Source organism: Notamacropus eugenii, chromosome 5 (assembly GCF_028372415.1).
Source record: "Notamacropus eugenii isolate mMacEug1 chromosome 5, mMacEug1.pri_v2, whole genome shotgun sequence".
Taxonomy (NCBI): Eukaryota; Metazoa; Chordata; class Mammalia; order Diprotodontia; family Macropodidae; genus Notamacropus; species Notamacropus eugenii.
Genome location: NC_092876.1, coordinates 130,826,608 through 131,392,904, shown reverse-complemented (window position 1 = coordinate 131,392,904; position 566,297 = coordinate 130,826,608). Strand labels below are relative to the sequence as shown.

Sequence of the window (566,297 nt, the reverse complement as noted above, 5' to 3'; positions counted from 1 at the left end):
GATCTAAGTGATGTGGTCTAGGGTGCCTGGGTACAGGGTGGATCTGCCTTGAAAAAATTCAACCACTCAAGCCTTCTTTCAATCCAAGTAATGAGCTTATTATGACTTATGATTATGGGTAGGTGAGATACCTAGTGAGTCTGCACTTAATGGGGGTGAGAATTCTTCTGTACAGAAAAAGGGGGACAGGTCAGTGAAAAGATATTGATAGGATTAAGGAGTGGCAAGTAAACTGACTTGTGGTCCAGAGGTAACAGAGAATGAAAGGCTGGGCTGGATTGATGACCACAACAAAAGGACAGTTGAAAGGATTATCCTGGGATGGGCTGGATGCCTCAGGAAACTGCCAGGGCTGAAATGCATGAGAAAGTTCTAGGACTGAAAGTCTTTCCCTTTTGGGGGTCCAGGTCCCCCCATCATTAGGAATCAAGGGAGAGAAAGACCCTGGGACATGGTCCCATGGAGGAGGAGACAGAGACCCTAGGACACAATTGTTGTGGAGGCTGCCAGAAAAGGAGCAGGTCAGTTCACCTAGGGTGTTGGAAGACCTTGGGATCCCACTTCAAGAAGTTTCCAACATTGCCAAGGATCCTGGGTACCCCTTGTGAAATGTGCCCGTGTGAGTTTTGATGCAGAGGACAGTCACCCTGGTTGGATGTCATTGTCTCCGGAGCTGAGATGATACATCCTCAAGAGAGTGTAACCTTTAATTGCACAGTTCAGCCTAGACTGCTACTATAGGTAGAAGCGGCTGTAGAAGGCAGGTGGGTACAAGGGCAAGCAGGCAGACAAGCCACAAACATTTATTAAGTACCTATGACAACTAGCAGATACAGTGCTAAACAATGAGAATACAAACCCAAACCACCAAGGACTCTGTCCTAAGGGAGGTTGGCATTCTAATCAGGCAAGGCAACACACAAAATGTAAGCTGGAAGGAGATGGCAGAAAACCAAAAGCACTGCTGGGAGGGAAATGGAGCCTCTCCCCAAAATGGAGGCCCCAGGAGGAACTCAGCAACAGAAGGGAACAACATGGCGGAGAGGTATTTCAGAGTGAGAAGGCTACAGAGATATCTGGATATTCTAGGCTGAGGAGGCCCTAGGTGATGGGGTACAGACTCTAGGAACCCCTTGCACTCTTCTTGAATTTTCCCACTTAATCTGGCTTTTCACACCCAAGCCATACTCCATTGTCTGTAGCCTCCAGATTGCCTCTGGCTGCTTCCCACCCTTGAGCACATTAAAATTCCAGTCTTGGTTCTGACTTCTAGTTACCGAAGTCCCATCAAGATCCTCCTTAAGACTCCTTCTCAAGATGGTTCCATCACCCCAGACTAGTTGGCCAACTCTAGATCCCTCCCACAATCTTTCTGTATGTTACATCTTGCCTCCATGAAGGCACTCTGATTCAATCTAGCTCAGATTCAATATGGCTCAGATTCTATCTGGCCCATTTGTCAAGGCAAGCTTCACAAATGGTGAAGCTTCTTAAGAGTCAACCCAATATGGCAAATCTTAAACTGTGTTTTTCTTTGGCTGAAAGAAGGCTTAGGTTGATTTCATTTGTACAGGACCTAGGGTGTTGGTATTTTGGGGACCCAAGCACCCCAAACCTCAACATTATGGTTCCCTGACCTCAACATAGGTACTAAGAGAATTTCCAGGGTGACATGTCAGCTGTCACATGGTGGCAAAGTCCAAAAAGTCAGAAGCAGAGTAGGAAGGGGAATGAAGATTTACCTTCATTCACAAGGGACAAGTGCTTCGGAGAAGCTGATATAAGAGTCAGGCAGGCAGCATTTATTAAGTGCCTCCTATATGCCACTTTATGCTTTTATATAATGTGCTAAGTGATGAAAAGGAGATTGTGACAAATGGAACCCTGGGGCTACAGCCTGGAGCCATGCAAAGGAGCAGATTGAGTGACAGGTGACCCCAAGGAAGAAGAACGTGTCATATCAGCATACTAGGACACTGATCCAGTTGCCTCACCTTAGTCTGGGGCATTCCACCTTCCCCAAAGTAGCCAGTCAGGATTTTGCCTCACAAATGCATCCTTCCCATCTGGTGTTGGAAAAAGCTAACTGGGTCTAACCAAAATTATATTGAATTGAATAATTCAGGAAACACTTGGTGCTCAATGACAGTAATCAACTACAGCTGGTGCTGGGCTTACTGAGGCAAAAAGGAAATAGTCTCTGCTCAAGATCATGGGTCAAAATAGGCTCAAAATTGGGGCAGATAAAAAGATTAGGTGGTTTCTCTGAGAAGTTACAATTGAATCAAAAGATATGAGTAAACAGTTCTTGACAGAAGAAACACTTTATCAGTACCCACATTAATTTGTTTTTGTTTTTTTTTTTACAAATCTCTAGTAACCATAGAAATGCAAAATAAAGCAACTCTTGAGTTTCCCCTTTATGCCTGTCATATTGACAAAGCAAATACAAGATGATCAAACTCAATCAAGGGTGACTCAGCTGTGGTGAAAAACAGGCACACCTTTACATTGCTGATGGAGCTGTCAGTTGGTGCAACCTTTTTGGAAAGCAACATGGAATCCTTAGATTAGAGTTTCAAATATATTCACACCCTTTTACCTAGTGGTTCTACTTCTGGGAATATACCTTAAGGAGTTTATTGACAAGAGAGAAAGACCTGTTTCTAGCAGTAGCATTTTTAATAGCATTTCAAGTCTACAGATATCAAGTATTTACTATATGCTAGGTATGTATTTTGCATTAGAGATTCAAAGATAAACATGGGAGCAATTGCCATAAGGAGCTTAGTAGCTCCTTAAAGCCAAATTACTCTGACCCTCATGGATGTCTAGTCTTAAGTCACAGGTCAAGTCCTACTTGGTCATTGTCTAGGCCCTGCTAGGCTCAGAGTAAATGTAAGTATCAATTATTTCTGTTTTGGCCAGAAACCCTGAGGGTCTTTTCCCTTCCAAATTGTTTTGTTTTTTTCTTTTGACTAGGTAGAAGCCATTCCCTGCTTCATTTCTTACCGAGCCTTAATCACGGAATGAGTATTGCTTCAGTCAAACTGAGACCTGTTAAAGACCTTAGCTTAAAAAGGCCAAGGTCTCCTACTGTATCTAGTGCCATCTCCAATTATCTTGATCTATATCTTGCCAGTGCACCCAGATGACTCCAGAGGAGAAAGTGAGGCTGGTAACCTTGCACAGCCCTCCCTCACTTAAATCCAGTTCACTTGAATGTCATGGCATCACCTTCCTGATGTCATGATTCTTTTCAAGAAATAAGGTCAAACAGCAACAACAGTCATTCTAGTAACACGAAACTGGAAACAAGTCAAGTGCCCAATCTTAGAAGTGAGCCCGTCCAACAAGCCCCCACAGAGAAACACGCTCATCTTAAATAAAGAATAATACCCATTGCGAAATCAGGAAAACTTTTATTAATCTTTACGTCCATTCCTTCTGAATGGACGGGTAGCCTCCCCACTAAGGTTACAGGATGACTACAACACGTGTAGAAAGATGGGGGCTTCTTATACTGTTCTCCTAACTTTGGATTTCCCATGATACTGTCCCCTGGCCATGTGACTCCATGTTCTCCTCTCTGATAGGCCCTTCCTCACACAGCTCCTTGGGCCTGTGCATTAGTTTCTGAGCTATAACCTGTCCATGCTAGGTCACAACCCTTATCACCTAGGACTGTGGAAAACAGAACTTTCTTGCCTCCCACAAAATCCTCCCTTTTTTTCTTTATTAAAATTTCTGTTTCCACACCTGAATCCAATAAATACCTCCTTCCATTCTTTCCTCTATGAATTCTTCCCTTCATCTATCTCCCCTTTATATGAATATGGAAAGGGAGCAAAGTTGATCAAGGCATTGACAAATTACAAGGGGGCAGTCCCCTTGTTATAAGTACAGATACAGAGATTCAAAAGGAAAAGGTAGATCAATGAATTGTCCATTCAGAGTTTCCATCTCATACAGCAGAGTGGGGAGGAACATCATCTGATGCAGTTTTCTGGTCTGGATGCTCATTCAAGTCATCTTCAGCACAGCATCTCAGCATCTTCTTCCCTTTATCTTGTTGTAGAAATCCAGATGTCCACTCTCCTGCAAAACTGACCTCAATATCATTTTAGATGACCATTCCTAAGCTTTATACACTTACCACTCTTACAAAATCAAAATTGGAACTTTGGCCAATTGTCATATTTAAGAAATTGACATTAGAACCCAGTATTTACATCTTACATTAATTCATTATTCATTTCCCCCATCAGGAAGATGCAATTTCACTAAGGAGTCAATAACAGGCTCCTGCACTTACATAAATACAATAAATAACCATTTTTAACACAGTACATATCACATCATAAAACAATTCCAACTACTAGTCATGTGATGCTTCTTTTAAAGCATTTACAATATAGATCACAAACCATTTTTCTTTTAACATTAACCGACTGAGAGAAAATAATAATTATATACGCTAAAATCACAGGTTTTTTACCTGATTGTCTCCATACTATTACTAAGAATTAAAGGACCCTAACTTATTGTTGTTGGTCTAAAATCCTAAGCCTATTAGTTTAATTTTAGACTTAACCTCAGATGTTCCCCTACCAACAATCTTTTATTTAATAGATCTAGTACTAAGCTTATGAAACCTTTGATTATAGGAAATTGCCACTAAGAGTAGGGACATTTCAGGGAAACAACATCTCCCTAACTTCATGTCAATTCCAGGAATAGATTGTCAACTGGTGTTCAGCCGGGCTTAAAGTCCTACCTCAGCTCAAGCTGAACAGCCACTCTCCCAACCTTCTCATGACATCACCCCTTGCAGTTCATACCAGCATCTCACAGGATCACTGGCATCATGGATCAATGGCTCAGACCGCCTCTCTTGCTATCCACACCTGGAGTTACACTCAGAAGCACAGTAAGTTAATAGTTCCATAAAATCTTAAAATAGTAAAGTCCAATAATCAAGTTTCAGATATGACTATAATTTCACATTGACTAAGGAACATCTTTTGAAGCAAGTCTTAAGTAGCTTACATGCCTTTCTATACGTGTTCTAGTTCCTGATTAACAATCATCATAAATTATTGCTCTAACAGATTTACATTTATTTCCCAAACTACTCTGTCCCTTTCTAACCATGCTCAGCCTAGAAGAATGAGCTACATGTGTGATAAGTTCAAACACCAGCTTCAACTTATGTTCATGAAATGAATTCAAATCAAAATAGAAACATTTAACCTTTCCATTAATGCCAAATATTACCAGAGGTTTCCTGCCTCTAAGAAACTTAAGACTGAAATTCTTTTCCTCAAACTGAAGATGTCTCTGGTTTAGTCTTAGTAATTAATTCAGTCAATTGCATTTATCCAACTGGTCTTTGTAACATGGAAAGACCTCATTCCAAGTTAGGACCTTTGTCCCTTACCCAAGAGTTTTAGTCCCATTTTTCTAAAAGGGCCCTGGAAAACCTTTGTCCCATGTGAACTGGCACTGTAGAAGCCCATAAACTTTTCCCTATCACTATGCCCTATCTCTGTTCTACTTCCCACTCTTAATCCTATCAACCCAAATCTCCAGTTTACTGGCCACTCCCATCAAGACCATTCCTGGAACCCCCAATCTGCCTGAGGCCACCCTGGACTCCTTCCCCAGTGTCCCTCTGTGGGTAAGATACATCTTGTTTTAGCATTACCAATGCTCAGATTCCCTAAAAGTCCACCTAAGGTTGAGAAATCTCAACAAAATTTGACCCTCTTTGATTGAAAGAAGGCGTGGGTTGAATTCAGTTGAACAGGACCCAAGATGTTACAATTTTGGGGTCTCAAGTAACCCTAAACCTCAACAAAGTAAAAGAAAAATTTTATGAAGACCTAGAGACCCTTATCATCAATGTGCCAAAAGAGGACAAGCTTATGATACTGAGTGACTTTAATGCTAGAGTAGGCTCAGACTACCAGACTTGGCAGGGAGTCCTAGGGAGGAATGGAGTTGGAAATAGCAATAGCAATGGTCATTTACTTCTGAAGACTTGTGTATCTTATGACCTTCTCATCACCAACACTGTCTTCTGTTTACCTAAATGCAATAAAATTTCATGGATGCACCCTTGCAGCAAACATTGGCATCTAATAGATTGTGATTGTAAGGAGGAGACAGACAAGATGTGAGATTGACAAAGCCAATGTGTGGTGCAGAGTGCTGGACTGATCATAGATTTATCCTTTCCAAGCTAAATATTCACATTCATCAAAAGCACCACCCCCAAGGCAAAACGACTATTCTTCAGAATTAATATCAGCAAGTTAGAGCTGTTCTCTGAGTGTGAATACTTTGCCGTTGACTTGGAGGGAAAATTGAGCCAACATGCAGTTGGCAACAGTGGAGCAGAAAAGGAGTGGGTGGTTCTCAGAGATGTGGTGTACAGCACTACATTTGCTCATCTGGGTCAGAACACTCGAAAACACCAAGACTGATTTGATGAGAATGATGGGGAAATTCAGAAGCTGCTAAATGAAACACGTGAACTCCACAGGATTTACCAGCAGGATAGTTCATCCACCTCTAAGAAGGCAGCATTTAATTCCATCAAAAGCAAAGTACAAGCAAAGCTCACAGAGATGCAGGATTCCTGGCTCAGTAAGAAGGCAGATGAAATTCAGTTTTATGCTGGTAGTAACAATCCAATTTTATGATTCCCTGAAAGCTATTTACAGAACAAAAACTTATGGTGCATCACAACTACTCAGTGCAGATGGAGTCACATTGATTAGTGACAAGGATATGATCCTAGAGAGATGGACTGAACACTTCCATAGTGTTCTCAACAGACTATCATCAATCAGTGCTGAGGCCATTGACTGTTTACCTCAGGTTGAAGTCAATCCCTCCTTAGCTAAGCTTCCAACTGAAGCAGAGGTTTTGAGGGCCATTAGGCTCCTTTCATGTGGCAAAGCACCTGGTACTGATTCTATTCCAGCTGAGATTTACAAGGTAGGGGGACTAATGCTTATATAAAAGCTGACTAAAATTTTCCAGGTTATATGGCAAGAGGAGGTTATCCCCCAGGAGTTCAAGAGTGCCTCCATTTTCCATCTCTATAAAGGTAAAGGGAATAGATTGTCCTGCGACAATCACAGGGGGATCTCTCTCTTAGTCATTGGCAAAATCCTTGCTAGAGTCCTACTTAATAGGCTGATCCTTCACCTGGAAGATGGGCATATACCTGAGAGCCAGTGTGGCTTCAGAAAGGGCTGAGGAACAGTTGATATGGTGTTGGCTGCTCGACAACTCCAGGAGAAATGCCAGGAGCAGAACAGAGGTCTATACACAACATTTGTGAATCTGACCAAGACCTTTGACACTGTTAGTCATGAGGGCTTATGGAAAATTATGTCAAAATTTGATTGCCTGCAGAAGTTCATCAATATTGTATGTCAATTTCATAATGGCATGTTTGCCCGAGTTCTGGATAATAGACAATGCTCTCGTGCCTTCCCAGTCACCAATGGAGTGAAACAGGGCTGTGTGCTTGCTCCCATGTTTTTTAGCATGATGTTTTCAGCCATGTTGACAAATGCTTTCAATGAGAATGAACATGGCATCAAGGTCAACTACTATACTGATGATCTGAAAAGGCTACAAGCCAAGACTAAAGTAGAGGAAATGTTGGTGCATGATTTTCTGTTTGTAGATGATTGTGCACTCAATGCAGCCTCTGAAGCTGAGATGCAACAAAGTGTGGATCAATTTTCTGCTGCTTGTGCTAATTTTGCCCTAATAATTAACACCAAGAAAACACAGGTGCTCCATCAGCCACCACTACGCCATCCATATGTGGAACCATCAGTTACAACAAATGGAGAAGTTTTGAATGCTGTGGATAAGTTCACTTACCTTGGAAGTGTACTTTCCAGGGAAGTACACATTGACAATGAGGTTGATGCTCGTATTGCCAGAGCTAGCTCAGTGTTTGGGAAGCTCCAAAGAAAAGTTTGAGAGAGAAAAGCTGTTAGACTGACTACTAAACTGAAGGTCTACAGAGCCCTTGTGCTGTCCTCATTATTGTATGCCTGTGAAACATGGACAGTCTACCAGAGCCACACCAGGAAGCTGAATCACTTCCATTTGAACTATCTTAGGAAGATTCTGAGGATCACCTGGCAGGACAAGGTACCAGACACTGAAGCCTTTGCTCAAGCTGAACTGACAAGCATTCGAACTATGCTTCAGACAGCACAACTCCAATGGGCTGGCCACATTGTTCAAATTCAAAATGTATGCTTGCTGAAAAGACTATTTTATGGAGAACTTGCACGGGGCAGGTGATCACATGGTGGCCAGAAGAAACAATACAAGGACACTTTCAAGGTCTCTCTCAAGAACTTTGGATTTGACTGTGCAACATGGGAGACATTGGCATAGGACCACTCAGCATGGCATGCCCACATAAAGAAAGGTGCTGTGTTCTTTGAGCAAAGCAGAATTGAGACAACACAAAGTAAACGTAGGATGCACAAATTTGGGATATCCACCCCAAATATTCACACACACTATCTGTGCCCAACCTGTGGTAGAGCATTCCAAACTTGTATTGGTCTGATCAGCCACAGTCAGACACATTGAAATTTCACTTTACAGTGGTGATGTCATTTTGGTCCTCTTTGAAGACAAAAGACAACAAGCAAACTTCAACAGTTCCATACTATGACAGTCAACTTTAAATCCCAGTCTTGTTCTATGGAACAATGATACAACATCACATTTATACTTTGTTTTCCTTTCCTTTGTCTAATTATTCCCATAACATTCAGAAAGAATGCTCCCAGGGATTTTATCTTTCACAGCAGAGTACCCATTTACCCAATTAATTGAAAACAGCAAGCTTCCACTACTTGCATTGTGATTACATTTTAAATTATCTGCTTTGATTATAGAAACATGCCATGTAGATGAAAAGCAAGGACCTAATTAGATATCATCTCCACCTTATGACCAGACTCAGAAATAGTCAAGGGGGAAAACATTCCTTTTCAAAGGAACACATTGGGGGAATGGAGCCAGAAGGATTCTATCCCAGGCTGAGGACACAATTGTCCCCTGAGGCTATACATTAAATGGCAGTTTCACCTATCAAAAATGTTACCAGGACTCACATCTTAAATCTTAAATTTGTCCTTAAAATCAATCATTAGATATTATTTATCATCCACATAAATTCCTTGTTTAGGAACTCCATATACAAACAGTTTACATTTTACATAAGAGATTGCAACTTTAACAAAGTGAGGGGCCACACCACTTGGGTGACTCAAGTCTTAGGGGCCCCTGGGTGGGGCTCATACCACTCCTTTTCTTCAACAATAGAAATAGTTAACATCTCTTCTCTGAGCATCTCCAGGTCAGATTAGATCTTAAGAAGTCCTCCTGTAATGACTGGACTTCAAAAGGAAAGGGGGATGGGGCCAGGAGGCTTTTTGACTTAACATTATCACAGAGCTTCCCGGAGCCATAAAATTCCTAGACTCCCTTATCTTGTCCCTTATCTTCCAACCCTCCATAAAATCTGAAGTTATTATAACAATTTAACTTACAAATATAAATTTGAAAGGTAGGCCTTTCAAAAATAATACAAAAGATTTTACAAAACATTTCTTCATACAACAAATATTTTCTTCTTCTAAGGACAGTTTACAATTTATTACAAAACCCTCATGAACCTAGTTGGCAAAAATTACAAGATCTTAAGCCAAGGCCTTTTCCCATTTGGCCATAAGCTTCTTTTACAAACATACTTTTGTAAATGCTTGATTCATGGCAAAAACAATTTTAGTTAACTTTCTTCTTAATAGCAGAAATAAACTTTTTAACATACTTTATACATCCTTAGATGGAATAGGCTTAAAAATCACATATAAAAATGTATATTCACATATAAAAATGTATATTTTTTTCCCAAGGATTCTCATTTTTTTCTATAGGAATTCTACAACACAGAATTCATAACAGCATTTTTAAATCAATTCATGATTAATTTAACAATGCAATTCCTAACAACATTTAGATTTACTTAAAAATCTAAAACTATTTAAGTTTACTTATAACTTTAAAAAAGGCATTACTCATTCAAGTGAATGAATTTCCACATCAACTTGCACAGTAATTCATCTCCTTACCACCACATAGGCGCACTCTATCACCTGATATCCTTTCAGAGAGAGTCATCTCAAATTTGATTGAGCTATTAACTATCTTAAATCCTTACATGATTTTTCTGTCTTCTTAAAATACTTACTCACACCCTCACTACTTACTGAAACCATTTGAAACTAACCCATCCAAAACTATTCACACTTTATTCATCTTTCTAAATCTCTCAATCCCATTACTCAAGATTATCTAGTTCCTCCACATTTTAACCATAACTATCTGCACTGGAATCCCCTTCTAGCTTAAAGCGAAGAAGTTAACTTTACTATTACATAGCAAACATCAGCATTTTCACTGCTTATTTATAACTAAATATAAGTTTAAAATTATCCAATTTCTATCACATCCTTTTAAAACCCCCATCTATATATAACACACTCCAAATTTAAAAATTGTGTAATGTTGCATCTAACATATACCCATCCTTATGTTAAGCACTTTCCAATTATAAATGCCAAATAACAATATTTTTTCTGCTTAATCCTAATAGAAAGAGCATTCTCAGATGCTGTTTGTTATTCCTTCGGGACAGGTTTTCACTTGAATTGTATCAAACCTGGATTTATAATCACTAATGATAAACATTTATCTCTCCTTTTTTTTAAGTCAAATACTCTTGCTACTTAAAAGAAAACTTTATTTATAACTTCCCATAATCTCTTTTTACTCTAATTCCTTGAAAAGCTGAAAAGCCATCTTCCAGCTCCCCTCCCCACTCCACCAGACTGGTTCTCCTAGTCTCATTGGAGCCTTTAAATCTTATTGGGAGGGGTAACCTTCTGCTTGTCCACGTGGTCTGAACACACGGATAGCATTAATGCTTCTAAAAGAAATCACTGAAACTCTAAAGCAAATTCGCAATTTTAAACACATTGTCTTCTGGTATCAGATATATTTACTTAATTTAAACATAAAGTACAGATTTTATCTTCGAGATCTCAGGGGAAAGATCTCAGATTAAAAAAAAAGTTTTGAATCAAATTAAAGAACTTCCTTGCCCAGGCAAAAGGGCCCAAATGATCCAACACTAACAAAGTGTGACTTCCAAGCATGAAGTTTGGGAACTCAATAACTAGTAGTAATAATTACAAATCACAGTATAGAAGTTTTAAATTTTTAAATCCAATAACCTTCCATAACTTTGTCTATTGGTTTCCCAATCAGGCTAAACATTTTCTTAAGTGGGATGGAGGCGGGGGAAGGGAGTACAAGGTCCAAGCACATGTAATACTCCACCATCCTACCGATATCCTCCCCTTCAAATAAACCAAATACTCACCATTTCTTCCAGTTTCTTTGTTCCATAAAAAGAAATTTAGAGATTAAGAGCCTAACAATTTAACTTATCAATAGCCACATTTTTTTAAGTTGAATAATCCACAAAGAGCAAAAGTCTTTCTTTTCAAAAAGTTTTCTAACTCTCTATTAAGACCATTATCAAGCCAAACAGTAAAGCATTTTTTTCTCTCTCCCTCCAGCCCACTCACTCTTCTGAAACTGCTATAATCAGGGAGAGGAGGAGAGGGGGAGATTAAGAGATAGCAGAATTCCAAGGGAAAGTTCAGCCACACCCCTTGCAACTCTGGCTGACTGCATGGCTGAATTTAAAATTTAACAATGCACTTCACAAATACACAGAACAGATAGAGCAATACAGTTCCTCTCTTTTTAGAAAATAAACTAATTTTAGATTAGACTGGCCAAAATCCAACTATTCTTCTCAATTTTCTGTGATTGATTCCAAGCCAATTTCAAAAGGATCATTCCCAGAATCTAGATTCTTCCTCCCCCCCTTTCTCTCTGCTCTCTGTCCAGAGATGACAAGGGAAGGAATATGCCCAGCATTCCTTCAAACAGTCTTCCAAAGGAATACCCAGAGGATTATTCATCCCCTCCCTGGTACCATTATATTAAGAGCACTCACTTCCCATTTTAAGACTTATGCTCCAAAGGTCTCTGAAGGACTGGTTGTGCCTAAGATCCCAAGGCAGTCAAGGCAGTACTTAGCCACAGATTTTCCTATTGTTGCTCAGGTCCCTAACTTATGCTGCCACTGGACCATTCAATCCATTGTTTTATCTGCATTCCTGAGTTCACAACAATTCCAAACAATCCCAGAGAAGTTAGCAGTCAGAAGAGGGGAAACCTGCCTGTGGGTTTTTGGGCTAATGAAAAAATCAATGAGCACACTTCCATCTCCCACAAGCAAGATTTCATCCTAACCTTTCTGATGCTAAAGATCCCGCCATGAACCCTCAAGAATTGTTAGAAGTGAACCCATGTAACAAACCCCTAACAGTGAGAAACATGCTCACCTTAAATAAAGAACAATACCTGCTGTGAAATGAGGAAAGCTTTTATTAATCTTTACATCCATTCCCCCTGAATGGATGGGTAGTCTCTCCAGTACGGTTACAGGATGACTACAACACATGTAGAAAAATGGGATTTCTTACACTGTTTTCCTAACTTTGGATCTCCTGAGATACAGTCTCCTGGCCATGTGACTCCATGTTCTCTTCTCTGATAGGCCCTTCCTCAAACAACTCCTTGGGCCTGTGCATTAGTTTCTGACCTCTAACCTGTTCATTCTAGGTCACAACCCTTATCACCTAGGAATGTGGAAAATAGAAATTTCTTGCCTCCTACACCAATGACTAGGGAATGGCTGAAATAATTATGGTACATAAATATCACAGGATATTATTGCTCAATAAGGAATGAGTGTAAAGAATTCATATCAGTGCAAGAAGGCTTATATGAAGTAATTTAGAGTGAAACATCAGAATCAGAACAATACTTACATTTTCTATAATTCAGTAAAAACATTAACTGCAACAAATCTGTTAAATATATAGAAATGATGATGTTCCTGCTCCCAAAATATCTTCCCTCAATGTGATAATGGGATCATAGGATTTAGAACTGGGAGGGACCTTAAAGGTCAAATCCATTTTATAGATGAGAAGTGAGCTTCAAAAAAAGGGAGGTAACTTGACTCAAGCCAGGACTTGATCCCATGTCTCCTGACTCCAAGCCCAGGGCTTTTTTCACTATAGCTGCTGCTATCATGGGAACAACATTAAATTAAATGATAAGACCTATCTCAAACTGGAATGGGCTGCCTTGAATAGGAGGTAGCAGTTTTCCCATAACCAGAAATGTTCAAACAGAGGATGAACATTATTTGTCAGAGATATGGTAGAGAAAACCCCTGCTTAAGAACCACTTAGACTAGATGTACTCTGAAATCACTTTGACTCAGAATTTAGGAGACCACAATGAAACACAAGGCTGAACATGTACATTTCTCTGGGAGAGGACTTCATGGAGCAAATTCTCACCAAAGTATGAATGATTAAAAATCAAAGCCTTCCCTGATAGCAGGGTTTAATGTGGCAAAAAAAACCAAGGGGAACTGGACTCCAGGAGACAGGGGGTAGACTATAGGAGTGCTAGCCTCATACATTCTGTCCTCTGCTTAGGGTCTTGGAAACTAGCTACTTGTGTTGATTTCTTTTTATTTATTTCCTTGTCTGTCATCGTCAGAACGTTAGAGCTGGAACTTCAGAACTCTTGTCATCTCACTCCTTTATTTCATAACTAATTTCTCTAGCGCTACTCTCCCAGAACAAGGCTGGCTCTATCATCCTTCTAGGGTTCTAAAATGGAGATGACTATTTTCCAATGCTATTGGCTTGAGCTCCCATTCTCTATGTTCACCTCACTGTTAGCCACCAGCACACTGATTCCATCTAACCAATTAACACCAATTAGCTTTTAAAAAATTGATCATAGTTCTTAAGTCTTTCAGAAAGCCTTGTTTTTACAATATTAATGCTATCAAAATTATTTTCTCTCTTTAAATCAACTTTAATTTTTCTGTTGCTTTGTCTGAAATCATGATTGCTACTCCCTACTTTTATGAGTTCAGTTGAAGTATGGTAGATTTTGCTCTAGCCTTTTATTTTAACTCTGTATAGATCTTTATATTTCAAGTGTGTTTCTTTTAAACAGCTTGTTGTTGGATTCAGCTTTCTAATTTGTTCTGCTGTCCTCTTCCATTTTATGGGTGAGTTTATGCAGTTTATATTCACAGTATGATTATTAATTGTGTATTTCCTTTCATCCTCTTCTCTTATTCCTTTTCCTCTCTTTGCTCCCCAACTCTTTTTTATGTGGAAGAGGAGGACTGTGGCATAGGAGTGTGCTCAGTACCAGTATTCCTTTCTTTATGCAAACAGCTTCTACTCTCCTGCCCTTCTTCTCTGCCAAACTCTAATCACAGGTTCTTCACCTTTTATTTTAAATTCCTTTTAACAATCCCTCCCACTTTGAACATAGTTTACTTATGACTAATCCTTCTTTAGATCTACTCTCCCTCTTATTATCCCTTTCCCCTATTTCCTTGGCACAGTGGATAGAGCGCTTGGACCTAGAGTCAGGAAGACCTGAGTTCAAATCCCACTTTATACATTTACTAGTTGTGTGACTCTGGGCAAGTCACTAATTTTTTGCCTGTTTCCTCAACTGTAAAATGGGGATTATAATATAATAATAGCATCTATATTATATATATAATATTATAATAGCATCTATCTTATAGGGTTGTTGTGAGGATAAAATGAGATAATATTTGCAAAGTTCTTAGTACAATGCCTGACATATAGTAGGCTCTAAATTAATGCTAGCAATTATATTATTATAATTATTGCTGGCTACTAAATGTGTTTGTGTGTATATTCTTCCTTCTTTTGATATATTCAGATGTCAAAGTAAGGTTCCACTGATGCCTATTCCCTCCACCCCTTACTCATTTATATAGATGTCAAGTTATGCCCCCTATTTATATGAGATAATAAATTCCCTTCCATATCCCCCCTTTTCTTCCTTGATGTATCCTTTCCCATCCTCCCTTTTGTTCTTTGATTATCATCAATACAACAAAAATCACTCCTATGCCCTTTGTCTTGACTCCCTCTATGATTGTATTGTCCCACTTGCATTAGAAAGTAAATGCTTTATTCTTTTAAAAAAGTCTTTTGCTATTGTTTACTTATATTTACCTTCTTATACTTCTTTTGAGGCCATTGTTTGTATTTCAAATCTTGGTCTTTTCATCAGGAATTCTTGGAAGTCCCTTATGTTATTAAAGGTTCATTTTCTCCCCGCAGGATCATACTCTATTTTGATGGATTGTGAACTTATCTTTTGCTTCTTGGAATAATATAATCCATGCTCTTCATTTCTTTAAAGTGGTAACCGCTAAATCTTGTGTGATCCTGTGGTTCCTCAGTGCTTGAATTCTTTCTTTCCAGCTGCTTGAGTTATTTTATCTTAAACTAGAAATTTTGGCTTCGATGTTCCTGGAAGTTTCATTCTGGGGTTTCTTTCAGAAGGTCATTGATGTATACTATTTTCACTTTGTTCTCTTATTCTAATGTATCTAAGCAGTTTTTCTTTCATGATTTCCTGAATTATGATATATAGAGTGTTTTTTTGGCCATGGTTTTCAGGTAGTCCAACAATTCTTATATTACCTCTCCTTGATCTGTCTTTCAGGTCAAGAGCACGATGCTTGGAGCCAGTTAGATCTAAATTCAAATCTGCCCTCAGATATGTACTAGCTATATGATCCTGGACAAGTCACTTAAACTCTATCTGCTTTCATTTCCTCTGTTGTAAAGTGGGGCCAATAACAACACCTACTCCCAGGGTTGTTGTGAAGATTAAATGAGAAAATATTTGTAAAGCACTTTACACAGAACCTAGCATATAGTAGGAGCTTAATAAATTCTTCTTTCTTTCCTTCCTTCCCTTCTCCTTTCCTTCCTTCCATAAAGTCTCACATTTTCTTCTATTTTTTCAATCTTGTGACTTTGTTTTAATACATCTTGTCTCATATAGTCATCTATCTTATGTTTAGTACATACAAGTATTCAGGGAATTTGTTACTTGGGTAACTCTTAAGCTGTTACTTCTCTTTCCAAATCTTTCCTGCAAAGCTCTTTTTTCTTTCCAATTCTTTCCTCTGTCACCTTATTTAATAATATAATTTGAACTCTTTATAAAAATACCTTTTGCCTTATTTCTTCTAGGAATCTTAATTGATATTATGACCAAGTCCTGTTTTTCTTTGAGGCTTTGCTTGTAGGTATTTTGGAGCTTTTCTCCTCTTCTGGGTTTGTATCCCAAGTGTCCCTGGCATCATAAAATTTTTTTATCTTTTTCTCTTTTGTCATTCTTCTAGCCTTGCTTCCTGGGACTTTGTGTTAGGGCCAGGATCTGTGCATTTCTGGTAGTCTTGTTGTAATCTTGTATAGTCCTGGCTTGTGTGATCTGAGATTGTGATGTTACATACATTAAGTACTGATTGATGTGTTTCTTAATGATCACAGGACAACATGAGTCAGAATGTTACAAACTTTCAGCTGACCTGTGCAGTCACATCAAGGACATGGTTTGATTGCTGCCCTTCTGGAATTTCCAAGCTCTACATCCTAATTTGGATTAAGGTACCATAGTTGCAGACTTGTCCTAGTTTCTAAAAACTGAAAATAAGGTCCATAGGTTTTGCAACCTATATTAGATCCTCTGATAGCTCCAGGAGACAGTAGTTGGCCCCAACCCCTGCCATCTAGCAGAAAGGCTCAATAGATTTAGAGCAACCATATTGCTGGCCCAACTCTGTTCTGCCCTTGGAGCTGGGTCTATGGTCTGCTCTGTGAAAGGAGTGGACTTCAGTCCTAGACCTGTTCTGAGACTGGGCTTGAGTCTACAGTCTGCTCCGAGCAACCTAGCGTTGATGGTTTTGCTTATCTGTAAGTACTTTGCAAATACAAAAATTCACCTAATTCACAGACCTGAATGTTTTGGAGAGAAGCTCTCAGAGTCTGTAGATGGACATAACAGGGATTGGTTAGTGGATCATTTTGGGAAGAAGGGGAAGTGAGAGGCACACAGGAAAACTAATACATTTTTCATGAGGGAGAGAGATGTGGGGTGGTATCAAATCTTTCAACTTATAGCATAAGCATGAGTGTGGGAGTGTGGCCCCATGACGCCTCATGAATCCACTTGGGTCAGATGGCCTCCTCAAAGTTCTTCTTCTTTCCAGTGACTGGAGGCAAAGAGGGAAGTGACTGATGACTTATCCCATCTCTGTTCTCTAATCTGGCAGCCTCTTCCTGCCCTTTGGAGTCAGTGATGAGGTGGTGAGAGCTTGCACCAGAGGGGTGGTAGTGTCAATGGAGAAAAGGAAGCATATTCAAGAGATGTTGCAGAGTTGAAATCAACAAGCCTTGGCAACAAATTGGATAGAGGGGGGTGAGAGATAGTGAAGAATTCAAGATGTCTCCTAGGTTGTGAGCCTGAGGGACTGGGAAGATACTGGTACTCACTATAGTAATAGGGAAGGTAGGAGGAGGTGAAGGTTTAGGGGGAAAGATGAGCTTAGTTTTGGACATGCTGAGATGTCTACTAGACACCCAATTGGAGATGTCTGAAAAGCAATTAGGGAAGTGAGAATGGAGGTCAGTAGAGAGGTTAAGGTAAGATGGATAGATCAGCATAGAGATGTTAATTAAATCTAAAAGAGCTGATGAGATGACCAGGTGAAGTAGTATAGAAGGAAAAGAGAAGAGAGCCCAGGACAGAACCCTGTGAGACTCCTACAGTTAGAGGTAGACTGTGGTTGAGAACCCAGCAAAGGAGACAGAGGGGGAGTAGTCAGATAGGTAGAAGAAGAACCAAAAGAGTGATGTCTCAAAAACTTAGAAAGAAAAGAATGGGAAGGAGGAAGAGATAATTATCAGCATCAAAGGCTTCAGAGGTCAGGAAGAATAAGAATTGAGACACGGCCTTTGGAGTTGGTAATTAAGAGATCATTGGTAACTGTGGGATAGAACAGTTTCAGTGGAATGATAAGTGGAAGCTATGAATGGTATAAATAAGTAAAGATCAGAGAGAGTGATTTATAATAAAACCTGAATTCTCCACCTTCCAACATATGTGTATATATGTACACACACGTATGCGTGCACACACACATACACACACGGTTTCTCAAATATCTTGGTGCAGTGTTAAGCTTTAACGCTTACTGTCTAGGAAATTAATAAATTTTAAATTGCACTAAGAACTTTGGGACTCACTCTATCACATATTAATGATATCAATAGCACAGGACAAAAATGAGGAGAAGGGCTGTGCTTCTGTTCCTCTATCCCTGGACCAGTAGCACATATAAGGACTCCTCTAGGTCCTAGGCAATTTGTGCAACATTTTACCAGGTTGTGTGACGTAGAAAGTGGAAGTGATCACTTTGATACTGCTTAACTCAAAGGATTCTCATGAAGAAAGTACTTTGTAGCCCTTAAAGGGCCTTAGAAATGACAGTTGTTGTTATATTAATTCCATTGCTGTTACCATCTGTTTGGCTGGACATGAGGGCACAGATTAGCCATGGGCTTCCCTGCCTAAGGGCTCCCTAAGTAATTTCTGAGCAGGGCCATCCCCTCTTGAATGGGGCCCCAGGACTAGAGTCACCTACTCTTGTTTCCTCACATCCTGCACCTTAGAGTGGGGCAGGGTGGAAGGAGTAGGGCAGATGAATTTGGGGATAGGAGTCCCAGGTGAACCCAGCATCTCTGCCCTAGAGAAATCAGGAAACAATACAACTCCCACAGTGCCCTGGGGTGGTTGCCATTGGCAACAAGAGAACACAGTGTAAACAGCCAGGCTTGGATATTCCCTGAAGTTGTCTCTTGCTCTTCTCTGGCTCAGCAGAGTCCAGTCTAACCATGGGTTTCGATTACTATGCTGTGTTAGACATCAACAGAAGTGCCCAGGACGCAGAGATAAAGAAGGCGTAAGCTGGGGACAAAGGGAATCTTCTGTCCTACCTCAGCCTCCCTCCTCCTCTCTCTCCCCCTTCCCCTCCTCTATTCTCTTCCTTTTCCTTTAACCCTTCAATTTCTTATCTTCTTCCTTCTATTTTCCCTTTCATTTTCCTTACTGATTCCGCCCCCTGCTCCTTCCTCCTTGTTTCTGCTCTGTCCTTTCTTCTCCCTCCCCCACCTTCTCTTCCCCTTCCTTCTCCCTCCCCTTCTTTCTCCTTCCCCTTTACCCCTCCTATTTCTTTATCCTCCCTTTTCCTCCCTCCCCTTCTGTCTTTTCCTCTGCCTTCTTTCCCTTCCTTTTCCTCCTCCCCTTTTTGTTCTACTCCCTTTTCCTTCTTATCTTTCCTCTTTCCCTTGTTCCCCTTTTTCCTCTCCTTTCTCCTTCCTTCATATTATATCATTTTTCTCTTCCTTTTGACGTTCTCTGCCCTCCCCTTCCTTGCCTGCTACCTCTCCTCTCCTTTGTCATTCCTCTTCCATCCCATTTTTACCCTCTTCTGGTCTACGTTTGGCTTTCCAAGAGATAGGGTGCCTGGTTTTGTGCCCTGGTTCCATTGGATCTTCTCCCCTCTCCTGTTTCCCTACTTCTTCCCTTTTTCTGCATCTCTGAATTCTGTCTTTCTTCCCATTCTCTAGGTTTGAAATGGGAGAAGATGGGTCTCTAGTTCTATCCACCTATCCTGAGGATTTAGGAGTGGCCAAATGATGCAGCTGCCAAGACTTTTTGAGAAACTTCTCTCAAAGCAGAAGGGGGGAAGGGTTAGTTTTTTTCTCTTCCCCCATTGACCCAAGCAGGGGTATGAGTGGGATGGAGATTGTTGGGGTTATGAATTGGGGAGGAAGATACAGAGATTATTTCAGGGAGAGACAACTTGGTACTGAGGTAAAGGGATGACTGATGACTACTATCAATTTTAAACGAGAGCCTACTTGGGAAGGATTTCTAAAGAGTTTGGGATAATGACCTGGAGAAGAAACCTGAGGCTTGCAATCAGGAGGCCTGGATTCTTATCTTGGCTTTGGTGCTAATTGATAACTTACTTTTCTCTAGGTATCAGCATTCCCATCTGCAAAATGAGGGGTTGGACTAGGTGGTCTCTAAGACCCCTTCCAGCTCTGACATTCTTTATTCTAAGGTTCCCCGTAGCTCTGACATTCTCTAAGGTCCCTTCCAGCTCTTAACATTCTACATTTTCTGAAATTTTTAATTAGATAAGAATTTACTGAGTACCTCCATATACTACTTCATATAATGATCTTATCTCCCACAGATTTAATTACCAGCTCTATGCTGACGATTTTCAGATCTATTTATATAGACCTAACCTTTCTCCTAACCTCCAGACTTGTAAATCCAACTGTTTATTGAACATCTCAAAGTGGGCATCTTAAACTCAGTATGTCCAAAACTGGACTCATCTTTCCTCCCAAGTACTTCTCTTCTTAACTTCCCTATTACTATGGAGGGCATCACTCCACAATCTCTCCCCGCTCCAGCTCATCCTCCACTCAGCTGTCAAATTGATCTTCCTAAAGCACAAGTCTAACCATGTTACTTCCTTATTCAATTATTTCCAGTAGCTCCCTTTTACCTCCTGGATTAAATAAAAAATTCTCTGTCATTCCAAGCCTTTGTAATCTGTCCTCTTCCTACCTTTCTGATCTTCTTACATTTTACTCCCTTCTATGTACTCTGATACAATGACACCAACCTCCTACCTGTTCCTTGCACAAGACATTCTAGCTTCCATTACTGTACCCCTTATCTGGAATTCTCTTGCTCCTTGTCTCCACCTCCTGACTCCACTGGCTTCCTTCAAGATGCAGCTGAAATTTGACCTTCTGCCAGAGTTGTCTCCTGATTCCCCTGGATACTGGTGCTTTCTTTCCTCCTTTGATTATCTTGTTTGTTGTTGTTCAATTGTATTTGCTAAAATACTTTTAGTAAAGTATTATGAGAGTTAAGCTCCAGTGGCATGATCTTGAGGCCTTCATCCTCTCAGATACCCTGCAGTTTATCAGTATTCTTCTTAAAATGTGCCCAGGGCAGAGCATATAGCAGGACTGTCATCTCCTTAGCACTCTCTCAATGTGAACTTGATGGGGTGCTTGTGCTTGGACCCCAGCCCTAGGACCATATATCTCCCCAGTCCAAGACACTATCTCTGGCAATATCTCATGAGTGAGCCACAGGGAGGAAAACTATCTCTCCCTGTTATAAGAACAAGCTGACCTCTTTAGAATTTTCCTTGTGTGAATAGGCCTATTTTGTACCCAGCAGGACTATCATGTCCTGATTCCCTCAATTACCATATACAATCAAGACATCAAGCTATAGCCGTCAACTCCCAAGGCCACGGGACATCCAACAGGACAGCTGCGCCAGTAATGAGTGATGTACCTGTGCCCAAGGTACAGAAACTGTATGTTCACCACCTAATCAGCATACTTGGCACACAACTTAGTCAATTTTTTCTATATAAGTTTTAGCATCATCCCTATTAGGTTGCAAGTTCCCTAAAGAGCTCTGCTGGCCTTTATTAGTGTTATGATAAATTTTTTGCCACTTGACTGGAAGACTGCTTGAGTCTGTGAATTCTTTCCAGATGACTCCACTCTGAACCTCAATAGTTTTGGGATCCCTGCACCCCTAAAACTTCATCAAACTGAGATGTTAATACCTTGAATAGCACATTCTAGAACTGTTCAAGGAAAAGAAGAAAATTTCATTGATGGCTTGTTCAATTTCTTTTTCTGAAATGGGATTAAGTATTTTATTTCCTCTTCTACTAATCTGGGCAATTTAGATTTTTTAAAATATTCATCCATTTCACTAAGATTGTCAAATTTATTGGATACAGTTGGGCAAAATAGCTCCTAATTACTGTTTTGATTTCCTCTTCATTGGTAGTGAATTCACCCTTTTCATTTTTGATGCTGGTAATTTGGTTTTCTTTCTTTTTTCAAAATCAAATTAACCAAAGGTTTATCTATTTTATTGGGTTTTTCATAACCCAATACCAGCTCTTAGTTTTATTTATTAGTTCAATAGTTTTCTTAATTTCAATTTTATTAATCTCTCCTTTGTTTTTCGGAATTTCTAATTTGGCATTTAATTAGGGATTTCTAATTTGTTCTTTTTCTAGCTTTTTTAGTTGCATGCCCAATTCATTGATCTCTTCTTTCTCTCTTTTATTCATGTAAACATTTAGAGATAAAAAATTTCCCCTAAGAACCACTTTTGCTGCATCCCATAAGTTTTGGTATGTTGTCTCACTCTTTTCATTCTCTTGGATGAAGTTATTGATTGTTTCTGTGATTTGTTGTTTGATCCACTCATTCTTTTGGATTAAATTATTTAGTTTCCAATTAATTTTTAATCTATCTTTCCGTGGCCATTTATTACATGTAATTTTTATTGCATCATGATCTGAGAAGCATGCATTTAATATTTCTGCCATTCTCCACTGGATTGTGAGGCTTTTATGTCCTAATATGTGGTCAGTTTCTGTGCAGGTGCCATGTACCCCACCCAGAAAGGTATATTCTTTTTTATCCCCATTCAATTTTCTCCAGAAGTCAATCATATCTAACTTTTCTAAAATTCTATTCCTCTGCTTAACTTCTTTGTTGTTTATTTTGTGGTTAGACTTATAAAGTTTTGAGAGGGGAAGGTTGAGGTCCTCCACTAGAATAGTTTTGTTATCCATTTCTTCCTGTAGCTCCCTTAACTTCTTCTCTAAGAATCTGGATGCCACACCACTTGGTACACATATATTTAGTAGAGATATTACTTCATTGTCTAGGGTGTCCTTTAGCAGGATGGAATTTCCTTCCTTATCTCTTTTAATTAGATTCATTTTTGCTTTGTCTGAGATCAGGATTACTACTCCTGCTTTTTTTTTTTTTTACATTAGCTGAAACATCATATATTCTACTCCAGCCTTTACCTTTATTCTGTGTGTATTCCTCTGCTTCAAATGTGTTTCTTGTAAACAACATATTGTAGGATTGTGGTTCTTAATCCACTCTATTATTCGTTTCTGTTTTATGAGAGAGTTCATCCCATTCACATTCACAGTTATGATTACTATCTGTCTTTTCTCTCCATCCTGTTTTCCCCCAGTTTATGCTTTTCTTTCTCCTTTCTTCCTTTCCCTCCTCACTAGAGTTTTGCTTTAGACCACCACCTCCCTCAGTCTGCCCTCCCTTCTATCAGTCCTCTCCCTTTCTTCCCCTTTTCCTTTACTACTTCTTTTCTCCCTGCTATCCATCCCCTCCCTTTTCTTTCCCCTTTCCTCTCCTACTTCCTATAGGGTAAGTTAGATTTCTATACCTAACTGATTATGTTATTTCCCTCTTTGAGCCAAATCTGATGAGATTAAGGTTCAAACAATGCTCACCTCCCTCCCTTTTTTCCCTCTACTTTAATAGGTTTTTCTGCCTTTTCATGTGGTGTAATTTACCCTTGTCTGCCTCCTCCTTTCCTCTTCTCCCAGCACAATATCTTTTTACCACATAATTAGATGTTTTTATCATCACAAAGTTAACTTACACCCATGCCCTCTGTCTATAGACATTATTATTATGACACTAAATGTCATAATAACAATTCTGTTCTCAAGAGTTACAAGTGTCATCTTCCTTTGTAGGGATGCAAACAGTTTGCCCTTATGAATAACATGTTTCTTTTTCTTTTCTATTTGCCTTTACCTTCCCTGCACCCCTAAAACTGTATCAAACTGAGATCTCATTTGCATGACTAGAACGGTTTAAGGAAGAGAAGATAAGTTCACTGGCCCATAATTTTCAGACTCTTTGCCTTTCTCCAGTCTTATGACACCTCTTCCAGTTTCTCTGATGTTTCAGATATCACTGACAGTAGTAGTTCATCTGGGCCTGATGACTTGAATTCATTACAGGCTGCCACTATAGCCCTCCTTATCCTGGGAGTCAGCTCCTGGATGAGCCATTAGTCACTTTCCCTGTCTGGACCTCAGTTCCCTCATCTGTAAAATAATGAATCGATTAGTTTCCTCCTTCCAGTTCTAAATCCTATCATCTTGGAATATACTGTTTGGATATAGCCATGTTCCCTGAGCCCCCTTCTCCCATTGGTGGGTATCTTCTGGAACCTCTGTTTGGAATGAGGACCAAGCTTCATTCTCTGGACTTCGCCATAATGCTCCATTGAAAATGTCTATTCCCCCATTCCCTACTCTCCCACTTTTCACTTCCCTTTTATGTGTTCGTCTTTCCCATTAGAAAGTAATATTCCACACTACAGTCCTCATAACTCTACAATATAGGGAAAGAAGCACATTTTCTCAACTCTTCTCCCAAACTAATCTGGGTCATTGGAATTACATGCCAGTTCAGTTTTGTTTTATTCTTTCTGTCTGCATTACTGTAGTCATTGTCTGGGTTATTTTCCTGGTTCCATTTCCTTTACTTTTACTAGTTCAGGTAAGTCTTCCCATACTTCTCTGAATTCTTCATATACAAATGATTTTATGTCTTATACAAAATCAGAGAAGGTCAGATTTTATAGCTAATAGAAGGTCATTTCTGGGGACTAGAGTAGCTTGGGAAGTCTTCCCAGTGGAGGCGAATCTGAAAAGATGGAGAAAATTCGGAGGGAAATAATTTCTTGAAGGAGGGCAAGGAAGTCCTTTGTGATGAACTGATATGAGGCAACAATAGTCTGGTCTTGACATGAAGATTTGGAATCAGGGAACCTGAGTTCAAATCTCACCTTTGACCTTTATTGCCTGTGTGACCTTGGGCAAGTCTCTTAAACTCTATGGACTTTAGTTTCCTCATCTATGAAATGAAGAGCAGGTGGTCTGTGAAGGCCTTTACAATTCTAAATCTATTGTCCTGTGATTATTGCATTCTCTTTTCCCTTCCAGGTACCGGAAACTAGCTCTAAAGAACCACTGGTTAAATGCTCAGGATTCAAATTCAGCAGAGCGTTTTAAGCAGATAGCAGAGGCCTATGATGTGCTGAGTGACCGTAAGTGAGGAAGCTTTGGAAGCCAGAGCATGGGTTCAGGAGCTAGGGGACTCCTTGGGTCTATATGGGCCTAGTATATTGGAAATAGCATCTCCAATTTGAACTCTAACAACTGTAAGCTGTATGACTTTGAACAAGTGTTTCCTTTCTCCTGGCCTGTCTCCTCTTCTCTAAAATGGAAATGATGATATTTGCTTTACCTGCCCCACAGAATTGTGAGGAAATCACAGAACAAACCTTAAAGTGCTAAGAAATTGTGACCTTGTTGACCTCTATCCTCACAGCTATAAAGAGAGCCATCTATGACAAATTTGGAGAAGAAGGCCTGAAGGGTGGGATCCCACCTGAATTTAGCTCCCAGGTGACATGGACAAAGGGTTATGTCTTCCATGGGGATGCCAATAGAGTCTTTCATGAATTCTTCGGGGGAGACAACCCCTATAGCGGTAAGAACTCAGCCCCCACCACATGCCCTTCTTCATTCTCTACCCTCAGATCAATCGCTTGCCCTGACATAATAACACTGATGCCTCCAGGCTTTAATGCTTTGGCTATGAGCAAGTCATTTCACTTTTTTTGAGCCTTAGTCTTTTCTTCTGTTAAATGGAAATAATAATCCATGTGCCATGGTGATGGGAGCAGAGCACCTTGTAAAGCAATAAAGTGCTATAGAAATGGGAAATATTGTAATTACAGAATTACAAAATATCAAGGATGATCTAGGGCAAGGGCTCTTAACCATTTTGGCATCATAGACCCCATTGGCAATCAGTCTGGTGGTGTTTGTAGAACCATTGTCAGAATAATGCTTCTAAGTGCATTAAAATAAAATACACAGGGTTACAAAGGAAAGAAGTTATTTTGAAACACGCTTATCAAAATATTCTAAACACAAGTTAAGACTTCTTGCTCTAGGCCAAATCCATTATTCAACAAATGAGGATCCTGAGGCCCAGAGAGACTTAGTGACTTGCCTAAAATCACAAAGCTAATAAATATCAGAACTGGAATTGAAGTGCAGATCTTCTCACTCCAAATTCAGTTCTCTACACAGGGCTCTGTCTCCATCCCAGACTCTAAAAGCTGAGTTGTCCTGTCTGGCTTCTCAGAACCAATTCCTCCTTTGTCTCTATTGTTCTCCCTCTGCCTCTGCCATTGTTAAAACTCTCTTCTTGGGCCCTCTCTTTCCATTCTATCAAGATTCCGGCACCATCTGACTTCCCAAGACCCCTACTACAACCCTACTAGGGTCTGGACTCTAGGAAATATCATAAATCTTAGAATTGCTTCTTTCTCCTGGGAGGAGAAGTGCTTTTGTATCATCATAGGTTGTCATAGCTGTAAAGGGACCATCAAAGTTTTCAACTTTGTGTGGTCTTTGCCAACCTCTCTGGGCTTCAGTTTCCTCATTTGTAAAATAATTTGATAAAGGAGTAGGTGCAATTCTATTATGTTTGGATGTTCTCAAGAGAAGAAAGGGAGAGTGAGGAAAAGGAAAGTATTGGGAGAGGAGTAAGGGAGAAAAAGAATGGGAAAATGATCTCACATGAATGGGATAAGCAAAAAGGATAAGACAAAGCAGATGACACTTGAACCTTTCTCTCATCTGAACTGGTTAAAGGAGGGAAAATATACATACATATACAATTAGGTACAGAAATATATCTTACTCTGCAGTCAAATAGGAAGGAAAACAGTTAAGGGAAAAGTTGGAAATAAGACTTCAGGGTAGATTTAGTAGGCATTAGTTGAAGAAAAACAGTCCCTTAAAGGGGTAAGGAGAAAAAGAGAAAGAAAAGTAAAAGAGATTTAAATGGAGAGAAAAACACAGTTAGCAATCATAACTGTGAATGTGAATGGGATGAACTCACCCCAAAAATAGAAGAAAATGGCTGAATGAATTAGAAACCAGAATCCAAAAATATGTTGTTTACAAGAAATGTATTTGAAACAGAAAGAGAAACAGTTAAAATAAAGAGTCTCTTTTCCAGGCTAAACATTCCCATTTCTTTTAATCGATCCTCATATGACATGACCTTGAGGTCCTTTAACCTCCTATGTGCCCTTTTACAATGTCCTTGCTAAAACATGGGCCAGAACTAGATACAGATTCCTAATGTGGATAAAATCTTCCCTAAGACATTGACTAGCTGTATCACCCTAGGCAAGTTGTTTCTCCTCTCTGTGCTTCAGGGTCCTCATCTGTTAAATGAGGGTATCAGATTTGATGGCCTCTAAGGTCCCTTCCAGTGCTAAACCTATGCTCCTAAAATGAGAGCAGAATGTAGTGAGACTGTCACTTCCTTAGTTCTGGGCACTATGAATCTCTTTAATGAAACCTTAGATCACATTAGCTTTTTTTGTCTACCATGTCCTATTACTGACTCATATTGATTTTTTAGTCCCCTACATCTCCCAAATCTTTTTCATAGAAACTGTTATCTAGCTGTGTTTCCCCATCTTATACTTTAGAAATTTTTTTTAACCAAATAAAGGACTTTATTCCTATTAGGTTTCATTTTACTAGATTTGGCCCTTCATTCTAGCTCACTGACATCCTGTGGAATCCTGTCTCTATATTCCAATGTCCCTCCCTTATCATTATGATGCAAACAGATTTAATGGGCATGCCTTCATGCAAATTACTGATTAAAATATTACAACACAGTATCAAGGACAAATCCTTGGGGTATTACATTAGAGACCTCTCCCCAAGCTGACCATATCCCCCTTAATAACTATTCTTTGAGTTCTTTCATTCACCAAGTTCCAAATCTTTCTAACTGTATTATTATCCAGTCCATATCTCTTCATCTTGTCCATTAGGATAGTATGAAAGAGACTTTGCCAAATACTTCACTAAAGTTTAGGTGTGCTGTTCCTACAATATTCTCATCTACTCACCAATCTAGTTACTCTGTCAAAAACATAAGTGAGATTACTCTGGAAAGTTGTTCATGAAAACATCTCTTGTAGTGATTATCATGTTCCTTTCTCACTAACTTATCTCCTTTCTAATATATTCTAGAATTTCTTCAGAATTCAGAATTAAAGCCACTGTCCTAGAGTTTTCAGAGTGTACCTTCTTCCCTTTCCCTCAGCCCAGGCAGAACCTTGGCTGTGAAGTGGACTATAAATGTAGAGCAGCGGTAGGGAACCTGTGGCCTTTAGCCACATGTGGCCCTCTAGGTCTTCAAGTGAGGTCATTTGACTGAATCCAAACTTCACAGAAGAAATCTTCTTAATGAAAGCATTTGTTCTGTAAAATTTGGGTCTAGTCAAAAGACTGCTATTGAGAACCTAGAAGGCCACATGTGATTCCCCACCCCTGTGTAGGGTATGGATTAATGGATGTTAATAGGATTCAGGACTAGGAGGTAGGGGTTGAATCCTTGGGTTTGCAGGCCTGTGGGTTTGGTTGGTGTGTATAAGAAGGCTTGGGACCAGGGAATGTGGGATCATTGTTGTCAGCATTATAGAACTTTGGGTTCTAGACCCATAGGTCTGAGTTGGGGGTGGGGGATGTATTGCTGACCCCATGTAGGACCAGGGGCTATGGCCGTAAGCTTCTCCCGGCCCCTTGGGCAGAGTTCTTTGATCCTGATGGCAAGGACGTGAACTTGAACTTTGGGGGCCTTCGGGGCCGTGGGATCAAGAAGCAGGACCCTCCCATCGAGCGAGATCTCTACCTGTCTTTGGAGGATTTGTTCTTTGGCTGCACCAAGAAGATCAAGATCTCCCGAAGGGTAAGAACCCCCAAGGCCTCCCGTGGCTGCTAAACAGCCATTCTGCCTGCCCTTAACCACCCTGGGAAGGACTTAGGTTTCTCAAAGAAGTCTGGAGCCTAGAACCTAAGATCTGGATGGACCTCCTAGCCCAAGGTCTCCCACCTGATGGAGGGGTCACCTAGCCTCTTCTGAGATACCTTCCCTGACCTCTCTGGGGACTCCTAGGGCAGCCTTCTCCAATGTAGGACAGCTGTGATGATTGGAAAGTGCTTCCCCATAATGAGCCAAGATCTGCCTTCTTGTGACCCCTCCCTTCTCTCGCTTCCCTCCCCCCATTGCTCCTATAGCAACACAGTATAACAGAAAGAGCACAGGATTTGAGGTCAGAAGACTTCTCAATTCTGCTTCTCAGTACTTGTGTTACCTTGGGCAAGTCACTTCCACCTCCTTGGGCCTCAGTCTCCTTCCCTCTCCCCAGACTGGGCATTGCCCTAGGGCAGTGAACTGTAAACATGAGGGATCATAGGTTTTCTGCACTGTACACTCCCCTGGTTGCCATTAACATCTGCTTTGCTCTGCCCTTCTCCACATGGCCAGTGAAAGATAAGGGCCATCCCTAGAGGAGAGTAAAAGTCCTGCTGTTGCTGCCTAGTGGCTTGGGCTGCCCAGTAGGATTGACCTCTTTCACTGAATGCCCCTACTGACCTTGGTAATTGTCAGCCTTCACCACCACATGCCCTTCCTAGTCACCATTTCCATTTACTCTTTCAATGCCTCCCCCACCAAATGAATACTCCATTCAGCTGGTCATCTCAGCCCTATGGAGAAGGAGATTTCTATCTCACGTTCCTGTTCCTCCTTGAGGTTCAGTATTATTGGCCAAAGATTATCTACCGCTTCCCCTGCTATCCCTACCCCAACCATGCCCTCCCTTTCCTCTGTACCTGAAACTCTTTCCTTTATGCTAGAGCTCTTCCTCTCACGCTGCCTCTATCTTCCTGTGCTCTCACCTGGTCCCCTCCATACGTCCCTGCATCCTTAGCCATCCTTTCATTTCCTGGCTGCTCCTTCTCTCAACACATTGGTCCAAAAGATGAAATTGGCAAAATTCTTCCTCCCACTTCCACCTACAGACTGCCACTGGGAAGAGGGACAGCTTGGCATAGATAGTTGGGAGAGTTGGACTTGGAATAAGAAAAACCTGGGTTCAAATCTTGTCCCTGACAGTAGCTGTTTAAACCTGGGCAAGTCACTTTCCCTTCTTGGGCCTCAGTTTCCTCATCTGTAAAATGAAGGGGTCAGACTTGCTGGTCCCTGAGGTCCTTCCCACCTACAGGTCTATGGGATCATAGATTGTGATCACTAAGCAAACACTCCCCTTTTGAAGTTGGCTGATCTCTCTGCATCACCCCTGGTTGCATCCTTGGTGCTACTCTCTACTTTTCTCCTGGTCACTCTCTTGCTTTTGTTAAAGACTTTAGTATCCAACTTGTCATCTTCTCCAGTATTAACTTTTTAAAAATACAAAACCATAAATCATGTTATTTTATTCAGTCAAAAAACAAACAGGTTGCTGTAAAAGATGGCTAATGATTTAAAAGTCCTTACAAAGTATAAAAAGTCTCTTCATAGTGGAGAGGGGCCTTCACTACAAGATGGGTTCCACCTTGTTTAGTCACTTGGATTTCTTTCGGGCCTATCATATGTTTCATAAACTCCTTTCATTTTCAAATCAGCATTACTTCAGTTTGGCAGAGGTAATTTAGATTGACTAGAAATGGATAATAACTAAATTTAAGGTTTGCAGTATACTTTATATGTAATCTCATTTGATTAGATTCAGTGTGTGTGTTCCTCCTTTGTTGCTGAAGAAGACCATGCTATCAGAGAAATGATGACATGACTTGCATTTGACTTTGTTTTGAGTGAGGGAGGGCTGTGCAGGTCACCAGCCTCACTTCTCTTCCAGAGCCATCTGAATACAGTGACCAGATATTCATCAGGATGACTAGAGATGACCCAGGATGAGGCAATTGGGGTTAAGTGACTTGCCCAGCTAGTGAGTGTCGTGTCTGAGGTGACATTTGAACTCAGGTCCTCCTGACTCCTGCACTGGTGCTCTATCCACTGCACCACCTAGCTGCCTGATTAGATTAAAAACATCACTGAAATTCCCCAACCCCATTCCCTAATCCTTGATTCAGCAGATCATAAAACATTGAATTCATAAACTTCTGAAAGGCCATGGGAATATCAAGTAACCTAAATAGAATAACCTGGTATTTATGCAGGCTATGTCAGGTCTGAAATTATAGAATAACCTGGTATTTATGCAGGCTATGTCAGGTCTGAAATTATCCAATCATTACCTATTTACATTGGGATGAGGTTATATGCCCCCTAGACATATGATCTGTAATGATCACTGCCTCTTCCCAATTCAGCATCCACCATGATGTCACTTCCCACCCTCTGTCCTCCCAGTTCATTAGACAGCCTTACCCAAGACCATGATGCCATTATGATCCTGAACTCTGAACTAGTTGTAAAGATTCTTTCCCACTTTTCTGCTTCCCTCCTAATCTTGGTTGCATTGCCTTTGTTTGTGCAAAACCTTTTCAATTTTATGTAATCAAAATTATCCATTTTTCATTTCATAATGGTCTCTGTCTCTTGTTTGGTTACAAATTTCTCCATTCTCCATAAATCTGACAAATAAACTCTTAGCAAGGATGCTCCCCTAATTGTTTATTGTATCAACCTTTGTACCTAGATCATGTACCCATTTGGACTTTATTCTTGTGTATTCTGTCAGATGCTGGTCTATGCCCAGTTTCTGACACTCTTATCCAGTTTTCCCAGTAGTTTTTGTCAAACAGTGTCTTATCCCAGAAGCTGGGGTCCTACTGTGTCTTGTGTACCTAACCTATTCCACTGATCTACCCCTCTATTTCTTAGCTAGTACCAAGTGTAAACCTTTATGTAGTCGTCATAATCTCCTTCTCTTCTCGCTTTTTTCCCTTCATTGTCCTCGACCCATGATTCCTTGCCACTACTCATATCCTGCCATCCCTGTCCCCTGTACCACCTCTACCATCTGCCTCTGCTGGAGGATGTCTCTTGTCATCTCTGTGAATGGACAGCTTCTTCCAGATCTCCTGGCTGCCCCTCAAAATCAACACCTCCAACACTGAACTCATCCTTTTCCTTCCCCTCCCTCAAACTTGTTTGTGACCTGTTGCTGTTGATGGCACTCAAGTTCATAACCTTGTGGTCATCTTTGAGGTCTCCCTTTCTCTCACACCCTAGCCAAGGTGTTGCCAAGCCTTGTCACTTAGGTAACTGGGTGGGACAATGCTGGGCCTAGAGTCTTCCTGACTCTTCTTTTGAGTTCAAATCTGACCTCAGATACTTACTAGCTATGTGACCCTTGGAAAGTCACTTAACCCTGTTTGCCTCAGTCTCCTCATTTGTAAGATGAGCTGGAGAAGGAAACAGCAAACCACTCCAGTATCTCTGTCAGGAAAACCTCAAACGGGGTCAGGAAGAGTCGCACACAACTGAAGAATGACAGAACAACAGATCAGCGTACCTCCATAGCATCTCTTGCAGCAGTGCCTGCAGCCAGACTACACAGACATTTACTAGCTGTGTGACCTTGGGCAAGCCACTTGCCTACTGTCTGCCTCTGTTTCCTCATCTGTAAATTGGGGGCAGCATCTGTCTCCCAGGGTTGTTGGGAAGATCCAATGACATAGGATTTGTAAAGTACCTTTGCTAGTTATTTGTTGTTACTATATGATTACTTCTCTCTGCTCAAGTGGTCACTAACCTGTTTCCAGCCCTTATCACTTCTTGCCTGGACTATTAAAAGTCTCCTAATTGGTCTAGTGTCTTCCTTTTCCAATTTCTTCTCTATGAAGTTGCCAAAATAATCTTCCTAAGGCATGGATCTTATCATGTCACTCCTCTGCTCAGAAACCTTCAGTGGCTCCCTATTGCCTCTGGAATAAAATGTAAACTCTTCAGACTGGCAGTCACAGCCTTCCACAATCTGACTACAGTCACCTACCTTGTCAGTCTTATTTCAAGTTACTCTCCTTCGTGCATTCTGTGCTGCAGCCAATCACACATGCTAACCATTCCCCACTTTCAATATTCTCCATCCACATCTGCATTTGTTCAAGCTGTCCTTCACGTGTGGAGTGCACTTCCTTCTCATCTCTACCCATCAGAACCCTCCTTTTCCTTCAAGAGTCAAGTCAGGTACCACTTCCTACAGGAAGCCTACTCGGATTCCTCCAGCTGCCCATGTCTCACCCTTCGCAGGCACCTCCCTTATCTACTTAGCTCTGTACATATTGTATTCCCCCATAGAATGGGTGCTCTTTAAGGGCCATCCCCAGCACATAATAGGCCCTTAATAAATATTTGTTGAGTTGGTCACAGGTGAGAGTGTGGATGGTTCATTAATGGCTCATCCCCCCTGCCAAGGACATAGCTCAGAACCCACATCCTGCTGGAACTGAGGGAAGAAAGACTGAGCTCTGAGTGATTCTTTGTCATCTCAGGCCATCCCATCTTTGTCAGGTTCTCCCAGATAGCCTCTTCGAACTCTGGGGCCCCTGGGAAGTTTATTTGCCCCCTTGAGAAACTGAGACCCAGAGTGGGAAATGACTTTCCCAAAGTCACAATGCCAGTTAGGCCAAAGCCAGGACTAGGGCCTGGGACATTCTTCTCTAGTCTCCGCTTCCTGGTTTAGGCTCTGCTCTCCAGCTACCTGGGGAAGATCTCAGTCTGGTCCACTTGTGGAGGACAGAGAGGCCCTGATGCACCCCTTCCCCACTGTCTTCCTCCAGGTAATGAATGAAGACAGATTCACATCCACCATCAAAGACAAGATCCTGACAATTGATGTCCAGCCAGGCTGGAGGCAGGGAACCCGAATCACTTTCGAGAAGGAAGGAGACCAGGTGAGGCAGAGATAGGATAGAGACAGATCTTCCATGGCCTGGCCCTAAAGGAGCCTGCAGTCAGGGAGGAGATGTCATCTGTCACATGAGGGACCTCCAGTGTCCCCTGCAGCATCATTCTGACAAGAGTCTTATGAAGGAAGTCAGGGTAACAGATGACAAAACTGAGGCTCAGGGATCTCTAACATCTACCACAGTCAGAAATCATATTTGAACCCAGGTCTGGTCCAGTCCCAGATTCTCTCCACTACATTTGTTGCTTCCCTATACAAATCATGAGGATACACAGAAAGGGGGTGGGGTGGAGAATAGAGAGGGCAAATGGAATTAATAACAAAGAGCTTGGATGGCACTAACCCATGCCCAGAAAAATCCCCACTCTAGTCCTCTGATTGATGTCAAACAACATAAGTCTGATCCCTCTAACCTGATGGCCAGCTATCATGCACTCCCTTGAACCTTCTTTCTTCTGAGCTAAATGGCTCCCTCCTTCCTTCAGCTGATCCTCTTATGGCTTGACCTGGTTGTCCTCTTCTGGATGATGCCCACGCATATCAATGTGCTTTCTAAAATGTGGTACCCAGAACAGAACTACTGATGTCATCTGGCCAGGGCAGAGTACAGTGTGATTATGACCTTGTTGCTGGAAACTCTGCATGGAAACTTGGGCCAAAGACAGCATTAGCTTTTTGGCTACCATATTAGATCACTGACTCATTGAGTTTTCAGGCCACTAAGACCCTGAGATCTTTTTCAGGTGAAATGCTATTTAAGTTTTGCCAGTCATCATCTTGTGGAGTTGATTTATTTGAACCCAAAAGATGTTATATTTATCGCTATTAAATTTCAACTTCATGGATTCACTCCAGTTTCTTTTTTGCATCCTATATGTTATATATTATCTAATGTTATATATTAATGTGAGATGTACAAATTTAAACATCTCCTTTCCAATTGTTCATGTGAACTATCTGTGCCCCACTTATGGTAGAGCCTTCTGAGCTTCTATTGATCTGATTGTTGTACCATGATACCAATATAATGATGTTATCTTGAAGAATGAAGGACAACAATCACTAGATATTATTCCTAGTTTTGTGTCATTTGCAATTCTGAGAACGCTATCTTTCTTTTTATTAAAATCATTAATAAAAATAATAAGTAGCATAGGACCCAGAATAGATCCCTCGTGTATTCCACTGGAGACTTTCTTCCAAGGTGACACTGAATTGTTGTGTTCTGAATACATGCAGTCATGCTCCTGTCTAGCCCACATCTCTCCATCTTCTCCACAAGAATAACACTTGAAGGTATCTTTTAAACATTTTCCTAAAATCTAAGTAAATGATTAAAAAAAAGAAATAGAGTAAGTTTGGCATGACCTGTTTCTAATGGAGCCATGCTGGCTCTTTGGGATCATCTTTCCCTTTTCTAAATGCTCATTAACCCATCTGGCATTCTATAATTTTCCCAGGATGCCAAGTCAAGCTCATTGGCCTAGAGACTTTGCAGTTTCCATTCCCTTCCCTTTTTTGAAAATCCCGACACCATTTTCTCTTGTCCAGCCCTGCAGCGCTTCCCATGGTCTCTCTCTGCCAACTTTCCAAGGACCCTGACAGTGGTTCACCAGTTCACCAACTGCACCGTTCATTTGGGCCACGTGACTTGGATTCATCCAGGGGAACTCAATGTCTGCTTACTATTGCCTTACTTCTCTTGGGTTTCAGTTCCCTATTGGCCATTTTTATTCTATCCCTTTAAGCCCAAAGGTCATTGCCCTTGACAGAAAGCAGAAGCAAACTGGGAATCCCACAAACCTACCTCCTGTGCTGCTGTTGCTCATTACTGACCATTTCCAGCTCCTCTTTCCCTCCAGTCCTATTCCATTTTTGGTCCTCCTCTTTACTGTAGTAGAACTAAAACCACCACCACCAAAAACTCCTTTGGGTTGTTTTTTTTTCACCCCCTCACCCCTTCCCCACCCCGCTCCATACACACAAAAGGACCCAGACCAGGACATATTTTTGTGTTCATTCTGCTCCCCTTGCCCCAGTTCCTACCTTCTATAAAAGTCTTTTTAAAATCTAAGAGAACTGAGGACTTCTCTGTGCATCCACCTTCTTTTCTTTACACAGTTCTGATTTCTTTTGCTCATCAGAATTGGTTCCCTTTGTGTCTTCGGGATATCATTTTTTAATTTCCCAAACCTCCTGGGCTGGTTTCTTGTGTATAATTTTAGTCTGTGGGACCCTACCTAGGCTTCCCTTTGAAATCCACTCTCCTCAAATCTAAGGTATGTGTCCAGACTAGACCTGGATTTCCTCTCCTCTATAACAGACTCATATGGAGTGGTCACTTCCCCCAAGGTACCCATCATTTCCACCCCAGCAATTACTTCCTCTCTGTTAGTGAGAATTAGACCCAGTGTAGAATTTCCCTTTACTGGTTTTTCCAGCTTTTGAAGCTCCCTGGGGGGTGGGAGTGGGGGAAGGGGCACAACTTTTAGAACAAGGATTGGGAGAAATTCACCTGGCACTGACTGGTAGGGGAGGAACCCTGGTCAGTGGAATGACTTATGTTCCTCATACTCAAAACCTCAACCCTCTTCCCACTTCCTTCCTTGCCTAGGGCCCCAACATCATTCCAGCTGACATCATCTTCATTGTAAAGGAGAAACTGCACCCTCGATTCCGGAGGGAAGATGACAACCTCTTCTTCGTCAGCTCTATCCCCTTGGGCAAGGTGAGCCAAAGACCCACCACCAGCCCAGGGCTGCTCTCCCCTAGACCATGAGACAGCACCTGTAGACACAGGGTCTTTCAGCCTGAACCCTCCCTAGCCCATAACTCAAGTCTGTATACTCTGTGGGGACTTTTAACTCTGGAAGCAGAGGCCTGGGTGAGAATCCTGGTTCTGCCCTTGTCGCCTCTGTATCTTTGGCCGAGTCACCTAACTCTCCTGGCCTCAGTTTCCTCATCTGTAAAATAAGATGGCTGGATGAATTGACCTCTAAGATCTCTTCTGGTTCAATGCTGACTTCCATTTTCAGAGCACATTCCACTTTACAAAAGCCTTAAGATGAGTAGTGCTAGTATTCTCATTGTCCCTAATTTATTTTTTAAAAACGAATTTATTTTTAGTTTTCAGCATTTGCTTTTATAAGATTTGGAGTTCTAAATCTTCCCCCCTTCCCCGCCTCCACTTCTCCCTCCTCAAGATGGCATGTGATCTGATATAGGCCAGCTATCACTGTCCCTGAGTTAGAAGACAGTTGGGGCTCAGACTGGGATAGTGATTTGCCAAGGCCACACAGCGAATCTGTAGCAAAACCAAGATGAGAATTCAGGTCTCCTCACTCTAAGCACTATACTGTCCTACCTCTCAAAATCATTTCCTTTTGTAGTAGAGTCCCGGGCTTTGAGGCATACTTGCTTTGTGACTGAACTTGGACAAATCATTACTGCAATCCAAGTCTCAGTTTTCTCATCTTTAAGATGAGGATCAGTTAACAAGCATTTATTAGACACTTAAAGGCAGTTCTTGTGGCACAGTGAATGTAGTTTTGGGCCAAGAGTCAGGAAAACCTGAGTCTAACTTCAGCCTCAGATACTTCCTAGTTGTGTGATCCTAGACAAGTAACCTCTGCCTCAGGTTCCCCAGCTATCAAATGGGGGATAACAGCCACCTCTCAGGGTTATTGTGAGGACCAAATAAGATATTTGTATAATGAAAAAAAGCACTCACCACAGTGCCTGGCACATAGTAGGCACTTAATAAGAGCTTATTCCCCTCTCCCACTTACTATAAGCAAAGGATGACAGGGTGACAGTGAGTCTTGCACTATTCCCAGGGCTCATGTGAGAAAAGTGCTTTGTTAATTTTAAAGGACCATAGAAATATGAGGTATTACTGGAAACTTTGTTCCCTCTCCCCCTTTCTAACCCACATCCCTTCCTAACTCTGCCCACCACCTGGGAGGACTTGGATCATCCTCTCCTTTGGCTCAGCCCACAGTCCTAGTTGTTATGTACCTCCTGTGCACAGCAGGAAGCTTGAGGCCTCATTGGAGGTCACACGTGGTGAATCCAGGAACATAACCCAACCCCAAGACCAGGGTGTTGAATATGGGCCCCTGATGCTGGAATAACAGACCTCCTTCTACCCTCTCTTCATGGAAGGCTCTGACCTGCTGCACAGTAGAGGTGAAGACCCTCGATGATCGTCTACTCAACATCCCCATCAATGACATAGTACAGTGAGTGGACTTTCTGGGGTGGGACCTGGTGGGGTAGTATTTAGTTTGGGAACTGGGAGAAGAAAGGAGCTGCCCTGTCACTAACCTCATTCTCCCCTATCAGCCTTGGATCCTCCTCTGGGCCTTCACACACCTGGTCAGAGGTTCCAGGCTCATAGAGTTTCTGGAGGACCATTGCCCTGGCTCTTCCATCCTTTTTCTAAAAATACCGTTCAGGTGGCCCCTGGGAAGTACCAGAGCCTGCATTGGTCAGAGAGCCAGGAATTGGAAGTGACCTCAGGTCCTGTCACCTCTCTTGCTATCTGACTCTTCTCTCACCTCTGTCTAGTCCCAAGTACTTCAAGAAGGTGCCTGGTGAGGGAATGCCATTGGCCTCAGATCCCACCAAGAAGGGGGATCTCTTCATCCTCTTTGACATCCAGTTCCCCACTCATCTCACGCCCACCAAGAAGCAGATGTTGAAGCAGGCGCTGCTGACGTGACATTTAGCCCCCACCCCCTTCCCTGGAGGCCAGACTGAATATACACAGGGAGAAAAGGGGCCTGAGGATCTCCATGTTGGAATATGGGGGAGAAACCAATACCTTTAGTGGAGGTGGAAATGGGACTGTGGGCCTTCTGAGGCCTGGGCACAGAAGGATCATGAAGGAACACAGTGGTGGTAGCTCTGGGTGATAGGGAGGAAGCATGTTCTCAAGTAATAAGATTTCAGCTTGGAAATGAAGCATTCTCCTTTTCATACGTCGATTGTAGCCATGGGACCACAGGTCAGCCCCATAGGGGTCGTTCCATTAGCATCCAGGAGATCAGGATGAGTTTTTTTTTTTTAAAGTAACTTTTGAGAAAGGGCAATTAATCATGACAACGCTGACGCCTTCTATCTATTCAGAATTTCATATTTTTCCAAGCTCCTTTCTATCCATTTTTTTTTTTGAGTGTCACAACAGCCCTGGGAAAGCGTTTTTGTTGTTCAGACCGGACTCTGAGTCAATGAGGTTTTCTTGGCAGACATCAGAACCTCATCTTCCTATCCACTTAGCTGCTTTTAAAGTTTACAAAGCACTTTTCCTCACAATATCCTTACAAGAATTCTAGAGAGAGGGAGAGGGAGAGGAAGAGGAAGACAGAGAGACCTTCTCTAGGGGTAGGGTGGGGAGATGTAACCAAAAAATATAAGAGCAAAAGAGGGAGGCACTGGGAAGGGAGTAGGTGAAGGACAGAAAAGTCAGGATGCTTGTGTTTCTTATTAACAAATAGCACAGGGAAGAGAACACAGGAGATAGAAATAGATTTAAAACACAGGTTCTGTTTCAGTTCTGCAATTTAACTATTGCCAAATCATCTAAGTCCCCTGAGCCCCTGTTTTTCTATAAAATGGGGAATAACTTGCCCTACCCTCCCAGGATTTCACTTAGTGCTGTTGACTTCCTTATTATTCTGGCAGGGTGTTAACAATGCACAGGCACAGGGCATGGGATGATGGTAGAGACACACAATAGCATGTGTGGGTGTGTTCCACAGTGGGAGGGGAACAGGACAGGGTCAGTGCAGAAGGAAGAAAATGCTGTGTGTAGGGAGAAAAGAAGCAGGGCCAGAAGGGCCTACAGTTGGTATGCAAATCCTTTCATGGTCTAGGACTGGGCAAAGAAAGCTCACAGGATCTTCCAAATGGTTGTCTTCTTACTAATCTTTACTAGCACTGGCAGCTTTTATCTTCTGGAAACTGTTCACAGCACATGCTCCACCAGGATCCTGCTGAGTTTAACAGATGGAGACAAACCATCTCTTGGGCTACCTGTTCATTGTGGTACGGTGCCAAGAGCACAGGCCCTGTGTCATGTCCCAACTCTGGCTAGCTGCTAACCCTGGGAAGGTCCCCCTACATCCCTGAACAATCTATAGAATTTAGTGCCTATTTTAGTGGCATGTAGTTCTATGCCTTTAGTCCTCCAGAAAAGAAAATTGAGGTTGACAAACAGACTTTGTAAGCATCCCACAAATATCAAGTAGCCAAGCTATGGTTTGAACCCACGTCCTTCAAAGTCTAGTCCTTTCCCCACCATGTTAAACCACCTCATTTGTAAAACAAATTCATCAATCTTAAAGCACCACAGAAAAGTCCTTCAAACATTCACTAAGCACCTACTGTGTGTACCAGGCTACGTTCACTGGCATGAGAGAATCAAAGCAATTAGTGAAGGTGCTTGAGATGGCTGTACAAGCATGACAGGTCTGAAGGGGGCCTGGCCACAGGTAACAAATAGCTCAGCCACTTCCTCAAGGCAGGGACAGATACCTAAGGAGCTGCCCTGGCACAAAGAAATGAAGAGCAAGGCTCATTCTCAGTGCCCCTGGTATTTCTTGGTCTGAGCCCTGCAGCTGACAGCTCTTCTCCATTCTTCATTTTCCTAGAGTAAGAAAAGGGGGGGAGAAAAAGACCCAAATTTTCTACCCTTAGTCTAATGATTTGTATACTTCTTGAGGACAAAGATTATTTTTTATCCTTAGAGCCCTAGCATTTATCACATAGTAGGTGCCTAATAAATGCTTGTTAATCCCAAGTTAGTATATGGGCTAAACAGGGTTTGTATATACAGCACAGAATGCTAGCTAAACCTGCCTTTTTTGAAGTCAAGACAGTTTGCATTTTGTGGGTTCTGGTCTGACTTTATTAGAAGCAAGGAGCTTTAGAACTGGGGAGATTACAATGGCAGAAGTAGGCTGGATGGAGGTTTTAAATGGGGCTAACTCTAAGGAGGGAAGGTGCAGGAGGGGAGGGGGAGGAGAACCTTCAATGCTAAGGCAGGGGAGGAGAGGAATGAGGGGAAAATGGAAGGGAGGAGAGGCAGGATGGGTCTAGATTTGAAGGGGGGATATATAAGGCAGAAAGCTAGCAGGAGGGCTCAGAAGGGAGCTTCCCGGGAAGTGCAAGCGGCCATCAGGGCCCGTTTCAGTTGCTCGTAGGTGACAAACATCACTACATTCCAGGAGCCCAAGCGGAGAAAGGAAGGCATAAACCTGGGAAGAAAACACACATGCCCATTAAGACTGAGCCCAGGACCAGGAACCCCACAATATCTGGGGACTAGAGGGGGAAAATGAGCAGAGTCAAGTCACCTGCTCTCATTCCCTCAGGCTGGCAGGCCCCTCCTGGCCCAGAAAGAGTGGAAAATTCTAGAAGCCACTAAAAGCTTCTCAAAATTTAATTTGTCTTTTTTTCTGAGGTGTGGCAAAATATCCACTGGGTACAGACACTCTAGTCTAGGAGGTCAAGGGACCTTGAGGCAGTCATCACTAACCCTTTGTAGAAGGCTTGGGGTCCTTCCTTCCGAAGCATGGTGAGGGCGCAGTGGCCAGCACTGGCATATTGGCCCACGGCAGAGTTCATGTATCTCGTCTTGACCACGTCCACAGGGGAAGCAATGATGGTGGTGCAGAAGCCAGCCCCAAAGGCTGATGTGAAGTGGCATGGAAGGTCATCTGGGGGAGGGGAAAAGAAGAGACTACTGTAAGAGCTGCTTGCTCCCAATACCACTTCCTCATTTATCAGTCCTGGTTAGTCAAGGTCATTCAACAAGCTCCAGACATCTGAGGACAAAGTCTCTTGCCTACATCACAGTTTAATAGATGGACAACAGCCCGGGAGGCAAGAATCTAATAGTTTAGTTTAGACTATACCACATGATCTTGGAGAGGTCACTTCTCTCTCATTCATGGGTCTCAGTTTATCAGGTGGGGCTATTCATTGCCTACCTCCACAGGTCTAACAGACAACAGGTGGGCACTCACTCTGAAGAGAAATGTCTGGTCTTAGCTGGGAGTTATTCTTAATTTCATCGTCTATAAAATGAGACTAACACCTGTACTGCTTATGCCACAAGCTCAGTCCCCCTTCAGGGTGGTTCTGTCCAAAGAGCCATGTAATGGTTAAAAGGATAAACTATCTCCCAGGATTTCCCCCTACTTCACTAAGCTCTGAAGACAGAAACCCTGCCTTATTTAAACCTCCCCAAGGCTCTGAACACACTGGGCACTTACTCCAGAGACAGGGCCATCCATCTACGTATCTATCTAGGTCGATCTACAATGGATAGGTAGGTAATCCAGGTACTTACACTCATAGGGCCACACATTACCTCCATTTTACTATGGGACTCAGACAGCAGGTGCTTCATGCAAAACTAGTTAGCTCCGGAATCAAGGCTAGAGCTCCAAACTCCTTAAAAGCCCACGGCTTGATGGCCAGAAGGATGAAGTCAGGCTGTACTGAAGTCAGGCCCCCATCCTAGAGCTGCAAGAGGATATTTTTCTCCCCTGCACCGTGTACCCCTACATACTCACTCACCAGTCATGAGCTGGGCCTTCAGAAGGGCATCTTTGATGATATCATAGGTCACCAGCTCAGCACAGTTGACAATAGCATTGCGGGCGACATTGGGTGAAGTTCCTGGACAAAACAAATAGGAATTGCATTGGCACAAGGAAGGGGGGGGGGAGGGAGTGGGAGGGTAAGAAGAAAAGTCTGGCTGTTACAGCTACCTTTCCATAAACCCCGAAGGCCCTCCTCTCGGGCAATGGTCTTGTAAGCATCCACTGTACCCTGGTATCTCCGGCTGCCACCTGCACGAGCCTGGGCCTGGAAACGTACCTTCACCACATCTGTGGGTTGGGCTACGCCCACTGCCAGTGCCCCTGTGGTGCAGCCTGCCAGGAGGCGGCTCCCAATGCCTGCATCTATTCGGCAAAAAAGATGAAGATACAAGTTTGAGACTGCTTGAGATCATTCAGATTCAGAGATTACCACCCCTCTCTCCCCTCCCCACAAAAATATCACTAGGATTGCCTAAACCAACGCTTATCTTTCTCAGGGTCCCAGAAGATGTGGATTCCTAACCCCTGCAACATCTACTAGGTAACGACAGGGATCATTTTAACCTTTCTGACTTCAGTTCCCTATTAAAGGGCACCTCACAGGTGTGCTGAATAAGAAAGCTTAGAAGGCTTAAAGCACTTTAGAAATGAGAAATACTAGTTAAGCTAAAAAAACCAAAACAAACAAAAAACAAAAACAAAAAAATCCCAGAGGATTATTCTGAGGAAAAGACTAAAAGAGAATTTCCTTCTGGTCCTTATACACCCAAGATGGTCTTCAAAGCTTACCTCAACCACCCTCCACACCCAGGCTTCAGCTCCTTTCCACTCAGTGCCCTACTTTAGGGATACTCACGCTCAGATCCCTTGGTGTAAAATTGTTTGACAGAGTCATAGAGGCCAATGCGGACAGAGGCAAAGCTCATCTGGCGCTGCAACCCAGCCACCAGCCCGTTGTACAGGCTGCCAGGGCCCTCAGTCTTCACCATGGTCAGAATGGTGCCCATGACACCCCGATACTGGGCAGTGCTAGAGGAAGCTCGGATGGCCCCCTGGCTCTCTCCTTGAATCTGTATGAGAGAAGGAAGAAGCAAGCTGATGGCATCTGTAGGTCAAATGTGGAAGGAAGAGACTTTGGGGGCTTAGTTCACACTTCTAGATAGGGTACTAAAAGGCCCATGGGGAAATGACCGGCCCAATGTAGTAAGTTGGTGCAGACACTGGACCCAAAATTTATTACACCACATACTTTCTGCCACTAGTCTTTTTTGGCAATAGGGCAGGGCAAAACCAGACATTTAGTCTCAAGGTACTCAATACTTCCGATGCTGGATTCTCCTCCTCCATTCCCCCCTACCAAAACCAGGTTGCAGATTTTTTTTAAAAATAATTTGGGATACTGTCATTCAGCTTTTATTTGTGCGTCCATCTGTAAAATGGAAATAGTTTCTTGGTCTCACCTTTCAGCCTGGTTTTGGTGGGGGAATGGAGCCCAAGACAACCAAAGACTTGCTCAGGGTCCTATAGGGAATTATGTGGCAAGGATGTGGGGATCAAAAAAGGCCCTCATATTCACATAATGCTATAAAGTTAAGAGCTCCACATAATTTTCTGTAACAAAAACACAATATAAAACCTGATGAGGTAGCAAGTGTTATTTCCATTTTACAGGAAACCAAGGCTCAGAAAACCATTTGATCTTGGGCAGATAATGCAAGCTGAAAGATGAACTCTAGTCACTGACACAATCACTGAAGATAGCAAATCTCTGAGGCTATTCAGCAGTGACGGAATAAAATATAAAGCATAATATATAAAGCATTAAAGTCTCAAGGAAAACTACAGACATGACTTGCCTGGAGAATAAGAGCCCTGATATTCTAAGGAAAGTAAAAAAAAATACAAGATCTAGGCCCAGAGCTGCACAGAGATCTGTATTTCCAAAGGCTTCTGACCTGCAGCCGGACTTTGGCTGTGTCCAGGGGGAAGGTGATGAGGTCAGCAATGCAGGCAGCTGTGCCAGCCCCAAGGAACTTTACAGTGGCTGTTGGGGGCACATCTGTAGGCTTAAATCCAACCATGATTTGGATGCTGGCTTTCTGCTACTTCCCAGGAGGCAGAGGAGAAATGGAAAGATAGCCTCTACTGATTGAGCAAGATGAGATAGAGGAACTCTGCCGGAGTCTGGGTAAAGAGTCAAAAAAAAAAAAAAAAAAAAAAGAGGCATTATCAACTTATGGCGAAGTCCTGAAGTTAATCCTTGCTGATTTTCCAAGCCCCTCAACCCACCAATTTCCCATCTTCACAAATCACATAAGTCCCTTTCAATGGGAGTTGCCCCTTTGTTAACAGAAGGGTCCACAACACCAACTAATATAGACCTGGCTGTCTTTGCTAACATAGCAAAGAACATACTGTTGGTCCCTATATTGCTCTAGGCTATATTAATCAGCAACCCCAGCAAGCAGTCACTTAAGATACACCAATAGTGAATGCTGACTTCTTCCTAGAGGGGTTGGGAAAACTGAGGTGGCTGAGGACATCTATAGGTTCCTCAAGTGCAAGGTACCCAAGAACCTGTTTAAAGGTTCTAAACAGATTTGCTGTCTACTTTCACCCTTTATAGTCAGCATTTTGATAGCTCATGCTAAGCTCCCTAATTCACTCACATAATTCTACCTGGAGAAACAAGGGCCTCTGGCAATATCAATAAACAACCTCTGGCACTATCAAGGAACTGGAAATTTGGGAGTCAGAAGTTCTAGGTTAACTTGGTAACTTTGACCTGAGCCAAGGTATGACCAGTGAGGTTCCTTTCTAAATTAATCTCTTTACAGTTTATACTTTATAGAAGACTTTCCTCAATCTTGTGAGGCAGAGAGGGTGGCGAGTGACTTGTCTAAGGTAATACAGCTTAAATGGCAGAACCGAGAATTAGACTCAGGTTGCTTTGATTCCAAAATGAGTGTCTCTCTCCAATACAGGGTCAAATACATTCAGGAAGTAAGAGATGGTGAAACACAATAACAGTCAAACACTTCACTGTCTTTTCCCAACGTGATGTAGTATAAAGTAAAAAAGTACTAAACATAATAGAACTGTGTGAGTTTTAGCTGGGAAACTGATTTAGTTTTTGTCTGAACTGAAGTTTTCCCAAGTGTAAAATGGAGCTAACACTATTAAACAAGGTTGCAAAGGAAAGCATTTTTAAAACACTACAGAAATCAATTATCATAACCCTCATTTCTACTTCAAGTAGAAAAAGATACATTCCATTGAGGAAGCCTAAAATGTGAATCCATCTTTTATATCACTTCCAGAATGACTAGTCATAACACTCCAGTGACTCCAAAACCTTCAGGCTCTCTTGTCCAAAAAATTTCAGTTGCCATTCTTGGTATTTGACCTCCACAATCTGGTGCACTACCCCCACACCTGGCCATTCTTGTTTTCTCATAGCACTCTTCTCCATGATCCAACCAAACCGGGCTACACTTTGACCCCAAATGTGCCTAATTCGTGATATTCCTGGATATGCCTGTTACTGTTTGTTCCTTTCCTGTGTTCTCCTCCATCTCAGTTGGTAGTGCTGTTTTCTAGTGTGATTTAAGTACTGTGCATCATTCCATGTTGGTGTCTTGTCCCACTACCCTACATCCTGTACATGGGCAAAGAATGGATATCGTTTATGTATACTTTTTGTCTTAGCACCTAGCAAGACATGCTTAGTAATGTCTGTTCTACTGTATTCAGACCCTTTAGAATCTGGCTTCCCAAACTGGAGGACAGAGGCTCCCTCTTCCCCATTCTCTTCAGCCCACATAAACAGCACAAAAGTATTAGCCCCCTCTTCAATTCCCAAAGCCTGCCTATTTCTGCCCTGGTAACAAAAGGTAGTCAGAAAACCACAGAAGAGAGCTCAAGAAGAGATTGGTGGCTATCGTTGCTGGGTGGGGAAGGAAGAAAAAGCTGGCTGTTACTAGGATGTGGTCAAGCTCGGTCATGTACAAATAGTCCTAGCAAAACAACTCACCCCAGTCTTCTCTGCTCTGCTAGGGAGCGAGAGAAACTGGATTCGTGCCAGTTCCTTTGTAGTACTTCTCTCAGTACTAGTCTGGTATTAGATATTTTCCATATCTCCCCACCCCCAGAGAGTGGGAAGGGAAGAACTTTTTACTCTCAACTCCCATTTTGTACAAGGCCAAGGAAGGTGAAGGAGAAAAGACTAACTAACAAGTTACAAGCTAACTCCTGCATATGCTACAAAAATTACTTGTCTCTTTCACACCACCTTCTGAAGCTACATAGTTTGGTCTTTTAGTGATGAGGAAAGGGGTTGTTCTCCATTGCTGTAAGGGACTAAGAATCAAAAAAACTTCAGAGCTAAAATGTCATTATGGCTTGTTTAAAGACCATCTTGTCCAAGTACCTTTATCCTGGGGTCCAATAAACAACAAAATTTGCCTAAGGTTCTTTGCCTGCTTTGCTCTGTCTATTCTAGGCCTTCTCTTGACTTTCCCCCCTGTACTACTTCACTTTGGGATTGCATCAGGTGCTGTGGTTTTAAATCTCATCATCTCTATGCAGATGACTGTCAAATGTCCTTGTCCAGCCTTATCCTTTCTGCTCACTTCCAAGTCTTATACCTCCCAGCTATCTACTAGATATCTCAAACTAGATGACCTGTAAACACCTTAAAACTCAACTTAATTCATTATTTTCACCACGAAAAAAAAAATTCTTTTCCTGCTCCTTTCCTAACATCCCTATTACTGGTTATGGTACTACTATCTTTTTAATGTCCTGACCTAGGTGTCTTCTTCCACTCATTGCCTGCCCCCCCCCCCATTCAATCAGTTGGCAAGTTGTCTTTTCCGTCTTCACTTCTCTCATACTTCTCTCTTCTGATACTCACACCACCCTGGTCCAGTCCCTTCACCACCTCAATGCTACTGAGGATTACAATAGTGGGCAGACTGGGTTTTTTTGGTCTGTTTCCCCAGTGCTTAATAAAACCTAGTTGACTACACCACAGCTGATCTGTGGAAGAGTCAGTACTAAAACCTAGGTTGCTGACTCCTAGAACAATACCCTTTCCACCTAATGATGCTGCCTTCTTCCTAACTTCAACTTCAATTTGTACAGCTAAGATTTGATTTCTAGTGTAATCCTTATTTTCATAATGCATTATTGGGGACTAAATAGTTACTGAACTAATGAATACGGAGAATGCAAATAAGGCCCCAAAGGGACTAAGTGACCTTTCTCTTGTCAAAGTCTGGTAAACACACTCATATTCTTTTTCCATTAAAGTCTTGGCAAGAGGGGTGACGGGGGAAAAATCAGAAAAGTTCAGAGATTAAACACAGAATTAGGATTTATATTTTCTATAACCAACTCTCACTAGCACAGTTACAACGCAGAAGGTGAGAAAAGATAGATTATCTTCCACAAATCTCTCCCAGTTCTAGGTTTCCTCATTAGTCAAAACAAATTCACACTAACCCTGACTCTGCCATTTAAAGATTCCACAAGATAACGGTGTCGATGGGAACTGAGTGAGCCCTGAGGCTAGAGGTAAAGAAACCAATCATTAGGCAAACAAACTAAAACCTAAGACCACATTTCCAACTAAAGCACAATTTTAATGTATTAATATATATCAAACCCTGGGCCCCTGATCCCCAGTTAGGGTTCTGTCATATTATATGGCCACTTTCTTTTAGCTCCTCTTCAGTTTATACTAGTGAGCTAGATATAGAAAATAAATTTAAGTCCTGACTTTCCCCACCAGAAAACTTTCCAAGTTTCCCCCATCCCAAGACCTATCCAACCACAACTACCAATCTCACATGGTTACAAATTTTTTTTTTTAAACTTACAGGACTTGGAACTGGCCCATAATCAATTTTATCTCAATACTCTCAAAGTCTAGCTAGTGATCCACCATACTACTAAAATCCAACACACACTTCATTAAACATCGACTATATGGAAAGCATTTGCTAAATTAGCTAGTAGGGGAGATAAAGTTTACCTAAGATATGGTTCCCTGAACTCACAATCCAAAAGGAAGATAAGATAAACACATATACCTACTGTCACATACAGCCTTTAAGGTGGCCCCAGACCAATCCCCATCCCAGGCCACAATCATCTCTCCCTCCTCTGAACTGCCTGTACAATTCAACTGTGCCCTAGGGGGATGGCCCAGTCTTTAACATCCATGGCTTGCCTTCCCACTCAAGATAAGGGAACAAGTTACAGGACAAAAATGTTTTACAAGAAGCACTTTATTCCCTATGCTTTCTCCATGCCTTCTTAGTCAAGACCAATCCTGGTGCTGAAAATCCACTAGCCATGTGATTTGGGGAGAAGGGACACCCACCCTTTCAACTTCAATTTCCCATCTATCAAAGCTTCCTTAGATTTCCAAGAAAGCGTGTAAAAAGCACATCTCTACCCCAACAGTGGCAAACCAATGGCAGCAGCACTGTAAATGTCTAAAACCCAAGGAGGTGACTTAGGAACACCTTCCCTTTCCCAGATGATCCTTCTTGACTGATGGTGTGGCAATAATTATCCATGAATTGGCTCTTTGGCAGGAACCAAACCCTTATGCCCTACTGGGAGTACAAACACCATCAAGTGAAAAACCTGGGATAAAGTTGCTCATAAAGAAAGCCAGGTCCCCCTGCTTTGGGCAAACTAACTCAGGATATTACATGCCCTTAGGAAAAAGAAAGCATACCACGGATGACACAGGGCTTTTTCAACCAGAGAGAAGAGAAACGTCCAAAACAATGAGATGAGCGTGACCATGCTTAGCACAGATGTGAAACCAGGTAAGTATGAAGTCTAGCTATGCTCTCCCCTCTCCTGTCCTTGAGCAGTCTCTATTTGTTTATACCTCAGGCAGGATTTTGCATTGATTCGGATGAATCACCATATCACTTCATACTCATCTAGCTTCATAAGGGTTTCTTCCATTTAAGACTGCCAATAACTTGATACACTATCAGACCCCAGACCTACCCCAGAAGCACCTTACCCTGATCCGGAGGGTCTCACGATGATGGCACCTTTATCAAGCTTCTCTAAAGGTGTCCCGCTCTTCAAAGTTGCTCCCGGCAACCATGGCCCACTTCCCTTTATTTTCCATAGAAAATTGTTGGGAAACTGAACACCTAATGATCATACTATGTGCTCTGCAGCAGAAGAGGAGAAAACAAAACAAAACAAAAAACTAGGCATGAATTTTTAGAAACTTTTTATCAAGCCAGAAATTCCGTGTACATTTTACAAACCACCCTGTTTTTTACTGACACGAATTACCGAAAGTAAACTACAAGTAATTGTGGCCCAAGCTGAATCATATCAAATACCAGGTGGGTGGGTATTTCTTTATGGAACTTCCAGGTATACTTTTCTGGGGGAGAGGAGAGAGTGGATGAGGTGGGTCTTTGAAAGGAAGAGGGAAACGTTTCACCTTTGCTAGCACTCACAATTTGGGCCTTATCCAGGAGCCAATTAGGCACCACCCGGATCCCTTTGGACAAGACAAATCTAACACCACCTCATCCACCTCTTGCCCACGGGGCTTCATGGCCGCCAGGGCCACCATTTTACCTTCTCTTTCGCCCTGTGTCCTCGTGGGGACAGCTTTGCAGGTGCCAAACTGTGGCAGAGGAACAAAAAGTGGCGTCAGCAGAAAAGAGGGAACCTGGGAGTTAAGTCAGGGTCCCCCTTTGCAGGTACCATTTTGCACGGCTCAAGGCCTTGCAGTTCCGGCAGCTGGAGGTGGAGACAGACGGCCGTGGGCCGTCTTTTCCTCAAGTGAAGACCGCTGGTGGAGGGGAAAGCCTGCTGGTGCGAGCGAGGGGTGATGGAAGACCCCGAGCCCCGGCACCGCAGGGCACGCAGTGACCGGGGTCAAGCTGCTTCCTTAGGGGAGCAGCCAGACAACAAGCCTGCCTGGGCAGCCTGGGGGTGGGGAGGCCCAGGCTTGCCCAGGAAGCTGGGGGCGGCGGAGTCACAAACACGCGCAGTCCCTCGAGTGGGGAAGCGGTGGTGTAACCACAGCCCGGGGGGCGGGTGCCTCGGGAGGCTAATGGGGCAGAAGCCCGGGTCCGAACGGCCCCTGCCCCGCCGGGGAAGGGCAGGGCTCACCCTGGGCCGACGCTCCGTAACGGGGCTCTCACCTGGACCGTAGAGGTAAAACACGAGGAGGCGGCGGGAGGCAGGAGGCCGGCGACAGGGCTCGGGGTCCGGCGGGCGTGAGCGGCTGCAGCGGGGTCTTCGCTAGGACACTCCGAGATCTCTGTCGCTGAGGAGGTGGATGCGCGCACTGAGGAACCGACGGACTGCGGCGGCTTTATAGCAGCGCGCAGGGCGGGGGCGGGGCCCGGCCTCGGGGCGGGGGGTGGGGGTGGCTCAGGGGGCGGAGGGGGCAAGGGGTCGGGGGAGGAGCCTAGGTCGGGCCAGACCCCGGCGGCCTGCAGAACCGTACGAGGGACCTCCGAGGACCCGCCCCACCTTCCATCCTCGTCGGGGAGCTCTCCTCGGACTACTCTCTAGTTCTCGCCCACGGGACCCTCCCCCTAGAAGTCCGTGAGCCACTTACGCCCCTCCACCACCCTCCCGCCCTTCACCCTTTTCATTTCCGCAGGGCGGGGCACTCTGGCTCCATTTTGGGAACCTCCGGGATAAGCTGCCCCCCCAAAGTCTAACGCTACCCCCTAACATGTGATTCCCCTAAATCTCCAGGGCTGGGAAACGCGGACTCCCGCGCTGCACGTGGAGTCGGGCTCGCCCGGGCTCACGAGTGATTGGGCGGAATGTCGGCACCTGCTGGCGGAGGAAGGGGCAAGAGAGGGAGAAGGACCAATGAAAGGGCTCGGCGAGGCTTTATTTCTCCGGCCAGGGCCAGGGGCGCGCGCGCGCGCGCGCGAAGTGACGGCAGGTGCTTCTCCAACCGCCAACGGCCCCAGCTATCCGCTTGTGGGCTCCCGCCGTCGCGTCCCGCCCGGCCTGACGGAGGCCGGCATTCAGGGACTAGAGCGGGCCACTGCCCCGTCCTTCCCCTGGGGACCGACGAAGCAGCCGTTCCATTTACCTGGCCCCTTAGGTTTTCCGAAGCGGTTGGCCGCTTGGAGATCGCCAGCTCCCCCACAGCTGGATGGCTCGCGGCCGGGGAGCCTCTGTAGTGGGCCCGGGGGGAAAGAATGCGGCAGGCTGCGCGCATCCCGGCTTAGTGCCCGGGTGACCTCTGTAGGACTCAGTTTCCTCCTCCGTAAAATGAAAGGAGGAAACAAGCAGAAATATCTACGGTAGAAGTCTCTAGATGACGCTTATTAAGGTCTCCCTTCTCTAAACCTACATGAACCAAGTCTGTGTAGGCCCTTCAGCTTGGTCTTCTCCGTCCTCGTCTTTGTCTTAACTGCATTTGGTTTATGGACAGCTAGGTGACACGGTGGTGAGTGGAGCCCCAGGCCTGGGTCAGGAAGACTCAACATCCTGAGTTCAGATGTGGCCTCGGACCTTGGGCAAGTCACTTCACCCTGTTTGCCTTGGTTCTCTCCTCTATAAAATGAACTGGAGAAGGAAGTGACAAACCCCTCCGGTATCTCTGCCAAGAAGTCAGACACAGCTGAACGATACTTTGTTTCCCTTCATTTCTCTCTGTGTCAATTTCTCCGCCTGTCTCCATTTCTCTCTTACTTCTCCCCATATCGATGTTACTGTGTGAACTCTCCATGTTTATATTTCTCTCTTCCTGTCTAATCCATTTGTCTTCATTTTTCTTTCTATGTACTTTTCTCCATTTCTTATGTCTCTGCTATGTATGTTTCTTTGCTTTCACTTATCCATGCACGTAATGTATCTTTGTTTTCCCATTTCTTTCACATCTTTCCTCACTATGATGAATGCCTGTCCAGCCAAAAGAAAAGAGGGTTGTTGTGCAATTTTCCCATAATTTTTAAGGTAAGGGGGGGATAATCGAAGGAGCACGCTCTAGAAAGACAGAAGAAAGGGGATCAGATATAAGGGTTAGCCTTGGTAAAGTGGTCTCTTCCTCAGAGACTGAAACAAAGTGGGAAAAGGCAGGTGAATGTAGAAAAGGGATGATTGGGCTCAGGATAGATAACCTACATCTCATTCTTTTGCAAACCAATAGCTTTAAATTTAGTATGTCACAGGATTATGAATTTAGAGCTGATAGGGGCCTTCGAAATCACGTAGTCTAACTGCCCTGTGTTACAAATGAGGAATCTGAGGCCCAGAGGAGTTAAGTAATTTTCCCAGTGGTTAGCAGTGTCTTGCACATGACAGTTATTTAATAAATGCTTATTGATTTATTTTCCAATGCTACAAAAGTAATAACTACGATTCAAACCCAGTCTATCTGCCTTTACATCTAGCATTCTTAGCACTGTAACATTGCTTCACAGACAGATATTATCCATTTAGTTTTTCTGTGTATTATGCCGATCCCTCCAGTAATCATTAATCTCATTGAGTATGTAAATTAGGATGATATTTTATCTAGAGGACTTTATCATCTGTAAGTTACCATCATGTTCAGGTCTTGTTCAAGACATCTTCCATGATCATGAATACGAACCTTTGATGAACATAGGGAATCATGATTTAAAGGTTTCTACGATGATTCTCCTTTAAAACTGAGGACTCCTTTTGTATGGATCCAGCCTTATATGTACTCTTGTATAGTATTAGTAAGAAAGATTTTATTTCACATTTTTCCTCTTCATGTTCCAATCAAATTGTTTTACTTGCAGTTCTCCTGAACTCTTATTATGATCTCTCTGTCATCACCTGTGCTTGCACAGGCCCTCTCCTGTGCCTGGAATGCATGGCCTCATTCCTCATTCCCACTTCTCAGCATCTTTATCTTCCTTCAATGCCATATTTTACACAAAACCTTCTCTTAGTCCTGAGTCAATGTTCTTTTCCTTCTCAAATTTCCTAGTAGAACACATTTCCATATACATCATATCCTCTGTGTGGAACATGTGTTCCTTGAGGGCAGGAAATATCCCCACCATCTAGAACTATATTTTAAACATGTTGCTGTGCTGGTCAAGAAGAGGGTTACCAGAAAGGGGAAGGGCCTTGAGTTTGTGTCATATAAAGATTCTTTGGAAGTAGCTGGAATTGTTTGGTTTAGATAAAAGAAGAGGAGACAAGATAGCTATCTTCAAATATTTGAAAGTCTTTCACATGAATTCTATTTGACCCCAGAGAGCATAGCTAGGAGCATTAATTGTAATGGAAACCAGAGAGAGGCAGATTTAGGCTTGATATAAGGAAAAATTTCCTCACAATTAGAATTGTTCAGAAATAGAGTGCGCTACCCCAAGAAATGGTGGGTTCCCCTTCACTGAGGTCTACAAACAAAGCCAGAATGACTACTTGGTATGCATATTGTAGAGAGGATTCTTTTTGATGTATGGGATGGACTAGATGATGTTTGAAATTACTTATAGTGAAGTGTTAGAAGGAGTTAACAGAGGTTAATGAAAGGATTGTTATGTGCCCAGAAAGCCCTTATTGAGATTAGATAGCATGAATTCATAGATTTCCTAGGCAGCATGGTTCCATTACTTCCTTGATAATATTTAATATCATTTTTGGACTTTAATAAGGGTCAGAGCTTGAATTAATAAGAAGAGGAGCCTGGACCTAACAGTCTCTGTCCTCTGAAGTAAACTCAGAGAATACCTCTTCCTAAGTCAACAAGGTCAGATGGGGCTGACTTAGCATACTTTATGAGGCCCTTAACCTAAGACACTATCTAGAATAATGGGACTTTTTCCATATCTTAATAGTTTGTGGACATATACTATGTTATAACATGTTAATGGTAAAGAAAACACAGATATCCTGGGTCCTAATTTCAATTGAAACCTTGTCAGCTCTGTTATCTTATTGTATTTACAACCTATGCAATTAAGAAATTCCTCATTGTATACTTAAACACATATGGAGATCATAAACCTGAGGGACACAGACATCCTTGGATTGTCCTAAAACAGATTTAAGTGTGGTCATTCCTGTAACAGAAGTTTTTCTGGCTCCATGATCATGTAACCACTAGCTTTAAGGGAATAAACAATATGCATCTATCCTGTTTGCCATTTTAAACCAAAATTTCAGGTCTACATCTTCTAGCACAATAGGGATAAAGTAGAGATAATGGGAGGGATCTGACCCATGTTGGGAATAAGCCATGAGAGAAGACAATATCTTATTGGAAATGACCATCAGGTCAAAAACGAAGGGAAGAAATTAAAGCCAGCATATGGAGTTGGTAAATTGGTAAGCATTTATTAGGTGCCTACTATGTGCCAGGAACTGTGTTAAGCACTGAGGATAAGAGAAAGGCAAGGATGCCTTTCTCCAGTCCTCATGAAGCTCACAGACTAATGAGGAGATGACGTGTAAAAATAGATGCATAAACAAGCTATATGCAGGCTAAACAGGAAGTAGTCAACAAACTGAAGGCACTGGGATTAAAAGTGATTGAGAAAGCCTTCCTGTACGTAGAAAGTGCAGATTTTGTAGTTTAAATTTGTTTGCGGCCTTGCAAAAGATGTCCTAGTTCGCCATCACGAAAGAATCAATCTGAGAGAGGAAATCCCTCTGAGTTTCTGGCATGAACAGTAAACAGTTGCTTTTTACCCTCATTCTAAGCCTTCAAAATCTAAACAAATGAGCCACTGAAGCTTGAGTTGGGACTATTACTGGCCATTCGACAAGAGAGTGATTTGGGTTTTAAAGTGGAGTCAAGTAGCTCCATTTAAAACACAATGGGCTTTTTTAAAGCCTGTGTTTTGTTTTTTTTCACAGCTATATTTCAAGAAATCCAAAATGAAAACCATGAAGGACAAAAAAGTAAATTGTTCTAATTTGTTGAAAAAACAAAGGAGGAGAAAAAGGAAAGGGGAGCAGGGAAGAAGAGGGGGAGGAGGAAGAAGAAAAAAAGGGAAGAAGAGGAAGAGGATTCCCCAATAAAATGTTCTCCTAACAACCTTGTTCGCTCCTTCCCACAAACACCGTCTTCATAGGAGGAGTAAGCTTAAACGTAGACCACCATGATTACAGTGAGGCATACGTTTAAGAAATGTGTGTCAAGGTTTAATTCATAGAACATGCCCTGGAAGTTCTTCTCTTTGTGTCTGTCTGACGAGGTTCAGGGGTGATGGTGGACCCCAAAATACCGACAATCTGGGTCGTGCTTGAATGAATTCGACTCAAGCCTTCTTAAAGCCAAAGAAATGTAATGCTTGTATTGCAAAGTGGGCCAGATAGAATCCCAGCTAGACAGAGTCTGAGCTGGATTGCATCTGAGCGCCTTCATGGAGGCAAGATGGAACTTAAATACAGAAAAGAGTATAGGAGGGATCTGGGGGGATGGTCTGGTAGTCCAGGGTGGTGGGAGGAATGGTTTAGGAAGGGTCTTGAGGAGAAGTCCAAGGAGGGTCAAAGGCTGGAAACAGCTGGAGGCTATCAGGAGATATTAGACAATGGAGGGTTTGGGTGGGAAGCAGGTGGGGCAATCAAGAGGTAACAGACAATGGCCACAGATTTGAGTATGAAAAGCCAGATTATGTGAGGAGACTCCAGGAGCTCAAGGAAGTTCTCAGAGTCTGAACCCCATCATGTCTTGTCTGTGTTCATCCTTTGTTTTTGAAGAAGACCATGCCATCAGAGAAATGATGACATGACTTGCACTTGACTTTGTTTTGAGTGAGGGAGGACTGTTGCAAGGTCACCAACCTCACTTTCTCCTCCTGAGCCATCTGGATCCAGTAACCAGATATTCATCAGGATGACTGGAGATAGCCCCGGATACAATGGGGCTGGCTTTTTCAAGTACTTAGTTAGAGGGAGGTAACACCCAATTCAGTGAATAGGCCTCTTTAAGTAGTCAGGGAATGGCCCTTTTAATGAAGCAAAGAAAAAAAAAATAACTAAATCAACAAACTGTTACTAGTGATAAGAGACTTCCCAAAGAACTCTTTTGTTGTTCATCCTTCATTCTCAGAAAAGGGCCTACGATATCAAGATTGTGATGTCTTGATTTACTCATGAGTTGGATACAGTTGGGGCAGAGCTGCTCAAAGGTGTCAGCCTCACTGTCCTCCAGAGGAGCAAGACAAAAGTCAAGACACCTGGTACTGGCCCAGGGTGCAGTGGGCGACTTTGGCCTTTGTAAACTAAGGTTTTTCCCAAGTCTCTGTTCGACTGAGGCAATGGCCTTTCAATGATTAAGGGATAGGTAAGAATTGAGACAAAAGATGACCTAGTCTGCCATCACACACAGACACACAGACACACACGTATCTGGGAAGTCTCTCAGAGTTTCCTGGCAAAACAAAACAATTGCTATTTACACTCACTCTAAGCCATCAAAATTTAAACAATGAGCCACAGAGGCTTGGATTGGGGGCTATTATTGGCCATTCGGTGAAAGCCAGAGTGATTTGGGTTTAAAGTTGTAGTCAAATAGCTCCTTTTAGAAACACGATGGGCTTTTTGTAAAGCCTGTTTTTTCAGAGCTATGTGTCAAGGAATCTGAAATGAAAACTGCAAAAGAAAGAGTTGTTCCAGCTTTTTTGGAAAAAAAATGATAAAATAACTGGGAAATTTTTAAAAACTTAGCCTCCGAACCTCAAGATATCTTGTAAAAATATGTGACCAAAATTATATTCCTTTGGATAAAGAGCCCACATGTAAGGATAGGACTCCCTATATGAACGGATAACTACAAGGATTTTGATTGGGTAGAAGATGTGGATTGTATGGACTTAAGAAGACAAGTTGCCTTTTGGTCCCAGCTGTAGCAAGAGGCAGTGTAAGCAGCATCAAGTTCCCAGCTTCAGGCCCTCTCTCACCAACTTTCTTTCTCCAACTCCAACACTTTTCCCTCTGTAACCACGAGGGAATAGGCCATCTCCTTCACCAAGGACATCCTGGCCAGTGGCATCTGGTCAGTGCTGTCTCCGGATGCGGCGGCCTCCATCGAGAGTTAAGCTTCTATTGCAGGTGCAGCATGCAATAGAGAAACTGCTGCAGATAAACAGTACAAAGGCAGAGTGAACCGTATAGTCTGAATTCCAAAGGAACAAGGGGCGCTCTCCTTCTGGTGGGGTAACGCAACAAATGTCATCAGATATCTCTCCACCCAGGCCTTTAACTTTGCCTTTAAGGATAAAGCCCAAACAGGTGTTTTGGGAGGAGTGGACAAGCACGCGCAGTTTTGAAGTTATTTTGCCGGCAATCTTGCCTCAGGGGTGCAGCTGGAGCCACTTCTCTCTGCTTCTATCCCCCTAGGATTTTTCGAGAACCTGCTTGGCGGCTGATGTTGGGAAATCTAGCGCTAAGAGAATTCAAAGGCCTGGGAGACTGCCTTGTGAAAATCACCAAGTCTGATGGAATCTGTGGCTTGTATCAAGGTTTCAGTGTCTTAGTGCGGGGTATCATTATTTATAGAGCAATTTACTTTGGAATCTATGATACAGCAAAAGCTATGCCCCCAGATCCAAAGAACATTCATATTGTGAAAAGCTGGATGATTGCACAGTCAGTGAGTGCAGCAGCAGCTGCAGTCTCTTATCCTTTTGATACAGTAAGTCGGTGAATGATGGTGCAGTCTGGGCACAAAGGAGCTGATATCATGTACACTGGGACAATTGACTGCTGGAAGAAGATTGCTAAAGATGAGGGTGGCAAAGCTTTCTTCAAGGGTGCCTTGTCCAGTGTTCTTAGAGGCATGGGTGGAGCTTTTTTGTGCTTGAAGAGTGTAAGCTAAGTACATCCTAACTAAGGAACCAGAGAATATAATCATGTAGAATACTTAACCATACTTAGCATTTTGGACTGCTGACCTTCAACAAATTCCTGTTGTCTTTTTATCTAAGTCAGATCATGTTTGTAGGGGATCCTGGAAAAGCTCTTAGAAAAAGAGACTCATTTATTATGATCCATGATTAACACAGTGGAACTGATGATGATTCAGTACATTGATTCTATTGTTTTTTGGGAAAATAACAGTTTCTGTGGGTCCAAGGAGGCAGATCAACTTAGACCATCTAGTTTAAATGCTCTTTTGTAGGACCATAAATTTGCGTTTAAGTATTTATTTTTTAAAAATCATGTCTTCCGTTTGTACTTAAGCACTATATATACCATTTTGCACAGCTGAGTATTTGGCAGTTATGATGATTTGTGTTAGGCATTCTGCTGTTAAACAATAGATACACAAAAGACTCCTAAAAAAAAGAAAAGAGGTTACTGAGTGTGGGTGGTATGGGGAAAACCTGAAAGTAGCCACGGAGGGCAAGAAATATTTCAACTCACTTGCCTCAACCAGTGAGCCAAGGAGAATGAAAGCAGCTAGGGTGGCCAAGGAGACCAGTATTAGAGGGAAGCCAGGTTTAACAATAGGCAGAAGATAGAAGGAATGGGAAAAGAAAGGATTTAAGATAATTTAAGATAAAGGCAAGTTTGTTGCCTATGGAAAAGGCATTCCAGAGAGCACAGTAGAAGGGGTGAGTAGAATTTGGTTTGGATTTTGGAGTGTGTGAGTTGAGGATAGGAATAAAGAATTGGGTAGTAGAAGATGGGAAATGGGGTTTGGATGGTGACCTTATAAAAGTACAGAATTACTAGGATGTGTAGAGTGTGTGAGCTTGTTAATTTTTAAGTGAAAGACACCTCTTCTTTTCCAAGAGGAGGCTGTAGATTAAGTAGGAGACAGTGAATCAGCAGATGGAAGACATACCACATTTCCTCTTCTTCTAACAGGAGAGACACACAGTAGGAGTTAGGTGCACAGTCAGATAGAAGGTCCTACCTTACCTCAATGTGCACATGACACTATGTTAGCAAATAAGGATAAAAGGTAAAAAGACATTCCTCAGTCACCCACAGAGGGTATCACACCTTCATTGTAACCATCACTCATAAATGAGCTGCCTCCAAGATCTTCCAAGCTATGAAATGCTCCCCTGATCACAGCGTACTATCAGTCTATTCTCACTGACTCACTCCTCCTGAATCTACTGCACCATCTCTTTGCTTGATCTGTAGTCTCTAGAGGGAAGAAAGGATTTAGGGAAGATAATTCCAAGTCTAGGGAACAGCAGGAACAAAGAAGCAAAAAAGTACGGAACTTTGACAGGGATGGGGGGAGCGTTTGAGGAATATTCTTGTTTGGCTGGAGCAATGAGTTACAGAAAGGAGCCAGAGGAGATGATACTGGAAGGACAGAGGTGCACCAAACTATTGAGGGCCTTGAAAACCAGTCACTTCCAAGAACTGGAACTTTATCCAGTATCAACAAGAGGCTATTGAAGAGTTTTAAGCAGAAGTATAACCGACCAAAGCTCTATGGAAGAGGAGTTTTGTCTGGCAATATGTGCAGGATGGATTGGAAGGAAAAGAGGAGAGGCAAGATCTATCAGGAGTCCATTTCAATAGTCCAGTAAGTAGTGAGGGCTTGTGCCAGGTTTGTCTTAGTGGGAATAGAGCAGCAGGAACAGATGCTGGTTGGTTGGTTGTTGTCCTTCATTCTAGAAGAGGACCAAAATGACATTATGATGTTAGAGTCAAGTTACAGTGTGTGTCAACTGGCTGATCAGGCCAGTATGAGCTCAGAATGCTCTTCCACAAGTTAGGCACATGTGAACATTTGGGGTGGATTCTCTACATTTGTGCATCTCATGTTTCTTTTGAGCTATTTAAATTCTGCTTTGCTCTTAGAGCATAGCATCTTCTCTCATGAGGGCTTGCCATGCTGGGCAGTTCTGTGCCAGTGTTTCCCATGTCATGCAAAGTTCTTAAGAGAGACCTTGAGAGTGTTCTTGTATCACTTTTTCTGACCACCATGTGAACACTTGCTCTGAATTCTCCATAAAATAGTCGTTTAGGCAAGTGTACATTTAGCATTTGAACAATGTAGCCAGCCCATTGGAGTTGTGCTCTCTGCAGTAGAGTTTGAATGCTTGGCAGTTTAGTTTGAGAAAGGACCTTGATGTCTGTTGCCTTATCCTGCCAGATGATCTTCAGAATCTTCCTAAGACAGTTCAAATGGAAGTGATTCAGTTTCCTGGCATAATGCTGGTAGACTGTCCAGGTTTCACAGGCATACAGCAGTGAGGTCAGCACAATGACTTTATAGAACTTCAGTTTGGTAGTCAGTCTAATACCTCTTCTCTTCTATACTTTTGGCAATGCACGTGTCAACCTCATTATCAATGTGTACATCTCTGAAAAGCATACTGCCAAGGTAAGTGAACTTATCTACAGTATTCAAAATAACCATTTGTTGTAACCAACAGTTCCACATATACATGGTATGGTGCTGGTTGATAGAGCACCTGTGTTTTCTTGGTGTTAATTATTAGACCAAAATTAACCCAAGCAGCAGAGAATTGATCCATATTTTGTTGTATCTCAGCTTCAGAGGCTGCATTGAGTGCTCAATCATCTGCAAACAAAAAGTCATACACCAACACTTCCTCCACTTTAGTCTTGGCTTGTAGCCTTTTCAAGTTGAAGTCAGAATCCACAATATTGGCAACTGATTAGATATGAAAGGGAAAAGTCAAAGGTAACCCCAGAGTTTTAAAAAATGGGTCACTGGGTGAATGGTGGTTCCACTGAAAGAAATTGTCAAGTGAGAAGGAGGAGCATTTTGGAGGAAGCAAAGAGAGTGTCATTTTGGCTTTGGCCAAATTGAATTTGAGGTGTTGGCAGGGCATGCAAGTGGGAAAGCCCTGGAGGTTGGGAGATCAGGGTCTGTTGCTCAAGAGAGAACTCAAAACTGGAGACAGAGACTTGGGAATAATCTGCAAAGAGATGATAATTCATTCAATATTTATTAGGTACCTACTATGCTAGGCACTTTGGAGGAGGGCACAAAATTTAGATAAGGCATCTCCTTGCCTTTATAAAGCTTATATTCCAGTAAGGGGATAAGATACAAATACAGATAAGACATAAGACATATGATTAGTGCATTAGCTAATTGCTAAACAAAGTCCTATGTGAAATAGGAGAGAAAAGGTTGCTAACATCCAGATGATCTGGGAAGGCTCCTGGGGTAGTTGGCATTTGAATGGTTGTTCATAAACTGAGTAGTAATTCTACCAGTGAAAAAAGGAGAGGGACTGCATTCTATAATCAGAGACCTAGAGATAAGAGAACAGAATGTTCAGGAGGTGGAGTAGTTCAGTTTGGGTAGAGCTTCATGGATGGGAGCAATTTGCAATGAAGCTGAAAAATCAAGCCTGTGAAATATCATGGAAGACTTTGAATACAGATGGAAGACTTTGAACATTGTTTAGAAAAGAGAGAGAGCCACTGATTGTTGAGCAGAGGGACAGTGTGAAGAGACCATGCTCATACCTACGGTGCTTTGCATCTATAGTAGATTCTTCACAAATGTTTGTTAGTTTATTTTAATTAATTTTAATTTAATTAATTTAATTTAATTAATTGAATCATTCTTTTGTATGAAAGGTGGAATACTTATTTCAAGGTTACTTCAATAGAACATCCAAGGGTATTTTGAAGATATGATCAATAAGACTTTGATTGAATAATTGATTGAATTCCAAAAGTGAAGGAGAAGAAAGAAACAAAGATAACCTTAAGATTGCAAAGATGGGAGAAATGATAAATAGTGGTGCCAAGGACAGAAACAATAAAGTCAGAAGGTTAGAGTGAAAGACATTGACTTTGGACTAATGGAGTTCCACCTGGGACATTGAGGTAGAGTTGTTTTGTAAGAAGTGAAGGATGCAGGTCTGGAATTCAAAAGCACTAGAGATATAGATTTGTAAGCAGCCTCAGAGAAGGTGGTTCACACTTAGAGGTAGTAGTTCATACTCATTGGTTGGGCAAGCTGGCCTGGTGTTGGTGTTTGTCTTCTGCTCTCAAAGAGGACCATAACATCTGGGAGATGATCCTGTGACTTGGATTTAAGTGAGGGAAGACTGGGCAAAGTCACCAGCCTCACTGTCTCCTCTGAAGCCATCTGGATTCAGTGACCAGATATAGATCAGGGTGATTGGAGATGGCCCTCAAATAAGGGATTGTCAAATAAGGAATAAGGAGATGTGCTTTAAAAAAAAAAAAAAGGACCTGAGTAGGAAGAAAAACAAAAGATGGTAAGACAAGGTAAGAAGTTAGAAGAAAAGAGAAGGAAAGTGACTATCAAAGTGGTTTAAAAAAGGGATAACGAAGTCACCAAGGTGTTAAAGAGCTGCTAATAAACTGGGTGATGGGTCTTGATAAGCAGTTACGTATGTACTTAGGAAGTACTGAGAGCAAGGGGATTCTGCAGTAACTTACACTGAATCTGTGACTGTTTTCCTGCTATGGTGAATGACCATAGCTAAGTTAATTTACCTTTGGGAGTCCACATTGCCTTATGTGCAAAATGAGAGGCTGGACTAGATGGCCAGAAAAGGCACTTCCAACTTGAAAACTATGATCAGAGGATGATTAGATCCCAAATCATCATAACAATTCCCCTACCTTTTGCCTCGCTTTAGGATAGAAGCTCACATCTCATTAGCTTTAAAGTACACAAAGCACTTCCCTTACAAGCTTAGAAGATATGGATTACAAGTATTCTTGTCATTTTACACTTGAAGACTTCTGAGGCTCAGAAAGGTTAAGTGATTGTAACGTATCATATTACAAATAAAATGGTTTCAGAGAAGGAAGGAAACAAGCATTTATTAAGCTCCTACAATGTACCAAGAACTGTGTTGAGTACTTTACAAATATTAACAAGTTTGATCCTCACAACAGCCCTAAGAAGTAAATGCTTTTATTATCCCCATTTTACAAATGGAGAAATCAAGGCACTGGGAGATTAAATGACTTGCCCAAGGTCACCCAGCTAGTAACCATCTGAGGACAGATTTGTACTCAGTTCCTCTTTACTCCAGGTCCAGTACTCAATCTATCTATTATGAGAAATCTACCCAGAGAAATCTGCAAAAACTCGTATGAACTGATGCAAAGTGAAATGAGCGAAGCCAGAACAAATTTATACAATAGCAACAATGTTATAAAGAAAAGCAACTTTAAAAGACGTAAGAACTGTAATTAACACGTTGGCCGGGACTCCATACTCTCCCTCCTCCCCATCCAATCAGTTGCCGAGGCCCTGCTGAGTCTACCTTTGCTCCATTTTTCCCATACACCTTTTTCTCTGACACTGCAACCACCCTGCTACAGGTCCTCATCATCTCACGCTGGGATGGTTAGCCTCCTGGCTGCTCTCCCTGTCTCAAATCTCTTCCCCACTCTAATCCACCCTCTGCTCAGCTCACAAATTGATCTTCCCAAAGCACGGATCTGACTGGATCCTCCCTTATTCAATGAATTGCAGTAGTTCCCTCTTACCTTTTGGATAAATTATAAAATCCTCTGGTTTTTAAAGTTCTTCATTACCTGGCTCATTCCTACTGTTCTAGTCCTATACCTTATTTTTCTCCACAGCCTCTGAGATCCAGTAAAACTGCCCTCTTGAGGGTCCTCACATAAAATAATCCATTTCCTGACTTTGGGTATTTTCACTGGGCATTTCCCATGCCTGGAATTCTCTCCCTCCTCATCTCCATCTTCTGATTTCCCTGATGCCTTCAAGTCTCCACTGAAGTCCCTGAAAGTTGGCCTGACTGCAGCAGTCATCCTGAGGGGAAGACAAGAGGCAGCATCTGTGAAGCAAGTCAAGCTTACACCTCTTTGACCACAGCTTCCCCTCAGGCCCTGTTAGAGTCCTCCTAGGTTCCCAACCCTCTGGAATAGCAGTGTACCTCAGGCTGTGGGACCTGCTTCTAGCCCACCCCCTACAGCCATCACTGAAGGAAGAAATCATTGTAAAGAAGAGGCCCACCTTTCTCATTAGCATCAACAACAGCTGCTGGTCAACTGCCACCAATGGGCAGATAAGTGTAGGAACCCTGCGAGTGGCAGCACCCCCCATTCCAATAGCCCTGCTTCCTTCAAAGATGTCACAGCCATCACCTGAGGAGGCAACTTTTGTGGAGAAGGGCCTGGTCATCCCCACCAACTGCCACTCACAGGGCAGGCAAGCCAGCCTCGATCAAATAATGAGACATCCTAAGGAGGAAATAGGGGATGGCTTGTGCCAGGCAAGTCCGACTACCTTTGACTACCATCTCCCTGGGAAGCAGCCCCTGTGGAGAGGCAACCTGGCAACTGCTCCTGAAGGTGAAATAGCCACATCTTTTGAAGACCTGGAAAAGAAAGTTTTTGTTATCAAAATCCTTAGCACTGTCAGATGGCTCAGCACCAGAAACTGAGAAGGATTTTATCAGTGGAAATGATATTAAAGAAGAGGCATCACCATCTGCTTTGCTGCTGCACCTAAAGACCATGAGACCTTTCCATTTACCTTGCAGGTGAATCCTTCCATATGTACCGTATTTCACTGTATAATTGTTGCATCCTACTTTTTTAGTCCAAAAATTTGGTGTATGATCTTTGTTTAATCATTGCATGATATTGTTCTGTTCATCATGTCACTTAAAAGTTAAACAGGGCAGCAATGTATTCACCAGTGGCATAAGGATATGCATTTATTTCTCTTGAGCATTGTAAGTGGGGAGCCTAGAATTATCAGCACATGCCCATTGTCAGTATCCAATTTTAACACACATTCATGAGTATTCCATGCATCCTAATCTTGAACCAAAGACGGTTTAGTAATAAATTATTTTTAAATAATCCAGCATGATTAAAAAAAAGCTTCAGATATGATGGTTGTACTCTACCTCTTTGCAAAAACTTTGGCATAAGACTGCAATGATTATGTGGTAAAATACGGTTTTGTCTCCCCCCCCTCAGAATGAGTTCCTTTAGAGCAGGGGCTGTGTTTTGTATTTGTGATTTTAGACCTTAGAACAATGCTTTTAATGCTTTATTCACTCAAGAACAAAGCCTTGGAGATATCCACATTAAGGGTTTGAAAAGGGGCAGTAAAGGAACAGTTTGTAGAGGACCACTAGAAGTTTTTTCTGAAGCCAAGGGAAGAGAAAGTGAATATGTTTGAGAACCGTTAGCAGCACCAAAAATTTCAGAGGTCAAGGAGTATGAAGACTAACAGAAAAAGGGATAATGGAGTTTATATAGCATTTTACATAGCATTTGTATAGCATTTATGTAGAAATTTATATTATTTGATCCTCACAACAACCTATGTGATATTATCATCACCATTTTCAGATGAGTAAACTGAGGCTCAGAGAGGGTAAGTAGCTTTCATTGGGTCACACAGTGAATAAGTATAGAGGTTAGGAGGTCACTGGTGTCCTTTGAGGGAGCAATTTCAGTGGAATGTAACCAGAAGCTTTGTGGCAAAGGATTGGAGAGTAAGTCGGACATGAGGAATGGGAGGCATTGGATATTCACAGCTTACAGTCAAAGGGAGGAGAGAGATACAATGGTAGTGCTGAAGTCTGGGGAACCAAGGTTTGGGGTGTTCGGGACCCCAAAATACTGACATGCCAGGTTCTGCCAAATGAATTCGACTCAAGACTTCTTCCATTAAAGTAAAACAAAGTTTATTAAAGGTTCACCATATTGGGCTGATTTTTAAGAACCCTCAGCATTTGTGACACTTGTATTAATAAATGGCCAGATAGAATCTCAGCTAGACAGAGTCTGAGCTGAATTGATTCTGAGCGCCTTCATGGAGAAGAGATGGAACTTATATACATAGCAAGACATAGACAATGGAGGGCCAGGCTAGATGAAGGGTAACAGATTTGAGTATGGGAAGATTAAGTGGTTAGATTCGAGGAGTTCAAAGAGGACCCCAGAGTCTGAACCCCATCAGTAGGAAGCTGGATGAAATGTAAGAGTTTTATTTTTCTTAGCTGGGGAAATCCGTGCTGTTTACAGGCAGATGGGCAGGAATCAAAGGGAGGAGAAAGACTGAAAATGTGGAGAGGGAAGGTTGGTCTGCTGGAGCAAGGCAGGAGGGAATAGGTTCACAGAAACAGGTGGAGGAGGAATTAGTCTTACTTAGTAAGGACTAGGGATCCTTCTATGATCAGGAAGGAGGAAAAGTGTGTGGGAGATTGAGAAGTTCTGAGGAATAGAGGAGGCAATCTGAAGGTCCTGTCTCCTATGTGCCCTCTGCTATCAATCTGAGGTGTTAGTTTGTTTTTGGAGGAGGGGAGAAAACAAAATATTTGAAGCATATATTGTGGAAAATAAGATAAGGAGTCAATAAGGTAGAATGGAAGACTTTTCTAGTTACAGCAAGTTCCCACATGAAGTTCTGTAATAGTCCTCCCTTCCATCTTCCTCCCAATTGATTTTATATGATAGTAACTTAAATTTAAGTTTTTCAATCCACTCAAAGTAGAAATTTCAGAATGAGCCCCTCTTCACTCTTTGTTAATTTGCTCCTGCCTTTTATACTTTATCCACACTGGCTAAGCAGGCTAAGCAATTACTAGCAAATAGTTAACTCTAGAGCATTTGAAAGGTGCATAGATGTGGCCTTTGCACATAAATTCAGTGTTTTATGAAGAGTTAGCCATCTTCTGATGTGGCTGCTTGCACAGTAGTTGTACCTATGACATTTAACAGTCATTTGTATAGAGCAGGGGTGGGGAACCTGTGACCTTGAGGCCATGTGTGACCTTCTAGGTCCTTGGGTGTGGCCTTTTGACTGAGTCCAAGTTTTATAGAGTAAATCCTTCTTTTAAGGGATAAGCACTTGACAAACATTTCACAGGATCATAGGTTTAGAAGTGGAAGGGACTTCAGACAACCACCTTATTTTATAGATGAGGAAACTGAGGTTCCCAAAAGTTAAGTAAGTTAAGTAAGCCCAGGGTCATATAGCTGATAAGTGTCTGAGGTATGATTTGAATTCAGGTCTTTCTGTCTCCCAATTCAGTACTCTGTCCACTGTAGCACAGTGCCATTTCATATGATCCTCATGATACTCCTATAAAATGACAAATACTATATAAAAATGTTCACATATAGGTGAGGAAACAAACTCAGAAGTGACTTGCTCAAGATCACGATATGATATGATAAAAAAATAAGTGGTGGGGCAGGCTTCAGACCAAGGCATTCTGACTTCCATTTCCAATGCTTTTTCCTCTACCCGATAGCTAGAGCTATTTAAACTACACATTTTATTCATCAGTCTGAATAAAAATTAACAACCATTCAATTTCTGTAGCAATTTGCCTCTAATTCAGATCCTCTTGGCCTATATAAACATATGTAGCTTCAGTATTTTTTAAATTTAAAATTTCACAAAATCGTAATATCTTATGTCTGGTATATAGCACATACATAGAGGTAGCGTTGACTTTTAAACTTGAAATTTATTCCTTTCCAGTAAATATTCTTTTGCCAAATCATCAGACTTTTCCTTAGAGTTTCAAACTCCTTAGAATTTTAGTGGATCTAAGGCTCCACCAAGGAATTGAGGTTAATAATCTGGATATGAATAATTCAAGCTAAACCAAACCAAATAAACAAAAATTCACTCAGGTCTAAATTCCTTGAATATTGCAAGAAAAAGAAAAGTTTGCTCTTGGAAACTTGGTACTAGAAAGGTCTTTTGTTACTGCTTGTATTATGGGCAGAATGGATCGCCACTAGGTTTGGAAAGTGTTCGGTGAGATAAGAAAGAGAGGCGCAGAGTAGTGGAAGCATATTAAAAACTTCCTTTTTAGTTTTTCTGAAAACATAAAGAAAATTTCTCCAGACAAATTCTTTTTGAACTCTTTAGAAAAGTGTATAGAAGGTCAAGGACAAAAAAACTAAGGTCTCAGGAAAATGGATTAGTAGTGGTAGCCAAATTTAGAACAAAGTTGTCTGGTTGAAAGGTCCCTATCTGGTGAAAAGGTTGGCACTATGACTCGACTAAGGGCAGTGCCCTCTTTTTCATTTGAAAAGATGAGGGCATTGATCATGGGAAGAAACTGGTTTCTTTAAAGGAGTGGTCAAGGAAGGAATAGTTCTAGCTGAAGATTAAATGACCCTAGAATGTTGACCCTAATCTGTATTTTATCATATTGTAACTTTTTCCTTGTTCAGGATTCCTATAAATGTAAACTCAAATTGCCATGAGGTAAAGAGGTATCCAAGAACATGGGAACAGTATTTGAGTTTGGACATTTCTCTCTCCAAACTAGAGATGCTTAGATTTAAAATAATGTTAAATTGATAAATATTGTTTCTAGCAGACTTGTTTTTAAAATGCAGAATAAACACTAATATTTTTCTTCAACAAAATCTTCCCACCAATATAATAAGTCATAGGATCATAGCTTTAGAGAAGAAAAAGACCTCAGAGCTCAAGCAATGCAACCTTCTCATTTTCCAGATGATACAGCTGAGGCCCAGAGAGTTTCAGTGATTTGCCCAAGGTCTTCCCACAGATAAAGCTGGCAGAGCTGGTGTTTGAACATAGATTTCCCTGACCTCCAAATCCAGCACTCATTCCAGCAACTCTGACAACCTGGAAGCAAAAGTCATTCCTGTGTATCAGATGTACTACTCAGAAGATTTTGTTCTTCTTCCTCAACCCCCAAACCCCCAGCTATAAAAGTAGTCTTATAAATTTTTGTATGTGTTTCTGTGTTAGTAATATGTTTATGTTTTCCAAACTGCTCCATGAATCTCTGATGTTCTGGCTTGTGCAGATAGGAGTTACATGGGAAAATGTCAATGCTAGTCATATAGTGATATTTGATCCCCTCAAATAAAAAAACCCATAATTATATGTATATAAAATGCTTTGTATGTACAACAATTATTCTATATGAAATAGGCTCAGTGTTTTCTATTTTGTCCAAAATATTCCCCCATCCTTTTTCATTTTGGGGAATAATTCTTGCGCTCCTCTCTATTGAAGTCTTTCTCTGCTTAATCATGGTACCGCAAAGAATTCAAGTGAAAACTATCTCTGGTCCCACCAACTGGAAAGATTGCATACAGGCCTAGTGAAAGACTGTGTATATGTGTATTTGTTACTTGAGGATCAACATTGTTGCATTTGGAGATACCCATCACCAGAGCCAGAACAAGGTCTTGGTGATTGGGGTGTTGCCTCAGGGCACTGACATTTAGAGGTCCAGCCAATTAAAAATGATGATTATTTTAAAATATTGTGAAATTGAAATTTTGTTACATTTACATTTTAAGAGCACATATACTTTAGCATCATAGAAACAACTAATCAGCATTTAGTTAGCAAGAAAAATTAGTTACAGTAGGAAATAGAAAGGTACCATTGTTAACAATATCTGTCTGTGAGCTACTCTAATTTTTCTCTGAAGTTGTTTTAATTACATCTATTATTTTACTATATCATGAATTACAAAAGACTTTTTTTTTATTTAGCTTTTAACATTTATTTTCACAAAATTTTGGGTTACAAATTTTCTCCCCTTTTATCCCCTCCCCCCCCAAACCCAAGCATTCTAATTGCCCCTGTGACCAATCTACTCTCTCCTCTATCCTCCCTCTCTGCCCTTGTCTCCGTCTTCTCTTTTGTCCTGTAGGGCCAGGTAGCTTTCTTGACCCCTTAACCTGTATTTCTTATTTCCCAGTGGTAAGAACATTACATTTGATCCTAACACTTTGAGTTCCAACTTCTTTAGCTCCCTCCCTCCCCACCCCTTCCCCTTGGAAGACAAGCAATTCAATATAGGCCAAATCTGTGTAGTTTTGCAAATGATTTCCATACTAGTTGTGTTGTATAGGACTAACTATATTTCCCTCCATCCTATCCTGTCCCCCATTACTTCTATTCTCTTATGATCCTTTCCCTCCCCATGAGTGTCGACCTCAGATTGCATTCTCCTCCCCATGCCCTCCCCTCCATCCTCCCCCCCACCCTGCTTGTGCCCCTGTCCCCCACTCTCCTGTATTATGAGATAGGTTTTCCTATCAAAATGAGTGTGCATTTGATTCTTTCCTTTAGTGGAATGTGATGGGATAGACCTCATGTTTTTCTCTTGCCTCCCCTCTTTATCCCTCCACTAATAAGTCTTTTGCTTGCCTCTTTTGTGAGAGATAATTTGCCCCATTCAACTTCTCCCTTTCTCCTCCCAATATTTCTCTCTCACTGCTTGATTTCATTTTTTTTTTAAGATATAATCCCATCCTCTTCAATTCACTCTGTGCACTCTGTCTCTATGTATGTGTGCGTGTATGCATGTGTGTGTGTGTGTACTCCCACCCAGTACCCAGATACTGAAATGTTTCAAGAGTTACAAATATTGTCTTTCTATGTAGGAATGTAAACAGTTCAACTTTAGTAAGTCCCTTATGACTTCTCTTTGCTGTTCACCTTTTCATGGTTCTCTTCATTCTTGTGTTAGAAAGCCAAATTTTCTTTCCAGCTCTGGTCTTTTCATCAAGAAAATTTGAAAATCCTCTATTTCATTGAAAGACCATTTTTTCTCCTGAAGTATTATACTCAGTTTTGCTGGGTAGGTGATTCTTGGTTTTAGTCCTAGTTCCTTTGACTTCTGGAATATCCTATTCCATTCCCTTGGATCCCTTAATGTAGAGGGTGCTAGATCTTGTGTTATCCTGATTGTATTTCCACAATACTTGAATTGTTTCTTTCTAGCTGCTTGCAATATTTTCTCTTTCACCTGGGAATTCTGGAATTTGGCCACAATGTTCCTAGGAGTTTCTCTTTTTGGATCTCTTTCATGCGGTGTTCTGCGGATTCCTTGAATATTTATTTTGCCCTCTGGTTCTAGAATCTCAGGGCAGTTTTCCTTGATAATTTCATGGAAGATGATGTCTAGGCTCTTCTCTTGATCATGGTTTTCAGGTAGTCCCAGAATTTTTACATTGTCTCTCCTGATTCTATTTTCCAGGTCAGTTGTTTTTCCAATAAGATATTTCACATTATCTTCCATTTTTCGAATCTTCACGCTATGTTCTGTGATATGTCTTTCTCATAAAGTCCTTAGCGTCCATCTGTACCATTCCAGTTTTGAAAGATCTATTTTCTTCAGTGATCTTTTGAACCTCCTTTTCCATTTGGCTAATTCTGTTTTTGAAAGCATTCTTCTCCTCATTGGCCTTTTGAACCTCTTTTGCCAATTGAGTTAGGCTAGTTTTCAAGGTGTTAATTTCTTCACCATTTTTTTGGTTCTCCTTTAGCAGGGAGCTGATCTGCTTTTCATGCTTCTCTTTCATCCCTCTCATTTCTCTTCCCAGTTTTTCCTCCACCTCTCTAACTTGATTTTCAAAATTCTTTTTGAGTTCTTCCATGGCCTGAGCCCATTGGGTGGGCTGGGACACAGAATCCTTGATTTCTGTGTCTTTGCCTGATGGTAAGCATTGTTCTTCCTCGTCAGAAAGGAAGGGAGGAGGTGTCTTTTCTCCGAGAAAGTACCCTTCAATAGTTTTATTTCTTTTCCCTTTTCTGGGCATTCTCCCCAGCCAGTGGCTTGACCTCTGAATATTCTCCTCACACCCACCTCGCCTCCTGGTCCTCCCAGCCAGCGTTTGGGGACTGGGATTCAAATGCTGCTTCCCGCCTTAGGGCTTTTGGTGGGGGCAGGGCTGCTATTCAGTGTGAGAATTAAGTTCAGGTGGTCAGGCAGGGGCAGGGCCGCCTCTCAGGCCCAGTTCCCTCAGGGGGTTTACGCACAGACCTTCCACAATGGATCCAGGCTCCCGCCTGCTTGGGGAGCCCCTGTCTGCAGCCGCCTCTCAGCTTCTATCTCCCGGGGGGGCCCGAGCCATGGGGACACCCCACTCCCCTCTCGACCCGCCAAAGAGACTCTCTCACCGACCCTCGTCAACTGTGGGTGGGGGGGCTTGTGCCACCACTGGAGATCCTGTCCCTAAAGCCTGTTCAGATCTGTACCTCTCAGAGCCGCGGCTGCCGCAGGTCCGGGCTGGGCTCCGCGTCTGCAGCGCGACGGACCTTTTGCGAGAGGTTTGCAGGTCCCTCTGTGGGTGGAGGGACCCGTGCGGCCGCAGGAGATCCCGTCCCCGTAGCCCACTCGGATCTTTTCCTCACGGTGTCGCGGCCGCTGCAGGGCTGCACTCAGCTCCCAGTCCCGGCGCCCAGTCCACAGCGCGAAGGACCCCCCGCGAGAGATTTGCAGGTCTCTCCGGAACAGAAATCTCCCTCGCTCCAATATTCCGTGGCCTCTGGGTGCAGAATTCGCCGTAAGTTACTCCCCTCTAGCCCTACAAAAGACTTTTGAGAGTATATTTCCTGCTGGTTGTCTTGAGTGCCAAAATTGTTATTTTTAGCTATCACTTCAGGCTTGGTGATCGTAAGATGAATTCTTTTTGTCTATAAAAACTTATGAACATCATCTACTAAGGTGGAGAGATTGTAGTCAGTATCAGTGGAGGGAGCATGTATCATCAAGGAAATAACAGATTTTTGGATTATTGGCATATATCATACCCAACACCTCTTGGTGTTGGTTTTAGACAAAGCATTTCAAGCTTAAAGTTCCCCAGAGAGTCAAAATAGTGTTTTTTCGTCAAGTTTATGGAAGTTCTTCCATATAAAATCCATTTAAATCATGGCCTTCTAGAAACTTAAATGCTAACACCTAAGGTTTTAGTTTCTAGTATCTACTTACCAAATCTTAATCTTATCAGAAGAAAAATAGGTTGTCTTATTTTGCTGTAAATATTCCAGGCACTCAATAATTCGAAAAGTCCAAGAGAAGTAATAAAAATCTATCTTTGCTTATATTAGTCAATTTGTGTATTTGAAAAATCTCAGATCTGCTTTTTCTTCTCCCCTCTTAGGTTTGGGGATGTGCAGATGATGAATGAATATGTTGCTTTTGTTCAAGGACAAAGATTTGAGAACAGAGAGAAAGAAGCAAAAGGTGTGAATGCTACCAAATTAGAAAATATGGCAACCCTCTAAGGGTCTAACAGGGAAGAACCTCTTCCTAGCACCATCTTGAAGGGTCTTCCAGTTTTCTCTTATCTCCACCTTTCCTGTTGAGCAAAGAAATGATATGTGCTTGAAGTCTTACAATTGTTTTACCATCGTAGAATTTTGGAGCTGGAAGTAACCTATGAGATTAAATCTTTTCTTTCTGCAAAGAAGGAAAACTTAAGCCCAGAAAAAAGAAGCTGGCATGGTCTTCATTTCAATCCATTACCCTATCTGATCTGCAAGAAGATTGAATAGAAATTGTCATAGAATCATAAAACTTCAGAATTGGAAAGGAACTCAGAGTTCATCTGCTGGATTGATAAAAACTCTTTACACCTCTAGCAGGTTCTTCTCCAGCTTTTCCTTGAACAGTCTCACTAACATGAAATAGAGACAGTCCATTCAGACAACTCTATTTACTGGAAGTTCTTCTTTATATATTGAGCTAAAATCAAACTCATTATAATTTGCCCTCCCTTAGTTTTATTTATGCCCTCTGGGGCTAAGCAGAATGTAAGGTTGTACTATGGGTTTACAGAGTCTTCTCTCAGTTCAATTAAGCATCTGCAATGTGCAAGGCATCAGTTTAGGTGCTGAGAATACAAAACTAAAATCAGTCCTCACCATCATGTGAATTGCTGGTGCTTGGAAGGGACCTTAGAGATTATCTAGTCCCACCCACTCATTTCATAGATGAGGAGACTGAAGTTCAGAAAGGGAAAGTAATTCACTCAGGATCTTAAAGCTACTAAATGTTACAGCTAGGACGTGGTACCCAATCTCTGTGACTTCAAGTGCAAAGCTCTTTGTAGTCCATCCCTGAAACAGAGGACCAGCCAGTCCCAGAGGCTTCTAGTGTACTTCTTTGTGCAGCCCCTTCTCTGTCCATCTCCTCACCCCATGATTGTTTGGTGAGCTGGCTTCTAAACATTCCCAACAGACAGTCTTGTTCTCTACTTCAGAGCAGGTATAAATGTGCTTTGTCTGTTTCCTGTCCCATCAACCTCAGGGTGGACAGAACTTTTCCTCTATAGTAATAACAACTTCATTTCTTTAGAAGTGTAAACTTTTCTGTACATCTTTCTTACAACAGCCCTGTGAAGCAGGTGCTATATGTATTGTCCTCCTTTTACAATTGAAGAAACTGAAGCTGAGAGATCTAAACTCACTTGTCTGTAGACAGTGTCAGAGACTAGATTTTAATTCAGGACTTCCCTGACTCCAGGTCCAATACTCTTTTTGCTATACCATCTTTACTCCCTACCTTGAAAATAGTTCCTTCAGTGACATAATTGTCTCAATTTTTCTCTTCCTCCTCCTCTACTTCTATCTCCTTCTCCTCTTTCTTCTTCTATCATCATCATCATCATCATCATCATCATCATCATCATCATCATCATCATATTTTACTAAGCACCTGAACATAACCCTATAATTCTTATTCAAGGAGCTGTGTTCTCATTTGTGTGTGCCTACTAAGTTGTATTCCAACCTTGTCACAGATTAGTAAACAGTCTTCATGAATTTCTTTGGCTGAAGGAATTCTCCTGGAAGCCAGTGTTGAGGTGATATGAACTTCTTTGCCCTTAGGTAGGCTAGTTCTTGGATGACAGATATACAGTTTATTATCAGACTTGTGGTTAAAACCTTTCCTGTATGGTAGGACCTGTCAGAACTTATACTCTGCTGCCAGTCATCAAGAATCAGGAGTTCTCTTTACTCCCACAATTCTAAATTCATAGCCTTTTCCTAAGGGCTAATATACAGCATTGCTTCTTTGGGCTAGAAAACCCCCAGTTTTCTAGAATTCAATTTAGATTCTGTCTCTGGATCCTAGTGCAGAATAGGCTCTGAGTGTTCAATAAAGCTTGTGGATGATGAAAGACAAACAAGATACAACTTGTCCAGGACTTTATTGAGGAGATTGCTGTTCAGATACAGGTTGGATTAGAAGTGATCTGACATTCCTTCCAGCACTGAGCTTCTGTGATTTTGATAAATTACCACCTATATCCTAGATTCCCCAGTGAGTAGAAACTTAAATACCTATTCATCTCTTGCTTTGCTTAAAGTCTCTTGAACTGCTCTCAATTAATTTTCTAAACCAATGTCCAGCATACATCCACCATACCTTCTGATTTTCCCAAATAGGTCTGTTTGAATTTATCTTCTCTTGCCTAAATATTAGGCATTAACCTTGATATGTTTCAAAAATTAATATAATTTATGATTTTATCTTGTCAATATATGACAAGGCAGTTCCTAAGACAGAGTATCCAAAAGTTGGAAACTTCCTTCTTATCTACCTTTTCTTCTTCATCTCTTCAAGTTTCAGTCTGTGAAAGGATATTTCTTAAGATTTGGCAGCAAGCAAATATAAATGTTTATCTTTCTCTCTATATATGTATATATGTGTATATATACATACATATACATGTACATAGAGACGTATGTATATATTTATCAGTCTTATGATTTCCCATATTCCAATAATCTTCTCTTTTTGGTTAGAATGAAGATTCCCAGGACATCTGGAGTCTCATCATGGCCCGTTTCAACTGTTCATATGTCACAAACATCATCACATTCCAGGATCCCAAACGAAGAAAGGAAGGAGTGAATCTAGAGTGAAAAGAACAAGTAGACATTTGAGTCAAACAGGCCTGGATAATAGCACAAGGTATTGTATAGAGCAGACACTTTAAACATATCTGTTGACTGAACAAGTGATCATTCTTGTGATCCCCTGAATGACTATTATAAGTTGGTAAAAACTGTCTAGGATTCTTCTAGTCTTGTGCATTTAATCATAGACTCTCAGAACTGGAAGTACTCTTAGAGAGCATCTAGCCTGACCCAATGTAGAAATGCAGAATTCTCAATGTAGAAATCCCCTTTGCAGTCTTCTTGATGAGCATGATCTATGCTATGTTTGAATGCCTCCATTGACTAGAACCTCACTCCCAGAACCCATTTATTCTAAGTGAGATAGTGCAAATACTTAGAAAGTTCTTTTATATTGAATCAAAGTGTGCCTTCTGAGGTCACTTCTACCTGCTGGTCCTAGTTCATACCTTTTGAGTCACATAAAACAAGTCTGTTCCTTCTTTTCCATCTAAGTCCTTTAGATGTCAGAAGATAACAACTACATCTTCAGATATCTCTAGAATTCCTAATAAAGTCTTGTATTATGCTTTTAGCTGGTCAGGGCATGGCACTGATTTCTCCTCTCCTCAGTCTTCTCTTCACAATTTTCCTGGACCTCTCCTTTTTTTCACTCTCTCATGTATTATAATTATTTGTGTACTTACTCTTCTCCTATTGCATTTTAATTGGGGTCTGTGTAATTTCTATCTTTGTATCCCAGAGAGGCAAGCATCCCAGAAAGAGAATTGGTCTTGGAGTCAAAAGATCTGTGCCAGTATTAGCTCTTTCATTTTTTAGCTGTTTAACCATCAGCAGATCACTTACCTCCTCTGAACCTCACTTACCTAAATTAAATTTCATGTCTTCAAAAGTTGGAGGAACCAACTCTGGGGGACTGCTGTTTTGCACCTGATTCTCATCAAGAAACAAGAACTGGGTGCTGAAGTAGAAATGATGAGAACCTTGTGGTAATGCTCATTCCAGATTAGAATTCATAGTAGAGAGAGAAAAGCTGGATACAGTTAGGGAAATATTCTCAATTTTTGAACAGGAGGTATTAAAGGACTCTGAGCAGGGGTAGGATCCCATTGCCTAAATTCTAAAATGGAAATTCACCTAGAAGAGATGGGGAGCTCTCAAGAATTAAATTAGGAAGATTCAGAAAAACAATTTCTATGAATATAGTTGTCTAAAGAAACAGATACAGATATCCAGGGAACTTAGAATTCTTAAAAGACATATACTAAAGTTGGAATTCAAGAGCGGGGGGGAAAGGGTGAGTAGAAAAGCATGGCATGGTCCTGCCAGACCATGAGTGTAAAACCATAATGAGCCAAGGCCAGCAAGGAAAGCTTAACACAGACAAAAGCATTTTCAAAAGCTCCACTGGGGCAAGAGGGAGATAAAGGAGACATTGCTTGGAGTGGAGCATGTGCTGAAAAGGAAAAGAAGGTAGAGCTGCTCAGCTCTTATTGGCTTCTTTTTCCTCTGTCAAGGAGAATGATTTTTAGACTGGAGAAGACAGAATAAAAGGGCTAATAGAAAGCTGATGTCCAAGATGAACAAGGGGATCATAAAAGAGCATCTAGCTTCCCTTGGTGAGTTTCCATCATCAGGCCAAACTGTATCTTAGGGTGTGAAAAACTGGAAGCTATAACTGCTGAGCCACTGTGAGGGGTCTTTGAAACATCATGGAGAATAGCAAGGGCATCCCAAGACTGGAGAAAGGCAAATGGTCTGGCCTTCTAAGAAAGGAAGAGAATCGAGCCTACAAATGGTAGCCCATTAATATTAATTTTTATTCCTGGAAAAATTCTAGAACTTATGGTTGAAGGGATGGTTAGTAAACAGAAAATGAATCCATGATTATAGAGAGCCAACTTCAATTCAATTCAACAAAAAATTCTTCACCACCACTACGTCCAGGTCACTATGCTGGGCATCGGGAACAGGTACAAAGATGAAAAACACAGCAGTGTGTGAAAGGAATGCAAAGTCATTTCAAGAGAGAGAAAGAAAACTTCATCCAAGAAGAGCATGTTGGTCTAACTTTATTTCCTTTTTTGACATGGTTTCTCAAATGAGAGGGCAGAAGAATGACTACTGATATAGTTTCCCCCAATGGAACTAACGCATTTGACCAGGTCTCTTATGTTATCATTGTGGAACAGATGGAGAGGTAACAACTGAGTTTTTAGATGAATTCAGAACTGGTCAAGTAACTGGATCTAAAGATTAGTTACAATGATTTGACCTCAACCAAAAAGTTACTGGAGTGGCCCAGGAATCTGTGCTTCACCCTGTACTAAGGTTTAATCACTTTTCCACATCAACTAACCATCAAGCTTTTATTAAGCCCTTGCTTTTTATTAAGCAAGTTTAGGCAACATGTTAGGAGCTGAGGATACAAGATCAAAACAAAAATGGTCCCTGCCCTCAAGGAACTCAGTGTAGACAAGGGAGACAAAGTATATATATGTATACGTATGTAAATATCAAGTAGATAAAAAATGGAAGATGTTGGGGACAACACTATCAATACAGGGAGAGATCATGAGAAGTCTTGAGCTAAGTGAGCCTTAGAGGAAAATAGGGATTTTTAGATGATAGAGGTGAAGAGGGAGTGCATTCCAGGTATAGGGGAGGGGTAGCCAGTGCAAAGGCTCAGAGATGAGAGATGGACGGTTGTGAGGAACAGCAAGAAGGCAAGTTTGGCTACATCTTATAGTGAAGGAAGGAGAGTGATGGATATGATCCTACAGGTAATAAGGAGGCACTGGAGTCTGAGTAGGGGAGTAATATAATTAAACTTGCACTTTAGGAAAATCATTTTGACAGCTGTGTTGAAGATGAATTGGAGAGAGGAGAGACTTGAGGCAGGGAATTAGGAGTCTATCACGACAGCCTAGGGAAGAGGTGATGATGGCCTAAGGCAAGGTGGGGAACCTGTGGTCTTGAGATCACATGTGGCCCTCTAGGTCCTCAAGTGTGGCCCTTTGAATTCAAACTTCACGGAACAGATTTGTTCAAATCAAAGGGTTGCACTTGAGGACCTAGAGGGCCACATGTGGCCTCAAGACCACAGGTTCCCCCCTTCTCTACCCCCCCCCACCTGTGAGAGTAGAGAGAAGCAGTCAGCTAGGAGAAATGACGTGGAGGTGTAAATGAAAATATTCAGTAACTGAATGGATATGTGACCCCAAGGCTTAGATCTTATATCCTGACTATATTTAAATTTTTTAATATTTAGCTCAGTGTTCTAGATTATTGAGATATTTGTATCCTCACTCTTTCATCCATTCTATTAACCAACCTTAGTAGTGTTGTGTCACCTATCAATCTGATAAACATTCCATCTATTATTTTATCCAAATTATTGATAGACATAGTTAAGTAGCATAGATCACAGAGGAGCTCCATTTCTCCCCACCCTTATAAGATCCTTGCTTGAGCTGCTAGTTCTTGTCCTCTTTCTTCTCTTTCCTCAGGCTAACCAACCAGAGAAAGCTTCCACTTCATTTCCTGTTTGCCCTCTGGCTTCCAACCTCATTCAGATGAAACTGCTCTCTCCATAATATCAAGTTACCAGTGATCACTTAATTGCCAAATCTAATGACTTTTTCTCACTCTGGATTCTCCTTGACCTCTCTGCAGCATTTGATGCTATCAGTCACCTTTCTCTGGCTACTCTCTCCTTTGTCCTTTCTTGGTTCTCCCTTCTGTGTATTCCTTTCTTTTCAGTCTCCTTTTCTGGATCTTTATTGATGTCATGCCCACCGAGCATGGGCTCTGTGGTGGGTGGTACTCTTCTCTTTTCCCTCTATGCTATCTCACTGCATGATCTCATGAGCTCGTTAGATTCAGTTATCACCTCCATGAAGATGATTCCCAGATCTATACAGGTAGCCCTGGTCTCTGCTGAGCTATAGTCATGCATCTCCAACTGTACACCCTGTAAGCATCTCAAACTTAACATGTGTAAAACAGAACTCATTGTCTTTCCCTCAAAATCTACCCCCTTTTAGTACCCTCTATTAGGGCATTACTGTCATCCCAGTCACCCAGGCTTATAACATTGGTGTCATCCTTTCTTTCTTTAGGTCCTCTTACTCTATGTACCTGATCAGCTGTAAAATCTTGACCCTTTCTACCTTTATAACATCTCAACTATAAATGCCATTTTCTTCATGTAAGCCACAATTCTAGTTCAGGCCCTTATCAGCTTTCACCGGAACTACTGCTATCGTGTTTTAATTGATCTCCTTTCCTCAAGTCTCTCCCCTTTCCAATCCATTCTCTACTCAGCTGCCAAGGAGGATTTTCTAGTGTATAGGTTTGACCATGTCACCCCCTGCTCAGTGATCTTCAGTGACTCTGTGTGGCCTCTAGGATCAAACATAGAGTCTTATGTTTGACATTTAAAGTTCTTCACGACCTGGCTACCTCCTTCCTTCCCAGTTTCCATAGACTTTACTCTCTTCTATGACCTCTGTGATCCACCTACACTGGCCTACTTTCAGTTCTTGAACACAAAATTCCACCTCCAGATTCTGTGCCTTTGTAGTATCTTGCCCCAGGTCTGGAATACGCTGCCCCCTCACTTCTGCCTCCTAGTTTCTTTGGCTTCCTTCTAGGCTAAGCTCATATTCAGCCTTCTTCATGAGGCCATTCCCATCCTCCCCAAGTGCTAATAATTTCTCCTTTCAAATGACTTTTGTCTCCTCTGAATACATCTTCCATGGACCTAATTATTTGCATGTTTTCTCTCCTGTTAGAATGTGAGCTTCTTGAAAGTAGGGGCTGCTTTTTTCTTTTCTTTAAATTCCCAGCGCTCATAGTGCCTTGCACAGAGTAAGCACTTAATAAACGCTTATTGATTAACTAATTGACTGACTCTAGAAAGCTCCATACAAGTTGACATTGGCTAATGACTACTTTTTTGGGTTTTATCGAATTGATACACAGAGACACCAAAGGACTTCCCCAATTTCTCATAGTGAATCAGTGATAAAGGTAATGCTGACTCCTGTTCAGCACAGTATTTGTGATGGTGGTGCATTGAACCCTCAAGACTCTTCCACCTTCTATTGACTAGTGTCCCTCCTGACCCATAATGTATAAGTGCATGGTGAATGCTGTGGTTAGGGATGCACTCTGTGGCTATGGATAGTCAACTGGTCTGTAGAGTGATAAAGCCTATGATCTCCTCAGGGCTGAGCTCTACTTGATATAACAGGTTGTTGTTAGTTCACAGTGGAAGGTCAAGATCAAGACAGAGACTCCACTCCATTTGGAGCCAAATTGTAGCAAAACGGAGATGTTTCTTAGCAAATATTAATGCCAACCCCATCATTTTACAGAAAAGGAAACTCTGGCTCAGAAAGAGGAAGAAGCTAGTGCAAGATGACAGAACTAGTGAGTGGTCAAGTCAGAACTAGAGCTCAAGTTTCCTGACTTCACACATAATGTTCTTCTCTCCATTACACTGTGCTTCCTGCACTGTCCTGTCCATCCAAATGTGTAGGCTCAAAGCCAGGATCCCCATAGCACAAAAAGCTTTGAGCAAGGAAGACTCACCCCTTGTAGAAGGCTGTAGGGCCTTCCTCCCTTAGAGTGATCAGCATACAATTCATGGTGCTGCTGTAGCGGCCAGGAGGGGAATTGATGTATCGGGTCTTCACAACATCTACAGGAGATGCCACAACTGTGGCACAGAAGCCAGCTGCAAAGGCTGAGACAAAGTGGCAGGGGAAGTTGTCTGCAAAGGAAAGGGGAGAGGTTATGTTGTAGACTGGTTCACCTCTCCTGAGGGGCCCCAAGAGCTGTGGGATGGACAGGAAGAAGGGCCTTCTCTCGTTTGTTGTCATGGAGTTTTCTTTGTGACTCCACTATTTCTGTGGGGCTCCACCAGGTTCACATTCCTAGAGCTGTAATCTTAGGCTCTTCCTTTCTTTTCATCTCTCATATTCACTCAGCTGCCCAAACTGGTTGGTTCTACCTCCCTTTTATTTCACTTTCTCCTTAGTTGTACTAGCTTTTCATGGGCTCACCTTATAGCCTGAACTATTCTGATAGCCACCTTTTGTAAGGTTAATGTAAGGTTAAAGGTGGGTGGGGGAGGAGTTAAAGACCTTCCCCCCCCATTAAGAGGCCTCACACAACTTTTGTTAATTTCTAATGAGGCACAGGTCACAAGGGTTGTGCCTTCCAGCCCTGAAAAGTGTGTATATACTCTGAGGTGAGGTTTTGCTTTGGGGCTTATTGTTTTGGAGATGGTTCACGTGCCAGATGAGACTCTGGGCAGCTGTTCTAAGAAGCCCCCTGGCTTTGAAAATACAGACGTTGGTGCTTCTCTTTCTGGTAATGAGGTATGTATTGTCTGTGGTCAGACAGTTGGAAGCCCTGTCTGTTGGTCTTTCTGTTTGTATTTTCTCGGAAGTTCAGGCTGCTGACTTTTTCCCCTGAACTAAGTGAATGATACATGTCCTTGATTAAAGTGATTGTTGACCCCTCAAAAATTGCTTTCCTTTTAGAAAAGCAGAAATAAGAACCTGTACAGTAGGCCCTCCTGTGTATGCCAGGGTCCTTGCTGTTACACCTTTAAACAGACATATATTTTTATATCATCTTTATTTCCTTCCTACCTAGAGAGCCATCCCTTGTGTCAAAGAATAATAAAAAAGAGGGGGGAAAAGCAGCATATCAGCCAAGACTGGCAGTGAATGCTACATGCCACACTTATGGTCCTCCGTCTCTGTGAAGAAGGGAAGGGCACATTTTCTTTTCAGCTTTTCAAGGTCAAGCTTCTACAGTAGCCTCTTAACCAGTCTTCCCATTTCTGCTCTCCTTTCACATGTCAATATGCTAATATTCCATAGGAATAGATTTGGCCATGTCATTCTACTGTTAATGACTTTCTGGTGGTTCTCTACTATCTACTGAATAAAGTTCAGACTTATAAACCTGGTTTTCTAGGAAATACATCCCCTGGCACCAGCTTATTTTCCATCTTTAGCTAATGCTCCACTGAGCATGCCCACTGAGTGTCTCTATCCCCTATGCTTGGGATGGATTACCTGACCTCTGCTGATTCCTATCTATCCTTTAAAGCCCAAGTCAAAGTCTGCTTCCTCTAGGAAGCTTTCTCACATTCCCTCACTTGGTAGACTTTTCTTAGCTATTTGTAGACTCTGAGGCACTTATGAATTATTTTATATTTACTTATTTGTGTGTTTCTCAGTAACCCCTCACATGATTTTAAGGTCCATAAGGACAGGGACCTTTTCTAGCACCACACATGCAGTAGATACTTAAATGTGTATTGAAGCTAGAGTTGGTAACCTTAAATGATCACTTAGTAAGTTCTGTTTACATGTGCCAGAACCCCCCCAGTCCTTTTACATTTTATATGCATGTGAGTGGCATCTCTAGAGTAGCCATTAAAGCAGCAGAGGCGAAATGGAGAAGCTGGGTCTAAAAAGGAGGAAGAGGAGAGGCAGATGAAGAGAGAGAAGAATTAGGAGTGAGCACTTAGCCTGATATTTCTATGATCCATCCTGAGAGTGAGGAGGATCCGGGGCCTTGGTTTCTATTGTTGGTCCCAGCGCCAAGCACTCTAGTGCACCTAGTCCCACCGCCAGTCCTGTTGGCACCTTAGCATTCTGCTGATGAGCAATGGAAGCTAGGGAAAATGGCTTCACACTATCCTAGGCCTGCAGAGTGGTGGGAGGGAGTTGGGGAAATGGGTGGTGAGAATGCCCGATGCTTAGTTTTATTCCTCATTATTTTTCTTCCATTTTGTGTCTTGTAGGTAATTCTGGCTAAATACAAAATGAGAGGTTAGGAGCAGTGGGTCTGACTAGATGATGAACTCAAACCGTTGCTAGGAATCTGAATATGGCATACTGATCTTCTGTGCAGCAGCCCATACTCTTAATGTGTGCAGGCACTCCCCTTCCCCCGTACGGATTTGAAAGTCCTGTCTGAGGTAGCACTGGGCTTGGAGTCAGGAAGACCTGAGTTCAAATCTAGCTTCAGATGCTTACTAGCTGTGTGATCCTGGCCAAGTCACTTAATCTCTATTTGCCTTGGTTTCTCAACTGTAAAATGGGGATAATAATAGCATTTACTTCTCAGGGTTGTTGAAATATTTGTTTAAAAAAAAAAAAAAAGGACTTAGTGCCTGGCACTTGTAGGTGCTATCTAAATGCTTATTTTTTCCTTTCCTTTTCCTCCTTGCTCCATCCTCCACTCAAACCCTCTTTAATTTCTCTTTCACGAAAGTGACACATGTTCTCAGAAGTGTTAACAGCAAAGTTCTAGGAGGCCACACCCAGTGGGGAGTGAAGGGAGGAAGGGAAGGCACACAACCACTACTTGGACGTATGGCTGTCGTCCAACCACCAGTCTGGTTAGGAGACTCTGACGTTCTGAAGGTCAGTCAACCAATCAATCAGTAAACATTTAAAGTACCGATAATGTGCCAGGACTATGCTGAGCACTAAGAAACAAAAGGCAATTCCTCCCCTCAAAGAGCTCACAATTGAATGGGGGAGATCACAAACAAACAAATATGTACAAACTACATACAGGAGAAGTACAAAATAATTGAGAGAAGGAAGGTGTCAGAACTAAGAGGGGTTTGGAACATTTTCCCATAGAAGATGAGATTTTATGTGGTTTTCCCCTTTTGTTCTGATTCTTCTTTCACAACGTGACTAATGAGGAAATATGTTTAATATGATGATACATGTATAGCCTGTATCAGATTGCATGCCTTCTTGGGGAGGGGGAGGAAGAGGGAGAGGAGAAAAATTTAAAACTCAAAATCTTCTAAAAGTGGATGTTGAAAACTAAAAACTAATTAATTAATTAATTTTAAAATAAAAGAAAATGAGATTTTAGTTGGAACTTCAGGGAAGCCAGTAGACAGATGAGGAAAGAGGATCATCCAGGCATAGGGACAGCCACAGAAAATGACCAGAGCCAAGAAATGGATTGTCTTGTTTGTGGAACAGCAAGAAGGCTAGTGACACTGGATTGAAGAGTATATGATAAGCAATAAGCTGTAAAACGATTGGAAAGGTACAGGGAGGTTAGGTTATAAAGGATTTTGAATGTTACACAGAGGGTTTTATATTTGATCCTAGAGATAATAGGGAGTCACTGGAGTAGGGAGGATGACATAGTCAGACCGACACTTTAGAAAAATCACTTAGGTGTCAGGGAAGGAAGGATTGGAGTGGGGAGAGATCTGAAGCAGGCAGACCCACCAGCAGGCTATTGTTACAGCTCAGGTGTGAGGTGATGAGGACCTTTACCAGGGTGCTGGCAGTATCAGAGGGGAGAAGGAGCACATTTGAAAGTTGTTACAAAGGTGAAATCAATAGACCTTGGTGAAAGATTGAATATGGAAGGGTGAGAGATAGTGAGAAATCTAGGGTGATTCCTAGGTTGCAAGGTTGAGGGACTGGGAGGATGGTGTTGCCCATGACAATTAAGAGGAAAGATGGGAATAAGGGAGTATTTAGAGGAAAAAATAATGAGTTTAATTCTGTACATGTTGAGTTCAAGATGTTTACTGGACATTTAGTTCAAGATATCTGAAAAACAATTGAAGATGGGAACACTAGAGGTCAGCAGAAAGGGTAGGGCAACATAGGTCAATTTGAGAATCATCAGCATACTGCTGATAATTAAATCCATGGGAGCTGATGAGATGACCAAGTGAAGTAGTATAGAGGGAGAAGAAGGCCCAGAGTAGAACAGAGTCTGGTGAAACACCCACAGTTAGAGGGTATGATCTAGATAAGAACCCAGCAATGGAGACTGAGGAAAAATGGTCTGATAGATAGAAGGAGAACCAGGAAAGTGATATCTCAAAAACCTAGAGAGAAGAGAATGTCGGATTCTTGATAACTTTGGTGTTTTGGTGGAATGATATGTGTAGAAGCCAGTTCATAAAGGGTTAAGAAGTGAGTGAGAGGAGAGAAAGTCTGGCACCTATTGTAGGTAACCTTTGCAAGGAGTTTGCCCACAAAAGACAGAAGAGATATAGGAAGATGGTTAGCTGGGATGGAAGGATTAGGGGTTTTTGAGGATAGGGGAGACATGGGTATACTTGTGGGCAGTAGGGAAAGAGCCAGTAGACAGGGAGAGATTGAAAATAAGTGATTTAAGTGGGGATGACAGAGGGGTTAATCTGTTGAAGGAGAATGGATGGAATGGGATTTATTTTGTAGGTGGAGGGTTAGAGAAGTAAAGCCACCAGTTTGTATGACACAGAGATAAAGGAGGAGATGGTGGTAAAGGACCTCTGAGTGAAATGGGATGAGGAAGAAGGGAGAAGGAGATCTTGAGGAATGGCCTCAATTTTTTTGGTAAACTATGAGGCAAGTTTCTCAGCTGAGAGAGTGGCAAGAGGGGAAGCCATGGGAAGTTTGAGAAGGAATGAAAAGGTGTGGAAGAGCCTCTGTAGAGAGTGGGATTAATAAAGGAGTTGATAAGGGAGGTGGGGAAGGATTGACTAGTGATAATGAGGGCCCAGTGAAGGTTGTGTAACATAAATTTGTAGTGGACCTAGTCAGAATGGTTGTGTGATTTTTTTTACATTCATCAAAATGTGTATAGGAGTGAGGGTGGTAATGGTGGGATTGATCCAAGGTGGAGGACTGGCAGGCCGCAATCAGTAATATGAAAAGAAGGTCAGGGACTCAAGGAGAAAGGGTAGAAATGATCTGCTTCACCAAGGAATCTAATCCTTTGGGGAAGATTTTTTTTTTTCATTTTATTCACAGCAACTTAAAAAGTTAATCTACTAAAGCATGGAAGGTTTAGAGTCTGTACCAATAAAGGGGAGACCCTCAAGAATATTTGAAAAATTTCAATTGAAGCACACAAGTCTCATGGCTGGTCTCCACATTTTTATCCTTCTAATTAGGTGATTTAACATGGTTTAACATGCTATAAATTCAGTGCTTGAGTGTTGATTTAATCTGTGTCCTTCATATTTGCCTCTTTATCCATGACAGTCTTAGATTACGAGAGAATTTGTGTCTCTGGAATACATACGGGAAGGTGTGAATTGATTTTTTTCCCTAATTCTAATAGATCAAATGAGAAAATGGATATAAAATTCTTTGTAAATCATAAAGCCCTATATGGTCACTGCTAAGAGGGAGTATGGTATAGTGCAAAGAAAGAATTCTGAACTTGAAGTCAGGGAAAGACTCTCTTCCTAAATTTATTAATTGTATCACCATGGGCAAGTTGCTGAACCTATATAAGCCTCACTTTCCTCAACTGAAAAAGGGCATAATAATACCATGTACTTCACCCAGATGTTGTTAGGATCATATGAAGTGACGTACATAAAGTGGGCAAACTTTAAAATACTTTGAAATGTTTAAAAAACTTTTAAAAAAATAAAAAATAAAAAACTTTTAAATGACAGCTATTAATACAGATAATCTGACAATTAGCCTCCTCTCTCCCTTTCTTCTCTTTTTTCTAATTGCTTGGACTGTGTGTCTACTAAGTAACTTGAATTTATATAACATTTTAAGGTTTACAACCCTGCAAAGTAACAATTCAAAGAGTATCTTCCCTATTTCACAGATAAGGAAACATACAGAGAAAGTGACTTGCCCAAAGTCATACAGCTAAGAAGCTCCCAAATAGGGACACCAATCAATCTTCTGAGTCTTAGGCCAGTGGTTTAACCATGAGTATTAAGCAGTTAAATGCTGGATTGTTCTCTGTTTTATAGACAGATTGTAAACTTGGGAATGCTATGAAGTCCCCTGAAAGCATGTTGTATTTTGAACCAGAGGACCTGGAAAATAATTTAACATCTCTGGGACTGTAAAATGAGAGGGTTGGACCAGATCACCTTTAAAGTTCCTTCCAATTCCAACTCTACGATCCAGTGAGGGCAGGACCAATGGTTCATGTTTCTTTATCACCTTATAGTGCTGACTGTAACTGAGCACACTGAGCAGGCTGCAGTTACATAGCAGGTGCTCAGCAAATATTGATAGTCATAGAACCACTATTAGAGTTGAAAGAAACCTTAGAGATCAAGTCCAGGGGATTTTAACCATTTCTGAGTCATGGATCCCTTTGGCAGTCTGGTGAAGCATATAGAGCCCTCAGAAATGGATGCAATAAAAGTAGAAAGTATAAAGTAACCATACCAGATTGCAAAGGAAACCAATTATATTGAAATAGTTATCAAAATATTTTTTAAAAGTTCACAGCTCCCCAGCCCCCCAAGTTAAGAACCCCTGATTCTAGTCCAACTCTCATTTTGTAGAAGAGGAAACTGAAGCCAAGAGGTAGTGACCAGGCCAGGATCACAGAGCAAGTCAGTGCAAAGTCTGGGCTATAAATGCAGCCCTCACGGCCTCCAGAGCAGAATCTTTTTTCAATGTACTGGGACTGTTTGATATGCTAGTGGACCCACCATTGCACCATCTACTCCTTCTAAAAGCTGAGGCAGGTCCCAGTTGCCCTGACGTTAACCTCATCGTGTTGGCAGTGCCTCTTTCTTTCCCTATTTTCTGATCACTAAAGAGTCTGAGGTGGGTGTGTGAGGGAGATGAAAGTTGTGTTGTTTGTAGAAAAGCCCAGAGCCTTACCAGTCATCAGGTGGTAGTCTATCAGTGCCTCCTTTATTATGTCATAGGTCACCATCTCAGCACAGTTGACAATGGCATTTCTGGTAATGTTAGGTAAAGTTCCTGTTAGAAAGAGGGAAAGGAATAAGTCAGCAAGGCAAGCAGCCAATTCAATTCAATTCGATAAACATTTAATAATTGCCTACTAGATGAGGAGCATTCTGCTAGGCTCTGGGAGAAATGGCAAGTTTGTACAAGCCATGGTCCCTAGCCTCACAGAGCCCACAGTCTATTAGAGGGATGAGACAAAAATATTGAGCTATAAATATACAATAATAGAATCCTCAGGATGGACTGGGGGAGGGAGTGTTAGTCATTTAATCCAATCCCATGCTTTTGGTTTGTATCTCAAATATTATAGTCATGAGATTCTGCCCAAGGTTTAAAGCTCATGCCCCAACTTTCCCCCTGCAACAACCTGGTTAATAACACTGGAAAGTCTTTCTTCATATCTAAGCCAAATCCTCAGTGCCCAAGGTTAAGGCAAAAAAGTGTAAGAAGGGACCCTAGGACAGGGAGGAGTTCTTAACCTGGGATCCAGTGACAGATCTGATGGATACATCTGGGAATAAATTTGGGGAAAATTGGGAAGGGGAAAAATTACAACTTTATTTTCACTCATCTCTAACTGAAATTTAGCATTTCCTTAAATTATGAATTTTTAAAAATATTATTTTGGGAAGGTATCTAGACTGCTGAAGGTATTCATGACACATAAAAGGTTAGGAAGCACTATCTTAGAAACCATCTGGTCTAATTCTCTTATTTCCTAGATTAGGAAACTGAGAGACCTGCTTAAAGTCACTGAGTTACTGGTAGAACTGGAACAAAAAAGCCAGTCTTCTGCCTTAGTCCTTCCTCCGGACAGAGTCCAGGACTCTTCCCATTACACTTGAACAAGGTGCTGAGGAAGCCTGATTGAGGTAGAAGAGACTGTTGACAAAGGAGCCCTGGTTTCTGGTCCTGACTCTTCCCCTGAGATGCTGCCTGGAAAAGAAGTGAAATCCCTAGATAGACCAGCTATTGTGAGCACATCCCCAGAAGGGAATAGAAATGGGAGCTGCCATTAACCATTCATATACTGCAGCTTCTCCTACAGGTCCAGAGATCAAAAAAATCATGGGATCTGCCCCTTATGCTGTGGATGGGCCCATCTTTTCTTCCAAACACATGCTCAAGAAGATTGCTCTTGGCCTTGGGACTATTAGGGACTGGGAGCTGCCCCAAAGCCTTGGCTCTTAGTAGCTCGCCACTCCCATGCCCAACAGTGCCCTTTAAAGAGTAAGGTCACATGTGGCCTTGGAGGGTGCAGGTTCCCCACCCCTGGGCCCTAAAATGTGTCACAGCTGAAAAGAACTTGATTTCAATAAGTGAAGGTTCTGTGATTTTTGTAGGCATGGAAACTCCTCCCCTCCATCTATGCCACTCATCACTTCTCTCCTAGGACTCAGGAGAGGCTTTATCATTTGCTGCAGCCAAGAAACCCATCCTCTTGAGGGCACCCTGAGGATGTCCCTAGATGCAGCCTTCCCAACTTGGTAGGAGCTGCCTGAGTTTGTGTGCCACCAGCAAATCTTTCAAGAACCCATCGATATTAACATACCACAATGGAGGAGTAGAATAGGACTTTGCTGGAGGAAAACACAGCTTGTTGGGTCTGAGTGGGACCTGTGAACAAGAGGGACAGACCTGGAAGTCTCTTAGAAATCATACAGTCCAATGCCCCCTTATTTTATTGGCGAGGAATGACTTCAGAGGGAAGGGATTTGCCCTTGGTCATACAGGAGCAGAGCTGGGATCCAGGTCTTCAACTACAATAACAGGTGGTATTTGTAAAAACCCTTCTGAGCCTGCGACTTTATGTTTATTATCTTGTTTGATCCCCATGACAACCCTGTGAAGGAGATGCAATTATTATTCCCATTTTGTAGTTGTAGAAATTGAGGCAAAGACAGGCAAAGTGACTTACCTAGGGTTAAGTATCTGAGGCAAGATTTGAATGTAGGACTTTGTGATACCAAAGCCATCCAGGTGCCCTAAAGGCCTTCCAAGGACCCCATCTTTGATCATACATAGTCCTAGCATGCTTTTAGTGCTTCTAGCACTAAAGTGCAGAGACCTGAAAAGTCACCTAGTCCAGCCTCCCCTTGAGTGCAGAAATCCCTTTGCAATCTTCCTAACAGTTGGTCCTCTGGCCTCTGAGTGAAGACCTCAAGGGAGGAGGGACCCTCTACCTGCCACTGCAAAGCAGTGGATTGGCTCTTGTTAGGAAATTCTGCTGAGCTGAAAGTTCTTATGATTTCCTCCTTCTGACTTTAATTCTTCCCCTTGAGACCAAGAGAGGGAATTCTGCTCCTTCTACTCTAGGACAGCCCTTCAAACGTTGGAAAATAACAGCCATTCCCCAAGCCTCCAGAGCTTTTTCTCAAGGCAAAGGATCTTCAGTACCCTCGGCTAAATCTCACCCATGAGTCACAGAATGACCTGAGTCGGAGACCTAATGTGTGATAAATTAGGGTGATTGTGGGAGACAATGGTTTGCTGACTGAATATTCCTTCTCCCAGATAATATATGCTTTCAGTACCTCAGGAAAGAGCACTGAACTCAGAATCAGAAGGCTTGGGTTTGAACCCTACCTCCAATGCTTCCTAGCAGTGTGACTGGAGGCAAGGTGATTCACCTCTCTGAGCCTGTTTCTTCATTTGTAAACTAGGGATACTTGTATGACCTATCTCTTTAGGTGTTGTGAGGAAAGTGCTTTGTAAACTTTAAAGTACTACAGACATGGCCATTCTTATTATTAGGAGAACTCTGGTCCTCGTGTCTGAATTGTAGGGGATAGTTGTTTTGGTAAGGGATGTTACTTTCAGGACCCTTTAAATTCACCACTTCCTCTACCCATTTAGGGCTCTTGATTCTCTGGGTAGCACTGGTCCTACTCAATGCCCAGCAACTCCAGAACCAAGACCCACCTTTCCACAGGCCTCTGATCCCTTCCTCCTTGGCAATTGTCCTGTAAGCATCCATTGTCCCACTGTATTTTCTGCTGCTTCCTGGTCCCAGTCGGACACTAGCCTGGAAACGCACCTTCACCACATCTGTGGGTTGAGCACAGGTCACGGCCATGGCTCCTGTTGTGCATCCTGCCAGGATCCGAATCATGATACTGGAGTCTGTTGCGGGGCAAGAGATGAAGAGAGAGAAAGGGGAAGAGGTAAGCCAGTGTCCTGCCAGGTCTCTGACAGAAACTCTCCCGGAATCATCTCATCCTATTTTGTTAACTTTAGGTTTGGAGTGAAATTTAGATTTGGGTCCACACTCTGTATTTCAAAGCACTGTGACTTCAGATAAATTGCTTCCTGTCTCTAGGGCTCACTTTGCTCATTTATCCAATAAAGGCATTGGGTTAGATTCTTAGTGCGTGTATGTGTGTATACATATACATCATTTTCTAAGGCAGTACATTGTACTTTGAAACAGCTTTGATTGTTAGAAAATTTTTTCCTCACATCAAGCCTAAATCAGTGTCTCTGTAATATTCACTCAGTTTCTATTATTTTGCCCTCAGGGCTAAGCAGAATAAGCCTAATCCCTCTTCCATGTGACAACTTTTCATATACTTGACAATGTCAATCTTATCCCCCCAATTAGCCTTTTTTTCTAGGCTGAATATCCCCTCATATGGTGTAGTCTCCAGGCCCCTAATTATTCCATCTATATCCATAATTCTTGAACAAAGGTGTTATGGTTCCTGCTCTAATATAATCAGTCCTATTTCTATAATGCTTTATTTTATTTTTTTTTTACAAAATAATTTCATAATAATTCTATGAAGCAGACTGCCCAAGAACTATTATATCCATTTTACAGAAGTGTAAACTGAGGCTGAAGGAGAATAGCTTGGTCAGGATCAGAGAGCTAACAAGTGCTGGAAACAGAATTTGAATCTATTTTCAATCTCTCTGAGCTTTAGTATTACGGGATTAGGATCATAAATTGAAATATACTTTAATATTCCAATGTTTTTCTTAATTGACAAAGAAACTGAAGCCTAGAAAATGTAAGTAACTTGATTAAGGTCACATGGTTCGTAAGAGAGAGCTGGGGTTTGGCCTTCAGTCGTTTTGATTTCAGGCCACTCCGGTCTTCAGCTCCAAGACTAGAGCTCTTTCAATGTTCAGATTCTGCTGTTTCCTTTCCTCTCGTTTGTTTGCCTGGTGCACCCACCGCCCACAGCAGAATGTAAGCTCCCCAAGGAGGCATTCAATATTTTTCATTTTGTTATTGGACCCTAGTACAGTGGTCTTTGCACATATCAGGTGCTTCACCAGTGCTTGTTATATTGGCTGGCATTGGAAATTAAGACAGTTCTGCCTTTCACGATGGGTGCCTCCCTCTATCCTGGTCTGTTGCCTCCTGGGTCTGAGATTCATTCTCTCTCTAACTCCAGCACTCACTTTCTGCTCCCTTGGGGGTGTAGAACTGCTTGACGGAGTCATAGAGGCCAATTCGGATGGAGGCAAAGCTCATTTGGCGCTGCAGCCCAGCCATCAGGCCATTATAGAGGCTGGTGGGGCCCTCGTTCTTTACCATGGTCCTGATGGTACCCAGTACTCCATGGTATCGCACATTCTGAATTGCTTGCTCTGTCCGTGTTTCTCCTTGGATCTGAAGGGCAGAAGAGAGGGGTGAGGAATCAGGGAAAGGGTGATCAGGATGATGAAAGGACTGAGGACAAGCCCATATGAGGACTAGGTGAGGGAAATGGAGAGGTTTAGCCTAGTGGTGATTTAGTGGGGACATGGAAACTGCCTTTAAGTATTTGAAGGTCTGTCATGTAGAATATCAATTTGTCTCAGAATCACAAAATCTAGAAGTGAAAAGAGATCTTGGCATTCATCTAGTCTAAGCTCCTTAATTTACTAGTGAGGAAATGGACTTGTTCTGCTTGGTCCAGAAGGCAGAACTAGAACAATGGGGTGAATGAAGTAGTGAGACAGATTTTAGTTTGCTATAAGGACAACTTCCTGCCAATGAGAACTGTGCCAAAAGGGCACAGTTGACAAAAGTTGTCAAAAGGGTTGACAAGGGAGATAGTGAATTTCTCATCATGGGGTATCTTCAGTCAGAGATCAAATGACCACCTGAGTGGGATGCTGTGGAGGAGAGCCCTTGTTCAGTTAGGGTTTGGACTAGATGACCTTGGGAATCCATTCCAGCTGAGACAGTCTGTAAGCTAGGAGGGCACATTGTGCTTTAAAACTCAATTCATTCCATCAGACTGAATGATGACCCTCATTGAAAGGGACACTTACCTGGAGGCGAACTTTGGCTGTGTCCAATGGGAACGTGAAGAGGTCAGCAAAGCAGGCAGCAGTGCCAGCCCCTAGGACCTTGACCGTAGTGGTGGGAGGTACATCTGTGGGCTTTAGTCCAACCATGGTCCCAGACAACTTCTAGTGGGTTTGTACAGTGTTTAACGTGTACTCAGAGGAGACTGGCAGCTTAATAGACTTGTCCTTGGGTGTCTGAAGGAGGCTACAAGAGTTATCAGAAAGAAAGATGATAGTAAATGACCATTCTTCTCTAATGTTTGATTTTAGCTTTCCAGAGCAAGTAAGGAACGTAGACCCCATTGAGTCTAACTCCCTCTTATAGCAGATAGGAAACCTGAGGCCCAGGGAGGTGGAAAAAGTAGTGTGCAAGAAAGTGCAACAGCCTGAAAGTCAACTTTGGTTCTAGTATTGATTCTCTCACTGAACACAAGGTGAACTTAAAGTCTCCTAGGGTTTGGTTGGTTATATCTGTGTATGAAAAGTCAGGAAAATACAGCTAGGCAGGCAAGGGAGGCAGGTGGCCTTGTCTCCTGGGGTTAACATTATGAAGGGGATATAATAACAGAAAATAAGATGTGACTATTAGCAAGGATGCTAACGCCTGATCCTCCCTTTATGAAGGGTAAGACTGGGCTGAAAAGTGGTCAAATTCTGTAAGATTTTAAGAGTCTAAACGTGGAGGCAGTAAAAGCTATTGGAGAGTTCTGGCCACTCACACCCAGAACAGTTGTGATGCCTGTTTCCCCATGCACCTCTATTAGAGGGCAGCAGGTGAATGGGGAGGGGAACTTCCTCCATTTCTGCTCCTATAACCTATGTCCCTTTGAAGCAGAGCTCCTCAACTGGGAAGAGCACAAGGACAAAAAAGGCCAGTTTGACCTAAATTCTCTGAAGTTATTTGAAAATCAATGGAGTGAGAAATGTTAACAAGACTGTGACATTTGAAACAATTTTTGAATTCCAAATTTTCTTCCCTCCCTCCCCAATCCATCGAGAAGGCAAATGACATCAGTTATACATGTGAAATAATGCAAAACATATTTCCATATTAGCTGTAGAAAAAAGCAAGAAAAATAAAGAAAGTGAGAAAAGTATACTTCAGTCTATACTCAGTTTGTCAGTTCTCTCTTTGGAGGTGGATAATATTTTTCATCATGGTCCTTTGGAGTTGCCTGGGTTCACTGTATTAAAGTAGCTAAGTCTTTCATATTTGATCATCATTACAATGTTGCTGTTTTTCTGAACAATGATCTCTTGGCTCTGCTCACTTCAGTTTGTATCAGTTCATGTAAGTCTTCCCAGGTTTTTTCTGTAACCATCATGCTGGTCACTTCTTATGGCACAATAGTATTCCATTACTTTCATATACCATAACTTGTTCAGCCATTCCTCATTTAATGGTTATTCCCTAAATTTCCAACTCTGCCACCACAAAAAAGAACTGCTATAAACATTTTTGTACATATAGGTCCTTATTCTTTTACTTTGATCCCTTTGGGAGACTTAATAGTGGTATTGCTGGGTCAAAGGACATATACAGTTTTATAGCCCTTTAAGTATAGTTCCAAATTGTTCTCCTAAATTAGTTCACAATTCTACCAACAGTGCATTAGTGTCCCGGTTTTTCTACATCTCCTCCAGCATCCATCATTTTCCTTTTCTGTCATGTTAGTCAGTCTGATAAGTGTCAGTTGGTACCTCAATTGTGTTAATTTACACTCTCCAATCAGTAATGATTTAGAGCTTTTATTCATTTAGAGCATTTATTCATTTATTCAGAGCTTTAATTTCTTCTTCTGAAAACTTCCTGTTCATATCCTTTGTCCATTTATTAATTAGGGAATAGCTCTTCCTTTTTATAAATTTGATTTAGTTCCCTATATATTTGAGAAATCAGAACTTATTAGAGAAACTTCCTGTAATTTTACCCCCAGCTTCTTGCTTTCCTTCTAATTTTGGCTGACTTGGTTTTGTTTCTGCAAAACTTTTTTAATTTCATATAATCAATTTTATTTCCTGTGATCTTCTCTATTTCTTGTTTGGTAATAAACTATTCCCTTTTCCATAGATCTAACAGGTAATATTTTTCCATGTTTACCTAATTTACAAATGATGTCACCCTTTATGTCCAAATCTCGTGCCCATTTTGATTTTTTCTTGATATTCATTGTGAGATGTTGGTCAATGCCTAGTTTCGGGCAAACTGCTTTCCAGTTTTCCCAGCAATTTTTGTTAAATGATAAATTCTTGATCAAAAAGCTAGGATGTTTGGGTTTATCAAACACAAGATTACAATGGTCATTTACCACTGTATATTGTGCACCTAATCTAGTCAATTGATCTACCACTCTGTTTCCTAGCTAATACCAGACTGTTTTAATGATTACTGCTTTGAATAGAGTTTGAAATCTGGTGCTGCAAGGCCACTGACTTTCCACATTTCTTTTTTCATTGATTCCCTTGATATTCTTGACCTTTTGTTCTTCCAGATGAATTTTGTTTTTGTTTTGGTAGTTTGATTAGTATGACACTGAAGAAAATAAATTAATTTAGGTATAATTATAATTTTTAATATATTGGTTCAGCCTATCTATGAAAAATTAATATTTCCCAAATTGTTTAGATCTGTCTTTATTTGTGTGAAAAGTGTTTTGTAATTGTATTCATAAAGTCCCTGGGTTTGTGTTGGCAGGTAGATTCCCAAGTATTTTATAATATCTGCAGTTGTTTTAAATGAACTTTCTTTCTCTCTTCCTGCTTGTTTTGTTGGCAATATATAGAAATATTGATGATTTATGTGGGTTTATTTTATATCCTGCAACTTTGCTGAATCTGTTAATTTTTCAAGTAGTTTTTAATTGATTCCCTAGGTTTCCTTAGGTATACCATCATATTATCTTTATTATATTTTATTATATTATCATATTATATCTATGATAGCTTTATTTCATCACCATCTATTCTTATTAGTTCAATTTCTTTTTCTTATTTTCTAGCTGTAGCTGGCATTTCTAATGCAATTTTGAATAACAGTGATAATGGACATCCTTGCTTCCCCTCTGATCTTACTGGGAAGACCTTGTTTATCACAGATAATGCTTGCTCTTGGTTTCAGGAAGATGCTACTTATTTTAAGAAAAGCTCCATTTATTCCTATGCTTTCTAGCATTCTTAAAAGGAATGGCTCTTGCATTTTGTCAAAAGCTTTTCCTGTATCTATTGAGATAATCATATGATTTTTGTTGGTTTTGTTATTGACATAGTGAATTATGCTAATAGTTTTCCTAATATTGAACTAGCTTTGCATTCCTAGTATAAATCCCACCTGATCGTAATGTGTGACCTTTGTGATATATTGCTGTAAATTCCTTGCTAGTATTTTATTTAATACTTTGATTCAATGTTGATTAGAGAAATTGGCCTATAGTTTTTTCTGTTTCTGTTCTCCCTAGTTTGGATATCAAAACAATATTTGTGTTATAAAAGGAATTTGGTAGGGCTCTTTCCTTACCTATTTTTTCCTAACAGTTGTGTGTGTTCATCCTTCGAACACAAAGAAGACCATGCCATCAGAGAAATAATGACATGACTTGCACATCCAGTGACCAAATATTCATCAGGATGACTGGAGATGACCCAGGATGAGGCAATTGGGGTTAAGTGACTTGCCCAAGGTCACATAGCTAGTGAGTGTCAAGTGACTGAGATGAGATTTGAACTCAGGTCCTCCTGACTCCTGCACTGGTGCTCTATCCACTGTACCACCTAGCTGCCCCTTCCTAATAGTTAACATAGTATTGGAGTTTACTGGTCCTTAAATGTTTAGTAGAATTTACTTGTAAATCCATCTGAGGATTTCTTCTCTTAGAGAGGTCATTTATAGCTTGTTCAATTTCTTTTTCTAAGATAGGGTTATTTAAATACCCCATTTCTTCTTTTGTTAATTTGGGCAACTTAAATTTTTGTAAATATTTACTCAATTTACTTAGATTGTCAGTTTTACTGGCATGTAATTGGGCAAAATAGCTCCTACTAATTGTCTTAATTTCATCTTTGTTGGTGGTGCATGCCTCCTTTTAATTTTTAATGCTGGTAAATAGTTTTTCTTCCTTCTTTAAAAAAATCAAATTAACCAATGGTTTATCTATTTTATTTCCCCCCCCCCCAAAAAAAAACAGCTTTTAGTTTTATTTATTAGTTCAATCTGTTTTTTTTTTACTTTCAATTTTATTAATCTCTTTAATTTTTAGGATTTCCACTTTGGTTGTTAATTGGAGATTTTTAATTTGCTCTTTTCCTAGTTTTTTAAGTTGTATACTCAATTCATTGATCTGCCCTTTTTCTCTTTTATTGATACATGCTTTTAGAGATATAAATTTTCCCTAAGTACTGTTTTGGCTGCATCCCAAAAACTTTGGAAGGCTGTCTCATTGTTATCATTCTCTATAATGGAATTATTATTTCTGTGATTTGTTCTTTGACCCACTCTTTCTTTGGAAATGGATTATTTAATTTCCAGTTAATTTTTAATCTATGCTTCCACAGCCCTTTTTTGAATGTAATTTTTTATTGTATTGTGTTTTGAAAAGGGTTAATTTAGTATTTCTGCTTTTCACTATTTTATTGTGAGGATTTTACCCCTATTAAATGGTCAGTTTTTGTGAAGCTCCCATATAGAACTGAAGAAAAAGGTATACTCCTTTCTGTTCCCATTCAACTTTTTCCAGAAGTCTATCACATCTAACTTTTCTAAAATTCTATTTACCTACTTATCTTTTTTCTTATTTATTTTTTGGTTAGATTTATCTAGCTTTGAGACAGGAAAGCTGAGGTCTCTCACTATTATAATTTTACTATTTCCTTCTGCAACTCATTTAACTTTTCATTTAAGAATTTATATGCTATGGCATTTGCATATGCCTTGTGTATATGTTTAATATTAACATGACTTCATTGTCTATGATACCTTTTAGCTAAATGTAGTTTGCCTGATTATTGCTTTTAATTAGGTCTATTTTTGCTTTTGGTTTGTCTGAGATCATGATTTCTACCCATGCTTTTTCCCCCTTCAGCTGAAGCATTAAAGATTCTGCATCAGCCCCTTATTTTAATTCTGTGTGTCTTTTTATTTCCAGTGTGCTTCTTGTAAACAACATATTGTTGGATTCTGGTTTCTAATCCATTCTGTTACCCCTTTTCCATTTTGTTAGTGAGTTCATCCCATTCACATTCAGTTATGATTATTGACTATGTATTTCCTTCTATCCTATTTTCTTCTGTTTATCCTTTTCTCTCTCCTTTTATCCTGTCCCTCTGCAAAAGTCTGTTTTGCTTCTGACCACTGCCTCCATTTTCTCTGATCTCCCTCCCTTTTCTTAACTCTTTCCCTTCCTATTTTGCTGTTGGGTAAGATAGATTTCAATTCCCAAATGAGTGTGTATGTGTGTGTGTGTGTATATGTGTATGTGTGTATCTCCCTCCTTCTTTGAACCAGTTCAGATGAGAGTGAGGTTCAAGCATTGTCCACTCTCTTCACATTTTTCCCTCTACTGTAAAAGCTCTTTCTTGCATGTTTCTTTTATATGAAATAATTTTCCCCTTTCTTCCTCCCTCTTTCCTCTTCTTCCAGTAAATCCCTCTTTTTTACCCCCCATTTTTTTGAGATCATATTAATGCACATGCCCTCTGTCTATGGAGACTTCTAACTGACCTAATAATGATAAAATTCTTAGGAGTTATAGGTATTGTCTCCCCCCATAGGAATGTGAACAGATTAACCTTACTGAGTGCCTTATGACTTCTCTTCCATGTTTACCTTTTTATGCTTCTCTTGAGTTTTATATTTAAATGTCAAATTTCCTATTCAGCTGTGGCTTTTCTTGAAAAGCCAGAAAATGTGCTTGAAAATCTTCTATTTCATTAAATATCCATTCCTTCCCCCCCCCCCCCCCCCGCCCTGAAGAAGATTATATTCAGTTTTGAGGGTGGGTTGTAATCCCAGCTTCTTTGCTTTCCAGAATTTCATATTCCAAGCCCTCTTCTCCTTTAATGTGATAGCTGCTAAATGTTATGTGATCTTAACTGTGGTTCCATAGTATTTGAATGGTTTCTTTATGACTGCTTGAAGTATTCCCTCTTTTACCTGAGAACTTTGAAATTTATCTACAATATACCTTGGAGTTTTCATTTTGGGATCTCTTTCAGGGGGTGATTGATGGGTTCTTTCAATTTCTGTTTTACCCTTTGGTCCTAAGATATTTGAGCAGTTTCCCTTTATCATTTCTTGAAGTATTATGTCTAGGGTCTTTTTTTGATCATGGCTTTCCAGTAGTTCTTAAATTATGTCTCCTTGATCTATTTTCTTTTTTATACTAAAATTAAATCAAATTTATTTTTAAAAGTTATTTTCAGTTCCAAAATTGCCTCTCTCCTTTCATACCCTTCCACATCAATTGAGAAGGCAAGAAATATGATACGTATTATACATAGGAATTAATGCAAAACATTTCCACGTTAGTCGCTTGGCAAAAGAAAAAATGCAAAAAATAAATAAAGGGAAAGAAGACATTTTTCCATCTGCACTCACATGGAAACAATATCAGTTGTCTCTTTGGAAGTGAATAGTATTTTTCATCATGAGTTTGTAATTATCATGGATCATTGTATTGACCAGAATAATGAAGTTGACCATTATTACAATAATGCTGTTACTATGTAAAATATTCTCCTCACATTTTCCCACTTCACTTATCATCACTTCATACAAATCTTCTCTTTTTTTTCTCTCCTCTAAAACCAGTCTCTTTGTAACTTATTGTAGCATAGTAATATCTTGATATATTTTCTAGGTCAGTTATTTTTAATATAGAGATATTTCACATTTTCTTCTGTTTTTTCATTCTTTTGGCCTTGTTTTATTGTTTTTTGATTTCCCATGAAGTCATTATCTTCCACTTGCCTAATTCTAATTTTTAAGGAATTATTTTCTTCAGTGAGCTTCAGTGTCTTTTTCTGTTTGGACAATTCTGCTTTTCTTAAATGATTATTTTCATCAGTGAAGTTTTGTACCTCTTTTTCCATTTGGCCAATTCTGATTTTTATTTGATGTGTACTTTTTGTGCCTCTCTTACCAACTTGTTAATTGTCTATTCATAATTTTCTTGTGTTCTCATTTCTTTTTCCATTTTTTTCTCTACCACTTTTATTTGATTTTTAAAATAATTTCTTTGCTTTTCCTTTAGCTCATCCAAGAATCCTTGTGTCCAATTTGCATTTTTTTCTTTGAGGCTTTGCTTGTAGCTGTTTTCACATGGTGGTCTTCTTCCTAGTTTGTGTCTTGATCTTCCTTGTCACCACAGCAGATTGTTACGGTCGGGGTTTTGGGTCTGGTTTTGTTTTTTGTTTTTTGTTTGTTTTGTTTTTGCTCATTTTCCCAGCCTATTTCTTGATTTTCAACTTTATGATAATGTTGTGTTCTGTACACCTGGGGGTGGGGGTACTGTCTCAAACTTTAGGTTTTTTTGCATTGCTATTTTCAGAGTTAGTTTTGAGAGCTTGGAAGTTTTTGGTGTTTCTAAGGTGGTATGATCTGGGGAGAGATGTGGTCACTGTTCTCCCGGTTTGTGCTCTGGGTCTTACCTAAGAATGGCCTCTGCTCCCCAGCATCTGCAAGTGCTATTGCTCCTCAGGTCTCTGCTCCTTTGGGACTGAAAGCATTCTTCTCTGTCCTAGAGCTATGACCTGAAAGTGGGTATGGGCAATGAACTTGCCAAACAGAGTCTGGTTCTCCAAGGGGTCTCCTGTAATTTCTTTCTGAACAATTTCCATTCTCCTTACTGTATCTGGGCTGAGAGCTGAGAGCTCTGAAAGGTGCTGCTGCTGCTGTTGCAGTCACCTCCAGGGTCCATAGCTGGTATTGTCACCACTAGGCCAGCCCCCAAACCAGTGTCACAGATCTCTCCTTCTAACTTCCTGAGTTGTCTTGGGCTGGAAAAATGTCTCTTGGCTCAGCTGCTCCAGAAGTCAATTTGAGGTGTTATTTCAAAGTCATTTGGAGGGGATTGTTGGGAGATCTGGATTGTAAAGCTTCCTCTACTCTGCCATCTTAGTTCCATGTTAACTAGATTTTAAATGAATTGGTCAACTACTTCATGCAAGTTGGCCTATGTAGATGTAAGCACACCTTTGTATTGTACACTAGAGCTAGTTTAGAAGGCTTGAAAAAAGTCCTGTACCAATAGAGTGATGGTCACTGGTTGCATTTGCCAGTAAAGGACTTGCTGATAGAGAAGCTTGGCACTCCATATACAAGTAGTATCCTTGGAATTTCTTGGCTGTCACTTAGAAATTCAAAGTCTACATGCATGGAACTCAATTTCAAGCTAAATGGACAATAATCCACTGACCTATATTTTGAACAATGCTGGTTTGAATGGGAAGCAGTACTAGCCCATCACAAGTTCAATATATACTATTGTCTCAGGAATATGAACATGAATATGTAGATGCCATTATGTGACACCAAGCTGTGGTATAAATAGAAAGAGTGAAATGATACCTAGGGACCTAGACAATAGTGAAATGGAAGCACAAATGGAAGAGCTTGTGACTCCCTCCAGAGGGTATGCCACCAGTGTACATGAACTGTGTTTGACCAAGCCAATCTATTTTGCTCCATTTGTTCTTGTATAACTGATGGTAAGAACAGATATGAGGCATTATATAAGCCAAGAATCAAGGGAGTGGCCCTTAGTGACTCAAGCTTCATTCCCTTGAGGACATCTTATTGTTAAGGCAATGAAAGAAGTTGGAGCTTGGCAGTGGGATGCTCTACCAGACTGTACCCATCTCATGGATGGTACAACATCAGGCATTTTCTCTCTATGGCATGAAGGCATTCCATAGTGATTTTGGACGTTTGAATCAAGAGTGGACACTGGAGAGAGCAAGAAAAAGATATTACTGACCCAAAGTGCCATTGAGTGTCTATAAAAAGTGTGAAACTTGTGCCCATCATATTCAAAGGAAAATTTGCTACAGACATGGAAAGTGTAAGTACTAGCAAACCTTTGGGGCTTGTTGACATCAGCTTTTTATAGTAAAACCATGATAAAATCTAATGGTGACTGATCATCTCTCTAACATGCACAGACCTACCCAGCTAGGAACCAATGCCTCTCACCTCCAGATTGCTCCCTCAGACTTCTTTCCCTCTAATATTCATTTTCATCATTATCTATTGATTTTTTCCTTGGAACTACAGCTATCTTCGGTTCTCCCCCAAACTTTCCCTTGATCCTCTCATCCCCTGTAACTATTAACTTATATCTCTCTTCTATTTCATAGCCAAACTTCTAGGGAAAAAAGTTCTCTCTTCTAGACTTTACTTTCTTCCTCTCAGTCTTTTATAGTATGGCTTCCAATTTCATCATTCAACTAATGCTATCTTCTCCAAAGTTACCAATGATCTTTTAATTACCAAATCTGATGGATGGCTCTTTCTTAATCCTCATCCTTCTTTACCTCTCTACAACATTTGACACTGCTGACCACTTTTTCTTCCTGGATACTCAATTTTTTTCTAGGTTTTCATGAAATTTCTGTTTCCTTCTACTTGTCTGACTACTCTTTCGTAGTCTCCTTTGCTGGATCATAATTCATATCCTGCCTCCTAACTGTGAGCGTATCTCAAAGTTATGTCCTGGACCTTCGTTAGGGATTTAAGACTAATCTATTTTTTAAAAAAAGAATAATCTGTTTCCTCAGTTAATTTATAGAAAACACACAGGATTATGCTTGTCTCCCTATCTCCCTAAATCTATAGCATTTCCCTGAATGCTTTCAGTATCTTTATTGTGTAAGACAAAAGAAACTCCTATCTAGTCATCTTTTATGTATGTGGCTCTTGAAGTATTACTGTGAACTAGTGTTCAATATTAATATGCTCATCATGTCAACTTCCATACTCCTAATGGACACATTAATACAAGAAATCTTAGTGCTTAATTATTCAACCTTGCAGAAGTTATCTTAAAACAACCAGTCTGACTATTGAAGGAAGACATTGGAATGGGCTATCTAATTACAACCTAAAAATATAAGAAAATACATTAATTTTTCTCCATTGAATCCTTGTAACGTTAAGGGCATCCAAGATGGAAATCTCAGATTAATCTCCATACTCTAGCACTTGTGGAATATCTAGCTTGTAGGGTGGGTCTCTTCATCACTAAAATCACAGTTTATGGGCCTCCATTCACTTGTTACCTTCAGTAGTCATCCAGAAGACACAGCTCAAGGCAAAGAGATTTAGCAAAATAACATAGTAATAAAAACAGTAATGAAAAATTCCCTTAATAGGTTGGGATATGTTTTCCCACGGATATGCACATCAGTGGGCAGTGTGGGCACACAGAAGGTATGTATGGAGAGGCATACATATAGGGAACATGAGTGACCAGGGTACATGTATGAAGGGATACACACATGTTTAAATTTATATATACACACATTTTATCTCTATCTCTACATCTGCATATAGAACACGTATAGCCAAGAGCACATATGTAGAGGGAGGTAACTCAGGCCTTTGATACAGCAAGACTGCTATGTTTTTGTGAGGTCCCTATACTGGTCTTCCTGGGCCTGTGCCCTCCTGGTCTCTACTTTTTGCATTCATCTGGAAACAGGTGCTGCTCTGATGGACACTTAGCTACAGCTGGCTGCTAGCAGGAATGACTCTTTTGGGAAGATGGCTAAAAGCATCTCCCTGTGTCTGCTTCTTGGCTATACCCTTTGCCTGTAGTGTTCTCTTTAACTCATGAGGAAAGTGTGTTCCGCCATATTTTTTTGATTTAGAGCCAAAAGCTTTTAAAAAATAGCTCTTTTAGAAGATTGGCAAACCTTACTTTAGAACCAACAATAATCCTAAGGTTAAAAAAAATAGCTTTTTTTTTCCTTTACAGAGGGGACTCTATCTGTTCTTTTTTTTTTTTAAATTTAATTAATTTGGTTTCAGTTTTCACCAATCACTTCCATAAGTCTTAAATTTTCTCCCCCTTCTTCTCTCCTCCCTCCCCAAGACAGCATGCAATCTTATATGGGTTCTACATATACATTCTTATTAAGCACATTTTTACAGTAGTCATGTTGCATACAAGAATTAAAACGAATGGGAGAAACAGTGAGAAAAACCAAACCAAACCAAACGTGACACAAGAGAAAATAGTCTGCTTCATTCTGTGTTCTGATTCCATAGTTCTTTCTCTGGATGTGGATAGCATTTTGCCTCGAGTCCTTTGGGAATGTTTTACATTCTTGCATTGTTATGAAGGGCTAAGTCTATCAGAAACAGTCCTCGCACACCATGGCTGTTGTTGTGTACGATGTTCTCCTGGTTCTGCTCATTTCACTGAGCATCAGTTCATGTAAGTGTTTCCAGGTTTTTCTGAGGGACTATCTGTTCTTCTCCAGAGCCTAAGTTAGAAGGCCTTTCCATCCTCAATAGGATGTTATTTGCCCCAGATGCCAAGATCATTAAACTATAGAGCAGGGTCCTCTGGGTTAGCTAATGCTCTCAAATTAAAGTTTTTCTTTGGACTCAACTTCCTAATCATTGAGCTTGGGTCTCTATGGGTGTCCTCACTTTAGTTTATGATGAATATTTGCTATCCCTCCTAATTTTTTATCTCTGAAGGCTAGATTCTACCCAGTTATCATCCATGCATGGGGAGGTTAATATTTGCTTGATAACTGTGGAGTTCTGGGATCCCCTAGTTTCTCATTTCTAAAACCCCTTCCAAATCTCCAATATCTGTGAGTGTTAAAAGGAACAGAGACCTGGCTAAGCTCGGGGGACGGGTCTGGCTGCCTTGCCAGTCTGTGTGACGTGGGGCTCCCCCTTAGACTGAGGTGCTTGCCACATCTTCATCTATGAAGTAGCTGAATGATCTCTAAGAGCCCTTCCAGCTTTATGTCTGAGAGTCAGACTTGGTTGATGTTTTGGCTGGTTTTGCTTAGCTGCTTTTTCACTTGACTCTCCCCTGCCCACTTTTCTGGGTGAGCTGGGGAGGGAGATTTGGAAATGAAGGCGGTAAGTGAAACAAAAAGCATGGGAGGCTTCTCTAGACTGGCCTAGAGCAGGTCACATCCTGGCCTTTCAGGCCCAGACAGGACAGGCCTGTGCTCTCCTGGCCTGTCCTTCCAGAGGACAGTCTTTTGTCAGTGTTGGGTATGTAATTCCAATTGTAATCTGAGCAGCTGGCACTGGCCCCCGGAGGTGTAGGAAGGTGGTATCCCACCTCAGGTTCCAAGCTTCTGGGAGCTCACTTTTGTTCATGGCAGTTGGTGTTCTCTTAGTAGGGGTTACATCAGCACATTTCACTTTTGGATAGCTCTGACGGTGAGATGATGTGAACTATTTTTATATTCCTGTTTGTGCCTCAGTACAGTAAGGTGGAACGAGATAACTCATTAACTCAGGGATTACTTGCTGATGTTGGCAGATCACCACAAGCCTGGCAGCTATCAAGAGGTTTCCTGATTGGCTCAAAGTGTGCTTGGGATTGGAAAAATGGACCAATGAGGTTGGTCTCTTCAGTGTCCAGATAGTTGAATCCTAAATTTAGTTTCTTATCTGGAGCCTAGGGTGGAGCATCTGGTCCTGAGTGGGACTCAGGATAGCCTGGTGAACTACAGTTTGGTAGAGAAGTCCAGAAGTTTAGGACCCCCAATAAAAGAAGAGAGCTCTCTTCTATTTGTACATTTAAGGACCTTCCTTCCGTTGCTGTGTTATTTCTGAATGAGTGTATTTTTATCTCTTGAAGTCTAGAGCATATGGAAACAATGGCGAGAAGAGGAAGAGGGCATTAAGAGTGTGATGATGGTGGTGAGTGAAGGGTGAGGGGGGGGGGGGGTCAGGAGCCTTACATCCCCTGTCCTATCCCCATCAGAGCCCCTAGATCAGGGAAGTTTAGTGAAAGTGACAGCTGAAAGGCTGAGGGGTGAAGACAAAGGCTCCAGATTGGCTCTAAGAGAAGGAATTAGGGTCCTGGGAAGCTGACTCAGATCAGGGCACCTGAGGCCCAGCCTTGAGCCTTGGCATCTGTCTGAAGAGTACCAGGAAGGTTCTCACCAGCATTTTTCCTTGCCTGGGAGGCTCAGTCTCAGCATGGGTAGGATCAGTTACACCCTAAATCTGACGACCATCTTACCTTTTTCTGGTCAGTAGAGGAATGGCTCAGCAGGGCCCTGAAATCTCGGACAAACTTAGCTCATGGCCTGGCTTCCTGAGTACAGGGTTAGTCTCCTCATAAAGGGACATCTCCCTGGCCTCCGAGTTTGAGAGTGCACAAGCTACCAGGGTCCTTGGGGAGCCAGTCCTACCTCCTCATTTTACAGAGGAGGAAACTGAGCCCTGGAGAGGGAAAAGGATCTGCTCTCGACTTTGTCACACGGTGAAGCAGTGGCAGAAGTGGTGCCAGAACTTAGGCTGCCCACGTAGAAGCCGGGCATTCTGTGTCCCTCTCCCTCCCCACCCCCACTTATTTTATACTTAATTGCTTTGTATACTTCCTCATGTCTGGATTTCCTCAGTCAGACCATAGACATGAATCAGATCTGTCCTTCATTTCTAGGCTTGTGGATGGATTCACTGTTGACTGATGAACCCCAATCACTTGTCTCCCCTCACCACCACAGCCATGTTAGGAAGCTTAAGCCTGGGAATGGAGACTCAAAACCTTTCTGGGAAACCTGGCCCTGCTGCTAACTAGCTGATGGTGACCCTGTGCTCAGCACTTCTCTCATTCCTGTTTCTACTTCTATAGAATGAGAGGAATAACCCAGCTCAGTGACTGAGGAAAACCCAGCTTCCAGAGTTCAAATCTGGCCTCAGACACCAGCTGTGTGACCCTGGGCAAGTCACTTAATCCTAATTGCCTCAGTTTCCTCATCTGTAAAATGAGCTGGGAAAGGAAATGGCAAACTACTCCAGTGTCATTGCTAAAAAAAATCCCATATGGGGTCACAAAGAGCTGGACCCAACTGAACAACAAGAAATATAAGAAAAAACTGCATCTCACAGCTCTGTAGAAATCCTCATCACCATTACTACTACTATTATAATTTTTTAAACCCTAAGCCCCTGGGGGACTCCCTTACACTGCCTTGATTTTACTTACAGCCCAGCTTGCCCAGGGACATGGCTCAGTTGTCATCATTCAGGGGGCATTCAGGGACAAGTGTTATCAGGTCCCTGTTTCCCCTTGTCTCCCTTCTGTGCTTTCACTTTAATTACCCCCTGCCCCATCCCCATGTGCTCTGGGATCACAGATCTGTTTTCCTTAGGGGTTAGCACAGGGAGACCATCCTTTGAGAACAGCTTGGTGCGCTAGGAAGAACCCTGGACTTGGACACACAAGAGTTAAATGGTCCAGGAGTTAATAGGTGGTTCTGCCATGAACTGTGGTCTTGGTTAGATCACTTCCCTTCTCTGAACCATTCAGGTGGAATTGGCATTCTCTGGGGCTCCTTCTAGCTGTAACATTGTGTAATTCTGTGAGTCAGCCAGGATAGCCCGGGAGTTCAGGCCTAGGGCTAGATCTGGGGTTTAGATCCCTGCTGGGACCTTTCAGAGTGAACAGGGCAGGTCCCCCCACTTAGAGTTCTGTGGCTTTGGGAATAATCATTTCCCTAACCCTTGGCCATAGAGGCCAGTGAATTCCAGCACCTCCCTCCTACCAACAGCAACACAGGAAACTGGGACAGAGAGACATGTAAGAGAAAGAGCCCCAGAGTCCTAGACGTTTGGGTTCCAGATCACTTTCTGCCATTTTCTCTCCATATGTGACTTTGGGCAGGTCACGTTTCCTCTCTGAGTCTCCTTTTCAAATGAAACTATCAGATTCAATGTTTAAGGACCTTCCCAATTCTAGGAGTCTCCAGACTATGGGCCTTAGCCCAAGCCTCTGCCAGAGAAAAATTAATTACCCCTAGGTGGTCCTTACCTGTGAGCAGTCTGGGTGGATGGGGATTGTTTCCTGGGGCAACAGCAGCAGTGCCCTGCTCCGTGCTCTTGGCCATCTGTCCGTTGCTGGGGGCCTGTGGGTGGGCTGGGGCCTATATTTATAGGCTCTGGCAACCTTATCCTCCAAGAGCCAGGTGACCGGCCCAATCATCTGATGACAGGCAGTGAGGAGGAAGAAGTGGGTATGGTCAGGGGATTTCAGAGCACAGCCTCCTGCACTGCCTGGCACCTGCTGACACTGGCTTCTTGTCACAAGGGGCTGGGGTGGGGATGGGGGAAGAATGTATCTGAATGGGAGTGGGGCAGGGAGAGGGGAGGGAACAGGAGGGAAGAGGAGGCAGGGGCCATGCTGATTCATGGAAAGAACATGGGGCCTGTACTTGGGATACCTGGATTCACATCTGAAATTTAGTAGCTGTGTGACTCTGCGTAAGTCACTTTTCTCTGAAAGTTTTTTTTATTTGTAAATTGGGGAGAATAATACTTGCACTATTTCCTTCACAGGGGCTGTGATGGGAAATATGTTTTATAAACTAAAGAGTAATAGAATTTGGGCCTGTCATTATTTTCTGGGGACCAGGGTCATGGGGGTTCAATTGGGGGAAATCAATTTCTTGGCTGCGAGGACAGAAAATTCACTTTTTTGTTCAGTTAATTTAACAAACATTTATTAAGTACCTGCTGTGTTCAGCGTTTTGTTCTTAGTGCTATGAACGCAGGGATGAAAAACAAACCTCTGTTCTCAAAGAGCTTACTGGAGGAGCGGGAGGTTTTCGTACAAATAATCCCTTCCCCCTACTCCCTAGGTTCTCCCATCCTCCTGCTTTGGCAGGTAGTGAGCTGCTTATGGCTGGAGGCCTTCAAGGATAGGTGGGACTGCCATTTGCCAAGGATGCTGTAGATGGCGTTTATGTTTCAGGTGCAGGTTACTGTCCTCACTAGTTCCTTCTAGCCTGATATTGTGCAGTGTGCAGAAAGCATAGTGCTATATATTTTGGAGGAGATACACCTGTCCTCATGGAGATCACAGTCTAGAGGACCTTCTAGGTTTGAATAGAATGATATGGAGGACAAGTGTGGTCAGTCAGGCTGAGTCTAGGCAAGTGGCAGGTATTGGCTGGAGGCAGCCCATGGAGCTTGGGTTTGGGGCTGAGGGGAGAAGAATTGGTAGGGGTAAGCAGAACAAGTGTAATCCTTCTTTCATAGTTACTGTGTCCCTGCAAGCCTATTTTCAAAGATAAGATCCCCAGTAGTTTAAAGTGATTGTCCTATGGTATAATCTCAAAGCCACATGGGGCTCTTTCCTCTCCTGGTGAGCCTCTTCTTAAAGTGTTTTAGTTTATCACTGGTTCTTTATAAACCAGGTGACACTTGATATTGTATTTCATGTAAGGTCTGATGGCAGAATTTAGAGTGGCTGTATTCCCAGTCCAGTAAATTAAGACTGCATTAGTTTTTGCTCCATTGTAATCAATCAATCATAAAGTAAGATCAAAGTAAGTTTCCAATCCACTAAAAGCTCACAGCACAGGTCTTTTTCAGATGAACTTTTAGCCATACCTTTGCCATCTTATACCTGTGAAGCTGATTTTTTTTTTATCCCTGACATTTTGCATCTTTTAAAAAATATAATTTTTTATTGATTTTTATTTCTTACATCAGCATAGTATCCCATCAATGCATCATCTGTCCCTTCCCTGAGTTATTCCATATGATCTTTAAAATTTTATTATACTGACTTTTAATTTCTTGGTGCATCATTCTTTCAATTTACATTATTGTAGTTAGCATATATTATTTTCTTGGTTTGCTTACTTCACTCTGTATCAGTTCACGCAAATCTTTCCATGCTTCTCTGTATTCATCACACACAATTTCTTACAGCACAGCAATACTGCATTACACCCATATACTACAATTTCTTTAGCCATTCCCCACTTAACAGGCATCTACTTTGTTTCCAATTCTTGGCTATCAGAAAAGGTGCTGCTATAAATATTTTGGAGGATAGACTTTTCTCTTATTGGTGGCTTCCTTGGCGTAAAAATGTGATGGAGTCTCTAGTTCAAAGGGTATGGGAATTTTAGTAATTTAACAACTCTGAATTGCTTTTCAAAATGGTTGTACCATTTCAGTTTCACCAACAATATATTGGTGTGCCTATCTTCCTATAATTCTTCCAACACTGACTGTTGACATTTTTGTTATGTATGTGATGTGAACTGAAACTTCAGTTACTTTGATTTGCATTTCTCTTATTATTAGTTATTTGGAAAATTTGTTCATGTAACTTAATACTTTGCAGTTCTTTTGAGATGTTTGTTCATATCAGTTGACCACTTTTCTATTCAGGAATGGCCATTTCTCTCTCCCTCTCCCCCCAACATTGGATACCAATCCCTTGTCAGAAAAAGTAGTTTTCTTGTTTAACCATTGCGCTCATTATCCTAAATGCATTAACCTTGTCTGTGCAGAAGTTTTTCAGTTTCAAGTAGTCAGTTACCTTTTCATCTTTCTGTAATTGACTCATCTCTCGTTTGGTTAAGAACGTATCTCTTACCTATAGTTGTGAGAGGTATGTGATGTTTTTCTTATTTTTTAATAGTATGATCTTTAATATTAAAGGCCACATATATACTTAGAATGTATTATGGTTCCTTATTATATTCTATCTTGGTAAATTTGACCCAGTGTTCTAGTCCATCAAAATCTTTTTGGTTCTGGACTCTGTCATCCAATGTGTTAGCTAATCCCATCTGCACCGGGACATCAGAAAATTCAACGAATTGGTCAGTCATGCTTTTATCTGAGAGTCACTGTTGGCACAAAGCCAAGCACAGATCCGAGAGACTATTAAAACCCTCCTTTCAAGTTGCTCTTTGGGTGCAGACAAATTCACATCACAGTTCTATCGTCTAGCTAATGTTTACTCACTTTTTCTATCAGAATAGAGTGAGAGACTGTTAAAAACTTTGCTAAAATATAGGTAAGTTATATGTTCATCATTCTACTGATCTGTTTCAGTATCTTAAGCTATGGCTGAGAAACCTTAATCTCATGCTCAGACACCATCTTCTTAACCAGCTATTCACCCCTTAAAGCTCATGCCAGTAGAACACAAGCTTTGGCAGGTCTTAGGCTGGAAAAACTTCAAATATGGGTCTTGCAACAGACTGTTGTCCGAGTGCCAACCCAGCTGCAGACACGCTCCTTAGCAGTGCACTGGCCACTGGAGGGATTCTTCTAGCCACAGCAATTGATGTAATTGTGAAATCAGGTATAGGGGCTGGAATCTGCATTGGTAGAGGGAGGATTCACACAGATGTGACCTTTAGCAGCATTAACATTGAAGCTTTGGCTATGCTTTCTTTTATAAAAGCCATGTTCGACCTTTTCTCCCCAGTTTTTTCAGTTCCTAGACCCAGTGCCCTGTCTAGGAAGTTTTCTCTAACTAGTGAGCCTAGTGATCTCTCTTCCATCCTCTGAGCTCTTATAGCCCTCCAGAGCATGTCCCTTATTTGGAATTTAACATGGATTACCTAACATTGTTAGGTGCAATGCAAACAGCCATGCCTGGATTTAGTTAGGAAGTGTGGGAGTTCTAATCTCACCTCTAGCATGTGCTCTCACTTTGGGCAATTCTTTTTTAAAACCTCCTTCTCCTCATTGACTTTTTGGACCTTTTTCCAGTTGAGTTAGCCTCTTTTTAAAGCTGCTATTTTCCTCAGCGTTTTTTTGGTTCTCCTTTAGTAAGCTGCTAACTTGTTTTGTAAGGTCTTCTATTTCCTGAGCCAAGTTTAAGTCCCCTTTCGAGGGAGGGCCTTTGACTTCCTCTGACAGTATGCCTTGTTCTTCCTCATCCGAAGGGATGTTCCCCAAGAAAGTAACCTTCTATGGTTTTATTTTTTTTCCCCCTTTTCTGGGCATTTTCCCAGACAGTTACTTGACTTCTGAGTTTCCTCTCCACACCCACCTTGCCTCCAGATCTGCCTAGCTAGAGCTTGGGGGCTGAGATTCAAATGCTGCCTCCCAGCCTCAGGGCTTTCAGCGGGGGTGGGGCTGCTATTCAGTATGAGATTAAGTTCAGGTGCTGGGGGGGAGGGGGCAGGGCCACCATGGGAGGGGCTTAGTTCCCTCAGGGGGTTTATGAGGAGACTTTCAATAATGCACGCAGGCCACTGCCTGCTTTGGGAGCCCTTGTCCACTGCTGCCTCCACTGGTGCCTCCCGAGGGGGTCTGAGTCATGGGGACACCCCACACCCCTCTCGGCGAGCTGAAAAGACCCTCTCACTGACCTTTGGCACCTTTGCGTGGAGGGACCTTCGCTGCTGCTGGAGATTCTGCCCCTGAAACCTGCTTGGATCTGCTCCCCTCGGTGCTGCGTGACCAAGGCAGGGCTGGGCTCTGCTCTGGGTCCAGTGTGCCACAGACCTTTGGTGTAGGTTTTTCAGGTCTCTCTGGAACAGAAATCTCCTCCCCTCTGTTGTTCTGTGGCTTCTGCTGCTCCAGAACTTGCTGGGAGTTCTTCTTTACAGGTATTTTATGGGCTGTGGGTTAGGAGCTAGCATATGTGTGTCTTTCTACTCTGCCATCTTGGCTCCTCCTCTGGGCAATCCTTTCCTTGCTTGAGGCCTCAATTTCCTGTTATGTAAAATGAGAATGATCTCTAGGGTACCTTTCAATTTAAGATCTTTCTGTATCTTATCTTCTTTATTTATTTATTTATTTATTTATTTTTTAATTTTAATTTTTATTTTTTATTAATTTTTTTATTTTTTTAATGTTTAACAATCATTGCCATACAATTGCGATTTTATCCCTCCCCACCCACCCCCCACTACCTCCCTCCCTCCCCACGACTGCATACAATTCTGTATAGATTCTACATATACTTTCCTATTGAGTATATTTTCACTATAGTCATGCTATGTAGTCAGACTAAGATAAATGAAAGAATCCGTATAACAAATCAGAACATGATACTCAAACAGATACACATACACAAACATGATCTGCTACATTATGTGAGTGACTTCCATATTTCTCTCTCTGAGTGTGGAAGGCATTTTGCCTTGAGGTCCACCAATGGGATTTTTTTTTTTTTTTCAGAAGTTCTTGTGTTATTACAAAAATCTAAGTCTACCAGAAAAAACTCTCACACACTGTGGTTGTTGCTGTGCATAAAGTTCTCCTGGTTCTGCTCCTTTCACTCAGCATCAGGTCATATAAGTCCTTCCAGGCCTCTCTGAAGTCTTCTTGTTCATCATTTCTTATGGCACAATAGTACTCCATTACATTCATATACCATAATTTATTCAGCCATTCCCCAATTGATGGACATCCCCTTGACTTCCAGTTTTTGGCAAATACATAGAGTGCTGCTATAAATATTTTTGTACATGTGGGACCCTTTCCCATTTTTATGATCTCTTGGGGATATAGTCCTAGTAGCGATATTGCTGGGTCAAAGGGTATGCACATTTTTGTAGCCCTTTGGGCATAGTTCCAAATTGCTCTCCAGAATGGTTGGATGCGCTCACAGCTCCACCAACAATGAATTAGTGTTCCAACTCTCCCACATCCTCTCCAGCATTTATCATTTTCTTGTTCTGTCATGTTTGCCAATCTTATAGGTGTGATGTGGTACCTCAGAGTTGTTTTGATTTGCATCTCTCTAACCAATAGTGATTTAGAGCATTTTTTCATATGATTATAGATAGCTTTAATTTCTTCCTCTGAAAATTGCCTGTTCATATCCTTTGACCATTTATCAATTGGGGAATGACTTGTATGATTATACATATGAGTCAGTTCTCTATATATTCTAGAAATGAGGCCTTTATCCCCGAGCTTAGCTGTAAAAATTCTTTCCCAATTTACTACATCCCTCCGAATTTTGGTTGCATGGGTTTGGTTGTGCAAAAACTTCTCAGTTTAATGTAATCAAAGTTATCCATTTTGCATTTCATAATGCATTCTATCTCTCCTTTAGTAAAGAATTCTTCCCTTCTCCATAGATCTGATAAATACACTATTCCTTGCTTCTCCAGTTTATTCATGGTATCAATCTTTATACCTAAATCATGTACCCATTTGGACTTTATTCTTGTGTACGGTGTCAGGTATGGGTCTATGCCTAATTTCCGCCACACTGTTATCCAGTTTTCCCAGCAATTTTTGTCAAACAATGAGTTCTTATCCCAGAAGCTGGGGTCCTTGGGTTTATCAAACAGAAGGTTGCTATATTCCTTGCCTACTGCATCTTGAGTGCCAAGTCTATTCCACTTGTCTACCTCTCTGTTTCTTAGCCAATACCAAGTGGTTTTGATAATTGCTGCTTTATAGTACAGTTTAAGGTCTGGTAGCGCTAGGCCACCTTCCCAAGCATTTCTTTTCATTAGTCCCTTTGATATTCTGGACCTTTTGTTTTTCCAAATGAATTTTGATATTATTTTATCCAGCTCTAGAAAGTAATTGTCTGATAGTTTAATTGGTATGGCACTAAATAAGTATATTAATTTGGGTAGAATTGTCATTTTTATTATATTAGCACGGCCTACCCATGAGCAACTAATGTTTTTCCACTTACTTAAATCTGAGTTTATTTGTGCAAAAAGTGTCTTGTAATTGTGTTCATATAGTCCCTGGGTTTGTTTTGGCAGGTAGACTCCTAAGTATTTTATACTGTCTACCCTAACTTTAAATGGGATTTCTCTTTCTATCTCTTGCTGTTGAACTTTGTTGCTAATATATAGGAATGCAGAGGATTTGTGTGGGTTTATTTTGTACCCTGCAACTTTGCCAAAGTTGTTTATTAATTCAAGTAATTTTTTACTTGAATCTCTGGGATTCTCTAGGTAAATCATCATATCATCTGCAAAGAGTGATAACTTAGTTTCTTCTTTGGCTATTCTAATTCCTTGAATATCTTTATCTTGTCTAATTGCTACAGCTAACATTTCTAGTACCATATTGAATAATAGTGGTGATAATGGACAACCTTGTTTCACCCCTGATCTTATTGGGAATGCATCTAGCTTATCCCCATTGCATATAATGCTTGCTGAAGGTTTTAGATAGATACTGCTTATTATTTTATGGAAAGTTCCCTTTATTCCTACGTTCTCCAATGTTTTTAGTAGGAATGGATGTTGTATTTTGTCAAAAGCTTTTTCTGCATCTATTGAGATAATCATGTGGTATTTGTTAGCTTTGTTGTTGATGTGGTCGATAATGCTAATAGTTTTCCTAATATTGAACCAGCCCTGTAGTCCTGGTATGAATCCTACCTGATCATAATGTATTAATCTCGTGATAAGATGCTGTATTCGTTTTGCTAAAATCTTATTTAAAATTTTTGCATCTATATTCATTAGGGAAATTGGTCTATAATTTTCTTTCTCTGTTTTGTCTCTTCCTGGTTTGGGTATCAAAACCATATTTGTATCATAGAAAGAATTTGGGAGGACTCCTTCTTCCCCAATTTTCAAGAATAGTGTATGTAGTATTGGAATTAACTGTTCTTTAAATGTTTGATAGAATTCACTTGTGAATCCATCTGGCCCTGGAGATTTTTTCCTAGGGAGTTCATTGATGGCTTGTTCAATTTCTTTTTCTGAGATGGGGTTGTTTAAGTATTCAACTTCCTCTTCTGTTAATCTGGGCAATTTGTATTTTTTAAAATATTCATCCATCTCGTTTAGATTATCGAATTTGTGGGCATAAAGTTGGGCAAAGTAGTTTCTAATTATTGTTTTAATTTCCTCCTCATTGGAGGTGAGTTCACCCCTTTCATTTTTAATGTTAGTAATTTGGTTTTCTTCTTTCTTTTTTTTGATCAGATTAACCAAAGGTTTATCAATTTTATTAGTTTTTTCATAAAACCAACTATTGGTTTTATTTATTAATTCAATAGTTTTCTTTATTTCAATTTTATTAATCTCTCCTTTGGTTTTCAGTATTTCTAATTTGGTATTTACTTGGGGATTTTCAATTTGTTCTTTTTCTAGCTTTTTCAACTGCAAGCCTAAGTCATTGATCTCCTCTTTCTCTATTTTATTTATGTAAGCATTCAGAGATATAAAACTTCCCCTAATAACTGCTTTTGCAGTGTCCCATAAGTTTTGGTACGTTGTCTCACTATTGTCATTCTCTTGAATGAAGTTGTTGATTGTTTCTATGATTTCTTCTTTAACCCAATCCTTCTTTAGAATTAGATTATTTAGTTTCCAATTGATTTTTGGTTTCTCTTTCCATGGCCTTTTATTACATGTAATTTTTAATGCATTATGATCTGAAAAGGATGCATTGATTATCTCTACCTTTCTGCACTGGATTGTGAGATTTTTATGTCCTAGTACATGGTCAATTTTTGTAAATGTTCCATGTACCGCTGAGAAAAAGGTATATTCCTTTCTATTCCCATTTAATTTTCTCCAAAGATCTATCATATCTACCTTATCCAGAGTTTTATTTACCTCCTTAACCTCTTTCTTGTTTATTTTAAGGTTGGATTTATCTAGTTCAGAGAGGGGGAGGTTGAGGTCCCCCACTAGTATAGTTTTGCTATCAATTTCTTCCTTCAACTCCCCCAACCTCTCCTCTAAGAATCTGGATGCTATACCACTTGGAGCATACATGTTTAGTAATGATATTGCTTCATTGTCTATGGTGCCTTTTAGTAGGATATAGTTTCCATCCTTATCCCTTTTGATTAGATCTATTTCTGCTTTTGCTTTGTCTGAGATTAGGATTGCTACTCCTGCCTTTCTTACATGAGCTGAAGCACAATATATTCTGCTCCATCCTTTGACCTTTATCCTATGTGTATCCCCCCGTTTCAAATGTGTTTCTTGTAAGCAGCATATTGTTGGATTATGGCTTTTAATCCATTCTGCTATCCGTCTCCGTTTTATGGGAGAGTTCATCCCATTCACATTCACAGTTATGATTACAATCTGTGTATTTCCCTCCACCCTCTTTCCCACCATTTGTGCTTTTAACTCTCCCGTCTCCCTTCCCCTCCTCAATAGTATTCACTTTTCTCCCCCTCCTCCTGCAGCCTTCCCCTCCTTCTTTTAGCCCCCCTCCCTTTTAGTCCCCTTTACTCTTATTGCTTCTTTCCTCCCTTTTAGCCACCCTCCCCTTTCTTCCCCCTTCCCCTCCTACTACCTATAGAGCTAGTTAGGATTATCTGCTTAAGGTTATTGTTCCCTCCTTTGAACAAATCAGATGAGAGTACCTCTCAAACAATGCTCATCTCCCTCCCCTCCTTCCCTCTACTATGGTTTTGTACTTCTTCCTGTGATATAATTTGCCATTTTCTGCTTCCCCCTTTCCACACCTCCTATTACATTCCCTTCTCATACTTAAATCATATTTTTGCCATGACATCATTTACTTTATGCCCGTTCCCTCTACATATATCCCTTTTATCATAATAGCTGCACAGTTCTCAAGATTAACAGGTATCATCTTCCCTTAAAGGGAGGTAAACAGATTGCCCTAATTGAGTTGCAAGTTTTTGTTTTTTCCCCTCTGTTTACCTTTTTATGATTCTCTGGAGACCTGCATTTGAAGATCAAATTGTCTATTGAGTTCTGGTGTTTTGGTCAGGAAGCTCTGGAAATCCCTTATTTTGTTGAATGACTTTCTCCTTGCCTGAAATGTTATGCTGAACTTTGCTGGGTAGTTGATCCTCGGTTGGAGTCCCAACTCCTTTGCCTTACGGAATATTGGGTTCCAATTCTTTCGATCTTTTAATGTAGAAGCTGCAAGGTCCTGTGTGATCCTGACTGTGTGACCTTGATATTTAAATTGTTTCTTTCTGGCTGCTTGTAGTATTTTCTCCTTCACTTGATAGCTCTGGAATTTGGCAACTATATTTCTTGGGGTTTTGAGTTTGGGATCCCTTTCCGGTGGGGAACGGTGGATTCTTTCGATGACTATTTTGCCCTCTGAGTCTAGTACTTCTGGGCAGTTTTCCTTGATGATTTCCTGGAAGATATTGTCCAGACTCTTTTCTTCATCATGGGTTTCTGGCAGGCCAATAATTCTTAGATTTTCTCTCCTGGATCTATTTTCCAGGTCAGTTGTTTTTCCAATTAAATATTTTAGATTTTCTTCTATCTTTTCATTCTTTAGATTTTGTTTGACTGATTCTTGTTGCCTCATTGAGTCATTAGTTTCTACTTGCCCAATTCTAATCTTGATCGTATTGTTTTCTTCAGTTAGCTTTCGCATCTCCTTTTCCATCTGGCCAATTTTTCCCTTTAAGGAGCTATTTTCTCCATTTAATTTTTGTACTTCTTTTTCCATTCGACCAATTTTCCCAGTTAGGTTTTGGGTTTCCTTTTCCATCTGATCAATTTTCCCTATTAGGTTTTGAGTTTCCTTTTCCGTTTGATTAACTCTTCCTTTTAGGGAATTATTCTCTCCAGTTAATTTTTGAACTTCCTTTTCCATTTCTTCAATTTTCTTTTTCAGATTGATGTTCTCATCAGTGAATTCTTTTTTTATGGTTTTAAAATCATTGGCCAGTTTTTCTTTTATATCCTTCTTCAGACGTTCCAGGTAATCTAGTTGTGCTTGCGAGAAATTCATAGTCCCATCTGAGGTTTCAGATGGAAGTACAGTCTCAGCTCTGACCTCTTTGGTGTTTGTGTTTTGGTCCTTATCCCCATAGAAAGATTCTATGGTTTTTTCACTTTTCGTCTGCTTTTTCCGATTCATGATGTTGGCTGAGTGTTGTAGCTTTTGGTTCTTTCAGTCAGAAGGTACAGATCTTCAAGTTGAGTTGATGTTTGTCTAGGCTAAAAGCAGGCTTTTTTTGTTGTTGTTGTTGTTGTTGTTGTTGTTTCCCAGATCAACCCTGGGTTTAGCTTGATAGGTGTGTGGGAGGTGTGGTCTGGTCTCAGGATATCTCCTCAGCTGGCCTGAGGCAAAGGCAAGGTCCGGGGGATGGTGATCCCAGCTTCCCTATTGTCTTCCCTTTTCCCCTGGAGGGCTGGGGCACGCCTAGAGGCTAATGCATGTTCCCGCCCCTCCTGGGGCTCGTCTCCTGGGCTGAGGCTTGCTTGGGTCTCAGTGCGAATTTTTCTCTGCCCTGGGTCGTCTGTCCCTCCAGACAGCCTCCACCACGGTAGGAAGAATCCCCCTTTGCCACCTCTCCAGCCTCTGGTGTTATGAGACCACCCGCCCCCTTCTGCTGCTCCCACTGATCCAGGATCAATCTGGGGAAGAATTTTATGGTTCCCTCACGGTCATCGGGGGGGAGGGGAGAGCACTTACTGATCACTCCGGCATCCCAGCTTCTGGATGTTCAAGTAGTGACCCACTGAAGTCCCGTCTTTAGGCTGAAGATTTCAAAGGCTGTTGCGCTGATATCGTTGGCTCGGCCTGGCTTATCTCCTGCTCCGCTGGTCTCGCCCACCACTCTCGGGCCCCTCGGGTCGCCTCCGCCCTGCCGCGCCGACCGCGCTGCGCTGTGCGCCGGGGTCTTACCCCCGCGGAACAGATCCCTCCCGTGGACCTTCCAGTCCAGCCTGGGCTCCGAATCTGTCAAAGTCCGTCTCCCACTGGATTCTACACCTCCAAAGTCTGGTCAGACTCTCCCCCCAGATATATCCAGAGGAGTTTTTCCAGGAGCTTAGGTGAGTCGTTGCTTTCACTCCGCCACCTTGGCTCCGCCTATCTTATCTTCTTTTAAGGGCATGGAGCATGAACTCTGAAAAGGCAAGGAAAGGGTTTCACCCATTTCCACAAAAGATTAGGTGGGGGGGAAGGGGGCAATCAGGCCTTGAGGTCACATGTTCCCCACCCCTGCCTGGACTAGGAGAGTAACTGGTTGTGACGACTCCATCACGTCTTCTCTGCAGATGCTCCTTCTAAGAGGGCACATTACAGCCTATTCATACCATCTCTTCTTGGGTTACTCTTGTCCATGTCATATCATGGTCCACACCAAAGGAGATCCACTCAATATCCATGATTTCATTGTTATAGGGAACTCTAGCTATGGAAACGCCTTCTGCCAAATGCTGGTGCCAACCCACATGGAATTTCAGTCTTAGAACTGCCCAGGTCCAAAGAAATTGATTTGTGCAGTCACACACCTTGTGCCAAAAGCAGGATTGAATTCAGGCTGTTTTGACTTCAAGACTGGTCTTCTACTATGCCAAGTAAAAAGAATTTTTATTAAATTATACGTTTGGCTAATAACCCTTTTCACATGCAGAAATGATTACTAGGGTGAGGTCACCTAGCTGGGGAAGGGAATAGAAATGCCAGTGAGATTACCTTTACTGGAGCAAGCATTTCTAAAACCAACTCCTAAGTTAAAGCCCAAACAGGGTTGAGTTCAGCAGGAAGTGTGTGTGGGGGGAGATTTGACATTGTCCAGTCCAAGAGCCAGGAAGGTGGTGCTCAGCCTCAATCAGAACTAATGGTTAGAAAGGACCAAGGATAAAATCTCAAACAATCCATGGCTGTCACTTTGGTATATTTATGTAGCACAAACAAGCCATTTACGACACTGTTGCTCTATCATCTCTGCACAACCTATGAAACCCCTTTTCATCAGAGGGCTTCAAGATAGGCAGAATGACCACTTGTTCACTGTGTTAAAGGGGGGATTCATTTTTGGATTACACTAGAGGAGTGCTCAAGTTCCTTCTTACTCTGAAATGTTGTACATGTAACTCTTCCCACTGGAAATACAGTGGCTACACATGATCAAAAAGTTTACGTCAGAGGGTTTGAACTTAGGTTTTCCTGACTTTAAGGCAGACCTTCTTATCTGTGCCATGTCTGTTTCCCTTAGTTATCATCAGAAAATCCCACCTTAGTCTCAGTTAAACAAAGTAGGAGGAAGAGGGTATCCATGAGAAACAAGTCCCTAAGGTTGGCTGGGAAAGGCCAATGTGGTAGAAAGGTGGCAGCAGGAGGTGGTGTGGTGTGACAGAAAGGTCTTTACAACTTTATATTCCAACTCCTTGTCATCAGGAGCCTTGAATTTGAATTCTGGCTCCAATAGCAGGCTATTTGTTTTCTTCTCCATTAAATGGCGTTAACAATCCAGGCATTGATACCTACCTCACATGAGGGTTGTTGTGATAAAAACACTTTGTAAATTGTTAGAGAAATGAGCACTGTTTTTAAACACTCAAAATCCTGGTGGCACTGGCATCTGGCTTGGTCTCTTTCTCCTTGAAGAACCTCTCTATTCCATGGGCACTGCTTTGACATGGAGCATAGGTGATCTCAGTGGTAAGGGCCCCAAATTCAACATTCTCTTAAGAAAAATCAGAATCTATCACTGGGAATAGAAGTGCTCAGCACACAAGTACAAAGGGCTTTATTGAGACAGGTTAAGGCTCCTTTGAGTCCAGACAATAAGTTAAAAGCATGGTTTTTCATTTAAGACAATTTCATAAAAAAAAATTCCATGAAAGTGATTTTCCCTTTCCCCGTGGTTCACACAATCTAGTTAAAAAAATATGTTTAACAAAATGATCCCATTCCTACCCCTTCCAATAAAGTCTAAGTAGACTGCAAGCTGTGAGGGGGTACAGCACCTAAGGGGCAGAGGTCCCATCCTGACTGGGCTCACTGCCGTGATCACTCCATGAAGACGAGTTCTGTGGGAGACTTCCCACTCTGATTCTTGTTCACAAAAGGAGGAGCTGCTCTTGCTGTGGTACATACATTCCAGAATGTCATCCCCACCAGCCTCATGAGGAATGTTTGGGATCCTTGGTCTGGAGATTCCTTGCCTGGTATGTGGCAGAGTGGTTGCCAGAGGTAGGCTTCATTCCTGGGAGTGGCCATCTGCCCTCTCCTTTGTAGTCATGCTTAGGGTGCATTAGGGAAGGGGATGAGGGGCTGGGAACAGTCTATTCCTTCTGGGAATACTGGGCAGAGAAGATCTTGGCAATCCTCTGTGCCTCTTTTCTGGGCAGATCTGGTGGGGGTAGGTTTGCTCTGGGCCGGCCAGGCCTTTGGTAATGGATGCTCTTTGTAGACTTACTTCCTCCCTGGAAGGAAAGAAGAGAGTTTGGTTATAAAGGGAAGGTGTGGGAATATTTATGGCACAGGCACTCAGGACAGAAGGTAGGTTGCAGGAATCATGAACAGACTTGTTTAAATTTTTTTGTTCTCGAACATAGGATGAGTTAATTAAAGCCTTGGTTTTCAATAAGTAAGTAAGTAAGTAAAATCCCTTCCCTTCTTTGGTCCTTAGTTTATAAGAGGTGGGACTAGATAATTTCTAAAGTCCCTTACACCTTTGATATTCTTTCCTCTAAAATCCCTCCTAGGTCTGAGGCTCCATATTCCATGTTCTAAGGTACCACTTGGCCATGAGACCCTATTATATACATCTAGTATTTCCCATAGCTTAGTGGACGAAGGGCTGCCATGGAGGTAAAGGAACACTGCAGGTTCTTCTAGCCCTCCCAAGTCTGGGCAAGGCAGCAACACTCCCACTCCCCGCCAGTTCAGGGGCTGCTGGGCATAGCACTGAGACCCCAAGGGACAACAGAGACAACACAACAGACAGGGACTGAGTTTCTACTGCTCTGAAAGGGATTAAAAAACTAGGGGAATGGGAACTGCTTTTGAGCCTGTGAGGAGAGTTAGCCCAAATCAGCCAACCACAGCTACAAAGCCCGAGGCTTCCTGCCTTTGCTGCAGACCTAGACGGCTGACCTTGGACACAGCTAGCTGCCTCTGTACTTCAGTTTCCTCTTTTTAAAAATGTGGACAATAATCTTTTTGTTCCTATTGGACAGGGTCGGAAGAAAAACCTGGGTAAGCTTTAAAGTGCTAATAAACATAAGCTACCACTACAGATGCATGGGATCCATGCTATTTTTCCTATGGCACCAGAGTCTCTCTTGGGACAGGGCATTGTATTTGGGAATAATAATAATACTAAAAGCACTTAACAAACTTTATCTCATTTGATTCTCACATTAACACCAGGAGGCTATTGTTATCCTGGTTTTAGGAGGAAATGGAAGCAAACAAAGGTAAAGTGACTTGCCCAAGGTCACACAGCTAGTGAGTGTCTGACTCCAGGCCCCAGGGGCACTGCACCATCCTGGCTCTGCCACTTGTTACTTCTCTAACCTTGTAAAACTTTATGAGAGATAATTACTTTTACAGTATTATTATTTGGCAGGGTCACCAGCGAGAGATCTGCTTTCTCCCAAGGGAATGGTGTGATTGGCTCTCCGCGGAAATGTTTATGTAGCTCAGACAATAAAGAAATTGTTTTTGCATTTTTTCCTCCCTGGTCCTGACCTTGCTTTCCATCTGAGAGCTCCCAATTATTTTACAGAAAAACAAAAAGTCAAGGTCAGGGCAAAAGATTAGTGCTTAGGCAAAAACCTCTTCTACGAGGAGGAAGTACATAAAGTCCTTAGTTCTACTCTCAGCTCCATCCCTGACTCTCTATGTGAGTTTAGAGAAAGTCTATTCTGTCTGTGCCTCAATCTTTTCACCTGCAAAATAAAAGGGTTGGACTAAAAGGTGCTACTATTCTGTGTTCTAAGGTTCCACTCAGCTTTGACACAGTATTATCAACAGGATTTAGAGCTTAGAAGAGGTCACTGAGTTTAATTAGACAAGGAAACTGAGGCCTAGAGAGGAGAATAGCTTTTACTTAAGGCCACACAGAAAATGGTGGCAGAATTAAGAACAGAACCTGTAACTCCAAATTCAGTTTTCAGTACAATGCAACTTGAGTATTTAAATTCATTTTTTAAAATTAAATTTTATTTTAAGATCCTTGCTTTCTCAGTGGGGGTGGGGTGGGTAAGAAAAGTGTGAAAGCAAAACAAACCCTTGTTAGAAACAAGAAAACCAAATTTCTACATTGATGACCTTAGTTTTTTAAACTACCCTGGCCCTATTCTCCTGGGAACCACAGACTGATGGCCCAGAAAGGAGAACTGAGGGCCAAGGGCAGTGACAAGAAAACTGATTTCCTAGCTCCAAACTTCGTCACTCCCTCCCCCTTCCCCTATGAATGGGCAGCACATCTGCCCCATCTGACAGAGCCTTTGCCCTGCTTCTCTCCCTGGCACTGGGCCCATGGTTACTGACTGACTTTAGCTGCCCTGGACTGGCCTTTGCCTTATTCCCCAGTTTCCTCTCTCACCTCCTCATGTGACTTGCATGGTTTTCTCTTTCTCTCAGTGTTGTTTCTGAAGTTCTACAAATGCTGACTAAGGAGTCAGAGTATGAAAACAAAGTAAACAAGGAACCAAGTTCTCAGGAAGGGCTCTGAGCTTTATTTATGAAATCTAAACATAGCTGTGCCTGGCTCACCTTTCCCCTACTTGGCATTTCCATTCCCTGTGGAAACCAGGGATGGGAAGGGAATGGAAACAATTCACCAGCCCCTATGGAAGGAGGAGGTGTAGCTGGAGCCAAGGAGTATAGAGAAATAAAATTTTAACCTGGCATTCAAGACTCTCACCCAGTTGGGCAATGTGGTATACTGAAAAGAATGCTGGATTGGTCCCAGAGGGACCTGGGTTTTGATCTTTGTCACTTATAGTAACTATTCTGTGACCAAGGAAATTTACTTCTGTGTCACTGTTTCTTCTGTAGTGAAATGATGATAATAATCCTTGGCAGACTCCCAATACAGGATAGTTGTGAAGAATGTACTCTGTAAAACCTCAAAGAGCTCCAGAAATGAGAAATACTGTTTTTTCTCTGCATCTCACCTCGTGTCTCTAAATTCCCTTTTCTTCTGGGTAGGCCCAAGCTCCCGCCTGAGTCCTTAAATATGCAAGTCCCTGCCTTCTGCTCAGGTCACATCCCTTATCTCCTCACCAGAATGTCTGCTTCATCTGTTCCCTGCCCCCAATCTTCTCCATAGTTTAAGTTCCAGCTCAAGACTTAATTTTTTCCAGAGCTTTAGAAACACGGAATTTCAAAGATGGAAGGTACTTTGAAAGGAAACATCTCTAATTCTGACAAATGGCCATTCAGTATTTCCTTAGAGATCTCCATTGAAGGGGAACTCCTTGTCCCCCAAAGTATCCGTCAGAGGCAGCTCAGCTGACTGGTTTGTCCTTATCTAAAGTTAAAACTTCTCTATGTCACTTCCACATGCGGTTTGCAGCGCTGCCCCTGGGGGTGGAGCAGAAGTTCTTCCATACAACAAACCTGGTAACTCCTTATGGTCATATTCACACAGACTTTGCCTAGCCACACCTCCTCCAAACCTCTACTTGGTATATTTAATTTTTGAAACAAAGTGAAGTATCTAAAATTTATCACAATTAAATTTCACTGAAAACACTACCTTGTCTCCCAAGCCACCTCCTTTCTGAAATTCCCTGTCACTGCTGACAGTAAACACCACTCTCCCATTCACCCAGGGCACCGACCGAGGTTCACCCTCAACTCCTTCCTTTCTCTTAACCTACCCCCACCCCAGTTCACATCTCCTTACTACCTCTGTAATAATGGTAGCATACCCTCCCTTTCCTCTTCTGATACTGCCATCACCCTGGGCCAGTCTCTGAACTATGCTAATAGTCCGTAGGTTGATCTCCCTGCCTCAGTTTCTTCCCCACTCAATCCTCCTTTCCATCTCAACTGTCAAAGTGAGCTTCCTAAAGTGTAGGTTTGACCATGTCACACTCCCCCTCCCCCATTCAATAAATTCCAGTGGCTCCCTATTACCTCCAGGATCAAAGAGAAAATCCTGTTCAGTTTTTAAAGTCCTTTGGATGACTTGACCCCTTTCCAGTCTTTTTACTTACATATTACTCCCCCATACACTCTGAGGTCCAGTGACGTCGGCCTCCTTAATGTTCCAACTCCATAAATTTTCTCTAGTTGCCCCCATGGCTGGAATATTCTCCTTCCTCAATCTCTGCCTTCTAGCTTCAAGTCTCACTCAAATCCAACCTTCTACCAGAAATCTGCCCTCATGCCCCTTAATGCTAATCCCTTCCCTTCATTATCTCAAATTTATCCTGTATAGATCCTGTTTGTACAAAGCTGTTTTCATGTTGTCTTTTGTCTTTCTTTGCCTCCCCAGTGCTGAGTTCAGTTCTGGGCACACAGTAGGATTTAAATATTTACTGACTGACGTTTATTAGATTCAGTACAGTGTTCTAGCCTGTGAAGATGCTTTAGGATCCTGGTCCTGTTATGCAATGTGTTATCTCTATCTCCTGGCTTTTAGAGGCAGCCAGATGACAGTCCGTAGCATGCTGGACTTGGAGTCAGGAAGACCTGAGTTCAAATATGGCCTTAAGACATTTACCAGCAAATCATTTAACCTTTGTCTTGTCTGTTTCTTCATCTGTAAAATGGGGATAAAAACAGTACCTACCGCCCAGGGTTGTTTTAAGGATTAAATAAAACAACATTTGTAAAGCTCTTTCCAGACATTACTACTGTACAGATGCTGCTTTTTATCATCACCACCATTTTTATTATTATCAGGCATGCATTTATCTAAACCACTGAAAAAGATGTTACACAGAGGTCCCAGAACAAACTCCTGAGATACTCCATCAGAGACAGATCGCTAAGGTTTCTATTTTTCAGTCATTAAACTAGTTCTAAATTCACCTAACTATAACTATCATCTATTCTGTCTACAAGGATACAATGGTTAGTCTATATGTACAGACTGTTCAACTAGACTGGGGTATACCACATTCACTGAGTTAACAAATATTTACTGTGTGTGTCCAAGGGCTCTAGTGGAGATAGACAGATAGGATGAATAAAAAATCTGAAGGCCATAGAGGTTAAATGATTTGCCCAACCAAATTCAGAGCCATTAAGTGTTACAGGCAGGACTCAAACCCAGGTGTCCCTGTTTTGAAATTGAATACTGAATACGCTGAACTACTTAGTTCCGGGAACATTCAATGATTTACCCAAAGCCACACTGCTACCAAGTGGCAAAACTAGATGAAGAATCAGACACAACAGAGTCAAAATTTCCTTGCTTTTAAAAAATAGGAATTTAAAATTTTCACAGCTTTTTTGTACTGTCTTATTTTGTCCTTACAAATAGCCCTGTTGTATCCTGCAAGGCGAGGGCTATTATCCTTATTTTACAGAAGGATAACTGAGGAAACTGAGACCCATTGTGGGGAAGGGATTTGCTTGGTGCCACACAGTGGGTCTGTGCATAATGGTAGAGCCAGGGCTAGAACCTAGGAAACCCTTAGGACAAGTACTCTGAATCCCAGAGATTTTTACAACACCTCTCGTATAAAGGCACATTTAAATGTACAAAGCTTCTCCCTATGCTGCTCTTCCCTTGGCTGAGGCAGTGTGGGGGCTCAGAGCCCTCAAAGTCAACCCCAAAATATCAGCTCAGTATCTTTCACCTCCATGGCCTTTCCCAGGCAGGCATACAGGCAGCAGCTGCTGCTGTGTGCGTGTTTTAGTAATCTCCTCTTTGGGCTTTATACACCCTTGGACATGGGGCATATATGTCTGCAATATTCCTACAGGAGGACACACTACAAGTAGCAAAAATATTGTATCTTTATCAAAAACACCTTGGCCTTTAAACCTATATTTTCCTTATGGGCTGGGTTAGTCCCAACAGTGAGGAGGCCAGTTTTGCTTTTGGCACTTGTACCAAATGTGCTTTGTCAAGAGGGAGAGAAGAGGAAGGAAAAAAGGAGAAAGAAGAAATAAAAAGGGGATGAGAAAGGGGGCCAACAGGAAAGAAATAAGGTTGTGCTGGAAAGAAATCTGGATGTAGGCAAAGATGAAATACCACCTCAATTTCTTACTGATGGCTAATCAATTCTGTCAGATACTGAATCAAAGACCCAGCCAATAATAATAGCAAATAGATAATAGCTAACATTTATACAGTACCTATTACGTGCCAGGCACTGTGCTAAGCACTTTTATAAATATTGTCTCATCTGATCCTCACAACAGCCCCAGGAAGTAGGTGATGTTATCCCCATTTAACAATGAGCAAATTGCAGCAAACAGGGGTTAAGTGACTTGCCCAGAATCACACAGGTAGTAAGTGTCTGAGGTCAGAGTGGAACTCAGGTCTTCCTGAGTCCAGGCCCAGAACTATATCTAACTGCCCCAGCTAGGGGAATATTTTTGTCCTCTGTCCTTGGGGACAAAGGCAGTGATGAACACAGGAGTGAGGAACACTCAGGGCAAAGGAACAGATGAGAGAACAGGTATTAGAACATTCTAAGGCAAAGCACATATGTGATGGATGGTTGTAACTTGTGATCACTTGATGCATCATGCATAAGACAAGCATCTAACAGATGTTTGCTAAATCTAACTGAATGGGACAAGGGCTAGATAGAATAAAGCACAAAAGACAGAGAATATATAGCCCTCCCCTTCTCTCTAACATTCCTGATCCTGCTTGACTCTTATCTAGGAAGCCTCATCCAGACATACTCATTTGAACAATTGATTATCCATTCTTCTTTGCCCTAGTTTCATGGTTCCAGGGCTGCTTGCTGGTGGTGATGGTATTTCCTGACTCCAGTCACCTTATATGTCTGATCCTCAGTGATCTCAGGAGCTAGAGGTGGAAGAAACCTTGGAGTCTACATCTCCTAATTTTATGGATGGGAAGCCAAGGTCACATTTGAAGTAAAGAGCTGGGATTTAAACTCATGGGCTGGACTAGACAGTATGGAAGATTCTTTGTTTTAAGACTCCAAAACTGCTTTTTATACATCACATCATTAAACACTATTTATCTCCTGGAGCTTCTGTGGAAACAGCTAGCAGACACCCTAACTGAGGAAGGAGATAGTAAGAAAGCACCAAGGTGTCCTTGCTGAGTTTACCTGGCCTAGATGAACTATAGCTACAAACAGAGCTGGCAGATGTGACTACTGAGTCACTGTCTTAATTCTTCAAAGATGTTGGAGAAGGGTGAATCTAGTCCTCCACAAAAGAGAAGAAAATCAAGTCTACCAACTATGTGCCAGTGAGCCAAACCTTGATTCCTGGTAAATTCTAGAAAAAAGAATTTTTTTTTTTAACTAAAGAAATGACTATTGGATATATAAAAAAGTGGCTATCATAAAAGAGTTGGCATGGTTTCATCAGGGATGCATAATACTAGACTAATCACATTTAATTTTTTAACTAGATGGAAAGTTCTCAAGATAGTCAATAAAGTCATAAGGCAACCAGGAAAACAAATGACAGCTTTGGCTGTATTAAAGAAGGCAGAGAGTTCAGAATGAGAAGTGAACAGTTCTCTCATACTCTGTTTGCCCTGGTCAGATCACATGGACAGTATGGTGTTTAGTTTTGAATACCACATTACAGGATAGACATTAACAAGCTTGAATGAGGAAAGGGAGAAAAATCAGAATGGTATAGTATTTCTGGACCATGTCATATCAAGTGTGGATACTGGTCTCCAGATTATCTCTAAATACTTAAAGAGTTGTCACATCGAAGAAGGATTAGACGTCTTTTGGTTTTGGAGGGAGAAAAGGGAACAACACACAGAGGTTCCAAAGGGAATATTCAAGTCTGATATGAAGCAAAAACTTTCTAGCATTTGGAGTTGGTTAAAAAAAAAAAAAAGGAACAGACTGCTTCATGAGGTATTGGATTCTCTTTCAATGGAGTTCTTCAAGCTAAGGTTATTTGGGTATTTGGTGGGTATGTCGTAAAGGGGATACTTGTTCAGGAATGGTTTAGATAAACGTACTTTGGAGATGCCTTCCAACTCTCAAAATCTGTGATTCTGTGAACATCTAGTTCAATCTTTTCTCTTTCCTGAGGAGGAAGTGGCTCCAGAGAGTGGAGTTTACTTGCCCAATTCAAACATGGACCGCTAATAGAAATGGAACTCCAACTCAGGTCCATGACTCTGATTCTGCTATGTGGAGTCTACAACTCCTAATTTTATGGATGGGAAGCCAAGGTCACATTTGAAGTAAAGAGCTGGGATTTAAACTCATGGGCTGGACTAGACAGTATGGAAGATTCTTTGTTTTAAGACTCCAAAACTGCTTTTTATACATCACATCATTAAACACTATTTATCTCCTGGAGCTTCTGTGGAAACAGCTAGCAGACACCCTAACTGAGAAAGGAGATAGTAAGAAAGCTGCTTCCTCCCCTCATCTTTGGCATATGATAATTCTATGAATTTATTTACTAACACATTTCTACAGATCTTTAAAGTCTATAAAGCACTTTCTTTACAACAATACTGCAAATGGTAGTATAAAAGATTTCTCTTTTATAGATGAATAAACTGAGGCTCAGAGAAGTTAAATAACTTGTCCAGAATCACCCAGTTAAAAAGGCACTAGAGCAAGCAAATCTCAGTCTCTTTTGATTCCAGTCCAGCATTCTTTCCTCTCTTCTGCCTGGCACCACACCACGTCTCAACTCTCTATGAGACACTCTCACTTTCATTTTGTTCTTTAAGAAGGTATTCTCCTCATTTGACAAAGTCACAAAGAGTCAAAGATACGGATATGCCTCACATGCCTCAGGACACACAGTAAGCCTCGTCTGTATCAGAGGGTCCCACAGAGATTCCTTTCTGGTCTGTTCCTCCTCTACTTGTGGAGTGGTCCACTCCAGGCCCTCAGGATACCACTTCAGGAGCATAGTCTACTTGCTGGCCAAAGCAGGCTTAGTATTTTTTCTTTTACTCTCCCGAAGGGAAACCCATGGTAACTCTACATAGCTCTGCCTAGATTCATCATTCACCTTAGTGTAAATAATTTCCCCTCCCCACTGCAAGCCCAGAACTGAAATCATTTTTTGGCTTATGATACCACAGAAGCATAGAATTCCAGGTGATTATCAAGGCCAACCATATTCTTTTTACAGAGAAAGAAACTGAGGCCCAGAGAAGGGAAGTAAATTGCTTAATGTCACATAGCAGAATCAGAATTCTAACCCAGGTTTCTAAAACCCAATTAGGGCTCTTTCATAATTTCCACTCAGAGGAACTAGCTTATCTACTAAGGAGAAATTTTCTTTGTGTATGATTTCTAAGAGACGCTTGTGTGCCTGTTTCCTAGAGGCATTTTTAAAGCAGTATTTGCCTTATTGTACATGAAATATACTACTTCAATTAACACTAATCACAGTATTGGGCTCTTGAAACAAAGTTTTCTTTTTCTTTTTTAAAATCTATTGGTCAGAGCTATCATGGCATCTTTTTGCCACAGAGGACAAATCTACTATAGGTTTCAGTGACTTTTCTCATGGGATCCATGCTATTTTTGTATAGGAAGTTACTCTGTGACCCAAGCACAATAGGAATCATTGAGTCTCAGAGCTGAAAGAAAGCATCTAATTCAAAGGGTCTTAACCTGGGGTCCATGTATAGATTTCAGGGGATCCATGAAATTGGATAGGGAAAACAAATCTGTTTTCACTAATCTCTAACAAATTTAGCGCCTTGTTCAATGACAAATTAAGAAAAAAATTTGAGAAGGGGTTCATGGATTTCACCAGACTTCCAAAGGGGTACATAACACAAAAAGAGGTCAAGAAGCCCTTGTTTAGTCCAACTCCTCTCCAGATAAATATTAGCCTGGTACAACATCTTAGATGAATGGACATCTAGCCTCTGCTAAAAGACTTTCACTTACCCAAGGTCACATAGCATAAGTGAGACTCTGATGGAATGAAGTGAGGGGAGATAGGGTAGACCACTCATCTTGACTTCACAGCGAGGGGTCAAGCAGGAGGCAATGTTTCTTGGTCTGCCTTGTGGGGCTCTAGTTTAGGGGGAATCTGACTTAACAGCTTCCTTAGGTGACACCCTTAACTTAAAAGAGTGCTACTGAAAATAATAACCATCTCCTACCATCGTGGCTTTATTTTTGTCGGATTTGAAGGTCAGAAATGGTGCCAAAACACCATCATGGCATCATTAGCCCCTTGTTATAGAAAACATAAGAAATGGGAAACCATGTCCACTGTCTTCAAGTCCAGTAGCTCTAGCATTTTGGGATCTACAGCCTTGTTGGATTCTGGGTGGTGAGACTCCATCTGAAGTAAACTTTCTAACAATGAAAGCTGCCCCAAATAGGAAGGGGATGTCTCAGAACAAAGAGCAATCCTTGTCCTTGATAGCTTCAAGTTGAAGCTGAGTGTCTAATTGGCAGAAATGTTTTAGATGGGATTTTTGTTAAGGAATAGGTTGGCCTACTTGACCTCTGAGGTTTCTTCTACTGTTGGGATTCTGTGATCCTCAGGCTTCTCAAAGGTTTCTCCTTGTAACCCTTGTTGACGCTTAGGTCACACTCCATTCTATCATTAATTTTTATGTCTTAAGACTTTCAGGTCTATCTTTGTAACCATCGTCACCACACAGCATTAGTCCCGCATGAAAGTTCTGCTGAACTCAACTTGTTAGATGGAATACCTATGTTATCTGTATCACTGGCTTGATAACACATGCAGAGTGCTGTGTAAAATCAAACTTGTAAACGGTAAATTGTTCCACAAATGCAAGGGCTTTATTATCAATACAAAATGTCAGAGCTTTACAGGCACTTTAGAACAAAGAGCATAGGGTTTTGCACACAGCAGGCACTTACCAAAACTTTTTTGAGTTGAAACGTACATGCATTGTTAAAGCCAGAAGAGGCTTAAGAACATAACACATCATAGCTTGGAAATCTAAACCACTCATTTTGCAGATAGGGAAACTAAGGAGGACTTGTTCAAGGTCACAAAGCAAAACACTGGCGAAGTTGGAATTTTATTCAGGTCTCAAGACTTCTAACGTCCTAGGACTGGGCATACAGTGGATGCTCATGAAGTATTTATTAACTGGCTGTTTTCTCTGTTGAATATGTAAAGAAGAAAATGTGGGAGGGGCAGGCTAATCAAATGGTACATCTCTTAGAGAGGAGCCCATGACTTGGCAAGAGCAGACTCAAGGCTTCTTGTCTGGAGAGAGTTGTGGTGGGTATGGGGAGTCATTGGTGCCTGTCTGGAAAAGATAACGTGCTGCTCTTCATCAATTCCACAAATACTTATTAAAAGTATGCTATGGAACAGGCCCTTTGTTGGGCACATGGAATACAAAGATTAAGAGCAGAGCCCCTGTACTCTGAGTGCTTTCACTCTCCAATGAGCAGAGGGGAATATGGCATGTATACCATATGGGTGATACAAGGTCTAGCATAATAGGTCTGCAAAGGATGATGCAGAAAATGTGCTTTATGCAACTACAAGGAAGAGAATACTTTACTTGGGGGATAGGTAAAAGATGGTTGCCCCTGAGCTCAGCTTTGAGGGAAGAGAAGGACTTTAGCAGGCAGATATAAGGAAGGAGTTTCTTCTTGGCTTTTGTGAATGCAGTGAAGTAGGAGGATGGCAGATGAGACTCAATAACAATAAATTGTCTAGTCTGGCTGGAACACAAAGTATATGAGGGGAAGTAGTATAAAATAAAGATGAGAAATTTGAGTTGGGTAGAGCACTCTGGGCTGGGGCATCCCTCAGCAATCAATTGCAATTGTACTGACAACAAACAGCTGAACACTTGATTATAGAGTATTTTGGTTATATGACTATTTCCAGTATGGGGCTACTTTATCTCCTCAGTCACTATGGGAGCTCCTCAAGAGCTCCTTCTCCCATCTTCCCCCAACCTCTCAGCAGAGTTGTTTGTATTTTCTTTTTAGCTTGCATTTTATTCAGTTAAGCATTCATTATAATTTTATAACAAAACTTAAAAACTAGCATAAAAGAACAAATACTCACTGCACTGAATTAATAATAATAGTACCAGCACCCTGATGGCCCCTAATGCCAACTGGATGGTATCCTCCAGTCCCACCTGCTACACAAGGAATGATTGGTGGGAAGCATCTGATTAGCTTTGGGGGCCACAAGTAGCGAACCCTTCCTTCTGGTCTTTTGGAGAAAGGGTCTGGGCCCTAGCAATCCAGTCCCTGCATACCATCTATGTCTGGACCCAATACCTTTTGCCCTACAAATACATGCTTACCTTCTGCCTCCTCTCACCAGTTACAGACAATCTGATGCTAGTTTTACATTTATAGACTTTGATTTGAACCTCTGTTTTCTAAGAATAAGTGGATTTATTTACCCAAGAATTGTACTGAATATCCACAATAATTTTGATCACTGTTACAAACTATCCCAATTGCACAGATGGACTTGTTCCCACCAAGGGGAGACATCTCACAATTTGGAAAACTATGTTCTTATTTCCCCAACTAGATTATAAACTCCTTAAGAATAGAACTAAGTTCTTGCTTCTTCTGTATCTCTCCTATTTTAATGCAATGATGGGCATTCAGAAGGTATTCAATAAAGAACTGCTTATTTGGAATACTGTTTACGCTATTAATCTCTTGGCAAAAAAATTTCTTTGCAGCTAATGTCAAGGAAGTCTAATTTACCTGTCCAATTCATTATGAATTCTCAATAAGTGGAATTGAAAAGAATAATTTTGCTAAAATAACAATTATTTCTCAAGATCAAAATCATGGTGCCTTCAGTACCTGTTCCTACAGCTTTCATCCAGGAAGACTAAAGAGATTCAGAAACATACACACAAGTAGGCATTCTGCCTTGACATGTTAAGTCACTGAAAGCAAAATACTTTCTGATTTTCATTTTCCTATCATATTTTCCCAAGATGTCCAGCCTCAGGCAACATAATCATACCCAGAGTTTTTCAAATATCAAACCAAAAGTCTCCAATGAAGTCACCTTCACAGTCTTAAGCTATTTTGCCAGTTAATTCCCCTTAACTTGACCTCTCCTCCAAACTGCTTACCCAAATCCTTCTCTTTTCTTTAGTTCTCAGCTCAAGTGCTATCTTCACTATAAGCCTTCCCTCATCTCCCTAGAGGAAAGTGATTTCTTTCTCTTTCTTTAATTTCCCCAGAGCTTACTGGTTCCTTTTACTCCCTTCTCAAGCCCTTGTAATCTCTGGCTTCTAACTTCAACTGAAAACATGATTTAAAGTGACCAATAATCTCTTAAATGCCAAATCTGATAGCCTTTTTGACCTCCCTGCAGTATCCAGCATTACTGACCACCCTTCTCTCTTGATGCTCTCTCCTCTTACTGTTAGTTACCACCCACCAGTCTGACTATTCCTTCTCAATCTCTTTTACTGGACCATCTAACACCTATCCCCAGCTGTAGATGTATCCCAAGGTTCTGTCCTGGACCCTCTTACCTATTGTCTTCCACTCATCTTGCTTATTTATTTAAGCCAACGTCACCAGCTCCCATAGCTATCATTTCTATGTAGAGATCTCCAAAATCTATATATGCATCTCTAATCCCTCTTGAATTCTAGTCACACATCACTGCCTATTGGACATTTCAAACTGGATTTCCTGAACATTTCACATATCCTGTACATATCACTTAGCATGTTCAAAACAGAATTTGTTATCTCTTCCTTCTTATTTCATTTGTATCATTTCAACTTCCTTATTTCTGTCAAGGGCTCTGCTAAGCTTCCAATAACCCAGGTTTGCAGCTCTGGATTCATCCCAGTCTTTTCCCTCTCCCTCACCTCACATATGTAAATACTCTTCTTTCTTCTTTACCCTGCCCCACAGCCACTACCATGGTTCAGATCTTCATTACCTCTTACCTGTGCTACTGCAATGGCCTTCCAATTACTGTGCTGTCTCAATGCTCTCCTCTCTCCGATCCACACTTGCCACAAAGGGGAGAGTGAGATTACTGAAGGACAAGTCTGACTTTGTCAGGTTCAGGTCTCTCTCACTTAGTAAACTTTGGTGGCTCTCTATTACCTCCAGAGACAAATACAAATTTCTCTGGTTGGGCTTTATTAAAAACTTTTATAAGCCTCAATTTATCTTCTCAGCCTTACTATACAGGGTGTCTCAAAAGTGTGAGAGTGGTTTTCAGCTTCCAGAACTTAACGCTGTACCATGGCTGCTGGAACCCCTGGAGGTCACACTTCTTCAGGCATTCTTGGGTGCAGGTGAAAATGGCCCTCCTGTTCTTCCTCACACACAGGACTCAACTTCCTGTCTCTCCTTACATCCATCTCAGAATCCCTAGTTTCCTTCAAAGCTTAGCCACCTCCGACAAAAGTAAGGCCCACACCCAACCAGAAGAGTCCTGCCCAGGCACCTGGCATTTGTTTTGTATATACTCCTAATCATGTACATGTTTTCTTTCCTGACAGAATACAAATTCCTCAAAGGCCGTGACTATTTAATTTTTGCCTGTATCCCCAAAATTTGGTACAGTCTGTAACACATAGGCAGCATTTTGCTGATTGATGGATGATCATAAGATCCCTTCCAACTTTAAATCTATGATGCTATAGATGGCCACTTGAAATCATTGACTAGATTATAGAGCAATGGGCTGGTGCCAGGGAAATTACACAATTTAGACAAGACACAGTAAAACAAAGAAACCTCTCTCATAAAATTTATTTTTTAGTAGAAGGTAGGTTAAGAAGTTGTTCTTTACATCAGTCTACTTCAGGCAAGTTCATCTATTGATCCTACTTCTGCTCTCTGGGGCCAATCAAAAACACATCTATTTATTCCGTCCCATGATAGATGCTGGAAGAGAATCTTCAGATACCTTCTCCCCTACTTCTTAAAATGTGTTGCTAAGAGGTATGCCAGGTGTGATCTTACCAGGTCAAATGATAATGGAGGTGTTATCTCCCTTTTCTGGGCACTCAATCTAATTTTTGTAGTCTAAGATAAAACCAGTGGCTTCTAAATTACAATTACAGTGGCAGAGAACAAGATTTACACTTATCTTGTTTCCCCAAACATGAGGGTAGACACAAAGAAGGCGCTCAGTTCCTATCTGATGACTGAAGGCACCATTTTAGGTAGACTGCTGGGGGCTTTCTCACATTTCACACTGATGTTTACCAAAGAAGCAAGTGAATATTGTCTCTTTGGATAAGAACTTTGCTTTGCTCTTACCTGATGGGTTGTGATTGACGGTGAAGCTGTAGAGAGAGAAAGCATCCTCATTGAATCCTCCAAGTGCTTAGGTGAAAGGAAGAAATTAGGGACCACCAATGGCTCTGGTCTGAAGGAAGGAGTGAGGGAAAAGTGTGTTCAGACATTCACTCTTCCTAACACATCTGTTACGCCTGTCAAGTGGGATTCCTTGTTGTCCCCCCAGATACATCACGTTTATTTTTGCTCCTCTGTATCTCGGCTCATGCTATTTATTTACAAGGCCACAGCATTTGCATAAAGGATCTTAGAGATCATCTAGGCTGCTTTTACAAAGGAGAAAACCGAGGGCTAGAGAGATGAAAGACTTAAGCTTCTGTTCTGCTAAAACATGAAGGACTGTTTCAAATGGGCTTCTGTCTAGCCTTATTCACACATGTAAAAAGTACCACGAAATCTGTGCTAGAAAGAACTACTGACCTACATGCCTACTTTTAAAAAAACTATAAAGTCTCTAATACTAGTTTTTGCACATAATTAGGGTGTCCCTGATGAAGATATAATAAGGGAACAGGCAGGCTTTCATAGAATTTTCTATAAAAGAAAATAGCTTCTTAGTTACACAATTACCTGACAAATATAGAAAATATACCATTGTGTTGGTTGTTAATTATAAAAAAGCACATTTTACTCAGTAGAGCAAATTGCAACCTTAAATTGATCTTCAATGCAAATGTTAAGGCTTCCTGACAGAAGTAACCACAGAAATAACTTTGCTTGATAATTCTCTAATTTCCAATACCATGTGAGACATAGAATAAAGGTGAGACCTGTCAAAGGTGTTTGCCAATATCATAAAGAATGTTCTGCACAAAGATGAAATTCTCCAGAAAATTCTTCAGGTACTCTTGTTCATGAATGATGTGGCATTGACAGAATCTACTAAGTACCATAAAAAGACAAAACACTCTTAGTAGGATTCCACGGCAACTCCAAAGACTGGCCTAGTGAACTCTACAGGAGAAACATGGAGATGAAGAACATATATTCTCAGATTGTGACATACAATGATGGCAGTGTTTGAGTTGGACTATCAGGATAGACACATCAGTACTCTGAACAGGTATTTTAGTGGGATTAATGAGCTAGGTCCAGAATCAAATGGCAAGAAGCTGGGTAGGACTGCAATTGGAAAGATGACTTTCAATGATCCCAAGTTACCCACCAAGTGATCCCGTTATAGAAAGGGCTAGTTTCTAGCTTATCCTGCCCTCTTCCACAGTCTAGGCCATTTGGGAGTCTTCTTCTAAGAACTGTTTGTCTACCACTCTCTTTTGTACTTAATCTTACTCTACTTTGTATCAGTTTGTATACTTTCTATCCTAATTCAAACAAATAAGAATTTACTAGGTAGTCATTCTGGGCCAGGCATTGTGCCAGGCTGGAGACACAAATAAAAAATATTAAACAATAAGCTCAAGAACATAGTTTGTATTATAGCTCTCTACCAGAGCAAACCCAGCTCCCTGCCCATAAGCAACTTCAAGTGTACACTGAAGGGAATTAACACAAACCTACTGGAAGCCCATGGGGTCCCTCTTGGGAGTGGTCTCTTAGTTATCACCTTGGGTGAAGACAAATCCTAGGTGTCTACAACAGGCCCACCTGGCGGGGGGTGAAGGAAATGTTTGGGGGCATATTCCTGATACTGGTGTGGCAGTGGGAAGTACAGTGGGAGCTGGAAGGTCAGGTTGGAACCAGAGCACTGTGAATAATCATGTGACCATCAGCAGATCAATGAACCTCCTTCGACCTCAATTTCCTTCTCTGTAAGATGAGGGCCCTGGGTTCTTTTCAACTCTTAACTCCTCTGATATCATAGGCTGTTGGTAACTCACTTTTTACATTCATTTATGTTTGGCCCTGACTGGAATTACAGAAATCTTACAGCTGGAATGGATGTCAGAGGTCGTAAAGTATAATTCCCTGAAAAGTGATTACCTTTAAAGGAAGACTATGCTAACAACCACCCACTAGATCAAGGTTTCTTAATCTGGTTTGTGCAAACTAATTAAAAAATTTTTTTGGATAACTATTTCAACATAGTTGCTTTCCTTTCATGTATCTTACTTAATGCATTTAAAAAGATGATTCTGAGAAGAGATCTACAGGCCTCCCTAGATTGCCAAGGGATCCAGGACACAAAAAAGGGTAAGAATCCCTGTCATGGATAAACTTGAGGGTCAGTTAAATGGAGATGTTACTTGTAAGACATCAAAAGGATACAATAGTAGGCTCTGCTTTGGGGATTTCTTTGACTCTGCCAAGAGGTCATCAGGCTTTTCACTACTTCTGGATGATGACAACTTCACAGGCAGCTTCTTGTCATGATTGCTGTCCTTGTTTCCACAGCTCTCATTCAAACAGTAGGTTCCAGCTTGGGGAACTAAGACAGTTTGATCAAGAGCAAAATTTCCATTGTCTGAAGAGTCACTTGACTCACTGGACTCCAGCTTCTCTTCCTGTGCTGTTTCAAGGACCAGAGAGAACCTCCTTCCCTTGCTAGTATCTCCTTCTTGAGATAAGCCTGTTGCTTTAGAGTTCTTTTGATGTAGATCCACATCTATACTCATTCTGCAGACACTGTCTGTTTCTGTCATAGGACCAGGGGAAGACTGGGTCCTGTTGGATGTCCTGGACAGGCAGCTGTCCTGCTGCATCCTGGGGTGGGAATTATTCTTGCCACTTTGGTCTTCTCTGGGGAAGCGTTTTGAAGTTGAGGTACAAAGGTCATCTTTCTTTACATCTTGTGGCAGAAGGTCAATAGCCACATCTTCTTCTGATGTAATACTAGACCAAGGACTGGTCTTATCTGTCATGGTTGTAATTTCATTGAGGGTTCTGGGATGTATGAAATCTTCTTCATAGTCCTCATCACTGGAGGTTTGGGCCACCTCAGAATCCTCTTCAATCTCAATCACTTTCAAGGACAATGGAAGGTTATTTTCTATTGCTTCTTGGTCTGGGGATTTACCCAGTGTATTCTTTCCAAGTGGTGGTATTTCAAGAGGGACAAGGGAGGGTTGGTCCTGGGGTAGAGTTTTTCTCTCTTTATCCTCTGCTCTATGAATCCTTAGGAGGCTCTTGCCTTCAGGGTTTTCACTCTCTGCCTGATGAATATTCAACAATGTTGGAGAATCCTTGGTTAGATTTTGTAGATCTGAAGAACAATAAATATAAAAAAATGGAGTCAGAAGACCTGAGTTTGAATTCTGGCTCTTTCACTTGTCTGTATAATTTTTGGGCAACTCATTTGGGCTTCTTTGTGCCTGTTTCCTCATTTGTAAAATTAGGAATTGAACCAGATGATCTTTAAAGTCCCTTCCGGCTCAAAGTCTTAGTGTTCTCTGTGGAATTCCTCACAATTACTATTTTCCCAAGCTACTATTTGTTACTAATGCCAGTCACTACTTCAAATAGGACAAACCTTATAGGTTAGTGAACCCCATGAACTGTGAAGACATATTCAATCTAGTAACATTTCTAGCCCTTTAATATGCCTAATATTAAAGGAACAAATTCTTACCTATTTTTATACTATAGATACAGAGCTCAGCTGGAACCTTGGTTTACTAGCAGTGAGATGTCACTAGGCAAATCACTTGGTTTCTCTAAACTTAGATTTCTCCTCTGTGAAAAGGGACTGAAAAAGTAGTATCTGACTCAAAGAGCTGTGCTCGGGCTAAGATGAGATAATGCATGTCAAAATGTCTTTTAAACTATAATAACCACAAGGATAGAGACAAGATGGCAAAGTAAAAGCAAGGACTTGATAGAGCTCTCCCCCTCAACTCAGCCAAATACCTGTAAAAAATGACTCTAAACGAATTCTGGAGTTGTAGAACCCACAGAATGACAGAATGAAACAAATCTCCAGCCCAAGACAACCTGGAAGGTCGACGGGAAGCGTCTATCGTGCCAGACTGGGAGCAGAATGCTGTCCAGCATGTGCTACGCTGGCATAGACGGGACCTAAGAAGGCCTCAGGGGGACGGAATCACTGGAATCTGTGGCGGTTTCCAGACTTTACAACCCCAAAACACTGAGGACAAATTGGAAGGTCAGTGAAAAAAACTTGTCTGCCTGTGTGAGAAAGTAGAGTAGTCCAGCCCCAGTGTGGTGGAGGGGGCAAGGGAGCCACAGCAGGGACAGAGGCAATGACTGTTTCTGGAGCTCTAGGCCCACAGATTGTGGAGGAATTGAGCAGCTGACAGTACATCCCCACACCTCCACTGAAAGCAGAGAACTACCTTGACAAAGAGTACAGAAGTCAAGTAACTGGCTGGGGAAATGAGCAAAACAAGACAAAAAATCTGACTATATAATCTTACTTTGGTGACAAGGGAGATCAAAACATATAGCCAGAAGGAGACCACAAAGTCAAAGCTCCCACATCAAAAGCCTCCAAGAAAAATACGAATTGGTTTTAGGCCATGGAAGAGCTCAAAAAGGATTTTGAAAATCAAGTAAGAGAAATAAAGGAAAAATTGGGAAGAGAAATGAGCGTGATGCAAGAAAATCACGAAAAACAAGTCAACTGCCTGCTAAAGGAGACCCAAAAAAATGCTGAAGAAAATAACACTTTAAAAAATAGACTAACCCAAATGGCAAAAGAGATCCAAAAAGCCAATGAGAAGAATGCCTTAAAAAGCAGAATGGACCAAATGCAAAAGGAGGTTCAAAAGCTCACTGAATAATTCCTTAAAAATTAGAATGGAGCAGATGGAAGTTAATGACTTTATGAAAAATCAAATTATAAAACAAAATCAAAAGAATGAAAAAACAGAAGACAATGTGAAATATCTCACTGGAAAAACAACTGACCTGGAAAACAGATCCATGAGAGACAATTTAAAAATTAGTGGACTACCTGAAAGCCATGACCAAAAAAATAAGCTAGATATCATCTTTTAAGAAATTATCAAGGAAAACTGCCCTGATATTCTAGAACCAGAGAGCAAAATAGATATTGAAAGAATCCACCGATTATCTTCTGAAAGAGATCCCAAAAGGAAAACTAGGAATATTGTAGCCAAATTCCAGAGGTCCCAGGTCAAGTAGAAAATATTATAAGCAGCCAGAAAGAAACAATTTGATTATTGGGGAAACACAATCAGGATAATACAAGATCTAGCAGCTTCTACATTAAGTGATCAGGGGGCTTGGAATATGATATTCCAGGGGTCAAAGGAGCTAGGATTAAAACCAAGAATCACCTACCCAACAAAACTGAGTATAATACTTCAGGAGAAAAAAATGTCAATCAATGAAATAGAGGACTTTCAAGTATTCTTGATGAAAACACCAGAGCTGAATAGAAAATATGACTTCCAAATACAAGAATTAAGAGAAACATGAAAACGTAAACAGGAAAGAGAAATCATAAGGGACTTACTAAAGTTGAACTGTTTACATTCTTACACAGAAAGATAATATTTGTTTCTCTTGAGACTTTTCTCAGTATTAGGGTAGTTGGAGGGATTTTATATATAGACAGAAGGCACAGAGTGAGGTGAATATGAAGGGATGATATCTAAAAAATAAATTAAGGGGTGAGAGAGGAATACATTGGGAGAAATGGAATGGGGCAAATTATCTCATAAAAGAGACAAGAAAAAGCTTTTTCAATGGAGGGGAAGAAGGGGGAGGTGAGAGGGAAAGAGTGAATCTTACTCTCATTGGATATGGCTTAAGTAGGGAATAACATGCACACAATTTGGCATGAAACTCTATCTTTCACTACAGGAAAGTAGGAGGGGAAGGGGATAAGTGAGATGTGGGAGGGATGATAGAAAGGAGGGTAAATAGGAGGAGGGAGTAATTAGAAGTAAAACTTTTGAGGAGGGACAGGATCAAAAGAAAACAGAATAAATGGGGGGCAGGATAGGATGGAAGGAAATATAGTTAGTCTTTCACAACATAACTGTTACGGAAGTGTTTTGCAGGACCATACATGTATAACCTATATGGAATTGCTTGCCTTCTCAGTGGGGATGGGTGAGGAGGGAGGAAGGAAGAGTAGTTGGAACTCAAAGTTTTAAAAATGAATGTTAAAAATTGTTTTCACATGCAACTGGGAAATACGACATACAGGCGATAGGGTATAGAAATCTATCTTACCCTATAAGAAAATAGAGGGGAAGTGGATAAGACAAGGGAGGGCAGATTGGGGGTAGAGGTAATCAGAATTCATGCTGTCTTGGGATGGGCAGAGGGGAGAGATGGGGAGAAAATTTAAAGTCAAGATCTTGTGGAAGTGAATGATGAAAACTAAAAAATAAATGAATAAATAAAAAAACCATAATAACCAGTGTTCATGTCTTCTTTTTAAAAAAAAATTTAGTGACATCTTGTGGCTTAATGATAGTGTAATTTCTGGAAAAGACCTCCAATTCCCAATTCAGACTGAATCTTCTCTTGTAACAAAGAAATATAGTTAATGACCTGACAACAGCATCAGGTCATACAAACATAGCTCTCATTGTAATGGTGTTTTATAGTTTAAAATGTGACTTCCTCAAACAGTCTTTTGAGATAGGTAGTAAAGTGCACTATAAATGTGAATTGTTATTCTAACAGACAAAGTAGAGCACAGTGGAATGAACAGTGGACTTAGATCTTAAATGGCTTCCTGATGTAAGAAATCATCTTCAAGATTCAGGTCAGACATTGTCCTCCCAGGAAGGTGTAAACTCCCTGACTGCAGGTTTTGTGTTGTTTTTTATCTCCATATCCTCAATGATGAGTAACATGGCTTTTCAGAGTAGGTATTTCATTAATGTTTGCTGAACTGAGTGGAATAATTAAAATGCCAATTATGGCCTGAAAATAATAAACGAAAACTCAACTTGCACTAAAAAGACAAAGGAATGATTCTTAAAGAAATGTCAGTTGCAAATTTGATGGGGAAAGGGTGGGTAAGAGCACAAAAGGCTCACTGAAAACCCTGTTATAGAAGACGATGGGCCGTGCACAGAGGTGTTCAATCAATATCTGCTGACTTAGTGAATAAATTGTCTCCAGGCAGAGCAGAAGAGCAAGTAAATATTGAAACCTCTGATTCTCTGACAGAATGCATTCCCAAGCATTATTATTATTTTTTTTTGCTCCTTGAAAGAGCCTTGTGAATGAAGTAGGGCTAGGAATATCATTCCTATTTTACACAGGAACAACCTGAGATCCTTGAGAGCAGGGACTGTCTTTTTTATTTGTATCCCCAAGTACTTTGCACAGAGTAGGTGTTTAATAAATGTTTCATTCATTCTATGTATTTCATTCAGCATGAGGCAGAGGAAAGGAAGAAACTGAGAGACAGAGAAGGAAATAACTGGCTTAATATCATACAGTAAGCCAGTGACAGAACTAGAACTCGAACCCAAGTCTGCTGACTCCCAGAACAGGCATGTTTCTTTTATCCTGTGCTAGTCTAAACTGCAAAGCCAAATTTTGGATCCAGGTTCAGGCGTGTTATAAAATATTTGGAAGGAACTGGCACACTGTCAGTGAAAGCTTAGAACAACAAAATGGATTTGTTAGCTGGAGAAGAAAAGGCTTTGGAAGGGGCATGAGAGCTGTCTAGAAGAATATAAAGGGCTGTCCCACAGAAGATGGCTTAGACTTATTCTGCCTGGACCTGGAGAGCAAAAGCTAGAAGCCTTCCTCCTAAAGGGAGCTGCTGAGGCAGATTTGAAAGGAAGTGCTTTCTAACAAATGAGAACTCTCTCTCCAGCCAGAACAGGCTACTTGAGGTGGTCATGGACTCCCCTTCAGGGAAGTTGATGCAAAGTCTAGACCACTACTTGTGAGATGGTCTAGAGGGAATTTTTTTCGGGTATAGACTGCATTAAATAAGTCACCGACATTCTTTCCAACTCTGAACTTTTGTAATTTTATCACTTGGGAATGAATCCCCCTTCTCCTACTTCTTACCTCTGTATTCTGGGACAAGCTACTTACTCTTTCATTCTCATTTTCCCTACCTGGCAAACTGATGTGGGTTAGACTAGATAAACTTGAAGATCCCTCCATAAGAAAAATTCTTTCTACTGAACTACTGTGCTTTACCTCACAACTCAGGTCTCTCCTAGAGGGAGGAAAGTTTTTGATTCCTTTTTGTTGTTCTAGTTAACTTGCAAATATCTGGAAATTTGGATCTTTGGTATCCTTTACAATCCCCCCTTTTCTCTTCCCTTCTCAGACAGATGGGCTTTTCTCAGTAACATGAAATCACTATGAGGACCACCAGCGTCCTACCAGTAATCAGGGCACTGACTTGAGATACCAAGTAATTTGATTTTTCTAAAATGTGATGGCTCCCTAAATCTGGGCTCCTTGTCTCAGCATCCTGATGACTGTTGCGGCTCTCCTGGGGTGGCTGGGTTGAGTAGCTGAAGGTGAGCTGAGGGTAAGACTTCGTTAATTTCTGGTTGAAGTACTTCTGAATCTGATCCAGTTCATTTAAGTTTTTCCTGTGAGACAGAGAAAGAGGCAAGAAAAAAATAAGAAAGAGGTCATTGAATCTTACACTCTCACAACTGGAAGGGACTTTAGATATCATTTCATTCAACCCGTGCCTGAAAAAGAATTGCATTTACATCCCAAAGAAGTAGTTATCCAATCTCTTCTTGAAAGATCCTAGGTAACAGGAAGTTTACTACCTTATGAAAAAACTAGTTCCAATTGGCAGAAAGTTCACTGTAACTTCCACTCACTGGCTGTTCTTCACCCTGTCTAGGCACTCCCAATTTTATATCTACATTAATAAGACAGTATTCTAGCCAGTCTCCCCAGTTCCAGTCTTGTCCCCCATGTTATGTCCCACAAAGAATAGTTGTTTTGGTCATCTCCTTCCTATGCTCAAAGGTCACGAGTGAATGGTGTACTAAATGTGAGCTTGAGAGCAGGGGCTGTCTTGTATCCTGTATTTGTATCCTAAGCATAGGGCTTTGCATATAATAAGCACTTCATAAATGCTTTTCATTCATTCCTGCTTATAGGATAAAGTTTAAAGTTCTAATGTAAGCATCATTTAAAGGCCCAAGTAAAATGTCAGGACTTAAGAAGTCTTCCTTGATTAGCCTATCAATAATGAACATCACAAAGCACTTTGCACCACTCATGTGCACATAATATGTGATACTGTGTATTACGTATAATATTGTATACTGTTAATTATTTATGTTTGCTTCTTATTGAAAGGCAGCTTGGGGCAGTGGAAAGAAGACTAGATTTGGAGCCAGGAGAGACCTGAATTCAAATCTCAGCTGTGATACTTATTACTCATGTAGCTATGGGCAAGATATTTAACCTTTCCACATGTATTTCATTATCTATGAAATGGGGATAATAATATCTGTGGTACACAGCTCAAAAGAGCTGTTGTGAGGTTCAAATGAGATAATGTATACAAAGTTCCATGCTTTGCAAGTCTTAAAGCACTACATAACTGTTAGCTATCACCATCGTTGACATCATTGTCCTACCAGACTGTGAGCTCTAGGAAGTCAGGAACTCTGTATCTTCCCTAGCATATAACACAGGGTTCTCTGCACACAGTAGGGATTTAATAAATGTTTGATGGATGTACAAATATGCAAGACCTTGCAAAAACTAGCCCTAACAGATCATCAGTAATCTACCAGTTATTCCCGTTCTTTGTCCTCTACAACAAGAGACCTTGATCCTCACTGGGACAGTATTCTCAACATCCCCATCCCATATCCCTGCTATGCTCACTACCATCTCCATTCCTCATGTTTCCTAAATCTACAATGTCTCATCACCACCCCCCTTGTCCACCAGTCTAAATGCTCCTCTGTCCTTCAAGGTCCAACTTCAGAGAAGACTTTCCACAATCCTTCCAGCCCTACATGCATTTCTTATAGGACTCACAGTCAGCAGAACCTCACCGGATACTTGAATACAGTGTTTTAGATTCTCTACTTCACAAAACCTAGGAAATTTCAAAGTCCCCTGTAATTCATATAGATCAATCCCTTCATTTCACAGAGGAATTCAATCATTGTCTCAGTGCCATGCTCCTTATCAGTGGCAGAGGTGCACAATGATTTTCGTGGAGGTAACAAGCTTCCAGTCTTGAGATTTGGTTTATACTTTTTTTTTTTTTAATGCTTATAGGGGGGCAGTAACTTTGAGATACACTGTGGTATTCTCAGAACTCTAAGGGAGAATCTAAGTTGAATCTAGGTTTCAATCCTAGTACTGTAAGACTGGAAAGAACCTCAGCAAATCACCTTTTTTACTATCTGAGGCATTGTTAGTATACTGAAAGAAAAATCAGGAGATCAGTGGTATCACCACTCACTAGCTAAATGACCCTGAGAAAATAACTTAACCTCTCTGAGTCTCAGCTTTTTCTATAAATATATAGAGCTACAAAATAAGGATGATATTATCTATAGGTTCAAAACTTGACAATGTATATGAACATGACTTATGAACTATAATGTGTTATATTAAGTATAAGTTATTTATTACTGTCATTATTATCACTATTGCTAATATAAGAGAGGGAAACTTGTATAAGATAATTTCATTATAAGGGCATGTCTTTTGCCTTTTTTTGTATTCCCAACACTAAGTATGGTACTGCACATAGAAGGTACTTAATAAATGCTTACTGAGTGACTGTAATGATTCCTAGATAATTTATATAAAACACCTCCAACTAATCATGCGACCATGTTGGACAATGTTCTGACAGTCCAGACCTGACCAATGACAGAAGGGCATTTTAATGGCTCCATATCTGCTCCACAGGTTCATGTTCAGTCATTTCATTTACTAAGAGTTTGATTTCTTCTAGTTAGTATTCTTGCAGTCATGGTACATAAGAATGCTGTCTTGGTCTTGTTCACATTCACCGCATCAATCTATACTACTTTTCTCATGTTTTTCTGAATTTTTCATATTGCAGTTTTGCCACAATAACATACCATTGCATGGCACAGTTGTTCCACCAGTCACCAATTGATGGGCATCCACTTTGTTTTCAATTGTTTGCTACCAAATGATGCTAAAATATTCTGGTGAACTTTTGTCTTGATTTCCTTGGAGAGTAAGTCCAATAACAGAATAACAAAGTCAAATATTCCAGGTAATTTTTTAAAAGAAATGCTCACCTGAGAGAGGTCAGGAGTGAATTATGAGATGAAAAAGCTAGTGAGTCCACTTGGTTATCATTCTGAATAATCCCTTCAGCTTGCTGCAAGGATTCATGAAATCGGCGAACATTCTGCATATGCTCTTCATGACGAGATGCCTGGTTTCTCAAAGGTCCAATTCTGAAAAAAAATTAACATATCATTAAGTACTTCCTTTGGGAAAAACCAGTTTGTACACAAACATAAAATGTGTATACCTAAGTGGATGATACAATGGTGAAAATATAGACTCACACTAAAAAGAGAATTAAAAAAAAAATCAGAAAAAAGGGAATAATATATTTAGGTCAACTATGGTAGGAAAATAAAATTCTTATCTATTAAAGAGAAAAAAATTACAGGAGGCGACATGGATAAGTTTGACTTCATAAAAAAAATTCTTTACAACAAAAACAATAAAACCAGCATAAAAAGAAAAATAACAGTTGGAAAAATATTTGTAGCAAATAAAATAGAAAAAAAATTATCATTTAAACTGTATAAAGAAACATAAATATTCAAAGGAAAAATTATTCCTTAATGCCAATTTATGAAAGAGGTTAAACAAATGACAAATTATTATTCAAAAAGTATTATCTCCTTAATTGTCGAAGAAATGCAAACATGAAAAACTCTGAGATAACATCTCAATCCTTCTCTGGATAGTGGGAACAGCTTGTCAAGTCTGTTTGTATTTCTTTCCCTACTGGAAGAGAAGATGAACTACAAGATATAAAGGAGTGTGACCAGGTAATAGAATTTGAAAGGAAACCAGGAGGGCTAATAGGAGAGTGATGTGGTGGAGATGAAAAAGCAGCCCTAGATTTAGTCAGAAGACCTGATTTCTAATTGATACTTTGCCATTTCTACCTCTGAGTGACTCTCTGGGCAAATCAACCTCTGTAGGTCTCCATTCCTACACTGTAAAATTCTGGGCGTTGAACTAGATGGTTTCTAAGATTCGTTTCAATTCATTCTCTTCTTCCTTCTGAACTTTACAAACAACATCTGTTAAAATGAAAATCTCCATATACATTGTAAAAGACAAAGAGAGGGTTAGGGTCTAACTGAATACATTCTGTACAATAAAATCAATGTAACCAATATAAAAAGAAAAAGATTAGATTAATAAAAATATTTGTAAGTAAAACTGTATATCTGTTATGTACATCTTGCTTTTCTTTTAAAGTACATATGTGCACCATGTTACTTTCAAAATTTTCCTGCTTCTCTGTTAGTTATTCCGTTTATCCTCTTCAGTATATTTTAAAAATGTCCTTCAATAACCCTCTTTTTTTCTTTGTCCCATCCCTCTCCATTGAGAAAAAAGGAAAACAAAATCTTTATAAAAAAAAAAATATGTGCAGTTAAGTAAAATAAATTCCACACTGCATTTCTTTGAGAATGAATGTTTCATTCTGTACTCCTAGTCCATCCTTCTGTCAGGAGGAATGTAGCATGTTTCATTGGTCCTTTGGAACCCTGATGGTCATTTTATTGATCAGAGTTAAGTTCTTAAGTTTTTGTCTTACATAGGAATAGGGTTAAGGTTAATGTAAAAACAATAAAAAATGATGCCCAGAGCTCTATTCCTGTAAAAGACAACAAAACCAAACTCAAACAAAAGCCACAAAATTAAATTTATAAATTTATTCAGATAACTTCCTTACTGAAGATGAACACAGAACTCTCATACCTTTCACTCCCTCATGTCAAAACTTATCAGGTACTTACTTGGTCCCAAAATTTAGTTTACCTTTGATCCATCTAACACAGTAGGATCTTAATAATGGAACAGAACAGAGAATGTGGAAATTCTAATCGAAACATCAGAACTGGAAAGGCCCTTTGAATACACAGTGTTAGAGGCAGATGAGACCTTGGAGAACACCTGCTCCAAGAGAAGCATGAGGCCCTAAGGAATTAACTTGCCTCAAAATTATCAACAATCTCAAAACTGCTAAATCCGTTGGCTTTTTCTCAGTCCAAGTAAACCTCTCTGTTGCTTCTGACCATCCCTTCCTCCCAAATACACTTTCCTAGACGGCTCCTCCCACACTGTTCTTTCTGTTTTCCTATTCAAGTTGCCCCTTTGTAGCACTCCTTTGTTGAAGCATCCTCCTCCTCCTCTTACCCATTAAGCATGCACAGCTAGAAGGTTCTATCCTGGGCTCTCTCTTCTTTCCACATCTCTCTTGTCCTCCTGGCTGTTCTTCAAACAAGACACTGTCTTTCATCTCCAGACATTTTATTTTCTCTGGCTGTCCCCCAAGCCTGGAAAGCTCTCCCTCTTCATCTGCACCTCTTGGCTTCCTTTAAAGTCCAAATAAAATTGTCTTGTACAGGAAGGCTTTCCTAACCTCTTTTAATTCTAGTGCTTTCTCTCTTAATTAATTCTCATTCCCCCTACATATAGCGTTGTTTGTATATATTTGTTTGCTCGTTGTAGTCCCACTAGATCGGAAGCTCCTTGAGGAAAGGGTCTGTTTTTGCATCTTTGTATCCCCCAGAGTTTAGCACAGTGCTTGGCACGTAACATAGTAGGTGCTTAATAAATGTTTACTGACTGACCATATCATCTTCAATAGGTTTAATCTGTGAAGATGATTCCCAAATTAATAGATGCAACCCTAATCTCTTTCCTTTACTATGATTCTGCATTTCCAGCTACCTGATGGATATCTCTACCTAGATGTCCTATAAACATTTCAAATGCAACATGTATAAAATAATCAGTTGTCAAAACTTTCCAATTTTACCCCCACAAAATCTTTTATCTGTCCTTTCCTCTTCAATTACATATACTGCCAGTATTCCAGTTTAGGCTAGCATCACCTAGTTTGGATTACCACAATAGCCTTCTAAATGGTCTCTACACTTTTAGGTTCTTCCCCTCCCCCCACTTTTTTGGATATATTCTTCCCATAGTTGCAAAGTTAATATTCCTTAAATAAACGTTGGACCATATCACTCTCCTGCTCACTCAGTGTCTCCCTATTATATTGCCTCTAGGACAGAATACGAAATATGGAGTCAAGCATTTCTAAAGTCGTTTGCAATCTAGCTCCCACCTAACTCCCCAGATTTGTTACGTATTAGTTCCCTTTCACATAGCTAACTTGAATTCTTGGCTGCTCTGAAACTGAGTATTATAGCTCCAAGCTCTATATCATTTCACAGGTTTCCCCTCATTCCTGAAATGGGCTTCCTTTTCATTTCTCCTTTCCATCTTCCTTCAAGGCTCAGCTCTGGTGCCACCTACTACAAGAAGATTTCTCCCTTCCCTTGTTAGTGTTCTACTTCTCAAAGTATCTTGCACTTATTTGTTTGCGCATGTGTTGTCCTCTCCCAGGAAATGTAAGCTCTGTAATGTCAGAGGAGTTTGTTTTGTTTATCTTAGTACTCTGCAAACCTCCTTCAAGTGGCAGACAGGAGATGAGATTCTCAGTCTCTCGGGAGGCTGAGGCCAATCAACAGTGCTTTCAATTGATGCTTTCCTTCTTCATCATCATCAGTCATCAACAATATGCACTAATCCCCATACAGGGTCAGGTGGACAAAGATGTGATGCTTATGGCATCTCACAGGAAAAAAAAACTGGTTTGGCTTTCAGGAGGCAAGGAGACTTGCTAGAATTTTATTTTTTAAAGTAAAGAACTTTAACCAAAGTGAAAATTACTAGTCAATAACAAACTAAATGTGGCATTTAAAAAGTTTGAGAGACATAGTTTCTGGGTAATTTAATCATTTTATTAATAAGGTCAGCATGTTTATTAATAAAAGAGTGGTCATTTGGCCATCTCTCTTAGGCCAAAGACCCCTCATGATGGTGGGTTCACAGTTTATATGCTCTTGGAAGAGTAGGTGTTTCTAAGGATGACTATCAAGTCTGATTGTTTAATAATTAATGAAAAAATGAATATTACAATGAGAGGCTGGGCTATATTACGAGAGTCTTGGGGCACATGATCATATTCTTATTACTTAGCTGAACAAGTTACTTCTCTTGGGGCTTGATTTCTTATCTGTAAAAGGAAGAGGTTGAACTAAACAATCTCTAAGGACCTTTCCAAGTTCTTTAATACTCTAAGGCCCCTTCCAACACTGGTAGTCTATGTTCTAAGTTCCCATACAGTTCTAACATTTTGTGTTCTAGTCAACATTTATTAATAAGCCAGATTCCATCCCCCTACCTCCCAAGGCTCCTTTCAACCCTGCCATTTTATGTTCTAAATTCTTTCCAGCTCTAACATTCTTATGTTCTAAGGCCCTCAGAGCTTTGACATTCTATATTCTAAGATTTCTTCTGGTTGACATTCTGTTTGTGTGAAAAACTGTGCCTATCCTAGGTGGAAAATGGCTAGAAAGAATAGTACATGGGTCTATTCTTGAGCTGCTGAAATAATGAAATGAATGTGGCTTCCTACTCTTTTACTGGGTAAAACATGCCTTAGTCCTAAGTGTTTAATGCTGAGTGGGTAGATGCATTCCTTTTCACAAACTGGCTTGATGCCTGGGTTTTTGGAGAGGAAAGGTCATGAGGTATTTAATACACAGCTGCTGACTGTTTTTAGAGTGGAGCCAAACAGCAACAGATAGTAAAGAGGGCTGTCTTTGCTCCTGAAATGTTGAATTTTGTAGCTCACAAAGTTTGCAAATTTACAAGGCCCCTCCTTCCTAAGAGCACAGGGTTAAACAGATTATAAAATAGGTCAGTTAATCTGTCTCTACATTTTTCTTTTCACAGAAGAATAACAGAGAGTGACTGCAAGTTCTCATACTTCTTTTTCCTAAGCCTTGCTAACAACACATTTGACTCACCTCCTAGAAGACACGTTAATATCTTTTGAACAGCCATCAGCTGGTTGATCCAGGGTAGTATATCTCCCTATGCAACTGGGAAATGCAGAGGTAGAGAAGGAAAATGGACTATACTCTGGGATCTGCCAAAAAAAGGAGAAATAAGAAAACTCCCCTTAAGAAACCAGATAGAATCATGTGTGATACAGTCTTCTCCCCAACTCAATATAATACAGCTCTCTCTAAGAGGTTCTCTCAACTCCCCACCCCCAAAGCACCCACCAGGACTGGGCATAAAGCTATGTGGCCTTGGGTAATCACTTGATCTCTCTGGGCCACAGTTTACTCTCAGGAAAATGAGAAAAGTTGATCTCTAAGGCATTTTCCAGTTCTAACTTTCCATATTCTAACATCTCTTTCAGATCTGAGATTTGGAGATTTTTATAATCTCCTTGAGGGAAGGAACTATTTTTTGGGGGGCAGGGGGTAATGGAGGAATGATACCATATTAGGCACTTAATGAATTCTTGATTTATTGATTGACTCCTTAGGAGGATTCATTCCTAGAAACTGATATATATATTTCCCCCTCCCTAAAGGACATTTGGCAGGGGTCACAATCAATAAGTACCATACCTGGTTTGTGTGAGGAAACAGGTTACATACCGATAAGCCAGGCACCTTGGCCCCTTGCCTAGCTAGCCTTTCTTCTTTGAGATGAATGATGCTTTCCAGGGGAGAGATAGCAACTTTAATCTGCCCTTGGCATTGTCCACTGAAGTCTGCAATGTTGTACCAGCCACAAACAAACTGGAATCCGGAGAGAAGAGGTGAGAGGTCCACAGAGGCAAAGCCAATCACCCGTTCCACATCTTTGGTAGAAACAAAGAGAAAAAGAGTAATATGGCTAGGTGAACTATGGTTAATAAGATCAGAAATTTCAAGTAAGGAGGTTCAGGAACTTCAAGAGATGTAAGACACACTTATGATGAGAGATGGGCAAGCAAAGACTTCTTTTCCTGTTAACAGTCCCTCTTTCTGTTTAGTAGGAAAAAGCAGGCAAAAGCCTGAGTTTTGTTGGCTTTGTGAAAAGGAAACCAAAATACACACCCAAATCTCTGGATGTCTCAGTTCCTCTGGAATACTGTTCCTAAGCCCAAATGACCTTTCTCAGTCAACTCCCTAAGGGCAGTTTCAGAAAGTTATTCTGCAAGCACAACTCTAGTCACTTCTAAAAATTATTGCCAAAGGCAGAAGCTATAGGAGTGTGGACTTGTTCTTATTCTGCAGAACAAGAGACCTGAGGTGTTTGATCTCTAAGGGCTATTCAACTTCTTAACATTCTCTAAGGTCTCTTCCAGCTCTAACATTTTATGATCTAAGACTCTTTCCAGCTCCTGGTCCTTTTGCTGTGTTTGTCCTTCGTTTTTGAAGAAGACCATAACATCAGAGAAATGATAGCATGACTTGTACTTGACTTTGTTCTGAGTGAAGAAGAGCTGATCCTGGTTCTATCTTCCACACAAGTGTGGTTGTGAAGAAACATCATACAGTAAAAAGAACACTAGAACTGAAGTCTTAAAAGATGTGACTATTTCTGCTTTGTCATAGTTGTGTAAGTTAATCACTTCCATTCTTAATTCTGTTTCCTTTTTTGTAAACCAAGGCTAGAGCAAATCAAGGGTATTTAACCTTTATTGTATCATGCATCCCTTATCAGTGTGTTTTTAAATGCATAAAATAAAATTCATAGGATTAAAACCAATCCTCTCCTGGATCTGCTTTATACTTCAAATTCTGCCATTATACTTCAGTTCCCTTTTCACTCTGGAAGTTACTTCCCTCCTCCCCCTATAATACCCCCCTAGACTCTGAAGCCTGAAGCCCTCTTCTCCAACTGACAAGTTCCTCCTGGAATTTCTGTTTTGAGAAAGGGCTCAGAACAACCATCCTACTTTTCTCTCTGCTTTGAACTTCTCTCTGGACTCTCCCACTTTTCAGCTTGTCTTCTTCCACTACAATGTAAGTTCCTTGAAGGTAGGGACTATCTAATAAATGCTACTGACTGGACCCTGAAATATATTTTTAAAAACCAAGTTCATAGACCCTATGTTAAGAACTTCTGGCTTAGACAGCTTTGAAGATGCCTTCTAGCTCTGACAGTCTATACTAATGTCTCTACCACCTCTGATATTTTGTGTACTAAGATACCCTTGTAGGAGCACAGATTTAGAACTGGACAGGACCTCAAAGATCGTCTAACTTCTATTTTTTTTGAAGATGAGGAAACTGAAGCCCAGAATGGTTAAGTGATTTACCTAAAGTTAAAAAGGTTAGTAAGTAGTAGAAATTGGATTTGATCCCTGGACCTTTGAATTCAAATCCAGCGTTCTTTCCACTCACCTATGTTTCTTTCCCTAGTCATTATCCTTTGTTCTTTGCTATCTAATTCCAGGCATTTCAATAAGTCAAAAGTTGGGATGGTAGCCCAAATGATATATGGCTGCCTTAAAGGAGGCATAAGCTTCTACCATTAGGAAAGGAGATGGTTCTGCTGTACTCAGTCCTAGACTTATATGTTCAGTTCTGAATGTCACATTTTAAGAGTACATTGATAAAACAGAGTGTCTCCACAGGAGGGAAACCAGGATGGTGATGAGCTTTAAATCTACATCATATAAGAACTGGTTGAAGGAAATAGGGATGTTAACCTGGAGAAAAGAAGTTTGGGAAGACAGGATAGCCATTCTCAAATATTTTAAAGATTGTTCCATAAACCAGGGATTAGATTTCTTCTGCTGGGCCAGAGGGCAGAGCAACATCTAGAAAATGCCAATTTAGGCTGAATGAAATGAAAACATGTTAACATTCAAGCCATCCAGAAACAGAACGGACTGCCTCAGAGGTAGTGAGTTTTCTTTTACTAGGGATCTTCAAGCCAAGTTTAGCACTTGTTGGGCATATTACAGTAGGGACACCTTTTTCTGAATGTGTTGGGCTAGCTAGCCAATGAGATTCTTTCTGACTCTGAAATTCTGTGATCATGGCAAAGAGGAAATCCTGATTCTTTTTTCTAGCTTCAATTCTTTGGACTCGTAAAGATCACTGGCCTATGAATCAGAAAGATCAACCTTGAAGCTCAGAGGTCCACTGACCAGACTGTATGACACTTTACTAGTCACTTTCTCTGAGGCTCAGATTTTATATCTATAAAATGGGAACCATATTCATAATACCTATCTCACAGAGTTATTGTAAGAAGAGCTTTGTAAACCACAAAGTGTTAAACAAGTGGAAGTTATTCTTCTTATTAACTGTCCCACTGCATAATAGTGTCTATCAAAGAGAACATGACTAGAAGGTCTAGCTTTATCTATACTGCATCAACATCTAGTGCCTTGTACACTGTAGGTATTTAGGAAATGTGCTCTTTAGCAGTAGGGAAAGCAAAAAACTGAGAAGCAATAGCTATGGGAGAGGGCTTGTAAGGTACATAAGAGGTTTCTACACTCAAGCAGTTGTAGTGGCAGCAGCAAAGGGGATAGTGGGGAGGGAAGGGAAGCAATACTGATGCCAAAACAAGAGAAAGCTATTGAGACATTTTTAAAAAATGCATAAGGAAGTTCAGAAGGGAGCCCAATCAAGACAGGATAGTCAAAAAGGTGACTGATTTTAAGCTATATTAATACAGGCATACTGTCCAGAACGAGGGAGTGACAGTTCCATTTCCTGAGGAAAAAGGAAGAGAAGATTGGAGCAATACAGAGTTGAGGATTGGAATGGTAGGCATGGCAGTAGGATAAGGCTGGGAACTCAAGGGTGAAGGGAGAACAAGACCTTGAGGCCAGAAACGAGGTGATGGACTAAGTGAGCTTGCAAGGATTGATGGATTACAAGTCTAGGTGAGGGTGAACAGATTTAATAAGGACATGACTTTGCGGGATGATCTGGGGATGTGTGTTCCAGATGGGTCCTGAGGTTCTGAAAACAGGGAATAAATTATGCATAATATTAAAAAATTGAAAATTTGGAAGATGTCAGGGTAGAGGTGCTGGTAGAACATTCAAAAGGTAATAATGCTCATGAAGCATTTTCTAATGCAAGAAAGCAAGGCAGCATGATCCAGTGGGAAAGATCACTAGATTTTAAGTCAGAGAATCTGGTTCAATCCCAACTCTGCTACTTGTTCTCCAAGTGATCCTGGCCTAATCACTTAACTTCTCTGGGCCTCAGTTTCCTCATTTGTGAAATAAAGACTACTGAAGTTACTACCCACTCTAAATCTATAACCTTCTGTATCAGTTAAGATAATTCTTCCCATGTTTCCCTGAATTTACATGTCATTTCTTACTATAATCTACTATCAAATTTATGTACTATATAATTCCCCAATGAATGGATAACTAATTTATTTCTAGCCTTTTTTATACCACAAAAAAGTGATGCTATGTGAATGTTTTGGTATTTATGAGACCTTTCTTTATGTTTTTTAGAGTCATATGCCCATCAATGGATCAAAGCGTATAAATAAGCATTTTAGTCAATTTTTTAAAAAGTGTAATTCTAAACTGCTTTTCGAAGAACTGGACCAGCACACATCTAAGCTGGTTGTTGCCAGCCTGCTTTCCAATGCTCCCATTAGTTCTTTTCAAATAAGGAATCTGCTCCCAAATAGTTTACGGTCTTTGATTTATAGAACACTGGGTGACTGCATCCATTTATTTTTGTTTCTTGCTTGTCTTTGTTTCACTTGTCTACTTTTCTATCTTTTAATAAATACTAAGTAGTTTTAATGGTTACTGCTTTATAATATAACGATGTCTAGGAGGGCGATTTCCTCAATTTTTACATTTTTCATTATTTACCTTGAAATTCTAGACCTTTTATTCCCCCAAATCAATTGTTACTGTTTTATATAGCTTTGTAAAGTCATTAGACTAGCATAGCACTAAATCCATAAATTTATTTTGGTTGTATTGTCATTTTGCTTATACTGACATGGCTTAAAGATGAGTATTGAAGAGCTGTATTTCAAGGCTTCCTTGATTTCTTTAAAAAGTATTTTGTACTTCTACTTCTATACATACTTAGTGCGACTTGGTAGTGATACCCAGGGAAATAAATTTGGAATTATAACCAAAAAACAATCAAATACATGTTCTCTTTGACCCAATAATAGCACTTCTAATATCTATGCCAGAATGATTAAAAACAGAATACCAGTTATCTATGCTTAGAGAGAGAATTGATGAAGTATGAGCACAGATACCCTTTTAACTTTTAAAAGCATACCCTTTTAACTTCATATTCCTGCTTTTGATTTTTCCCCCCAGTATGGTTAACCTGGAAATACGTTTTTCATGACTTCACATGTATAACTGATATAATGTTGCTTGTCTTCTCAATGGGAAAGGGAGGGGAGGGAGGAGGGAGAGAATATGGAACTCAAAAATTAAAAAAAATGAATGTTAAAGTTTTTAAAAAACTAAAAAAACAAAAACAGGAGATTATTGGTAATCTTTGAGAAGGCAGTTTTGAAGATCACTGGTATAGGAAGTCAGATCATAAGGGTCTGAGAAGTGAAGAAATAGAGGCAACAGAGGTAGATGACTGTCAGATTTGGTTTGGAGGAGACTGAGGAAAATCTGGACATGTTTTTAGAAAGAAGGGATGGATGAAGAATCATGAGAGATCTCTTACACTTAACATTCTAGGAGTCCTTCCAATTTTGATATCCTCTATGTTAAAATTCTACTTCAAAATGTCTTGTTCTATCATGTTCTATCTTCCAGCAGATGGCCCCCTTTAGTATCCCTGCTCTATCACTTCTTTTCTTTTTTTTGGGTTTATTACTTGTAATATTTTTCTTTTTAAATTTTGAGTTTCAAATTCTTTCCTTCTCTCCCACCTACCAAGAAGGCAAGCAATATAATATCAATTATACATGTGAAGTCATGCAAAACATTTCCATATTAGCCAAATATTGCAAAAAAGAGGAAAAAGTAAAGCAAGAAAATTACATTTCAATTTGCACTCAGAATTTATCAGTTCTCTGGAGGTGGATGGCATTTTTTTCTTCATGAGTCCTTTGGATTTCTCTTGAATCACTATATTGATCAGAGTAGCCAAATCTTTCACAGTTGGTCATCATTACAACCTGGCAATCACTATGCACAATGATCTCACGGCTCTTCTCTCTTCACTTTTTATCAGTTCATATAGCTCTTGCTAGGTTTTTCTGAGACCGCTCCCCCGTGTCACTTCTTGGAGAATAGTGCTCCATCAAAATCATGTAGTATGATTTGTTCAGCCATTCCTCAACTGATGAGATACCATTTATCTTCAATCTTTTTCTGTCTCCTAGTTCCTTCCCTATTTCCTACAGACAAACCCATGTGTGCCCCATCCTCAAAAAACCCTCACCTGATCCTTCCAGTTCTGCTTTTATCCTATATCTCTCCTGCCCCTTGTGGCTAAACTCCTTTACAAGGTCACCTACAGTAGGTGCCTCCACTGTCTCTTCTCTTTCCTTAACCCTTTGCAATCCAGTTTCTAATTTCATCATTCCACTAAAACTGCTCTCTTCAAAGTCACCAATGATTTTTTTTTAAACTGCCAAATCCAATGACCTTTTCTCCAATGTCATTATTCTTGAACTCTCTGAAGCCTCTGACACTGGTGATCACCCTCTTCTCCTTGACAATCTCTTCTCTTTAGGTTTTTCAGTCACCACTCTTTCCTGGTTTTCTCCCTACCTATCTGACTGCTCCTATTCAGTCTCCTTTGCTGAATCCTCATCTAGCATGCTCTCTTTATACCACTTCACTTGGAGATCTCATCCACTCCCAAGGATTTAATTACCATTTTTATACTGAAGATTCTTAAAACTACCTATCCTGCCCCAGTCTCTCTGCTAACCTCCAGTCTTGTATCTCCAACTGCCTTTCAGACATATTGAACTGGATGTCCAGTAGACATCTTAACTCAACACATCCAAAACTGAACTCATCTTTCCCCCTAAATCCTGCCCTAGCTCTTAACTTCCCTGTTCCTGGAGAGGGCACCAGCATTTTCCCTAGGCTCAACTCCTTAGTGTCTCTCACCTCCCATATCCAATCTGTTGCCTAGGTCTGTTGATTTCAACCTTTGCAACATTCTTCCTTCTCTTCTTTGATACTGCCACCACCCTGGTTCAGGCCCTCTTCACCTCATGCCTGGACCACTGTAATAGACTACTTATGAGTATGCTTACTTTTAAGTCTCTCCTCAATTCAAACCATTCTTGATTCTGCTGCTAAAGTGATTTTCTTAAAGTGCAGATCTGACTATATCAGACCCCATACTCAATAAACTTCAGTGGTTCCAGGATCAAATGCAAAATCCTGTTTGATGTTCAAAGCCCTTCATAACCTATCCCCCTCCTACCTTTCCAGTCTTCTTACACTTTACTCTCAGACAGGTACTCTTCAATTCAGTGACAATGGCCTCTGTGCTGTTTTGTAAACAAGACACTCTATCTCTTGGCTCCAGGCATTTTCTATGACTGTCCCCCATGCCTATTATGTTCTCCCTCATCATCTGTCTACTGGCTTTCTTCAAGTCCCAACTAAAATACCATCTTCCATGGGAAGGTTCTTCCAACCCCTCTTAATTCTAGTGCCTTCTGTTAATTATTTACTATTTATCCTGCACAAAATTTGTATCTACTTGTTTGCATGTTATCTCCCCTATTAGATTGTGAAGTCCTTGAGGGCAAGGACTCTCTTTTGCCTCTTTTTGTATACCCAGCACTTAGCACCGTTCTTGGCACATAGCAGGTGCTTAATAAATGTTTATTGATGGAATGACTGATTATATTCTAAAGTCCTTTTTGGCTCTGACATTCTGAATCTGTGGCTGTATGATTCCAAGCGGAATTGTATTCTGGTTCATATTGGATGCCTTTTAAGATCATTCCAACTGTGAGATTCTTTTATTCTACTGGAGGACACTAAACTTTCTTTTGCTTATAATTAACTTTTAATATGTTCCTTTTCTTTTGATTATCATACTCTTCAATAGAGCCTCTCCTGGTTAAAAAAAGAAAATGACTTTCAGACTGTAAACAAGATGGTTTAACAGATATTCAACTAGTTCCCCTTAAGGGATCGTTTCAAGACAAGAAGAGAAGTAATACCTGCTTTATGCCAAACTTTGAAGACCAGGGCTTGTTGGGAGTCCAGTAGAAGTTCTTTGGATAACCTGTAGGAAAAACATACTTATGTCATGTGTAAGTAAACCAGGAGGCAGCTGATACAACAGAGAGAGTACTGAATTTGGAGTCAGAGAGCCCTGGTATGACTTTTGGCTCAACTACTACCTTTGTGACTTTGGTGATGTCCTTTATGCTTTCTAGACCTCCAATTAACAGTTGTAAGATGAGGTTTGACAGGATTAACTCTCACATCCCTCTCAACTCTAACTAGGCACCAGCTTCTGTTCCTATTTCCTCTAATGGTATCCACCAGACTCAAATGCTGGTCTTCCCACCACTAGTTCTGCCTCTCCCAAGCCCATTCTTAGTCTGATGCCCAAGTAATGTTGCACTACTCTTGTGTTCAGATAAACTGTAAACTTCTGATCCTGACCTATTCAGTCATATCTTACACTACTTTCCACTTGCTCAGTCGTTTGGCAAAGATTACTTGCTATTCTCTGGTCTTCTCTCTCGTTTCATGGCCCAGCTCAGGTACTACACTTCTTTCATGACACCCTGCTGGAGATGTTCCCCCTCATGTTAGGAAACAAGAAGGCTTTCCCTTTCCTCCTCAAATATGTCACAACATTTTGTCTGAATTTCCCCTTGTACATGTACAACATTCTCTCTAGCATCATAGTTATTTGTGTACGTGTCTTATCTTATCTCCCCTACTGAATATTTACTGAATTGAATTTTTTGGGAATGGAGAACATGATAGTCAAGGATAGTAAATTTCAGTGATTACCTCTGAACATTTAACAAATAGTTACACTGGAACATAGTAAGAAAACCAAACAAAACAACTTCTATCCCCATAACAGTACTTTTCTCTTGCACAAAAGCAAGGTAGGTCCTCTTAGAGAAATATAATGAGAAAATACTGAACTTATGAGAAATCAGAGAATTGCAGGATCTCAAAATTGGAAGAGATCTTTCAATTTCAACAAACTCACCAACTAATTCAAAAATACTTTTTACAACATAATAAAGAGCTTTCTAACACTGAGGAATGTCTAAAACAGAAATGGGTTGTCTTTAGAAGCAGTCAGCTGTTCAGTGTGGAGGTATTCTAAATCCACTGCTGTTTTCACTGCATCATTCACTTTGCCCAGAGGGACTTCCAAGTGCCTAAGCCCATGGTGGGCATCTTCATATTGTTGTTCAGTGCAAGGAAGATGGCCGATACGCTTGTGCTTTGCAAAAGTCAGACTTGTCAGTGACTTCAAATAGCTCCATGGAGCTCTATTAGATATCATTCTTAAGTCCTCCTCCCTTCTAAGGTCAAACTCCTTGACAAAGCCATCTACAATTCATGCTTCCATTTCCTTTCCTTTCACTCTCTTCTAAACACTGTGCTATCTGTCTCCTAATCACATCATTCAACTGAAATTGTTCTCTCTAAATTAGAGTTATCAATGGAAGAGACAGTATACCGATTCAACCATTTTGTAATTTGGAACTATGCCCAAAGGGCTATAAAACCATGCATACCCTCTGACCAAGCAACACTGTTACTAGGTCTGTATTCCAAAGAGATAAAAAGGAAAAGGACCTATATACATGTAAAAGTATTTATAGCAGCTCTTTCAGTCATGGCAAAGAATTGGAAATTGAGGGAATGTCCAATTGGGGAATAGTTGAACAAATTGTTGTATATGATTGTGATGGAATACTACTGTGTTATAAGAAATGATGAGCAGGATGCTGTCAGAAAAACCTGGGAAGACTTACATGAACTGATGCAAAGTGAAATGAGAGGAATAAGAACAATGTATACAGTAACAGCAATACTATATGATGATCAACTGTGAATAATTTAGCTATTCTCTGCAATACAATGATCCCAGACAATTCTGAAAGACTTATGATGAAAAATGCTATCCCCATCTCCAGAGAAAGAATTGATGGAATCTGAATGCAGATGGAACCATACTTTTTATTTATTTTTCTTACTTTTTATTTTTGTCTGTTTTCTTTTTACAACCTGATTAAGATGGAAATATGTTTTTTTGACTGTAGATAACTTAAATTGTTTGCCTTCTCAATGAGGTGGGGAGGAGAGAGAGAGAATTTGAGACTCAAAAATTTTTCAAAGCAAAAGTTGCAAACTGTTTTTACATGTAATCGGAGAAAAAATAAAATGTTAAATTTTAAAAATAAAGTCACCAATGATCTCTTAATTGTCAAATCTAATGGCTTTTTCTTAGTCCTTATCCTTTTTAATCTTTCCGCAGCATTTGCAAATATTTATCAGCTATGTCTGGATAATCTTTCCTTTCTAGGTTTCCATAACTGTTCTCTTTTAGTTCTTCTCCTATCTATATGACCACTCCTTGTCAGTCTCCTTTGCTGGATCATCATCCATGTTACGTCCACTAAATGTGAGTGCCTCTCAAGGTTCTGTCTTGGGGTCTTCTTTCTCTGTGTTCTATCACTTGGAGACTGCATCAGCTCCTCTAGGTTCAGTTATTAACTCCACACAAATGATTCACAGATCTATGTAAGGAGCTCTAATTATTCTCTGGAACTCTAGTCCCATATTACCACCTTACCTATTGGACATTTTAAACTGAATGTCCTATAAACACCACAAATTCAACAAATTCAAAACCAAAAAAATTATCTTTTCCCCAAACCTCTCCCCTTCAGAATTTCCCTACATTGCTTATGGCACTGCTATTATCTTCCTTGTCACCTCAGTGTCATTCTTGACTCTTTGCTTTCCCTCATCCCACAATATCCAATAGGTTACTAAATCTTGTTATTTTTTACCTTTACAACATCTTTTACATCTGACCCGTTCTTTCCAGTCACACAATCCACCATTCTAACTTAGACCTTCCTCAATTCTCACATGGACCACTGCAACAGCTTTCTAATTGCTCTCTATTTCAAGATTTTTCCTACTTTCCTTCCACAAAGTTCCATAATTATTTTCTTAAAGGATCGATTTGACTCACTGGGCTCTATGACTCCCTATTATCTTTAGGATATAAAGCCTTTGCCTGGTTCTTCACAACCTGGTCCCTTCTTACCTTCCCAGTTTTCTTATACTTTATCCCTCTCCATGAATACTACAATTTAACTCAATTGGTCAGTCTGCTCTTCCTTGAATATGACATTTCATTTTCTGTGCCTGTGCTTGGAATGTCCTATGATTTCACTTGAGCATTCACTCTTAGCATGACTCAGCTCAAAGATATTTTTTCTGCAGGCGGGCTTTCTTGCCTTTCTCCTTGTTGCTATAACCTTTCCCTCTAAGGTTACACTTTCCCTATAAGGTTACTATCCATCTGCTTTGTAATGTATCTACTATGTATTTATTTACATGTTGTTTAGCAATAAGAAAATATATATATATGTATATATACATATATATAATATATTCCTTCATGTCAGGTATTGTTTTTCCTTTTCTATGTATCTCCAGAGCTTAGCACAGTACCTAGCACACAGTGCATTACAAATGTTTACTGACTGCCTTTCTGTGAGTAGTGGGAGAGAAATGGGAATGGAATGGAATAAGGCACCTGCAATGTTCCGGACACTGTGCTAGGTGCTTTTTTTACAAATATTATCTTATTTTATCCTCTCAACCACTATGGGAAATGAGTGCTGTTATTATAACATTTTACAGTTGTGAAAACTGAGGCAGACAGGAGAGGTGATTTGCCCAGAGTTAAATAGCTACTGTCTGAGGATGGATTTGAACTCAGGTTTTTCTGATTCCAGAGCCAGCACTCTATCCACTGTGCCCCCAGATGTCTTGGGGAACTGATCTGAGTTGACCACACTACCAAGGAAGAGGTATCACTGACGGAAACTGGCCAAGATGAGGCTATAGTTGGAGACTGTAGCTCTGAAGCTTTTTTTCTTTCTACTCTCCAAGAATGACATTTGAGAAAGGCAGTGGTGGTGGTGGTGGGTTTGTCCTTCATTGCCGAAGAAGACCATGCCATCAGAGAAATGATGACATGACTTGCACTTGACTTTGTTTTGAGTGAGCGAGGGCTGTGCAGGTCACCAGCCTCTCTTCTCCTCCAGAGCCATCTGAATCCAGTGACCAGATAATCATCAGGATGACTGGAGATGACCCAGGATGAGGCAATTGGGGTTAAGTGACTTGACCAAGGTCACACAGCTAATTAGGTGAGCTTTGAACTCAGGTCCTCCCGACTCCTGCACTGGTGCTCTATCTACTGTATCACCTAGCTGCCTTTGAGGAAGGAAGTATCTTCATAAAAGACAGTTTGCAACAGTGTTTGTGACTGCTCTTTTTATGTTTAATGGCCTGCCTGGAGTGAAACAAAGGACAATATGAAAATAAGGACTGAAACTCACTCTACCACTTGTAGGTCAGTTAGCTCATCATCTTGTTTCCGTGAAGAGTTATGGCAAAATTTTTGCATTTCAAAGATATGCTTCTGGGGCAAACTCAAACTTTTATATTTCTTAGACATGTGATCTCACTAGTATCGGCACTCCCTCTACTTTAACTTATAATGTGATAATTATGATACCATTAGTAGATGGTCTCTGTAAATTGTAGTGGTCAAAACCATTATCACCTGTGGCCAACTGGCTGGTGATGAGGCTGGTTCTTCAATGATAGGGAGAGAGCCCATTATGAGGCCTACAGTCAGGACGTGCCAGGCACTGCACTCACTCATACAGTTCTGAGAACCCACACTTCCATGCTATGAGGAAGGACTAAGGAATACTTTAATAGAAACCTGCATTCTAAAAGATCAGATTTATGATATCAACATGGATGACAAAGGAGTATAGTGAGGAGGGTGAGTGGAACAGGTATATTTAGTGAAGATCCCTCAAGGGTCCCATGTGTGAGCCCCGCTTGTCTCACCTGGCCCTGAGAAACAAAGAGATTCTGTTTTTCTTAAAAACTTTTTGTGCTACATGATTGTCTTTGACAGAGGCTGCTTTTGCTTACTCCCTTATCCCCTTTGCCAAAAACTGCTCTTGAATACTTATTCCTTGTTGCTGGGGTAGATTTTCCATGGATAGACTGTACCTTCAAGGCTCAGCCAATGGACTAAGAGGTCAGGGTGGGGGGTACTGAGGTCAGGGTCTATATAAACTGCTCTTGCTCTCCTCAGTCATGGCCATCTTGAGTGCAGGTGGGAGTGCCCTTTCTCAAGAAAGCTGAATAAATATCTTTCCTTTTCACCCCTTTGGTCAAGAGTCTTTATTAAGGGGTCATACCACAGACTATGATATCAACATGGATGACAAAAGAGTATACACAATTTTTAGTTTTCTTTCAGACTGTTTCATGAGAGAAGGGAAAATTTTTTCATGGAATCAAATAATTTTTGAGTCTACATCACTTGTCAGAGGGTATTTTAGAGGGATTTCCTGCTTTAGGTGAAGGTCCCTTCTATCTCTAAGGTTCTATGGTTAAACTACATGCAGAGCACTGGATAAAGTTTCTTGGACATGATCAGGATTACTGGGTGTTGGTTGCACAGCAAAAGTCTTATACCTGGTTTCCTGCTGAAAGTCCCAGACAGGTGAGTCTGTATTCTCAATCACATGTGTATATATTGGGGATCTTACATCAGCTGCAGCAAAGGACACACAGCAACTGGGTGCTGTGACATTCCGTTCAGTCAGGGGGCTTCCTGAAATACAAGAACTATAGTTCAAAGAATTACCAAAACATCAACACCAACATCACCACAATAGCAACTTATATTTACATTATACCAAATCACACTTCTGTTGAGAGGCAGCCACAGAGTAGAGTGACGGTTCTCAAAACGTTTTGGAATCAGGACCCCTTTACATGCTTAAAAATTATTGAGGACCCATTCAAAGAGCTTTTGTTTATGTGTATTCTATCCAGTATTTATCATAGTAGAAATTAAAAGCAACACATTTAAAAATATTAATTCATTAAATAAATCCATGACATTAACATGTAATATGTGTTTTTATGAAAAATAACTATTTTAAAAAATTAGTAAGAATGGCATCATTTTACATATTTTTGCAAATCTCTTTAATGTTTGGCTCATTAGAAGCCACCAAAATTCTCATCTATGCTTCTGCATTCAATTTGTTGGGATATTTTGTTATAATTGAAGTGTATAAAGAAAATTAGGCCTCATACATATACATAGTTGGAAAAGAGACTATTTTAATAGGTAAATAACATCTGAGTATTATTATTAAAAGTTCTGATCCAAGGACCCCCTGGAAGGGTCTTAGGTAACCTCAAGGGTCCAAGGATCACACTTTTAAGAACCACTGTTTAGTGGATAGAGCTGGCTATGGAGTCAGAATAACCTAGGTATTACAAGGCCTATACTTTCAATGTGACCTTCAGCAAGTCATTCAAATCTCTCAGTGCCTCAGGCAATTCTCTAAGACTAGAAATTGAAGAAGAGTTACTAATATGCCTTGGTAGAGGGAACTTCTGTACTGGGAACTCCCTATATCAAAAAAATCACTGCAGTAGCTTCCTATTTGGTCGCAAATCTCTGCTCTGTCCAATATCTTCCACACATCTGCCAAAGTGACTTTCCTAAAGCACATGTATGGACCACACCACCACCTCCTCCCTGGTTACTTAGTAAAACTCCCAGGGCTCCCTATTACTTCTAGGATCAAATATATTCTTCTCAGTTTGTTATTAAAAGATTTTCAGAACTTGGCTAACCTTTCCAGATTTCTTACGTTACTCACCTTAAACCCAAATGTCACCTTCTCCATGAAGCCTTTCTTAGACTTCTTACCTGCTACTACCTTTCTCACCAAGGTTACTTTGTGTCTGCTTTCTATTTGCCTGCGTATATATACATGTTGTCTTTCCCATGTCCTTGAGAACATGGACTATTTCAATTATTTCTTTGTATCTCCAGTGCTTGGCACATAGTAACACCTGTTTGAATGATAAAATGCACTGCTATCTAACCTTTAAAGTCTAATCCAAATGCCACTCCTTTCAGTATAATCTCTTTTATTTTCTAGTTAGGTTCCAACTTCCCTCAGACTTAATTCAGAATTGTTTTGCACCTCCCTAATATACTTTATTGCATACTATACCTATCTCTGTTTATGTCATATCTTCTTACTAAACTACCGACTATATAATTTTATTACATTCAACAAAAACCTTCTATGTGTAAGGTGCTGTTCTAGGTGCAGGAGATATGAAGATAAAAAATAAAATAGTATGTGGTTTCCTAGAGGGCAGAGTCTTTGTCTAATTAAACTTGCATTTCCTCCAGTACCTATCATAATTCTCTGCACAGAGTGTGTGCTTCATACATGATTGCCAGTGAATGAACAAAGCAAATAGAGTTTTTCATGGGTGAGGGAATTCTTATAGTGTCTTCTGCTAGCTTTACATACATAACAGGAATATCAGTACTACTTTATTAGTGTTGCCTTACCTCTTTTAGAGGACCACCTGGAACTTGACTTTGCTAAGAATACTCTCTCACAAACTATCTGGGGTTGGTAACCTTTGCTGAAGGCCTTGGAGTCAAACATCTATTATGGCTTTGGAGGAACTTGTTTTTTGTTTTGTTTTTTAACTCTAGTCCTGAGCTGAATCTAAAAAACAACCACCTCCCAAAAACATAAGAGAAATCCTAAGAGTAGATGATAAAGAAGCCATGGGTGTTCATCTATATGAACTGTGGTACTTTCCCCCGGGGTGGTAACAATAAAACAAGGCTTTGCCTACAATGTTAATATCACTGAGCAAGGTCATGATCTGAAAAGCACCTGGTGGTATTGTCCAGGAATAGCTGCTGAACATTAAGATAATACTAGTATGTCAATGATCCCATGTAAAATCTCTAGCAATATAGATCGCAGCCCACCTGTGCTGAAAAAATGACTTTCTGTGGCTCAAAGCAAATTGTTATTAGCCACAGCAATGATGATGATGATCTTATTCTCCTCCTGCTAATGCCATTTGGCTGTGATTCACAGAACCCCATAATTTCAAAAGAAAAACATTATAGATGACACAAAGGGCAACTGAATTACGCAAAATGGGTATAATTAGACTTTAACATGTTCTTGACAATGAACTGTGGTGAGAAGTGGCACATAATACATTACCAAGAACAGGATGACTGGAAAAAAGGAGACTGGCCAAGAGGCATAACATATGGGATAGTCTATGCAGCACTGGTATCCATGAAGTATTAAAAGAATCATGGGAGAGCATCTAGCACATGGCAGAAATCGTCTATAGAGTATTTACGGAAAGGCATGAACAAAAATCACATGGGCTAAGGTGTGCATAGAATGCAATCTATACTGGTCCCTCTCTCCACTATAGACTTAAGAGTGCTTCTTCCTAAGTGTACAGGCCCAAATTATATTCTAGACCTTGAAACACTCATTTTGTATAAGGAAAGCAGTCTATTGCAAAACACAATATTGGTTTTTTTTTTTTTAAGAACTTTATTGCCCCTGCTTTAAACTGCTTGTATATAGTAGCCGTTTACATGAATGCAATCTTCTACAGACGGTTTACTTAAAATAACTTAAAACTTCTATTACTGGGTTATATTTAAGCAGTAATAATATTGTTGGACATTCTTTATGTCTTTTACATTCTCTCTGTTTTCTGTCATCATTGCCTGCCTCTTAACTGTCATAAATTCCTATCATTACAGTCTCTCCTTTTACAGAGCAAATAAACGATTATTTAGTTTAACCAGTTGTGCTGGATTCCAGAATGCTTGAAACATGGCCTTCTTACTTGAAGCCCAAAACCTTTCTGTCTATGGGAAACCCTAGGATTTCAGGATTTCTGACTAAAATCTGCCCTCTAGACTTAGATGCAAATTTCTTGGCTCTGATTCTTTTTTTTAATTTAAATTTATTTATTTAAGTTTTCAACATTCATTTCCACAAAATTTTGGGTTCCAAATTTTCTCCCCATTTCTCCTCCCGCCCCAAAACGCCAAGCATTCTAATTACCCCTATCACCAATCTGTCCTCCCTTCTAACATCCCTCCCTTCCCTTATCCCCATCTTCTCTTTTGTCCTGAAGGGCAAGATAAATTTCTATACCCCATTACCTGTATTTCTTATTTCCTAGCTGCAAGAACAATACTCAACAGTTGTTCCTAAAACTTTTGAGTTCCAGCTTCTCTTCATCCCTCCCTCCCCATCCATTCCCTCTGGGAAGGCAAGCAATTCAATATAGGCCATATCGGTGTAGTTTTGCAAATGACTTCCATGATAGTTGTGTTGTGTAAGACTAACTATATTTCCCACCATCCTATCCTGCCCCCCGTTTCTTCTATTCTCTCTTTTGATCCTATCCCTCCCCAAAATTGCTTCCTCCTCCTACTGCCCTCCCTTCCATTATCCCCCCCACCCTGCTTATCCCCTTCTCCCTCACTATCTTGTATTGTAAGATAGGTTTTCATACCAAAATGAGTGTGCATTTTATTCCTTCCTTTAGTTAAATGTGATGAGAGTAAGCTTCATGTTTTTTCTCTCACCTCTCCCCTTTTCCCCTCCACTGAAAAGTCTTTTACTTGCCTCTTTTATGAGAGATAACTTGCCCCATTCCATTTCTCCCTTTCTCCTCCCAATATATTTCTCTCACTGCTTAATTTCATTATTTTAAGATATGATCCCATCCTATTCAATTCACCTTGTGCTGTGTGTGTGTGTGTGTGTGTGTGTGTGTGTGTGTGTGTGTGTGTGTGTAATCCCACCAACTACCCAGATACAGAAAAAAAGTTTCAAGAGTCACAAATATTGTCTTTCCATGTAGGAATGTAAACTGTTCAACTTCAGTAAGTCCCTTGTGACTTCTCTTTGCTATTTACTTTTTCATGCTTCTCTTCATTCTTGTGTTTGAAAGTCAAATTTTCTTTTCAGCTCTGGTCTTTTCATCAAGAATGCTTGAAAGTCCTCTATTTCATTGAAAGACCATTTTTTCCCCTGAAGTATTATACTCAGTTTTGCTGGGTAGGTGATTCTTGGTTTTAGTCCTAGTTCCTTTGACTTCTGGAATATCCTATTCCACGCCCTTCAGTCCCTTAATGTAGAAGCTGCTAGATCTTGTGTTATCCTGACTGTATTTCCACAATACTTGAATTGTTTCTTTCAAGCTGCTTGTAATATTTTCTCCTTGACCAGGGAACTCTGGAATTTGGCCACAATGTTCCTAGGAGTTTCTCTTTTTGGATCTCTTTCAGGAGGTGATCAGTGGATTCTTTCAATATTTATTTTGCCCCCTGGTTCTAGAATGTCAGGGCAGTTTTCCTTGATAATTTCATGAAAGATGATGTCTAGGCTTTTTTTTTTGATCATGGCTTTCAGGTAGTCCCATAATTTTTAAATTGTCTCTCCTGGATCTATTTTCCAGGTCAGTTGTTTTTCCAATGAGCTATTTCACATTATCTTCCATTTTTTCATTCTTTTGGTTTTGTTTTGTAATTTCTTGGTTTCTCATAAAGTCATTAGCCTCCATCTGTTGCATTCTAATTTTGAAAGAACTATTTTCTTCAGTGAGCTTTTGAACCTCCTTTTCCATTTGGCTAATTCTGATTTTTACAGCATTCTTCTCTTTATTGGCTTTTTGAACCTCCTTTGCCAATTGAGTTAGACTATTTTTCAAGGTGTTATTTTCTTAAGCCTTTTTTTGGGTCTCCTTTAGCAAGGTGTTGACCCACTTTTCTTGCATCTCTCTCATTTCTCTTCCCAGTTTTTCCTCCCCTTCTCTTACTTGATTTTCAAAATCCTTTTTGAGCTCTTCCATGGCCTGAGACCACTGAATATTTATTTTGGATGTTTGGGATACAGAAGTCTTGACTTTTATGTCTTTCCCTGATGGTAAGCATTTTTCTTCCTCATCCAAAAGGATGGGAGAAGATATCTGTTCACCAAGAAAGTAACCTTCTATAGTCTTATATTTTCCCCCTTTTTTGGGCACTGTCTTAACCAGTTACTTGACTTTTGGGTCCTTTGTCAAGAGTAAGGTATACTCTGGGAATCTGTAAAATCTCAGTTCCTCCAAGGTGGCACAATCAAACGTGTATACTCGTCTGAGAGGAAGAAGAGATTTTTGTGCCCAGAATCTTAGGAGAGTTTCCTCTCTACAGCCACCTGGCCTCCAGTTCTGCCAAGCCAGCACTGGGGGGCTGGGATTCAGTCAAGCTGTGGGGGCAGGGCCACCATTCAGTGCAAGACAAAGACTAGCTCCCTCAGGGCCTCTACACAGGGCTGAGGTAAGACTCAGCTCCTCAGTGGCCGCAGGCGTTTTACGATCCAACAATGGATGTGTGCTGCTGTGGGGGCTGCATTGGGAACTGCTGCCGCCTGCCTGATATGGCCTCTGATGCCACTGCCTGAGGCTGGAGCTATGAGAAGGCCCTTCTCTCTTCCTGGTCAGCTGAAAATACCCCGTCACTGAGCTTTGGCGCCTGTGGGTTGAGGGATCTGAGGACCTGCTGCTGCGACTGGAGATTCCGCCCCTGAGATGTCCTCCTCCCAGAGTTGCGCTGCACTGCATGGCCATGGCTGGGCTGGGCTCCGCTCTGTGTCTGGTGCTGCTGACCTTTCCCGTGGGTCTTTCGGGTCACCCTGGGCTGGAAATCTCCTCCACTCTGCTGTTTTCTACTTCTGCTGCTCCAGAATTTGTTGAGAGTCCCTCTCTATAGATATTTTATGGGCTGTGTGGGGAGACCCTGCTTATGTGTGTCTTTCTACTCCGCCATCTTGGCTCCACCCCCCACAATATTGTTTTTTTACGGTGATTACACTGAGATTTCAACTGCAACATATAAGAAGGAAAGGCTCTACTTTATGCACATTGGACTTTGTACTATTTTAAATAAACCTAGTATATGAAAATCCAAACTTCCCACTTTAAACTAGAAAAATCAGTGGGTGATTATTTGCTTTCTAGATACTTCACTTCATAAAAAGTTTATCTTTCAGGATAAATTTCCTAGTGCACTAATCATGTAACACTAACTCAAAAGTTAAGCAGTTTTACTGTGTAGACTTTATCTCCATTAATGCAGATCTCATTCCCCACACCCTGCCAAAATTCTAGGAGATAAGCTGTTACGTTGAACATTTATCCAATCTTTAGCAATATTAATCATCTGCATTTAGTTAGTTTGGCTCTCCAATCATTTATAGTGTAATACCCAGCCCATACCTTAAGCTATGCTGGTGGCACCTGCCAGTTGTTTCTATTCCTCTGGCAGAGCCTCAAGAACCTAAGGGTCACCTCAGTGTCTGGACAAGGAACCTGAGAATATTAGAGTAGGATAATATCAATATCAGTTCATGTGTCTAACCTGCCTTATGGTTTCAGAACACTTTATAGCCATCATATGATCCTCACAGCATGCTGAGAAAGTCACCTTTTGGATGAATACATTTAATCATTTCACTTCTTTGCTCACTGGCTTTCCATTGTTATGTCCTTTGTTTGCCATTTGCATACCAGTGCAATCTGATGTTTACCTTGTATTCCCAGCATTATCTCCTCCTACAATTCCCTATGTTTCATCTCTCCAAGGGTTAAACTAACCTTGTACACAATCTTCATACACTTTCTATATTTTTCCAACCCTCAAGTCTCTGCTTGGGCTTCTCCCCATGATTAGAAAGTCCTTCCCCCCACCTCTTTATAGGGCATCCTCCTACCAGTCCTTTAAGACTCCATTTGAATGTATTGATGACTCCAGTTGGCAATGTTGTCTTTATCATCTAATCTCATAGCACCTTTGTACCCTTTTTATGTACTTAACACTATTCTAATTAATGTATTTATCTCTGTAGCTGTCATACTCCATGGGGATCCTATTTTTCTATCAGCAGCCAGAATAGCCAGTGGCATATAGTGGTTGCTTAAATATATTTTAAAAAATGAATATCATAGTTTAAATGGGGATTATTGTCTTAGAGGCAGATTTTTAAATATCTTAAAAGCTGTTATGAGGTAGAGGAAGTAGATTTGTTTATTTCAAACAAGCATAAGTAAGAATTTCCAACAATTAAAGCTGTTTAACACTAGAATGGATGACCTTTGGGAGCAGGAATTCCTTATCACTGGAAGTGTTCAAATAGAGACTGGAAAGTCATCTGACAAGGATATAGGACAGGATTCCTGACCTGGGAGGGTGGATTAGATCACGTCTAAGGTCCTTTCTAAATCCAATACTTTACAAATATGCTGATGATGACAATATGTACATTATCATATATTCTGATGAGAGGCACAGGAGTGGATCTCAGAAAATTGACCTCAGAGTCACACTGACTTGGGTTCAAATTCTGCCTCTGACACAAATTGGCTATGTGACTTAAGGTAAGACAATGAATACTTGAGTATTCTAGGCAATGCTCCAAGATTATAAACTGCAGAGAAGGCGTTGACCTGCACTGGTTGAGGAAGTTCCCTACCCATGAAATCCCAGGTGCCCTTCCCTATGTATTTTGATTCATTATCAATCTACGTAAATAATCACATTGATTAATGTTTGACTGACTTATATCTCTGTTAGGATGAAAATACATCTGAATTCTAGAGCTAATCTTTTTGTAAACATCTGAATCTCTATGTTGCCTTTGGTGTTAAGATTTTGTTGATGATAATTAGTGACAGATGTGTGGAGATGTTTCTTTATATCATAGCTTACTTGTATTAGTCTCATCTAACTGGCTGATAATGTATGTTTAAAATAATGGTGAGAGACTATAGATACTATGAGTATCGTTTGACTTTTCAACAATCCTAGGTTTTAAAATCATGAAAGTTCTAGAGTTAACTGTACTTAAAGATAGAGCACTGACTGAAATGATTCCTAAGGAGGACAAATTAAAGTGAAACACAGGAGCCAAAAAACCTAGACTAACATTAAGTTGCATTAATAGTAGCAATTTCCAGAATGAGAGAGGTGATAAATGTTGCTGTTGACTGCCCCATTCAGATTCCATTTGTAATACTGTGCTCAACGAGGAAATTAATACAAAGGAAGGCATTCAAAGAAGGGCAACTGGCATAGTGAGAAGGGAGAGGGAAGGGAAGAAGTATTTATTAAGTGCCTACTATATGCTAGGCATTGTACTAAGTGATTTACACTCACAATAACCTTGTGAAGTAGGTATTATTGTTATGTACATTTTATATTGAGAAAATCGAGGCAGAGGTTAAATGACTTGCCCATGGTCACATGAGGCTAGATTTGAACTCTAGGCCCAGCATTCTATCCACTGCGTCACTTAACTGTCTCTAAGAGAGGCAGAAGACAAGTTATATAAGGATTAGTTGAAAGAACTTGGGGCATTAAACCAAGAGAAAAGGACACTTGGGGGCATGACAGCTGTCTTCAAATATGTGGAGGGTTATCACATGGAAGAAACAGATGTTCTATCCAAGAGGGCAGAAAAGAGTAAAGCATATCTTCTGTGTAGGGTAAAGAACTTTGTTCTTGGAATCAAAAGATCAAGGTTCCGATTGACATTTACTATCCTTATAAATGACTTTGAGAAAATAAGTCACCAGAGTTCTGACAACCTCAATAGTCTCATCTGTAAAATAAGTACCTACTACTTCATAAGAGCTATACTTAGTATTCAACTCTGAGAAAAACTTCCTATCAGATCTGTCCACTGGTAGGATGGGATCTCTTAAGAGGGAATTTTATTAACAGAGCCCATTTATCAGGCAGTCTGAGAAGGAATTGCTCAGGTATGTATCAGATTAGATAAGCCTCCAAGATTCTAGGCATCACTTAAGCCTGAATGGACAGAGTTAAAACTAAGAATACCTTTTAAACTTAAGTGCATAGCTCTTTCCACTGAGATGCTGACAGCAAACGTGCCTGCTTCGGCAGGGGGATCCTCTGCCTGGGGGTCCTGGGAACAAGGTTTCTTGGAGTCATTCTGATTTTCAGGCTCTTTATGGTCCTTTTGGTGGGGAATTCTTTCTGAGTCACTGTTGCTGCTGTCTTCCATGTAGTCAGGCTGGTGAGCAGCCCCAGGGGGAAAAGAAGCAGACTTTTCCGATGTGACAACAACTTGGACTCGAACTGCAGCTCCTGACAAGTCTGAGGCACCACGCCCAAACACAGGATAAACACCTACAAGAGAAGGAAATAAAATGGTCCCAGTCAGGCACAAAGGAAGTCTTGTCAGATTTTTAGAGGAGCATAAAGTTTAAATCTGTACCTTTTCTGCACAGAGGAAGCACTCTACCTCAATTTTCCATTGTTGTGGACAAGCAGCTACAAAGTCTGGTGTTTTCTATTGAATTTCTATCCTTAAAAAAACCCGAACTCCAAAGCTGCCTTCTTCAGAACACCATCAGTTATGATTCTCCTCAGACTCAAGTGGCCCTTTAACTTAGCATGTTTTATATCGTCATTCCTACGTGTCATATCCCAGTATAAGAATGTAAGCTCCATGAAGGTAAGGACTGTATCTCATATAAACTGTAACTCTAGCGGGCGCAGTAGGTAGTAGCAAAAAGCTAAATGGACTTGGAAGTCTGGAGACTCAGGTTCAAATACTAGCCATGAAACTTACTAGCTGAATGCCCATTCTGCCTCTATTTTGTCATCTGTAAAATGGGAATGATAACATTTCTCTCACCTACCTCACAGTGCTGAGTTATAAAGAAAGCATCTTGCAAACCTTAAAAATGTTATACAAATTCAGTTTAATTTAACTAAATTTAATGACCAAGTGGGAGTTATTGCTATTACCGACCTCCCTTCTTTGTACCTTTACTTAGGCCTTGCCCCATTCCTGAAATGTACTCCCTCCTCACCAAGGACCTCTGTTCCCTTCAAGAAGCAGCTTGACTGTAATCTCTTCTAAGAGGCATTTCCTAATTCTCCTAGTTGTTCACCCCTCATGCCCCAAATCACTTTGTATTGACTTGTCTACATAGAAGTCGTTTTCCCTAAGTAGAACGAGGGCAAGGCCTATTTCATTTTTATCTCAGGATTCCTAATACCTAGCACAGCGCTGGGCACATTCATACTTAATGTTGAATTGGCTTCTTACTTCCTCAATAAACATTACTTAAGCACCTATATATGACAGGCACTGCGCTAAATGGTGGGTATACAAGAAGAGGCAAAAGACAGTCCTTGCCCTCAAGGAGCTGACAATCAAATGCAAGAGACAACATGCAAACAAATACATACAAAGCCAGCTCCATACGGATAAACAGGAAATAGTTAACAGAGAGAAGGCATAAGAATTAAGAAGGGATGGGAGAGGCTCCCTTTAGAAAGTAGAATTTTAAGAGGGACTTAAAGGAAACCAGGGAGGTTTGTAGTCAGAGCAGAGGAGGGAGAGCATTCCAGGCTGGGGGATGGCCAGAGAAAACACTGAGAGGTGGAGCACCTTGTTCATGGAAAGTTTGAGGGTCAGTATCACTGGATTGAAAAGTTCATGGTGGGGAGTAAAGTATAAGAAAACTGGAAAGGTTGGAGGGGACTAGGTTATGAAGAGCTTTGAATGCCAAACAGAGGATTTTGTATTTGATCTAGAGGTAAAAGGAAGATACTTGAGTTTATCAAATAGTTTACTGACAGGATCAGATCTGAGATTTAGTAAAATCATTTTACTGGTCGAATGGAAGATGGATTGGAGTGGGGAGAGACTTGAGGTAGGTACACTCCCCAGCTAGGGTGTATTCAAGAGATGCTGGAAAGATAAAGACAGGTTTTGGCAACAGAAATGGCTAAGGTGGGTGAGAGAGAGCGAGGAATGCAAGACAACTCCTAGGTTGTAAGACTAAGAGGATAGTGTTGGCCTTTTACAGTAACAAGGAAGGCAAAAGGGGGAGGAGGCTTTAGGAGGAAAGATGAATTCTGTTTTGGACATAATCAGATTAAGACCTCTCCTGGACATCCAATTTGAAATATCTAAAATGTAGCTGGAGATGTGAGACTCAAGGTCAGCAATCTGGGGTAGGAAAAGATTTGTAGACCTTTTGGTCACACCAAATATCACTTACTTCTTCAGAATTCCAAGGAAAATTTCCCAGAAAAGACTTAAACTTTCTCAATGCTCTTAAACACAATATAGCACATTGTTTTCCAAAGGGGATTTGGATATTTTGTTTTATTACTTTTGTTATTAATGACATTATTAATAATCTCCACAACAATTTGCAGGGCTAGGATTTCTAGCTGCCATAATTTCAATACAACATTTCATCACACTGGGGTGTACCAACTGGATGTCCCTCAATTCACCTCTATCTATTAAAGTAATTGAATAGGTTTAGAAGTAGTAGTATTATTAGTATTCATAATACTGAAAAGAGTAGTTCATATTTCTATAGCACTTTATACTTTATAAAGCATTTTCTTCACAACAGTCCCATGAGAAAGATAGCTCAAGTATTATTAATCCCAGGGAATTAATCATTCTGTTACTATGACTTTGGGCAAGTTCTCAATCACAGGATTGTTATATGAGGTAATACAGACAAACTCACTTGGAAAAATAAAAACATACACACACACACACACACACACAGACACACACTCTCATTCCAATAATTAGCCTACATAACAATTTCTTTGAGAACAACATTTGCCTTGTCATGGAGGGGGTTAGGGAAAGTTAGACTCCTCATCACTGAGGATGGGACTAGTTAAGAGTACTGTGCTAGGAAAAGGCTGTGAATAAATAACTTTTTTCTTAGGAAACTACATATAATAATAATAGCTAATATTTGTGCTGGGCACTGTGCTAGGCACTTTACAAATATTATGTCATTTGATCCTTACCACAACCCTGGAAGATAGATGCTATTATCCCCATTTTACAGTCAAGGTATCTGAATCAGAAAGAGGTTAAAAGTGACTTGCCTAGGGTCACAGAGCTAGCAAATATCTGAGGCTGGACTCAGGTCTTCCTGACTCTAGGTCTAACTCTATTCACTGAGCCACCTAGATATGTGGCCATAACTGTATGTAAAAAGTGTAAAGGATGAAGAGTTGGAACATTAGAGATCATCTAGTTCAACCCATTCCTCTCCCCTTACCCATTCCTTTTAAAGATCAGGAAGCTGCTGCCTAGTAAGGTAAAGTCACCTGCCTGAGCCCAGACTGAAAACCAGTACACAGACTCTAATCATGTTGCCTCACGTGCTATCCATTCCTCTACCTTAGTGGGTGGAAGTAAATTAGGGATATGGAAGTGGGTGCAAGCATGCAGGTATGTTGAAATCATGACTGCAGAAGCCCTGATCCTGAGGCTGGTGGAGAGATCTAGGAATAGTCTGAAACTTCATAGGAAGAAGAATGCAGAGCTGTTTTTTGGCTGGGTTAGAAGGAAAAGAAATGGGAGAGGGCAAGTCTAGCCAAGTAAGCCCTAAAGAAATCCAAGTTATTATTATTTTTAACCTAACAAAATTTTTGCAAGGGTAGTGTTTTATAAACTGTGAAAGACTTGAGAGACTTGTATGAGTATGAGCTACTCTTGAATGATGGTGAACAAAGATAAAACAGAAGTATAAATTATGTACATGAGGAGGTCCATAAAAAGGTAATGGGTAGAATCAAGTCTGATTTCATTTCTTCCTCCTGGCTTCTTGGGGTTGGACCACACATTCCAGGGATTTCCTTGACCTGGTTATTTGGTATTTGAATAGGCATACCCAGGCCATAGCTATGTCTAGCTTTATCACTGGGTAGGAAGTTATTCCCAGAGAGGGGAAAGTGCCATTCATGTGGACAAGAAGCCCAGAGAGCTGCTATTCACCTTCCACTGAAAGGAAAGAAGGAGGAAAATGAATACTTCAACAAAGTGTAGATGAGAAAAAATCTACTTCATAGAACATATCCCTGGCTTTATCACTACCTCTGATAAACAATTTTCTGACAAAAAAGTATGTCAAAGAAATAGTCTTTTTATTAATAAACATATCACTATATTAGTAACACTGAAAGAGAATCCATAGCATTAGAGCAGTAAGGAACTATAGAGATCATCTGTTCCACCCTCCTATTTTAAAAAGGAGAAAACTGGTTCATGGGGACAAAAGGAATTGCCTACAGTTAGACAGTTAATAAATACCAGGGCTGGGACTTGAACTCAGGATCTTCTGATTCCATATCCAGTATGCTGCCCCCTTATATCATCAAAATGAGTACTCACCACTAATAGTCAGTGTCTTTGCTGTCCTCACACTGAGCCTGGAAAGATCTACATACGCTGACCCAATCAAGGTGTCTGTCAGGTGGGGCCTCTCCACACTGTCATTTCCATAGGACCGCCATACCTGGATTTCCAGTTTCTCTTCCCTGAAGTACCAAAGCAGTGATGGTCCCACATTAACGTCTACTTTTTTTGTTGATGTGAATGTCATTGTTACTTGCTTTTCATTCTTGGTTAACTTTGGTTTTCTGAGTGGGGTCCAGAAGCCCTCTTGGTCATATAGCTTATAGCGAAGGTAGCAGTGGGTGGCCTTGTGGATATGTGTCTGGCCAGCCAGTAACATACAATGGGTTGGCAGCCATGCTCTTGGGGTGGAGATGGTAATGGTAGCTGGCCTCTCCTCAACATCTGTGAGGAGGTCAGCAGGGCCTTCCTCAAAACTCCAGCCCAGAAGTTTAGCAGCTTCCAAAACCCGTTCTCTGTCACCAGAATGAGCAAAGGAAACCGATAGCTCCAGGCCACCCACAATCATCTGCATGACGTCTGTGCTTTGTGCTGGAGCCAGGTCCTCAGGCAAGATGACTGGATACCACCCTGTAATCCCTTATGAGAGAAGACAATTATGGAAGGGTGCTGTTTCTACGATTCTCAAGAACTAACAGGAAACATGGATCCATAACCAGACAGAAACAATTTCACTGGAAAATATATTTTTACAGAGATGGCAGGAACTAGTAGGAAAAAAAAAGGCTGGGATTCAGTAGACCCAAATTCTAATCCTGGCTACATTAGAACTGGTTACATAACTTGAGGGTAAATTAGAGAATCTACCTCAATTTATAAGATGGAGACATTAATTTTTATTTTGTTTACCTCATAAGATTATTTTATCAGATGAAATATGTGAAAATAAACAAATGCATAGAATGTCAGAGCTAAAAGGAATTTAGACTATGGAACAAAAGAAGCCAGAGCTAGAAAGGCCCTCTCAGAACTCAGGAAGTCAAATTGATTCACTATAAATTTAGCTGCCTGGTAAATTAAAAAGAACACTGTAGGCGCATTTACAGGCCTACATTCTTTTCTCTTAGCTCTGCTACTAATTATGTCACTTTGGGAAAGTCACTTCTATACTCTGAACCTCAATTTCCTCATTTGTAGGGTCATAACTAAATGATTTCTATAATTCCTTACAGATCTAGAGTTCCATTCTATCAGTTAATAGCCTCAAGATGTAAACTTGGAAGTGCTTAGCTTAGCTAGCTAAAGTGCTCTTTTTATACCACTACACTCCTTGAAATAGCTCAAAGTATAATGACATCAAGCATTACTAGCATCAGCTGAAGAAAATGAAATAGAAGGTTCTGTCTATTTGTTTGAAAATAGCCATATACAATGATAGATGTGAGAGCCAAAGAATCTACTCAAGGGGTGAGAGGCTGATATTCAAAGAGTGAACTTCTTAGGGTTAGGTACATTGCTTGTAGTGGATGTGCAGGTATAAAACAATTTTAGGCTAAAGAAGTGAGTTACTATTACAGGATGCATATTCTTCTGAGGGAACCAGACTTACAGGACTAATGGAACGTTAGTGTTAGAAGGCACATTAACATTAGATCATAAAATTTTGGAGTTGGAAAGAACCTGAAGTCTAGTTCAAATCCCAAATTTGATAGAAGAGGAAACTGAAGCCTAGAAAAGGAAAGTTAATTGTCCATGGTCACAAAGTGAGTCAGCTATTTAAAGTACTCACTAGCTCAGTGATCCAAAGACTTGATGAACAATCAAGTTACTTACCTGACCTTTTGATGAGCAAATCTTTCATTGGAATCCTAACTACTCCAAGGAGATACTCTCTTAAAGGCTGAATGTGATCTAATCGACTACCTGTAAAATCAAGGTTAGCAAAATCAGAAACAACTCACTCAAGACTGTTGAACCAAAGCTTTGACTTAAATAAATCAGATTCCAGGTTGAGAATGGAGAACAAAGAAACAAAAAAAGTGAAAACAGTATGCTTCAATCTGCATTCAGACTCCACAGTTCTTTCTCTGGATGAGGATAGCATTTTTCATCATGAGTCTTTTGAAATTATCATAGACTATTGCTGAGAAGAGCTAAGTCTATCAAAATTGGTGTGTGGCTGTTACTGTGTACAATGTTCTCCTGGTTCTGCTCACTTCACTCAGCATCAGTTCATGTAAGTCTTTCTAGGTTTCTCTGAAATCTGTCTGCTTGTCATTTTTTGTGGGACAATAGTATTCCATTACATTCATATACCACAACATGCTCAGCCATTCCCTAATTGATGGGTATCCCCCCAATTTCCAATTCTTGACCATGACAAAAAGAACTGCTATAAGTATTTTTGTATATGTGGATCCTCTTCCCTTTTTTTATGATCTCTTTGTGATACAGACCTCGCAGTGGTACTGCTGGATCAAAGGGCACGCACAGTTTTGTTGCTCTTTGGGCATAGTTCCAAATTGCTCTCAAGAATGATTGGATTAGTTCACAACTCCACCAACAATGCAGTAGTGCTCCAATTTTCCTACATCTATCATTTTCCTTTTCTGTCATATTAGCCAATCTGATATGTGTGAGGTGGTAGTTCAGAGGTGTTTTAATTTGCACTTCTCTAATAAATAGTGATTTGGAGCATTTTTTTCATATGACTATAGATAGCTTTGATTTCTTCATCTGAAAACTGCCTTTTTTATCTTTTGACCATTTATCAACTGGGGAGTGACTTGTATTCTTACAATTATGACTCAGTTCTTGATATATTTGAGAAATGAGGCCTTTATCAGAAAACACTGGCTGTAAAAATTGTTTCCCACCTTGCTGCTTTCCTTTTAATCTTGGTTACACTGGATTTGTTTGTGCAAAACCTTTTTAATTTAATGTAATCAAAATTATTATTTGGCTTATTTTTAAAAACAACTTCTAGTTTTAAACCCAAAGATCCAAGTTTTTGGGACAAGAACTCACTATCTGACAAATATTGCTGGGAAAACTGGAAAGCAATTTGGCAGAAACAGATATAGTCCAACACCTCACACCATATCACCAGCTGAGTCAAAATGGGTTCATGTTTAGAGCAATATCATAAGCAAATTAGGGGAGCATGAAGAAATTTAATTGTCAGAAGAATATATGACCAAAGAAATGACAGAGATGATCATGGAAGGTAAAATGGAAAATTCTGATTACATGAAATTAAAAAGTTTTTGCACAAATCAATCAATGCAGCCAAGATTAGAAGGAAAGCATAAAATTGGGAAATTTTTTCTACAGCAAGTTTCTTTGATAAAGACCTCATTTCTCAAATATATATGGAACTGAGTCAAAGTTGTAAGAATAAAAGCCATTCTTCAATTGGTAAATGGTTAAGGATATGAAAAAGCAGTTTTCAAAAGAAGAAATCAAAGCTATCTAGTCATATAAAAAAATGCTCTAAATCATTACTGATTAGAGAAATGCAAATTAAAACAACTCTGAGTTACCACCTCATACCTATGAGATTGGCTAACACGGAAGAAAAAGAAAATGACAAAACGCTGGAGGGGATGTAGAAAAATTGGGACACTAAAGCACTGGTTTGTGGAACTGCGAACTGATTCAACCATTCTGAAAAGCAATTTTGAACTATGCTGAAAAGGCTTTTAAACTGCATACCCTTTGACAACTAGTGGGTGTGTATCCCAAAGAGATCAAAGAAAAAAGAAAAGGCCCTATATGTACAAAAATATTTAAAACAGCTCCTCTTGGTGCAAAAAACTGGAAATTGAGGGGATGCTTTTCAGTTGGGTGACAAGTTGTGGTATATGAATGTAATGGAATACTATTGTGTTATATAAAATGATAAGCAGATGGATTTCAGAAAAACCTGGAAGGACTAATATGAACTGATGCTGGGTGATGTAAGCAGAACCAGGAGAAAATTGCACATAGTAACAACATTGTTTGATGATCAACTCTGACAGCAATACACTGATCTAAGACAATTCCAAAAGACTCAGGATGGAAAATGCTATCCACATCCATAAAAAGAACTACAGAGTCTGAATGCACATCGAAGCATATAATTTTTTTTTTGCTTCTTCTATCTTGTGGAATTTTCCTTTGGTTCTGACTCTTTTTTACAACATGATTAATGTGGAAATATGTTTATAGTCTATATCAGATAGCTTGCCATCTTGGGGGGGGGCAAGGGAGGAGGGGAAATTTAGAACTCAAAATCTCATAAAACTAAAAATAATTTTAAAAAAGAGAACGTTAAAAATAAATTTATTTTTAAAAACTACTACTAATTTTTTGTTTTTAATTTTATCCCTCTGATTTTCATCATTTCTATTTTTGTGCTTAGTAAGGTTTTTTATGTTACTTTTCTCATTGTTTTCAAGCACAATTCATTGATCAATTTTCTCTTTTATTGATGAAAGTGTTTAGAGAAATACATTTCCCCCTAAGAACTGCTATGGGCTTTACCCCAAAAAAGTTTTGGTATGTTGCCATTTTCAGTGATGAAATTATCTACTATTTTGATGATCTGTTCATTGACCCACATTCTTTAGGATCAAGTTATTTATTCTCCATTTCATTTTGTGTCCTTTGTTCAAGCACCCTTTATTAGTTATAATTTGCCTTATATTGTGATAAGTAAATAGTATATTTAATATTTCTGCTTTTCTGCATTTGTTTATAAGGTTTTTATGTACTAGTGCAGGGCAAATTTTTGTAAAGGTGCCACACAGATGAGAAATATTGATATTCCTTTGTATTTCTAACAACTATAATTTCCAGAGATCTAAATATACAATATCTAACTTTTTTTCAGAAATTACCTGCAGGTCCTTATGGTTTTTATTTCTTGTTAGTAGGTACTTAATAAATACTTGCTGAGTGACTTGATTGATTGATGTGGCTTTGGATTCCAGAGTTCAAGTCCTTTGAATTCACATATTAGATATGTGAACTTACATGGACATAAAGTACTAACATTTTTAGAACTCACCTGGCTTTGTGTCTTGGTGATACAAAGAGAAAGTGACCTCAGCAAACTCTAACAGCTCTGCCAGAAAACAGGCTTCACCACTGCTACGTTGTGTCACCAGATTGCAAGGAAACTCCATGTGGTGGGAGAATTCAGGACAGAAGGTACGGGCCACAGGGTGTGTCTGGCGTTGCTCTCCCTTGGGCAGGAAGGAGAGATGTGTGGTGACTGAAGTATTAACACCCACTGTTGCATTGTATTGCAAAGAAGGTTCCTGCTCAGCTATGACTCTGAGGGGAGAGAAGAGAGCAGGAGTAAAGTAATGTTACACTTCCGATTATCCAGGAAGTTCATCCTAAGAGAAGACTTAATGGGTTCATGACTATGGTCTTTAATGAAGAGCTAGTGACAGTGATGAATGATAAGGAGTTGTAATAGTATTGGCTAAATAACAAAGTTTTAGGTAGTCAGAAAACTATTTTAAGGGAATCCTAAGGCAAGAGCTCTGAAAAATGACAAAGCCTTTGGATGCCAGTGTGCCCCAAAGTCCTGCAACTACAGACAAGCTCACCCGTCAGACCTGAGGATGTTGAACATAAGGGAACATGTCTTAAAATTAGGAATGTACAGAAATGCAATGGATTGCCTTATAAACAAGTGAGATTTTTGGCCCTTAGAGGCATTTAAGTATAAGATATTGTAAAATGAGCTTACAATGAATTTGGAGACTGGATTAAGATATCTAACCCAACTGAGATTCTATGATCTAGAGAGGTGATAAAAAGAGATCTTGATATGTACCTCCTGTCTTTATTGCTGGTATTATCAAAAGCCCATCCTTCACAGTTGAACCCATTTGCTAGAACTGGCATCAGAAGGATTTAAGGTAAATGAATTTGAGATTCCTTTTCTTCCTTGGTGACCTTATCAGCTGCCATGGGTTCAATTATCATCAGTGGATCTGATGACTCACAGAGCTCTTTATCTTGGCCTTCTAGTCTCACTCCTAATCTCAAAATCACCATCACAAATAGTCTACTGAACATTTCAAACTGGAATGTCAAAGGTTTCTCAAACTCAAGAATCCCAAAAGAGAACTGATTATCTTTTGTTACCAAACCTACTCCTTTTCTGACTATCCTTAGTATTGTTGAAGGAACCAACATTCTTGTAGTCATTATAACTTCAATGTCATCTTCAATGCCTCACTCTCACTTACTCTGCATACACGATTACTTGCTAAATTTTGCTGTTTTCTTTTAGACACTTCACCCCTTCTCTCTATTCACACAGTCACTACCCTAGTTCAGGTCCTCATCACTTCTCATTTGGATTATTACAATATTCTCCTAATTGATCTCCTAGTTGCTAATCTCTTTTCTCTCTAATTCGTTTCCCACACAACTGACAAAGTGATATTCCTCAAGCACAGGCTCAGACATTTCATTCCCCTGCTCAGAATGCTCCATTGGCTCCTTAATGCCTCTAGGATAAAATATAAACTCTTTTGGGTAAGCTAGTCCCAAAGTTAGGTGAAAAACCTGGATCTGGAACTATGTTTAATTTTTCTTCTTTCTTCATCTCCTAACACAGAGCCTGGCACATAATAAGTAAGTACTTAGTAAATTTGTTGATTATAAGCTCATATATTTAATGCTAGATGGGACTCTAGGTTATTGAGTCCAGCTCCCCTTCATTTTAGCAATGAGGAAACAGAGGCCCAGAGAGTTTAATTCCCTTGTCCATGTTTACAGAGATAGTATCTGAAATCTGAGCCCAGGTTTTCTTAATTTCAAGCCCTTTTGACCAAGATGTCACCCTGGTAGGGCCTCTCTCTTTGCTGCATGCCCAAAATATTGTGATAGCCTTCTGGCTGAGTTCCTTGCTTCAAGTCTCTCCTTACTCCATCCTATCTTCCACTCAGCTGCCAAAATGATCTTTCCAAGGTTGTAGGTCTGATCATGTCACTCCTCTACAACAAATGCCAATGGTTCCCTATTGCCTTTAGGGTCAAATATAAAATTCTGTAGCTCCTAAAGTTCTTCATGACTTGGCCTTTTCCTAACCTTCTATTCTTCTTACATTTTACACCTATTCATGTAATCTGTGATCTAGCAACACTGACCTTCTTGTTATTCTTGTACACAACACTCCACTCCTAACTGACCTTTCACTGGCTATCCTCAATGCCTGGGATGTTCTTCCTCCCTGTTTTTGCCTCGGGGCTTCCTTCAGGAGTAAGATCAAATTAGGTTTTTCTAGTTCTTCCCAATGCTACAGCCCTTCCTCTTGTGATGAATGAAAAGCCCAAGAAACAGAGGTTCTGGGTAATTAATAGTCAATTTATTAATTGGGATAGCAAATAAAAAATTGATGATTAGTGATGTCTCTCTACATATCTCAGACTGGATGACCACTTGATCTTGCAGAAGGGTTGAACTAGATACTCAATAAATGGTCTTCTCATTCTGAAAATAATTATAGTAAATCTACATTTGTAAAATTCCTCGAGGCAGTAATTGCATGTGCATACACACAAACTCCTTTTGAGATTAGAATCGAACAGTTATCTGTATTTCAAAGCATAGGAAATGAGATGGCAACTCCCCCCCTCCCCATCTCTGTCCCCAATTTGAATGGTGAGAAATGTTGCTGACTACATGAAGAAATCCAGAATCAGAGTAATTTTTATGCCACTGAACTCTCTGGGTTTGTCCCCCGAATGGGCTGCACTGGAATCTGCCAAGATGTGGCTCTTAAGGAAATTTACTCTTAAAGAAAGATTGAATTTGAAGAGAAAAAAACCTCTAAAATGAAGGTTCATTTCAATTGCTCTGAGATAACTTAAGAGTGGAGTTGATCAGAAGAATAATCAGATTCTCCTCACTCTAGAGATCCCATATCATCTATGTACGGCCAATCTTATGCATAAGTGGTAAGGTCAGGCAGGGGTGCTAAGATTTGAGGCACATGGGAGAGCTAACCACTCCCTCAAGTGTCTCTACTAAAGGTGCTTTTATGCCTGAAATGCTGCGGTTTGGCCTTTTGTTTATTCTGCACATTGCAGGCTGAACACTTTCTTGACCCCTGTTTCTCTGCCTATCAAAGTCCAACTCAGATGTTAGCTCCTCTAGGGTAATTTTTTAGTTTTTCCAGTCTAAAACAAAGTTTTCTCTCTAAATTCTCCTGTCACTCTGAACTTCTTGATTCTTACAATTATTTAAGATGGCAAGGACCCTGTAAGGGACGAAAATGACTTATAAAAGAGATGCTTATTTAACAATTTTTTGTAGGTCCTGTCAGGGCTCGAAGCTCCTATGTTGTATTTCTAGGTAATCTACAGCCAGGTAAGAAATATGGGTAATGTGACTTCATTTTTCTGATTAGAAATGTAGAATTTGGAAGTAGCCAGTACCCAGAAATTAGTATAGGGATGTGGGAAAATGGATCACTTTACATCAGTATAGCTGATATATGCTATGTCAGATGAAGCAAATAATATTTCCCTTTTGAAGCTTGAAAATTACTGTTGTTCAGTCATTTAGTCATGTCTGACTAAGTCAGCCCATCTGGGTTTTTTTTGGCAAAGATACTGGAGTGGTTAGCCATTTCCTTCTGCAGCTGATTTTTACAGATGAGGAATTGAGGCAAACAGGGTTTAATTATTTGGTCAGGGTCACACAGCTAGGAAGTGTCTGAAGCCAGATCTGAATTCAGGAAGGTGAGTCTTCCTGACTTCAAGTCTGGTACTCTATCCCTGCTTTAAACATTCTCAAAAACAGAGCTTTTTGCCTTTCTCTGACTCTTCTGAGGAATACTTTCTATTTTTTCCTTCTTCCTCTTTTGTAAGTAGTTTACAGGACTCAGAAAACTGTCCTTTCAAAATTTGCTGTGATGTAGCTTCCCCAAGCAAAGTACTGACAAAAATATTCTGAAATTTTGGTGTTAGGTATGCCTCCTAATGATATGCTACCATGACTAAAATAAAAGTCCGAGGACTTTTAATTTTTGTGAAAGAGTAGTCAGAGGAACTGCTGTTTTGTTAACATGGAAATGACTTTGGATTGTTACTACGCTATGAGATTCTGATTGCATAAATTTCTTTAATGATGAGGATCTTCTGTACTTGTAAGGCCTGAACTTATTCCCAAACTTAAATTTTCTCCAAGAATTGAGGACTTGTTTACCCCTGCAGGAACATTAGTATTTTTCCAAGAAACATGTTGATTACTGTTCTGGAAATTAGGCTAGTTGTACTCAATTCTGATTTTCAATATCTGTAGTATATGCAGTTTCCATAATTTGTACTCTTCTTTACATGTTAACTTTTCTGTTTGTGTAATGTCTTAATGAGGTTCCATATGTGGAATTATTATTTATGTTCAAATGTTTATGTTGTATTAACTGGTATCCTTTTTCAGATACGACTGAATTAGTTTTCATCCCCAAATAGGAATTATACTGACCTTTTGCTTATTTCCCAACCCATGGATTTTTTTTTCAAGCCCTGTTGCTAGATCAGCTTTTCTACGTGGATGCAGATCTTGTTATTACCATCTGCATGCTAAGACTTCCCTAATTCTTGACATATTTCAATAACTTCTATAGTAAGCTTATAATTCCAGTTATCAAATACAAAATGTTGCTTCAGTGCAACATTTTGATTTGTTACAAAAACTGTTTCATTAGATAATCTTCTAAAGTTATCAGGATTTATTTTAGCAGGAATATTAAATGACTGATGACAGCTATGTAGATTTTCTCCATCTTCTCTAGTCTGTAGCTAATGACTGGAATGCCTTATAAACAAAGTAGACTTCTTTGCAGAATTTTTCCTATTTGGTCCAAATCAGGGTAAATAATCTTTGCCTTTTGAACATTAGATACAAATGGGAAGCTCAGAATAACCAGTAATTTTATTGGGGAAACTTGGTTTACTGAAATTTTTTCAAATTTCACATCACTCCCACTGGGTACTATTTGCATAAGCTCATTATTTAACTTTGGAGGAAATGAGTTTTTGTAGGATTAGGTAAATCTTTGCTATCTGTCTCAGAAGGCAATCTTGTAAATTTTTTTAAAGACTTTTTACCAAAGGCCAAACCTCCCCTAGTTTGATCATTTTTACTGGCTGTAAGCATGCAAGTATCTTTCTAAATAGTTGTCTGAGAAATTTCAGAAATAATTGAAGTTAAGAGTCTTGAGGAACTTCTATAACAAAAGAGCCATCAGTTAGCTTGTATTCCCATCACCACCATCACCATCATCAAAATCAATGCTAGTATATCTCTCTCTAGGCTTACTGAAGCCTACTGACTTTGCAATAGAGGAAATTATACTTGACTTGGCCATGATAAAGAAGTCTGCTGCAAAAGTAGCCAATATTGGGGTCAAATTTTGCTGATGTGAAATTTTACTCATGTTTTCTCAGTGTGACCACAGTTTCAGTAAAATTATTGATCTCTTTCAAAGTGTTATTTTTGCCATGGATATTATGCCAGGTAGTAGAAGAAGCATTTGACAGACCTTGGCTTAAGTGTCCATTACATTTCTGAGCTGAACCATCAAAAAGAACAGTGTGGGCTGCTTTAGCATTTGGGTCAAAATTACTCTTATTTTTATAATGTTCTTCCTTAGAGATATATTGGAGTTCCCTTTTATTGTCATAGCAATATTTGCTTCCAGAACTTCATCAGACCCTGACTGCCGATCCTGTATCTATGCATCTTTGTGATTACTTAAAGTTTCTTATGAAACTGAATAAAATCACGAGTCTCAATATCTTGTTCCTGCTCTACATCTAGCCCCACCATGTTTTTATCAAGTTGTTTAGCCAATTTTATAAGTTCTTCACTACTTTGTGCACCTGGCTTTTGTTCTAGATTTTATTTTTTGTATTACTAGGAATAAAAGGAATAGCACCTTTATCAATACACATTGGTTTTTCCACTCTGAAGCAATATGACTAACAATATCTAACATTTCAACACTACATCTCCTGTCATGCTGTTTATTTCTTCTTTCATGTAACTATAGGTTGTTGCAGAATCTGGATCCCAAAGTATTTCTCGTTGTCCATCAGTATCATTACAAGGCGAACTTCAGATAGGTGACTGAAAACTGATTTGCAACAATCTCTTTGGAGTTTTATACAAGCACATTTCCTCAGTTCTCTTACTGACAGAAGTTCAGCTGCCCAGAGCCTGGGCCATTTCTTGAAGTGCTGCAGCCAGGGAAGCTAAGTGACTTTTCCTCTTCTCAGTCAGCTGGGTGTAGGTGAGGTTAGTATCCCCAAGGGGCCAGTATATTTCCTGAGCTTCATCATCATCACTTGATCAGGCCTCTCCCTCCTGTCACACACTTTCTCTTCTCCCTTTACATTTTTCCCAAGAGGTGGGGAGAGGACATCAGGACTACTACAAAGCGGGGACCTTTCTGAGTGAGTGCTGTTGACATCTTGGACAGATACAGAATCCATCAAGACTGTTTCATTTAATCCTCACAATAATCCCGGTAGGTGCTAGTATGACCACTATTTCACAGATGAAGAAACTGAGGCAAGTAGAGACTTAAGTGAATTTTCTAGGATTACATAACCAGTAAGTGTTTGAGGATAGATTTGAACTCAGGTTTTCCTGACTCCAGGACTAGCATTCTATCCATTGTGCCACAAAGTTGCCCCAGTCCTACTATATCCAGTGGTCAGCTCAATCTTGCCCCTCAGCAATGGCATATGTGATTCTTTCAGGCACTGGTCCACATGAAAGGAGGGTTTGCCATTTATATTCTTAGGAGACTGTTTCCCTAGTGGGGATAAGGCTGCTTTGTATGTGCACACACAACACACACAGGGATCTATTTATTGTTAAACTCCGTGACTTTCTCAGATCTCACTCTCCCTGATTCTTCTGCAGCTTTTGATACACTTGGCCAATACCTCCTTCAGGATATTTTTTCCTTTCTGGGTTTTTGTGATATTGCTCTCTCATAATTTTTCTCCTACCTGTCTGGCTAATTCTCCTCCAAATCCTTTGTAGACTCTTCATCCATGTCCTGTACTGGATGACTCTGCCCTGGGCCTTCTTCTTTATGTCTATTCTTTCAGTGATATCATCTTTGCCCCTACTCCAGAATTCAGCTACCATTTCTTTGTAGATCACTTTCAGATTTGCATATCCAGCTATCATCTCTCTCCTGCTTGCCTGCTAGACATCTTCAAATGGTTATTTCAAGGGCATCTCAAATTCACATTTCCCAAAACAGGATTCATCTTTTCTCCCTGAAATTATTCCTTATTCTAGTGCCCCTACATTTATCGAAGACATCATTATTATTTCAGTCACTTGCATCATACTTGACTCTTCTCTTTATTTACCCTCAGCACCTAATCCCAATCAGTTACCATAACTTGTAGGTTCTACCTCCATAACTTCTTTCATTTCAACCATCTTCTTTTCATTGATGTGGCTATCACCTTAGTTCAGGTCCTCTCATCTTTACATTGGACGACTTCAACTGCCTCCTAATTGGTTTCCCTGCATCCAGTCTTTCTTCTCTCCAATCCATCCTCCAAAGAGCCATCAAATTGAAATACCTAAAGCAGAGATCTGACTGTGTGTCTCTCCTTTGATTCAGTGGCTTTCTATTTCCCCCTAGAATAAAAAATAAACTCCTCCTTTTGGATGTTTCACAGTTTGGTTCTAACCTAATTATCCAAGCTAACTGCAAATCGCTTTGCACATCATACATTCTATGCTCTTGCCAAACTGACCTAACTGCTCTTCTCCACATACAATATTCCATCTTTGGCAATGGGCTGTCTCCCAGGCCTATGATACATACTCTCCCCACTCACTTCTACCTTGTGGAACAACCAGTGCCTTTCAAAGCTCAGCTCAAGTGCCACCTCTTACAGAAAAGGCATTTTTTGAATCCCTCAGCTATTAGCAATCTTTTCAAAAAAGGTACTTGTATTTATTTTCTTGACATCTCGCATTTACTGATCTGTGTACAGGTATCTCTCATGTAAAATGTACACTCCTTGAGAGTTCCTTTTTGTCTTTGTCTCCCATCCTAGCAAAAGGCCTGCCATGTAGTGGGCATGTAATAAATGCTAGCTGAATGAAGAAGCAGTTGGATAACTAGAGCAGGCTAGCCAGGTTACTAGAAGGGTCAGTTACTGATGAGAATTGAGCCAAGACAAATTTGGATTGTCCTATGTCAAATACTGTAATAGTAATTTAAATGGAAAGATCTTTCTCATTAATTAATAGGCCCATATCATCTGCTTGGTTAGCTTGAAAGCCTGGGTCACATGGTGGGAGGAGCTTGCTGAAGAGGTGGAACATGAAGGGTAGAGCAGAAGTGAGAGGAAGTGAATGACTGGGGTCAGGTCAGAGGTGACAGAACACAGGCCCAACTGACACATTGTGACAGTTGATGGTGAGAAGGCCTTGGCTGAAGGAAGAGAGGTTTGAGAATGGCCTTTGCCCTCTGTTTTGTTCACGCTTATTAACTTTGTCACCAAGACAGATTTTGCTTTCTGGTTCTGGGATTTGGTTTTCTGGTGTTTACATAAATGTTTTTCTTCTGCCTTCTATGTGGAGAGTCTTTTATATTCTGGAACTGAGAATTACACTGGCATATTCATAGTTACCACCAGTGCTGTGAATATTGCCATGGTGATATAAATAACAAGGGCAATCTCCTAGAATAGCAAACCCTTCGGGGATGAATAGGAGTATTGAGTAAACCTCTGTGGATGTCAGGTCTCTTAAGAGGAACAAGCACTGAGCATTTTACAAGAGGGACAAAGCAAGGAGTATGCTTGCTAATTGACTGATTTTTAACTTCAGAACCAAAGAAAGCTGATTTGAACCAGCACCCATTCCAATTCTTAGAAAAGAGCCTTACCGTGCTGCTGCTTGTAAACCACTGGCTCTGTGAATGTGCACAGAGATGGACACAGCTCGAGCAGCAATGACTCCCTCCAATGTCCTGGTTGTGTGCCTGTACCTTAGGCTTACATCTAACAGACCTGAAAAACAGGTGACAGGGGCTCTGCTCACCAAATGTTCAAGCTACAAGGGATCTTAGAAAACAAGATGGAAGGTTGGCACTAGAAGGAACCCACTAAAACAACTAAATTTTAGCATCTTTCTTTAGTAGAAATTTGTACTAAAATGAAAAATAGAATGTCAAAGCAAGAAAGGATCTTAAGAGGGCATATAATCCAAACACTTTATTTTATAGACTATGAAATTAAGGACATTGCAAGAGAGCCTAACAAGAATTACTCAGATGTATGTTGAACTACAAGACCTCTGAGTTCCCTTCCTCTGAAGTTTTCTGATTCCAACAACAAAAATTGTTAGGGTTAGAGGGTCTTTATAATATGTAATGTTGTAGCTGAAAGAGAATATATGTATATATACGTATATACAAACACACACACACACATATATACATATATATATACACACACACACACATCATCCAGTACAGGATGAAAAGTGAGGTCAAGAGAGGGGTAGAGACTTGGCCAAAGTCAGAGTTAGTAAGTTAGTGGCAGAAATGAGAGCAGAGATCAGGTACCTCAAGGGCACCATTTCTTGGGGGGTTTCTAGAAATTGACCTACAAAATCCAGGACATTTCAATACCTGTGGAAATGATTTTCCTATGACAAACTTTGGATCACAATAGATCTCTGGAAGGGAAAAGGGAAAAAAAGGAGTTGACTGTAGTAGAAGCATTTCCCAAAGGGAGGGAGGAGGTCCATATCTACAGAGAAATTGCTGTAACAATACAACTCATAAAATCAACTACAGAAACAGCTAAAGATAGGACTGTGAATTCTTAGAACCTATGGAAGGCAAGTTCTCCTGGGTTGATAGAAGGAAGACTGGCTAGCTTATGTTCATCCTTTTTAATTCAAGTTTGGCTGGTTCTCAGTGAGGGGCTTCCTACAGACTGCTAATTGGGAGTTCACTTTGCTTACAATCATTACTCTGTTCTCTTTGGTCAGTTTCCTTATGATTTTTCATACATAACTCCACTTAGAATATCAGGAAAGGCTTTGGGAAGGAGATGGCCCCCGAACTGAATCTTTAAGGGAAGGACGTAAAAAGATGAAAATGAAGACAGTGCTCATTTCAGGCACATGGGACTAGTGTGAGTGAATTCACTGATGAGGTAGATGTCATGTCATTTTGGAAAATAAATAATGGTACACTTTGCAGGATCTCAGAATACAAGACTGGGAATAAGGTGAACTAAGGTTGGAAAGGTAGTTTGAAACCACATTGTAAATGCCTTAAATGCTAACCAAAAGAATATTTAATTTTAGAGGCAATGGCAGATTGTGAACAAAAGTAGATTCATCAGACTAATGCCTTAGAAAGATTATTTGGCAGCTGTATGAGGGACGGACTGGGGAAAGGAGGCAGATTAGCTAGGAGGCTGTTAACAATGGTCCAGGTGAGATAATAGAGGGGATGGGTGGCAAGATCCTGAACTACAGAAGTGGGTATACTACCCAATACTATATGAGTAGAGAAGAGGAAATGGATATAATGGAGTTATGGAAGTATAATCTATAGGACTTGGCAAGTGACTGGATGGCTTGGGGAGGGAGTGAACTGAAAGATAAGGAAGAGTCAAAGAAGACTCTGAGAGTTCAAACCTGGCTGATTAGAAAGACAGAAAAAGATAGTTTGAAGAGAAGGTTTGGTTTGGAGAAGATGATTAAATCACTTTTGAACAAGATGAGTTTGAGGTTCCAGCAAAACCATCCAAGTGGAGCTGTCGATCAGGCTGTTTAAGATCTGGGACTCGAGTTTGGGGGAAAGACAGGAGCTCGATTTATAGATATGGAATTGAACTGACGATTCAATACATAGAAACAGATGAGATAAATAGGGGGAAAAAAGATGAGTCCAAATAGGAGGGATACACCACATTTTAGGGGATAGGAAGAGGATGATGCACAAAAAAAGGTGAGAATAGTAAGAAAAAGCAGCAGACAGTGGTGTTATGGAAGCCAAAGAGGGTTAGAGTATTCAGGAAGAGCAGATAGTCAGTGTTGTTAAAAATGCTGCACAAACTGTTGGTGGAGCTGTAAACTGATCCAGCTATTCTGGAGAGCGATTTAGAACTGTGTCCAAAGGGCAACACAACTGTGCGTACCCTTCAATCCAGCAACACCACTGCTCAGTCTGAGACATCCAAAAAAAGGGAAAAGGACCCTATTTGTACAAAAATATTTATAGCAACCCTTTTTGTGGTAATTAAGAACTGGAAATCAAAGGGATGCCTGTCAATTGGGGAATAGCTAAATAAGCTGTGGTATGTGATCGTAACAGAATATTATTGCGCTATAAGAAATGACAAGCAGGATGATTTCAGAAAAATCTGGAAAAATTTACATGAGCTGATGCATAGTGAAGGGAATAGAACCAGGAGAATGCTGTACACAATAACAGCAATGCTGTTTGAGGAAGAATTCTGAATGATTTAGCTATTCTCAGCAATGCAATGATCCAAGACAATCCTAAAGGAATAATGATGAAGGGGGCGGAGCCACGATGGCAGAGTAGAAGGATGATCTGTAGCTCTCCCCCCAAAGCTCATACCTGTAAAAAAAATGATTCCAAGCAAATTCTAGAGCAGCAAAAGCCACAAAACGACAGAGTGAAAGAGATTTCCAGCCCAAGGCATCCTGCAAGACCAACAGGAAACGTCTATCACACACGTCTATCAGAGTGGAGTGAAGCTTGGCCTTGACTGCATGGCACGGCAGGGACAGGACCAGAGCAGGCTTCAGGGCTCCACCAGCAGCAGCTTAGGTTCCCAGATCCCTCAACCCACAAACGCCAGAGACAGCTTCAAAGATCAGTGAGAAAGCTCTTTCACCTGGGTGAAAAGGGAGCAGGGTCCTCCCAGAGCTCTGGCCCTAGGTGGTGGCGGCAGTGGCGGCAGCAACAGTGTCTATTTTTGGAGCCCTCAGCCTAAAGAACCTGAGGGAATTGAGTGGCTGATCTGAGTCTCAGCCCTGAGTGGTGGTCCTGGGGTGAGGAGGAGAGCTGGCATACTGGAGCTGGTTGTGGTTGTGGAGAAGGAATTCTACTCACAGACCCTGGGCAGAAAAGTTTGTTGTTGCTCCCAGACCAGAGTGCAGGCCAGGAGAGAAGTAAACTCCTCTCCCTTGATTATGCCACCTTGGAGGAACTGAGAACTTACAGGTCCTCAGAGTATATACCCTTCTCTTGACAAACGATTCAAAAGTCAAGCCAGCTGGCTGGGAAAATGCCCAAAATAGGGAAAAAATGGTCTCAGGTCATGGAAGAGCTCAAAAAGAATTTTGAAAATCAAGTAAGAGAGTTGGAGGAAAAGTTGGGAAGAGAAATGAGAGCAATGCAAGAAATTCATGAAAAGCAAGTCAACAGCTTGCTAAAGGAGACCCAAAATATGCTGAAGAAAATAATACCTTTAAAAATAGACTAACTCAAATGGCAAAAGAGGCCCAAAATGTCAATGAAGAGAAGAATGCTTTAAAAAGCAGAATTAGCTAAATGGAAAAGGAGATTCAAAAGCTCACTGAAAAAAATAGTTCTTTCAAAATTAGAACAGAGCAGATGGAAGCTAATGACTTTATGAGAAACCAAGAAATTACAAAACAAAACCAAAAGAATGAAAAAATGGAAGACAATGTGAAATATCTCATTGGAAACACAACTGACCTGGAAAAGAGATCCAGGAGAGACAATTTAAAAATTATGGGACTACCTGAAAGCCATGATCAAAAAAAAAGCCTAGACATGATCTTTCATGAAATTATCAAGGAAAACTGCCCTGATATTCTAGAACTAGAGGGTAAAATAAATATTGAAAGAATCCACCAATCACCCCCTGAAAGAGATCCAAATAGAAAAACTCCTAGGAATACTGTAGCCAAATTCCAGAGTTCCCAGGTCAAGGAGAAAATATTGCAAACAGCCAGAAAGAAACAATTCAAGTATTGTGAAAATACAATCAGGACAATACAAGGGAAAAAATGGTCATTCAATGAAATAGAGGACTTTCAAGCATTCTTGCTGAAAAGACCAGAGCTGAATAGAAAATCTGATTTTCAAACATAAGATTCAAGAGAGGCATGAAAAGGTAAACAGGAAAGAAAAATAAAAAGGGACTTACTAAAGTTGAACTGTTTACATTCCTACATGGAAAGATAGTATTTGTAACTTTTAACTTTTCTCAGTATTTGGGTAGTTGAAGAGATTACACACACACACACACACACACACACACACACACACATACACACACACACACACACACACACACAGAGGGCACAGGGTGAGTTGAATAGGAAGGGACATTATCTAAAAAAAATAAAATTAAGGGGTGAGAGAGGAATATATTGGGAGGAGAAAAGGAGAAATGGAATGGGCAAATTACCTCTCATAAAAGAGGCAACAAAAAGCTTTTTCAATGGAGGGGAAAAGGGGGGAGGTGAGAGGGAAAAAGTGAAGTTTACTCTCATCACATTTGGCTTAAAGAGGAAATAATATGCACATTCAATTTGGTATGAAAATCTATCTTACACTACAGAAAAGCAGGGGAGAGGTGGTTTAAGTGAGATGTGGGAGGGATGATAGAAGGGAGGGCAAATGGGAGGAGGGAATAATTAGAAGTAAACACTTTAGGGGAGAGACAAGGTCTAAAGAGAGAACAGAATAAATAGGGGGCAGGATAGGATGGAGGGAAGTATAGTTACTCTTTCACAACATGACTATTATGGAAGTCTTTAGCAAAACTACACATTTATAGCCTATATTGAATTACTTGCCTGCTCAGTGGGGATGGGTGGGGAGGGAGGAAGGGAGAGAAGTTGGAACTCAAAGTTTAAGGAATGAGTGTTGAGAATCGTTTTTACATGCAACTGGGAAATAAGAAATACAGGTAATGGGGTATAGAAACTATCTTGCCCTATAAGAAAAAAGAGAAGATAGGGATAAGGGAAGGGAGGGGTATGATAGAAGGGAAGGCAGATTGGGGGAAGGGCTAATCAGAATGCATGGCATTTTGGGGTGGGGGAGAGGAGAGATGAGGAGAAAATTTGGAACTCAAAATCTTGTGGAAATGAATGTTGAAAACTAAAAATAAATAAATTTTAAAAAATAAATTAAAAAAAAGGAATTATGATGAAGCATACTATCTGCCTCCAGAGAAAGAACTGATATTGATTGAATATAGACTGAAGCATGGCATTTTTCACTTTCTTTCTTTCATTTTTTTCTTTTATTCGAGTTTTCTTGTACAAAATGACTAACGTGGAAATGTTTTATATAATCACACATGTATAAATTATATCTGATTACTTACTATCTCAGGGAAGGGGGAAGGGAAGGACAGAGGAAGGGATAGAATTTGGAACTCAAAACTTTAAATAAAAATGTTAAAAAATAACTAAAAAAAAACTGCAGAAAGGTCAAGGTCAAAGACTGACTGGAAATCCAACTAGTCTAAAGCAGTTTCATGAGGCAGGTGGCTAGAGCCCTGGACTTGGTGTCAGGAAGGTATGAGTTCAAATTCTGCCTCAGACACTCACTGTGTGACAGTAGGTAACTCAACACAGATCTGGCTCAGTTTCCTCATCTGTAAAACGGGGAGTACCTATCTCCTAGGGTTGCTAGAACATAAAATGAGATAACAGCACTACATAAATTCTACCTACTACTACTATTACTATTATATAAACAAAAGATTAAACATGTTTTGCTTGGCTCCAAAAGGCAGAACCAGGAGCAAAGAGCATAAGCCATAAAAGTGGTATTTCTATTTAATGAAAAACTTCCTGAAAATTAGAACTGTCTGAAAATATAATGGGCAGTCTTGGGAAGTAGTAAGCTCTTCTCATGACTAAAGTTATTCAGACTGAGAAAAAAAAACATTGAGGATGTGGAGAAGGTAACTAATGATTCAGGAAGGAACTGAGCTAGTTCTTATAAGTTCCTTTCAACTCTGAAATCTTGATATCTTTTTTTTTTTTAATTTAAATTTATTTATTTAAGTTTTCAACATTCATTTCCACAAAATTTTGGGTTCCAAATTTTCTCCCCATTTCTCCCCTCCCCCCACCCCAAAACACCAAGCATTCTAATTGCCCCTATCACCACTCTGCCCTCCCTTCTAACATCCCTCCCTTCCCTTATCCCCATCTTCTCTTTTGTCCTGCAGGGCAAGATAACTTTCTATATCCCATTACCTGTATTTCTTATTTCCTAGCTGCAAGAACAATACTCAACAGTTGTTCCTAAAACTTTGAGTTCCAACTTCTCTTCATCCCTCCCTCCCCACCCATTCCCTTTGGGAAGGCAAGCAATTCAATATAGGCCATATCGGTGTAGTTTTGCAAATGACTTCCATAATAGTTGTGTTGTGTAAGACTAACTATATTTCCCTCCCTCCTATTCTGCCCCCCATTGCTTCTATTCTCTCTTTTGATCCTCTCCCTTCCCAAGAGTGTTGACTTCAAATTGCTCCCTTCTCCCACTGCCCTCCCTTCCATCATCCCCCCCACCCTGCTTATCCTTCTCCTCCACTTTCCTGTATTGTAAGATAGGTTTTCATACCAAAATGAGTGTGCATTTTATTCCTTCCTTTAGTAGAATGTGATGAGAGTAAGCTTCATGTTTTTTCCCTCACCTCCCCTCTTTTTCTCTACACTGGAAAGTCTTTTACTTGCCTCTTTTATGACAGATAATTTGCCCCATTCCATTTCTCCCTTTCTCCTCCCAATATATTTCTTTCTCACCCCTTAATTTCATTTTTTTAAAGATATGATCCCATCCTATTCAATTCACCCTGTGCTCTAGATCCCTATGTGTGTGTGTATCCACCAACTACCCAGATCCTGAAAAAAGTTTCAAGAGTTACAAATATTGTCTTTCCATATAGGAATGTAAACAGTTCAACTTTAGTAAGTCCCTTATGATTTCTCTTTCCTGTTTACCTTTTCATGCTTCTCTTGATTCTTGTGTTTGAAGGTCAAATTTTTTTTTTCAGCTTTGGTCTTTTCATCAAGAATGCTTGAAAGTCCTCTATTTCACTGAAAAACCATTTTTTCCCCTGAAGTATTATACTCAGTTTTGCTGGGTAGGTGATTCTTGGTTTTAGTCCTAGTTCCTTTGACTTCTGGAATATCCTATTCCACACCCTTCAGTCCCTTAATGTAGAAGCTGCTAGATCTTGTGTTATCCTGATTGCATTTCCACAATACTTGAATTGTTTCTTTCAAGCTGCTTGTAATATTTTCTCCTTGACCAGGGAACTCTGGAATTTGGCCACAATGTTCCTAGGAGTTTCTCTTTTTGGATCTCTTTCAGGAGGGGATCTGTGGATTCTTTCAATATTTATTTTGCCCCCTGGTTCTAGAATGTCAGGGCAGTTTTCCTTGATAATTTCATGAAAGATGATGTCTAGGCTCTTTTTTTGATCATGGCTTTCAGGTACTCCCCTAATTTTTAAATTGTCTCTCCTGGATCTATTTTCCAGGTCAGTTGTTTTTCCAATGAGATATTTCACATTATCTTCCATTTTTTCATTCTTTTGATTTTGTTTTGTAATTTCTTGGTTTCTCATAAAGTCATTAGCCTCCATCTGTTGCATTCTAATTTTGAAAGAACTATTTTCTTCAGTGAGCTTTTGAACCTTCTTTTCCATTTGGCTAATTCTGATTTTTACAGCATTCTTCTCTTTATTGGCTTTTTGAACCTCTTTTGCCAACTGAGTTAGTCTATTTTTAAAGGTGTTATTTTCTTCAGCATTTTTTTTGGGTCTCCTTTAGCAAGGTGTTGACTGGCTTTTCTTGCATCTCTCTCATTTCTCTTCCCAGTTTTTACTCCACCTCTCTTACTTGATTTTCCAAATCTTTTTTGAGCTCTTCCATGGCCTGAGACCACTGAATATTTATTTTGGATGTTTGGGATACAGAAGTCTTGACTTTTATGTCTTTCCCTGATGGTAAGCATTGTTTTCCTTCATTCGAAGGAATGGGAGAAGATATCTGTTCACCAAGAAAGTAACCTTCTATAGTCTTATATTTTCCCCCTTTTTTGGGCATTGTCTTAACCAGTTACTTGACTTTTGGGTCCTTTGTCAAGAGTAGGGTATACTCTGGGAATGTGTAAGATCTCAGTTCCTCCAAGGTGGCATAATCAAGCATGTGCACTGGTCTGGGAGGAGGGAGAGATTTTTGTGCCCAGAATCTTAGGAGAGTTTCCTCTCCACAGCCACCTGGCTTCCAGTTCTGCCAAGCCAGCACTGGGGGGCTGGGATTCAGTCAAACTGTGGGGGCAGGGCCACCATTCAGTGGGAGACAAAGACCAGCTCCCTCAGGGCCTCTACACGGGGCTGAGGTTAAGACTCAGCTCCTCAGTGGCCGAAGGGGTTTTATGATCCAACAATGGATGCTTGGGGGCTGCATTGGGAACTGCTACCGCCTGCCTGATATGGCCTCTGATGCCGCTGCCTGAGGCTGGAGCTATGGGAAGGCCCTTCTCCCTTCCTGGCCAGCTGAAAATACCCCACCACTGACCTTTGGTGCCTGTGGGTTGAGGGATCTGCGAACCCGCTGCTACTGGGACTGGGGATTCCGCGACTGGAGATTCTGTCCCCGAGGGCTGTTCGTGAGCCGCGCCTAGTGGCCAAGGCTGGGCTGCGCTCCGCACAGATGTTTCCTGTGGGCCTTTCAGGTCACCCTGGGCTGGAAATCTCCTCCATTCTGTTGTTCTCTACTTCTGCTGCTCCAAAATTTGTTGAGAGTTCCTCTCTACAGGTATTTTATGGGCTGTGTGGGGGCAGCCTCAGTATTTGTGTCTTTCTACTCCGCCATCTTCGAAATCTTGATATCTTAACAGAAATTTATTAAAATAGCAACAAATTTCAAACAGATAAACTGAGAATTGAACTCAGAGGAAGCAGGGTTTAAAAAAAAAAAAAGAGAATGAAATCAAAAATAAATACTACCCTTGAAAGGAAATATAAAACTCTTTTCCAGTTACCTGCTGTCTGGGGTTGGAATTCATCCTTGTTTCCTGATCTGGGGAATAAAGGTAGGTTAAAGGTCTGTAGTCCCACATTCTCGTGATGTTGCATGGTCACCACGGCACACAGTCGAGATAATGGCAATGAGCCTCTGGCAACCATTTGTTCTCTGACATTGGGGTAATAGTACCTGTAAATAAATACAGAATTTCATCCAAAAAGAATGGGTCTATATATCATTTTGATTATGTAAGATTCAAATTTGGTTAATGTTAAATCTGTTTCAAGACAACAAATATCATAATCTTTATATATTTAGTCTCATGCCCACTAATCACTCCATGTTCCCCTTGACAGCCAAGTAATTGTTCTAAAGAACGACTTTGTTATCAGTCTTCTGAAAAAAAAAACCTGTTTCCTAACGCATAAAAACAGATGAATTCCTAATCTGGCATTCCAGACCTGTCACAATCTTTCTTTAACCTCCTTATCTCAATATGTCTTCCTCCCTCTTCAGATGTTTCTTCTCTTTTTTTGTCTCATTCAAATAGGACTACTCCCCTTACTTCTATTCTTGCCTGCCTTTCTCTATGTCAAAACTTTATTGTTCACAGTGACACAAAGGGACACTTTACAAAGAATGTGACTAATAAATTTCCATTGAGCATTTTTTGTAGTATTACTGATCAAAGAAGATTTACGGACCTTCTCCAAATCCAAGAAAAAGGAATTCAATAATACAAATATATACTTGTTATCTATAGTGATATTGGGAGTGACACCGAACAAATGATTAAATTACTAGGGCAATCATAATAACTAGGGAAATAACTAGGGCAACATGAACAATTTAAAACTTTAACAAACATTTCTTGAGTGTATAAAATGTACAAAGGATATTTTGTACAACATACAAAAATGTTAGAGATAAAAAGATCACAACAGGACATAGTCTTTGACCGCAAGAATTTATAATAAAAAAAGGGAAGTCATCTACACAAGTAACTATCATGATCCAGAACAGAGGTCCTCAATGTGGGCCCCATGAACTTATTTTTCAAATATTTTGATAACTATATTTTAATACAATTGGTTTCTTTTGTAATCCTATATATTTTCTCTTATGCTCTTAAAAAACTTTTCTGAGAAGGGGTCCAAAAGCTTTACCAAATAGAAAAAAGAGATCCATGACACACAAACAAAATTAAGGCCGCAAATTGTAGAAAGTTCTGTTACATATGTGCTACTTACGAGAATATAAAGCTGTCTGTTCTAAGAATGTAGACATAAGAAGCTAAAGTTATTTGTTAACAGATTTGAAACTGTTATCGTCTCACATCTGAGTATCCTTGAAACTCTGTGATGCGCTGTTTTAATTAATACCATAAGATTATTTAAGTTTGCTTCTTTAAAATAAAAAATTCTGCTGTGACTTGTAACAATTTACAGAGAAATGCTAAGCTACAGATAACTGCCTACATTACACTTGTAAGTACGTGTAACAGATCATATCTTTAACTGAGAGACATTATGTTGGTTTGGAATATCCCTTTTCTTACAATTACATGAAATTTTATAATTAATGTTACCCCAACAGATCTGATCCTAAATACAATGAAAAGTTTTTTTCCCCTTTGGCAACATAAACTGACATGAGTTAGACAGGAGGAAAATGAAAAATGCTGGAGAGGTTGTGGAAAAACAATTAATGCATTGCTGGTAAGCTTGTGAACTGGCAAGCAATTCTGGAAGTCAATGTGGAACTATGCCCCAAAAGTCATTAAATTGGTTCTTTGACCACCTAGTGTTGCTGCTACTGGATCTATATCCCAAAGAAATCAAAGATGAAAAGGACCCACATGTACAAAAATACTTAGAGAAGCTCTTGTTCTAGCAGCAAAGAATTGGAAACTGAGGGGGTGCTCATCAAATGGGGAATGGTTGAATAAGTTGTGGTGCATGATGAATGTAATAAGGGAACAAGGCAGACTTTACAAAGTTATAGTTTAAAAATTGGTTTTATTTAAGTTAATAATCCTTAACAATGGGCTTTGATGGGACAATCACCAAAGTAGGCTTTAGTTCAGCATCTGCCATTAACTTGTTGCATGACCTTGATAAGTCACCCGCTTTTTGTACCTGGCCTCAGTTTACTCTTTTGCTAAATGTGGAGGCTGGACCTGAGTGTGCTTTAATGTTCATTTTTGCTCTAACCTTCTCTGTTCTCTTTCATCTCTTAATATGCAACATTCTAATTTTCTCTATCAGTGCTAATATTCTATGCTCTAAGGTCCCTTTCAGATGTAATGGTCTATGCTTCCGCCAAGATATAGAGAAAATATATTTCCTTAACTCAAGAAAAAACATGGTTTCAGCTATTTTGTATTCTACCAAAAAAATGTCAAAATCTGGAACAGAGCTAGCCTGTTCAAGAAAGTATTTGTTACATTGTTGACTGGTATTTAAGATGTTAAAGAGAAACTATTCTCAGGAAAAATTTGCAAACAAGTCAGAGTTATAGGGAACTTCAGTGGTTACCCAGTCCAAAACTAACTTGAAAAATCCCTAAAGTGGTTTTCTAGGTCCTATATGAAAGTATCTATTGATGTGGAGCTCTTATTACCTATGAGGCAGCCTCCTAAAGGTCTGTTAAGACTATTGGAATGAAAGCTTTGTAAGTAGAAATGGTTTCATTCTTTGTACTTGTATCGCCAATGCCTAGCACATAGTAGGTATTTAAAAAACGCCTGCTGATTGTTTCAGAAATATGTTGCTAGGTTAAATGAATTACATGTGTAAGGGCTGTAAGAAAGTATAAAGCACTACAGAAATATAAAGTATTAAAAACTTAGTGACTGTATAAATCACGATAAAGTTGTAGCCTTGTATAGTTCTCATGTACTTAACATAATCAATTTTATTAGTATACAAATATATAAATATATCCTGACCTGTGACTGTAAATAAGCCCTTCGAGGAAAGAGATGGTATTATACATCTTTGCCTACCATTTGTTCTAATCACCTTTGAAGGCAGAATCGCCTTTGAGAAGTGGTCATCCAGACTGTCTGAAGACCTCCAATAAAGAGGAAACTCATTTTGTCTCACCGCAACTTATTCCAAAATCTGCCTCTTTTCAACTTTCACTAATTGTTACTAGTTCTCCCCTCTGGGACCTCTACCTCTATTCTTATAATATTTTTATAATAAGCGTCTTCTCTCCTTCAGGCTAAGTATCCCCAGTTCCTTCAACTTATTCTCATAGAACAGGGTTGTTGTTGTTAGCTATTTCCTCCACCTAGTCGCTTCCTATGAGCTACTCCTTATCACATCATGCCTGGATTACTACAATAGTATTCTGGTGGATCTTCCTGCCTCAAGTCTCTCTTCACTCTCATCTATTCTCCATTTACTCATTTAAGTGATTTCCTTAAAATAAAGTCTGAACCTGTCAATCCTCCATTCAATAAATTCCAGTGGCTTCCTATTGCTTCCAGAAGCAAATATAGAATGTTGTTCGGCATCAAAGGCTCTTTATAATCTAGCTCCCTCCTAACTTTCCAGTCTTCTTATATTTTACTCCCCAACGTGTACTCTTTGATCCAGTGACACTGGTTTCCTGGCTGTTCCACAAACAAGATAGCCCATCTCTTGGCTCTGAGCATTTTCTCTGGCTGTCCCCCAGGCCTGGAATGCTCTCTCTCCTCCACTCCAACTATTGATCTCCCTGGCTTCCTTTAAGTGACAAGTAAAATTCCACTTCCTGCAGAAAGCCATCCCCAATGCTTCTTAATTCTGGTGCCTTCCCTCTGTTAATTATTTCCAATTTATCCTGTATTACAGGTTGCTTTGTACAACTCTGTTTACATTTTGTTTTGATCCCCATTAAATTCTAAGCTTCATGAGGGCAGGGATTGTCTTTTACCTCTTTTTGTATCCCCAGTGCTGAGCACTGAGCCTGGCACATAACAGATGTATAATGAATTGAATTGATGCAGGTCACAAAAGTTTCATGCCTCAGTGGACTAATGGTCTTCTTACTCTGGTTGCTAAATTTATCCTGTGACATCAATCCTGTTATGAGAAACCTCATCATACCTGGTTAACCAGGTTGGTTCTTACCTGAAAGATACACATTCTATTACTGTGACTATCTGAAGCCCTTCCATTTTGACAGAATGTCAACTTAGACCCTTACTGGTATAATCTTTGAGAAATCATAATCACTTTTTTATTCTTTTACATTTTTATTCTTTACTAAGATAAAAATTCTCAGGTTCTTAGGAACAAGGAAAACACACCTATGTACTGTAGTGATGTAATGGAAAGAATGCTGATCTTGGAATCATAACACACCTGAGTTTGGGTCACATCTCTGCCACTTACAAGTTTTATGAATTCTAGGAAGTCATTTAACCTCTGAGTCATAGTTTCCTCTTGCATAAAATGGGATTAATAACACAGTGACCACCCACAAGGTTTTTGTGAGGTGTGATATCAAGGTGAATTATTATTACCTGCACCAGATTTCAAACTGGACTCCCCCTCCAGGCACCAGTCCACACACTGAGAAGGCACTGAGCAAAAGTCTCTGCACTGGGACTTCCGGTGGAAGCAAGAGAGAATGAAGATAATTGTGGTTGAAGATGGGGTCAGGGACACACAGTGTGGTTGCAGAACGAAAAGGCTTTAGAGTGATTCCTTTGGAAAAGAAGAACAATTCAATGAGATACAGTTCAATAATTCTTTTGGGAATACCAAAAACATGGCAGCTCCAGGCCAGGTCCTATAAGGGGGCAGACAATGAATCAGACAATTCTTGCCAAGATAATGCACCTCTGTGGTGCTCAAGGGCTTCTATAAAATGAGGAGGCTGGGCTTAAAGATTTCTAAGGCATTAATATTCTAAATTTTAACATCTCTTCTAGCTGGGACATTCTATGTTTTTCAGCCCTTTCTAGCACTGACATTTTAAGTTTGAAGGTCTTTTATAACTCTGATATTCTTTACTTTATGGTGCTTCAAGTCTAACATTCTATGGCAAGCTATAAAGAACGTTAAATTATGTAGTTGACATGGAAAACAATCATATCTGGAGCGCAAGAGAGGAAAATTAAATGCATCACTCAGAAATCTCTCCTCTTTTAAAATTCACTCTATCCAAATTTATCATGCAATCCAGTGGCACTTGTCTATCAGTCCATAGGTTGTTTTTCCTCCTTCCTTACATTAGAACATCAACATCTGAATGTAAAGTCTTTTAAAAAATTGTTTCCCTGTATTTGTCACAGTAGGGGTGAAAATAAAGGCATAATATTTCATTTGAAGGTTGAATGACAGCCATTTTGCCTCTAAGCAAATATAGGTAATGAAAGTTCAACTGCTATCTCTTCTAAAAAGCCATCTCTCATTTTTCAAAATGAAAGTCATTTTCCCTTTCTTTGAACTCCATGGCATTTTGGAAATTATCATATCTAAGTCAGGGCATTTATTACATCCTACATCGTTGAGTATTTGTCTTATTCCAAAGGGTAAAGACCATTCTTTTTGCATCTCTGTAACTCTGCCTCACCTTCATGCCCCCCATCCCATAGAATGCAAATACTTATACAAAGACATTTAAACTGGAGAATGAATGAGGAAAAGTCTGTATGATACACTACACCTACCACTTTCAGGTAACTTAGTTCCTTTTAATGTACTGTCCTTTGAGTCTTGAACAGGAAAGCAGTATTGAACATAACAGTCTGCTTCTCCCCAGACTGTTGACTGGAGTGGGATGAGTCCTTTAACTTTTTCCACATGGATCTCAAATTGGTGCTCTATCAGTCCATCTCCCTGACCATCTCTCTGCTAAGGAGAAACAAAAACATTTTTATAGGATGAGAAAAGTAACTTAAGCAACCATCTTTTTTTTTCAATGCTCTAAGAATCCTGGATTGATTACACATGAAGAAAAAAGGGCAATTCACAACAACAACAACAACAAAATAGGCACTTTGTTTTTTATATTTTATGTTTTTTGAGCAGAGGATGTATACTGACAACTACATTAACTAAGTCAAGTGCCTATGTAATTTCTGGGAGAAGGATGGCCTATAAAATCTATGGTAGATTTTATCTACCTGTACTGGTAAGATTCCTGACATTTGTTTCCAAGGCAATCACAGTCTTTTGAGACAGAAGAAGTGCAAAAGAGAGTGTGTTAATGAAAAAAAAAGGCAAGAGCCTTACGAGGATCTGGCCAAGGTTTATGCTGGGCAATTAACATGACTTTGTGGAAAATAAGCTACAGAAGAGAATTAACTAAAACTGGTTGGGGAGATACTCACTGGTCAAACCCATCCTTCAAGTGCCTCAAATGCCATCTTTCCTTCCCTCATGAGAAACACCACACTACTTTGCACGCACTTATTTCATACACACTTTGGCAATACTTTGCATTATATATACTCATACCCTTCCTTATTTAGATCCAGATCTTTCTGTATGGCCCAAATCCTATTTACATTGCTATTATCCTCAGCACAAAGTAAAGACTTTCATGTAATGAATACTGCAATATAGCAGAAAGTGCATGACTTAGATTAAAGACATAAGTACTCTTATCCTACCTCTAGAACTCATAAGCTTTGTTAACAACGAAAGAGCTAATTCACTTCCCCTCCCTTGGTCGAGGTTTTCTCAGCTATAAAATGAAGTGAAAACAGTATGCTACTGATCTCAAGAACTAATGTTAGGAATTTATCTGTAAATCTCCAAGTGTTACAAAAATGTGAATTAAAACACTTATAACTTAAACTTTTGAAGGATATATGATTTTGAGTGTGTCAGTAATCCCTCCACAGCTCTCTTTCATTTGGATGGGCCTCCAAGAGTTGCTCTGGACCAAAAATACTGATCACCTTGTAGCCAACCTGCGATAATACTCTACACAAAAATTTAGTTAAGTTGTTCCTTAGATGAAATGTATACTGTCACTGTGTACATAACTGAACATAACTGTACATAACTCTTCAGTTTGTTAGGCTGTTGCAACTGGCACAGACTACAGAAGCATTCTGTAGATTTTAGGGCAGGATCATCATAATCATTATTATAAGCTTGAGTGAATTCAGAGGAAAAAGGCAACCTAAATGGCTTGGAGACTTGAAACTATACACTGGGAGACTGGACACTATTTATTTATTTTATGGGGCACAGGGCTTGAAACTATACCTTATAAGAAGGGTTGATGGAAAGGCTTAAGACTTAGGGACATATACATTATAGCTGTTTTAAAGTACCTAAATAGCTGTTATGGAAAAAGGGAGAACTGATCTGTATGTTCTCAAAGAGGAGGACTAGGACCAGCTGGGAAGAGAATTACACAAAGCAGACTGTGGCCAATATTAGGGAGAACTTCTTAACAATCAGTATTATTCAAAAAAGAAACACACTGTCTCACTGAGTTCTTTTCATCTGTGAAAGTTGTCAAGCAGAGGTTGGCTCACCACGTATAAGGGAATTACTGAACAGGAGCATGGTTTAAAGTGGGCAACCTTAAGATTTTGACCAAGATTCTGATTCTAGCATATTAAGCAATACAGTTAAGGTAACATAATATCCCAATAAAGCAAAAAGAAATCCTATCTGTAGGTTTCACATCAAGACAAGCTTCCGTTGGGCTATGTGTCATGTTAACAATCAGGAAAGGGGGTTAAGTATTATAATTTATGGACTGAGATCAGTAACACCTGCTGTTGTGACCACATAAATCCAAAGCATTCAGGGTACAAGGGTTCTTTTAAAGTCATGACAGAAACATAATGATGGTCTAATTCACTGATCACAGACCTGGTAGACATGAGTGCCAGCTTTGTGCTTCTACTTGGGTTAACAATGTAATGAAGGAGAAAGAAGATCAGACTTGGAGTCTGAAGACTTGAGTATGAAAACTCAAACCCAGCTTTACTACTGACCAAGCTTTACTTTTGCTGAATCATATTCAATCTGAGTTTTGATTTTCTTAGCTGTAAAATGGGGATAATACTTGAACTACTTATCTCATGGAAGAATTATGAGGTTAAAATGAGGTAATAGATAGAAAAAGTCTTATATAGAATGATATAGAAATAGATGTTATTAAATGGGAGGACAGAGAATTTACAGGACAGAATTTTTCTGCCTGATCTCCCTCATGAGGATCAAATGGGACAATGGATGTGAAATTTCTTATAAGAAAAAAACTATGAAATGCTCTAAAAGTATTTTGAATTAGATAGCAGAGAGGGAAGAACACTGGACTTTGATTTATGACACCTGGGCTTAAAATCTGGCTCATAAGTCACAATGTCTCTGAGCCTCAACTTCCAATTTTTAAAATGTGGATGATAATCTTTGAACAACCTACAGCACCAGATTGTGGTAAACTGCATAAAGAAATGAAAAAATTCATTTTTACTATTATTATTTTACAGTTATTATACCAAGAAATAGTTTCATGACTTATCAAAATGGGCTTTGGTTTGAAATAGTACTGAAAAAAGTGGATTATGGTACTTATTTACTGTGTTTAACTTCCACATTAAAGTAACTGGATACTACCATAACAAGAGGTGTAGGTGGCTGGTCCAGAAAATGAGCAGGCCTGGTGTTGGAGGAAGGGATTAATTCATCTTCATTCTTTAACCTTTGCAGGGCTGTTATCTGATGAGCAGAGCCCATTGCTAAAAATACTCGAAGGCTTCCATTCTGATGTCCTGTGAACACATCTATCACAGGTGTGTAGCTGTCAACCGCAACCACTGGGTACTGAGCTTCAAGCAGTAAGTGAGAAATCTTGGGGTCTCTGAAGAGGGCAGAAACTTTGAGTTAGTTTATAATGATGATTAATCATTGTTTCCTCTAGGATATATAGTTGTCATCTTTCTTACTTATGTCTACTTAGGTCCTGACACGAATGTCTGCTCTAATGAAAGTAACACTAATTTAAGAAACTGAAGTTCCTAACAGCAGCTATCTCTCCACCAAATAACAGCATGGAATCTTGGCTCTGGTACTCAGCATCAGCATAACCTGGGGGCAAATTGATGAACTTGTTTGCATTTTTATTTAGAACTAAAAGATTTAGAATTAGAAGAAGTCTTAAAGATAGTCTCGTTATAGGACCATGGGTTTAAAACTAGATGGACCCACAGAAGTCCTCATTTTAAAGAGGTGGTCCTGGGACATGAAAAGACTGGTTCAAGGTCACAAAGACACTAAATGTCAGAGGCAGAATTTAAACTCAGGCCTTTTCTTTGACTCCAAATACAGCATTTTTCTTTTTTTTTCATAGTTCCAACTTTTATAGAGTTACTGAGGTCTTCTTTAAAATTTATTTTTATTCTTAATCCAATGATCATTTCTATATACAAAGAACTGAAAAATAAGACTTCACATAAAGCTACGAATCTCTATTATATATAGTTGCTCTTTTGTTCAAGTCTATAAAAATTCAACATGTAGCTTTCAAGGTTGTCACTAGTACTTTTCCCCTGGGGGGACCTCCCCACTCACTCCCCCGCCTCTTACATTCTATAGAGGAGGAGCTTAGGCTTACATTAGTAAAGGGACTTGACAGAGAGAAAAGCTGGCATTTCAATTTGGATGCTGCTAAGCCCTTGGCCTCTGCCCTTGGCTATAAGGTCACCTCTCAGGTTTTGTTCTAGCTCTAAAGCCAATGTTCTGGAGTCTTCCTAGGTACCTGGGAGTAAGTATTGTGTCCTGAAAAAAGCACTAAGCATCTTACTCATACCTGGGTATGAGTACTAGTTGTATTAGTAACTTGAGGCAAGTCACTTTATCTTTGAGTTTCAGTTTCTTTGTCTATATAATGGTATAATGCTTGAAAGGATGCTGGATTAGTAACTATAGGACTACTTTAAATAGCACATCACTAAGAAGGGGAGAAGCCAATTTGGGGGAAAGGCTTCTTTGGTGAAAAGTAGCAGAATCTTGTTCTCCTTTGCAAATCATTTCCACTGAGTTTGAGCCTCATGGAAGATAAAAATAAAAAAAACAACAACAAAACAACCAAACAATCTGAAAGAGTTGATTTACTTGAATGACATGTAAAACTGATGGAGAGGGAGCTTCACCAGCCCAAGCAGCTTGTCCTGTTCTGGGCTCCGAACCTTGTTCCATGCCTCAATTACCATTACATTGTTCTTGAGTCTTTCCAGGTACTTGGGGGTCAAAGAGACAGGTGTTACCTATTGGACAATATTGTTAAAGAATATATGAGAACAAATATGCAGGAATTCAGTGGTTCATAGCAGAAAGAACAATGGACTGGGGAGTCAGGAGTTCAGCGCTAAACTGCAGATTCAAAACCAAATTCACTGGTTCAGATTCAAAATATTGTGTCACCTGACCTTTCTGGAATTGTTTCAAAGTCTGCCTCCTCCCTTTTAGTTAAACTGAACTACTATACCGCATAATTAAGAGAATGACAGTGTGGTGCGGTGATAAGAGGGCTGGTGTTTGGCTTAGCAAAGCCTTTAGTATCACATTTTTTAATACTTACTTCAATCAGTCCTATGACAACAGAGTCTATTCTTGGAACCAAGGTCAGAGTATTTCTAGCTTGGTAAAACCTACCTGAAGTGGTGCTGCACTGGGAGAGCCTTTAAGAAACCAGGGTCATGTCCACATGATGACAGGTTATTGGAGGATACAGTGGAAACTGCACACAGAGGGTACTTAATAAATGGTTACTGAATGATGAATGGAGTTTTACCTGGGTGAAATTAAAGGCTGGCTGTGTTGTGCCCCAGATGACAGCAGATCTTGTTACCGCCTCTGTACTAAAGAGTTTACAGTTTAAATATATGTTGCATGTCTGCTGCTCTTCAGATGTTCCAGAAACAAAGTCTTTTCCATCAGGCACCATCAACAAGACGTGTAATAGCAAAGGTTTTTCTTCTGCTGCTTTTTCCATCGGGACTCCTGTACTGTTGGAGGGTAACAAAGCCTTGGGCACTGACGGCTTCAACCCAGTGGGGCAGGCTGGATCTGGACCCCCATGTCCTAAGTATTGTTTTTGCTTTGGAGTATCTTCATTAACTTGAGTCCAGGCTTGAGGGTTTTTGCCACAGGTGGTACTTTCACCTGCTCCTGAGAACTGTTTGGCCGGGCTTGTAAGAACACATGCTGGAGGCTGCTGGGTACCACTGAGTGACTTTGAGTTTGTGCCACTAACATCTTTGTTATCTCCTGCAAGTTGTACTGAGACCTGAAAGGCAGAGGCATGACTTCTAGAAGCATCATGATATCAGCTGGGATCTCAGATATTTTGGAACCATAGGGAGTCTTAGGGCAGGGAATATCAGGGCTGGAAGGAAAGGAATGGGTTGATGGGATGCTGAGCTAGTAATTTGTATAAAGTAGTAACTTTTAGTCTTTATTTTTAAGGCTACTTTAAAGAGAAGAGGAGCAGCTGATTTGGTGGAAAGTTTTCTTATGTAACAAGTAGTGGTGATCTTGTTCTCCTTTACAAATCATTTCCACTGAGTTTGAGCCCCATGGGAGATAAAAATAAAAAACAATCTGAAAGAGTTGATTTACTTGAATGACATATAAAACTGATGGAGTGGGAACTTCATCAGCCCAAAGCAGTTTGTTATATGCTGGGCTCCAAACATTGTTTCATACCTTAATTACTATCACATTGTTCTTGAGTCCTTCCAGGTATTTGGGGTCAAAGAGACAGGTGTTTCCTAGTGGAGAATGTCTACTCCTCAAATGACAGATGGAAACACTGAGAACCAAGAGGAGGGACACACAGCCACACAGTGAGAGGGCAGTGGCTCAAGGGCTGGGACACCCCTCCATGCCCAGGGCTCTTCCCACATACCCTGCCACAGCTGTTTCACCTTTAGGAGGCCAGGATTCACAATAGCAAAGCCTTAGAACTATCAAAAACAGAACAAAAAGTAACAAATCAAGAACAAAAGGGAGAACTAAGAGCCATCAAAATGAGGCAATAGGTGTAATTGGACTCATCTACAATGCAGAATTCTTCCTCCAGAGTTTAGGTGCTTCCTCTACCAAGAGTCTGAGTGAAGGTTCCCTCCCTCCCTTCTTATGTCACATATCTGAAAGGGCCTTACATTCCCATTCTCAGTGGATCCTCAAAAGATCCAGTGTTGCAGCGGATGCAAGCATCATTCCACTTTGGAAAAGGAGATATGAAGAAAGAAATGACCTGCCCTAGGGTAACAAAGTTAGAGCAAGATGAAGCAAGAAGAAGCAGAAAAACAATATATGTCAAGACTACAACGATGTAAACAGAAAGAACAGCAAAATAATAATCAGTACTGAATGTCAACTGCAATGACAAAGCTGGCCCCAAAGAAGAGACAGGAAGACACATGCCCCTCTCCATTGCAGGCAGAGAACCAGAGATGTGGAACACTGAAGAGAATGTCCAACTTTAACCAAAAAAATACGTTGGTTAGTTTTGATAAACTTTTAATTTATTTATTTATTCATTATTTTAAGGGATGGTTCCTGGCGAGGAACAGAGGAAACACTGGGAAATGTAAGTGAAGCTAAAAACAGGACAGCACAGTGCATTCCCTTTCCTTTGTATCACATCAAGTCATTTCAGAACTTACATGCTTTACAACTAAGAAAAATACTTTCTCATACACTGACTTATAAATTATCTCAGGTAGGCATATTAGGTATGTTAGCCCCATTTAGAAGTGAGTGGGATAGACTTAGTGAAGACTCCTCAGATTGTAATTCTTCTCCCAGGGGTGAGGTAAGGCCTAAAGGCTCAAGGTTACAATATTTTTAGAATAGAATAGTTCCATATAAGGATATAAAACTGTGTAGTGTATTAGGGTCTCAATGATTGGACAAAACTTACATAATTCCTCGATGTCTTCATTTCAAAAGGGATTGGTTAGATTTCGTGTCTAGAATGTAAGACCATATTCTCAGCTAATGAGGATAATGGTCAGCGGGGGGAGGAGGGACTTGCGTTAGGGTCTATATAAATCACTGTCCTGTTCTTTGTCTTCGGCTTTCCTACTCCTACAGGTGAGCCCCGCTTCTCGAGAATCGAATAAATCACTTTTCTGTCATCACTTTGAGAGGCCTCTGAGTAACTGATTTATGTAGGGACCTGAGCCATCCCACACAACCTGTTAGAGTTAGTTGTTAGCTTCTGTTGAGGTTCAGCTCCTGTGTCAACTTCTCCAAGAAATCTGCAGTTGGCATAACTGTCTCTTTCAATTGTCTTGCACCTATGTTGTGTCCTCTCATTTGACTATAATAAGCTCTCTGAGAGCTGTGACTATCTTTCCTTTTGTCACTGTATCCTCATTCCTTGAACATAACAGATGTTTAATGAATTGTTACTGAATTGAATTGAGTCATGGATAACAGTTATGAATATGTCAGAATTAGGCTTAAAAAATAAAAGTGCAGTTGGCACAAAAAGTTCAAAATGTTTAACTTTAGTAGTGTATTAAAAAAACCCTGGGTTTGGGTTCCCCCTCCAAGCTCTTGACTCTAACAAGTTGTGTGACTCTGGCCAAGTCTCTTCTCCTCGATGGGATAAATTACATGCAGCTACACCTAAAGATTCTCAGAGGATGGAGAGGTACTCAAGTAAACAGGGGTCTCTTCTTGGAGAGATGGTACATGAAGCGACAAGGCAAGAGTGAATGTGAGCTAAGGAAACATCCCCAATTATGCCCTGGAATACCAGGATCCCCAATTATGCCCTGGAATACCTGGAATACAGCACTTGATAGGGAAACATCACTTCATATAGATTATCTCATGTGAGTCTCACAAAAGCACTGTCAGGTAGGCAATGTAAATATTATGCCCATTTGACAGATAAAGGTCAAAGAATTAAATAAGTAGCTGAGCCAGGTCTCCTCACTTAAAACCCAGGGCTCATCTCACAACCCCCTAATACCTCAAGGAAGGAAGAAAACAAGTATTTATTAGGTGCCTATGTGTCAGGAATATTATCTCATCTGATACAACAACCACAGGATATAGGTGCTGTTACTATCATCCCCTTTTTACAGTTGAGAAAATTGATGGACAAAGAGGTTAAGTCACTTGCCCAGGGTCACACACCTAGGAAGCATCTGAGGTCACATTTGAACTCAGATCTTACTGACTTCCAGGCTCACAGCTCTATCCACTGTACCAACCTGGATGCCTGTAAAACTCCTGATGTCATATACTAACAGGAAAAACACCCCAGTCTCAAATGATCTGTATACCAGGATGAATTTCTACAGTAAATTTAATAATCCACTATTTATTGAGTGCCTATCTTCAGCAAGGAACTATGCTATGTGAGCAGAACACAAAAACAAAAATGAAGCATCTGTGCCTTTGAAGGGATTACATGCCCCCCCCCCCCCCCAGTGGAGGGGAGAGAATAGAATATGTACATAGATAAATGAAATTCTACATAATTTTAGGAGGGAAAGAAAAGATTAGGAACTGGGGAAGATTATCTCACTGGGTAATCTCATTAACTTTCACTGATTCAATTGTCATCTCAATATAAGTGATTCCCCAATACAAATACTCAGCACTTGTCACTTTCCTAGGCTACCATCCAGCACCACCTTTGGGACATCTCAAACTAACTGTTCCATAGGCACTTCAAAAGAGAACTCATTATGCTCCCCCTAAAACCTCCCTTTCTTCTGAACCTCTCAATCACTATGACTAGGCTCATAATCTCAAAGTTATCCGCAACTCCTTGCTTACACTTATTCCACATATGCAAAGCCATTGCCAAATCTTATTGCTTCATAATATTTATCTTCTTCCCTCCACTCATACAACTACCACCCTAATTAAGGCCCTCATAGCTTCTTACATGGACTACTCTAAGAACCTCCTAATTTGTATTTTTGTCTCACATCTCTCTCCACTCTAATCCATAGTCCGGTCAAATGCCAAAGTGATTTTCCTAAAGCTCAGTTTTGTCCAGGTCATCCCTCCTATATAATAAGTTGTAGAGGCAGGATGGTTTCAGAAAAACCTGGGAAGATGTATATGAATTGATGCAAAGTGAAGTGAGCAGAACCAGGAAAACATTGTATACAGTATTAACATTATTGTAACAATGACCAACTGTGAAAGACTTAGCTATTCTGAATACTGATCCAAGACAACTCCAAAGGAGCTAGGAAGATTATTTTGGCAGAAGTGTGGAAGATGGATTGGAGAGAAAAGATATTGATGATAAAGATGATAAGAAGTTTATTATAACAGTTAAGATGAAAAGTAATGACATCCTGCACCAGAACAGTGAGCTTGTGGATGAAGAGTAGAGGATGCTTGCAGGAGATGTTGTAGAGGCAGAACTCAAAGGAAGTCAACAACTGACTGGATGTGGGGGGAGGGGAGAAGAGGAAAAAGAAGAAAGAAACTACTCTGAGGTTATGAACCTAAGTAAATGGGAACATGGCTGAGCCTAGAACAGAAAGAGGTGTAAGTCTGGTGAAGGTGTATATAGAATTAGGGGAAAAGATGTGAGTTCAAGTCTGGATATGCTGAGTTAGAGATGTTGAGGGGATGTCCACATGAAGATGTCCCACAGGCAGTTGGCAATGCAGACATAGATTCAGAAGAAAGATGGAATCTGGATATTGAGATTTGGGAATTACTATGTAAAAATGATAACTAAACCCAGGGAAGCAGAAGAAATCACCAAAGTAGAAAGTATATCAATTAACAGGCATTTCACAAGCACTTACTATGTGCTAAGCACCATACTAAGATTGGGCATGCAAAACAAAAACAAAAAACTCTGCCCTCAAAAGAGATCACATTCTAATGTGGGAGACAAAATGTAAATAGCTACACACATAAAAAATACACACAGAATAGATGGAAAATAATCTCAGAGCCCTGCTAGCTGTTGGTGGAACTGAGAAAAGACCCCTACAAAAGATGACACTTGAGCTGAATGCAGAGAGAGGCCAAGGAGTCTGAGATGTATAGATGAGGAGGAAAAGAATTCCAAGAATAATGGAAAGCCACTAAAAGGTATGAAGGGGCTGTGTACGAGGAATAACAAGTAGATTAGTATGGTTATACTGAAGTGTGTGGCAAGGAGTAATATGTAATAAGAATGGAAGCATAGGAAAGAGTCAGGCAGTTAGGTGGCAGAGCAAATAGAATGCAGTACTTGGAGCCAGAAAGACTTGAGTTCAAATTCTGACATGGATGTGATAATACATGTAAAGCAACTTGTAAATGTTAAAAGCCTTATAGAAATATTAGCCATTGCTATTATTATGAAGAACTTTAAATGTCAAAAAGAGGAACTGATCTAGGGGTAAGGAGTCAGGGTTTATTGAGTAAGGGACTGACATGATCAGACCTAAGCTTAGCACTTGTGAGAATGTATTACGATAAGCAGAAGTTTGCCTCAGGAAGACCAAGTCTAAGGCTTGTAAAGTCTAAGTCTAAGTAGGTAGTACAAGGTGAGGAGATGAAGGCATAAACTGGGGCTGTTTGTGTAGATGAAGGGGGACACATACACAAGTGATGGGGGCACACACATGAGATGATATGAAAACAGAAACAAGATTTGGTAACAGATTGGATTTTTAGAATGAGAGAGAGAAAGTGAGGATGGTAATGAGGATGTAAGTCTGGTTGGCTGAGAGGATGATAGTGCCATCAAAAGTATGTGATACCTGGAAGGTGAAAGAATCTGGGGGAGAAAGATGAATTCCGTTTTGAACACGGTGAGTTGGAGATGTTTATGAGATATCCAGTTTGAGAAATCCAAAAGGTGGCTGGTGATATAGGATTGTAGCCCAGGAGAAAGAATAGGGTTACATCTGTAGATCTGTTGTAATCAAGTAAGAGTAGAGAGAGAAAAACAAGAAGACAATCCAGGACAGAGTCTTGGAGCATACCCCAAATGAGTGTGACTTAGATAGAGGTACAGTAAAGGAGACTGAGAGTTAACGTTCAGACAGAAGGAAAACCAAGAGAGAGCAGAGGCAGAAAAACCAACAGAGGAGAGAGTATGTAAGAGGAGAAGGTAGTCAAAGTTTCAAATTCAATAACATATAAAGCACTTGGCAATTCTTAAAATGACAGAAAATTGTTAATTGCTATTAAATACTGCAGAGAAGAACCAAAAAAAGAATGAAGGTGGAGAAAGGCCCATTAATTTTGGCAATTAAGAAATAACTGGTAACTTTGGAGAAAAATATTTTTGTTGAATGATAGTCAGCAGCCAGATTGCGGAAGTTTTAGAAGAGACTGAGAAGAGAGGAAAGGAGATACAAATATAGATGACTTTTTCATAGAGTTTAGCTGAGAAGGGGAGGAGGGATATAAGATAATAGATGGGGACAAAGTGAGATTTATTGAAGAGTTTTTAAAGCTGTAGAAATCTTGAAAGTTATTTCTAGACAGCAAAAAAAGAACCAGTAGATAGGGAGAAAGTGAAGACTAGAAACTGGAATTGACAGGGAGGGCAATCTGTTGGAGAATGTTGCAGGGAATGGGATCAAGGGTGCATGGAAGAGGAGTTGGCCATGACAAACAGAAGAGTTACCTCTTCATCAGTTTTATGTGAAGGAGGAGATGCTGAGGGATGATGTCAGAGGGATGTGAGCTAAGGAGGAGATGTAAAATGAGAAGGAAAGAGGAACTCTTGTGGAATAGCTTCAGGCTTTTTTTCTTTTTGTTAAAGTATGAGGCAAAGTCTTTAGTTGTAAGGGTGGAACAAGGGATTATGGGAGAAGCTTGAGGAAAGAAGAGGTTTGTATAGACACTACAGTGAGTGAGAAAAGGAATCACTTAGGGAATAAAAGTACTGCCTTGTCATAGCAAGGGCCCAGGTGAGATTCCATAGCATAAATTTATAGTGTATCTGCTAGTTCTCTTAAGGAGCAATTGAGAAGGATGGTGAGAATAATCTAGGGTTAGGGTTTGGTAAAGCATCATTGGTAAGAGGACAAAGGAATAAGGGATTTGAGAGTAGAGGATTGTGTAGAGCTGAATGGTTCACCAAGGGGTCAAGACTAGGGAAGGAAGAGAGTATAGGCAGAGGAGTGATGATGACTCAGAAAAGAACTGAGGTGGAGGGTTCGTAGGTCATAGTGAAGGTTAAGGAGAAGATGGGAAGGCATAGGGAGAGATGGAAAGATAAACTATGATGACTGGATAAAGGAATTTCAGAGTTCTTCAACATGGAATTGGACCTTTGCAGATCATGTATATGGCCATCCCTATGTGTGGTTGAGGTGGGGTGAAGGAATGGGTCATGGGAGCTGAAAAGACAAAGGAAATGGGAAGCTGAGGTACTTGAGGGGGGTTATCAACCGGTATGTTGAAGTCATTTAATATAAGGAGAAAAGATGGAAGAGGGGACAGCGGGAGAGGGGGAGAGAGAGTTAGCAAAGGGATTGGCAGATAATAGCTATTGAAATTTGGATTGAATGATAAATCTGAACAACATGAACCTCTCAGGCTACTGAGAGATGGTGGAGGGAAAGCCTAGAAGTGGCAATGAGAAGCAAGAAGCATCCTGACTCTGAGGTGGTATGAGAGAAAGTGTATCTAGTATTGAAAGGGTGGTCAGAGAAAGAGTGTTATCCAGAGGAGCCAGGTCTCAATGAGTGCCAGAAGATGGAAGTAACAAGAGAGGAAGTGATATAACATGAAAAGAAGTTTGTTAATTACGGAACAGATGAGGATAAAGTAGAAGGGTGGGCAGATTTAGAGGAGGGCCCTGGAACAGTAGAGTTGATGTGGGTGGGAATGAAGGAATGAACAGGTAAGATTGGGAAGTGATGGAAGTTGTTCTTAGGCAATCAGGGGTTAGATATCACTGAGACAAGAAGAGTAAGAGGGTGGATTTTGGATTGAAAGAGGGAAGTTAAAGTCAAGTAAATATTTTTTCAGGAGGGAAATCTGAGTATGTTAGTAGGTAGTGGGGAAGGAGTCACTGGATAATGAAATATTGAAAATTGAGGAGAATGATTCTTGGGGAAGTTTCTGAAAGAAATAGGAAGAAAAGAAATCAAGGGACTAAATAGAGTTGTTATCCTTGGAAAGGAGAAGAGCATCTTCATCCTCTAAGACAAGAACAAAGAAGGGTAAGAAAAGTAAAAATGGGCAAGGGGTTTAAGATGTGAGCAGGAAAGATGAAAGGGTTCACAAAGGATAATCTTGATTTTCTCAGGTAAATCGGGGCAAGGTCATCTGTTGGAGGAACTGAGAGAGGCTGGGAATGGTATTTGGGGCTGGAGGGAAGAGGGAAAAATACTGAAATAGTCACAGTGAGGAGCATGATAGTCAATCAGGAAAAGGACTGTTGTATAGAAGTGCAGGCCTAAGTAAGCTTATATAACATGAATCTATAGGTTGAGTTAATCAACCTCCTCCATCAACATTTATGAACTCAGGAGGAAGAAGGTGGAAGGTGGCTGCTGGAGATGATCCAGGGCTGATGAATGGTAGGACATGAACAGTAGAAGGATGAAGGGTCAAGGGACTTATAAGTGTAAGACAATGCTGTCAGTCAACTAACATTTATTAAGAACCTACTGTGTGTCAGGCACTGTGAATATCTGAACTGTTTAACTATAGGATCAATGAATGTGAAGGTGGGGGCGAATGAGATAAGAGCTGATAACAAACTGGGAAAACAAAGTAGGATGAAACAAATGGAGATTGAAGAGAGATGAAGAATGTGTTTAGGAACGCAGAAGAGATGGAAAGTCAAGAGATTATTTTTAGATAGCAGAAGCAAAGCGCAGGAGCATATAGATGAGTCAGTTTTGGGTGAGAATGACATGTAAAGCATGACAGGGGTAAAATGGAGATTCAGGTCATAAGAAGTAACAAGGCTGATGAACTGGGAGGCCAGGATATTCAAAGGGACAGTGATATGACTGGACCACCAAAGATGAGGACAAGGGTTAAATCGCAGAGAAAGACTGTGAGTTGGGTATTGAACTTCATGACAAAGGAAGAAGCATAACAAGATCACAGGCAAATCATAGCAACAACCTAGGAGGGGTCTAAAAGAAGCAATGGGGAATAAAGAGTATATTAATTCCTTTTCCTCTACCAGCATGCTGGAGAGAATGAGAAAAGGAACAATAAGAAGGGAGAGAGTGATGATAGGTGATTTATTTTCTAGAAAAAGATCTCTGGTTTTTGCACAGGCTTTCTAGCTGAATCCTTCTATGTGTGCTATCTCTCTCAATTATGGTGTAAGCTCTTTGAGGGTATGTACTGTTTTCTTTCCTTTTTCTATTTGTATTCACAGAACTTAGCAAAGTTTTGCCATATAGCAACCACTTAATATTCATTCAAAGAACCAGGCTTCCATGAGCACAAAAAAGAAGGAAAAAATGTGAGAGAAAGAGATCTAGGATGAAGGGGGAATTTGTTAACAATTGAGCAGGATTTCAAAGGGTATAAAAAGAGGTTAGAATAGAACAGATACTAAAGAAGGATAGGGTTAAGTTGGATAAAGATGAGTAGTAGCAATAAAAGGAAATTATATATCAAACAGAGACACTGAGTCACAAGAATCAGGGGATTAGAAAGTGGGAGTTTGCATGGAAATGACTCAGTTGATTGATTGTTCAGAGCACGGGATAGAAAGATTGCTGGTAATGAAGATTGGGACATATGTGGTAAAAAGCACTAATTCTAGGCAGTACCCAGCAGGTATACTGTAACATTTATGTACCTTGAGAGGTCCAAATGATGCCTGGCTTTTCTCTTCCATGGGCAGTTGGCCACTAAAAGACAGCAGCTGTGAGCAAATGACCTCCTGTAGAGGAAGCACTGCAGAACCAATTAACTCTGCCTGAAACAGGGAGGAAAGAAAAGCTATGTTAAACTTCTAAAGGTCCAGGAAAGATCTGTTATATTGTAAGAGTGAATAAAAAGACTAGGAGAAGAAACTGAATTTTTTTTGATCTACAAACTTATCGCAGTGATGTAAGAAAACACACGATATCCCAAACAAAATCCTTTCTCTTCAAATTTTGCCCATCTCTCTATCTTCCCTATTTCCCTTTATTTTTCAATGATCTTCCCGAACAATTCTCAAAGGCAATCACTAATGATATACCTTTCAACAATTCAACAAACATTTATTAAGTATTTGTCAAGTATGATGAGTAAAGTCATAGGCTTAGTTTGCAAAGATGAAAAATAACTAACATAAGCTCTGTTCTTAAAGAATTTACAATTTTATTAGGTTTTTTTTGGAAGTCTGGATGGGAGATACAACATGTACATATATTTGAAAGGTAGCATGGTATCTGAAAGAGCAGTGGACTTGGAGTCAATAATTTGGATTCAGATCCTGACTTTATGGCACTTCCTACAGGTATGACACCAGACAAGTCATTTAATGTCTTTAGGCCTCCATTTCTATTCCTATAAAATAAGGGGTTACATCAGACAACCTCTGATATCCCTTCCACTAATAATTCTATGATACTAGGATTTCATACAGAATATGATAAGGAGAAATCTAGGAAAAGAGCGATAAAACTTCTGAGGAAGTAAAAGATCCTTTTCAGCTGTAGAGATCTGAGGGGGTTTGTGACAAACATGCGGCATGCCAATCTACCATTTATTTTTTAAGATAAAGGTTTCCCCATGTTAGTTTTACTGGACATTTCGGAGACAAAATTAAACCAAACCTCTAGCTAACTGGAATGGGTAGGGAAAGAGACAAGGAAGAACCCTCAGTGGAAGTACCTTTCTCTGTGTGCTCTCCTTCACATATATTTTGAACGTGAGATCAGATCTCCACCAGTGTTCTATCATTGCTCCACCAAAACGCGCAGGGAACACGTGTCGCTGCTCAAATTTCACCACTGCAATGGAGATGAATGAAGAAGGTACGGGCATGTGACTTCCTGCACTGGAAATGAAGGTCCTTACTTTTCTCAACTCATGCTGCACTCTCCTGCTTCTACTCTGTTCTATGTATTCATGCCAGATTTATTTTCCTAAAACCCTGCCAGCTTTGCACACATTACTCCCTGGCCCCAAACCCCTTAATTGAGCCTTATAGCCTAACAGGATCAAGGCCAAATTTCTCAGCCTAATATTCAAAACTCTCTATGATGTAGTCAAGAATATACAAACTACGTCTTAAATCCCTGTCACTGCTTAAGGACCAAACATAACCAAGTGGCAGGCCACATTTGGCCATGTCATCTATGGGATCCTGATCAAGATCTAAAAGAGCTTTTGGGCATTATAAAATACTCCTTTCTCCCAATTCCCTTTCAAGTTTAAAGTTCATAAGACCATATATTTGGTTCAAGTCTAAGGTTCATAAGACCAGAGCTGGAGGGGACCCCAGAGGCCACCAAGTCCAAATAAGATCACACAGGTCCTGAGTGGCATCTGAACTGGGGTTCTCTGACTCCAAATTCAGCACTTTTCTTATTGGAACAACTCTCTTATTTTAAAGGAACAAAGATGAGGAAGAGAGATTCTGTTAAACTTGACTCTGGATTTTCCTTGGATACATGCTGTGTTTTCCACTGCTATAACTTTACTTAGGCTATAATGTCTTTACAACCTCAACCCCATGTATGGCAGGTGAAATACCTCCCATTAAGTCAATATACATAACAAATTTAGAAAGCACACACTAAATGTTCTAAATGCCAGCAACAGTGAGACAAAAATGAGGTATCTGCTGCTCCCTTAAGGAGTTTATGCTCTACTGGATAAAAAAATGTACATATGAAACAACATAATTTCAAGAAAGTGAGATGCTGGTAATTAAGGGGATCAGGAATGGCCTTTTAGGAAACAGGTTGCACCTGAGTTGTGCTTTGAAGAAAGCCTGTGACTCTGTGAAGCTGAAGTGAGGGGGAGCACACTTCAGGCTGGGAAAAAAGAGGTGAGATATATAATGCTGTGTATGGAAAATGTTGTGTATGTCCTGGGGCATGTTTTGCACAGAAAACTTAGCAGCAACATTATAACTGTCTTCAAATACTTGAAGGCCTGTTACATGAGGGAGGGATTAAATTTGTTCTGTTTGGTTCTATAAGTGCTTTCACATTTGTTATTTCTCTAATCTAGTATCACATCCCATATTATCAAATGCTTGTTGGACATTTTGAACTGGATGTCATCTAGACATCTCAAACTCAGATGTCTAACATGTCAAAATCAGAACTCATTCTCTCTCCAAATCCAACCTCTTTCCAAACTTCTCTATTATTATCAAGGGCACCATCACCCAGATTTACAACTTTGGAGGCATATTTAAATTGTCTCTCTTGCTCATTCACATATCCACCCAGTTGTCAAATTTAGTAATTTCTGCTTGTGTAACATCTTCTTATATGCCTCCTCTTTTGTCCACTCACATAGCTACCACACTTGTTCAGGAACTCAGCATATCTTGCCCGGATTACTGTTTAATAGTCTCCTAATTGGAGGTATTGGAACCACTCTCCTGAGTAGGAGTGTTTACAATTAAGTCATATCCTTATCATATACTCATTTATATCATAATTACATGTGTTCTTTAAAAGAACTGAAAATTCTTTTAGGTGGGCATGTTTTATTTATCTTTGTGTCTCCTGACATCTAGGACCATAATGTACATAACTGTTTGCCCCTTTACTCCTTTGAAGGACAGTGAGGTGGTGCAGTGGATAGAGCCACTTCCTGTAGAGGAAGACCTGAGTTCAAATCTAGCCTCAGACATTTACTAGCCGTGCACCCTTGGACAAATCACTTAACCCTGTTTGTCTCAGTTTCCTCATCTATAAAATGAGATGGAGAAGGAAATAGCAAACTATTCCAGTTTCTTTGCCAAGAAAACCCCAATAGGGTTACAGAGTCAAAATAAGAACAAATTACTCCTTAGGCATATTCACTTAGTATTATGTTCACTTAGAACTCATGCTACTTTTTTCCCAGATATTTCACCTTTAAATTAGTATTTCTACAGATATGGAAAGGCCTTTAGGAACAGAGGACAGAGTTTTAGAACTGGAAGGAACATTAAAAATTATGTGGTACAGTCTTCTTATTTGGATAGACCAAGATTTCACAGATCACGTGAGGCAGTCAAGATGAATCCGGGTCTTCAAACTCTAATTCTAGTGAGATCATCTGGTTGAACTTTCTCACCTTAAAACTGTCAAAGCTGTGGCTCAAAGATGTAAAGTGACTTGTACAAAGTAAAAAAAGTAACTGCAAAACTGTTCTGGCTTGGAGCAGTTCTTTTCTAATGGGTCAAGCTGCTGACTAAAGATTGGACTAGGCAGCTAGGGTATTTTTCTTTTTTTTTTTAAATTAAATGTTATTTTATTTTAAAGAAGATCTGCCTTTTCCCCCCTTCCAACTCTCATCAAAAAGAAAGCACAAAAAACAAAACCCTCATGGACAAACAAATCTGGTCAAACAAAATGCATGCCTACATTAGTCACATATATGATGATTATGGCTCTTTCTGTCCTAAGTCCCTCATTCTGTTGGGAAAGGGTAGCAGGTTTCATCATGAGAACTCCTGACAAGAGCTAGCAAATCTCTCACAGATATTTTGTCTTTACAATACTGTTATTGTGTAAGCTGTTCTAGTTCTGTTCCCTTTACTCTGCTATTATTTTATACGTAGCTTCTCAGATTTTTCTGAAACCACCTCCATCATTCTGTTCATTACAACAGTATTCCATCACTTTTCATGTATCATAACCTTTGCATTCATTCCCCAATTGATGGATACTCCCTCAGTTTCCAGTTCTTTGCACCACAAAAAGAGCTGTTGCTTTGAATAATTTTGTACATATGGAGCCTTTCCCCTGTTCTTTGATCTCTTTATGATAGACTAGCAACTTTACTGAGTAAGAGGGTATTCATAATTTACTATCATTTTGACATAGTTCCAAATTGCTTTCCTGAATGGCTTGACCAGCTCACAGCTCTACCAATAAATAGTGCATCTAATAGGTAGGAGACAGAACTCAACAGCTATCTTAATTTGCATATCTCTAATTATTAGTGATTTAGAGTTTTTTAAAAAATATGGTCATTGATGGCTTAGACTTCTTCCTTTGAAAAAAAATATAATTTTCAAATGAGAAATGGCTCTTATTCTTATAATATCCCACCATTTACTTTGTTTCTCTCTAATTTTAGTTGCAATGGTTTTGTTTGTGCAAAACCTTTCAAATTTTATATTATTAAAATTGTTCATTTTACCCTCTGTAATCCTCTCTATCTTGTTTGGTCAGAGTGTCTCCCCTGTCCATAGATCTGATGCATAATTCCTTCTTTGCTCCACTAATTTGATTATAATGTCATTTTTCATGTTTAAGTCATGTACCTATCTGGAGCTTATTTGAGTATATGGTGCAATATTCTGATCTACAACGAGTTTCTGTTTGACTACTTTTCAGTTTTCCAACAGTTTTTTAGTGAAGGCATTTTTCAAAGAGTTGTCAGAAAGTCAAATAAGAGTTCTCAGGTGCAGAATTTATTCCAAGTTCAAACTCTTTACGGAAAATAAAAGGGATGTAATCCTCACCTCCCCCTGTAATTTTACTGGAAGCTAGTCGGATAATTTCTGTGGTCACTGAAATCTCTTCTGTGTCACTTCTGGAAGCATCAACAGGAAAGTGGTATTCTACAAAGAAAGTGCTAAAAAAAAAAAAAAAAAGATAATTAAAAAACCCAAACTCCTGTTTTTTTTTTTCCTTCTAAATTTAAGAACTGTAAGCTCTTGATTACATTGGGGAGAGGAAGTGAATAAGCATTTATTAAGTGCCTACTATATGCTGGCAGGATAAAGTACCATACACTGAAGTTCTTGCTCGAGCTGAACTGTCAAGCATTCAAACTATGCTTCAGAGAGCGCAACTCTGATGGGCTGGCCATGTTGCTCGAATGTACAACGTATGCTTGCCAAAAAGACTATTTGATCTAGAACTCACATGGGGCAGGAGATCACATGGTGGTTAGAAGAAGCATTACAAGGACATTCTCAAGTCTCTCTCAAGAACTTTGGATTTGATTGTGGGATATGGGAGACACTGGCACAGAACCACTCAGCATGATGTGCCCATGTGAGAAAAGGTACTGTGCTCTTTGAGCAAAGCAGAATTGAGACAGCACAAAGGAAACGTAGGATGCGCAAATTTGGAGTTATCCACCCCAAAGGTTCACATGGACTATCTGTGTCCCACTATGGTAGAGCATTCCGAGCTTGTATTGGTCTGATCGGCCACAGTTGGACACACTGAAACTTCACTTTATCATGGTGATGTCATTTTCGTCCTCTTTGAGAACTAAGGACAACCAACCATGTGCCAGGCATGGTACTAAGCACTTTACAGATATTATCTTATTTGATTCTTATAACGCTTTGGGAGGTAGGTCCTAATATTATCTCCATTTTACAGTTGAGGAAACTGAGGCAGACAAGTGATGTGACTTGCCCAGTGTCACAGAGTATCTGAGAGAACATATGAACTCAGATCTTCCTGACTGTAGGCCCAATGCTCTCTCCACTGTACCACTAGCTGCACTTAATACTATTTACCCCACTATGTTGTTATATTTCCTTTGTGATTTCAACTCTGTAGATAATACTTCAACTTATATAGCTTTATTTCCCTCTATCTTAGTAGATGCTTTAATGAACTGCTAGTGTCAGAACAACTTAGTTCGTGTCAGATAACACTCCAATGCTGGCTAAACTGGCCTTCAGATAAAGTCATGCCCACTGGGTTCACATTCAAACCCCTTCTTAGCTGGTATGACTTGTTAGAATTTAAATTCTGTTGCCACAGTCTTCACATATATGGTGTCTACATAGCAGTTAACAAGCAGAGAAGCTCATGAACCTGGATGCTTGAGCTGATAGAATCTTTATACACAGGAATTCTCAAAGACCACCTAAGGTATGGTAAGGCTACAAGGTGTGTTGTTAGAGAAAATACCCACATGGATGAAATCACAGATCTCTTGCATGTTAGTAAAGAGCAGAGAGAGGGATCAAGACCAGGTCTCCCAACTCCCTGTTCCAGACTCAGAGCTTTCTAGGTTATCACTGGGAGGCTGGAGCATGAAGTAATTAAGGCAGAGCTTTCAAAATTCCTCTCAGACCCTGATCACTGCAATAACCTATGCTGGTCACCTTCTAGTGAAGAGGTAATGAATTCAAGGTACAGGATGGACATACATTTTTGGACAATGTTGTAACTTGCTTTGTTTTACTACATATAAATGTCACAAGGATTTTCTTTTTCTTGGGAGGAGAAGAGAGAGAAAAAATGCTTATTAAAAAATAAAATAAAATTTAACTCCTCCTCCTCCCTGCCAATCAGGGATATCCATGGGAAGATCTTGTGGGGAAATCACATGTTCAAACCACATATATATTCCAAGTCACTATGAACCTTCAGTAAAGATGTCAGAAAATCACGCCTACCTCTTTAATCTAAAATCTTCAGGCCTTACCATCTGTTCTGCTGCTATGACCTCTAGACATGTGACTTGCTAATATACCTTTAGAACTTTTGGACCTTTCTATGGGCTCTGTGGTTTTCTACATGTGCTACCTCCCCCAATTGAAGCATCAATTTCTTAAGAACCTAGCTACCTCATTTTTTCTATTTGTGTTTCCAATGTATAAATGTTTTATTTATTAATTTATTCATGTAAATAAATGGATACACAATCTACATACAGAACATAAGAATGGTAACCTTAGAGGGGAAGAATATTCGGGTGGCTGGAGGAACCACAAAAAGCCTCCTATGGAAAATGATATATGAGTTGAATCTTGAATGAAGCTGAGGAAACCAAGAGCCAGAGTTTGAGAGGGAGAGCATTCCAGGCATGAGGGACAGACAAGGCAAAGACATGGAAATGGGAGGTGGAGTACTGTTTGGTCGGATTAGTTTGTTTGCATGGATTAATAAAATGATTAGTATCACTGGGTCACAGGATATATGAAGAGCAATAAAAGAGTAGAAAGACAGGAAGGGGCCAGGTTGTAAAGATCCTTAAATGCCAAACAAAGGACTATATATTATACATATTCCTCCAGCAACAAACGTAAAATCCTCTTAAAGACCTTCAGAAGCTGTCCCTTTCCTATCTTTCCAGACTTCTTACACCTGAGAGGCTATTTCATGTGATCCACTGACATTGCTCTTCTTTGCTATTCCTTGCAAATGACATTATCTCCAACTCTGGGCATCATCACTAGCTGTTCCCTTGCCTGGAATACTCTCTCTCCCCATCTGTACCTCCTGGCTTCCTTCAAGTCCCAGCTAAAGTTCCAATTTCTTCAAGAAGCCTTTCTCAATTGTCCTTAATCTTTAATACCTTTCCTCTGAGACGATTTCCAATTTATTCCGTATATATCTTATTTGTACACAGTTGTTTGCAGATCGTCTCACTCTTCTGATTGTGAACTCCTTAAGAAGGGGGACTGTTTTTTGCCTATCTTTATTATCCCTCATGTTTGGCTTGGCACATATTAAGCGAATAATGAATGCTTGTTGACTTTAAAAGATTAAGAATCAAAGAACTATAGAATCCTAGATCTAAAAGAGATCTCAGAGGACACCTGACCTAACCTCTATTAGAAACATGTAAAAAGTGTTGCATATCTTTTACACTATTTCCCAAAATAATTCAATATATATTTATCAAATGCCTATTATATGCAGAGCACTGTGATATGTGGTAGAGGAGATACAGAAGAGAGGTTCCCCATCCTTGTGGTATTGAGACTAAAAGAGTTTAGAGATAATGATTGGATACAAAGTTATATATAATACAACATAGGACATGATTAAATACTATTTGAGAAGGGAAAGATTGTTTTTCACTGAAGCAGAAGATCAAGAAAGGCTTTAAACTAATACTAATGAAGTCACAACACTCATAAAGAATTTCTAGGACCCTTAAAGCTAGGGCAGCCTTTTAGATTAACTAATCAATTACTTGAAACCAAAATCCTTTCCTGAAAAGGCCTAGCTTAGATTGCTAAATTGTTCATGAAGCCTTCACGTATCACCACCACTGAAAGTAATCTGTCCTTTCACTACTGGTGCACCCAGAGAATCACAGGATGTCACAAGGTCATCTAGTCTAACCCACAAAGAAATGTCCCCATATCCCTGACAAGAAATTGTCATCTAATCTCAGCATAGAGATCTTCAGCGAGGATGAAATTCACAACTTGTTTTCACCTATCACATTTTCCCTTGTATTATATTTGTGAATATATCTTCTCTCCTCTATTATATTATAAGCCCTTGAAGCTGGAACTATTATTTGCATCTTTCTGTCTTAGGATTTCAGGAGTAGCTAGGTGATGCAGTGGATAGAGTGCCAGCCTTGGAGTTAGGAAGAACTAATTTCAAATCCAGCCTTAGATACTTACTAGCCATGTGACCCTGAGCAAGTCACTTGACCTTGTTTGCCTAAGTTTCCTCATCCGTAAAATGAGATGGAGAAAGAAATGGCAAACCACTCCATTATCTTTGTCAAGAAAACCCTAAACAGGTGAAGAGTTGGACACAATTGAACAACAAAATCTTCAGATTTTAGCACAATGCTTTGCACAAACAGGTACTGAATCAATTTTCAGCAAATGAAAATTACTTTTTTTCTAACTCTTATTCTCTGTTTAATTCAAGCCTGTTAATTTAAATACAGGACCCAGAACTAAATGAATAACATAATATGTTTGCATGGCAGTTCAAGGGCAGTATGTCAAATTCATACAATTTTTCTGATTACATCATTGGTAGCCTCCTCAAAATTCTTCAGTGGCACCTTACTGTGTCCAAGATAAAGTCCAAACTCATCCATCAACCTGGCATTCAAAATCCTTCATAACTGGGGGGACGGAGCCAAGATGGCAGAGTAGAAACATGCATCTGCTCAAGCTCTCCCCACAGTGTCCTTAAAATACCTGTAAAAAATGACTCTAAAGAAATTCCACAGCAGCAGAAGCCACAAAATGACAAGAGTAAAACAGATTTCCAGTCCAAGACAACCTGGAAGGCCAACAGGAAAGGTCTATTGCACTGAGCTTGGAGTAGAGCGCAGTCCAGTGTGGGCCACGCAGCACAGACAGGACTGGAGCAGGCTTCAAGGCACTGAATCATGGGAAGCTGCTGTGGTCTCCAGATTTCTCAACCCACAAATGCCAAAGACAGCTTCAAAGGTGAGTGAGTCCCAGTCTCAGACTCAGTGCAGCAGCAGCTTCTAGAGCTCTAAGCCTACAACCAGTGGGGGAATTGAGGGGCTGATCTGGGTCTTAGTTCTGAGTGGTGGTCCTGGGGTGAGGAGAAGCACTGATTTGGCAGAGCTGGTGGCAGTTGTGAAGAGGGAATTCTACTTGCAGTTCCAGGGCAGAAAAGAGTGCTTGCAGTTGCTCACAGATCAGAGAGCAGGCCAGGGGAAGAGTAAATACCTCTCCCTTGATTACATACATCACCTTGGAGGAACTGAGAACTTACAGGTCCCTAGAGATATCTCAGATAACAGCTACACAAAACCTCTGAAGCCTGGGGTAGTAAACCCTCCACTTGACAAAGGGCTCAAAAGTGATTGGCTGGGAAAATGCCCCAAAAGGGTAAAAATAAATGAAAGATCCTTCTTATCTGGTCGGTAACTTGAGGATTCAGTTTAGTCATTAAAGATAGATTCTCAATGTATTATGGAATTTCATGCCCTTTTCTCATCTTCATACATTTGCTAATATTGTTCCAATACCCAAAATGCCTTTCTCTCCTGCTTCCTGTGTTATCTTGCTAAAAAGGTATCATATTTCAAGATCCAGTCCAAATGCCATTTCTCCATTGCCATACTTTCTAAGTTTGAGTTAATCTTTCCCTTCTAAGAGCTCTCAAAGCACTCTGCATCTTTCTTAGACACTTAACTTCTATTTTTCTGGTAGATTACTAGTGAGTATGTTTTATAAAGTTAAACTGCCTAGTGGCATGAACCATGTCTTCTTTGTCTTATCTCCCTTGCATCTTGCACATAATAGGCATTTAATGAACGTGTTGAGTAAGTGTCAATTCTGGCAAAGCACTGCCCTAGCACTATCCTTTTGATTGGCCTAGCCCTCTATTCCTGCCTTGACCTCCCTATTTGTATTAGAGCAAAGTACAGATGTGGTCAAAAATCTTTAGCTTTAGCCTCACTAGAGAAGCCACAGGAAGGAAAGGGAAGAAGTAGGAGAGGAGGAGAAGAATCCAAGTGTACCGCTTTCTGGTTGAACTTGATCTGGGTGGTCTGGCTGGTATGCTTGTTTTGCTTGAGGTCACCTGGGGAGTCTCTGGGGGTACTCCCAGTGCTTCAATGACAACTCTGGCTGAGCGTATTCGACCCAACAGGGCCAGTCTATCTAAACTCAGTGTGATTACTTCAGCTTTCCTGGGATTCTCTGAACATATCAGCTGTACAGCAGAACTTCTGAAAAGAGTTCAGAGAACTGAGTTATTATTATTTTAACTACTACACCCTGATTAAAACAAACAAATAAATAAACAAAAATTTATTAAGTGACAAATAATCAATGTTTTTATCCATAGCAAGTCATGAAAAATGTCTACATACTTCACATCTACATGTGAAGAGGTGCTATGAGCTACATCAGTGAACACAGTACCAATGAAATCACTGATCTTTTAAACACCAGTACATTTGATAAACCTCTCTAGAAGGTCATTCACCTAATTAGCAGACAAACTAGACAGCCAGTAATGACTTGAACTACTGCTTGAACTCTAATGGAATTTACTTCCTCAGCTGACTTCCCACATAGATAAAGAGATTAGTCCTTTACCAGCGCTGCTACAGAAATAAGTTTTTTGCCTATACAAATGAGACAAAGTATCTTCCTTTCTGCTTTAGCATGTTAGAAGGGACCAGAGGAAAAAACCTTCTACAAAATCTTAATGTCAGTAACTTAACTTTTTATAGCATTTTATATGAGGCAATGGGGTAGAGTGGAACTATTCCACTAATCATGGTCTCAGAGCACCAGGTTCAGGACCGGATTCTGAGGCTCACTATCTGTGTGACCTTGGGCTAGTCATTTAGCTTCCCTGGGTCTAAGCTTTCACATCTATAAAAAGGGATTGGACCAGATGGCCTCTGATGTCACTTGAAGCTTTAAATCTGATTCAATAGACCTTGTTAATGTCAGCCTAAAACTTAAAGCAAAGAACTTTCTTCAAAACCCTATGGGATAAGCAGCACAAGAATTACAACTAACCTCTTTGGTTAGTAATAACTTTTTCCTTCATACATCAAGGGCATTGTTTTAATGCTGTGATTGTGTAACATTCTGTATCATGGTAATTTCTTTATTCCTCTCCACAATATATTTTCTTTTACACTTGTATTTGTACTTCTTCCCATGCTTAGTAAATCTGAGAAATGGGATTTGAATTGAGGTTTCCAGACTCAAAGTACTGAACTTTTATTTCACTAAGCTGTCTTTTAACCACAGAGAATTACACCTGGAGAGGACCTTAAGGATCTAGTTCAGGGGTGTGGAACCTGAAGCTTTGAGACCACATACGGCCCTCTAGGTCTTCAAATGCGGCCCTTTGACTGAATCTAAACTTCACAGAACAAATCCCCTTAAGAAAAGGATTTGTTCTGTAAAACTTGGATTCAGTCAAAAGGCTGGACCCAAGGACCTAGAAGGCTACATGGCCTCGAGGCTGCAGGTTCCTCACCCCAGAGATTCTAGTTCAATCCTGCTGCTGCTGTTAGTACTACTACTAATAGTAACATTCATACAGCACTTTAAGGTTTGATAAGCACTTTACATGTTACCTCATTTGATCCTAACAACAACCCTATATGGTAGGTGCTATTATTACACATGAAGAAACTGAGGCTGAGAGGAAAAGTGATATTCCCCAGGTCACATGGCTAGCTAATGCTATGGAGATCTCATCTCAGTTATTTAATAAACGTTCACAGAGAGGCTCACTTAGGTTTCCTTCCCAATGCTGTCTTCTTTTGACTATGACCCAAATTCACTGCCTTGGAATGCTGGCCAGTATTTCTCGACTGGACTATTTTCTCAGGTAGTATTTTGTCATCATCTTCACTGTGAACATCACTCACAATGGAATCAGCTTTCTTCAAACGCATAGTAGGAAAGGAAAGAAAAGAAAACAAAAAAAAAAGAAAAACATAAGAAGTTAACCAATTTGGGGCCAACAATCACAATTTCCCCAGAGACTGTTAAGCTTTTCACTGGGTGGATATTTTACTAAAGCAAAAATGTTACCTCAACAACCCAAGGGATTTTTGTTGCACATTATTACTTACTATTTAAATCAGCCCTCAGATTATATTTTAGTGCTTACAAATTCAGTTTATGAGAATAAATTTCCAAAATAGATATCTCTATTAAAAACTCATTCTCACTGGAACACACCACTTCACTGTTATGAGTGCTGTCCTCATAATACCTGGGTGAAAGAATTAATAGATGTTTTAAGTCCAGATTCTTAAACATTCCCCAAAAGGAGAAGTGTCTCACAGAATGAATCAATCAAGTATAAAGGCAATGTTCTATCTAGCATCAGAGTAAAAGCATTATAGTATGAAGAATTCTGCACCTGGGATCAGGAGAGCTGGGCACAAATCTCTGCTCCAACATCGACCAGTTATGTGGGTGTCACCAAGTTACTCTCCCTCTGAGGCTGCTTCCTCATCTATAAAATGCACTGCTGCCACCTGCTTCTTGACATAACTTGTATAGTCCTTACCTAAGTCATGCTGTTCCCTATTCCTGAAGTCTTTTTCTCATTTCTGAAATCGAAAGGAAAAGTCACCTCCTGTAGAAAGCACTGCTTTATCTCCTCAGTCATTAGGGACCTTTCCCCTCAGACCACATATGACATTGTTTTGTATCTCTCTGATGCATTTATCACATAACGTACATAAGTTATTTTTGTTTATCTTCCTAACTATAGCAAAGGTTCTTAAAACTCTTTGTGTCATGCACCCCTTCGACAGTCTAATGAAGCCTATGCGCAGCCTTCTCAGCGTAACATTTTTAAATGCATAAAACAAAATATGTAGGATTACAAAGGGAACCAATTATTACTGAAATAAAGAGTAACTTTTTTCTATTCAAGTTCAAATACCCTCTGAAACCTATTCAAAGATTCAAGGTTAAGAACACCTATACTAAACTACAAATTCTATGAAGGGTGCAATTTTGCCTTATGTAAGTTTTTTATCTCCCCTAGTGCCTAACAGTGAACTCTGCATACAGTAGGTATTCAATAAATGTTTGTCAAACAATGAATGTGCATTAACACTCACCTTCCATATCTGTCTAGTTACGAAATACTAGTCACCAAATACTGTCTTTTTTCCATCCCCAATGTGTACTATGTTCAAAACATTGTATCATGCAAGAATAATTCTTCCCTTCTATTCTCATTACCAATCCCTCTCATTCAGGCCCTTATTATCTCATGGCTAGCCTAACAGATAGCCAGTTTCTAGTTTTCACAATCAGCAGCCTGACCTAGTGGAAAGAGCACTGGACTGCACATTAAGAGAATTAGGTTTAAGTTGAAACTTTACTACTTAAAAGCTATAGGACTTTAGTCATTTCCCCTTTTCTAGGCTTTATGGTTAAGTAATTCAGTTTTAGGGTTGTTTTTGTCACCTACTGCAAGATCACTCACATGAAACAGAAAAAACTAGGTCTGGACCAGATAATTCTATTGTTCCCTTTAGCACTAACATTTTATGATACTATGGTCCCAGAATAAGAAAAGGAATCCAAACTCAAGTTTAGAGCAAAGGCTCAAATATTTCATCCTGGAGGTGAACATGCAGCTGCACAAATTGAACCCCAGAATCTAACAGCGGAAGGGATGGATCTCAGAAGTCACCTAGTACAAACCCTACTCAAAGTCTGAATGTCCTCTACACCTCTACCACGGGGGGTAATCTAGTTTCTACCTAAGCACACAATGATCTCAGTAAAGGAGTTATATGAAATCAAGAGCTGATGTTAAAAGAGGAATTCCACAAAGTTTTAAGAGGGACTTTGATAAGCTGGAGCATATTGAGTTGGGTACTCAGGATATGTATAAGTCTTAAAACTATGTCATATGACGAACAGTTGATAGAACTGAAGATAGTTAGCCTGGAGAATGTGAGGCCTGTTTTCTAGTACCTGAAAGGCCACCACATGGAAGAAAGGTTACATTTCTTTTACTTAGTCTCAGATGGCAGAAATATGATCACTGGATGGAATTTATAAGGAGGCAGATATTATCTTACATAATCCTAAAAGGGGTAGCTATTCAATAATGAAATGGGTTGCTGCAGACTGAGTTCTTTATTACTAGATGTCTGACCAAGGGATGATCACTTGATGGAGATGGCAGAAATTGGATTCTGTTCAGATACAGACTTCCCTTATACTATCAAAAAGAGTATCTTCAAACACTAATCTTCCAATACCTCCATAATTCCAGAGCTGAGTAGAACCGCTTTTTAAGAAAGCATAGATAACCAAAGTCTACACTAGAGAACGGAATAAATAAGGACTAGAAAACACAAGGAAATTATATAAAAATGGTGGTGCAAAGTAATTTCCAAAGGTCATCCTGCTATCTGCCCTGTTGCAAAGTGATTTTCACTTAAGTTGCTACGCTAATTTATGCATTCTTAAATATCTTTGACAAGAGATTCTATGACCTCTTCTACTTTTCAGAAAAAAACAGTGAAATGGAAGAACTGAACCAGAAGGCAGAAAAGAATCCTAACTGCCACAAAGCATCTTGGGCAAGATACTTAGGTAAGTCACTTCTCCTTTCTAGGTCTGTTTCTTCATTGATAAAACGAGGGAGGTAATCTATAATGTACCTTCTGACACAAAAAAATATGGCAAATACTACATACAACCAATGCAGTGAGAATTTATGGATATATTAGTAATAGCAACTCAAACTCCAATAGTGCTGTCTCCACAATGACCTTCTGAAATAAATAATAAAAGGATTATACCCATTTTACAGATGAACAGCATGGCTAAATGATTATTGATCACACTGTCAGAACTGGAACTTGAACTCAGATATCTCTCAGAGGTTATTAGTGCTCTATCCAAAATAGAGAGGTATCCTGGAAGAATTTTCCTCAGGACAATCAACTTACCGATGTCCTATAAAACAAGCTCTCCAGAAGACTCTGATCATACTGAGGATCATTAAGCTCACTGCTACAGTATGCATCACTCCCAGGTGAGAGGGATTCAGGAGGGGAACCTAAGCCATCCCAGTAATGCCTGGGAGACTTGTCAGCACTGTGGAGAAAAAATAAAGAAAAACAGAAATGCCTTAAAGGAAGAATTACTTTAGGTCTATTTTTAGTAGTTAAATAATGGCTTTTTTTTCTACTAGTAATAACTAATAAATACTTACAGTCATGGCATTTTACATTTGCCAAGAACCATAGAACTCATTATTTAACATAATTTTGTCTATAACTTAGTGAAGAAGGCATGATAGAAATAATGATTACAAATTATGGGTGACTTGTCCAAGGTCACATAGCAAGTAAGCTGTGAACTCTGCAAGTGTTCAGACTCTATAATTCTATCCTCTTGCCAATAACACTTTGCCTGTCAAATTTTTTAGGTCTCAACTATGGTTAGAAAAGAAGTAGTCTACTGGGAAAATATCTTTGTATTAATATATCATAAGGGATTGATATCCAAGACATATAGGCAACTTATAAAAACCATTTCCCAATAGTTAAGTGGTCAAAAGTTTTGAATAAACAGTTCTCAAAAGAGTTACAGACCATTTATGTTCATATGAAAAACCCTCCAGATACCTAATGAAGAGAGAAAGGAGAATCAAAACCACCACCACACAACACGGCCAGAAAACTGGCATATGATAGAAGAAGAAAACCTATGTGTCCCAGGAATTGTTGACTGACTGATTCGATTCAATTCCTTCTCGTGCTATTTCTTGCACAAAAGATGAATTTTAAAGAAGCCAAATTCAGGGGTTTCAGGTAAAAAAATATAATGCAAGAAGTCAGAAAGAAAGAATTCAAATAGAGAGCCAGAGTCATAAGCACACAATACAATAAAAATGATAATACTACATAAATTAATTTACTTATTCAGTGCCATGCCAATAAAACTACAAAAGGATTACATTCCAGAGCTAACAAAAAATAATAACAAAATTCATCTGGAGGAACAAAAGATTAAGAATCTTGAAGAAAACCATAAAAAAAGAGAAGGGGGTCTAGCAGTACCAGATCTCAAACTATATTACAAAGCAGTAATCATCAAAATATTTTGCTACTGGCTAAGAAATAGATCAGATTAGTGAAGAGATCTGGAGTACAATTTACAGAAACAAATGAAGTTAGTTTTAGTACCCTAATACTTAATAAACCCAAAGGTCCTAGCTACTGGAATAAAAACTTATTGACAAAAACTATTAGGAAAACTGTAAAGTCTGGCAGTAACTAGGTATATATTAACATTTAACACCATATATTGTACTAAGGCAATCTTCAGATAGGCACATGACTTAGACACAAAGGGTGATATCCTAAGGAAATTAGAGAAGGATGGAAGAAAATATTTGTCAGATTTATAAAGAGTGGAAGAGTTTATGATCAAACAAAATGAGGATCCAAAAGTAATTTGATTACATAAAAACCTTTTGTACAAATAGAACCAACGGAATTAGTTACAAGAGAAGTAAATGAGAAAAAATCTTTACATTAAGTTTCTCTGATAAAGGTCTTTTTCTAAGATATACAGAGAATTATGTTAAAAGTAAAAGAATAAGAGCCATTCTCCAATTGACAAATGGTCGAAAGGTACAAACAAGCAATTTTTAAAGGAAGAAATCCAAACTAATGATAGCCACGAAAAAATGTTCTAAATCATGCATAATAAGAAAAATGCAAATTAAAATAACTTTGAGATTCCACATCATACCCATTAGATTAGCAGTTGACAATAAAGGAAAAGGACAAATGTTGGAGGGATGTGGGAAAACAGATACATTATTTCACTATTGGTAAAATTGTGAATGGTCAAGTCATTATCAGCAAGTAGGAACTATGCCCAAAAAACGTATTAAACTGTGCATATCCTTTGACTCAGTGACACCATTAGTCTTTACCCCAGACATCAAAAAAAAGAGGAACATCACCCATATTTACAAAATTATTCATAGCAGTAGCTCTTTTGAAAAAATTAAATAAAGATACTCAATAAAAAATACCCTGAAAAAAGAATCAATCAATCAATAAGTGCTGATTAAATACATACTATGTGCTAAGCACTGCATATACACAGATAAGAGTGAAAGAGTCCTTAACTTCATGAAATTTAAAATGCAGTGTTTTTTTTTGAGCACAGCCTAATTTTAATCTGAGTATCAAGAAAGTTAGGCAGGAAAAGACCGAGATTCAGAATTGTGTAATAGATTAGACACCTTCTAACTGAATCAATATTAACTATCACTTTGATTATGTTCACAAAAAGAATGAAAAATTGCTAATTTCATCATTTAGCAATGAAATTTAAACGTATGATTTTTAAACTATAAAATGCCACATAAATTTGGTAGGTGTTTACTATTCGTGTCCAAGTTCAGTGTAACTGGGTAGAAGCTTCTTCTCCATTGTTACAATTCAGAAATCACAAGCTCGAGCCCCCATCAATGATGTCTTCATTACCAGTCATATAGACAGATTCATCAGAGGCCAACTACACACACAACTGGGCCACCTCTTCTGTGGCTGCAATTCTTCCTGTCTTTTGTCTCTTCAAGAAATCATTCATCACTTCTTTGGGGTCTGGGCTAGCCTGGATTCCGTCATGCAGAGAAGGCATATCAACAGTTCCTGGACACACACAGCTGCACCTGATATCCTGCTTGATGAAACTGGCAGCCACGGATTTTGTCAGTCCAATCACGGCTGCTTTGGACGTACTGTATACACATCTGTCAACAACTCCTTTGATGCTGGAAGCCACAGAAGACATGTTGATAATGGTGCCAGATTTCTGGTCAAGTATTTTGGGAATAAATGCCTTAATCATCAACAGCACGCTTCAGACATTCGGATTCATGGTGAAGTCTCAGTCTTTTTCCTTATATTCCGGGATTGTTCCATGATGCACAAATCCAGCAACATTAAAAAGAACATCAAGTCTCTCAATTTCCTTGGAGTATGTCTCAATTTGTACCTTTTTTGTCACATCAAGAACTCGAGTTTGAATGCCTGAATGCTCATTTAGCTCCTTGAGTTTGGATTCATTGATATCTGTTGCTATGACTTTGGCCCCTTCTTTTTGGCAAAGGCCAGAGCAGCTGCCTGACCAATTCCTTGAACAGTAGCAGTCAGAACGATGACCTTGCCATCGAGTCGACCCATGGTGCAGTCCCACCTGCTTCTTAGGTTTTCCTCCCAAAGCTCTTTCGGTTGCAACAATACAAGGGCCAGTGTTCCTTCATTCTTAAAATGTAGTTTTGCAAGAGCAAAAAACTGTAGCTACAGGGATACAGAAAGGCTTCAAGTAGAAGGTGCTGCTTGAGTTGGGTCTTGAACTTCAAAAGTGGAAGCTCCTTTGTAACATTCTTATTTTTGTGATTCTTATATGCTCACTGATAGACTATCAGCTCCTAGAAGGCAGGGATTTTAAAATCAAGTTTTTAAAATCCCTTTATGCTAGGACCTTGCACATAATACATAACAACAGTTTATTTATTTGTATTGAACTGAAATTGCTAAAGCATTTTCATAAATGTCATAAAAACATAAATGTTGCAAAACTGTTTTTTACCTGCCCAGAAGGAGCTGTATTGCCTTGGCATCAACTTGAGGGTCATCTTCACAAAAGATACTTTGAGTTGAAGGGAGTAGGGGATCTTCAACTGTGTGCCTGGTCTTGGCAATCACTGGGTTTTTAGGGCCAATCCCAGATGACAATTTGACACTAAAATTTAAAAATTTTATTTTTCATACATTAATGATGACAATTACTGAGAGTTGATAAATTGATGATATTTCCACTCGAAACTTACTGAGCTAATGATTTGACTGACTGTTTTCTCAGAAAAGGAGGAACTTCTGTTAGTATATTAGCATCTGGACAGGACTGCATTGCTGAAACTACCATGGCATTGCGGAGTTTATTGCCTTGCTCCAAAAGGGCTAAAGGGAGAGAAAGAGAAAAGATTCAGAATCCAGAAATTAAATGACAGCAACTGCAGCCCATATTAATAAAGGCATCATAGGTATAGTTGATGTGGATAAAGCACACAGGAAATGAAATCAAATCATACCTCAAATACTTATTAACTGTATAATTATGAGCAAATCACTTAATTTCTCAAAAGTCTCTGTATCCTCATCTGTTAAGATGGAAATAATGACACTTGCATGTTGTCTGCTTTATAAGGTTGTTGTGAAGAATATACTTTGCAAAACTTAAAGCTTTATAAAAGGATATATTATTAATGTAAAAGAGATCTGGGTTTAAGTCACGTTTTTGCCAATTATTTGTTGTCTTATCTTGGGCAAATTACTGAACAATAATTTCTGGGCTTCACTCTCCTCCACTATAAAATGAAGGGATTGGTCAATGTGATCGCTAAGATCCCTTACAGCTCTAAAATTATGAAACGGTAAGTCACAGATTTAGAGAATTCAAAATCTTGATACTATGTTAAACCAGTCAACTTTACATTTTCCTCTACCTTTCAATTCCTTGTCCCTTCATCCTATTACCGTTCAACTCTTCTCTATTATAAAATTATGAACTTAACACCAACAGACACAATCATTTCTATATATAAACAAGAAAAAAAGAATTGTATATGAAACCATGAATTCCTCTAGTATACACAAATCTAAAATATATATATGTACATATATGTACATAATAAATTTGACACAGTAATTCCAAAACCATCCTGTTTGCCTGTATCTCTTTCTAAAGTACTTTCTGTTGGCATCATCCTTATTCCTTGCCCCCTAATAAAAGTCCACATCCCAAATAGCTTCTTTTGTAACAAACAAATATACACATTAGCTATGGCAGAAAATGTCTCATTCTGCACCTCTAGTTCATAGCTTTTCAATCAAGGCAAGTGAACAAGCATTTATTAAGCACCTACTTTATACCAGGCACTGTGTGTGTTAACTGCTTTACATGTTATCTCACTTAATCCTCACAACCACCTTGGGAAGTAGGTCCTATTACTATTACACCCATTTTACATTTACAATTGAAGAAACTAAAGCAGAGGTCAAATGACTTGCCCAGGGTCACACAGCTGGTAAACTGTCTGTGGATGGACTTGAATTCAAGTCTTCCTGACTCTAGGCTAAGTACTCTAGCCAATGTAGCACCCAGTTAGTTGCCTCTAGTCTAGAGATAGGAAACATGGATAATCACTACTCTTTTAGAGATGTGGCTGTTCTTTACCTTGATCACAGTTGAAGTCAATGAATAAACTGTTTTCTTGGTTGTACTTATTTTATTCTGTATCAGTTCATAAGTCTTCCCAGATTTTTCTAAATCTATCCCTTTCACATTTTCTTATTGTGCAACAAGGTTTTATTAACACAACGTTCCATTATGATATCACAATAGAAGATTATATTTTTTAGTTAAACCTGAATGGGATTTGTTTCTTCCTGATGGGTTTTGGTGTTAAATAATACAAAAATTTAAGTGGGCTTAATTTATCTTGCTACTTTGCTGAAATTATTGCAGGAGATGAGGACCTGCAGGAGAGTGGTGGCAGTATCAGAGAAGAAAAGGGGGCACGATAACCAAGAGATGCTGCAAAGTGAAACAGAATAGAAGACAGCCCAGGATAGAGTCCTGTGGGACAACTACATTTAGACAGCATAACCTGAATGGTGATCTAACAAAGGAGGTGCATTTCTGGGTGATGGCAAAATTAAGGGTATGACCATTTTTGTATGTGGCTAAGGTGGAGTAATAGGTCATGGAAGGTAGGTAAGTTGAGGAATTAAATAGGGTGTTTGAGGCAGAGTCACTGTGTATGTTGAAGTTCCCTAGAATGATGGCGGGAATTGAAGAGAAATATTGTAAGCCAGGTACTAAACTCATTGAGGAAAGAAGGGAAATGACCTGAACATCTGTAGACAATAGCTACAGGCAATTTGATCGGGTAGCAGATGTACTCTTCTGGTGGAATCTAAGACTTCCTGCTAACCTCTTCTCCCTGACTCTCTCTTTCAGTAATATTAAGAAAACATTTAAAAATCATCCCTCTCTGAAGCCTTTTGACTGAACTGGTTGGGAAACTCTATCAATCTTTCTTTAACTGTCAATTCTGAAATAATTCCTTATTCCCTTTCAGAAAAATCCAGGAAGGACTCTTAGATGAAATAATTGGGACAATGACCAAAAAAGGGCAAAAGGCCCTTGATAGATACATCTGCCAGTAGGGTACCTTCCCTCCCATGCCTTGAAGGCATTAAGGTGATGACCTACTTAAGAGAAAATGAGAAGTCCCCTTGATTACTAATTTAGTTAATGCAAGTATTTCTTGTTCAACTTTGGCCAGCTGGGAAGGAAAAGCCTTGAAAAGAGTAGTCAGAGAAGGCCTGAATGGTTTTGGGGAAAAAAAATCTGTGGGTGTGCTGAAAATTGATTATTGTTCTGTTTGATGAGGCAAACTATTAACTGAAATGTTACCTAAACTCTGGATTCTTGTTCAATCTTGAATGTGAAATATTATTTGTCTGAGATCCTATAAATTGTAAATTCAAAAAAACTTACGTTGAAGATGACAAGAGTCTTACAAATGTCAGTTTGGACATTTCTAAGTAGAAACGCTTATTTTACAACAATTTCAATTAATAATTGTTATGGCAGACTTGTGCTCAAAATACAGAAAACAGTTTTTCTTCCACATTCTTATCACCCTAATTACACAAAACAGTAAGTTCCTTCTCCTCTGTCTTCATTTCTTCACCAGTATATTCCGTTTTTCCTATATTCAGTTTTTCTTTCTTAAAATCAAAGAACAAGACCAAAACCACACAACAGCCTTATGTTTTTATTTCTTACTATTCTTTATGTCCTCCGAAGACAGTGGGATTGTGAAGGGTCTTTTGTCTCTTCTATTTCAGAATGTAAGACTGTCATCATTTTTAGATCTTTCCATTTGTTCATATGTAATCACCTTTCTAGGTTTTCCTTGACTCTTTCAAAGTGTTTACTCAGCCCTAGTCTTATCATCAGGAATGCTTGAAAGTCCTCTATTTTATAATACATAACTAAGAAATGAAATAATTTTTTCTGGCTGTTTTGTTGTCCAGTGCTTGAGTTGATGAAGTTTGCTTTTGTTACTCTTTATTTCCGTTTCTGGTATGTAAGAACGAGAACTGGACTTCTCTTACAATCTTTATGTAGCTATCTTATCTATACACAAGATGAGGGGTAGGAGGCAGGCTGGTGGAGAAACAATGCTAGGAAGTGTACCTTGTGACTATTTTCTACCATGGAGGATTATATTCAGTTCTGTAAGTTAACTTTTTCTTGGTTGTAAGTCTTTACCTGTTACCTTTTGGATTATATTCCAAGGTTTTCTTCTATTTTGTAACCATTGCAGTATGGTTTTGTGTGACTGTGAATGTAGTTCTTTATACTTGTACTTAAAATAATTCTTTTCAATCTTTCTAGCAAATTTTATCATTTTTTTAAAATATGGAAACTCTGGGATTTGTCAGTGATATGCCTGAGTGTTTTCAGGTTGGGGCTTCTTTTGAAGGTTGTATTTCCACTTTGCCCTCTAATTTTAACAGATCTAAGTGGAATTTTAAAAGTGATTTCTTAAAATATGGTATCCAGATGCTTTATTTGGTCATGACTTTCAGGAAGTCTGGTGATCTTAAATTAAATCGATGTGTTTTATCTGGTATAGTAAATAAGAGTGCTGTGCCTGGAGTCCATCTTCCTGAGTTCAAATCTAGCCTCAGACACTTAACAGCTAGCTGTGTGACCATGGACAAGTCACCTCGTGTTTACCTCACTTTCTTCATCTATAAAATGAGCTAGAGAAGGAAATGGCAAATCTTTCCAGTATCTTTGCCAAAAAAAACCCCAAATGGGGTCATGAAGAGTCAGACACAAGTGAAAAACAACTAAAAAAAATGAATAATAATAGTAGCTAACTTTTATATAACACTTTAAGGTTTGCAAAACTCTTACAATCAGTGCTATTATCATCATCCCTAATTTGTAGATGAGAGAACTGAGGTCAAGAGAGGTGCAGTGACTTGCCCAGAATCATACATCTACTAAACGTCTGAGGCAAGATTCAAAGTCAGGTCTTTTTGATTTCAAATGCAGTACTCCAGCCAATGTACCAACAATTGTTTTTGATAGTAAATAGCTAAATATTTTCTTCTATTTTTTCCAGTTTTCTCTTATTTCTTATTGTCACCTGGAGTTACTAAAGTATGATTGTCACCTTCTCCTCTAGTAAAAACACTAAATTACTCCCTCAGTTTTTCAAGGAATTTGTTATTTGCTTAAGGTTTTCTTCAATACACAAGAACCTTCTGTTCTATTATATATTCTGTCCAATATTTTTCCCTGGAGGTCTTATTTTATTTCAAATTTTATATTTTATATCACTTGCTTTATTTCTTCAAGCCATTCTTGTAGTCCTTAAGACCAAGTCTTCTCCACCACCTCTTTTCCCCAGCTCTGCTTAAGGTTGCTATTGAGAGAGTTACCATTTTTTTGTTAGGGATCACACCTCTTTGGTTTCTCTTATTCCATAGTATTATTGTATTGTGTTTGATAGTTTCTTTTGTCTAGTCAGATTTTCTTTTGTGTGGTTCTTTTTCCATAACTCTCAGTCTTCAGGTTCCTTTACTGTGGCTTGCACTGGCTTCTCTGAGGAAACCTCTTATGGGTTCTGGTGGTTTTTTGGTTCAGTGCTTGACCTGATGGAGATTACTTTTGTCACTCTTTATTTTTAGTTTGTCTATATGTGTGAAGAATTGGACTTCTTTACAATTTTTATATAGCCATCTTAACCATACATGAGATGAGGAGTAGGAAGGAGGCTGGTGAAGGGGCAGCATCAGGAAGTGTGTCCTGTTTCCTTGTCCTAGGCCTGGCCATGCCTTTTTTCATCCCTTTTCAAACTCCAATCCTGAATTACTCTCACCATCCACCTTCTTTATTCCTAATAGCATGCTGTTGAATGACACTGAAGGAAATCACAACTGGGTGCTGTCTAGGTCCACAAAGTGCTACACATAAATTCTTTTACTCTTCCCTGATTCTGTCACAAAGTCTATTCCAAGCCTTCTCTCTTAAGGCATGTAACGACTTCCTCTAAGCAGAAGTCTTGCCTCTTTCTTCTTGAGAAAACAGAGTCCATTAATCTTGAGCTATTACTTCAACCCAATTCTATATCTCAAGGCCCATAAATACCTATCTGTTCTTTCCTCTGCTTTAGTTTCTGAAGAGGTAATTCCTTTTTGACATGGATGATCCCTCTACCTGTGTACTTGATTACAAGTTCTCCTCTCTTCTAGAAACATGTCCCATCACCCTTTTCCTCCTTACCTCTAGTCTCGCTTCAACCACTGGCTCCTTTCTAGCTGCTTACAAATATTCCCAGACTTCTTCTTGTCCTTAAAAACCTTTATTTGATCCTAACAAAGTATTATTCAAATCAATAACTCCCATAAAAAGTTCTTTACAACTCAATCAACAATAATCAATTGACAAGTGCACACTATGTGTGAGACATTGTAGCACTATACATATAAGTGCAAAGGCAACGAATTAATCTACATTCTAATGATGGAGACAACAAGCACATGTATATAGCATAATATAAAGGTAATAAATATATATGTGCATGCATCATTGTTATTGTTGTTCAGTCCTTTCAGTTGTGTTCAACTCTTCATGACCCCATTTGGAGTTTTCAAAGATACTGGAGTGGTTTGCCATTTCCTTCTCTAGCTCATTTTACACATGAGGAAACCGAGGCAAACAAGGATAAGTGACTTGCCCAGAGTCACATAGCCGATAAGTATCTGAGGATGGATTTGAGCTCAGATCTTCCTGATTCCAGGCCGGCACTCTATCCCCTGCAACAACTAGCTGCTCCAAGGTGTACAATTTACATATGCACACACGCACACGCACACACACGCACACGCACACACACACCAGTAATTAAATACACAAGGTAGTTTGGAAGGTTGGAAAGAAGGGTTTTAGTAGTTAGGGGACTGGAAAAAAATCAAGAAAAGCTTCACACAGAAAATGGAGCCTCACTGGCATCTTAAAAGAATCTGAGAGGGAATCTATAAGGTGGAGGGAAGGGGGTAACACATTCTGGTAATGGAGGATGGCCATTACAAATGCACATAGGTGGAAAGTGAAGTGTTATGAATGAGGAACAGAGAGAAGGCCCATTTGGTCAGACTGCAGAATTTGGGTGAGGGAATAGACTAACAATGCTGGTAAACAGAATGTAACCAGGTTGTGTTGGGCTTTAAAAGTTAAACTGATGAGTTTCTACTTGACCCTCAAGTCAACAGGAAGTTACCAGGGCTGGTTGAAGAGAGAAGTCATATGCCAGATCTGTGCTTAAGGAAAATTTCTTTGGCAACAGTATACAGGATGGCCTAGAGTGGTGAGAGACAAAGCATAGAGATTTATTAGGAGTGTGCTGAAATAATCTAGGCAAGAAATGATGAGGACCTGAAATAAGACACTCATAATTGTATGAGTGGAGAAAAAGGGCTGGATGTGAAAAATGTTGGCAAGGTAGAAACAAGGTTTTGTAATTGATCTGATACATGGGATGAGGCAGAGGAATCCAGGATAATATGGAGGTTAGAAACCTGCACACTAGAAGGATGGTGGTACCTTTGACAGAAATAGGACAGTTTGGAAGAGGGGAGGGATTAGAGCAGGGATTCTTAATCTGCAGTCTGTGAGCTTTTTTAAGAAAAAGCTATTTGATAACTGTATTTCAATATAATTAGTTTCCTTTATAATACTCTGTATTTTATTTTTTGCAATTAAAAACATTATTCTGAAAAGGGGCCATAGTTTTCACCAGATTGCCCAAGAGGTTCATGACACCAAAAAAAAAGGGCTAAGAACTGAAAAGGTTTTGAGAAAGAATGAGCTCAGTCTTATACATGTTGAGTTTGAAATGTCTTTGTGGGGCATATGGTTTGAAAGGTCCAACAGGCAAATTAGTGATATGGGATTAAGGCTGAAGGGAGAGACTGGTTCTAGAAATAGAAAATAAAAATAGAAAATCATGAATCTTGACTGTCATCTACAAAGAGATAAAGTTGAATCTATGGGAGCTGATAACAGAACCTCAAGAAGAAATCACAAGTTAGGGGGTATGATATGAATGATGAGACAGCTAAGGAGACTAAAACAGAAATGTCAGACAGGTAGGAGTGAACCAGTGAACTAGGAGAACAGTATCATGAAAACCCAAATAGATAGTGTTAAATGTAGCAAATAGGTCAAGTATTAGGAATGAGAAAAGATCATCAGCTTTGACTTCTTTAAAAAAAAAAAATTCAGTCAAATGTACACCAATACAAGTCATTCCCCAATTGATAAATGGTCAAAGGATATGAACAGGCAATTTTCAGAGGAAGAAATTAAAGGCATCTATAATCATATGGAAAAATGCTCTAAATCACTTTTGATTAGAGAGATGCAAATCCAAACAACTCTGACATACCACATCACACCTATTAGATTGGCAAACATGACAGAACAGGAAAATGGTAAATGTTGGAGAGGATGTGGGAGAGTTGGAACACTAATTCATTGTTGGTGGAGCTGTGAGCTCATCCAACCATTCGGGAGAGAGGTTTGGGACTACGCCCAAAGGACTACAAAAATGTGCATACCCTTTGACCCAGGAATATCACTTCTAGGACTGTATCCACAAGAGATCATAAAAATGGGAAAGGGTCCCACATGTACAAAAATATTTATAGCAGCACTCTTTGTAGTTGCCAAAAACTGGAAATCAAGGGGATGCCCATCAATTGGGGAATGCCTCAATTATGAAATTATGGTATATGAATGTAATGGAGTACTATTGCACCATAAGAAATGATGAACAAGAAAACTTCAGAGAGGCCTGGAAGGACTTATATGATCTGATGCTGAGTGAAAGGAGCAGAACCAGAACTTTGTGCATAGCAATGACCACAGTGTGCAAGAGTTTTTTCTGGCAGACTTGGAACTTTGTAACAACACAAGAACTTAAAAAAAAAAATTCCCAATGGTCTTCTAAGGCAAAATGCCTTCCACACTCAGAGAAAGAAATATGGAATTCATTCGCAGAATGTAGCAGATCATTTTTGCGTGTGTGTGTGTATCATGTTCTGATTTGTTATATGATTTCTTCCATTTATTTTAGTTCGTCTACACAGCATGACTATAATGAACATGTACTCAATAGGAAAGTATATGTACAATAATATAATGGTGGGTGAAAAGATAAAATGATTGAGGAAACAACTGTTTGCTCTTCCAAGCATATCCATTTATTAAGCAATGCACGCCACTTGCCAAGCAAACTGGGACCAGGACCTTTCTTCAGCTTAGAGCTGGACCCCAAACACAGGGAAAGGCAGACTTTTATACGTTAAAAACAATCAAATAAGCCTAATTAATTAAAAAGAAACAATACAACATTAGGCAATCTGATTTCTAATTAGAAGAAAGATTAAGGATGTCCCAAATTGGGAGGGGGAGAGTGAATAGATGCTATTCTCTGAAATCAGAAAAGGAGTTGTCCCACTCCCCACCAAATGTCTAAACAATCAAAGGAACATGGAAATAGTAACTGACTGATCTGTACAGGGTCAGTTTTCAGATAAGATAGATGGGTTGCCTGAGATGAACAACTATAATAAAATTCCTTGCATCAGCCTCTGGATCCAACCGTGTTTCTGGTCAGCATAATCTAGGTCTTTGGTTAGGTGTCTCTAAGCGTCAGGGAGAGGTGATCTAGCTTTTCAGCCAAGCATGGCTAGGTTCAAACAATACAGTAAGGTTTTCTCCCATTTCCCACAATTAAATAGAAAGGGAACTACCTCCAGAACTGTCACAAGATGGAATCATTGAGGTTCACTCACTTTCCACAATTGACCACTTGCTATCATAATTCCTTCAATTTTCTCAACTGTTTGGCATCTGAAGCCACAATCTATCTCCAAACTGTTTTCCTGAACTAATTTCACATTATTCAACCGCATGTCTTCTACAATGCAATGAAAACAGCGTGCTTGCTACACCCCCTCCAGGGGCGGAAACCTGCAGCCTCATAGTCACATGTGGCCCTCCTAGTCCTCAAGTGTGGCCCTTTGACTGAATCCAAACTTTATAGAAGTTAATAAAAGGATTTATTCTGTAAAATCTGAACTCAGTCAAAAGGTTGCACCCAACAGCCTCGAGGTCACAGGTTCCCTACTCCTGCCCCAAACTATACCCCATATGAAGTGCTACATATCCCACACCTGAACAAGCTTTATTACCTATGCCTGGAGGATTCTCCTCTCTATGTTTTGGAATTCTGAGCTCTCTTCAAGACTCAGCTGAAATGCTACCTTCTAGAAAAATTACTTCCTGATTTCCCCCCAATTATTAGTATGGCAGTCTTCACCAAATGACTTTGCATATTATTTACTATAAGTATACATGTTGTTACCCTCCTTGAGGAAAGGACTATTTGAATTTTTTCTTTGAATCCCTAGCTTAACTGACTAGAACTAAAAAGGGATTTCAGAAGTCACTTATTGCAACAACTATAAGATCCCTGAGAAATGGTCATTGAGCTTCTAAAGATTTCCAGTAACAGGAAATCACAACTTGCCTAGGCAGCCATTCCTATTACTATACAGTTCTAGAACATGGTTGCCTAGCACCACAAGGGTTGTTTTTTCTTTCTGAGGTCAACAATTGAAGACTTTACTCTTAATAGTGAATATGAGTCTTTGTATTGATGACAAGTTGTTTCCTTTTCAGACCCATCTACCATGGGAAAGACCTCATCCATGGTACCTCCAAGTACCATCCAAGGCTTTTCCTGCTTTTGTGTTGCCCTTCAAGCTGACACTCATGGTCCTAGTTTGAATTCTCATTTACCTTTTTTATTTTGTTTTCTGCTTAGATCGTTTTTCTAGCCTGCCTAATTACCTCCCTTTATTAAGGAAAAAATGTAAAGTTCTTTTACCTTCCCTTTTAGTAGAAAGATCAATTGGCCTAATTGATACCTAACTGTTGTTTTATCGTAACTAAACTGAAACAGTATATCTGAACTCACCTTCTATGTCAGTTAAAAATGAGATTCTGTTATATGTAGTTCACTTTAGTGTGTCTGGTAATTTTCTCTAAAAATTGTTCCTTTCCTCCATCTCCACCAGTCCTCTGCTTCCCAGTTGTAGTGGTCTACTAAGTCCTCTTATGTAGTACTCTCAATGCTAATTTTCCTAGTTTCCCAATAAAAATCAGTAATTAGGAGATAGTAGTCAATCCTTTGATTCCCCCTATTCAACCAGTATCTTATATTTGTATATAAGGCTTACAAAACCATCTCTTAACTCACCAGACCTTAATAATCCAGATAGCTATGTACTACAACCATTATCATATCTATTTAGTCACAAATCTGAGGTAAAGTGGCTTAAATCAACTACTAAAGACACTAAGAAGTAGCGCCCAAAATCAAATCTAGGCTTTCTGAATTCAAATTGAATACTCTTTCTATTAAACCAGTGTTACCTCCCAATCTGTAAATATATTTGGAAAAGACTTTTTAGAAAAACTCAAGCTCACTTGCTTTCATCATTCTTTCTTCTAAACCTGCTTAACACTCCATCTATGTCCAGCATTCTATGTTTTACATTCTTATACTCTTGTATTCTAAGGTCCCTTTTACCATACTACATTCTATGAGTATGACACTTCCCCCGCCTTGGCTCAGGCCATCTATTTCCAATATTAGTATTAACTAAACTGCATAGCAGCAAGACTTTTCAAACTTGTGTCTGATAGTTATATAAAGCAGTGGTTCTTAAACTTTCACAGAGGCAGAACCCTTCAGTTTATACAAAATTTTGGCAGACTCTTTTCAGTAAAATCCTCTAGAATTATTATTTTAACGCCTATTAAAAAAATTAAGATTCATTTAAAAAAACAGACTTGGGGTTTTCAGGGTTATTTGGAGCACATTCATTTTGATACAAAGCTTTACAGTTTAAAGTACCTTATATATTATTTCATTTGAATAACAAAGGTCCTATGAGATAGTCACTATGATTACTATCCCAATTTCATAGATGAAGAAACTGAGGCCCAAAGAAGTTAAGGAGTTTTCCCAGGATCACACAGTCAATAAGAAGTAGTGGAAAGGGGAAAATAGGGAATTACCTACCCGAGAGAAGGTCTTTTGTGGGGGGGTTGTTCAAAGGATGAACCTGTGAGTCACTGTGACTCTCTGCAGCTCTCCTAATGTGAGTATCATATACTGGGATGGAGGGACAAGATACCTGCTTCTTTACAGGTTCTTGTTCTACTGTTTTGTCTTCTAAAAGCTGCTTGGAATTAAGATGAGGATGTGGTCCCAAGAAAGAATCCACTACAGAGTTCTCTGGAAAGTACAAGTGGTCCTTTCCCCTGTTTTAAATTAAGAAAAGAAAAAGAACTTGTCGATGGACAATGCAAAATCCAACTGAATCACAAACATTGCCTGGGTACATCATGTGAATACATCCCCTCTCTATTCAAATGTACATTTGTTAGGGAAAGGTACAAAGTGTCAATGGCCCACCAAGGAGTTTACAGCAGTAAAGAATGGTATCTAACAACAGGTTACTTAGTGCTTTGTGGTTCCTCATAAAATCCCACAAGGGTGGATCACTTATGTTTTCAAGGGAATCTTAAGGTTTACAAAGCATTTTCCTTACATCCTACAAGGAATGTGGTGAAAGGGGATAAGTACAGGCCTGGAAAGGATTCTAGTGACCACCTAATTCAATGCATATCTAAAAAAAGACTTTTCTCTATGACATACCTAAGACAAGCTTTTATTCAACATTTTCATAATGCTCTTCAATGAGGGAAGATCCACAACCTCTTCAAGCAGTCCACTCCACTTTTAGACCAGCTGAATTATTACATCAATCCTAAATGTGCCTGCTGGTAATATTGTCAACTTGGGGCAAACAGAATAAATCTAATCACTATTTCACATGACAGCCCTACAAATATGGAAAGACAGAGATCATGTTCTCCCTGAGTATTCTTTGAGCTAGCAATTATCAAACTTTTTGGTCTCAGGACCCCTTTATATTCATAAATATTACTAAAGATCTCAAATAGCTTCTTTTATGTGGTTATAATCTACTAGTTTTTGTACTATTAGAAATTAATACTGAAAAATCTTAAAAATATGTATTCATTTAAAAAAATAATAAACATGTTAACATAAATAGTTAAGTCAACTAGCATTTATTAAGCACTTACTATGTGCCAGGCAAAACAAAAAAAAACTAATGAGATGAGTGGGATTTCACATATTTTTTTCAAATCTCTTTAATTATGTGGATTAATAGAAGGCAGCTGAATTCTTATATCTGCTTCTGTTTTGATATTTTAGTTGAAGTATATGAAGAAAATCTGGCCTTACATAGTACATAAATATAAAAGGGAAAAGGATTTCAATATGCAAATAATATCTTAGTATTATTAGGAAATTAGTTTTATCCTTTAAGAACTCCTAAAAGAGACTTGAGGATTCCCAGTTATGTCCAAGGACCATATGCTTTGACAACTGCTGCTACGGGTTATATATAAATCCCCATTTCCTTCAACTTTATTTTTGTACAGCACAAATTTAAGGCATTACACCGTTATAATTACTTTTCTCAGGGCACTGTTGCTCATCAGAATCTGTCCTAAGAGGTAGCTTGATGGCCTTGTGATAGAGCACCGGGTCTGGAGTCAGGAAGACCCGAGTTGAAATCTGGCCTCAAACACTTACTAGCTGCATGACTTAAGTAAAGCACTTCAACTATCTGCCTTCATTTCCTCAACTGTAAAATGGGATATAGTAATAATCCCTACCTTGCAGGGTCATTGTGAGGATCAAATAAGATAAATATCCACAAACTATCAAGCATGGTACCTGGTGCAAAGTAGGCAGTATAATGTTTACTGACTTTCTCCCTTCCTTTCTTCCTTCCCTAGAACTGTAGGTGGTACTTCAGATATGAAAGTTCAAGAATATATTAGCTTTTTTGGCTGCCATATCACACAAATGATATATTTTGAGTTAATAGTGAGCTATGAAAGACTACTCTTTGGGTTTGCTTATGCAACCAATTCCCAATCTATACATTATCCAACCCAGGGGTCTCCAAATTTTTTAAAATTTCATATTCCATCAGTAAAAAAACACTTTTTTGAGTATGTACCCACAATAAATAATATTATTGAGCATGTGCCCACAATAAGCATATGTTTACTTATTCATAAATTATATACATGTATTTTGTTGCTGTTGAGCCATTTCAGTTGTGTACGAGCCTCCATTTCCCTGTTTGGGGTTTTCTTGGCAAAGATATTGGAGTGGTTTGCCATTTCTTTCTCCAGCTCACTTTACAGATTAGGAAACTGAGGCAGAAAGGGTTAAAGATTTGCCGAAGATCACACAGCTAGTAAGTGTCTGAGGCCAAATTTGAGCTCAAGTCCTCCTGACCCCAGGCCCAAGTGTTTTATTCACTGTGCTACCTACATGCCCATACAGGTACTAGCATATTAATAAAAAACTTTACACAAAAATAGAAATTAAAGGACAAGATAAATATGAAATATTTGATGCTAGAGGCAACAGGAAGCATTAGAGTTTGCTGAATAGGGTAGGGGTATAGTTAGACTTGTTTTTCAGGAAAAGCACATGGGTGGAGGGGAGAGCTTAAGCCAGGGAAATCATTCGGGAGATTACTGCAACATTTCATGCAAGAGATGCTAAAGGCCCTGAGATAAGATAGTGGCTGTGTGATGTTTGTATAGGTAGAAATACCAAATTTGGCAAATGATTTGATATATGGAGTGAGGGAAAGTAAGGAATCAAGAATAGCACCAAGGCTGTAAATGTGTGACTAGAAGGATGATAGTGTCCTTGACAGAAACAGAGATGTCTGGAAGTAAAAAGTGTGTTTGGGCTTAGCAAGGAAAATGAAAGATAATGTTAAGTGCTGAGGGGAAAAGCACAGCTTATTCATTAGCCAGTGCCCCAAAGTACAGAGAATGTGGCATTCTGAATGATACCAACTGTAGCCACAAGATCATTGGGAATAGGGGAGAGATGCAGGAGTTTAGGGAACTCTAAGGAATGTCTATGAGAGTTCCAAGAAAAGAGATAATTCCACTTGGAAGTAATGATTAACTGTTAGGATCAGGGACAACGTAGTACTGGAGCTGAGTCTTGAACATAACAAAGAATATAACAGAGCCAGACAGAGGAGAATATATTCAAGTCTTAAGGGAAGGCCTGAGTTCAGGGAAAGGTTCAGTTTGGTTGGAATGTGGAGTACATGACTAGGAATAATAGAAGCTCAGTTTGGAAAATTGCGTAAGCATAAGATTGTGGTGGGATCTGAACGTCAGTCTAAACAGTTTAGAATTGATTTCGTAGTCAATGAGGAGCCGCTGAAGTTTTGTGGAGAGAAGTGATCAGTGCTGTCCTCTAAGATGATTTTGATATTCAAGAAATGCAAATTAAAGCAATTCTGAGGTTCTACCTCATACCCATCAGATGGTTCGTGAAGTTGACAAAAGGGGAAAATGACAAAATGAAAATGAGAACTTAAAGGAAAACAGGAACATTACTGAACTGATGGTGGAACTATTAATTGGTCCAGACTTTCGGGAAAGCAATTTGGAAGTTTGTCTCCAAAAGTTACTAAATTATGCATATTTTTAGTCCCAGCAATACCACCACTAGCCCTACATTAAAAAAAACAAACAAAACGAAAGAAGGATTCAAATGTACAAAAGTATTCATAGCAGCTCTTTCTGTAGTGGCAAAGACCTGGAAAATAAGATGACATCCATCTATTAGGGAATGGCTGAACAAACTATGATGTACAGATGTAATGGAACATTATTATTTGTTTTGCTTAACTATCAATGTTTAATTTTTGTTTTTTCCCAATGGGGTTGGAGGGAGAGAAAATAAAATTTTTATTAACTGAAACAAATTTAAGTAAATTAAAGAGATGAATGATAACATGTACAGGAAGAAGGAATACTGGAGACCAATTAGGGTGTTCCCATAATAGTCTAAGTCTATGGCCTAGGGTGGTAGCTATGGGAATGAAGTAGAGGCAGGAGGCAAAGATGCAAAAGTTGCTGTGCAGGTAGAATCAATATATTCTAATGACTCATTAGAAGGGGAGTGAGAAAGAGGGAAGAATCAAAGATGGCTCTGAGCACAGAAACCTGAATGACTAAGGACAATAGTGGTATTGCACTTTCAATAGAAAAAGGGAAGTCACATTTCATTAAAAACAAAATTAAAATTTCCCTTCCTTTTTCCTATCAGTAACTAAACTCTTACTCTGCTTCTCTCCTTTTTTGACCTCCACATCAAATTATAAACGAAAAGCAGAAATTGTGAGGATATTAGGAGAGGAGAAGGTAGTTTATAGATGATGACATATATTACATGGAAATTACCTGGGAGTAGTGGCTCTACTACTTGTTAACGACTCTTTCCCACCAGTACTGGTCACAGGAAGCGTACGAGTCTGTGCCATCCCAGAAAGCTGAGGTTTGCTGGGTTCACTATTTTCTCTGAATCTCTGATCCAGTAACAGTGCATCTCCACTCATGTCAGTGGTGAAAGAGCTGTAGTTGTCAAAAGTTGCTGACAAAGGTTCTAATGCAAGCAATATCTGGAAAAAAAAACCACACATATGCACAACTTAACCATGATTTTATCAGTCTAAGTAAATAATTAACCAATATGATTTATTAAGACTAGAGTCAATATGCATTCATTAAGCACCTACTATGTGTCAGGCACTGTTCTAAAGGCTGGGGACACAAGTCAAAAGGCAGTTCCTGCTCTCAAGAAATTTACTACATACAAACAAAGACAGGGTAAATTGGAGAAAATTAACAGAAGGAAGGGTACTAGCATTAAGGGGAATCAGGAAAGGCTTCTTGTAAAAGGTGGAATTTTTAGCTGAAGGAAACTAGAGAGAAAAGATGTTTATGAAGAGAAGAAGGCATAGGAGACAGAGTGAAAATGCAGAGGAAGGCGATGGAGTGTTTGGTGTAAAAAGCAATTACACAGATATAATAACTGAACACATGGGAAACTAATAAGATTACCAAACAGAAAGGCGGAGTGAGGAAGAGAGAAGAGAATAGAAGTCAGGATAGAGCCTTGTGAGATATCCACAGTTAATGAACATAATGTAGATGAAAGTCTAGCAAAGACTTAAGAAGGACTGGTGAGAAAGGTAGGAAGGGAAATGGGAGAGAGCAGGGTCACAAAAATATAGCAAGAATACAGTATCAGAGAGAAGATAATTTACAAACGCTGCAGAGAGATAAAGAAAAATGAAGTCTGAGAAAAGGCTGTTGGATCTGGCAATTGAGAGACTGTTGGTGACTTTGAAGACAGTAGTTTCAGTGGAATGATGAAAGTGGAAACCAGAGTGAAGAGAGGGAGAAAGGAAGGCGTGGAGGTGCCTATTTATATTGGACACTAGGGATACAAAGACAAATGTGAGATTTTGTGTCCTTATGGAGCTGATAACCTCTAAGGGAGACAATTCACGTAAGTATGTACAAATACATAAAAAGACCAAGGTCATTTCTTTTGGGAGGAATGGACCAGTGGCCTATGACCTGTGGAAGAGCCATATGAACAATGAAGAGTGTAAAAGAGGTAAAGAGGAAGTTCATAAGGGGAATGCGGAGCACTCAGTACAGAAGCATGTCAAAGCCTGCTTTTGGGTTTCTCTAGAAACATTAAGAAATAATTTTTCTCTGGTCTAAATCCTTTACCAAATGTCCTAGCATGAAGATGGTGAAGGACAAAAGATCTTTTTTAGGAAAAAGGACTGAGGGTGGCAACCAAAATCTAGAATGAAGAACAATTAGTCTGGTAGAGAACACTGCTTTCCCCCCATCCATGAAGTGAGTGGGCTCTAGACTCCCTAAAGATAGTCTCTTCTCTTTCTCCATCTCCAACAAAAAGAGTATTAACAAAGACTCTTCTTTATTAAAAAAGGATAACATTGATTTTGCAAGCAGGGAGAAGATCTTTATCAATCCTTGAAGGGCATGTTCAAGGAAGGAAATGAGTAGAGACTCTTCTGGAATGTTAACCCAAACTATATTTGTTGATTTTTTTTCCTTGTTAAAGATTCCTATAGATGTTATATCAAATCATGTTAGGGTACAGAAACTTGTTTAAAGGAACTGGAGGACAGGGAATGATGCCAGTTTGTGCATTTCTCTTTCTTAAAGTTAGAAATGCTTAGATATTAAATTAAAATTAAATTAGATAAAGTTGTTTCTAGCAGGTTTGTGCCTAAAACACAGAATATAGCATTAATTTTTTTTTTGACACATTAAAAAAGGAGGGGCTAACCATCAGTTCTGTACTCCCAGGGACCATCAGCCTTATCTTCTAACCTTGGGCAAATTTCCTTCAGGTTTCTATCCGTTTCCATGAATGGGATTAGACTAGATGACCTCTAAGGTCTTTCTAAGCAAAATTATCCTAATTCTAGATCTCTCCTTTTTCATAGTACTCCCCTTCCCACAAAGACAAACTAGAACAGTACTACTCCTTAATTTTCACCTGCTCCCTTCTAGACTGTTTATTTGTAAAAGCTATTTCCCATATGGATATTCTAACTTCTGCCTTTCACTTTGAGACCCAGCTCAGATGCAGCACACTCCATGACACCTTTCCTAATTTCCTCACCTGAAAATGCTCTCTTATCAGCACTTTCTCAGGATCTATGATCTGTTCTCATTAACTTATGCCTCAAATTATAATACACTTTATATTACACTCAGAGAAAGGATCACAGGCACATAGAATCATAGGTCTAGAGTTGGAAGGACTACAGCAATCAGGTCAACTAAAACAATCCCCTCGTTAGACAGATGAAGAAAATAAAACCCAGAGAGGCTCAAGTGACTTGCTGATCATCACACAATAAGTGGCAGAGCCTGAATTTGAACCCATATCCTCTGACTACAAATCCAGCATTCTTTACAATGTGCTACATCACTTCCAGCGTGTACTTATTTGTCAGTATATTATACCCTCCAAAAGAATATAAGCTCTGTATACCACAATGCCTTGTATGTAGTAGGTACGTTATGCTTGTTGAACTGAATTGAATCCAAGGCTTATTCACAAAGAAAAAGATAATATATACATGAAGAAATAATAAAAATAAAGTAATTTTAAAATATATGTGTAAAGAAAAGAAGATAGCCTCCTAAGACTAAGCTGTCCTAATATCTAAGGTATTCCACGGATCCTGGTTTCTTGAATAACATAATGCTTTTCTTTGTTTTTTGATTCTTGGTTTCTTGGTGTAGTTTTGACCATTAAAATTCCTTGTAGGCTAGACAGATCCAGTTACTTCCTGACCCTAGGTAAGAATGGTGTCTTCTCTACTAGAATACTCTTCCAAGGCAAAATTGGACGTTGCTACCTGGGCACAATGGATGGAGTGTATCATTTCACAGGACAATTCCGGGCACATTCAGCCAATTTGACTCTAGAATGGCTAAAGGAAACTGGTATGAAATTAGGCTATTAAGCTAAGCTTGAGCAACACTACAGAATGAATACTTTGAATGCCACAGTAAATTAATGCATACTGTGTTTGGTGGAGTTTTTGAATGTGTTTGGGATATAGGTTCTCTCCATGGAAAGAGAGACTTTCCAACAATGAGAGCAAAGACATTCTGTAATACATCACACATCTGTGATCTCATCAGAACAGGCTCTCCTTTTTCACTACTGTGGATCTCAGCCCCATCATATCTAAAAAAAAAAAAAAAGGTCTCTTTTAAGTACAATGCTTTGCATGTGCTAAGAATTTAATAAACATGATGAATTGGCTAAGCCTCCTCTGATAAGTCTCTCTCTGCTCTTTGCTGGTTTGATTCTTGAATAACAGACTGCTTTTCTTTGTCTACATTCTCAGGCTTTCTTCCACCTGTTTAGGACATTCTAGTGCTTGTACTTCACTGGGATGACTTTTCCAAATGCACAATCACCTCCAAGCCATGACAAAGCATCAAAGGAGATAGATGTTAAATAAAAAGAAAGGTTTCTAAAAGAACAAAGAAAAAGTAAATAAAATAGTAGCAAAGAGCTTAGAACATGATTTTGGAAAACAAGCTAAGAAAATTAATGCAGAAAAGGAAAATGTGCATGTTAACAAAATGTTCAGGTAGTGGTAGAGTAAGGTTTTAGGGAGGAATTATTACATTATGCAAGAAAACTAAAATAATAATTTATGGTTTAAGAAACAAAAAGGAAAAACTGCAGTTAGATGGTGAGAAATGTATATAGTAAGGTCAAGAAATTAGTCTGTGAAAAATGCAAAGAAACAGATTCAATAAAACATTTCTGGGTTTTAGTGAGTTAAAATGTGATTTTGGACTACTCCAAGTCTCTTATAGCTATAATAATTAAGAGTTTTCTATACAAATAAATGAAAAATGAAGAAAATGCTTTGTGTGACTTTAGTGCTAAAGCCTGACATTCTGGGGCCTCAAGAAAAAACCTCTAAAAGGACTCCTTTGCTGTTTCTAAGTGTAAAGACATTACCACCACACCACACCCCCACACCTCCCAATAAAGAGATTTTAATGGCATTTACAACACTTTTGACACTACAGACCAGGGCTACTTTGCAAAAGGAGCAGGAGAGAACCTGGGGTTTTGGTGAAATATAAATTCAATGTAAGTCCACAGTATGATATGACAGCAAAAATACTAAAGCAGTCTACAGCAGGTGTCAAACACATAGTCCATGGGCCATATGCAGTCCATAACACTCCTGAGCGCAGCCAGAACCAGATTAAAATGTAACTGGGAAAATTTAACAAAATAAATAAAAATATAATAAAACATGGAAAATATTACATTTTAAAACTACAGTAACATGTGGCCCACAGTTGTTGTTTGCTCTTCATTCTTGAAGAGGACCCCGACATCAGGAAGATGATGACATGATTTGCAAGTGAACTGGATTTAAGAGAGGGAGGGCTGTGCAAACTCACCAGCCTCACTTTCTCCTCCAGAGTCATCTAGGTCCAATGGCCAGCTATAGGTCAGGACAAATGGACATGGTCCACAAAGCAGTGGAAAACTTTGGCCTTTTCAAGCTAGTGTTCTTACTTTGACAGAGGCAACAACCATTCAGTGGTTAGGACTGTTTTAAGAAGTGAACCAAGAGATGGCCCCTTAAATTAAAAAAAAAAAAATCAAACTGGGAGGAGACTCTCAGAGTTTCTGGCCAAAAGAGAAACAATTACTATTTATATTCACTCTGAGCCATCTGGGCCCAAACATAACCATTATGTGGTCCTTGGGAAGGGATTTATTGTTGGTCAATCAATGACAGCTATAGTGAATTGGATTTAAGGTACAGTCAGTAAACCCCTAGATATGTGGTTAGGTTTCAGCCTTCAAAATTTACCTTCCTCTGGGCAAACCAACCTGAGGCAAGGATATGATACCCAATGAGGGGAGGGGAAGTGAGAGGAGTGGAGAGGAGGGAATGGCAGGGAAAAGGGAGGAGAGGAGAGGAATTGCCCAATTGGAACTGGCCAGTTGGGGCCCCACTATGGCAGCTTTGGACTACTCATGGGTTGTAGTTGGTCCTTCCTTTTTGAAGAGGCCCATAATGTCAGGAAGGTGATGCCATGACTTGGAAGTGAATTGGATTTAAATGAGTGAGGGCTGTACAAAGTCACCCATCTTACTTTCTCCTCTGGGACTAGCTGGGTCCAGTGGCCAGATAAAGATCAGGACAACTGAAGATGGTTTCATGTGGCCCACAAAGATCCTTACAGACAGCTTAGTAGACCCTGTTTCTATTTGAGTTGGAAACCACTGGTTTAGAGCAAGTGGGGTTTTATTTCCCCTGTTCATTTCCTAGGTCACACTCAACCTGAAGTATTAATCTCAAGCTGAAGCATATTCAGAGAACAACCAGTATTGTGATGATTCAAAATGATGCTCCTCAAGAATCAGCTGAAAGCAATGGGGATACCTTGAGAAGACTTAGGTTCAGCACTTAGCACAATATTTGGCAGATAGTAGGTGTTTAATACATCTTAATTGGTTGATCAGGGAGAGCACAATTGTTTTCAAATATTTGAAGAGTTAGCATGTAGAAGAGAGATAAGAGTAGCTTTATTTAGTTTCAGAGGGGAGAACTAGAAGCAAAAGAAGAAATTGTAGAGACAAAGATTTTCACACAATCACAAAATTTAAAAGTTGAAAGGACCTAAGAGGACATCATCTAGTTCAACCTATACGGAATAATATTAATAATAAAAAGAATCCCCTCTTCAACTTCCATGACAAGTAATCCAATCCTTCCTTAAAAACGAGAAAAAAAGGGGGCGGAGCCAAGATGGCGGAGTAGAAAGACGCACATACGCTAGCTCCGAACTCACTGCCCATAAAATATCTGTAAAAAAAGAACTCTAGGAGAATTCTGGAGCAGCAGAAGCCACAGAACAACGGAGCGGAGGAGATTTCTGCTCCAGAGAGCCTGAAAACCTCTCGCAAAAGGTCCCTCGCGCCCTGGACCGGAGCAGAGCCCAACCCTGCCTTGGAGGCACCGAAAGGAGTGGATCCGAGCAGGCTTTAGGGACGGAATCTCCAGCAGCCGCATGGGTCCTCCCACTCACAGGTGACAAGGGTCGGTGAGAGGGTCTCTTTGGCGGGTTGAGAGGGGCGTGGGGTGCCCCCATAACTCAGGACCCCTTGGGAGGCAGCAGCGGAGGCGGGAGCAGACCAGGGCTCCCTAAGCAGGCAGGAGCCTGGATCCATTGTTGAAGGTCTCTGCATAAACCCCCTGAGGGAACTGAGCCCGTGAAGTGGCCCTGCCCCCACCTGAGCACCTGAACTTGATCTCACACTGAACAGCAGCCCTGACCTGCCCAAAGCCCTGAGGCTAGGGAGCAGCATTTGAATCTCAGACCCCAAGCACTGGCTGGGCAGATCCGGAGGCAAAGTGGGTGTGAATAGAATATTCAGAAATCAAGTCACTGGCTGGGAAAATGCCTAGAAAAGGGAAAAAAAAAATAAGACCATAGAAGGTTGCTTTCTTGGTGAACAGGCATTTCCTCCCTTCCTTTCTGATGAGGAAGAACAATGCTTACCATCAGGGAAAGACACAGAAGTCAAGGCTTCTGTATCCCAGCCCACTCAATGGGCTTAGGCCATGGAAGAGCTCAAAAAGGATTTTGAAAATCAAGTTAGAGAGGTGGAGGAAAAACTGGGAAGAGAAATGAGTGACATGCAAGCAAAGCATGAACAGCAGGTCAGCACCCTGCTAAAGGAGACCCAAAAAAATGCTGAAGAAAATAACACCTTGAAAAATAGGCTAACTCAATCGGCAAAAGAGGTTCAAAAAGCCAATGAGGAGAAGAATGCTTTAAAAAGCAGAATTAGCCAAATGGAAAAGGAGATTCAAAAGCTCACTGAAGAAAACAGTTCTTTCAAAATTAGAATGGAACAGATGGAGGCTAAGGACTTTATGAGAAACCAAGAAATCACAAAACAAAATCAAAAGAATGAAAAAATGGAAGAGAATGTGAACTATCTCATTGGAAAAACAACTGACCTGGAAAATAGATCCAGGAGAGACAATTTAAAAATTATGGGCCTACCTGAAAGCCATGATCAAAAAAAGAGCCTAGACATCATCTTTCATGAAATTATCAAGGAAAACTGCCCTGAGATTCTAGAACCAGAGGGCAAAATAAGTATTCAAGGAATCCACAGATCACCACCTGAAAGTGATCCAAAAAGAGAAACTCCTAGGAACATGGTGGCCAAATTCCAGAGTTCCCAGGTCAAGGAGAAAATATTGCAAGCAGCTAGAAAGAAACAATTCAAGTATTGTGGAAATACAATCAGGATAACACAAGATCTAGCAGCTTCTACATTAAGGGATCGAAGGGCATGGAATATGATATTCCAGAAGTTAAAGGAACTAGGACTAAAACCAAGAATCACCTACCCAGCAAAACTGAGTATAATACTTCAGGGGAAAAATTGGTCTTTCAATGAAATAGAGGACTCTCAAGCATTCTTGATGAAAAGACCTGAGCTGAAAAGAAAATTTGACTTTCAAACACAAGAATGAAGAGAAGCATGAAAAGGTAAATAGCAAAGAGAAGTCATAAGGGACCTTACTAAAGTTGAACTGTTTACATTCCTACATGGAAAGACAATATTTGTAACTCTTGAAACTATTCAGTATCTGGGTACTGGGTGGGATTATACACACACACATGCACATGCACACGCACACACACATAGAGACAGAGTGCACAGAGTGAATTGAAGAGGATGGGATCATATCTTAAAAAAATGAAATCAAGCAGTGAGAGAGAAATATATTGGGAGGAGAAAGGGAGAAATGGAATGGGGCAAATTATCTCTCATAAAAGAGGCAAGCAAAAGACTTATTAGTGGAGGGATAAAGAGGGGAGGTGAGAGAAAAACATGAAGTTTACTCTCATCACATTCCACTAAAGGAAGGAATAAAATGCACACTCATTTTGCTATGAAAACCTATCTTACAATACAGGAAAGTGGGGGATAAGGGGATAAGCAGGGTGGGGGGGATGATGGAAGGGAGAGCATGGGGAGGAGGGAGCAATTTGAGGTTGACACTCATGGGGAGGGACAGGGTCAAAAGAGAGAACAGAAGTAATGGGGGACAGGATAGGATGGAGGGAAATATAATTAGTTCTTACACAACACTACTATTATGGAAGTCATTTGCAAAACTACACAGATTTGGCCTACATTGAATTGCTTGCCTTCCAAAGGGAAGGGGTGGGGAGGGAGGGAGGAAGAGAAATTGGAACTCAAAGTTTTAGGAACAACTGTCGAGTACTGTTCTTGCCACTAGGTAATAAGAAATACAGGTAAAGGGGTATAGGATGGAGACAAGGGCAGAGAGAGATGATAGAAGAGAGGGCAGATTGGTGATAGGGGCAATTAGAACGCTCGGTGTTTTGGGGTGGGGGGAGGGGACAAAAGGGGAGAAAATTTGGAACCCAAAATTTTGTGAAAATGAATGTTAAAAGTTAAATAAATTAATTAATAAAGTAAAAAAAAATGAGAAAAAAAATCCACTATCGAAAGCAGCTCATTCTATTTCTAGAGAACTAAGTAGTAGATAATTAACATCAAGCCTCAATTTTCAAACCCCTCTGTATCTTCCATCCATAATCCCTAATTCCCCAAATTCTTTTCTACATTTCTAGTTGGAATTTAATATAGTATATGGTGCAGACAAATTGGTCCAAACTTATGTACTGCCAAATTGTTTTCGAGTTTTCCCAGAAGTTTTTGTCAAATAGAGAATTCTTACTCTGGTAGCTGTTTTTGAGTTTGTTGAACACCAGGCTACTTTGTTCTTTCTGGGTCTTGCTGTCTTGTTTACCTCATGAATTCCACTGATCAACTTTTCCATGATTTAGCCAAACTAAAGAGTTTTGATGATTACTACTTTATATTACATTTAAATATCTGGAAGTGCTAGGCTTCAGTATCTCTCTCTCTCTCTCTCTGTTACATCCTTTAGATTCTTAACCTTTTGTTTCTCTGAATGAATTTAAGCATTTTCCCCCATAATAAAACATCACCTTTGTATTATTTTTCTCCACGGAATTTCTCGAACATTTTTATAATAAGAGAATTCACTCTGAGGAACAGAAATACAAATAACAGAAATATTGTTACCTGGATCTCTCCAAGCTTCTTAGATGTTGGTGAGACAATTGTAAAAAATCCACTGATTGGATAAGTTGGAGACAACTTCGACAGTCCACTGATCTGGGCTCTCCCCACAGGGAGGTGATCACGTTTGGTGATTACCTCCAAGACAAGGACAGTCATATCTAAAAGTAAACAAAGATACTTTATTGAGAGTTTTCTTCCCACAGATTATTATAGACAGTATTTCTTTCGAGGGAGTGGTGGAGGAAAGGGGCAGAATAGAGGTGAAGTAAAGGGAGGACAATCCAGTAAAATATTATTATAGCTATTGTTACTGGTGTTTTTTGAAGAAAATAATTTCTTTAACTCAAAGAAGTCTTCCTTTAATTTTCTTCAGGTTGCTTCTCCAACTTCCCACTGTACTGCATATTATCATGTCCAGTGATAAATCCTGGAGGAGTGGGGATCAGAGGCTGATCTTAGAAAAGACCATTTTCACAATCTCCTTGCATCTTACCACTGCTTCTTGCAGTTAGAAGATTGTATTGCCAATAAGATACGAGATTTTAAGGATCGAATCGCACAGTATAATAAGCACTCTATTTGCTCAAAACCAAACCTTGAGCCAAAAAACTAAAGCATTCACAATTCATAATAACATAACAACTTTTTACCAGGGTGGCCACACAGTCTTAAACAGACACAAAAGTAACCTGCCCTTTTTTCCCCCAACAAATATGATCACAAGACATAAAACAAAACATACCATTCAGTATAACATAAAGTAGCATATGCCCCATCTTATACATTCTTTGGGGGCCAAAATCTTTGAGGAGTGAGCAATCAGCTTGTCTTCACTCAGGTATTGTTCCAAAATACTTGTCTATACAACAGAGAATCTCAGGCCAGGGTCTTAACAACTTATGCTACAATCCCCTCAAATCAAAGCAAAGAGTACAAGTCCTGAAAGTCCTCTTGAGGGCATGTCCTCTTTCCACGCTGCCTTTGCAGGCTCCCACCTGGCACTCTCAGACGCACACATGCTATAGTGAGCCAAAGAGTCTAAGTCCTAACATTGTTCCAGTCCCTGTTTCCAAGTCCTGAGGAGTGGCTGGGTGACAAAGCCAACAGGGTGGGTCCCTGGGGGTTATGGCACTTCCCTCCCATCCCACCACAGACAACTTACTGGCATAAAATATCTGGGAACAAGAGATTGCTACGGTCATGGATCCTGGAAACCAAACTTTAAAAAATAATAACAAAAATTCCACCTTGCTTGTGCTTGCAAAGATTCATATTTCAATTTTGTTATTGTGTTGTAGTGAAGAAATCACTGATCTAAGAATCAGAAGTGGTAGGTTTGAGTCCTAGCTCTTATAATTAGTCTCTATATGATAATAATGATAATAATAGTTGTAGGGGACCCTTTCTAGAACTCTGTGAAAAGAACAGATATAAAATATTAACTCAAAAGAATGGCAGGGTCAAATAATAATAACAAATAATGGTAACAATTGTTCACATTTACACTTTAAAGCTTGCAAAATTACACATTATTGCATCTAATCACAATACTAAACAGCTAGGTGGTGCAATGAACAGAGCATTCGACTGTAAAACGGGCTCACAAAATGTACATACGACTGAAAACAAGTAAACAAAAAATGTTTAAAGCACAATATAAATACAAGTTTTTATTATAAATTGGAAGCTGTGTGCAATATGGACATTTAGGTGCTCATATATGTATTTTACATCTTCCTGTCAAGGAGTGTTGAAACACCTTTTAGACTCAAACACCTATAACTTTGCACACACTCTTCTAGGCAATGTAGTCTTTACTATCCTGAGAATTTGCCATGCTCATACTTACTTTCTTGAATTGTGGAAGGAAACAAGCGTTTTATTAAGGGCCTGCTACATTCTAGGAACTGTATTAAACACTTTACAAATAGTATTTCATTTGATCATTACAACAGCCCTGGGACGCAGGTGCCTTCATGACTGTCCTTACCCTTATCTAACATCCCCTCCATGATGACATGCCCTGTTGATGACAATGTTCAACCAGTGTTGGGGAAGGTGAAGGCTACAGCTGCAAACCTGGACTAGAGCATCAGTGTCATTTTTCTCTTCCTCTGTCAGACCACCCTTAAAAATCACACCTCTGCAACTGGCTCAAACATCATGTTTCTCTGTTCTCACTCAAAATAGACAGGGAAGAGATGTATCCAAAACCCAGATTCTTTCCTCAGGTCCAGCCTCTTCCTAGGCTCTTACTAACAAAGATGCAAAGATGGAAGACAGGTAGCTAAAGTGGATAGGTCCAACTAACTGCCTCTTTTTATATTTTTTTGTTTATAATGGAGTTTTTATTTTATTTTAATTTTTAAAATTAGCCTTTATTTCCTCTACTACCATCTCCATTGAAAAAAAAGAGGTTAAATTAAATAAAATGCTCTCCACTCTCCCACAAAATCACGTAATTACCAGAAGCAGAGAGCTGGAAGGGCCTTCAGTAATCAACTAGTTCAATTCAAATACAGAGCAATCTCCCCTACAACACACTTAAAGGCAGCCATTCAGCCTCTGCCTGAAGACCTGTAGCAAGGGGGAACACATCACATCTCAAGGCAAGATATTCCACTTTTATGTACAATTCAAAATTGTCTCCAACTTTTTCCAGACCTTAAGCCAAACTGCACCTATCATTACTCCTGGTTCTGCCTTCTAGGGACAAACAAAACAAGTCTAATCCCTCCTCCACCTAATTAAGCTCTTCCTTCAACCAAATCTGGTAGGACATGGATTCAAGGCTTTTCATCCTAGTTGCCTTCCTCTGTAAATTCACCAGCTTCTCAACGTCCTTCTTAAATCACAGTGCCCAGAACTAAATAGAGTATTACAGATAAGGTTTGACAATGGCAGAGTATAATGGGATCATTTTTTATTGTTTCATGAAGTCATTGGCTTTTATTTGGTTTATTACAATTTTCAATACAGCAGTGAGGTGGTGCAGTGGATAGTGTGCCAGGCCTGTAGTCAGGAAGAAATGAGTTCAAATTCGACCTTAGACACTTACTAGCTGCATGATCCTGGGCAAGCTACTTAACCCTGTTTGCCTCAGTTTCCTCATCTATAAAAATGAACAGGAGAAGGAAATGGGAAAGCACTTCAGTATCTTTGCCAAAAAAACCCCAAGGAGTCACGAAGAGTCAGAAACAACTGAACAACAAATAATTTTCAGAAGTTTGCTGATTGCATAAGATTTTGTGTATTTTGTGTAAAGCTATAAACTTCCTTTCCAATTCTTTCTTCCACAGCTCTTTCCATCTTTTCCCTCAAGTGCTCTCATTTCATTGACAATAACATTTCTTTTTTCAACTCTTCCTTCACTGCTTCCAGAAATTCTAGTGAATTCATACCCAAGCTGTGTTTTTCTCTGAGCCTTTGCTCTCTGATGTTTTCAAGTCATTCTCTTCTTTTAGGTTTTGAGCATCTGTTACCATAATACTTTTTTATGGTGGAATTCTGCTCTGCTTGAAGTCAGGTTGGCCTTTAAGAAGGACTGCTTTCTTTTCCAGTTATTTACAAACTTTTTTTTAATGGTCTCTCTTAGAATTTCTTCAGGAATGGACAATAAGTTCACTGGCCTATAGTGTTCATGGTTTGTTCTCTCATTTTTTGAAAACGGCAAAATTTGCCCTTCACAAATCTTGTGATATCTATCCTGTGTTCTCTTTTTTTAAAAAATTTAATTTTTAACATTTTGAGTTCTAAATTCTCTTCCTTTCTCTAGGAATCTAAACCACTGAGGAGGTAGGCAATATAATATGAATTATACATGTGAAGTCGTGTAAAACATTTCTATATCAGCCCTGTCACAAACAAAGAGAAAGAAAAGAAAATGAAAAAAGTATGTGTCAATCTGTACTCTGGGTTTACTAATTCTCTCTCTGCAGGTGGAAAGCATTTTTCATCAAGATTCCTTTGAAATGTGTCTTGGGTCACTATAAATAATTACAGTAGCTAAGCCTTCACAGTTGATTCTCATCACAATATTGTTGTTATCTATAATGTTCTCCTGGAGTCTGCTAGCTTCACTTTTATCAGTTCATATAAGTTTTCCAAGATTTTTCTGAAGCCATCCTACTTGTCATTTCTTATAGCACAACAGTATTCCATCACATTCACATATAACTTTTTCAATCATTCTCCAATTAATAGGGATTCCTGAAATTTCCAATTCTTTACCACCACAAAAAGAGTTGCTATGAATATTTTTATACGTATAGGTCCTTTTCGTTTGATCTCCTTGGGTTACAAACTTAGCAGCCTCTATTGCTAGGTCAAAGGGTATGCACAGTTTTATAGCTCTTTGGGAACAATTCCAAATTATTCTCCAGAGTTAGACCAGTTCATAACTCCATCAAAAATGCATTGGTATCTCTATTTTCTAAACATTCCCCCCACCTCCCGAATTTGTAAATTAACTTTTCTGTCTTGTTGGCCAATCTGATAGGTGTTAGATAGTATCTCAGGACTGTTTTAATTTGTATTTCTCTAATCAACAGTGATTTCAATCATTTTCCATATGTAACAGTAAGCACCCTAGTATACCCAGGATGACCTGCTAGTACAGGTACTTAGATCTGCTTTTCTAAATGGAAAGCAACTTTTAAGGGGTCAAAAATCACTTTAATTATATATATATATATATATATATATATATATATATATATATATATATATATATATATATACACATATACATATACACACACACATATATATACATATATATATGTATCAATCACTCACTTAGTTTAGGGGGAAGAGTTAGCACCCTAAACTTCAGAAAATATACTAATAGTGCTTAAGGGGGGGGCGGAGCCAAGATAACAGAGTGGAAGCATAGAATTGCTAGAGCTCTCCCCTCAAGCACAGTCAAACACCTATAAAAAATGATTCTAAACAAATTCTGGAGCTGCAGAACCCACAGAATGACAGAGTAAAGCAAATCTCTAGCCCAAGACAGTCTGGCAGGTCGATAGTAAGCATCTATTGCACAGGGCTGGGGGCAGAGCACAGTCCAATGTGGGCTGTGCCGCCACAGACAGGACCTGAGCAGGCTTTAAATCTCTGGCATCTGTGGCGGTTTCCAGACTTCACAACCCCAAAATGCCAAGGAAAAATTGGAAGGTCAGTGGAAAAAAATCTGTCAGACCTCTGAGAGAGTAGAGTGGTCCAACTCCAGTGCCAGGGCAGTGGAGGGACTAGAAGAGCCCCCCCAGGCAGCCACAGCAGAGGCAGAAGCAGCAGCTATTTCTGGAGCTCTAGGCTCACAGACTGTGGGGGGATTAAGTGGATGACAGTAACACCCCCCACTCCCACTGGAAGCAGAGAACTACCTTGACAAAGAGCTCAAAAGTCAAGTAAATGGCTGGAGAAATGAGCAAAAACTGGAAAAAAGAATCAGACTATAAAATCCTACTTTGGTGACAAGGAAGACCAAACTATACAAACAGAAGAAGACAACAAAGTCAAATCTTCTATATCCAAAGCCTCCATGAAAAATATGAAGTGGTCTCAGGTCATGGAAGAGCGCAAAAAGGATTTTGAAAATCAAGTAAGAAAAGTAGGGCAAAAATTGGGAAATCAGAGTGATGCAAAATAATCATGAAAAACGAAATCAACTGCTTGCTAAAGTGGACCCAAAAAACACTGAAGAAAATAACACTTTAAAAAATAGACTAACCCAAATGGCAAAAGAGATCCAAAAAGCCAACGAGGAAAAGAATGCCTTAAAAAGCAGAAGTGACCAGACAGAAAAAGGAGGTCCAAAAGCTCACTGAAGAAAATAGTTCCTTAAAGATTAGAATGGAGCAGATGAAAGCTTTATGAAAAATCAAGGAATTACAAAACAAAACCAAAGGAATGAAAAAACAGCACACTCACTGGAAAATAGATCTAGGATAGACAATTTAAAAATTATTGGACTACTTGAAAGCCATGATCAACAAAAAGAGTCTAAACATCTTTCAAGAAATTATCAAAAAAAACAAAAAAAACAAAAAACTGTCCTGATATTCTAGAGCCAGAGGGTAAAACAGATATTGAAAGAATTCACCAATAGCCTCCTGAAAGAGATCCCAAAAGGAAAACTCCTAGAAATATTGTAGCCAAATTCCAGAACTCCCAGGTCAAGGAGAAAAATACTGCAACCAGCCAGAAAAAAACAATTCAAATACTATGGAAACACAATCAGGATAACACAAGATCTAGCATCTTCTACATTAAGGGATCGAAGGGCATGGAATATGATATTCCAGAAGTCAAAGGAACTAGGACTAAAACCAAGAATCACCTACCCAGCAAAACTGAGTATAATACTTCAGGGGAAAAATTGGTCTTTCAATGAAATAGAGGACTTTCAAGCATTCTTGATGAAAAGACCAGAGCTGAATAGAAAATCTAACTTTCAAACACAAGAATCAAGAGAAGCATGAAGAAGTAAACAGGAAAGAGAAATCATAAGGGACTCACTAAAGTTGAACTGTTTACATTCCTACATAGATAACATGTGTAACTCTTGAGACTTTTTTCAGTATTAAGGTAGTTGGAAGGATGAGGCTTTTATCAAAAAACCTGCTGTAGAACTCCCCCTTCCTCCAGTTTCTTGCTTTCCTTTTAATTTTAGTTGCACTGATTTTGTTTCTGCAAAATCTTTCTAATTTCATGTAATCAAAATCATCCATTTTACTTCCCATAATGCTCTCTATCTTTTGTTTGGTCATAAACTCTTCCTTTGTTCATAGATCTAACACACAAAAATTTCCATGTTCCCCTAATTTACTTATGTAAATTTATCTCTGGTCTTTTTTATCAGGGTGCTTGAAAGTTCTCTATTTAATTAAATATCATTTTCCCCCCTAAAAGATTATACTTACTTTTGCTGGATAGGTTATTCTTGGTTACAATACTAGCTCCTTTGCCTTCCAGAATATATTACAAGGCTTCCGATCCTTTAATATGGTAGCTGCTAAGGCAAAAAAGGCTCTGGAGGAGAAGTGAGACTGGTGACGTGCACAGCCCTCCCTTACTCAAAACAAAGTCAAGTGCAAGTCATGTCATCACTTCTCTGATGACATGGTCTTCTTTGGCAACAAAGGACGAACACAATCCTGTGAGTAGATGCAGCTGGCTGAATAGGGACTCAGCTAGCTGGGTAACTCAGCTCCTCCTCTCCTGTCTGCCTCCCCCTCCCCTTCCTTCTCCTCTCCAAAGGAAGGTAAATTTGGATGGCCAAAAGATGCCCAGTTGACTTGGTTTTTACTGGCTCCTTTCCTTTCCTGTCCTAAAACCTTAAACCTACTGCACTCTGAAACTGGGACTCCAATGGGCCCCTGCCTAAGGACTCCTCTGGACCCTCCTAGCTTTATAGTGATTATCAATAGTGACTGTTGCTGATTCCCACCCAGCCTGATGTCTTTTTCTTGACCTCATTAAAGGGGCCATGCCCTGGCTACTTCTTAAGCAGGCCTATTCAATGAATGGGCGTTGCCTCACCCTAAGCGAGTACCTGCAAAGGGCCCAAGGCCTTCCACTGCATCCAGGGTCATCTCCAGTCATTCTGAGGAATATCAGGTTACTAGATTCAGATGGCTCTGGAGGAGAAGGGAGGCTGGTGACCTGCACAGCCCTCCCTCACTCAAAACAAAGTCAAGTGCAAGTCATGTCACCATTTCTCTGATGGCATGGTCTTCTTCACTTCTCTGATGGCATCGTTTTCTTCAGCAACAAAGGATGAACACAACTGGTAGCTGCTAAAAATTGTGTAATCTTGCCTGTGGCTTTATGGTATTTAAAGGTGTTTTTTTTTTTAATTAATTTATTTTTAGTTTTCAACATACACTTCTAAATGTTTTCATTTTTCTCATTCCTATTAAACACATTTTCATGTTAGTCATGTTGCATAGAATTATAATGAATGGGAGAAACCATGAGAAAGAAAAAAACAAAACAAAAAAGAAAATAGTCTGCTTCACTCTGTATTCTGACTCCACAGTTCTTTCTCTGGATATGGATGGCATTTTCCATCATGAGTCCTTTGCAACCATTTTAGGTCCTTGATTGCTGAGAAGGGCTAAATCTGTCAAAATCAGTCATAGCAGACTGTGACTGTACTAGGTATAACGTTCTCCTGGTTCTGCTCCCTTCACTTAACATCAGTTCACATACATCTTTCCCTGTTTTTCTGAAGTATGCCTGTTCATCATTTCTTATAACATGATAGTATCCCATTACATTCATATACCATAACTTATTTAGCCGTTCCCCAATTGATGGGCATCCCTTCAATTTCTAGTCCTTTGCCACCACAAAATCAGCTGCTATAAATATTTTCGAACATGTGTGTCCTTTACCCATTTTTATGATCTTTTTGGAATATAGCCCTAGAAGTGGTATTGCTATGTCAAAGGGTATGCACATTTTTGTAGCCCTTTGGGCAGTTTCAAATTGCCCTCCAGAATGGTTGGAGCAGCTCACTACTCCACCAACAATGAATTAGTGTTCCAACTTTCCCACATCTTCTCCAGCATTTATCATCTTCCTATTTTGTCATGCTAGCCAATCTGATGGGTGTGATGTGGACCTCAGAATTGTTCTGATTTGCATCTCTCTAATCAATAGTGATTTTGAGTATTTTTTCATATGACAAATAGCTTTAATTTCTTCCTCTGAAAACTGCCTATTCATATCCTTTGACCATTTATGAACTGGGACACGGCTTGTATTCCTGTCAATTTGACTCAGTTCTCTATATATTTTAGAAATTAAGGAATTTTGAATTATCACAGACACCAGTTGTAAAAATACTTTCCCAGTTTTCTGCTTCCCTTCTAATCTTGGTTGCATTGACTTCGTACAAAAACTTTTCAATTTAACGCAATCAAAATTATCCATTTTGCATTCCATAATGTTCTCTATTTCTTGTTTGGTCATAAATTCTTCCATTCTCCACAAATCTGACAGATGAACTATTCCTCGCTCATCTAATTTTATCTACAGAATCACCCTTTATCATGTACCCAATTTGGACTTTATTTTGGTATACGGTGTCAGACAATGTCCTATGCCCAGTTTCTGCCATACTATTTTCCAGTTTTTCCAAAAGTTTTAAGTATTGAGTTCTTATCCCAGAAGCCGAGGTCTTTGGGTTTATCAAATAGTAGACTGTTGTAAGTGTTGACTACTGTGTCTTGTGTACCTAACCTATCCCACTGATCTACCCCTCTTATTTCTTAGCTAGTACCAAGCAGTTTTGATGATTGCTGCTTTAAAATACAATTTAAGATCTGGTATGGCTAGGCCACCTTCCCTAGCATTTCTTTTCATTAATTCAAATGGGTTGTGGGGTTTTTTTGTGCCTGTTTTCAATATTTTCTCTTTGACCTGGAAGCTCTGGAATTTGGCTATAATATTCCTGGAAATTTTCATATCTAGATCTCTTTCAAGAATTGATCAATTCTTTCAATTTCTAATTTACCTTCTTGTTCTAAGATATTGGGGAAGTTTCCCTTTATAACTTCTTGAACTATATCTAGGCTCTTTTTCTGATCATGGCTTTGAAGTAGTCCAATAATTCTTAAATTATTTCTCCTCAATCTATTTTCCCAAGTCAGTTGTTTTTCCAATGGGATATTTTTTGACTTTGTTTTATTGGTTCTTGATGCCTCATGGAATCATTAGCTTCCATTTGCCTAATTCTAATTTTTAAGTAACTATTTTCTACAATGAGTTTTTATATCTCTTTTCCCATTTGATCAATTTTGGTTTTTCATCAGTATTTTTTCATCAGTACTTTTTTGTGCCTTTGTTACCAGTTAATTTTCTTTTCATAGTTTTCTTGCATAGCTCTTATATATTTTCCAAATTTTTTCTGTCACTCTTATTGGATTTAAAAAAATTTTTTTTTTAGTTCTTGTAGAAATTCTTGTTGGGCTTGTGTCCAAGTTTGCATTTTTCCTCTTTTGAGGACTTGCTTGTAGCTGTTTTCACATTGTTAACAGTTTTCTTCCTAATTTGTCTTGATCTTCCCTGTCACCACAGAAGTCTTTTATGATCAGGTACTTTTTTTGTTTGTTTGCTCATCTTTCCAGACTATTTCTTGAATTTGAACTTTATGTTAAAGTTGACTTTGCTTACCTGGAAGGACAGGGGGAAGAGGCATTGTCCCAAGCTTCAGGTTTTTTCATAATACTGTTTTCAGAGCTACTTCTAGCTTTGGAAGTTTTTGGTGCTATCAGTCTAGTGTGACCTTGGGGAGAGGTATTTTACTGCTTTTCCAGTTTGTGCTCTGGTCCTTATTCAAGAGGGGGCTCTGCTCCCTTGTAGCTGCAAGGATTCCTACTCCTGCTCCTCAGGGCCTCTGTTCCCTTGAGACCATAAGTGCTCCTCTTTGCCCTAGAACTTTCTAGAATCTGGAAGCATAAGCAATGGAGTTGCCAAAGAGTACCCAGTGTCAGCACGAGGGCTCCCTGTAATCTCTTTCTGACTGGCTATCCAATCCCCTTACCATTTCCGGGCTGAGGGCTTCCAAAGCAGCTGCTGCTGCTGTCACTGCTACCAAGTCCCACAGCTGCTGTTTCCACCATAGATGCTCTGGGCCAGCCCCTATTCTAATATTACATACTTCTCCTTCCAACTTCAGTTGTCTAGGGCTGGAAAAAAATGTCTTAATACAACCTTTTTTATTTGAGGCATTATTTTAAAGTTGTTTGGAGGGGAGTGCTGGGAGATTTTAGCTGTAGTACTTCCTCTACTCTCTCTCAATGTTAGGTCTTCCCCAGAAGTCTCTCACTTATCTATATTTTTATGATCAATGACAGGGGCTCAGCAATGATACCTGAATGAATGAAAGATGCCATTTATTAAGCCCTTCCTACATGCAAAACACTGAGGTTAAAGGATATAGCACAGTTCCTGCTCTCAAGAAGTTCACATTCTAATGGAGGAGGCAACACATATGGAAGGTTTTACCTACAAGGTAGGCAGAAGGGTCTCATGGTCCTTAGGGTGCAGCAGCAAAGCAAATGGTAATGCCTCTTCTTGAACGTTATTTCCAATCATAACATCATTTCAACTTCTGATGTTGAGTCATCTGACATTGCCAAGGACTTTATTGGCAATTTTTCTGGGTCTTCAGAAGCTATGGCTGCAACATCTGCAGGAGCTATCCATATTCACATTGGCTACTTCCCAGGATGATGGTTAGATGCACTGGGCTGGAAGTATTGTTACTCATTCCCAAGGCTGCTGAGTTCAGGATCCTGTGTTATCCTTATCAGTGTCTGAGGAAAGATGGTGGCCAGGGTAGTGGTGGTAGTTCTCTGCCTTCCCCTTTATACACTGCCTCTTCCCCAGAGTGTCTGCTGATTCAGCCAGGTTGGCTTGTGTGCTCTGTGGGAGGCAACTGGTTGGCAGTTGGTGGAAATGTCTGCCACCTCTTTCAGGAAATAAGCATGAAGGAAATCTGGGTGAGGTGATTTGAATTTATCAAGGACAACTAGGCAAAAGTTCTTTATTAATTCTGGTCTTGCCTCCCTAAACACTGCTTTTATTTGGCATTATCCTTTGCAGGGAAAACAGAAACAAAATAAAAATCGAGCAGTTCTGTATGTTCTGCTGTCAGCTGCTACTGTCCAATCAAGCACCTCCTGTGAGCTAGGCACAGGGCTAGAAAAGTGCTGAGGATACAAAGGAAGAAAAAGGATAGTCCCTGCCCTCATGGAACTCACAGTCTACTGGGAAAGACTACATGCAAACAATTATATAACAAACAACATATGTGCACAATAAAGTAGTGATAATCAGCATAGGGAAGGCACTCACATTTAGGGGTTTAGGGAAATAATTCTTGCAAGAGGTGGGAGTTTAGCAAAGATTTGAGAACAGGGGCACCAAAAGGCTTAGAGGAAGTGCATTCTGTACCTGAGAATCAGCCAGAGAAAATGGCCAGCATAAGGAAATAGAGTGCCTTATGGGAGGGAACAACAAGGAGGGCAGTGTGACTAGACTATAGAGTATGTGGAGAAGAGTGAACTGTACAAAGAACGGTTTGGAAGGGACCTGGTTCTGAAGGGCTTTAAAAGCCAAACAGAGAATCTTATATTTCATCCTGTAGGTGACAGAGAGTTGCTAGAGTTGACTGATTAGTGGAGGCTAGCGGTAGTGTAACATGGATAGAACTGTGCTATAGGAAGAATGGATTGGAGAGAGGAAAAACTTGAGGTAGGGTCACCAACCATCACACTACTGTAATAGTTCAAGCATGAGGTGATAAGGACTTGTACCAGAGTGGTAGCATAAGCCCTATCCCTTCCTTGATCCTCTTTTTTTTCTCCACACATAGTTAAAAAATAACAATAACATTGTTTTGTTGTCCTACACATCCCTTGACCGCATCACTTCATTCTGAGCTTCAGCATTCCTGACAAAGCTAATGTCACATTCATTCATTTTCTGTTATGTGGACTTGCTCCCATTTTCTGCCCATTAAAAAAAAAATCTAAGTTGGTTGGTGAGTTTTCTGTGTATCTATCTCAGTCTTTTCAGGCAAATCTGATTTTTCTTCATCACAATTATTTCCTTTTGTGTCTTCAGAATTTCATTCTTGGTCATCTCTCTTCCCTCCTAGGTTGACTTGACCTGAAACATTTTAGTCCATAACATACTATCTAACTTTTCTCTGAACCCCTTGAAATCTGCTTTCCCAAAATCTAAGGTATACATGAGATTATGTCCAATTTTCCTCTTTTTCTAGCCTAAATACTACCTTATCCTTCAAGGACTAGTGTATGTTCTACCTATCCCATTAGCTCTATCCTGACTAGAAAAATACATTCAAAGGCAGTTAAAACTTGACCAGAAGACCTCAGAGACCATCTGGTTTATGTTCTTCAATATAAAGATGGAGAAAGTGATGACCAGAGTGTATCTTGGGGAACTACATGTAGGAACTTAATCAAAGCTGGGACCAGAACCCAGGTTTCTTGATTCTTTGCTCTATGTTCTTTTTACTACTTCAGATAACTGTGCCAACATCACCCTGGAAGGCAGTCTCCAGTGGAGTACTGCTATACTTTTTCATTTTAACAGATGGATAAAAGCATGGAGGGCAGTTAACAAACTGGAAGACAAAACTGGAAACCAAAATATTTCGGGCAAGCTGAAACACTGAGTCAAATATAATAGTCTTACATGTAGGTTCAAAAAAAAAATCAAATTTTCAAGTACAATGTGGGGAAGCATTGTTAATATGTTAATCTAAAAAGAGGATTTTAGTAGAATGCGAAGTCAATAACAGCAAACAGTTTGACATGGTAGCCAAAAAATCTCATTCAATCTTAAGCTGACTTAAGAAAGATAATGTCCAGTAATAAAGAGGTAACCACTGTACTCTGCCCTGTTCAGGGCACATATGGAGTACTGTGTTCAGTTCTAGGCACCATATTTTAGAGAAAAGAATAAATCAGAAAGCTTCCAAAGGAGGAAAAACAGGATGCTGAGAAGTTTTGACATCATGCCATATGAGAAGTGACTCAAGAAACTGGGGATATTTAACCTAGCAAAGCAAAGAGTTGGGAAAGTATAACAACCATCTTGAAGGGCTATTATGAGAGAGAAGGATTAGGTTTCTTCTGATTGGCCTCAGACAAGAGTTAGGGAGCACTGAGTATAAGTTTCACTGAGGCAAATTTAGGGATTATGCAAAGAAAAATTTCATAAGAAACATCCAAAATGGAATGAAATACTTTAAGAGGTAGTGAATTCTCCCTCTCTTCTAAATCTTCAAGCAGTAGCTGAATACTAGTTGGATATGCTGCTAAGGGAATTCAGTCTTCCTCAGGTGTTTATTGAACACTAGATGGCCTCCGAGGTCTGTTCCAAAGCTGAGTTTCTTTTTCTTTCACTCACGCAACAAATGTTTACTAAGTACTTCTTCTGCACAATAATAATAATGTGTTAGACATTGTGAGAAATAATATTAAGATAAATCAGATAGGGTTAGTGGCTTTAAAGAGCTTATTACCCAATAGAGGATATGACATGCATACATAAATATAATAAAAATCACATGACAAAAGTACAGAATGAGCAGTTCTAGATCAGATGAGACTGTGGACTGAGGGAGCCAAGGGAAGGTGAGCAGAACTCAGGCTAATCTTATGCAGATGGCATTTATACTAAGGCTTAAAGAATAATTAGAATTCTATTCCACTTAGGAGGATAGATTTAGGCTCACAGAGGCCATTGAGTCCAGCTTCTCATCTTGTAGACAGGAAACTGAGGCCCAGAGTAGTTATTCAACTGGACCAAAATCACACAGGTAGTATGTGAGACAAGAGGAATTTCAACCTGGGTCCTCTGACTTTTGAGCCAGTGACCTTTCAAGAATCCTACAGACTCTCTAAATTTTAGGACAGTTCTAATTGTTAGGAAATTTTGCTTATGTAAAAGTGAAATGTACTTCCCTGAAAATTCTACCTGAGAGTGATCTCCCAGAGGAGCAGGACTATCAGCTACTTTGCAGTCTAAGATCACATCCCCTTTCTTGACTGCCATATTCCCCCTGTTGATTCATACTGGGCTTGCAGGTCACTAAAACCTCCAGATCAGGGGCTCTGGACCTTTCTTTGTGTTATGTTCTGCTTTGGCAGGCTGCTAAAGCCTATGGACACCTTCACAAGATAGATTTTTTAAAATAATTGAAGGTAATCAGTAAGAGGGTCAGACAGCTGGTCAAGAGCAGATTACATGAGTCCCTTTGCTAGCACCAAGGATGAGATTCTGTTGTACTGCCCATACTTAGATCTGGGTTGCAGTCATGGGTTTCAGTCCCACAGTAAGGAGGAGCACTAGCATGCCAGAGCTTGTGGCCACAGGGAAGCAGGGACCCTGGTCACAGTTCTAGGGTAGAAAAGAGTGCTTGTGGTCATTCATAGATGAGAGCACAGTACCAACTGAAAACTTACTCAGAATTACCTCTGAAAATAGCTACACAAAAAACCTCAAAATTGGGTACAGTTCCCCCTCCAATCCAGAAGCAGGGCCCCATTTTAGCAGAGTTAAAAGTCAAGAAATAGGCTGGAAAATGAGCAAAGAGCAGAAAAAGATCCTGACTACAGAAAGCTACTATGGTGACAAGAAGATCAAAATACAAACTCAGAAGAAAACAAAATGAAAACTCCTACATCTAAAATCACAAAGAAAAATATGAATTGGCCCTAGGCCAAGAAAGAGCTCAAAAATGATTTTAAAAATCAAGTAAGAGAGATAGAAGAAAAATTGGGAAGTACAATGAGAGTCACGTAAGAAGATCATGAAAAAAGAGTCAATAGTTTGGTAAAGGAGGCACAAAAAAAAAATACTGAAGAAATTTTAAAACCAGAATAGGCCAAATGGTAAAAGAAGCACAAAAATCCAATGAAGAGAAGAATGCTTTGAAAATTAGACTTACCCAAATGGAAAAGGAGGTACAAAAGTTCACTTAAGTATTAAAATAATGCCTTAAAAATTAGAATGGGGAAATTAATGACTTTATGAGACATCAAGAAACAATTTAAAAAATTCAAAAGAATGAACAAATAGAAGGAAATATGAAATAACTCATTGGAAAAACAACTGACCTGGAAAATAAATCCAGGAGAGATAATTTAAGAATTATTGGACTACTTGAAAGCCACCATGATAAAAAAAAGTCTAGACATCATTTTTCAAAAAATCATCAATTAAAACTGCCCTGATATTTTAGAACCAGAGGGTAAAATAGAAATTGAAAGAATCTACTGATCACCTCCTGAAAGAGATCCCAAAACAAAAACTCCCAGGAACATTACAGACAAATTTCAGAGCTCCCAGGTCAAGGAGAAAATATTGCAAACAGTCAAAATGAAGCAATTCATATATCATGGAGCCACAGTGAGGATAACATGAGATTTGGCAATTTCTATATTAAAGGCTTGGAATACAATATTCCAGACGACAAAGGAGGTAGGATTACAACCAAGAATCACCCACTCAACAAAACTGAGTATAATCCTTCAGGGGAAAAACATGGACATTCAATAAAATTGAGGATTTTCAAGTATTCCTGATGAAAAATCCAGAACTGAATAGAAAAATCTGACTTTCACATAAAAGACTCAAAAGAGGTATAAAAAAATAAACAGGAAAAAGAAATCATAAGGGATTCAATAACGTTAAACTGTTTACATTCCTATATGAGAAAATGAAATATGAGAAAAACTCTCTAATTATTAGGGAAGTTAGAAGGAGTATGCAGAGGACATGGGTTTGAGTTACATATGATGGGATGATTATTTGAAAAAATAAAATTAAGAGGTGAGAAAGAAGATGTCCTGGGAGAAGGGTAAAGGGAGAGGCAGAATGGGGTAAATTATCGAACACAAAAGCAGCCTGAAAGAGATTTTAGAGTGAAGGAAGTGGGGACGGAAAGGAGGGAGAGGCTGGTAAAAAGGAGTGCAGATGAGAGAGGTAAAAGTCAAAAGCAAAACACTTTTGAGAATGGACCAGGTGAAAGGAGAGAGAGAGCAGGATAAACAGGAGGCAAATGGAATGGAGGGAAATAGTAATCGATATTGTGAAAAAAAATTTTTTACAGTGACTTTCTCTGATAAAGACCTCATTTCTCAAATACATAGAAAACTGAGCCAAATTTATAGAAATAAGAGCCACTCCTCAACTGACAAATGGTCAAAGGATATGAATAGGCAGTTTTCAAAGTAATCAGGTATTTATAGTTATATGAAAAAAATTTTCTAAATCACTACTGATTAGAGAAATGCAAATTGAAACAACTCTCAGCTACTACCACACACCTCTCAGGCTGGCTGCTATGACAAAAAAGGAAAATGATAAATGTTGAAAGGGATGTGGGAAAATTAAAACACTAATGTTCTGGTGATGAAGTATACTGATTTAACTACTATGGAGAGCAATTTGGAACTATGCCCAAAGGGTTATAATACCATGCATATTCCGTGACCTAGCAATATCACTATTAGGTCTGTATTCCAAAGAGATAAAAAACAAAAATATATACAAAAATATTTATAGCAGCTCTTACAGTGGTGGAAAAGAATTGGAAGTTGAAGGGATGTCCATCAGTTGGGGAATGGCTGAAGAAGTTGCCTTATGTGACTATAGTGGAATACTATTGTGCTATAACAAACGACCCGCAGTATGCTCTCAGAAAAACCTGCAAAGAACTGATGCAAAGTGAAATGAGCAAAACCAGGAGAACACTGTACACAGTAACAGCAATATTGTGAGATGATCTACTATGAACAACTTAGCTATTTTCAACAATACAATGACCTAAAATGATTTTGAAAATACGATGCAATGCACTGTCCATCTTCAGAGAAAGAGCTGGTAGATGCCTGAAAGCAGAATGAAAATAGTTTTTTTTACTTGCAGTCGGTTTTCTGGTCTATGTTTTCTTTCAAAGCATGACTTACAGGGAAATGTGTTTTGCATGATTGCACATGTATAACCTATGTCAGGTTGCTTGCTTTTTCAATAAAGGGTAAGAAGAGGGAGGAAGAGAATTTGGAACTCAAAATTTGAAAAGAGGAAGGTTGAAACTGTTTTTACATGTAATTGGACAAAAACCAAAAAATTAAATTGGAAAAAATAATCGAAGGTAATGCTAAATTTCAGTTAGAGATTAGTGAGAGACTAGGAATAGAAAGAAGAAACTTTGCTAATACCAAGTATACTATGTCTGTGGCATTGTTGATTTTACAGTGTAGTAATGCTGTCAAAAAAGAAAAAAAAGGAGTTTGGTATGACCTACTCTCAGACATGATAATCAATACATCCCTTTAAGTATCACACCTTTAAGCCTATAGTTTGAAGACTCCATCCTCCTCCCTTTTTTGAAAACCAGTACAATTGCCTTCCAGGTCTGCAGTACTGCTATTTTCCAAAAAATATTTTCAAAAAAATTTCTGGAAACAAAAGAAGATCAGGATGGACCCAAGAATAAAGTATTGGAAAAGAAATGCGTTTTATGATTACTTTCGTCCCCTGAGACAGTGTAGTCTAATGGACAGGAAGGTCTGGGTTCAAGTTACAAATTGGGCAGAAAGTAGCATCTCCAGACAAACCTCTTGGCACTACAGAAAACTCTCCAAGACAGTAGATCTCCCAAGAAAAGTGTTGACCTGCCTCAGCAAAACAAATAGCAGTAGTGCTACCACTGTTGCGCTGTAGTACTGGACGGCTGCCTACTATACTAATGAAATCACAAGTCAAGACCAAAAATAGGATATGAGTCCACAGAACATTATTTTCTCCCCTTCCTCAATGAAGCCACAAATAAGCAGCTCAGAAATCCCAGCCAGACCCTGCCTCCATATCCTCTTCTGTTTAACTTGCTCAGAGTGCAATGAGTCCAAGGCAATAGCCTTGGTGGGGAATGTGGGGAAACCCACTTTCTAACTCTTTCTCAATAGTTGCCAACTAGGGAATCCAGATGACTGATGCACAGCTCTAGTCTGAGGAAGGAAAGTTAAAATACTCTAAACCCAAAGTAATATCGATCCATTCAAGATGGAAATCCCTTATTAGAACACATCTTAGAGGTAAATTTTCTCATCTCTGTGATCTTAGGGTGGATCAGATAACCTCTGAAGTCCCTTCCTGCTCTAATACTCTACTATCCTATGATAACCTTCCACCTATAAGAATTTGTGTTCTTAGCCAACATTGTCATTTTACAGATGAGAAAACAGGTCCCCAGAGGACTTGCCCATAGTCATACAAATCCAGGGATAACATTTGCCAGTACAATAGGAATTAGCCAAACTATTGTTACTCCACCCAAAACACAGGAATTTCAGCACTTTCTGCCACTATAATCTTGTGTATAATCTGTGTAGGCCACAGATGGTGGGGGTGGCCTACACAGGTGGGGGAACCTGTGGCCTCCTAGGTCCTTAAGTGCAGCCCTTTTGACTAAATCCAAAATTCACAGAACAAAGCTCCTTAATAAAAGGATTTGTTCCATAAAACATAGACTCAGTCAAAAAGCTATACTCAAGGACCTAAGAAGGTCACATGTGGCCTTGAGGCCACAGGATCCCCACCCCTGGTATAGGCACATAACTGTGTCAGGGAAATATATAAGATAGGTTTCATAAACTTAAGTTAGGGACAAAATATACTCCAGATTTTAGGGGTGAGTTTCTCTCTACTCTTTCCCCAGCCCTCATATGGAGAATGCATTTGATTAAAATGCTTAACCTCAATGAAAAATACTTCATTGGATCTAGGAAAAGTACTCCATAATAGAACACATATCACAACTCCTCCACATTTTCATCTCATGCATGTCTTTCTTCAAATCCTTCCTCCATAAAGGATGTGCCCAATGGTTTAGAGGTCTTCTTGTAGACTTAACACTGTTTTATGCGTATCAATGCAGCACTCAGGCTATTCATTCTTATTCCTTACTCTCACCACATGATGAGACTTCCTCCTCCAGTCAGTCATGTCTTTCATGATTCTGTTTACACCGTTTCTGGCATAGCTTCAAAGACTGTGAATAGTATGTCGCAATCTATTTATAACTGTCATACATTCTTCCCTTGCCTCTTGGGCACAACAAAAAAAAGTCCTGTTTATAATACTTTTTTAAATAAACACTTAGGAAGTTCCTACTTAGTATAAAGTACTGTGGTAGGTACTTTGGGAGACAGAAGGTTTAGGTAAGCCAACTCTTATCTCATGAAAATTATATTCTAGTAAAGAGACATACATGTAAACAGAAAATAAGCAAATGTATAAAACAAACTGCCAGGGTGAACGACTAAGAGGGAAAGTTTGGATGAGATAAGCATACCTGTTAGATAAGAGGTAAACTGCTTTGGTCCACAACGAATAGGATAACGGGTTGTTGTTCTCACAGCTTTTTGTTCAATCAGGGAAGCATCCCTGGGACAAAATATTGTTCCATCGGATGTCTCCCCCCACCACCTCACTCGGATGAGAACAGGAGTTGGAGGCTTCATAACCATCCAGAGTATTTTATTAATGGTTAGTCTCAGAAAACATCGCAGCTGACCTTCAACCAGAGGTGGTAGACTCGTGGATGGTGAAATATCACTTAGACCTGTGTAAAAGGAAAGGAATGATAAATCAGAATTTGGAGTAGGTAAGCAAGTAAGACACTATGTAACAACTGGAGAACCTTTATTTCTGCCAGCAACTGCCCTAATACAGAAAAAAGAACACTGTATTTGAGAGTCAGAAGATCTGTGTTCAAGTATCAACTTCATCACTGGGGCAAGCCCCTGAATTTCCTCTTTGGCTTATTACCCATACAATCTAAGGGAGTTAGGTGAGATGATTTCCCAGGTTCCTTCCAGTATTAACATAGGAACAATGGTGGAAGTTCCAGAGAAGCAGATTTGGGTCCAATGTAAAAAAAAGGACAACAACAATAAATCTTTACGAAAATTAAAGCTGTTCCAAAGTGCACCAGGCTGCCCCACAAGGGTAGAAGTTTCTCATCCCTGGACACAGTTAAGTGAAAGTCAGATAATTACTTGTTGGGAATGCTGCAGGGGCGATTCCCATTCAGGTAGGTATGTCTGTTGGCTTAGAAAACCTCTGAAGCTTCCACCAACTCTGAAAAGTTGTGATTCTACAGAGGGCTTTATGGTACTAATCCTGGCAACTTCCAATTTAAATCTCTATTACTGAAATCCCTTCTCAGGATAACACTGTAGAGTCAAGAAGTTATTTTTACACTCTCTAGACTTTTCTGTGTCAAATTCAATAACCATTTATTAATTTTCTATTCTATGCTGGAGAAAAAAGACAAGTTCAAAGCAATCTTTGAGAAGCCATCTGCACAGATGAGTGACTTGTGAGGGGTAGAGTGGAGGTGACCAAACATTCCCTTGCAGACCCTCAAGACTGCTTCTCCCCACACCCTCCAACAGTCACGCTCTACAAGGTAAAGCTGTCTTTTGACTAGAATCCTTCTTTCTGACATCTCTGTAGGTTCGCATTTCTGGCTTTCTAAAGGAACTCCTTCCGGCCTTTTCTAGTTAACAGGGCATATACAGACGTGTCCATCAGACAACTCAGACTCAAAGAGCTGTCAGAAGGACAGGAATGACTGAACAGCCGTGAAGCCGGGCCCGGAGGCTGACTTTTCGGGCTTTTTCCCTCTTTACTCCCCTCGCCCCCGCCCCTTAAGGATGCCGTTCTCTCTCTCAAATTTCCTTAGGGGTGCCCCATTTCCCGCGTTTCCTGACCTGACCCGAGGGTCGGAGGCACCCCTCGTATCTGCCCAAGTTTGTCTTTCCCATCTTCCTCCCTCTCTGGGTCCCCCTTCTTCCCTGGGAGCCCCCGCGTCCCTTCCTTTCCTTCCAACCTCTCTTAGGCATCCCTCTGCACCCCTCCTCACGACCCGGGGTTCCACGTTCTCCCCGGGGCGGCCCCGCGTTGGGCGCCCTCCCCCCACCCCAGCCGGGGTTACCTTTCTTCTTGCGGCTGCTGCCGCCTCCAGCGGCCGGGCCCTTTCGCTGTTTCATGGCGAGGCGGTGCTTTCAGTCCTTGAGGCGCCGGCGCCGGAGCCGCTGACCCCCAACAGCCCCCTTGCCGCGTCCCCCTCCGCCAGGGCGGCTGGAGCGTCCCGCCAAGGCAGACGCAGCCGCTCCGCGCGCGCGTTCCCTCGCAACCGTCGCCGCCGCAGGGCCTCCTGGGAAACTCAGGGAAGCCACAGGCGGCCGTCTCTCTCTTACCAAAAGTCTTAGCTCTCGAGGTCGGGTAAGGAAGGCGAGTCAGGGCTGGTTCTTCCCAGAACTACAAAGCCCAGGATGCATTGCGACCCGCTCTCTTTATGGTAACGGGATCCGTACTCCGGTGGACACCGCCTCTCCTTCATCCCGGCTCACATGAGCTAATGCGCCGGCGTAGCACCGACGGTTCCCGGAGGACTCCATTGGCTACGCGGACCCCGCCCTCTCGCGTCGGGCTCGTGCGCCACTTTGCTACCCAGGCTCCTCCGCAGGAGATCGGTTGCGCACTTCCGGCCAGGTCGCTGAGGAGACGAGGGCCGAGGAGTGGCTAGGCTAGGCGACAAGGGGAGGGGTTTGGGCGCTAGTGGGCGGGAGGAGGTGCCGCCGGCGTCCAGAGGCTGTCTGAGGGCTACTGAGAGGCAAGCAAGCTGAGTCCTGCAGTCGCTTAGGCTTCCGTCTAAGTCGACTCGTCCCAGAGGCGACGCTCGGGCACGACACGGCCCGGGACGGGACACGCGGCGGCCTCGGCCTCCCTCCTGCTTTCCTCTCCTTTCATGTCGGCTTTAGAGAAGACCATGCACTTGGGCCGCCTGCCCTCCCGCCCCCCCCTGCCGGGCGGCGGGGGCGGCCAGAGCGGAGCCAAATTGCGCATGGGGTACGTGCCTCCCTTCGCTCCGCACCAGGGCTGGGCCCGAGTTGGGCCCCAAAAGAGAGCTAGGTCTCCTGGGATGAGGGGACGGTTGGGAGAGGAGGGCGACCCGAGGGGGCTGTAGGTGGGAGGGGTGGGTGAGAGAGACTGGGGGAGGGGCTACTCGTGGGGACTGGGGGGGGGTGACCCGAGGGGGCGTTGGGGAAGGGACGGGTGATGGGAGGCTCCTGTCCACGGAAGGGAAGGGGCGGGGTACGTGGGAATGGGGCGGGGGGAGGAGGGAAGCCGAACGAGGAGGGGAGGCCAGTGTTAACCGATGAGGGTGAGGGGCTCGGGGTGGGCCCGCGATGGGAAGCGAGCGGCGCCGGGGAAGAAGAGTTGGGAGCCCTGGACCAGAGTAACGAAGGAGACGTGTCGGAGAATGAAAAATGGCCATGGGAAGGTCTGAAAGGAACTTGACTCAAGTTAGAGTGCGGAGTGTGAATCTGAGGTCGGATCGGGAGGGGAGATGGCGCCGTAGTGATTGCGGGAGGAGCGGGCTTGGAAGGGTAGGTAGTGGTGGTTGGGGGGTGTGGACTCTACTAGGATAGAGTTTTGGAGAAGTGAACGAGAATAGAGTAGGTTAGGAACAAATGTTAAAAAAAAAAAATAGATGTTGAGGGCAGTGGGATACCTGATCTTGAAAATTTTTTTGGAATCATAAGACTTAAGGAAGAAAAGGTAATAAATTCTAGGAGGTTAAGGATGTGTGCTCACAATTGAACTAGTTGAGGAAAAGGGGTGGGTTAGGTATTACTAAAGAGGAATCTTGGCCTTTTCAGAATTAAAGAATTTTAGAAAGGGAAAGAAGTTTAGAGATTAATAACGATGCAGAAACTGTTATGGCCACTGTTTCTTAGGTGTTAATTTCTTATAACGACGTTTCAGACATGTGAGCTATTAAAGTTGATGTTTGGTTTATTTTTTCTTAAACTCTAGTGCTGAAATAAAAACTCAAAGGCAGACACTATTTCACCATAAGGATATTAAACATATTGAGCTTGCCACCAGTAACCAGTAATGACGTAAAGGTTAATAGATTGTATTAATATAATTATTGTTTTTTGTTACTAAAATTTTTTCCTACTTGGAAAAAAATTTCTACTCATTCTTTGAAGTCTTTGTGATTGTTTCTACCACTTCTCTTCGTCAACCTCCTATCCATCCCAGACCTTTTCTTTCTCTCTCATAAGACCTCTGGAGTGCATTTACCATTTATTTGTATCATGGTTGTATGTGTGCCATGTCTACCAGGCACATATCTCCCATAAGTTCTATGAAGGTAAAACAACCACATTGTATGTGGTATTGGTTCTCCTTCAGAATCTAGTATGACTTTTTATGTGTTGTAGGAACTTAAATGCTTATTGAATTTAATGTTTGGAAACCTTATTAGTATTGAGGGGCAGTAAAAGTGAGGGCAATAGATAAATAAAAAACAGCCAAATTTAGTTCATTTGGAATTCTGTTTTGCTTCTTTAGAGAGAAATATTAAAAGGTTCTACCTAATCTGATAAGGATTTTCAGAGATTCAAAGTTGAGAGTTCTATGAAAATTATTCTTGTCAGAAGAGATGTGCTAAAGAAACAAGAGTGCTAGACGTTGACTCAGGTGAGATCCAAGTTAGAATGCTGACTTCTGCTGTCTACAAGCATTTATTAAGCCCTTACTACGAGCTAAGCAGCGTGTTTAAACACTTGGGATAAAAAGGGCAAAAGCTATGTTCTTTCTCTCAACGAGCTCACATTCTTATGAGGAAAACAACTTGCAAATAACTCTGTGCATACAAGACATAATGTGTTAATAGAAGATAGTCTTAGAGGAAAGGCTTCTTGCAGAATATGGGATTGGAGCTGAGTCTTGAAGGAAGCCAGAGAAACTTTCACTGGTTTTATCCCTGGACAAATCATTTAAACCTCTCTGAAGTTCAGATTCTTTATCTGTAAAATGTGGATAATTCTTGAATCCTATCTAACAGACAAACTTTACATATCTGAAAGCACTGTATAAATGTGAGCTGCTAATTTATTCTTAGCCTGTTGTACTTCAGAATGTTATCACTGCTTTTTGAAATAAGAATTAGCTTTTTAGTAACTCCTGGCCATTGATTTCAGCAAGCAGAAACAGCACTATTATATTACTTGTACAGTCAGGAAAACAGAAATGGAAGTGTAATTTGCCCCAGGTCACAGATTGAGTTAGGAATAGAATCAAAGGCTTTGCTCCTACTTTTTCTATGGTTACCAATTACTTTAACTTCATTCCCAGTACCTTAGAACAAGATTGCTCTACCTAATGGCTTTAATGCTGTGATTTGTGTAGCCTAATCTTTTCAAATGGTGGTCAAACAAATAGAATAATCTTTCATGTACAAATTGTTCTATTAAATTAGCTGAAATGTTACTTTCTTGAGTCCTTGGTAATTTAATAACTGAACTCTATTGAATTAGACCTGTAAATACAGAAGGGTACATTGATAGGATATTTTGCAGGGAAGTTTATAACTCAATTACCAAAAAAAAAAAAAAAATTCTTGGTGTTAGCCTAGAAGTAATTTAAAGATTTTCCTTTTCTGGTTAAGGATAACTATAAAACTTTAGACCCAAAACAACAGCAAATACGATTATACAATGTGTCTGTTTTGTTCCATGGAATTGCTTTTTAGTAGTCTTTATACAATGTTTTCTTATCTTTATTGTCAGTGTTTGAGTGTTCAATTGGTATGTTATAATATATTAGATGTCCTGTATCCCACTCACCCCGCAAACACTTTTTGGCGTCCTGAAGGGCTGAAGCCCCCTAGCAGTTGCCTCTGTACTAAAGCCACACGCTTGAATAACCAAGATAATGCCTAAGGTGCACCTCTTATTCACTTCTTTTAAAAAAAAAATTAAAAATAATTCTTAGCAAGCCTAGTTATTTGATGATAGCAAAATTGGACAGTAGGCATGTATTATAGAGGCAAGCACCATGACAGCTCATGGTGTAAAATGGAAAAAAGAGACAGAAAAACTAAAGTATACACAAGACTATACTACAAAATTATCTGATGATGGATGTTCACATGATAACACAGAATCATCAAGAATGGTTTGAATTATACCCAATAACACTTTTTAAGAAAACAGAAAATATGTGATAAATTTGTAAAGATTTCTTCACAAAATACTTAAGGAACAAACTTGAGCCACCTGGTTGTTCTAATTATCTGGAGCATACGCTAATGTTTTTCCCAAGTTGTGTATAAATGCAACATTGCTTTCTTCTACAAGGGTGAGGGGAATTAAAATGGAATTTCATAGTGACTTTGATGATTAGCCTGGTGCCCAAAGAACAAGATCTCTTAGGTCAGAAGAAAAACTAGTTGAGTATTAGATGTTTATTACTGAATAAATTTGAAGTTCAAGGCTTTTCTTGGCAAGTCTATATTAGAGATTGATATTTTGTACATGATTCTTATAATTATTACAAAAATAATTTTCACTAATATTCCATGAGGTATTATTTTGTTAATAAGAGCAGTTTATGGTTATTTGAGTACATGTATTAGTGCTTCCATTAAATTGTAGCCCTCTGTAAGAGATGGACTATTCTATTTTCATTTTATTTCTTTCAGCTTTGTATCCTTTACAGCAAGCACATAGCAGTATATACATAGTAAGTAAGCACTTCATAGAGTTTCAGCTAGCTGCCTTTGTTCACTCATTTTCAATCATATCCAAATCTTAATGACCCCATTTAGGGTTTTCTTTGCAAAGATACTGCAGTGGTTTGCCATTTCCTTCTCCAGTTCATTTTACAGATGAGGAAACTGAGGCAAAAAGGATTAATTGACTTACCCGGGGTCACATAGCTAATAAGTGTCTGAGGCCAGATTTGAATTCAGGAAGATGAGTCTTCCTGACCCCATGCCCAGTGAGCCACCCAGCTGCCCAATAACAAATTTGTTATTTGTGATGCATATGAACTACTAGTTTAAGACAAATGTCTACTTTGTTCAGCTCAAAGTGATTGCCTTTTTCCAGTGACCTTTCTGAGTACTTTTTATTACTTTAGCTGTGTTTCAACCTTATTCCCCTTTTCCTTAGTCACATAAACCCAAGTGTATCATTTCTTATTTGTCTTTATATTCCATCAGCACCCAGTGCAGGCCTCTCTATATAGAAATAATAATAATAATAGCTAGTATGTATAGAGAGCTTTAAGATTTACAAAGCACTTTACATTGTTATTTCATTTGTTCCTCACAACTGTGATTTAGGTGCTATTATTATTCCCATTTTATAGATGAGGAAAACGAGGCCTCGAGGTTGTGACTTGCTGAGGATCATAGCTAGTAAGGGTCTCAAGACAGCATTTGAAATTGGGTCTTTCTGAATCCATATTCAACATTCTTACCCACTCTACCATCTAGATACCGCCAGAGAAAAGGTGCTGAAGAAATATTTACTGTATTACCTTTTGAAGGTATAATGCTAGGTTTTGTTGAAAAAAATAATTTCTTAAATGCCTCAGGCCAGACCTAGAACTTGGAATTGGTCTTAGTCTGTGTGTGTGTGTGTGTGTGTGTGTGTGTGTGTATGTGTGTGTATTTAGTGTACTGTTGGTTTCCATATCAGACTTACTAGTATGCAGTATCTTTTACCTTGATAAGACACCGTGGTGGTAGTGGAAAGAAAACTAGACTTGGAGTTAGAACCCTGGGATTTGAGTCCCAACTCTGGCACTCTGTAGGGCTGTGTGTGTGTGTGTGTGTGTGTGTGTGTGATATTTAGCATATGTATAATATATAGTTACATAGTGCTTTAAGTTTTGCAGAGAACTTTTATATATGTGAACTCATTTGATCCTCCCAAACCCTGTAAGGCAGATTATTATTGTTATCCCTGTTTTACAGATGAGGAAACTGAGGCAGGGAGTAGTTAAATGATTTGCCCTGGGTTACACAGTTAGTAAATGTCTGATACAGAATTTGAACTCAGGTCTTCCTGACTTCACATTTTCCACTGTGTGAGTTTAGGTAAATCACTAGTTAGTAAACATTTGTTAAATAGTTACAATATACCAAACTCTGGTTATACAAAGAAAGGCAAAAGATAGTCCCTGCTCTCAAGGACCTAATGGGGGAGAAGATATCTAAAAAAAATTACGTGCGAATACAAGTCCAACGTTCTTTCCAACAGCAGTTAATTGATTTCTTTTACCATTATGAATGGGGGTTGGAGAGAGAGAGAGAGACTGAGATTTTTTCTAACTTTAGAGTAGAACTGTCTACACTTTTGCTTTGGCTTGAGCAATTTGTCTTTATCCATCCACCTTCATGAAAAATATATTTTGTTATAGTTTGACTCAGCAGACTGGATGTTCCATGGAAAGATGGAACCTATTTAAAAAGTACTTTTCATTAAATAGGTTGATTTTTTTTCAGTCATTTGCTAAAATAGCTTTCATTTTAATGGAGCTAACATTTTATTAAACATCAGAGTAAAGAATATTCTTTCTATCCCTAGTTTTTAAGAAGACTTTGTATTTTAATAGCCTCTTTGATCTTAGGATCTTAAATACTCCAAAGCCTCTAGTGGCATGCAGTAATAACATTGCTGTTTTATTGGTTGTTACAAAATTATTAAAAAAAGCATCCTGTTTGATGACCAATAAAACAAAAGGGTAGAATTTAAGTCTTTTAAGTATGTCAGATCTTACTTTAACTCTTCAAAGTCTTTAAAACAAATCACCCTCATCCCCTTAAAACCCAACCAGCCAACCAGAATGGAACACAATCTTGTCCTGGGGATAAAACGATGAAACATGACAATCCTTGCCCTCTAGATGCTTAAAAATGCAGAAAAAGTCTAATCCCTTTTTCATATGCCAGTCCTTCTAATACTTGAAGACAGTGATTATATTGCTTACTAGATAGAGAAATAAAGCCATTTGCTAAGTGCTTACTATGTACAAGGTGTTGCAGATAGATATTCAAGTAAGCCAGTCAATCCTTGCCCTCAAGAAACTTACATTCTAATATTTCCCCTAAATTTCTCTTCTTCAGGCTAAACACCCCAGTTCCTTCAGCTGATTCTTGGGTGACTTGAACTTGAGGCCCATCATCATGTTGCTTTAACCCGGATGCTTCCCAGTTTATCACTGTCCTTGAAATATGAGACCCAGAACTATGCACAGTACTCCAGATATAGTCTTGACGAGGTTGAGGGGTGGTGGGGAACCCTAAAATACCGACAGTCCAGGTCATGCTAGAATGAATTCGACTCAAGCCTTCTTAATGCCAAAGAAAACAAAGTTTATTAAAGATTCGCCAAATTGGGTTGCCTCTTAAGGAGCCTAAGCATTTGTGACACTTGTATTCACAAGCGGGCCAGACGGAATCCCAGCTAGACAGAGTCTGAGCTGGATTGAATCTGAGCGCCTTCATGGAGGCAAGGTGGGACTTAAATACAGAAAAGAGTATAGGAGGAATGGGGGTTGAGGGGGCAGGGAGTCTGGTAGTCTAGAGTGATGGGAGAAGAAGTTCAGGAAGGGACTCCAAGGAGGATCAAAGGCTGGAAACAGCTGGAGGTAATCAACAAACATCAGACTAGGGGGTGCCTAGGTGGGAAGCAGGTAGGGCAATCAAGAGATAACAGACCCTGGTCACAGATTTGAGTATGAAAGGTCAGATTCTGTGAGGAGATAGAGGGAGAGCTCAATTTGAGTATGAAAAGCCAGATTAAGTGAGGAGATTCCAGGGGAGCTCAAGGAAGTTCCCAGAGTCTGAACCCCATCAGTCTGAGAAGGACAGAGTCCTGCACAACCTGTGGTCTGTGGGCCTCTTTCAGGCACCAAAGGATTTTGGGAAGCTCAAGAAAAACATAGAGGAAAATATTTACAGGCCGCCAGAAATCCTTTGGCATGCCCTAGGCCGCTTACAGCCCGCACACAGTAGATTGTGCAGGCCTTGTATAGTGGGGCAATTATATTTCATGCCCTTCTACATGAAGCGGTTTCTACCCTCAACTGCTAGTGCCTCCCTAATTTCTTTGTATGTATTTGTTTGATTAACTTTGTAATTGTGCTGTGTAGATTGGTATATCTGCTACTCTGTCCCATAGAATGTAAGTTCTTTGAAAGTAGAAATCTAGGAATCGTTTAATTCGTTGTTTTTGTGTCCCCAGAGCCTGGTGCTTAATAGATACTTTTCAACTGATTGATTAGCGTTTACCTGTTTAGGTCTGGATACTTGACCTGTGGAGGGCACGTGGTGAGTTAGTGGCAGAGATTGAACTAGAACTCACTTATGCTGGCTATTCAGTTCCTTATTTCAATATAACCCACCAATACAATGAATACAAAGTGTAAAGTTTTACTGTTTACAAGCTAGGACTAAAACAAGATAGAAAAGGACATGGGATTTCCTTTGTAAGATTCATTCCACAGTGTCTTATGCATAGAATTTCAAATTGGAATGGACCTTAAAGACATCCAGTCCTCATTTTACAAATGAAGAAACTGAGGCCCAGAGAGGTTAAATGACTTGCCTGGGAAGGAAAACGTTTTTCAACACAGGTTCTTAGAATCCTTCTGGCGTAAAATGTCGTTCATTTGTCATATTTCGTAACTAAGGATCTCTGAGGAACAATCTTATTAGAGTAGACCAGGAGTTCTTAAGCTGTAGTCCAAAAATTTTTTAAAACATTTTTGTGTTTCAGTATAGTTGGTTGCTTTTCGTAACCCTATGTATTTTATTTTAGGCATTTAAGAACATTATTCTGAGAAGTAGTCCACAGTCCTCAACAGATTGCCAAAAGGGTCCATGACACAAAATAGGTTGTTAAGAGTTGGAGTGCTACTACACTTGGAGTAGACTGAATCTTTATTGCTAATTATTATTTATTATTAGTTGATATAAAGAGTTTGAATGCAAAGCTTCAGAAGGTAATAGCCCTTTTCAGCTGATTTCTCAAAACTATCTTTATCCATACATGAATGGGGTTGGATTAGATGAACTCTGATCCCTTCCAACTCCAAACCTGTAAAGAGTAACTATGATTTTCTCAAAACCCATTAAACTTCTTACTTGGTTGGCGTTGCATGATGCATATCAGTGCAACACTGTCTCTTCTCCCTTTTTTTCCTTTACTTCTTTGCCAGTCCCCTTGTAACAAGCTCATCTTGGTCATTGTATTTACCATTCTTTAGTCATCTCATGATTTTTGTTGGATTTACTAAAATAAGCTATCTCTAGGACAGGTTTTCTGCCCAGGGCTTTGCAGTTCAATTTTTAGTTTTGTTGATAGAATTACATAGTTACATCTCCACATATTACACCCCCTTAATGTCTATATTTGACTTTGTCTTCTCTGTTCCAGTGTTTCCCAGAGTGAAATTTTTTTTGTCTTCTCTTAACTAGTGTCTTTTCTTTTCCTATACTGAGAGCATGATATAGAGGAAAGAATACTTAGGTACAGGACCTCACACTGCCACTTATTTGCCTTAAGAAGTCACCTAGTCTGAGAGCAAAATCTGTTTCCTCTTCTGGAAAACTGAGCAGGGTACAATGGGACTCTTAACTTAGCTCTAGACACCTTACTATTACCTAATTGATAATGATGTAGAGACAAAATAACACACTCCCTACTTCTTAGTATCTAGAACTGGAAGAGATCTTAGAAATCTAGTTAAAGCTTAGCTTTTTATAGATGAAAAAACTCATAGTATCTAGAGCTGAAAGAGATCTTAGATATCTAGTCAAAGCTTCTCTCTTTATAAATAAAGAAACTAAATCTCAGAAGGCAAGGGACACACAACTGGGATTTTAATTTGGTCTGATGACTTCCAATTCTCTGTTCTTTCCACTATTCTGTATTTCCTTTTTTAGGTAGATATCTAACTTGATGATCCTCTTAGCATCTTTGCCAAAATTTGATTCTCTTTCATGTTTTGCAGATCCACTCTATTTGGTTATTTTCTCCCCTAGTCCCTAGGTACCAGCTACTTTGTTTATATCTTTGTATTCCTAGCACCTAGCATAATGCTGTGCATATAGTAGCCATTTGTTAAATTGATTGCAGGTGCTGATTATCCTCCTCTCATTGAGTAGCTGCCATCTTCCCATTTCCAAATAAAAATTATATCAGTAAGGCTTCAGAAAATCAGCCTTCACTGGACTGCGAGCCCTTTGTTGAGTTCTTCCTTAAGTCTGAAGAAACGCCAACCAATGCCAGTTCTTAGTATTAATTTCCTTTATGATCAAAAGAGGATAGAGCATTACTGGTCCAGTTTCTTATTTTTGGATTAAGTGCGAAGTTTTTATGAAGTACAATATACCGATTTTTTTTTTACTCTGTAGAGCTACATACTGCAATAAAGAAGTAATTTTCCGACTTCCAGTGTTGGCAGCTTTGGGGGCAATAAGGAGAACAGTGTTAGAGACAGGACTTTGAACTTGAGTCTTCCTGATTCCAGTGTCCCGACTTTTTTATTTTAAATCATGATTTTCAAAGCATCCACTACTTTTAAAATAATTTCCTCCTAACCTGTTTTTCCAGATTAGTTTTTGATATCATATATTTTACATTTTCTTCTATCTCATTACATTTTCAGCGATCTCCAGATACTAAAATCTCAAGATTTCTTTTCATGTTTCTTTGCAAGACAATAGTTAAAACAATTCTCTCAAGTTTCTGTTCCTTTCTCTAGCATCGCAATCTCTCAAACCATCACAATGTCTCCAGAATAAATGATAGTTAAACATTTTATTGACTCTTAAAAGATACAGTATCTGTATGGGAAAGGTTATTAAAGCTAGTTGTTACATTTCACCTCCTGGCAAAAATGTTCGTTTCCTGGTAATTATTTGGAGGTACATCAAGTCCATCTTAATAGCATATGAATATACATATCATTGTACTTGACAGCTGCCTCAAAAGGGAGGAGAGGGAACAATACCATACTAGCAATAGTAATAACAATTCCTGAATTTAACAAATCAAGTCAACAAGCTGACGTAAGTGCTTACAGTATGCCAGGCACTGTGTTAAATGCTGGAAATACAAGGGAAGGTAGAAACCATCCTGTCCTTAGGGTCCTTCCTCACAATCTAATGAAGTAGACAATGCAAATAACTATGTACCAGCAAGATACATCCTGGTTAAATTGAAGGTAATCATAGAGGGAAGGCACAATACATGCATAACCCTGAATATACACATCAAAAAATACAAAGCAACATTGTATATAATTAAACAATGAATTACATCAAGCCAAATGTGTACATTTCTGCAACATTATAATTTATAATGTTATGCACTGAAAGGTTCTAATTCTTTTGTGACTTACTGGTCTTTCTGCATCTATACCTAAGGCAGTTGAGGATATAAGCTCACCATGAGTAAGTCTTCTCTTGTGTTCATTCAGTTGAAATATCCAATAGGTAGATGGAACCTGGAGGTCAGGGGAGAGAGGTTAGGGTTGGATATATACATCTCAGAATCATCGACATAGTAAATGCACGGGAGGAGATCAAGTGGAATAGGGAAGAGAGAAGAGAAGAGCACACAGGATAGAATATTGAGGGAACACTCATTATTAGCCGATATGATGTGAATGAAGAACCAGCAAAAGAGACTAAGAAGTAGTAGGTAGGAGGAGAGCCAGGAGAAAGCATTGTCACAAAAACCAAAAGAGAAGAGAGTATCCAGAAGAAGGTGATTGATGCTATCAAAGGCTATAGAGAGATCAAAAATGATGAAAACTGAGAAAAGACTGTTTAGATTTGGCAATTAATAGTATATGCTATGTAACTTAATATGGAAATTTGTTTTGCACATCTCTCCATATTTGTAATGGGTTTTATTTTTTCTTGTTTTCTCAATTAGGGGAAAGGAAGCATTTGGAACTTTAAAACAAAATTGAGTTTAAAAAGTATATGTTAAATTGTTCCCCCTCGCTAAGGAAATAAAAAAAGGACAGTGTAGCAATGTTTTAAAGAGTTAGTGATTTTCATTATTTTGAAGGGGATTTCTCTTTAAATGATACCAATTACAACCCAGAGGGGTTCTGTAGTCTAAGCAAAGGTAGGATTGTATAATATAACTGTTGAATTTGAACCCCACAAACACATTAAATAAAGCTCTTTTATAAATATAGCTATTGTCTCTAAGAAATTTGAGTGAAGAATAAATGAAATTCAGGCACCAGAGAACTGCCCAGACTTGGTGTAGAATATTCTTAGCTACTCTCCTACACACTCCATCTCTCATTTAATTGAATTTTTAAATGTTAAAATCCTTGGTTTGGTTTGAACAAATACAAGAGTGAAGCATAAGGGATGAGGGGAGAAATCCTTTCATGAGGATCTTTAACAAAAAACTGGGTTCTTTTTGTCAGGTATATATAAACTGACAATGCATTTTCATCATTTCTTAGACATTTAAGTACTAATTACATTTAATCAGTTAACACCTGTTGACCTGAAAACTTGGTTAAAGAAAGGCAACAGGCTAAATGCATACATTTTATGATTTAATTAATTAATTGATCAATTCCCTATTAAAGAAAACGGTAACATAATGCATTATGGAGCCAGAAATATTCTGGCTACCCAGTGCAGAAATCTTCTGGCTTATATATATTTTGCCATGAGAAAGAAACTCTCCTAATTAAGCAAACCATAAATTCAGTAAGATAGGACAATTAACAAAGTAATGTCAGTTGGGCCTTGCAATTCCAGTCTGGGTAAACACATGTCTCAGTGATAAGGAGGGAAATCCCACCACTAGTAAGTGGCAGGCTTCCTGCCCTAAACAGATAACTGACATAGGAAAGGGTAAACAAAGTTCAATAGAAATTACGACCTAAGATGTCTATATTTTCTTTACCATTAATATGCCATAACATAGTATATGTCTGTAAATATTAAGATATGGAAAACATGCCATTATTCAAGATAGTGTCTTAGGTTAAAGGTCTCTTAAGGAATGCAGAGTCAGCCTTGGCTGGCTTTGTTGACATAGGAAGAGGCACCCTCTGAGTTTGCTTCAGGGAGAACAAAGAGATTATTCCAAAATTTTATTTTAAACATTATCACACCTAATGTTCACTATTATTTGTCCCGTCCCTAGTCAGCCTGAAATGTATCTCCCCCCTCCCTCCCCATTTAACTCTGCTTCTTAAAATCCTTAACTTCAGAGCTCAGTTCAAGTATTCTTGCTGCCTTCCCTGATATACCCCAGAAGCTAGTTGGTAGTTGTTTTTTCCCTTTTAACATTACCTTACATTTATGAATAGAGCACTGGGTTTAGATTGGCTTTAAAATTCTCTCTCAGACATTTTTCTGTCTATATGTCCCTGGTCAAGTCACTTACCTTCTCTCAACTTCAGATTCTTAGTCTATAAAAAGAGCACTTCATCACGTGGTTGTGAGGTTCAAATAAGATAATATATCTTTATCTCAGTAGATATATTGCACTATTATTTACTTTTCTGTGTTAACCAGAATGAAGGATGAAATGGATTAAATACTTTTTGATATGTAAATATTTTACGTACAATCTTGAATAAAACCTGAAAGAAGTGTTTCCTGATACCCCTTAATGCTAATGCCTTCCCTTTGTTGGTTATCTACAATTTATTCTCTACATATCTCTGTATGTGGGCAGAGCTGTTTGTATGCTATCTCCTTCCCCCCCTCCCCCCCCATTAGACTGTGAGCTCCTTGAGAGCAGGTACTGATTTTTGCCTTTCTTCATTTTCCCAGCACTGTGTACCATATGACACATAGTAGGCACTTAATAAATACTTGTTGACTGACTATATACAAAATATGTTCTACAATATACCCATTGAGGCCAAGCCAACAAGTACCTCACAAATAGTACATACATGTTTAATAAACGTTTACTGACTATGTTCCAGAATGTTAAGATCTGGAAGGGACTTTAGAGTTCAACTAATTCAGTATTTCCCAAATATGAGCTCTCCATTTCTCCTTGTGGGATGTGGAGCACGAATTGTCATTCAGACCCTCTCAGGACAGTGCAAAGCAGTGGCAAAAAATTATTGAATGTTTTCAAGCACAACTTCTTAGATATACACTTTCTAAAAATTAAAATAAACTTCAAATCAAAGTCAATAAATGTTTGAGGAATGTAGCAAATTTATTCCAATAAATAATAAATGTAGTGCAGAAATCATTTCATGTGATTATATTATATATGTAAGAAATATCAAATTGTTATGTGTTGAATCTCAAAGTAAGTATAAATGTATCACCATTAGTCAGCTTTCATTCATGACACAGTTCTTTCATAATGCTGTTTACTATATTCGAATAATGAAATCTTTGAACTCAGAATTAAACAATATTTGTTGAAGAAGTTAAAAGTTCTATAATATGTTTTGTTTCTCATTTCTGTTCATTTCATTAAGTATACTATATATATAATAAGCTGGTGTAAAGATTGAAATAACTTGACAGTGGTTATAGATAATAATTTGAAAATTTCCACAATTAAATTGAATTGCCTTAACTTTAAAATTATGTTTTTATTTTTTAAAAATGAAATAACATCCCTTTTATGCATAAATACATAAGTGATTTGAAGAGAAAATCCACCAGAGCAGCTAAAACTAATATAAACAAAGACAGCAGGCATAGTTTAAGTAGAAGAAAATGCAGAAAGATAAAGTAAAAAGCTCAAATACAGAAAATAGGATCCACTGTATTTTTCTTTAGGATTCCTAAGTACTGTTATTTTTTTAAAAATGCATTTTTATTGAAAGCCTTAGTTTTTACATCACCCACATATCCAAATATATCCCCCTCCCACCTCAAGGGCCACCCTTTATAGCAAAGAATAAAAAAGAAAAGAAATAGTTCAGAAAAACTAAGAAATCCACCAGATAAAACCTAGCATTTTCTGGAGTGTAGAATGTTTCCAGTCTCCCACCTCTGCAAAGAAGGACAAATGTATCTTTTCATATCTGATCTTTAGGGCCAAGTTTGGTCATTATAATTTTCATAGAATTCAGTTTTAATTGTTTTGTTGTTTTTTTCCATTTACATGGATGTCGACAATTTATTGTTGTTCTCTGGTTGTACTTGCTTCATTTTTGCATCACTTAATATCATCCCATGCTTTTCTGTATTTATTATATTCAACATTGATTACAGAGCAGTAATATTGCATTACATTTATATACCGCAATTTACTTAGCTGTTTACTCATTAATAGCCATCTACTGTTTCTAGTTCTGTTAATGCTGAAAATGCTACTATGATATTGTGGTGTTTATGGGTCCTGCCTTCTATCTTTGATCTCCTTGAGGTATGTGCCTAATAATTGGATCTCTGAGTTACAGGACAGAAATGTTTTATTCACTTCCTCCACATAATTCCAAACTGCTTCCCAGAGCAGTTGCACTAATTCACAGCTCCATCAACAATGTATTAGTGTGTCTACCTTTCCTCAACCCCTCCAAAATTGACTCTTCTCATCTCATCAGGGTTATGACAAGTACTATTACTGATGGAGACGAAACACCACTTTATTTTCTTTGTAAGAATGCTTTAACTCCAGATAGCATGAAATCTTTTGAAATGACATCTTTAAAGGGTGCATTCAAAAGGTATGTACATTATTTTTAAAACCAATTTTACCATGTCTTTGACATTGAAAGGATCATTTGAATCTTTACAAAGTTGTTCACATAATTTCTAAAATGTAAAAAGCCTCATTCATTCAATTGAGGAAATATTAGTGTAGACATGGATATAGTCAGAGTCATGCTTGATAAATCATATACAAAGCAACTTCTAATGGTTCTACTTGTAGATAATATGATGGTACAGAGAATCATATATACCTTTTTGATCAATTGATTGAGAAGCATTTCCCCTTTTTGTATTGCAAGTAGATAAAGCAACAGTTACAGTTAAAAACACTTTAATTACTTATGTATGATATTTTGTTGAAAACTCAAGGAAAATTTATAACAGTGCCTTACTAATAATGTTTTCAGTGTTTAATACCTTTTTTTTAAAAAATTATTTATTTATTTTTAGTTTACAGCTTTCAGTTTCACAAGCTTTTGAGTTCCAGATTTTCTCCCCGCTAAGCAGTATGCAGTCCAAGATAGGCTCTACATAGACATTCACATTAACATATTTTCACATTAGTCATGTTGCAAAGAAGAATTGTAACCTATGGGATGAACCCTGAGAAAGAAAAAACAAAACAGAAGAGAGAAAGGGCAAATAGTATGATTTGATCTGCGTTCAGACTCCATAATTCTTTCTCTGGATGTGGATAAGCATTTTCCATCATGACACTTTAGGAGTTTTCTTAGAACCTTGCATTGCTGAGAAAAGCCAAGTCTATCAGAGTTATTCATCCCACGTTGTGTACATAACTGTGTACAGTGTTCTGCTGGTACTGCTCCCCTCGCTCAGCATCAGTTCATATAAGTCCAGGTTTTCTTGAAGTCTGCTTGCTCATCATTTCTTAAGCATAGTAGTTTTCCATTGCGTTCATATACCACAACTTCTTTAGCCATTCCCCAATTGAAGGGCATCCTCTTAATTTCTAATTCTTTGCCACCATAAAAAAGAGCTGCTATAAATATTTTTATGCATGTGAGTCCTTTTCCCATTTGTATGATATCTTTGGGATATAGTCCTAGAAGTGGTAGTGCTGGGTCAAAGGGAATGCGCATTTTTATAGCATAGTTCCAAATTACTCCTCAGAATGGTTGGATCAGTTCACAACTCCACCAACAATGCATTAGTGTTCTAATTTTCCCACAACTTCACCAGCATTTATAATTTTCCTGTTTTGTCTTGTTAGCCAGTTTGACAGGTGTGATGTACCTAAGAGTTGTTTTGATTTTCATTTCTCTGTCAATAATGATTTGGAACATTTTTTCATATGACTATAGATATCTTTAATTTTTTCCTGTGAAGACTATTCATACCATTTGACCATTTATCAATTGGAAAATGACTTGTATTCTTATAAATTTGACCCAGTTCTCTATATATTTTAGAAATGAAGCCTTTATCAGAGACACTAGTTGTAAAACTTCTTTCCCAGTTTTCTGCTTCCCTCCTAATCTTGGTTGCATTGGCATTATTTGTAAAAAAAAAAAAAAAAAAATCTTTTCAATTTAATGTAATGAAAGTCATCCGTTTTGCATTTCATAATGTTCTCTATCTCTTCTTTGGTCATGTATTTTTCCATTCTCCATAAATCTGATGCATAAATTATTCCTTGTTCTCCCAGATTGCTTATCCTGTCAGCCTTTGTATCTAAGTTGTGAATCCATTTTGACTTTATTTTGGTATATGGTATAAGATATTGTTCTATGTCCAGTTTCTGCCATACTATTTTCTAGTTTTCCCAGCAGTTTTTGTCAAATGGTGAATTCTTATCCCAGAAACTGGAGTCTTTGGATTCATTGTTTAATTTCTAAAAAGTAAAATTACATATGGGGGAACTGTATTCCGTGTCAGCATAAAACAAGTCTATAAGCACTTTATTAAAAATGTAATACAATTTGGACACCTTGCAAGCTTCGTGGACAATTGTTTTGAGAAATATGAGTGATGAACTGCATAAGGTTTTTCAAGTTGTTATAGGAGGACTCAGCTTCATAAAAATGCAGTCCCAGTATACTTTTTACCCAAGGATGTCAGTGATATAGAGAGATCCTGTATTATACAGTAAGATATTTATAGCAATATTTTTTGTAGAAGAAAAGGATTGGAAACAGTAAATGTCTGTGGATTGGGGAATGGCTAAAGATATTATGGTACATAAATGTAATGAAATATTACTGTACCATAAGAAACTGAATGTGAAAATACAGAAGCATGGGAAGACTTATATGAACTAAGTAAATATAAAGTTAAGTAAAATAAGTAGAACCAGCAAAACAGCATATACATTGACTACAACAAAGCTATTAAAATAGAATTTGAGGGCATTTATTACTGAAAGAATAGTTCTCCACATGTTAACATTTTATCTGAAATGTTTGTTTTTCAGCCCTGGAAGAAAGCGAGACTTTTCCCCTGTTTCCTGGAACCAGTACTTTGAATCCATGGAAGATGTGGTGGTAGAGAGTGACACTGGCAAAGATATATCCTTTAGGGTTTTCAGAATACCTTCTTCTTGTCTTTATTCCCTTGAATTTGTTCCCCAGAGTATATATGCACTGTGATGAATGTCACTGATAAATCCAAACCAGTTATCTCCAGACTTATCTCATGACTAGGTTAGAGAAATTGGAAATTATTTTTACGTGTAACTGGAGAAAAATAAAATAGTAAATAAAAATTTGTTAACATTTAAAAAAAAGAAATTGGGATTAAATTTCAAAGCTTACTGTATCTCTTCAAAAATATCACAGAAAAGGTTTCAGGAGCTTTTAGTGAATATATGGGGCTCTGACTAATAGAAACCAGAATCCTCTGCCAGTTTCAAATGAGAACAAGTTATTTCTGATTAATATTTCAAATTGGAAGACATATCAATAGCCAGGGTTTTTTTAATTTTTTCTTTAATGTGACTATTGAACTATAATTTGTAAAGATGGGTGTGGATAAGAGTATAAAGAAACACAATCAAATAGAAATAAATTATCTTTAACTGTTCATACACTTTTCGAATTTATAAGAGTGGTTCAGAAGGCCCAGTCTTGTTGCTGCTGCATGGAGGAGGCCACTCTGCCCTCTCCTGGGCTGTGTTCACTGTAAGTAAGTTGCTGACAATAGAAGTTGATGTCGTTTGTGAGCTATTAGGAAGAGAACACTGAATTGTATTGACATTAGTTACATAAAGCCCTGGTAACAATAAGAATAATTTGAGGCAGATTCCCCTTGTCCTAGGTGAACTTGACTCAGATAATTATCTTTCCTCTCAACTTACGCAGTGGAGGACAGGCAGTTTGGGGATCATAGAGTCTTAAAAGCTGGAATGTTAAAAGCATCATTTAGTTTTCCCCCCTTTCCCTTTTTTTAATGACAAAGGAAACAGGCTCAGAGATGTAAAGTGACTTATAATGATCACAATGCTAATTATGGCTAAGGACGAACTAAAACTCAAATCTTTGGGTGTCATGCCAATGCTTTAACCACTATACCACACTCTTTTCCAAGAGGTATAATTTCTGGATTTGAGAAGATTAGAAAATTGGGTAAATTCAGAATATTTGTGATTCTAGGGTCACCTATTATCTGATTTTGTATGGGGAGGAGGATCTAAGTTACCCTGTTTGATTAATAATAATAGCTTGCATTTTAATAGCATTTAAGGTTTATAGAATATTTTCCAGTTTGATTGATTGAGGTGACTCTTGCCTTATGTAACTAGTGTTACTTTTTCTCCTCCAGAGTGCCTAGCTTAGTGGTTTATAAATAATAAAACACAGTATTTCTTCAATTAGACTATGATCTTCTTAAAAACAGGAGCCAAATTTTTATTTGTCTGTTAATTTTCTTTTTATCTATAGTAGGAACTGAATATTTAAATGCTTGTCAACTTGAGTACTCTTCCAACTTAATATCCTGTTACCATTTTGGTACATTCTCTATATCAAATTAAACTCACTATTCCTTTAGCACTTCATATGCTATCTGCCTCAGTGTCTTTGGTCATACTTTTCCAACTACCTCTAATGCTCTCCTTTACCAGTTTCTACCTGTCAGAATTTTAATCACGCTTCTGGGCGTAGCTCGAATGTCCTCAACCAGCCTAGTCTGCTCCCCTAACCAAATGTTACTTCTTATAAAATCCCTACAGTGCCTTTATAGTACTTACCAAATTCCATCTTATTATATTTTAAACTTATGATGGTGGAATATTAGAATAGGAAGGGACTTAGAATATAGAATTTCAGAGCTAGAAGGAAGTCAGAGGTACTCTAACCCTAACCCCCTGGTTTTACAGATTATAAAAGAGACCTCGACAGAGGAAATTACTTTGCCATAGTCACAAAAGTAGTAATTAATAGAGCTAAGATTTGAACCTAGTTATTCTGACTTAAATCTAGTTTTATTTTACCAAATAGGTAACTTCTTGAGTAAGCAAAACCTACTTCTGTTCTTTGAACATTGTAGGCACTTGATACATGTTTGTCTCAATAAAAGGGAGAGGAAGTTCTCATGGCTACCTACCTCCAAGATTTCTGGTACAGTGATTCATATTTATTGCTGCACTCTTACCATTTTATGCTGCACTCTTACCTTCCTTTTTCAGAGAACCCTTGGCTCCTCAGCACCACCTCCTCTTCCTTTTTCTCTGAGGTGGCAAGGAGGAGTGATGGTAAAATGCTGATATCTTTCTGATCACTGCTATTAGTCCTCTGCATACACCTTCTTCCCCTTACCTGGCAGTGGACTAGCCTGATAGTCTTCTGAGAGCTAGACAGGCAAAATCTCTTACTGCTAAAAGAGCCCATTATAAGTCTCTGCCCCCAGTTTCTTTCCCTTGCAGTCTGTCCTGCATATGTAGCCCCAGTAATAATCTTTAAGCAGCATCATCTTAATTCAGTTTCTGCATCAATAAAGCCTCTTTATTTGTTCTGGCCTGGTAAGAGTCATATTCCTTACTTAGATAGGGCAGGCTTCCATCTAAACTATGTGCCATCTAAAATGATTAGTATGATATCAGTTGCCAAATTCTGTTCTAAACTGACCTGAGATCTTGCTTAGTCTAGCCATGTTGATGTAGTTCTGGCTTTTTTGATATGAGGCTCAAATAGTAGATTAAAATCTGCAGCTGAGGAAAGGAAAGACTGTTGTGTCTCCATTGGTATGTCATATTCACATCACTGATTTGCTTTTCATTTGGGGACATACTCCAAATTATGAGAAACATAGTTTAAAAAAACCTCATCTATAGGTGATAGGGTATTAAAAAATAGGTAATTGAAATGAGTCACAAGATTACTAAAAAAGAATTGATTTTTTTTTTGAGCCATTTACAAAGATAAGTGGTGGTTGTACTATGACTCTTGAATGTTTTACACGTGCTCCAGGGCTCTTTATCTAGTCCAAGTTCACAGTCATTAGACTTGTTATTTTTATGAGTTTGTCTTAAATATTCAGGAACTCAAAAAGTGGGGAAGATTAAAGTTGGCAAACAAAAAGAGTTAGACTAGGCTCCTCCATGATTTTGCTAAATCCTAAGTTATTGTGTCATTACTTTGACGTAGATAATTACTACTCCCCTATTGACAGTGATTGCCTTTCCTATTGGGGTCATGCCTATAGATAGTTCTAATTGTCCCCTTGGATTATTTATATTATTCAGGCACCATTATTAGCTGCCAGAAATTTAGTTAGCTCTTTAAGTTTTACAAAGTTCTTTTAACAATCCTGTAAGGGAGCTAGTAAAATTATATTATCTATCTGTATTTATAGATAAGAGGGTAACTTACCTGCAGGCTGGTTAGTGGTAGCATCTAGATTCAAACCCTAATCTTTGACCTGTAAATCTAGTATTCTTTCCACTATATCCCTTCCCTTCCCACTACTCAGCAGACTTGCTGGGTTGGGTCTTTATTCTTCTCCCTAGTGGCATGGTGTCACAGAAAATGCTTCTCTCCATTGGTGGTAGTTGGGGTATTACTGTTTGCGAAAGGGCTTTGAAAATATAAAATGCTGTGCAGCTAGAAGTAGAATAACAATTTCCAAAACCCTCAATTACCTCAAACATGTGTAAGCCTAAAATGAAATAGCCTTTCATTGATAAATAGGTTATACAAGACATAAAATTTTAGAGCTCATCTTAAAATGCAATAGATTCCCTTAAATCATATAGCAAGCTTGTGATAGCACTTGTCTTCTGACTGCCCATCTAGTGTTTTTTCTTCTTCACCATGTTGCCTGCCATCTCTTCACAAAAACTAGGCAAACATTCCATTAGAAGAGTTGTTGTGGTTCTTTGCCATGTGAAAAACAGGACAAGAGATTTTAGATTATTAACATTATAAACAAAACAACTGTAGCAGGAAGACCAACTAACACTAAGGACTCTGCAGTCCAGGGATTCTGACTTTCTTGCTATTCATCACATGAAATATACCATCCCCAGACTTTGGGCATTTTCACAGATGTTGTCCATGTCTGGAGCTCCCTCTTCATCTCTTTCTCATGGTTTCTCTGCCTTCATTCAAGTCACAGCTAAAAACTCACTTTCTGTAAGAAATCTTTCCTAATCTCCCTTTTTTTCAAATACTAGAACACTAAGGTCACTTACTACTGTGTACAACATTATATACTTAACTGATTCCAGTGATCCACCACTCTATTAACCAGTACCAAATTATTTTCATGATTACTGCTTTGTGCTCAGCATGTAACTTTCAAAGATGCTCTATTCTTGTCTTTGATTCTTTCTGATCTTCTTTCTGTTCTTCTTTGTGCTTTAAAAAAAGTCTTTTTTAAAATCAAAATTATGTAGAGCAGTCTTTAACTAAGCTGACCCAGTATTTTGACAATTTAATTGATGTTCCAGTATTTAAAAACTACTTTTAATTCCTTTATTTTTGGTATTGTTTTAGAATTACTATGATGTGTGAAATAACTAATCTAAATTAACTGTTAGCAAGAAATAGCAAGATATATTGCTTTAAGAAAGAAAAAAACCTTTTTTTTGCTATTTAAAGAATTAGAAATAGAAATTGGCCCTAATCTTTGTATTGTACATCAACTTAAAAAATGTCATGCCTTAAAGAAAATAAATTTGTACTTTCTGTTCTAGCTGGAAAGCTAGGTTTTGACTCCACTTTTTGTACTAATTGTAATACCTTGGGTTAATATTAATCTCTCTGTGCCTCAATTTTCTTATCTGTAAAATGAGGTTGAGTGAGATATTCTCTAAATTTACTCCTGAATTTTAAAATCTGTAATTCTTTTCCGTTTTTAAAAAAAAAAATAATTCCGAATTTAAAATCAGCTTTTCCCCCACCCCAGAGTATTTCTATACATAAAACACAGCAGGACACAAAGAGAATTCTATGTGATGCCATGAGTCTCTATTTTATGCTGCTTAGCATAAATCATACACATTATTGTTAGAACTGTTCTGTTTTATCTATATGTTTCTGTTCTGCACATTTAAAAAGATGTTGCAATAGTACTCTTTTTCCCATCACTATTTCCAATCCTCTACTTCCTCCAATACCTGTCCCCAACTGGAATAAATCAATTCTGAGAGAAAGTAATGTATGGAATGGAGCCATTCCTACTGGCTCTGAGCCAAATTATTAAATTTTCTGTGTTAGCGTTTGCACCTCATAGCAAATGCTGCCTGTCAGAGCTTGATTTATTGTTTTGTTGGTCGTCTAGATCTAAGAAAATGTTAGAGAAAATGTTAATTCAGATAACACAAGTCTGTGATGTGCACATTATTTTTTTCCAGAGAGCCAATTTTTAAATATTCACCAGCACACTCCTGTTTGTAACAAATAAAGCCTTATCAGTCAAGATGAATCCACACAATGGTGGTGTCTAAAAATGTCTGTCTCTTTCCGTATTTTGTGTCTGTCACCTCTCTGACAGGTGACATGCTTTATCCCACTTCCTTTGGGGATGTCGTTGGTCATGATGTTGATCAGATTTCTTAAATCTTTGAAACAGTTGTTTTTCTTTACAGTGTTGCAGTCCTCATAAAACTTGTTCTGCTTCTATTCACTTCACTCTGCATCTGTTCAAAATTCTGACATAGTCTCATCATTTCTTATAACACAGTAATATTCCTTTACATTTGTTTACCACAATTTGTTCAGCTACTCCCTGTTTGTCTGAGAGTCAAGTTAAAGTGCACCATCCTTTTCCCTTAGATTAATTCTTTGATGTGCTGCCCTTTTTTTTTTTTTTTTTTTTTTGGAAAGTTCCATTTATTCTTATACTCTCCATTGTTTTCAATAGAAGGTCTCCTCTCCTGAGCACAGGCAGGCTCAGTGGTTGGTGAACCATATTTGCACTAGTATCTTCCCTATTCCCCTGGCTGTGCTGAGGCATGCCTGGGGTTCTGGTGTTGATGATTGCAAGTTCCACCCCCTTGGGGCTCAGGATCTCCTCCCCGTTCGCTGAAGAGTAGATAGCTCTGGTTCTGCACTGGTTCCCTTAAGCCACAGCAAGAGAGACCCTCCCTCCCTCAGCTTTGCGATTTTCCTAGCCTCACAGGCTAAGAAAATGTTTACCCCTTCGGCTGATCTCACTGTTCCAGGTTTTTTCCTGGGGAAATATTCTCTGAGTTTTTCAAGGTCAACAAGGGGAGGGGTAGAGCATTTACCGATCACTCTACCATCTTGGCTCCCGGAAGTTCAAGTAGGTGACTTACAGACATTTAATCTGCGGGTTGATAGTCGCAGGAGCAGCTGCTGCAGTTACCTGGGGTTCTGTGGTTCTCTCCTGCTCAGTTCCACTGGACTCCTGGCCTGAGCTGATATGTTTGAGATTCCGCAGTGCTTCTGCTGCTTCAGATAGCCCAGGGCTTCCTGCTTGGCTTTGCTACAGCGGGTTCTGCACGGATATAGCCTGTGCCCTGTGCACTCTTCCAGCCTCATGCAACAGATCTTTTTTTTTTTTGGCCCCTTTTTAATCCCTTCTTCAGGATCGGTAAATTTGTTTTGCCTTCGACTGAATCACTGCTGTTACCTTCCTTCTCAATACCCTTCCATGTGTGTATGTGTTTTGTTTATACACATAGAAGCATGACATGATTGCCAGATTTTTATTGAGTTTTGAACCAGCATATAGCATTAGCCTCAGTAGTTCCTGTCTAAGGACTTTTTTCTAAAGTTGGCAAAACATTTTGTGCTGCAGTACTTCAAAAGATTTGTGATTTGACCGTACACGTATACACAACATTTAAATATATAAGATCAACTTGTTTGCTCCTTAGTAGACCATCTTCATGAGTTTGTTTGATAGAGTGCCTTTTAGAATGTTTATTACACTAGCACTGCCTTCGAGAATTTAGGGTCACTGCCACACCATAATGAGGAATTAGAATAGAATTTTAGTGAATTCAGAAGGAAAGATATTATTAGATTAGAAAGATAAAAAGGAAAATCACTAACTTCACCAGTAAAACACAAATTGGCAGTAAGTAGAGGCTTCAGTGTTCATATGGAGAGAAAATCTTTGAAGTTGGACAAAACCAAGTACATACACCAAAAAAAAAGAAACTGCATTTATTTTCAGTATCATTTATGGAAGTCACTTTCTGTAATCATGAAGATTAAAATGTTATCTGGGGTTCTCTGATATCTTGCAAATTACCTGTCTTTTTTCTTTTTCCAGGCAGCAATCATTAGCAGAATTCAGTGTCGGATTGTGGCATTGGATCTGAGGAGTCATGGTAAGTGGACTACTTAGTTAAGCACTGGTTATATGGTATGGTACAATGTACTCTGAATAATCCTAAATGTTACAAGTTGTTTCAGTTACCAAATATCCTAGACCTGGACCCTCCAGTATTGTGGTTTATTAGAAGTGCTAGTTTTTCTTAGTAGCATTTTTCTTATTGTGATGTTCATTTTAGAAAATGTTTTACTTGATAACTGAGTTCTTTTTTTCCCGAGTGGAAGTTTAAGTTGCAAATAAAAAGTTCATATGCTATACTAGTAATATGAAACCTTATTAGTCTGGGCAAGTCTAGTATAAATTTCTCATTTATCATCAAAAAGCTGTGTCTGTAGATATAATAGACATGGAAAATTGCTCTCTCCAGGCATTTGAACTTAGAGACTTACCATTTTGTTATGTTAGAGCCATCGCTTCAAAGAACAACTTTTTAACTTTTATAACAGCTTTTGAAAACATTTTGAATGTGTTTGGTTTTTTTTTAGGTGAGACAAAAGTCAAGAATTCTGAAGATCTCTCTGCAGAAACTATGGCAAAGTAAGTTAATACTTTTCTGTACACTTAATTTTGCTGACTTTTATAGTAATGAAGAACAATAAGCTTTTCAGTTTAGGTGGTCAGTAGTTTATTTAATTTTCTAAAATTTTATTAAGAGCCTGCTGTGTGCTAGGCCAATACTGAAGGAAATAGAGATAAATAAGCTATGGGAGCTACCCTCTAATTGCTTATGGCTCTTATTTATAACTCCAGCATTATTCTAGACTTCTCTCTTCTCCCTCACCCTATACACTTTTAGTCAGTACCCAAGTCTTGGTATTTTCTACCTCTATAACATCTCTCACATCTGACTCTTACTCTATTCACACATCCACCACCTTGGTTAAAGCCCTCATTACCTCTTGCCTAGGTAATTATAACACCTCCTAATAATTCCTTCTGTCTCAAGTTTCTCCCCCCTCCAGTTTATTTTACATGTTGTTGACAGTGAATTTCCTTAAATATAGATCTCACCATGTCATTTCTCAGGCAATTTCAGGGGCTTTTTAATGCATCTAGAATAAAATACAGAATCATCTGCTTATCTTTTAAAACCTTTCACTAAGTCATTTGAACCTATTTTTCATCTTGATTGAATAGTAGTTTCCCCTCTTGCACTGAAATTCAGTCAAACTGCTCTTCTCTTTGTTCCTCACACGATATCCCTTCCCTCATCTCCATGCCTTTGAATGTTCATCTCCCATGCCTAGAATGTATTCCCTCACCTCTGCCTCAGAGAATCCCTTTCTTTCTTTTAGATAAAGCATAAGCACCAAACTTCTACATGAAACCTTTTGTAATTCTCCCTAGCTGCTATTACTTTCCCTGTAAAACTATCCTATTGTCAATTACTTCATTTATTCTTCATATACTTATATGTACTGAAAAACTTCTTACAGGTAGAGATTATTTTATTCACTGTGTTGGAGCCACTAGTACATAGCATAGTTCCTGGCACATAGGAGGTGCTTGATGTATACTTGTTGATTGGTTAATTAATGACATATATACAAAAATATGTATATTTCTAATATAAATTATATCATGAATACAAAAAGTTAAATATAACATTATGTACAGGTGCTGTATGCAACTTTGCTTGTCACAGTATTTGTTGAACTGAGTTGAAATTAAAGTTTTCTGATAGCACAGAATAGAGATACTTTCTGTGCTTTTTTTTTTTTTTTCTGCTTTTGGTCTCACTTTGCTATAAAATCTACAGAGAGAATTAGTCAATCAGCAAACTTTTGTTAAGTGCCCAAGTGCCAGCTGCACTGCTAAGCATTAAGAATCCCTCGATTTCTTGGTGTGCTAGAGTGGTAATGCTAGTTAAGTTCTTTAAAAATCTTATAGCCTAGACTTAATCCTAACTTTTACAAATATCATGAATTTTCTTCTGATGATGGAGATAAATAGAAGTTGGGCTTTTCTAGAGATGAAAATAGCCATGCTTAAAAAGTTGAATGTGCCAGAAAATACTGAAGACCTATTCACAGTAGGCTTCCCGGATAGTCCAGATCAAAGAAACCCTCAGAGGGCTTCTCAAAGGACCTCGATACCGTTTTTCAAAGAGAGAGTAAAAAATAAATGTGTTACATATCAGGACTAGGACTCTTCCTGCTACTCTCCATATAGTACTTGGAATGTGTTCTGCTCCCAGTCATGTAGGGTCTTACTCTCCTAGTGTTCAGCAGTTTTGACTGAAAGAAAAGTTGCACTCTCCTCAAAGCCCATGTTTATGTTACTGAGAATCATCCGCCAAAATTGTATTTTATTCAGCTATAGTCAGTCAGTAAACATTTATTAAGCACCGACTGTGTGCCAAAGCCTGAGGATACAAAAAGAGGCAAAAGATAATCCCTACCTCCAATGAGCTTATAGTCTAGCAGGGGAGATAACAAATAAATAGTTACATGTATCAACAAGCTATAGACAAGATTAAAATAAGGCATAAATTTATAGTCACAATAGGTTATAGAGACAATATTACATTGTAGAGCCCTGAAATTTTAAGTCAGAAAATCTGAGTTTTAATCTTAACTGTAGTTCTTACTAGCTGTGTAATTCGGGCCTAAGCATTTATCTTCTTGGAACTTCCATTTTTTCATCTGCTGTATGGAGATAATGATACTTGTATTTCTTACTTCATCAAGTAGTTGTGAGGAAAGTGTTCTGAAAACTGTAAACACCAAAGAAATGTGTTGTTATTATTACTCCTACAGTGAGTATGTCCATGAAATATTAAAAAGAAGGTATCCACTAGTTTGGGTAGAACTTATTCAGGAGATGTATAAATTAGACCCTTTCTTTCATTAGCAGAAAGGACTCCTGGGTCAGGAAACTCCCTTCACCACTTCAAGCCAGTCCCTGCTCAGTAACTTCAAGTGTTCTGGTTTTGAGGCCAGTTTTTAGTCCATAATGCCAGGCTGACTCCCAGTATGATTTAAAACAACAACAAACCCAAACCCCACACTTGTTAGTTGTCCTTACATTCCCTTGTCAGTCTCAGGTCACAGAGATCTTTTGTATTTCTCATACTATTCTTAGAGGCTATGCCATTCTCTCACATTCATATTGTTATTGAGAGTTTTGCATCCATTTGATGGACATTTCCTTTTAACATTCAAGTTGGTTGTCAAATTCCCTGTGCATTTACCTTGGTCTCTTCACTTTTTCCATCCTTTCTTCTTATTAGTATTACTCCCTTTCGTTCACACACAAAGAAAGACAGCTACAATAATGTCTCAGTCATACAGCACCATGAAAATTAAAGTTTTAAATACATTTTCAAAAAGCACCAAAACTTCTCTCTTGATATCTTTAATTTTCATGGAGTAAATGAGAAATATGGATTAGACAATAATATGATAAGATGAATTCAGAACTGGATGGCCAAATCTGAAGAGCAGGTGTCAGTGATTCAGTGTCAGTGTCAGAAGGTCTCCAGTACAATACCCCAGGGGTCTGTGCTTGGCCCTGGGATGTTTTGACATCTTTATCACTGATCTAGATAAAAGTATAAACTGTATACTCAGGAAATTTAGGAATGACACAAAGTTAGGAGTGATTGTTAATACAGTGGATGACAGAGTTGGGATCCAAAAGGATCTTGACAGGCTAAAGCACTGACATGAGTTTAATAAATTAAAAGTTCAGTAGGGATGAATGTAAAAGTCTTACATTTGAATATAGAAAAATCAGCTTCATAACTATAAAATGAAGGAGGCAGAATTTGTTCTGAGGGTTTCTGGAAGCTCAATAGGCATTAGCAGTGTTACATAGCATCTAGAAAACGTCATTCAGTCTTAGGCTGTGTTAAGAGGTTTCCAGGAATATGGAAGCGCTGGTTCATTGTCATTGCCCTTGAAAGACCACCATGAATACTGTAGTCAGCTATGGGTACCACATTTTAAGGAAACAGATAAACTGGAGAGTATCCAGAGGAAAACAGCCAAGGGAATAAGAGGACCTAAGTCCACGTTCTTGGAAAATTGAAGCAACCAGGCATGTTTAGCCCAGGGGAATATAACAGCTCTCTCCAGGGCTTTGAAGAGCTACTACATGGAGGAAGACCCACACTTCCACCATTTGGCCCCAGAAAACAGAACCAGGACTGATGAGTGGTCGTTGCAAAAAGGCAATTTGATGACAAGAAAAAGATCTTAACAGTTTGACCTGTCCAGAAATGGAGAGGATGCCTTCAGAAGATGGTAGTTTTCTTGTTAAGAGGTCCTTAGGCAGAGATTGAACTGTTGGATATATTATAATAGAGATTCCTTTTTTTGTATGAGTTGGGACTTGATAGCTGCTGAAATTTGAACCCTCAAATTCTGTAATTATGTCTAAAACCTAGTTCTTCAGGATCACACTCCAATGTTTGTTTTATCATTGTAACCCTATTCTACCCTACTATATTTATTATTCTTTCAGTAGAAAAAGTATCTTTCTAAAGGAGCTTACTTAGCTGGGTTGCCCCGTAGGAACACATAGAAGAGCATTGTGGAATAGTGAAGAAGAGTTAATTTGGAATCAGGAGACCTAGGCTCAGATGACTCTTTTCAAATACTTAAGAGCAAATCACTTAGCCTCTCACAGCCTCAAGTTTCCCTTTGTATCAAATGAGAACAAGAATTCTTACACAACCTATTTCACAGGTTTATTATGAGGAAGGTACTTTGCAGATCTTAAAACACTTTATAATTATAAGTTTTGGGTATTACTTTTGATTCTTCTCCAGTAGTATGTAAGCTCGAGAGCAAGGACTCTTTCACATTTGCCTTTGTATCCCCATCAAAGGGCTTGCCTGGCCCATGGTAAGCCTTTAATAAATACTGGTTGATTTTGATTTGGATAGTATTACTAGATGTTAGAGTGGAAAGGGACCTTTTATTAAGGGGATTTGTTCTGTGATCTTTGGATTCAGTCCAAAGGCCACACTTGAGGACCTGGAGGGCAACATATGGCCTCAGGACCACAGATTCTCCACAGCTGATAATCCATCATGTTATATTGAGACCAGGTGACTTGCTAAAATTCACACAAAGTTTTAGTGGTCTTCTTCCAGCTTTGCCTCCCATATCCCCAGTCACACCTCATGTAATACTATGTACCTGTCTTATGTACTTATATGTGTCTTAAATAATTTTCATTTCTATTCAATGTATTTGTTGGAGTTTATGAATTGAAATGAGATTCAAACCAAAATTCTTAAATCCCATATAGGCAGCATATATAAAGGTAAGTATCCAGGACAGATCGGTAGAGCTTCATAGTTACTTCTAGGAAGTAGAACTTCTATTATCACAGTTTACATAGGAGGAAAGTAGGGGAAAAGAAGTTAACATGGTTACTTAGAGAATTCTTCCCAGTTTCCTTTGTTCTTTCAATACTTATTTTTCTTTTTGTCAGGGATGTAGGGAATGTTGTTGAAGCTATGTATGGAGATCTTCCTCCTCCTATCATGCTGATCGGCCACAGCATGGGAGGTGCCATTGCAGTTCATACAGCAGCATCCAATTTGGTGCCAAGTTTACTGGGTCTCTGCATGATCGATGTTGTTGAAGGTAAATTAAGTTGCTCATAGGCCTTTGGCATGTATGAAATTAGAGAGTGAATGTAGTTGGGCCTATTTTAATGTGTTGATTTTGTCATTTATTATAAATGTGTTCCTCAGCTTTCTTATTTATAAAATGAAGATAATACTTGTACCTACCTATTTTTTAAGGTCGTTGTGAGTAAATAGCTTTTCAAACATTGAAGCACTGTATAAATGTAAGTACTTATTATCCTACCAAAAGCATATATGGAACCTAGGGACTTTCCACAGGCCTATCAGAGCAGTTGTTTTTCCAAAAAGCTTGCTTCCATTCATAGGATTAACTGAGTTAGTTATTATCAGTGCTTTAGAATGTTATTAACTGAGTTACTTGTTATTAGTTATTATCATTGCCTTAGAATGCCTGTTATTATTTTGGTTTGATGTCTAGGTACAGCGATGGATGCCTTAAATAGCATGCAGAATTTCTTACGAGGTCGCCCTAAAACCTTCAGTTCACTGGAGAATGCCATAGAATGGAGGTAACTGCCAGCTTGAATTTCCATTTAGAATTCTACCTGGATAAGAACATTCCTTCTTATCAACCTCAGTGGTTAGCACCACAGTTGACGTGCCAAATTGCTGTTTCCAAGCAATTTGGCTTTTGTCTCTCAATAGATGCGGCTCTAAGGAACAATCATTTAATTTGGTACTTCAGTGTAAGAAGCTAGAACTTCTGAAAAATCACAGACTCCTTAGACAAGAGATTTCTGGACAACATTTAGATTGTCCTTAATATCCATTAAACCCATCCCACAAATAATATAGTCAGAAATATAATTATCGTGTGTGTGTGCATCTATTCCCCACAGTAGCATAATGGAACACTTTACAAATCCATATAAAGAAAAAAGCAAAAGAAATAACAGATCCAGTTCTGAAAGAAGGAAAAGAAAAATAGGTACAAAGTAGGGCAAAGCAAGTTAACTGACGAAAGCATAGACTTATAGAAATAGCATTTAGGAAAAAGCTGAGCTTGGTGAGCATATATGTGTGCATGCATGTGGGTGTGTTTTGGGGAAATGAATTGTTGACAATGCGGACTGCTAATGTAAAAACCAAATAATATATGAGAAGTGAAACCAGTTCATTTCTTTCAAGCACTATGTTATTTCCAGTCTAGATTAGTGAGCTTTGTTTTCAATTTGTGAGGGTACAAAAGGACATGACAATGCTTCTCCATTCTGCTAGTTTCCTGGGTGTTATTCATGGCCAGTAACCAGTAAGACTGCTCTTTAAATTCAAATTAGGGAATTAACATAGGCATGTGTCAGTCATCATTCAGAGTGGGTTCATGTTTTACTGTGTTGGTTCCATAATACTAAACATGCTGGAGGAAATTCTGTGTTCATTTCCAAAACGTCCTGAGATATAATGTTCATATTGTGAAGAAGTCATATTTTTCATTGTTTTTTTTTTCTTTTACATACAGATATACATATCCATACCCAGTCCTAATTGCAAGGGGAGCAGATCTCATTCTCTAATGACCTCTGAAAAATCACTAACATTATCTCATTCTAACTAAGTGGCAAAGTAAACTGCTGAATAACATTCTTACCTCTTCTATTTCTTACTAGTGTAAAGAGTGGCCAGATACGAAATCTGGAATCTGCTCGAGTTTCCATGGTTGGCCAAGTCAAACAGTAAGTCCTGTTTTTTCTGACAGTTAGATGCTGAAATGAGGTTAGGGCATCCACCAACTATCTATTTTTCATCTCCATTTTAAACTAAACAAAAGCTCAAAGGTTTAAACTGATACAAGAGTAACACACTGCCAACTAACAACAGCGATGCAATGGAAAGGACACAATTTTTAAAGGACCTGAGCTCCAGACCTTGCTCTACCACTTGCTGTGTTTAACTTGAACACTTTTCTTTGTCTTGTCCCCTTTTCTAATCGAAAATAGCACAGCATAGTATTGTAGCTGTAGACACTGAACTCAAAGTCAAGAATATCTAGATTTGATCATCCTGGTTTGACTGCAGGATCATCATCCTACCTTGGATACTAGCTGTGTGACTATGTCTAATGACTGTATCTATCTAAAGTTCTTTATGTATAAAATAGTGATGATACTACCTGTAATACTAATCCAGCAGGATTATTATGGAGATCAAATGAGATTATGTATTCAAAGGAATTTGTAAAGTTTAAAGCACAATATAATTATCAGTTATTTTCACTGCCTAGTTGCTTTACTTTGAGTTCTAATGTGGATAAAAAAAATTCAGGAAGGTTAATGATTTACACTTAAATAAAATGTGTGTGTGTGTTTAAATAATATGTAGTATTTATAGATGACTTTAATAACTTTAAACTGCGCAAAGACTTTTAGGACATGTTTTATAATAAATTTCACACATACTTTTCAAAGTCTTAATGCTTGTCTACGATGCCTTTTGGCCTTCCTTCTCTTCTCTTATGTGCATTTTAAAAAATACTTCAGTGACCTATCCTTCCTTCTTTCCTCCTTAATCTTCTTTCCTTCCTAGTCTTTCTTCTTCCAACTCTGCCTTCTAAAAAATGGGAGGGAAATCTCATAACAAATATACATAGACATACAAAATAAATTCCCATATTAGCCATATCTAAAAATATGTCTTTTTCTTCATTGTGAGTCCATCATTTCTTTGTCAGAAGGAGGTATCATGCTTCCTCATTGGTCTTCTGGAATCTACATAATTTCTTAATTCTACTGTGTAGATATAAAGAATTAAGGTGTAGTACTTATACCATTATATATTAATTTATTTTTATTTTTGTGTGTGTGTTTAAATTTATTTATTTAAGTTTTCAACATTCATTTCCACAAAATTTTGGGTTCCAAATTTTCTCCCCATTTCTCCCCTCCCCCACCCCCAAACGCCAAGCATTCTAATTACCCCTATCACCACTCTGCCCTCCCTTCTAACATCCCTCCCTTCCCTTATCCCCATCTTCTCTTCTGTCCTGTAGGGCAAGATAACTTTCTATACCCCATTACCTGTATTTCTTATTTACTGGTTGTATGCAAGAACAATACTCAACAGTTGTTCCTAAAACTTTGAGTTTCAACTTCTCTTCCTCCCTCCCTCCCCACCCATTCCCTTTGGGAAGGCAAGCAATTCAATATAGGCCATATCTGTGTAGTTTTGCAAATGACTTCCATAATAGTTGTGTTGTGTAAGACTAACTATATTTCCCTCCATCCTATCCTGCCCCCCATTGCTTCTATTCTCTCTTTTGATCCTGTGCCTGCCCAAGAGTGTTGACTTCTAATTGCCCCCTCCTCCCACTGCCCTCCCTTCCATCATCCCCCCCACCCTGCTGATCCCCTTCTCCCCCATTTTCCTGTATTGTAAGATAGGTTTTCATACCAAAATGAGTGTGCATTTTATTCCTTCCTTTAGTTGAATGTGATGAAAATAAGCTTCATGTTTTCTCTCTCACCTCCCCCCTTTTTCCCTGCACTGAAAAGTCTTTTACTTGCCTCTTTTATGAGAGATAACTTGCCTCATTCCATTTCTCTCTTTCTCCTCCCAATATATTTCTCTCTCACTGCTTAATTTCATTATTTTAAGATATGATCCCATCCTCTTCAATTCACTCTGTGCACTCTGTCTCTATGTGTGTGTGCGTGTGCGTGTGCATGTGTGTGTGTATAATCCCACCCAGTACCCAGATACTGAATAGTTTCAAGAGTTACAAATATTGTCTTTCCATGTAGGAATGTAAACAGTTCAACTTCAGTAAGTCCTTTATGACTTCTCTTTGCTATTTACCTTTTCATGCTTCTCTTCATTCTTGTGTTTGAAAGTCAAATTTTCTTTTCAGCTCAGGTCTTTTCATCAAGAATGCTTGAAAGTCCTCTGTTTCATTGAAGAACCATTTTTTCCCCTGAAGTATTATACTCAGTTTTGCTGGGCAGGTGATTCTTGGTTTTAGTCCTAGTTCCTTTGACTTCTGGAATACTATATTCCACGCCCTTCAATCCCTTAATGTAGGAGCTGCTAGATCTTGTGTTATCCTGATTGTATTTCCACAATACTTGAATTGTTTCTTTCTAGCTGCTTGCAATATTTTCTCCTTGACCTGGGAACTCTGGAATTTGGCCACCATGTTCCTAGGAGTTTCTCTTTTTGGATCACTTTCAGGTGGTGATCTGTGGATTCCTTGAATACTTATTTTGCCCTCTGGTTCTAGAATCTCAGGGCAGTTTTCCTTGATAATTTCATGAAAGATTATGTCTAGGCTCTTTTTTTGATCATGGCTTTCAGGTAGGCCCATAATTTTTAAATTGTCTCTCCTGGATCTATTTTCCAGGTCAGTTGTTTTTCCAATGAGATAGTTCACATTCTCTTCCATTTTTTTCACTCTTTTGGTTTTGTTTTGTGATTTCTTGGTTTCTCATAAAGTCATTAGCCTCTATCTGTTGCATTTTAATTTTGAAAGAACTATTTTCTTCAGTGAGCTTTTGAACCTCCTTTTCCATTTGGCTAATTCTGCTTTTTAAAGCATTCTCCTCATTGGCTTTTTGAGCCTCTTTTGCCAATTGAGTTAGCCTGTTTTTAAAGGTGTTATTTTCTTCACCATTTTTTTGGATCTCCTTTTGCAAAGTATTGACCCGCTTTTCATGTGTTTCTTGCATCTCTCTCATTTCTCTTCCCAGTTTTTCCTCCACCTCTTTTACTTGATTTTCAGAATCCTTTTTGAGCTCTTCCATGGCCTGAGCCCATTGAATATTTATTTTGGATGTTTGGGATACAGAAGTCTTGACTTTTATGTCTTTCCCTGATGGTAAGCATTGTTCTTCTTCATCCAAAAGGATGGGAGAAGATATCTGTTCACCGATAAAGTAACCTTCTATAGTCTTATTTTTTTTCCCTTTTTTGGGCATTTTCCCAACCAATTACTTGACTTTTGGGTCCTTTGTCAAGAGTAGGGTATACTCTGGGAATCTGTAAGCTCTCAGGTCCTCCAGGGTGGCACAGTTAAGTGTGTACACTGGTCTGGGAGCAGGGAGAGATTTCTCTCCACAGCCACCTGGCCTCCAGTTCCACCAAACCAGCACTGGGGGCTGGGATTCAGATAAGCTGCATGGGCAGGGCTGCCATTCATTGTGAGATAAAGATCACCTCCCTGAGGACCTCTACACAAGGCTGAGGTAATAATCAGCTCCTCAGTGTCCCCAGGGTTTTTACGATCCAACAATGGATAGGGGCTGCTGTGGGAACTGCTGCTGCTTGCTCGATGTGGCCTCTGATGCCACTGCCTAAGGCCAGAGCTATGGGAATGCCCTTCTCCCTTCCTGGCCTGCTGAAAAAACCCTGTCACTGACCTTTGGCACCTGTGGGTTGAGGGATCTATGAGCCCTGCTACTGCGACTGGAGATTCTGCCTCCAAGGGCTGTTCATGAGCTGCATGTGCGCTGGCGGCCAGGGCTGGACTGGACTCTGCTCCACGTCCAATGCAACAGATGTTTCCTGTGGGCCTTTCAGGTCACCCTGGGCTGGAAATCTCTTCCACTCTGTTGTTCTCCACTTCTGCTGCTCCAAAATTTGTTGAGAGTCCCTCTCTACAGGTATTTTATGGGCTGTGTGGGGAGAGCCAGCATATGTGTGTCTTTCTACTCCGCCATCTTGGCTCCACCCTTATGCCATTATTTAAATAACATTACATTTTTATAAGAGGCAATATGGTGTCGTGCATATAAAGCTGGCCTTGGAACCAAGGAAACTTTTTTCAAGTCCTTCCTCTGACCCATAGTGGTTGTATGACCCTGGACAAATCACTTCACTTCTGCATGCTCTAGACAACTCTCTCAGACTTACAGAGAAGGTGCCAACCTGCATTGGTAGAAAGTATTCCTGACCAGGAGCTCCCAATAGTATTAAAATTACAGGTCCATTTTCTCTGCCGATATATTTTTATAGAAAAGTAATTGGCTGATTGATATATATTAAATGGGAGGCTGTTGGCACGTAGGCAGAAGTGTTAGCTGTTTTCTAAACAGTGGATTAGGAAACCGGAGTCTGCTCATATTTTTTGACTACTTTATTCTTCTGTAACACACTACTCAGTTCCTATGGTTCGTTGTCTCTGAAGATGTCAACAACATACATGGATGAGCATGGTAGCTGCTTGCTGAGACAATCTTGCGTTTTAGGGATGTTTCAGCAAATTTTTTAAGTATGCATTGTGGATTTAGCCTGTGTATTTTGTACTTTATCCCAGTCTTTCTTGGACCTAGTTATTTTCTTACATAGTCTCTGGATGAACAGTGCTAAATGTTTATCCATGTATAAATAGTCTCCTTTAATTTGCCCTAACACTACCTTGGGCAAATTAGTTTCCTCCTGCCTCTAGAATTAAGGAGTTTGAACTAGATGATCTCAGAGGTCCATTCTAGCTTTAAATACCATGATCCTACTTTGTTTCTGCTGCAGTGGGTCTCTTTAGTCTTTGCAGGCTGTGTTTTGAGAGCCCCAAATTTCTTAGTTTATTTTCATGTGAAAGTCCTTTGTCAGGAAAAGAATTTGGGGTAGTAGTATGGTTAGAGAGGAGGGCAGTGACCTTGTATGGTGCTAACACGCTGGGCCAGCATGATCATAATAATAGTTCACATCAAATATAGTACAAGAGGTCTTCTTTCTCCAGGGATAAGTAGTAATGGGAAAGGGGCACTTAAAATGAATCTGTTCAAAACAGAATCAGCGTTTCATAATTCATAGTTTAAAAGCTTCCATTGAGACTTTATCTTAAAAAAAATGAAAAGAAAAAGTATGAAAGTGAATTCATTTTTTTACAGAATTTAGATGATAATTATAATTATGTGGTAATTCTTAGAACAAAAAATAAATTGTTTTAATGGTTTGGGCATAATTTCTCCCAAATTGTATGACAACACACCATGGCTTCATCTCTGCCATTCTTGCAGCATGATAGAGAGGAGTCATTGTCACACACACAAAAAATTCTTCAATTTTTTGAAATTTTTAATTCTTTGATATTCCAATTATTCCTTTTTGAAGTGCCTCCTTAAAAACCAAAGATTGACCTGTAAAGATATTGGCAGAGTGGGCCAGAATAGACGATATTGTTAAGCAGGAGGAATATTTGAGTGGGGATTAATTTTACAAGTGATTAGTTTATTAGTGAATATTTTTGTTGCATTGACTTTTGCTTCTTTCTGCAGTGTTGTTGGGAGGCAGTTTGGTGTAGAATATTGAACCAGCTTTGGAGGCAGAAAGACCTATAGTTCTGCCTCTGACACATACTGACAAATCCATTAACTTCTTCAGTGCCCCAGATAACTCTGCAACTATCAGTTGCACAACAGTTACTTGTTGATCTGTATTGGTAGAGAGATATTGTTTACCAAGAGTTCCCTATACCAATGAAATCAGGAATCTGGGCTAAAACAAAAAGCAAAATTCACAACTCTTGAGGTTTTGATGACAACAAACACCTTAAACTTCATAGTTATGATAATGGTTTCCATTTATGGAGCACTTCAAAGCTTACAAAATACTTTCCACAGAACAACTCTGTGAGTTAGGTAGTTATAAGGATCATTATGCTAATCTTACAAATGAGTAAACAGACACAGAAGAGTAAGGTAGCTTGACCACAGAAGTAAGTACTAGAAATGGGATTTGAACCCAGGACTTCTATTGCCAAATACAGTAGTCTTTTCATTATACCACCGGTATCAAACTCAAATAGAAATGAATTCTTGACTGAGAAAAACCAGAAATTAACATTATGTTGTATTATATTTTTTTATTTTGTTAAATGTTTCCCTATCACATTTTAATCTGGTTTGCTGGCCATTTTGCCTGTAGATCTCTAATTTGATGCCTCTGTACTATATCATACTGTTTCCGTACATGTCATCAGAAATTAGCCCAGACAAACAGCAGTAAACAGAGCTGAATCCTGAGTTTTTAATTTTAACAAACTGGTATTCCAGGTCTTTCTGGAATGTGTGCGCTGCTCCACCACCCATGCGAGATAGTATAAACTACAAAAAGAGCAGAGCTGGGGGAGGGAGAGAGAGCAGAACCAAGATGGTGGAGTTGTAGGAAGCAGTACCACCAACCAAGTTCTCCCCTCCAAAAAATTCCTGCACACAGATCTTGAAAATTCACCAGATTAAATCCTAATGGGAAAATCCAGAAAAAGTCATTTGTCCGACACAACTAAGTATAGGAAGGTAGAGAGGTCTGTAGACTCTGGGGAGAGGTTGGGCCATGAACACTCCAATACCTAAGGAAAGGTTGAGCACCAAGGCAAGAGGGCATCCCATTACCATGAAGGAGCATCACCAAATCTCTGCTAGGACACTGTTCCAGGGACGGATGGCAACTGGCAACTTTGTCACCAGAAAACCAGTTCTGGGTCTCAGATCTAGGGCAGACTGAGAAAAAGGGGATTGGGAGACTCTGATTTCCAGATTGTTTGGCTTTGGGTAAAATACCAAGAAAGGAGGAAGTTCAGAAGCCAGTAACAGCAGCAATGATGTGCCTCAGACCCTAGGAGCAGAGTAGGTTCTCAGTTCCAACTTGCAGAGGAGTAACTATGGCAAGAATCCCAGACTACCTAAAATTCCATCACTCTGAAAGAATATATCTTTCCATTTCATTTGATAGGTACTGAGTCTAGTAGTATTTGCTGTTGTTCACACCTGAACCTAGATCAGGACCTTGTGACGCTCAGACTGGGGAGCAGCAATGAGACATTGCCCTGGATAGGACCATTTTGAAAGCACTGAAAACCTACCCATCCCTACCCTGTCTGAAAAACAGCATTCATTACCCCAGGAAAGCAGCAACAGGACCAATCAGATCTTCACTCCAGAAGTACACAGAGCCCAGCCCTAACGTCAGATCCAAAGTCTGGAAGTAGACTGGAAGAAAGAACAAACAAAAAATTAATTCCACCATAAAGAACTAGGATGGTAGCCAGGAAGCTCAAGACATAAACCCAAAAGAAGAGAATGACACCAAAACAATTATAAACAAAGTCTCAGAGAAAAACATAGCTTAGGCACAACAACTAGAATTCCTGGAAGAGAAGAAATGAGTTGAAAAAAAATGTTTTTAAATGAGATGAGAACAGTGAGGGAAAAAGTTGGAAAAGAAATGAAAGTTATAAAAGAAAGAAATGGATTTTTTCTGGAGGGCTATGAAATCTTTCAATTGGTATTTCATTTTCCATGTTCAAAAGTTGTGGGCAGTTCTCTTTTTTATTTCTTGCATTATAGAGTTCATGTTTTTCATTTGTTGTGTTCTTGGAAATCTGTGCTCCTTAGATTGTCTCTATGTTTCTGTCTTGGAGATCAGTATATTTTATTTGAATAGTGAGCATATTTTATTATTTTATTTTTTGCTTCTAGGTTGTCCTTTACTTCTCTGTATTTGTATTCCCAGTCTGTTGTTCTTACTGTTGTTTTTTATGAGACTTCTCATTGTAGAATCCAATTTTTCTGTTCTGCCCACTATTTTTTTTTTTTTTTTTGCTATGCAGGCTATAAATTCTGCTCTCATAATTCTTATTTCTTTTGTGAACCACTCAGGATCAGTAAGTCGTGTTTGCATGTTTTCAAATTCCACAGGGTCTGCATTCTCATTGAGGGTTGGATGATTTTCCTTTGTTTTGCAGTATTTATTCTTAGATGCCTAATCTAAATTTCTAGATCTGTATGGCATATTTCCTTCTTTTGTTAATGTTTTCCATGTTGGGTTGCTGAATGAGCTCAGGATAGTTGTTTCAGGGCATGTTGTTTGTTGTGCCTCCTTTGTTTGAGAGGAGGCACCAGTCAGCTTTTCTTTTTTCCCCGGACACTGGACCATGGGAGATGACTGAAGTTGCTTTTTCTTTGGTGCATAGTATCAGTTTTGGAAAGGTTTGAGAGATCGTAGGGATCAGAAAAACTGTTTAGTTCTACATTTTGTTGGTCACACAACCTAGAAATAAAGGAAACAATTGTAAAGAAAAATTAATAGCTTAGCACATAAGGTAACAAAATCTTCTCAAGCAACTAGCTTCCTGAAATTTAAAATGGTCCAAATAGAGGCCGTATTAAAATCAAAAGACTGAAAATATAGAAGAAAATATAAGGTATATCATAGCAAAAACAACAGATCAGCAAAATTGAGAAAAAAATTAAGAATCAATGGACTATTTGAACACCATAACAAAAGACCTTAGACATCCTGTTTCATGAAATCTTAAAAGAAAACTTCTTGGAACCAGAGGGCAAGGTTGGAGTAGAAAGGATTCATCAATCATGTCCTGAAAGAAAACTCAAAATGGAAATTCCCAGAAAGCAGCCAGAAAGAAAAAAAATTCAAGTACTGAGGAGCCACAGTCAGGTTCACACATAATTTATCAGTCACCACTAAAAAGGAGTGGAGAAATTGGAATAGGATATTCCAGAAGGCAAAAGAAATGAGCTTATAGCCAAGAATAACTTACCCACCAAAACTGAATCTAATGGTTTAGGAGGAAAAAATGGATTTTTAATGAAATAGAAGACATTTAAGCATTCCAGATGAAAAGGCCAGAGTTGCTTAGAAACTTTGAAGTTCAAACACAGTAGTGAAGAGAAACATAAAAAGGTAAACATGAATGAACAGTGATAAGTTACAACAAAAATAACTGCTTACATTCAAATATGGGAAGATGATGAATATGTCCCTTCTGAACCCTGCCATTGAGTCATGGAGGGAGTCCAATTAGACAAGACTCGGGAGTGCTTCTTTTGTGTCTTGATATTCTTAAGAAAAGGATAGAAAGAGAAGGGAAAAAGAATATATTGGAAGATGGAGGAAGGAAAGAACGGTAAGGGGAAATTATCTGACGTTATCAGGGTAACAAGTAAACATCTTTATAATCGAGGAGGAGGTGGAGTTAGTGGCGGACAGTAGAACCTTACTCATCTGTACTAGTCAGAAGAAGAGAAAATACACATACATGCATTTGGGTGTAGAAATACATTTCACTCAACAGGGAAACAGGAAAAGAGGGAAGAGGATTTTAGAGGGAGCAAAGACTTAGGTAGGGATTAATCCTAAGCTAAACAGATTCTAAAAATACACAAAAATAGAACTCTCTTTGACATAACAGAGAATTGAAATCTGAGGGGGATGCCTATAAGTTGAGGAATGACTATGTAAGTTATGATATATAAACATAGTGGAGTACTATTGTGCCATTAGAAAAAGGATGATGAAGGGAATGGTTTCAGAGAACCTGGAAAGATTTGTATGAACTGATATAGAGTGAAGTAGATAAAACTGGAACAGTAGCTTATACATTGGCAACATTATGATAAAATAAACAATTTTGAATGATTAGAAACTTGTATCAGCACAATTACCTACCATGATTCCAGAAGACTGTTGATGAAACATGCCAGCCTTCTGATATGACTTAGAGTGTAGAATGAGACAAAGATTTTTATGTCTGGCCAGTATGGACGTTTGTTTTGACTATAGAGGTTTGTGATAGGTTTTATTTTGCTTTTGTTCTCAATGTTGGAGGTGGAAGGGAGGGTAGTTTGGGTAGGAAGATAAGGCAGACTTTTGTTGGAGTAAATATAATAATAATAAAGAACAGAGACCCATTTGCCTCTTTTAGTGATCCCAATTCACTGTGCTTTACACTTTCTGTTCTGTTTTCCATTCTTCCTCTTCAGCCTAAAGATTCCAAAAATGGACTCTGAAAACCCATTCTCATGCGAAGGATTGTTAAAATGTTGTACTAGTCACTTAGTGTGAATTAGCTACAATTTGTTTCTTTGAATTGGGCTTTTGCTTTATGCCTCTTGAGTCCTTGTACCTTCCTGCCCTGATTTTCTCTTGTCTAAAGAATCTTATTTTCTTCCTGTCTTTATGACAGGAAGGCATTTCTAAGTCCTTATTATTGATAATAATAGGAATATGAGTGTTCCCATAATACCTTACTTTCTTCAGGGAGTTCCACATATGTCACAAACATTCCTTGCAAATAAGGGGTTGTCTTTTATTCACTACCTTTTTGAGAAGCACAAATTGGGGAGGACTTTTGCCTTTCCAGAAGAGAGAGAAGAGGATAGCCTTAGTCACGCAGTCAATAAGTATTGGTGACAGGATTTGAATCAAGGTCTCACTCAATGTGCTGGTCTTTTCATTTCCATAGCCTGTCACTTCACCCTTTCCCAAATACCTTAAGTGTCTTTATTTTCATTTCTAAAATATATCTCCATTATACTAAGGAATAAGAAAAAAATCCACATATTTATGTCAAAATTCTGGTCTTTGAAAGCTTTCATTTAATTTTTTTGTATCTATAACTTTTCTTCTTTCTCCTTGGAGTAATGTAAAGCATAGCCAGTGTTTTTAATAAAAAAAATTGAATACTGTGGAAATAGTATATTAAGTATTGTGTGTAATATACCACCTCTTTTTTTTTTTTTAAACTAAGATGTGAAGGGACTCTTAGTCCTGAAGTCTCTAAAACCATGGTGGAAGGGATCATAGAGGAAGAAGAGGAGGATGAAGAAGGAAGTGAATCTGTTAATAAAAGAAAGAAGGAGGATGATACTGAGGTAATAATTGTTTGCATTTACATATCGTTTTGTATTCATTATCTCATAACACCCACGTGAAGTAGATAATACATAATTATTACCTCCATTTTACTGATGAGGAGACAGGTTCATAATGGTGCCATAATTTACCCGAAGTCATACTAGGAAGGACTACATTCCAGACATGGAGGGCAGATTGTACAAAAGCACAAAGATGAGAGATGGAATAATAAGTTAGAGGATAGCAAGTAAAACAAAGGAACTAAAACCTTCCTGGAAAGGTTAGCTATAGCCAGATTGTGGCAGCTTCTAAACGCTGGAGAGTTATATTTTATTCTAGTGACAACAGGAAGATGTCAAAGGTTCCTTGGGCAGCAGAGTGACATGGTCAAACAGTACTTTAGTGATATTATTTTGAGAGATTTATGGAAGACAGGTTGGAGAAGAGAAAGACTAGAGGCAGTGAGTCCAGTTAGAAGGCTGTAGTCCAGGGCAGAAATGATAAGAGCCATGACTGTAGAAAAAAGGAGACTGTTGTAAGAGATGTGAAGATAGAGGTAACATGACTTGGCAGCTGATTGGATATGAGTGATGAAGATAGGGAAAGAACCAAGTATTACTCCTAGATTATACACCTGGGTGACTGGAAGGAATGTAGGGCTTTTGTCAGAAATAGGAAACTGATAGAAGTGTGGATTTAAGGAGGCAGTTAATGCGTTTTGTTTTGAACATGTTGATTTTGAGATAGCTGTGAGACATCCACTTGGAAATGACTGAGAGGTATTTGGTAATATGACATTGGAGTTGAGAGGAGAAACTTGGGCTGGTTATAGATCTGGGAGTCATCTGTATAGAGATTCATAGGAGTTTATGAGATTACCAAGAGAGAGTGTAGAGAGAGAGGAGATAAGGGCTCTGGAAAAAGAGCTGTAAAAAACCAGTGCTTGGTAAAGGGAGAGGAAGATGAGTGATAATTTAGTGAAAGAGACTGAGGAGGACAAGAAGGAGAAAACCTAAGGAATACAGACTATGCAGAAGCGAGGCAGAGTCAACTGTTTTGACTGCTGCATAGAAGTCAAGATGTGGGAAAATGAAGAAAGGCCATCATATTTAGCATCATTCACAAGCTTGCCATGTGAGTTAGTAATTGATGCACCTTTTCTTCCTATACATAACTGGGTTAATAATAAGTTTTTTGGACTGAACCTGTAATTTCATTGTTATAACAACTCCCAATGAGCAAACTCTGTATAACAATGTAGATTGGTACCTCCTCTGCCACTAATAGAGAATTGCCTAGGGCATTAAATCCCTCCCATAGCCATTATTATGTATCAGAGGTAAGATTACCATTCTGCCTGTCAATAATAAGAGATACTTATGTAGAACTTTACACATTATTTCATTTGATTCTTATAACCACTTTACTACAGGTATTATCACACTTCTAGTACACATAAGGAACCCAAGGCTCAGAGAGGTGAAGTAGTTTGCACAAGATCACACACCTTACATGTTGGAGGCAGCGTTAGAAACCAAATCTCTCCTTCCACTAGAAAAATTTCCTCTCTGCCACACCACCACTAGTTATTCACCCTTCAGAGGAGAATTTGCATTGAAGCATGAGCACGTTAGAGAGGATCTGTACTTGGCAGAATCAAAGAATTGTCAAACACTGGAAATATGAGACTACCCAAATAGAAACTCTCCATTGATCCCTTAGCTCTTCCTTTTACTCATCCCTGCCTCTCTTCATGTGTTCAAATTCTTCTCCTTATCAACTTCTCCCCTCTCTTCTTTATCTAAACAAATTCTACTTTTACTTCAATGCCCAATCTGTGAATGATTCCTGCAGTGCTTCCATTCATATTGGTCTTTTCATTCTGAGCACCAGATTGATAATAAAGTGTGGCAATAAAGCATTTAGTATTAATAATTCTCATTTTAGTACTACTTTTAAGTTCACAAAGCAATTTCATCACATTCACCCTGTGAAGTTGCACAAATATTTTTTATCCCTAATGGACAGAAAAGAAAACTGAGGCTCAGAGAGTTTGTCCCAGGCTTTGTGACTCTAAACCCAAGTGTGTTTTTCACTGTACCTTGAATAGGAAATGAATTACTTTTAAAACATTTGCAAAGCTCTTACTTTGTGCAAAGCAAGTTGCTAAACACTGGGACACAAACAGAGAAGTGGGGCAATTCTCACTCCAAGAGAACTCATGTTCTAATGTGAGACACCACAGATATGAACAGTTTTAGCTGCAAATCATACAGAAAGATAATGTGAACCTTAGGGCACAGTGACAAAGTAGACAATCATGCCTCTTCCGTAATGGCATTTCCATTGATAAAATCATCAATTTCTGATGTTGAACCATTTGACAGAGCCTGGGACTTCAGGAGAGAAAACTTGGGAGAGTCTTTAGCAGCTGTGACTGCTGCTCGTGGCTGCCAGGCCACATCTCCACAGAGATTCCTATGAACAATAAACCATATTTGTAGAAAGCACTTTAAATTTTGCAAAGTGTTTTTTTTTTTCACAATGACCCTGTGAGATATTTTAATGCAAGTGCAGCCCCCAACAGGTGAAGTGACTTGACCTGGGCCACAAGGTTCATCATTGTCTGATGACTCAAACCCAGGTCCCTTGACGTCTACTCCAGCACTCTCTTCACCATTTCACATGGCTCCTAATATTATGTTAGTCATGAGGAAATGGATTTCTGTTAGCTCTACACAAAAATGGTTATCCTTACTTCATGCACACTTCATGTGTACTCTGTTGTATTATCTGCCTCTGGTGCATGAGTCTTGTTTCCCAGCCATATTTTTAACTGTTTAAAGATATGGACTATATCTTTCTGCTTGAATACCCTAAAACACTTGGCATAATGGCGTTTAGAGACTACACAATTGATGGGTCTGGGACTTTATCAATGTGAGTTTCAATACAGAACAAAAGCCTTCCTTATCTTCATCTTTGCAGTTCTTATCCAAGACCTTCTGTAAGTGTTCTATGAAGGATCTACCCAATACAATATAGTTCCTTTGGTTACTTTATTCTCTTTAGATTATTGTTGTAGAACTTGGCAATGTCTGCCTATTATGTCTCACCATTGTTGCATAAGCAGCCTATGTCTCCTTTTCCTAAAAAATATGACCTTGATACGTTTTATGCCGTTTCCCATAGTCAAACCATTGGTGGCAATATGATACAGCCTATTTATATCTGTTATCCATGTTTTCATTGCCTTTTAGTACATTTTCAATTCGGATTCCTTTGAAATCATGATGGTCCATAATTCTTAACCAGATCTTTACTGGGAGATTTTGATCAGACCTATGATTTCAATCAAGCAATAAATAAACATTTATTATTTTAAATATTTTTATTATTTTCAAATTTATTTTTATTTCATTTAATGCAAAAAAATTTATATTTATTTGTACTTATATATTTTATGTTTTATTTTTATTATACTAATTATTTATTAAATATTTATTAGATTAAGCATCAGTTATATTCAGGCACTGTGATGAGCACTGGAGATACAAAAAAAGGCAAAAGACAGTCCCTGCCCTCAGAGAGCTTACAGCTTAATAATGAGAGAGAAACATGCAAACAAATACATGTAGAAAGCAAGCTATATACAGATAAATATGGAGTAATTAATAGGAAGAAGGCATTGAAATTAAGAGGTGTTGAGGAAGCCTTCTTGTAGAAAGTGGGAATTAATTAGGACTTAAAGGTAGCCAATGAGGTCAGTAGTTGGAGCAGAGGAGGAAGAATATTCTAGGCCAGAAAAAATGCCTACAGCCTGAAGAGATGGAGTGTCTTGTTTGTGAAATAGCTAAGAGGTCAATGTCACTGGGTTGGAGAATCCATGTCAGGGAGTAAGATATAAGAAGACCAGAAAGGGAGAGAGGAAGGGGGCTCGGTTATGAAGGGTTTTGAATGCCAGATAGAACATTTTATTTGATCCTGGAGAAAATTGGAAGCCACTGGAGTTTATTGGTTTGAGGGTGGGAGGAAGGTGGTAACATCTTGTAAAATGAAGAGTTTGAATTAAATAAACTTGAAGGCTCCCTGATCTAAATCTGTGATTATGTGGTCCTTTGGTATGATCTTACTAGATTCTGGAACCAACACTTTGTCCGTTTTCATCAACTGTCCAAGATACACATGTTGATTAATTAACTTGATGGGCTCTTCTTCAGCTGCATGCCATTTTCTGTTTAGTTTTTAAACTTCTATTTAGCCTTTCGAAGTAGTTTCCAGATACTTCTCCCCTTGGTAGTGTCTTGGTATATTTAGTGATGCACAGATAATTCCAACTTTATTTAATTTATTCTGCCTGTCAGTAATAACTTCCACCTTTGGATCTCATACATATTTTGTTCACAAAACACCTCACCTTAATATATATTCATCTAATTGTGTATATTATGGTTTTCTGTATTTCTTATTCCACTAATATCTCATGTATATGGTACTAAGGCTAGATATATAGCTATAAGAGTTATATGTATGGAGGTAATAATTAAATTCACAGGTTTTGATGAAGTTCTTTTTATTTTAGCCAAACTGGCCTTCTCTCTGTTCTTCACACATGTCACACCATCTCCTATTTCCATGCCTTTGCACTGACTATTCCCCAATACCTGAAATGCACTCTCTTCTCATCTTTACCTCATAAGAGTCCCTTTCTTCCTTCAACATGAAATTCTTCCTAATGCCCCCAGCTGGATTGACTTCATAATAACTCTTTGAGCCATAGGTATTAGTTTAGTTAGATAGTTAGTTAGTTTAGTTAATTAGATGAGAAAACTGAAGGTCAAAGCCTTTAAATGACTTGCACAGGGCCACCTATCTACTGTCTGAGGCAGAATTTGAATCTAAGTCTTCCAGACTCTAAGAGCAGCACTATAGCTGAGGCAGCTAGGCGGCACCATAGTGCATAGAGTGCTGGGCCTACAATCAGGAAGACCTGAGTAGAAATGTGGCCTCAGATATTTACTAGTTATGTGACCCTGAGGAAGTCACTTACCCTTTGTCTGCCTCAGTTTCCTCAACTGTGAAATGGGAGTGATAACAGCACCTTCCTCCTAGGATTGTTGTGAGGATTAAAAGAAAAAAAATGTATAAAGCTATTACCACAATGCATGACATATAGTAGTTACTTAATGAATGCTTATTCCCTTTCCCTTTATAACTCTTAAATTAAATTGTCTGAGTACTACATTGGGCCAACCAGACTTTGTATTTCTAATAGTGTAGAATTTTTTTACTTGTGTGGTCCCACCAGCTTGCTAGATGAACATTTTAAGGGGGTATTTAGGGATCCAGACTTAAAGGTAGATGATTCTTTTCTTCCTGCCCACATCTCAGAAGTGCTAGGATCTGTCATATTTCTTGTTTCCCTTGATAGTTTCTCTAAATTTTCCTTGAGTATGTTAATGTTGCCTAGATCTCTCTGCCCCATCACATTCTACCATGAATCATGCTAATTAGGGTAAATATTTTATCCTCACCCTGTTAGAGCTCAAAATTCCCTAAGGGTAAAAATTATGTCATTTGTCATCATTCTATCCCCAACACCATACCTTGTATATAGTAAGAACCTAGTAAATCTCCGTTAAATTATTGCTCTTTTTCTCTGATTGTAGTCCTTTGCCTAACTTTTTCTCTTTCCTTTTAGACCAAGAAGGACCATCCATACACCTGGAGAATTGAACTGGCAAAAACAGAAAAGTATTGGGATGGTTGGTTCAGAGGCTTATCCAATCTCTTCCTTAGCTGCCCTATTCCTAAGCTACTGCTTCTGGCAGGTAAGTGGCTGTTTTTTGTGAATATGCTATTTAGGATGGTGCTTATTAAAGCAGTTTACCAAGTAGATCGTGACTTCAATAGTGAAGTTCATGAGAATTCCACTCTCTTAACTCCCACCTCCTCAGAACCACATAAAATTTTTCCCTATTTCTGTGATCTCATATCCTGGTATTTTTTTTCTTTTTAAAAAAATAATTAATTTTTTTTATTATCACATTTTTTTAATACCAAAATTTCTCCTGGCATCCTCCCCTTCTCTACTTGCGGAGCAGGAGAGGGAAAGATATATATAGATATAGATTCCATAAACAAGTAATATTTTTAAAGAAGAAAGAAGACAAAAATCAACAAAACTTCAGTACATTGAAAAAGCTTGAAAGTATTTGAATTGTATCACAGTCACGGACATCCTTCTGGGTAGGATGTGGGTGTCTTCTCATATCTCTTCTTGGGAGTTGTGTGTGTTCATTGTAATTTGCAACTTTCACTTTTTGATTATTTAGTGGTTGTTCTTTATATTGTCTTAGTCATTATGTGTGTTGTTTTCTTAGCTCTAAATACTTCGCTTTTCATCATTTCATGTAAATTTTTCCATGAATCTCTATTCATATTTACCATTTCTTATAATAATATATTATTATATAATATACACAGTGGCACAGTGTCAGTCAACAAACATTAATTAAGTGCCTACTAAGTACCAGGCACTGTATTAAGTACTGGGTATACAAAGAAAGGCAACCCTCCTCCCAAAAAAACCCAAACAAACAGGCCCTACTCTCAAGGAACTCACATTCTAATATGAGTAATATTCTATTACATTCATGTTCCACAATTTATTTATTCCCCAGTCAGTGGTCATCTACTTTGTTTCCAACTCTTTGCTCCCGCAAAAATTGTTGCTATAAATTTTTTTGTTTATATGGGGACTTTCTTTTTACCAGTGGCTTCCTTGGTTTATAAACCTAGTAATAGCAAAATCTTTGGGTCCGAGGATATGGACATTCACTTTATTTGCCTATTCCAAATTGCTTTCCAGAATATTTAATGATTGACAGCTACACCCAACAATGCAGTAAGATGCCTAGCTTCCCACAACCCCTCCAACATTGATAATTCTCATCTTTTATCATTTTTGCCAATTTCCATGGTATGAGATGAAACCTAGGGTTGTTTTGATTTGCATTCTTTTATCATTAGTAATTTGGATCGTTCTTACATATGCTTAATAGTTCATAATTATTCTTTTGAGACTTGTTTATTTGTATCATTTGACTACTTATCTATTGATTGAGCTGATGTTTTTTGTATATTATTACCCACTGCCTCATGAGACAGGACATAGAATCCAGTGAAATGGGATCTGGTTCCTTTTCAGGTTCTGGGAATTTGAATTAATCTGGGTCCATCTGGAGTGATCTCATAACTTAAGTTATACTATTCCATCCCCTTGGTGTGAGCTACGATTGGCACCCCTGCATTGCATTTTCTTCTTCATTAAGTCCTGATCTCCCTCTCAAGCTTAAACATTGTTTGGTGGTAATGTCCTCAGAAAGCATTAGAGAATCAAAAAAGTTGTCTTGAGATGGAGGTAGAAAAGAAATCATCAAGAAATCATCACAGAATTGAGTTTGAGCAAAGTGCATGAGGACCTTAGTTTTCAGTCAGTCAGAAAGCATTAATTAAACGCCTCCTGTATGCCATACATCATGGCATATGCTCTAGGGATACAGATACAAAACTGAAACGATTCCAGCTCTTCAGGAACTTTTATTCAAATGGGAGAGGCAACAAATACATCTGTGAGTACATATAGAATAAATGTAAAGACGATAAATATAAATAATAAAAGTAGTTCACAGAGTTTTCCTGTGCCGGTCTCTAACCTGGAATGACGAAGCAGATCCGGCCAGAGGCAGCGTGCCAGGAATCAAGTCGTGGTTGAATTAATTAGTTTCATGATAAGGAATAGATTTGCAAATCAAGAATTCTCCTGGTCAGAATTCCTCCTTGCTTTAGTGAAGGCAAAGATATATTACAGTTGGGAAGGGAGGGAAAAAGGAATTACAAACAATCATTTCCAGGACTTGGGTGGCTTTCCATGACAAATGTATGAGTCCACAATACAGGTGTTCTGGAGTTCTGTAGAAACTGTATTATTTCAAGTCCTTGGGGTTCATTACACGGTGGGGCACAGGACCAGAGTTTTATGATGGGAACACATTCTAAAATCTTTCATTGCTACACTTAAAGTACACAGGCAAAGGAATGTAGTGATTGTGAGTGTTGTCAAGGGTTTCAAGCTGCATGGTAAGCTTCTGACTCCCAAGTCAGAATCTTCTGGTGAAATGAAGTTCTGAGAAATCTAAATTATTAGGATATTCATTATATATATCATGTCAATTAATATGAAAATCATAATTCCCTTCATGTACTTAAAACACAAGCTTGTTTGGGAGAAAGGGTCCTAGCAGTTGTGGGCCTCAGGAAAGACTTCATGCTCATTGAATCTTGAAGTAAGAATTGGAGGAGAGGAGGGAATACATTCTGAGCATGAGAAATAGCCAGTGTAAAGGCACTGAAACAAGATATTGAAATGTCTCATGTTAGGTTTAGAAAAGAAGACCAATTATGCCAGATTTTGAATGGTTTGGGAGGAGGGATTCAGCAATTCATAGAACTTTCTCCTGCCTGATTTTTGTAGCACAGAGGCTTTCCCTTTTCATGTTGATTCTATGCTGGATAAAATGGCAAGCTTCTTTGAGAGGTGCATTTTTGAGAATGTAAATATTTTGAGCTTAAATCAATCATGAGCATTTGTTAAGTAGCTACTCTCCTGCTAGACACTACACTAAGCATTATGAATCCAAAGATAAAAGCAAAATAGTCCCTGCTGCCCAAGAGGTTATGTTTTAATGGAGAGCAGTACATATGCACGTGTAGGTCTCTCCAGATATATGTAAAATAGCTGCAAGGTAACCTTAGAAGAAAAGAAACTAGCAGGGAAGGGAGGGGGCATGGGCACCAGAAAGGGTGATTTGTGGATGGTGACATTTGAGCTAGGTCTTAAAGGAAAATAAATTTTGCATATGCCATTTCAAGTCTGAAAAGACATTGGCTTGAGTTGAGAAATTATGCTGGTACAACTGAGCAGAAAATTTTGATAATAATTATTTTTTACTTGATTAATTGACACTTGGAATAGTGTATTTCATTTTGGGTACCACATTTTAGGTGGAACATTAACATAATAGCATGTGCCAGGATGATGAAGGGACTGAAAACCTGGCCTTAGGAGAATTAATTGGAAATTTTAGCCAAAGGAAGGGAAATGAATGGAGGAGCATAAGAGTTGTCTTCAAGTTTTTGAAACACTAGCTTGTAAAAGAAAGATTAGACTTAACCAACATGGTACTGGAGTTCAGAATTTAGACTAGGTATAAAATTATAGTGCTATCAAATAATCATGGATATTCTAACATGGAATGAGTTATCTCAGGAAGAAATGAGTTCCCTAATCAGCCAGAACTAGATGACCAGTTGAGAGTGTTTTAGAAGGGATTTCTATTTCGATATGGTTGAACTAGGTGGCCAGTGAGGTCCTTGCCATTCCTGAGGATTCTATATGATCCCATGTTCAATCAACAGAGTTAATATCATAAATTTAGATCAGAAAGAGACGTTAGAGGTCATCTAGGCCAAACCTCTTCTTTACAAAAAAAAAAAAAAAAAGATGAAGAAATTGAGGCCCAGAAGAATTAAGTGACCTGCCTGTGGGCATATAGGTCATTGTTTGAGCCAGTTTCAGAGGATATCCTCCTAAATAAACCCTTCATGGTGTTTCTTCTTTGTTCTAGGTGTTGACAGGCTAGATAAAGATCTCACAATTGGCCAGATGCAAGGTAAGTTCTTCAAGCAACCAAGCATTTCTTAAGTTCTTATTCTATGCCATACATTGTGGTAGACACTCACTAAAGATACCAAGATAAAAATGAAACAATCCCTACCGTTAAGAAACTTACGGTATAGCTGGAGATCCAATATATACAAATCTACACCAACAACATATGTATAAAGTAATTGGAGGGGAGACACTAGCAGCTGAGGGTTTAGGAAAGACTTTTATGTACAAAGTGGTGTTTGAGCTGATCCTCAGAGGAAAGTAGCGATTTTGTGAGGTAGAGGTAAGAAGGAAAGGAGCACACTCCAAGCATTGTGGGAAAGACAACCATTACAAAGACAGAGACAGGAAATGGACTGTCAAGTATAAGAAACAGTAAAAAATCCACTTTGGCTGGACTATAGTGTGTATAAAGCAGAGTAATATGTAATAATGCTAAAAAGGTAGACTGAGGTCATTTCATAAATGCCTTTAAATGACCCACAGAGTTTATAGTTGATCCCAGGGGTAAAAGGAAACCATGGGACTTTATTGAGTGAGAGAGTGACATAGTTAGACCTACATTTAAAGAAAATCACTTTGCCATCAATGTGGAGGTTAGATTGAGGAAGGAAGATATTTGAAACATGGAGACCAGTTAGGTAGCTATTGCAGTAATCCAAATGAGAGGTGATGAGGGCATGAATGGTGAGTGTGAGAGTGAAGGAAAGAGGATGAATATGAGAATTGTGGAGGTAAAAATGACAAGATTTGCCAACTGATTAGCTGTGTGGGGTGGGTGAGAGGAAACAAGGATAACACTGAGTTTGCAAATTAGAGTTACTGAAAGCATAGTAGTATCTTTGACAGGAATTAGGTATGTTTGGAAGAGATTTTAGGGGAGAAATAATGAATTCTCTTTTGAAATATGTTGTATTAGAGATGCCTAAGGAACCTTCAATTCATAATATTGTTCTATGGGCAGTTGGTAATGCTGAACTGGTGCTTTGGAGAGACACTAGGTCTGGATATATAGATCTGAGAGTCATCAAAATAGAGATGATAAATTGAACCTATGTGAGCTTATGAAGTCACCAAAAGAAAGTATAGAGAGAGATGAGACAAAGACCCTGAATCCAGACACAGGTAGGGAGCATGCCATGATAGGAATGATGAGCCAGCGCAGAAAGCTAAGAGCAGCCACATGAGTGTTTTATTAAGTGCCTTCTATGTGCCAGGTACCATTCTAAGTGCTGGATTCACATTTAGCTTTCAGTCTAATACCTCCCATATGTTTTTCAAACAAATTGCTATCTAACCACCCACAATCCCCCCATCTTATATTTATGAAGTCTTTTTTTTTTAAACTTAAGTGTAAAACCTTACTCTTATCCCTGTTAAATTTCATATTATTCTAGCTTGTAGAAAATCCTTTTGGATATTGTTTGTCATTCAGTCTGCCTTCTATTTTTGGTGTCCTTTACAAATTTCATAAGGATACTCTCTATGCCTTTACCCAAGTCACTGATAAAAATGTCAAGTTAACACAAGGTCATACAGAGCTTCCAGGACACTCTACTGGAAATGTCTTTGTTAATTAATGTTAGACCATTAATGACCATTCATTTTAGCTAGTTCAGAATTTTATCTAATTGTACAATTGTTTAGGCCACATCTTTCCGAGTTTCCCATAAGAATAGCCTTATAGACTTTATCAGATATTTTATTAAGATTTGTTGTGTTTGTCCTTCGTTTTCAAAGAGGACCATGACATCAGGGAAATAATGGCATGACTTGCAGTTGACTTTGATTTGAGTGAGAGAGAGCTGTGCAAGGTCACCGGCCTCACTTTCTCCTCCACAGCCATCTGGATCCAATGACCAGATATTCATCTGGATGACTGAAGATGGTCCAAAATGCAGGGGAAACCCTTGCTCTTTTAAGCTAAAACCTTTTCATGCACTCACTTAAAGTGAGACTGAGCTGCCTAAATGAGGACTTCACTCAGTGGGCTTATTAAGATATAAATAAATAATATATACCCACACATATATAATATCTATACATATATTCACACATACATGTATAGATACACACATATTCATACACATACACATATGTGCATATTCATGCACATACATACATGTATATACACACACATACATATGTACATATATATCATTTCCCTGGTATTTTAGTAGCCCTGCACAAAAGGAAATAAGCTTAGTTTTGCCCCTTGCCCTATTCTTGATAAACTCCTGTTGACTCTTTGTGATCATTTCTTCCTTTTACAGAAGTTCACTTACCAGCTCATTAGTAATATATTCTAGAATTTTGCTGGGAATTGAAGTCAGACTCACATGTTTATAATTTGCAGCTTCCATTTTCTTTTTTTTTTTTTTTTTCAAAATAAGAACATTTGCCTTTTTCCATTCCTTAGTTACCTCTCCCATTCTCCATTATATTTTAGATATTATCAGTATTGACCTAACAGTCATATGTACCTGTTTTTCAGTATCTAAGGGTCCACTGTTTTGTTTTTTTACCTAGTATAATGTGGGCCATTTTATTTGAATTCATCAAGGGGAACCAGGTGCTTTTTCACCAGCTCCTTAGTTAACTTGAATATCAGCTCCCTACCACCTACCTTTGTTCTGTCCTTTCCAGTCCATAAATCAGTGTCCTTTATAAGAAAACCAAAGCTGCTCTGCCTTTTCCCTGCCATCAGTTATTATAATCCCATCTACCTTGATCCATGTCCCTATCATTTCATTGATCTTCCCTTCCCCCAGTATAGCCTTTATAAATTCTTGTCAGGGCTTTTTTTCCTATCATTCTATTGCAAGTTTCTCTATCTAGTCCTGCCTCCTACTCTGAAAAGAGCACAAGATTTGTTCTGTTATCTACTGAAAGGGGCAGTATCGGCTTCATAGTAGTGAGATTTTTAAGGTTCAATACAGTTTAACTGAAAGGAAACAGTGTAAGGCAGTGAAGATAAACAGCCAGCCCTGGGTCATTTTTATCCATCAATTCATTCAGTTTCTCCTTTTGGTTCTTTTATGTGTTCATGTGGAGGTAGAAACATGATGCTAGCCTCTGGGGCCACCAGCAGTTTTTTACACAAAAGAACACCTGGGTCATAGTTGATTCCTTTGACAGCATGCACCCTTACCAGATGGCACAGTTTGTTCTTTCAGATACTTCTGTGCAAATCTCAAGAGCAAAATTTGAACTTCTGCTCCAACCCCCTACCCCACCCCCTTCTCCTTGGTTCCAAATCAGTTCATGTACTGCAGATGGGGACATTATCCAAGCCAAGGTCAGGCTTAGGCAGAATCATAGAATCTCAAGTGTTGTATCAGAGGCCATCTAGTGACCTGGAGATGAATAAGGGTTCTGTTTGCAATATACTGGTCAAATCATTGTGCCAGTTTTACACAAGGCAGTTTCTGCCCTCAGGAAGCTAACAGTTTGTTGTAGGGTGGGGAGGAACAACTTTTGTAAAAATGAGTGAAATAGTGAAGTAGTAGACAGGACTAGAGCTTAAGGAATCAGGAAACACTTCCTATAGGAGATGACACCTAAAATTAGCCTTCAGGGAAGTTACGAAGCAGAGATAAGGAAGCTGAAGATTCTAGTCACATGGGACAGCCTGTGCAAAGATATGCAATGGCATGCTGAGTTTAGGGATGACAGCTCTGAGGGGGGAGATGAGTAAATATGAAGTCAGTCTAAAAACATAGTTTGTGGATGGCTTGTGAACAATTTAAAATGTTACACTTAAGAGTTTTTAAGAGTTTGTATTTTCGAAGCAGTAAAGAACCACTGAAGCTTCTTGTTTTCTTCTTCTTTTGTTTTGGAGGCAGTAGGGGTTGAGTGATTTGCCCAGGGTCACAGAACTAGTGTCTGAGGCTGGATTTGAACTCAGGTCCTCCTAATTCCTGACTCCAAGTACTCTTATCTACTCATGTAGCTTCCTCTCCATTGAAGCTTCTTGAGCAGGGAAGTGACATGAAAGGAAAATTTAATTTTTTGGATGCTTTGGAGAGGGGAGAGATTGGGGGCCAGGATTTTAATTGAGAGTATTGAAATGCTCTAGACAGAAGGCTGTGAGGGCCTGAACCAGGTTCATGGCTTGTGGGACTGAAAGAAGGAATTGGGTCTGAGATGCGTTGTGGAAATAAATGAGTTAAAGAGAAGGATAGAGAATGACACTGAGGTTGCAAAACTGGACAGCAAGAAAGCATAGTGTCTTCACCAAAAAGAAGAAAGAAGAGGAAAGCATTGAGAGAGAAAGCATGAGTTCTCTTTTAAACATGTTGAATTTGACAAGCCTGTGCAGATCTCAGTGGAGTTGTCCAGGGTGTAGCTGTAGTTGATTATAAGAGGATAGAACTAGATAGAAAGATTGGGGAAATTATCTGCTTGAAAATGACCATTGAACCCCTGATGAAAACAGTAAGAGAAGGATATAGAGAGATGAGAAGAGGACCTAAGATAGATCATTGAGGTGGAGTATATGTACAGTTAGGGAGTGAGGTATGAATGGTGATCCGGTATAAGAGGCTGGAAAAGATTAGTTAAATAGGTCGGTGAGAAAACTGTTAAAAAAAAAAAAAAACTTAAGAAAGAAGATGTACAAACATAGTGAAGGAACATATCAAACCCACATTATCTGACTAACTCTAGTGCTTTCACAATTCTCTGATGAATTTTGGAAAGTGCTTTGAAAACTTCAGAGGCAGCATGATATAATGGAAAGAGCGATGGATTTGAAGTCATGAGAGACCTGAGGTGTAGTACTTACCAATTATTCAACCCAGGGCAAATCATTTAACCACTCTTAACTTCAATTTTCTCCTCTGTAAAGTGGAGTTAACCTTTTACTACCTACTTCACAGGGTATTGTAAGAAAAGCATTTTGAAAATCTTAAAACACTTGTGAAAAAAAACTAAAATAGGATGATGGCTTTGCTGTGTGTTTATAGTGATCTATATTAGGCCTTAAAGTCAAGAGGAACAGGGAAGCTATTGAAATGGCCTGCCGTGCTAAAAGAAAGTGCTTCAAAGGCAGTGCAAAGAAGGGAAGTAGGTGGGCAGGAGAGAGACATATCTGAGATAATACTGATTTTATTTTTCTCCAGGAAAGTTTCAGATGCAGGTACTTCCTCAGTGTGGCCATGCAGTTCATGAAGATGCTCCTGACAAGGTGAGAGTGAATCAACTGCTTGCTCCTTGAATTTACTGATTTTAGGCTTGAAATGCCTTGGGAGTGAGCAAGCATGGATAAAGATTTGGGACTTGGAGGGGACCAGGATCACCTGATTCTTGAAGTGCAGTTAAACCTGTTCTTGCCACCAGAGTTAAAGACAGAAAATCACTTCCTGGATTCCAGCACCTACAGCCTCTGCTCTTCAAGTCAGTTCACTAGTGGTATGAAACCAAGTTATTGCTGTAGGAGGCAAAACCAGCCACTTGTAGCTGCTCAGAAACTCAGGCTGACTGTGAGACACACTCAGGAATTCTTTGAGTCCTCGTGGCTTCAAGGACCCAGGTCTGAGGTGGTGTAGAAGAAAATATCGATAGTAGCAGTAAGAGGTTCAGCTATGGTTATTGCTGTCTCTCAGCCCCACAGCGTGCATTAGTGTCTACTTCTGTCTGAAGGCAGGGAGTACTGTTAGGCACCATGTGAGAATCAGCATAAGAAGGCTTCTCAAACATCTTCTTTTGTTCATTAAGCCTTTTCTGGGCCTTCCTTACTAGTGGAACTTCTTCCCCAGGCAGCACATTCTGGTATGGGACAGCTGTGATTATTAAAAAGTTCTGTTGACCCCCAGTCTTCCTCCCTATATGACTTCCTCACCACTAGCCTTGCCATTTCTGCCCTCCAGGGTAGCACAGATGAACCTGCCTTCTCTTCCCTATGATATCCCTTTTGATATTTGAATAAAGTTGATCATGTCCTTTCTAAGTTATTCTCCTGATTAAAGATCCCAGTTCCTTCAACTGATCTTCACATGACATAGTATCAAATCCCCTTACCACCCTAGTCTCCCAGTTCTGGATACACTCCAATTTGTTGAATATCCTTCCTAATGTGTGCTGCACAGGACTGGACACAGTGCTACTCTTGGGTCTTACTGGGGCATAGTAGAGGGGACCTCCCACATTCTGGATACTATTTCTTTTCTTTACACCTTAGTCTGTTTTAAAGCTAATATATTAATATTGTTTCTCACTGCAACATTTCTATTTCTATGGATCCATGATCTGACCAGTAGAAGTACTCCCTTTGTTGGAGCAGGTTACAGCTCATCTATGCCATTTTATCGCGTCCTCCTCTTTGAGTCTTTGGGAAATCAAGGACGGGTAGCACCTCTGGTGTGAGAGCTTGCAGAGCCCTTTTCAGGGCTGCTCATCCACCTTTGGTGTGTACCTGCCACCCAACTCTTAACTCGTGACTCCAAGAAGCATGCTTAGCAGCCACAATCTCAACAGTTGGGCTGAACCATATTGAGGGCAACCAGTAGATCTTAAACCCTTTGGTGAGTTAGGAGGATGCCTACCCCAAATATGTAAAGACTTCCCCTGGCAGAATGGACAGATGAGAACAATTTGTTCAAGCAACCATAAAGGTAACTGAAACAGGTGCTGTGCAATGCTTAGAGCTTGATCAGACATCAAAGATACCACTGTAGCTTGGGCCATCACTAGTCATCCTGACTTTTGTCTTGCAGTGGACTTCAGTGATGACTTTGTGCAGCTCTGTCTTACTTAAATTCAGTTTATGCAGAAGTCAAGATATCACCACCCATGATGTCATTAGTTCTCTTGAAAATGAAGAAATAACAACTCTTGTACCTCTATAAATTCCTCAGGGAAGGAGCAGTCCTTTGGGTCTTTTGGTATTTCGTGGATATTAATTAGTACACTACTCAAGTTGTGTGCATCTAGTATCAGTAATTCTTGCTAAATGATCAGCCTATTTACATTTGCAGTTATACATACTTTGATGATATGATGCATAGTACATGCTTAATAAATGCTTGTTCCCCTGCCATGCACACACACACTTTCAATGTATAATTCATCATTGATAATATGCGATATCTCATGTGTCATTTTCCATTGCCCTCTTGGTCACCAGCAACTTTAGTTCTTCTGAAATGCTGGTGTTCCATGATTTAAAATGCATTCCAAACTGCTTTCCTCTTCCTTTTCAAATCTGGACTCAACATGTTTTCCATCTGTGGTGCATTTCCAAGATATACATCGTTATAGAATGACATAATAGTCTGTCTTTTCAACTGCATGACAATTCAAAAGATATACATTTCTGAAAGGCATTATGGCACAGTAAATAGAAGTATAGTTTTGAAATCAAGAAGATATGGATTCAAAACTTGCCTCTAATTCACACTAGCTGTGTGTCTGTGATCAAGGCATTCCCATCAGTTAACAAGCATTTAAGTGTTCACCATGTGTCAGGTACTGTGCTGAGTGTTGGGAATACAAAGAAAAGCAAATTCATTTGAGGAACAAAACACAAATAATTATAGCTACTGTGTAAATGGAAAGTAATCTTGAACGAAAGCTTTGGGAGGGGAGGCCAGCAGGGTAGGATTTGACCCCAGTCTTGAAGGAAACCAAGGCAGCTGAGAGGAAGAAGTGAGGAGGGGGAGCATATGTGGTGTGAGGAACAACCAGGGAAAAGTTGCAGTCATGAAGTCAAGTGTCCTACAAAGAAGTGAGTCATGGATTTAATGTCAGGGACTACTTATTAGAAGATTATAAAGATAAGAAGGGCCAAGTTGCAAAGGGTTTTAATTGCCAAACATAGGATTTTATAGTTGATATTTGAGATAATAGGGGATCGCTGGAGTTTATTGAAGGGGAAGAGTAGGGTGACAGGGTCAGAGCTGCACTTTAGGAAAAGCAGAGGGACCAACTGGAAGACTTGCAGTGGTCCCGGTGAGAGGTCTGTATAGCAGGGCTTGTGGCTGTGTAGCTTACGCAAAGGTCAGAACAAGATTTCAGATTTGGATATGGAGGAGGAGCTGAGGATTACACTAACCTGGGGGACTGGGAGGATGATGAATAAAGAGGAAAAAGACTATTCAGAAGAGGGGAGAATTATCAGGGGAAAATGTTGAGTTCTGCTTTCAACATATTGAGTTTGAACTACCTATAGTTCAATATTTCCAAAAGGTAGTTGGTGATGTAGAGCTGTAGCTCAGCATAGAGGCTAAGACTGGCTGTATAGATAAGGGAATCAGCTGGATAGAGGTGATGGTTGAAACCATGGGAGCTGATTATACCACCAAGGAAGACAATATAAAGGAAAGAGACAAGGACCCAGGACAGGGCCTTGGAGGACACCCACAATTAGTGGGCATGACCCGGATGAGAATCCAGGAAAGGAAACTGAAAAGAAGTGGTCAGACAGGTAAGAGGAAATGCAGGAGAAGCCATTTAATCTTTCAGTCCTCCAGATGCCTCCCTAAGTTAATAAGTTACAGATAAGTTGTCTATCTGTATTAGTGTAAGGGGATTTTCATATGAGAATTTTCTGTACCAGTGAAATTGAAGGTATAAACCAAAAAGGCAGGGGGCAGAGGTTGAGGGAGATAAAGGGGATAGGGGGAAGGGCTTTGTACAATCTGTATCCATTTGGTGTCTCTTGTGTGGCTTGCTAGGCCAATATTCTTTAGTGTCTGCGGATTTCATTGAAGTGGCCCTCGGGTATTCTAGGATTTGATGCCAACAGCATCATAGTATCTACAAATAAGAGCATCTAAGGAACTTCACCCTCTAAAGGGGTTCCTGCCATTTGGGATTCACACATTTATGATACTAGTAAACACCTGGTGACTGTCCTACTTGGTTTTTTTGCCTAGCTTGATACTGTTTATAAGAGTATCATTGAGCAGTATCTATGATTACATTTTTCAGTGACTTATACAGTATGATCTTAACTGTATGTATGAAAGACAGTTTATCTTATGGGAAGCCTGTATGGCAACACTTCACTCTGTGGTCCATTGTTGTTTTTTTTTAAATCAGATAATAAACACAATAATATTTCATATTATCTATACCTCTAAGTCATTTGTGAATTAAGGATGCCCTCAGTTTGTGTATATATATGTATATATTTATGTATATAAAACATTCTCATAAAAACTTTTTAGTAATGGGAGAGTAAATATATAAGTTGACAGTTACTTTAGTTACTTTTTTGGGAGTGATACTATCCGTGGCTTGAGTATGTTTTTCCTCCATTCTTTTATAATCGTCCATAGTAAGGGATTTTGAAAATGATCCCCTGGGGCACATATTTTTTCTGTATATATTTGACCATATCCAGCCCAGCCTCTTACCCTTCACTGCAATTTCCATTTCTTTTTATAAACTATTGGGTATTGAGGTGTTTAGTTCCAGTGTGGTGGTCATTGGAAATGAAAATATTTCACCATAGAAAAGGTAGCATATTTGTTCCATTTCATGTTTATTTGTTGTCTATGTTTCATTTTCACCTATAAATGCTCTTGAGATAATTTGGGTCAGTTGGGGCTCATGCCAACTTTCCAGAAATCTGTTTTCCTCCTCTACAGCTTTTCTCTATTTTGTGAGCTGATAATTGCTTCTGATTTTCCATAATCTTCATCTCATTTTTTGAAAATCAGCTTACTCTAAACCAGTGTTGCTTGTATTTGTCATTTTTCTCCACTGAATAAGGAAATCATATGTTTTCTGGTGAAGTTGTTTTTGTGTTCTTTTGGTCTCCTTGTTGTGGCAACTATTTTACAGTAGTTAAACTTAGAGAAATGTGATAATCAAAGTTAGTGTCTTTACTTTTATCCATTCTCTTTTTTTTTTCAGAATCAGTGCTTTTTAAATAGATAATAGTAGAGCTGTTGTAGCTATCTACAATGTCTTCTCATCTTTATGGTTTCTTCTCATTTGGTGTTGAGGTGTCATTGATTAATATGTAGACAATTAAATGTGAAGTAACTCCAACATCTTTGTGTAGTACTTTCTAGTTTACTTTGAGACATGGGTGTAAGACTTAAGAGTATTCCGATAGTCATTGGCTTTCTTCATAAATAATACAGGAGTGTGTGCATGTGTTTATGTGTATGTGTAGACAAATATGTATACTTGCATAGGAAGGGTCTGATTTCATCAGTGTGGAAATTCTCTCTACTAACACACACATAGGTAGACATTTATAGATACTGATGAGAAGAAGCAAAGTGTAGTAGACAGAGCTGGCTTTAGATCCTGGAAGCCCTAAGTTCAAGTGTGCCTCTGACACTTGCTGGTACTGTGGCTGTGGACAAGTCATTTCTCCTTTCAGTGCTCTCAGCATTTCCCTCAGATCAGAACATACAGAGAAGGAGCTGAAGAATGATCAGCAGCTCCCTGCATCCATGTAGTGACAGGTCCAGTCCCCATCATTGAGATGAGCACATACATGCACATATCGAAGAGTGGTATGGGCCTATTTTATCCTCACAGTGGCCTTGTTAGGTAGATATTCTCCCCATTTTACATATGAGGAAACTGAAGCTGAGTCAGGTTCACTGTCACATGAGTCAAAACCCAGGCTCTTGAGGCTCCAATAAAAAAGTTCCCTGTACTCATCATTTTCCCTCTCCACATTTTCCAATATATTTATTGCTGTCCTCCCTTCTCCCCCCACACCTTTGTAGCTTTGTCTCCAAGTACTTATGTGCTTTGGAAGACTTGGTAACATGCCTTATAGAATTTTTTTTCATCCATTGCAAACAGATAACGGCATATAAATTGTCACTGTCTTCATGGCTGTACCTTCTACTCATCATAAACACCAAAAGGCAACATGACCAAGTATTCCACGAAATGTTTCCTGTTGCCTTTGTGCATAGAATGAAACAAACTGTGGCAACTCCTTTATTTTCCTCCAAGAACCTGTGAGTTGCTCTTACTTTGTAACGGAGATATGGATGTGGTTCAGTTCTTCCAGTAGTGGGTCCATTCCCTGGCCATTGGAAAAGATCTCATATTTGGAATACCAGTCAGATTATTGCTTTTAGATAACAAAAAACTATGTGGGTATTAGCACTCTGCTCCTTTTCTGCTACCCTGCCCTCCTGATATCCCTATGGAAGTAAAGGAGGCCCTGTAGGATTGATGGCCATTCTGTACATTCATCTCTTTTATGAGTTGCAGGATTTGTCCCTTGAGACCCTGCTCCAGGTTAACAGTTCATGATTGCCCAAGCGTATATTCATGGTCATTTTTTCCAGTGTTCATTGTATTTCTTATAATACAGAGGTTATTGTGAGAAACACAGAGAGATGAGATATGAGTAAGTGGGGAATAAGATCACTCTAGGGTGGGCTTTGGGACAGATTTGGAACAGTTTAACATAGAGCTAAGTGTGCCACACTTAAAAGTTGATGTGAAAGTACATATTGTATGGAAAGAATAACCACTTGTGGAGCCATAAGAAGAGAGTTCAAGTCCTGGCATCTGTAACATGCTTGTTTTTTTTACCTTAACCTTAAATCACTTAACCTCTCTTGGCTACAGTTTTCACTGTTGTAAAATGAGGTAGTTGCAGTACACACTGTACTGTGGTACAGTGAAAAGATTGCTGGAGTCAGGATAACTCTGTGACCTGAAGCAAGTCATTTAACCTCCTGAGTATTCATTTTCTTCCTCTTTTAAACGAGAGAATTGGACCAGAAGGACTCTTGAGATCACTTCCAAATCTAGATCTGTGAGCTAAATACCTTTTAGTTTTTGCCTATGCTTCCTCAGTAACAGATGGCATGTGATTATGATCATATAAGCACTCCTATCATGTTCTCAGCTTATGTTTTCTGCAGCCCATTTGGAAAAGCTCATGTCAGCCCAGATACACTCAGTCCTATATAACTTAGAGCTTCTGATTTCTCTACTTATCTGAATCTCACCCAATACCTGATCTTGTATTCTAGCAGAAAAGGACTTAGAGCCTCCAGTTCTTGGAACCAATTGTCTTGATTAATCTGAGTTTTCTCAATGATCTCTCTTTCCCTTTTCTAGGTAGCTGAAGCTGTTGCAACTTTCTTGATTCGTCACAGGTTTACAGAGCCCATCGGTGGATTTCAGTGGTAAGACAGATGATCCAGAAGCACATTGCACTACTGTCTCCCAATGTCTCAGTTACCTCCTTAGAACAATTGCTTCTTCTTTCTTGGAGAGATCTCATTCTTCAAATATTTCTCATTTCTGACAGTTAATAATAATCCAGGAATATAGTCTTCTTCTTAACAATTTAGATTATAGTTTATATAGCATTTTACATGTTATCTCATTTGATCCTTAAACCTTGTGATGTAGGTTTTTTAACTATTACTGGTTCCATTTTCCAGATAAGGAAACTGTACCCAGCAAGAGAAGCTGCTTTGATTACAAGTCTTACATTTAGTAAATGGCAAAGCTAGAACTTAAACCTAGATCTTCTGACCCCAAATCCAGTGCTTTTCTATTATATTATGCTTCCTTAAAGGCAGGGGTTTATTGTCCTCTACATCTCTCATAATCCAGTACAGTGGAAATACGGAGAGAAGAAGGGAGTCTGAGGTCCATATTTCTAATGCCTTATCTAAATGCAGAAGTCATGGCTACTGCCTTTGAGAAATTCCTGATCTGAGGCAGGGCACAAGAAAGGAGAATGACTGAAGCTAAGTAATGTGAGATTTGGATCTTACTAGCTTTGCTAGTAATCACTTACCTGAACAAAGAATAAAGAATACTGACTTATGTTTTCACTTCCTTAACCACTTTCTCTGAATTGGTTAATTTGCATTTGTATGTGAACCTTCTCCTAAAGAACTGAACTGTGCTTTGACATGAAACATGCTATTTGTGGATCTCTGATGAAGTCTCAGCTTTCTTTGGTTGAGCAGCCATTTTAGAACTGTCACTCACAAGTAGGAATGTCTCTTCTCTACATTCCCCACCATTTGCCCAACCTTGTCCTTGATAATAAGGAAGGAGACCCTCCCCATAGGTAGCTGCCAGTCTTGTTGGGGAGATTAAATTCATTCATTCAGCAGACATCAAAGGCCTACTAAGTTTAGAGCATTGTGCTAGATGGAGTTTTAGTTTAATAGTCTAGATGACATTCACACTTGAAACAGTATGGGATAAGGCATCTTAAATCCTTTAAGTTATAGAAAAAGAAATCTTGCTGTGGGCCAGGGTGGTCAAGAAGGGCATCCTAGAAAAAACAGAAATTAAGTTGAACCTTGAAAGGTGGGAGGGGAGAGAGTATGGAGGCAAATGTTAATGATAACTCTTGTTATTCCCTTCTCTCCTTTCTTTTGGGCAGTGTCTTCCCTGGCTGTTAGCGTCCTGACGTCCTTCAGCACCAAGATCCATTGTAAATATACCACACCAGAGGCCACTGTGATGTAGCTGTATCTTCCTCACTTTGTCCCCAGTCCAGCCATGAGACATCAGCTCATTGATAGAACTAGTGTCCCCAACACATGTAAAACGTCTACATATATTCTTGACAAAACATTTTGTTCAAGATCTTTGATGTGCATCCATCTCCCCAATTCCAAACTTCTTCTGAGCCCTAAAACTTTCTTGTCTCCTTCCCATCCCATCCTATCCCATTCCAACCCACCCCACAAACCCCCTCCCAAAAGGGGCCATATTCTCAAAACCAAAATGACCAGTTGTAGGGTGGTGGTGCCACATTTTTAGCACTTTGTCTGAAGCCCCTAAGTGAGCTCCTTGCTTTCAGTCTTGGGGAGACTAACTGGGCCCTGCCAGTTTTCTCTTGGGGGGACAGGGTTGTGGCCTAATTCAGTGCTGGGAACTCTCTTTGCCACTCTTGGGGTGGCAATGGGAAGGACAAGGGTAATGGAAAGGAATTTTTCTTTGGCATAGTCCTAGACATCCAAAATATACATGAAAATTACTTCATAGCCATGTTTAGGGATGAAGAACCTTTTTTCCTTCAAATAAAATGACCAATCAGGTTATTATTTTCTCCATGGTTTGATCCTTTCAGCACACTCTAGAGGCTGTTATGTGCTTCTGCCCCAGGGGTGACAGCAACTCAGACTTAGGCACAATTCCCAATGTGGTTCAGGCACATGGGATCAGGGAGAGAGGATGTTGCATGTACCAGAGCCTTCCAGGGAAACCAGAAAGAGCCCAATCAAAGCACATTATACCACCCCCCTTCTACTTAACCCATACCATGGGTACTGTACTATCCTATCTCTTGGATAGATTCAGACCAGGCAAGACTGTATTGTCCTCTCAACAAACTGCCCATACCACACACTGAGCTCTGGCTATCTTACATTACTCCCTCCTTGGAGGGGGCTATAAATCACCCACCAGCTTCCCTTGGCTGGCTTTCCTGCCTCCCCAGGGCTACCCTATCTGCCACTGACTGGCCTTGCTTGAATGAGTGCATCCTATCCTGGGAGTTGCCAGGATTCAGCCCATTTGTTGTTAGCACTGAGCTGTGGTGCGGTGCACAGTGGGTGTTGGTCTTTCCCAGATCCGCCTCTTCATAGCCTGAGTAGTTTCCATGGGTTTCCTTTCATAGAAGCAGCACAGCTGACCCCTCCACACTCCCTCCACCACAAGGGGAGCTGTCATGTTACCCTAGTGCTGGGGGAGGTCCCCAAAGCCGTGCCTACTCTGTGTCTCAGGTGCTGCTCCTCACCCCACACCACTCTGTCCTACTGCACAGTCAGGCGTCTGGGGCCCACCGTTCCTTTGGCATTTATGATCTTGTTTCAAGAAAATAAATATTCCCAGCCTATCTGGCATAAAGCTGTCTGTCTTTCTGAGTCGTCCTTCCGTAGTGAGTGGCAGAGAAAGGTCTGGGAGCATTTCTTTGAGTTGGGCCCCAGCCAGGGCTCAGTGCATCTTCCAAACATTTGGTATGTCTTTCTCATCCCGCCCAGCTTTCCTCTCAGGTGGCTCCAGAGTCCCTAGCAGAAAAGAAATACACTGGCCTAGAAATCAGGAGACTTCAATTCTAGACCCAGCTGTTCATGTCCTGCCCCCAACCCCATCCTAACTTTCTGTATAACCTGCTTCCATTTCCAGCCCTGCCCCTGTTTGACCAGGGGTAAACAGAAATTCCTTAGGCCACAGTTTAGGTTTCTTCTCATTCTGGCATGCTCTTGATTTTAGTAATGGATGACATTTCTGTTGAATTTTAAGGTTTATACAAATGATCTCTTACTTGATCCTGCATAAAACAAGTATCTGTGGGTTAGGTGGTAGAAGTATTATTCCCATTTTGTAGAGGAGGGTTACAGTTAAATGTCAAAGCCAGGACAGAAACCCAGAATGTCTTGACAAATCCAGTATTCCTTCCAGTACGCCAAGCCTTCTTAACCATGTTTATGTTGTGGCCCTCTTTGGCAGTCTGGTGAAGAATGTTTTTAGATGCATAAGAAATACATGGGATTACAAAGAAAACCAATTATATCAAAATATAGTTATCAACATTTTAAAAAAAAAATGTTCAGAGATCCAAGTATAAAAACTCCTACACTATGCCATGTTGTCCAATCATTGGATGAAATGGTCTCTTCACAGCTACCCTGTCTCCCTAAGTTCAATCATAGTCTGGCACATTGGCCAGGAAACTTTGCTCAGTAACTGAACTAGGTTATCCAGAATCTGCCGATTTTCATTCCCTAGGCTGTCCCAGACCCAGAACAAGTCAGATGAATTCTTACTCAACTACAGAAGATCTTATTATGGCAAGTGCCCCAGAAACTAAAGTGAGCCCCAACCCTCTGCCTCAAAACAGGTACCTGAGCAGCTATCCTGCCTGAGAGAATGACTTCAGCAGTCTATTATAAAGAGCACACTGCCCACCAAGCTCACTGGGTTGGAATTGGAAGGAATCTTAAAACATTACAAGCTAGGAAGGATGTGGAAGGAACCATAGTGATAGTCTAATCCACACCTTCATTTTACCAGGGGGAATCTGAAGCCTAATGTGTAGGTCACACAGCTAGCAAGTCGTAAGAGGCAGGGCTCTTAAGGCCAACTCTAGACCACAGCTTTACTGTATTAACACATCACCTTCTTGATGAAGAGGAATTCAAAGGCAATTGGAAATGTGGGCCTACGTAGATGAATGGTGAGCTCAACTTTGAGGTGTCCTTTTGATTTGGCCAAGGTATTCAGCTCTTCTTCAGTTACCCGACTTACCACAAGGGGGTAGCAAGAACATAGAAACGTACTTCAGTTAGAAGTTAGAACAAAGACCCAAAGGTGTGTGGTAAAAATCCTGAGTTTGGGTAGCTGGTCCTAAAGACTTTTTCTACATATCTCACAGTGTCCTTGGGAGACAAGTACTTTGTAAATCTTAAAAATAATGAAAAAAAGGGAGCTCCTGTTGTTACTCCCTGGGAGATCCACTTCCTTATGGGGTTGAGGAGGAGAGTTACCCCAGGCCTTTTAAACCTCATTCCTTGATTCTTCATATCCATGATGACTAACTCATCCTTCCATAAAATCAATTTCTTCCCTATAGCAACTTTTACTGTGAACTCTCCCTTTTTTTTCAACCAGCCTTTTCCTCCATTCCCAGCCTCTCATCTTTCTCACTTTTAAGGAAGATGGCCTCTGAAGTCCCTTCTGCCTGAGATTCTGTGATTCTGTGACTTGCCCAAGGTCATACAGCACATTAGGTTTGGCAGTGGAAGGCAAGGATAAGCTGGTATTAAAACACAGCCTAGGATTTTGTCCACCTAGGGTTACATAAACAACACAGTCCTAGTGGTAAGGCATGACCACACAATTTGGTACATGTCTGAAACTGGATTTAAAATACACAAGTGTGACCTCACATAAGAAGGGATCCTAGAGATGATATTGGCCAAAACCATCTTAAAGTAGAAGAAGAAAGCTCTCAGAAAGGAGCAGTGACAGTCATACAATACAGTAAGTGGCAGAGCCAAGGCTTGGAACCTAGGTCTTCTGATTCCAAATTCAATTCTCTATTATGAAAAGGCCTCTCTGGCCACCAAAAATCTGCCCCACCTAATGCCCCAAGTGTCTGAAAATCTCATTCTCAGCATTAGCGCTTCATCCTTTGGGTTTAATCATGGTCCCCTACCAACTTTTCAGTAGTTTTCTATAGCCATACATCACTGGCATTCAAGGTCTTCCACAATCTGGCTCCAACAAATCTTGCCATTTTTACTTCATATATATCTCATATATATATTTTACCTCTTATATAAATAGTATCAAAAGCACTAGCCAAACAGAATGAGCCATAGTTGAAGTTGCCATCCCCTCTGCCTGGAATGTCCTTTCCTTCTGTTCAATAAGCATTTATGAAGCAGTTACTGTGCTATGTACTGGAAGTGCAAAGACAAAACCATCTCTGCCCTCAAGATTACATTCTATGGAGGGATAACAGCATGAACATAGAAAACAAAATGTGTAATGGACCGGGAAGGTAGATTTGAGTCAAGTGGTGAAAACTTTTCAAAGGGAATTTGTATTTTCTCCTCACAGGTTGTTGTTGTTGTGGTGGTGTTCATCCTTCATTTTCGCAGAAGACCATGACATCAGAGAAATGATGACATGACTTGCACTTGACTTTGTCTTGAGGGAGGGTTGTACACAGTCACCAGCCTCACTTTCTTCTCCTGAGCAGTCTGGATCCAGTGACCAGATATTCATCAGGTTAACTGGAGATGGCCCAGGATGCAATGAGTGACCTTGACCTTTTCCCATACTTAGTTATAGGGAGGTAACCCATTGAGTGAATAGGCATCTTTAAGAAGTAGTCAGAGAATGGATGGCCCTTTTAATGAGCAAAAGATAAAAATAACTAAATCAAACTGGGAGGGAAAGAGGAACTGTTACTTATTGATAATCACTCTAAACCAGTCATTAAGTAGACCTTGGGCAGGGACCTATTCGCTGTCCAACCTATTTTATCCTAGAGGCAAGAGAGAGCCACTATAGTTTCTTGAGTAGGGTAGTGGCATGGTCAGACGTGCTGTAGGTATATCAATTTGGTAGCCTTATAGAGGATGGATTGGAAGAGAGAAACCAAAGGCAGGGAGTCCAATTAGGAAGCCGTTGCAGTAATCCAGGTAAAAGTCAGTGGGGCCCTAAATGAAAGTAGTAAACGTGTGGGTAATGAGGATGGATATGATACACATTGTGGAGGTAGAATCTCTTCCATTTGGAATTATTTCTCTGATTTTAGTACCTAGCTTAAATCACAGAATCTCAAAATATGAGAGCTGGAAAAGACCTTAGAATAAAAAATATCATAAGGCCTTAGAACACAAAAGAGAGTGTTAAAGCTGGAATAATCCTGTAGATACCACCTAGTTCAATATCCTAACTTTAAAGAGGAAGAAACAGGCTCAAAGAGGACCCAAGTCAGAATCAGATTCTGGAGATTGGGGACATACAAAAGCCTCCCAACCTCTTGCACTATTATCCTTGCTACTTCATGAAGTTGACCTTGAACTCTCAAAGGCTATGAGGCTCCAATCAAGGTAGGTCCAACCAAGGATTGAAAGGTTTTGAGTAACAGCCAAGCAACGGATTGTATATCTGTTGTCTGAGAACTAGCCTAGCTAATTGCAGAGAAGCTCATCACTGGAAGAGCAACCACTAGGAAACGGCATTTTTTTCAGCCATCACAACTCATAAAACTATCTACTAAGGCATAGAAGGACCATGATTTGTTGTTGTAGAAGGAGTGTCCACAAAGATGAAGTTATACACCCTTGCAATATTAAGATGTAAGACTACATACTTCTAAATGCAGTCCCAACTCATTCCCATTGATCATGTACACACACACACACACACACACACACACACACACACACACACACACACACACACACACTCTCTCTCTCTCTCTCTCTCTCTCTCTCTCTCTCTCTCTCTCTCTCTCTCTCTCTCTCTCTCTCTCTCTCTCTCTCTCTCTCTCTGACTCTCTTCTGGGGTTCAGGTAGCTGGTTGCTGGCCCCCTAACAGGGCTCCCATTCAAAGGGTTCCGTGAAAGGGTGGTTTGTGTGACTCTTGGCTCGGGTTCCTCCTGAGCCTGTTTGGAGAGGCTCCCTGGGTCTCCAGAACCAACACTCCTCGTTTCACATCTAGTGGACCCCATGTCCCCACAGTCAGTGATTGTGTAGGGAAAATTATCAGGTGTGCTCAAACCACTAACCACAGGTGGGTGCTCCAGGGTAGAGCTAGTCAGTCTCAATGAGTTTCTGAGCCAGAAGAGAAAAAGTGGTAGTGACATGTTGCCTCTGACACTAATTCATAGAATCTTGAGCAAGTCCCTTCCTTTAGGTCTCAGTTTCCTCATCTGTAAAATTAGAGCATTGAACCAAATAATCTGTAGGCCCCCTACTAACTCTGAAATTCCATGTTCCAAAGTCCCTTCCAGCTCCAACATTCTGTAACTTAAAAGTTTGGTCCAACTCTGACATTCCCATTTCTAATATTTTTAAGGTCTAGTCCAACCCTGACATGGTATTCTGTGGCATAAGGTCCCTTCCATCTCTGATATTTAGTTTTCTTTTATCCTAAGAGCCCTTGAAGCATTAAAATCTAAGTCTATGTATGTGCTGTCTCTCCAGAGAAACTTGGAATTCCTCAAAAGCAGGGAATGTGTCTTCCTGTAGTTTCCCCATAGAGCTCTGCATCCAGTAAGGACTTAATATGTGCCTGCCAACTGACTGAAATGTCTTTGGTCCTTGGAAGAAAGGTACTATTTTTGTTCAAAATAGTAGTAAAATGTTCATTATTTAGTCTAGGTCAATGACCCAAGGAGTAGCCAGGGAAAGAAGAGAAGGAAGAGTTGGTGAGTTTCCCTCCTGAAAGGGCACTTCTGCGCAGAGGGTTGAGCCCCTGAGATTACTAATCAGGATCGAATCAGCCCATCTCCTGGCAGTGGTAAAGTGTTGGCTTTTTTCTGCCTAGGACCTCATTTGGCATTTAAGATCTGTTGTGGTCTAGTGATCAGGTGGAGGTGACTGAGTTGATTCCCTGTCGTCTAGGTGTGGTACAAGCCAAGTGTTTCTGGGGCTTGCTAATGTTTCTGAATCTCTCTGCTGTGATCTTTTAGGAGACTATTTAAAAAAGAGTGACAATAGCCCCAAAGTTAATGTGATCATGGCCTCCATTGAGAGAGACAGAGCCCCGAGAGTAAGGGACCTGATAGTCCCCCTAAACTCTACCCTTGTTGGGTCCCTTCTGAAGTATCGTGTCCTATTCTGGAAACATGTTTCAGGAAGGACCCCAGGAAATTTGAGCAGGTCCAAAGGAAAGCAACCAGAATGGTGAGTGTGCTCAAAGCCATGCCATGGAAGCATCATTGGAAAGAACTGGGATGTTTTGCCTGGAGAAGAGAAGACAGAGGGGAATGGGGCATCTCTAAGTATTTGAAGAGCTATCAAGTGTAAGAGGGATTAGGCAAGTTCTGCTGGGCCCCACTGACATTCTAGGAGCAGAGATGGGTATTAGTTCCAAAGAAGGAAAAATGGTTCAAGCTGTCCCAAAGTGAGTGTGCTGCCTCCTGAGGTAGTTAAGTTTTCCCCATTATTGAAGGTCTTCCAGAGGTGACTGGAGGAGCTCTAGTCAGGGAAGGTGTGATGTGAATTCCTGTTCAGGCGAGATGTGCTTCTGAGTTCCCTCCCACGATACCCACAAAAGGGTATCCTTTGCTCTAGGCCTCTGGCTTCAGGCAGCATCTGTGCAGGACCAGGGCTGGTAGCCATGAGAACCACAGCCAACTCACCTTGAAGATGGCTGTGGTCACAGCTGTGCATGAACTGAAACTGGCAAGAACAATTCAGTTTTCCACATTTCTATCAAGAGATCTAAAAAAGACATTTCCCTACACTCAGCACCAAAGCCTCCTCCCTTCTCCTCACCCTAGTCCCCTTTCCAAATCAAGTTTGGAGCCCTCACTCAGCTCATATTAACATCAATCTGAGTTTCAGCCTACAGAGCTCTGCCCTGGACCAAGTCATAGGGTCTAATGTTCCCAGCAATGGGCACTGAACCCAACACTGTGCTCCTGTGTCTCAGCCCCAAAGTGGAGCTCCAAGTTGTAAATTCTAAGGTATAGGGAATTGAAGATCATTGCGGTCTTTGCTTCTCATCCCATCTACCAGAAGCCATCGCTGACCTTCACTCATCCTTTAGGACTCCTCCTGGATGACTCCCTCAACCCCACCACACACACTGCCAGATCCCCCAGGTCAAATCTTGGCTTCAGGCCTCCAGGAGGAGGCCTCTGCACTCAGACTAGTCTTCAGGCTTTGAGCTGCACGGTCTGCGGAACTCTTGCCCATACTCATGGATCCACTTGTTGGCCACTAGGAGAGAGCAGGAGGAGGAATAATTCAATTCAATTGAGTTCATAGAATTATAGGATTTAGAACTTGGAGAATCCTTAGAGGTCATCTAGGCCAATCCATTTTACAAAGAAGGAAACTAAGACCCAGAGATCAAATGACATAATGCATGTAAAATCATTTTGCAAACTTTAAGTCACTATATGAATATTCGCTAGATTAGAAGTAAGCAACTTTCCCAGGGCCACGTAATTAGTACGTGGCAGAGACTGAATTGAAAGACAAATTTCTTCTGTACTAGACAAGGGCTTTCATTGCCTTTTGGTCTTGGTTCAAAGAACATTGTGCATTCCCTGCCCAATTATCCCCCTCCCTGTCCAGGAAAGGTCTTACCCCACTTGTCTCCAACCAGGACAGGGCAGCCAGCATGTAATGTATCTCCATCACCCTCACCACTCCTGTGAAGGTTCCACCAAAACAGGGCTGCATTCTGTAAAGAAAGGGGCACAGTCCCAGGGCAGAGGCTCAGGCCTGTCCCTGCCCACACACATATGCATATCAACAAGGAATCCCCCTTCCAGATGCATACAGAACCAAACGTTCCATGGCACAAAACACCAAACCAGAAATGCCCAATGTTGAGAGGGCTGTCTTTGGACTTTTTTTTTTTTGTATTCCCAGTATTTAGTACATTGTCTCACACATAGTAGGCACTTAATAAATGTTTAATGACTGACTCCAACCCTGAATACAAGGACCCAGGGATGGGGAACCTGTGGCCTGGAGGCCACATTTGACCCTCTAGATCCTCAAGTGCAGCCCTTTGATTAAATCCAAACTTCACAGAACAAATCCTACTCCTCCCTCTCGAGTCTTGCTGCAAACATGCTCAGGGGTCTCTTCCCAGGGCAAGAGTGGGATCTGGGGCCTTCTCTATAGGCCCTAGAACCCCAGTTCTGTTGGTCCAAGCCGATTAGGCCTTACTTACCTTCACAACTGGGACACTGAAGTTGGCATAGATGAAGGCTGTAGACCCTCCAGCTTCCACCGAGCTCAGCTAGAAGGCAAAGGGAGCGAAAAGAAGAGATGAGGAGTTCAACCACCTCTAGGCTCATCCTCATCTGGCTCACCCTCTTCCTAACCCTGGAGAGAAATAGGTGACTCAAGAGAAGCAGAGCTACTGTGATTCCTGGCTGCTCTGGCCCTGGGAGACGAGCCAACTCTGTACCTGACAGAAGGGATGCAACTCTTACCCAAGGCACCAAGTCATACCAGACAGAGGAGGAGTCCAAGGACCCATATCAGTGGAGGTCACATATCAGTCAAGGAAATGAAATAGAAGTATTAAGGACCTATGATTCCCTGGATATGGGAACATCTTTCACCAGTGCACATTGCCAGCTCATGGTTCTTTATAGTCTCAGAAAATAAGGTGGTGGTTTACCCATGTTTTCGCAAGGAGTAAGGGTCAAGGGCCGGTTTTGAATCCAGATCTTCCTGACCCAAGCCTCTATCTACCATACTACTAGGCTGAGTACCTCTCAATTCCCTCCTCCTTTTTCCCATCCCCTTTCTTCCCCTGCCCCATCTCTTCTCTCTTCCCCCTCCTCTTCCTCATTATCTCTGTATCTCTCCTCCCTCTCTGTCTCTCTTGTCTCTCTCCATCTCTCTCCTTCTTTGTCTCTCTCTTTCTTCCTATTTCTCTGTCCCCTTACCCTTTCTGTTTCTGTCTCCCCCCATCTGTCTCTGTTTCTCTCTGTCCCCGTCTCTCTCTTACACACATACACCTTCAGAGAAAGAACTAATGGATTCTGAATATAGAAAGAAGCATATCTTTACTTTCTTTTTCTTTTCTTTTTTTGGTCTGTATTTTCTTTTGCAACCTGGTTCATATGGAAACGTTTCACATGACTGCCCACATATAATCTTTATCAAATTGCTTGCTCTCTCAAAGAGGGGGCAGAGGAGAGATGGAAGGAGGTAGCGAAGGAATTTGGAACTCAAAAATTATAAAAAATGAGTGTCAAAACTGTTTTACATGTAACTAAGAAAAGTAAAACATTCTTTAAAAAAATACCAAATATCTCATTTAATAACAGCTAGCATTTATATAGAGCTTACTATGTGCCAGGCACTATTATACTAAGTACTTTACAAACATCTCATTGGATCCTCACAACAACCCTAGGAGGTAGATACTATTATTATCCCCATTTTATAGTTGGGAAAACTGAGGCAGACAAGTTACTTGCCTAGGGTCTAATTAATAAGTTTCAGAGGCTGGATTTGAACTCAGATCTTTCTGACTCCAGGCCTGGCATTGCACCACCCAGCTACCTCCTGTCTTTGAGCCTCAGTGTCCTCCTCTGTAAAATGAGGCTAATAATCCCAGTGGATACTGCTTCCTTCACAGAGTCTCTGTGAGGAGGTCACTTTGTAAACCATAAAATGAGAGGCAAAATGATGTATTGGAAATATCACCGGACACTACACGGCTCACATGAAAATTATACAAATCCTAAGTTCTGATATCTACTAGATGGGTGACCATGGGCAAATCACTTCCCTCATTAAGCTTTGGTTTCTTACACTGTAAAATAGGGATGCTAAAGTGGTCAAGACTTATCCCACAATCATCCTATGACTTAAGCACCCAGAAAGATCTAGGCCTTTACCCTAGTCAGGACAACAGAATCTAGGAAGCACTTATAGTTATCACTGAGCAACCCAGAAGTTTTTCCCTGTCTGGCCTAATCTACTCCATTCTACTCTATGGATCTCCATCTCCCAGTACCTGAATTTGTCTTAAAAAGCTGATTTCAGGGAGATTTTCATGCTATTCACCCATGGCATGAAAATTGCTGGTCATGGCTCTGAATGGGAATGAGTATGATAAGCAGCTGGACACTATCCAATGCTGTCCTCAAGTACCATCATCCAAAAACATTCTGCTAGAAGAAGCCTCTGATCCCTCCACACTCACATAGATCATGAAGGTTGCAACCCGGTTCCCGGAGTTCATTCGGTACAGAGGGCTGCTTGGTGACTGCAATGAAAAAGTCAAAGACAGCAAAAAAAAATAAGGCAGAAAATGATAATTCACCAGACTTATGGGAAGATGACAATGTAAAGCTCTTAGCTAATCTTCCCTTAGCAAAGGCATAGGAAGAAATTCACATGAATTTATAGGGCATCTGGAAGACAACCAGTTTTGGATCCTACCTCTGCTACTGTCATCTGTGACCCTAAGTGATACTGGACAGCTACTTGTTGAGGATGTTTGTAGGGTGGATTTCTTTGCAGGAACAGCTTAGACTAGAAGGTCTCTGAGGTCCCTTCTGACTGAAAATTCTTAAGATTTTGTGTTTCTGAGCCTTGGGTTCTGGACCAGGCTGTGCCACTGAACCACTTCTCTGTGGGTCTCCATTTTCTACTCTCTGAAATAAGAGGGCTAGGCTAAGTGGCCTCAGGGCCTTTCCAGTCTGATATTCTGTTTTCTCTTCTATGGTCCTTTCTATTGCCTTAAGATTTCAGTATCTCTGTGAGTAAGCCCTGCAGTTTGAGATCTTTTAGGACAACACACCCCACATCTATTTCCTACCAACGATTAAAAGTCCCTTGTCCTACTGCCACTTACCGTTGCATGGTCAAAGTGAGGTTCGTAGTGTCCTCCAATCCCATAGTTCACCACCTGGAGGTGCTCAGCATAGGGGGGCTGTACATTGAGGCCAGTAAGAGCTGCAATGCGGCGGTCTAAGGACACCAACATTGGGTCCACAGTGTCCTTCAGCCAGGCACTGAAACACACAGAACATTGACCGTCAGGAATCCTCACCCCCTCTTCCTCCAGGTCCTTTTATGCAGCAAGCTCCCTGCAGGGATGAACGCCCTACTAACCAAGGAGACTTTGCTCTGAGTTGATAATCTCTTCTCACTCTTTCAATGTATCCATTTCCTTAGTTCCATTGGCAAAAGGTGCTAGGTAATCCTTCCTCCTGCCTGAAACACTCTCCCTCCTCACCTCTGCCTTGTGGAATCCCTGGTTTCCTTCCTTGTAGCCTCTTCTCCCACGTGAGAACTTTCAAGATCTGGCGAAGCTGCTAATACCTGCCCCTCCAAGGTACCAACTTTCTAAGTGTTCTCTACATACTTATACATAGTATATTTTTGTATATATATCCTATATACGGATACTTGTAATTGCCCCCATTAAAATATAAATCTCTTAAGGGAAACTACTGTTCATATTTTTATTTATATCTCCAGAGCTAACAGTGACTGGCTCATAGTAGCCACCTTAATATATGCCTGTTGGTCTTCTGGTCAAGGAGGCCTTCCTTGCAGGGGAAAGGGCACTGAGCTGAAGAGTCAGAGGCCTGAGTTTGAGTCCTAGTCTTCTCTATATTTGTTTGACTTTAGCCAAGTCACCTTTCTCTCTCTGATTTTCTGTTTGCTCTTCTGTAAAGTGAAGGGTTTTGACCAGAGGGATGATCTCTAAGGTCCTTCCTGTCACTGACATTCTTTTCAGCGTTCTAAAATGCAGTGTTCTAAGGCCATGTTCCAGTTCTGTATTCCCTCTCTTTACTGTCACGGGTGGGGGCAGTGTGGCAGAGTAATAACTAGGAATTTTGGCATCTGGGGCAGACTCAGTTGGAGGTAGAATCTAAGGTATGACCATGCCTATACTTATTGAGGTAGAGGGAAGACAATGGTCATGGGACAGGAGGAGGAATTTTGCAGAACTTTAAGAACAAGGTGTTTAAAGGGAGGAGGAAATGGAATGGATGTAACGCCAATGCAATACCCACTGTAGCCGCTATAGATATGCATGTGTCTTTCCAGGGTAAATTCACAAAATATAAACTCTTTTCCTCAAAGATTAAACCAAGACATTTATTCAAACACCAGAAAGCTAAATCCATCATAGTAACAAAGAAATCTATACACATTATCAATGCAAGAAGCACTGATATCCCCAAGCTTTCCCTCCATCAGGCCTCCCCACAAACAAGCTCCCTTAGCAAAAATCACTCCCTCTCTCACTCAGACTAGCTTCTGTGCTCTGCTCTGCCTGTTCTCCCTCTCCCTCTCCCTCTCCCTCTCCCTCTCCCTCTCCCTCTCCCTCTCCCTCTCTCTCTTCCTGCTCCACCTATACAGCAAGCTCCTCCCTCCATCAGCTCCATGTGACTCAGGCTATGGGATGGGCCAAAACTCCAAGCAGGTTACATGGACTGGCCAATTAAGGGGCAGGGAAGATCTTCAAATTACCTTACCATTACAGTGGAGAAGATTGTGAGCCAGGTACTAAACACACTGGGGATCAGGAGGAAGGATTTGGATGTCCCTAGATGACAGCAACAAGGATCTAGGCTGAATGGAGTGAACTTTAAAGCAGGTGTTCTTCACCTTTCTGTAAATCAGTCTTCTCTCTGGCACTATGGAGAACTAACCTGTGGACTCCTCAGAATAATTCTTTTGTTACCTACATTCAATGCCATTTCCTACTCCACGCCCAAAGAACATGGGCCTCCTAAAATATGTCCACCACCCTGAGGAGTAGAATTCCTGCTTTAAAAGAAGAGAGGTGCATGTGAGAATCAAATGAGATGATGGATTTTAAGATGAAGAAACAGTGATGGACCAAGAACTCTAGGCAGTGCTGGGGTAAGGTGAGAGGAGGTAGAGAAGAGGTAAGGGCCTGTTGCATCAGAAAGATGGGAAGAATGAGGATCTCATGGCAGCTCCATCCCCAACCCCTATGAGCTCCTCACCATGCCCAGCAGTATTTGAGCTTCTTGCCTGAATGTCTACAAAGCCATCCAGAGGCTGAATCAAGAGATGGAATGGAACCTCAAAAAGGTACTACAAATGAATGACCTGGCCTGTGTGGAGCCCAGGAGGCACGCCTGAAAGGACCAGCTATCTTCCTTTCCCTCTACTGAAAGATCCACTTTTGAGAATAGAGAATCAACTAAAAAACTAGTTAAAACAATTAACAACTTCTGCATAGCTCCAGGATATAAAATGAATCCAAAAAATCATCAGCATTTCTATATACTCCCTACAAAACCCAGCAGGAAGAGATAGAAAGAGAAATTCCATTTAAAATCACTGCAGACAATATAAAATAATAGAGAGTCTACCTACCAAGACAAACCCAGGGATTACAAGAACACAATTACAAAACACTTTTCGCACAAATAAAGACAGATCTAAACAACTGGAGAAATATGAATAGCTTGTGGGTAGGCTGATGCAATATAGCAAAAATAACAATTTTACCTAAACTAATTTACTTATTTAATGCCATACCAATCAAACTACCAGAGAGTTAATTTGTAGAGCTAGAAAAACTAGTAACAAAATTCATCTGGAAGAACAAAAGGTCAAAAATATCAAGAGAATCAATGAAAAATATGTTAAGCAAGGTAGCCTAGCAGTTCCAAATTTCAAATTATACTACCAAGTGGTCATCATCAAAACAATCTGGTACTAGAAGAAACAGTGGTGAATCAGTGGAATAGACTAGGTATACACAGTAGTAAGTGACTAGTGCTCTAGTATTTGACAAAACCAAAGATGCAACTTTGGGGGGTAAAAACTCAACATTTGATAAAAAATTGCTTGCAAAACTAAAACACAGTTTAACAAAAACTAGCAACAGACCAGCATCTCATACCATATATCAAGATAAGGTCAAAATGGATAAATGATTTAGACATAAAGGGTGACATTATAAGTAAATTAGGGGAGCATAAGGAAATGTACCTGTCAGATGTATAGATAAAAAAAAGAGTTTATGGCCAAATAAGAGATAGAGGGGATTATAAGAAGTAAAATAGGTACTTTTGATTATGTGAAATTAAAAAGCTTTTGCACAAACAAAACTATTGCAGCCAAAATTAGAAGGAAAACAGGAGTGAAATTTTAAATCAAATTTCTCTGATAAAGGCCTAATTTCTCAAATATATATTGGGAACTGATCCAAATTTATAAAAATAAGAGTCATTCCCCACCTGATAAATGATCAAAGGATATGAATAGGCAGTTTTCAGAAGAAGACATCAAAGCTATCAATAGTCACATGAAAAAATGTTCTAAATCACTACTGATTCATGCAAATTAAAACAACTCTAAGATACCACCTCTCACATATCAGATTGGCTAACTTGACAGAAAAAGAAAATGAAAAATGTTGGAGGGAGTGTGGAAAAAATTGGGACACTAATGTACTATTTGGTGGAGTTGTGAACTGATCTAACCATTCTGGAGAGCAATTTGGAACTATGCCCAAAGGGGACAAAACTGCATATCCTTTGTCCCAGCAATACCACTTCTAAATCCGTATCCCAAAGAGATCAAAGAAAACGAAAAAGGCCCTCTTTGTACACAGCTGTTTTGTGGTGGCAAAGAAATGACAATGGAGGAGATGCCCATCAATTGGGGAAGGATTGAACAAGTTGCAGTATGTGATGGTGATGGAACACTATTATGCTATAAGAAATGATGAACAGGATGCTTTTAGAAAAACCTGGAAGACTAACATGAACATCATGATGCAAAGTGAAATGAGAAGAACCAGGAGAACACTGTACATAGCAATAGCAATATTGTAGGGATGATCAGCTATGAAAGATTTAGCTATTCTGATCAAGACAATAATCCAAAACAACTGAACAATCTATGATGAAAAGTGCTGTCCACTTCCAGATAGAGAAATTAGGAACTCTGAGTGCAGATTGAAGCATAATTTTTTAAATTATCTATATTTTCATTGTCATATTTTGTTTGTGTTTTCTTTTACAATATGGGTAATATGGAAATATATTTTGTCTGACCTGACATGTATAATTGAAATTAAATTGCCTTCTCAAAAATGGGGAGGGGAAGAAAGCAAGGAAAGAATTTGGAACTCAAAGTTTTAAAAAATGATTGTTAAAATTTTTATTCACATGTAATTGGAAAAAATTTAGCAAAAGAAATAAAAATAATTTTAAGAAAAACCACTGGACTTCCCTGAAAAGACATTGATTTTTCCTGACCCAAAGCTACACCACAAGAATTCTTAGACATGAGAGGATTACGCTCAGGATTCTCAAACTTTGTGCCACTCAGTGAACTCACAAGGGTGCAAGATATTTATTTATTTATTTTACCTAATCATTTAATACATAGAACTGTTAAATATTTCTTTTAGCCTAGGTGTCATCATGAAAAAGCCTGTCTTAATAAGGGCACTAAGGGTACTTTGAAAGGAGAAAGTTTGGCAACTTCTAGATTAGACTCAATAACCATTAAAGTCTCTTTTATAGATAACCTATGACTTAGGAGTCCCACTGACCACTTACTATCTGTGTGATGATGGGCAAGTTATTTCACGTCTCTGTGCCTCAGTTTCCTCTCCTGAAAAATGAGAGATAATAATTTCCAGAGCATCTACCTCACAGGGCTTTTGTGAAGATTAAGTGACCCAATATATGCAAACTGTTTCCCAGGTCTTAATCAGCTATAGAAATTTGACATTATTTTCATCAGTCCCAGAGCTCCCTGACCACCAGGCTGACTGACAAGAATGTGCGTCAAAGGGATGGAAGGCCGCCACAGGGGAGGACCTGGAGCGTGCCAAGCTCCCTTACCTCTTGCTGATGCGATATTCCACTTGCTGCTGCTTCTCCCCGGAGGCCACCACTGACCGCTGCAGCTGACATGGAGAAGAGGGAGAAAAGCAGGAAGAGGAGGTCACCATGCAAAGGGAAGCTGCCCATGTGCCTCTGGAGACATGGATATGTCACAGAATCACAGGTACAGTGGCCAGGAGAGACCCAGGTTCAAATCCCAATCCTCACAATACTGGCAGGTGTGAACCTCAAGTCACTGATCACTCTGAGCCTCATCTGTCAAATGGGGATAATAATCCTGCAACTACTATTTAGAGGAGACAATTTTTTAAACTGCAAAATACTGTAGAAATGGGAGGTGCTATTTTTATCACCTGAGCTTCCTTGAACAAGTCACTTTTCTCCAGGCCTCAGTTTCTTCCTCTGTACAATAAGGCAATTGAACTGAGATGCTCTCTGAGATCCCTTTCAACTGCAAATCCTGTGACATGTCAACTCCATTCAACAAACATCTATGAAGCCCCTACTACGTACCAGGCACTAAATAAAGCCCTAGAAATAAGACCAAAAAGAAATTATTTCTGCCTTCAAGCACCTTACATTCTAACAGGGAAACAGCATTATGCAGTAAGCCAGTACTGAATGTATACAAAGTAAACACGATGCAATTTTGGCCAGATTTGGTGGGTTCAGATCCACAGGCCCAAGGGCTCTCATTCTCTCTCTCCTTAGGTGGTTTATGTGTTTAATACCATTATGCCTTCAAGATGTTTCTCAGGGCAACCTCTGACCCTAAGTATCAATTTTAAAATGCCAAGGAACCCAGTCCCAGTGAGATCATTTAGTGGATGCTTCTCTCCCTCCACCTTAAAGTAGTTTCAAGACTGACCTTCATTTCTTAGGTTCCTTTTAAGTGAAGAACTGATCGTTATCTCCAAACCCTCCCGTTGAGGATGCCCTGGATTCGGTACTCCTGTGCCCATGTCTGCTAACTCAACACTCCAAGTTGCAAATGTGCTTACTTAGCACAGTGCTAGGCACATGGTAGCTAAGTCAGAGAGTCAGCAGTGCAGAGCAGTTGATAGAGCACTAGACATGAAGTCCAAAGACCTGGGCTCTTATCTTGGCTTTGGCAATAGTTAACTGTGTGAATTTTGACAAGTCGTGTTGCCTCCCTGACCTCAGTTTCTTTTTCTGTGAAATGGGAAGAATAATCCAAACTCAGGAAGCTTTTATTTGATTAAATCCTAACTATGGGCAAAGCCTTGTACTAGATAAAAGGGACACAGATTTTTTTTAAATGACACAATCTCCACCCTCAATAGATCAACAATCCTTTATTAAGCCCCCATTATGTGTTAGGCAGTAGAAATATAAAGATTAAAAGTGAAACGGTCCCTCAACTCTGCCTTCCCCCTTCATTTCTACCTCTGTGAAAGGGAACTCTGAATGCCTGCCCCATTCAGACACTCAGGCTCCTTACCCCTTCTCAACTGCTGGGCTAGGTACCTTTAGGCTCCTGGTCCCAGCTGACATGACTGGAGGATCAAGGCATCACCATCTAGAATCAGTCCAGGAAGATGACTAACAGGTGTCCTACTATGTCTACCAGTCACCAGGGACTTTACCATCAACCCTGCTGCTTCACTCTCCAAAACTCTTGAGACTTCTGGATCTTTCCATTGTTCCTAAAGTTGAATTTTCTTATATGTATTGTCTTCCCTAATTAGAATATGTATTCCTTAAGAGCAGAAACTTTCTCACTTTTATATTTGTGTTCCCAGTAACTGGCATATAGTAACTGCTTAATAAATATTCATTCATTTATGCATTCATTCATTCATTCATTCATGGGCAGTACATTCTGCCAGGGGAAACAGGAAACTCAAAACCCAGAAGAGGAGTGATATGCATGCAAATAACTATAATACAAGTTAGAAAATAAGTAAATAGATAAGAGAGGTTGGAATAGTTGGACAGAAGACTGGGACATGGGGGTGGGTGACAATGAACTCTACATGCAGGAGGTGATACCTGAGCTGAGACTTGAAGAAGGAAAAGGATGTCATAAGGTGGAGAGGAGGGTCATATTTCCCTAATAGAGCAGAAGCTCCATGAGAGCAGGGACCGTATCTTATCTAGACTTGCATCTCCCTAAGCACAAGTATAGAACTCTGCATACAGTATGCATTTGTTTCTTGAATGTAATTCTATGGAATTAAAATGACCAAGCTTGTCCCCATAGAAGAAATGAGGGAAAAGTTCTTTCCTCTCTGATTGCAGAGGTGGGAGACTCCAGGTTGTGGAACCCTGCACACGCTGTCAGATTCAGAGGCTGGATTGGTTAGTTTTGCTGGGTAAGTTTTTGGGGTTTTTGTTTTTGTTATAAGCAATGGCTTTCCAGATAGGGGAAAAGAAAGGATATATGTATGCATATTTTTTTCTTTTTTATTATGAATTTAATTTTTAATAAAAACAAACATTTCAATATACAAGAAAAAGAACAAGAGGCTTACATTAGAAATTGAATCTCTATTATGCAGTTTGTTTTTAAAGAAATGTATATACACACTTATATATTTATAATTATATCATATAATTTATTCTACATTATAATTATATATATCATATGGAATATAATAGGTGGTGCAGTGGATAGAACACCAGCTTGGAGTCAGGAAGACTCGAGTTCAAATCTAGCATCAGACACTAGCTGTGTGACCTGGGCAAGTCACTTAACCTCTGTTTCCTTGTCTGCAAAATGGGGACAATAAGAACACCTACCTCCCAGGATTGTTGCAAGGATAATATTTGTAAAGCTAAAAAATAGCACAGTGCTTGGCATATAGTAGATGCTCTATAAATGTTAGCTATACACAAGTAAATGTGTGTATCCAGATATATATATACATATATATATGTGTGTGTATGTATGTATATGCATGAGTATTTATACATATATAAGCTGCATTCTACACTCACGGAATTACAATCAGAAGGGACCTCAGAAATCATCTGATCCAATTTATACCTGAAAGAGAATTCTTACTATGACGTACTGACATATGGTCATCCACCCTTTTTTGGCTAAGGACAACCCACTATCTCCTGGAGTAGTTCATTTCTCATTGAGGCAGCTCAAGTCATTAGGAAGTTTTTCCTGAAAACAAGCTTACTTTTATGTGTTCATCTTGGCACCTTCCCCCTCCCAGTTCTGCCCTCAGGGGCTGAGGACAACGAAAGGAATCCCTCTTCCAATGTGATAGCCTTCAAGTACCTGAAGACAGTTATCATATGGCCCTTCCTCCTTCTGCCCCATCCTCATCCCTCCACCCCGCTAGCCTTCTGTTCTCTAGGTTAAACACCTCCAGTTCCTTGATCCTCCTATGGGATGAACCTGAGGCCTTCACCAATCTGAATATTCTGGACATTCTCCAGATAATTAACATGCTTCCTCCACTGCAGTAAGCTCTTCCTTCCCCAAGCCCCAAGTCTGTTCTCCTGCCAAGCACAGGGGACACTCACCCAGGGTGCTGCAAATCCCCTAATCTTTTGGGCCTCGGCGTCACTAACAAAATCATGGTAGAGGACGATGTAGGGCTCCAGGTGGAGCACTTCTTTCCTCACAGGCTGGAGCAGCAGGTAGGGGCTGGCATTGGTCTCATAGGCACAGTAGAGGCTCGGAATCTGGTAGTGCATGGGCTGGAAGGGAGAGACAGGGCCAGTGTGAGAGAAGAAGGGGCCCAGGAAAGAGTGCTGAGGTCTCTGAAAACTGGGACGTGGAGCTCCGCCCCTATACCAATAGGTCTGATTTGTTCATCCTTTTCTAGGACTTGGTCACAAAATCGTAGAACACTAGAAATGGAAAGAACCTCAGTGCCTTCCCTCTGGGATTACCTCCCGGTTATACTGTATATATCTTACAGTACACAGTTGTTTGCAGGCTGTCTCCTCCCTTAGAATGGAAGCTCCTTGAGGTCAGGGACAGTTTTTGCTTTTCTTTGTATCAACATTTAGCATAGTGCCTGGCGCTTAGTAGGTGTCTAAAAAATGCTTGATGACTGAGCAGGAATCTCCTCTATATCATCACCAAAAAAGTAGTCATTAAGTCTCTGCTTAAGGCCTCTAGTGACAGGAAACTCACTCTTCTTTTTGTCATATGAAGCCCAGGACTGAAGACGATACTCCCTTGTCTCCCCACGGACATGCTGTCCTTAATGCCACCTAAGATCTCATTAGTTTTTTTCTTTAACTGCTATGTTACACCATTGACTCATAGCATTTCATTTCTCTGTCTTGTCTCTGCCTCTACTTTTTTGAACAGAAATTCATTCTGGAATCCTGTGGCCTCCAATCTCCATGCTGAGGAGGAGTACCTGGGAACCCAAGGTCTGGCAAAGTCCCTCGTAGGTGTCCCTAGTCTGCAGGTGGGGGACATTAGGTCTCTTGATGGCCACCTCAGGTCCTGTCACACTGGATTTCTCTGCCAACAGCCTTTCATATTTCAGGATGTTCCTGGCCATCCTCTTGTTATCTGGATCTGAAAGAAGCCATCACAGGAAATTATAATAGCCATCACTGCCATTTCTATAGTGCCTTAAGATTTTTCAAGGGACTCTATATCTATCTATCTATCTATCTATCTATCTATCTATCTATCTATCTATCTATCTATCTATCTATCTACCTTTCTGTGTGTCTGTCCATCTGTCTATCCATCTACCTGTCTATCCATCTACCTACCTATCCATATATCCATCCATCTGTATATCCATCTGTCCATCTATCTACCCATCCATCTATCTATCAAAGATCCTAGGATCATAGATTTAGAAATGTAAGTGGATTTTGAGGTCTTCTGGTAGAGTTCCCTAATTTTACAATTAAGAAACAGGCCTACAAAAGTGAAAGGATTTGCCCAAGGTCACATAGGTAGTAAATGGCAGAACCAAGATTGGATCCAGGACCTCTCACTCCAAGTCTAGAGTTCTTTCTGACTGTGACACATTAATAGGCAGGATGAAGGTTCTTATATTCTATTTACAAAGGAGAAAACAAAAACTCACAGTGGTTAATTACTGACTTGCTTAAGGTCAGGCCACTAGTAAGTGTTGGAGTCAGACTTAAGCTCATATTTTCCAATTCTAATTCGCACCCTGTTGAATGGGCTAATCACTATCTCATCAATTCCACACAGTTACCATAACAGCTGACCAGGGTTTCAGGGTTTCTGTGGTTTTTTGGCAGCCTCTGCTAACAGGTAGCTTGGTATAGTGGGAATTAGCCTAGACTGGGAAATAGGAAACCAAGATACACAGTTCCAGCTCCTGTAATTCCCAACCCAATCTGCTGTATGAGCTATGTAAGAAATTCACTTCCTGTCGCTGAGGCCGTCTCTCATCTGTGCAACCTGGGCTGGCTCACTGTACTGGAAAGAGCCCTAGATTAGGTACCATAAGAACATCTATGACACAGATTCATTTTGTATCCTTGGGAGAGTCAACTAGAATCATGGAATTTTGAAGTTGGGGGGGACCCAAGATCCTTTTCAGTCTAATCCTGCACAGTAATCTCCTCTACAAAGTCCCTAACATATGGTCATTCAATCTCTGCTTGAAGACTTCCAGTCGTGTAGTCTCTACTTAAAGATCTTCTCCTGTTACACATGCACGAGGAAGAGCTCATTGTCTCCCAAGGCAACCCATTCCACTTTTGAATGTATCTCATTGTTAGGAATCCCAAGCCAAAATCTGCACCTCTACAGCTCCCACACCTTCCTCCTACTTCTGTACTCTTGGGGTGAAGCCAAAAAATGAATTCCTCATCCTCATGATATCCTTCCAAATATGTGAGAATAGATGTCATATCCCTGCCACCAAGTCTTCTTTTCTTCAAGTTACACAACTCCAGTTCCCTTCAACCAACACTATGGTCTCTAGACCCCTTCTCATTCTGGTCAGATCCCTCTGGGTGTCCTGTAGTCTGTCAATGTTCTTCCTAAAATGTGGCACCAGAACTGGAGTCCATTCTTCTAATGGTGATTTATCAGGTCAGGGGACAGCAGAACTATCATCAGTCTTGTTCTGGATTGTATGTTTTTGAATGCAGCCCAAAATAGAGCTGGCTTCCATTGCCGCCATATTGACAAACTGTTGACTCATACTGAATTTGTGGTCCATAAACACCTCTATATCTTTTTGACAGGAATGGCTGCCTAGCCTCTGTTTGTATGGTTGATTTTTTGAACCCAAGTGTAGGACTTTGCATTTATACCAATAAAATTTCATTTTAAGAGGTGGGCTTCAATTTCCTTTGCAAAATGAGGGGAATTGATCAAATGAGCTCTAAGGTCCTTTTCAGTTGTAATGTTCTTTGAACCTAAGATTCTGCATCTAGGTATTCCTTTTGCTGGTAACTTCTATCCCAGAATTAGGTTACATATGAACTAAGGTATTAGGTCAGGGCTAATTAACTCTCATTAATCTAGATCTGCCAATATGCATATGTGTCTCGGCAGAAAAGAAAGGAGTTTCTGACTTCTAAATCAATGCATTAACAGGACTGCATTATAGGACTACAGATTTAGAATTAGAAAAGACTTTAGCAGTCATCTACTCCAGCTTCCTCAGTTTACTGATGAGAAAATTGAGACCTAGGGAGGTTAATTGCAACAGATAGAGTGCCAGAGCTGGAATCATAAAGACTTGAGTTCAAATCTGGTCTCAGACACTTACTAGCTGTGTGATCCTTGGCAAATCACATAACCTCTACCTGCCTCAGTTTGCTCATCTCTAATGGGGATGATAATAGCACTTACCTCCCAGGGTTGTTGTGAGGATCAAATGAGTTCATAATTACAAAGCATTTAGCACAGTACCTGGCATGTAGGAAGCACTATATAGATGTTAGCTATTATAATTAGCCATGGTTACATAGCTAGTGTGTAGCAGAGCCAGGGTTCAAACCCAGATCTTCTGCCTCTTTCCACTGTCCCACATACAAAATTCTGGGAAAGTTTAGAACTTTTGCTAGTTCCAGGGTCTGAGTAGCCCAGAACTCTTGGATTTCTGGGAGCATAGGAGGTTTAGAGTTGGCAGGGACTAACGATATTACTTAAAATGAGATCAGGACGGCTATATGTGGATCTCTTGTTTGTGTTGTTCAGTTGTGTCCTTTCTTGGCAAAGACACTGGAACAGTTTGCCATTTCCTTCTCCAGCTTATTTTACAGACGAGGAAAGTAAGGCAAACAGGGTCAAGTGACTTGCCCAGGGTTACACAGCTGGTAAATGTCTGAGGGCAGATGAAGGCAGGTCTATCCATTGCATCATCTAGTTGCAGGATCCTTTGTGGCCCTAACCTATATTCTTGGTGGGCAGAGGGGTTGGTCTATAGGACTTCTTTTACCTCCTGAGGATTTAAAGATGCAGGCTCTGGAAATCTGACCTAAATGATCTAAAGGGGAGCTACTTTAAGTAATATTAATGTTAGCAGCAATAGAAATATTCTCTTTGCCTCTGTATCTCTGAAAAGAAAACCCTCTACTAAACCGCTTCATGAAGTGGTTGTAAGAAATACTGAATAAGTACAATGGCAGTGGGGTATGGTGGAAAGAACCCTAAATCTGGAGTCAGTCAGAGGACCTGAGTTCAGTTCCTGCCTCCCCAACTTATTAGTCATATTTAAATCAACAGATGGCCAGAAAGTACAAAAATGACAGTGTAGCTTTGTTTATTTTTGATGCATTGAATTAAGTGCCCAGGCACCTGAGGGCTCATCCTCCTTCTGCCACTAATTTGCTGCTTGACATTGAGTAAGGAAGGCTCCTCTGTTCTCCATTCCTCGGCTTCCTCAATGGAAAAAGAAGGGATTCCACTTGGAGATTTCTCTGAGCCCTTCTAGTCCTAACACGCTAAATCAGTCAACTTCTCTAAGTCTCAGTTTTCTCATTCAGCCAATATTTATTAAGCACATACTCTATTCCCAACACAATGTTAAGTGCTTAGGAAGACTGGAAGTTTAGATCACACATTATTAGTGCCTGTCCTCACTGGAGCTCACACAGGTAAGTCACTTATAAATGACAGCATCTGTCAAATACACATGTGTAATCTGGAGTGGGGGGGGGGGGCGGGAACAACAATCCTTGCACTCCCAGCCTCTGAGGGTCCCTGTAACAAAAGGGCTTGCCAAACTATAAGACATTAGAGAAACAGGAGCCGATTTAAAATAATGGTCACCAGCAGTAGTAATCAGAACGAGATCCTGTTGGACTAAGGAAGGTCTGAGAGGAAAACTGATACTGGAAATATCAGCCAAAATACCCAAGGGGAACAGAGAGGACGTGCATATTTGTTTGTTTGTTTTCTGAACAATAATAGTAGCCCATGTTTCTAGATGTGCTTTTATGTTTGTAAAGGACTTCCCTCATAAAACTCCTGTGAGCTATTGTGATCCCATTTTACAGAGGAGAAAACGTAATAATAATAATAGCTAACATTTATGGGACACTTCCATTGTGCCAGGCATTGTGCTAAATGATTGATTCTTATTATTAACTTATTGGAGCCCCATGATAACCCTGGGAAGTAAGGGGTTATTATTGTCTCCATTTTACGCATAAAGAAACCGAGACGCACAAGCTAAATGATTTGTCCAGAGTCAAGACGGATTTGAAATCCAGTCTTCCTGTCTACAGGCCTAGGGTTCTACCCACTGTGCCCTCTAACTGCCAGAACTAAATGGAGCCTCTAGAAATCATATAATCCAACCACCTCATTTTAAAGATGACAAAACAGAAGCCCAGAGACCTCATAGCTGTAGTAAAAACTCCCTCTGTGAATTCAGGCCAGCATCTTCTCTTGAATCTAAGAGAGTTGCCTGGGGACACTGGGTTAGGGATTTGTCCTGGGTCACAAAGCCAGAATATATTAAGAGATGGGACTTGAACCCAGGCCTTTTTGACTCCAAGGCAGGCCCACTAACTTTTATGGCATGCTATCTTTTGGGTTTTAGTCAGGTAATAAATACACATGGCTCCACATGCCCATCTATATAAATATGTCTCTTGTTCAGTTTTTTTTCAGCCATGTCTGATTCTTCAGGATCTCATTTGGGGTTTCTTGGCAGAGATCCTGGAGTGGTTTGCCACTTCCTTCTCCAGTTCATTTTATAGATGAGGAAACTGAGACAAACAGGGTTAACTGACTTGCCCAGGGTCACGCAGCTCCTAAGTATTTGAGGCTGGATTTGAATTCATGAAGATGAGTCTTCCTGACTCCAGGCCCAGTGCTTTATCCACTGCATGACCCAGACATGCTTCTGTCTCTGTCTATATATGTGAGCCTTGAATCTGTCTGTATGTCAGAGATGAGACTTGAACCCAGATCTTCTTGATTCCACAGTAGGTGCATCATTTCTTATGGCATGCTACCTTTCAGGGGCTGCATTAGGTAATAAATACTAATAGCTTCCATATCTCTATCTCCTTCCTCATAATAACCCTAAGAGGTAGATAAGTCAGATGTTAGTGCCCCCCTTTTTACAGGTAAAGAAACTGAGATTCAAGGTCACATGATTTCAAGCTAAAAGAGCTCACTACCATTTTACAAGGGAGGAAACTGAGGCTTAGACAGTTTAAGTGACTTGCCCAAGATCTGCTTCCAATTCCCCTGATTCAGATGCAGTTTTTCCCTTTTACCCTCCTGTCTCGTAGAGTTAGGAAATGTCCAAGTTGGGTCCCAGACCCAAGTCTCTTGACTCTAGATCCAGTGTTCTTCCATCTCCAACCCAAGGGCTCTTGAGGTGGTACCAGCTCTTGAGGGTCATCCTTGTTTGGGGAGTTCGGAACTGAACTCCACAGCCAGACACTTCAAGGCACAGAAACACTGGGATTCAGAGGAAAAATCGATCTCCTTGAGTAAACAGACAAAGCGGATCCTGCAGAGTTTTTCTCCTTCACACACACAGCTCCCATTGATGCTTCTCAGTTCGAGATCTGTTTCCAAATCTCTGGCCTCTAAAATGTCTCTGAATTTGGCTTGTGTTCTCCTCTCCACTCTACCCCCACCCCCAAAACTTGCTTCATACCTCAGCCAGCACAGGTCTGTCTGACTATGGGAGTGCAGGGAGGGGGAAAGGGAAACTTCCTTCCTTAACAATTACAAACTTAAAAAAAAAGTTGTGCTGCAATCTGTTGACATGCAGGTACATATGACTTGTAATGAATACACTCAGAAAATTAAGAACATGCCTCCAAATCAGAAAAATGAAATAATTGCTATCTGTGATGTCTACATTCAGTTTGTAGAGATGAAAGATAGCCAAGAATCCTGGAATCCTAGAATGGAAAGCCATGGGAGGTTACATCAGTGTGGGACAGAGGAAAGAGAATGTGTCTGGGGCCAGGATGCCCAGCTCAGTCCCAGCTCTACCAGCCACTGTGTGACCTTTGTCAGGTAGCTTAACTTGGAGAAGTGGTGAGAAGGTGGGGATCCTGAATCACTTAAATCCTGCCTCCATCATTGCCTGCTTGGGAGCCTCAGGCAAATCACCTAACCTCTGAGCCTCAGTTTCCTCCTCTGTAAAATAAGGGCATTGGATTAGGTAATCATTAGGGTCCCTCCCTTCCTACTGGAAACCTATGAATCCCTACAAGCCACAGTTTGTAAATCTGTAAAAAGGGAATGATGATGCCTGCCTCAGAAAGAGCTTGTTACAAATACTGTGTTAAAAGTGTTGTTACACGTGTTTATTTGTATTGCTACCTATGTCAATTCATTAAAGGCAGCATGCCATAACAGTTAGAGAACTGGCCTTACACCCAAGAAATCCTGAATTCAAATCCCACTTCTGACATATACTGACTGTGGGACCCTAGGCAAGTCACTCTCAGTGCCCCAAGGCTCTCTCTCAAATTATAAATTGTGCAGAAAGAAATAATCTGCACTGGCAGAGGGAGTTTCCTCATCAATGAGCTCCCTACTCTGAAGTCAAAAGTCCCAACCTTACACATGGATTCCTGATACAATATCCCTTACATACATTCAGCCTGATTTAGCAATTCCAGTGACAGGGACCTTACTACTTCCCCAGACAGTTTCCTCCAGGAATAGAAGTTTTCCAGTAAACCATTCCAGTAAATGTTGTCCTTACGTACTGTAGCGAAGGAACTCTCTGGAGAGACTGAGGGCATAAGAAACATTTCCTGCCTGTAACAAAGAGGAAAGAATATAGTTAGTTAGAATGACTCAGGCATGCTAAACACCAGGAATAATAATGTTCTGTACTTTTTTTTTTATAGTTTACATATAGTTTTTTTTAATAGTTTACAAAACACTTTACTCACTATCTTGTGAAGGAGATAATATAAGTATTATTATCCCCATTTCACAGATAAGGAGACTGAGTGCCCAGAATCAGGTAACATATGAGTGTCAAGCCAGTATCTGAACCCCTAAGACGAGTATTCTTTTCCCTAAATCGTCCTATGTCTTCTAAGAAAATACCTTCAATATACTTCTCACCACAGGTAAATAAGGAAGCTCACTGAGATGGACTTTATGCTAGAAACTGAGACGTTATTATTCTAATCCAGGACTTGCCAGCACCTCAATGTGTGGTGCTAGGAAAGCTACTGCTTGTGCTTCCCCATTTACATGAGAACTTCTCACCACTCTTCTAGGGTCCCAGATCTATAAGTGAAAGAGGTCTTAAAGGCAATCCAATCTAGCCCTCTCATTTTATAGTGCAGGTCTACAGGCAGTAAGTGTCAGGAGCAGAATTTGAACTCAGTTCCTCTGATTTCACAACCAGTGTTCTTTCTGTTATGCCACTCATATTATTTGCCAAGGTCACGTTGTATAAATAAATGATTAAGTTACACTGGGCAAGAACTGCTGGGAGAGTTGGAAAATTGGCAGAAATGAGGGTTAGACCCATACCTCTCTTCTGGCAGAGAGGTAGGGGAGTACAGGGGCAGAATGTTGTATACATTGTCCGATAAGGTCACTATATCAAGTTTTTGTTTTATTTTCTGCTTAATTGTTTTCCTTTGTTCCAATGTGAGGAGAGAGGAAATTAAGGTTCTATCTAGAAATTACTGATATAAAAACAAAAGTTGTCAATATAATCTATTGTTTTTTGAAAAAGAAATTTTCTAGAGTGATGTCTTAACACCCTGTACCACAATGAACTTAAAATGCATATGCAACCTGAATATAAAAGATCACATCATAAAAATAATTAGGACAAGGGAAGATAATTGTTACAACTATCACTTAGAGGAGAATTCTTAACCAAAGGACGGAGGAGACCATAAAACACAAAATAAAACCATTTCAATTATCAAAGAAACAAACTTTAAAAGCTATTTTGCATGAATAAAATAAATGAAGGCAAGAATAAGAAGAGAAACTACAGAGTGGTTAAGACATTTGCATCAAATGTGATGGAGAAAAGTATGAGATGCAAGATCTATAGGGAATAGACACAAACATAGCATGACAAGACTGATTTCCCAGTAGATAAATGGTTAAAGGATATGAACAGTTTTCAAAAGTTAAGCCACAGGGAGAAACAGAACATCTTCAGGGGCTCTTTCAAAGGATCAGCCCCAGAGTCTTTTGGGGAACCCGAGGCTAATTTGCCTATAGTTTGTATTTACTTAGATGTGTACAAGCTGTTTCTTCCAATAAAATGTAAGCTTCTGAGGGCGGAGGCTATCTCACATTCGTCTTTGTGTCTGTAGCAAAAGAAGTCTTCAAAAGAACTGCAAACAGTGAATGACATTTGAAAACATGCTCCAAACCATGCCCTGAAAATTGGCAAAGATGACCAAAAAAAAAGGTAACTCAGGAACAGTCAGTGTTGGAGTTACTGTGGGAAGAAACACAGTAACACACTTTAGGTAGGATATGAATTGTTCCAACTCTTTGGAGTTGGCATCAATTTGGAATCATACAAGAAAAATGACTAAATTGTCCATAGCCTTTGACCTAGCAATTTCACTGATGGGCATGTACACCCAAGGAAGTCAGAGAGACAAAAGTCCAATATTCACCAAAATATTATAGCGACATTCTTTATGGTAGGAAAGAATCAGAAACAAAATGGGTAAACAAGCTGCAGTATATGAATGTAACGGAATACTATTATGTCATAAGAAATGATGATTGTGAGAAACTCATAGAATCCATAAGATTTTGAGCTTTTGCAGAATGAAGTAGAACCAAAAGAACAATATACACCATAACTATAATACTCATGAGAAGTTCATCAGAGGAAAGCTAAACACTTGGAAAGTTAAAAAAAAAAAATGATCCTAGAGAATATATCTTACCTGCGATGTGCCAGGCTCTGTGCTAAGTGCTTTACAAACATTGCCTCATTAGACACTCACAACAACTCTAGGAGGTAGGTGTGATTATTATCCCCATTTCACAGTTGAGAGAACTGAGATAAAATGATATCTCATCTGATCCTTACTACAATCTTGGGATGTAGGTGCCACTGTCACCTCCATTTTACAGTTAAGGAAATTGAGATTTAAGAGACTAGCTCAGGGTCATACAACTTATAAACCTCTGAGGCCACATTTGAACTCAGGTTTTCCTGAATCGAAGCCCAGCACTCTATCTGCCATGCCACCTCCTCATGGAAAAAAGATGAGGGACTATCAGGGCAGAACGTTAAATATTGTCAAAGGGTTTTAGTGGAGTTCAATATAAAACGAGCATGATATTTTTAAACTACCTTGAGATCTTCAAGTGAGCAAAGTCACACTTCAGGGACTATTTTCTTACATAGTCTTTTTTTTAAGTCTGAGTGAGATTTAAAAACTATTCTCTAAAAATGGGACTTGCTCTGAGAATTATAGAATCTTAGCGCTTGACCTCAAAGAGCGGGTAATCCAGCCTATGCCCAGTAGGAATTCTCTCTACTGCATCCTTGACATTCAGCACTTGGTTGAAAACTAAAGGGAGAAGGAATTTCCAGTAAGGGAAAACTTCCTATCTCCCAAGATAGTCCATTCCATTTGGAGGATAACTCGCAAATTTTTAGAGTTATTCTCACTTTGAACCTAAATCTCCCTCTGCAACCTTCACTCATTTGCTTCTGCGTTAGCCCTCTGAGGCCGAATAGAAAAAAAAAGCCATTTCTTCCATGATCAGCCCTTCAAATAACTGAAGACAGCTCTCCTCTCCGCACCCCCTCCCCACCGCGTCTTCTCTGGACTGAACATTCCCAGACTTGATATTTCATTGCATCTACAAAAGAAGGAATTTTTTCATGAGAAGAGAAATATTTCCATAATGCTATCATACAAGTAGAGAGCTTCCCACCCACTTTCCTGGAACTGAAAGCAGTCCTGTGTGCATTTGTCTTAAGTTTGCTCTGCCATTCCAGCCTTCCTGAGCCTGGTCAAGGGTGAAACGAAGCCCTGACCTCAGCAAACTCCACAGGTCAAAGGAGCTGGTGTCTATGAGCTGGCTCCCCCTTCCACACCCTGCTGTAAAGATCAGGATGTGGGATATTTTGGACAGCCCCAGGGCTGGCCATCCTTTGCCAAATAGTTATTCAAAGGTCACATTAAAAAAAAAAATCAGGATACATTTTCTTTCTTCTAAAATTTATTTTAAATAACATTTTAAATTCTATTGTGGCCTTTTGTTTTCGCTCTGCATATATTTTCCTTTAACAGCATCCCATCCTCCCACCTCAACCCTTTCTTGTAAAAACAACAAAATTCAAATAAAGTCAACAGAGGCAGAGACCACCTTTGGAGTCCCCATGTCTCTAAGGAATAGAGGAAGGCGTGTGCCTTAGCGGTTCTCCAGGATTAGGGTGCTCTATCTTAAGAAGAAAGGAGGTATGTTCTTGGGTCTCCCAGTTAAATCTCCATTTGTAATAATAAGTCCAATTTGTCATGACAGAATACTTGTCATATTTGTTATATACCCTCTCTTCTGGCTTGAACATATGATAAACATATCATGAACATGATAAAACCAATATGAAATAATGAAAGTGAGAAGATCTGAGGGAGAGAAATACTGATAGAAATTTATTATATATGTGTGTACATGAGTTACACATATGTATGTGTTTGTGTATATGTATGTATATATTCGTCTATGCATTGCATATATGTACATATGTATGCATATAACATAAACATGTGTGCACATACACATGTGTGCATTTGTTTGTCCAGTCCTATGGCTTTATCAATGTGGGGAGCTCTCGATGAGGAAATTCTCTCTGTCAATGCAAATTAACAATTGTCCTGCAACTTATTGTATTCAAGATTTGCCTGGGACACAGAGAAGCTAATGACTGACTTGCCAAGGGTTCATATAACTGATACATATCAAAGGCAAATCTTGAACCCAGATCTTCCTGAGTCCAAAGTCAACTCTTTATTCACAATTTCATGCTTGAACTACATATGTACTGACATCAAATAAAGGATGAAACAAAGATATATGTGCCCAGTAGCAATAATCTACTCCAAGTATCAGGATTTTGTCCTTATCCTAGGATATGTTAAGATATACTTGCTGTTCAGTCAATTTTCAGTCATGTTTGACTGACTCCATTTTGGAGTTTTCTTGTCAAAGATATTGGAGTGGTTTTCTATTTCCTTCTCTAGCTCATTTAACAGATGAGGAAATTGAGACAAACAAGATCACCAGGGCAACACAGTCAGCAAGTGTCTAAGACCAGATTTGAATTCAGGAAGATGAGTCTTCCAGACTTCAGGTCTGGCACTCTATGTACCACATAAGGTCCAGGAAATGTTCAGCCCTGCTTACTGGCCTGCCACTCCTCTCTGGATGTGTGTTTCTTTATACTTGGGATTAAACAAACTACTCAGGCTAACTCTGCAAAAAAAATACCTATCAATTCTTCTCTATTAATTAAAATTTTGAAAAATAGATCAGTGGAAGACAAGATAAGCAAGGTCAAGAAACAAAGGAATACAGTAACTTAGTGCTTGATAAACCCAAGAAAACAAACTTCCAGGGGAAGGACTATCTATTCCACAAGAGTTGCTAGGACAATTGGAAAACAGTTTAGAAGAAAACAGATTTAGGCTGGCATTTTATACCATATATCACAGTAAGCCCCAAATGAATATGCAACCTAAATGTAGAAAGTCATATCCTAAAAAAGTTAGAGGAGAATGGAAAGTGATACCTTTCATAAGGCTGGTGAGGGAGGAGAATCTACAACCAAACAAGGAAATTACAAATGAAAAATAGATATTTTTGATTATATAAAATTAAGCTTTTACACAAATATCAGTATATTTAAATAAGGACGTATCATTGTCTATTTATATCTAATATGCATGTTTATATACATACATGTATACATACAACATATGTATATATGCACACATGTGTTCATATATATCTTGGAAGACACTTCAAATGAAGCATGAGTTAGGCCCAGAATTAGTCAGGTCACTGGACTTTGCCTTCAGAAAAGCTCCTTTAATGATTCCAAACTTCTCCCTGAAACAAAGGTCCATATTTTTAATATCACTATTGTACTCATTTTGTTTAGCTACATACCATGGATTATTATATTCTCTAAAGAAATTAAATATGAATATCACTCAGACAGCAACAGAGAGATCCATGGTGAAGGTGAGTAGGTTGTAATAGATAACAAGAAACTATGAAAAAGAATAAGGGATATTATTTTAAATAAAGGACATTATTTTAAATTTTTCTATATCTAATCATAGATACAAATTAGATATAAATATATAGACTGGTAAGGGGGTAAAAGCAAGAAAAAACTAGTGGAGAGTCCATATACTCCATTTGTATCCTATAATGTCAAGTAAAACGAAGAAAGGTTCATGTATGTTGAGTAGACAACCTGTAGTTGACTTATAGAAGGATTTGGACAAGAGTCACACAGAATGAGCAGGCATGGATGGACTGCAATCAGTATCAGCAGAGATAGCATCCACACTGAGATCACTGTTCCATTTGAGTATTGCTCAAACAAAATCAATGCAACTAGAATAAGAAGATAAACTATTGAGTGGGAAAATTTTGCATTATATGTCTAGTAAAAGTCTGATATCCAAGATATGTAAAAAACTGGCATATAATATCTATGTATCTATCTAATATGACTAATAGACACATGGTTAAAAGATATGAACAAATAGTTTTCAGAAGAATAAACAGAAATTATCAATGACTATATTAAAACACATTGCAAATCATTTATAAGAGAAATGTAAATTTAAAAAACTCTGAAGTATCACTCAATATTCATCAAACTGATAGAGATGATGAGACAGAAGTAGTCAGTGTTGGAGAGGCTTGAGGAAGACAAACAGATTAGTATAATGTTGTGGAACCCAAAATTGGTTTAATTATTCTGAAAAACAATTTTGAATTATGTTTCAAAAATTAACTAAACTGTTTGTAATCTTTGAGTCAACAATACCACTTTTGGACATATAACCTGAAGAGGTCAAAGACCCACCAAAGTAGATTTACAGTGGAATACTTACATTTAATTTTTTAAAATAAATATGAGATATATAAAAAGGTGCTTAACAAACGTTTATTGACTGACTAAGTGAAGTAATGCACAGGGAAGAAAGCAGAGCCAGAAGAGTATACACACTGACTGAATGAATAAATATTATGTTCATTTATTCAGCCAGTCTGCATACAATGAATGTATTGTGTGCCAAATTCTGAGGAAGGACATACAATTTGGCTAAACAGCTCTTTTGATAGTAGCGAAGAACTCAACCTGGGCCAGCTGGGAGTGGGGTGGGATGGGATTCCATCTAACGAGGAATGGCTAAACAAATTATGATACACGAATATAATGAATAATTAATGTGCTGTAAGGAATGATGAAATTGAGAGTTTCAGAGAAACCTGTAAAGACCACTATGAACTGAGGTCGAATGAAGGTAGTAGAAACAGGAGAACTATTCATATGGTAACACAACATTATAGAGAAAAATAACTTTGAAAGACTTGATAACGATGGTCAATGCAACGACCAGCTCTGATTCTAGAGCACGAGTCATGAAACATGCTCCCTCTTGGCAGAGAGGTGAGAGGGGAAAGATTCAAGATGAATCAGATAAACATTTTTGGACTCAGTCAACATGGGAATTTGTTTTTCTTGACTTGCTTCAAGGGCTTTATTTTTCTTTTCTTTTTTTCCATTGAGAGGTGGGGATAGGGTAAGAAAGGGAAAATGAAGCGAAAAAGAAATGAAAAGAAAGGGTCATTGAAGACTTTTTTTTTGAAGCAGAGAAGGGAAGAGAAGGAAAGTCGGGGGGACCAGTACAACTCCGAAAGCTATGGGTTGAATTTATTATATAGTTAAACATAAGAGCAAGTTGTACATAATAGAGATCTGCAGTGTGGTATATAATTCTTTTTTTGGTTTACTATGCAAATGGAATGCCTATATTGTTTCTTAAGTTAGGAATTTAAAACAAGTTTAACTCAGATGTTGTCTCTACCCCTGTAGAGCTCATGCTTCAGATAAGGGTTGTACTAGATGACCCCTGATGATTGTACTAGATGATCCCTTACAACCTAATAGTGACTCCCTCAGTCCCACCTATGCTCCTACCTGGAAATAAGCAAAAGCCAAATAGTCCAGAGCATCTTCTAGGCTCCCCTCATCCTCTGTATTCCACTCCCCATAGGAGCCTCTGAAGAGGCTGACAGCCACTTCCAGCCACGTGATGGCATGGTAGTAATCCCCCATGTCATAAGCCACCTGCAAGGAAGCAGAAAAGTCACGAAGAAGTCCTCACTCCCCTCCCACCCACTCCACCAAGTAAGGAAACAACATAGGGACTCAAGAGATAAGGGAGACTCTGGATTTCCAGTGGGAATCTTGTATCATCATCAATTTTCAAATAAAAGCTTATGAGAAAAGATTCATGGTATTGGAAAGGATCTCGGGACTCAGAAGAGTCTGAGTACTGGGTCTACTGCTTATAAACATTTATGTTTGTTGGCTGTTGGTTTTATGTTGCATAAATCACCTAATCTCTCTAAGCCTTAGTTTACTCATCAGGAAAAGAAGATAATAATATTTGTACTATTTCCTTTTATTATGAGAATCAAATGAAAAAAAAAACATCTTGAGCATTATACAAACACTTTTTTTTAAAGCCTCATTCAACCTTGACTAAAATGTTACTTGGATGCCTCTTTGTGGCACAGAAGTGACTTTCTGTTCTCAAAGGCTCTGCCCCTGGTGGATGGTATACTTCAACAGATCCTACCAAGCTAGAAAAGCTTTGAATACAGGTCTGGTAAAGGATTATTGTCTGAAGACCAGCCTAGCTAAATTCAGAAAGGGGAGGAATGTTTCAAATCAGAGTAGATCTCAAAAACCATTTATTAAGTTTGGGAATAATAGAGGAAACCTTCAAAGTTGGAGGGAGTACACACACCGACACCATCACAAACTCTTGAAATGATGAGTGTGGCAGCTTGGTGGCACAGTAGATAAGAGGGCCAGGCTCTATACTTGAGTTCAAATCACACTTATTAGCTATGTCACCTTGGACAAGTCATTTAACCTCTCTCTATCTCTGTTTCCTAAACTGTAAAATGATGACAATAGTGCCCTACTTCCCAGGGCTGTTGTGACGATCAAATGGGATAATATCTGTAAAGTGCTTATCACATAGTAGGCATTTAATAAATGCTTGTTTCCTTCTTTCCTATAAATCCCAGCTATTATTTTTACAATAATATAATATTTATTATATGGTACATATTCCATATAATATCTCATAGTATACAGTAACGTATTTACTCATATATATTTCTAATTAACAAGCATTTATTTTCTCTCTCCTACTCCCCCCTCCAACAACTGAACAACAACAAAAAAGAAAATTATTATTAGACTTTTGGGATGCCCTATAGGTCATAAAGTATGGAAGGGAAATGTAAACCATGTATTAAATGAGATTCTGGGAAGGACAGATCATTTCTGAGAGGATCAGGGAAAGCTTCTTTGTGGAGGAATCATCAGAAGTGAGTCTTGAAAGATGCACAGGATTTCAGCCTTCAGAAACTGAAGGAGAATGTTCTTAGCTTACAAAAGGAATGGGCAGAGGCACAGGGGTCAATGTATTCCAGATGGAAACAGACAATGGCAATTCAGGTTCTCTAGAACATTAAGGACAGGAAGAGACATAAAGCTGGAATAAGGCTCAACCCTACATGGGGAAGGGCCAGAAACATCAGGGAAAGTAGGAGCTTGATTTGGTTAGCAATGGGGAACCACAGCAGGCACTTGAGCAGATGAGTGACTGACCAAATCTAAGATGGCAGTATTCAGGGTGGCTTGGAGTAGGGAGAGAGTGGAGGATAGATGTTAGGAGGCCATTGCCATAGTCCAGGCAGCTGGTGAGGAAGGTTTGGGCTATGGCAGAGGCTGTGGGAATTGCCGAGGAGGAGACATGCAAGGGTCTCCCTCTAGTCAGAGTAATAATTGGAGGTGCTCTAGCTGAACAGATTAGTTAATGAATAAATTGCATGATGTAGTGGCAAGAGCACTTGGATTTAAGTCTGGCTTTGATATATATTAGTTCTGTGACCCTGCACAAGTTTTTTGAGTCTCAATTCATCTTTGATGGACAGTAGGCTTGGACTCTACCTCAAAGGATAAGCTGGAGAGAATCCCTTTTATAAACCTAACTAAATGTTACAGAACTGGGAGCTATTTTTAGCTCCCACCTCACCTCTGCTATTGACTCAAAGTGTGATCAAGGCTCTGTGCCTCAGTTTCCCTGGCTGTGGACAGGGAGGAAAGTGAAGTATAACTAATAAAAAGTGACTGTACGTAGGTTGTTCTGCCAAGGAAACTGGAACATTAAATCAGGAACATTTCCAAGCAGCTTCTAGGAAATGACCCACTGAAAGGAGAACATCTGGCTTTGGTTATTCAGAGGTCCCTTCCTGCTGGTGTCACATATGTTACAGCCATACAAGAGAGCACAGAGATCCTGCTTTGAATTTAAACTAGCCACAGGCATGCCCCTCAGCTCTGATGCCTGGCTCTCCTGAATAGCAGTTCAGCATGGTGAGTGTATGGTGTGGTGAGTCTTTGTTTGGGTCTTTGAATCTTCCACAGGAGGGTGTAGATGTGCCCAGTGAAGGGCCTGGGGGACATTCCAAAGGAGGCATACCCTTCAACATAGAGAGCATCTCCTCTCTGCCATTATGAAGAATGGGATCTCCCTAAATCTCATTGACTGAGGGTACATTGGTTGACTCTGGCTGCAGTGAGTTTGAACCACCCTTTGGTGCACCAAGGGTCAATTGCAGAAAGTGTCTCATCCTGTGTACCACTGCCTGAATCATCTTCCTCATGCATAGATTCATTCAGGCCACTCCTCTGCTCAAGTCCCTGCTATGGTTACAGGACCCAGCCTTACGCAGAGAAAAGAGGAAATGTTTGGACAGTATCAGACTCTCAGAGAGAAAAGTATGCTAGACCCTAGCCAAGCCCAGCCTTTAGCTGATAGGAAACCAGCTGCCCTGAGGCAGTCCAGTCCACAATTTTCATTGTTAGGAATATTTTTTCTTTCTGTTGAGTTAAAACTTACCTGCCTCTAACTCCCCATACTTAGGTCCCCTGAGGCCAAGCAGAGTAAGTCTAAGTCTTGGCAGCCCTTCAAAAACTCAAAGACAGGCATCATATTCCTCCCAATTTTTCTTTAAGTCAACTACTCCCAGTTTTGTTTTTTATTTTGGCAAGGCAATCAGGATTGAGTGACTTGCCCAGGGTCCCACAGATAATAAGTGACTGAGGCTGTCTTTGAACTCAGGTCCTCCTGACTTCAGGACTTATGCTCTATCCACTATACCATCTAGCTGCTCCTCTCCCAATTCTTTCAACTGATCCTCCTAGAATCTAGGCCCTAGTCCCATTCTCATCAAGGGTACCCTCCTTGGGGCCTGTTCAGCTGTCAGCAACCTTCCTAAATAACAGAATACCTTTACCTTACCAACATGGAAACAGTCATCTGCCGAGAGGGGAAAAACCTGGCTGGGCCTGTATAAGTCAGTGACATCAGAGCCAGTGACTCTCTGAAAAGCCCCATGTGCTAGTCCTTTCACACTCAGCATATACACATCCTGTAGACGCATCAGGGCCCGGGCTGCACCCTCCAGGTCCTCAAAGGCTGGGAGATCCTGCTCCACTTTCACAAAGCCATCCTTCAAGGCTGTGAAATCATGAAAAAAATATGCATTAATTCATCTGACATTTATTGAGCACCTACTGCATGTAAGCATAACGTGATCCCCACCCAAAGAGATTCATGGAATGTTAGTGCTGCAAAGAATGTCAGTTCTGGGAGAGACTTTAAATCACAAAATATTAGAGAAGAGAGAGACATTAGAACACAGAATGTCAGAGCTGGGAGGGGCTTTAGAACAGAGAATATTGGAGCTGGGAGGGCCCTTAGGAGATAGAATAAAACACAGAATGTCAAACTTTAGACCATACAGAGCTGGGGGAGGGGACCCTGGAAAACAGAATGTCAGAGCTGAAGAGATCTTAAAACCTAGAATGTCAAATATGGGAGGGACTTTATAGAATCTCAGGAGAAGGAAGGTCCCATAAGAAACCTCATCTAGTTTAACACCCTCACTTTAAAGATGAGGAAACTGGGGCCTAGACAAAGGGAAATGACTTTCACAATGTGTGTCAGTATGACTAGCATGATTATATACTAATGTAACTCCAAAGCTAGTAAGTTACAGAATCAGTCCTTGAACCCAGGTTCCCTGAAATGTTTAGTACCAGGCTGGGTCCAGTTCTAGGATGTCAAGTCTTTTTATTATTATTATTATTTTTTAATGTTTAACAATCACTGCCATACAACTGAGATTTTATCCCCCCACACCTACCCCCTACTACCCCCCTCCCTCCCCACGACTGCATACAGTTCTGTATAGGTTCTACATATACTTTCCTATTGAGTACATTTTCACTATAGTCATGCTATGTAGTCAGACTAAAATAAACGGAAGAAATCATATAACAAATCAGAACATGATACACAAAAACATACACATACACAAACATGATCTGCTACATTCTGCGAATGACTTCCATATTTCTTTCTCTGAGTGTGGAAGGCATTTTGCCTTAGAGAACCACCATTGGTAGGATGTCAAGTCTTAAGAAAGTTGTCCCTAAGACATCAAACGTTCAGTTCACCCTAATGCACCATGGTCCTCTAGTTCCCTAACTTCCTCCTAAAGATGGATAACTCTTTGATCAGTGTCTACTTTCTAAAGAGAGAGAGAGAGGGAGAGGGAAAGGGAGAGGGAGAGAGAGAGAGAGAGAGAGAGAGAGAGAGAGAGAGAGAGAGAGAGAGAGAGAGAGAGAGAGAGAGAGATTAAAAAGCTTAATTCCCCTTGACTTATGGCAGGAGCTTTTTTCACTGTTCAATGTATGAGGATCAAACATGTGCCCTTTTTTACATTCCCCTCTTCTGTGTCCTGTCACAGTCTGTCTCCTGTCCATCAGAGGGCCTCACAGTCAATCGTCCCCATCACCATCACAGTTGCATTGTATTGTGTCCTGGTTCATTTCATATTTTATATACCTTTTGTGCAATTGAGAAGAAACCCAGTCCAGTAGCTGGAGAGCTGCTCTTGGAGCAAGGGAGACCTGGCTTCAAGGTCATGCTGTTAGGCAAGTCCCTTAACTTCTCAGGCCTCTCCTAAGACTAGAAGTCCTCAAGGAGGTACCAACCTGCCCTGGAAGAGGGAGTTTTTTACCTGGGAGCTTCCTATGCTAAAAAATTACAAGCCCGGTTCCCACTACTCCTTTTGTGCCATTACCATATTCTACTATATTAGTAAATATACATATTCTACTGTATTAATAAAAAATCCAACCAATGTTTAATCAATGCTTACTGTGAGCAGAGCATAGTGCTAGGCACTGGGGGGCATCAGCCCAAGTCACTGCTCTCATGAAGCTCATGGTCTAGTCCAGGTGTGAGGAATCTATGGCCTCGAGGCCATACAAACCCAGATAACTGTAATATGCAACATGACACAATAAGTATATTAAAAAGGTGTCAGGAAAGTGCTATGTAAGGTGTGAGAGGAAGGTCATTAATGGCAGGGGAGGAGAGAATAGGAAGAAAACCAGGGCCTTTCTGGGAGACAAGACTCTTAGGCTGGGCTTTAAAGGATAGCTAGGTTGTACACAGTTACAGGCCACATTGTTCGATGACTAATTTTGATGGACTTGGTTCTTCTCAGTAATGCAGGCTCCAAGACACCCAAAAGGCTCCTGACGGAAAGTGCTGTCCACATCCAGAGAAAGAATTAGTCTGAATGCAGATCGAAGCAGACCATTTGCTCGCTGTCTCTTTTGTTTTACTTTGTTTCTTCTTTCTTGCGTTCATTCTGTAGGTTGTAATTCTTCTTTGCAACATGACTAATGTGAAAATATGTTTAATGTGAGTGTCTGTGTAGAGCCCGTATCAGATTACATGCCGTTTTGGGGAGAGGGGAGGGAGAGGGAGAAAATTTGGAACTAAAAAGCTTATGGAAGTGAATATTGTAAACTAAAAATAAATAATTTTTTTTTAAAAAAGGATGGCTAGATTTTAAGGACAGGTTTTTTCTGTGAAGTCTGGATTCAGTCAAAGGGTTGCACTTGAGGACCTAGAGAACCATGTATGGACTCAAGGCCACAGGTTCCCTACCCCTAGTATAGAGTATTAACAGGATAAGCAAAAGCATCAAGGCAGGAGGCTGCCTGGGGTATTTGGAAGACAAAATAGTCTAAGGTGCCTGAATTGTGCAGAGGATAGTACTGTGGGAGAATAGTCAAGTAGTTATGGAGGGTGTTATTATGGAGGGTCTTCAACACCAGGTAAAGAAAATGGTTTGAACTTTAAAATAAGGCACAAAGAAGCCACTCAAGACTTGTGCAGTGGAATGAGATGCGTTGGTCCGTGCATGAGAAAAATGATCCTGAAAGGGGTACGAAGGATGGATTGGTGGAGCGGAGAGAGTGATAAGGGGAAGGTCTATCAGGAAGTTATTTCAATAGTCCATGTAGGTAGTAATGGGGACCTGTTCTAGAGTCAGTGTAGAGATCAGAGAGGAGAGGATGAATACAAGAGGTATTTCAAAGTAGAAACAGCTAGGACTTGACAAGTGATTGAATATGAGAGGTGAAGGGGGAGGATTCAAATCAAGGATAACCCCAAGGTTACAAATGGAAACACAGAACAAGAAGCAGATTCAGGAAAAAAGACAATAAACTTAGCTTTGTTCATGGGGGGGGGGGGCAGCCATGGGAATGACCAGTAGCAGGAAGATATTTGAGCATTAAAGATGGACAAGACAGCCCAGGTGGGTTTCAAAGCTGTTACAAAGGGAAGTATGGATCAAATGGAGAAATCACTGGTTCTAGGGATAAACCAGGAGGATGGGTCTAAGGAATTCCAGTGGTTACTGGCAGATAAGAAAATGTTGAACATCACACACACAATAATCATTCTGACCCTTACTGGCTTAAAGTTTACAAAGTGCTTTACACACATGATCTCATTTGAGCCTTAAGACAACTGAGAGGTAGTTATCAGTAAATGTTTAACAACCAGTTCCCTAGAGGGAAAAAAATAAGTCAATTCTGCATTATTAATATTGTCTTAATCACTTTTTAAAATCTAGACAAGCCACAAAACAATCAAGTCCTGATTTGTAGCATTTGTCTGTATCCAATAAATGCTCATGCTGAAAATTTAACAATCGACTCTCCATATGTCAGTTCCAGCATACTGTTCCTGGAGCAGCATGTTGGAACCAACTTATATAGTCAGTTATTAAAAGATCACATAGATAGTAAATATCGGAGGCAAGGGGTGAAACCTTGTCTTCCTGACTTCAAATCTGACTTTCCATTCACTGCTGCCTCTTGCAAAACGTGCCATGAATGCTTATTAGCAATCAGCAAACACCCAAAATTAGAAATAAAGATTCAGTGTCTCTGATCAAGTAGGAGAGGCAGCTTGGGATGATGGAAAGAAGACCCGGAATGGAATTCTGATTCTGGATCTACAAGTTGGGTAACGCTGGGCAAGTCCCAGAACTACTTTGTACCTTAGTCCCCCCACCTATAATAATTGCTAGCATTTATACAGGGTATCCAAAAAGTGTTAGAGCCCTTGTAAGCTATAAAAATTTAATAGCTTTTAAATAGCTGAGACTTTTTGGGACATCCTATGTAGCACTTTAAGATTTTTTAAACACTTTATATATGCCAAGTCACTTAGGAGGTAGTGCTATTATTATCCCCATTTTACAGATGGAAGGAAATAATCATCTTTGCCCACTCTGTCTCATTGGGTTATTATGAAGAATGCTTTTTGTGAGTTATGGTTTTGTTTCTATCCAGGCACCAAGGAGGATGTACTACAGGGAGGATATTACTAAGGGGATATGAGAGCAGATCATGCCCAGGGCTTTCTCCCTATACCTCCCCTTCTCACCCATACCTTCACTCCCAAGGGAAGACAATTAACTAGGACTAGAGTAGATGGTCACTAACTACAGTCCCCTCCCCACCTTCTCCCATGCGTCTTCATTGGATTCACACCAGCTAAGCCAGCAGGGCATGGAAAGTTAGAAGGGCTTCCTTTACAGACCTGGTGATGGATCCTGGGCCTGTCACCAAGCACCAGTTCAGCTAAGTGTGAAGAAGTCAGCAATTCATGAGAGGCAGCACATGTGGGGAAAGTACTGGGAGGACCTGAGTCCAAATACCAACTCTGTCCCTCAATACTTGCATGACTTTGGGTAAGTGACTCCACCTCTCTGAGCCTCAGTTTCCTCCTCTGTAAAATGAGGGTAGCTAAGTGGTCCAGTAGATAGAGCCCTGAACTTGGAGTCAGGAAGACCCGAGTTCAAGTGTAGCTTCAGATGCTGACTGATTGTGTGACCTTGGGTAAGTCACTTACTTAGCTTTTGTTAGCTTCAGTGTCCTCACCTGTAAAATGGGGAAAGTAACAGAACCTACCTCCCAGGGCTGTGGTGAGGATCCAATGGGATAATAATTTAAAAGTGCTTAGCACACGTAGTTGCTACTCTTATTGAGGCCCATTCTGACCTTCAATATACAATCCTTTCTGTGTCTTTTTTTTCTTATTAGGCCAATAACTCCCTTGTGGTCCTACTAAGAAAATGACATAGCCTCAAAGATTTAAAGCCATAAGGGACCTTACAGGTCATCTAATCTAGCTTTATCATTTTACCGAATAAAGAAACTGAGGCCCAGAAACCTGAAGTAATCTGCCCCCAAACAGTGACAAAGCCAAGATTAGAACCCATTTTCCTCTGACTCCAAATCTATCACCTCTTCCATTGCCCAGTCCCATACCACTCTGAGATTCTTTCTCCTGGACACACAAGAAGCTCACTGGTCCATTTCCAATCCCAGGCTTATCTCCTCGGATAAAGAATCCTTCTAGCTACTCACAGGCCTTGGACGCTGGGCCCATATCATCCACCCAGCTGTTTAGCTATGGTTTAGACATGCCCCTTCCCTCAAACCAAAGTGGGGAGGAGAATAACAGGAACAATGTGTTCTCCCCCCCACCCCAAGATCTCATACAATGATGTTATCAAAGCCAGGAGGCAGAACAATTTTCTTGTGCAGACAGGGAGACGGGAGCTGCTCCCAAAAACCACAGAGAGAGGACCATCGACTCTGACACTGTCTGTGGGCAGCAGACAAAAGCACAGAGAGCCCAGTTCTCTCCACTGATCTTCCCTAAATTGGCTCTTTTAAAAAAACAAGTCAATTTTATTTTGTTTTCACACCCGCATTTTCTCCCTCCTTTCTCTACTTTGAGAAAGCAAGAAAAACAAAACTCCTGTTACAAATACGCAAGCAAAACAAATCCCAAATTGTCTGTTAAAAAAATATGACCACATCTGTATTCTGATTCTGTCACTTCTTTAGACAGAAGTGAGTAGTGTGCTTCAATATGAGTCCTCTCATAATCGTCACTGGTCATTGTGTTCAACTGGTTCTTTTGTTGAAGTGAGTGGGCTGACAGAAAGGAGAAAAAGAGAGAGAAAGGATATCTCTTCTTGACAAAACAAGGCCTCTCTGGGGAGTCTAGTTGCCTGGGTGGCTTTCCCTGTGTCTATCTTCACAATCCCTTGGACAGCATGCATCCTTGGGAAAATCTCATGCACCGGATTGTGCTTCAGGGTGCTTCAGGGTGCCTGAGGTACTGGACACATCAAAGAGCAGAGCATTCTGGGCTCTGACTCTTCTCTAGGATAAGACTAGGTTAGGAGTCAGAGGACCCTGGAAGTCATGGGTCTGGAATGGGACTGTGACAGGCTAGGGTGGCCTTCCCAGATTTACGTTCGTTAATCAATAGAATCCCTCCCAACCTTTTGCCCATTCCCACTCAGTACCTCGGATGTTCTCACTGGCTTCCAGGCTGTATACAACATTCCTCCAATCAGACTGTAGCCGCTTAATAAGGGTGTAGGCCAGCAGAGGGTTACCCACAGGGGTGGTTGACCCCTCGTGCAAAGAGAGGACCTTGTTGTAGAACCTGCAAGACAGGAGAACAGTGACCTCTCCCCCCATCTGCTACCATCGCTGCCCTAAGGGAGGAACTGCCTGGTTTCTGAGGCTTTAAACGCAATGAAGCAAAAAGAAACTCCAAGCCATGTCCTGCTCTGAACAGGAAACCATGGAAACTCCAAGACATGTGGCAAGGGACAGGGGACAGGGGAAGGACAGACCTGGGAGGTCTGAATACAGGCCTAAAACTCAGGGACTGTGAGGTCTAGTTTCAACTCTGCTACCAATGACTGTCACAGCGTCCAGAGTGAGTGAGGTGATGGGACACTCCAACGTCCCCTGTCCTCCTCCTTCTGAAGTATTCGACCCAATAGAATTCAACAGAATTGTTTCTGTTATATATAACAGAATTAAGTTTCTGTTATATCAGGAAGACCTGGGTTCAAGTCCTTCATCTAACACATAGTGATCATGTGACCTTGAGCAAGTCACTTAACCTCTCTTCAATTCTCTAAGATTGTAAGTGGTAAACAGGGTACTGATCTGCATTGGAGGAAGCAATTCCATAACTGGGAGTCCCCTTCACCAGTTAAATCATCTGACCATCCCTGTAAGGAAAAAAAAATGTGATAAGCTGTGGGCTAGAGGTTAGGAATAGGGCAGGGTAGAGGATGAGACACTCTTTGAAATCTCAATTTATTTCAGTCTCTGTACTCCTTGGCTTCCAGTAAACCTTCCTGTATCCCTTTTTCAAAACGAAGGGAAGTAAATGATAGATTTTACCATGGACACAAGAAACAAAATAGACTCATTTCATAAGACAATCAAGTTATTTACCTGAATTTCCACAAACCCTTTGGCAAGCTTCTCAGATATAATAATATGGACTGGGAGCAAAGGGGAGGTCCACGGTGCTCTGCTGCTGGCGATCTGGATGCCATATTTTGGGAGGGCACTGGCATTCCTGTGGGTATTCAGGTCTGGAGAGGGTGTCATACCAGATCAGATGACCTTGGGCTAGTCACCTAACCTCTCTTGGCCTATTTCTTCACATGTAAAATGGAAACAGTGATAGCACCTCCCTCACTGGGTTGTTGTAAGGACCAAAAGAGATAACATAAGTCAAGTCAACAAGCATTTAATAAGAGACTGGGGGATATTTATCCTGGAAAAGAATATATATAGGAAGGACATGAGAGCAGTTTTCAGATATGTGAAGGGCTGTCAGAAAGAAGGTCTACCAACTCCAAAAGGCTCATGAAGGAAAATGCTATCCACATCCAGAGAAAGAATTACAGAATCTAAATGCAGATCAAATTTGCTCTCTCTTTTCTGTTTTGTTTCATTTCTTTTTTCCATTGATTTTAATTCTTCCTTACAACATGACTAATGTGAAAATATGTTTAGTATGAATGTATATGTAGAGCCTACATCACATTGCACACTATCTTGGGGAGGGAGGATGAGGTGGGGAGCGGAATTTAAAACTCAAAAGCTTGTGGAACTGAATGTTGTAACTTAAAAATAAATAAATAATTTTTTTAAAAAAAGAAAGCAGGTCTAGAAGACATGGGAAGGAGTACAGAGCCTGCAGGGCACATAGTAGGCAGTTTATCAATGTTTATTGATTGATTGATTAAATAGATCTCAGCTCCACACAAGGAAAATCTTCCTAATAATTAGAGCTGTCCTTTTCTGAAGCAATGGTAATACTGAGTTGACTCTAGCTTCCAGAACAAGGAGGTAAAGGGAGCAGTGGGGGAAGAGGAGAGAGTAAGATAGCCAGGGTGGATAGTTGTATGGACAGGATGTGTGGAGGGGAAGGAGCTAAAGCAAGGACCAAACTAGAACTGACGTGGGGGTATGCCTTGTACAAAGGGCTGAAGCCTCAAGACAGGAAAGTAAGAATTGAAGATACTACAGCTCAAAATACTTCTAGGGAAAATAAACAGTTCAATCTCAGTTTAGACCCAGTTTAGACCCTTAGATGGGTCTGTGGAGAATTTAAGATTAGAGAGGTAGCTAGATGGTGCTTACAGTCAGGAAGATCTGAGTTCTAATCCTGTCTCAGATACTTAACTAGCCTTGTAGCCCTGGGCAAGTCAATTTATTTCTTTCTTGACTTGTTTCTTCATAAATAAAATGAGAATAATGATAGTCCTTACCTCACTGGGTTGTTGTGAAGATCAAAAAAGGTAACAAATTAAGTCAACGAGCCTTTATTAAGAGACTACTATGTGTAGTGTCTTTGCCAAAAACACCCCAGATGGGGTCACAAAGACTTGGACATGACTGAAACAAGTGAACAACAAATGTGCAGGTCACTGTGCAAAGGCTTGGCAATATATTGCAAATCTTAAAGTGTTATCTAAATACTACTACCTATCAAATAAAACTTATTTTTTTCTGGCATTCAAGGCCCTCCTCCAGTGGGATGGTCACAAGATGATAACTTACAAAAGAGAGCTACAGAAACACATCAAACTACCTCCTAAGGCATGGAGGGGCTCATTCATGGTATTTACTGGAGGTAGTATTCATAAGGTTGAACTCACAGACCCATACATTATTGAAATGTGTGGGTCTAGTGTTAAAATTAAGCAACTTGAACTTTAAAGGCAGTGTGGCATAGTGAATAGAATGCTGGATAAGTCAGGAAAACACTTGTTCAAATCTTGGCCCAGAGAGGGACCAAGGACAAATCACTTTGACCTCCCTGAGGTTTAGTTTCTTATTCCATGAAATGGTGTCAGTAACACCTAAAGTACCAAGAGTTAGCATGGCATCGTGAATAGAGAGGGTAAAGTCATAGAATCAGGAAGACCTGATTCTTAACACCTACTATGTGCCCTTGGACAAGTCACTCAAACCTCCAACTGCCCCATCTCTGTCCCTTGGCAACTCACAAGATTAGAAAGTTACATTTGAGTGGGGGGAACCACCTTAGAAACCATGGATTCCAGCTCTCATTTTACAGAGAAGAAAACTGAGACTTGCCCAGGGTCATATAGCTAGTAGGTAAGCATCTGAGGCAAAGGTTGAACTCAGGTGTTCCTGATTCCAAATCCAGCACTTATCCCCTATACTACCCATCTGACTGACTCTCTGAGATTAGAGAATATGTTGAATGGTAGAGGGAGTTTCCTTACTGGAAGTTCCTTAAACCAATGAAATCACAAATCTTGTAGCACCTACTTCATAGCGTTGTTGTGAGGATCAGATGAATATTTATGTTTGTATATACATATATAGTGCTTTGCAAACCATAAAATCTGTGTGTGTGTGTGTGTGTGTGCACGTATATTACTTGGTTTTTATCATTATTTTGGAAAGACCACTGACTTAGAAGCCAGGAGATCTGGGATCATCTCCTGCTCCCAACACTAACTACTTGTACAAATCTGAGCAAGTTGAATTTCCAGTCTCAGTTTCCTTTTCTGTAAAATGAGGCTTATAATTCCTATACACCCTATCTCACTAGCTTGTCATGAGGAAAGTACTTTGTCAACCTTAAAGGACCAGAGAATATGATTTGTGATTTGTAGCTATTCCTGCCCCTTGTGTGTGGGGGGGGGTGGCGGGGGGGGAGGTGTCCAGAGGTCCTGGGAAGGGGTGGAAATGGTTGGTGATTTCCATTCTCCCTGTCCTGCATGACTGCTGGGCTAAAAAACTTCCTTCAGTCCAGCCAGGCCTCCAGGATTATCTCCAGAAGAGGAAAGTGAGACACAGTGGGAACAAGGAAAATCCTACAGATGATGACTCGCTGTGAATCAGAGATATTACAACTTTCTTCCTACTCCCTGAAAAGCCTCAAGTCCCACTGTGAATTCCCTTGCTCCTTCCAAGCATTCTGGCTTCTGTCTAGGCTCACCAATTCCACCCCAACACTGCCACATAGGGTTTTGCTATCACACAAACAAAGAAGTAATCCGCTGAGATCTGAGGCCAGTCCAAAAGTTTAAATGTTGGCTGGACGCCCAGTCTTGTATCCAACAGAGCTGATTTCCAGGGGCCCCAGTCTTGGATGACGAGTTCAAATCTCATAGTTTCTTAAAAGCATATTCTCTCCCCCTGCTGGCAAACACTGCTGAAAGTGGAAAATCAGATCCTTTCTTTAAAGAATTTGCACATAAAACTTGTAACCCAATCTCTGCCTCAGCCCTAGGAGCCTCCAGGGTTTGGACAACCTCAGCACATGGGCAGCTTCCACCCAAGCTGTTTCTCATTTAGTTCTCAGACACAGGGAAGTGACTGGCTTTGTCTCGGCCGGCCAGTGCAATATTTCTCAAACTCATTCAACCACAGAATAACCTCAGTTTTGGAATAAAATTATGTTGAAAGAGGGAGGGGCTGAAAGTATGGAATACCAAAGGAATTAAGGAGGGACTGGGAAATTTCAGAGTGAAATAGAGGAAATTGAAGTCCAGTTTTATACTGAAAAATTGCCACAGGGAAAGAATTTTTTATACATTTTTTGGAACCAACTCTTGCCCAGACTCCCATAGGAGTTGGTAACTATGATCCTTCCCCTCATGTCTTGTATCCAAGCTGTCACTAATTCCTATTGATTCACCTCCTTGATATGTCTCCCGTCTGTTCCCTTCTCTCTATCCCCAGGGCCCAAAAGCACAGCATTTCCCTAGATTATTATAAAACCCCTCTAACAGATCTTCTTGTCATCACATTTCTTCTGCCTCCCTCCAATCCATTCTTCAACCCGCCGCCAGAATACTCTTCTCTGTACATAGACCTAGTCACTCTTCTGCTCAAAAATCTTCAGTAGCTCCCTAGTACATACCAAGTAAAGCTTAAACTTTGTCTGGCACTTGAGGCTCTCCACAATCTGGAGCCATTCTTTTCAACAGACTTATCTCCTATTATTTCTCTCCCTATGTTGTACAGTCTAGCCAAATTGGACATCATTGTATTCCCCAAATGAACTAAGGTGCTTTTTCTCCTCTTTATATTTGTTTATAATGCCGCTTATGCCCAGAATATGCCCCTCTTCCCCTAGGGAATTCCCACCTAACTCAAACACCATCTCCTCCAGGAAGCCTTCCCTGATCTCCAGGTGCTAACCACCTCATAGAGCACTTTATGCTTATGTGAAACTGTATTACACTTTTCTGTAGGTGAATCTGATCTTCCTACCAAGCAGTGAGATCTATGAAGACATTCATGGCGTCAGCCTCCATAAAGGCTATTTCTTAGCTAAATTTTGAGTCTTTTCTACACAGGAAACACAGAAAAATATTTCACAATGTTTGTTGAATGAATTAACACCTGTGCATCATTTTGATGCTTTCTTGTGTAACCTGTATCATCCCATGTGGGACTCTATACCAAGGAACAAACACCATCTGGGAAGATGTCAACCTAAGGCCCCACTCTAGGGACTTTACCTGGAATTCACCTTCCAGTGACAGTTGGCATGGTTTTTATTAATGGAGGACATTATAGTCATCTCAGTAAATATTTCATTTCTTAGTTTAAAAAGCCACAGAACTATAGATCTTTAGAGTTGGAAGAGATACTAGGTGTCTTCTACACTCAGGGTAGCCAGTCTGCTTCTCTCAAGTCAAAAGAAGCCCTCCTGAAACTGGGAACAAAAATGTTTTATCTGGTTAGGCAGCACTAGGAATTCTTCTTTCAACTAGACCATGAACTCTTTGAGGCCATAGTCAGGGTTTTCTCTAAATTTTGTATCTCTTCCAGCAACAAATTCTCTCTCTCCCTCTCTGCCTCCTCCTCCCCCCTCTCTCTCTTCTCCTCTCTTCTGTCTCTCCTCTCCACCTTCCCTGTCCCCCTCCTCCTCTCTTCTCCCTCACATGGATGTATGTTAATACATATGTGCATTATGGTTTGTAAAGTTTTTTCACATACCTCACTTATCTCATTTTGTTGTCTATGCAAGTGAGTCTGTATCTGTCCAAATCTGGGACAGAAGCTGAATATAATTAGTTATATAATTAGATTCTCATTACCCCCACAAATATGGATTTATGCATCTAGGCCCCTACTGAAAAATAGTACTCCCCAAAACTGGGAGGGACCTTAGAGCCTGCCAAGAATTCTCACTTATTTTTTGTCACAGACCCCTCTATCCTTCTGATGAAGTCAACAGATCCTTTCTCAGAATAATGTCTTTAAATGCATAAAATAAAATACATAGGATTACAAAGGAAAGCAATTATATTGAAATAAATTACCAAAATATATTTAAAAAATAAGTCTGTACACTCCAGGTTAAGAATCCTGACTGATCCCACATTTATAGAAACCCAAAGAGAGGAAGTGATACATCCATGGCCACAGAGGATATTTCTGATTTAGTACCATTCCATCATCTTTCAAATGGATAAACTGAAGACCAGAGGTTAAGTGACATGAACAAGGTCACAGAGGTAAGTATCAGAGCCAGGAGTAAAACCTACTTTTCTGACTTTAAATAACTTACTTTTCATACCATGTCCCTCTATGAAGGAAGTAGGGGAACCTCCAAATTCTCACTAAACTGCGGATGGAATAGGGCAATCTTATACAGAAAGAGATTTGTTCTATGACCGAATCTGGAGCAAGGTCATGGCAAAGACAGTGACAGCAGCCAGGGTACAGTCCCCTCTCTGTGACGTGACAGGAACAGATTCTGGCATGATGTATGTGATGTGAGGTTTACAGGTGTAGAGCAGATAAAATTCTACCTTGCCTACAATGACCCCTACTCCATGAAGCCTTCCTTGATCTCCCACTTCTCCTAACCCTACCCCCCAACTAGAAACCAGAAAGGACCACAGTTAGAAAGGCCTTCAAAGGGCAACTAATCCTACCAGAAATGATCTAATTTCATTAAATGATATTCTAGGATGATTCGTAAAATCTCAAGAGTTGGAAGGCGCCTCAGAGGCCATACAGTCCAATCCATGCCTAAGCAAGAATCCTCTCTACAGTATCTTCAACAAGCGGTCATCCACCTTCCCTTTGAAGCCCTTTAATGATGGGGAGCTCACTACCTTTCCCACTCTGCTTTTGTACAATTCTCATTGTTAGAGAGAATGTTAGGTTTCTGTGTATGTATATATATATATATATTTATATTTATATGGATTATATATAATATTATGTATATACAATATTCTATATAAATAAGATTATAGAATACATACATATATATTGAACCCAAATCTGCTTCCCCATAACTACTAGTCAGTGCTCTTAACTCTGTCCTCTGAAGCCATATTTAGTTTTAATTTATTAAATTCAGCCCAATCTTTTAGCCTGCCAACATCTTTTTGGATCCAGTCTCTGATACCCAAGTATAAAACATCACATTTGGCTGAACACAAATTTGTTAAGTACGAGATAGAGAGGTATGGCTAGACAGCAAGTCAAGTGTTGGGGGGGTTTTAGTGTACTGAAAGCTCCATATGAGTCAAAAGGAAAATATGGCAGTCCAAAACCCTGACACAGTCTTAGATGGCATTGAGATACCCAGCATAGAGGAGCAGGGACAGCATACAGGACAATCCTGCTGGGTCCTTCAGCTAGAGTCTTGTGTTCAGGCTGAGAGTTCCTTTCTAGGAAGGATACTGCAAACTGGAGCATGTGCAGAGGTTAACCAGTATGGATGAGGGTCCTCAAGACCATGTCATCTGGGGACTGAATGAAACAACTGAGGATGTTTAGCCTAGAAAAAAGATTTAGGGTGTGACATCTACAGGAAAGAGGGAATAGGCTCATTGTTTGACTCCAGAACCAGAGCCACGAATAATGAGTTCAAGTTGCTAAGAGACAGATACCAGTTAGATTTAAGGAAAATCTTCCCAATGACTGGAGCTATACAAAAGTGGGGTGGGCTGCCTCAGGAAGTAGTGACAACTGGAGACCCACTTCTAAAGTACACTGGTGATTCTTTTTCATGTTTGGGGTGGACTAGAACTGGCCTCTGAGGTTCCTTCCCTTTCAGCCGGTATATGATTCTGTGAGTGGGTGATGAGCTGGTGAAAGCAGCAAGTGTGGACCTCTTATAAGCACTGTCTGTTTGCTTAGCAGTGTCTGGCATGATAGTCAGCACTTAACAAATGTTTGTTGACTAACAGACTCAAGAATAGATATGGCAGGTCCTGCTATCAAGGAGTTTACAATCTAGGGGATTTAGAAGCAAATATGTACTTTCTGTGTATTTTGTGCTACTACTTACTAAACTCTTATTTGTACTGTAGTTATGTATGTCCATGGATGTGCTGGTAAATGTTTAATAATTAGCTCCTGGGGAGAGAGGAAAACAGAAACTTATAAGTTTAACAGTAGAATATAATATTAACATTTTTCCCCACCCCTGGTCTAGACTCTGCTGAGTCCTGATTTGCCAATTTCCAAAGTAAAACCGGGTGGTGTAATGGATAGAGAACTGGGCTTAGAATCAGGAAGCTTCATCTTCATAAGTTCAAATCCAGCTGTGTAACTCTGGGCAAGCCATTTAGCCCTGTTTGCCCCAGTTCTTTACCTGTAAAACGAGCTAGAGAAGGAAATGGCCAGCCACTCCAGTGTCTTTGCCAAGAAAACCCTAAATGGGATCATAGAGCTGAATACAACTGAAAGGACTGAACAACAAACTGCAAATGCTCACGCTGAAAATTTAACAATGGTGCTCTCAAAAGCTAGTATGAACTGGCTCCAGTCTGTTCCTACTGGGTGCCCATATCTGAGCTACCTACTTGTATCATAAGAAAAGAGATTCAGAGTTGAGAGTCACCCTGGGGATCATCTATTCCAACTCCCTCTTTTTACAGATGAAGAAGCGAAGGCCACAATGGTTAAATGGTTTGCCCAACGTCAGACAAGTCAAAAGGGGCTGGGTCAGAGTCTGAACCCAGGTCTTCTGATTCCAGATCCAGTACTCTTTCCCAGACATCACACTGATCCTTAAAGGCAGGAACTATGTCATTCCTCTCCCTGTCTCTGTCTCTCTGTGTCTGTGTCTCTGTCTCTGTCTTTGTCTGTCTGTGTGTGTGTCTCTCTCTCCAACAGCACCCAACAGAGTGCCTTACAAAAGGCAGGTGCTTAATAAAAGTTTGTATAAGTTGATGCTGGTGGCAATGGGACCTTGTAGCTGGGCAACAGCAGAAGTGGGCCAGGCTGTGTGTGGAACAAGCAGGTCAGGCTATACTTGGGATAAAAATAGCCTATTTATGCAGGAGCTTTGATTCTCCATAGAATCACAGGATGTCAGAATAGGGGTGGGGTAGGGGAGGGAACTTAGCATGTTGATTATTAGAGTTGGGCTCAATTAATCAATCAATAAACACTTATTAAGAGCCTACTATGTGCCAGGAATTATTCTAAGTGCAAGTGATACAAAAAGAGGCAAAAGACACTCCCTTCCCTCCAGGTGCTCACAATCTAATTGGATGAACCTTAAAATGCAGGATGTCCAAACTAGACAGAAGATAAACTCACACGTATGTAGTGCTTTAAGGTTTGCAGATTGCTTAACGTACATTATCTCATTTAACCATAGAATTTCAAGATGGGAGGGACCTAAGACACCATTTATTCCCACCTCTTCCTTTTACAGATAGGGAAACTGAGACCCAGGGAGGCAGTAATTTACTTGCCCAAGGTCACACAATGGTAGAGGTGGGACTAGTTTAGTATTAGTACACGTTTAGTATTAGTCTTATGGGATCAGGCTTAGTATTCCTTTCCACTGCTCTAACTTTGGGAATTAAAGTATGTTTTCTGACTCTTTCTGTACTTGGATCCACAAAATACTGGAAAAATATTCTACTTTGAAGAAATTGATAAAAGTAAAGCCTGTGGGAATATGGAAGAAAAAAATTTTTTTAATTTCCCCCACCATTACATCATCATCAAAACTACCATTATCATTTATTTTTAAGGCACATACTCATGCATATTTTATACATGTAGATAAACTATGTCTCACACATACACATTAGCTAACTGACCAAAAAAATGCATCATTCTTCTTGTGTGCAGTCATATTTGGTTGGATACCAATGTTCAGCTGTTCACCAAATCACAAACAGAATCTCACTCTTCCTCCCATGTGTCTCACAGTCTCAGTCTGTGTCTGTCTGTGCCTGTCTCTCTCAGCCATGGTGTAAAACACAATCATTCCAAGTCACAGAGCTTAGTAGTCATTGGGGACTGGTGTCAAGGTCACAGCCCTGCCCCTACAGCATCACACTGTGTCATTTAAGATTTTTCTGGCCCCACTCAGTCTGCATAACCCACAGTGCTATACATTCACACAGGGCAACATCGACTCATTCAGTGTGATCCATACAATGTCACATACTCAGTATCACTGGCATGCAGAGTAAATATTAACACGCCATCCTTCACACATACATACACCATGCCCAGCACACAGGGATGACACAAACATAATTAATACATGGTCTTAATTCAGGCTTTGGTTTAGACTTGTGATTTCATCAGTGTAGGGATCTCCCAGTAAGGAAATTCACTATACCAATGCAGATCAGATCTGTAACTGCTTTGTGTCTTAATTTTAGAAAATTTCCTGGGGCACTAATGGGTTAAGTGATTCACCCAGGGTCACCCAGGCAAATCCCTGAGGGATTTGAAGTCAGGTCTTTCTGACTGTCTTGTTCTCTATCTACCACGCCACACTGCCTCTCCTTTATACAGAGCTGGCTAAGAGTCTCAGTCCTGCAGGAGCTCACAGCCCATCATCTGGGTTTCTCTCCTTCATCTATTTGTTCTCTTTCATACAGTGTGAAACCATAGTGTCTCAGGGTCCTGTGTCTCACACAGGAGCCCAGTCCACTTTACTGAGACAATGTTACACATGCTACCTCGCAGCACCAGGCTTTCTACAATATCACATGCTGTATCTCAGGAGTGACACAGAGTTCCTTGGCACATCCTGGGTCTCAAAATACACACCCCTAGCTCAAGAATAGTAACAGTTGGTTTTTCTATAGTGTTTTAAGGGTGGCAAAATGCTGTACACAGTCTCATTTGATACACTCAGTCGGTATCACACACTGGGAGTGTCCTAAGCAGCCACAGGGGCTGTGAGTTAGTGTCCAAAGTGTTCCCTCTCACACAAATACACAGTGTCACACACGGAGTGTCCTAAGTAGCCACAGGATCGGTGGGTCAGGATCCCGTGCGCTTTCACACACAGGCGCACACACACACACACACACGCACACGCGCGCGCACACACATGCACACTCACACGCACACACACTCTCACACACACACTCACACTCACACACACACACTCACCCCAGCCGGCAGCTCCTACCTGCGCAGGTCCCGCAGACGGGCCTCCTCACCCCGCACGTAGCCTTCCAGCAGCCGCAGCAGCTCCCGCTCGGGACCCAGAGCCCGCTCCACACTCTGCAGCGCCGAGAACTTGTCCTCCCCGCGGCCCCGGGGCGGGCCGCCCCCCGCCTCCGTGGCCCGAACCCCAGCCCCCAGCTCCAGGGCGGGCAGCACCGGTAGCACCAGCAGCACCAGCGCCGCCGGGGGGCCCATGCCGCCAGGGGCTGCACTGCCCTCCCAGCGCTCTCTTTCCTCCCTCTGCTCCCCTGCACTCTCCGGGCTCCCTCCTCACATCTCTCCTCCTCTGCTCCTTGCCTCTTTCTTTCCCCTCTCCTCTCCTCCCCTTTCTCTGCTCCACTCCCTCCTTCCCTCTTCTACAGCCTCTCTACATCCCCTGCCTCTCCTTTCACACTTTCCCTTGTTCTTTCCTCTGCTTTTTCACCTCCACCACTTCATACATTCATCCTCCCCATCTCGCGGTCTGCTTTCTCCCTTTCTCTGCTCTCTTTCTTCCTTTCTTCCTTAGTTCCCTTCCCCCTTCCCTTCCTCTTACCATATAGCTCTGCCCCTTCCCCGCCAGCCCCCCTTCCCCTTCTGCCTGTTTCCTCCCCCACTTCTTATATATACATTTATCTTCCTGTTTTCCCTCTCGTCCTCTCCCCTACACCACTCTTCCCTCAGCTCTTTCCCCCTTATCGTTCTTCAACTCTTTCTCTTGTCTTTCTTCTCTTTACCCCACACCCTTCTTTTCTCTTGAGTTCCCATCACTTTGGTTTTACCCTCCCACCTGGCTATATCCCCTTCCCCCTTTTCCCATTAGGCTTTCTTCCTTTCCCATTGCTCCTTAAACCTCAACTCTGAAATTGCAGAGTGCAGAGGGAGCCTTGGCTGGGAGACAGGAGATCCGAATTCTGATCCCAGCTCTGCAGCCAGCTCTTTGTCCAGCCCTGCACAAATCCTTTCCTCCACCCCGGCTTCATTTTCCTCCTGGGTAAAATAAGGGGGTTGGAATAAACGATCTCTTCAGGTTCCTTCCAGGCCTGACATCGAGGCCCCTTACAGTTCTGAACATCCTAAATCCTCTTTAAGGAGTCATTCCAGCCTTTTCTCTCTCTAATGCCAGATGATAGGCAATGTGGTGCAAGGCACTAGATTTGGAGTCAGAAAGAGACCTGGGCTCTAATCCCAGTTCTAACATTGACTAGCTGCGGGCCCATGAGCCAGTCACACAATCTGGAGCTTCTCTGTCCTTACCTATAAAATGGGGACAAGTTATACTTGGAGTACCTGCCTTCTGAAAAAGGTTATAAAGAAAGTAAACTCTGTAAATCTTGAAATTATATCTAAATGAGAGTAGAAAAGAATATTAGGTTTAGAGCCAAAGTTAAACTTGGAGTCAAACTACCTTTGAAACTTTGGGCATTCTGAGCCCCAGTTTCCTCATCTTTGGCATAGGAGGATTGGATTACATAACCTCTAAGGTCCCTTCCAGCTTCAAGTCTGCATGGGTCTGTATGACAGCAAGATCCCCTCCAGTCCTGACAGTGATCCTGTATATTGTCTGGTAGTAAGCTTCTCCCTTAGAGAGGACTGGCATCTACAGGAAAAAAAAGTCCTAGGTACAGGACGAAAAGAACTTTCTTGGTGGTGTTCTCGGCCTGTCCTAGTAACTAACCTATTTAGTGTTTTTCAGTCTTCACTGGAGAGGACAGTGAAGGACCATGGAATGTCAGAGCTAGAAAGACCCTTAGAGATCATCAAATCCAAACCCTTCATTTTTACAGAGGTGGAAACTGAGGCAGATGTGAAGGAATCTTCTTAAAGTCACACAGAAGAATCAGAAGCATAGTCAGGGCTAGGACTTCTGGCCTAAGGCACTTGCCATTCTCTGGCTTCTTTCCTAAGTACTTCCTCAGAGGAAAGCTTCTAGTTAGAAAATACCTTCTTTGCTAGAGTCAGGATTTTGCCCGACTTTTTTTTTCTTTTCCTCTTTCTTCTCCAGTGAGAACTCAAGAGCCACGCTAAAGTAACTTCATCTTATCTACCTTATACTCCTGTTTGTCAGGGAAGGTCATAGGAACCTTGAGATTTAACTGGAGGAAGCAACTAATCCAGCCTTGTTATTTTACAGATGAGAAAAATGCCTGGAGAGAAGTAACTTGCTCAATGTTGAACAAGTGGTAGGACCTGGATGCCAACCCAGGTCTTCTGATTCCACATCCAGAACTCTTTTGACAGTTCCATGTTGCCATTTCTAAACAAAAAGACCAGCAGGGGGAAAAGTGATTCAGTCATCTCTAACTTTCCGACCCCGCCTAGGATTTTCTTGGCAAAGATAATGGAGTGCTTTGCCACTTTCTTCTCCAGTTCATTTTGCAGATGAGGAAACTGAGGCAAACAGGGTTAAGTGACTTGCCCAGTGTCACAGGCCAGATTTGAACTCACAAAAAGGAGTCTTCCTGACTCCAGGCCTAGCACTCTCTCCACTGTGCCATCTTACTGCCCAGAAGATAGCACTCCTAGCCCTTATTTTGGAGAAAAATAAACCAAATTTGCAGGGAATAGGTGGGGAAGAAAGTTCTTGGAGAGGGTAGTGTTTAGGTTGACAAGACTCTGGTTCTATGTTTCTAATGCCAAGAGTGCCCCCTGGTGGAGATTTGGAATGTATGGCCTTCTTGACAATTTTCTCTTATTTCCTCAGTTTCCCATGGTGACACTTTTCTAGTATTGTATCAGAACTGCCCTACCATGTTTCACTGAAGATTGCACCATTTGTCTTTTGTTTAACAGTGAAGACTGATACCTGGAACCTATTTCTAGGTGAGGCAATTTAATTTTCTATTTACTGAGCCTGTGCCTTGTGGTTAATATTGTGCTGAGTAGGGGAAAAGACAAGACATAAAAGTCTTTTGTCTGCCATTAAGCACTTCCACTTCTGCTGTGGAGACATGAAGCTGGTCTCCTAAAAAGTACTAAGAGGCAGGGAGTATAGTGGAAAGAGCACTGAATTTGGAATAAGCCCTGGGTTCCCATCCCAGCTGATACTAGCTATTTATTTGACTTTGGGCAAGTTACTTTGCCTGAGCCTCAATTTATTCATTTATAAAATGGGAACAATACTTTTACTATACCTCACTAGCTCTCTTTAAGACTCAGCTCAGGAACTACCTCTTTAAACAAGGGGTCTTTCCTAGTAATCTCCCCAAATCTCTCTCTCTCTCTCTCTCTCTCACACACACACACACACACACACACACACACACACACACACACACACACACACACACCTTACTTAGATGAGGATGTGGTAAATCCTACTAGTAGAATGGAAGCCCCCTGAAGGCAATAATTTTTTTCACTTTCACTTTTTTCTTTGTATCCCCAGATCTTAGCACGGTGTTTAGCACATAGTAGGAACTTAAAAAATATTTAGATCAAATAAAGATAAAATTTAGATAAAATAAAGATCAAATTAAATGATGTAAGACCTCCCCCCACCTCAGTTCCATAGCACTTTATGGTTTATGATGTGAAGTTATTATTCATTGTTATCATTCCTAGATCGGAAACCTGGGCATCTGGGTTTTGCCACTAACACTGTGTAGTTCCTAATTTTTACAGAAACTCAGACCTACAGAGGAAAAGGGACCTGTGCATAGTCTCAGGGTATACTTGCCCACAAACTCAGAGGACACCAAAAGATACCATGTAATAAAGTGCTTCATTTATTCAAAAAACCTTTGTTGAGAAACATTGCGTAGAGAGCCCTGACCTTGGCCTGGGGTGGGGGGGAGTGGGGAGAATAAGATGAACAGATGTAGTTCCTGCCCTAAGTTCTTAAATTCTATCAAGAAAGATGATAATATTTCCAAAGAACTTGGTTAATTTTTAAATTTGAACTTCCTTTTGGTTTTTGTACTTGACAAATATAAAACTTTAGTATTTCCATATATTTATAAAAAAGAAAAAAGGGTTGTATATGAAGCCACAATTCTCTATTACATGTAGCTTCATTTTTAAAAGAACACATGTAGTAAATTTATGTTAGTTTCAGAGTTGTCCTCCCTGTCTTCTGAACTTCCCTCTGGAACTTTGTAAATCTTCTAGCATGATCCTGAGAGGCAGGTAGTATAAATATTTCCCATTTGGACAGATGAGGAATGTAGGCTTAGAAAAGACAAATGCCTCAATTTTAATTTAACTCAATAGCTACACAGTGTCTACTATGTGCAAAGCCCTGTGATAGGCAGGAAAGAGACAAAGATGAAAAACCAACTCTGCCTTCATCTTCCTCCAGTGCTGAGTACAAGAAAGTTCTGCACACATGCTGAATGAATCTCTTTCAACCTTAAAAAACAAAAGAGGAAAACTGAGGCCCAGGGATAGGGACCAATTTACCCTCATTTGGGGAGGTCTCTTTAAAATGATTGAAATCCTTCCCTTTCATTTGTTTTCAGTGACCGTAACATTGTATACAGTACTCATATATTTGTCAGTGGATGATAGATGAAATTGAAAGGAACCAGAGAAGTCGTAACACTTGGAGTCTTTGACAGGCCTGCTACCTGACCTTTCACAAATTATTTTCCCTCTCTGGGTCTGTTTCTTCCACTTAAAAAATGGAGAGGCGAGGAGTGGGGGGTGGGGGGGAGAGACAGAGACATAGAGACAAAGACACAGAGGCAGAGACACAGAGAGCAGAGACAGAGATAGACTGAGACAGAGAAAGAAAGAGCGACAGACAGAGAGAGAGATACTAAAGTTGCTAATGCTTTGTCTCCTAAAAGATGCTTTCTACCTCTGATCTTGAGCCTGAGACATTGATAGGTGGTTGTGTCCACCAGGTGGCAGCAGGAATCTAGGAAGTCTGATCAATTGCAGTAATTAAGTTTACCTTTTACTGCCCCTTCTCTACTTCCCAATTTGCAAAATTTCACTCCAGCTAAAATGATCTACATACACAGTGGTTCCCACCCTCAGCATTACTTTAGACTCCTTTGTGTTTTCAATGCAAAAATCCCCCTAATCAGCTTGTGCTTGACCACTGTAAAATACCCTCCCCAACCCAGCTCATTCCATTACTGGGAGCAAATTTCCATTTCAATTAAACCTAAATTTGCTTTCCCCTTCCCCCACTTAGCCCTAGGTCCCAGAAATATAATAGGCATATGTCTTAAGAGCACTCCAGGTCATAGGGACCCGCACCCCACCCCCAACCAAAGTTAGCAAAGGCAAAATGGCTAGATGGATTCCCTTCAGGCCCCTGAATGGAGCATGGGATCCAGAGCAGTAGTTGGCTACTGGAAGGGAACCCCTCTGGAAGAACCTTTCTGCAGTGGTATGGAGGTGACCCTGGGCTCTCCAAAGGTATGCCAATGGAGCATAAACAATGGCAGGCACTATCAATCTGGAAAGTCTTTGAGTGGATTGTGGTCTCAAAAATAGCCCCGGCAGTGTTATTTTATCATCAGAAAGGGTAATGTCTTTTTTTCAGTAAAAGCAGCTCATGAAAACCAGCAGAGGAACAGACTGAAATGTAACAGGGAAATATTTAACAAAATAGAAAAATACAATAGAACATAATATCACATTTGAAAACTAAGTCCATATGCTACCCACTGGGATCCTTATATACACATTAGTGGCCCCATTTTTACGTGAATTTGACACTAGAGCTTTTTATCAGTGAAGGGAGTTATACTGACAAATTCATGAATCCTTTAAGTATTGAAGGTCTGAATAGTGGGGAAAAAAACTAGAATAGGCTTTGACAGTCATTATGTTCTTATGTTATTATGTTCTTCGGAACATGATGTAGTCTATATTTTAGGGAATGGGAACAGTGCCCGTGTCATTTCTTTGACCTTCTTTGGGCAAGCATAGGGTTGGGGAGGGGGAGGAAGAAAGTAAATCATTGGGTCGGAATGGCCAGGACATCCCAAAACCTATCACGCCACCATCAGCAGCTTTTTGATCAGCTGAGATTACTTGGTTTAGAGAAAGGAATGTGGTCCAGCATGCCCAAATCAGCAGGGAAGTCCTGGTCTAGAAAACAGCATTATGTTTGAGCCACAGAAGGAAGATGGATGTTCCAAGTCTAAAAAGAATCATCTGCTAATCTTGGCATGGGTAGCAGTTAAAAATGGGATTAAAAGACTCAGCTTTCAATCTGAATAGTCTTCTTTTACACATTTCTTTCTTTTTTTCTTTTTTTTGTTAATTTCTTTTTAGTTTTGTACATTCACTTCCCCTAAGTTTAAAAATTTTCTCCCCTTCCCTCCCCACTAGCTCCCCAACATGACCTGCAATCTGATATAGGCTCAACATATACATTTCTATTAAACATATTTTCACATATAGAGAAATATATATAGCTATTTCCACATGTATAGAAGAATTACAATGAATGGGAGAAACTATGAGAAAGAAAAAACAAAACAAAAAAAAGAAAATAGTCTGCTTTACTCTGCATTCAGACCCCATAGTTCTTTCTCTGGATGTTGATGGCATTTTCCATCATGAGTCCTTTGGAATTGTTTTAGATCCTTGCATTGCTGATAAGGGCTAAGTCTATCATAATCAGTCATAGCAGACTGTGACTGTTACTGTGTACAATGTTCTCCTGGTTCTGCTCACTGCATTCAGCATCAGTTCAAATAAATCTTTTCAGGTTTTCCTGAGGTCTTCCTGTTCATCATTTCTTATAGAATAATAGTATTCCATTACAATCACATAACACAACTTGTTCAGCCATTGCTCAATTGATGGACATCCCCTCGATTTCCAGTTTTTGGCCACCACAAAAAAAGCTGCTATAAATATTTACACATGTGGGTCTTTTCCCCATTTTTATGATCTCTTTGATCCCTAGAAGCGGTATTGCTGGGTCAAAGGATATGCAAATTATTATAGCCCTTTGAGCATAGTTTCAAATTGCTCTCCAGAATGGTTGGATCAGTTCACAATCCACCAATAATGAATTAGCATTCCAACTTTCCCACATCTTCTCCAACATTTATCATTTTCTTGTTTTGTCATGTTAGCCAATCTGACAGGTGTGATGTGGTTCCTCAGAGTTGTTTTGATTTGCATCTCTAAAAGATAATGATTTAGAGCATTTTTTCATATAATTATAGTTTTTAATTTCTTCTTCTGAAAACTGCCTGTTCATATCCTTTGACCATTTATCATTGGGGAATAACTTGTATTCTTGTAAATTTGACTCAGTTCTCTATATATTTTAGAAATGAGGCCTTTATCAGAGATACTAGCTGTAAAAATTCTTTCCCAATTTTCTGTTTCCCTCCTAGTCTTGGTTGCATTGACTTTGTACAAAAACTTTTCAATTTAATGTAAACAAAATTATCCATTTTGCATTTCATTATGTTCTCTTATCTCGTGTTTGGTCATAAATTCTTCCATTATAAATCTGACAGGTAAACTATTCCTTGCTCCCCTAATTTGTTTATAGTATCAGCTTTTATATCTGAGTTGTGTACCCATTGGGACTTTATTTTGGTATACAGCATCAGATGTTGGTCTATGCCCAGTTTCGGCCACACTATTTTCCAGTTTTCCCAGCAGTTTTTCTCAAATAGTGAGTTCTTATCCCTGAAACTGGGATCCTTGGTTTTATCATTGCTATATTCATTGACTACTGCATCTTAACTACCTAACCTATTCCACTGGTCTACCCCTCTAGTTCTTGGCTAGGCCACCTTACCTGGCATTTCTTTTCATTATTTCCCTTGATATTCTGGACCTTTTGTTCTTCCAGATGAATTTTGATATTTTTTCTAGCTCTACAAAATAAATTTTTGGTAGTTTGATTGGTATGGCACTGTACATTTCTAAATACCTTAACCTGGTGTGGTCTTTCTAAATTTATAGATTCTTTTTCTTGTACATAAACCCTAGAAATAGTTCTTGTACATAAACCATCTCTCTTGGTCAAATATGGTAGGCAGGGAAGGAAATATCAAAAAGAAACTCATGCTTGATTTGGAGAACTGGTGATATTGGCAATGTTCAGAGAAGGGAAACAGGTAATTAGATTGGGTATGGCAGATCTCCAACCCTAGGGAGTCAAGACAAAATCAAGCAAGAGCTTTGAAGCTTGGTGCCTCAGGCTGGAGTTTAGAGATTAGGAAGTTAACAAAATGGTAAAGGAGGATGTCCTGGAACCAAGGCCGAGCTCCTGTTGATCAGTTTCCTGAGAAACAATCCTTGAGCTGACTAAAGTTAGCAAAGCCCAAGAGGAGTGGATCCTTATGAAGGCAACAGGAAGAACAAAGCACAAGGAGTCAGAAGACATGTTTCAGCTGCAGATCTGCTGTTTATTAATTGGGTAACCTTGGGCAAGCAGCTTTCCTGCCCTGAAGCTCAATTTCCCCTTCTGGTAAAAAGAGAAGGTGGGACTTCAGGGGTGCTTAACTTGGAGACTGGGAACTTTTTATTAAAAGGGGCTCAGGGGACAAATCTTTCGATAAAATTGATTTCCTTTGTAATCTTATGCATTTTGCTTCATGTACTTAAAAAGACATGATTCTGAGAAGGGGTCCATAGGCTTCGCCAGACTGCCAAGGGGGCAAGCAGTGATCAAAATGATCTTTATCTAAGATTCCTTCTAACGCAAACACTCTATGATTCCAGGTAGTGGATTGCTTTGCACTTTACATAATGAGGAAATGGTCAAAGTAGGGACAAAAGTACCACAAGCTGAGATAAAGACGCCAGAAGAAAATACTGGAATTCTAAAGAAATCCTTGACCAGCCTAGTGACAAGAAGATTAAAGGATGGGTTATGTTTGACTGAGAATAGAGAGAAACCATTAGCTGCTGATAGTGTAGTAGCAGTAACTTTGACATTTCCCAGCAGCTGTTTCGTGGCTCCCAGGGGTATTCTCACAGTCTACAAGCAAGAGTTTTCAGAATAGATTTTGTTGACTAAGATGTTAGCCTGCTTTTCAGATTATTGCCTAGGTCTTGGCCACTTCAGTCTTCCCTTCCCCTCCCAACAGTTCCTTGGTTATGGAACTGTTTGCCAAAGTCAATTAGATTATTAGCATTCCCAGAAATATTCAATTATGAGTTGTATGTTCAGGTGCATCCTGGTCTTTGATTTCCTGGGGTCTGACTGACTTAGTTGGCACTAAAAATTGCAAGAAAGTGAAGTCAGTTGGAAAGTAGGGGTTTATAACAGAATATTACCGTTGTAATGGACCAGACCTGAGACCCTGACTCTGATGTTATTCTACAAAGCAGGGAACTGAGGCCCAACAAAATGAAATGATTAGTACAAGACATCAGAATCCAAGCTTCCTGAGTCCTAATTCCTTGCTATAGACATACAGAACTTTGAGAATCATTCTCATTTCTGAGACAGTTTTAATGCAGTGGAAAGATGTGGGTTTGAATTCTGGCATGCCACTCATAAAGTAGGTCACTGGGGTGGTCACTTCTCTGAATTTCAGTTTCCTTGTCTGTAGAAAAGAGACAATCCTATTGTCTTATTTACCTCACCGAGTTGTTGTTAAACTACAAAGCACTATATAACTGTGCCCTTGTAAGGATTTCCTGACACTATGCTATCGAGGTTTGAGAATATGTGCCTGAGTGTTTTAAGTAGATATTCAGTACTTTACAACTGCACCACCTGGGAAGATGCAAATATTTAAGTTAATGCTAACGAAACCAAAACATATCAGAACAAAGAACTCAAACATATGGAACTTATTATGAAGAGAACAGTTTATTACTAACAACACTTTATTCAGCTAAAACCACAAAATAATCCATACACAAATGCTTAGGAAAAAGTGCAAATTTCACAAGCAATATTTATAACACACCCTGTTCTCACAGTAGGAATATCATCTGCAATAAAGAAGGTATTGACCTGATGGAGTTAAGGTGGCCTAAACGAAGTCACAATTCTAATTTCAGCCCCTTGCGTGCAAACCTTTATCATCACACACCTAATATGGAAAATAATGCTTCATTTCTAACAGTGCATGTAATCCCCCAACCTTCAACAGAATAAAGCCAAGAGGGGGTATGTGCAGTTATGCCTGGAAGAACGTTCAGGGTGCTGTAAACATTACCCATATTTCACCTCTGTCAGTTTGAGCACGTCTCATCAAATACATCACTTTCTGTATCTAGGTAAAAAATACATGAGGTTCAAATAAGTTTTGACTCCCTTGGGAGGGTATGTTAGTGGACTTAAGAAGGGAATTCCTTATGGGATCAATTCTGTAACTCCATTAGCAACTGAACCTTCATCTACTTCATCCTTAAAATGTAAACTGTAGGACTGTTAATAAAGCTCCTGCTGAATGTTGGTGATGAAGTGGACCTTTCAGATCACCCAGGACAGTTCTCTCATTTCATAGTGGAAGAAAGTGAGGTCCAGAAGGGAGCACTAATTTGTCCAAGGTTACAAAACAGAGCCAGGACTACAGCCCAGGTCTCTTGATGCCTAATGTCTTTCCTCTTTCCATCACAATTTACTCAGAAAAAAGTCTTAACATTATGCAGAACTATACAAGACATTTTTCTCTGGTCACTAAGACCACAACCACACTCATCCTCAGCCCTCAGCTTCTGAGTGAGCTTCTCAGATGAAGCTTTGGGGGCAGAATCTTTGAAGTTACGTTTGAGTTTGCTCAGATGCACAAACTGAGGCAAAACTCTGCTGGAATTGGGAGGTAGGAAGTGTTACAGTGGAAAATCCTTGGACTTGGAGTCAAAAGACCAACCGAATCCCCAAGATGGCCCTGCTAGCAGTCTACTTTATCTTTCTGAGCCTCAGTTTCTTAACATGCCAAATAAAGATATTTGTTCTGCCTCGTGTGTAGAAAGCACTTTGTAAATAATAAAGCACTTTATAAACATGTGCCATTTAATCGTTAGAGTTGTATATAGTAGGCATTAACAACAACGTGCCATGATCCAAACAGGAATGGAAAGGCAGCATGGTATAGAGCAATGGACTAGCAGCCCGGGAACAAGGGTTCATGTCTCTGACACCGAACTTCAGCTGTATGACTATGGCCAGTTTTCTCTAGGCTTTGTAAAAATTTTATTTGTAAGCTTTATTTTATTTCTCTAAGACTCAGTTCTCCAACTATTAAAAACAAGGATGATTGTTCTACCCACCTCACCTCAACAGGAATACTCTATTCCCTGCACAAAAAAAGAAACTAAATATAGATACGTGGGTACCTAGCAAATATCATCTGAATAAATTTGACAAACAATCCTTACTGCTCTTAATCTCTCTAAGTGTTACTACAATCAATTAAATAATGGTAAAGGATTAGGAAGCTAATTAGTTGATAGATATATCAAACTACTGTTAAGTAGGTTCAATTCACACCTGAAAACCATGAATCCTAGAGGGCAGGGATATGTGTGTGTTTCTGATGTGGTACCTTATGTGCTTCAATAACTTTATAAGACTTTGACATTAAACGCCATGGGGATACTGGTAACAGAACTAAGAAGATTCCTTAAGAGTTAAGTCTGTCCCCCTCATTTGCAGAAGAGGAAACCAAGGCCCAAGAGGTGAAGACACTTAACCATAGTCACACTGCAAGTTAGAGGCAAGACAAACACCCATGTTTTGAGGTTCACAGTCCAATGCAGGGGTGAGGAACCTGCAGCCATGAGACCACATGTGGCCTTCTATATAGCTCAAGTGAGGTTCTTTGACTGAATCCAAACTTCACTGGATTTGTTCTATGAAGTTTGGATTCAGTCAAAGAGCTGTACTTGAGGACCTAGAGTGCCACATGTGGCCTCAAGGCCACAGGTTCCCCACCCTGGGTCCAATGGTTTTCCATTACGCCACCCTGCTTCTAGTACTGAAACTAGAAAGAGGAAGAAAGCTTGCTGGCAAAGATAACAAAGTGGTGGCTTTTGAAATAAATGTTATTTTTGGAAAACTAAGACAGCTAGGGGTTATGAGTACAGCTGTACCATTTAGACAGGCAGACAGAACAATTCTCTGACTTTTGGCTTTTTTCAGATGTCTAATTTGAGACAAAGAACAAAGGTTTACTATGAATATTTTAAGATCCTAGGATGAACAGCAGTGAAAAAACCAAACTAACTAAAAATCAAATGTTCAAATAGTCATTCGAGTGAAAACAAGTGTTTCCCCATCAGCTTCTCAAAACCATCTCCAAAAACATGAATTTCAAAAAATTCATAATAAATTAACAGTATTTAGACAAACTCAAATGAGTTTTGAACAGGTTCAATTTTTTGCCCCCACATTTCTTTTTGGTGGTAACACAACAAACAGTCCACAAATGAACTCCATCAGTAAGGTAATAGGATGATAGCTTTTCACAGTCACAAAATAGCAGAACTGGTGGGGGGGAGGGGAAAAAGGGGTAGAAAAGGGTGAAAGGAAACTTTTCCAAATGGAATCATATGGATGTTTTAAGCATTATCAACATGAATAGAAAACATATGTAGCAAACAATGTTAGTAGCACTTCACAGAGCAATTCGTTTTCAAAATTACATCATCTAGCAAAAAATTATGTTGTTTCATTAATCATGGACATATTCCAGAAATACATACTATCTGCTTAAGAAACAAGGGTCCATTTCCTGAAATAATGTATCGCCAAGCCTCCAATTTTTTTAAACCTTCTGGATTTGCCAACATTCCTACATCTATATGGTAAATATTTTATACATAAAAACAAAACAAAAAGCTCTGGGCATTCCTTAAAATGGAAAGGATTGTGTTCATGCCACAAAGACAGGATGAATGAAAAGTGAAGTCTAAGAATATCTTTATAATACTTGATGCATTTCTTACTCAACTCCGGGAAAAATATTTGCAATATTATCTTCTAAATTCAGAATGAAACCCAATTATCAATTTTATTAGGCTTTAAAACACTTAAAACTTTTGCTTAAGCCTACCAAAAATGTCTGAAGGAATTATAAAAAGTCAGTATAAGGAGTCCCCATTCCTATCTCCAGGAAATCTCAAATCAGAAGAAAAAGTGACTTGCTTTTTAAAGCCTTCAAGGGTCTGCCATGGTCTCTTCACACATTCCAAATGTTCAACAATTCTTGTTAGGAAATTCTTCCACCTTAACTTAAACCTCTCAGACCTTAACACAGACTCCTAGGAATGAAAAGGAGAAATTATCTAATCCAAATCTTTCCTTTTAAATATAGGGAAACTGAGGCCTAGAGAAGGGAAGGGAAGTGGTTTGCCCAAGTCACATAGCTCTCCTGCTATTTTTCCATTACCTTGTCTCCTCTACTCTGTCTTCTCTGGAAATGGAGAATGGCTAGTCATCTTTCTCAGTTCAAGTGTTGCTTTCCTTTTAAGGACCAATTAAATTATCTTTCAGTCTTCTCTGAGGTAGGAGGATCAGGATTACTTTATCCTTTTCTCATGGGTCTTAATTCCAAGTCCATTTATCTTTAAATTATCTTCCTCTTACATTATCATCCTTTCCAAGTTCTTTACTTTGTTGTGCTGCCTGGAGGAGCCTGACACAATAATCAGGTCCACCAAGTACAAGAGAGGAATTCTCTCCCACTCTCTACCCTTTGTCTAACTGATATTGGTTCTTTAAAGCAGTCAGTGGCAGGTTTGCTTTTAGTTTCTCCATTATAACTCAAGGCCAAGTCATATCACCTGTCTGTCCTCAATTTTTTTGTTTTAGAAATGGAGACAAATTATTGTCACAAAGTTATTGTGAGCAAAATACTTTGTAAACCATAGAGCAAATGTAAATTAACGCAGGTTCCTCCTCACTAGAGGTGTTCAGGGGCTAAATCAGAGGCTCTTAACCTAAAGTCCATGACTTTAGCTCGAAATATAATACACACACATATACAAATAATTTGTATTTCAAAATGACTGATTTCCTTTGTAACTGAATGTATTTCATTTTATGCATTTAAAAGCATCATTTGGAGATGGTGGTCATACATTTCACGAGGCTACTAAAGGAGTCCAGGACACAAAAGAGGTTAAAAAGTCCTGGTGAGATGGTCACTTGCCAGAGATGTTGAAGAAAAGATTTTTCAGGTACATGTTGAACTAGAGGCCCTTATAAATCCTTTGCTCCTCAGCTTCTGTAACTATCACTGTTCAACTGCCTTCTATTATTAGGATTCTGTACAAGTCTAAACACAATCTGGACTTTCCCTCCACAAATCTGGGTTGAATAAACCATGAATAAAGCCTCTTATTGTTGGATTTTTTGGGTGTATAAATACTTATACATGCATATATTTACACAAGCCTTTCAAAAGGGTTGTGTATTGATTTAAATATATACTTAAATATATATTTAAATCAATATTTTTGTGCTCTGTTTACATACAATCTCTCATTTTCATCTTGTTTTTGTGTTATAACTACTTATTTTACTTCCACAAATGGACATCCCTCTCTATTCTGGCCTGAAGGGCCTTTCTGGAAACTTCTCCAATTAATATTTTTTAATTAACTTAAAAAATTATGTCCCTCAACTTAGAACTCTGATCCTCTTTCCCAAGGTTCTGGGAAGCCTCAAAACTTTATATCTTCCACAAACTAATGCAAATCTATCCCTGTTCTACCTTCTATGTTGTAAGACAAAATGTTAAAAACATTGGACTGAAGTCCTAGGTCTGTATAACTGAGCCTGTCGTTGTTTAAATCAGACACTGTCTGTCTACATACAAACCCTAGGACACGTGAATTTCTCCTACAACATACAGGACAAGGGGTTATCCAACCTCTGCATGAACATCGTCAATGATGGGAAACTTATTCCCTTAAAGGGCACAGCATTGCATTATTTGACAGATAAAATCATCAGGAGATTCTTCCTTATATTAGGTCAAACTCTACCTCCCTATAAACTCCATACACTGGTTCTAGTTCTCACCTGAGTCCAAATGAACATATCTAATCACTATTTTTAATTTAATCCTCCAAATATATGAAGCTGGTGATCATGCTGGTCTTCTCTTCTTCTTTGTTATTCCTGAATCTATATTCTTTAAGAACATTTTGAAAGATTTGTATAAGCTAAATAAATCTAGAGGCAGTACAGTATACTAGTTTGGAAGACCTGGTAAAGTCCTGCCTCTGAAACAAATTAGCTGTGACCATGAGCAAGTCACTCAACCTCTTAATGTCCTAGACAACTTTCGAAGACTAGGCCATACCTGTGTTGTTGATTATTTGGGGGGGGGGGATTTCCATATCAGGAGATTCCCCATAGAAATGAAAATAACAGAGCTTGCACACAAGATAAAGCAAAAGAAAAAAAGTTGAAAATACTTAATTCTGGAAATAATAATAATCTAAGCAGCAAAAATTTTTCACTTTGAATTCCATGTTGTGTACTTGTGAAGTGGCCAAATAAAACTGTTCTCTTCGTATCAGAATGAAACATACAACGTGGCTTTAATGACTGAAGGAGACAACCCGTCTTTTTTAAGCTTCATTCTATTTTGTAGACACTTAAATACAGATTTTTACTACAAAAAAAATAACATTAATCAAATGTGTTCCTGTACAACAAAGACAATCTCCTACATGACAATATACATTCATAGAGCCAAACAAAATTTAACGAGTTTTTTCCTATTTAGTGCACACCCTCTGTCAACATCAATTATAAACAAAGTAAATGTGGTTCTCTTTACATCTAGTTATTTGCCTTTATGCAAGTCATCCACGATCCAGCTTCAAGAACAGGGTTGGGGAGAGATAAGGGGAAAACAAATGAATGTTTTTTTCACACTGGTGGCAAAACAGTTTTTAAATGTAACTGAGCTCAATTAAATGTGAACAGATGTAACAACTTCAAACTGGAACTATGATTTTACTTGACCAGACTGGTTGGATAGAGATGTCTTGGGTCACTGAAATCCTATCAGCTGCTCCTCTTACCCGAGGGCCTTAACATCTTTATGGAATAACTATCCTATAAAGTGTAACTGTGAGCAGTCCAAGGGGGCACTAAACAAACTAATCAGTAAAATGGAAGCTTTTTTCCTTTTTAAAGTTTTTCACAAAAGTGCTAAATCAACTAATCAACGGCAGTTTCATAAAGGCACAACTCTGTGGAATGAAAGCAAACTGTCTCCTCATCAGAAGGGCTGGAGAAATCAACCTAATTCCAAAGCAAATTTTTAAAGAATTTTTGATAACTGTCCAGTAACATTGTTTCATAATACTTCACTTATCTGTATCTGGTTCAGCATTAAGACCTACATGTCAGCTTTTAAAGGGTGGGGACTACATTGTGATATATGATATTTCAACACTATTTAATATTTAAATACTGAAACCAGACAGGAGGAAAACTTGCTGTGCAGGGTGAAAGAGTAGTGACTTATTTTCAAGTAACCAACTGAAGACTAAAGACTCTCCTTTAACTATATTTGAAAACTAAGAAATATCTGGGGCTGCCCAACTGGGCCACTGAAAGGGAGGACAAGAAGAGTCCCTGTCTTCTTCCCACTTAAATACCTGCTGCCTGTAAAACCTTTGAGAGCTAATTATGAAAAGGAAACAAAGTTTTAAAATTACTTTCAAACTATGTGTGTTGACTGAATAGTAGTGTTAAAAAAGGGATGAAATAAAATATTAAGTAATAATTGGTCTGGATTAGGACAACTTTTTCCACGTTGATATTTTTTTTAAGGAATCTTGGAAAACAAGTGAATCAAAGAAGCCATAATAAATTACACACTATTCAAAAACTCCATTAACAGAATTATTTTTATCATAGCAGATGAAGCTGCTTGAAAAGATACGGTTCTTAAGTGAAGTTAATTTATTTTTAATTGAAATTTGGAGTTCCATCTCTATCACAATTTTCCTTACAAATAATGACACTGAATTTTAACATGGAAATCCCTAACAATAGCAGTATATCATTTAAGACCTGCTTCTTATGAAGATCTTATGTGATATTTTTAAAAACACCCTAGATATTTGACAAAGTAGATCAAGCACCTTTGCCATCTGGAATTGTACAAAAAGGAAAGGCGCTGACCACTATCTATATATACACACTCTCCTGTTCAATGGCCTGTCTGGGAGAAATATAACTAGAACCTGTGGGGACATTATCTCAGCTCACACCAAAGCCTTTGGAAGGCACTGAGAGATTTGTCAAAAACAAAGCTTCCCAAGAGAGTTGCCACTATTGTTCGATAAACATTAGTATTTTTAAGATACACATGTGAAAAGTACAACTGATAAAGAGCATCTGAAATAAAGGTGCTAAAACCGTATGCCATACACCATCTAGTCCTAATCTAGATATTGTAACTACTCTACTTGTAAATGAAGACCCCTAGCAGTGCCAGGGGGGTACTAAAGAAGCTGCGCTGCATTCTCACCAACATGATGCTCCATTCCTCTAAATAACTTCACAATCACGAACAATATTTGGAATATTTAGCTAATTTTTGTCTGAGCTGTACTAGACATGGACGACACACACACACAAATAAACCTAATCAAATTACAAGAGGAAAATTCACTCCTGCATGACCTCTACAGAGCTCTTTAAGTCGAAGGCTGGGGAGAGTATGTTTTTAATGCTCAGTGTATGTGACTTTTGATCAAAATAACTGAAAATCTCAATTATTTCACTTGCTTTTAAATTTAAGTCTCTTTTAAGTTTATGCAACTTGATTAAATCAGGTGACAAAAAAGATCCTGCTTCATTATAGGTCTTAAGGAAGTGAGTTCTGAAATAGACAAATGTACGCAAGGACAAGGTTAAATGGAGGTCTTGGATCTGTTGTTCCACATGACACTGCAAAGAGCCGTTTGCAGAATAACAGCCTAGAAGATGTCTAAGCAGATCGCCAGATCAGTCCATTCTTACTGGGCTCTAGAAAATTCTCAATCAGAGCGTCAACGAGCTTCTTCAGTTCTTCTTCCAGCAAGGCAATATCACTGAGGGGGAAAAAATAAAAGCTTAGACATCCTGCCACTCAAAATGTTATCCCAATACTTCAAGGGTCCATGATTTCATCCATGTCAGGAACTGTAGGCAAACGCCCTCAGAAAACTGGTCAGTGAGTTGCCGTGGCCAAAAATACTCATCTGATGGCCAAACCTCTGAGGATGTACCTTTGTACAAGCAGGCTGGCCTTCAGCTAACAACACATAGTCCCCACTTCTAAGCCCATGCGCAAAGCCTTTTTGACTTCATAGGACTTGCCAAAGTTTTTGTCTTCCTGGCACAGCCCTCAAAAACTTTGCAAGATGAGGCTTCGGTAAAGGAATTTATAGAACTTGCAGCCTTAAAAGTAAAAATTAAAAATCCTTCCCAAATTAAAAATAATTCACAGCTCACAACTACATAATTGTTATTTATTACTTTTCAAAGTTATCTATTTCTTTTTAAATGTAAATTTCTTTATGAAAAGTCTCATAACAATGTTCCTGTGAATTAATATAAGTATTACTATGTACATAATAAAAATGAGAAAACTGAGGTACAAATAAATTAGTTGAAAACATATTGCCTCTGAAGAAGTATTAGGTTAAATACTTGACTTTCTATCAAAGGATAAAAGTAGGTTTCTGTAATGACCAAAGAACCTTGGTAGGTTAAAAAAATTTTAGCTGGAATAAGCAAAAGAATTTTCCTAGGCCAAATGACTAAATGATGCAAAATAAAAATAAGAAGCACTTGAATAAATTGAGATGCTTGAATTAGCGTTATTCTCTAGTACATAACCTTTGAAGAACAATCAGTTCACTGTAGAATAATATGGTGAAATCTGAAATCTTCATGGTGAGTAGACAAGGTTTGACTGCCAAATAATGAAAAACGGTTGAGAGTTCATTGATGTGCCCAGTATAATGCACCCTCTTTTAGGGCAGGAACTGTCTCACTTTCGTATTTACACCCTAGACATTAGCATGGTGCTTGGCACAAAGTAAATGATTAATAAATGCTTGTTGACTGTCAAGACAAGAGCACGATATGTTAAAAGGAACAATGGGAGCACTCAGATGACCTGATTCTGGTTTTCCGAGTCCTGGCTTAAGCAAATCACCACCTCTTACTTAGCACCTCAGTTTTTTCATCTGTAAAACGAATATAACCATATTTGCATTGCTGATCTCACAGGGACAAGGAAAAAACTTTAAAAAACTTTAAAACTGTGAAGTGAATAAACACTCTAGTTTTAAACTCAGTTTAAGCTTCAGTCGTTGACAAATATAAAACAGAAAACTAATGACTTTGTGTGCTAGGAGATGCAGAGTTTACTTCTTATGACATGGCAAAGTCATGGCATTTATCCCTCATATTAAGATTCCATTCTCACCTCTGGTCAGGGGATGCACACATCTCGGCATAATACTTTATCTTTGGTTCAGTTCCACTTGTCCGTAGCGTAGCCACACAGCCATTTTGAAAGGTGAATGTAATCATTTGGCTGCTTTTACTCACAGGCAGCACCTATGTATAAGAATAATGACAGGTGAACCCTTAACAAATATCTTCCTTATACACTGCACTTCACCTGAATCAATAAAATTACTAAATTTGCCTAACATTTATTAACTGCTTACCTCATCCCAGGTTTTTGAGCTCAGGGCTGGGGATAAAAAGATTAAACAAGATACAGTCACTGTCTTCAAGAGGTTTACAGTCTAGTGGTAAAAGGAAAATAAATTCTAATCATATTAGAATGTTACCAAAAAGATAGGGAGGAACAAACAATCTACTAAGAAAGAGGCCAGGAGAGAATGATTCTTACATTTAGAGAAGTGGAGTATACAATTAGAAAAGCTTTCTTAGAGGAGGTGGCCCATGAGCTTGGAAAGGAAAGAATTGTCCTAAAGAATGAATGTGTACTAAAGAATGAATGATGCCTTTTCAAAGGTATCATTGTTTCCCCAAATTTAAAACTCCCTTCTCTCTGTGACATGCCTTAGTGGAAAGAATATTTGCTAAATGAGTTGTCAAAAAACTATATAAACATAACTATCTTCTGTCTCATGTGCATTAATACTTTCTACTTTATAGATATGTGAATTTATTAGTGTGATAACTTCATAGTACAGACCAAAATACTTCCATGCATTTTAGTCTATGAAATTCCTGTCCATGTCCTCCATAAAGGATATAACTCAGGGCACTGGGGACTTTAATTTATTATTTTAATATTTTGAAGGTACCAATGTGGCCCTCTGCCCACTATTCTATTGTCTCTCATTCTTACTACAAAGCTAAACTAAACCATCTCATGCACGTTCTTGGTCATATCTTATAGGCTGTGTCTCATTCAAAAGCCACTGCCACCAACAGGCAGTACTTTACTTGTGCCTGTAATATCACTTCCCCCTTTATTTCTTTGGATTCCTTGCTTTTCCTTTGAAGTATGCCTTCCTTCCTTTCCATGAACATTCTCCTGAATTGCTTCTGTATACATATGGTCAGATCCAGTCATACCTCTCAAAATTCTCTCCCATACTTCATGGGGTACTAAGACAGTAGAGTCAAAAATTTAGATTTACATGATCATCACGGATGAAGAGAGATGACTAGACATGCTGGCAGACCGGTTCTACTTCATATTTATTTTTCCTCTTTCATGTTTCACCTTCAATAATCTTCAATTCATCTTCCAATAATCTGGTTTTGCTGGATCTCATGCCATATTCTATATGCAGCCTCATTCTTTACTCAGCAGATTTGTGCTGTTTTATGAAGCAAGAATGTTCATGATCCTTATTCTTCATTAGTGTTTTGCAAGTGAGCTTGTACTCTAAACCAGTGGCAGTCTCAGCTTCCAAATCTCTCCACTTGACAAAGAGATCAAATGTCTGCTAACTCACACAATTTTGGTCTCTTATGATAACTATTTTACATAGGTTATATTTTTTACAGTCAATTTCTTTACTTCTGTCCACTTTCCATTTCTGAACATTTGCTAAAATTGAAGTTACTATAAATGTATGTGTCTTATCATCTTTGTGCTTTCTTTCAATTAAGCATTTACTTTGACATATGCTCTAACCAGTTGATAATATGACTACACAAAAACAACTGATTCTGAAATGACTGCTATGTCTATGGCATGTTATTTTTTGACTAAAATAGTAAAATTCATTTTCTGTAATGTTGAATTAACCAAAAAGTGTTTGTTGGTTGCAAGTTGTTAGTAGTAAACACCTGTTAATACTAGGCACTGGAGAAAAAATGCAAAGAATGAAACAATTCCTACTTGCAAGGAACTTATATTGTAATGGTGGAGACAAGTACATACAATATATATGAAGCATCAATATCAAGTTAATAAATATAAAAATACACAAAATAGTTAAATACAAGGTAGTTGGGAGGGACAAGTAGTTAGAGAAGAGATCAGAAATGGTTTCATGTAGAAAAGAGATTTGATGAGACAGAGGTAAGAAGGCAACAATTTTTCAAGCATGAAGGGCGTATATATCCAGTGCAAAGGTATAGAGTCTAGAGATGGAGTACTGTGTATAAGTAACAGAGTAAAAGCCAATTTGACTGGATCAAAGAGTAGGGGGAGAGACAGAGAGCAATGTCCAGTGAAAATGGGAAGGTTAGTTGGGCTTTGGTTGTGAAGGGCTTTAAAAACTCAACAGATGAGTTTATATTTTATCCTAGAATCAAGCCAATGGAGTTGGCTGAATAGAGGAGTCACATGATCAGATTTGTATTTAAGTAAGATTTCTTTGGTAGCGAAGTATAGAATGGTCTGATGTGGGGAGAGACTTAAGCAGGGGGAACAATTAGAAGATCGATGCAATAATCTAGGAGAGGTGATGAGAGTTTGAACTAAGCTGTGTGAGTGGAGTAAAGGGGCTAGAATTTCAAAGATATGAAAATAGAATCTTCAAGATTTGGCAAATGATTGGATATGTAGAGTAATAAAGAGTAAAGAGCCCAGGGCAATGCTGAGATTTCAAACCTGGTGGTGCCTTCAAAAGAAATTGAGAAGTCTGGAAGATGGGAGAACTTAAAGGGAAAGACAATGAGTTATGTTTTCGACATATTAAGTTTAAGATGTCTCTTGGACATCCAGCGTGAAATGTCTGGTAATCATCTGGTGATGTCAGATTGAAAATATGATGAGACTGGGACTAGATATATAGACATGGAAGTCACTGGAAATGAGACAGCTAAGCCTATAGGAATTGGTGAAGTTACTGAGAATGTGGAGAGAGAAGGGGACCTAGAACAGAACCTTAGGGGGAATCAATGATGTAAATGATGAGCCAGCAAAGGAGACTGAGAAGGAACAGTCAGAAAGGTAGAAGGAAAAACAAGAAAGAATATCCAGGAGGAAAAAGTAGGTCAACAGAGGAAAGAACAGTTTCAATTGAATGATAAGATCAGAAGCTGGACTGCAAAGGGCTGAATAGGGGAGAAGGAAGTGGAGGCAGCAAGCATAGACAACTTTTTCCAGGAGTTTGGCAGAAAAAGGGAACAGAGATTTAGGATCATAGTTTGAGGGGACAACTGAGTCTAAGTGAAGGTTTTTTTAAGGACAAGGGGGACTTTTGTTTAAAGCAGTAGGAAAGAAAACCAGTTGATAGGGAAAGGCTGAATATGAGTGAGAAAGGATACTGATGACGATAAATACATCAAACACTTTCTGATTTCCTTGAATTATTCCCAACATTCAGATATGAGGCTTTTCAACAGTCTACAAACTTTAAGTATCTTTCCACCTTTTGACTCTGAATTATATTTTCCAAAACTTTTTTCATGGTCTGTTTGCTTTTGCTTATGATGACCACTGAAAGCTGAGAAGACCAAGTCCCATCAAATGATGATATTTCTTGTTGCCTTTGGGCACACCATGAAACCAACTCTTCCAACCTTTTAACTTGACTCTCAACGGAGAATCTGTGAGCCACTTTTCCAGTTAGCTACAAATTCATGTCACCTGGCTTCATTTATAGTAAGAATGTCAATACATATGTGATTTAATTCTTATAGTCTATTATCAACTGAATGGCAATTACACAAAGATCTCACATTGTATATACAATTAATTAAATTAATTCCTACAGATCATTTAAGAGCTATGTAAGTCTTTGTATATCTCCTGCCATATTATGACAATGTAGCAAAGTAGAAGAGATTTGTCCATTCAGACAGTACTAAGGAATATTTTCTGTGGCTAAAAACCCCCAAACATCAACTGTTGGGTAAGCCTTTACATACTTAGCTAACTAGGTCCTCTTACAACAGAAAATCTGTCACTAGTCCTATACCTGAAGTTGTGTTAGCATGGCAGGTCTTTTCCAGAGCTTCCATTCTGCTGTTGTTGCCTTCCTGAGCAAAGAATCAACTCAACATCATCATAAAAGCAAAATCAAAGTACATACACAGACACAGGGGCTTTTTGCTAGAGTATATACGGTTCTAAGTTCCAATCAACATCTATTTTCACCTCTCAAGTTGTACAACACTATGCCTTCTGAAGTTTCATAATGTAAATAAAATGAAGAATAAAATGAAGGTTTTTGAGAAATTCATTTTCTCAAGGAAAAATTACATGAACCAATGTCTACAAACAGAACAGAGAATTAAGGAGAACCCACCATGAATCTACCTAACCAGCAGTGTGGCCTAGTATAAACAAGTACAGAATTGGAAACTGAATACTGAGTTCAAGTCCCAGTTCTACTGCTTATTGCCTGACTTTTTAAGCAGGTCACTTGGCCTCAGTTTCCTAAGATGTCCACAAGGAATACCACAGAATCTCACAGTTGGAAGGGTCATTCAAATCTACCTAATCCCACTGGTATCTGAACAACTCCTTCTACAATGTCTCTATAAAGTGATAATCAAGCAGTTGCATGAAGACTTTTGGTGAAGGGGGAACCCATGCGCTTATGAGGCAAGCCATATGTTTTCGACAGCTCCAATGGTTAAATTTTCTTTTGTTATGAGGCTTAAGTCCATCGATTTGCAATTTCTAACTCCTGTTCCTAGTTTTGCCTTCTGAACCAAGAAGAACAAGTGTAACCTTTCACACCATCATGGACCTTTAAATAGTTGAAGATAGCCATAATCCTACCCCTTACCAGACCTATTCCAAGTCTTTTCTTTTCCAGGCTAAACAACTCTAGTTCTTCAGCTGCTCATCATATGACATTTGTGATTTTTTAAGGATCTTCACTTTCAACCATCGTCCCTCTAGACATTCTGTAACTTATCAGTGTTCTTATTGAAATGTAGTTCCCAGAACTGAACGCAATACTCTAGATTAGGGCAGAATAGAGTAGGACTATCACCTGCCTAAATCAAAAATTTCTTTAATGTAATTAAGATGTAATCAACTTTTTTATCTAGCCCACATCTCCATCTTTTTCTCATGAAAAAATCTTAAGAGCTTTGTTTAAAATCCAGGTAAATTATGTCAGCACCATTCTCTGATCTACCAATATAATAATCCCATAAAAAGGGTAATGAGGTTAAGTTTACCATGCCCCATTCTTGATGAAGCCATTGCTGGTCTTTGTAAATTATTTATTAAACATTTATTAAGCACTCACTATGTGTCAGGCACTGTGCTAAACTCTGAGGAAATAAAGAAAGGCAAAAGATAGTCACTGTTGTCAAGGAAATCACAGTCTGAGAGGAGATACAACATACACACAACATGTATAAAAAAGCTACAAACAGGATAAATTAGAGAAAATCAACAGAGGAAATAATAACTACTCCCCCCAAATGTTTTTAGTCCTTTAATAATACATTCTGTAATTTTGAAAGGAATTTAAGTTGTTTACTGGCAAATTTGCAGACTGCATAGTTTTTTTGGTTTTTGTAAATATGAATTTTTGCCCTTTTCCAATCCTTCAGCACCTCTCCCACTCTCCACCAACTGTCACAAATCACTGGCAGTGGTTCAGCAGTAACATCCACCAGTTCTTTTAGGACCTAGGCATGTAGTAAGTACATTTGGTGCTAAAGACTTAAATGCATCAAAGTCAAGTAGATGATCTCTATCTCCCTACACAGTATTAATATTAGAACCCAATTAGCCAGACCAAAAATCATGCTTCTTGGTAAAAGAAATAGAAACAAAAGTTAAATAGTTCCATCTTCTCGAATTATCTAGTTTTCACCTTGAGTAATAGTTCTTTTCCTCTTCTGATCCTTTTTTTCCTCCCAATACATCTATAACTAAAATGAAACAACCTCTCTGTGTTGTTTTTAACTTTTCCTGTCAGCCTCAGCTGAGTGTTAGCACATTTGATGAGGTTCTTACACAACTGGGCCACACTTTTCATTTACCTCTGTTACCTGCACTTGATCCAGTTTTCTGCATTTTTTTTTACCTCTAAGTTGATGACTTCCCTGTACATCCATCCACCTCAGTCTCTTTAGACAACTTCCCATTTTCTCATTATCAGTTTGTATCTTCAAAATTTTGTTTTTTGTTTTATCTTAAAATGTTTCATTCTTGTCTTTTCCCTTTATGTCACAGCCATTTCAACACCTCTTCCAGTGTGAACCCTTCCTCATAAGAAAAACAAAAAAAAAATCCTGATATAAATCTGACAATACTGCTATAGTAGTACTTCTGCCTATTCCTTTCCCCCTCACAGCCCCGACTATGAAGGAAGGTGGTATGATTCATTATCTGTGCTCAATTACTTAAGAGGGTTTTTTTTTTCATTTTTGTGATTTTTGAATTGATCTTACTGCAGTCATTGTGTGGATTGTTTCTTGGTTCTGCTTATTTGGCATCAGTTCTTAAAAATATTTCTATGTTTCTTTTGAACAATATTTCACTATTAACACATGATTATTACTACTTCTACTTTTTATTCATCTTTGCCCAATTTGTATAGCAATCTTCTTTGACATGGTAATTCTATTTTCATTGATTTAACTATTTAAATGGTTTTTGTGTGAAAAAAAAGTTATCCAGTCAAAACCGGTGGCACAGTGACTAGGTGATACAGTCAGTTCATGCTGAACTGAGTATACACTCCATAAAAAGTTATATGTGATAAGATTTGTAATTTCATACACAGTCCTATTTTTCTGTTCTGGAATTGGAATTAAGACCTGAGAGTGAATCTTGCCTCATACATTTAGGAGCTGGGTGACCACAAGTACATCTCAAGTACATCCTCCAATATAAGATAAGGGTGACAGTTATTTCCTTCTGGGCTGTTGTAAGAACTGAATAAATACAGTGCTTTGTGAACTTTAAAGTGCATCAATTATTAAATCTCCCTTTATTTCTTTTTTAAAAAATTTATTTATTTTTAGTTTTCAACACTCATTTCCACGAGATTTTTGAGTTTCAAATTTTCTCCCCTTCTCTCTCCTCCCCTTACCCTGTGTATTTTGATTACTCCTTCCCCCAATCCCCCAATCTGCCCTCCCTTCTATCACACCCCTCCCTTCCCTTATCCCCATTTCTCTCTTTTCTTGTAGGGCAAGATAAATTTCTATATCCTGTATTTCTTATTTCCCAGTTGCATGCAAAAACAATTCTCAAGATTTGTTCCTAAAACTCTGAATTCCAACTTCTCTCCCTTCCTACCTCCCCACCCACCCATCCCCACTGAGAAGGCAAGCAATTCAATATATGTTATACATGTGTAGTTATGCAAAAGACTTCCATAATAGTCATGTTGTGAAATACTAACTGTATTTCCCTCCATCCTATCCTGCCCCCCATTTACTCTCTCTTTTGACCTTGTCCTTCCCCTAAAGTGTTTACTTCTCATTACTCTCTCCTCCCATTTGCCCTCCCTTCTATCACCTCCCCCACACCCCATTTCTCCCCATTCTCCCCTATTTTCCTGTAGTGTAAGATAGATTGTCATACCAAATTGAGCATACATGTTATTCCCTCCTTAAGCCAAATGTGATGAAAGTAAGCTTCACTTTTTCCCTCTCCCCTCCATTCTTTTCCCCTCCATTGAAAAAGCTTTTTTTTGCCTCTTTTATGAGACAATTTGACCCATTCCATTTCTCCCTTTCTCCTCCCAATATGTTCCTCTCTCATCCCTTAATTTTATTCTTTTTTAGATATCATCCCTTCCTATTCAACTCACCCTGTGCCCTCTGTATATAATCCTGTATATGTATATAATCCCTCCAACTACCCAAATACTGAGAAAAGTCTCAAGAGTTACAAATATTATCTTCCCATATAGGAATGTAAACAGTTCAACTTTAATAAGTCCCTTATGATTGCTCTTTCCTGTTTACGTTTTCATGCCTGTCTTGATTCTTGTGTTTGAAAGTCAAATTTTCTATTCAGCTCTTGGAAGTTCTCTATTTCATTGAATGACCATTTTTTCCCCTGAAGTATTATACTCAGTTTTGCTGGGTAGGTGATTTTTAGTTTTAATCCTAGTTCCTTTGACTTCTGGAAAATCATATTCCAAAGCCCTTCAATCCCTTAATGTAGAAACTGCTAGATCTTGTGTTAATTCTGATTGTATTTCCACAATACTTGAATTGTTTCTTTCTGGCTGCTTGCAATATTTTCTCCTTAACCTGGGAACTCTGGAATTTGGTTACAACATTCCTAGGAGTTTTTCTATTTGGATGTCTTTCAGGAGGTGATTGATGGATTCTTTCAATATTTATTTTATCCTCTGGTTCTAGAATATCAGGGCAGTTTTCCTTGATAATTTCATGGAAGATGATGTCTAGGTTCTTTTTCGTTCATGGCTTTCAGGTAGCCCCATAATTTTTAAATTGTCTCTCCTGGATCTGTTCTCCAGGTCAGTTGTTTTTCCAATGAGATATTTCACATTATCTTCCATTTTTTCATTCTTTTGGTTTTGTTTTGTGATTTCTTGGTTTCTCATAAAGTCATTAGCCTCCATCTGTTCCATTCTAATTTTTAAAGAACTACTTTCTTCAGTGAGCTTTTGAACTTCCTTTTCCATTTGGCTCATTCTGCTTTTGAAAGCATTCTTCTTATTGGCTTTTTGGACCTCTTTTGCCATTTGGGTTAGTCTATTTTTTAAGGTGTTATTTTCTTCAGTATTTTTTGGGGTCTCCTTTTAGCAAGTTGTTGACTCGCTTTCCATGATTTTCTTGCATTGCTCTCATTTCTCTTCACAATTTCCCCCCCGCCACCTCTCTTACTTGATTTTCAAAATCCTTTTTGAGTTCTTCCATGGCCTGAGACCACTGCATATTTATTTTGGAAGTTTTGGATGTAGAAGCCTTGACTTTAACATCTTCCTCTAATGGTATGCTTTGTTCTTCCTCAAAGGACGGAAGAAAATACCTGTTCACCAAGAAAGTAACCTTCTATAGTCTTATTTTTTCCCCCTTTTTGGAGCATTTTCCCAGCCAACCACTTGACTTTTGAGTCCTTTGTCAAATGGAGGGTATACTTCAGGGACCTGTAAGTTCTCAGTTTTTCCAAGGTGGCACAATCAAGGAAGAGGAGTTTATTCCTCTCCTGGCCAGGGCTCTGGTCTGGGAGCAACAACAAGCTTCTCTGCTCAGAATCTGCCAGGAGGGTTCCCTCTCCACAATTACCTCCAGCTCCACCAGGCGAGTGCTTCTCCTTACCCCAGGACCACCACTCAGATCCAGATCTGCCCCTTGATTCCCCCAGGGTCTTTAGGCAGAGGGCTCCAAAAGGGGGCCCCGCTGCAGTGACTTTCTCCACCCTGGAGCTGGGGCTGGACCCTGCTCCCTTCTCACCCAGGTGAAAAACTTTCTCACTGACCTTTGAAGCTGTCTTTGGTGTTTACTGGGAACCACAGCTGCTGACTATGATTTCCACCCTGTAGCCTGCTCCAGTCCTGTCCATGGCATGCGGCCAAGGCTGGGCTGTGCTCTGCTCTGAGCCTGGTGCAACAGACCTTTCTTGTTGGCCTTCTAGGCTGTCTTGGGCCGGAAATCTCTTTCACTCTGTCGTTTTGTGGCTTCTACTGCTCCAAAATTTGTTTAGAGTCATTTTTTACAGGTATTTTATTGGCTATGGGGGGGTCGAGCTAGAGCAGGTCTGTCCTACTCTGCCATCTTGGCTCTGCCCCTCCCTTTATTTCTAAAAACATATTTTATAGTTAGAGAGACAGAGATAAAGACTGGATCTGTGATAGTAACAGCATAGGAACTCACCAGTGAAGAAAAACCCTCAATTCTCTAACACATACAGGCACTTTCTCTGCAACTTCTGGTTTTCGGGAATTGCACTATGAGTTTAAGAGATTTGCCATGGCTCAAACAGTCATTATATGAGAGAGGCAGTACTTACATGTAGTCATTTCTAATTCTGCGACTGATTTTTTATGTGAGGGAAAGGTTTTGAAAAGTTGGGGGAGAAAGTGGGAATGGTAGTAACAGTAATTTCAAAAATAGAAAACATCAATGAAACATTTTTAAAAATACACAGAAAAAAAGCTGAACAAAGTACAGAAGAAGGCATGAGCAAAAAGGATAATACTGGTACATTAAATTAATGGAGATACCATGGCACAATTGAAAGAGCGTAAGCTCTGGTCAGAAGACCTGGGTTCAAATTCTGATTTGAACTACTTCTGATTCCCACTACCTGTGTGTCATCAGAAAAGCCATTTAACTTCCCTGGGTCTCAGTTTCTTCTCTATAACATGAAGTAGTTTGTAGTGGTAGCAGACTGTAATGTAAAAACAAAAGACAGCAAGAAAACCTTTTTAAAATTAGAAAACAAATAAAAGGCAGTCAATAGAAATCTGGCCTTAGATCAAGGAAGACCTAAAATTCTCTGACATATCCTGGCTGTTGTGATCCTTGGCAAATCACTTAGCCTGTCAGTGTTCTAGGCAACTAAAATGAAAAAGTTACAGAAAACGTATCAAACTGCATTGACAGAGGGTGTTTCCTCCTCTAGGAGTTCCCTATATGAATGAATCACAGGTTTAGTCCCTTTCCTTATTCCTATCCCTAAAAAGCAAAATAGACTGCCATAACCACATTTGATTTTAAGAGAACAAAGGACAGATAACTAAGGATGAACAAAGAAGGGTAATTGTGTTCATCCTTCATTGCCAAAGAAGACCATGCCATCAAAGAAAGGATGGCATGACTAGCATTTATTTGTATAAAAGAGAGAAAAGGCATGACTACCCAACAGTTCATGAAAAGGATGTGGGGGATAGCTAGGTGACACACTGGATAGAGCACCAGTCCTGAAGTCAGGAAAACCTGAGCACAAAATCTGGCTTCAGATATTGTGTGATCCTGGACAAGTCACTTAATCCTGACTGCCTCCAAGAAAAGGATTCAGTCACTTTAGTAGACAGAACTATGAATCAACATAATGAAATGGCATAACATCATCTTAGGCACTTAGAGGAGTAATGTCAGAATGAAAGGGGACAGTGATCCTGAATCCTGCCATACCCTAATCAGAGCTGAAATACTATATTTAGTTCATTAGGCACCATATTTTAGGAAAAAAACTGACAAATGGAAACATATGCAAAGGAAAGAAACCATTCTGGTGAATAGCGAAAAGAATATTTTGACTGTACTAGGTGGTACAGTGGATAGAACGTTGGGCTTCGTGTCAGAAAGACCTGAATGTGAATTCTGCCTCAGACAACTATTAGCATTTAATGTCACAGCCTCAGTTTCCTAATCTATAAAATAGGGATAATAATAGCACCTATCTTATACTGCTGTTGTGAGGATCAAATGAAGTAACATATGTTAAGGGCTGTGTAAACCCTAAAAAGCTACAAAACATTAGGTATTATGTATTGTTATTCCTATATCATAGTTGAAATGGTTGGAGAAACATGGGATATTCAGTCTGGAGAAGAAAAGATATTAGGGATATGTAATGATTTTCTTTAAGTATTTATCTGAAGGGAGGTCATGAGGCTTAATCACACTTTCCTTGCTCCAGAGAATAAACTCCAGAACCAGGAGCCATGTATTAATGTTAGTAGTTAGGTTTTACATAAGGAAAAACTTCCTACAGTTTTATTCTAAAGTTTTGTTCACTAAATGTTAACTGACTGACTTGCTGGCTAAAAGAGCAAAAGTAACAAGGGAGCACAATAATAATGCTATTATATATAAACTAAGAAGAGGATTATAGTACCAAAATGGCTACTTTTTTTGAAGCCTCAAAGAAAAATGTAATTTGATCTCAGGCCCAAAAAGAACTTCTGGAAGAGCCTAAAACAAATTTTAAAAAGCAAATTAGAGAAGGAGAAGAAAAACTGAGAAAAGAGATTAGAGTAATTCAAGAAAATCATGAAAAAAGGGGCAACAACATGGGAAAAGATAAATAAAAATTTACTAAGGAAAGTAACTCCATAAAAAACAAAATTGCCCAAATGGAAAAGTACAAAAGCTCATTGAGGAAAATAATTCCTTAAAAATTAGAACTGAACAAGTGGAAACCAATGACACTATGAGACATCAAGGTAAGATTAAAAAAAAAATCAAAAAAGTAAAAAAAAAAAAAATTGAAGAAAATATGAAATTGTTCATTGGAAAAACAACTGACCTAGAAAACAGACCCAGGAGAGATAATATAAGAATTATTGGACTATCTAAAAGTGACAACCAAAAAAAAGGCCTGGACAACATCTTTTAAGAAATTATCAAAGAAAACTGCAATAACATATTAGAACCAGAGGGCAAAACAGAAACTGAAAGAATCCACCAATCGTCACCTAAAAGAGATCCCAAAATGAAAACTTCCAGGAACCACATAGCCAAATGCCAGAGCTCACAGATCAGGGAAGAAGTATTGAAAGCAGCCAAAAAGAAACAATTCAAATACTGTAGAGCTACAGTCAGAATTACACAGTATTTGGCAGCTTCCACATTAAGGAAATGGAGGCCTTGGAATATTATATACCAGAAGACAAAGGAGTTAGGATTACAACCAAGAATCACCTACCCAACAAAACTGAATATAATCTTTCAAGGAAAAACATGGACAATTAATGAAGTAGAGGACTTTTCAGTATTTCTAGTAAAAACATCAGAGCTGAATAAAAAATTTGACCTTTAAATACAAGCTCAAAAGAAACATGAAAAGGTAAAAAAGAAAAAAGAAAAAGAAAACATAAGAAATTCGGTAAAGTTAAACTGTTTATATTTCTATATGGCAAGATAATATTTGTAACTCAACAACTTGATTACTATAAGAGCAACTAGAAGGAGTATATATAGACAGAGGGTGAGGCTACAAGGTGACTTTTATGGGATGATACCTAAAAAAATATAATAAAGGGTTGAGAAAGAAAACTGCACTGGAAGGAGAGGGGAGATTGAAAGGGTAAATTATCCCACATAAAGGAAGCATGAATAAGCTACTGTAACGGAGGAGAAAATAGGGTGAGTGGTAGGGGTGGCAGGCAAAGCCTAAACCTTACTCTCAAAAAAATTGACTCAAAGAGAAAATAACATACGAACTTATTTAGATATAGAAATCTATCTCACTCTATAAGAAAGTAAAAAAGGGACAGGGATAACAGAAGCAGGGTGGGGAGGACTAATAAAAGGGAGGATATATTGGGGAAGGTGGTGATCAGAAGTAAAACATTTGCCAGGAGGGAAACGGGGGTGGTTGTAAGAGAGAGACGTGGGAATAAACAAACAAAAAATAACATGGAAGGAAATACAAGTTAGTTATCCTACCTATAGATATGAATGAGTTGATCTCACCCATAAAATAGTAACGGATAGCAGAATAGATTAAAAACCAGAATTCTACAATATGTTATTTATAAGAAACACATTTGAAGCAGAGTGATAAACATAGGGTAAAGTTAAGAGACTGGAGCAGAATCTATTATGCTTTAGCTAAAACAAAGAAAACAGGAGTAGCAATCATAATCAGACAAAGCAAAAGCAAAAACAGGTCTAACTGAAAGAGATAAAGAATGAAACTATATCTTCCTGAAAGGTACCATAGAAAATGAAGTCATATCAATACTAAACATATTCACCGAACGGTATAGCATCCAAATTTCTGAATAAGTTGAATGAGTTACAGGAGGAAACAGATAATAAAATTATAGTATTGAGGAACCTCAACTTTTCCCTCTCAGAACTAGATAATTCCAACCAAAAAAATAAACAAGAAAGAAGTTAAGGAGGTGGATAAAAACTCTGAAAAAGTTAGATATGACAGATCTCTGGAGAAAAGTGAATGAGAATAGACAGAAATACACATTTTTCTCAGCAGTATATGATACCTACACAAAAACTGACCATGTATTAGGGCATAAAAAGCAGAAATAGTAAATGTACCCTTTTCAAATCATAATGCAATAAAAATTACATTAAATAATGGACAATGGAGAAAGTAGAAATTAATTGGAAATTAAATAATCTAATTCTAAAAAACAAGTCTGTAAAAGAACAAATCAAAGAAACAATCAATAGTTTCATTAAAGAAAATGACAATGAAAACAACATACCAAAATTTATGGGAAGCAGCCAAAGCTGTGTTTAGGAGAAAATTTATATTTTTAATTGCTTACGTCAATAAAATTGAGGGAAAAAACCAGACTGATGAAATGGGCATGCAACTAAAAAACTAGAAAAAGAATGAATTAAAAATCCCCAATTAAACACCAAATTGGCTGAAAATTAAAGGAGAGATAAGTAAAACTGAAAGTAAGAAGATCTTGAACTAATAAATAAAACTAGAAGCTAGCTTTCTGAAAAAAAATAAAATAGATAAACCATTGGTAAATTTGATTTTAAAAAGAAAAGAAGAAAACCAGATTACTAGTATCAAAAATGAAAGGGATAAACTCACCACCAATAAAGAGGACATTAAGATAATTTTAAGGACTATTTACCCAATTATATGCCAATAAATTTGACAATATAAATGAAATGAAGGAGTATCTACCAAAATATGAATTACCTAGATTAAAAGAAGAAATAAAATACTTAAATAATGCAATCTTAGAAAAAGAAATTTAAAAAACACTCAATGAACTTCCTAAGAAAAAATTCCAAGGACCAGATGGATTTACAAGTGAATTCTACCAAACATTTAAAGAACAATTAATCCCAATACTATATAAACTATTTGGAAAAATAGGTAAAGAAGTCCTACCAAATTCCTTTATGACACAAATATGGTGCTGATACCTAAACCAGGAAGAGTCAAAACAGAGAAAGAAAATTATAGACCAATTTTCCTAATAACTATTGATGCAAATATTTAATTAAAATACTAGCAAAGAGATTACAGAACTATATCATAAGGATCATACACTATGAACAGATGGGATTTATACCAAGAATACAGGGCTGGTTCAATATTAGGAAAACTATTAGCATAATTACCCATATCAATAACAAAACCAACAGAAATCATATGATTATCTCAATAGATACAGAAAAAGCCTCTGACAAAATACAGCATCCATTCCTATTAAAAACACCATAAAGCATAGGAATAAATGGAGCTTACCTTAAAATGGTAAGTAACACTTATCTAAAACCATCAGTAAGCATTATTTGTAATAAGAATAAGCTAGATTTCCCAATACAATTAGGGATGAATCAAGGATGCCTATTATCAATTCTATTATTTAATATTGCACTAGAAATGTTAGCTATAGCAATAAGAGAAAAAGAAATTAAAGGAATTAGAATAGGCAAAGAGGAAACAAAACTATAACACTTTGTAGATGATATGAAAATCTCAGAGAATCAACTGAAAAACTAAATGAAACTATTAACAACTTAATAAAGTTGCAGGACATACATAAATCATTAGCATTTTTATATTTTACCAACAAAGTCCAACAGCAAGAGACAGAAAGAGAAATTGCATTTAAAGTAAGTGTAGATAACATAAAATACTTGGGAGTCTACTTGCTAAGACAAACCCAGGAACAATATGATTATAGAGTTAGAAAAAATAGTAACAAAATTCATCTGAAGAAAACAAACTCAAGGATATCAAGGATATCAACAAAAAAATGTGAAAGAAGGTAGTCTAGCCATACCAACTCTCAAACTGTATTTATCAGTGGTATTTATCAAAACAATCTGGTACTGGCTAAGAAATAGAGTGGTAGATCAACAGAATAGATTAGGTACAAATTAGATTCTGTATATGACCATAATAATCTAAATATGATAAACCCAAAGATCTAAACTTTTGGAACAATAACTCATTATTTGACAAAAACTGCCAGGAAAACTGGAAAACAGTATGGCAAAAACTAGGTATAGACCAATATCTCATGCCATATACCAAGACAAGGTCAAAATGGGTACATGATTTTCACATAAAGGGTGATACCATAAGCAAATTAAGAAGATGGAATAGTTTATCAGTCAAATTTATGGTTAAGAGAAGAATTTAGGACTAAAGAAAATATAAAGAGCATCACAAAATGTAAAATAAATCATTTTGATTATATAAAGTTTAACAGTTTTTGCACAAACAAAACCAATGCAACCAAAATTATAAGGAAGGCAGAAAACTTGGAATAAATTTCTGCAACTATCTTTAATGAAGGCCTTATTTCTCAAATCTGGAGAACAGGGTCAAATTTATAAAAATACAAATCATTTGCCAACTGATAAATGATCAAAGGATATGAACAGGCAGTTTTCAGACAAAGAAATCAAAGCTATTTGTAGTCATATGAAAAAATGCTCTAAATCACTACTGATCAGAGAAATGCAAATTACAACAACTCTGAGATACCACCTCAGACCTATCAGAATGGCTAGCTAATATGACAGAAAAGGAAAGTGATAAATGTTGGAGAGGATGTGGGAAAACTGGGACAGTAATGCACTGTTGGTGGAGTTGTGAAGTGATCCCTACCCTTCTGGAGAGCAATTTGGAATACCCTTTGATCCAGCAATGCTGGGTCTATATCTTACTACGTCTATATCCCAAAGACATCTCCCCCCAAAAAAACCAGAAAAAGACCAATTTGTACAAATATATTTATAGGAGCTCTTCGTGTGGTGGCTAAGAATTGGAAATCAAGGGGATGCCCACTGAAGAATGGCTAAACAAGTTGTGGCATATGATTGTAATGAAATATTATTGGGTTAGAAGAAATGACAACCAGGATGATTTTAAAAAAAAAACTGGAAAGACTTACATGAACTGATGCATAGTGATGTAAACAGAACCAGAAGAACACTGTACACAGTAACAGAAAAAACAGTTGTACAAAGAACTGCAAATGACTTAGCTATTTTCAGCAATACAATGAAGCAAGACAATCCCAAAGGACTAATGATGAAGCATACTTTCTGCCTCCAGAGAAAGAACTATTGACTGAATACTGATTGAAAAATGCTATTTTCTATTCTTTTCTTTTTCAAATCTTCTTCTACAAAATGACTAACATGAAAACGTTTTACATAATTGCACATGTAAAACTATATCTGCTTACCATCTCAGGAAGGAGAAGGGAAGGGAGGGGAGGGGAGGGAGGGAGAGAATTTGGAACTCAAAGCTTTAAATTAAAATGTTTTAAAATTTTTAAAAAATAATGCTATTATTTCTTAAGGTCCAAGTCTCCTGACTCCAAATTCATCACTCCTTCTTTCCATTGCACCACACTGCCTTTAAGATTGCCAGAAATGCTTCAAGACACTTCATAGTACTTACCGATTTTTGATTGAGCTGGCTACTGTCATATCCAGTGGTGATATCCCGTATGTGCAATATGTCAAATGTCCCACAATATTTTGGATATTCTTTAGGAGAATGAAAATTGCGAAGTCTTTCAAATATATTTTTGATAGTAGGTGGATCATAACATAAGAAATAGGATGTCTTTGAAATATGATATCCATACCTAGATAAAACAAAAAATCAAAATTTGAGTTTAAATAAACATTATATTAAGTTCTAAATGGATATACAACCTAAAATTAAAAGGTCACATCATTAAAAAAAAATTAAATGAGGATGAAAGAGATACCTTTCACAACAATTATAAGGAGAAAAATTCTTGATCAAATAAGACAAAGGGGTAATCACAAATGAGAAAATAGATCATTTCAATCACATTTTGCACAAATATCAATACACCAAGGATAAGAAGGGAAACTGACCAGCAGAAAAAACATTTTTGAATCTAATATTTATCTAAGTATATGATGATTCCAGCTAATAGAACATAAGCTCCCTCAGGACAAGAATGGTTTTCTTTTGGTTATTTATAAATTGTGCCTAAAAAATATGCCTAGTACATACCAGAAATTTAACAAATCAACAAGTGTTTACTAAGGTCCTACTATATAACAAGTACAAAGACAAAAAAACGAAACTATCTCTTCTCTTAATTACCTTACATTCTATTGAGGAGATTGGGGAGAAGAGCTCTGAATGCCAAATAGATTTTGTATTTGATCTTGGAGGCAATAGGAAGCTACTGAGTTTACTGAGTAGGACAATGACAGAGTTAGATTTGCAGTTTAGGAAAATCACTCTGGTGACTGAATGGAGGGTGGACTGAAGTGGGGAGAGACTTGAGGCAAGCAGACCCACCAGCAGGCTGTTGCAATAATAGTCCAGGTAAGAAATGCTAAGGACTTATACCAGAGTGGTGACAGTGTCACAGAAGAGAATATTTTGGAGATGCTGCAAAGTTAAATTCAATAAGCCTTGGTAACAGATTGGATACGGGTGGTTAGACATAGTATGGAATCCAAAATGACTCCTAGGTTGTGGGCCTGAGGGACTGAAGGATAGTGTTGCTCTCTGCTGTAACAAGGAAGACAGGAGGTGGGAAGGGTTTATGGGAAAAGATACTAAGTTCCGCTTTTGACTTATAGAGCTGTTGATTAGATAAGAATTAGATAAGATTAGAATTAGATAAAAATAAGATAAAGATGCAAAAAGTTTTCTAAATAAATGGAACAGTGAATTTTGAGAAAAGCAACAGGATTTTCTCTAAGAACTATACACATATGTATATGATTGGCTTCCAAATTTGTTTATCATGGAAATTCAGATTCTGAATATGTTTCAGTAACAAGTTCTCAAAACTGGATTAAGGATTTTACACATAAATTGAATTGACAATGGTAAAGAAAGTGAAACTGTTTTCCCATTATTAAAGTATCTGTCTGATAATTTTTAAAAAGAGAGCTCATTTTATAGTTGTATCCTCAGAAATTTTTAAAAGATTTTTACATTAGGTACAAGATTTAGGTAAGGACAAAAACAGCAAATGGTATATAAACTGAAATTCTCTGAAATTTCAGAATTATCTAGGAACTTCTAGATTTGGAACCAGAGAAGCTGAGTCCCTTTTCGAGCTGTCCTGAGAATAAGCATACTGTGCAAGAAAAGATATCTAGAGACCAGATAACTAACCAGATAACTAACTACATAAGACATCTGGGACTCAAAATGTGCTGGTTAAATGGATATTAAGAATGGATTACTAGGATAAAAGAAGACTTATGTTAACTAATATTGGTGATAATTTTGGTCTTTTGTTCTAAGATGATTTTAAGTTTTCTTGGTTATCTTGGTGACATGTAAATCTCCCTTCTCAGACCTAGTTCACTGTGAGCCTTCCAAGTAGTTTGATGTGACTGGACAATGTAATTATGATAATGAATTTATGAAAAACTTTATTGCTTTGCTTGAACCTAGTCCTGCATGGTTGGGAAACTGGACAATTTCTACATGCTATTTAAAGACCCTTAACCAAGGATCTATGTTACGCTGACCAGAAATTCAGATCCAAAGATTGCTACAAGTTTTCTCACAACCATTAACACGTATGTCTTCTTAAGGGCCCCACTAGATCTTTCTGATTACTTCCACAGCTGTTAAACTCGAGGGTGGGTACTCCTGGATCATCTGAAGAAAGCTCCTGCTCCTGAGTGAACAGGAGAACCTCAAGGGACCTCAATGTTCTAGTACGGACCCAGAAGCAGCCAACATCCAGATGAGACAGCTGTCCCAAGATTCTGCATGAGGGCTGAGTATACTGTTCTAGTTTTTTCTTCTCTTTCCTTTTATTACATGTCCAATCATCAAAGGCCCTGATTCAAGCATGTGCTAGCATTTTCTCCTTCTACATTCTTGGCCTCCCTCTCTTTTCTGCTTTCAAGAAAACAATGGCTAGCACTATCTGATACCTGGGACGCACTTCCCTGATAGGTCCCCTCAAGCAACTGACCTCGTGGGACAAAACTGGCCTCTTGTGGCATCTTGGCTTATATCTGTCTTGTCAACAAACCAGAAGAATAGGGGTCCTTTCCGACCCCCCCCCTTTGGCCAAAAGGAGGAAATGTCAAGATATTAGGAGTTGCCCTGTTTTCCAGAGCTAAGGCTCAGCAAACAAGCTGGGGCCCGAGCTTGGCATAACAACAATACTTTGAGCTTACCATATGGGAAAATCATATAATTATTGTATTGTTTTGACCAGCATAAGTGTTTTCTGAGATCAGACAAGTTCAGACAAGTACCCAAGTTCTGGACATGAAGCCCTGCTATGAATCAAACTTATTACACTGTTGCTGTTATCCTTCCCGGTCAGGGCTACAGCTCACTACACAACTGCTGGTATAAGCATCAAGATCTCCCCATACTGCCTCGGGTCCTCCCCACTCAGGGTGGGGCTCCAGTATGTGTGACCCTGCTTGCAAGCCATTTCTGAAACTAAACTTCTCTTTGATTCCTGACTCTATCTGTTTCCTGCTTTGTTCAGCTCTGGTCATCCACAGGTTAGAGGCTGGTTCCATCTGACTGACAATGTCTACTAGACATCCAGTTGGAGATGTCTGAAAGGCAGTTGAAGATTCAAGATTGGAAGTCAGCAAAAAGATTAAGGTAGGATTAGAGATGGTAATTAAATCCATGGGAGCTGATAAGATCACTAAGTGAAGTGGTACAGAGGGAGAAGAGAAGAGGGCTCAGGATAGAACCCTGCAAGACAAATTTAGTTAGAAGGCATGATCTAGAAAAGGATCCAGCAGAGGGGATTGAGAAGGAGCAGTCCGATAGGTAGGAGGAGAAGAGAACCAGGAGAGTGGTATTCCAAAAAGACAAAGAAAAGAGATTATCAAGGAGGAGAGGAGATCAATAGTGTTAAAGGCTTCAGAAAGGTCAAGGAGAATGAGGATTGAGAAAAGGCCATTGGATCTGGCAATTAAGAGATAACTGGTAACCTTGGAGAGAACAATTTCAGAGGAAAAGTCAAGAAGCCAGACTATAAGAGAAAAAATGGGAGTAACCTTTTATAGTTGATCTTTTCAAGGAGTTTAGCTACAAAGGGCAGAAGAGATATGGGATGATAGTTAACAAGAAATGGAAGGATCAGGTGAGGGTTTTTAAGATGTAAGACACATGGGCATGTTGGTAGGCAGTAGTGAAGGAGTCAACAGAGAAGAAAACACTGAAAATAAGTGATAGAGTAAGTATGACAGAGTGGACAATGTGTTGGAGGAGACAAGATGGGATGGAATCACTTATTCAGATACTTGTTAAGGAGTAAGGCCACATCATCATTTTATTTCATACAATCAAAAACATTATTCTGAGAAGGGATCCTCAGATTTCGCCAGACTGCCAAAAAAAGTCCATTGCACACAAAAAAGCTTAAGACTTCTTAGTTTAGTGGGAAAATGCATTGTTTTGGAAAAATTGAGTTTGACATGTCTGTGGCTCATCTAGTTTTTTTTTTTAAAAGTAACTTTTGTTTGACTTCATTTTTTGTCAATTAATGAACATTAATTTTCTCTTCCTCCCAAGTTTAAAACACAAACATATAATCAAAACAAACTTTTACATTGCCCAGGTCAAAAAAGTATAACTAATATATAACTAATTCTACATGCTGAGTCCGCTACCTCTCTTCCTGGAGGCTGATGTCATGTTTCATCAGATCTCTGGAGGTGTGCTTAGTCATTAGAGTGAGTAGGGTTCTTAAGTCATTACATCAAGCTGATGCTCAACAGATTTTGCTGAAGCTCCTAATTTTAACTTTTTATTTCAGGTTTATTTCTTATAGACAACATGCTGTTGGATTTTGCTTTCTAATCCATTCTTCTATCCTCTTCTATTCTATGGATGAGTCCATCCCATTCATAGTTACAATTGTTAATTGAGTTTATTTTTATTATTAAGCCACATAATAGAGTCACACCATGTCATCTAATTAGATTCCTTTTAACTGCACTAATGATGAAAATATTTTTAGGGGTTACACATTTACTGGGTAATTGTAATTGTAAGGAAAAATCTTGGTCAAAGAAAAAGAACATGCCACCTCCTTCCCTTTGTTGGAGATATGGGAAATTCTGGGTATGGAATGTTGCATACACTTTCAGAGAATATATGTCAACTAGTTTTGCTTATCTGTTTTTTAATGATCTCTTAACTGCTACAAATAGCTTTTCTCATAATTCTTACTTTTGAACTTTTGACAGTTTTAAACATGGTAGACCACTAACGCCTTCCTGGGCTTTCTGACACTCCTTTCCCCTTGTTCTGCTTTTACTTCTATGACCTCTTCTTCCGGCTTCCCTTCCTGAATTACTGTCCATGTCCTGCCCTCTGCCCTTTAAGCAAGGATGCGCCCCAGAGTCTGCCCTAGACCCTCTTTTCTTTACACTATTTCTCTTAGTAAGATCATCGGCTCCCCTGATTTCCACTATTATCTCTATACAAAAGACTCCCCAGTTTCTCTCCTAAACTCCAGTCCCACATCACCAACTATCTGCTGAACTTCTTTACCGGGATGTCTCATAGACATATTAAATTCAACATGTTCAAAACATAATTCATTGTTTTCTTCTCTAAATCTATTCCTCTTCAAAAAGTCTCTGTTTCTATTAGGCACCACCATCCTTCTAATCATTCAGATTCGCAAACTCAGTCATTTTCTACTCATCTTTCTCTCCTTTACTCCACCTCTCCAATATCTGAATAGCTGCTAAATTTTTTCAATTCTATTTCTGAAACATATTTTGCCTCTATCTCCTTCTCTCCTCTCCTACAGCAACCATCCTAGCTTAGTTCTTCATCACCTCTTGCCAGGACTATTACAAGAGCTTTTTAATTGTATTCTTTTTTTCTAATCCATCCCCTTCCCAAACTATTCTCCACTTAACTACCAAAAAAAATCTTTCTATGTTACCACCTACTCAAGAATCTTCAGTAGCTCCCTAACTGCCTCTAGGATAAAATACCAACTTCTTCATTTAGGATAAGATTTAGGGATAAAATAGAACTATGAGATTATCTATTTCCAGGAGTGGGGAACCTGCAGTCTTGAGGCCACATGTAGCCCTCTAGGTCCTCACGTGCATCCTTTGACTGAATCCAAACTTCATAGAACAAATCCCCTTAATAAAGGATTTGTTCTGTAAAACTTGGACTTAGTCAAAAGGCCATAGCCAAGAACCTAGAAGGTCACAGTGGCCCTGAATTCCAACCCCCTCATTTTTACAGCTGAGGAAACTGAGACTCAGTGAGACTTGCCAGCAAGTGATAACATCAGAATTTGAACCCAGGTCCTCTGACTCCTATTGGAGCACTATTTATATTATACCACATTAGCATTTAAATCCCTTTATAATCTGAATCCAGTCTACCTTTTCAAATATATTTCACCTTATTCTCCTTTACTCACTCTATAATCCAAATTAATGTTTTTTCCTCAAGATGCTTTCTTTTGAAGTGTGTTCTACCCCACCTGGAAGGAACTATCTTCATACCTCTGTCTTTTATAATACTTCTTATTACATAATACTATACTTATATAATCCTATTTATATATAATACTACTTATAATAGCTTCCTTCAAAATTCAGCTCAGGTATGAACTATAGGGAGACTTTCCCGGTATCCCTTTTCAGTACTCTCTCCCCATTAGATAATTAATAAAATAATCTCATATTCACTTTTCAATTCACCTCATATATCCCCACATAAAATATCATCTCCTGAGGGCAAAGACTTTGTAAAAATTGTTTTTGTCTTGTGTTTTCAGTATTTAGCGTATCACACTGGGCTACGTTGGCCAGCACTTAAATATTATTTGTTCGTTTTCTTTTAAGGGGGTAATTCAAGGTTTCTTCCCTTCTCCTTGAACTAGAACAATGAATCATTACTGTCTACATGCTTTCCATTCCAAGGGTGTCACAGTACCAGTACCACATAGCAGAAGTTCAGGGTAGGGAACTTCTATTAGTAATAAAAAAGGTGGAAGGTGACTGTACACTGCTAAAGCTGTGGTTTACCTAAAGGTTGTTTAACCTTGTGAATGCCATTTCTTCCCTAAGGGAGTTTCTATCACATTTGTTCACATTTGTTTGGAAGGCATATATGCAGATTCAGTTCTAAACAACATTTATTAAGCACCTACAATACACTCAAGGCACTGAAGAATACGAGGAAAAAGCAACACAACAAAACAAAAAAGAGTCCCTGCTCTTGAGGATTTTGCATTTACTGAAAGTCTAGCATTCCAACATCCAGCCAATCTGCTGTCTTTTTAGATAAGTGATAGATAATCATATCACTATCCAGGGAAAATTGGAGTCTAACCATGACCACCATGCAGAGTGAGTCAGAGTTCCTGTTCCTAGGACCTTCGATAGTTACAAAGAGCAACAAACAAGGGAGTGTTAATTCAATTAAAGCCCTAAACATAAATAATAAACAAGAGTACAGAATGCTAGATTCACAACAACAGAATTTACCTTTCATAAACTTTAGTAAGCTGCTGTGCCAATGTCAGATTCCTGGTTTCTAGGTAAGCTGCCATTTCAGCAACAACAACAGCTGCACTCACTCCATCTTTATCCAAAACGAAAGTCCCACATAGAAACCCTAGGAAATAAAAAGAGCTTCAGAAAAAATAATTTTTTAAGAGAAAATAGGTTTCTTATGTTTCTATCAGTCATATTTCTAAAGGACAAAATAAATTGAGTGCCATTTAACACCTGATGAAACCTTCAAAATAAACACATTTAGTGGCTTTTAAAAAAGTTAATCATGTCTTTTTCATAAAAATTAAAGATGTTACAAATCAAAACTAAAAACTAGAAGACAAAAATTCCTTCTCTACACGATTTCACATTGAAATGTGCTTGTTGATTGTTTTAAGATAGTAATTACTACTACATTAAGCAATCAGAATTTTCTAAAGAGTAAAGCTATCTGAAAATAAAATGATCTGTCTTATGAGATAGTGAGTTTCCTGTTAATGGAGTTTACTGAAGTAGAGGATCATAACATCTGAAGCTGAAAGGGGTCTTAGAATATCAATAAGTCCAAACCACTCATTTTACAGATAAGAAAACTGAGACCAAAAGAAATGAATTGAGTAAGTTTCACACAGCTAGCAAGGGCTGGAGCTATAACTTAAATTCAGAATCCAGATCTTCTGACTCCAAATCTACTTATACTAGAAGAATAATAATTGTGTTTGGAGGATATTATCAGAGGAGCTTCATATTTTAATCAATTCCCAGAAAAGCACAGCTGGAAGAGATCAAAGGTCCAACTTCTACCTAACACATGAATGAATTCTTTCTACAGAATGTCCAGTACATGGTCATCGAGATCTCACTCCATAAGGAACTGGCTTTTTCCCCAAAAGCAAGGGTAAAAGACATAGGGTAGAAGTAAATGACCTCTAAGGTCTTTTCCAGTGCTAGCTAATGTACTATGTTTCAAAAAAAAGCAGAAATACCAATTAATAAAGTACATAGTAATACATGTACGAGATCACCAGTGACAAGCAAGACGAGAGCAGCAATGGTGGCTGTAAGTCTTTCTAGTATTCTAATACATACCAATAGACTCTTCAAATGCAAACAGGACTTCTTTCCCATTTTCCAAGAGTTCTTTTATTCTACTTCCAATCCATTTAAAACCTGGCAGTGTTTCCTGAAATGTAAAGTAAGATACTAAGTGATTTTTCTATCATATATATGTGTGTGTGTGAAAACATACACATATGGAACAATATGCATGCATACTGTGTTCATGTATAAAGAAGACATGGCTATTTATTGTGATAGAGTCCCAATATCAGCACATGTGCTTGACTACTTTTATGAACATTTACACTGAACCACTTACACTACTCTCTAACTCTGGGACCCAGTGGAATAATAAATGAAATAACCTATAAAAGTTATCAGTTTGTAGTCGGTTTATCAGTTTAGTACTAAGATTGCTTTTCAAGAAGCATGGAATGGAGCAGAATAAAGTTACACAGCCAAATGCAAAGTACAACATAAATTATTAGAGATGATTAAAAATAGAAATATGTACATAATCTAAACTGAAAGTAAAAAGGAAGATTCCTTATTTAATCAGTAATTATCAGAGGAAGCAATAATGCTGATTTTCAAAATTACTGGTTCTTTGTAAGCTATTTAATTACTTTTAAAACTTAACCTTCTTAAAGCTCTCTCCAAAAATGCCAAAACAACTAGGTGAAAAAATATTCACTTTTCTACTGGTTTTTCTGATGTCATGGAATCACAGCTACTGTAAGTGACTAGAAAGTGCTTAGAAAGAATACTCCATACTAGAAGTCAAAAGATCTGTAACTAACTAGCTGTGTGGTCTTGAGAAAGTCACCTTACAGAAAATCATCTGTAAAACAGGGAGGTTGGATTCAATGTTTGTAAGGTCCTCTCTACTACTAAAATTATACAAATACAAACTTAGAAATAGCATTTTTTTTATTATAAGTTAAACCAATGGAAATCAATATTTGTAAAAATTCCTTTACTTCTAGTTGCAAAGATAAACACAAAAATACTATCTAGCTCTTACTTCAAACTGAAATCCTTCTTTATGTGCAATTGCCTTCAAAATTTTGGAGGAGACTGTAGTGGCTAACATGTAAATGTTCTTCACATCAGCATTCTGTGACTTATTTTCCTTCCAGCAATCAAACATCCACCACCCAAACAACGCTGCTAACTCATTGCCTGTGAAAACTTTCCAACGGCCACTGCACAGAGAAGGGAAAAATTCATCAAAACCAAATTCCTTTGAATCTCATATTTTAAAAAACATTAAAACATTAATACCTACAATGGTAACAAAAATACATTCAATTTAAACACCAAGTAGGATAGCTAAGAAAATAGACTACCTTTTTTTTTTTTAAAGTTGTTACCAAAAATGCCAAGCTATGACAGGTAGAAGTACCACTGAGGAAATTATGATATTGCTCTAAGACAAAAGAACAGTCAAATCAAACGTTTAAGCCTTTTTCGGATACTTACTCCCCTTGCAGTTCAGCCACTGCCAGTCTGTCTGCGTCAGGATCTGTGGCTACTACTACTCTGGCATTTTCTTTCTCAGCCAATCTCAGAGACAGCTCCTGGGACAAGCACCCAAAAATTCCGATTACATTGAAGAAGCTAAATTTATACTAACTCTCAAATGCATGTAATATGTTGAAATATTAACCCTCTCTAATGTTCTCTAGTTTTAGAAGAACAGAGGTTAACCAAATTTTAAATTAAGATTCTAGATTTCCCTAGTAATATCATCAAGGGTTTATCTAGCATTAATGTAAGAACATAAATTCCCTTAAAATTTAAGAAAGACATAAAAAATGACTTCTGCTTTTCTAACCCTTAAAAACTTAATCGTATTCTGACCTGTAAGTGACAAAGGCAGCCTAGAAGAATGGGAAAAGCACTAGGTTGAGACTAAGATCTAGGTTAAAGTTATGACTTCAATATTTATTAGCTGTGTAACTTGAGGCAAATACCTGTCTCTCTTTGGGCCTCAGTTTCCCCAAGAGTAAAATGAAGGGAATGAACTAGATGATAAGATTATAAATTTAGGACTGGAAGGGACCTAAGAAGATTTGCAGAAGTCTATTCTAACTATGCTATTTCAGGATTCTTTGCATTTTAAAGGAGTTAATTCAATTAGGTATTAAAATATATAGCTACCAGCACAGATTCTCCTTCTTCAGGATTTGGACATTTAACAGTAGAAAAGTCTGGGTCGGGATCCTGTTGCTCTGGTACTGGAATTGGAGGTTTAAATCCAAATACTTTAAAAGCCAACTGCACATAATCGTGTCCAACTCCATGAAATGATGTATGGACAAATTTCAAGTTTGTCTGTGAGTTCAGCTCTCTGAAAAGAAAAACTACAATTCAATCAATACTACAAATACCTTTAATTATGATATAATGGAAAATGTCAATTATCTAAGAAAATGTAGCTAAAGAATTCTACATTCTGGGCAGAAATCTAGGGTGACTCAATAATAAACCATAGTATTCAATTAAAAGAACAAAAATTTCTAGTCTGATCTTCTTCCTCTCTAAGTTTAGAAAGCCTAGCAATGCCTGAAGGTCATTAAGGTCATAGGTACAAGGTGATACCATGATCAATTTTGACAAAATGGGCACCAACTCTTTGAAAGAAGCAAAACGAACTAGCTTTCTTTTCTGCTCATTTATTCTATAATGTCCAAACTAATGGCTGACACTTTCTCCCAGCTCCTATGGCATGGCATTCCCCTTCTGTTTCTCACTACCACCTTACAAAGACTTACATATATGGTCAACCTTGTTCACATAATTTCAGAATTTGAGAGTTGGAAGGGATGTCTGTAGGTATACAGCTCAAGTCATACATAAAAGGAATTTCTACTAAAACATATCTAGTAAGTGGTCACCTAGACTCTGCTTGAAGACCATCAAGAAGGCTGAACCCATCATATCTCAGGCAACTTTAATTATTATTTTTAATTTTTTTGCTACAATTGGTGTCCCAAGTTGTCTCCATTCCGTCCCAATCTTTTATTAGGGAAGGCCAACATTTGTGATATATGTGGAACCATACAATACCTCCATATTTTCTTTATTATTTTCTGGAGATGGATTGCATTTTTATTTATAAGTCCTTCATAGTTGATTTGAATGTTCATATTACTCAGAATAGCTTAGTCACTCATAGTTACTCTTCAAACAATGCTGTATGCTTCAAACAATATTGTATACAAATGTATATATTATATTCTCTTGGTTCCACTAACTTTACTCTCCATTATTTCATGCAAATCTTTCCATGTTTTTCTAAAACCAACCCGCCTGTCATTTCTTAAAGCATAGTTATATTCCATCACAATTTCATATACTACAAGTTGTTCAGTCATTCCCCAGTGGATGGGCATCCTTTCAATTTCCAGTTCTTTGCCACCACAAAGAAGCTGCTAAAAATATTACTGTGGGAAACAGATCTAATAGTGGTATTGCTGGGTCAAAGGGTACACACAGTTTTATAACTCTTTGGGTATAACTCCAAATTGCTCTCCAAAATGATAAGTTAATTCCATCAACAGTGTAAAAAGTGTTCCAATTTTTCCTCATCCCTTCCAACACTGGTCATTTTCCTATTCTCTCATTTTGGCCCAACCATTCTGATAGGTGTGAGATGGGTACCTCAGTGCTGTTTTAATTTGCATTTGTCTAATGAATAACAATTTAGAGATTTTGGAGCATTGTTATGTGACTATATATTGCTTTGATTTCTTCTTCCAAAATCAGCCTGTTCATATCCTTTGACCATTTATCAACTGAGAAATGACTCATATTCTTATAAATTTGACTCAGTTTTTTTGAGTTTATTTGAGTTTGAGATGTGAAACCTTTATCTGGAAAACTGGCTATAAAATATTTTCCCCAATTTTCTGTGTTCATTCTAATGCTAGTTGTATCAGCTTTATTGTACAAAACCTTTTTACTTTAATGTAATAAAAATTATCCATTTTATATCCCACGATGCTATCTTATTTATTCACAAACTTTTCTCTTATTATTCTAATAGGTACAAATAAATCTAATAGGTAATATGTCCCAAGCTCCTCTAATTAGGATATAACCCTTTATGTCTACATCATGTATTCATTCTGATCTTATCTTGGTAAATGATTTAATTTTTGCCAGTTTGCTTTTCAGTTTTTCCAGCAATTGTTACCAAATAGTGAGTTCTTATCCCCAAAACTCAGATCTTTACATGTATCAAACATGGGGTTACTACAGTAATTTACTGGTGTGTATTGCATTTCTACTCTCCTCCACTGATCCACCTTTCTATTCCTTAACCAGTACCAGATAGTTTGATAATTACCACCTTATGGTATAGTTTAAGATCTGGTACTGCTATACTTCCTTCCTTTATATTTTTTTCATTAATTCTTTTGATATTCTTGATCTTTTGTTAAGGTAACTCTAATTATTAAGAAGATTTTCCTGATATCAAGTCTAAATTCATCTCTAACTCCCATGCACTGTTGCTGGTTTTGCCCTTTGGGGCCAAAAGAAGGCCCTTCAAATGCCTGAAGACAGATATTATGTCTCCCAAGTCCTCTCTTCTTTAGCCTAACCATGGCTATTCCTTTCACTGATCCTCATATGACAAAGACTTGACTTCTTTCACTGTTCTAGTTATCCTCCTTGAGATTGTCTGGTGCCCTGAACAATACTATAGGTGAAGTCTGAGGAGAGCAAGCAGAGGACAGTTTCTATCACATCTCCTCAAAGTCCTGCCTTTCTTAATGCAACCTAAAATCTCATGAGGTTTTTTTGTCTGCTATGTGACTCTGCTGTCTCCTCTTTAAGTCTGCTAAAACAACTAGATCTTATTCAGAACAACTAACCTTCCTCAGCTCATCCAGAAATATATGTAGATTTTCTAAAAAGTTTTTATCAGCAATTAAGAGAATGAATCCAAGAATTTTAATAATAATATCTAGCACTATGTTCTAAGATCCCCTTTTAGGGGGCATTAAGTGGTCAGTACCAAACTATTAAACTAGGTTTGTCTCAGGCCCATGTTACAAGATTCTGACTTTAGCTCTATATGAAGCTATCTCGTCTAGAGACAAATCAGATATGAGTACTCTACATCTAGGCAACGCAGAGATCTTATACTTCATTTCATGAAGTGTTTTACTACAATTGTATCTTTCTAAACCTACTTCTGATTTGGTCCAGAGCTCCTAGTGGTCATGAATGGACCATATCAACAAGATTCCACACATATTTTGAGAATGACTGAGAGTGACCCTTCATACCAGGGAAATCACACAAGCTGACAACACTACATATACAGATATACATAAAACAACACTACAACCCACATGCCTAAGAGGCGGTATGGATTTAGAGGCAAAAGACATGAGAATTCAGGCCTACTTCTACTCATTGTATGATCATGAATAAGTCACTTTCCTCTCTAAGCCTGTTTCCTCTTTCATAAAACATGTATGATTCTTGCACTACTTATTTCACAGAGCTGTTGTGAGAAAGAAGATAATAAGTTGTATAATGTTATAGAAATGTGGGCTGTTATTATTACTATCCAGGACAAGGAACAAGTCATTTCTTCATATACTCAGCAAACATTTTATAATTAAGAACTTCCAAGTATAAGTAATGGCATTCAAGTGACTAAATTTCATTCAAAAGAGAAGATTATTTGACACCTTGTTTAGAAAGGAAAAAAATATATTAAAAATGATAACAGGTAACACATAATGGCTTGCTGAGGAGAAATAAGAGAAAATGAAACAACAAAAACATTTTTAAAACTCTACTTTGTAGGGAGTTCTTTGAGGAATTGGGGAAAATGAAAAATGTATGCTGCCCCTCAAAAAGGTAGCTTCTCAGTGATTTTCAGTGATAGCTCAAAAACTAATTTTAATAACAATAATTATACAAGAAAATTTCATTTTATGTAGGTTACTTACACTTTAAAAATGATTTCAGTATAACAAATACACAAGAGCCTGTGCCCTGCTCCCTTCCCAGTAAACAGACACAGAAAACTGACCACAAAATAGCCAACAGACTACAAACGGCTAAAGAGTAACGTGGCCCAAATCACACAGGACACCAGATGCCTTAGGAGTGGCAATGATTTTTTTTATGTATTTTTTTTATGTCAAAAAGGAAGCTTGAGACAGATAGGAGGAAGTGCTCGTGGTTCTCCCCCACTCCTTTTCCTGTTATTACCTCTGCCTCCTTCCTGCTGGGCTCCTGCCTTACCTCCCTCAACTACAAATTGTGTCTGTTTTCTCTCTTGGCTCTGCCTAAGGCTGATTCTGTTACTGCTTGACCTACTCACATTTCTTTTGCCCTGCATTAAAGTGAAGTTATCACATTTTCCCAAGCAAGTACCTGTGGAAACAGATCTTTTTCAGATCTTCCATGTAACGTGTACAAATGTCCTGCAGAGGATCTCTCTTCAGAGGGCTGGTATCCACTAGATTCTCATTCCAGGAATCAATCCAGGGCTCAACACTTTCTTCTATGCATTTCAGGATCTCTTTATCATGAGGAGATGTAATCTGAGCACCTGTTTCCCAATATACCTAGATGATTTAAGAACAATTCAACATTCATTAAAGAACCTACTGTGTGTAAAGCATAGGGATACAAAATCAAAAAATACAAGTTTCTTCCCCCAGGGAGCTTAAAATCAAATGGGTAGATGTGGCATTTACACAAATTAGTATCATCTATGATAAAGAATCAAGATGAGAGAAGTATGCTAAGAAGAGTTAAGGAAAGTAAGATTATTTTTAGTTAACAGGCTCAGATAAGTTTCCAGGGTTAGGATGCTCCTGTTCTTAATAAGGATTTCAACAAATAACACGTACAACTTTGGGAATGAGGGACAATAAACACAAATGGAGACAAGAAACAAGAAATCACAGAATTTTAAGCTGGAAGCTAGATGAAATTAGGAAATTAATTATTAGGAATTAAGGTGGTCCAGTTTGGCTACAAAGTGGAATGTGTAAAATAAGGCTAGAAAGATAGGCCTGAACCAAAGTGGAGAACATTAAATGCTAAGGTAAAGCTTTATGTGATGAAGAACATGATTACAATTACTATCTGATTTACCTAAAGGGTCCCTCCATTAACTGCAATGTGAATTTGGCTTTACCTAAAAACATACTGAGCTAACAGACTATTAGGTGATTAGGTGATTTTTCACATGGGATCAGTCCAATAAATGTCACAGCAATGATTATTCTTTCACAGAAGCAGAATACACAGGAGAACAATTAAAACACAACTCATCACCACAAATCAGGTCACAACCTAAGATTCTCAACTCTACACACATAAGTCAAGGGGGAGAAGAATGTTAAATAAGATTATCTCTAAAGTCCCTCCTGACTCATTTAGTCAAGCTTCCCATATAGGAATCCCTTCTACAGAATTCCTAAGAGATGATCACAGAGAGTTTCTTCTTGAACACGTACAATGGGGAAGGTCAGCTTCAGGAAGCAGGAAACACATCACTTCATGACACAGCCCTTGGTGCTGAACAGTCCTTTAGTACGTTGAGCTTGTTTGGATACCTGTAATTCCTATTCATTGATTCTAATTCTTTCATCTGAAACATCACAAAACAAGCTCACACTTCCTTCACTTGACAAATATCTCGATCATCGTGTTTTCAGGCCTCCTTCCTTGAACCTTCATCCCCCCTTCCATTATCTTGTTGCTAACTCATTTCTCACTCCTTGGGGAAGCATACTGATGCTTCCCATTTCCTCTATGGACAACACATTACAAAACAGTATTAGAACAGCACTTTAATCTAAATTCCTTGGTCCAATATGAAGGCAAAAGTCCTTCTTAATCAATTCCTAAGCAAAGTCTTGCACCAAAATCTTTTTATATTACTCTTACAAAAAGCCTTATTACTTTCTGAGAGAAAACTGGGGTAACTTAAGAAAGAACTCTAAGCTCTTGAAAAATGGATGAGAGTGGCAACCAGAATTAGATTGGAAACACATGAATCTAATAAAAGTCATTACCTATCTTTATCCTGGAACAGAATGATTAGTTTAAGCAAAGAAGTCTACAGGATGCACCAAAAGCTAAATGATGAATCACAACTGTTCAATGAACTTGTCTAAGCTTTGGAGCTACTAATTGTGGAATTGTGTGTTTATTTAGAAATACAATAAATTGTAACTCCAAAAGGGCTTGTGTCAAGAAGAGATTTCCCAGCACAAGAGGAATTCCCATTCCTTTGTATTTTCTCTCTCTAAGCAAAGATCCTGAACATGGAGTCATGGAGCCTGAGTGTGAATCTTGACTCTGTCATTCAGGGATCTTGGGTAAGTCATTGAACTCTGGGTTTCAATTTTCTAAGAATAATGGTCAAAGGGTATGGTTAGACTAAGTGGTCCTTCTCAGAAGGTGCTTCTTCACGTATCTGATTCAAGGACTCCTATACAAGTTTACCACAGCAATAGTGTTTTTGTTCCTGGGGTAACAAGTATGCGTAATGCCTATTTTTTGCCAGTTGCTCTGCCCTCCTCTTTGGTTGTTGAATTCCTAACCAGTGGCTTTACTATGTCTAAAACTGTAAAAAAATCATTCTTAGCTCTGAGGCCATACAAAAATTGACCTTCAGGCTACAGTCTGGCAGCCTCTGCTTTAAAGCCCAACTCAAAGCTTCCTCTTCCTCCACAGTTTTCCTCATCCCCTCAGACAAGAATGAATTCTGTACTTAGAACTTACATAACACATCTCTCATGCACTTGTGTATCATTCACACTTATTTGTGTATGGGTGATACCCCACCACCCCTACCTTGGCACCCAAGACTAAGTTCTATAAAAGCAGGGACCATGTGTAATCTAAACTTTACCCAATGCCTACCAGTAAAATAAATACTTAATCATTAGTAATACTTTTGAATAATTTTTGCCTTTGTTTTTCCAGAACTGTACAGTAACTGGCACATGGTAAACACCACGTAATAAATACATACTGATTGCTTGAATTAATTCAATCAATCCTTTTTAGTTTGTTTTTAATCTTTTCTTTTCCAAGTTAAATGTTTATAGCTTTTCAACTGTTTCTCAACTGACAAGGTTCAGAACAAAAGAAACACAAGTTCAGGTTTAGATGAAACCTCAGTGGCCATCTAGTCAAAAATGAATCAACACTACAACATCCTAGACAAAGGGTTATCCATCTTTTCTCTGAAGATCAACAGTGAGAGGAAGCCCAACAGTTCTGAGAGCATTCTATTCAATTTTTGGATAGTTCTAACTCTTAAGAATTTCTCCCGACACCAAACCTAAATTTTGTTGTTGTTACTCAGTTGTTTCGGTTGTGCCCAACTCTTTGTGACCCTGTTTGAGATTTTCTTGAGAAAGATAATGGAGTGGTTTGCCATTTCCCTCCCTAGCTCACTCTACAGATGAGGAAACTGAGACAAGCAGGGATTAAGTGACTTGCCCAGGATCAAACAGCCAGAAAGTGTCTGAGGCCAAAATGAACTCAGGTCTTCCTGACTCCATGCTCCACACTCTATCCACTGTGCCATCTAGATGCCTAAACTTAAATTTACCTCTCTGCAATCTCCATTCACTACTCCTGGTTTTGCCCTTAGGTGCCCAAGTGAGTTTAATCCTTTTTGTACATAATAGCCCTTCAAGTATTTGAGCACAGCATCAGTATCCTCAAAGTTTCCATTTCCTTCAACCAATTCTTGTCTGAATTAACTCAGTGCCATTCAGCATTCTAGTTCCCATGCTCTGGAAGTGGCTTATCAATCTAAAGTGTTACACACACAACTGAACACAATATTCCAGACGAAGTCTGAGTAAAGTACAGTGACTCTCCCTGGGAAGCTCTGCCTCTGAGGCTCTACTGGAGTCCTCATTTGTCCTCCACATCACGTTGCTGACTCAGTCTGAGCTTATAATCTGCTACATACACAAGTCTTTTTTTCTAAGCATGCCTCCCTTATCTCATATTTGTTAAGAGTAAGACATTACATTTGACCCAAATGAATTTCCTCTTATTAGATTCAGCTCAATGCTCTAGCCTGTTTATCTTTTTGGAAACTGTCATCAACAGTGTTAGCTGTCCTTGGCTTTGGGTCATATGAAAATTTCTTTGTATCATCGATGCCTTAATCAAAATCAGTGATAACAATGTTAAACAGAAGAGGGTCAAGCAGAGATCCCTGGGGCATTCCACTGAAGAACTCTTGCCAAGTTGCCACCAAACCATCACTCTAAATCAAGCATTTCAAACATTCTGAATCTCTCAAACTACATTACTGCCTAACCCCAATCTTTCCCTCTTTTCCAAAAGAAAAATATGAAAAACTTTATTAAATGAGTTTCTAAAATCTAGGTAAAATATAGGTACAACAATTTTCCAATCTACCAGTTTGGTAAGTCTGTCAAAAAAGGACATTAGTCTGGCATGACTACTTGTTGAATCTTTGGAACCTTGATTTTCTAAATATTTACTAATTATTTCTTTAATAATCTACTCTGGAATTTTCCCAGGAATAAAAGTCAAGCTTATTGGCTTATAGTTGTCCTCTTCCTCTTCTTCTTCCCTTTATCCTTTGCCAGTACTGTAGTATCTTTCCTATTCTACACACTCTTTCAAATTCGACTGACTTGGCTTAGCAATTACATCAGCCAATTCTGTGTCAGTACCCAAGTAGTTCATTAGGGCCAGAAGACTTAAATTCATCAAGGGTAGTTAGATTTTCTTTTATCTTATTTCCTATTTAATGAAAACCATATCTGTGCAGTAACCATGATAGAAACAAGGATTATGATCTATTCAGCAGTCAGCAATTCTTTGGTGACCTTTAAGTGACCCATGGCATTTTGCAAAAATAGGCTATGGCTTTTACTATCCTCTGAGCACTCACTAATTTGTCAATGTCTCTTCTAAAATATGGTGCCTAAAATTATACTACAATATTACATTCACAATTTTTTTCTTTTCATCTACCATTATTTTTGCTTTGTAACTGCTATCAAGCTGGATCTTCCTCATCCTATATTTGAATGTTTAAGTTCTAGACTTAAATGCAGGTCTTTACACCATCCCTGTTAAATGTCATTCTATTGGTTTTAGCTCAACATTCTACCATATCAAGATCATTTGGATCTTGAGTTTATCAGCACATCGTATTAATTATATGTTAAAAAACTTTGGACCCCCAAGGTTTACCTTGTATCCGTTGTCTTCCTTACGGTTATGGGAGGCAGTAATCATCACACCTGCAACTGCTTTCAGTTCTTGAACAGCATAGGGCTAAAAAAGAAACAGTCATATGTCACATTAATTATTTTGTGACTAAATTTTGATTTCAGAATTTGGAATGTTTGTCTTTGTATCCTCAGTGCCTAGCACGTAAAAGGTGCTTAATAAATACTTGCTGACTTATTGTATACTATATAAAAATAGCTAATAACAAAAATTGCTAACATTTACATAGAACTTTAAGATTTGCAAAATGTTTTACAAATGTCAAATTTTATCCACACAAGAACCCCGGAACCTGGAGTCAGGAGGACCGGAGTTCAAATCCAGCCTTGACACTTAGTAGCTGTGTGATCCTGAACAAGTCATTTAACCCCAACTGCCCCCAACAACAATAACAACCACCACCCTATGAGGCAGGTACTATTATTGTCTGCATTTTGAAGATGAGGAAATTGAAGCAGATAGAGATTAAGTAACTTGCCCACAGTCACACAGAGGCAAGTGTCTGAGACCACATTTGAACACAGTTCTTCCTGATTCCAGGCCCAGCACTCTATTCAATTTGCATTAAATATCAAAATGCATTCAAAGTAGTAAAAATGATACAACAAATAAAAGACACAGACCTATAAAGAACTTAAATTACTGAGTGAATGAGAAAATTTTAACACCATTAAATGTGATGACAGTACAGGTACCAGAAAAGTAACTGATAAAGCATGTATTAAGCATTTACTATATTCTAGGTACTGTACTAAGCACTGGGGGTATAAATACAAGCAAGCAAGATAGAACCTGCCCTCAAGGAGCTAATATTCTTTCTTAATTAAATTTTTTTTTAATCAAAGAAAGCCTGTCTTATCTCCTCCCACATCTCTGTCCTCCTCCAAAAAAACAAAAGACCTTGGGAGCCAAGATGGCGGAGTAGACAGACGCACATATGCTAGCTCCGAACCCACCACCCATAAAATATCTGTAAAAAAGAACTACCAACAAATTCTGGAGCAGCAGAAGCCACAGAACAACTGAGCGGACGAGATTTCTGTTCCAGAGAGCCTGAAAACCTCTCGCAAAAGGTCCTCGCGCTGTGGACCCGGAGCCCAGCCCTGCATTGGCCTCAGTGCCGAGAGGAGCAGATCCGAGCAGGCTTCAGGGACGGGATCTCCAGTGGCCGTGCGGGTCCCTCCACCCACAGGTAACAAGGGTCGGTGAGAGAGTCTCTTTGGCGGGTCGAGAGGGGAGTGTCTGGAATGTTTGTCTTTGTATCCTCAGTGCCTAGCACGTAAAAGGTGCTTAATAAATACTTGCTGACTTATTGTATACTATATAAAAATAGCTAATAACAAAAATTGCTAACATTTACATAGAACTTTAAGATTTGCAAAATGTGCCCCCATAACTCAGGCCCCCTCGGGAGGCAGCAGCAGAGGTGGGAGCAGACCGGGGCTCCCCAAGCAGGCAGGAGCCTGGATCCATTGTGGAAGGTCTCTGCATAAACCCCCTGAGGGAACTGAGCCCAAGAGGCGGCCCTGCTCTGACCTGAGCACCTGAACTTGATCTCACACTGAATAGCAGCCCTGACCTGCCCAAAGCCCTGAGGCTGGGAAGCAGCATTTGAATCTCAGACCCCAAGCGCTAGCTGGGCAGATCTGGAGGTGAGGTGAGGGTGGAGAGGACACTCAGAAGTCAAGTCACTGGCTGGGAAAATGCCCAGAAAAGGGGAAAAAAAAATAAGACTATCGAAGGTTACTTTCTTGGGGAACAGATAATTCCTCCCTTCCTTTCTGATGAGGAAGAACAATGCTTACCATCAGGGAAAGACACAGAAGTCAAGGCTTCTGTATCCCAGCCCACTCAATGGGCTCAGGCCATGGAAGAGCTCAAAAAGGATTTTGAAAATCAAGTTAGAGAGGTGGAGGAAAAACTGGGAAGACAAATGAGAGACATGCAAGCGAAGCATGAAAAACAATTAAACACCCTGCTAAAGGAGACCCAAAAAAATGCTGAAGAAAATAACACCTTGAAAAATAGGCTAACTCAATTGGCAAAAGAGGTTCAAAAAGCCAATGAGGAGAAGAATGCTTTCAAAAGCAGAATTAGCCAAATGGAAAAGGAGATTCAAAAGCTCACTGAAGAAAATAGTTCTTTCAAAATTAGAATAGAACAGATGGAGGCTAATGACTTTATGAGAAATCAACAAATCAGAAAACAAAACCAAAAGAATGAAAAAATGGAAGATAATGTGAAATATCTCATTGGAAAAACAACTGGCCTGGAAAATAGATCCAGGAGAGACAATTTAAAAATTAGGGGCCTACCTGAAAGCCATGATCAAAAAAAGAGCCTAGACATCATCTTTCATGAAATTATCAAGGAAAACTGCCCTGAGATTCTAGAACCAGAGGGCAAAATAAGTATTCAAGGAATCCACAGATCACCACCTGAAAGTGATCCAAAAAGAGAAACTCCTAGGAACATTGTGGCCAAATTCCAGAGTTCCCAGCTCAAGGAGAAAATATTGCAAGCAGCTAGAAAGAAACAATTCAAGTATTGTGGAAATACAGTCAGGATAACACAAGATCTAGCAGCTTCTACATTAAGGGATCGAAGGGCGTGGAATAGGAAGTCAAAGGAAATAGGACTAAAACCAAGAATCACCTACCCAGCAAAACTGAGTATAATACTTCAGGGGAAAAATTGGTCTTTCAATGAAATAGAGGACTCTCAAGCATTCTTGATGAAAAGACCAGAGCTGAAAAGAAAATCTGACTTTCAAACACAAGAATGAAGAAAAGCATGAAAAGGTAAATAGCAAAGAGAAGGCATAAGAGATTTACAAAAGATGAACTGTTTATATTCCTACATGGAAAGACAATATTTGTAACTCCTGAAACTATTCAGTATCTGGGTACTGGGTGGGATTACACACACACACATGCACACACACATAGAAACAGAGTGCACAGAGTGAATTGAAGAGGATGGGATCATATCTTAAAAAAATGAAATCAAGCAGTGAGAGAGAAATACATTGGGAGGAGAAAGGGAGAAATGGAATGGGGCAAATTATCTCTCATAAAAGAGGCAAGCAAAAGACTTATTAGTGGAGGGAAAAAGAGGGGAGGTGAGAGAAAAACATGAAGTTTACTCTCATCACATTCCACTAAAGGAAGGAATAAAATGCACACTCATTTTGGTATGAAAACCTATCTTACAATACAGGAAAGTGAGGGAGAAAGGTATAAGCAGGGTAGGGGGGATGATGGAAGGGAGGGCATGGGGAGGAGGGAGCAATCTGAGGTCGACACTCATGGGGAGGGACAGGATCAAAAGACAAAATAGAAGTAAGGGGGGACAGGATAGGATGGAGGGAAATATAGTTAGTCTTATACAACACGATTATTATGGAAGTCATTTGCAAAACTACACAGATTTGGCCTATATTGAATTGCTTGCCTTCCAAAGGGAAGGGGTGGAGAGGGAGGGAGGTAAAGAAGTTTGAACTCAAAAGTGTTAGGATCAACTGTCGAGTAATGTTCTTGCCACTAGGAAATAAGAAATACAGGTTAGGGGGTATAGAAAGTTATTTGGCCCTACAGGACAAAAGAGAAGATAGAGACAAGGGCAGAGAGGGATGACAGAAGAGAGAACAGATTGGTGATGGGGCAATTAGAATGCTCGGTGTTTTGGGGTGGGGGAGGGGACAAAAGGGGAGAAAATGTGGAACCCAAAATTTTGTGAAAATGAATGTTAAAAGTTAAATAAATAAATAATTAAAAAAAATAAACAAACAAAAAAAAAACAACAACAAAAAGACCTTGTTACATACATACATACACAGACAAGCAAAACAAAATCCTACATTGGTCATGTAAAAAACAGGTACTCTGAGTTCACCATCTCTTTTACCAGGAGATGGGCAGCATGCCTCATCACTTGTTATTTCAAATAGTGGCTGATCATTTCTTTGCTGAGAACTCAAAAGTCTTTCAAAACTGTTACTGTATATATTGTTCCACTGGTTCTGCTCACTTCACTACTTCACTCAGCAACTGTTTAAGTCTTCCCAAGTTTCTCTGAAATCATGCCCTTAATAATTTCTTTTTTTTAAGATTTAAATTTATTTATTTTTAGTTTTCAACTTTCATTTCAGAAGATTTTGAGTTCCAAATTTTCTCTCCATCTTTCCCCTTCCCCTACCCCAAGATGGCATGCATTCTGATTACCCCTTCCCCCAATCTGCTGTCCTCCCTTTTATCATACTCCCCCTTATACCCTTCCCCTTTACTTTCTTGAAGGGCAAGATAGATTTATATACCCCACTGCCTGTATATCTTATTTCCCAGTTGTATGTAAAAACAATTTTTAACATTTGTTTTTAAAACTTTTAAAACTCCATTCTTTCTATACAGAATTGTATGCAGTCGTGGGGAGGGAGGGAGGTAGTGGGGGGTGGGTGGGGAGGGATAAAATCGCAATTGTATGGCAGTGATTGTTAAACATTAAAAAAATAAAAAAATAAAAAAATAAAAAAACTCCATTCTTTCCCTCCCCACCCACTCCCACTGAGAAGGCAAGCAATTCAATATAGGTTATACACGTGCAGTCATGCAAAACACCTCCGTAACAGTCATGTTGTGAAAGACTAAGTATATTTCCCTCCATCCTATCCTACCCTCCTCAATTATTCTATTTCTCCTCTAACCCTGTTCCTTTTCTAAAGTGTTTGCTTCTGAATACCCTCTCCCCCTAAATGCCCTCCTTTCTATCATCCCCCCCTTATCCCTTTCCCTCCCAATTGAGTTTGTATCTTACTTCTTAAGCCAAATCAGATTAGAGTAAGGCTCACTCATTCCTTCTCACCTCCTTCCTCTTCCCTCCATTGTAAAACCTTTTTCTTGACTCTTTTATGTGAAATAATTTACCCCATTCTATCTCTCCCTTTCCCCTTCTCCCAATATATTCCTCTCTCACTCAATTTTATTTTTTTATATCATCCCTTCATATTCAACTCACCCTGTGCTATCTATCTATCCACCTATCTATTTCCTCCAACTACCCTAATACTGAGAAAAGTCTCAAGAGTTACAAATATTATCTTTCCAAGTAGGAATGTAAACAGTTCAACTTTAATAACTCCCTTATGATTTCTCTTTCCTGTTTACTTCTTCATGCTTCTCTTGATTCTTGTGTTTGAAAATCAAATTGTCTATTCTGCTCTGGTTTTTTCATCAAGAATGCTTGAAAGTCTTCCATTTCATTGAATGATCATTTTCTTCCCCTGAAGTATTATATTCATTTTTGCTGGGTTATCTTGCTCTGGAACATCATATTCAAAGTCCTTCGATCCCTTAATGTGGAAGCTGCTAGATCTTGCATTATCCTGATTATATTTCTACAATACTCAAATTGTTTCCTTCTGGATGCTTGCAATATTTATTCCTTGACCTGGGAACTCTGGAATTTGTCTACAATATTCTTAGGAGTTTTCCTGTTTAGAATCTCTTTCCAGAGGTGATCAGTGGATTCTTTCAATTTCTATTTTACCCTCTGGTTCTAGAATATCAGGGCAGTTTTCCTTGATAATTCCTTGAAAGATGATGTCTAGGCTCTTTTTTTGATCATGGTTTTCAGGCAGACCAATAATTTTTAAATTATCTCTCCTGGATCTACTTTCTAAGTCAGCAGTTTTTCCAATGAGATATTTCACATTGTCTTCTATTTTTCATTCTTTTGGTTCTTTTTTATAATTCCTTGATTTCTTATAAAGCTTTCATTTGTTCCATTCTAATTTTAGAGGAATTATTTTCTTCAATGAGCTTTTGGACCTCCTTTACCATTTGACCAATTCTGCATTTTAAGGCATTCTTCTCCTCATTGGCTTTTTGGACTTCTTTTGCCATTTGGGTTAGTCTATTTTTTAAGGTGTTATTTTCTTTGGTATTTTTTTTGTGTGTCTCTTTTAAGCTGTTGACTTGATTTTCTTGCATCACTCTCATTTCTCTTCCCAATTTTTTTCTTTACTTCTCTTACTTGATTTTCAAAATCCTTTTTGAGCTCTTTCATGGCCTGCAACCAATTCATATTCCTCTGGGAGGCTTTTGATGTTGGATCTTTGACTCTGCTATCCTCCTCTGGCTGTATGCCCTGACCTTCCTTGTCACCAAAGTAAGATTCTATAGTCTGAGTTCTTTCTGAGTTCTCTCTACCTACTCATCTTCCCAGCCAAACACTTTACTTTCTAACTCTTTGTCAAGGTAGGACACTACTTCCAGTGGGGTGGGTGTGGGTGTACTGTTCCAGGCTTCAGAGATTTTGTATCTTGCTTTGTATTTCTGGATCCCCCACCACCTGTGAACCCAGAGCTCTGGAAGCAGCCTTGGCCACTGCTGCTGTTGCAGCTGCCATCACCCACCACCACCCACCACCACTCCCCCCTGCCATTCTGAGGCTGGATTCAGCCAGATTGCCCGCTCCTCTTTCACTCAGGTACCACAGAGTTTTCCCACTGATTTTTTTGGCATTTGTGGGTTGAAAAGTCTGAAAAATGTCACAGCTGCAAATGATTCAGTCCCCTGAGGCCTGCTCTGGCCAGTCTGTGTTGGTGCATCCCATGCTGGACTGTGTTCCACTCCCTACACAGTGTGAAAGACACTTTTTGTCAACTTTCCAGGTTGTCTTGGGTTATGGATTTGTTTCAATCTGTCATTTTGTGAGTCACTTTTTAGAGTCACTTTTTTTTTACAGGTATTTGGAGGGTTTTAGGGGAGAACTCAGGGAAGACCCTGCTTTTACTCTGCCATCTTGGCTCTGCCCCCTTGCCCTTAATAATTTCTTACGCAACAATAGCATTTTATCACTTTCATGTACCATGACTTGTTCAGCTATGCCCACCTGATGGGCAGTGTATCTCAGTTTTCAATTCTGACAACAAAAAAGTTGTTGTAACTATTTTTGTATATACTAAAGAATATTATTTTCCTTAAAACCAATCCCTCCTTTGATCTGCTCTCCCTCTTATCTCTTTCTTTCCTTTCCCCCCTATTTCCCTGTTGAATGAAATGTATTTCTGTATCCAGTTGTGTTGGGGGACAGCTCTGGACCGGGGTCCCCCATGAGGACCGTGAGATGCCTGAGGGTCCGAACCTGCTTACGTGGCAGGCTACCTGGTCTAGCAAGCCACGAGGTACTGGGATGGCCCTGGTAACAGGCTGGCTCCACCCACAGGGAGGCACTTGGGAGGAGCTCGCCCGCCCATGGGAGGTACGGGGGAGGAGACAGGGGATAATAAAAGGGGATGACCACGAGAGCTAAGAGAGAGAAACGGAATAAAGCTTGCTGGCTGCAACTCCTTTCGGGTGCTCTGCCTGTTTATTCCCCTTCCCCAACAGGGAGAGGGAATTCGCCCCCCAAACCAGGAGGAGGACCGGAGACGTCCGAGGACCGGGGATAGGTAAGTAGAAGGCGAAGGCCCGGGAGTCGCCCCGGGCATCTGGCGCCCTGAACAAGGGACTGCCGTAGGGAGAGGAGAATCCGCCTTGCCCCGCAGTAGTAGCCTTGCTCCACTACTGCGGGAAGATTCAGGCAGCCTCAGTATTGAGAAGTGGCCTTGACCCGCTACTGCGGGAAGATTCAGGCAGTCTTAATATTGGGAAGTGGCCAGGATGGGTCAGGGAAATAGTTTTCCCAGTTTAAAGCCCGAAGATAAAGGAGTACTTGCCTGTCAGCTGTATAAGCTTTGTAAGATCTATGGGCTTAAGCCCCACATTCGGGACTGTAGAGTATTTGTGGAAAAGATCTGGGATGTTTCCCCTTGGCTAGAGCATTGTGGGTTATGCCCAGCTAAATGGGACATAGTGGGACAACAGATGGTTGCCTATGAGAGGGTGAACCCGGGTGTATTAACAGAGGAGGACTTTACGTTCTTTCAAGTGGTCGCCGCACTTTTGTGCTCAGATCCCCGTCCCCCCTGGCGATCAAACGGCGAGACCCAGTCAGGGCAGTCCCTTCAAGGGACGACAGAAGAAGAAGAGGAATCCAATGAGGATGATCCCAACCCCAAGCCCTTATATCCATGGGGTATGTTAAGAGAATGTGCAGGCAGGGACTCTAGAGCCCCGAGGGGAAGAACAAAAGGGAAAGTTGAAAAGGACTTTGAAGAGAGAGTTCAAGAGGGTGTGAAACCACCGATAGTTAACAAGTACCGTAAGGGAAAGTCTGATGAGGGAACGCCCAAGAGGGAGTGGAAAGCCCCCGAGACAAAGGGAAAGTCTGATGAGGAGGGAACACCCAAGAGGGAGTGGAAAGCCCCCGAGACAAAGGGAAAGTCTGATGAGGAGGGAACGCCCAAGAGAGAGGGCTGGGGAACTCGCAGGAAAAAGTTTCAACGGAATTTGGGAACTCCCAGTCCTCCCGAGGTCGGGCTGAATGCCCTCTCCTTCTCCCCAGCCGCCACGTCCTTGTCACAATCATCACAAGGAACGCGGTCATTTACCTACGGGCGGTCTGGGCCCTCGGAGCCTCTGAGCATACTCACTCAGAGCCTATCCGCAGCTTTGGTGGAGTTACAGGAGATAGATTTAGAGGAGTGGGAGGGGGCAGGCGCTTACGCTGTCATTGTGGAGCGGGATCCGATGGGAAACGAGAACCGTTTCCATCGACCGGTGCCCTTCAAATTACTGAAAGAACTGAAGGAGGCCGTCTCCAAATACGGCCCTTTGTCACCTTATGTGAAACATCTCCTTGCGAATACCACAGCCACTTGGCCGTGGGCCCCAGCTGATTGGAAGGAAGTGTCAGGGGCTATCCTTACACCAGGACAGTTAGTGGCTTATGGCGCTGCTGTTAGACAAGAGGCGCTCAGATATGTCAAGGAAACCAATATTGCAGGGACAGAGGACGCTGTGAATATGATAACAGGGGCAGGGCCATACTCGCAGCTTATTGACCAGCTCCAATTCGATCCTCGGGTGATGGCTGCAGTTCAGTATTGTCATATTAGGGGTTTTGCCAAGATTGACGCCCCAGGGACTATGAGGGACAAGTTGGTAGGGCTAAAGCAGAGGGCTAGCGAGTCCCCCACTGATTTTGTGAGTCGGGTCCAGCTTGCGGTCCGGCGGTCTCTTGGCTCGGGACCAGGAATGGATTCCCTGATAGCTCAGCTGGTCCGAGATGGCTTGCGGGCTTGGGACCTCTCGCCTCCCTCGAAGAGATAGTAGAGAGGCTGTTAGATATTCCACCTAAAGACACCCACCAAGCCATGGTGACGGCGGTGGCCCAAGGGGTGACTCAGGCCCTTCAAGGTATCAAGGCCCAGAAACAATGTTATCGCTGTGGCCAAATGGGGCACTTTAAGAGCCAGTGCCCTGTCGCTAAAATGGGAGCATTGCCCACCTGTTTTCGCTGTGGGAAACCGGGCCATATTGCCAAACATTGCCGTCTAAAGCAGCAGCCTCAACCACCTTGGTCGGGAAATGGGAAAGGGGGCCTCCCTCGGGGGGGCCCCCGACCCCAGAAACAGATCTTCCCAGTGGAGGCTGTAGGCCCTGGCCCTGCCCCCCAGCCCGGGAATTCTGTACCCCTATCGTTCCCGCAGCAGTATCAACAGGCTCTCCAAAAATTGCAACCCTAATATGCACGTCTACCACGGATTCCCCCGATGCCGATTTAGTTATAAGACCTTGGCATACTGAAGGGATTGACGTGCCCCCCCCCCCCCCCCCCCCCCCTGCTCCTTTCCCCCGTCTGGTGGTGGGACCCTCTGGCTATGTGCCATTTATAGTCCATACTCAATTGTTGGCTAGCGGATCCTCTACCATTTATTTGAACAATCCTCATTGTTATCCCATAAACATTGCCCCAGGAAATCCCGTTGGGAGGGGTATCTCTCTGCCTTGGGTTGAAGAGTCCGGGCAGGAAACCCATCAAGTTAAACATTCCGGGGCCACCGTAACGGTGAGCAGCCCGCCTATAACATGGAAAACTGAGACCCCTGTGTGGGTTGAACAGTGGCCCCTAACCCCTCAAAAGCTCACCGCCTTACGCTTTATAGTTGCTTCCCTTTTGGAGCAGGGCCGCATTGAGCCCACTACAAGCCCTTACAATTCTCCTGTTTTTGTTATAAAAAAGAAAAATGGATCTTGGCGCATGCTCATAGACCTTAGAGAGATTAATAAATGCATGCTGCCTATGGGGGCACTACAACCTGGTCTCCCTAGCCCTGCTGCGATCCCCCGAGATTTTAGTATGACAATTATTGACATCAAAGATTGTTTCTATAGCATTCCCTTACATCCACAAGATAGAGTCAAATTTGCCTTTTCCATTCCCTCGGAAAATCGCCAGCAGCCATATGAAAGGTATCATTTTACCGTGCTCCCTCAAGGGATGGCAAACAGTCCTACTATGTGCCAAATGTATGTCCACGCCATCCTGTCCCCACTCAGACAGTGCTTCCCCAAGGCCATTATCATTCATTATATGGATGACATTCTTATTGCCACACCTAGTCAGGATTCCACGATGGCGCTTACTCAACTTATGGTCGATACCTTAGCTGCCCACGGGCTAACTGTGGCTCCAGACAAGGTACAGACTACACCCCCTTTTCAGTATCTTGGCCATGAATTGAAACAAGGACGGATTGCTCGCCGTCCTCCAAGCATTGATCTTTCTCAGCTCACCACTCTCAACGATTTTCAAAAGCTGATTGGCGCTATACAGTGGATGCGGGCAGTTACCCCTATCCCTGATGGTGAATTATACCTGTTGTATGATTTGCTGCGAGGGGATCCCGCTCTGCTTTCACCCAGACATTGGACATCCGAGGCCTTAATGGCAGCCAAGAGCATCCTCAACAGATGCTCCACAGTTGTTGTGCGGCAGGAACCCAACCAACCCATTTATGCCACTATATTAAAAGCCAGTACTTTCATTGGGTGCCTCTATCAATCACATGGCATTTTGGAGTGGCTGTACCCCCCTCGCAACAAAAAGGCCCTTCCACATAAATGGCGAATGGTCGCCCAATTTTTTCTTTTAGGTGCCGAGCGCTGCCTATTGGCTTTTGGCAGATTTCCCATTGTGAATTTAGAGGCATCAGAGGAAGCCTTAAGGTGCTTCTCCGATTAGATTCCAGAATGGGCCTCTCTTTTATGTATGTGTAATACCATAAAGCTTCCGCTCCCCCCAGCGCTTAGAGGATGGGAAGTCCTTCCTATCCATATGCCTTTTACTATTGTATCTCTACAGCCAGTTACGGGACCTACTGTTTTTACGGATGCTACTAAAAACCATAGGGCTGCGGTTTATATCCCTTCCAGGCAATTCCTTAAGGTGTACACCACCGAGCATTCCTCAGCCCAGAAAAATGAATTGCTGGCAATACAATATGCTCTCTCCATATTACCTAATGAGAGCTTTAATCTTGTTACTGATAGCTTGTATTGTGCAAATGCTATTGCTGCTTTACCTTTTGCCCTCATTAATCCCCGTGCTTCAACTATAGCTCAAATCCTATATGATATTCAAGAGTCCATGTTACAACGCTCTACTCCTCTTTATGTATTGCATATTCGCTCACATATGTCCACCATAGGACCCATTTATCAGGGTAATGATATTGTAGATAAAGCCCTTATATTCCCTCTGCATTTAGAAGCAAAGGCAGCCCATGATAAGTATCACCTATCCGCCCGATCTTTGCGACGCCTTTATGGATTGTCCAGAGAAAACGCTCGCCAAATAGTCAAACAGCGTATCAATTGTGCTCCATTTCGCCCTCTTGCCCGAGACACCGCAATTAACCCCCGTGGTGATCTCCCTAATGATCTTTGGCAAATGGATGTAACACATTTTGGCAAAGTTCTTATACATGTTTGTATTGATACGGCCTCCAATTTTATTATGGCCTCTATACAGCCTAAGGAAACAGCCCGTGCAGTGATCAACCACCTCTATGGTTGCTTTGCCATGGTTGGGGTGCCTCGAGCCATAAAGACAGACAATGGGCCAGCTTATATTTCCTCTGCCTTTGCCACCTTTTGTAGAGAATTTTCTATTATTCATATTACTGGCATCCCATATAATCCCACAGGTCAGGCCATTGTTGAGCGTGCTAACCGCACTATAAAAACTCTTCTGTTAAAACAAAAAGGGGGAGTAAGGGCAGCGGGGTGCCTCTCCCGAGGTGATCTGGCACAAGCCATCTTCACTCACAATTTTTTGCAAATCCGAGACGATGGCACATGCCCCACACAAAGATTTTATCTCCACGAGATGGGAGGCAGAAGGGAAAGGCCGTTAAAGGCCCCTACTGCCTGCCTCACCGGAGCTCGAATCCGGTGGAGGGACGAAGAAGGCAAATGGCATGGCCCTGGAGTAGTTATAGCGAAAGGTCAGGGGTATCTTTGCGTCCAACCAGATGGAGCTGACCCAGGGACGGAGATCTGGATCCCCACACGATGGGCAGTTGAGCTGCGAAAAGCCGAAAGCAAGGAGGAGACGAGGGCGGAGAGGAAGGCACCATCCGAAGCGGGTGTGCAAACAGCGTGAGATAACCATGCTCACACTTCTGATGGACTTACAACAGTTCCTTCCTGGGTCTGAGGCTGTCCAGTCCAAATGGTACAACGCCACCCCCGCAGAGCAGCGAGCCGTGGATCAAAGGGGCGACACCTACTGGACATTAGCACAGGGACTCCCCGCCTTATGCAGACTCAACATTCCTCAACCTTCCCCAATCAATGGCCGGCGGTCCGCAAAGCCCTCCAGGGGGCTATGCTGGCTTACAATGCCACAGATGACATCCATCAGTTGGACTTGCTTATTGATCAGCTGAATAACCTTTCCAGAACGTTTGAGGAAAAGCGTGAACAAGAAGAGCGTTCCATCTTCGATTGGTTACAACGAATCCTGGACTTGCATTGGCTGCCAGGCATGCTCTCCTCTGTTGCAGTTCTTGTCCTTATGTGTCTCATCCTGCCGTGCCTCCTGAAATGCCTCCTGCAAATATTGACACGGGCACTAGAGAGTCTTAAAGGCGATGTCTTGTCTCTGAGACACCTCAAGGGCAGGTCCCCATGGGGGGAATCGCCCAACCTACCCATGTAAAACAAAAAGGGGGAGATGTTGGGGGACAGCTCTGGACCGGGGTCCCCCGTGAGGACCGTGAGATGCCTGAGGGTCCGAACCTGCTTACGTGGCAGGCTACCTGGTCTAGCAAGCCACGAGGTACTGGGATGGCCCTGGTAACAGGCTGGCTCCACCCACAGGGAGGCACTTGGGAGGAGCTCGCCCGCCCATGGGAGGTACGGGGGAGGAGACAGGGGATAATAAAAGGGGATGACCACGAGAGCTAAGAGAGAGAAACGGAATAAAGCTTGCTGGCTGCAACTCCTTTCGGGTGCTCTGCCTGTTTATTCCCCTTCCCCAACAGGGAGAGGGAATTCCCCCCCCCAAACCAGGAGGAGGGCCGGAGACGTCCGAGGACCAGGGATAGGTAAGTAGAAGGCGAAGGCCCAGGAGTCGCCCCGGGCACAGTTGTATCTAAGTGTATGTATTCTTCCCTTTAACTAGTTCAGATAAGAGTGGTGTTCAAGTGTTGCCCAATCCCTCCCCACTTTTGTCCTTGTTTATATTTTCTCCTTTTTTATATAAATACTTTTTACATAAATTTCTACTCACAATTATGTGAGTTAATTTTCCTCATCCTTTCTCTATTTCCCCTTCCTCCAATGTATTCCTCTTCCCCTCTCTTTCCATCATTCTTTTAAGATAATCAAGACATAACAAAACCACTCCTAGATCTTCTCCTTAGACTTCCATTATCATCCCTGATGATAACGTTCTGAAGAGATACATATATTATCTCCCCATAGTAGAATGTGCCCAGTTTATCCTTATTTAATCGTTTATAATATTCACTCATGTTTACCTTTTAATGTTTCTCTTGACTTCTGTGTCTCAACTTCAAAGTTTCTGGTCTTTTCATCAAGAATGCTTGAAAATTCCCTATTTCATTAATGGTTCATTTTTTTTTTCTCTTATAGGATTTTACTGGATACATTATTCTTTGTTGTAAAATCTATATGCTTTGCCTTCTAGACTACTATATTCCAAGCTCTCCAGTCCTTCAAAATGGTAGCTGCTCAATCATGTGTGATCCTGACTGACTCTTCAGTACTTGAATTCTTTCTGTTTGCTTGCAGTATTTTTTCTTTGACTTGGAAACTGAATTTTGGCCATAATATTTCTATCATCACTTTGCCCCTTGTTTCTAAGGTGTCTGGGCAGTTTTCTTTCATGACTTTTGGAAATATGATTTCTAGAGTCTCTTTCTGGTTAGAGCTTTCAGGTAGTACAATGATTTTTAAATTTCCTTTCCTCAATCTGCTTCTGAGGTCAATTGTTTTTGCTGTGAGATACATTACACTTTCTTCGATTTTTTTGTCTTTAATATTTCTTACTGCCTCATGAAATCATTAATTTTTATGTATTCCATTCTAGTTTTCAGGTAGTTTGTTGTTTGAACAAACTTGTGTACCTCTTGTGCCAATGTATTAGATCCATTTTTGATTCTTTCTTTTCTAGTTCTTTTCTCCTAGTTATTTCATGCATTTAAAAAAAATTTAAAAGTCTTCTCTCAAAAAAAAAAATCTTGTTTTATCTCTTCCAGGAATTCTAGTTGAACATGTGCCCATGCTATCCTTTGAGTTGAGGCTTTGCTCAGATATTATGGAGTTATTCTATTCTTCTGGTTTTGTGTCTTGAGTATAGCTATCACCACAATAGCTCTTTATAGTAAGATTCTTTTTGTTTCTTTACTCAGTCTTACAGCCTATATCCTGACTTCACACTTTATATTAGGGATGGGTACTATGCATTCTGGAGGGAATATCTGAGCTGAGTTTTTGTCCTCCTAGGTCCTAGTGCTGCTTTCTTGGTGATACTGAGTATTATGTTATTCCAAGATCTTAGGATCCTGGACAGCTCAGGGTGGGGACCTGAAGGCTTTCACTGCTCTCAGAATTATCTGATCCAGAGAAAATTTTGATTGTTGACCCCCTGATCTGAGATCTGCCAATTCCTGACCTGAGTCTGGGCCTTTGCAATACACTTATGGGGCTGGCCCTTGCTACAACAGTAGACCAGAAGCTCTCAAAGTGGGGTCTGGGGAATTCTAGGGGCACCGGAAACCATTCAGGAGATCTGTGAGATCAAAATTATTTTATTTTTATAATAATACTAAGATATTTTAATTTGAATGATAGATATAACCCACATCAACAAAGTTCTTTATATAACAATTTTTATGAATGTAAAGGGGTGCTGAATTTGACAAAAAGAAGACAACCAAATTACCAATATCAAAAAATGAAAAGAGTGAATTCACCACCAGTGAAGATGAAATTAAAACAATTATGAGAGCTATTTTGCCCAAATATATGCCAATCTAACAATCTAAGTGAAATGGATGAATATTTACAAAAATATAAATTGCTTAGATTAAGAGAAGACGAAATAGAATAAATAACCCTATCTTAGAAAAGGAAACTGAACAAGCCATCAAGGAACTCCCTAAAAAAAATCTCAAAGACCAAATGGATTCACAAGTGAACTGAGCCAAACATTTAAAGAACAATTAATTCCATTTTTTTTGTAAAAATGTAAAAATTTGTAAAAATAAGCAAAAAAGGAGTCCTACCAAATTTCTTTTATGATACAAATATGGTGCTGATACCTAAATCAAGAAGAGCAAAAACACAGAAAGAAAACTATCGACTAATTTCTCTAACGAATATTGATGCAAAAATTTTAAATACAATACTAGCAAGGAGATTATAGCAATATATCACAAAGATCATACACTATGACCAGGTGGGATTTATAGCAGGAATACAGGATGGTTCAATATCACAAAAACTATGAGCAGAACTGACCATATCAATAACAAAAGCAATAGAAATCATATGACTATTTCAGAATATACAGAAAAAGCTTTTGAAAAACATAATACCCATTCATATTAAAAACACTACAAAGCACAGGAATAAATGTAGTTTTCCTTAAAATTTTACACAGTAACAATCTAAAACCATAAGCATCACTGATGATGGCGATACATCAAAAGCCTTCCCAATAGGATCAGGGTGTCGTGAAGCAAGGATGCCCATTATTACCACTATTATTTAATATTGTACTAGATATGCTAGCTATAGCAATAAGAAGAAAAAGAAACTGAAGGAATTAGAATATACAATGAGGAAACAAAACTATTATTTTTTGTGATATGACACAATAACTTAGATAATAAATTTAAAAACTAGTTGAAACAGCTAACAACTTTAGAAAAGTTGCAGGATATAAAAGAAACCCACATAAATTATCAACATTTCTTTATATAACCAACAGAATCCAGCAGTAAGAGATAGAAAGAGAAATTCCATTTTAAATAACTGTAGACAATACAAAATATTTGGAAGTCTACCTGTCAAGACAAATCCAGGAACTATATGAACACAATTATAAAACATTTTTCACATAAATAAAGTCAGATCTGAACAAGTGGGAAAATATTAATTGTTCATGGCTAGGCCAAGTCAATATAAAGAAAATGACAATTTAACCTAAATTAATTTACTTATTCAGTGCCTTACCAATCAAACTTTCAAAAAAAGTATTTTATAGAGCTAGAAAAAATAATAACAAAATTCATCTGTAAGGACAAAAGGTCACGAATATCAAGGGAACTAATGGGAGAAAAAAGGAGGAAGATGGCCTAGTCATATCAGACCTCAAATTGTATTATAAAACACTAATCACAAAACAATTTGGTACAGGCTAAAAAATAAGAGTGGTAGATCAAGGAAATAAATTAGGTACACGATACACAGTAATAAATGACCATAGTAATCTAGTGTTTTATGAACCCAAAGATCTAAGCTTTTGGGACAAAAACTCATTATTTTACAAAAACTGCTGGGAAAACTGGAAAACAGTTTGGCAGAAACTAGGTATACGCCAACATCTCATATCTTATACTAAGATAAGGTCAAAATGGGTACATGACTTAGACATAAAGGTTGATACCATAAGCAAATCACAAAAGCATGGAATAGCTTACTCGTCAATTTTGCAGATAAAGGGAAAAAGTGTATGTACAAAAAAGAGACAGAAAGCATTAGGGGATATAAATTACTTTTTGAATATATTAAATTAAAAACTTTTTGCACAAACAAAATCAAAGCAACCAAGCAATAATCTCTACTTTTCCATGCTGGAAGACTCCCACACAGGAATAAATGGTAGCAAGATCAGTGCTAACTGTGGGTCCTTTAACATGGTTACTGGGGCATGGGGGTCATTGCTAACAGATGAGAAGCAACAAGGGCTACTACTGTACTGAGTTGTTGTTGATCTTTCATTTTCGAAGAGGACCAACAATATCACAGGGTAACATCTTGACTTGGGAGTGAATTGGATCTAAGTGAGGCAGAGTCACTCAAAGTCATCAGTCTCACTCTCTCTTCTAGAGTCATCAAAGTCCAGTGGCAGGACAAAAGTCAAGATGACTAGCATGGCTTCGAATGCAGTGAGTGAGCTAAGCATCGTACAGCACTATTTCAGCTGCCTTCACAGCCACTGGAACAAACTGTTCTTGTTTGCCCATTTCACTGGGGGAAGTCTTCACATGCTTGGGGTAGACACATTCCTAACTTCTCAATGGGTTTGAGGCTTGTTGGATACCCTCAACCTGGTTTAGCTTATCTGTTGAGACAATTTTACTGGAGTGTAGCTGCTGCACATGCTACAGCTTTTTGGAGCCACAGGTAAGAGTCGAGAGAGGTAAGAATACTAAAACCCTGCGATATCCTCTCACTTCGCCTCCCTGCTTCAAGTCTCTCACTTCTCCAATTTATTCTCCATCCAGGTGCCAAAGTGCTTTTCCTTAAGTATAGATCTGACTGCCTACCTCACTACTCAGTAGATTCCCATGGCTTCCTGCTGCTTCTAGGATAAACTGTCAGTTTCTCTACTTGACATTCAAAACCCTTCAAAACATGATCCCAACATAACTTTCAGTCTTACTGTACATTGCTCCCCTTCACAAGCTCTACGGTATGGCCAAACTGATTCCTAACATATGACATTCTACCTCCCACCACTGCACTTTTGTCCTGGTTGTTCCCCGCTGCCTGAAATACACTTCCTCCTTATCTCCACTTCCAGAAATCCCTTGTTCCCTTCAAGGCTCAGCTTAAGCATCAACTTTTACAAGAAGCCTTTCTTGATCCCCCTGCTACTACTAGTGCTGCACTTCATAAATTGCTTCCTCTCTCAATGAGACTAAAAGACAATTGGGTCTGTTCCTTCATCTTTAGTCTCACTTTGAGACCTAAACTCTTCCATTTTGAGTTTCAACATCTAAAGTACATATTATTCAATTACATCATGCTTTCCAAATCCTTGTCACCACTGTCAGGATTCCCATGCCAAGACCACCCCTTCTCATCTTACTATTAGGAGACACCCTGTTTTTCCACAGCTAAGACTCAGCAAGCAAGCTGCATCCTGAGCTTGGCATAACCACAATCCTTTGTGCTACCCTCTGGGTGATCTCAGCCACAGCAAAATCCCAGACTTGTTTCTCACCAGTCCCAGGTGGTCCCTGAGCTTGGACAAGCCTGTAATACCTGTGTTCTGGGTCATGAAGCCCTGCTATCAAACTTGTCTCATCGTTGCTGTTAACCCTCACAAGTCAGGGCTACAGCTCACTGCGTAGACATGGGTATAAGTGTTGAGATTTGCCCACAGTAAAGCAGATCTACTAGAGGGGGCCCTGGCACATGTGTCTAGTTTCCCTCCTCCAATGGAATAAAGAAAGCTTTTTGCTTATAACAACTGTTAGCTCTTTGACTTTAGTTTTATTTTATTGTTAGAGTTGACTGTGGTTTTGATAACCTGTGTGAGCTTTCTGTTCGGGGGGTTTTTAGAGTTCACAGCAGTTACAGAACTGCTATGGCTCTTTGGTCATTAGTTATCAGGGCTGACACCATCATCTAACTCAGACCAACTCATTTCTACCTCTTCCTCTCCATACTTGTTATAAATCTTTCTGACTTAGGCATCCAAAATGATGACCCACATGACATCACCCTGTTTCTCATCACCCATGACTCCACTGACTTTCACTCCCACTTCACCTCAGCTCTCATCTGTTTCTAAGATAATAGATTCTACTGAATGTTTCCCTTTCTGACTACAGCTTCTTTATCTGTCACTTCTCTGACCCTCCAGTTACCCTTATCATGATCTTCAATCACAGGTCCTCCTGCCCAATTCACTGAGTTCATCAAACCTCCTTCAGGCAAAATGCCCCCCACTAGCCACTTAGAAATTGTCCTCACCTATATCCTACTTGTGCTACATTTCGTGATACTTTCCTATGTGAATGATGATCTTTCAGGTCTTTTTCCAGCTCTAAAAATTCTATGACCTGTGAATTTTTCTAAAAATCTTCACGACTCTACTGGACCCAGATAGTAAAGTCACACCACTCAGGTACTGAAAGGATTTTGTGTGCCTTCTGGTAGTTAATAAGCAACTGTTCTGGAAGTGAAAAATGCCAACAAGTAAATGACAAACATGATTTCTAGACCTATTAATCTCAGGACATGGGTTGAAAACTGAATTGGTTATTTAAAAACCACAAGAAACATGTCATGATATATATGTTAAGTGTCAAATGAGTTAAAGTCTATCCTATTTTTAGACTTTTAATTAGTAAATGAGAAACTTTTTCAAACTACAATCTGTATGTCATGTTTCCCACAGCACCTAACACAACACTATGAATAGAAGGGTAACAAGTATCTGAATATTTGTTCATACTGTTAAAAAGACAATCATTAAATCAAACTGTGCAGCTACTTATACAGCACACTTACCACAAAAGGTGTAGGAACATATCTTGAAAACAAATACACAGGTACTCCTTTGGACAGCAAAACTGCAGCAGTTAATTTTGCAAGTCTGCAAAGAAAATGCTGCATTTAGTCTCATATTTTACTACTATTTTCAGACTTAACTTCTGAAAAATACACGTGCTACTTTGCGCATTAAAACTGCAGCATCAAGTAGTCAATTTTCAAAAATCAAAAGTTTCAAAAATCAAAAATCAGATGATCTCAATCCCCAAATTTAACTTAACTCTCATATAACCAAAAATCCAACACTGCCTTACTAAAAGGAGAACACTCTTCTCCCTCTTTCAGCTAATGACTCTAAAAGTCAATGAAGTAGCTAAAGTACAAGAAAAACCAAGAAAGCAAAACAAAAGATGTAGATAATCCAAAATCTATATAATTTGACTTCACAGCAGATCACAAAAAGATTAATCTACAGAAAAATATTTCATTAACACATCATAACCAAGTTAAATAGGGTAAAATGTAGAACTGGCTATTTTCTCCAGCTCTGACACCATTAACCTAAGTTAAAATGAGAGCAATACCATTTAAACTATAAAATAACAAAAACTTTTACTTTTAAGAAATTTATTCCAGTTACAAAAGTTAGTTTCTTGTTATGTTTGCTCTGGAATTCTTGACTCTTTTAAATATGGTTCAGCAACTCAAGATCATATTTTTTAATAATCTCATGTTTCAGGGATCCTACTAAAAATCATTCATGGGACTGGATAAATGTTATTTTGTTTTCTGTCTCAATCCAATTTGATACTTATATTTTTCATAATATGTATGGTGTACCTTTGACTGCTGCAGCTGCTGGTCACCTGACCCCTGGTGTCATAGCCAACAACAAAGCCTCTCTGCTTTAAGTCTGAAAAACATCTCTCAAGGTATTTGTACATCCCCTAAAGAAGATAAAGCATTAAAAGGTTAGCTTATTGCTAATGCCTTTACTTCACAGACTTCAATTCAATTACTAGTGTTTTTGGTATGCAGTTTGTGTGTTCCCAGGGAACCAGGTTTTCTCTTTAACTTCACTCCCCTAGAGAGGCTATTATTTGATATACGGAGGCAAGGTAGTGTTTTAATTACTACCTTTAGCTTTCCACACATGTAATCGCACAAGACAAATGTTAAGAAAGCATCAAATAAAATACATAAAACTTCTTCAAAAAAGAACAGACCCAAATTAAAGCCTATTAGTTTTAAACCTCACAAAGTAGGAAAACAGTTGGGGTAACAAAAAAGTATAAATATACCCAAAAGCTAAAGTAATTCACAGCAAAAATTAAAATCATTTAATTAGTTCCCAACTGCTACCTTTCCACAAAGGAAAACTTTCCCCACTTATTACCTTCTCTACTTATAGAGGATCAAAAATGTTCAAAATTGGACATTCCCTGCTAATCTTTCTAACAACCCTCCTATTTCCAGAGGTAAGTCCACTTTCTTGGTCATCTGGGTTAAAAGTAGAGTCATACCCCTTTTTAAAAAATCTCTCTATGTAAACTAGCCTGTTCTCTATCAATTCTTTCTTTAAGATATGTTTCTGGCATCTATCATTTCCTCTGCATCCCAACTGCCATCACCTCAGGTTGACATTCTTCCAACAACCAAACTGTTTCCTCTTTCTCCTTTACCTTTCTGCCAGATCAGCCTTCCTAAAATATCATCTGCTGCTTCCCTATTTAAAACATTCAATGGCTTGCTAGTGCCTAAAAGACCCAGTACATACTCAGCATCCAAGCATTCAAGATCCCAGTCACAGGACTTTTAATAAATAACTGATTAATTGAAATCTGGAATAGTAGCATAATTATATAATAGAAAGAACTGAACTTGAGATCAAACTCAAACATGAGTTTGAGTCTAGTCTTCAATACAAATACACACATATATACATATGTGTATATATACATATGCGTTTTAATATATATGTATATACATACATTTTATATATATGTATATATGTATATACACATATGATTGTAAGGAAATTCCTCTGAGTTTTTCCATCAGTAAAATGAGGATAAAAACCCTTATGCTACTTATGCCTTATGAGAAAAGCACTTGATAGTTTATAAACTTTATGGCATACTTTTCAGTATTTATTTTAAGGATTCATAATATTTTTATGCAACTATTTCTTCAGCCAACACAGATTACAACACCTCCATGCCTCAGTAGACTATTTCTGACTTACAGTGGCTAAAAAATATTATCACCTAATAATGAGCTTTTCTGAATTTAGCAAAGCTAAAACTAGTTCTTCAATCAGTCTATCAGTGGGGTAATATTCTAAGCTCTTATAGCTTGGTAGAAAGACATCAATATCTATATTCCATTTGCATAGCCTTCAAGAGCCATGGATCAGGTCCATGCTCCAGTGAGGTATCAGCCCCACCATATCATCTGTTATGTTGCCCATGGGGGTATGTGGGAGAGGGATGATCCTCATCTTCTAATCAAACAACTGAAAAAAATTATTTAATCCTATAAAGGCATTCCTACTCATCCGTAATTATTTGTCTTAAGTGGAAGAAAGTACCATATCACATTTGCAAAAACTACTACTAAAAAAGCTGATATTTATAAAACCATTAATACAGAGCTGGTTTTTTGAGACAGCAAAGAATATTATAAAATCAGTTACAATTGAGAAGTCCCCAAATACTTTATCTATGTTAACCACACACTCTCAACAGCAAGAACTATACAAAATAAGCTGAAAGCTCTGAGAGGATTCAAATGGATAGAGGAGGAGGGCTGGGGTTTGTCCAGTCTATTTCCTCCACTACTTGAAGGCTACCATCTCTTGGAGGGAGGTCATAAGGTAACTTATTCACCTTTCCCTTCTGGGTCTCAATTTCCTCATTTGTAGGTACTACATGACCTCTAAGATCCCTTTCAGCTCTAATCTATGATCACATGATCCTTGAACACTGCAGTTAGGACACAATATTTTGGTTCCCTTGGGAAAGTGATAAAGCATCAATACTGTCACATTCCTAGCCAGATGCCAAATGGGATACTTTTTCACTCCCTTTGTATTAATTTGAAGCACTGTAAGTCACTTCCTGTCTTCAACCCACATACAGCTGCTAAGTAACTGAGCTATTACCCTCTCAGAATAACCAGAAGGATACTCAAATGTAGAGCCAGACTGTGACCTTTAAGGTACACAGATGGCTTCCAAAAAGAGCCACAGGAATGCCCAAAGGTCATAAGTTGGTATGTAATTTATACTGTAGAAGATCTTCCTCCAAATAACCTGAACACATAGTCTCCATCTGATGTATTAACCAAAAAAAAAAAAAAAAGGAACTTGAAAAAAAAATCTGTGTACATGAGATATTTCAATGCATACCTGTGTTGACTGGATAACTGTAAGATCATTAATATAGCAAAATCCTGCTCCCATGGCAGAACGTAGCCCAGCAGTGCCAAAAGTCATCCTGCAGCAAAGACGATCTCTTAGTTCTTTGTTCATTCCATTCCGTAACAGATTTTCAATTTGTTCTTTTGTCTTGGGATTCTATAAAAAAAGAATTTAAAATTTAATCTGTATGAAAAAATGAGAATGATAAATTGATAAACCCTTCTAAAGGCACTGCATGAAATCTCGTTCATTATAAATATAAAAATAGGGTGTTTGGACATTATACATGTGTATTATATATAACATATATGTATATGTACATGTATATGTATACATAAGCCAGGAATAGGTGGCATAGTAGAGAAGAGTGCTTGGCATGGATCAGGAAAACCTGAGTTCAAATCCCACCTCAGAAGCTGTGTGACTCTGGGCAAGTCACTTAACCTCTCTCAGCCTTAGTTATCTATAAGATGGGGATAGTGATAGCACCTACCTCAGGGCTGTTGTAAGGATCCAATATGAAAAATAAAATATATAAACATTTTGCAAACCTTAAAAGTGCCATGTCAGCACCATTTCTATAATGATAATGATGATATTTCTGATTTAATTGATACAGTGAATTCCCAATACAGATCAGCAGTACCTCCTTAACAATTTATAGTCTTAAAGGATTGCCTTGAGCACGGAGATGTTACACGACTTAGTCAGAATCACACAGCCATGGGACATAATGCAACGGAAGATTATTATGTAGTAAGAAGTGACTATTATGAATACTTTCTCTTTGTAACCCCAGGGCTTAGCGTGGTCCAAATAAGCTCTTAATAAACGCATATTCTCAAGACAATGCCTACACTTTGACCACCATATTTTTCTCCTCCAAAGTCATACCTCTGCTCCTTTGTCCCTTGGCTCAGACAGGGAAGCTTTCCTCTTATTTTGTTTAAAACTGGGTCTCCAAGACACATCCTGGCCGCCCCAATTCGTTTCCAGATAACCTTTAAAGGTTGTCTTTTCTAATCAGAATGGAAGACAGGGGCTGTCTTGTACTTGTACTTGTCTCCCTAGCCCAAGTCAGTACCTGGCACATAAGAAGTCCTTAAACATACTTTATTTTGCTGATTGGTTGATTCATCACAAGAAAGGGTATAACATGGCAGGGGGGAGGGCGATGACTTATAAAAAAACAAAAGCATCAATAAAGTGTTTAGAAAACATATGTCCTTAGAAAATTTAAAACACAATGGGTACCAATTATTGATTACATAAAGTCCTAAACCACTACAGCTCAAAGTGACCAGAATTTCACTATCAAACTGCTCAATTCATCTTACTAAACTATGTTAAAAGTTGGACCCTCTTATAACTAAGAATTTGTGTATGAATTTGAGGTAAGATTAAGGAAGCAATCAAGATATATAGCCTGTGAAGAAGGCCTTATCTACTTTTATATTTTAGGAAAAACTGAATAATCATTAGCAGATAGTAAATTTCAAGGGAAGGTGATGGTTCAGAGTTAGTGCTACACAAAGTAAAGTGGTCTAGGAGGTTACCATGAAAAAGTGTAAACTAACTTTGGCAGTACTGTCATTTTTATCATATTGGCACAGCCTAGCCATGTGCACTGAATATTCCTCCAGTTATTTAAGTTGTTCTTTAAGGGGCACTTGGTTATTAAATTTATAAAAGTATTTTATGTGCTCTGATAGGTAGATAACCAAGTATTTTACACATTGTACAGTTATTTGGAATGAGATCTCCCTTTCTATTACTGTCTCTTGGATTGTTATTAGTATGCAGAAATGCTATTATTTTTGAACATTTACTTTGTAGCCTACAACTTCACTGGAAATATTGTTTCAATTAATATCCTTACTGATTTCCTAAGATTTCTAAGTAAACTGCATCAGCAAAAGTGGGATAGTTTTATCACCTCTTTACTTATTTTGCTTTACTCTGGTACTTACTGAGATATACTTTAGTGTATCACCAGTACATATAATTCTTATTTTTTGCTTTAGACAGATATGTCCCTCTATGTCTATGCTTTGTAGGGTTTTGTTGTTTTTTTTTTAGCACAAATGAGTAGTGTATTTTATCCAAGGCTTTTTCTGCCTTGAGAAAATAATGTGGTTTTGGATTTTTTTTAATTTTTAATATGGTTTATTATATTGACTGTCTTCCTAATGTTGAGACAATTTTGCCATCTCCCTGTTATAAATCCATTTTGATCACAACAAATGGATGAGCTGCTGTAGTCTGACAGAATTTTACTTAAAATAATTTTAATCAATGTTAGTGAAAATCAGTTTATAATTCTCCTTTTATGCTTTATCCTTGCCTGGTCAAGGCATTAGGTATATTCTTGTTCTCTGTATGTTAAAATGTTTGTGTTTATTGATAATTGTTAAATTTGTAATAAACAAAATTAAAATTGATGCTGTAAAGGGGATTTGTTTTGGGTGAAAAATTGGACTACATTACCTCTAAATTTCTTCCTAATGGTAAGGTTCAACATTTGCTTAATTTCATATAATTAGCACAGAACCAAGAACTGACTTTTTAAAAAAATGTTTTTTGATGATGCTGCCATGCTAATATCAAGAAGAATAATGTGACACTCTCCTTTCCCCTCTCCTATCATGACAACTAGGGATATTCATGGCACATGGCTTGAATTTTATGCTTATAATACTGTGAACACATTTACCTTTACAATTTGGTAACTGATTATAGTTATTTTAGATGCATAGGTACAAGATACAATTCCTCATTGTTTGGTAACATGATTTTTTTAGTGGAACAAATTTTTGTATTTTCTTGAAATATTGATTTAAATAGTCAAGCAAACATTTATTAAGTACTTTCTATGTGCTATGTACTGCGCTGGGCCATAGGGAAGATATAAGAATAAATACAGATAGATAAAACACATATGTATACATGTGAGTGTATGTGTGTGTATCACACAATAATACACATTAGAATGAGAAGTCTATAAAAATTACAAAGTACTCTGAATTCAAAAGACTGTAAGGTCCTTGAGGGCAAGGATGGGTTCATTTTTTTTTCTTTGCACATAGTAGGTACTTAGTAAATTCATGTTCACTGATTGATGAGAGAGAGTTCACATCCAGTTGCAGGTTAGGAAGAAAAAGGAAGGAGTCAGAAGGTTTCATCAGTAGCCAGAGATGCAGAGAGAGGACAGTTTACACATAGGGAACAGAGTGAACAAAGACATTAGAAGGTAGAAAAGCACAGGATATGCTCAAGGGGTAGTAAATAGTTACAATTTATTTGGACCTTGAAAATATACACAAAGGGGAATGATATGAAAAAATTGGAAGGGTAGGTTGAAGCCAGTCTACAGAGGGCACTGAATGTTTAAGTAATTTAGACTTTATCTTGCAAGCAAAGGAGAAGCTACTGAAGGTTTACGAGACATGGAATGATGGGATAAGAACTATGTCTTAGGAAAATTAATCTAGTAGCAATGTATTAAGAGAAACAGATATGGGAAAGATTAGAAACAGAGAGATCAGACAGAAGATTATAATTGTCCAAGGTCTGACCTACCACAAGGTCAATATGAAAGAGAGCTAACTATTAATTACATTTCTACAGGCTAACTGTATAGAATGTCTAGAATTTAGCAACTAAATATATACAAAAAGAAGAAGTTCAGAGATCACCAAGCATGAGTTACTAATTGAATGGTGATACCATTGATGAAACACAGGTTTAGAGGAAAGATAAAAGTTCAATTTTAGACATTCTATACAGTTAGCTTGTTTTCCCTCCCTATTTCCTTCTTCCTTCAGAAGACTTATGGTCAGGCTAGATTTTTCAAGAGGTCTAGAGGTAGGATTTTCCTGGTCAAATAACCCAACAAAACATCTTTTCCCCAGGAGACAAAACTCCATCAAATAGCAGGCAAGGGCACTTCTCTTCCCCCCACCCCCACCCCTTCCCAGTTCTAACCTAGACGAACTGTTCCATATTTATTCCTGAGCCTTTGAGATTCCCAAGGCTAGGAGAAAAGAAACAATACCTGGATACCTAGAACTGGCAAGGTTTATAGTGATCATGAGGGAATCATTCTAGGGGGAATTCTTCAAAGATTATACCCAAAGAGTCTATCCTGCCCCAAGTATATCCTGAATAGATTTATATTGAAGAATTTTAAAGTATATTACATATTAACCCTACTACCAAAAATGACCTTTTTTAAAAGAATCTGTTATCCATATATAGTCTGTGTTTGCTGATTGCCTCAGATGAGCACATGCCATAGAGAGCTCTTGTCACATGTACTAACATTTATAACCTGTAATTTGTGGTGACATAATAATGTTAACACATTTCTTTGGCAGAAATATATACAGCCTGTGCACTTTCTTAAATTAAAATTTTTTTGTGAAGCTCAAGCTTCAACATTTTCTAAGTCACAAAAGCTGGGTTTTGAGATTTAAGATGGACATTTCAGAAGTCTTTTCTCCCTTAGTGAAAGAATGCTAATCTGACAGTTTTAACATTTGTCTTAGTAGGCTATCCATAGAATCAGAAAATGAGAAGGCAACTCAGAAGGCATCTAGTACAACCAGTAGCTGAATAGGAATTCCTTCTAAATCATCCTTAACAAGCAATGATCTAGCTTGAAGATAGAGAGGTGAAATGACCTTGCTTTGGGTCACACATTTATAAATGTCTGAGGCAGAATCTGAACTGATATCTCCCTAACTCTAAGTCCAGCATCCAGGAGTGGGGAGCCACATGCGGCCTTCTAGGTCCTTGGATGAGGCCTTTTGACTGAGTCCAGGTTTTATAGGACAAATCTTTTTATTAAGGGGATTTGTTCCATGAAGTTTGGATTCAGTCAAAGGGCCTCACTTGAGGTCCTAGAGGGCCACATGTGATCTTGAGAGTGGAGGTTCCCCACCCCTGATAGATACTACACAATGCAGCTGCCTCAAAAAGAAGTTAGAAAACTTATTGGGGATTTATAAGGAGTTTTATGCCTCAAGTAAGTGCTGGAATAAAGTATTCCAATTTAAAGGTTCTATGATTTTCATTATACAAATAAACAATCATTTTCTTGATTATACACAAGAAAATTTCCTTTTCAGGCTGACCATTCTCTACCACTATCTCTCTTCCTATTTATTGGAGACAATAAGAGAATTCAAGTTTACTTTAATAACTTGAGCAAAAAAATAGTTAAACAGGTAAGTCTACTTACCAAAAACATAAATTATACATCCAAAATCTAAACAAGTGATTTCAAATGACCTGTAGCTTAGGAAAATACTTCCACCCCTTAAATTAATACTGACTATATCAACTGATCTCACATTCAACGAAGGTACAATGTACATTGCTGGACAAAGATAAGAATACAAGTATTCCTTCGTAGATGTCTACTCACAATAGCCTGAAGCATATTAAAGGTCTTTGTAACAAAAGAACAAGAGTATGAAGTAACAGTATTCTAATAGTATATGAAATTTCATGGTAAAATCATTTGTCAATTAGGGAAGTCATTGCATACCAACGTGCATATATTAAATTTAACAGAATTCTGAGATTTCTTTGAATGGATTTATAAATCTGCCAAGAATACTGAGCCAGAAAGGAAGCCTGGATAGCAGACTCCTTAGAGTTCTGGGGCTGACTTTTAAAATGCATAAAGTTGGATATGCATGAAGATTTAATTAAAATATCTCTTAAGAATACTCTTCATAGGATCATAGTTTAAAGCAGAAAAATGACCTTAGAGGTCATCTAGTTTAGCCCCTTCATTTGACAGAAAAGGAAGCTAGGGACCATAAATTCTAAGTGACTTGGTCCAAGGTCACAGAGGTAGGTAAATACCTGAGTTGGGATTCAAGCACAGTTCTTCTTACAATAAGTTCAGCTCTCTTTCTGTTGTACCATAATGGTTCCACATACAGAAAAGAAATACTTAAGGTGAAAAGCCTTCTTGTTCCTCTGTGAGAGAAGGGAATGAATAATCAAGATGATGAATCATAAGAAGAAACAAATGAAGCCAATATTCTTCCCTCTGCCTCCCATATCTTTCTTAGGACACCTGCTATATCACATACACATTATCATGATTTCTGGTATTTTAAGCTTTACTATTCTTATTCAGAACTTCAATTTCTGATCTGAAATGGAAATTGATAGAAAAATACTTTCTATTTTACAAAAGAAAGGCTTAAAATGGAAACAGTCACAACATAGACCATTCAATCTAAACATTTACTAACGATCTGCCCTATGTTCAAGGAACTATACTAGTTGATTCAACTATGACATGGTGCCAGCTTTTAAACTAATAGGGGAGATAAGACACATACAAACAGAATACAAAATAAGTATTTAGAAGAAATACAAGATCTAGGCAGTAAGACATTGCAGTTTGGGGAAAGGGAAATACTAACTTCCTAGACAGTATCAACTCCTCACTTTAAGCTTTACAAATTATTTTCTTCACAATAGCCTTGTGTGAGAAATAGTGCAATTAACTCCATTTTATGGCTATAGAAACAGGCTCCAAGACAGTATATACCTTGAGCAAGTAACTATTAAGCAAGGTAAGACTGCGTCCCAAATCTTCATCAAGTCCAGCATTCTTTCTGCAAGGTCAACAAGCATTAGAGCTCGGCTTTGAACGATCACTAGGTAAAAATGGGAAAGTATGTGTCATACTAGAGGGAGAAGAATAATAGTGCATACTCCAAGGTCAAGGAACAATATGAGTAAATGCCCTGAGGCAATAAAAAGCTGGGAAAAACCAGAAACAACAATTAGTACTTTTTGGCAGGTACAATGTGAGAGAAAGTTGAAGTCAGGTTACTGAGCATCAATGCCACATTAAGAAGACTGGAATTTAAGAAGGAATGAAAAACCATTGGAAGTTGTCAGGTATGTTGTAGAAACAATTCATGTTGAAGAACAGGTTCAGCTAGATGGCTCCCATGGGCTCTGCCAGTCTGAGACGCTGTGATTGTGTTTGTGAGCAAGTAAGTGACGGGCTCAGTTATGATTTAGAAAGAGACTGAAGCCAGAAAGAACAGGAATCAAGCGTATTGAGATAAGCCAGAAAACTTCTTCATATGACGCATTTTTTTAAGAAAAATAAATACTAAGGAATGTTTTTATGCATAAAAATTAACTCTTGTGGTAGGAACCCTTGTTTACAATGTAGCATTTTTTCCAACAATGTTCCATTTTGCCTGTTTTATTTAAGCTCAAAAAGAGTTACAATTTCCGATTGTTGTGTCTGGAAATAAGCCAGGACAAAGATAAAGTTACTTACCCTCTTAGAAATAAAAGCATAAAAAACATTATGTTCAATAACAACAATATTGTAAAGAAAAATGGCTTGGGAAGACTTAATTCAATGAGTAACCATGATCCAAAGGACGAGTGAAGAAAGATGCAAAGTTACTTCCTAACAGAGAAGTGATATACTGAATGGGACATACATTTTTGGATGTGGTCAATGTAGAAATTTGTTTGCCTAGCTCTGTATGTTTGTTACAAGGGTTTTCTTTTTCTTTTCAATTTGGGACAAGGAGGTAGGGGAGAGAGGGGCTAAGGATAGGCCCTCTACCCCCACAACAGAAGGAATCATAACCAAGAAATGATTGAAAGTAAAGAGTTCATTGAAAGCAAGCTCTATATAATGGTGATTCTCAGTTTCATGCATAATCCTCTCCTATTTTACAATACACATGGAAATACTCTTTTTTGGAGGTATTTTTAAAGTTCAAAATTAAATAAAAGAAAATTAAATAAAAATAAATAAAATTAAAATTAAATAAAAATTAAATTAAATTAAAAATTAAATAAAAATTAAATTAAATTAAAAAATTAAATAAAAATTAAATAAATAAAAAGAAGTTCCACTGAAGTGCATTTCATAATTCTGAGTTTCTGAAGGCTATCCCAGAGGGGCACAAGTTCTAGAAGGTCCCACCAAACCCAAATGGCTTCAAGTACAGACCTGCCAACAGACTATGTAGGGTGTCTGAGAAACACCTTAGTAAAGTGTAGATATTCATTATCAGGTTAGCCACAAGGCAACTTTTCTTCCAGTTACAACAACTTACTAAGCCTATCTGAGAAAAAAAAATCACAAACTGTTTGGTGGACAAGGTACCCAATCTGAGAAAAGAGATCCTTAAAATGTTAATTATGCTTGACTCTGGGTGCAAAACTCTATATGCCACAGTAAAAATGAAGAATAAACCCTTAAAAAGAATCTGGAATTAAGGCATTTCTACTAGGATGGGGCAGTTAGGTGGCACAGTGGTTAGTACTGGACTTGAAGTCAGAAAGACTCATCTTCCTGAGTTCAAATCTGGCTTCCCACACTTACTAGCTGTATGACCCTGGGCAACCATGGTTGCCTCTGTTTCCTCATCTGTAAAATGAGCTGGAGGAGGAAATGGCAAACCCCTCCAGCATCTTTGCAAAGAAAATCCCTAAATGGAATCCTGAAGAGCTGGACATAGCTGAAAAATGACTGAACAACAACAACCCTAGGATGTCACAGTGCTGTTTTAAATAATATCTAAAACCAAACATCTCCGCCTCCTATTCAGCTCCAAACTGGTTCCCCTTTTGAATATCATTTCTATTCTTAAAATAACTGACTCTTCTCTTACATCCTTTACATTCAATCAGTCACAAATTCTGTTATTTTTTCCTTCTATGCAATAAAATTTTTCTTATTAAATATCTACATAGGAATTTGCAATATAAAAGATTCATTAGGCATATATGCCAAGGTCTTTCAAAACAAAAAGAAAATATCTTCAAAGCAGCATTTTTTTTATGGTAGCAAAGAACTAGAAACAAAGATGCCTACTGGCTGAGGAATGGCTAAACAAGTTGTGATATTTAAATATAATAGATTATTACTGCATTGTAAGGAACAATGGCTGTGGTGGAAACAGAGCATGGTAAGATTTACATGAAATGATGCAAAGTGAAAATAATCAGAACCAGGAAAACAACATACACAACTACTAGGACAACAAAATGGTTTAAAAAAATGAATTCTGTATAATTATAATAACCAACCTTGGCCTCAGTCAGACATGAGAAAGTTACCTTCCCCAATTCTTTGCCAAAGTTGGGGATTATAAGGATGGAAGGTTCCATATAGTGTCAGATTTATTTTTAACATTGACTAGTTTTGCGAAACTTTTTCTCCTCTTTTTTATATTTTGTTATAAGGGATAGAGACAAGTAGTAGAGAGGAATACACTAAAAAATGCAGGAAATGTACCATCAAAGTATATTAAGAAAAATTATTTACCAAAAAAGAAAAGCAGCAATGGTATAGTAGAGAGTTAATCTTAGAATTAAGACCTGGGTTAAAGAATTGCCTCTAACACATGCACACGCACACACACGCACGCACGCACACAGTCTCTCTCTCTCTCTCTCTCCGACACTGGGCAAACCACTTTAAACTCAGTGCCAGGCACTTCTCCAGAACTACAAATTTCTGTGAGTCCTGATTTGTATTTGTACAGGGACAATAAAGAAGTTACAGGTCTGATGGAAAAAAAGAAAAGAAAGAAGACAGAAAAAGAAAGACAGAAACAAACAACAAACGCTAAGAATTCAAAGAAGCATGAATCACAGGATCCTAGATTCTGAGCTTGGACCTTAGAGGTAATCTAGTCCAACTGCCTCATTTTACAAATAAGTAAAGTGAGTCCCAGAGAGATTCTGGAACTTGCCTCTGTCAAAGTGATCTTCCTAAAGTACAGGATCCTGACCATGTCTTCCTGCCCTCAACCTCATTCACTAAATTCTAGTGTCTCCTCACCTCCAGGATCAAATATCAAATCCCCCATTTGGCAATCCAAGTCCTTCATAACCTGCCCCCTTGCACACAGTCTTCTTACACCTCACATAATACCACTTAGTCTGGAAGTCAATGACACTGGCCTCCTGACTCTTCCAAGAACAGGATACTCCATCTCTCAGCTCTGGGCCTTTTCTCTAGTTGTACTCCAGGCATGGGAGGCTCTCTCATCATATATCTGATTCCTGGCCTCCTTCAAGTTCCAGCTAAAGTCTCATCTTTCACAGGAAACCTTTTCTAATCTCTCTTAATTTTACTGCCTTCCTTCTGTTGATTATTTCCAATTTATATTTTACGTAGCCTGCCAGGACTTAACTGTTTACATACTATCTCCCCCATTAGATTGTGAATTCCTTTAGTTAGGGACTTTTACCTTTCTTTGTATCTCCAGAGTTTGCTTAGCACAATGTCTGGCATAAAGTAACTGCTTAATGAATGCTTATGAATTATCATGGGTTGTAAGGGATGGAGCTGGAACTCCAATCTAGCTCCTCCACTGATAAATCTATTACCTCTGACCCTGTCAGTCCCCTGCTCAAAATTTTCAGTGTTTCTCTACTGACTAGGTAAAAATACAAACTCTTCAGCTTGATATTTAAAGTCCTTTACAATCTAGAGCAAGCCTACTTTTCTGGATTCTTCTCACCTTATTATTATTTCCCTTCACAGACTCCATATGTCCCAGTCAAACTGGCACACTTACTAAATTTTTCATTTCATCTTTATAGCTCCTTCATTATGATGGAAATGTATTCCCTCCTCTTTGTGCCTCTAAAAATGCTTAGCTTCCCCTTCAAATATCACTTCTGTGTAGATGACGCCCAGATCTACATATTTAGCCTTAGTCTCTCTCCCGAACTCATTCTGCATCACCACCTGTCTACTGCATAGCTTCACTTAGATATCCCATAAGCATTTCAAGCTCCACATTTCCAAAATGGAACTCCTTTTGGGGTTCCTTTCCAGTATGGGTTGGACTAGAAGGACTCTAAGGTCACTTTCAACTCTCAATTTCTGTGATTCATCTTTCCCCCAAAACCCATCCTTCTTCCTCATTCCCCTATTTCTGTACGAGGGCACCACTTATGTTTCCAGTCACCCAGGTCTGAAACTTCAGAGTCATCCTCAACGTTTTTAATGTTCCTTACTCCACTTATGCCTAATTCCTACTGATTCCACCTCCACACATCTCTCACATCCCTCCCACTATCTCAACTAAAAAGGCCACCACCATAATTCAGGCTCTCATCACATCTCACCAGCCTGCTAGTTGGTCTCCCTGCCTTCATTCCTTTCTTCTTCCCCAATCTAGCCTTCATGTAGCTGCTAAACCCTGAAGCTGGGATCTAGCCATGTCACTCCTCTTCTAAAGAAGCTGAAGTAGCTCCCTACTGCCTCCAGGATAAAATATCAACTCTTCTGTATAGCAAATGCAGCCCTTCACAACCTGGTTTCAGTTTCTCTTTCTCGACTGGTTTCACATTACCATCTACTCATACATTCTGTGATCCAGTCAAACTGCCCTACATTTGGCTGAATAATTATGGCATAAGTATGTGATGAAGTACTATTGTGCTATAATAAATAATGAATAGGAGGGTTTCAGAAAAGCGTGGGAAGACATATGAACTGATGCAGTGAAGTAAGCAGAAACAAGAAGACTCGACAACAGCAATATTGTAACAATGTTCAATTGTAAAAGACTTAATTATCTGATCAACAGAATGTTCTACAACAATTCCAAAGGATACATGAGGAAAAATACTGTTTTGCCTCCAGATAAAGAACTGAAGGATTTCTGAGTGCAGAATGAAGCATAATTTTTCCTCTTTATTTTTCTTGCTTCTTTATTTCACAACATGGTTAATGTGGAAAAGTTTTACATGACTTAATTTCTATAATGAGTATCATATCTCTTGCTTTCTCAATGGGCAGAGGGAGAGAATCTGGAAGTGAAAATAAAATTCTTTTAAGAATCATTCCTGCCCCCCCTAAAAAACCTGCCCCACATTTTTTAATTTTAATTTTTAACTGTCCCACATTTTGTCCTCTGTCTATAACATCTCAACTTCCACATCCACATCCCTCATATATGGAAAACACCCCCTCCTCACTTTTGCCTTAACATGATTAATTTCTTTCAAGGTTCACCTCAACTGCTACCTCTCACAAGAAAGAAACCTTTCCAGATCTCCCCTAGCCCTTGTGGTACAAGTCTTCCCCACTAGCTGAAACAACTTTGTACATATTTTATATTGACATATCTATGAACACATTGTCTTGGATAAAACAAACTTCTTAAGATCTGATGTCTTTATCTGCATACCCTCAGTGCCCAGCACTGTTCCTTAGAAATAGGAGGTGCTTAAATAGAGGCTTGTTGAACAGAATGCAAGACTCCCCACAGTCTATGTGTGGAAAGACTCTTCTATCTCTCAAATGTTGGTGATCCTATCTTCCTCAATTTATTTTATATTTGAATATTGGATCCTCCAGTAGAAGGTAAGTTCCTTAAAGACAGCACAGGGTTTTTTTACTTGTTCTTGTCACTTAGCACTTAGAATAGCCCCTCAAACAGTAAGTACTTAAATGGTTGTAAAATTGAATTACTACAAAAAGTGCAATAACAAAAAAAAAAGTCTCATATGCCTCAAAATAATCGCAACAGTGCTTTTTAATGAAAGAAAAGATCTGGAAACAAAGCAGCTGCACACCAAATGGAGAACAATGAAACAAACTGTGGTACCAAAGGCAGCTAGGTTGTTTATTGCGTATACAAAGCATTGGGCCTGGGATCAGGAAGACGGGAGTTCAAATGTAAACTCAGACACTTACTAGCCATGTGACCCTGGACAAGTTACCCTGTTACTTAATCTCTACCTCAGTTTCCTCAACTGTAAAATGGGGGAAATAATAACACCTACCTCAAAGGACTGTTACAAGGATCAAATGAAATAATATTTGTTAAGTGCTTAGCACAACGCCTGGCATATAGCAGGCACTTACTAACTGCTTGTTCCCTTATCTTCCTCATACATAAATGTATTTATTATTACTGCTCCAATAAATGACAAATGTGAAGAATTTCAAGAAGTATGGAGAGGCTTTTATGTACTGACATAAAGTGATATAAGCAACACTAGGAAAAACAATATATATAATGATTTAGAACAATGTAAATGGGAAGACCAAAAAAAGGAAACAGAAAGCTAATTTTAATAGTCAAACACCCCCAGGGAAAAACTGAAAAAATGCCCCTCCCTCCCTTATATGCAGGTGAAGGGCACTAAGGGTGTGACCTACCGCACATACAGTCAGGTATGGCTGGTATGTTAGTTGGTTTTGCTGACCTGCTTTTTTCTTCTTTTTTCAAACCTTTGTTAAAAGGGATTTTGCTCAGGGAGCGGGAGGAGGAATATATTTGGAAATTAGTGTAATGTTAAAACAAAAAGCATCAATAAAATACATCTTTAAAATTTGAGGAATTTTTAAAAAATAAATTGAGTGATCAATGAGCTAGCTTTCTTCTCCCCAAAAAGTATACCTAAGTGAGCTATTTCTTGTGTGTGTGAGAGTGTGTTTAAAAACACTACTAGTGTAACCTCAGCAACTTCTCTGGTTAAGTTGCTTTATCTGTAAAATTGAAATAATACTTTATGTGCCTGAAAGCAGGGAGCTGGACTTACCGACCTCAAGTTTCCTTCCAGTTCTAAGATCTATGATCCTATGAATAAACAATTCAGTTCTGCTTCAGAAAGAAAAAGAATTTTCATCTTTTGCTATTAAGAACTTGAGAAAAATGTCAAGAAAAAGAAATACTTATTGAAAAATTTCTGAAGGAACTGCAACAATTCAAATGAAATATATTTTCTACCCAGAAAGCTCAAAGGCAGTGTTTAATAACTGAGAACAATGGTAATTGATGTACCAAAGTAATTTTCATATATTCTCAAGACAATGGTTATTACTGCTCCCAGTTTTTCACTGTTGGTAAGAACTTTTAAGATTTTTTTGTTTTCTTAAAAGCACTAGTGGAGGATTTAATACATTATCTTTTTGGTGTGCACTTGTTCTAAAGCATTAATCATGTGCTCCATTCAGTGCAATAATTCTCAACACCAGAGGGCAGCAACCTCAGTACTAATTAGCAGTTAATGTTGACAGTTACAAGCTATGTAACAAACTCCTTAAGAAAAATTTCTCTAATAAAATTTGTGACTAGACTTAGAAAATCTGTATGAAAAATAAAGAAGCACTTTCCCCACAGGGAAGGATAAAGTTAAATTAAATGAAGATCCTCAACACTGTTGTGTAGTAATAATATGAGTATTTTGATACCAATAATGTATAGTATTATATATACTAAATAAAGATAAAGTTTTATTAGTTACTCCCCCCAAACAAATTTTTTTAAAAAATAAAGGCAGACTAATAACAGGGAAAATAATCCCCTAGAACCAGGGTTTGTAATCTCTTTTACATCATGGTCCTTTTGTGCCACAGTAGACTAGAAAAGCTTGTGGACCTCTTGTCAAAATCATGTTTTTAAATGTACAAAATGAAATTATTAAGATTACAAAGGAAACCCATTATGCTGAAATAAATAGTTTTCAGCTATTAAAAAATTTTCACCAGACAGTTGTCAGTCTCTACTCTCCAGCTCTATCTATCCATCCATCCATGTTTCAAAAGAAGTTCACAGACCCCAAGTTAAGATCCATACTCTAGATTAAAGAGATAATAAGACAAATCAAAGAGAAGTGAGGGAAGGAAGAAGGGGTGGTCTGGGGGGAAATTAAGTGGTAAAGAAAACTTTAGGAAGGGAAACAAGGGGTCAAAGATAACCAAAATAGAAAAGACACAAGGATACAGGTACCTTGCAACTTAAGAGGAAGGCAAAGGAAATTGCCAAAACTCTATGTCGCTGCAAATCTATATAATTTCATCTCTTTATAAAAGCAGTTCACATATACATAGCACGTTAAAGTTTATAAGCCATTTAAACACTGTGATATAAGTGCCACAAGTTACACATGAGCAAAATGATACTCAAAGAGGTTAAGCGATTTGCTCAAAACCATAAACGCTAACGTCACAGGTGTCTTGGGACCAAATCTTCTGACACTAAGTGCTCGTTCATGACACCATGCGGCCTCTCAAAGCACATTTTCAAATAAAAAGCCAGTCAGTAAAGATTTATTGTTTATTATTTACTACTTTATTATTTATCATTGTTGTTGTTCACCAGGTACTGTGCGAAGCCCTAGAAATACAAAACGTGGCTTACAATCTATAAAAGGATGAAGAAATGCAAGGAACAGACTTTCTAAAACACAGAATTCCATTTTTCCTCTGTAAAAAGAAAACATCAAATTCACAAAAGGTTCATAAGATCTTTATGTACTCCATTTTTAGAAAAAAAGGAAATCATTTTTTAAAAATTGTTGCCAAGGAAACTGAGGCAACTGCTGCTTTGAACTGAATATTCTTTCAGCCCAGTCCTCACAATTTACTGCCTGAATGCCAAGATCAGATAACTAGAAAAGTCTGACCAACTTAGGAGAACAATCTGAGATGATACTTGGCTTGTGAAAAGAACTCTGGCCTAGAATCCAAGAAAAAATGAGATTCCATTTCCAGTTCTTCCACTTGCATGACCATGGTTAGATTTGGGGTTTTGTTTGGTTTGTTTTGGTTTTGTGTTTTGTGTATGCGTGTTTGTTTATCTTTCTAAGCTTTCACTGGGGCAGGTAGGTGGCACAGTGGCTACAGCACTGGAGCTGGAGTCAGGAAGACTCATCTTCTTCAGTTCAAATCCAACCTCAGACACTTACTGGCTGTGTGACCCTGTGCAAGTCACTTACCCCTATTTGTCTCAGTTCCTCATCTGTAAAATAAGCTGGAGAAGGAAATAGCAAACCGCTCCAGTATCTCTGCCAAGAAAACCCCAAATGGGGTCAAGAAGAGTCAGACATGACTGAAATGACTCAACAACAACAAAACTTTAATTTCTTCTATAAATAGATGGTCTCCAAAGGCTCTTTCACAGTAAAAAGAGAAGAAGAAAAAACCTCCTAAAGACCAGTTATGGGTGAACTTTTTGGGTGTATACCACTTGTTTCTACAATTAAATATTAAATTTCTAGAAGACAGATGCTTATAAATCTTTGTATTTCTTACACTGCCCAGAACAGTGCGTTTTGTACAGTATGTACTCAGTGTGTATTTAATTACACATTCTGCATTTAATTTTTTAAAAGAGCGATATTGTAGGTTTCCATAGCAAAGAAACACTATTTTCAATAACATTTCTATTTAGCTTTCCATGGTCAAGGTAAATTGTTTGGTAAAGCCTTCTTCCTTAGTTATATTCAAGAATAAATTATTCTGTGTTTGAATTCTATACCCCAAAGCTACAAGCTCACTTTCCCTAAGTTACAACTCTAACCAACCACTAGTCTTTGCTGACAATTAAGCAACAGGCCAAGAAGATATGCAAAAAAGAAACAACTCAAGAACTGGTCATGTCTGCCTCTTCTTGACCCCATTTTACAGATGAGGAAGCTGAAGATTAGATTAAGTAACTAGCACAAAACTGGTAAGTGTTTAAGGCAAGATTTAAATTCAGTCCCTGGCATACAGTAGGTGCTTATTAAATCCTTGTTGATTTGAAAACTTCCTGACTTGGAGTCGGGCACTCTATCCACTACACCCCATCTAGGTGCCTTGAAATAAGCAAGTCTTTCTAACAATTACTCCATCCCACAAATTTCACACACCTAACTTCACCAAAAATGATTCATAAACCTGATCACATTAGAACCAGATTTGCTAGCTCTGATTCAGGACAACTGAAGATGGACGCTTAGAAGACAGGAATGAAACTTCCCAAATGCATCTGACCCTGTAATAGTACACAAAGCAGATACCTTCCCCATTTTCTTCATTTATTGAAGCACTAGGGCTAGATGTTAACATCGCCAAGTAAATTAAACTAATCCTTTAAAAAATCTTTTTAATCATCTCACATTAGTGATTACTAGAATATTAATTTTTCTCTTCTCAGGCCTAGTTCACTGTCCACTGATTTTATATATCTGCTTTAGAGCTATCACCAGTATTTCCAAGCTCAACTGGAGAAACACTAACCACAGCTGAAATATTTGCAAATTAAAACGATGTCTTTCTCACCTATAGGATCCCATATATTGCTGTGTAACCTGATTCTGATTCCTTCAAAATAAAAGAGGGATATTTAGAATAAGAAGTCATCACCACCAACACAACTAGGAATGTCAATATTCTCAGATTAATGGGAATATACTGTCTAATAAATATTTGCTAGCCAGAGAGAGGAAAAAGAATGAGGGAAACTCCCAGTACTGAGAGAGCTGGACTGGAGGTGGGAGAGTAGAGACTAAGAACTACCTAGTGATGAAATATGATAACACCAGATAAGAGAACTGAGGCAGAATATTGGTTGGAATCGTCCAAAAATGTACCTCCTTCACTTTCTTCCCTAAGGACACTCCCACCTCAACATCACACACCACACACCCACACAAACTCTCTCTCTCTCTCTCCGAAAAAAGGAAGTGGAAGAAAGGAGAAGTAGAAAAGGCATCATAGAGTGAGGGACACCGCTTAGAATGAATGTTTTGGTAAGGGATGACAGGCACAGCATTTTTTTTTTTTTTAGCCACTGCACTGCGAAGCGAGGGATTGCAGATATCCCACGCAAAGGGGCAAAAGGCGTGTCCTCGGCTCCCTGCAGGCCACCGTGCCCGCCGCCCCACACACAAACAACTAGGAGGGTGGGGTGGGGTCTTATCCAAGGAGGAATACACCCGAGGAGAATGACCAGAGGAAGAAGCGGGTATTAAAATGGAATAGGAGGGTTATTTGAGACTTGAAAGGAGAGCAAGAGAAGGAGGGTTATTTGGCAGTCGGGAGGAAGGGAGCAACAGGGGTCCTTGGGAGTTAGGAGGGGGCACTGAGGGGCCTTTGGGAGATCGTAGGAGGGAGTTAATGGGGAGTACCTGGGAGTCTGGAGGGAGACGATGGGGGCAATAGATATATGGGGGATTGGAAGGGGAAGAATAGGAGACACCTCAGAGGGAGGAGATAGGGGCAATAGAGGTTCTTGGGAGTCGGGAACGGGAAACATGGGTACTTGGAAGTCGGGAAGGGGCAATAGGAGGAATCGAAAGGAGTATTAGGAGTACATAAGAGTGAGAAGGAGGCGAAAATGGGGGTTACCTGGAGAGTCAGGAGGGGGGACAATAGGGAGTACCTGCGAGAGAGGAGTAAGATGGCAAGGGAGAATACTCAGGAGTGGATAATGAAGGTACCTGAGAGTAGAGAAAGGGGAGGTAGGACGGGCATGGGAAGGAAGGGCATAATAGAGGGCACTTGGGGGTCAGAACGGAGTGTTGGGGGTACCTGAGATCGAGAAGGAAGTAAAAGGGGCTACATGGAAGGAAGGGGAACGGATGGAGGGTACCTGGCGGTCGGGAGGAGATGATGGGGATACCTGAGAGTCGAGAAAGGGGCGGTGGGAGATACGTGACAGGAGGGGGCGGTAGGAGGTACACCAGAGAAGGGAGGCAACAGAGGCTATTTGAGAGGGGCTCGGAGAAGCGAGAAGCACGGGCTAGGGGCGCCGATACCCACCTTGTCCCAGCGGAGCCACTGGCCCACGGCGGTGTCCAACTGCGGGTCCCCGGTGTGGTAGGGGGCACAGGGGAGGTTGGAGTTCATGTCTCCCCCGGCACCGTCCCCCATGGCGGCAATGGCAGAGGCGGGGCAGGCGGAGCAAGCGGCCGCGCGGCTGCTCACCGGGCTGCGGGCACCCCTGCCTCCCCGCAGGGCATCGGGCAGCGAGCGGCTCGGGCACCTGCCGCGGCGGCCGAGCCTCGGGAACTGACGCGGCGACGCCGGCCGCTCCGCAGCTCCTCGTCCTCCCACTCTCCCTCCGAGACTGACCGACTGACAAGCTGTCGGGGAGGGGGCCGCGGGGGCTGCAGCGGGAGCCTGGAACAACAGCGGGCCTCGGAGGTCTGGGTCGTACCCGCCGCACGCGCAGCCCAGGCCCCGCCCACCCGCGCGCCCCACCTCCGGCCCCGCCCCGTCCCCTCGCGCGGACACGCGCCCGCGCTCCCGGCACCTCCGCAGCGAATCGCGTCCTCGATTCCCTTCACGCTGCCCAAGGCAGCAGAGAGGGGAACAAGGGTCCTTAAGGAGAGGGTTCCTGCGATCTCCTCGCTCCGACCCCTCCGGTGTCTCTCCGCCTCCTTTCGCCCAGGAGGAGACTGCCCCACGGTCCCAGCCGTGACCCGTTATTCGAGGGCATCCGTCGAGCTCTGACTTTGGGGCACGAGCCTGGGGAGGAGCTGGGGGAGAGAGCTCCCAAGGCCTCCTGGGAAATGTCGTTCTCTTTCTTCCCTGGCCTTCGTGGAAGCTGCTCTGGGCACGGCCAAAGAGACTACCAGTCCCAGCAGCCTCTGCTTCTCCTTCTGGGCTCGAATTCCGAGAGTCCCGTGCAGTTGCTGTGTGGTGAGTTCCCTCCCGGGACACGCCTGGTGCGAAGTAGATGAAGCGGGCTAGCGGAGGCGGCGACCTCCCCTCGGCCCTCATTTACCTCTGCTTCATTTCAGTGCGGTTCAGTCGGTGTTTCATAAGGGCATATGTTCTCTTTTTTTGGATGAGGACTATGCTAGGTGGTGGAGATGTAAAAAGAACCAAAAAACGAATCAGACCCTGCCCTGAAAGCGCTTACATTCCAGTACAGGAATATAACGTAAATATACACAGAAAGTGTGGGGGTCTTTTTTTGGGGGGGGGGGTAGATTAGTGGGGGGGAATTGGAGAGGAGGAATTCGGACCTTTATGTTCACTGGCGGGAGCCCCCCCACCCGTAAAGACAATTCGTCTTCCAATGAAGGTCGACAACTGTTCTGCATCTTAGAGAGTTCCTTGTAGCCCTGAGAGGGAGGTGAAGTGACTTGCCCCACTTCACACCGCTAGTATGAATCGGAGTAGTAGAGACTTGATCCCAGGTCTTCCTGGCTCCAAAGCCATCTTTCTATCCACTACTGTATCTAGGGCTTTAACACAAATCGTATACAAAGTAACGTTACAACACCAAATGTATACATTGTTACACAAAGTAATTTCAAGAAGGACCAGAGAACTAATAGTGAAGGAGATCCTCGTGCACTGCTGTACTTAGAAGGAAGCTAGAGATTCTGTGAAGGGGCTGTAGAGAAATGTCACTTTGGGAACCCAAGAATAGATGACATGTTGTTCAGTCCTATCCCACTCCTCGTGAAACCATTTGGGGCTTTCTTGCAAAGATACTAGAATGGTTTGTTTTCTCTTTGTCTAGATCATTTTACAAATGAGGAAACTGAGGCAAACAGGGCAAGGTGACTTGGCCAGGGTCACACAGCTAGTAAGAGACAGAATTTGAACTCCTGTCTTCCTGACTCCAGGTCCATTGTTCTGTCCACTGTGCCACTTAGCTGCCCTCAGGTAACACGTACACACATATATGTCATAAAACATATTTGTTTGTTTTAAATCCAACAATCTGGAGCACTCCACAAGAGATAGCCTAATTCTTGTGGTTCCTCCCATTGGTTCTAATACTTCTTTACAACATGACTAATGTGAAAGTATGTTTAATGTGAATGTATATGTAAAGCCTGTGTCAGATTGCATGCTGTCTTGGGGTGGGGAGAGGGGAGGAAGGGGAAGAAAATTTGGAACTCAAAATCTTACTGAAGTGAATGTTGAAAACTAAAAATAAATTAAGAAATTAATTTTTCAAAAAGAGATAACCTCAGCTGGGATGGGGGTAAGGGGCAGGGTGGTACACTTTGGATCAATCCTGGACCTGAGTTCAGTGGTATGGGTTGTGGAAACTCCTTCCACTAATGCAGATTTTATTTGTAATTTATAGTTTGAGATGTGGCTAGGGGAAAGAAGAGCTGAAGTGACTTGCTCAGTATTCCTCCGTTTGCTTTGGTAGAACTTAACCCCAAATCTTCCTGACTAAAGCTCTATCCGCTACTCCACACTGCTTCTCTTCATGCCCTTTTTGTTTATTATTTTGTACTAAAGTATTTGCTCTGAGGAGCAGTTAGGTAGGTTAGTGGATACCATGCCAGACTTGGAATCCATTACACTGAAGTCTAAATTGTGCCTTCTATCACTTACTAGCAGCATATTCCTGGGTAAGTCCCTTAACCACTCCCAGCTTCAATTTCCTTATCTATAGAATGGGGCAAGTTATATCACTTACCTGACAGGGTTGTTATGATCAAATAAGATATATACATGTATCATATATATATACACATATATATCATATATATATAAAGTGTCTTATAAACTTTAAAGCACAATCTATTATTATTCATAAATGACATGATACAAGCATCAAAACAGGGTTACACAGAGGAGAAAGTCCTCAGTAAAATCTGTAATTATTCAGTCATAGAAAGCCAGAATTGTAGAAACCTTAAAAGGCAGCACCAAAGCTGAAAGAGACCACAGACAGCATATAATCCAATCCTATCACTTTACAGAAGGGGAAACTGAGGTCCAGAGGGGAGAAGGGATTTCTAAGATCAGATAAGCAGTAAACAGCTCAGCCTAGAGTAAAACTGAGGTAATTTAACCCCAAATCTAGTACCCTTCCAACTAGACCACAGTTCTTTGCACTGGAAAAACTAGGCATTTGGACAGGGAATCTGTTGAATTAGCCCATGCATTCACTAATTCATCAAACATTTCTTAAGAACCTATCTGTAGTATGTGCAAAATACTATGCTAGGAACAAGGGAAAATCCAGTTGGTGTGACTTGGTTTCTACCCTCATGAGAGGCATCATGGAATACTGGTTAGAGAACTAGCTTTGAAACCAGGAGGACCTGGGATTAAGACCTGCCTCTAACACATACCAACTTTGTGACCTTGGACAAGTCACTTAATGCTCTAGGCCAGTGCTTCTTAAATGGTGAGTTGAGGCTCCATTTGGTAACATAAAAAGTTTCTGAATGTACTGCTGGGGATGGAAGCTCAATTCCAGGTGGACAGTCTCAGGTGGGTAAAGGTGGGAACTTCTAAATCTTAGAGTTCTCACGAGGCCCCCCCAGGAAACGACTGGGAATCGAGGTGAACCGAGCTATCTCGTGTATTTCCGCCTCTTCCCATGAGAAACGTGATGGGAGAGAGCTCTCCCCGCCCTTGAGATTGTCCCGGATCTGGGCACACCATTGTTATCTAACAGCACGGTATTCAGATGCAAACTATGCTGCTGGAGAGTTTAAGTAGGATCAGGAAAGCCTGAAAGTTCTCTTGGGCGGAGGGGCGCGGAGTGGACAGGACACAAGGCTCCGCTTTTCCTCTCTCCTCTCTCCACTCCCCCTCTCTCCCCACTTACACTTCTACTTCCAATCTCTTATTGTAAGATCTTTGCCTCCTTGGGAGATTCTTTGCTCCCTCCTAAGGAAGAATTCCCCTGCACTTGTAACTAGACCCTGAAATAAAGCTCAACCCTTGTTCGACTCTGGAACGTCCTTTCTCTCATACGAGCATCCGGTTTGGCCAACCAAAGACCTCCGATAGAGGTAAGGGAAGACTCGGGTAGCCCACAGGCCTCTAGGCCTGGCAATGTACAATGACCAAAAATTAATTAAAAACCAAATGCTTAGTGAATCCAAGGTGTTTCTGGCAGTGCTTGCCAGTGTTGCAAAGAGCAGCTTCCCTACAACCTTGGCTCTGAAAACAAAGCATGCACACTTTGTACTGTGCATGCCCTCAGGCCACGAAGCACCAACGAACACTGCCCAAAAAGCCTAAAGGGGTTGTGAATGGAAAAAGTTTAAGAAGCCTGGCTCTAGGTAAATGTCTAAGACTATATGTTGTAGAGAAGGTGCCACCTGCATCAGTACAGGAAGTCTCCTCACCTGATGAATACCAATAAATACCAGTACCAATGAAGTCATGGGTCCAGTCTGTAGCCCTTTCCTATCATGGGGTTTATAGACCAGAAGGGGGCAAAGACATAAACAGAGACAACTATAATATATAATATGACATGACAAGAGCCTACATGCCAAGTGCATTAGAGAAAGGCAAATTGCTCTGTGGTTTTAGAAGAGGAAAGGAAATTACCAAAATAGAAATTAGAAAAGGCTTCCTTGCAGATGGGCATTTGAATTGGGCTTTAAAGAATGGGCAGGAATGAAATAGGCAAAGAAAGGGAGGAAAAACATTCTAGGCCTTGGGAATAGTGAAAGTGTAAGTAGAGAAAGAAATCTTTGCATATTCTGGGGACAGAAAGTGGTCCAGATGGACTAGATGCAGTGATATCAAACTCAAATAGAAATGGGATGGATCACTAAACCATATGTAAAGATCCCTGTGGTCACATATTGACAGGAAATCACATAATAACATTATCTATGTTTTATTATATTTTTATGTATTTTGTTAACTATATCCAAAGTACATTTTAATCTGGTTTGGGATCATATATGGGAGTGTTGCTAGCCACATGCTCCTCATAGGCCACATATTTGATGTCTCTGACCAGAGTATAGCATTTGTAGAGGAGAGCAATAACAGAAATGACTAGAGATCCGATGTACCAGCTCATGGAGGGTTTTGAATACTACACAGAAGAATCAGAATTTTAGTTGGTCAGCTGTAGAGAGCTACTGAGGATTTCTAAGGAAAGGAATGACATGAAAAGATCTATGCACAAGAAAGATTACTTTGACTGGGGTATGAAGAATGGACTGGAGGGGAAAGAGAACAGCAGTAGGAAGCCCTGTTGAGAAAGCACTATTACATATATCTTTGACAAGTACCACAGACAATGAAGTAGACTGGGTTGAGTAAAAGAAAGAAATCAAGCTGCAGCGCATTTTGGGAAATGATAGGTTTGGGGGTTTTGTTTTTTGTTTTTGGGGGGTTTTTTAGTAAATCTAAATAACTGCTGCAAAAGCCCATCTTAACGCTAATATTCCTCCAGTGATATGAGATAACCACATGACATCAGAAGAATCCAAATTACAAGTGAGCCTAATGGCAGTGGCCAGTGGCATATCACTAGGGATGGCTTTCTTCAAGAAATGGCGCCACTTCAAAAAAGTGTGTGATTGGAAAAGGATCATGACACAAACGATCCAGTCCAGCCCCTCCTTCATTTTATAAAGAAGAAAATAGCTTACCCAAGGTCACCTTGACCTTGCTAGCATTCAGATCCATACCCCTCTGACTCCAAATCCATCAATCTTCCCAACATGCCAGGCTGCTGGCTGTGCATCGAGAAGGAAAGACAACAAATCAATTAAATGTCACATTGGTACCTCTCAAGATCTTGAAAAAATCAAAGTGAGATTATCAGAGTATTGGGTGGATTCCCCGGAAGGACATAATAAGGAGTAACAGGGTAAAAAGGAACACGGTTCTAACATGTGAAATGTCTACCCACACATAGGTGGTCATACAGCCATGTAAGTACCTAAATATATTTATTTACATGCATGATATCCCTACTAGATTTTAAGCTCCATAAGGGCAGGAATATTATCTTTAATCTTTATTGCATATCTTTCAATACAAGGTGGAGTGTGGCACTCTTTCATAGTAGGTACTTAATGTTTTTTTTTTATTAAAATGAGATAGAATTGATAGATGTGGAGTGGAAGTCTTTTCTTTTGCGTTAGTCCTTTTAAAAGCCTTTGTGAATTTGGCTATATCCTTTCCAACCCTATCCTAATCATCATTTTGTTCTGAGTGACCATAATAATGGCTCTTCCTGTGGGGAACCTTAATAAATGGTTTTAGAAGGCTTTGAGGTTCATAGATGAAAGGTACTATATAAGTGCCAAGTATTATTGTATTTCTCTTTAAAGTGCTATTTACGATAATAACATCCAAACTGCTAGCATATGGAAAGGCACATATGACTAGTAGCTGAGAGATATGAAAAGCAATCTTGGGAATCAATGCCTTTTGCTCAAATGCAGAATCTCAGAATAAGAAGGACCCTTACAGGTCATATAGTTCAAGCTCCCATACCTGATATGGAAATGTCCTTTAGTATGTCTTTGACAAGTGGTCATCCAGTGGATACCGGAACATGTTCAGAGACAGAGAATTTGATACTTCCTGAGGCAGTCCATTCCATTGTTGGACTCTTCTAATTGTAAGAAAATGTTTTCTTATGCAGAACCAAAAATCTGCCTTATTTTGTTTTTTATTAATAATAGTTGGAATTCACAAAGCATTTTAAGGTTGACAAAGTTCAGTCCTCACATGATCATTATAATGACCCTGTAAAAGGAGTACTGCATTATAATCATAATGGGGATAAAGAAATTGAATCACAGAGTGTCACAGGTGGGATCTTCAAATTAGGTTTCTCTTGACTTGAAATCCAGTATAGTTTCCACTTTCCTATTTCCCCCTCATTATCTAATAAACATATTTTAAAATAAGGGTTCTTATCTTACCTAAGAGAGTTTAAGAAAACAAATCATTATCACAAAAGGCCTGGAAAATGAATCCATCTCCTAGAAAAAAGGCTACCTGTATAGTAGAAAGAGTGCTGGACTTTGAGTCAGAAGACCTGGGATAGAGGCACTGTTTGAGTACCTTTTACTGACTCTGTGGCTTTACTCTCTGTTCCTTCACCTCTCTGAGCCATAGTTTAAACTTTCTCTAAAATATCTTCCAGCTATTGCCTGTCACCTTGTTCTGTCTCTTCTGGACCAGGGTTGATGTCTTGAGAGACTTATCCTTTTCAGCTCTGAAACTCCTGTCCAAGAGACTTAAGCCAACATTTGTAGGTGGAACTCTATAAAGCAGGCCTGTTTGTGGAAGGGGAAAAGCCAACCTTGATTTATCCCTTATGGAAGAGAACAGCCTTTACTCTTTTATCAACAAGCTCTCAAAGCATGCTAAGTAACAAGACTCTGCCCAGGAGCAGTACATTATTGTTTAAGAGCTGGAATGCAGCCAAGGGAACTCAGGCCAAGTACAAACTGTCTAAAGATATCCGGAAGATGGTGTGTTGTTAGGGTTCTTGCCAATATCAGGGAAGTTTGAATTCTCCTGGAATTTTCTGAAAGATGTTTAAAAAAAAAAATCCGTAGTTTTATAGTTGATTCTAGCAAGGAAATATTTACATATAATCATCATATTCAATTCAATTTACATTTATTAAGCTTCTACAATATATGAGACCCTGTCCTTGGTGTTAGAGATATAAAGATTCAGTTTAATAAACATTTATTAAGAGTTTGTTACGTATATAGCACTGAGTTACAAAGACAAAATGACATGGCTTACACTCATAAAATTTTTAATTTACAGGTTGGGATGGGGAGTAGAATCAAATATTTATGCATATATTTTTATATATTGCTGATATATTTATACAGATATATTATGTAAATAGATATAAAGCATTTCTTCAGATATGTTATATGGTCAGATGTAGAAATCAGATGGCTCTGCCACTTCCCTAGCCAAGTCATTTAATTCCCCCCGCTCTGTTTATATATCTGACCATATAACATAATCAGTAAAGGCTTAGCTGAGTTGAGGCTTGAAGGAAAGTTAAGGATTTTAAGAGGAGTCAGTGAAGAGGGAGTGCAATCCAGGCAGAGGAACCATCCTGGACAAAATCAGGAGAGGGATGGTAGAATTTGGTGCAGAGTAAATAGGTCAGTTTGGCCAGAACATATAAGACAGACCCTGCTCTTGAGGAGCTGACAATTAGTTCTGTGTGTATGAAAAAAATAGGTGTTCAAGGGAGCATAAACACAAAGGTGTGATCCAGGAAAAACATTATAAGACATTTGAGAAGGGAGAGAATCACTTTAAGCTGGGAGAATCACTGAGGACATCATGACACCTGAGTTGGCCCTTCAAGGAAGAGAAAGGTATCAATAGAAAAGGAAAAGGTGGATTTGAATCCCATTCTGTTACATACTAGCTGTAAGAAATTGAGAAAGTCACTTAAACTTTCTTGTCCTCAGTTTACTGCTTTGTAAAACAAAGAGCTCGGACTAGATGATTTTTAAGGTTCCGTACCACTTTATGTAATAAAAGCATTTATGCAGAACTTTAAGGGTTTGCAAATGCAGGCCATCTGGTTCCAAATGTCAGATTCTTTCCACTATTCCACACTGCTTTACACAAGAAAACTATTTTTCCTGGGCTCTGAGCTCAAGAATGTTAGAGCTGGTAGGAATTTTAGAGATCATTGAGTTTGACACCACCATTTTACAGAATAGGAAACTGAGGAGGGAGGGTTCCAAAGGGCAGGACCCACAAGAAGTAAATAGGAGAGCCTGGGTCAAAACTCAAGCCTTCCAACTACCAACCCAATGTTCTTCTCAGTTTTAACAACAGTAAATCAAGCTGTTTAATTTTGTCAGGTGGAAGATTTGGTCTCATCAATCAGTGAATCAACAAGTATTTATGAGGCTTAATACTAACTGTTATACTAGTTGAAAACAGATTTTCCCTCAATATTCAATTCATTTGCAAAAAAACCTATAAAGCATTTGTTAAAAAAGAAATTCAAATTATTCCTCATTTTCTTTTGATGTTTTTCTTTTCATGCATTTTTTAAAATGACTTGGGGCTTCAAAAGTTGGAAGTGACTCCATAATGGTTTGCAAAACACTTTACAAATAATATCTTATTTGATCCTCACAAAACCCATAGGAAATCAGTGCTGTTACTATTCCCATTTTATAAATTAAGGCTGGTTGAGGTCCAATGACTTGCCCAGTGTGACACAACTAGTAAGTGTCTGAGGAACGATTTGACCTTGGGTCAAGTATGCTATCCAACGTGCCACTTATCAGCCTATAATTCTATGATCCCATGATTCAAGTAGTATGGGGCAGAGTTGGGGCATAGGGAGGCAGACATCCATACTGAGCATATATGGTAGAAGGACAATGCCATAAACAAGAGAGAACAGCATAACAATATGGCACAGAAAACATAAAATGCAAGAAAAGAAATCTACATTAGAGAGATAAAACCAGTGTGGGAGGTCAGAGATAACTTGTAGAAAACCCTTGACTGCCAAGAAGGGGAATCTACACTTTATTATTTGGTCAGCAAGATCCACTGAAGGTTTTTGAGTAGTGGAGTGACATGAACAAAGTAGGGCATTAGAAACAATACATGAGCATCTTGTGAAGTTAGCTTTGCAGAGGGAAGAGTGTAGAGGCAGTATTGATAATTCTAAGAGAGCAAAATTGTTAAGTGAGAGTAAAAAAAAAAAGAACTGTAGTTATTTGGTTAATTTCTGTATCTTTAACTTAGCTGCCCTAACAAGACAGTGATCTAAGACAATTCCAAGGGACCCATGATGAAACATATTATTCATATCCAGAGGAGAATTATGAACTGAGTGCAGATTGCAGAATTTTTCACTTTCATTTTTTTGTTTGGTTTTTGAGTGTTTTCTTTTGTAACATGGCTAACATGGAAATATTTCTTGCATGACTTCACATGTCTAATCAATACTTAACTTACCTTCTCATGGGGAAGGAGAGAAGAGAGAAGGAGACACTGAATTTGGTATTCAAAATTTTAAAAAGTGAATTTAAAAATTTTTGAATGTAATTGGAAAATAATGAAATAAATAACATATATTAGCGTTTTTAAAAACTGTCTATCCTTGGTAAAGTTAAAATTATTTAATGTCAGGTGACTGGTTGCTAGAAGAAAAAAAATAAAAATAAAAAGTGGTTTAGAAGCATTGGGTAAGCCATGCCCGAGAAAATTCAAAGAAGGAAATGAGATTTCACCTCAGGCAAAAACATGTTACTTTAATTACAGATATTTTCTACTTTAAGAAAACCACAGCTAGACCAGGAAGGAGTGCCTGGGGCTTTACCCCATCTCTTTAAAACGTAGAGGGACACTGAGAGCAGTACTTTCAGGCCTTCAGCAGCAAAGAAACAACCAATCTCATTGCCTAAAAAGCAAAGATATTTAGTTAAAATAAGGAGTGACAATGTATAAGATGATCTTGAGCAAGTCACTTATCCCAGTTTGCCTCAATTTTCTCATCTGTAAAATGAGCTAGAGAAGGAAATGGCAAACCACTCCAGTATCTTTGCAAAGAAAACCCCAAATGGGGTCACAAAGAGTCAGACAGAGCTGTAAAATGACTGAACAACAATATACTGGATGGTTTCCTCCCCACTAGTAACCACAAACTGGGGGAGCTTTTACCCAAAAGTGGCCTCCAGCCGATAGGTGTTTGCTGCCCTGCGTAGTTCTTGTCCCCCAGGGCCTGCTAACTGACACAACAGTGCTTTAACTTACTTTTGTCCTAGCCACAAAGGCTGACAGTTACAGCTCTGACTCTAGCTATGAAAATCCAGATTTGCAAAACAAAGAAAAAGCATGAGTGATTTCTGCACATTACAAAAAGACTTGAACACAAAGGATTTGTACATAACCTTTGGGGAACCACATCTATTATGAAAAGTAAGGGGAAAATTACAACAGCTCTTATTTTGGTAGCATTTAAAGGCTTATAAAGGAGTTTCCTCACTACAGGTGTGTGTTACTTAGCGGCTACAAGGATTTTTGGATGGTTAGGTAAACTCAGCTGCAGGAAGTAAAGGAACCAGTCCAAAGTGGCATAGTTTTTTAAGTTTCGGAGCTGAGATTTGAAGCCAGTTCTCCTTCCTTCAGGTTTAATGTTCTTTCCATTATACCTTGATGCATTATGGAGTCACTTCCAAATTCTGAAGCCCCAAGTCATTTTAAAAAATGCATGAAAAGAAAAACATCAAAGGAAAATGAGGAATAATTTGAATTTCTTATTTAACAAATGCTTTATTAGGTTATTTTTTTGCAAATGAATTGAATATTGAGGGAAAATCTGTTTTCAACTAGTATAACAGTTAATATTAAGCCTCATAAATGCTTGTTGATTCATTGATTGATGAGACCAAATCTTCCACCTGACAAAATTAAACAGCTTGATTTACTGTTGTTAAAACTGAGAAGAACATTGGGTTGGGAGTTGGAAGGCTTGAGTTTTGACCCAGGCTCTCCTATTTACTTCTTGTGGGTCCTGCCCTTTGGAACCCTCCCTCCTCAGTTTCCTATTCTGTAAAATGGTGGTGTCAAACTCAATGATCTCTAAAATTCCTACCAGCTCTAACATTCTTGAGCTCAGAGCCCAGGAAAAATAGTTTTCTTGTGGAAAGCAGTGTGGAATAGTGGAAAGAATTTGTCATTTGGAACCAGATGGCTCTGCCACTTTCCTACCCAACTCATTTCATCTTCCCCTTTCTAGGACTCAGTATCTTCATTTGTCAAATGAGGGGCTTGGACTAGGTAATCTATAAAATCCCATCAAACTATAGATCTATGACCCTAGTGTATGTATTATCCCCATTTTACCGATGAAGACACTTCCAGCTTTAAATTTATGAACCTATGAGCCCCTCTCCGGTGTTTAGCACAATACTGGCACATAGTAGGTGCTTACTAAGTATTTAGTTACTATTGACTACTCCACCCTTCTAACTATCTATGGATGTAACTTTTTCATTGCTATGACAAAGCTTTGCAAGATGGAAACTACTTTTCTGTGACTCAGCACCCTTTGATCAGCTTCCAAAAGAATGAAATTAGCTTTTAATATGGCCAGCTACAGTTTTAATACTTGCAGTTTCCTCTCTTTTCTTCCCACTCCTGCCCCACCCAAATCTATGCCTTTTCTGTTAGCAAGCCCTCATCTTGACAGTGAGACAGAGAAGGCTTCTATTGGACTATAAGCTGCATAAAAGCAGTGACTCTGTCTTATGTAAATGATGTACATCTCCCTAGATTTGAGCACATTGTTCCTGTACCCAGTAGACAACAAATAAAAATTTGTTGAATTTGAAGTTCCTCTGTATTCTCTTTCTCTGCCTTGATCAGGATCTGAATTGGGGCAGGGTGGGGGTAGGGGAAGTACTGAACTTTGAGGTCCCAGTCTTTTTATTCAGTAGCTGAGTAGTCACTTTGTGTTCTGAGCTTTAGTTTCTACATCTGTAAAATAGGGATAATAATCCTTGTACTCAACATATCATGGGGAAAAGAGGGCTACCCTTGGAGTCAGGCCAGAATTTAAGTCCCTCCTGTGATACATGCTGGCTCGTTGACTGTGGGGAAAGAGGTCACTTAACTTCTCAGAATCCCAAGCATCTCTCTGAGACTGTAAGGTACAGCCATGAACTCATAGGTGTGGACAAAGCAAAGGAGGAGACAAACAAAAAACTCTTGGACTCTCATCTGTAACACTACTGTTAAGCACGCACATGCGCACACACGGAAATGGTCTGCAACCACCAGATGCTGAGTGAGGTGAGACAACTGCTATCATTAAGTGCAGTTACTCACTTCAGGGCTTTTAGCTGAAAGGCTTTAAGGAAAGACAACTGAGAAAAATAAAAGATGGTAAATAAAGGCATAGGAGTAAGAACGTTGGGTCTCTGGTCAAAAGACCTGGATTTCAATCCAGTTCTGCTAGTACTAGCTGTATATAACCTTGAGCAACTGCTTCATCCTCCCTTTGAGTTCCTCATCTACAAAATGGGAGAGCCAGCCATGATGCACAGGGTTACTCTAAGGAAGGTAAAATTCTTAATTGTGTGCATTCTAGCATTCCAACTCGTAACAACAGCAAAAATACCTTATGGACCTTTGCTAGCTCGCTATGATTTTTTTGGTAGCCCAATTCAAAATACTTTTAAACTGACCTTGCTGCTAGGCACACATAACACTCCATCTTCTTCTGCTAACACAGATTGTAGCCCCTTGTTCCTTAATAGATGGTATGTATAAATGATTGTGGCCAATTTATTGTTCAAGGCCCATTCTGCTAGAGATGCTCCTTTCTACTTCTGTTGGGTGATCTTTGGATAATAGACACATAGTTGCTGAGACTTTCTTTATAAGGCTTTTAAAATCCAGAAATGTCTCCCTGCTGTAAAAGTATCAGACCCTGAGGATGCAGAGAAAGGAGAAAGCACTGTTGGGTCAGAGGTTGTAGGTCCACAAGACTTCTAGTACTTCCTATGCAAAAGCACTAGGAAAAAACCTTAAGGCTGGTGTTTGTTCTTGGTGGTTAGACACCATCCTGGATACGCTAAGTAGAGGAAGGCTTGGAGCCTAAGATCTGGAGACTGAAATGATACATGGACAGAGGGAACAGGAGTGAGAGTCAGTATGTGTATGGAACAGTATAGTGGGAGTGCAATGATAAAGGCAACCCAGAGAAAGTCAGTGGGTGAATTCAGAATGAAAGGATTCAGTGAATGTGTGTGTGAAAGAGGAACCTGAGTCATGGGCAAATGAATTGGTGGTGATTGCTGGCTGAATGGTGAGACCTGATTTGAGAAAAAGCGCACCCTGGAGTCAAGCAGTGGCTTGGGCTCTAGTCATGCTTGGGACAAGAACAGCATGGAGAGAACTGGGAGGAGAGAGGCCACAAGCAGATTTTCTCACTCAACTTGTTTGAATCATGTTTCAAAGTTCTTCCTACTTTCTTTTGGGAAGATATTCCTGGAGTGTGGCAGTCTAGGATTGACTAAGACATAAAGACTATGACAAATATATCCTATTACATGATAAATACATTAGAGAAGTACAGAGTTCTACACAAAAGCCAAAGTAAAAGTTGTTTCTGACTGGAGGATTAGAGAAGACTTCCTGGAGGAGGTGGTGCTTGGGTTGGATTTTAAAAATGGGGAGGAACTCAACAGGTAAAGATGAAGAAAATGCTTTTCCAGAACTAGGACAATAGCGTAGGCAAAGGGAAAAGAGGAAAGACAGTCCAGGGCATATTCATGGGATAAAGAGTCATTCATTTTGGCTGGAATGTAGAACACTTGGAAAGGATATGTCCTAGCTCTCTTGCAAAAAATCTGTGGGACCTTAAGCTATCTTTTTCCCCTCTCTGAGTCTCAATTTATTTCTCTGTAAATTCAGCAGATTGGGCTCCATAATCTCAAAGAACTTTGGAGAAAGTTTGGGTTTTAGAATAATAATCTTTCAATCTTGTGAATCTTCTGTTAATTAAGACCGTTTCCCAGTCCATAAGAGAATGAAGCAGCCTGGTGCAAAGTTTTACTCTTTATTCTATGCTTTATACCGACTATTATTCTTACTCTACCCCTTGGAGCATGAGGCTTAATAAATGTCTCTCCTGTTGAAAAGCAATGTTTTTGCTCCAGGAGATTGTGTGGTCAGGGTACTGAGTTGTGGACAAAGGGAAACAGAATCCACAGAAGCCATTTCTGGGCTCTTGGAAGGATGCCATGGTTTGTAATGGTGATGTGATATCTCCAGCCTGGTGCCTCCTGGAGGTGCCACTAGAATGGAAGCAAATGACTCACTCTGGACTTAAAGAACAACAACAACAACAACACATTTCCCTTCTTTTATTGACTTAAACATCAGTAAACGTGAGCACTTCAATATATATAAAAAGACGAATACATAGGAAACTGTGAACTGTTTTGTAAGGATTCTTTTTTGTAAGTAAATATTAAATTTAACATGACAGTAACAAAACTGTCCTAATTGTCCATGTCCTCTTTTGAACTCCCTTCTGCTCTGTTTTGTGAATTTTTTAAATGAAGAAACATGCCATTTTGAAAGGCGAGAACTTAATCTAATAAAGCGTGTTTTCCTTTTGACTTTGTCATGGAAAAGGAACTAGTTTACACAATTGGTATGAGCTTGGAATAGGCAACACTCTTGAATTGGAAAGTCTATTTATTTAGCTATTTTATAGGAGCTAGAAGGAATATTTTGAGATTGTCTGTTCAGTCTTATTGTCTTAAAGATGAGGACAATGAGACTCAGAAAAGTAGACATGACATGCTCAAGGGTGAATCTCAGCTAGTGAGTAACAGTCCATGTTCAAACCCAGGTCCAATTCATCTAAATGGTCTTTCCGTTAGTGATACCATGTTGCCTCCCTTTCCTCTCTGTCTCTCTCTCTCATCCTCCTTTATGTGATCTGTGACAAGCCTTTTAGCTTTTCTGAGCATCAGTTTCTTCATTTGTGAAATGGGGTTAATAGCTGCACTAGAATCGTTGATTTAGAGCTGAAAGGGGTCTTAGAGATAATCTCATCCAGTCTTCTAACTTTGCAAAGGAGAAGTCAGAGACCTGGAGAAGTTATCTGAGTAGTAGATGCTAGATTCAAACCTAGGACATTTGATACCAAACATGGTGCTCTTTACAATGCTCCTGGAACCTCTCTGCCCACTTCCCGGGGGGTTTTATTTATTTATTAATTTATATGTTTTCAGTTTTCAACATTCACTAACATAAGTTTTAAATTTTCTCTCCCTCCTTCCTCCCTCCCTGCCCAAGATGGCATGCAATCTTATATGGGTTCTACACATACCTTTCCATTAAACACATTTTCATATTACTCATGTTGCATAGAAGAATTGTAGTGAATGACTTCCCATTATTTTGTGAAAATCATTTAGTAAAGCTTAAAGTCTCTTCTAACAAAGTAAAATTAAGTAATTAAGTAATACTTATGTTATCTCTATCAATTTATCCATCTCTATCCCTCCCTAACCAATGACACTGTAAATCTCAATTATCCATGATAATAGTGCAAGATGACAGTTATAACATTTATAATCAAATGCACAGATATTCCCAAATCCTAATTTTAGCTAACAAATGTGAATTCTTTCCCCATGTGTCAGAATGAGTAATGAGAAATGAACTAAGTTTATTTCTGTTTCTTCCTGTTTGAATTTCCCTGCCAAACACTGGCTGGAGCTACTAATGATTAGGGAAACAGCCAAAGACTGGCAGCTGATTTAGTCCAGAACTTGATAAATTTACTCTTGCAAAAGTAGAGCATCATCATAGGAAGAGCGCCAACCTAGGATTCTAGAGATCTGGGTTCCAGTCCTAGCTCTGTGGTAAAAAGCTGTGTGACCTTAAGCCAATCCTTTCCCCTCTCTGAGCCTCAGTTTGTTTTTCAGTGGATTCACCACATCAGGCTACGTAGTCTCTTCTAGAAATTCTAAGGTCTCTTCAAGCAACTAACCTCCCATAGTTCTGTATGTTACTAATCAGAGTGAAATAAGCAGAGCCAGGAGAATAACGTTTACAACAACAACAACATTGTAAATACATATAACATTGAAAAGCTGTAAGTACTGTAGTCAACACCACAACCATCCATGATTCCAGAGGATCAGTGATGAAACATGCCATCCACCGGGGTCATGCCTATTTTTGGAATGTATTTTGCTTAACTCTGTATATTTTATACAAAGAGTTTGCTTTTATTTTCTCCTTTTTTCAAAAGAATGGGAAGTAGGAGGGAGAGGAAATAGATTTCTGTTCATTACAAAACAAATAATTTATAGCAGCTCTTTTTGTGGTGGCAAAGAATTGGAAATTGAGGGGATGCTCATCAGTTGGGGAATGGCTGAACAAATTGTGGTATGTGAATGTAATAGAATACTATTGTGCTGTAAGAAATGATGAGCAGGCAGACTTCAGAAAAACCTGAGAAGATTTATATGAACTGATGCTGAGTGAAGTGAGCAGAACCAGGAGAACGTTGTACAGAGTAACAGCAATATTGTGTGATGACTAACTTTGATAGACTTAGCTCTTCTCAGTGATGCAAGGATATAAGAGAACTCCAGATTACTCATGATGGAAAATGCTACCATGTCCAGAGAAAGAACTTTGGAGTCTGAATGCAGATCGAAGCAGACTATTTGCTCTTTTTGTTGTTGTTTTATTTTGTTTCTTCTTTCTCATATCTCCTCTCATTGGTTCTAATTCTTCTTTACAACATGACTAATGTGAAAATATGTTTAATATGTATGTATATGTAAAAATAATAAAAATTTTAAAAACAATTAAAAATAGTGAGTGGAGGCTACAGGTTTAGAATGTTGCATGTACTTCCAGATGAAGTTACGATATTGTTGGCTTTATTGAATTATTTTACTTTGTTAGAAGAGACTTACAGAATGAGGGTAATCTATAAATGTAATATAATAACAAAACATATCAATAAAACTTCAAAAATAATCAGAAAGTATCTTATCCTGCAAAGATCAATAGATCTATACAGCAAATATCTGATGGCCTACTATGCATGTAGCACTGAGCTAGGATCTATGGATGATTGTTTTAACATATGGCTGCTGTATTCAAGAAGTTTAGAACCTTGTTTTTTAGGCCTAACTCTTCGTAACCCCATCGGGGGTTATCTTGGCAAAGATACTAAAGTGGTTTGCCCTTTCTTTCTCCAATTCATTTTGCAGATGAGGAAACTGAGGCAAACAAGGTTAAGTGACTTGTTCAGGGTCACACAGCTAGTAAGTGTTGGAGGCTGGATTTGAACTCAGGTCATTCTTTCTTTAGGCCCAGTGCTCTACTCAGTATGCCATCTAGCTGACCCTAAGCTAGTTAGAACCAATGACATATCCACTGTATTTGGACCTGAATTTGAACAGGTCCTGAGATAGACCCTTAGGAGAGAAAAAAATAGATATACATAGCAAAATAAACATTAAAGGATTAAATTCAACAACTCTACTATGTATCAAACCGTGCACCACTGTGCTAGCGAAGATGAATGATATTAGTTATAGTGGGGAAAGGGCTGGATCTCATTTCAGGAAACCTGGATTCAACTCCCAGTTTTGTAAATGACGGGAAAGTCATTTCCCTTTCTCTGAGTCTCAGTTTCTCTGTTTGTAAAAGAAAGGATGGGGCTAGCTGATCTCTTAAGTCCCTTCCTGCTTTAAATCCAATGATAAGACATGGCCTCTGCCCTTATGGAGCTTATATAAGACAAAACCAGAGATGTTAAAAGGCAATATAAGAGAGGAACTGGAGCTGTTGCACATGGAGGTGGTGGGAGTTAACCTGGGGGAAGAGACACTGCGATGACAGATAAGATCATCAAAGCTCAGATTGCCCAACCTGGGAGGGACACTATTTGTAAAGGAAATCTCAGCCAAAATCATTTTTGAGGATGACAGGTGTTTTGCTTTCCATGACGATTGCCCACAAGCCCCAACTTATTTTTTGGTGATACTTAAGAAACCCATTACCCAGATATCTATAGCAAGAGGATGATGAAAATCATCTTGGACACTTAATGATTGTTAGCCAGAAATGAGAAGCTGAATACTATTTTCACTTTTTTGTGTGTGACTTTTCCCTTTTGTTCTGTTTCTTCTTTCACAGCGTGACCAATGCAGAAATATGTTTGCATGATCGCACATATATAACCTATATCAGATTGCTTGCCATTTTGGAGAAGAGGGATGGGAGGGAGAGAAAATTTGGAACTCAAAATTTTATAAAAAATTAATGTTGAAAACTAACTTTACATGTAGCTGGAAAAAATAAAATACTATTGCAAAAAGAAAGAAAGAAATATGCAGTTGACTCTGGACTGAAGAAAGGATCCATCTGAATGGTGATCAATGAAGGTGTAGATGTGGGGGGGGCGATCCCTCTATCATGTTTATCTGCATATTCTTGGAGAATGTCAGATGAAATGATCTCCTAGATAAATTGTTGAAATGATTTATTTTATTTAGGCAGCAAGGCCTAAATATGTTACGACATATGTGTTAAGCTTAATATACTTATACTAAATATGCTATATATGTAGTATAAGTATATATATATATAAATATACTTAATGTTTTCTGTGAAATAAGAAATTGAAAAATGCTTCAAAGTGTACACAGTAAAAGACAGTTATCAATTTTCCGTGTTTCTGAAGGGGAGGGGAGGGAATGATACAATCAATCATTCAGTTAACAAGTACTTATTCAATGACTGTTGTGAATGGAGAAAGGAGAGATGGCTATGGACAATATGGTCAAAGAAGCCCTTCATGGAGGAAGTAGTGCTTCAGCTAGTCTTTTGAAAGAAAGTATGGAATCTTTTAAAAAAAACTTTTTGTTTTATCTTTAAATATTTTTGAAAGTATAGAATCCTAATGGAGGGAAGTATCTCAAAAGCTATCTAGTTCATTTCCTACCTGAAGCATGTATTCTCCTCTGACATGCTTACCCTCTATCCTTACTGGTTGTCCATGCTCTGTTGCATTCCTCTACCCATGGGGAGCTTATTTCTGAGCTAGTTCATTGCTTCACTTAAAAATAGGCAACAAGCAGGCAATGAGAAGTAGGAGGAGGAAGATTTGGGGCATGGGGAGCAGGCAAATGATGCAAGTAAATGTGTAGAGACAGTAATGTGTATAGCCTCTTCAGAGCAACAGCTTATGTCATAGGGCACATAAGAGAGGTCTGAGAGTTGTGCTCATAAGGTATTCTCAACAATTTATTCTATTGACTTTCTTTTGAGATGAAACCAACCTTTGCAGAGACATGATATGCCGTGCTCATATGGTCTCCCTTTTGGAATCCTAGGGACAAAGGCCTTTACTGAGAGCAGTCTTCATCTCTGTGAACTGTACTCATTATACAGGTGGAGAAATGGTATACTGTGTCCACAGCTGGCTCTAAATGACTCAGCAGAATAAGAGATCTGTGTATGGAGATGGGGAAAGGCTTCTAGCTCTTATCTTAATTCAACCTTGCCAATGGGGAAATGGAGTCCCTGGTTCGAAAGATTCTAAAGGGTGAAATTATACTGAATTCCCTAAAAGCCCACTTGTGATGTCTTTTAAGTATTGGGAAAAGCTAGATTTGGAGTCAGACACCTGGGCTTTGATTATAAGTCCTGTCACTGACTAGCTATGGGACTTTGGGGAAGTTTCATTCTCTTCCCGTTTAGCCTATGTACTCATTCTCAGAATAATGCTTTTAAATACATAAAAAAAATATAGGATTACAAAGGAAACAAATGATGTTGAAATAGTTATCAAAATTTTAAAAAATAAATTTAAAATATTAATATTAAAAAACTTCAAGTTGATAGACTCCAGGTTAAGAACCCATGAACTAGATAATCTCTAAGGACTCATTCTGATCTAACGTTATCCTCTGTTCTAAATATCTTGGAGAAACACCGATGGAGTAGTTAATAAAGAGCCAGGCTTGAAGTCAAGCAGACCTGGGTTCAAGTTCCACTTCTGACATATGGATTACGTGACCCTGGACAAGATATTTAATGTCCTGATGCCCCAGGCAGCTCACTCTAAGGCTATGTGTTGGGGGAAAGAGGTACACTACTAGAGGGAGAAAAAAATGTTCTTATTTCAGATGCTTCATGGTATCATGGAAAGAAAACAGGATATGGCATCAGGAGAAACCTGGTTTGAATCATTGCTCTGACACACTCCCCATGTTACAAACACTGTTTCTGTCTAAACCTGTTTCCTCATCTATAAAACGGGGACAGTACTTGTACACCTTCCTTAAAGGGTTGTTATGAGAAAAGTCCTTTGTAAATTTTAAGGTGCTAGGAAGTATGGGATATTATGTTCTAAGGCCCTTTCCAGCTCTGACATTGTATTCTAAGTCCCTCCCAGCGCTGACATTCTCTGTTCTAAGGTCCCTCCCAGCTCTGACATTCTCTGTTCTAAGGTCCCTCCTGGGTCTAACATTCAGTGTTCTAAAGTTCCTCCCAGCTCTGACATTGTGTTCTAAGGTCTCTCTCAGCTTTGACATTCTATCTTCTAAGTCTCTCCCAGCTCTGACATTCTGTGTCCTAAGGTCCCTGCCAGCTCTGGCATTCTGTGTCCTAAGGTCCCTCCCAGCTCTGACATTCTGTGTCCTAAGGTCCCTGCCAGCTCTGGCATTCTGTGTTCTAAGGTCCCTCCCACCTCTGATATTCTCAGTGTTCTAAGGTCTTTCTAGCTCTGACTTTTCTGTGATTGTGTTTTGTTGTTTTAAAAATCTGAATCAGTGAAAAATGGAAGTGACCTTCGAGGCTGGTCGTGAGCCTCCTCAAGACTAGTTGAGCCAGTTCTCTCACCCCCTCTTCCCCCACTCCTTCTTCCACTAATCAGGTCAAACAAGCAATTATTCCAAACTGCAACAACTGTAGCCTATTTATTATAGACATTTAAGATGAAAAGGAATCAGCGGGGCCAGTAAACCTTCTGCAGCCAACTCAGATTTTGCACCTGTTTGGCCTCTCTCCCTGGTCCTGCCTTGGTTACCATGGCAACTAGAAAACCCATGAGGAGAAGCAATTACTTTAGCTGCTGTGGAAGAGCAGGGGTAAGGGTGTGGTGGTGGTGGGGCATGGTTGGAGAACTAGCTAGCGATAGAAAGCTGGAAGCATTATTTTGGGGGTGTGGAGTAGGCAGGTTGATGCTGAAGGAAGTCTTGAATTTCCCTGGTTTCCTTCAAGTCTCAGCTCAGATCTCACCTTCTGCAGTAGGACTTTCCCAGTCCGCCCACCCCAGCACCCCCACTGCTGGCATCTTCACATTATCTTCTGTGTCTTCTGTTAATGTCTTATATGTACCAAGTCATTTACAAGAGAATGAGCCCCTAGTTATTTAAATGAGAACTTGGGTTCCTTGATGGCAGGGACTGTCATTTGCCTTTCTTTGTATCCCCACTGCTTAGCATAGTTCCTGGCACTTGGTAAGCACTTACAATACAGACTTGTTGACTGACTGACTGACCTAGGGCATGATAGAATCATAGATTTTTCAGAACTGAAAAAAATTAACATAAAAAATGTCAGTGTTAGAAGGGGTCTTGGAAATCAGATATGACCAAACAGAGGGTTTTATATTTAATCTGAGCCCCTGATCAATTTGTATTTGAGGTAATAGAGAGCCAATGGATTTTATTGAGTAGGGGGTTGATATGGGTGGACCTGCACTTTAGGAAGATCACTTTAGTGGTTGAATGGAGGATGGATTGGAGGGGGAAATGATTTGAAGCAAGGGAAGAAGGACCAAAGAAGGGAGGGAAAGAAGGAAGGAGGGAGAAGGAAGGGAAGGAAAGGAGGGAAGAAGAAAGGAAAGAAAAGCATTTATCAAACACTTTCTTTGTACCTGACTCTGTGCTTTCCATATTTGTTCTTTGTTGGAAACTACTTTTTCCCTTAGACTTCATGTAGCCCTTGGCTATGTATCTCTTTGATGCATTTATATAATATTATGTATCGCAGTTATCTATGTCTGTCTTAAGATTCCTGATGAGCATGAGTTCTATGAAGGTAGGGCCTGTTAGAGGAAAACAGAAGGGAGAGGGATTGAAGAAGGAGGAGTAATAGAAGGGAGGACAGCCTGGAGGAAGGGGTGGATGGGGTGCATGCTGTCCTGGGCTGGAGGGTGGGGAGAGATGGCGAGAAAATTTTGAATTCAAATTCTTGTGGTAGTGAATGTTGAAAACTGAAAAATAAATAAATTATATATTTTAGAAAAAAGATAGGGTCTGTTTTCTTTTGTATGAAGGAGCCTGGCATAGTGAATAAAGAGGGTTGAATATGAAATCATCAAGACCTGTGTGCAAATTCCACCTCTGACACTGACTAGCTACATGAGCCTGGGGAATTCAGTCAGTCACTGCAGAAGAAGGTGGAAGTCCCTCCAAAGAGGTCTCTAAACTCTCCACTCTTCCAAACTTCTCTATTATTATAGAGGTACCATCGTCCTGCCAGGTTCCCAGCCTTAAACCTAGGTGTCATCCTTGACTCCTTACCATCTCTTTCACCTCCCCCCCTCCACCCCATATCCAATCTGTTGCAAAGACAGATATATTTGAGAGATGTTGCAAAGGCCTGTTGATTTCATTTTTGCAGCATTTCTCAAGTATACCTGTCTCTCTCCCTGTTCTCTCCTCTGATACTGCCACCACTCTGATATAGACCCTTATCACCTCACACCTGGACTATTGCAATAAATGGCTGGTTGAACTGCCTGACAAAAGTCTCTCCCCACTCCAGTCCTCCTCCATTCAACCACCAAAGTGATCTCCCCAGAGTGCAAGTCTGACTGTATCACTCTCCTACTCAATAAACTCTAGTGACTCCTTATCACCTCCAGAATCAAATGCGAAATCCTCTCTTTGACATTCAAAGTCCTTCACAACCTACCCCCTCACACACCTTTCCAATGTTCTTATATCTTATAACCCTCTCACTCATTCCCTTTGACCCAATGATACTGACCTCCATGAACAAAACACTCTATATTTTGACCCTGGTTATTTTCTCTGGCTGACCCCTATGCCTAGAATGCTATCCCTCCTGGCTTCTCTGGCTTCAGCTAAAACCCCACCTGGCATCTTGGGCCCTGGCCACTTGTCTTGATTTTGTCTTGCCACTGGACTTCAATGACTCTGGAGGAGAGATGATGACTTTGCACAGCCCTGGCTCACTTAAATCCAATTCACTCACAAATCAAGTCATCACCCTCTTGACATCGTTGGTCCTGTCTGAAAATGAAGGATGAACAGTAACAACAGTGATAAAACTCCACCTTCTACAGGAAGTTTTTCCCAATCTGTCTTACTTTTAGTGCCTTCCTTTCTTTTGTTAATTATTTCTTATTTATCCTGTATATGGCTTATTTGTTGTTTGCTGGTTATTTCTACATTAGACTGTGAACTCCTTAAGAGGAGATTCTGCCTTTTTCTGTTCTTTGTATCCCCAGGGCTTAGCACAGTCCTTGGCACACAGTAGGCACTTGATAAAAGTTGATAGTCTGACTGACTGCTGTTTTTCTTCCAGGGCCTTGCCAATAAGGCTTAGGTCAGACAAGAATCAACTCTTTATCCGCATCATGAAGAAGAGAAGTTTATTAGTGAACAACAATGCCAATAAATTGCAACATCAATAATTTATTTCCCTCTGAATTTATGAGTATTTTTGTGAGAACTTCTTATAGACTGGAAGCTCTGAATAGTCTAGCTTTATAAAATTTTAGGAATTGTCATGAGGGGTAAACTCCAGTGTCTCCCAGTTACCTCCAGGATCAAATGTAAAATCTTCTGTTTTGCTTTTAAATCCCCTTATAACCTGGTCCTTTTCTACCTTTCCAGTCTTCTTTTACTTTACAGTTATCCCTTCCACATCCCGGGGTTAGTGGTATGGTGCACCCCCCACCCCAATCTGGAAAATCTGTGTAAAATTTTTTGACCTTGCCCTTGTACCAGAGAAGAGGTATGAATTATTATGGTATTAAAAGATAAAATAGATAAAATACTTAGGAGTTTACCTGCCAAAACAAACCCAGGGATCATATGGACACAATTACAAGACACTTTTTGCACAAATAAAGTCAGATTTAAGTAAGTGCAAAAACATCAGTTGTTCATGGGTAGGCCGTGCTAATATAATAAAAATGACAATTCTACCTAAATTAATTTACTTATTTAGTGCCATACCAATTAAACTATCAGATAATTATTTTCTAGAGCTGTATAAAATAATATCAAAATTCATTTGGAAGAACAAAAGGTCCAGAATATCAAAGAGACTAATGAAAAGAAATGCTTGGGAAGGTGGCCTAGCACTACCAGACCTCAAATTGTACTGTAAAACAGCAATTATCAAAACCACTTGGTATTGGCTAAGAAACAGAGAGGTAGACAAGTGGAATAGACTTGGCACTCAAGACAGAGTAGGCAAGGAATATAGCAACCTCCTGTTTGATAAACCCAAGGACCCCAGCTTCTGGGATAAGAACTCACTGTTTGACAAAAATTGCTGGGAAAACTGGATAACAGTGTGGTGGAAATTAGGCATAGACCCATGCCTGACACTGTACACAAGAATAAAGTCCAAATGGGTACATGATTTAGGTATAAAGATTGATACCATGAATAAACTGGAGAAGCAAGGAATAGTGTATTTATCAGATTTATGGAGAAGGGAAGAACTTTTTACTAAAGAAGAGATAGAAAGCATTATGAAATGCAAGATGGATAATTTTGATTACATTAAACTGAGAAGTTTTTGCACAACCAAACCCAATGCAACCAAAATTCGGAGGGATATAGTAAAGTGGGAAAGAATTTTTATGGCTAAGCTCGGGGATAAAGGCCTCATTTCTAGAATATAGAGAGAACTGACTCAAATGTATAACCATACAAGTCATTCCCCAATTGATAAATGGTCAAAGGATATGAACAGGCAATTTTCGGAGGAAGAAATTAAAGATATCTATAATCATATGAAAAAATGCTCTAAATCACTTTTGATTAGAGAGATGCAAATCAAAACAACTCTTGAGGTATCACATCACACCTATAAGATTGGCAAACATGACAGAACAAGAAAATGATAAATGCTGGAGAAGATGTGGGAGAGTTGGAACACTAATTCATTGTTGTTGGAGCTGTGAGCTCATCCAACCATTCTGGAGAGCAATTTGGAACTATGCCCAAAGGGCTACAAAAATGTGCATACCCTTTGCCCCAGCAATATCGCTACTAGGACTGTATCCCCAAGAGATCATAAAAATGGGAAAGGGTCCCACATGTACAAAAATATTTATAGCAGCACTCTTTGTAGTTCCAAAAACTGGAAGTCAAGGGGATGCCCATCAATTGGGGAATGGCTGAATAAATTATGGTATATGAATGTAATGGAGTACTATTGTGCCATAAGAAATGATGAACAAGAAGACTTCAGAGAGGCCTGGAAGGACTTATATGATCTGATGCTGAGTGAAAGGAGCAGAACCAGGAGAACTTTGTGCACAGCAACGACCACAATGTGCGAGAGTTTTTTCTGGTAGACTTGGAATTTCGTAATAACGCAAGAACTTATTAAAAAAAAAAACCCCAATAGTGTTTTTCTAAGGAAAAACGCCTTCCACACTCAGAGAAAGAAATATGGAAGTCATTAGCAGAATGTAGCAGATCATGTTTGTGTGTGTGTGTGTTTTTGTGTATCATGTTTTTATGTTATATGATTTCTTCCATTTATTTTAGTCTGACTACATAGCATGACTATAGTGAAAATGTACTCAATAGGAAAGTATATGTAGAACCTATACAGAATTGTATGCTGTCATGGGGAGGGAAGGGGGTAGTGGGGGGTAGGCGTGGGGGGGATAAAATCTTAATTTTATGTCAGTGATTGTAAAACATTAAAAAAATAATAATGAAAAAACTTTAAAAAAAAGATAAAATAGGTTAATGTTTTACAATACTGTACATATATTTTATGCATTTCTGAGTTTCTCAACTTTTTGTGTCATCTGTTGGCCTTCTTGTGTCATCTGAGGCTTCTGCAAAACTCCCCAAAATTCCCATTTAATTTCTTATAAGAACTCATGATATATTGAAACCCGGTTGGGGAAAGTCATGATGTGGAATGGATAACTGTACTCCCCTCCACATACTTAAGATCCAGTGACACTGGCCTCCTTGCTCCTCACACAAAACACACCATCTCCCAGCATTTTCACTGGCTGTCCTCCATACCTGGAACCCTTTCCTTCTTTACCTCTCTGCTGGCTTCATTCAACTCTCAGCTTCTCCTACAAGAAGTATTTCCAGATATTCCTTAATTCTTTGCCTTTTGTCTGTTGATTATTTCCAGTTTATCCTGTATGGGTCTATTTGTACATAGTTTTTAGCATACTGTCTCTTCCACTAAAATGTGAGCTCCTTGAGGCAGTGTCTGGCACATGGTAAGCATATATATATACTTAATGACTGATGATTTTTTTTAAAAGTAGCCCTTCCTCTTTTTTCAAATTTATTGTTTTCAGTTTTCAACATTCACTTCCATAAGTTTTAAATTTTCTCTCCCTCCTTTCCCCCTCCCTTCCCAAGAGGGCATGTAATCTTATGTAGTCTCTAGACATACATTTACACACCAGAATGACTGGCGATTTTTTTGGTCACAACTTTAAAAAAATTGGTTAATTTTTTAAAAAATTAAACTTTTTTATTAATATACTTTGTCTTTATGCCATATTCATTTCTGAATATCACCCTCCCCAGAGAACCATCCTTTGTAAATAAAAAAGAAAAAAAGCAGTTCTATAAAACCAACCAAACAGTAACATTAACCATGTCTGATACACACACACACACACACACACACACACACACACACACACGTGTATTTCATACCCATGCTCCTCCAGCTCTACCGAGGAGGTGCATTTTCTTCCCTCTCTCCTACCATCAAGCTTGCTCAGTTTTGGTTTTTTGTTCTTTGGCGTAGTCATTGCACGTATTGTTTTCTGTTTCTGCTTACTTAACTCTTCATCAGTTAATAAAATGAATCTTTCCATTATTCTCTAATTTGTCTGGAATGGTAGGGACATAATTCTCTCCATCCATGGTTCAGTTGGCATAATCACAGAAAAGAAGGGATGGAAGCATGTTGTGTGTATATATACACACACATATGCATATGTGTGTGTGTAATATACATATATGGCAACTGAGCTTATACATATGTATATGTGTGTAGGCAGCCATCTAATATACATATATACTCCTGGTTTGTGTATGTTATAAATAGATATCCAATCTTGGGATTTGGTCCATCCCATCTCCAAGGGAAAAATACAGTTTCCAATTTTGCTGAGAATAGAAGAGCACTGCCAGAAACCTAGCCAGAAGGGCAGACAGGCTCCAGGATCAACATGGCTGAGTGATCTCTCTTTTTTTCTCTTATCGCTGAAAGGGGTATCAGCTTAGAATTATATCTGACTAGCACACATCAAATATCTGTAGTGTAAGGGTATAATAGGGGTTCAAAATAGGGATTCTGCTTTCCTTGATTGTTATCAAGAGGAGGGTAACAGTCAACTTGCTCTTACTATCTTAGTTTCCTTCTGTCAAACACTGGTTGCAATAAAGACCATCATGAATAGCTAGTAGACCTCTTTATCAAAGTAAACAGTAAACAGAAATCATAAAGAGTATACAAATCATAAACAGGTGATGCAATAAACAGCATGCTAGACCGTGTCCATCCAGGAAGACCCAAATTCAAATCCCACCTCAATGCCTTCATAGCTATGTGAACTAGGCAAGTCAGTAAAGCTCTCTAGGTCTCAGTTTCCTTATCTGTAAAACTGTAGTGATAATAGCACCTACCTCAGGATTATTGTGAGTATCAAATTAGATAATATGAGTAAAGTGCTTTGCAAATCTTAAAGCACTGTATAAATGCTGGGGCTCTTATTGTCGATGTTATTGCTGTCATTATAGTAGGCTAAAGAATACGTAGGGGTACATGAGCTCTCTAGAAGTGAGATAAGATCTCATTTCCCAAGGACAGAGAGCAATCTTACCAGGAGAAAATCTGCTTTTAACGGTCTCTGGTGTTGCAGGCACTGGAAGTTGAAGGACATGTTGGGGATCACCGTTCCACCATGTCTGTGGCTCTGAGTTGATATTCCAGTCACCATTCAAAAGTTCCAGCTTGAATCTCTTCATTTCTTCTTTCCAACTCCTCTTCCAAAGCATTTGCCCACATAGAGGTATGCAACATTGTCAGGTCAGAGAGGTCTATCAGCTAACCAGAAGTCATGTATTCCTCTGTCCTATACATATAACATGGAGCTTCACAGGGCTGTCCTTAAGGGAAATATCCAACGCAGGAAGGTTGATGTGTTACATTCCTCCCCAGGATGAAAATTTTTTTTCAGCCCCTACAAAAATTGCCGCAGGTGAGCTTGACATCTATAACTAAAAAAGCATAAACACAAACATCAGTGCTTTAAAACAAAAAGGGTGATTAATTTTCCTGGTATTCCAGCGACCCAACTTATGTTACTTTTGAAAACAACAACAAAAATAAAACCAAATGTGTACATCTAATAGATAAGGTACTAAATCAACTATCCAGGTACTGCAGTAACAACATGTCTGAGTTACATTCAGCACATACATAGTACATGCCCAGCTCATGCATGTCCACAGTACGTAGCAAACAATCACAAACAACAAAGCAAAACATATCTAACAAAATAAAGTTAACAAGCTGCAACAATAACACTACTGACAGGTCTATTATAAAAATTATGTTTTTTACACTGCAACATATTGCAGTAGCATGAATATAAAAGCTAAGTAGTTACATTCATTACTACTACGTTACTTAGTGTAGTAGTTAACATGCATACCAATAAATATATGCAAATACGTACAAGGCACACTTCACATGGTCAGTCTCTAGCATTGTCATCTGCATACGTGTGTACAATTGCTTCAGATTCACCTGCAACATCATAAGTTGGCCTGGTGACTCGTTTGGTGAGTTCCCTTATGACCAGTTTATGTCCCTGCTCCTCAGCTTGATCTGATAGATGATATGGGATGCTGGACCATCATGATAGTTATAGACTTGTTTGTCATACCTGGGCTAATTGAACGCAGGGACCAGTTGACTATCAGTATGTGGTTTTATCTACGTTCTAGAAATCTCTGTAACAATCCTAAGAAAGAAAAGAGTTGCCTCAGGGTTCTGTCCTATAGCTCTGTAATAATACATATGGTGTCTTTTATAGGAAACATCACTTTCAGCAACCCATCTAGTTCAGATAGTCTCTGTACAATTAGTGGACAGTCTCTCTTTTTTTTTTTTTTGCACCTGCTCATTGGAAAGTCTGACTAAATCTCCAATGGATAAGAGGTGATTTCAGTGAATGGTCTTAATAGAGCTTCCTTCATTCTCTGAGGCAATTTTATAAACAGGCATATCTCACAATAACTTTGTGTGAATTGGCTTTTCATTGGTTAGCTAATTTTGAATACTAGGTCATTTGTCCTTTGAATGCCAACAGAACTCTATCTCCTTGGTGAAGGTCTTAATAATGTATTCTCATATCACAACATCTTTTATTTCAGTCATGGCTTTTCTAAGCTGAAACTATGACTAGATGGCAGGCTTCTTTCTTCTTTCTCAACCAAGAGAAGTATCAAGTGCCTGTATTTACATCACCTCAAGTTCTAAAATACATTAATAATTATTAATTAATAAAATGCAATCTAAATAATGGTTAATGGAATTATATGCGGAAATGACACATGCCAACAATAGGCTTTTTCTTCTGCTGTCAAGGTTCCCAACATGGTCAGCATTATGTGGTTGAGATATTTAGACTGTACATCTCCTCAACAATAGTAAGGCTAATATTTCCTTGAGTAGCTTGCTCTCAAGTCTTTACTTTGCAGAATAGATCCTGGCAAGGAATGCCTTTTCCCACAAACCTTTGGTAACATAGACACTTTCTGGTTTCTGGTTGGATTTGCTTGGGCATAGCTGGTGAAATGGTCAATCACCACTAGGATATGACATTTTTTTACTATCCTCTTCCAGAGATGGAAAATCAGTACAGAGAAGTTCCAAAGATTTGCTGGTATTTACATTCTCTAGATATGCAGAATGGGTAATGCTTTTCATTATTTACATCTAGCACAAATTTCACACTTTTCAGTGACGTCAGCAGCCATCCTAGGTCTGTAAATGTGTTTCTTACCAGATCCAGGGTCTTTTTTTCTGACCCTAATGTCCAAAGTCATTATGGAAGGCATCAATGACTGCTGTGTGGTAAGCTCTGGGTAGCACCAGCTACTTCCTGGTTCTCTGAATGGGATCACCCATAGTCCAGAAAACCTTTCCATTGATCCACTCCAACTTCTGCCATTGTTTCAGCAGCAAGGTGCCTTCTGCTGACTCAAACATGAGGTTTTTTAGGATTCTTTCATTACTTTTTGGCTCAAATCATTTCTCTCAATCCTTTATTAGCCATTTGTTCAGACTTCCAGTTGTCTAAAGACAGCTGAGACATGGATAATTGGTTTAATGAAATAGAATTTCTACATGCATTTGGCATGGGAGCTCCTACTGTTTGTCTGACATTGTGCTAAGTACTTTACAAATATGATCACATTTGGTCCTCCCAGCAACCCTGGGAGGTAGGTGCTTATTATTATTATTTATGCTTTATGGTTGAGGAAATCAAGGCAGAGAGAGGTTAAGTAACTTGCCCAAAGTCATACAGCTGGTAAGTGTTGGAGGAAGAATTTGAATTCAGGTCTTCCTGACTCCCGGCCCAGTGCTCCACTGAGCCACCCAACTGCCTCAACAATTCTTTTTAAAAAAGATTGCTTTAGTGAGAAATAAATATGCTTGGGACATCATATCCTAAATATATGCAGGCTTCAGCAATCTAATTGGATTAGGAAAATGACTGTTCTTTTTAAAATACTGAATCATATCTTATAATAAAGAATTCCTACCAGTCAAATTTAGGAGTTGACTTAAATTTAGGATGTCCTTTGAAACCCTCCCCCCGCAGCATCTTAATTTCATTGTGAATTGGACAAAATGCCATCCTGCTTAAACTCTTGACTTTGTCTCTATGTTTTCATATAATCGCAGAATCCCAGAACCTGAAACCTCAGATACAACAAAAGGACCTTAATAACAATATAGTAACAGCTAGCATTTAGATAGCACCTTAAGGTTTGTAAAGTGCTGTGCACATTATTTCATTTGATCCTTACAACAACCCAGGGAGGGAGATGCTATTATTAACCCTATTTTATAGATGAGGAAACTGAGGCAGACAAGGGTTAAGTGACTTGCTCAGGGTCACGTAGCTAACAAATGTCTGAGATGCAGTTTTACTCAGGTCTTCTTCCCTAGTCCAGTGCTTTTCCCTACTGTGCAACCAATAAGTGGTCATCTCTAACGAGGAGCTCTTGTCCTCCCAGGTTACCCTACTCCATTCTGACATTTCTGCTGGTTAGGAAGTTTTTCCTTATCATGAGCTGAAATCTCTCTCTCTACAATTTCTCCATAGGTCCTGGTTCTTTCAGGACTGTGCTCGAGCAAGCCTGAATAGATGGTGAGAGCTGATTGTTAAATTTTCAATGTGAGCATTTACACCCAGGAATCAGCCAATGTTATCAGTCAAGGCTTAAATTATTGTTTTGTTTGTTTCTCAAGTCTAAACTTGAGAAAGTGATGGAAAAATGTGAACAATGCAGATTAAATTTAAAAATGTGTCATGACTACATTGATTTTCTCCAGAGAGTTGATTATTAAACATTTACCAGCACTATCCTGTGTTTTTCTTTTGGGAGTTAAACAGAATAAATCCAATTCTAAGGTCCCATGACCTTTTATTCTGTTCTCCTAAGTGTCACTTTGCAAGTGAGGGAAAAAAAATAAATAATTTATCCTGGGTCATACAACTAGCAAATATCAGAGCCAGAACTTGAACCCATTTCTTCAATCCATATCTAGCCTAGGCAGCTAGTTTAGATAGAGCACTGGGTCTGCAAGGAAGATCTGAATTCTAGTCCAGTCTTAGATACTTACTAGCAGCGTGACGCTGGATAAGTCACTCAACCTCTGTCTGCCTCATACCCTCAACTATAAAATGGAGCTAATAGTAGTACCTACCTCTAAGGTTCATCGTGAGAATAAGATTATGTAACGTTTGTAAAGTGCCTGGCATACAGCAGACACTAAGTCAATGTATTATCGTTATTGTTGTGATTCTGCTGCGCTGAGCCTCAAGTCAGAAAGACCCAAGCTCACATTTGGCCTCTGACACTTCCTAGCTGTGTGACCCTGGGCAGGTCACTTGCCCTCTATTTGCCTCAGTTTCCTAAATTACAAATGGGGACAATAATAGCACCTACCTCACAGAGTTGTTGTGAGGGTCAAATGAAGTAATACTGGTAAAAAGCCCGTAGCACAGTGCCTGGCACATATTAGGGGCTATATAGATGCCCATTCTCTTCCATCTTTCCCAGTTTTCAGGATCTAAGATGTTAGAACTTGGAGACAATCTAATCTAAAATGATGAGGAAACCGAGGCCCAGGCAGCAAGAGACAGAATGGAGATTCAAACCCAGGTCCTCTGACTCCAAATCCAGGGCTCTGTCCCTATACACACTGCACCACCTCTCTCAGAATGTTACCTATCACTTTATCTGTAGCATCTATGCCTTTTTCCAAGTCACTGATGAAAATGTTGGACAGAATAGGGCCAGGGAAAGAGCTCCAGGGCCCTTGTGGTCAAACAGATGTGGACAGGCATTTTGGGCTAGATAATGTTCCTGACTTACACACATGTCATTACGATTCTCTGCTTACTTGTGACTGGCTACATGTGACTTCATGTGTGTTGTGACCTGTAATAGCCTTTAAGTCTTCTTACGTGATTAATATATTCTGATAGGGTTATGCCTTTTGGAGCTACAGCTGGCTCTCTTTTCTGTACTCTTTTAACATCCTGATCTTTTAGGTATACGGTAAAATATTTGTCAAATCTTTATCCAGAAAGGGGCCTGGAGGGTGAGTCAGCTTTACATACTGCATCAGGCAGAATAATGAATGAGCTGTAGTTTGTCTTTGTTTCTTTTCTTTGTGTCTAGCCAGAGGTACCCATGCTGTCCTCCTGTTACACTGGGCTAATTGCGATCATCTTCCCACCCTCCTCTCCTAATCATTTATCATAGCTTGTTCTTTAAGGACCAGGTTTTATGTGCCATGCCTTTTGGGGATAAAGGGGAGGGATACAGAGGGAAAACTAGACTGTGTTAAAAATAAATTTAAAAAGCGAAGATGTCAACAAAAAAATTTTTTTGAGTGGAGTTGATCTAATTGACCTCTAAGGTCTGCAGCTCCAAACCTCTGATTCTGTGACCTGCCTGGGCTACTGCAAGAGCTTCCTAAGGAGTCTTCCTGCCTCTCCTCTTTCCCTCCCTCATCTAACCAATTCTTCATAAATTACCAGACTAATTTTCCTTAAATAGGGTTAAGTACACATTACTACATAGGTGGTCTCCTATGACCTACCAAGTGAAGCACACAACTCTTTAGGAGAAAAAGGAAAAGATCATAATGTTAAATACAGTTTTGGGTTAAGATTACAGAACTACTCATTTCCTTCCTGGATCACTCCTAAGGAGTAAAAAATTCCTTCCTGTAATCAATAATTAACTTTAAATTTCAAAAGAGAAGACTCTAGGTTTAAGTAGGTTAAGGGGTGCGAAGGTAACGATTTTATCAAAATAAGTGTTAAGTTTGATTTATCACTTTTATTCCATTTCAAATGAAAGCTTTTGTTCTGCTGACTTTCCTAAAGGGAAGAGCCTGCAAATGATTTGGGGCTGGCTAAATGATATTTCTTAAAATTTCCAGAAGAATTCAAAAGGAGCTTTAATATGCTTCCATATATGAAAGAAAGATTAGACTTATTCTGTTTGGACAGAGAGAGAGGAGACCCTTTTGTCAGTTGTCTGGTGAAGCCTGCGGACCCCTTCTTAGAATAAGGTTTTTTAAATGCATAAAAAATATACATTGAATTACCAAGGAATCCAGTTATAATGAAATACAGTTATATCAAAATGTTTGAAAAAATTTGGTCTTGGGACCCTGATTAAGAATTCCTCTTGTAAGAAAAATCTTCCTACAATTTTTGTGTTTCTATTTAGAGGATCTAACCCAGTTCTTAGCTCACGATAGGCATTTAATAAATGCTTGCTAACTGACTGATAGAATTAGAACTATCCAGAAGGAGATTGGGCTGTCTTGGAAGGTAATGGGTTCTCCATCATGAAGGGTCTTTAAGTATAGACTGAATGGACCACTTGTAGGGTATACTGTGGAGGACACTCTTGTTAAAGTATGGGCTGAATGTCTTGTTCTCTGATGTTCCTTCTAATTCTGTGATTCTGTGACTGCATATCTAGGGTACCCATCACAGTTGCCATGGATACAGCTCCCCTTGTGCTCAGCTGTAGCTGTGAAAATGCCTGGCGCATTTGGCTTTGACTCCCTGTATGAGTGGGAATAATGCTCAGTCTCTTCCTAAAGATGATGTCACATGAAGATTCGGGGCCAAAACAAAATCCAGTATAAAACATCAAAGAAAAGAATTCAGAAGGGCTCACAGAAATAAACAGAATTTTGGTTCGTCTCTTGTTAACAATAATATGTACACTTTAATTAATTGTGCATTAATTGATACTGTAACATTACAATAAATTGTAAATAACAAGTTTGCCTTGCTGAGAAACGTTAAATAGCTGGCAGTACAGTTTGTCTCCCTGTTTCCCACCAGCTGTACTGCTTTCAGACTTCTCTAGAACCCTCCAACATGCCCTGTGCAGGGTACACGTTGCTACCTCTCCCCTCACCCCTTTTCAGCTTCCTTTTGTGTTTTGTCATCCCCCTTTAGATTGTAAGTCCTTGAGCACAGAGACTACCTTCTTGTTGCTGTATCCCCAAGGCTTAGAGCAGTAATAGGTACTAAAGAAGTGTTGATGGACTGACTGACCCTCTCATCTGTGGTCAAGCAGCTGATTAATGTCAGAGGTAAAATATCAATTCTGAGTCTTTCAATTCTGTGTGTCCACGGTTCCTTTCACTACCCCATGCTCTCTCTCAAAAAACTGTAGGCATCGAAAAAGCCTTCTTAAAGGAGAGAAGACTTGAGTTTTTGAAGAATGGGTGGGTTGTGGATAGGTAGAAGAGACCATGGAATCTACCTCACCATCTCCTCCTCCACCCACCAGTAGAGAGGAAACTGAGCCTCAGAGACAGGAAATACCTAACTCAAAGTCACATACTGTCATTGTGGCTGTTCAGGGACTCTTCCTGACCTCATCTGGGATTTTCTTGGCAAAGATGCTGGAAGGGTTTGCCATTTTCTTCTCCAGCTCATTTTACAAATGGGGAAACTGAGACAAACAGGGTTAGGTGACTTGTCCAGAGTCACAAAGCTAGTAAGCGTTTGAGGCCAGATTTGAACTCACAGAGATGAGTCTTTTAAAAAATTTATTATTTTCAATTCATGGAACAAAACAAGCATTTCCATAGCATAGGACAATAAAAAAGATTATTGCACATGAAACTGCAAATCTTGCACTCCTGATTCCCAGCCCATGCTGTATCCACTGTGCCACCTCACTTGCCCCCTCCCCCCAATTTATATAATTGGTGGTAAAGCCAGTAACTAATGTGACCCTTTTTTGGATATTTGTTCCATCTTCACTTATTTCTTATGTTCTATTTTGTATTGTACTTATCTCTATATATTGGGTTCCCTATTGAGAGTCTATCCTAAAGATACATTGGGTCAGGGACCTTGTCTTGCTTTTCTCTATTATCTCCTCTAGTCCTGAGCACAGTGTTCTGCTCTGGTTGACATGAATCAGAGGCTTGAATTTTGAATCATAAATGAGATTAGATTTCTGGCTCTGGCACTCACTAGATGTGTGACCTTGGGTAAGGCAGAACTCTTCTCTGATTTCCAGTTTCCCTGCTTGTAAAATTAGGGTATTAATACTAGCACTACCAATTTCAGATGAGGACATTAAGTTCCAGTAACTGCCAACTAGGAAATGGCAGAGCTGGAATTCCAACTCTGGTATCTTAACTCCATTTCTAGTATTCTATCCATTACTTACAAGGCATTGAGAAATACTATGAAGTTTGAATAAGCCATCCCTGCCCCTATGAAGATCACAGTTGGGGACTAAGAAATGTAACTCAGCTTACAAGCCTAGACTATTTTGCACATAAGACTTTCCTAACTGGTGGAGCTAATGACAACTCAAAGCTGCATGACTGTGTGAGGGGAAGAGCTGGTGTGGGAGAGGAGGGACATTTCTCATTCCTGCTTCAAGGAAGACAGACTTTAGAAGGCAGAGCTGTAGGGGAATCTGGCTTTTCAACATGTTTCTGATTTCCAATTTGCCTCTCTAGAGACTTCAGAGAATTTCCCCTTAGGTACAATTGAGACCTTTCTCTTGATTGGCAAGATTTCAATTCACTCCCATCTAAAGAGTCTATTAACTCTAGTTAATTGTCTGGTATATTGTAATCTGTATAATTTCTCTAATTTCTCTTTGCTATGTGCTTCGATAAATGGGCTTAGTCTCTGCTCATTATTTGTGATAGTCTTTTGTGTAACTTGTATTTGATGAGAAGGAGTCAAGCTTGTATTCGTTACCTTGGAGTTACCTCTTCCTTTAAGTGGCAGCTTTGTTGTTTTTAAACCTAAAAATAGTGACTCTAAATCAGTAATATTTAGGGGAAAGAAGAAAAGAAACAAGTATTTATTAAGTGCTTACTATGTACTAGGCACTGTGACAAGAAGTGGGGATACAAATATAAACAAAAACAGTCTCTGTTCTTAAGGGGTTTATATGTTTTTTTAATTTAATGTTTTTCTTTTCAACTCTCGATTCCTGCTCATTGAAAAGAGAAGAAATATGATACTCATTATACACACAAAATCGTGGAAAATCTATTTCCACATTAGCCATGTTAAAAAAAAAAAAATCAAGGACCACGTACCCAGTACAGCAATATTGTAATGATAATTAACTCTGAAAGACTTAGCTACTCTGATCTAAACAATGATCCAAGACAATTCCAAAGGACCCATGATGAAAATGCTACCACTTCTAGAGAGAACTGATGGATTCTCAGTGCAGATTGAAGTGTACTTTTTTTACTTGTTCTATTTTTCATTTTTTAATCTGTGTTTTCTTTTGTAACATGGCTAATGTGGACATTTGTTTTGCATGATGTCACATGTATAACCGATACCAAATTGCTTGCTTTCTCAAGGGTAGTGGAGGGATTAGAGGGAGGGAGACGATTTGGAACACAAAATGTTAGAAAATGAATATTAAAACATTTTGACATGTAATTGGGAAATATTTAATGAAATAAAAATATATCTTAAAAATATTGCCTTTACTGTGTGTATTGTGTTCACTTTGCATCATTACATATAAGTCATCCCATGTTTTTCTGAAACTGTCTTCTTCACTGGCTGGTAAACCTGGTAACTTTCTGGCATAATATTATTCCATTACATACATATACCGCAACTTGTTCAGCAATTCCCTAATTAACGGACATCCCCTCATTTTCCAATTCTTTACCACCACAAAAAGAAAAAGCTGCTATAATATTTTTGTACATATGGGTCATTTTCCTTTTTCTTTTATCTCTTTGGGGGAGCATAAATCTGGTAGTAGTATTGTTGGGTCAAGGGGTATGTATAACTGTTTTATAGCCCTTTGGGCATAGTCCAAATTATTCTCTACCAACAGTGCATTGTTCCACTAGGTCAAGGAGGGCCTAAATGCTGAGGGAAGTTCTAGGATGATATAATAACAGAAGCTGTTGAAAAAATTAGGAATAGAACTGATAGGGGACAAATAATATAATTCTAACCAGTTCTCTCTCAGAGGAAGACAGAGCAGCCTCTTAACCAGCGGCCCCTCTTGCTTGATCAGGTCAACCTCTTGACCCTTCTTCTCATCCTCTGTAGGTAGGAATTAAAGTCTTCCTGGAGAGGGGTGGGTGAAATTCCAGAAATATCTATCTATGTTTCCCCATGAACTAGTTTTAAACAGCCTTTGTTGACATACACATCTTACATGGGTAACACACCCCTTACAGAAAGATAGAGGATGGATAAATAGATAGGTAGACAGACAGATAGAGATGGCAGAGAACGAGATAGGCAGGAGACAGATATAGATAGAATAATAAAACGATAGAACAATAGACAGAACGTTGAATGGCAGATAGACTATGACACATAAGCTGCACTGTACAGAACCGTAACAAGGGATTTTTGAGCCTGAGGCAAGTGCCCCAAACCACATACCCTTAGTAGGTAGCAGAAACAGGGAAGGGAGACAGAGCTTCTGGTTTCTAGTTCACAGCAATAGAAGATCTGTTGCAAGAGAGGCCTCTGTTGTGGGAAGAAAAGGACAGGGCTAGATAGGCATTCATCCCATCCAGAGGCCTTTTATTTTAACCAGTTCTTCTTGCTAACTAGATTCTAAACTCCATCCATTCCATACTGCTAAAGGACTGCAAATACTGTCAGCTCCCTCTCATTTCAGTGCCCTCTAAGTTCAGCACCAGGAGGCAAACCCCAGATGGCCTGCCTTCGCTATGATGGCCGGCACTTTGGTTTTTCTTCCACAGGAAGATGAAGTCACAGCTGTACCTATAGCTACTGTGTGTATTGCCTGTTTTGTTTTTTTATATTTTTGACTTTGGGATTATCCAAGTCCAAGGGGAAATGCAACCACGAAGTAGAAGGTAAGCTCTTTTTCCCAGGGTTCCCTTTTTGCGCACTGAGCACAGTGTCTGGCCAGTAGAAACAGCATCACAAATGCTGGAATAGAATGGAATAGAATTGACCAGAATCATAAAATCAACTGCTCTGAGGTTTAAAGAAATAGGACAACAGAGGGGAGGTAGGCATGTGCTAGTTGAAATCATGATCACATGGGAGGGATAGAGGTGTGGTCAGACTACCTCCTGGGTTCAGGCTGGGCCAGCGTTCACTCTCTGGGAGTGCATGGAGGGTTGGATGGGACGAGCAGGCAAGCTGGTGGAAGCTGTCTGTTTGGGAGCGCTTCTCCTCTGTAGCCTGACATTACCGAAACAGTGACTAGAGGGTTGGGATGGATCGCTTCCCTTCCCCTCCTTCTAACACCCTTTAATTTTAGCTTCTTAAAAGGAAAACCTTCCAAACAATGAAAGCTGTCGCCCCATGCCCAAGGCTGCTTTAGGAAGTAATTCAATTCGTATGGATACTTTGCCCTCCTTCCTGGGGAAGCAATAGAAAGCTGCCAGCCTTTCCCTCCATCAGAGGGACTACTAAGGATCTACTGTGTTGTTAAGCCAACAAGTTTATAATTTAGTAGTTGTCTTAGGAAGTTACATGAAGCTGTTCATAAAGTGCTATATTAATGGGGTATATTATAGTTGTGGTCATTAAGCACCTTGCTCCAGCTATTACATCAGAGGTAGAATTTGATGCCAGACTTTCCTGGCTCCAATCCTGTACCTTAGCTACCCCTCCACAATCTGATAATGGGAAGGAAATAAATATGAGATAAAGAAGATTAGATAAGTGGTAAGAAGTTCAAGCAAATGGCTGTTTGCCTAATCTTTTCTGGTTTGTTTGTGTATGTTCAAATGTTTGTGCTGACTGATTGATTACATTTGCAATAAACAAAAAAAAAATTTAATTTGAGGAGGGCCCTCAAATTCATTTTCATCTGAAATGAAAAATACTTAATAAAATTAATTTGGTCTGGGCCTTGAAGGAAGAATAGGGTTTCAACCGATTGAAATGGGGAGAGGGGGGAGGAAGAGAGGAGATACATGAGTAAAGACACAGAGATTGTAGAGAGCACAATGGGAATCGTGAGCACTCGGATTTGTCAGAAACAGACTCCATGAAGAACTACTAAGAGAAAGGGCTGAATACAGAGGTCAAAGAAGGGTTAGCAACATCTTTGAACAGCCTTGAATGCCAGAGCTGGGAGCTCTATTCAAGTAATTGTTGGAGGTTCTTGTGTGGAGGAGTGAGATGATAATAACAGTGAATTAGGAATTACTTGGGCAGGAATGGGGAGGGTGGATGAAAGAGGAAGAGACAGGAGTCCCAAGGACTAATTCAAACAGGAATTCTGAACCTTTTTTGTATCATGGATCCTTTTGGCAATTGGGAGAATTCTATTAGAATAATTTTTGTCATCTACATTCATAATTGAAGGGAATGCTAAATTTCAGTTGAAGATTAATGAAAATAAAGATATATTTTTTCCTCATTCAAGTTCTTGGACCTCCTGAAATCAATTCATGGAGCCCTGGAGGAACCCTTTCCTCCCACTTACTGTGTAGTCCAGGTTAAGGATCCCTGAGTTAGAAGGTATATAGAATCCTCGAGTTCTCCATCCCTGAAGGGTTTCTGTCAGAGGCTGAGTAATTACTTGCCTGGAATGTGAAAAGACATACAGGTTTAGATACATGAAGTTCAGATAGAGGTTGAATTAGGTGACCTCTGAGGTTCCTTCTCCCTCTCTTAGATTCTGTAGCTTCATGACACATGGGGAATATCTCTAAAAAACCCAGGAGAATGAAGACATGGTTGGATCTAAAGGATACAGTAAATGAAGACTTATTTGTTTTACAAAAGAATTCACAATATGATACCCAGAAATTTCAGGGAGGCAACTTCTACTCCATGGAAGAGGCTTCCCATCATCAGAATGAACTTCTTGAATCATAAATGGTCACGGCTGGAAGGGCCATTAGAACAAAGAATATAGAAGGCGGGAGAAACCCTGGGGAATCATTTAGTCTCATCCCCTCATAGGAAGTGGTTAATACTGGTCTTCTGACTCCCAGATCAATCCTCTGTTTTTCTATGACTGCCCCATGACTAGTTTTTATTGAATTTTGAGAATCAGGCCCCATCTTATCACTGCTTATGTCACCTATCTGCATATATCATACATGGTTCATCAAACTAGAGATTTTTTCAAAGCTGCAACAAACCTCAGAGACCATTGTCTCTGGCTTATCCTAAGATCTCCAGAAACCATGTTTTGGAAGAGATGAGTCACTTCAGGCTCTGAGACTGTATTATATTAATTAGTGAGTGCCTCACATGGCCCGATATATTTAGCCAACTCTGGATCCCTGACTTAATCATTCTTTCTAGGTTTCTTCCTGCTATGCCCCTACATCACCCCACCCCCTCCTCCCTCTTCCCCCTTCCATATCTTCCTCTGAGAATGTCAGATCAACACTACTATTGCTTCTGGAAAGGGCATGACCACACATTTCCTTTGACTCCCCTCACACAACACACCCTTTCACTCTGGCCACCATACCCCAGTTTGTGTTATCTATACTTCTCATTTGATTATCTCCAACTTATTCTGCATATAGCCTGTTTTTGTACAGTTGTATGCACATTGTCTCCCCCATTAGACTATGAGCTCCTTGAGAACAAGAACTGCCTTTTTTTGCCTTTCTTTGTATCCCCAGTACCTAGCACAGTGCCTGGCATAGAGTAAGTGCTTTCTACATGTTTATTGATTGATTGATTATTCTGATGTAAGCTCCTTGAAGGGAGGGACAGTTTAACTTCTGTATTTGTATCACCTTCACTTAGCACAGTGCTTGGCACATAGTAAATACCTAATGAATTTTTTTTTCATTTACCTAGTTACAAAATGAACTAGGAATTAGCCACCTGATGGAGCATCCCAATAGTTTGATATTAGTCATAGTTATAATGTCAGAGCTGGAAGGGACGTCAAAGAGCATCTAGTCTAAAACCCCTTGTTTTACAGATCAGGAAAATGAGTACTAGAGAAAGGAAAGGCACTGCCCAACTTCACTTTGAGTTAATGGCAGAGTGGGAACTACAAACCATAATCTCTAGGCCTTTAGGTCAGGATTCTTGCTACAACCCCATCCTGCCTTTGTATCTGGAGGTCTTCAAACTGAATGGACAATCAAAAGTCAGGAAGATGATGTAAGGGATTCTTGCTTAGAGATAGATTAGACTGGAAACCTACTGAGGCGCTTTCTATCTTTAGGATTTTTGTAATCTAATAATAAAAATAAAAATAATGCCTTATATTGGCACTGAGCTTTGTATTTTCTTTCTTATACTTTAAACAATCACTTTTTTTAAAAAATTGAATTCCAAATCTTCTCTCTCCCTCTAGTCCCTCCCCCAGCCTTTGAGAAGGCAAACAATATGATATAAATTATACATATGAAGAATTTCTATATTAGCCATGTTGTTGAGAGGGGAAGGTTTTATACTTTCAAAACATTTTTGGAACTTGATAGAGTTATCTGATCCCTGAGAGACAAGGATGGTATTATTAATTTCATTTAATAGGATACAAATGGCTCCAAACCATTAAATGGCTTGTTTATGGGTCATAGATGGAGTCAGAGATATAACTCCTAATAGAGTCTGAGTGTATGGACACTAAGTCCTAAACCCTTTCTACTAGTCTGTGCTGTATCTACAGGATTTCAGCCCTTGCATTTAATTCAAAGTACAATCCAACATACATAAACTGATTTTATTTTTCTAAAAACATAGATCCAACCATATCACCTCACTCCACTACTTAATAAAGTGACTCTATGAACAAATATCAATTCTGCTAATTAGTATTTAAAGCTCTTCACAACATGGCTCCATTTTTTGCCATTACTTCCTTCCATGGACTCTATGGTTCAGACATCCTGGTCTTATTTGTTATTTCTTACCTATGACACTAAATCTCCTCTCTCCATGGCTTTGCACAGATTGTTTGTTTCCCATGCCTGGGAAGCTCTTCCTCCATCTCTTTAAATCTCTGCCTTCTTTCAAGAATCAACTTACATATCATATTCCATATAAGTCCTTTCTTGGTTTCCCAGAGGCTAGAGCCTTTCCCTCTAAAGTGATCTCTGCTTTGTATGAATTTTGTGTATAACTATATATGTGTAGCTGTCTCCCTAGACTGAAGAATGTATGTTCTTTGAGGTCAGGGACTATTTTATTTTTGTCTTTTATTCCCAGCACCTAAAACAGTACCTGGCATATAGTGTTTAATAAATGTCTTTGATGAATTTTATGGAATAAATCTGTCATATTTATTGAGAAATGCCTGCTTTTCTTTCTTTCTAGTTTCCTAGGGTTATGGATTATCAGAACATCTGCAGCAAAATGGAAAGAGGCCAGAACATAGGACCAAGAAACCTAGGTCAGAGTCCCAGCTACAACAATCGCAAAGCTTAAACCTCTCTGAGCCTCACTTTTTATCTATAAAATGGGGATGAAAATCCCTTCTTTGCCTACCTGAGGCACCAAATAATATAGTACATGAGAAAGCTGCCTGTCAGCCAGCATCATCCCTCCCAGCTGGATCCAGTAGTGATTAATCTACAGTACCTTGGAGATGGCCCTGTTCTCTTCTGTGAATGAATGAACATTCCCACCTGACCCAGAAGTGCTAAATTGTTAACAGCCTCCCTAAAGGTTTCTGATGTTCTCTCCCATTAGGGGATTCTCCTTCCTGTAGGCTCCTGAGAGCCAGAGGTTGGATGGCATCCTTATTTCTAGGCAGCTGACAATAGACCCAGTGATGTTGTTTTTCTTAAAGTTTTATGGATGCCTTTTGTGTTTACACCACATTCATTTTCCAAATATATCCCTCCCAACCCCCTTTCCCAGAAAGTCATCCCTTGCAACAAAGATAGAAGAAAAAACCAGCTCAGAAGAGCTTGCTGTTTATTAACTGTGTCTGAGAACAAATGCAAAATTCCACACCCAAAATTCTCCACCTCTCCTCCCTGCAGAGCTCCGTCATTATATCTACGTGCCATCCAATGACATTTTATCCTTCTTTGGTTTATATTTTTGCAGTCATGGTATCTATTGTCTTAGGCACCCCTCTTTTATAGAAGAATAAAACACATAGAAAATCCCCTTCCCGTGTCAATCATTTCCTGAGTACTTCCTATATGTTCTGCAATGTGCATGACCAAGACCAGGGGGCAGGGAACCTGGAGCCTCAAGGACACGTGGGGCCCTCTAGGTCCGAGGACCCTACCCCTAAGACTGTTCCTGTAGCTTCTTGAACATGGGCATTTGGGAGTTTCATAGAATTCTACGGTTGGAAGGACCTTAGAGGAAGTACTAATAATAGCTATAATTTTCACAGCTCTTTTGATCTTTACAACAAACCTGCAAGTCAGGTGCCATTGTTATTTGCATTTTGTAAATGAAAAAAATTGAAGCTGAGAAAGGGCAAGTGATTTATCCAGTGCTACCCAGCTGGTAAATGTCTCAGGCAGGATTGGAACTCACATTTTCCTGATTCCAACTCTAGTGCTCAATTCACTAGCTATCTAGGTCTTATGAACTAATTCCCTGTGTCTGTTTCCTCATCTACAAATGAGTGGGGGTTGGACAAAATGATTTCTAAGGTCATTTCTTTGTGGTGAAGTGGAAATAGAATCAGAAGATCAGGTTCAAGTGCTAACTCAGTTACTTACTATCTTTGTGACCCTTGGCAGGTGACTTTCCTTCCATTGGCTTCAATTTCTATACCTTTGAAATGAAGGGGTTAGCTCTGAATGGATGCTGCTGCAATCTTATGCTCCTTCTGATATTCTCTGACCCCTATGGGTCCAGGAAATATGCCTCTCCTCTTCTCCATTTCTAACAAGTTCAAACAACCATTCTCCCTTCTCTTGTCAGCAATGCTGAAACTTGTTTCTACTGCTCAGGCTTGGCCATGATGTCCATTCTGATCAGATTTCACCTGCATATACATGTTAGTAGAGGACTGAGTGCAGAACTGGGTTTTTCTTTGACAAATAAAGGAAGAGGAAGATAGCTAGACCTCAACTGAGCAAGGGACAATGATTGATAAACCAATGGGGTTTATCAGCTGCTTACTGTGGTGTTTAAAAAAATTCAAGAGACATAATTTATGGGTAATTTAATCATTTTATTAATAAGGCCAGCATGTTTATTAATAAAAGGATAGTCATCTGGCTGTCTCTCTTAGACCAAAGGCTAAATGGGCTCACAGTTTATACACCCTTAGAAGAGTAAATGTTGCTGAGGCAATCAACTCTGAGTGATTAACAATTAATGAGAGAATGAGGGGCTGGGCTATATTCCAGTGAGGGTCTTGGGTTAGTGACTTAGATCACCTAAGTCTTAGTCAAAGAGACTTATCAATTTCCTCATCACCTGTCTGACAAAAGGGAGGTTCAATATATCCTGAGACTTGTCTGAGTAAACACAATGAGCAGAAATGCATCCATTTAGCCTCAACTTAGAATTTCTTTTATAGTCTTTGAATAGATGTCAGCCATCCTGGCTGGATAAATATTTGAGAAAGATTTCCCACATAGGTTGATTTCTAGATGGTGAAGTAGAAAAAAGAGAAAAACCTTGGTCCCAATACATTAATTAATTATTAATACAAGGGAGAAATAATCATTTCTCTCACTATTCCATGTGGGGATCTTGTAAATATAACTGACCTTCATGAACTGACTGTGGAGAGGGATAATGAGTACAATGAAGAGGGTGATTGGTGGGGGCGGGGATGGTGTTTGACTTTAAAAGGTTTTGTCAATATCCTGTCCAGGACTCAGTATCTCCCAAGAGTCTCTTTATTTGACCCTCCTCTACCCAGGGGGTTGGAAATTCCATACCTTGAGAATTACTGACCTAGAGATAAGTAAAGCAACAGCTATGCTTCAGTAACTCAGATCTGTGACCTAACTGAATTGAGTATTTTCTCCTTTCTTCACATTATGCCCAACTTTTCATGTGGTGATCTACTCAGTGTTCTGAGACCTGTCCTTTAACCCAGGAATTCTTAATTTTTTTTTGTGTCATAGTTTACACTGCTAAGTCTGATGAAGCCGATGGACACCTTCTGAGGATCATCTTTTTAATGCATAAAATAAAATAAGATTTCAAAAGAGGTTAATTATATTGAAATATACTTATCAAAATATTTTTTTAAAAGACCTTGGGGTAAGAACCATTACACTATCTTTCTACATTAAATGGGTATCTGTGGGTACCACATGGACAGTGCATTTGCTAACCTTTACCTTTGCCACATGATTAATTCACATCTTTTTCCAATGATACTTTTTCCTCATGATTTGCCATATGCTATTTCCTGAGGATAGGTCAATCTTGGAGATGCGTTGTGGCCTATTTACTTCCACCAAACATTTGTCCATTCCTCTTTGGGCTTAGATACGTGACATTGCAGAATTTATAAGCATGCAGGAAGAATACTACTGTAAAAATGTAGGGTTTTGTTTTTTAAACACTAGCCTTAGAATCAGGAAGACCTGAGTTCAAATCTTGCCTCAGACAGTTACTAGCTGGGCATATTAACCTCTCTTGGCTTTGTCTTTTTCATGAGTAAAATGTGGATAATAATAGCATCTGCTGTACTTCACTGGGCTGTTGGGAGGATCAAAGGAGGTCATATATGTATATTGCTATGTGCATAGTAAACCTTAAGGTGCTATAGAAATGCTCGTTATTATTGTTATCGTCAGAGGCTTGTGATAGTTCTCAAATGTAATCCAGCCTGCTTTCTTCCTTCTATTCCATCCTGGATACAGCAGTGTGATCATCTGTGATACCTGTCCCTTAAATGTGTACTGGTGAACTAACTGAATGAACTACCCGCCCATTGCATTTCATGGTCTGGGCAATAGTCATTTATACACCCTAAGGATGCTAGAGACAGGGCAAAACTTGAAGTCAGAAAGGCCTGGGTTCAAATCCTGTTCTAGGCTCTAAGCAAGTCATTTTATTTCTCTGGTCCCACTTTTCTCATCTGTAAAATGATGGGGTCGAACTTGGTGACCTGTAATGCCCTTTCCAGCTCTCATCCTATGATCCTGTGGTTGTTAGGCTAATCTCTTTGGAATAATCATGGATCTTGTTGCCTCACGTAGAGGCAGATAGGTGGCACAGTGGAGAGAGTGCTAGACCTGGAGTCAGGAAGATGTGTGTTCAATTTCAGCCTCAGATACTTATGAGCTGTGTGACCCTGGGCAAATCACTTTACCTCTGTTTGTCATAATTTCTCAACTACAAAATGGGGATAACAGTAGTACCTGCCTTCCAAGGTTGTTGTGAGGATCAGTGTCTGACTTTTTGTGACCCCATTTGCATTTTCTTGGCAAAGACACTGGAGTGGTTTGTCATTTTCTTCTCTAGCTCATTTTACAGATGAGGAAACTGAGGCAAACAGGGTTAAGTGACTCGCCCTGGGTCACAGAGCTAGGAAGTGTCTGAGGCCAGATTTGAACTCAGGAAGATGAATCTTCCATACTCCAAGTCCAGAACTCTATCCACTATGCCATCTAGCTACCTGATAATAACACAGTGTAGATACTTAATAAATGCCTGTTTCCTTCCTTGAGGAGGCCATGGAAACTCAGGGGTCTGAGGCAAGCAGCACGGATACTGTCCACAGACCTCACCATCTACAGGGAATCCTTCCTTCTGGGCCCTATGCAGGACAGCTTCCCTGACAGTGATGAACCTCTCTTCTCTGTAGGCTTCCTTTAATGTGAATAATCAGAAATCACCAGGGTCTTTGTACATGTTGAAGGAACTCTTTAAGAGTGTATTGTGTTTTACTAAAACAAAAAAAAGCAACAATAATGACTCCCCTCGTTCCCATCCTCCCAGCTCTGCAAAGTAATAAGGAATTAAACAAGACAAAAAAAGCCCTAAACTGAAAAGACTTCCCTATATGAAATCCTGAAAGACCTGAATTGGAGTTCCAGTTCTGTCTCTTATTAGCTTTTGTAGACTATCAGGGCTAAAAATGACTTGTGGTTTTGTTCAGTCTAATCCATACTTGGAAAGGAATCTCATCTATATATTTCCCCTAACAAGAGTGGCATGGGAGACACTGGCACAGCATGGCATGTCCTCTCAGAGAAGGTGCCGTGCTTTATGAATTAAGCTGAGCTGAAGTAGCTCATAAGAAATGCAAGATGCCAGATTTAGAGAATCCACCCCAAATGTTCACATGGATTATTTGTGCCTCACCCATGGTAAAGCATTTGGAACTTGTATTGGTCTGATCAGCCACAGCTGGACACGCTGTAACTTGACTCTGACATAGTGGTGTCATTTTGGTCCTTTTAGAGAATGGAAGACGTCAACTAGAAGATGGGGCACTTACTTCTTCTCAAGGCTTTTGGACAACTCTGATTGTTGGGAGGTTTTGTTTTCTTCTTATTCCAAATCAGTTCCCTCTCAGCCAAGTCTCTATAAAATGAGATAATGTATTCAGAGCACTTTGAAACCACAAAGTGCTATATAGACGTGAATTATTATTGCTGCCCATCAGCTGAGACACCACTAAAGTCATGGGTGGAAATAGGGAGTCATTTTAGAAAATGACCCTACTTTTGCCATGCAAGAAAATAAGACCATTACTATAATCCAAGTATTAGGTGCTGTTCTGGGGCATGATGGGCCCAAGTATAGTTCTGATGCCTTCTTTATCATAATCTTAATGACTTATGTCCCCATCCAGGATTTTCCCTGGGAATATGAAGATCTGTCTTGTTTTACTTCCTCCCAAGGGACCTCAGTTCCCTAGCAAGAATGCAAGATGTTAATAAAGATATTAAATACAGAACAGATTTATTAAAGACAATAATGAGCACAGAAAAGACTCGTATTTGAATCTTTAGCAAAATAATAGAAGAATCCTACCAATGAGTCCCATTTGCCTCCCCATAAGTTTGTCATGACGCTGTACTTAATGAAGTCTCTGCCTCGTGAGGGAAATCACATGACCCGTGGCAAGTACAATTTCAATATCTTTAATCAAGGTACTTGATTCATGCTTCACTTGACATGAATAATTAGAAATCTTGTATATTGATGGAACTCTTTTTAGGGTATATTTTGGTCTACAAAGACAAGAACAGTATGAGCCTCCTCCTGTCCCTAAAGTATAAGTAATTAAATAAAATAGGAAGCTCCCTCAGCTCTTCTCTCTCTTACCCACACCCCCATATCTAGTCTGTGGCCAAGATCTGTCATTTTTACCTTCCTAACATCTCAGGCATTTACTAGGTGTGTGATCCTGGGCAAGTCATTTAACCTCTATTTACTTCAGTTCCTAATCTGTAAAATGGGGACACACTGGAGTAGGAAATAGCAAACCACTCCAGTATTTTTGCCAAGAAAATCCCCATGGACAAGACCATGAGGTCGTAAAGAGTGGGACATGACTGAATGACTGAACAACAGCAGTGATGACATCTCCTGCATATTCCCCCACACACACATACTGTCCCCATCCTGGCCTAGGGGCCTCCCCCCTCCCCCATTACCTCATGCCTGATGGTTTCCCTGCCCCACTCCAGTCCATTCTCTGCTTAGGTGTGAAAGTGCTAGTCTGACCATGTCACCCCCCCCTCCCAACTCAATAAAGTTCCATGTCACCTCCAAGACCACTTATAAAATCCTTTAAAGTCCTTCACAACCTGCTGTCTGCCCCACCCCACCCCTACTTTTCTGATTTTCTTACACCTTAACAACTCCATTCCTCTCCCCAGTGAGTTTCATTGCTGTTACTTGTACCTCTTATCCAGAAAAAACTCACATTTCCATTGCGTTCATATCAATTATATAATTATGATGATAATAAATCATATTTCTATGCTGCTTTAGAGTTTGCTGAATCAGGGCACAGTGTATTGGATTAAAGAGATCTGGGTTCACATCTTATCATAACAGATGCTCTATCTCCCAACCCCAGGCATTGCATTGGCCATCCCTAGACCTAGACTATTCTCTTTCCTTATCTCCACCTCATAAATACTGGTTAAAATCCCCTCTTCTCCAGGAAGCCTTGCCTGATTCCCCTTAATTTTAGTGCCTTCTCTTTGTTGGGTTTTACTTTATCCTATACATAGTATGTTTGTACATAGTCGGTTGAATGTTTGTGTGTCTTCCCTTCTTAGCTGGTAAGACTTTTTTTTTTTTTGCCTTTGTATCCCCCAGCGCGTGCCTAATAAATGTTTATTGACCAACGACGGTGTCCTTCCTGGTGCCTCTGCTTCCATCATTGTTTCTACTTCCCTCCGTCTCCTCTTTTTCACCAGAGGAAGTATTACATTTCTCTTGCCATGTTCTGGCTCGAGTCCAACATGCCTCTGGGCAAGTTAACGCAGTTCTAGGTCTTTTCTTCGTCAGATTCCCGCAGCCACACCTTCAGTGCAAAAATGCTCCTCTGATGGCAGCGAAGGCTTTCTTTTCCAACTCTCTCACCAGCTATCTTGTACCACCCGTCCTCCTTAGGCTAAAGGCAGAAGGATTGAATTTCATGCCCGTTCCTAATTTCAGGACTCAAGCAAGGTGGTCCATCCCCCTCAGTTGGCATTTCTCTCTGAGTCCTTTTGGGATGAGAGGCAAACAGATGGCTTTCTATCCCACCTTTCCATCTCCAATCATCTTTTCCCTCTAACTGGAGCCAAAACATGAAAATTACTCTGAGGTTCAGAGAGAAGAAAGCAATGAACACCCCCGAGGGGGAAGGGGAAAGCTGACATCTGTCATTGGCACCCTTCCACAACAGCAAAAACTCACTTCCCCATGGTGTTAATATTAAATATATACTGATAATGATGTGGATAACAGATCTTATTTGTATGCTGCTTTAAAGTTTACTGAAGCGGGATGAGGTGTATTGCATTTAGAGTTAAGGGATCTGGGTTCAGATCCTGTCATAACCAATCACTAGCTTTTACAGGCAAGCAGGTGGTACAGTTGCTAAGACTCGAGTTCAAATCTGGCTTACCAGCTTTACCAGTTGTGCAACCATGAATAAGTTGCTTAACCACTGTCAGCCTCAGTTTCCTCATCTGTAAAATAAAGATAATAATAGTACTTCTCTGTCAGGGTTATTGCAAAGAAAAAAATGAGATTTATTTATTTATTTTTTTGCAAACCTTTGCAAAACCTCTAGCACTCTGTAAATGCTAGCTGTTGCTGTTGTTGACCCTGGACAAGTTATGAAACCTCTCCGAGCCTCAGTTTTCTCATCTATTAAAAAATAATAACTATGCCCCCTTCCTCATGGTGCTGTTCTGAGACAAGTGTTTTGTAAACTTTGAGGTGCTATGGAAATATGAGCTTTGGCTATTAATCCTAATAATAACCTTGGGTGGGAGGTAGTATGCTAGTCCAGTACTTTATTTTTCCAGTGGAGGCAACAGGGACTCAGAGGGGTTAATTTTTATTTGAGGAGAGTGAAGGAGAAGGGGAAGAGGAAAGAGAATTTGTTATGGGAGGACTGTCTCTTCTCTGAGCTCATGTGGTAAGTAACTGCTACTGAAATGTATTTACCATAATGCAAAAATTAAAGAGATAAAAACCTAGGTTTTATTATTATGTTCAATTGTAGGTTCAAACCCTAGAGAAAGCAATAAACCTGAACAATCATTAGGGTTCTAAACAAGAACTCTTCTAGGCAAAATTACACCAGAATGACAGAGAAATATTTCTTTTATATCTTGCCATCTCATGCATTCCTCTTAAGCCATAAAAATTAAAGAAAAGACATCCATAATCCTGTGCTTCCTTCAATGTCATAAAAGTTGAACGTACTTAGAGTGCTAATCTCATACATAAGCAAACCTAGTTAAATAGACTTCACAGGTAGACCGAGGTTATTGATTAAACAGATAGATCAATTTAGGGGAAAGATCTTCATATCGCCAGAGACTGGGATAGTTGAGATTTTTTCTCTGGGTCCTTATCTAAGGTATATTTAGGGCCTTAAGTAAATTTTCACATTTCATTGAAATGGTTTTGTTCACGTGAGGTTAATATTAATAGGAGACAGGCTTTTAGTTGACCAAAAGTTACAAGAGAAATGGCTCCCAAATAATAACAATTAATAAAAGGAAATAAAATTTTAAAATTCCCATTAGCAAATGAATCCAGAGCATACAGCAGTGAGGCATGAGGGAAGAAGACTTGGATTGGGAATCCCGAGATCTAAGCTGGGGTCCTCACTCTTTTGCTAACTTAACTGTCTGACTTTGGACAAATCCCTTTCCTTCTCTGAGTCTCAGTTCTCCATCTGCAAAACGAGAAGACTAGACTAATTGAAAGCGATGGTTCCTTTAGATGAAGAAATTCTCCAAGTCTATATTCCATCTAAGCTAACTAACTTATGAGTCTCCATTCCATTGAAATGAACAGACAGAACCTATCCCTATTACTAGAAATTCCTCTTGGACCAGGGCTGGGTTAGAAATAATGACTGCCTGGTGGGATCAGGTTTATTTCTGCATTTGAAGGGTTTATGTCTTTAAGTTCTGACAGCATCTATTTTATGATATAAGGCCCCTTCCACTTCTGACATTCTGCGTTCTACGTTCCCTTCAAGCTTGATACTTTGTATTCTAAGATCGCTTCTGAGTCATGTCAAATCAGTAAACATTTACTAAGCACCTGCCATATGGCCAGAATGGTGCTGATACAAAGAAAGATAAACAGACAGTGCCTGACCTCAAGGAGCTCACAGTCCAATGTGAAAATGGTTATGTACAAAAACGATATGTATATATATGTATATATATATATACACACACATACGTATACGCACATGCACACACATACATATTTGTGTATGTGTATACACACACATGTGATAAACTGGAGACAATCCATAGAGACAAGGCACTAGCATTAACCAATAAAGAGAGACTTCTCGTAAGAGGTAGGATTTTAGCCAGCACTTGAAGGAAGCCAGGGATGCCAGGAGACAGGGATGAGAAAGGAGAGAATTCCAAGTATTGCATACAGTCAGTAAAAATGTTGGCATCAAAAGATAGAGGAACAGCACAGCGGCCAGTGTCACTGGATCACAGTGTTCTTGGTCATGAGTAAGATGTAAGTATTGGAAAGACGAGAGACGTCTGGAGGTTAGGAGAGAGAGTAGGGCTGGAAAAACTGATCTGAGAATCATCTACATAGAGGTGATCATTGAATCCACAGGAGTTAATGAGATCACCAAGGGAAATAACATATATATGCATATATATATGTATATATATATATATATACATATATATATATTGGAGAGACAGAGAGAGAGAGAGACAGACAGACAGACAGAGAGAAAGAGATGGGGGTGGGGGGCCCAGTACAGAGCCCTGGGGGACACTCACTGTTGTTGGGTGTGACCTGGATGAAGATCCAGCAAAGGAGACTACAGAAGGAGAGGTCACACAGGT

The 566,297-nt window shown here is 39.5% G+C and overlaps 8 protein-coding genes, 1 long non-coding RNA gene and 4 pseudogenes across 25 annotated transcripts; 6 read left to right on the top strand and 7 right to left on the bottom strand.

Moving 5' to 3' along the window:
* Positions 1-18,929: 18,929 nt before the first annotated feature.
* On the top strand, positions 18,930-49,283 carry DNAJB13 (DnaJ heat shock protein family (Hsp40) member B13). Of its 4 annotated transcripts, none has more exons than XM_072610887.1 (8): positions 18,936-19,090; positions 25,034-25,137; positions 25,422-25,583; positions 28,726-28,883; positions 33,725-33,838; positions 36,467-36,580; positions 38,017-38,093; positions 49,200-49,283. In XM_072610887.1, exons 1-8 carry the CDS (start codon positions 19,023-19,025, stop codon positions 49,222-49,224), a joined length of 822 nt encoding a protein of 273 aa, XP_072466988.1. In that variant the 5' UTR covers positions 18,936-19,022; the 3' UTR covers positions 49,225-49,283. The 4 variants fall into 4 exon arrangements, with proteins under 4 accessions (XP_072466987.1, XP_072466988.1, XP_072466986.1 ...); XM_072610885.1 differs by lacking the exon at positions 49,200-49,283 and adding an exon at positions 44,136-44,266; XM_072610884.1 differs by lacking the exon at positions 49,200-49,283 and adding an exon at positions 38,422-38,817.
* Positions 40,740-50,881, bottom strand: UCP2 (uncoupling protein 2). Of its 2 annotated transcripts, XM_072610889.1 has the most exons (9): positions 50,666-50,827; positions 50,094-50,142; positions 49,516-49,672; positions 44,420-44,648; positions 43,321-43,534; positions 42,633-42,827; positions 42,439-42,540; positions 41,393-41,573; positions 40,740-41,111 (listed from the first exon to the last, which is right to left on the bottom strand). In XM_072610889.1, the coding sequence occupies exons 4-9, from the start codon at positions 44,543-44,545 to the stop codon at positions 40,997-40,999; spliced, it is 933 nt and encodes a 310-aa protein (XP_072466990.1). In that variant the 5' UTR covers positions 44,546-44,648; positions 49,516-49,672; positions 50,094-50,142; positions 50,666-50,827; the 3' UTR covers positions 40,740-40,996. The 2 variants fall into 2 exon arrangements, with proteins under 2 accessions (XP_072466990.1, XP_072466989.1); XM_072610888.1 differs by lacking the exon at positions 50,094-50,142 and having other exon boundaries at positions 50,666-50,881.
* Positions 50,882-50,917: 36 nt separating this feature from the next.
* On the top strand, positions 50,918-55,418 carry LOC140505182 (uncharacterized). The gene is made up of 3 exons (XR_011967401.1): positions 50,918-51,074; positions 51,231-51,426; positions 55,335-55,418. It is a non-coding gene; the product is annotated as an uncharacterized lncRNA (long non-coding RNA).
* Positions 55,419-55,579: 161 nt separating this feature from the next.
* Positions 55,580-58,385, top strand: LOC140507688 (ADP/ATP translocase 3-like; annotated as a pseudogene).
* Positions 58,386-75,360: 16,975 nt separating this feature from the next.
* LOC140505179 (putative mitochondrial transporter UCP3) lies at positions 75,361-94,297 on the bottom strand. Its single transcript, XM_072610883.1, has 6 exons — positions 94,092-94,297; positions 93,234-93,444; positions 91,749-91,949; positions 88,737-88,838; positions 81,676-81,856; positions 75,361-76,074 (listed from the first exon to the last, which is right to left on the bottom strand). Exons 1-6 carry the CDS (start codon positions 94,215-94,217, stop codon positions 75,960-75,962), a joined length of 936 nt encoding a protein of 311 aa, XP_072466984.1. The 5' UTR covers positions 94,218-94,297; the 3' UTR covers positions 75,361-75,959.
* Positions 94,298-122,459: 28,162 nt separating this feature from the next.
* On the bottom strand, positions 122,460-291,423 carry C2CD3 (C2 domain containing 3 centriole elongation regulator). Of its 6 annotated transcripts, none has more exons than XM_072610867.1 (33): positions 291,257-291,423; positions 289,610-289,879; positions 269,701-269,858; positions 260,391-260,608; positions 256,084-256,325; positions 244,669-244,798; positions 244,428-244,580; positions 240,758-240,905; positions 237,555-237,706; positions 235,811-236,020; positions 230,103-230,215; positions 226,298-226,416; positions 225,273-225,392; positions 215,289-215,783; positions 214,610-214,761; positions 213,113-213,356; positions 210,196-210,379; positions 209,044-209,227; positions 204,544-204,716; positions 195,394-195,517; positions 186,502-186,770; positions 183,282-183,371; positions 181,485-182,087; positions 177,131-177,442; positions 167,842-167,980; positions 162,276-162,340; positions 154,766-154,971; positions 154,121-154,242; positions 149,279-149,440; positions 146,391-146,605; positions 140,364-141,297; positions 138,099-138,207; positions 122,460-123,170 (listed from the first exon to the last, which is right to left on the bottom strand). In XM_072610867.1, exons 1-33 carry the CDS (start codon positions 291,309-291,311, stop codon positions 123,030-123,032), a joined length of 7,011 nt encoding a protein of 2,336 aa, XP_072466968.1. In that variant the 5' UTR covers positions 291,312-291,423; the 3' UTR covers positions 122,460-123,029. The 6 variants fall into 6 exon arrangements, with proteins under 6 accessions (XP_072466968.1, XP_072466969.1, XP_072466972.1 ...); XM_072610868.1 differs by having other exon boundaries at positions 210,196-210,376; XM_072610871.1 differs by lacking the exon at positions 256,084-256,325 and having other exon boundaries at positions 291,257-291,363.
* Positions 188,959-195,387, bottom strand: LOC140505174 (ewing's tumor-associated antigen 1 homolog; annotated as a pseudogene).
* On the bottom strand, positions 242,315-244,421 carry LOC140505178 (dehydrogenase/reductase SDR family member 6 pseudogene; annotated as a pseudogene).
* Positions 291,424-291,458: 35 nt separating the features above from the next.
* Positions 291,459-359,316, top strand: PPME1 (protein phosphatase methylesterase 1). 4 transcript variants are annotated; one of them, XM_072610878.1, is made up of 14 exons: positions 291,459-292,173; positions 309,246-309,339; positions 309,859-309,951; positions 316,514-316,571; positions 317,062-317,113; positions 322,022-322,176; positions 322,600-322,690; positions 323,789-323,854; positions 334,660-334,783; positions 340,468-340,597; positions 344,456-344,500; positions 349,623-349,687; positions 356,554-356,621; positions 357,845-359,316. In XM_072610878.1, exons 1-14 carry the CDS (start codon positions 292,073-292,075, stop codon positions 357,861-357,863), a joined length of 1,161 nt encoding a protein of 386 aa, XP_072466979.1. In that variant the 5' UTR covers positions 291,459-292,072; the 3' UTR covers positions 357,864-359,316. The 4 variants fall into 4 exon arrangements, with proteins under 4 accessions (XP_072466979.1, XP_072466981.1, XP_072466980.1 ...); XM_072610880.1 differs by lacking the exon at positions 291,459-292,173 and adding an exon at positions 292,417-292,609; XM_072610879.1 differs by lacking the exon at positions 291,459-292,173 and adding an exon at positions 292,437-292,657.
* P4HA3 (prolyl 4-hydroxylase subunit alpha 3) lies at positions 356,615-414,950 on the bottom strand. 4 transcript variants are annotated; one of them, XM_072610877.1, is made up of 13 exons: positions 414,389-414,950; positions 402,972-403,114; positions 396,507-396,730; positions 393,106-393,255; positions 385,631-385,682; positions 378,850-379,013; positions 377,999-378,175; positions 374,492-374,556; positions 369,493-369,652; positions 368,839-368,901; positions 366,844-366,912; positions 366,249-366,345; positions 356,615-357,733 (listed from the first exon to the last, which is right to left on the bottom strand). In XM_072610877.1, exons 1-13 carry the CDS (start codon positions 414,619-414,621, stop codon positions 357,720-357,722), a joined length of 1,611 nt encoding a protein of 536 aa, XP_072466978.1. In that variant the 5' UTR covers positions 414,622-414,950; the 3' UTR covers positions 356,615-357,719. The 4 variants fall into 4 exon arrangements, with proteins under 4 accessions (XP_072466978.1, XP_072466976.1, XP_072466977.1 ...); XM_072610875.1 differs by lacking the exon at positions 356,615-357,733 and adding an exon at positions 358,958-359,920; XM_072610876.1 differs by lacking the exon at positions 356,615-357,733 and adding an exon at positions 361,691-362,326.
* Positions 414,951-424,140: 9,190 nt separating this feature from the next.
* Positions 424,141-512,780, bottom strand: PGM2L1 (phosphoglucomutase 2 like 1). Of its 2 annotated transcripts, none has more exons than XM_072610864.1 (14): positions 512,349-512,780; positions 493,772-493,939; positions 491,203-491,309; positions 490,381-490,465; positions 470,399-470,482; positions 465,560-465,753; positions 461,318-461,507; positions 460,637-460,734; positions 460,179-460,359; positions 459,185-459,278; positions 458,087-458,216; positions 451,026-451,215; positions 433,749-433,882; positions 424,141-432,363 (listed from the first exon to the last, which is right to left on the bottom strand). In XM_072610864.1, exons 1-14 carry the CDS (start codon positions 512,457-512,459, stop codon positions 432,261-432,263), a joined length of 1,869 nt encoding a protein of 622 aa, XP_072466965.1. In that variant the 5' UTR covers positions 512,460-512,780; the 3' UTR covers positions 424,141-432,260. The 2 variants fall into 2 exon arrangements, with proteins under 2 accessions (XP_072466965.1, XP_072466966.1); XM_072610865.1 differs by lacking the exon at positions 512,349-512,780 and adding an exon at positions 499,658-500,009.
* Positions 470,482-480,133, top strand: LOC140505172 (uncharacterized). The gene is made up of 2 exons (XM_072610866.1): positions 470,482-471,629; positions 477,826-480,133. Exon 2 carries the CDS (start codon positions 478,099-478,101, stop codon positions 479,647-479,649), a length of 1,551 nt encoding a protein of 516 aa, XP_072466967.1. The 5' UTR covers positions 470,482-471,629; positions 477,826-478,098; the 3' UTR covers positions 479,650-480,133.
* Positions 512,781-530,680: 17,900 nt separating the features above from the next.
* LOC140508897 (adenosine 5'-monophosphoramidase HINT1-like) lies at positions 530,681-531,304 on the top strand (annotated as a pseudogene).
* The last annotated feature ends 34,993 nt before the right edge of the window (positions 531,305-566,297 follow it).

Coding starts and splice junctions, on each gene's coding strand:
- DNAJB13 (XM_072610884.1), top strand. CDS start 19,023: ATGGGTTTCGATTACTATGCTGTGTTAGACATCAACAGAAGTGCCCAG. Junction 25,584..28,725: donor GGGAGACAACCCCTATAGCG/GTAAGAACTCAG, acceptor CCCCTTGGGCAG/AGTTCTTTGATCCTGATGGC. Junction 36,581..38,016: donor GCTCTATCCCCTTGGGCAAG/GTGAGCCAAAGA, acceptor TCTTCATGGAAG/GCTCTGACCTGCTGCACAGT.
- UCP2 (XM_072610888.1), bottom strand. CDS start 44,545: ATGGTTGGATTTAAGCCTACAGATGTGCCCCCAACAGCCACTGTAAAG. Junction 42,828..43,320: donor TTACACCAAGGGATCTGAGC/GTGAGTATCCCT, acceptor TTTGCCGAATAG/ATGCAGGCATTGGGAGCCGC. Junction 41,112..41,392: donor CCCCAAGCCTTCTACAAAGG/GTTAGTGATGAC, acceptor TTTTCTTCCCAG/GTTTATGCCTTCCTTTCTCC.
- LOC140505179 (XM_072610883.1), bottom strand. CDS start 94,217: ATGGTTGGACTAAAGCCCACAGATGTACCTCCCACCACTACGGTCAAG. Junction 88,839..91,748: donor GATCAGAGGCCTGTGGAAAG/GTGGGTCTTGGT, acceptor TCTTTCTAACAG/GAACTTTACCTAACATTACC. Junction 76,075..81,675: donor CCTACAGCCTTCTACAAGGG/GTGAGTCTTCCT, acceptor TTTTCACTCTAG/ATTCACTCCTTCCTTTCTTC.
- C2CD3 (XM_072610867.1), bottom strand. CDS start 291,311: ATGAAACAGCGAAAGGGCCCGGCCGCTGGAGGCGGCAGCAGCCGCAAG. Junction 195,518..204,543: donor ATTCCAACCCCAGACAGCAG/GTAACTGGAAAA, acceptor CCTGTTTTTCAG/GTCTGTTAGATGTAAGCCTA. Junction 177,443..181,484: donor AAAGACACTGACTATTAGTG/GTGAGTACTCAT, acceptor CTTCTCTTGTAG/GTGTTTATCCTGTGTTTGGG.
- PPME1 (XM_072610878.1), top strand. CDS start 292,073: ATGTCGGCTTTAGAGAAGACCATGCACTTGGGCCGCCTGCCCTCCCGC. Junction 334,784..340,467: donor AGAAGGAGGATGATACTGAG/GTAATAATTGTT, acceptor CTTTCCTTTTAG/ACCAAGAAGGACCATCCATA. Junction 349,688..356,553: donor ATGAAGATGCTCCTGACAAG/GTGAGAGTGAAT, acceptor TCCCTTTTCTAG/GTAGCTGAAGCTGTTGCAAC.
- P4HA3 (XM_072610874.1), bottom strand. CDS start 414,621: ATGGGCCCCCCGGCGGCGCTGGTGCTGCTGGTGCTACCGGTGCTGCCC. Junction 385,683..393,105: donor TGGCTTTTGCTTATTTCCAG/GTAGGAGCATAG, acceptor TCTTTGTTACAG/GCAGGAAATGTTTCTTATGC. Junction 379,014..385,630: donor CAGAGAGTTCCTTCGCTACA/GTACGTAAGGAC, acceptor GGCTTCTTTCAG/ATCCAGATAACAAGAGGATG.
- LOC140505172 (XM_072610866.1), top strand. CDS start 478,099: ATGGGTCAGGGAAATAGTTTTCCCAGTTTAAAGCCCGAAGATAAAGGA.
- PGM2L1 (XM_072610864.1), bottom strand. CDS start 512,459: ATGGGGGACGGTGCCGGGGGAGACATGAACTCCAACCTCCCCTGTGCC. Junction 465,754..470,398: donor AGGAAGACAACGGATACAAG/GTAAACCTTGGG, acceptor TAAATCATCTAG/GTATATTGGGAAACAGGTGC. Junction 458,217..459,184: donor TGCATTTGAAGAGTCTATTG/GTATGTATTAGA, acceptor TTTATTTCCTAG/GGTTTCTATGTGGGACTTTC.